General features: G+C 41.6%; 1 protein-coding gene and 1 long non-coding RNA gene across 16 annotated transcripts; both read right to left on the bottom strand.

The window, feature by feature from the left end:
- Positions 1-54117: 54117 nt before the first annotated feature.
- Positions 54118-414689, bottom strand: DLC1 (DLC1 Rho GTPase activating protein). 15 transcript variants are annotated; one of them, XM_045588917.1, is made up of 19 exons: positions 414293-414640; positions 398068-399213; positions 329406-329555; positions 324156-324299; positions 250101-250134; positions 88122-88193; positions 83108-83143; positions 82850-82931; positions 76401-76464; positions 71642-73164; positions 70773-70949; positions 67596-67755; positions 67305-67503; positions 64365-64578; positions 61850-61964; positions 60449-60667; positions 58882-59099; positions 57467-57640; positions 54118-54627 (listed from the first exon to the last, which is right to left on the bottom strand). In XM_045588917.1, exons 2-19 carry the CDS (start codon positions 399088-399090, stop codon positions 54543-54545), a joined length of 4689 nt encoding a protein of 1562 aa, XP_045444873.1. In that variant the 5' UTR covers positions 399091-399213; positions 414293-414640; the 3' UTR covers positions 54118-54542. The 15 variants fall into 15 exon arrangements, with proteins under 15 accessions (XP_045444873.1, XP_036314893.1, XP_036314894.1 ...); XM_036459000.2 differs by having other exon boundaries at positions 54118-56430; positions 414293-414632; XM_036459001.2 differs by lacking the exon at positions 83108-83143 and having other exon boundaries at positions 54118-56430; positions 414293-414630.
- On the bottom strand, positions 100183-101162 carry LOC118730788. The gene is made up of 2 exons (XR_004991616.2): positions 101055-101162; positions 100183-100821 (listed from the first exon to the last, which is right to left on the bottom strand). It is a non-coding gene; the product is annotated as an uncharacterized LOC118730788 (long non-coding RNA).
- Positions 414690-422500: the final 7811 nt, after the last annotated feature.

A 422500-nucleotide genomic window follows, 5' to 3' on the forward strand; every position in this document is an offset into this window, starting at 1 on the left:
CCCACCTTTTAGTATTATTTTTTTCTTCATTTTCAGGTCCGTTTTCAATTGATTTCAATTGAGAAAAAATAGTCTTGGTCACAAAATGTTGTGTGATTACTTCTCTCCAACTCTTCAATATTTTCAAAATGGTATTGCCATCCTGGCCGGTGCAACTCAGGTGGTTGAGCCTCACCCCAAGCTCCGAGAGGTTGCCAGTTCCATTCCTGGTCAGGGCACATACCTGGGTTGCAGGCTTGATCCCCAGTGCCAGGGCATGCAGGAGGCAGCTGGTTGATGTTTCTCTCTAAAATTAATAAAAAAATTATTTTAAACTCCACTTTTAAATAAAAAATTGTGTTACTGTTTTCCCATTTTATTTTATTTTTTGTTTGTGTGTTTTTCCATTTTATAAGTGAGAAATTTGAGGGCTATTCAGATATTTCATTCATTCCACTTCTTTACTGAACCCTGCAAGTTCCCAGATATATGGGTTATCTGGCAATGAATATCAGATGTGTTGTGTGTACACAGAACATTAGAACTAATGGAAAGGTATATTCATTGTGTACCTATTACCAAGTTACATTGCTTAGTTTGAGAACAACAATACACAAAACACGCTTGGGAAGTCACAATGTATATCGGCATATTTAAGGCCTGCCCTGAAGTAAACAATTTACTGAGTTTGCCCCAGGCATACCAACATCCTCTAGCACAAGCATTCTGTGGAACGCACCTCAGAAAAGAATGTGTCTAATGGAATAAAACCCTTAGAAGGTCACTCATAAGTTGACTCTAAATTATTTTCAGCCTCATCTCCTGAAATTGCACCCAATTTCTTCTAGCCTGCAATCTGCTGTTTTAAACAATGCATTCATTAGAAATTCCATAATGACAAGTAATTACCACTCCTCCTAGCTATACACTTGGATCTCAGCTGCCACCGTTGCAATCCCTCTCCAGAGAAAATGGCAGGCAGCAGGCTTCCTTCCATCAGTTCAAAGGTCAGATGAGGGAAGTGCTGTCATACCCCCATCCAACAGATGGAAAACCCTGGGAGTGGAAGGGAAGGACAGACCCCAAACCAGGAAGCTCGGCTCCTCTCATCCCAACGTTAACATTTCAATTCCTAGTTTGAAGTGTATGGACTCCGTATTTGCCACCTCAATTACCTACAAAACCGGATGAGTATTTTTAGAAGAATGCTCACCAACCAAGAATTAAAATGATCATGCAGCCGAAACCAGTTTGGCTCGGTGGATAGAGCGTCGGCCTGTGGATTGAAGGGTCCCGGGTTCAATTCCGGTCAAGGGCATGTACCTTGATTGCGGGCACATCCCCAGTAGGGGGTGTGCAAGAGGCAGGTGGTCGATGATTCTCTCTCATCAATGTTTCTTTCTCTTCCTCTCTGTAAAATATCAATAAAATATAATTTTTTAAAATGATCAAGCACACAGAAAGCACAAGGCATGGCATGAAGAACACAAACACAGAAGCCTAAGAAAGCTACTCAAAGAGAACATGCTGCCTGTGAATTGTCCTATTTAGGGTTCCCCACGGGTCTCACAGTGCATGACACTTTCGCAGAGATGTGCACCATTTCAGTTTTAACACACTGGCTGCCCGCTCTAGATTTGGGTCTTCCACATTGATCATGCACTGATCATCACTCTATCTGGGTGGGATTCAAACTCATCAATACTACAGGCCCAATGCATAAAAATTGTGCAAGACTGGGCCTTCCTTCCCCCGCTGCCAGCACTGGCTTCCCTCCAGCACCCAGGACCTGGGCTGCTTCCCTCCAGCCCCAGCTTCATCCAGAAGGACATACGGTCTAATGAACATATTACCTTTTTATTATAGCAGATGACCAATTCAATGGACTACTGGTGAGAATCTATTGTCAAATAGGGTCCCTGGCCCGGCCAGCATGGCTCAGTGATTGAGTGTTGACCTATGAACCAGGAGTTCGCAGTTCAGTTCTCAGGGCACACGCCTGGGTTGTAGGCTTGACCACTAGTAGGGGGTGTGCAGGAGGCAGCCGATCAATGATTCTCATCATTGAAGTTTCTCTCTCTCTCTCCCTCTCCCTTCCTCTCTGAAGTCAATAAAAAAAAGTATATATTTTAAAAATTGGATCCCTCTTTTGGAGATATATATATAATGTTGTCTTCAACTAGAGCTGAGAAAAATAAAGTTCTGAACCAAATTAGTTATTAAAGGATCCATACCGCCCTCCCTGGCTTGGCTCAGTGAATAGAGCGTCAGCTTGCAGACTGAAGGGTCCCAGTTCGATTCCAGCCAAGGACACATGCCTGGGTGGTGGGCTCGATTCCCAGTAGGGGGCATGCAGGAGGAAGCCAATCAATGATTCTCATCATTGATGTTTCTATCTCTCTCCTCCCCTCCTCTCTAAAATCAATAAAGAATTTTTTAAAGAATAAAATAAAGGGTCCGTACAAAACAATGTATTTTCTCTACATGGAACGTCTCTTTTCCTCTGGTTGTTATCTCTGAAGAGAAAAAACCCCGGTCACAGCAGGTCATCTGTAGCCAGTGATGGATGTAGAATTCCCTGACGAAGTTCTATGAATATTTATGGTCACTTAGCAAGAAGTTTGGTTGAGTGACAGACATTTCTCTCGTGAGCTGACCATACCGCTTCCATTAGATGTTTTATCTGCACATGTAACGCATTAGGAAAGGACTATTATACTGTTTGTTTGCACAGAACCCTGGCACTACTTATGTCCCACTAAAACAGACCCCAGTGGAATGTCTGAGACGCTTTGAGCATGGATGTGAAAACTGTCCCATTTTCTGTAGATGTTCTCTTCAATGTGTATGATGTAAATATCCATATTCCTAGATGTCTAGTGTTGGCCATCATTACTAGACCAAGAAAAAGCAGTCCCCTTAGGCACCGGTCAAAACATTAAATTAGTAATGACCATAGAAATGTATTGCGTTGAATTGATTTTTTGTTGTTGTTGTGTTAGGGAAATTCAAAGGTCATTGTTAAATGTTGCTGTGCCTCTTCTGATGTTGACATGTATTTGTATGGAAAATACAAAAATCTTTTTTTTTTTACAATCTACAGTTAACTTGAGTTTTTTCCAGAAGAAGCTAGCAATAGTTTTAAAAGCACAAACTGATGTAAAATATCTTTATCGTGACCATTGGAAGATATTGTATTTGCATCAACAATGATGTTAGGATCTTTTTGTAATCCTATCTAATAAAGAGGGGATATGCTAATTGACCCTCATGCCATCACAAATATGGCGGCACTCACAGCCAAAAAGAAGGGAATATGCTAATTGGCTGTCGTGCCCTCAAAGATGGCAGCGCCCACAGCCACAAGATGGCAGCACCCAGTCCCCTCAGCCCCACCCGGGTGCCTGCCTCCAGAGTCGCCCAGTCCCCTCAGCACCCCAGCCACCCAGGGCTGCCCAAGGCTCAGGTAACCAGGGCCAGCCAAGACTTGTGCTGCAGGCAGTGGCAGCAGCAGAGGTGTGATGGGCATCACCTTCCCGGATCGCCAGGTCGCCTCCCACCCCTGAGGGCTCCCGGACTGTGAGAGGGGGCAGGCTGGGCCGAGGGATGCCGCCCCTCCAGTGCATGATTTTCCATGCACCGGCCTCTAGTAAGGAATATAAAGATGGTGTCATGTGTGTGCTTATGAAACGTACTAGTTATTCCAGTCCCGTGTACGCGTCCTCACAGGCATCCCTGGATGAGCAGGTGTGCCTCTGAGGGCCACTCAGAGAGTGACAGGACAGGTCCCCTCCTGTATCAGTTCAGCCCTCCCATCCTTCCACAGACCTGGGCCAATCCCTGATGGAATTCTGTTCTCCTTGTCCAGAGGAAATCACACCGACTGTTCAATAAGTGTCTTGAATTGGTTCATAAAGGAATACCGCTGACCTCTGAAGCCTTGTAAGATTAATAAAGGCGCATTCGACCATCTGAAGGCATGGCTGTGATATTCAAACAGCGTCCCTGTTCTAAGTTCTTGGGATGCAAGCCTGCCTGCCTGACCTTTTCCGCCCGCAGGTGGCGGCTCAGTGTGAGCGCCGGGGAGGGAGAGGGCGGGGCGGGCGTGAGCTCTGCACCGCTCAGCGTGGCTGGGCTGCCTCCAGCACAGATGGTGCCTGGCCTGGTGCCTCCGTGCCCACCTCCCACCCACTCCCTGGGATGGAGGAAGCCCCGACGGCTCCCCGGGCTCGGTTTGCCTCACGGCAGCTGCATGGGGGACAGAAATGAACGGTGCTGACAGCAGGCGACACAGTCCGGTGCCCGCCTCTCAGAGAGAATCAGTGAAACCTCAGCCGCACCCTGTGTGCTCAGCAGACAGCTCTCCGTTTAAAAACGTCACTTGTGCCGGGTCTGGTTTGGCTCAATGGATAGAGCATCAGCTTGGGGACTGAAGGGCCCCCGGTTCAATTCCAGTCAAGGGCATGTACCTTGGTTGTGGGCATATCCCCAGTAGGGGTTGTGCAAGAGGCAGCTGATCGATGACTCTCTCTCATTGATGTTTCGAACTCTCTATCTCTCTCCCTTCCACTCTGTACAAAAATCAATAAAATATAATATTTTTTAAATAAATAAATAAATAATAAAAACTTCACTTGTTTTTAAGTTTTCTATCTTTGTGTTCATCTTCCGTTTTTGAAATATCTATGCACCGATTCAGCTTAAAAGCTACCTGGTTAACAGATTTTTAAAAATAATTTTTGCATTGATTTGGGGGGGGGGGGGAGAAAGAAACATCAATAATGAAAGTGAAAGTGGACCATTGATCAGCTGCCTCCTGCATGCCCCCCACTGGGGATGGAGCCGCAGAGCCTGCGAGCCCGGGATAGGCCCTGACCAGAATCAAACCCAGGGCCCTTCGGTCCGCAGGCCGATGCTCTACAGCACATGTGTCAAACACAAGGCCCGCGGGCCAAATCCGTCCCGCCAGGCCTTGCAATGTGGCCCGCACCGCGCTGTCATCACTGCACTCCGCTGCGTTTCCATCACAATCACAGTTTATGACTGTTCAGTAAACCATTCGGCCCGCGATTTAGGCTGGACTTTAGATTTTGGCCCCTTCTCTGATTGAGTTTGACACCCCTACTCTACAGAGTCTACACACTGAGCCAAACCAGCTAGGGCTGCTTAACTGATTTTATTTATTTATTTATTTATTTATTATTTATTTATTTACTTTAGCAGAGTTTAGTGTTCTTGATGGTTGGAATGAGAAGTAAACTGTCAGCGTTAGTGCCGCTTTTTGCTGTCACTCCCCTCTCAGTCCCCGGAAGGCGCCCCTGAGCAGACTCAGCAGGAGGAAGCCACCGGGCCCTGAGCAGCCAGAGACCTCAGCGTCACTGACTCAGAGGGAGGGCCTTGCCAAGCCGAGAACAGGCCCGTTCTCCTCCGCCCAGGGCTCATTCCTGGGGGAAGCAGCGGCCCTTTGTGTCCGTCAGCTCCTGTCACACCGCGGCCCCAGCCCAGGTCCCATCTTCAAGGGAAACGGCCCCAAAGCCACTGCTCCACGCTGATTTCCTACAGCTTTGCCACCCCACAGCCCTATACATTTAGGGCACATGTGTCAAACACAAGGCCCGCGGGCCAAATGCGTCCCGCCAGGCCTTGCAATGTGGCCCGCACCGCGCTGTCATCACTGCACTCCGCTGCGTTTCCATCACAATGACAGTTTATGACTGTTCAGTAAACCATTCGGCCCGCGATTTAGGCTGGATTTTAGATTTTGGCCCCTTCTCTGATTGAGTTCGACACCCCTAATTTAGGGTATTGCAATTCGCAATATTAATAATTAAAAACCTTCCTGTATCACCCACCGTTTTCCCCTTTCTCTCTCTCTCCTCTCTCTCTCTCTCTCTCTCTCTCTCTCTCTCTCTATTTTTTTTTAAATATATATTTTTATTGATTTTGTACAGAGAGGAAGGGAGAGAGATACAGAGTTAGAAACATCAATGAAACATCAATGAGAGAGAGTCATCGATCAGCTGCCTCTTGCACACCCCCTACTGGGGATGTGCCCACAACCAAGGTACATGCCTTTGACCGGAATCGAACCCGGGACCCTTCAGTCCCCAAGCCGACGCTCTATCCATTGAGCCAAACCGGTCTTGGCTCTCTCTCTGTTTTTGAGTGGATGCTGCAGAAAGAGCCCAGCAAAGGTGTGGGTGGAGATGGTGCTGAGATGTGGAGTCTGCAGCTGGGAAGAGGGGGCATGGCGAGGAGTGAGGACAGCAAGCTTAGAAATGAGCCCTGGCTGGTGTTGCTCAGTGGATAGAGCGTCCGCGTGTGGACTGAAGGGTCCCAGGTCCGTTTCCGGTGAAAGGCATGTACCTTGGTTGCGGGCACATCCCCAGTAGGGGGTGTGCAGGAGGCAGCTGATAGGTATTTCTCTCTTATTCATGTTTCTAACTCACTGTCTCTCTCCCTTCCTCTCTGTAAAAAAAATCAATAAAATATATATTTTTTTTTAAAGAAAAAGAAATGAAAGTAAGGTCCATACAAAGCTAAGATAGAAGGAGCTGACTGTGATGAGAGCCAGGGAGCAGAAAAGGAAGAGATGGCTCCAGTTCCCACCTGGCCGCCTGGAGGCTGAGAACCTGGAGCAAACCCAGCCGCCCAGCGAGGAGCCTCTGCTCGGCGTGGAGCGCGGGCGCCCTCTTCTGGACAACAGGAGCCGCTGCGGCGCTGTGACGCCAGGGTCGCCCCCGCTCTGCGGAAACTCCCTGCAACACCCACGCTAAGTCCCCGCTAACGGTAACGGGTAGCAACCCAAATGGGTGTGCACAGACAAGAGGCTGTCCCAGCCCGTCTTCCAAGGCCTGCCATCTCAGAGTTAGAAGGCGGGTAGTGATAACAAAAGAGCGTTCTATTTAAGACTATAATCTGTGGAGGACCAAGGATGGCAGGTCTTTGGGGAATATTAAGTATGTTCAGAGGACTGACATTGTGACTTTTTTTTTTTTTTTTTTTAGCCGTTATAACTACATTGGAATACCTAAGGCTATCAACTGTTGCAATGTGGAGGGTTTGGACAACTTCGAAATATCACAATTGCAATTTGTCAAAGATAATAGGGGATACAACCTAAACTTAATTGGTGGGAACCAACTCAGGGGGTGTTCCTTGCCGGGTACACCCTACCAACCAGCTAGGCTGTCCACCTCCGCACCCAAGCCCCTAACTTTCACATCCGATGCCCTGAGAGGGCCTGTCCACAGGGGGTGAGTCCAGGGTGGCTGAGAGGTCCCAGGGTGAAGGGTGGCAGGTCTGTGCTCGGCTGAGAATCATGAGGAGAAAATGGACGGTGGCCCCCAGGACCTGCAGCACCCTTACCCTCTCCTCTCCTCTCTCCTCAGCTTCCCGCCGTCCTTCAGCACTGACCTTGCTGCCTCCTTGCTATTCCTCGGACATTTCAGGACTCAGGAGCTTTGACCTTGCTGTTCCCTCTCCTGAGAATGCTTCTCCCTGACATAGAAGCAAGGTTCCCTGGACTTCCTTTCAGCCTTGGCTCGGATTTCACGTCTTCCAAGTGGTCTCCCCAACCAACCCATGTAAAATACACAGCACACTCTTTTTTTTTTTTTTTTAATATATTTTATTGATTTTTTACAGAGAGGAAGGGAGAGGGATGGAGAGTTGAAACATCAATGAGAGAGAAGCCTCGATCAGCTGCCTCCTGCACACACACACACACCCCCCACTGGGGATGCGCCCGCAACCAATATACATGCCCCTGGCCGGAATCGAACCCGGGACCTTTCAGTCCGCAGACCTACGGTCTATCCACTGAGCCACACCGGTTTCAGCCACAGCACACTCTTACACACCAGCACACACACTCCCTATTCCTCCTCCATGCCTCGTTTTTCTCCACAGCCCTTATCGTCTTCAAACAGCACAGTACGTGTGCATGTCATCTATTCTACCCCCTCACGGAGGGTCCCAGAAAGACCATGTTTGTTTTGTCGTTTTGTTGGGGTTTTTTGGGTTTTTTTTTTTTTTTTGTCCCCTACTCTTACTCTCACACCAAGAACTCTGTTTGGCATGGGCAATCCACTGCTACAGTCAGTTCCTGGGTCTGGCTATGTCTTACGTTCACCCACCTGGAGACTTACGTGGATGGCCTTCAGGTGCCTGGACTGGGAGGGGAGCCAGTGGGGAATCTGCAGCTTTAATTACCTGCACCTGACACCCTGCTTTTCCCTCTCCCAGGCTATTTGGCTCAGTGGATAGATCCTTGGCCTGCAGACTGATTCCAGTCAAGGGCATGCACATACCTTGGATGAAGGCTCCTCCCCAGCCTGGGCCCTGGTCAGGACTCCTGTGAGGTGTATTTCTCTTTCACATCAATATTTCCCTCGGTCTTTCCCTCTCACTTGCTCTCTCTCTCTCAAAAAAAAAAAAAAAAAAAAAAAAAAAAAAAAAAAAAAAAAATCAATGGAAAAATATCCTCCCGAGGATTAACAAAAAAAGACTGACTGGCTTGACCAAATTGCGTGGCCCCTCCTGAGCATCAGGGTCCTCCCCTGAGCAATGTTTTCACCTGCGAAACCAAGTTCATGGTAACAGTCCCGGGTGAGTCAGACAAGGATAACCTGCGTTTGAGCTTCAAGGCATCAGGAAAGAGCTGTCAAGGAGGGCGGGGACGGCCATCTCGTGGGCCAGTGTAACATCCTGTCCAAGCGTCTGGCACAGAGACTGTGTTTAAAGGACAAGCAGGGCGCTGGACGGGTAGCTCAGTGGTGAGAGCATGGCCCCCCTACGCCAAGGTTGTGGGTTCCATCCCTGGCCAGGCCACGCACAACAAATTACAATCCCCCCTTCTCTAAAATCAATAAATAAATTTTTTAAAATTAATAACTGGAGAGTGATGAAGCCATGGCGTTTGTCCTTTTCCTTTAGAGTTGTGAAAAAGAAAAACGTTAGTTTTGCGTTGGTTGGGGGGGAAAACAAACTTAACGGTAAAAAGAAATATAAGAAGTGAGCATTTGTAGCATCAACAAGTCTGATAGGTCCTGATAATCTATCCAATGAAGAATTGCCTGGTGGTAGTAAGACCAGGTCAAGGCCAGGTCAAGGCCAGGTTTAGGCAAACCTGGGAGGTGTCTCCACTGAGTTTCCTCCTCCTGCCCACCCCGTCCCCTCACCATGCCCACCCTGGTCCGTCTGTGTCCGGCAGGTGTCGGGGTCCCAGGCCATGGCCAGCAGTCCAGGGACGAGGCATGTGCTGCAGGCCACACAGCCCCGGGCCACACATCCACACCTCAGGCCCGGAACAGTCCGTGTCCAGAAGAACCTGGCTCCCTCCTCAACAGGCTGGGCAACCTCATCCTTCAGGCCCAGCTTTCTAACCCCCGAGAATGCATCGGCTGAGGCAAAGGCTCAAAGCCACATACCCAGCTGAACTTGGGCCTCCTCCTGTGCCGTCTCGCCCACTGTCATCCACGGCTGTCAGTCACTACAGCCCGCTTCAGAGGCCTGCTTCTGTGTGTGAGGGGTGTCAGCCCCCTGCAGAGGGGACACACCTCCAGAGCACTCAGGACCTGCCCGCGAGCGGGATCCACTCAGAGCCCACTCACTCGGACCCTCCCCTTCGCGGAAAAAAAATGAGAAATTCAGAAGCGGACTTGCTGATGCTACAAATCCTCACTTCCTTTATTTCTTTTAATAAGTTTGTTTTTTCCTAACCAACACGGAACGAATGCTTTTCTTTTTACAACTAAAAAGGAACAAGACAAACGTTATAGCTCCGATGGGTTCATTATTCCTGTCGTCCTGTTTGCCCTTCATTTTTTTTTAATTTTTACTTTTTTAAATATATTTATTGATTTTAGAAGGACAGGGTGCTGGGAGGGGTGTGCAACACGGAGTAAAGCCCCATCGCCAGGGGCCGCAGCGCCTGGGCTGCTGGATGCCCTGTGGGAGGTAGACCAGGAGGCCGGGGTGGCCAGGGACAGCTGGAGAGCACTTGCTCAGCGCTTATCAGAGTAAATGTGCTGCCCCCCTCATCCAGGCGATGCCTCTCGGATATTTCTGGAAACATAAACACACATAAAAATCAACAGGGTTTTGCCGAAACCTGTTTGGCTCAGTGGGTAGAGCATCGGCCTGCGGACTGAAGGGTCCCAGGTTCGATTCCGGTCAAGGGCATGTACATTGGTTGCGGGCACATCCCCAGTAGGGGGTGGGCAGGAGGCAGCTGGTTGATGTTTCTCTCTCATCGATGTTTCTGGCTCTCTATCCTTCTCTCTTCCTCTCTGTAAAAAAATCAATAAAATATATTTTTAAAAAATAAAATAAAAGGAGACCCAAGCACAGCAGTCAGCAAGCACAGGAAGGAGCTGCTCCTGCTGAGGCACAGCGGCCTCTGCCACCTGCCATCCTCGTATCAGCAGCTGGGACACGTGGCCACCTCAGAGAACCTGACCCCAAGGAGATGTGGGCACCATGTTATAGCTTAGTAAATGCATTTCCCTGAGTCCTTAGAAATGGCATTTAAAAAAAAATTTTTTTAATTTCTTGATTGATTAGGGCACATGTGTCAAACACAAGGCCCGTGGGCCAAATCCGGCCCGCCAGGCCTTGCAATGTGGCCCGCACCGCGCTGTCATCACTGCACTCCACTGCGTTTCCATCACAATGACAGTTTATGACTGTTCAGTAAACCATTCGGCCCACGATTTAGGCTGGATTTTAGATTTTGGCCCCTTCTCTGATTGAGTTCGACACCCCTAGATTAGGGTATTACATATGTGTCCTTATTCCCCCATTGTCCCCCATCTCCCACTCATGCCCCCACCACCCTGGTGTCTGTGTCCCTTGACTAGGCTCATGTGCATGCATATATGCCGCAAACAAATCAGTTTCACTAACAGAGAGATGCTGACAGGAAGCCAGGAAGGCTGGTCAACAACCTTCATTGCTCTCACCACTCACCCCTTAGTGGAGACATTGTTAGCTGAAGCAGCCTCCACCTCGTTTTTCCCGTGTAAGTGTCTGTTATTTCCTGCCTAAGGGCCTGTACAGTGGTTGCGGGCACATCCCCAGTAGGAGGTGTGCAAGAGGCAGCTGATGGATGTTTCTATCTCATCGATGTTTCTAATTCTCTATTTCTCTCTCTTCCTCTCTGTAAAAAAGTCAATAAAAAAAATATTTTAAAAAATTAAAAAATAATAAACTCTTTAAAGAACAACAACAACAGCAATAAACTATTGAAGGACGGATGAAGTCATGGATTCGAAGTGTGTACAATCCCCACAGAATTGTAGTGTTTGTGACCGATGGAACGTTTTAAGAGGGTTGGAAGGGTTCTTAGGAATTATCTTGTGCAGATGAAATAAAAAGAAACTGAGGCTGAGGAAAATTCAACAACCTGCCAGCATTTTCCACAGGAGCATAAATTACCAACACCCAACATGTGGGTCCTCAGAAACGTCACTTGGAAAGTTAAAAACTGAACAGGACTCCTATATGAAGTGAAACAGACCCATCAATCCTCACTCTGCAGGGCCCCAAGCATTCTGTAACATACACACATGTGTGTGGTTAATAGCAAAGTACACACATGTGTGTGTGGTTAATAGCAAAGTTGAACTTTTAATATATTAAGTGATCTGCTGCGAATGTCCCTAGTCTGTTGTTTAAGATCTAATAGCCTTTTTTTGTTGTTGTTGTTCAATGCCCTTGACTGGATTTGAACCCGAGACCCTTCAATTCCTAGGCTGACACTCTATCCACTGAGCCAAACCAAGCAGGCTCCCAGCCTGTTGTTTAAATACACATATGCCTCACTCCCACAGTCAGCAGGCTCTCAGCAGGCATGGCAGGGAGGAGGCAGCGGGCCGCAGCCCAGCCCGCCACTAGGTGGCGCCAAGCCCGCTCGGGGAGGCGCTGGGAAGCCAGCCCGGGTGGGACAGCCCAAGCTTGCAGAAAACAAGACGTCCTGCTGTACACGTTCATGCTCGGACACAAAGGCAGGTGAATTAAACTGGCCATTATCCTGCATGCTTACATCGAAATGAATTTAATAAAAATAGAACAGAGCTGGAGAAAGGGCTGCCAGCCCGCATTTCTGGGCTAAAGGACAGCCTGAGGGCAGATCCGGACAGAACACAACCCCCAGGCCCTGCCTCCGCCTTGGAAGAGTGGGAAGTGAGCACATTCTGGGTCTTCTTTCTCCGGAGAGGTAGATGGTTTGTGACATCATTTTTTAGAGAAGATGGGAGAGGAATAATAAGAGCTGGGGGACAACCATTTCTAGAAGAACTTAATATAAGAGCCTATGATTTAAGAAGAATAAAAGGAAATGGGAGAGAACCAAGAACACAGAAATCAGCCCTGGCTGGTCTGGCTCAGTGGATAGAGCATCAGCCTGAGGACTGAAAGGTCCTGGGGTTGATTCCAGCCAAGGGCACATGTCCGGGTTGCAGGTACAATTCCCAGTAGGGGGCGTGCAAGAGGCAGCCGGCCAATGATTCTCATTATTGATGTTTCCATCTCTCTCTGCCTCTCCTTTCCTCTCTGAAATTTAAAAAAAATAAAAAAAATAAAATAAAATTTTAAATAGAACACAGAAATTAAAATCAGAAAAAACTATTTCAGAACAATAAGGTGTGGGGAGTCAGGGAGATTTTGAGTAGACCTCGGAGTTACAAAATTTCAGTGCTGGAAGGAGCCCTCTGAGGAAGCAGAATTGGGCCTAAGAACTAAATAATTTGCCCAAAACTACGCAGATCATTAGTGGCTGACAGCACTGGGCCCGTACTCTCTCCATGAAAAGATGTGACTCCCACTCTAGCCAGTTTGACTCCGTGGATAGAGCATCGGCCTGCGGACGGAAGGGTCCCAGGTTGGATTCCGGTCAAAGGCATGTATCTCAGTTGCAGGGTCCATCCCTGGCCCTGGTTGGGGAGCGTGCAGGAGGCATCCAACCAATGAGTCCCTCTCCTATCGATGTTTCTCTCTGCGTCTCTCTCCCTTTCTTCTAAAAACCAACGGAAACATATCCTCGGATAAACAACAACCAAAAGACACGTGGCCCCTCTTCATGCCTTCACAAAACCCAAGGCAATGCACGCAGACACACCCTTTTTCCCCGTCTCAAGCGCACGTGTGCACATATACCGCCACCCTCACCGCGCAGGGACCGAGGAGGCGTCTGAAACCCCCACGTCGGGCACAGGCCCCACAGATAACAGGTCAGACTGGAAGCCAGCCCGTTCACACTCACAGGAAGCCCAGCTCAAGCTTGGGATGCTAGTTAGTAGTCAGCTCCACGCTCACACACACCCAGAAGGCAGAACAAAAACAACAAGAAAAAAAAATCCTTTCCCTCCGGTAGAATGGTTTCAGTGTGCTTAACGAGAGGCCCGGCTGGTTTACAGGATTTTGCAGGAAATTGGGTGACTCTTCGGTGACGCCACTGTCTCGTCCTCACCAGCCCAGGAACGGCGAGGCAGTCACCGGGAGAATTCAAAGACATCAGAGCCAACGTGGACCTCAATGGTGCTTACAGTTTAAGTGAAAGTATTTTGGACCCAAATATTTCTGATAATTGCCAGCTTCGCTCTGAGCTGATGGGAAGGGCTGGGCAGACCTGCGGTCGGCCACCCATTTATGAGCTGTGTGGCCTCGGGCAGGGTACTTACCCCTTCAGAGCCTCTTTCTTCTGTCAAAACTCGACTGAATAGCTGTTACCTCCCAGGATAAGGAAAATGTGAGAGTAGGTGTCTTGTGGTACAAAGAAGCACCTGTTAATATTAGGCTCCTGCCGAAACCGGTTTGGCTCAGTGGTAGAGCGTCAGTCTGCGGACTGAAAGGTCCCAGGTTCGATTCCGGTCAAGGGCATATACCTTGGTTGCGGGCACATCCCTGGTGGGGGGTGTGCAGGAAGCAGCTGGTCGATGTTTCTCTCTCGTCGACGTTTCTAACTCTCTATCTCTCTCCCTTCCTCTCTGTAAAAAAATCAATAAAATATATTAAATATATATATATATTAGGCTCCTGCCTGGCGGGCGTGGCTCAGGGGTTGAGCGCAGACCTATGAACCAGGAGGTCACAGTTCCATTCCTGGTTGGGGCACTTGCCTGGGTTGCAGGCTCGGTCCCGTGACCTACGGCTACTCTCTGTTCCCCTACTGCAGGGCTCAGTATGATGTCCTATTTCCCCAAGTTCTCTAATTTTCTGTTTTCAGCAGTCAAAGCATTATTACATAACTGTTGTACTCCAAGCACTGTTCTAAGCACAAAAAACACAGTATTCAGCAAAACAAGCAAAGTCCTTGCTCTTGTGGGCTTTTTTTTTTTTTTTTTTTGTCCCTAGAAGGGGAAGAAAAGAAAAGAAACTCGTAAATACGTGCAAGATCATCTCAAACAACACTAAGTCCTGTGAGCACCATAAAAACGGAACGGGTGTGTGACGGAGAGGGAGGAGGTGAGCCAGTAGTGAGGTGGCCCCCAAATGAGAGCTGCTCAGGGGGTGCACCCAACGGGAAGGTCGCGGGGAGGAATGGGAATGGGAAAGAGAAGAGGGAAGAAGACGTGGTTCTGTGGATTGAGAAAGAACGCGACCGCCCGACTGGCATGGCTCAGGGGCTGAGCACAGACCTATGAGCCAGCGGGTCACGGTTCAATTCCCAGCCAGGACACATGCCCAGGTTGTGGGCTTGTTCCCCAGTGTAGGGTGTGCAGGAGGCAGCCCATCAATGATTCTCATCACTGATGTTTATCTCTCCCTCTCCCTTCCTCTCTGAAATCAACACACACACACACACACACACACACACACACACACACACACACACACATTACCGCTTCTGGGAGGATGGTATCTCACCTGTCTTCTTAGCCTGCCGCTGGCTGCTGGGCTGGGGTAAGAAGCCGCCCTGCCCCCAGGGCCAGCGTGGGAGTGCTGATGTCACTCACCGCTACTCCTTCAGCCCAGAGACGGATGCCAGAAGAGAGCGGGGATGGAAATGGGGTGATCTGTTGCTAAGATGCTCCACTTCCCTGGCTGCAGTACCTACCCAATGACACCGACATCGAGAGCTGACGATGGTTTCTGCTTCCAAATATCACAGAGCCACTCCTGGGACACACTAGCATACTCCTCCACACAGTGTTCACCTCATCCAGGCACCCGGGCCCACACAGGCAGTAAAACAAAGAACCACACAGGCTAGCCGAAACCGGTTTGGCTCAGTGGATAGAGCGTCAGCCTGCTGACTGGAAGGTCCCGGGTTTGATTCCGGTCAAGGGCATGTGCCTCGGTTGCGGGCACATCCCCAGTAAAGGGTGTGCAGAAGGCAGCTGGTCAATGTTTCTCATCGATGTTTCTAACTCTCTATTCCTCTCCCTTCCTCTCTGAATAAAATCAATAAAATAAAAAAATAAAAAAGAATCACACAGGCCAGAAGTGGCTTACAGGACCTCTTGGGAAAGCACTTAGCCGAGGAGGACACACTTGAGAAAATTTCTCTAGAACTAACTCCTGCCTCATTGTCCTCCCCCCTTTACTCTGGCGAGACGCTGCTGGTGTCCACGCTGGAGATGCAGTCCTCTGTTAGGGACACCTCAGTCCCGGGAGGGGACTCTCTGGCTGGGCCTCAGCCTTTCCCTTCCCCTCCCCTGCAAGTCAGTTTCCTGTGAGTGATGGCTTCTTCCCCCTCCCCTCGCCCCCAGCTTCCCTAAAGAGCCACTCTTTCATTTCACGGCTTTCACGCTCTTCCCAGAAGTATGAATTATTGTTACCCCAACAAAAGGAATGGATCTGTTACCTCTTTCCTGGCGCGTTTCTTTTTTAGCGATCCATGTTTTCCAGAAGGGACCGAGGAATGGCTGCTGTCTCTGCAGAACACTGCCCTTCACAGCGACTGGGAATATTCAGTTTAGACCGTGAGCGCAAGCCTGTTTGGCTCAGTGGATAGAGCGTCAGCCTGCGGACTGAAAGGTCCCAGGTTTGATTCTGGTCAAGGGCATGTACCTTGGTTGGGGGCACATCCCCAGTGGGAGATGTGCAGGAGGCAGCTGATCGATGTTTCTAACTCTCTATTCCTCTCTGTAAAAAAATCAATAAAATATATTTTTTTAAAAACTGTGAGAAATCTCCCTTCAGTGGAAATGCTCATCAGCCAAAACCGGTTTGGCTCAGTGGATACAGCATCCGTCTGCGGACTGAAAGGTCCCAGGTTCAATTCCGGTCAAGGGCATGTACCTTGGTTGTGGGCACAACCCCAGTAGGGAGTGTGCAAGAGGCAGCTGATCGATGTTTCTCTCTCATCGATGTTTCTAACTCTCTATCCCTTTCTCTTCCTCTCTGTAAAAAATCAATAAAATATATATATTTTTAAAAATGCTCATCCAGCTGAAACTGGTTTGGCTCAGTGGATAGAGCGTCGGCCTGCAGACTGAAAGGTCCAAGTTTCGATTCCCGTCAAGGGCATGTACCTTGGTTGCGGGCACATCCCCAGTGGGGGATGTGCTAGAGGCAGCTGATTGATGATTCTCTCTCATCGATGTTTCTAACTGTCTATCCCTCTCTCTTCCTCTCTGTAAAAAATCAATAAAATATATTTTTAAATAAATAAATAAATAAATAAGTAAAATGCTCATCCAAGGCCACACACTCAATCCCCTCCACCATTAAATCATAAAACAGAGCCCCTTCCCGTTACATTATAAAATGCCAGAGGGCGGGGACTATTGTTTGTGATTAAGCCCTTACAGTGCCAGCCCTTCTACTGTACCGGTGTTGGAAAGTCAGTCAGTGGACTAGCATCTCGGTGATGTTCCCGCAGGCAGTTGGGATGGTTAATGATAAGGGCAGTGGGAGGGTAGGCTTTTCTCTTATCTCTGTTCCAGGAACATCGGTATTTCTTGTTTTTGTTTTGTTTTGTTTTGTTTTGTTTTTTCTTCTTAGAACACAGTATTTCTGTAACCACCTTTTCCCAGTCACGTAACTTATACAGTCCTCTTTGGAGTTGGCCCCACAATTTTTATTATTATTATTATTATTATTATTATTATTCTTTAATTAAAGGATGGGTTTCTGATTCTTGGGCTTGTTATTGAATGGTGATTATTGAGGAAATGAGGAAACTTCAATCTCACCTTTTAAAAAAGATATGTGTTTTTATTGATTTCAGAGAAAGGAAATGGTAGAGAGAGAGAGAGAGAGAGAGAGAGAGAGAGAAACATCAGTGATGAGACAGAATCATGGATCGGCTGCCTCCTGCACGCCCCCTATTGGGGCTCTAGCCCCCAACCTGGGCATGCGCCTTAGAAGAGAATCCAGTGACCTCCTGGTTCATGGTTCATAGGTCGACACTCAACGACCGAGCTACACCCACTGGGCAGGGCTCCACACTTTTGTATTTTGTTTTGTTTTGTTTTGTTTTGTTTTAATATATTTTATTGATTTTTTTTACAGAGAGGAAGGGAAAGGGATAGAGAGTCAGAAACATCAATGAGAGAGAGTCATCGATCAGCTGCCTCCTGCACACCTCCTACTGGGGATGTGCCCACAACCAAGGTACATGCCCTTGAACAGAATGGAACCTTGGACCTTTCAGTCCCCAAGCCGACGCTCTATCCACTGAGCCAAACCGGTTTCGGCTGGGCTCCACACTTCTTAAAGCCAAATGCACATCCCACATCTCATCTGGCAGCTCCCCGGCCTCGCAGACCTTAGGCACAGGACAGGCTTCAGCTCGGGACTCTCCTCTCCCGTGTCCGTTTGTCCTGACCACCACATCGTCCTCACTGGGGATCTGTCTTCCTGGCCGAACTTGGACGTGTGTCTTGGCGACGTGTGGCCTCCTGGAAAAGACCCCTGCCTATCCTGAGACACGCTGGCCCCGCACGTCCCCCACGGGGGCATGTCTTACATTTGGAAATGGCATGAATCACAGCACGCCCGTGCCTGGGGCCTCAGGAACGCGGCCGGAGGGCAGCACGTCTTAATAAGGAAAAGGCAAGTCCAGTCGCCGGGAGCTCACAGGTTTAGCAGCTGCCTGGCCCAGCTCTGACACCGGCGGGCACTCCCAGTCAAGGCAAGAGTCATCAGCCTGGCCCACTACTGGCAGGGTATTCCAGTCAAGGGCATGTACCTTGGTTGCGGGCACATCCCCAGTAGGGGGTGTGCAGGAGGCAGCTGATCGAGGATTCTCTCTCATCGATGTTTCTAACTTTCTTTTTTTTTTTTTTTTTTTAATTTTTTATTTTTTATTTTTATTTTTATAAGTTTTTATTGTTCATATTATTACAAATGTTCCTTACCCCCCCCCCACCATTGCTCTCCTCCACCAGGTTCCCACCCCACCCTCTGCCCTTTCCCCTCTCCCCATTGTCCTCATCCATAGGTGCACAGTTTATGTTCAGTCACTTCCCACGCCCCCCTCTCCCCTTTTCCCCAAGAATCGTCAGTTCACTCCCCTTCCATACCTCTGATTCTATTATATTCAATAGTTAATATTGTTCATCAGATTTTTTTAATTTCCTTGGTTTTTAGATTCACTTGTTGATAGTTACGTATTTGTTGTTCATAATTTTTATCTTTGTTTACTTTCTCTTCTAAAAGAACCCCCTTCAGCAATTCATATAATTCTGGTTTGGCGGTGATGAACTCCTTTAGCTTTTTTTTATTAGTGAAGCTCTTTATCTGGCCTTCAATTCTGAGTGATAGCTTTGCTGGGTAGATTATTTTTGGCTGTAGGTTCTTGTTATTCATCACCTTGAATATTTCTTGCCATTTCCTTCTGGCCTGCATGGTTTCTGTTGAGAAGTCAGCTGACAATCGTATAGGTGCTCCTTTATAGATTACTACCTTCTTTGCTCTTGCTTCTTTTAATATTCTCTCTTTGTCTTTTGCTCTTGGAATTTTAATAATGATGTGTCTCGGTGTGGTCCTCTTTGGATTCCTTTTGTTTGGAGTTCTGTGCGCTTCCTGGACTTGTAAGTCTAATTCTTTCACCAGGTGGGGGAAGTTTTCTGTCACTATTTCTTTCAGTATGTTTTCGATATCTTGCTCTCTCTCATCTTCTGGGACCCCCATAATTCTGATGTTGGTTCGCTTGAAGTTGTCCCAGAGGTTTCTTACATTATCTTCAATTTTCTGGATTCTCTTGCCTTCTAGCTTCTGTGGAGGAGTGTCTTCTGGCTCTTTATGTTCCAAATCTTTGACTTGATTCTTGTGATCTTCCCTTCTGTTTTTAGGACTCTGTAAAATATTTTTTATTTCAGACAATGTATTCTTTATTTCTTGTTGACCCCTTATCATTTCTCGATGACTCCTTATTAATTCTAGTTGATCTCTTTTCATATCCTCATAGGCCTTATCCATCTTTTCTAGGAAATTCTTGAAAAACCTTATAAGCGTAGATTTGAACTCTATATCCAGACGCTTTTTGTCCTCCATTTCTTTCGTTTGTGATCTATTTTGTTGTCGCATTTCGCAGTTACAGATGGGACGGGGTTTCAGGGTGGAGCCTGCAGCTTTGGCTTCCATCAGCCCCGCCCTATGCGGGTCCTTCAGTGCTCGCTGCCGGCGCCTCTGAGAGAAAGGTGCCCTCGGTTTTCGCCTGCTGCCAAACAGTCTATGCTCTCCCACAATGAGCCCGGTATTGGGGTTCAGTTCAGTTGGAAGTGGAGTTGGAGGTGGTTTTCAGAGCAGTCTGGAGCCCCAGTCTCCTTCCCGGCAGGGCAATCCTGCGGCACAGCCGAATGTCCCTTCTCTGTGCGCAGTGTGCGCACCGCCGGGACCTCCTTTCGCCACTTCCCCGGGGTTCCGCCTTACAGCCCGGCTCCCTATGGCTGAGCCTGAGTCCCCGGGTCTGGCTTAAAACTGGGGATCAGAGCAGTCGGGGGCCCAGCACAGTCGGAGTTTTATCTCCTTTCCGCTAAGAACGCCCGCCAGGCACTCGGCCTCCCTCCTCTCCGGCTCCGTCCTCTCCACACGCCGCGTCTCCGTACCTTGGCTTTTCCAGCTCCTCCGCACCTCCTTCTGGTTTTCTCCTTGCTTCTCACTGTAGAATTTCCAGTCAGTCAACCTTCCTGTAGTTCTGGGCAATGTCCGTTTTATATTTTAGTTGTATTTTATTGAAATTGTTGTGTGCGGCTGCGGCTAGGTGTTCACCTGGGGGCAGCCATCTTGGATCTCCGATGTTTCTAACTTTCTTTCCCTCTCCCTTCCTCTCTGTACAAAATCAATAAAATAAAAAAAAAATAAAAAGCTGAAGCGTTGTCCAGTTTTCCTTTGTTCATTCTTCCCAAAGCCCTGTTCAGCAGTCCTCCTTATTCACAGGGCATGCTCCTAGACTAAGGTGACCAGATTTTAACATTGGTAAAGTGGGACACCATTGAATGGAGGGGGTGTTCTTGATTAAAAATTTGGTCTATATGGAGCAACAAAAATTTTCCTAGAACGCAAAAATAGTATTGTAATATATATATATATATATATATATATATATATATATATATATATATAATATATATATATATATATATATATATATATTTTAACTTCAACATAAGTACAATTCACAAATATAATAAATAAAAATTATGTATAGTATTATTTTATTCTTTGGCATATTTCTCATTTGAGTGAATTCTAACAACTGATCAGCAATGCGAACTCTGATAAGCAGTTCTCGATAATCAGTCCTCAACAGTTATTTGTGATTATTAAAGTTTAACATTATAAAATTAACAAAAATAATATAAAACTCATATCCTGGCTAAATAGCCACGTGGCCGCCAAAAACCATATATTCCCTTCCCGTTCTGCAGCCGTTTCCTAGCTTGTCGTGCATTCTTCCCAAAAATCGGGACATTTTTTAAAACGCTGCGGCATGCGGGACAAATTGTTAAAATATGGAACTGTCCCGCCAGCGGATGCCTAAAACTGAGGGGAGTACCAAGCCCTATATATACTGCTTTTTCCCTCCTGTACACACCAATGACAAAGTATCATTTATAAGTCAGCACAGTAAGAGATTAACAACAGTCCTATATAGCACAAGCCTAATATGCTAAGTGTCCGACTGCTGGTTTGACCATTTGACCAGTCACTATGACAAGCACTGACCACCAGGGGGCAGACGCTCAGACTGGTAGGTTAGCTAGCTGATAGGGTCTGGCCAATTAGGACTGGGCAAAACAGGCCAGACACACCCTGGAGCCCTCCCAAGGTCCTTCCCCTGCCCCGATAGTGTCCCTCAGCCTGGCCTGTGCCCTCTCACAATCCAGAATCCCTTAGGGGATGTCAGAGAGCTGGTTTCGGCCTGATCCTTGCAGGCCAGGCCGAGGGACCCCAATGGTGCACGAATCCATGCACTGGGCCTCTGGTAACTAATAATGAAATAGAACAATTCCAACCATATATGTAATAAAAGTTAAATGAAAGTGGCCTCTCTCCCCCCAAATAGCTTACTGTACTGTACTCACCTTTTCATAAAGAAAGCACTGCTCAGCTTCTCGGTGGCATATCCGAATTACCAGCGTCACTCCTTTTACACATTGGGGCATTTATATTTTTTTATATTTTTTTGTTGATTTCAAAGAGGAAAGGAGAGGGAGAGATAAAAACATCAATGATGAGAGGGAATCATTGATCGACTGCCTCCTGCACACCCCCCTAGTGGGGATGGAGCCAGAGACCGAGGCATATGCCCTGACCAGGAATCTAACCATGACCTCCTGATTCACAGGCCCACACTCAACCACGGAGCCACGCCAGCCAGGCGTGCGGCATTTACAAAGTGAAATAAAGGCTGCTTGCACACAGCTGACGAGAATCCATTTGGTACCGGGAATGGCTGCTGAGTGACTAACAGTGGCTCGCCTCCACCGCGGACAAAGGGGTGACTCACATCCGAGGGGAAGGACCAGGACAGCCCGAGATTTCATCACGCCCTCCGAACGGCACACAATTAAAATCATGTGATTGATTGTTTCTGGAATTGTCCCTGTAATATTTCAGAAAGGGAAAGCACAGATGGGGGTGTTGTACTTTACAGTGAATTCATCCACTGTACAGGCAGGAAGAGCAGAGTGCATTCCAGGTCACTTTATCCCTAGTCAGCCCAGATTCTGCCAGATCCTTTTTAAAAAATTATTATTATTATTATTATTTATTTATTTATTTGTTTTTTTTAATCCTCACCCGAGGATTTTTTTTTCCATTGTTTTTTTTTTTTTTTTAGAGAGTGGAAGGGAGAGGAAGAGACAGAGAGAAACACCGATGTGAGAGAGACACATGGATTTGTTGTCTCCCACACATACCCTGACCAGGGCCAGGATCACAGTTGGCGGGGGGGGGGGGGGGGGGGGCTGTAAAGAGTGGATGGGGGGAAAGGGGGACATATGTAATACTTTCAACAATAAAGATTTTAAAAAAAAAAAAAAATTTAATATTTAAACGAAGGTACTTTCCCTGGACCGAAATTGTACCCGGAACCCTTCAGTCCACAGGCCCACGCTCTATCCTCTGAGCAAACCAGTTAGGGCCAGATCCTTTTTTTTTTTTTCATCTTAAAGAGTTTACATCTTTATTATAAAAATTAATAAGAAAAACACTAGGACTCATAAATGGGTAAAGGACATACAACAAACAATTCACAAAATTAGTATGTGCAAAAATACTCTCCAGAGTGCCTGTTATAGAGTAAAAACTTCAATTAAAATACAGGAAATGGCCGAAACCGGTTTGGCTCAGTGGATAGAGCATCGGTCTGCGGACTGAAGGGTCCCGGATTTGATTCCGGTCAAAGGCATGTACCTTGGTTGCGGGCACATCCCCAATGAGGGGCATGCAGTGGCAGTTGATCAGTGATTCTCTCATTGATGTTTTTAACTCTCTATCCCTCTCTGTAAAAAATAAAAAATAAAAAAATAGCCAAAACCGGTTTGGCTCAATGGATAGAGTGTCGGCTTGGGGACTGAAGGGTCCCGGGTTTGATTCCGGTCAAGGGCATGTACCTTGGTTGCGGGCATATCTATCTATCTATCTATCTATCTATCTATCTATATATATATTTAATACAGGAAATGGCTGACATAGAATGGAATATTATACAGGCATTTAAAATCAGTTTTACAGTCATGCACTGCCTTATGAGGGGATACTTTCCACGAAATTCCCCATTAGGCAGTTTCCTCTGGTGAGAGTCATGGAAGCCGCACACACACCTGGGAGCCACAGCTGCCTGCTATCATGACACTGTGGGTTTCACACCTGCAGCACCCCAAACTCTGAGGAACTGGGGGGAGCACCCTGGCAGTTGGCCTTTCTTTTTATGATGCAGGAGCCCCACTTAGGCTCTGATCGCGGGGATCCTCCACTTCCAGGAAGGCTGCCTGGAATGCACCTTGACTTTGCTAGCTGGACCATTTCGGCTACTTGCTTTTTCCCTCTCCCCTGTGCTTTCAATTCTTGCCTTTCTGTTCCCCAGACCCCCAAGCTTGATTCCAATGAGAGTAGCACCCCAGCTCCCTCCCTCCACCCTCACCTTGCTGTGTGCCCCCTGAGTGCCTTGAATGCTCCAGGGCCTGTAAGGCTATTTTCTTCAAAGTCACCTGATGAAACAAAGAAAAAAAAAAAAGTCACCTGGTGGTTCTCGCTGAAGGGCATTTTGCGATGGGACCGTAGTCCCACCAGCCGCCACCGTCACCGGGGGAAGTTCGCTGGCCCGCGTGGGTGCCCCGGGCGTTTCTCGGCAACAAACAGCATTATCTGTTCCCTGAGAACCGCATGAGACAGGAACGCTCTGCCCTAGGACACTGCTGGTGGCGGCTGGCTGTGCAGTCACCTTCCTGTCTGTCACAGGTCATGCATGCATGTGGCCGGCCCTTGTCCGAAATGTCCTTATGTGGCATTGGGCTGTTTACCAGCTTCATTCCTCACCTCTGGCGCCCTGGCTCTGCAAACATCTGGTGCCCCGCCCGGCTGCTGAAATGGAGCTTTCTGTTCAGTCCGCTCAACCCCTCCCTTTGAGTGTCCCCTTTTACACCCGGAGATCCATGCTCAGAGCTCCGGCAGCCTGGCTGGACCAGTGGCCAGGGGAAGAAAGAGAAGACAGCAGTCAGAAAGATCAGATCAGACATGCTGCTGGTGACCTTGTATGCTTATATGCATACCCCATGGACCAGACAGTGGGGCGGTGAGGGCCTGGGGGGGGGGGGGGTAGGTGGGGGATAAAGGGGGGTACTTTTTGTAAGTATATGTAATATTTTCAACAATAAAGATTTTTTTAAATACATATTTGATTGATTGATTTACATAGAGGAAGGGAGAGGGATAGAGAGTCAGAAACATCGATGAGAAAGAAACATTGATCAGCTGCCTCCTGCACACCCCCCAATGGGGATGTGCCCACAACCAAGGTATATGCCCTTGACCGGAATTGAACCTGGGACCCTTCAGTCCGAAAGCCGACGCTCTATCCACTGAGCCAAACCTGTCAGGGCAACAATAAAGATTTTTTTAAAAAGTAATAAAAAATGGATAATAACACCCTAACGAGTTTGGCTCAGTGGACAGAGCTTCGGCCTACGGACTGAAGGGTCCCAGGTTTGATTCCAGTCAAGGGCATGTACCTTGGTTGCGGGCACATCCCCAGTAAGAGGTGTGCAGGAGGCAGCTGATCGATGTTTCTCTCTCATCAATGTTTCTAACTCTCTATCCCTCTCCCTTCCTTTCTGTAAAAAAAAAGAAATCAATAAAAAAGTATATTTTTAAAAATGGATAATAGAAAAGAAACATGCTGCTGTTTAAAATCAATATTAAGTGACTACAATGAAAGGCTCATTTTGGCTCATATCTAAATTGTTCAAATATTTTCCTTCAACTTTTCCAGTTAATTTTTTCAGCATAACTAAGCTCCTAGAGAAGAGAAATCAGAGCTAAAATCCTAACCAATGGATAATTTCGATTGTGTGAGTTCAGCTCATTTATTTTTAGATGCAAATGTATCCTGTTCTGTAACCTTCCCTGCAAGGCCTCCAAAGAAGGCAGTAAGCACTTCCAACGGGAGATAGAAAAACGCTGAGGTGGCACAGCTGGTTGTTTTTCTTAGGCTCTGCACATCCATAGGACAAAGCACTCAGAGAGCTGGCCTGAGCACACCCGTTAGCGTTGTCATTGTTGGCTACGGCACTCAGCACTGCTGCTGAGCAAGAGGGAACTTCCCTCCGCGTAATGCCCAGAAGAGAGAATGAGAGTGCGAGAGGAATGGACTGGACACGCCACACACGTGACATTCACCCTGGGAGGACAACAGGTGGCGTTCATCAATCGACTGCCTCGATGTGGGGAGGATTCTTCCTCCATGAGAGAGACCGTGTGGAAACGAGGGAAAGAACGGTAAACTCAAAGGCATGTTGATGAATTTAATTTCCATTTTGGTTTATGGCGCTTTAAAATGTTCACTCCACCCTGGCTCAATAGCTTAGTTGGTCATCCTGATACACCAAGGTTTCAGGTTCAATCCTCAGTCAGGGCACATATACGAATCAACCAATGAATAAATAAGTAAGTGTAACAACAAATCAGTCTCTCTCTCTCTCTCTTCCCCCTTCCTCTCTCTCAGATCTTATCTAATAAAATAGTAATATGCAAAATTGACCATACCTCCGCTATACCCACAAGCCACGCCCACCAGTTTTGCCCACCAGTCCATCAGAGCGGATATGCAAATTAACCCAACCAAGGCTACAGCCACAGAAAGCAGGAGAAAGGCTTGGGTTTCCCAGGCAATGGAAGAAGCCAAGCTTTCCGCCTTCTCTAGCTAGCCTAATCCTCCACTCAAGGCTACAAAGTTTCAATTATAGAAGATAAACAAATTCCAACAGAAATGATGGCAGCCACGGAGCAAGCAGCAGGCTTGGCTCCACTCCAATCTACAAAGTTGCAATAGTAGAAGATAAATAAATCCCAGATACCAGGGCCTCCGCTTGGGTCACTGAGGGCATGGCTGGCCTGCAAACCACCACAGGCTCCTCACCCAGGCTGCCCCATGCCCCAAGGGAACCCCCACCCTGATCCGGGACACCCTTCAGGGCAAACCAGCTGGCCCCCACCCATGCACCAGGCCTCTATCCTATATAAAAGAGTAATATGCAGATTGACCATCACTCCAACACACAAGATGGTTGCCCCCATGTGGACACAAGATGGCCACCACAAGATGGCCAGCAGGGGAGGGAGGTTGGGAGGGACCAAGCCTGCAAGGGAGGGCAGTTGGTGGTGACCAGGCCAGCAGAGCAGGAAAGTTGGGAGCAAACAGGCTGGAGGGGAATAGTTAGGCATCAATCAGGCTGGCAGGGGAGGGGTTAGGGGGTGATCAGGCTGGCAGGCAGAAGTGGTTAGGGGCAATCACGAAGGCAAGTGGACATCCCTCTCACAATCGAGGACTGCTGGTTCCTAACCTGCAGAGAATTGAAGTAGGAAGTGATGTCAATGAAAAGCGTCCAAAATATTGCTGGTTGGAGAAGGATCCATTCGTGTATTCCTTATATAACCGGTACTGAGTCTCTACCCTGCACCAGTGCTGTCGACCCTGGAGTCAAGTTGTCCTATCAGACATGCTTTTATCCCTCGAAGAGCTTACAGACGGGGGAGGGGGGGAGAGAAGCCGTTCAATCAACAATTCCAGTGCCGCTTTCTGCAGGAGGGGAGCCGAAGAGGAAGTCCATCCCTGAGGGAGGCTGCTCAAAGAAGGTAGCTGTGTGTCTGTGAGCTGAGGTTTTAGGGGCCAGTCACTGTTACTTTAGACTAAAAAAGTAGAGAACTACCTGGCCTCGTCCACCCCCAAGATGGCCCCAAAGACCCTTCCCTCCTGGGATTCTTGCCCTTGCCGGGTCTCCTCCCCCAATGGGAGGCTCTTCTGCGTGACCACGGAGAACGGCGGAGACGTGGGGTGTGAATCCTGAGGGTGGGTTACGGAAGCATTGCAGCTTCCGTCCTTTCCTCTTGGCTCACCTGCTCTTGAGGAAGCCAGATGCTGTGCTGTGAGGATATTCAAACAATGCATGGGAAGAGGGGCTGAGGCCTCCCATTGAGACCCAGCGCTCACTCACCAGCCAGCGTCTTCCTTATACTCTCAGGGGGGAGTCTAAGCCAGAACCACGAGACATCATAAACGGTTACTGTTGCCAAAACCGTTGTGGCTCAGTGGATAGAGCATCGACCTGCGGATTGAGGGGCCCCGGGTTCGATTTTGGTCAAGGGCATGTACCTTGGTTGGGGGCACCTCCCCAGTGGGAGGTGTGCAGGAGGTGGCTGATCGATGTTCCTCTCTCTCATTGATGTTTCTGGTTCTCTATCCCTCTTCCTTCCTCTCTGTGAAAAATCAATAAAAATATATTTTAAAAAAAAAATAAATGGTTACTGTTTTTGGTGATGTGTTTTTCAGTCACAGTAATACACTATATCTTAAGTGAAGGTAGAGCTGACAATTTCTAAAAATGGGAGATATTTGAAGGGATCCCCCAAAAGGTTATAGGGGCCAGATACGACATAGATGTGACACATACCTTCTCACCTCTTCCCTGCCAGCCCCACCCGCCTTGTTCATGCTCAAAGTGCCCATTCGGATGAGGGGTGCATAGGAAACTAAGACACAAGGCTGAAGGGAGCACCTTGGCCGGGAGAAACACTCCGAGGGAGAGCAGAGAAAGGAAATGACAAAGGCCCAAGATCAGTAGCCACTTAAGTAGAAAAGAAAAAGGAGAAAGGGGAATTCCAAAAGTTAACTGAAGAGATTCAAAACACTGGGAGTGCCTATGGCATCAAAGGCGACAGAGACATGGAATAAGCAGAGAAAGGAGCACTAGAGCCGAAACCGGTTTGGCTCAGTGGATAGAGCGTCAGCCTGTGGACTGAAGGGTCCAGGGTTCAATTCCAATCAAGGGCATGTATATTGGTTGCCGGCACATCCCCAGTGGGGGGTGGGGGTGTGTGTGCAGGAAGCAGCTGATCGATGTTTGACTCACATCAATGTTTCTAACTCTATTCCTCTCCCTTCCTCTCTGTATAAAATCAATGAAAATCAATTTTAAAAAGAAGAAGAAGAAGAAGAAGAAGAAGAAGAAGAAGAAGAAGAAGAAGAAGAAGAAGAAGAAGAGGAGGAGGAAGGAGGAGGAGAAGAAATTGGAGATGGTGCCCTAACTGGAAGAAAGAAAGGCTTTCTCACACGCTCGCACCTCTCTGATCTCCCCCCTCCTCTCCTCCCAGTTTCTCACTCCTCCTCTTCTTTAGCCACAGCGGCCTCTTCCTTGTTCCCACCTCAGAAGGCTTTGCTTTGTGCTGCTCTGTTTGGAAGCTTCCCCGCTAAGGCCCTCACCACTTCCTCCTCTGCCCCCTGCAGGTAATGCCCGCGGCACCTTCTGAGTACGGCCTTCCCTGACCACCCGGTCAGAATGCTCCCATTCCCACCCAGCGTACTCTCTCTCCGGTTATAAACCACAGGCCCCAAATGGAGTCACTAGTGCTAACACCCATGCTAACAACCCACATCTATTATCTGACCTGGGCCTAGCTGGTTTGGCTCAGTAGATAGAGGTCAGCCTGCGGACTGAAAGGTCCCAGGTTTGATTCCCATCAAAGGCACATGCCAAAGTTGTGGCTCGGACCCCAGTGTGGGGCGTGCAGGAGGCAGCCGATCAATGATTCTCTCTGCCTCCTGCACGCCCCACACTGGGGATGTGCTCTGACCAGGAACTGAAACAAGACCTGCTGGTTCATAGGTTAATGTTCAACCACTGAGCCATGCAGGCTGGGGAAAATGTCAGTCTTTACTGTAAGTAAGCCTATTATCGTTTGCATTTACAATAACATACCTTTGGAATGTTACAATACCTTTCCCAACACTCCCCCCCCCCCTCCCAGGGCACAATCAATAGCAGAGCAGAGAATAAAATCCTCTCATTGTCATTTTTATGGTGTGAATGGTTGACTATCACCTATCCTGCACCCACCCATGTAAAAGAGGAACCACTCCCAGAGGCTCCCCTCCCAGCTTTGCTTTCTCCCATCATCTAGCACCAATGAATTTCCTGTAACAACTTACTTCTTTTTTCATTATAATGTAAAATAAGGCACAAAACTGCCATTCTCTGGAACATTATCTCAATTCATTAAGATTTTACTTCCTGCCGGGACTGGTTTGGCTCAATGGATAGAGCGTTGGCTTGAGGACTGAAGGGTCCCAGGTTCGATTCTGGTCAAGGGCATGTACCTTGGTTGCGGGCATATCCCCAGTAGGGGGTGTGCAAGAGGCAGCTGATCGATGACTCTCTCTCATCGATGTTTCTAACTCTCTATCTCTCTCCCTTCCTTTCTGTATAAAATCAATAAAATATATTTTAAAAATTTTTTTTAAAAATTAAAGACAGTGCTATTGCTAAAAAAAAAAAAAAAAAAAAAAAAAAAAAAAAAAAAGATTTTACTTCCTGCTGAAACCGGTTTGGTTTAGTGGATAGAACATTGTCCTGCGGACTGAAAGTCCAGGTTCGATTCGGTCTAGGGCATGTACCTTGGTTGCGGGCACATTCCCAGTAGGAGGTGTGCAGGAGGCAGCTGATCGATGTTTCTAACTCTCTCTCTCCCTTCCTCTCTGTAAAAAAAATCAATAAAATATATTTTAAAAAAAGATTTTACTTCCTGGCAATTGTCTACAGTTGGGCTCTGTGGGCACAAAGATGTCACGTGCTAGCCTGAGTAGCTCAGGGAAGGCCTGCGTGGTGGCCTTGCAAACTCAGAGACCTAACGTACCCACAAAGGATGGTCTGAAATGAAAACGTTTTCAACTAAAAGCAGTTTATGGTGGGTAGTCATGTCCTAGGCCTGGATCTTCCCAGATAAAGGTCAATCTTGTCCTTAACCAAGCCGGTCTTTTGTCTTTTTGCATCTATGATGATATGTAACTGGAATATCAAAGTAATTCCCTTTTCCCAGACCCCTGAAAGTGCAGGCCCGGCTCTGCAGAGTTCATTGATTGTTAACCATCCTATAACCACACACGTAAAAGAAATATGTGTCTAACATCTTGCTTTTTATCCAATTCCAGAGGATTCCCCGTTTTGTTTTTTCCCGCCTTCCCAATCTATCACCAACAGATTTTTTTTTAATTTTTAATTTTTTAATTTTTTTTTACAGAGAGGAAGAGAGAAGGATAGTTAGAAACATCAATGAGAGAGAATCATCGACCAGCTGCCTCTTGCACACCCCCTACTGGGGATGTGCCAGCAGCCAAGGTACATGCCCTTGACCAGAATCGAACCCGGGACCCTTCAGTCCACAGGCCGACGCTCCATCCACTGAGCCAAACCAGTTTCGGCTGGGAGAACTAGGTTTATAATCAGGTTCTTTGGCTGTAAATTCCCCTTCCCTTAACTTCCTTTCCCCTTCTAAAATCGCCCCTCCAGCCCTGGTGGTGTGGCTCAGTGGTTGAGCATCAACGTGTGAACCAGGAGGTCACCCTGTTCCATTACCAGTCAGGGCACATGCCCGGGTTGCAAGCTCGATCCCCAGTGTGGGGCGAGCAGGAGACAACTGATCAATGATTCTCTCTCATCATTGATGTATCTATCTCTCTCTCCCTCCCGCTTCTCCTCTAAAATCAATAAAAATATAAATAAATAAACAAACAAATAAATATGTCCTCCATGTTGCCAAGCAGGTCAGGGTGTGCGCATGGCTTGCCATGTGTGCAGGCACTGGGTTGCAATCCTTTCTCCCTCCCCTCCTCCCAATAAATTCTTTTTGGTCGCCAAACACCTAGTCCACAGTGAGATGCTTCCCGCCTCTGGCGGCCTCCAGGCTAATGCCTCCAAGGACAGACCTGCTAATGAACTGGAGGAATTACGCCAGTGAAGGAGTGGGGAAATGCACACCAAATAATGACTGCAGAACCAGACTCCGATCTGCGGGAGTCGACCAGCAGCAAAGGGATTGAGAACTTTTCTGTTTTCCCTTGGACTCCCTTCTGTGGCCTGGATCTCTCTCGTCCTCTCCTGCCTCTTTGTGGCTTTGGGAATTCTTTCTCCCATCTTCTCGAGCTAGGCCTTCTTGAGCCATACACCTTGCCTTACCCCAAAACTCTGTTGAACATTAGCCTTTCGTTAGAAGCATCTGGCACAGACATCCCTTTGGAGCCTTGTACGTGTAACACATTTTTCAGCAACAGGAGGCTTATGTGTGCTCTGCTCTCACCCTCCCACACCCCAGTTTCCAACGGACCAGGCCAGCCATGGCTGTTCGATTCACCTTGCCTCTGGTTAGTCCTCGGAAGGCTGTATTCCACGGCCAGAACTTTGAAAACCACCTGTTTGCACTGGAAGCCGTGGCCTTAAAGAATCATAAAGTCCAAGTAGAAGGAACCCTTTCTTCTCACCAGGCAGGAGGGCAGGCACGGCCCTGGACCAGCCTGGTAAAAAAAAATGTGCCAGTTTTCTAGCTTAGCCTCAGTGGCCAGGACAGGTAGATGCCAGGCCTGGGCTTGGGGAGGGCTCCACACTCATCCGGGCTCGCTCAGGGCACCCCGGTGGTCACTGAGGTTCAGGCCCTGCTTCCCAGGAGAGAAGGCAGGGGTGGGGAACCTTTTTCCTTCCAAGGGCCGTCTGGACATGTATACCACCATTCCCGGGCCACACAACATTAGCAACTTAAAAATTAGCCTGGGGGGTGGGGGAGTGGGGAGCATGTAGGAGCAGGTCATTAGGGGAAAAGGAGGGACATATATTATATTTTCAACAATAAAGAATTATTATTTTTTAAATTAGCCTGCTGGCTGAAGCTGGTTTGGCTCAGTGAATAGAGTGTCGGCCTGCGGACTGAAGGGTCCCAGGTTCGATTACGGTCAATGGCATGTACCTTGGTTGTGGGCACATCCGGGGGGGGGGGGGGGGGTGCAAGAGGCAGCTGATTAATGATTCTCTCTCATCGATGTTTCTAACTCTCTATCCCTCTCCCTTCCTCTGTAAAAAATCAATAAAATATATATATTTTTTAAATTAGCCTGGTGTATTTGGTCAAACATTTAATTAACTCCCCCTAATGCCTTGGCACAGTCAAACCAAATGATCTCCTGGGCACCTAGCAGCCTGCCAGCTGTTCCCCCCCTCCCCTCCCAAAAGCCGCTGTCTAAAGACGTACCCTCAGTGCCAGAGGCGGGCTCGCCTTCCCGATTCTGGTGTGAGGCAAGAATGCTGGACAATGCGGAGGGGGGAGGAGGAAGGGGAAGGGGGCGAGGCGGCAGACAGGCCAGTGGTCAGATCCGTTTCCTTTTCTGCAAAACAGGAGCAACTCCTGGAGCCCCTTATGACCCCTTCTTCCAAGACACTGACTTGTTTGCAGAAAGCATGCCGTGCGCACATGTGCCGGGCTCCCTCCCGTGCTGTGCCCGCGTCTGGAAAGATGCAGAGCGGAGGCCGAGCCTCCGGGGCACGGCTGCACCGGGAGCCTGACCTTCAGGCCTCCAGCAGGCGGGCCCGGGGCGGCGGCGGGAGCCGGGCCGCGGCTACGTGACGGCGCGCTCGCCGCCCAGGTCGGCCCTGCCCTGCGGCCCCGCGCCCGGCGCCCGGAGCGGGCGGGTCCGGCCGCACGTCCCCTCCGCCCGCAGCGCCCCGGGCCGCCCGGCCGGGAAACGCACATCCGGACCGAATCGGGTTTTTGTCCTGGGCGCAGACCCCGAGCTCCCCGCACCCTCGGACCCCGGACCGGGGTTCTGCTCTGCGAACATGAATGAGACCGTATCTGTAAAGTGCCCGGAGTTCCTTGGGATAAAGGTGCTGACTTAATTACTCACCCATTGCTTGTGAGAGTCACTAAAAGGACATCTTAAAAGTCAGTGTTTCGGTGAGACATAATACTAAGGCGACCAGATCTTAACATTGGTAAAGCCGGACACCATGGACCGGGGTGGGGGTGTTCTTGATTAAAAATTTGGTCTATATGGAGCAACAAAAATTTTTCATAGAACGCAAACATAGTATTGTAATATATGTTTAAAAATTTCAACATCAGTACAGTTTGCAAATATAATAAATAAATAAAAATTATGTATAGTCGTGTCGCTTTCAAGGCCGGCGCTAGACTTTTTTGCCGCCACTATAAAATATAAATAATATACTTATATTTTATATAAATTCAAGAAAATTTATGTATTTGTGAAATAAATAAATTACTTACCTAAATTATCTGAATGGCTGATTTGTAATGACATCACTTGATTAACTAGCTTACTAGCACGCAGTACGTTGTGTATCGTCTGAGAGATAGTTACAAAATGCTTTCGTCGTTGCCAATCCCCAAAAATGCCATTGTTCATTAAGTCCAAACAATGGTGGTCAAATTCTAACAACTGGTCAACAATGCGAACTTTGATAAGCAGTTCTCCATAATCAGTTCTCAACAATTATTTGTGATTATTAAAGTTTAACATGATAAAATTAACAAAAATAATATAAAACTCATATCTTGGCTAAAGAAAACCGTATATTCCCTTCCCGTTCTCCCGCCGTTCCCTAGCTTGTCGTGCATTCTTTCCAAAAACCGGGACTTTTTTATATATATTTTATTGATTTTTTTTACAGAGAGGAAGGGAGAGAGATAGAGAGCTAGAAACGTCGATGAGAGAGAAACATCGACCAGCTGCCTCTTGCACACCCCCACCGGGGATGTGCCCACAACCAATGTACATGCCCTTGACGGGAATCAAACCCTGGACCCTTCAGTCCGCAGGCCAACGCTCTACCGCTGAGCCAAACCAGTTTCGGCAAAAACTGGGACTTTTTTAAAACGCCACGGGATGCGGGACATATTGTTAAAAACCGGGACTGTCCCGCCAGAAGCGGGACGTCTGGTCACCTTACATAATAACCATGACAGTCCCGCATAGTTTAATAATCATGCTAAACCTCAGGCTCGGGTCAGAATCATTACTTCAATTTTATTTATTTTTAAAAAATATATTTTATTGATTTTTTTTACAGAGAGGAAGGGAGAGGGATAGAGAGTTAGAAACATCAGTCAGGGGATGTGCCCGCTACCAAGGCATATGCCCTTGACCAGAATCAACCCGGAATGAACCTGGGACCTTGGAGTCTGCAGGCCGACGCTCCATCCACTGAGCCACACCGGTCAGGCTCATTACTTCATTTTTCCGGAGGAGGACGTGAACAAGGTTTCTGGCGATAGGAATCATCACTGCTGAAAGCAATCCATTTTGAAAGAAACACACAAACGTATGCGGCTGCGCAATTCCTTCCGGAGCCGCTTTCCAGGGATGCTCCCGATCTGACCTCAAACCAAAGGGGAAGGGCAAAGCGATGCTATCTCTGAGGTCAGGGAGCTAGAATTTTCCGTTGTCTGCCCTCCCTTGTCTGCGGGGACCTGGGAGAGGTTTCTCACCTGCGGGTGTCTGCCACACCTAAAAATTACCTCATGAGAGGAGGCTAAACAGGGTGGGGGGCCATCTGGGGGAGAACCCCCCTTGTGCCCTAAACCAGCGTTTTTCAACCGCTGTTCCGCGGCACAGATGTTGCCTGGTGTGCCGTAGGTGCAGACAAGACAAGAATTTTATAATTTTTCACTATTTTGTTTACTTAAGATTTCATAATAAAGTAATTATAAAATACTTTCTTTGTGTTTATTTGATTCTTATTCAAGAGAATTACTTTATATATAGTCAATATAGGCACAGAGTTAAATTTTTTAACATTTTCTAATGGTGGTGTGCCTCGTGATTTTTTTCATGAAACAAGTGTGCCTTTGCCCAAAAAAGGTTGAAAAACACTGCTCTAAACAGTATGTTGCCAGGCGACAGAAACGGGGCTACGGTTTTTAGGGAAATATCTCCCTGTTCACTTGTTGGTTGCATTGCACGGTCTCTGGGCCCAAAAAGTGGTGAGGAGGTTTGTGGGCATCTGCTTGCTCCCTGTGGGAGGCTTAGGTGATGTCCCAGGATTCCCACGTGTAGAGGTCAAGCAGCTTACCGGTCTGGGGCGGGGGTGGCGGGGGGAGAGATATGGGAATCCCATCATCTGGGAGCCTGTGCTTCCTGTGCAGTGTGACCTGCACTGCGGTCTTGGGAGATTCCATGATTCTCTCTCTTAGTCACAAGGCTCAGCAAAGCGGCCTCAGGTAGAAACAGCTAGGAAGAGTGCAGCCGGCTCTCAGACCCAGCTGACTCCTGACCCCTGACTCCTGACTCCTGCCCTGGCCCGCGTGGCTCAGCGGTTAGGGCGTTGGCCTGTGCACAGAAAGGTCGCAGGTTCAGTTCTGGGTCAAGGGCGCATACCTTGGTTGCAAGATGAATTCCTGGTCCAGGCCATGGCCCATGTGGGAGGCAGCATCGATGTAGCTTTCTCACATCCGTGTTTCACATCGATGTTTCTCTCTCTCCTGTCTCTTTCTTTCTCTCTATTTCTCCCTTCCACTCTCTCTAAAAATCCATGGGAAAAATATCCTTGAGGGAGACTACCGTATTTTTCGAACCATAAGACGCACTTTTTTCCCCCCAGAAGTGGGGGGGAAAAGTCCCTGCGTCTTATGGTCCAAATATAGCCTACACATATACTTTTAAAAAAAGTTTTTTTACTTGCCCGGCTCTGTGTGGTCTCTGTGTGCTTGCCCGGCTCTAAAATGGTTCTAAATGCTGCTGTTTACTTTACAGGGTTGATTACATGTGTTTATGACTGTGATGTTGGGTTTTAATGCACATAAAATATTTTAGGACACTATTTGTTTCAGAATCTTTTTTTCTTCATTTCCCTTCTCTAAAAACTGGTGCGTCTTATGGTCCGGAGCGTCTTATGGTCCGAAAAATACGGTAAATACATATATATGTTGACTTCTTCTATTCCAAAGACCCAGAGGTCACGAATGTTCTCAGGCCCCATCAGAGGGACGGTAGTCCTGGGAAGGCAGAGACTTACAGGAGAACAAGGTATGGCTCTCTCTAAGCTGCTATGGCCTGGTGCCAGAGCAGCGGATTCATTGAAAACAAGGCTCCACAGCAAGAGTTAGCAAACGGTGGCCCTTGGGCCCAATCCAGCCCACGTAAGGCCAGAAAGTTAAGACTGGGACTGGTCTTTACATTTTTAAATGGTTGGGGTGGGAATGGGGGGAGGGGGCTGCCAGTCGGTATGGCTCAGTGGTTTAGCATCCACCCAGGAACCAGAAGGTCACAGTTCGATTTCCAATCTCTCTCTCTCATCATTAATGTTTTTGTCTCTCTTTCTCCCTCTTCCTTCCTCTCTCTGAAGTAAAAAATAATAAAATAAAACATAAAAATATTTAAATGGTTGGGGGGACATTTTTTAAAAAGAATACTTAATAACAAAAATTTCTAAATCTCAAGATCCTATGTCTATAAACACTATCAACGAAGTTTTATTGACTCACAGCCATGCTCCTCATTTGCCTGTTGTCTATGGTTCTTTCACATTACAAATGCAGAGTTGAAAACAGTTGGTTATTGTTACTCACAGTAATTATGTTTTATGAAGTCACTGGGGATACTGAGTCAGCAAATACTAAACCATTGCGCCTAAGGGAAATCAGGATTAGGTTCCTGCACGCCTGTGTCCGTGCCATTTTTGTCAACAAAGGATCAATACATAATCTTATTTAATTGTATGTGTTTCTTCTGTTGAGAGGATATGTGTGTGTGTGTGTGTGTGTGTGTGTGTGTATGTATCCCCCACAATGTTTAACTTATGCCAACTGCACTATTCATGATGTTTGGACAAAAGTTATCTAACACACATATTTTCTCTTTTTCAGCACGTCATAGCCTTCTTTTACATAAGACACTAGACAGTACCTCACTTGGGTGTCATTTTAAATAGCAAAAGTCAGAAAAATCACAAACAGAAACTAAATTGACCCTAAAGAGGTCACCAAAAGGACTTGTGTAGGGAGGGCATGAGAGGTGAGCAACAGGCAGAAGGATGTCGCCTTGTTCAGCCTCACAGCCGGGAACATAGACGTCAGGAGACACATTGTCCACGAATGACCCAGAGACACCAGGGGTACCGATGTTAGTGATTAGCAAATTCGTAAATACCAAGTCCAAGAATAGTGAAAATTGACTGTCCTTGCAATAGAGACCACGTGGACTGTAAAATTACGTCCGGTCCTTTACACAAAGATCGCCAGCTCCTGCCAGGAGAGTGAAGCAGGCCCAGAGGAACCGACTCATCCAGGCCGTGTCCAGTCCAGAGGGGGCTCAGGAAGAGCAGCAAACCAGTCAGTCACGGGGGCGGGAAACTGGGAGCCTCCGTCTGCATGTGCAGACATTTTCAAACTGTAGGACAGAGCTCCCGTTTCTTCCTGACACAGACCTGTTTTCATTCAACGAACACTCCTCCAGAGCCGTCTAATTCACCTGGGTCTGTGCTGGGTGCTGAGAGCCACTCAGAGCCACTAATTTATTAACATCCTCTGTCAGGGCACCAGGAGCCCAAGGCGTGAAGGGGAGTTGGAAGGACACAAGGACAAAAACAGCTGAAACCAGTTTGGCTCTGTGAATAGAGCTTAGGCCTGTGGACTGAAAGGTCCCAGGTTCAATTCCTGTCAAGGGCATGTACCTTGGTTTCAGTTACATCCCCAGTAGGGGGTGTGCAAGAGGCAGCTGATGAATGTTTCTCTCTCATTGATGTTTCTAACTCTCTATCCCTCTCTCTTCCTCTCTGTAAAAAATCAATAATATATATATATATATATATATATATATATATATATATATATATTTTTTTTTTTTTTTTTTTTTTTTTTTTTTTTAAAGGACAAAAACAAAGGGCCAGGCCAACTGGGATAATCAGTCTCTGAAACAGATTTTTTTTTCTTTTTCTCTTTTATTTTCTCTTCTTTCTTTTTTTTATTTTTAAAACAGATTATTTTAAATACTTGGTTTCCTTGTTATGACTTCCTCATTTCCAGAAAGGTTTTGAGACACTTCCGACTGAAGCACGTACTAAAGCCAGGAGGAGGGCGATGGCAGGGTAGAGATCTGAACAGTACAGCCAGGCCTCAATGAACGATGGGACCCAGTCCATTTCTGCCGTGAACATCACTGGGAGCTGCCCGCGAACGGAGATGCTGCCGCTTGTGCTGCGATGACACAGCCGCACGCTGGCAGCACTGTGGGCTGGCTTACCCCAGCATCACCATCGCCGCACACTCTGCGAACCTGGAGTGAGCACCCCGACAGCTGGCCTTTCTCTTCCTGATGCAGGAGCCTGACCCAGGCTTCCATGGCAGAGGCCTCCACTTCCGAGAAGGCTGCCTGGAAGGAACCCTGAAGGTGAAGAGCCAGGCCCCCCCATCCCCCTCTCAGGCTCCTTTGTGTTGGAGATCTTGTTTGATAACTGACCATTTTGGGCTCCTTGTTGTTTTTCTCTTCCCAGTGCTTTACATTCTTGCCTTTCTCTTTGAAATTCAGGAGTGAAGGGTGAGCCTCCTCCCTCCCCCCATCCCCCACAAAACACACACACACACACACACACAACCCTAGGTCTCCAAGTTTACTCCAATGAAAGCTGAGCCCCAGAGTCTCCCCCGGCAACACCAGCTTCTCTGAGTGCCTGCACACTCCAGGCCCGATGAGTGATAACGTTCTTATTTCTGAAGAACAACATTTCCTAATTATTGTTGCTGAAAGGCGTCTTGCAACGAGAATAAGAACCCGCCGAAACCGGTTTGGCTCAGTGGATAGAGCGTCGGCCTATGGACTGAAAGATCCCGGGTTCGATTCCGGTCTAGGGCATGTACCTTGGTTGCAAGCACATCCCCAGCAGGGGGTATGCAAGAGGCAGCTGATCAATGATTCTCTCTCATCGATGTTTCCAACTCTCTATCCCTCTCTCTTCCTCTCTATAAAAAATCAATAAAGAAAACAAACAAACAAACAAACAAACAAAAAAACACCCCAGTCCTTCAACGTCATTCACATCTTTAAAAAAATCGTTTTTCTTCCCAGGTTGTTGCAACCAAATTAACTCTTTTCCTGGCTCCTAGTTCCTTCTCCCAGAGGTGGGGGATTAGACAAAGATAAGGGGGTGTGAGGAGAAGCCTTTATCTGGGGAGAGGCTGGCAAAAAAGAGGTGGTGATTAAATTACATAGCATGTGTTTCCTGTCCATCGCAGACTGATGTCTGATGGTGGGTTCAAAGATGTAAAGACTTTCCCAAATCGGTTTTTTTTTTTTTTTTTTTTTTTTTAAGCCTAGATTTCTATTTGGTAGCTGGTCTGTGCTGAGTGAAATAAATATCTTAAGACTTTGCTGCTTGTTTTTTCAAGGAGAGCTGCCTGGGTAAGGAAGCAGGTAAATGATCGACTGGAGGTCAGCTACGATACAATCACTCCTACCGGGATCTACACAAGCAGAGACCCCAAGAAAACTGTGAGAGTAATTTGAGGCAGACTCACCCAAAGCAATTGCACCAGCTCTGGTAAAGCCTAGACAACTGAGATCTTAATCACAGAAGGGGAGAAACACCGTAGCATCTGGAGTGGCTCAGTGGTTGAGCGTCAACCTATGAACCAGGAGGTCATGGTTGGATTCCCGGTCAGGGCACATGCCTGGGTTGAAAGTTCAATCCCCAGTGTAGGGCATGCAGGAGGCAGCTGGTCAATGATTCTGTCTCATTATTGATGTTTCTATCTCTTCCTCCTTCTCCTTTCCTCTCTGAAATCACAGATAGATAGATAGATAGATAGATAGATAGATTAGAGGCTCTGTGCACAAAATTTGTGCATGGAATGTTTTTGTGTGTGTATGTGTGTGTTTGTCCTTCAGCCCACCCTGCACCCTCTCCAATCTGGGACCCCTCTCACAATCCAGGACTGCTGGCTCCCAACTGCTTGCCTGCCAGCCTTTTGCCCCTAACCACTTCTGCCTGCCAGCCTGATCACCCCTAACCATTCCCCTGCCAGCCCGATTGCCCCTAACTGCCTTCCCCTGCTGGCCTGATTGCCCACAACTAACTTCCCCTGTCAGGCATCTTGTGGTGGCCATCTTTGACCATATGGGGATGGCCATCCTGTGGGAGGGCATGAGGGTCAATTTGCATATTACCTCTTTATTATATAGGATATCCAAAACGCATGTAACAATCAGTTGAAGCTTCTGATGATCACAGGATAGCAAATGACACTGCCCTGGGGAGGATGTGATACCCATTGCAATTAACTAGTTATTAATAACAGAAAAGGAACAAAAGGGAGGCCAGGCACTAAAGTTTATGTCATTTGGGCAGCTTCATGGGGAAGCTGAAGTTTCATACTCCGCAGGCAACCACCAGCCCATTCTCTGCAGATCATTGAGGGGAGGGGTCTAATAAAGGAGAGATATATGCACGGCAGTGAAGTTGGGGTGACAGGAAAGGTGCCTGTCAGATTTGGGAACGGATCATTGGCCAGAATGGGCAGGGCTATTAGAAGCCTGTGAAAATTTGGGGATATATAATCCCCCAAACAAAGTTGCTTGCTCTCTTGGCTCTTGGCTCTCTGGTTCCTTTGATTTTGTTTCTGCTTCCTTGCATTTGTCCATGTTTCCTCCATGCCATGTGTCCATGCAGACTCTACAAGGACTGCAAATAACTAAGCTAGCCCAATTCTGGACTGGACATGGCTCCAATATGGAGTGAAAATTCTGGGCACTGGCTTTCATTCCAGCCCTATTGAAGCCACAGTTACACTTCCCTTGGTCCAAGGAAGGGACATGGGACCTCAGAAACGTAGGGGTTTGTTTCCACAGAAATAAAGCTTTCTATTATATAATACCTCACCCTTCTGGACATTGCAAGGACCTCTCTCCACCGTAACAGTGGTAACTTCTTACAAAATCAACAGTCTTTAATTAGGACAGACGCACAGTGCTAAGGTAGGATTTGCATTAGCCTTTTCTTTCTCTCTTTTTTTAATATATATTTTTGTTGATTTCAGAGAAGAAGGGAGAAGGAGAGAGAAATTGAAACATCAATGATGAGAGAGAGCAGAAACCGGTTTGGCTCAGTGGATAGAGCGTAGGCCTGCAGACTGGAAAGGTCTCAGGTTCGATTCCGGTCAAGGGCATGTACCTTGGTTGCAGGCACATCCCCAGTAGGGGGTGTGCAGGAGGCAGCTGATCGATGATTCTCTCTCATCGATGTTTCTAACTCTCTCCTCTCTCTCTTCCTCTCTGTAAAAACTCAATAAAATATATTTTTAAAAACTGATGAGAGAGAATCATTGATCAGCTGCCTCCTATGTGCCACTTCCTGGGGATTGAGCCTGCAACCTAGAATGTGCCCTTGACTGAAATCAAATCCAGAATCCTTCAGTCTGCAGGCCGATCTTCTATCCACTAAGCCAAACCGGCTAGGGCTCTCTCTTTTCTTTAAAGATATTTAAGCAGCAACCAGTTCTTTTCTCTGGTACATACTAACTGTGAATCGGGGTCTGTGTCTAAATACCAGATAGTCTAGAAAATAAGCAATTTCTAGTTTTTTTTTTTTTCACTCATGTGCACACTTATTCCACGTAACTAAGTTTTTTGGTTAATACCAGCCATTCTTATTTCCATTCCAGTTTCCCCAGGAAGCCTTTCACGTCCCATGTGGTTCAGAGTTCCGGTTCAGGGTTCGGTTCGGGTTCTGGAGAAGGCCGCAAACAAATGAAAAGAGACTAGAAAATGTATTAATTTGGTGATATTGAAGGCCAGGTGGGAGTCCACCTCTAGTGGGAGGACTACCCACTGCCCTGGCCTTGCTATCCCTTTTATTGAGGCTATGGGATACCGTCTAAGGTGACCAGATCTTCCCGCTTTTGGCGGGACGGTCCAGATTTTTAACAATTTTTCCCCGAGTCCCGAGGCGGTTTAAAAAAGTCCCGATTTTTGGAAAAAGCCTGACGATCTGGTCATCTTAGGATACACCCATAGCCCTCAGGCAGGAAATGCCAATAACAAAAATACGTAAGACAAACAGAGGTGGAGGCTGCTTCAGCTGACCAGGTTTCAGAGCCATGAAGGTTGTTGACAATGATCAGTTTCCGGCACCTGATGGGTGAGACTCATAAACAAGGTTCATTGTTTGCGGTAAGCGAAGGAACTCAGGAACCTAGAACATCAAGTTAAGAAAAAACCTCTTACGTTCATGATAACTATCAAGGAACCCATCACCCAACCCCATGGCGCTGTGGTCTTGTAGAAGATGGTCTCCAGGCACTTGGCCAATGCTCTGGGGAGAGGACAGCATGGGGCCTCTCTGTCCCTCCCCAGGCCAGCACATCTCCACACCCTCCGGGGATTCAGCTACCTTTTATTTAAAAAAAAATAATCGAACCTAGGACCTTTCAGTCCACAGGCCAACGCTCTACCCACTGAGCCAAACCGGTTTTGGCTCAGCTACCTTTTAGCCTTCCCAATCCATTCCTTTATCCAGACTTCCCTCCCTCCAGAACCTGGGTCCCCTGTTCCCATTGCCGATGAGACAGCCCTCTGCCATGCCCTGCAGAAGCCTCGATGCACCACAGTTGAACCCGCTGTGCTTTTCTATCCTCATCTCACATCTGGTTCTGCGCCTGCCCTGCTTATCTTAGACACAGCAGCCGCCCCCATCCAGGCGGTGGCTGCAGTCCTTATCTCCAACTCCCTTTCATTCCAACTCCCTGTCCCTGGCTGCCTATTGATTGATTCTCGCTCCTAATGAGCAGTGGCTCCTCCCCTATCCTCTGCGTTCTGATGTTAGGGACCTTTTGTGGGTATTACTGTGGGGGACTCAGTAGTGCTCTCCTGGGGGAGACTTCCTACAGAATCCCCTCTTCACATCACCTGCAGGCTTTTCTTAAAAAAAAAAAAAAAAAAAAAAAAAGGCAGATGTAATTATGTGGCTCTCTGCTAAAAAGCTTTGTGTGGCTGGTGGCATTCTAAGTCCTCAGTGTGTAATGCAAGGCCCTCCTCCACCTCACAGGTGTCCTGCCACTCCTTCCCCAGCAGAGCACCCTCCTGCGGCCCTGCAGGACGCTCCTGGGTCCCCATCCAGCCAGATTCCTGCGGGCGGCCCAGGTTGCCTCGCCTGGAATGCATTTCCACCCTCTCCCCTCTATTATCCCTCAACACTCTGCTCAAATGTCATCTCCTGCTGTCGGCTTCTGAGCAGAGTCTCCAGCACATTTTATTTAAGTTATTTCTCGCCGAAACCGGTTTGGCTCAGTGGATAGAGCTTCGGTCTGCGGACGGAGGGGTCCCAGGTTCAATTCCGGTCAAGGGCATGTGCCTTGGTTGCAGGCACATCCCCAGTAGGGAGTGTGCAAGACGCAGCTAATCGGTGATTCTCTCTCATCGATGTTTCTAACTCTATCCCTCTCTCTTCCTCTCTGTAAAAAATCAATAAAAATATATTTAAAAAATATATATATTTCTCGCCCTATCTGGGTTGGCTCAGTGGATAGAGTATCGGCCTGCAGACCGAAGGGTCCCAGGTTTGAGCCTGGTCAAGGGCACATATCCCCAGTTGTAGACATAGCCCCTGTGAGGGAGGCAACCAATTGATATATCTCTCTCACATCGATGTTTCTGTCTCTCCCTCACTCTCCCACTCTCTCAAAAAAATCAATGGAACACCTTCGTCTTGCCCTGACCCTGGCCACTCAGTGCCTGCATATGCAAATTAACCTGCCGTCTTTATTGGGTTAATTTGCATACTCACCCTGATTGGCTGGTGGGTGTTGCAAAGGTATGGTCGATTTTCATCTTACTCTTTTATTTGTATAGATATTTCACTAATTACACCCTGCATTGGCCCTTCTTTGGTTTGCTTCCTTCTCTTCCTGCTTCTTTCTTCTTTTGTTGTTTGAAGGTTTTGCTTTATTTGGAGGCATTGTCCCTTATATTTCCTGATTTTATCTCTATAATCGTTTTGGGATTACATGGCTTTAGAAAGTGGGTTAAAACAAATAAATGGAGTCCCCAGGCTTGGAAATTGCTTTTCTTATTCTGTCATGAACCGGCAGTGTCAAAGATCACCAACAACACAATCCTCACGTTTAAATGGCCACTGGTACTTCGATATCAGGCTAAATTATCAACAAAACCACCCAAATGGGGAGTTGTGGATGTGCATGATCCTGTTGGATCTTTCAGGGTTAGAGGCCAACTATAGATGCCCATGGGTGGCACTGAGGGCAAGGGGAATCTGACCCTACAGTGTTTGCGGCATTAGGGTGGTTAAAAATAAATAAAACAAAATAAATGAATAAACCAGCATCTATACCCTTACCCTGCCTTACTAGCCAAGCTGCTTTGCTTTCTAAAAAGTTAGCTTCTTCCCTGTTTGTAACGTGGCAGGGAAACATACCAGGTAATCCACTTTCAGTCTTTCTGGATCAGAACAGCTCTTTGAGATGCTGTGACATTTTGCATGGCCCCAGGAGGTTCAAACCTCTTCCTGCTTTATGATCTCTACAGGCTGTGCAAACTTTAAAAATATGTTTTTTTTATTGATTTTAGGGGGAGAGGGAGATATAGACATCAATGATGAGAGAGAATCATCCATCAGTTGCCTCCTGCATGCCCCTCACCGGGCATCGAGTCTGCCACCCGGGCATGTGCCCTGATGGGGAATTGGATGTGACTTTCCTGGTTCGCTCAACCACTGAGCTATCCCGACTGGGCCAGGCTGTGTAAACTTTTAATTTCCTGCTTCCTTGGAATGATTTTCAGCGATCTACTCATCTTTTTTACAATTTGAAATTCTGCAATGAAATAGGGCTCGGTTTATCTTTGTTAGTGGAAACACACATTCTCTCGGCTGGCCCAGAGGTCAGGAATACTAGTTTCTCCAGCCCCTGGCAGTAAAGCCCCCACGGCCTGGATGAATTATCCTAAGCTCCGAGCTTGCACCGGCCGAGAAGCCTTCACTGAGCGGGGCGCGCTCCCTGAGCTTCCAGGGCCCTGGACAGGCTTCAGCTTAAAAAGCTTTCTTGAACGGCTTTTCACTGAGAACATTCTCAAATCACATGCCAATAATAGCGATTTCTCACTTCTTGCTAAGAGGTTCTAGCCTTGACTAGCAGTTATCAATAATATGTATCTATACTGGAAATAAGAAAAGAAATGCAGCGATGCAAGTTCCACCATTTAATACGTACGTTTAATGCGAAAGAGTGGAGCCTGTTCAGAAATAAAATGAAGGTAATCTTTGTCTTAGAGCTGTTGCCACTGTTTTGGGTTCAGACACCTCACACTTATCAGACCTAGATCAAGAATGCAAAACAGGTGAAGGATCAAGAGGTACAAACTTCTGGGGGGCGGGGGAGGAGGGGAAGGGCGGGATTAAGAGATCAACCTAAGGACTTGGATGTATGCATATAAGCATAACCAATGGATGCAAGACACTGGGGTGTGAGGGCATGTATGGGAGTGGGGTGGGGGCAATGGGGGCATATGGACACAAATGTAATACCTTAATCAATCAATAAAAAAAATCTTAAAATAAATAAATAGTTTTTAAAAAAGAGTACAAACTTCCAGATCTGAAATAAGTCAGTCATGGGGGTATAATGTATGGTGAAGGGAATATGGCAATCATATGTACAACGGTGACAGATGGTTACTAGACTTATTGTGGTTATCATTTCCCAATGTCATTAAATGTCGAATCACTGTGTTGTACACCTGAAATGAATATAATGTCAATTATGGTTCAATTAAAAAAAAGTAAACTGTCATGGAGGGGCTCTGACAGCTTCTGCAGAGTGGCCCAGCCTCACCACCATGAAAGGAAGCCTGCACCAGGACAAGGAAATGAGGGGACAGGCACAGGCCACAAAGGGTCCAGTGTGGTTGTGGGATCAGCAACATCCATGAAGATCCCTTTGCTCGCAGTGAGCTGTGGGAGCACTCTGAATTATGAAGCACTTTTTCATATCAGCCACAGTCTTTTCTCTGGTTTGAACACATCCAAATACCCTGGCAGCAAAGAAAGGAAACAGTCCTCAGCTCGAGCTTAAGATAAGGTGACCAGACGTCCCGATTTTTAAAAATATATATATTTTATTGATTTTTTACAGAAAGGAAGGAAGAGGGATAGAGAGCTAGAAACATCCATGAGAGAGAAACATTGACCAGCTGCCTCCTGCACACTCCTTTCCGGGAATGTGCCCGAAACCAATGTAAGTGCCCTTGACTGGAATCGAACCTGGGACCTTTCAGTCCACAGACCGACACTCTATCCACTGAGCCAAACCAGTTTTGGCAGACGTCCTGATTTTTAACAATTTGTCTCGCGTCCCGTGGCTTTTTAAAAAAAGTCCCAGTTTTGGAAAGATTCTTTTAAATCCTTTGGACTTCTTTAAAACACTGCGGGACAAATTGTTAAAAATCGGGACTGTCCTCCAAAAGCGGGACGCCTGGTCACCTTAGCTTAAGAACCACAGAGGCTGGCCATAGGCTGGGGGACACATGCAGTTGGTAGAATGCTGAGAGAGTTATCTGAGCTGAAATGATGTCAGTTAGATTTTTACAAACTTTTACCACCTTCCTTCCTCCTTCTCTTCCTTTCCCTTTCTTCATTCCTCCCTCCCTCCCTCCCTCCCTTTCTTCTTTTCTAAAGAGATTATATAGGTGGGAAAGAGATAGGACTTGGATGGCTTGGAAATACCCTTCTATCTTTGAAATAAAACTTGTACAAATACAGCAGCCACTAGCTACAGTTAGCTATTTACATTTAAACGGATAAAAATGGAATAAAATTAAGCATTCGGCTCCTCTGCCACACCAGCCATACGTCAAGTGCTCAAGACCCACCTTGGTGGGGCTGTCCAGCAGGCAGAGGTGCCCCTGCCCATTGGGCAGAATGTCCTCACAAGCTGCCGCTCTAGTTTTTTGCATTCCTTTGCAAATATTATATACTTACTTTATTTGTTTACATCTCCCTACCTCTTCAAACCTTGTCCTTATATAACGAGGCTAAAAAGGTTTCCCCTCAAAGGGCTGCTAGACAATTTAAATGTGATATTAACTGTATGTAAAGCACACATCCCGGTTCCTGGCACACGATAACGCTTAATAAATGGCTGCTCAACAAGTCCACCCAGCCTAGAGCCAAACACATTTGCATTTCTAAAGCGCCCGTAACCTCCCAAGCCTGTGGACACAATGTCTTTGTGACTCAGACTGTTTCTGATGGGAACAAGTCACCCATCCTGGTTGAGAAGAGCCAGTCTCAGAGTCACAAGGAAAGTAAGACTTTTGCTTCCACCCTGTTGTAGCTTAATGAGACAGAGGAAGAAAGAAATGAAAATCTCCTTTGAGGAGCCACATTTCCCTCCCTAACTCGCTTTTTTAGGGAGTCCAATGAGATGGAAAGATCTCCGCAGAGGTGTTTATCCTGCAGGAGTCAACACCGCGGCCGTGAGCACAGACCGGCAACCTACTCCTCTTAATGGGAACTGTGTATGCACCGCGGCTAATTGCTGCCAACTTGATTTAGCAAACGCCCTGTCTGCAAAGGATTGATCATCCCCTGGGGAATGGGCCCAAATTCATTCTAACTGCTTGGACCTACCTGCGCTTCCAGCGCCACGGGCTCTCTGAGGTCTTTTGCAATTTGCATTCCTTAGGCAAGTGGAATTTAAATTCCTCAGGCAAATTTCATCCTGATGGAACACCAAGGTGCTATGCATGCGATTATCTCATTGTTTAGGATTTCTGCTTTGGAATCATTAGCAGGAGCTTCCACTGGCAGGTGAGGTAAAGCGTTTGGCTTCCCTTTACAAAGCGCCTTCACAGATCCCTCAGCCGCCCTTCATGATATTGTTGAGGTGGGAAAGGATAACCAGGGAGAGCAGGAAGTCACAGGACAGGATTCTGGTGCTGGGTTGCAAGTTAAAAAGAGTGTGCGAGTACAACCTTGCACCTCATAAAGACATCGTAGAGCCCTAGCCGGTGTTGCTCAGTGGATAGAGCGTCAGCCTGCAGACTGAAGGGTCCCAGGAGCTGTGGGCTCGATCCCTAGTAGGGGGCATGCAGGAGGCAGCCAATCAATAATTCTCTCTCATCATTGTTGTTTTTATCTCTCTCCCTCTCCCTTCCTCTATAAAATCAATGAAAATATATATAAAAAAAAAAAATAAAGACATCGTAGAGTGAGTGTACTTACACAGACCCAGATGGTCCAGCCTACTACACAGGGCCACCGTATGGGATAGCCCAGTGGTCGGCAAACTCATTAGTCAACAGAGCCAAATATCAACAGTACAACGATTAACATTTCTTTGGAGAGCCAAATTTTTTAACCTTAAACTTCTTCTAACGCCACTTCTTCAACATAGACTCGCCCAGGCCGTGGTATTTTGTGGAAGAGCCACACTCAAGGGGCCAAAGAGCCACATGTGGCTCGTGAGCCGCAGTTTGCCGACCACGGAGATAGCCCATTGTGCCTAGGTCACAAGCCTGTTTGGCAGGTTACTTTACTGAACACTGTAGGCAATTTTAACACCATGGTATATGTGTATCTACATTTATCTAAGTAAGGGAGAGGAAGGGGAGGGAAGTGAGTGTGTGCCTCCGCACAGGCAGGGCGGGGGTTGGGGGTGTGTGTGGGTGGGGTGATAGATTAAATAAGAAGGTAGACCGGGATGGAAGGACACACTCAGGCTTTATTGGAGGGAAGAGTACCCCTGCCGGCTGCTTCCATGGAGAGGGGCGGAAGAGAACCAGCACCGGGTGTACAAGCACCTTTAAGGCTTCTGGGCTCCCCTCCAGCCTATATCTCCCTCTCGCTCCACCAGCTCAGTGCCCAGCCTAGTGTGCAGGGCACATGCACAGTGTGCTGAACGTCATCCTCTCTCTAAACCACCCAGCCCTGGCAGCACATTCAACATCGGCATAGGGTCCAGACTTTGATATTTCAGTCAGTGACCAATTGCAGTGATCCAGCCAAGATTGAGATGGAGCTGAAAATACCTACCGCCTAGTTGGTATCACAGCTGTCATAGGTCTTTGATTACGGTTGCTCAGTGATGCTATGGGCTAGATAGCCTGGGGCTGTGGTCGGCAAACTGTGGCTTGCGAGCCACATGCGGCTCTTTGGCCCTTGAGTGTGGCCCTTCCACAAAATAACACGGCCTGAGCGAGTCTATTTTGAAGAAGTGGCGTTAGAAGAAGTTTAAGTTTAGCTCTTGCGCCATGCTGCCGGCATGAGTGGGACAGCCCATGCTAGCATGGAGATGGCTCTTTTGTTTATTGCATCGGACTCGGCTCCCTGGTGGTCCTTGGGGATCATGACTGGAATCCCCAGCCAGGACCATGAGGGACCCCCATTCCGAAGAGCCTGACTGGCCACGGTAGGTGTGTGTCTGTCTGTGTTTTTGTGTGAGCGCTCTGGAGGGACTGCCCCTCCATCGGGGCTCTTACCTGGGTGTTTACCGGCTGCTGTGTCAGCCATGGTTTGAGTCCAGATTCGAATCTGTAATAAATTCTAGCATGCTTAATCAAAAAAAAAAAAAAAAAAAAAAAAAAAAAAAAGAAGAAGTTTAAGTTTAAAAAAAATTTGGCTCTCCAAAGAAATTTCAATCATCGTACTGTTGATATTTGGCTCTGTTGACTATGTACATGTGTCAAACACAAGGCCCGCGGGCCAAATCCGTCCCGCCAGGCCTTGCAATGTGGCCCGCACCGCGCTGTCATCACTGCACTCCGCTGCGTTTCCATCACAATGACAGTTTATGACTGTTCAGTAAACCATTTGGCCCGCGATCTAGGCTGGATTTTAGATTTTGGCCCCTTCTCTGATTGAGTTCGACACCCCTAGAAGGAGTTTACCGACCACTGGCCTGGGGCACTCGCCTGGGCCATGAGCTTCCCTCAGACCTCCCCTCCTAAACCAATGTGACAATCCCCGGACCCTGGAGGTCCTTAATGCCATTGCAAGGCGCTTTTCAGCAAGAACGATCAGGTGACTTCAAAGGAAACAAGTGGATTACTTACGGCTGTGGAGTTCACAGGCACCTACAGGGCACAGTGAGGTGAAGGTGGAGGGAGAGAGCCTGGGGATCTGCTTTGATTGGAGTCCAGGCTAGTGGGACGGGGCTCACTCCTTACCGGTGAATTTAAAACAGAAGATCAAGAACCTAAAGCACAGCCCTAGCCGGTTTAGCTCAATGGATAGAGCATCAGCCTATGGATGGAAGGGTCCCCGGTTCAGATTCTGGTCAAGGGGTACATGCCTGGGTTGTGAGCTAGATCCCCAGTTAGAAGGTGTGTAGGAGGCAGCCCATCAGTGATCATCTCTTATCATTGATGTCTCTCTCTCTCTCTGTTATAGTTATATTATTGTGATGTTTGACTTATATTTTAAGGATTTAAAACAGTGTGAGAATAATTTGTGTGATTTAAAATAGGAATGAAAGCATTTACTTTTATGAGTGATTTATAGTTTAAGTGTGAAGTGTATTTCTGATCTTATTCTGATTTTATTTTAAGTAAAAGAAATTATTTGAAATGTGTTTTAGGCTTAGTATAAGTAACTCCATTTAGTGTGACTTGAATCTATTTTGTAAAACTTGAGTTTTAAAGCTGACTTTGAGCCTCTAACTGGGTGAACGTCCTAACATGTGCTTATCTGGAAAGTTGTAACTGTGTGGATGCCCTAACAAGTGTTTATCTGGAAAGTTGGAAACTGAGGCAAAAGGTCCCTGGAGAGCGCCCGATTGGGCACACTGAAGATCCATTGGTTGCACCCCGAAGGAACAAGGGAACACCAGAAATGGCCATAAAAGAAGGGACCTAGAGGCACTGGGCAGAGACCACAAAGGGCTCCTCCACCCGACGTGCTCTCCACTCTCTTCTCCCCGTTCGAAATACTGCGTGAGACTCTGCCGGAGTGAAGCTGTCACTCTGCCTGTGAGCCGAACCTCTGAGGCCTCGTTCCTGATCCAGACCCTGCAGCGGCACGCTCCTGTCCAGTGTGTGTGTCTGTCGGCGCGGATCTCCAGGTGACCTGCCTGGGCTTCTGGAAACCACCAGGACTCTGGTAAATAAACCTTGGGATTCATGCATTCTAACTCTTGTTTCTGAGTTTAGTTTATGCTCGGTCATTTTAGTTAAGTAGTGTGGGCATTTCAAATAATTTTTACTTAAAATAAAATCAGAATAAGATCAGAACTGTATAAGTCCAGTTCTCTGGCTGAGGGACCCCAGTCACCTGGGCATACGTTCCCACCTGAGGGTGAGTTGGAACACTCTCCCTTTCCCTTCTTCTTAAGTCAATAAAGATATATATATATATATATATATATATATATATATATATATATATATATATTTAAACGTTTTTTTTTGTTTTGTTTTTTTTAAATACAGGGAAGAGAAAAGCAAGTAGCCCAAATAGTTATCAGTCAAGGTCTCCAAAACAAAGGAGGGGGCGGACTGGGCTCCTTGTCAGTCCTGAGGATGGCAGTGTGTGCATTCCATTCCAGGTAGCCTTCCTGAGAGTGGATGCCTTTGAAATCAAAGCCTGCATCACTCACACACACACACACACACACACACACACACAGAGCCAGCTTCAGGGTGCACCATCTGTCATGTGTCTGTGGAGGTGCTGGTGGAAGCACACCTACTGCGCTGCCTCGATAACAGGACAGTCACAGGGGACTGTAGCATCCAGCATGTAAGGGGTGCTATGACATAAGCACCTCAAAGTCACCTGAGGACACATTTCTCAGCACGTATCCTGGTCGTCAAGAGGCACATGACTTTAAATGTCCCCCTGGATCCCATGAGCCATGGGAGACGGCAAGGCTGCAATCACACACCGCTAACTGTTCCGTGCTGCACAGGGGAGAGCCATGTCCTATTGTCTCACAGGGAGGTCTCAGTGGATCTTGATGGACCTGAAACCATATACTTAAGTTTGCAAACAGACCTCCGAGCTCTTTCAGCCATTGACCTGAAACAAAACTTTGGCCTCATATTTAAAAAAAAAATAGATTTTATTGATTTTTTTACAGAGAGGAAGGGAGAGGGAGAGAGAGCTAGAAACTTCAATGAGAGAGAATCATCAATCAGCTGCCTCCTGCACACCCCCTACTGGGGATGTGCCCACGACAGAGGTACATGCCCTTGACCAGAATCAAATGAGCCAAACCGGTTTTGGCAAGAGATGACACGATTTAATTACTTTGAGAACTTTTTAACTAATATGTCATTTTGCTGTGGATCTTCATTTCCCTAGAATTCTTTTTATATATATTTTATTTCAGAGAGGCAGGGTGAGGGAGATAGAAACATCAATGATGTTTATATATCAGTTACTTCCTGCATGACCCCGGCTGAGGATAGAGCCAGCAGCCTGGGTGTGCACCTTGACCTCTGGTTCATAGGTCGATGTTCAACCACTGAGCCACATTGGCTGAGCTTCCCTAGAATCCTTGATTCTGATGCTGAGGCCATGTGGATTGGCTATTTATTTTTATTGAATTCAGAGAGGGAGAGAAACATCAAGGATGAGAGAATCACTGATTGGCTGCCTCTTGCACATCCCCTACTAGGGATTGAGCCTGCAAGCAATCCAGACACGTGCCCTTGACAGGAATCGAACCTGGGACCTTTTGGTCCACAGGCCAACACTCTATCCACAGAGCCAAACCAGCTAGGGCTGGGCTGGCTTTTACTGAGATATTTGCTTCTCAATTAGGAAAAGATCAGTAAACAGGAAATGGTCTGAGGCAGCAGACCTGGGCTGAAATCTCAGCTCCTTCCAGCTCTGGGTGTCATTTTAAGAAAAATTCACTTTATTAATTTTAGAGACAGGAAGAGAAACATTGACGTTGATTGATTGGTTGCTTCCTGCACATGAGCAAACCAGGGATCAAACCCACAACCTGGGCATGTGCCCTGACCTGACCGGGAACCGCCCCATCGCCTTTTTTGGTGGAGGGGCAAAGCTCTAATGGAGCCACCCAGCCAGGCCAGCTCTGGGTCCCTTCATTGTCACCACTTCCCTAAGCCACGTCCTCTCCTTAGACTGAGGCTGCCTATGCTTCGTGGGCAACTGAGAGGCTTCATTTTCTTGAAATTTTCCAAGTTTTTTTCACCTTCAAGTTGGTAGGCAGGATACTTTAACAATTACCTTGAATTTTGTTGGGACTGTAGCTACCCCTCCCAGCACACAGAAGCCTGTCCTAATGTTCACTAGGTGGCATTATTACTTATTTAGTGCCTGTGAGGGCAGATTTTAGCTCTGAGAAGGCAGGGCCACGTCTGCCTTGCACACAGGTGTCTTCAGCGTGGAGCAGAGTGTCAGGTGAACAGTAGGTGTTGACTAACTGCTTTGCGTGAGTGAATTGGCGGTGCCTGCACCGCCATGGAAATCTGCCTGGGTGCCCATGAGTTACCGCCTGGTCCTGCAACCTCAGGAAGCCTGTTAGAAACTCCACTTCAGAACTGTTCAAACAACGGAAGTATTAGTTATTTCAGGCCCAAGATACTTTGATTTTACATAGCCCTGTGGAAACCAGGTCTGAAGGCAGAGGTCAATTTAAAAAGCCTTCAGTCTGGGGGTGTCTTTTCAAAATTTAACAATGAAGTTGGGTTTTTTCCCCTTTTCCAGTGGTCGGCAAACTCATTAATCAACAGAGCCAAATATCAACAGTACAATGATTAAAATTTCTTTTTAAGAGCCAAATTTTTTAAACTTAAACTTCTTGTAGACTTGCTCAGACCGTGGTATTTTGTGGAAGAGCCACATTCAAGGGGCCAAAGAGCCACATGTGGCTCGCAAGCCGCAGTTTGCCGACCATGGCCTTTTCTATGCCCAAAGTGAATATTTGTCAAACCTCAGTTCTAAGATCAGTTATCGCATCGTACCTGGGAAATGCGACAGGCTAAAAATTCCATCTCAAAGAAACTCAAGTGTAAAGAATCAGTATCCGTAGCATCTCTCTACAGTTATCTATGCAACTTTGCAGGTTTAAACTTTCGAGACCCCAGGTGGTTTAACAATGCCCTGTCTCTTCGATCTCAAAGAGGGCAGTGATAAGCCAAAGTGGGGGCGGCTTCAGACAGGTGGCATCCTTGGTTCTCTTCCTTCCCAAATAACAAGCGAGTTCCATCAATCCCATTTAGCAAATTACCAATTTATTAGGTGCCTACAAGTACAAACACGGAAAGCTGCTGCGGGGGAATACAGATGTGCAGGAGGAGAGGCCCGCCCTCCGGGAGACCTCACCATCTCAGCCAGGAGTCACCGTTAGGACGTGGTGGCGATACCACTCCGGGTGAGAGTCCTTGCCCAGGTTCACCGCCTTTGGCATCTCCTCTTGTCAGATGTGGAAGCAATCCTCTCAACAGGAGAGCCAAATCGTGGGGGGGTGAACCGGTGACCATGGCTTTGCTTAGGAGCATCTGTGTTCTTGTAACTTGCTCAGCATTGTTTCCCAGCAGCCTCCGGAGTGCATCTCCAGGCTTCCAGAACCTTCTCCGGGGCTCCCTGGGTGCTCATGTGTGTGGCTCAGCTCCAGTCTGGCCTTGGGATGACGTGCTAGAACAATGCGCCTCGCAGTCTGTGGTTTTCAGGGTGGGGGGGAGGAGGATGCATTGCAGAGGAGAGCAGGCCAGACTCTTCCCTTAAACATTTAATAGTGCACTTACTGATTATATTCTGTACAGATACAGGGCACATTATAAACCTCTTCTCTTATTTACTTTTTCTCTTAGACTGTATTCATGTACGTGTATTTACATTGGGGGGGCGGGGGAACAAAAACAGCCTTGAGGTACAAAACCCAAAAGAATATCTGAGGTATAAATACAAGTATATTTTAAATAATAATCTTTATCATGCTTAATCTATGTTTGAAAGCACAGTGGACCTGTGTACACGTGTCTTAATAGAATGGTATATACAACATACAATCTTACAAATCTGAAAGCCATTAAAATGGAATATACAAGTATATCTTCATGAAAAAACACTGATATCCAAAAATACTCAAATTTTTAACACTCTAGTCTGTCCCCACCAATTCTTCAAAGAAATAACACTGACAATGGTAACTAAATTATAACAAAATAAAAATCCTTCTTGCAACTCTCATTCACACATTACTCACTTTGACCCACACTAAATAAATTCACTAATACTGTCTCTGAAGCCGACCTTTCCCATTACAGTAAAACCTGTATAAAGACCACCCTTCCAGAACTGTGCTGGGATCTTGCTTTTTTCCTGTGATACCTGTTTGCCATTACCATGAAAAGATATTCCAAGGACATCATTATAAAGGAAAAGGATAGAAAAAGCAAAGCAAAACAAACAAACAAAAAAGAAAAAACCCCCACCAAAACAAAACAACCAAAAAACAACAAGAGAAAAAGAAGAAGAAGAAGAAGAAAAAAAAAAAAAAAAAAAAAAAAAAAAAAAAAAAAAGGCAGAAATTCTATTTGCTGTTAAAGGCAAATGAAATTAATAAACCTGTTCAGCTTTCAAAATGCTGTTAATAACCTACAAACAACTTGTGCAATCAGGTCTAGAGAGAAACTGTGTTTGAAACGGGAAATGCGAGTACATTCACTACAATCCTTTTGTAGGTAAAGAAGAAGTTGATGGAGGAGTCTGTTTAAAAACTCAAGGAAAAAAAAAAAAAAAAAAAGGACAAGGATAGGCTGCCTGTCCCCTCAAAATAAGAGAGTTCCCTTTTAAGTTTCTGGGTGGACCCATGGGTAGTCAGCTATTCCAGGCTAAACCGAACCTGATCATCAACATCCTTCTTGGAGGCATCTCAGTGTGCCAGACACTGTGTCCCAACGTCCACATCGGTGCCATTCGACCAGCAACAAACATACACACACGTCTCTCTCTGTGCAAACCTTGTCTTCGCTCATCTCAGTGAGAAAACCTGTCAAAGAGTACCAACTATTCCAGTGGATACGCCAGCCCCGCCACACGCTGCCAACACAATGACATGGGTACAACATACACCAAGATCACAAGAGAATGAAGGTATCTTCATCATCTTCTGTAAGGTATTTATAGGTTTGCTTCTCAGAAGCAACTCGCGTAAGAGTGCATTTTTTTTTGCAGTCATCTATATTCCAGTCAAGATCTATAGAACACAGACCTTAAACCAATAGGAAGCAGCTTTGAAAAATGTATCAAATCCCTACAGTCGAATATTCCTATGCTCCAACTTGCAGTTCTGTTTCAGGATGAGACGCAGAACCCGTGCTTCCAAGGACAGCGAGGGGGCGCTCTGGGGACCCAGGCCCGGAAGGTGGGGAGGAGGACACCGGGGCGCTGCCTTGGCGATCACCTGGACTTGGTGTCCTTGCTTTCGGCGTGCTGGTGGGAGAACGAGTCTCGGATCTTGACAACCTCGGCTGCGCACAAATGTCCGAAAGATTTCGTGTACCACTCTGGCATGTGGCCCCTGGAACAGAGGAAAAGCGGACGGATTATTCCAGCGGGAAAGCAGCCGAAGGGAGTTGCAGATACACTTCCATTTCCTGCTCAGCAACGTGTGTAAGGACAGGTTGCTCTTCCTGTTCCAGGGCAATCTCCTGGCCTCGCCATCACACACTCAGAACCGGTAAGTTTACCAAGAAACTACAGATGGAGTACAACTGTTTAGGGAGCCGAGACCAGTTTGGCTCAGTGGATAGAGCGTTGGCCTGCGGACTGAAAGGTCCCGGGTTCAATTCCAGTCTAGGGCATGTACCTTGGTTGTGGGCACATCCCCAGTGGGGGGTATGCAGGAGGCAGCTGATGGATGTTTCTCTCTCATCGACATTTCTAACTCTCTCTCCCTCTCTCTTTCTCTCTGTAAAATATCAATAAAATATATATAAAAAGAAATAATGTTAAAAAAAAAAAAAAAAGCTGTTTAGGGAGAGCTGCGGCGAGTTAACAAAAATAGAGCACACGGGTGCCCTGGAAGTGCTGAGACATAAAGACTTCCAACGAGACTTTATGGAACTCGAGAGCCACTGGGGACGGAATTCGTAGAGCTTCGTGTTTTGTCTGTTATGCTGCATTGCACTACTTTTCTGATACTAATACCCACTGATCTGTGGCAAAGAATAGACAGGCCTGGCTAATTACTAAAAGGGCATGCCCCATGATTCAGACACCTTTGACTGTCAGATGGGAAAACCTTGCTTGCTCGTTCAAACTCGTATTTCCGGTGGCTATTTACATTCACGGCAGAGGCACCATATCCACATGACTTTAGCGCTCTATTTTCTAAACTAAAGGACCGGAAGCAGGCCGTGGTCCCCAGAGGTCAAGAAACACAAACGTGTTCCTTCAGCACCACGCTTCCTGGTGTAACCGAGATGCACTGGGCACTCATTTCAGCCACTCTCTGCACCAGGCCCAAAGTCTCCGTCTTCTCCGTCACCCTCACCATGTCAAATCCCTGCCCCCCCCCCCCCCCCCAAAAAAAAAACCCCAGGACCAGGACATACCGTAAGTCAGCCCTGCACATGTAGGTGAGTTTGGATTTCCCTGACCCGCAGGGCTCGATCAGATACCGGGACAGGAGCACGTTGACCCTCACCCCCACCACTGGTGCCCGGTCGTGATCCACGGACGTGAGTAGAAGGGCACACGCCCCCTTGGGCAAGTTAGTCCTCCATGTCCTGTGGAGACAAAACCAGAGAAGGGAAAAAAATAAATACAACTTCCTGGAAGCCAGATGGGGCCTCACTCCCAGAGACACTGAAGGCCGGCCGGGCTCGGTGGCCGTGCTGTGTGGCCCGCCCTGCGGGAACGGTGTGCTGAGCCAGGGTGCGAGAGCTCCGTCCAGAGCCACATCTCCAGGAGGCGCACCCGCTCACACGGCCAGCTCTTTCAGAGAGAACCGACCGGTCCGAAGTGTGACCGAACACCATCCCGACATCCCCCAGCTGCCGGAGAGAGAGAGCATCCGGACGAAGGCTGCTCTGTTGGAAAAGTTCTGGACTAAGGATGCGACAGTTCCTCAAAGATTCTTGGAATCCTCTCCCAATCATGTTTCCAGAGAATTACGAATTAGACATAAATCGGCCTCAGCAGCCACCCCCTGGGAACCCCAGGATGTTATTTCCTGGCGTGGGCATCCGTCAGCTGCTTCCAACAAGAACAGCCACCCTAAAAGGGGGAAGCGTCTGCCACCAGGATGCGCATCCAATGGAGTGTGCCTCTCTCTCTGAGCTCAAGTCCAAAAAGAGGCCAAACCACTTCAGGATGGACACGCTCCTGGGATAAAAGCAGGTCTATTTTTCATATTTGCAAAGGCTCAACAACTTCAGGGAGGCATTCGTTCTATTGGGAGTAGTTTTACCATCTTATTCAGCGACCCACCGGCTCACCCTGGCCACCATTACCAATTTGGGCCCGGCCAGTGTGGCTCAGTAGTTGAGTATCGAACCCATGAAGCAGGAGGCCAGGGTTCAATTCCCGCTCAGGGCACAAAACCGGGATGCGGGCTCAATCCTCAGTAGGGCGTGTGTAAGAGGCAGCCGATCGGTGCGTCTCCCTCATTGTGGACGTGCCTATCTCTCTCTCCCTCTCTCTGATATCAATTAAAAAACATGAAACAGCCGAAACCGGTTTGGTTCAGTGGATAGAGCGTCGGCCTGTGGACTGAAAGGTCCCGGGTTCGATTTCAATCAAGGGCCCGTACTTGGTTGCGGGCACATCCCCAGTAGGGGGTGTGCAGGAGGCAGCTGGTCAATGTTTCTCTCTCATCGACGTTTCTAACTCTCTGTCCCTCTCAATTCCTCTCTGTGTAAAATCAATACAATATATTTAAAAAGCAAGCGAACAAACAAACAAACAAACAAACAAAAAACCCCACAAAAAAACATTAAACACACACGATCAACTGAGAAGCTCTCACCTCAGAACGACGTAGTCCCGAGCGGGATGGGGCGCCATGCTGTTCTGGACGTACTGGTAGATCTCAGTCTGGCTGTCCAGGATCTCGATCACTTTGGAGTCCAACAGGTCTACGTCCCAGAGGTGCTGCTCTTTCAGAAGGCGCTTCAAGACCTCCTCGGGCGTCGCGGGGACTTCGATGGTCGACCGCCAAAGCCTCAGAGGGGGCCCTTCGCTCACCTGGAGAGAGCACGCGCCTTTCAGGGCCGAGACAACTCGCACGCACACACCCGGACTGGGAAGGCGACTCGCTAGCCCGGTGCACGCACGGTCATCCGTGTGGAGGCTAACGACCGCCTATGGCTTTCACAGGCTGCCATCCCCGAGAGTTAGGCCAGACGTGGACAGATCCGCTGGGGTCACCTCGGGTTCAGACGGTCCCATGTTCCCCTGGAACCCCTATCAGGGTCAGTGCAATCAAGGAGGACCCTTTATTTGCACCCAAGTCCGCATGGCCATCTGGACTGCCCTCCTGGTTTATTTCTTTGTGGTGGAGACAGTGTCAACAAACACCTGTGGTGGGCCTACCGGGCTGAGCCACCCAACGTGTGCCCACCCTCACAGGCGTGCAGTCCCAGCAAATCTATTTCTCCCCTGACAGCTCTCTGCTCTTCAAAAGGCCAAGAGTAGAGTGGACTCCCATCCAAGTACTAACCAGGCCCGACTATGGGGGGGAGAGAAATAAATAAATAAATAAAACCTGTTAAAATAAAATAAAAAATAAAAAAAAGATCAGGCCGGCAGGGGGTTAGGGGTGATTAGGCCAGCAGGGAGGGAAGCTGGGGGTGAGATCAGGCTGGCAGGGAAGAGCAGTTGGGGGGGGGGGGGGGGCAACCAGGCCAGCAGGGGAGGGTAGTTGGGGGCAAGATCAGGCCAGCAGGGGGTGAGATCAGGCCAAGAGGGGAGGGCAGTTGGGGGTGAGATCAGGCTGGCAGGGGAGGGCAGTTAAGGGCAATCAGGCAGGCAGGTAGGTGAGCAGTTAGAAGCCAAGAGTCCCAGATTGCAAGAGGGATGTCCGTCTGCTGGTCAGAGATTCCCCAAGGCGTCCCCAATTGGAAAAGGTGTAGACTGGGCTGAGGGAACCGTTCCTCATGCACGAATTTCATACACTGGGCCAGTAGTTTATGGTATGAAGTATAAATCACAACTGTTGGTTTAAATTTTGACAATAAACAAAAGACTTAAAAAAAAAAAAGAGTAGAGTGGAGTGTGCAAGGGGACTCTGACCAAGCAATGGAAAAACCCAAGCTGCTCTGCAAGGCCTCAGCCCCACACCCTGGTAAAACACTCCGGGGCACTCTGGTGTGATACTGCATCAGCTGTCTGATTCCTCTGACAGGTATTCCTCGCTGGGCTGGCTCCCGCTCTCACCCGGGGGTGTGAATCTCCCCTGGCCGCCCAGCTCTGCAGGAGAGGGGACGGGTGCCAGGTCCCCACGCAGAGCTGTGCGGGCAACAGGGTCTCGTCCCTAAGGAGCCCAAGGCCTGACCCCTGGAACTCCACTGGCTGACGACAGAGGGACGACCTACCTTCTTATAGGACAGCTCGGCCTGCTCGGACGTGGAGCAGCTGACCCAGCCTTTGAACTTGTCTTTGACCTCCTTGAACAGGCTGTCCATGCAGTCCTGCAGGAAGTGCCGGTAGTCGGCGGACTCGTCGGCGCAGAGGCGTCCCAGCGCCTCGAGCGTGAGCGGCTTCAGCTCTTGCTCGGTGTAGGAGTTGCGGCATCGGCTCATTTCCTCAGGAACCTGCGAGGGACACGAGACCGAAAGGAGGTTGGGGGATGCCCTCGCCGGTTTGGCTCCGTGGATAGAATACCCCAGCCTGTGGACTGGGGAGTCCTGGGTTCGATTCCGGTCAAGGGCACGTGCCCAGGTTGTGGGCTTGATCCCCAGTAAGGGGCGTGCAGAAGGCAGCCAATAATGGATTCTCTCTCATCAATGAGGTTTCTCTCTCTCTCCCCCTCTCCTCTCTGAAATTAATAAACACTTTTTTTAAAAAAGGAAGTTAGTCCACCTGCGCACACTGTCGTTGTCCAGCGGTGAAGGGACGGGGCAGAAACCAGGCTGGATCCCCAAGGTGGTGCAGGCAGTTCAATCCCCATTCCCAACAGCTGGAGGCTGTCCCGCCCACCTCACATGCTATCACAAGGCTAAGGAAACCTTATTCCAGTGTAAGGTATCCGAGAAGTCACGTAGCAGGTAAGTGACTAACACATGGCTTACATTGATGAAGGCACGTGTCTCAGATACAGTATTTACTGCATGAAATTTGTTGCTTTTATAAGGGGTATGGAGGTAGGCATTTCATTAAGCGTACTACCTCTAATTGGCTTATGTTGTAATATACAATGTTTCCCCGAAAATAAGACCTACTCACAGGGTTCCTTCTGAGTGAAATATAAGGCATCCCCCCGAAAATAAGCCCCCCCCCCCCCAGGCTAAACATGAGAGATTTGGTCCACTGATTCTGAAAGAAATGAAGTCACAAGAAATTCACCAGGAAATTCAGGAATTGGATTGTTATGATGATGTTCCAGAAGATAACGACATGATTGTCACTGAATAAATGAGTAAATTCTTGATACTGTAGGATTCACAGTTTGTCTGGTTTGTGTTGACAACTACGTTACTACCGTACCGTATACAGGTAATAAATTTCCTTTTCATTTAACAATAAATGTGTACTGTATTCTTCATGGAAAAATAAGACATCCCCTGAAAATAAGACCTAGCGCATCTTTGGGAGCAAAAATTAATATAAGACACTGTCGTATTTTCGGGGAAACGGTATATATAAGGAGACACTGTTGGGTTCTGCATATGTGCTCTCCAGCTGGGGAAGAGAACTTGTGGTAAGATGGATGCACCTGCAATTTCATCCCTGCCCACGTTATCCTTACCAAGCAGCAAAACCCCTCAAGTCCTCACCTGGAAAAGCTTCTTGCACTCAGCAATCATATGGGCCAGCCCTTGAGTGGCAGCGAGGTTTTCATTCAGATCTTTCTGATCTGGTTTGCCCAAGCTCTGTTTTCTTTGCATTACCCTGGGCGGAAGAAACAGGAGGGGAAAGGTTCAAATATTTACCTATTTTTAAATCAACGCGTCAGTTAAGGACACCCAAAGGAGAGAATGAACAGCTCACTGGAGCCTACCTGCCATGAAAGGGTTCAAGACAACTTTTATTATTTTTAAAAATGTATCTTTATTGTTCAAAGTATTACAGGTGTCCTCTTTCTCCCCCATTGACCCCTTCTGGCTGGCACCTGGCTCCTTTCTCCTCCCCTCCCCATCCAGACCTATCATCAGTGTCCGTGCGTTATGCACATATGCATAGAAATTCTTGGATTAATCTCCCTTCCCACCCACCCGCCCAAGAGAGCTTTACTTTGGTCTCTAGAATTTTTCAGTTTTATCACCACCACCACCACCACACACACCCACACACACACACACACACACACACACACACACACACACACACGAAAAGAGACAGTTTTCAAGGATATTTAGGCTCTTTAGATATCCCAGCACGTTAAGTAGGCTCCTATTTAGTACCTAGGGGAGCTGGTAGATCTGTGGGTGTGTGCTGGGGAGGGAGGGGCAGTGAGAAGGGTGTGGGTGGGAGGTGCCGGACCCTGGGGTAAAGTGTCCCCATTCTTCTCTGTCCAGATAACCAGGGCCCCTCCCAAAGGTGAGGGGAAATCCATTGTTTCCTCAAGGTTCTGCTTTAATCTTATCTGATCTCTCTCTGGGGCTCGAGGCTCCTCTGTTCTCTATCCCACTGAAGCTGGAACGCTAGGGGCAGCGTGGAGGGGTGGGCTGGGGTGGGGTCCATAGGGGGGAAAAGGGGGAAATAAGTAATACTTTCAACAATAAAGATTAAAAAAAAAAAAAAAAAGCTGAAATGCTTATCAACAATCAAGGATCTTTAAGCACTGCCTGGTTTCCAGAAGCAAAACTACTTCAGCAAGCACCAGGCCCTGGCTTCTAGCTCAGACCATGAGGCCTTGATGAGAAATATTCTCAGAAGTCAGAGGCTCCCACTGGCTCTGCACGTCTCCATTCCAGGCCGGGCCAGTTACTTCCTCGGCTGGCCTCCCGCAGCCCCACTGTCCCCTCCTGGAGAGTGGACACCGTTATCATCCTCGCCTCCTGCGTTGTTCTGAGGGTTCAGGGAGAATTTTATGAATGTCAAGGGTGCAGTCGCGTGACTGGGACGGACTAAGTGCTGAGCAAACATCCGACTTGGTTCCTTTTCCCAGATTCCCCGGCTTCTCCTATAGCCACGCCACTCCCGCCAGCAGGCATTGGAGGAGAAACTCCGCATAGGATGGGCTGAACCTTAAGCTTGCGGGCTCTGCCTTATGCTCAGTTCTCTTAGCTCTGGCTACTTCCTCTCAATCGTCCGGCCCAGGCCAGGAGCTGGGCTCCTCTGGCCCCGTGGGCACTAAGGCTGGGCCTATGTGTCTCCCCACCCCCCATGTTCAGGTCAGTACATCTGGGCTCTGCTGGCAGAGGGTGATGATAACGTCACAGAGGGCTCTGGGAGACACTGGCCGTACACTCCCATGCTGAAGCATGAACCTTTCTTTCTCCCCCTAGAACCATGGTCGGCAAACTGTGGCTCTTTGGCCCCTTGAGTGTGGCTCTTCCACAAAATACCAGGGGGCCTATTTTGAAGATGTGGCATTAGAAGAAGTTTAAGTTTAAAAAATTTGGCTCTCAAAAAGAAATTTCAGCTGAAACGTGTGGCTCAGTGGATAGAGCGTGGGCCTGCAGATTGAAAGGTCCCGGGTTCGATTCCGGTCAAGGGCATGTATCTTGGTTGCGGGCACATCCCCAGTGGGGGGGTGTGCAGGAGGCAGCCTATTGATTCTCTCATCGATGTTTCAACTCTCTATCCCTCTCTCTTCCTCTCTGTAAAAAAAAAAATCAATAAAAATATATTGAAAGAAAAAAAGAAAAGAAATTTCAATAGTTGTGCGGTTGATATTTGGCTCTGTGGACTAATGAGTTTGCCAACCACTCCACTAGAGTGTCCGGGCAGTCACAGGCCCAGGGCTAGGAAGACAGGAGGGTCACGTCGTAAGGTGACCAGATGTCCCAATTTTCAACAATTTGCCCCACGGCGTTTTCAAATTGTTAAAAATCGGGACTGTCCCGCCAAAAGAGGACGTCTGGTCACCTTAGTCACATGGGCTGCGGGGGAAGAAGATCCATCTCCTATTTGTTTGCCTTAGGAGGGAACCCCACGAGAACACGGGGGCAAGAGGAGGGAACCCCACGAGAACACGGGGGCATGAGGAGGGAACCCCACGAGAACACGGGGGCATGAGGAGGGAACCCCACGAGAATATGGGGGCATGAGGAGGGAACCCCACGAGAACACGGGGACAGCCCCCGAAGGGGAGCATCGTGATGCGTGTGCCGGCCCGGGCCCTACCTGGGGGAGGAGTTCTCCCGCTTTAGCGTGTTGAGGTGGAAGAGTGAGGGCGCCAGGCACACGGCCAGGTTGGTGGGCGTCATCTGGTTCTCCTTCACCGCGGCCGTCACGTCGCTCAGGAAGTACAGCAGCGTCTGCAGCACCTCCCGGTTCTCGTCCGGCAGCAGCATGATGGCCGCCTTGATGGCCTGCAGGCGCTGGTCCTTGGGCACATCTGCAAACACCAGCGTTTTCCCGTCAGCCATGGGCATCGAGGGGAAACGTCCCAAAGCAAACACATCAGCATCAAAGCCCTCGGCCCGCCCCGAGCAAGCACTCGAGGGGAGTGCACTCGAGGTGAATAGGGGAGAAACGAGGGCCGCACCAGCGTCACTGCCCTCGAGTGTTTCCTGCTGGAGGCGGCGAGATGTGTGAAACACCCACCCTGCCAGCACACGCGTAAGCCCACCCCTGGGCTCGGCCCCCGACGGGGCCTGCTGGTTCAGTTTGCAGAACACTTTTTCTCTCCCAGTACTTCTCAGAAAACCCCGATTCATCCTTCTCCGTTTCTGAAGGACAATCTGCACATATACTCTGGTGCAGTGTCAACAAAACATCTTATCTAAGGCATGTGTCCTAGGGGAAGGCCAGAGGTTTCCTTATCTTTCATTGGACACTAGTAACTCATTATTATTATTGTTAAAAAATATATTTCATTGATTTTTTACAGAGAGGAAGAGAGAGGGATAGAGAGTTAGGAACATCCATGAGAGAAACATCGACCAGCTGCCCCCTGCACACACTCCACCAGGGATGTGCCCGCAACTAAGATACATGCCCTTGACCGGAATTGAACCCGGGACCCTTGAGTCCGCAGGCCGACACTCTATCCCACATGTGTCAAACACAAGGCCCGCGGGCCAAATCCGTCCCGCCAGGCCTTGCAATGTGGCCCGCACCGCGCTGTCATCACTGCACTCCGCTGCGTTTCCATCACAATGACAGTTTATGACTGTTCAGTAAACCATTCGGCCCGCGGTTTAGGCTGGATTTTAGATTTTGGCCCCTTCTCTGATTGAGTTCGACACCCCTACTCTATCCACTGAGCCAAACCAGTTTCGGCTGTCACTCGTTCCTGAAGTGGAAAAAGGAAGCTGCTCAAATATTCAGCCCATGTAAACGACAGACGTATGTGACCAGAGACTTCTTTAAGCTTCAGAAAGCCTACCGAGAGGCTATGATAGAAACACGGGCCGGAGAACGAGGCCCAGAACTAGTGCACACGTAGGAAATGCTGCACCCAGCCCTAACCGGTTTGGCTCAGTGGACAGAGCGTTGGCCTGTGGACTGAAGGGTCCTAAGGGTCCTGGGTTCGATTCCAGTCAAGGGCATGTACCTTGGTTGCGGGCACATCCCCAGTAAGGGGTGTGCAGGAGGCAACTGATCGATGTTTCTCTCTCATCGATGTTTCTGGCTCTCAATCCCTCTCCCTTCCTCTCTGTTAAAAAAATCAATAAAATATATAAAAAAAAGAAAATGCTGGAGCCAGCCTTCGGGCCCCCTTTCCCAGGCCAAGCTCTCTCTCAGAAAGGCACGTGGTGGAAAAACCGAGTCACCCAGACGCAGCGCCATAGGCCGAGCCGGTTAAACAGCGCCATGGTTACCACACACAACAAATACCTTGGCGGGGAAAATGTGACCTGTGTTTTCATAAAACCTTGAAAGGATGAAACAAATAATGAAATAACCCAGACCAGCTCCATTTCTCATAAAAGAGAGTCCAGCGCGCCAGCAGCTCAAGGCGATGGGAATGCGGAGAGGAGCTGCTTTCCAGTGACAGGGCCGGACCATGACCCGGAGCCAGGAACAGCACCGGGCTGTGAGAGCCGTCATCCCGATCCTCATCCTTCATGTAGGTGACTGTTTGCTTTAAGCTCTACTTAAAAGTGCGAGGGGCACGGGTATTGTGTTCCCAAGTATTTCTGGCAGTCGCCGAGAAGAACAGAAAAGGATTATTTATTCATTGAACATCAAGATAAAAGACACAGACACCTGGGAAGTTTTAAACACAGCAGGTCTTGCTGGAGGGATGTGAGGCAACTGAAATTTCCATCCAGAAGATGGAGAGAGAGAGAGAGAGAGAGAGAGAGAGAGAGAGAGAGAGAGAGAGAGAGAGAGAGAAAGATCTTGGTACCTGCCCTTTTAAGCTTCTTAGGAAACCTGGTGCTAGAAACTGACGGAAGACTGAGCTCCAGGACAGAAGGTGAAAATGTGCAATTGCTTCAATAACGAGAGAAGGATGACATTCCGTAGGTATACAGAAACCCCGTCCACAAACGAGGAGGCAAGGAAGAAATTGATAATGTGTGTTTCCAGGCCATCAGGTAGCCAGCAGTGCCCAGCTGGTGTAGCTCAGCGGCTGAGCCAGGAACCAAGAGGCCACTGGTTTGATTCTGGGCACATGCCCGGGTTGTGGGCCTGATCCCCTCTAAAGGGGGCGTGTGCAGGAGGCACCCGGTCAATGATTCTCTCTCATCATTGATGTTTCTATCTCCTTCTAAAATGAATAAATAACTAAATATTTTTTAAAAATTCAGAGAATGCATATAAAAATCTGAACTTATGGTTTCTCTTTTTTATTTTTAAGATATATACTTTATTGATTTTTTTTACAGAGAGGAAGGGAGAGGGATAGAGAGTCAGAGACGATGAGAGTAACATCGACCAGCTGCCTCCTGCACACCTCCTACTGGGGATGTGGCCGTAACCAAGGTACATGCCCTTGAGTGGAATCAAACCTGGGACCTTCCAGTCCGCAGGCCGACACTCTATCCACTGAGCCAAACCGGTTAGGGCTGGTTTCTCTCTTTTTTTTTCTTTTTTAAAAAAGGAAGGTGGAGCTTTTCGTTGGTCCCATTTCTTCCCACCTCCAACCAGGGTTAAGACCCAAGAACCACTCACACTGGTAGATCTGCAGGAAGGTTTCCGAGAGTTTGTTCGTCATGAGCGGCTCCGGGAGATCTCGGAAATACTGCTTCAACATGTCGGCCACGTCGTAAGCGGACTGCCCCTCGTAGCTGACACAGTCGAGGGCACTCTCGTTCATCTGGCGCAGGGCCTGGATCCGGGACTTAACGCCCGACTTCCTGAAGAGCCCGACCTGGGGGAAGGAGAAGAACACGGAGGGTGGAGATGGAAGCTGCGCCTTCGCGACAGAACTCGGGGGAGACGAGGCCCCGCAGCGGCTCTCACCTGGTCCAGGCAGTGGTTGCGGAGGTAGCGCATGGCCTGCTGGATGCTCTGGGGCAGGGGCTGGCCCGAGCGCTGCACGTTCACGGTCAGGGGGACGCCGAACACGTTCCGGTCCTTGTAGTCGGGAACCTTGATCCTCTTCATGAACTTGGGCACGGCCCTGTGTAAGGAACAGCGGAGGGGAGGCGAGGTGTTTTCTTGTCTGCCTGCTCTGGTCCATCTCCGCAGGCCGACCCCGCGGGCCCCAGAGCCGGGCCACGAAGGTGGCTATTCACACGTAAGTGACGTAAAACTAGGAAATCGGGTCCTCGGCGGCACCAGCCACATTTCAAGCACTCGCTGGCCGTCTGTGGCCAGCAGCGACCCTCCTGGGCTGGGCAAATTTAGAACATTTCCGCCATCCCAGACAGGTCCGCTGGAGGTGCTGTGGGAGGCCAGCCACCCTGCCTCAGGAAGGATTCTCCTTCCACTGTGAAGGCTGAGAATCGGGTCTGTATTATTTTTTAATCGACTTTTTATTTAGAGATAGGGAGGGAGAGAGAGAGAGAGAAAAACACCGATTGATTGTTCCACTTATTTCTGCGTTCATTGGCTGATTCTTGTATGTGCCCTGACTGGGGATCGAACCCGAATCTTGGTATTATTGGGATGATGCTCTAACCAACTGAGCTACTGGCCAGGGGCACGTTGACATCCTTAAGGGAACTGATGGGCTTCCTTAGCAAATGGTGGCATGGGAAGAAACAGAGGCAGAAGACACCTTGCAAGGCCCTCCTTCGGTGCCTAATAGAGTGTGAAAAACAAGTTCCCCTTCGTTGTGAAAACGGACAAGAACAATTTCTAAGTTCTTCACGAGAACCCAAGTGTTTAGGGTAAAAAGGGTCAGCCCGGCTGGTGTGGCTCAGTGGTCGACCCATGAACTAGGATAGGAGGTCACACAGTTCGATTCCCAGGCAGGGCACATGCCCAGGTGGCAGGCTCAATCCCCACTTGGGGCTGGGGGCAAGAGGCAGCTGATCCATGATCCATGATTCTCTCTCATCACTGATGTTCCTCTCTCTCACTCTCTCTCTTCGTCTCTGAAACCAATAAAATAAAAAGAAAAGAAAAATAAGGATCAGGCAAGGCTGGATGACAGAAACAGCAAATACAGGATGCTGGTCAAACACAGGGACCCCAACTCCAGGGCTCAGCAATGTGGGGCCACGCTCCTGACCTGACATCAAAACCACCCTCCCGCTGCTGAGCGGGAGGCCAGAACGCCTCCAGGTGCCCGAGGAAGACGGAAAAAAGAACAAGGAGGGTTTTGTGGCCTGGTCCCCGCTCCCCGGAGTCCCGAGAGCGGGTCCGCCCCGCAGAATCCCCAACAGCAGGAAACCAGTGTCACGCCTCTGACGCTGTCAGGTTCGACAAACGCCCTCTGTGCGCGGGACACGGGAGGGCCAGGACTAACAGGAAAGGAATTCTGTGTCGGATTTCTCCCCGCCCCGGGGATCCCACAATGCCAGGCTTTTTACAGGCTGGTCTTGACTCACTGGAAAAGCTGACCAGAACTCCAGAAGGGTTATGGACTCGCAGATGCTTGAGGGTTTGGTGGAAGGGGAGAGGGGGGGGTGGGCGGGCGGACCGCTCATGAGCGGCGAGAATGTGAACTATGCAGTTTTAAATAGCCAGCGGGGAAATGGGACTCCCGCCCAGGGGCACCCGGCAGGGGGGACGCCGACCGGCCTTGACTTCTGGACCACAACACGGCACTGTTTATAGCTGCGGGAGAGGTAGGGCCGAGACGCGGGCCCAATGTGTATTTCCATTCGGTTAAGTCCACGGGACCACGGCTGAGGCACGGGCATAATGCCGGTTTTGTCGCGGGCACCGGGGCCCGGCGGCGGAATGCGCAGGGAACACATTACCGTCGCCGCCGAGAATCCAAAGCATGCGGGGGGATAAACCGGTCAATGCTTATTTCTGTCGTCCCGAACAAACAACTCCTGTATTTAGCAGGGCTCACATAATAACAGCCTTTGAACAGGAGGCGCTTTGATGCTGGAGTTAAACTCACGACGAGTCCCGAGAGGGAGCCGGTTCCGCTGCCCGGCTGACTCACGGGCAGGCAGCTCCGCCGGGCTGGGACACCCCCCCCCCCTGAATGGGCTGCTCCTCATTTGTAGCAAAAACAGTCGTCGTGCAACCGGATAACAAACACGAGAACACTTCCAAACACCCAGCTGACACTGTGGAATGCGCTGGGATGTCAATCTAGGGACTCATCTCTGTTTTGCAGGGAGAGGGAAGCGAAGATGTAGGTATTAGGTCATAGCCATGACCCATCCAGCCCAGCAGTTATGTACCCGAGGGGCAATCTTTTCACACATAATTGTGGATAGCCCGTGTTTACATGTATTTCGCTCTGTGATATTTTATAGATTCGTCACCATGTAAGAGTACTTGTTGGAAAAGACAGAAGATCCTTAGCACAGGCAGATCGGTGAGGGATGCCGTGAAGAGTCACGTCAAAAATGCTTTCCAGAAGCGCCCAGCAGGGAATTAAATAAGCCAAGCAGTGTACACCAAGCATTTTAAAGTCAGCCTCACAGCAGCATCTACACTACATTTTCCCGCTGGGCCTGTGTGGGTCAGTGGTTGAGCGTCGACCCATGAACAGGACCTGGTCATGGTTCGATTCCCGGTCAGGGCACATGCCCAGGATGCAGGCTCGATCCCCACATGGGGGAGGGCAAGAGGCAGCCGATCAAAGGTTCTCTTTCATTATTGATGTTTCTATCTTTCTCCTTTCCCCTTCCTCTCTGAAATCAAGCAAAATATTTCTAAATGACATTTTCCCTTCCTTCTTTCCAAAGTCAGATACCGCACACATATATTTACCTACGACAGGTTCCTCCTACCCCTGGGACAATTCAACGGGAGAGAGAGATGCATGCTCGCCCCATCCACTGGCAATCTGTCCCTGGGAGAGCCCAAAACTCAACCAACCACCCTGCCGGCAAGCCCCTAAGTCCCTACAGCTCACGCAGCATCAGGGCAGAGAGTGACTGCGTTGGGATGGCTGGCTAAAGACGCTGGAGCGACGGGGCTGCCACATACTCGGTGTCGGGGCAGTCGGAGGAGCTGAGCGGAAACAGCTCCAGCCCCGGCTCCCGGGGCGGAGGGAGCTCTTACCAGCTGAAGCCGTGCTTGTTGGAGGGCGTGTACTTCTCCAGCAGGGCCGTGAGCTTCAGGAGCGAGTACTTCTGCAGCAGGTTCATCTGGGCCACGGACTGGCAGTTGATCTGCAGCGACACCGAGTTGAGGCTGGGCCGGTGCGAGCTCTGGAAGCTGTGCCACCGCAGCCGGTGCCTGCGGGAGGAGAGCGGGGTCAGTCCGAGGCGCTCAGAGGCAGCCGCCCGTCAGCAGCCGCCCCTGGCTTCGTGTCCGGCGAACGGACAGGACTCGGCTTCGGAAACAGCATAAAACCTACCGCCGTCCCCACTTTGAAGTGCACGGCTCAGGGCCATTCAATACACTCACATGGGCAGAAACCGGTTTGGCTCAGTGGATAGTCAGTCTACAGACTGAAAGGTCCCAGGTTTGATTCCGGTCAAGGGCATGTACACTGGTTGCGGGCACATCCTCAGTGGGGGTGTGTGCAAGAGGCAGCTGATCGATGTCTCTCTCTCATCAATGTTTCTAGCTCTCTATCCCTCTCTCTTCCTCTCTGAAAAAACCCAATAAAATATATTAAAAAAAAAATACACTCACATGGTTGCACCACCACCACCACCCTCCATCCACAGAACCTCTACCTTCATCTTCCCCGACGGCAAGTCCACTCCCACTGGACAGTACTCAGTTTTTGGGGGGATGCTAGCCTGTCTCGGTCTGCCTGCCTCCTTCTCTGGCACATCCCTGGCTAGGAACGCCAGGCTTCCGTGACCCTATTTCCCCTCCACGACCAGCAGAGGCGGCCCCTCTCTCTGACTCCCCGTCTGCCCGCGACCTCCCCCTCCCCCGCCCCCGTCGGGAGGAATGGGCACCAGAGCGCTGCTCACCTGTTGGACCTCGTCAGGGAGGCCCCCACCCCGGAGTCCCTCCTCTCGGGGATGTCGGCGGGCTCCTCGGGCTCGTTGAGCGAGTTGCCGGTGCTGTCCAGGTCGCTGGGCGTGGCGCGGTCGTGGTCCACGTCCAGGTGGATCTGCTTCGGGGAGGACGGGCAGGGCGACACGGAGTCCAGGGCCGAGTCCGAGTCCCCCTCGTCCGAGAACTTCTCCGACCACTGGTTCACGATCCTCTGCATGCCGTTCACGTGGTACAGGATGTCGTCCAGCTCGGGGAAGATGTCCTCGTGCTCCAGGTCGGCCAGGTCGCCCGAGCTGGAGTACAGGATGGAGCCCGGCACGTTGTCGTAGATGCTCAGGCGGCTGCTCACGGAGCTGGAGGAGTTGCGCCGCTTCAGCTCCTGGGGGCCGCCGCCGCCCCCTCCGCCGCCGCCGCCGTGCTCCCTCCGCAGGCTGACGCGGCCGGGCCCGTGGAAGCTCCCCGTCCTCCAGTTGACCACGGAGGAGCCGCCGTTGCCCCCGGCGGGGGAGAAGCTGCCGTGGGAGAGGGCCTTGGGGAAGGTGCCGGGCTTGTGGTCCTCGGGGATGTAGAACACGGCGTCCTCCTCGGGGCCGCGGCCGCGGCGGTGGTTCCTGAGGTTGCGCTCGGCCACGTCGGGGAAGGCGGGCGGGCGGAAGGGGTCGAAGCCCTCCAGGTACATGCCGCCGCGCTTGTTGCAGGCGCTGAGGCTGCGGGTGCGGGTGACGGGGCTGGGCGTGCTCACGGCGCTGCTGGTCTCGGACTGGCTGCTGCTGCTGCTGGTCTGCGTGGAGTTGGACACGCTCCTCTTGCGCGCGGGCGGCACGTGGATGTGGTTGCCGTGCAGCGCGGCGATCTCCACGCAGTTGAGCCGCCGCAGCTTGTCCTCGTCCAGGCCCCCCTGCAGGACGGGCCCGCTGATGAGGAGCCCCAGCCTGGGGGGTGCCGCCGTGGCCGCCGCCGCCGCCGCCTTGTGCTTGCCGTGCTGCGAGCCCCGCAGCTTGAGGCTCTCCATGCGCTTCAGCAGGCTGCGCGTCTTGGACGTCTTGGCCGCGGCCGCCTTCTCGGGGACCCTCGTGCCGAAGCTGAAGCTGGACAGCTCCTTGGGGGAGGGCAGGCTGCAGAAGGAGTCGTCGTCGTGGTGGTGGCCGGCGGAGGAGGAGCAGACGCTGAGGACCGAGTCGGTCCGGGGCGTGGCCGTGGCCGTGGGCGTGGCCGTGTCCCCGCCGTTGCCGTGGGCCACGTGGGCGGGGAGGCTGCTGGTGCTGCTGAGGCTGCGGACGGAGTTCGCGTCCTGGCGCTCGCTGAGGTCCGTCAGCATGCTCTCGTGGCTCGGGGCGCCCTGCAGGCGGGGAGCCTCCTCGGGGGACCCCGGGACCGGGTCCTGCTTCGGGGAGAAGACGTCGAACTCGTCCAGCCGGGACCACCGCTTGCTGTCCCTCTGGAAGGTCCACTTGCCGCTGATGGCGCAAGGCTCATCCTCGTCCGAGTCCTCGCTCTGAAAAGACAGAAGGGAGCCGTTGGTCCCCGGGACGGGCACACCGCGGGGAGCGGGACAGGTGCTGAGGGCCAAGGGCCCAGGAGGCTGCTTATAACGGGTTGACACCGCCCCCACCCTCCCTAATCTCTTTTCTTTTTATTAAATATATTTTATTGATTTCTTACAGAGAGGAAGAGAGAGTGAGAAACATCGATGAGAGAGAAACATCGATCAGCTGCCTCCTGCACACCACGCCCCCTACTGGGGATGTGCCTACAACCAAGGTACATGCCCTTGACCGGAATCGAACCAGGGAACCTTTCAGTCTGCAGGCTGACGCTCTATCCACTGAGCCAAACCGGTTTCAGCTCTGATATCTTTATATTATTATTATTATTATTATTATTATTATTACTTTTTACAAAGAACAACTATGTATGTAAAGAATATCACAGGAAAAAGCCTGACCAAGTGCTTGACATGAAATAAGTCATTTGCCCAGCTGGCATAGCTCAATGATTGAGTGTCGGCCTTTGAACCAGGCGGCCAGGGTTCGATTCCTGGTCAGGGCACGTGTGCGGATTGCCGGCTCCATCCCCCGTGTGGGGCATGCAGGAGGCAGCCGATGAATGATTCTCTCTCATCACTGATGTTTCTATTTCTCTCCCTTTCCCTTCCTCTCCTAAATCAGTAAAAATACATTAAAAAAAAAAAAAAAAAAGAGAGACAGAAACCAGCCATTTTATGGAAACTGGGGGCTACCGGCTGTTCTTTCACTGCTCACAGGAACCTTCTGAGCTCTGTGGAAGCCCCAGGCATGCGAAATATTTCGAGCTGGAGTCAGCAGCGGGGAGGACTCCCTCTGCTCCGCCTGCAGGGCTGCCGTCTGTTGATTGTGTGTGTTTGTATTCCCTTTTGCAAGTAGAAAGGTAAGTTTTCAACACCAAGAAGAGCGGTGACTGAAGTCTCCAGCCACCCTACAGGGCCACAAGCTCTCCTAATAGACTAACGGAGGCACCAGGCGAGAGAAGCCGTTGCATTTCCACTTCAGTCCAACCCGTTTCCCTCTTAACCTGTTCTTTTCCATTCCCTCCCCCGCCGGACAGCGGGGCTGGAGCTAAAGCCACACGTGTCCTGTGCAGTGTCCACACCTCAGACCTGCTCCGCTCCGGGCAATTGCACAGGCTTCCCAAACACCCAGGCCTGACCACGTGTAACATTCACACACGCTGAGTAACATCCTTGCCGCTGATGCTGGACTCGTGGGGGCGTGGGGTGGGGCTGTAACGCAAGCGGCTGCATCTGAGCCTCTCGGGAGAAATGTCAGAAGGCACACGTGACTCAGTACGATGCCCGTCTCTCCCCCCACCCGTGTGGGCAATCCCACGTGACCCTTGCTTCACAGGACAGTGAGTCAAGAAGCATGAAGTGCGGACTTGTTGGCACTTCTCTGCACGGCCCCGTGGGTCCCGAGGTTCCGGTCCGTGTGTTTCAAAGGCTCAGCTGCCCCAGGAGGGCCCCTCGTTGCAGGCCAGGGCCTCCAGGGTAATTAAAATGCGCGCTCCGAACGGCCAGGAGTGTGTTCTTGGACCAGACGTACTCCTGTTTACTCTAATTTGTGACTCTCACTCCCGGTGCTACGCCCACTCCTGCTCCTAAGATCTCATAAAAGGGCCTCACACTTCAGACCCGGGAGAAAACACCGTCCGACTCAGTGGCGTGCCACCACTGGACCAGCATGTGTGGGACTTCCTGCCCTCCCCGCTCTCCTGATCCTTTCCTCCCTCCAGCACGCCTAGCATTCTTCCCTACCCCACAGCCCGGCCTCCACGGATCTCTGCAGCCTCGAAGCACACCGTTATGTATGGGAGCTGGCTGTCATTTCTGTAGGGAGCAATGCAGCCTACCAGATGCCTTCGGCCCCATCCCTTTAATATGGACAAGGCACGGAGTTAATGAGGCAGAATAGATGATTTTTTTTTTCTTTTCTTTCAGATAAAAAACAGGAAAACTCAAGAGATACAGAGGAGAGACTGGTGGCTGCCAGAGGTAGGGGGTTGGGTGAAATGGGTGTAGGGGATTAAAAAGTACAAATTTCCAGTTATAAGTAAACTAAAGGCCCAGTGCATGAAATTCCCTCAGCCCAGCCTGCACCCTCTCTCCAATTGATTCCCTACCTAAACCGGTAGTTGGCTATCCCTCTCGCAGTATGGGACAGCTGGCTCCTAGCCGCTCACATGCCTATGTGCCTGATTGCCCCTAACTGTCCTTCCCTGCCGGCCTGATCTCACCCCCAACTGCCCTCCCCTGCTGGCCTGGTTGCTCCCAACTGCCCTCTCCTGCTGGCCTGATTACCCCTAACTGCCTCTGCTTGTCTGATCACCCCCAACTGCCCTCCCTGCCAGCCTCATCTCACCCCCAATGACCCTCCCCCGTTCGCCTGCTCTCTCCTAACTGCCTCTGCCTTGGCCCCCACCACCATGGCTTTGTCCGAAAGGAAGTCAGACATCTGGAAGATGGTCAGTCGACCGGTTTATATATTTTATTGATTTTTTACAGAGAGGAGGAGAGAGGGAATAGAGAGCTAGAAACATCAATGAGAGAGAATCATCGACCAGCTGCCCTTTGCACACCCCCTACCGGGGATGTGCCCGCAACCAATGTACATGCCCTTGACCGGAATCGAACCTAGGACCTTTCAGTCCGCAGACCGACGCTCTACCACTGAGCCAAACCGGTTTCGGCCAGTCGACCGGTTTAATTAGCATATTGCCCTTTTATTAGCATAGATAAGTCCTGGGGATGTAATGTATAACACGGTGACTCTAGGGAACAATATTGTATTGCAGATTTGAAAGTTGCGAAGAGAGTAGATCTTAAAGTTCTCATCACAAGAAAAAAAATGGCAACTGTGTGGTGATCGATGTTTAACTGGACTTATTGTGGGAAATCACTCTGTAACATATAAATATCCAATTACTATACTATGCACCTTCTATTAATATAGTGTTATACATAAATTACATCTCAATTTAAAAACACAGCAGGGAAAACACAATCCATTGGCTGCCTGCAGCTAGTGGTCTAAACTACATAAAGCTTGGGACACTCGACTGGTTTATTGCATTAAACATGCCCATGTTCTGGAGAACGAGGAAGTAAGACTTCGTACACAAAAACCAATCACAAAACACGTAATCGAGTTTCCGGCCTGTCCCCTTCCTCCTGTCTTATTATACCGTTTAGATACTCACTCTTTTCCGATGAGGACTGATTTCCAGTTTCATCACCGCACATTTGTTTAAAGTGTTTAGACGCCTACAGAGCAAAGAAATAATGTTAGCAAAGATAGGACACCACTGGTGGGTAGATATAATTCTTTTTTCCAAAACAGTTGACATGCTTAATGAGATGCTTTGAATCCATGAATATCTGTCATTTAGAAGAGTATTAGAAAGTTCTTTAAAAAGTGAATAGCTTCACAATATCTCTCCATGCCTTAAGTTTTTTCATTTAGTTTTACTATTATACTAGTACAGTGAGATGACACACTGCTCTGGAAGGTGCTGTCAGGTGCCTCTTCCTCTTCATGGAACAAAGGACTCTCAGGGACCCCTCGCCTGAGCCGGGGTCAGCTCCATCCAGTAAATGCCTGCGTCTCCTTTCACAGAAACAGTCACAGCAACAAGAACAAGCAGAGCTGTTGGCAAACACTATGTTGTATCTCAAGTAAAAATTCTAGTACAAAAATACAACAGTCTCTAACCAATAATCATCCTGTTTAAAAATTGGCAATTTCTTTTTTTAAAAAATATATATTTTATTGATTTTTTTTTTTTTTAGAGGAAGGGAGATAGTCAGAAACATCCATCAGCTACCTGCCCCTCCCCCAGCCCCGCCCACTGGGGGATGTGCCAACAACCAAGGTACACGCCCCTGACCGGAACTGGACCTGGAACCTTTCAGTCCTTAGGCGGATGCTCTATCCACTGAGCCAAACTGGTTTCCGCAAAACTAGCAAGTTCTTGTACCAAAAGGAAATCCAAGCCCTCTTTAATGCCCTATTCTTTGTACAACTTCTTGTTTTAGTACAGAAGAATGTTTGGTATAGTTACAGCCATAGTGCAAATGATTATTTAAAATTACTGAAACTTCAAGGATCAATCAAAATCTTACAGAGTCCAGCGCTTGTAGACTTTAAAATGTTCTTGAGAGTGAGGATGATTCTCTCGTAAGTATAAAGTTTGATAACGACTAAAAGTGATAATCACGGAACTACTCATTTTTTTAAGGGCTCGGATCAGATTCTGCTTCCGAGCAGGAGTCATACTGTAGCTGAATACTTCTTTTGCCCCTGCCAAACAGTCATGTTTAAACTCAGGGATAGAAGTTAAATTTCATTGGAAATGAAATAGTTAAAGGAAAAAACCCTCACTGACAAATCATGATTAACTATAGAAAGAAACCCTTTGCACCCACAGGAATAAATGATATGCAAAACCCATCAGGCCCCAGTTCCTTCTAGCATCTTCCAGGCGATCATCACTTAAGTCTTCCTGGAATGGACCTTCTGCCGTTTTGCACCACAGTCTTCCGCTTTTGCTCCAACTGCGATTCTCCCGTTTTCACAGGACGCCAGCATTTAACTCACACAAATCCAGGCGGACAGCGAGGCCTCTTCCAGGCTTCACGTTGCTAGCCCTGCTCTTGCAACCGGCCTAACCGTTTCAACACACGGGAGGAGAGATAGTGTTTCTGCCTGCTGATAAGACTGCCTTTGATTTCACAGGTTAAGCGATAGCCTGGTTAGAGAATAAACAAAGATAACCCGGAGCACCTACGTTCAGGGAAGTTCTCTTGGTTGACAGGAAGGGCAGGAACATAAGCCACGGAGAAAACTTAATAAACCAGAAAAGTAGATTTTCCAACGAGGGCACGGAAGGTCCCTCTCTGAGCGGCATCAGTACTCAGAGGACTTGAACCCACAGGGTTGTTGTTTTTTCAAGACTTAAAAAAAGAATCCGGACTGGTTACCGTCCGTCTTAGGCCTGGGTTTCGTTAATCACACCTGTAACCAAATATCCACTTGACTTCATTTGGTCTTTGCTGGTTGGAATAGTGTTTGTAGCCAGGTTTACTGGGCACAAAGGCCTACGGGGGTGTCGGAGAGGCTGACTTCACAAATTCTAGATTTGAGTCAAACAAAAAAGACCCAGGAGGCCAGTTTTATAAAGGCCAATATTATCTTTTTCTTTTTAAATATATTTTATTGATTTTTCTTTTTTTTTTTTTACAGAGAGGAAGGGAGAGACTTAGAGAGCCAGAAACATCGATGAGAGAGAAAAACATCCATCAGCTGCCTCCTGCAAACCCCTTCCTCCCCCCCTCGCAGTGGGGATGTGCCCGCAACCAAGGTACATGCCCTTGCCCGGAATCGAACCCGGGACCCTTCAGTCTGCAGGTCGACGCTCTATTCCCTGAGCCAAACTGGTTTCGGCAATATTATCTTTTTCTGTTGGTAGTGCTGAACCCATGGCCTCTCGATTTGGAAGCCCGGAAGTTATTCCCTGGGTTTGTGGGGGACTCACTGTCCCCTAGGACCTTGAAAGGATGCCCACTGGTGGGACATTACCAACTTGGAGATGACAGTTCCAGCTAGACCATTTTGGGGTTCACTCTGAGTCAGGCACTCTGCCTGTATTGTCCTCACCATAACCCTAAGGTACACATATGTTTACTGAGCTTCCCTTTATAGGTGAGGAAATGCAGGCTTCCGTCACGAATCTTATCCAAGGCCACAGGACTAAAATACGGTGGCCCTGGCACTCAAAAACAGTACCTTCTTCTTCTTTTTAAAAATCTGTTTTCACTGACTTTAGAGAAAGAGGAAGGGAGAAAGGGGTAGAGCCCGCAACCTGGGCATATGCCCTGACCGAGAACAGAACTGTGACCGCCTCCTGGTTCACAGGCTGACGCTCAACCGCTGACCCACACCTGCCGGGCCAAACCAGTATCTTCTTCATCCATTTTTGTTGTTGTTAGTCCTCACCCAGGGATGTTGTTCCATTGAAAAAAATTTTTTTTAATTTTTTTTTTTTTTTTTAGAGAAACAGGGAGAGAGAGAAGCATCGATGTGAGAGACACACATCAATTGTTCCACATGGGCCCTGTCTAGGGCCCAGGTTTGAGCCTGCAACCGAGATACATGCCCTTGACCAGAATTGAATCAGGACCCTTCAGTCCGTGGGCTAAGGTTTTATCTACTGAGCAAACTTCATTCCTTTCCAAAATAAATGCTAGTCGTGGTAATACAGGGGAGCAGCTGCTATCTTAGGTAGGATTCCTCCAGTGAGTGGGCGAACAATGGCATTGCACCATCTGTCCAGAAACTGGTGGTTCCCGCCCCGGGGCCCTCGTGGGGCTCAGCCCCACAGGAATGTGTCAGCCTTATCTGCTGGGCAACTTGTACACGGCTCTGAGCGGGGAGGGAGCTGGGGTGGGCCAGCAGCGGTTCAAGAGGTTTGCTGCAGGGAGCTCCAAGCACCCTGATAAAAGCAGAGCAGGCGGGCTTCTGGGCCTCTTACTCAGAAAGAAAACAGGGCCAAGTACAAGAGGAGAGCGAGGAAAGAAGAAGAAACAACTTTCCAAGACCGGACAAATAAAGATTGTTCCAATTCTCAAAGATAAGTGCAACTGCTAAATGGAATTAGTGCAATTACTTAAAAAAAAAAAAATCACTCACTACCCTCTTAATAAACCAGAAAAGTAGCAAAGTGCAAACCTACTAAACGGCAGGCTGCTTTATGTAGCGTAGGCATGTCAAGGGCTATGTCACAACAAAATGAAGATGATGGTATGAATATCTATTATTTTTTTAACCTGTTAACCGGGGAGTTCCCTTTTTAATGACGCAACCTGTAACGGGCGCGTACTCTTTCACTAGGACGTGTCAGTACGTCACGCCCGGAGGACGTAATTTCATATTATTTTTTTTTAAATTTATACTTAATTAAAATAAATGAAATATATATATTTTCATTTATTTATATATAAAGCACAAAAGAAAATACAAAATTACCAACAAATAGAAAAGAATACCAACAAAAAAATGGAAACATCGAATTAAGAAAATTATAAATTTTACAAACAATTATAAAGATTACAAAAAATATATACTGTCCCTCTCAGGGCGCAACATATATTTCAAGGACGTATTCATATGTCCTACCCATTCCCGATATTGTTTACGTTTGACGTATTTATAGGTCCCTCTCGGTTAAAAGGTTAAAATTAATTTTATTATTATTACTAGAGGACTGGTGCACGAAATTCATACACAGGTAGGGCCCGTAGGCCTGGCCAGAAATCAGGGCCAATCTGTGGGTGATTGGGGATCCCCCACTGGCACCCTTCTTGGCCCGCATAGGGGCTGGGAGCAGCTTCTGCGTTGAGAGTCTGCCCCTGGTGGTCAGTGTGTGTCATAGCAACTGGTTGTTCTGCTGTTTGGTCGATTTGCATATTAGGCTTTTATTATATAGGATTTTTAAATCCTCACCCAAGGATAATTTCCCTCTGATTTTTAGAGAGCGGGAGAAGGAAAGACAGAGAAATATCCATGTGAGAGAGAGACATTGATTGGTTGCCTCCTGCACACACCCTGACCAGGCCCCAGGCCAGGGAGGAGTCTGCAATCGCAGTACATGCCCTTGAGCAGAACCAAACCCAGGACCCTTTGGTCCACAGGCTGACACTCTATCCACTGAGCCAAACTGGCCAGGACTGAATATCTATTTTTAAAAAAATAAATCTTTATTGATTTCAGAGAGGAAGGGAAAGGGAGAGAGAAAGAAACAGCAGTGATGAGAGAGAATCATTGATTGGCTATCTCCTGCCTGCCCCACACTGGGGATCAAGCCCACAACCCGGGCATGTGCCTTGATCAGGAATCGAACCTGGGACCCTTCACTCCAAATCCAAAAAAATGAAGAAGGGAGAGGGATAGAGAGCCAGAAACATCGATGAGAGAGAGAAACATAGATCAGCCGCCTTTTGCACACCTCCCACTGGGGATGTGCCCGCAACCAAGGTACATGCCCTTGACCGGAATCGAACCTGGGACCTTTCAGTCCACAGACCAACGCTCTATCCATTGAGCCAAACTGGTTTCGTCAGCAGTGACATTTTTACGGCCCAGGAATTCCTGAGCTGCTGCTGCTGCTGTTCAGGGGCCCACTCACTAAGTGGCTTAAAACACATGAAATGGATGATGTGATGCAACGCGCAAATATTTCCTGGGACACATCATACGAGTGGCCTCACTTCCATGTGTTATCGCCAGTGATGAATTGAAAATAAATTAATTCTGCCACGCGCTAAGCATGAAAACATCTGAAGAATGTCTGCAGTAGTTCCTATTCCAGATGCTGCCTGCCTGCCTCCCTCCGTCCCTCCGTCCCTCCCTCCCTCCCTCCCTCCTCACCTGCCGGGTTCTTCATTCCAGAGCTCACAGTTCTAACGATGCACACTCAGTGCGAGGCTTGGACCTCGGGTTCTTTCACAAACCCTGGACATTTCTGAGCCGTCATTTCATTGGGCTTGAAAAGTGACAGCGTCTCTGTGGTTAACTGGGATTTTTCCCCCCTTTTCTCTCTAAAACCATGAAGACTCGTCTATTCCATCTACCATTCTAAACATCCTCCCTATCTCTCTTTCAAAACCACTGCTCAAGTTAGCTGCTTCCGAAAATGCTGTTATTACATAAGAAAGGAGAAAATAATACTTTCTCAGAAATACCACTGCCTTCCTTGCCGACAACGTGGAAATAACTATCGGATGCCATTCTATCTTAATCATGTTTTCCCAAGTTAAACTAAATACGGACATCGAGAGAACATTTAATCTTACAGTCGAGTCAGCATGTGAATTTTGTTTAGGAATCGTTTTTCTTTCCAGAATCCAGCCTTTATGGCTTATAGGTTTTGAGAAAAATGACGAAGCATGAATGACTTAAAATGAATGAAATGCCGTGAGGTTTGAAGGCCCATCATTGCTGTATGTCTTATTACTTTCGCTTCTCTAACACCCAGCCTGAAGACCCACCAGCGCCACGAACAAGGGATGCCCGACTCTTAGTCACATTTCACATGAGTGCTCATCTGCTGCCTGACCACCCGTAGGTGGAAGGCTGGGCTGAGTTATTTTCCAGCCATTTTAACCCTATTGTTACTAGTTTGTACCCGGAAAAGTGGAGCTGGTTCAGAGAGGAATTCAAGCGATGGTCCTCCTGGCTCTAGTATGGAGACCCTCCCCCCCTCCCCATTTACTCCTGTGAATGTGTTATTTCCATCTAGTACCCCAGCGGCTCTGACTGTGAGGGTACCTGGCTGGGCCGTACAGTCAGCCGCATTGCCTTGTGAAAAATCCTGTTCGTACTCTCTGAGCCATCTGAAGTTAGCTGTTTGAGTAGTCATATGGTGCTGAATATGGAACAGCGCTATCTGAGTACCAGTGCTCTTTTAATGGCAATATTAAATAACAGAATTTCACTTATTTCAATGAAGCAGATCACTATACCCAAATGCTCATCAAAGACCTGACCTAATTAGTTAGAACAAAAGCAAACAAGACCATCTTGTACTGATACGCACACTATTCTAAGAAAAAAAAAAAAGAAAAAAAAAGTGCTCGCAGCATTTCCATTTACCTGCATAGAGCCTCGATGGCGTCTCTGTCCAGAAAGTCATGCTCTCTCTTGACCAAGGAAATATCGATAGGGAACAGGAGATCTGAAAAGACAAATGCAGAGGAAAATCAACACAAATACATTAATTCATTGAGCACCCTAGGTTCTTCCTGAACTAGCCCCGGTTAGCCAGGTGTGTGTGTGTGGGGGGGAACACCCCAAAGGCCTTGTGAATGCCTACTGTGTGCAGAGCAAACACCTACTGTATGCAGAACCTACTGTGTGCAGAGCAAACACCTCCCTCCCCACCAAGTGCTGGGGAGAAGAAGGCAGCCTCAGGCAATGCTGTGTCAGTGGCCCAAAGGAGCTTAGGATCTAAAGTGGTTTGGAGACTCAGGGATTTCTTTTGGTCCAAGATAAGAGGCTCACAAACACCCTTCCCACCTTTAAGCAAATCCACAGGCTGGAGAGCCCGCCATGAATTATAACTGAAGCTGGAACGAAGGCCAGAAGGGTGCTCCCTTTTAATATGGCTGGATGTTTGGTGCTGTTTTTCCATGTGTCTCTTTGCTCACATTTGACCAGGGAAGAGGTCATGGAAAACTGGGCCAAAGAAAGATGGGAGAACAGTGCATGGCAAGTGTGGTAAACCAAATCCAACCGTTTGCAGGACATCAGAAGCCAAAGGGGATTCAGGATGTGCTATTTTTAAACACATATTAGCACTTCCCTACGGCTTTTGGGGACTTTACAGAACTCTTCCTACAACAGAAGGCTGGCGATAGGGCTGCCCAGACCCACGGAACCTCGAGTCCCTTCGTCTGTGGAAGAATGAGTGTTACAGTGGATTCTTTTTTTTTTTTTTTTAATATATTTTATTGATTTTTTACAGAGAGGAAGAGAGAGGGATAGTTGGAAACATCGATGAGAGAGAATCATCGATCAGCTGCCTCTTGCACACCCCCCACCAGGGATGTGCCCGCAACCAAGGTACATGCCCTTGACCGGAATCGAACCTGGGACCTTTCAGTCCGCAGGCCGACGCACTATCCACTGAGCCAAACCAGTTCCGGCTATAGTTGATTCTTTATTCCTGAAGGCTAGTGTTGGGTTACTGATACTGTTCCCTGAACGACGGATCACATAGGAAAACCAATGAAGTCGCTATAGCCCAGAGATTTATGAAGAAGGTTAGTATTGCGGGATTATAGCTCATCATTAAATTGTAGGTCAAGTCTCTCTGGCAGACGATTCATGGCACCATTGTAAGGGGAAATAAGAGAGGGGCTGACAGTGATTGCGAGCGAGGTAAGCACAAGCGAGGCAGACGCAAGGCGGTGTCAAGGCCATGCCACTGCGCTTCACTCTGAACAGCCACCAGAACCTCTGAGTATTAATAGAGCTGCCATTAAAGAACGTATTTTGAATACTTCCCAAGTATAACATCAGATCTACAAATGTACGCTCAGAAGCTCACATGCTGTTCAATGCGTATGAGACAGCACAACTACTATATTATTTCAGCAATTCCCAACTCGGATTTCCCAGGCAGGGCTGTATTTTAGATTACTTTCCTGACCCAAATGAACACCAACATTTTAAGATGTTGACATTAATTCAGTAGGGGTTAAACGCAAGGGAGGAGTGAAATAATTAAATCAATTCATTTCTCTTCCTTGCCGCAACTCTTTCCTGGAAAAATAAAAATAAAAAGCTTTCCATAGATGATGGTGTATGATGCGTAGAAGTTCCCAGCGTTCTTCAGGTTAGGGTTTAAGCTTCTAGCTTGGGCTTAAAGGCAGGAAGTCAACATTGCCAAGGACCAAAATAGAGCCGAACAGGAAGACCAGGAATGTGTGGGTTGGTGTGTGGAGTGTGTGTGCTACGCACCCTGCACACAGCGGCAGGAAGAAGGGGAGGAACGATAGCCCAGAACAATACACCTCAAAGGAGGCTTATGCTTCAAAAAGGACTGCCGGCATAAAGGGACACCCCCTCCTTCCCCCCAGAACGTAATCTGAGAGACTGCAGTGTGCGTTTTAGGATTTGGGAAGGGGTGAGGACAGAGACTTAGCAAACATACACATCCCAGGAAAGTGCTGCTGCTGCTTTGGCAACAAATCAACACCGAGAATGGACATAATTGGAGGAAATTTAATTTCTAAATAAGAGAACAAAAGGGACAAAGGACAGTCCCGGGACTGCCACTGCAAATGCAATTATCTCCCCGACTCCAGGAGAGCTGTGAATTGGAAATCCAATAGACTGCCGCCCTCACCCCCAAGTCCTCCTGAAGGACAGAGACATCCCTCCAGGGTAAGAGGTCACACATTCTCTCCAAAGAGAAGATAAGCAACTCATCATAATACACATACATATGTCTTAAAAAGAAAGAAAGATATGGATACGGAGGAGTTCTAGCAGAACTGTAAAGCAGAAAGGGAGAAACAGTTGGAAGACTTAAAAAAACAATGGAAGACTTAAAATTTTTTATATATATATATATATATATATATATATATATATATATAATCTTAAAAAAAAAAAGGTATTGGAGATGCCCACTAAAATGAGGGAGCAGTAGAAGGTTTTATACAATCTAAGAACAAAAGAATTCTGAATCCATCTTCGTGGGAAAAGCACACGTTCAATCTGGGCTACAATACAGTAGACCAGGTATTGTAACTTAGGGCATGAATGGACTTAGCTGAGTGAGCGAGAGAAAAATCATCTCTAGGGTCTCGGCCCTATTTGCTCCTGGGAAGCCCCCGTCTCCACCCAACTTCATGTCCCTCCTTCAAGGCAACCTGCTGATCCTGTTTAGCACCATCGCCTTTCTTGGCCTGGACTCATGAGGTCTGGCTCATGTATTAGAGAAGGCTGGCAGGGACCTCTAGCTCCAGCGAAGAGAACGCTCCCATTGCTACAGGAACCAGCCTGCTATCTTATTATCCTAGAAGGAGAGAAGAACTAAAGTGCTGTTTTAAAATCACTGTTAATTGTGAGAAGAGTTCACCATGAAAACAAGTTTAAGTGACATCATTTCAAATGGATCTTTTAGAGATTTTTGTCTCCTGGTGGCTAACTGTCTCATTGCATCTCCTTCCTTCTTCATTAATGAAAAAGGCGTATTTTTTTAAATGGGAATCAACCAAAATTATGTTTGTTCTATGAGAGTCTGACAATCCCTCAAAGTTCTTCTTTGAGGTTTGAACCGTCTTGTTTTTGTAAGACAGGTGGCACCCAGGAGTGCCAGGCACCCTTGTTGATGCTGAATTAACACGAGCTGCTTGGTCAGCTGGCGGGCTGGCTGGCTGGCTGGTAAATGAGTGAAGGAGAGAGAGACTCCTAGGGTGGCCATCACAGCAATATTACGGAGGCAAAGAATGCTCGGTGGGAAGAAATCCTGGGAGTCATTTTACTCACTCTCCATTTAGGAACCACTTCATTATTCACCCAGCCTCGGTTGAAAATCACTCGTAAAATGGAGTCCACCCGCTCACAACTGTCATTCTCTTTAAACGACTTAATACGGAGAATGATAAAACTGTCATCTAAACGAACAGCCTATTCCAGCCTATTCTCATCTTGCTGTGCAGGGCACACGGGGCGGCCGGAGGCTGAGGGTGACGAAGACTCGAGGGGCTCCGGGTCCCTGCCCTCAGCACCCCAGGGTGCGGAATAGAGACCGAAGCAGTAAAACTTCAGCCCAGATCCTAGTTACTTTTAAAAAGGCCCAGTTTTCTTCATTAAAGAATTGAATGGCTAGAAGGAATAATATCAAAAATGACAACCTCAAAAAAAGTGAAAAGCCTAATCACAAACTGCAACACAAGCCCGATAGGTTTAGCATGAAGAGCTCTTAAGCCATAAAGAAAAGCACAGTCAACTCAGGAGGAAAACGGGCAACAGACTTTACAGAAGAGTCAACATCTGGCCAAATGCTATGGAAACATGTGCTCCGTATCATCAAGGATGAGGGAAATGGAAGTGAAACTCTGGAAGGTATTCCATACCCAGTTGATTGACAAACATTAAAGTCTGACAATATCAAGTGTTGAGAATACATGGCGGGAGTGAAAATCGGCACATCTTTTTAAAACCTGCCTTATCCAATCAAATACCTATTGTCTCTATTACCCAGGCATCTCACCCTGAGAAATACATGTGAGGCAAGTTACTGCACATGTACAAGGGTACCACAAGAAGGCATAAGAATGTTTGAAACATTACAGTTTATAAAAGCAAGACAGAAAAACCAAAATGCCCAGCGGAGTGAGCATACAAATAAACTGTGTTCCAGTCACACAATGGATGTTACACAACAGTGACAGCAGAATAAGGACACAGTCCAGGGGCACCCAGACTGGAAGAATCTTAATATAAGAAGTAAAAATATCAATTTCTACAAGTTTACATAGAGCACACGACCCTTTTGGTAAAGGAAAACAAGTTTATAAAAAAATATATTTTAGGAAAATACAATAAAACTACATAAAAGGAAAGCAAAAAAAAAAAAAAAAAAAAGGATAAACACAGGTTTCATTTAGGAAGACGGTGATTTTGGATAGGGGAGCAGCAGAAGGAGAGCACGTGGTTGTGTTATTATCAAGATCCCATGCCGAAACCTGTTTGGTTCAGTGGATAGAGAGTTAGCCTGCGGACTGAAAGGTCCCGGGTTCGATTCCGGTCAGGGGCATGTACCTGGATTGCGGGCACATCCCCAGTAGGAGGTGTGCAGGAGGCAGCTGATCGATCTTTTTCTCTCATTAATGTTTCTAACTCTCTATCCCTCACCTTTCCTCTCTGTAAAAAAATCAATAAAATATATTTTTTTTAAAAAGATCCTAGCTTTTTCTTTGAGTGGTGGGAGTCTTCAGTGCTTGCTACATTGTGTTTTTTGTTTGTTTGTTTTTATTTTTTTAATGATGGAAATAGCCAAGTAAATAAGAAACTATCTGAAAGTAAATAACAGATCAATAATAATTATGAACCAAGGATAAGATTATGCTAACATTAATATATATATATATAATATATATATATATATATATATATATATATATATATATATATATATATATATTGATTTTAGAGAATAAGGGAGAGGGAGAGAGAACCATTAATGATGAAAGAGAATCACTGATTGGCTGCCTCTTGCACACCCCCTACTGGGGACTAAGACTGCACAGAATCGAACCTGGGACCCTTCAGTCCGCAGGCCGATGCTTCTACTGAGCCAAACTGGCTAGGGCTATGCTAATATTTTTTACAAATGGTGTTCCCGGCTCACCTTCATAAAGCTGTGCATACTGGGGGAAACCCGTTGCCCGTAGCCAATCACAAGCTTCTTTGGCTTCAATTTCTGCAACAAAACAGAAAACAAAGGAAGTTAAGTCTTATGTACCTCAGCATGCTTCTTCTTCCCTAATAAGCTCTGAAATAGTTCTACAAGCAAAACATGCATGTCTGCTGGTAACAACTAAGGCCCCAAGTCCCCTTAAGTCAAGTGACTTAAAACGTTGTGCATCTTTCCAGACTTTTAGAAATGCATATAACTATCCACCTTTCCTTAAAAAAAGGAGGTCCTGGCACTAGGTTACCCTGTGTTGCTTCTGCTCCGGTCATTAATGATGATGGCCGAACTGGGTTTACTTTTCACATCAATAGAAGGTCACCAGGTACATCTGACACCCGGAAGAGCCCCAGCCTGACCTTCAGCCACCTGACAGGATGTACACGAAACCCCAGGTCCTGGAGCCCCCAGTCTTCAGAGGCAGTTACAGGAGGCCCGAGCTGTCAGGTAGCTGGGAGGCATTAATCCAACAAACCCCACAATCCTGGGAGGGTGACAGGCCCAACAAGGCTTTTATTCCCCTGTGATTAACATCTCGTAGAATGTAGATACGCTTGGATAAACAGAAAGGCCAAGTGCAACTGACGCATTACTCTGTTCCAACTCATTCCAGGACGTGGTCACAGCTCTGTCAAGACTGACTCACATAGGAGAGGTCAGGGCACATTCATGAGCTTCTCTGCTCACACAACAAACATTCTTTTAAAACAAACAAACATATTTGTATTGATTTCAGAGAGAGGAAGGGAGAGGGAGAGAGAGAAATATCAATGATGAGAATCATTGAATCCTGACTTCCTGGTTCTTCATGGGTCCAAGCTCAACCACTAAGCTATACTGGCCAGACACTATTCTTAAAAAAAAAAAAAAAATGTTTTAATTTATTTTTTTAGAGAGAGAGGAAGAGGGAGAGAGAGAAACATCGATGAGAGAGTACACGGATAGGCTGCCTTATGCATGCCCCATACTGGGGATTTAGTCCGAAATATGGAAAGGTAATGATGACCGCTCAAATTCATGAAAGCAGATAGGAATGTCCTTACTGAGCAGTCCAAAAGGAAAAGCAACTTGCTATCTTCTCATGAGTTAGTTAGTGCCCAGCTACCAACAACTACGGTAGTAGAGTGGGAAATCGACATGGCAAAGTTTACTTCCATGAATCTTCTATTATAAAAGCAGCAGCATCAAACTCCAGATTCAGGGCTGAATTGGGGGTGAAGGATAATGTGACATAGACTCAATGTTTGCACCGCATGGAAGAACAAATAGAATTGTCCAATGGGAATTATCTGGGTTTAACTTTTTTTTTTTTGTATTTATACCCATATCTTGTCTCAGAAAGAAATTAAGAAAGCTTTAAATAAAATCATAAAATAAACATTTTTCTAGAAAACGATACTGCTGGGAAAATATACGGTGTCCTAAGAAAACGCACACATACTTTTCTGTAGATCCTCCTGTATTTTGAAAACGAAGTGCATTTTAAGTAAACACTGCCTTTGTAATTATTCAAAGCACATCTACATTTTTTGGGACACCCTACAGTAGCTCAACATTTTATTTTAAAATGGCTTTTTGCCAAGAGGCACGAAAGATATAAGGTACCGTTTTTCTAAAAAAAAAAATAATAAAAAAAAAAATCTTGACATGTATTTACATACTCGTAATGCCTTACAAATTACAGAGTGTTGTCACATATATCGCTCGCTGAAGGACCCGTGTGATTTCGGGAACTCATAAATGCCTACTGCTGTCTCCCCACTCTCTTATTCATTTTCCATTGCTGAGAGAATGAAAAGCTCCCAAATGACCAAAAACTGACTGAAAAAAAGACGGTGCCTAGATAGTCGCTCTCCTCAGAGCCACTTAGTTAGGAAAAGGCGATGTGAGCAGTGAGGATTTGCCTCCCCAGCAGAAAGCGGAATGAAAGGCTTACAGTGGTGAGAGGGCAGCACGCTCCAGAACTGCTGGGCCAGGGATTCTGCCCTTTTCCTTCCCCTACAATGGATGACAACCTGTCTTTCTTTTAGATATGAAACCATGGGAAATAGATAAGCCCGCATCTACTTTACCCTGAAAAATGTCCCTGTATGAAATGTTAGGCTGCCTATCAAATGGGAACTTAGCCTGCTGTTTCTGTAGAAATCGGGGAGGGGGGGGGGGGGGGGGGAGGTAAGCATTGTAAAAAGTTGTCACTGTTTTGTAAACGAAGACTAGTTCATTGATTTCACTCCCACCCCTTTCCAATGACCCCCAAGAGGAAATGGTAGTCATCCAATAGAAGCACTGAGTTTTTTTAAAATAAAAGTTTTCTAGCCCGGCTGGTGTGGCTCAGTGGTTGAGCACCAACCCAGGAAGTAGGAGGTCACTGGTTTGATTCCTGGGAGGCCACATGCCCGGGTTGCAGGCTCCAACCCCAGGAGGGGGTGCACACAGGAGACAGCCTGTGTTCTCTCTCATCAATGTTTCCATCTCTCTATCCCTCTCCCTAGAAATCAATAAAAACATTTTTTAAAAAAAGAAAGAAAAAATAAAAATTTTACTCAATAGGAAATGAACTAATGTCTACATCCAAGTCAGATTGGGAAAACCTTTCTAATCTCACCCCCCTGACCCAGGCAGGCCATTACTTTCACTTTTGTCTCCAAACTAAAACTCTAGGTCTCCAATTCTCTCCTCTCTGAGGATCCATCCAACTCTGGGCTCATCAAATTTCCCAAGTTACGGTTTTGATCTTGTCTCGAAACGGACTTCTTGGAACTCCACTGCTGAGAAAATCAAGTCTAAACACCTCCGGGCAGCTGCCAAAGCTCTTCATGTGGCATCCAACCGAATTTCCCAGCTCCTCGGCCGCCTCAGTGTCCCGGCCAAAGTAAACTGGGTGCTCTCCTTCCCACACATCTACTGAAATGCTTTCCCAGCCTCTCAAGGTCAACTGTCACTCGTCCTTCCAGGCTTAGCCCAAATGCCGCCTCCTCCAGGCAGTCTTCCCAGATCAGGTGCCTCTCCACAATTTCATCAATTAGCCAACTTTTCCTGAGTGCATATTACGTGCCAGGCCCCTCCCTAAGCACGTAATGCCTATTAATTCATACTCCTCAGGCTGACTGTAACACATGGATTACCAGTATAATCCCCCAAGACCAAGGTAACCAGACATCCCAATTTTTAACCATTTGTCCCGCGTGCCTCTGCGTTTTAAAAAAGTCCCGACTCGGGACTTTTTTAAAACGCAGAGGGATGCGGGACAAATGGTTAAAAATTGGGACTGTCCCGCCAAAAGCAGGATGTCTGGTCACCTTATCCAAGACAGACAAATAGGGAAATAACCAGTTCTTAAAAAACGAGCTTTTTTTCATTAGATGCCATCATAGGATAGAGAAACTAAAACATCCAGAAATGAACAAGAGAAGTTCTACCCTTAAAAAAATATATCTAGCCGAAACCGGTTTGGCTCAGTGGATAGAGGTCGGTCTGCGGACTGAAAGGTCCCGGGTTCGATTCCGGTCAAGGGCATGTACCTTGGTTATCTCTCAACAATGTTTCTAGCTCTCTATCCCTCTCCCTCCTCTCTGTAAAAAATCAATAAAATATATTTTAAAAAAGCCAAAACCAGTTTGGCTCAATGGATAGAGCGTCGGCTTGGGGACTGAAGGGTCCCGGGTTCGATTCCGGTTAAGGACATGTACCTTGGTTGCGGGCATATCCCCAGTAGGGGGTGTGCAAGAGGCAGCTGATCGATGACTCTCATTGATGTTTCTAACTCTCTATATCTCTCTCCCTTCCTCTCTGTAAAAAATCAATAAAATATATTAAAAAAATATATTAAAAAAATATATATATATCTATAACAAGAAACACTCAAACTATTAAAGAAAACCAGATACACTCTTCATCCCTTCAATCGCAGATACTGCCCCCGGTCTGGCTTTTAAAGATCTCTCCACCAGGCAATGGATGTGAGTGGTGTGTGTGTGTGAAAACTATAAGGACGGATTTTAAAAAACATTCCCCACCAGGCGCAAATGCCGTCAGAAACCCAAAATACAATGGGAATACAATGTCACTTTTGTACCTGGTTTTCTCTAAGCAAACAACGGACAAATGTGGTTGAGGAGGAAACAGGAAATTTGGGTTGGAAGCAGCTTTCGTGGTCAGTGGTGGGAGATGAATGAGGCCCCTTTGTGTGTGGCTGGGAACCAGCGGGCCATATTTGCACATTTCCTGGCTCGATGGGGTGACCCCGTCTTCCCCTTCCCCCTCAATTTCTGTAAGCAAGGCTGAAATTCCCCAACCCCGTCATCATTCTGTCAAACCCGCTGCTCTGAGCAGGTTGAGCAACAGCGACTGAGTGGAAGCAGGAAGTGACTACTGCCCTGGCTGGTTTGGCTCAGTAGCCACAGCACTGATGGAAGGGTCCCGGGTTCGATTCCCATCAAGGGGAAGTACCTTGGTTGCAGGCTGGATCCCTGGCCCTGGTCCGAGCGCATGCGGGAGACAACCAATTGATGTGTCTCTCTCACATCAATGTTTCTCTCCCTCTGTCTCTCCTCCTCCCTTCTACTTTTTCTAAAAACCAATGGAAAAATACCCTTGGGCAGGGATTAACAAAAAGTAAAGTAAATCTTCTGTTTGCGGTCTTCACAGCGGGCACTCTCAGGTTCCCTGACTCCTTTAACAACATGCTATTTACCCCTCAACCAGGGCTCAAGGCAAATAAATGCTGCCTGAATTTCTCCCTTAAACAAAAGCCTAAGAAATAGGAGAACGAATTCAGACTAAGAACTATGACTTGAAGCCTCTTCTCTTTGCAATGAATAAACACAAATGTCAAACACACACGAATGCCGCAGACTGGTTATCAGGAGTTACCTATGTAAAATGGATTTAGGTGAGCCAAGACAGATAGCAATATTTATATACTAATATCTATTAAACGCTAGTGTTACGTAATCCAAGCAAAGATTTGGACTGGCCACCAGAAGCATTCCTGCCCTCACGTACGTGCCTGAAAGAATGCCAAAGCTGTGCGGATTCTGAAAGCAGCCCGTTAGGAAGCTTCTGGAAGACCTGTTGATGCTAGAACTCCGTTTCTAAGGCCATCTGGCCCCAGAGCAGCTGACTCAAAGACACGGTGCGACCTTCTAGTCCAGCCGTGCATGGAAGTGGGGCCAGTCTTCACTCCCCCTTCGCTCAGGGTTTATTTACTGAACCTCTAAGCAAGCTGAGTCCGCTGCCAGCTCTGCTCAGGGACAGTCAGAGATGCAGGTTCCTGCCCCAAAGCAGGAAGCTCAATGGGAAGGTAATTCCCCGCTGAGTGGTGGTGGTTTGGCAATCCTCTACTGAGGATGAATTGGTTTCCCGAGAGCTGTGAACAGGCCACGTGTTGGTTAGGTCCCAAGTGACTGTACCGACAGCACCAAGAGTCACTAAGCTGAAGTCCTAATGGCCGTGTGCCCTGGTCTGGAGCTCCTTACTACCCTCGTCTGTCACCCCCTCTCCCTCAGGCTGAGTGTCCACCTTTACTGGCCTCTTTTCCCCCCCTGCCCCCCCGTGTAAGTTCTGATATATATGTATATCCCATGTGAGGTATATAGCAGTAAACATGACACTATAAATATGCTACAATACGAATTTTGTTCCAGTAAAATGGTCTTCACTTCTCTGACCAGGATGCACCATAAGAACTACATTTTACACTGTAACCTTGTACACGCATGTACGCAGGTAACGTGTATAAATATATGCGTGCCTTCACGTAGAAAAGCACACTGTGTAGGTAGGTACACGCACATGTCAACTTGAACTAAGTTTCACCAAGTAACACGGTAAGTGACGCAGCCTTACGTGGTTTTCTATTTTATTTTGAACATGTTGTTACCCACCAAAGCAACCAATTGAAAATACATTATTTTCACAGAAAAAAGAAAAAAGGGAAGAAAAACAAAGATAGGTTGGAAGGAATGAAGGAAGAGAGGAAAAGACAGACAGGAAGGAAGGAAAGAAGGAAGGAAGGAAGGAAGGGAGGGAGGGAGGGAGGGAGGGAGGGAGGGAGGGAGGGAGAAGGAAGGAAGAAAGGAAGGAAGGGAGGGAGGGAGGGAGGGAGGAAGGAAGGAGGAAGGAAGGAAGGAAGGAAGGAAGGGAGAAAGGAAGGAAGGAAGGGAGGGAGGAAGAGAGGAAGGAAAGATGGAAGGGAGGAAGAGAGGAAGGAAGGAAAGGAGGGAGGGAGGGAGGGAGGACTTGTGCACAGTACAGAGGAGAATGTGATGTGACACAGGAGAGACCTCTATGAATTCAGAGGTGGGGGGGGGGAGAGTGGGTTAAGACTGGCTGGTGGGAGAAGAGGTTGGGAGTGGAGACAATGAGCGAGGTGGAGAGATGGGGAAGCACGTGTTTGTGAGGGAGTGGCAAACAGCTGGATTTTCTGTAACCCAGCAAAGGGAGGAGGGGGGGATGAAGTGGGAAGTCAATGTAAGCATCTTATCACCTGGGCAACCAATGAGCAGTCAGCTCCACTTCCTCAGGTGGAAAATGGCTTTGCATCCGAGCCTCTGAACTCTTTCTAACAATTCATCGTAGACAGGGGGGAAAGTATACCCTCGCAGGTCAGGAAAACTGGCCCAGGAAAGAATCCATTGTTCAGTTAAGCAGCTTTAAGAAAATAATCTCTCCGGCCGGGACCGGTTTGGCTCAATGGATAGAGCGTCGGCTTGGGGACTGAAAGGTCCCGGGTTCGATTCCGGTCAAGGGCATGTACCTTGGTTGCGGGCATATCCCCGGTAGGGGGTGTGCAAGAGGCAGCTGATCGATGACTCTCTCTCATCGATGTTTCTAACTCTCTATCTCTCCCTTCCTCTCTGTACAAAATCAATAAAATATATTTAAAAAAAAAAAAAAAAAAAAAAGAAAATAATCTCTCCGGACCCATTTCCTCCTCTGTAAACCTGGGGTTGCCAGAGGCTTTGCAAATCCCCGGGGTTTCAGTCTGAGGTTTCCTTTATGCTCAGTCCCCCTTCTCACCGACACCCCAAAGAACAGGTTTCAGTCCCACCGTCAGTCCCCAGAGTCACTCTCCGTGTCACAAACACATTCCCCTTCCTCTCAAACATCGGAACAAGAGCCCTGCGCTCAGCCCCGACTCTGTCAAGTCCCTTCTAAAGCACGAACCGATTCTTAGAGTAAGAACTGGAAGTTTGAGGGAGTTTTCTTTTTAAGTTTTTTCTTTCTTTCTTTTCCTGCTTGAAGTTTGAAGGAGTTATGTTGCTTTCTAGTAAAAAAAAAAAAAATGTTCCTAGAAATTATCTAAAAAGGGGGGAGGAGAAGGACCCACTTTCCCCAGTGATGTGATGACAACTTAATAAATAGCTTCGCCCTGAAAGGAGGGAATCCTGGGAGGCGGGCCCTGCCAGCCGGTACTTGCGACTGAGCATACAGTGTGACAAACGCAGAATTAAATCGTGTGACATCCCCTTTGGGGATCGTTTCGTTCCAGCGTCTTCGAGATACTGTTTTTAACACGGACCAAAGGAAGGCAAGTAGCTCCCACACAAACATACATGGCAAGGCAAGCAGCTCAGCACTCATTGGAGCCCATGCAAGACCCGGCTTTATCAGGCGCTCCAGACCTGAGCCGATCCAATGACTTCCAGGAACAGAAACTATCTCCCAACGCATCAAGTTGGCACCTACCACCTAGCACAAAGAGGTCCAACTGAAACAGAAAATAAACTATTAAGGAAATGAATTCTGCATAGTCACCTCTTTCGATGTCATTCCGATCTGGGGCAGATGGAAATGATGTGTTTACACACGCAAGCGCGTACACACGTTTGTAGTATATTCTCTATCAAATACTGATGGCATTTCCAACCATGCATTGCTAAGAAAAATAGTCTGAGGTACCTAAAATACGAAGCCCTTTTAATGAGGATAATGCACAGATTAAGAAGGCAATAGGGAGAAACGATCTAAATAATTCTTTGAAGGGCCCTTATTATTCAAGCTTCTCTTTTGTGTGTGTGTAAAGGGATGCATCGGTGTTAAGATTATATATTCCATTTCCTTTCTGGTTTAAGGCAAAATACCTTGTTACAAATCTAAAGTAACCCTACCATCTCCACATCATTAAAGGCCGGCAAGCATATCAATTCTTCCTTTTAACATGTTAACAAGCTAATTCGACTAAGGTCCCACCCACCTACCTGCACCCAATCTTTGAGTTTTGCCCTAAATTCTAGGGTGGTATATAGCACAGGAAATAGAAAATACTGGGCAAATTGTACTGCTACAAAACCCCGTAAATTAGAAATAAAGGGAATTATATTTCAGATAATCCAGACACAGAGAAAAAAAAACCACCACGAATCAAATAAAAAACCAAGCTGCCTTATCGAACAGCCGTGAAAACAAACACGGCAGATTGTGATCAATCTAAGCCATCTCTGGCCGTGTCTGTCTAACCTCACACAGGTGATGCTGTTCCATCGGACTGTTTTGTGCCAAAGAGTATTTCCAAAGGTATTACTGTCTTTTAAGAATTATTTTCAGCCGAAACCGGTTTGGCTCGGTGGATAGACCGTCAGCCTTCGGACTGAAAGGTCCCGGGTTCGATTCCGGTCAAGGGCATGTACCTTGGTTGCGGGTACATCCCCAGTGGGGGGGTGTGCAGGAGGCAGCTGATGGATGTTTCTCTCCCATCGACGTTTCTAACTCTCTATCTCTCTCAATCCCTCTCTGTGTAAAATCAATAAAATATATTAAAAAAAGAAGAATTATTTTCATCAATATTACTATTACCCCCCAACACACATAGTGCCTAATGGTGAAAATCTGGTTCAGGTGCCCCTCTCTAGCTTAGGAACCCTCTGGTCTGATAACGGGAACGTTTTCCCTACGAACACACGTTTTCCCCTGCTGCTATTCCCGCTTTGTTGACACATCCCACAGGAAGGGGCACGGAGTTCCATTGAATTCGCAGGTGACCTTGGCCTAGTCACTGAACTTCCCCCCTTCTCAGCAGGGAGGCGGCGATGTTTTTCCAGGCTGCTCGGCGAAGTTCTGGAATTTCCCACGCAGTGACTTTTACAAACACAAGGACCAGGCAGGATCCCCTTTTCCACACCAGCCAGTTTGAAAAGGAAAGGTGCGTGGGGATGGCCCTTAGGAGGAGGTCAGGGTTTCCCAGGCGCCGGAGGGATGGTTTCAGGATTTCAGCATCTTCTGTTGACTTCACCACCTGGAGGTGACAGAAGGCAGCAGCGGCCCAGCGGGGGCCACAGGCCTTCTCCCCTCCAGGCCCCCTCCCCCTCCCTGGCTTCCTGAGACAGGCTCCAGCCTCGGGTGTGGAAAACTTTTGTCCCCAGACATCCTCCAGGGATCCGCAAGAAGGAAGGCGCCTTGCTGACAGCCAGGAAGCGGCCTCCCTCCGGTCCTCTCCGCAGGACGCTGGGAGGCGGGGCGGGAACGACATGGGACCGGAGGTGTCAGAGCATCTGAGCGCTGGCTTCACCCACCTCGGCCTGCAGGGAGCTTTTCATTTTTCTCCTGGGGGGGCGGGGGGGTGCGTGTGCCTGTGTGTGCCTATGCATGTGCCTGCGTGTGCCTGTGCCTGTGTGTGCATGTGCCTATGCATGTGCCTGTGTGTGCATGTGCCTGCATGTGCATGTGCCTATGCCTGCGTGTGTGTGTGTGCGTGTTCCTGTGCCTGTGTGTGTGTGTGTGTGTGAGAGAGAGAGAGAGAGAGAGAGAGAGAGAGAGAGAGAGGTAAGACCTGCATGTGCCTATGCCTGCGTGTGTGCGTGTGGGTGTGTGTGTGTTCCTGTGCCTGTGTGTGTGTGTGTGTGTGTGTGTGTGTGTGTGTGTGTGTGAGAGAGAGAGAGAGAGAGAGAGAGAGAGAGAGCGCGGTAAGACCTGTGAAGGGAAAAGGAGCTTACAGGGCTTCCCACAGTGAAACGCAGTCTCCTATCCAAATAAAAACCAAGAACGAATGATTAAGAGAAACTGATTTCTCTGTGTTCTGGCTTGCCTTCAGTTAAGTTGTCACACGTTACCGTGGGGTGCCCATGAAGGTTAGATTCTCACAGGCAGGCGTTCTCATGACGTTGCTGAAATGTTTGCAGTTCCACCTGCGAGCTCATTCCCCTGAGACATGTTACTTAGAAAGACGTCACTGAGGACAGCGGTGCCCGTCGGTACAGGCCGGAATACGGTACCCGGAGCCCTGGGCTGCACGCCAGCCACAGAGGCTCCCTCTCCATCCACTGGCCTCCAGAGAAGGGGTGCAAAACCGAATGCTCTTCTGTCCTGAACCCCAACACCGCAGCTCCCCACCTAGGAGCTCGGGTACCCCCGGAAACAGCAGCTACTGCAAGGCGCACGGTGCCAAAGGACAAACGCCGTTTCCTACACAGAATCCGCTCCCGACTGATGGGAACGGGCGGCCACACACAGCTGCCTGCACACCGAGGTGTGCCATGTGGCCAGTGACCTGGACAAGGTATCTATTCACTCCTCAAGCCTCAGAGTCCCCTCGCCTGTGCCGTGGAGACCCCCGTCTCCATGGGGTGCTGCAGCAAAACATCCACATGACCATGCGTGCACACGATACATCTTACTTCTGTAGCAGTAGCGCTCTCTTGCCAAAAGTCTGCCCATATTTTACAAAACGTAAAAAAGGAGGGCGCAGCCAAAACCGGTTTGGCTCAGTGGAAAGAGCGTTGTCCTGCGGACTGGAAGGGCCCAGGTTCGATTCCGGTCAAAGGCATGTACCTTGGTTGCGGGCATGTCCCCACTGGGGGGTGTGCAGGAGGCAGCTGATCAATGGCTCTCTCTCATCGATGTTTCTAACTCTCTATCCTTCTCCCTTTCTCTCTGTAAAAAGTCAATTTTACATATATATATATATGAAGGAGGGCCCATCATAGAGACTAATTAAAGAGCCCCAGCAGGACAGCTCCCTGGTCCTTATCTTCAGTCACGGTAATTCTTAACCAACGGGGCCCCCAAGGAAAAGAGCAGACTGCCCTTCTCAGCTGGGAACCTCCCCCCTTTCACATTCATTAGGTTTCTGGCTACTGTGAAGGTGAAAGGAAACACCACTGATTGCATTCACACCAGCAACCCATTCCTAGAAAACACCCTTTAACCCGACAGCCCCATCTCCTTACAAGAAGCACCACCCTCCCTCACGTCTTAGGTTCCCCCACAGGCGATGGCCACAGGCCGGCTGGGAGGAGAGGGAGAAGCACGCTCCTCCGAATTGCACAGCCGCTGAGAGAGGATGCGGACCGAGCTTTCTGGGACAGAGTGTTGGGTTACCTGCACTTGACGGTTGAGCATTAGGAGCTCTCCTCTACCTTTATATCCAGAAACTAAATGTTCTCTCCTCCACCGGATCTCAATTCATGTAATTCTAATAACTGGATTATGCCAACATGAAAAAAAATAAACAAACACAAAAATCTCCTTTCTCCCCAGGTCTGCTTTATCATGTCAAGCACAGCTTGGCATTCTGTGCGCCTTGCTGCTAGCTACACCCCGAGGCCGGGTTCTGCTAGAATGTTCTAAAGAAGCGATTTATACATTTTCATCTCCTGGCACAAAACTAAATTACTAAAATTCTGAGGCACACCAAAAATATATATATTTTTGCCCATCTGACAAAAAGGTATAGTTTTGAATCAGTGATACCAGATGGCCATTGTGGTGGTGGCTGTTATTTTTTTTTAATTTTAATTTGACAATCAATCCAAGGGAAAATAGGTCAACGCCCCTGACTGGAATAGTCAGGTATTGGATGTTTTAAAAATTCTTGCGGCACCCTGGTTGAAAAGCGCTGCTCTAAAGCACCAAGCATTCAGTCTTGAGCGATCTGGCAACAGCCAGGGAGGAAAGGGAAACATCTGAAGTTATTTTTACTTTTGCAAGCCTTCTGGCTGTACAGGGTGAATGCTAGGGTGGGTCAAGTATTGTCTGGAGCCAGCCAGGGTCTCTCTCTCCCCCCCGCCTCTCTGCATGGCCTCATTTCCGTCTTCCTGTTGCTAGGAAGGAGAACTAAGCCTGAGAAACCCGTGTTTACAATACCGGGCCATCCTGTCCAGCACAGGGCCCTCTTCAGAACAGCGCCACCCACTCTGCCCACTGCACTCCGCGCGCCCCTGCCTTCTGGGCCAGCTCACCTCCACCCTTTCCTGGGTATTTGCAAACTGCATATTTACTCACCTAAGTCATAAAAATACCACTCTCACTTGAACATTGCATCATGGCTTTAAAATCTCCATGGGGACACCAAGGGAAACCCAAGTACTTATTTTTGTGTTTGAAACCACCTCTTGGAATCCCACCAAGCCTCTGACGGGCGGCATCTCACTGGGGCCTGCCACATCCCCTGTAAGCCCCCGCTCTGATTCGACAAATAAGAGTTTGAAAACAATTTTCACCCACTCACTGACAGTAATACCTTGTTTAATCATAACAGGTTTTTCTGTTAATATGGTATCTTTTCCAGAAGCAAGCAAGCGTCCTTTTTAAATGTAAAAACGTCCTTAAACAGTATTTGAAATGCAGTCGAGAATATTAATTTAAAAAAAAAAAAAAGAATGAAGAAAGGCTTTAGGTTAAAGTGCAACCAGCCTCTCACCTTTTTTTTTTTTAAAGTATATTTTATTGATTTTGTACAGAGAGGAAGGGAGAGAGATAGTTAGAAACATCGAAGAGAGAGAGTCATCAATCAGCTGCCTCTTGCACACCCCCTACTGGGGATGTGCCCGCAACCAAGGTACATGCCCTTGACCGGAATCGAACCCGGGTCCCTTCAGTCCCCAAGCCAACGCTCTATCCATTGAGCCAAACCGGTTTCGGCCAGCCACCCACCTTTGCTCCACAAACATAGGAAAATCTTTTGACCAGACCAGCACATTGAAACTTGGATCACTGCCTACAATGAGCCATAGTTAGCTACCGGTCCGTTCAACCCCTTCACTTTTTTTTAAAAAAAAGAATATATTTTATTGATTTTTTTACAGAGAGGAAGACAGAGGAATAGAGAGTTAGAAAGACTCATGAGAATCATCGACCAGCTGCCTCCTGCACACCTCCCACCGGGGATGTGCCCGCAACCCAGGTACCTGCCCTTGACGGGAATTGAACCCGGGACCTTTCAGTCCGCAGGCCGACGCTCTATCCACTGAACCAAACCAGTTTCAGCCAGCTTCTTCACTCTTTAAGGCACCCACACAGTGTTTCTCATAAGACCCACAACTGGGAAGGTGAGACATAAGGAAGTCACCCACACCACCTTTCCCATCCGCTCTGCGGAGAGGTTTAAATTGGGAGCTGCTTGTTCCCATCCTGCAGAGGTGGAAAACCGGGTCCGGCCCCTCTGGGTGTGTAAGGTGTCCCTCAGCTCAGAATTGAGAGCAAGACCCCGTTTTTTGTCAAAAGCAGCTGGGAGGGAAAGCCAGTCTACGCTGCTTCATCTGAAACTCTGACAGCAGTACTCATCATAAAAACATGCACGCCGGCTGGGGCCACGCCGAGTCTGGCATGATGCAGTAAAAGCTCATGCGAGCCATCGCCAACGTTTTCTCCCCAAATGTCTCGAAATAACTTCTGAGGGTACATCTGCTAACTATCTGACACTCCATCTCCAGGATCTCAGTTCTTTGATTGGGGGGGGAGGGAGGGGGGAAGGCTGCCGACTTCAGGGCGCCCCCCTCCGACCATCTGCTGAAGCCTGCAAGCCAGGATGGCATTGGGTGCCTGCACTCACTCCACCCTCCTGGCCTGCAAACGGCCCTGCAGGGCACCAGATGGACGCTGAGCTGGGCAGCCTCTGGAAGCTGCTGATAGATTTACACGCAGAGTTCTGCTGGTCTATTATTTCCCCTCATCCTTTCAGCAGGGTTTGGGGGGGAAAAATGTAATCTGAGACTCAGTAGCCTTCTGAGTAGTCTCCAGAGCTGGATTTATCTTTTTTTTCTACCCAAATGCGTCACAGATGCCACCCTCATGAATCTCTGTGTGCCTAGGCTGCATACCTTCCCCCTCACCGTGGCCGGGCCAGCCTCGGGATTCTGAGAATGAAATTTCCCGTTTGCTAACCCAGGCTGAGTGCATCAAGGCTCACTCGCGGCTGGCAACCAAACGGCCTTTTTTTTAAGTGTAAAAACATGTAGACTGACTGCACACCCGGGGGTTTCCTCCTACAACAAGCAGCGGAAAGTGGGTGTTTGTGGATCATCGAGCACCAGACGCGGCTCCCGGGAGCCGGCCTCCCGCCCCCGGGCTCCGCTCGGACCCCCTCGTGACCGGGCCGAGCTCCGGGCGGACACGTAGCGGGCCGGTCCCCGCAGCCCGGGGAGCAGCGCCCTCGGCGGCATCAAAAGCGCGTCCGGCCCGTGACGTCGGGGGTGGGGACAAGGTCACAGAGGGTGGCAGGGCTCCAAAAGGAAAAAAAAGAAAAAGAAAAAAAGTGGGGCCGGAGGCGTGCTTCCATCCTCTCGCCGCCCCGGGACCCGCTCTGCGCGGGCGGGCGCCCCCCTCCGGGGCCCGGGGCGTGGGCACCTCCGCGGGGCATTTCACGAACCCGTGACCCCGCAGCCCGGCCCGCACGCACCCCGCAGAGGAGCTCCCGGGGCGGCAGCCGTCAGGCTCTTTCCCGAGTTATTGCAACAAGACGGTTTGAAATGAAAACAAGTTTTTTTGATTAACTTACGTGCAGGGTTTTTTTTGTTTTGTTTTTTTTAAATTTCAAAATGCCACTTCGATCTAAACGTCCCTAAATAAATAAAGTTTCCTTCCGATGGCGAAGGAAAGCAAGGACCGGGCCTCAAGAAGATCCCCTAGAAAGCGGTCCTCGGAGTCAGAGGCCACCGTCGCCCGGCTCTGCACCCCACGCCTGGCTCTGCACCCCCAGCCCGGCTCTGCACCCCCAGCCCGGCCCCGGCAGGACGCTAGCGGGGGCTTCACCGCATTCCCCGCGGTCCCCTCCCTCCCAGCCCGCAGCCTTCCTTCCCGGAGCCCACGGGGCGCACCAGCCAGCGAGTCCCAAGCCATGAGCCCCCCCCCCCCCGCCCCCGCCCCGGAGACATCACCCCAGATTCAGACCTCCCTCCCATCCCCCCCAAACCCCCGCGGGTTCCCCACACTCCACCTCCTCCACGCCCAGAAGCTCGGGCGCCTCGGTCCCAAGCCTCCTCGGAGGGCGTCTCAAACGCACAGAGCGCCAGGCACCGACGTGACCAGGCGGCGTGACACTTCCTCCGCGGCGGGTCCCTTCCGCAGCTGGCTCCCGCGGCGGGCCCGGCGGCGAGGCACAGGTCTAGCTTACGTGTTAGGATCATGGTGTCCGGCTTCGTCCTGCACATCAAGTGCGGCGGCGGGGGGCGGCGGGCGCGCGGCGGGGAGGTCGAGGCAGCCCGAGGGGACCCCCGGGCTTCCGCGCCGCGGCTCACGGCTGCACCCACGCGCCCCAGCGGTCCTCAGCGCATCCTTGCGCGCCTCTGGGTGCCACTCGCCGCGGCCCCAGAAAGAACGGAGGGTTTTTTCAGAGGTGGAACTGGGAGGGCAGGCGAGGAGCCCGGGATCGGTTACTCCGGCTGCGACGATCGGCCATAGCCGGGCCGGCAGCAGCGAAGCGCACTCTCCGCTCCGGCGGCTGGAGCGCACTGCCTGGAGCGCGACCGCCCCGCCGCCGCGCCGCACAGCCCACCCCGAGGGGCGGGGCCTGGCGGGGCGGGGCCACCTGGCTCCCGCCCCTCCTCCCAGGTAGCCAGCCACTGCCTTTGGCAGCCGTCAGGCCCCGCCCACCCATCTAGCCCCGCCCGCTGCCACTGTCCCCGCCCCTTTCCTCCCTGCGGCCTGATTCGCCAGCCTCGGCCTCGGGCGGTCCTCTGGCCCCGCCCCTCGCCCCGCCCCTCCGCGGCGGGAGCTGGAATGCTATCCTGGGGGCTGTGCACGTCTGCAGCAGGAAACGCCTAAAGGTCTCCAGCTCTGGGAGCCGGAGGCAGGGGCAAAGGCTGTGCCCACGAGGCGAGGCGCCTACTTATCCGGGAGGTCTCCGCGGGGACCCCCGTTCCCCCGCGCACTTTTCCTGTTTATCTTAGTAGTTCTGCTCTCTTTTTGAAAAGTCTCAGCCATTCTTCCTTTTAGTCCATGGGAACCGCACAAATCTGCGTGAACAGAGGGGACGTGGGGAGGTAAAGGGATAAATCGGCCTTTTCTGGTCTGTGAAATGGGGAAAGGAGCAGTCCTTCTGGGCGCTGATTATTCATTGCTAAAGCCCCTCGGCGCAATGTAAGTTAATTAACACTGCTGTGGAGAAGGGTGAGCTTTTACAGCGCAACGCACGTGTTGAATCGGAGGTGTGCAGGCAGTCACAGCCAGTGTTTCTCAAATCCTGGCCCTTGGGCTACAACCTAATGCAGCTCCTGGAACTGGTAGGACCGGACCCCAGACTGCAGAGCTATAATCTTAACAACAACAACAACAAAATTTTTTTTTTAATGTTTTTATTGATTCCAGAGAGAGAAAGGGAGAGGGAGAGAGGGATAGAAACATCAATGATGGGAGAGAACCATTGATCTACTGCCTCCTGCACGCTTCCTACTTGGGATCCAGCCGGCCACCTGGGCAGGTGCCCTAACCAGAATTCAAACCCTGAACTCCTGGCTCATGGATGGAGGCTCAACCACTGAGCCACACCAGCTGGGCAGAGTTATAATCTTTGATAATAAATGATAATATGCATTTCTTCAAGTGCTCTGTTGATTCTGAGGCACTGTAATTCGAGGGCCCCTGAAATACTAGTAAGTCTAATATTTTTAAAGCTCATAAATGAAAACAATATAAGAAATTTAAAAGAATCCAAGCCAGTTCCATGAAAATTTACTTTGGGGCTAATTGATACTTACTGCCTATTACCTCTGGGCAAAGAAAACTACTAGTAACCTAAACCCATTAATTCAACAAACATATTGAGAGCATTTATATGTGCCCAACACTGTTCTAGGCTGCGAAGATAGAGCCGTGAGCATAAAGGACAAACACCCCATCCCTCCTGGAGTTTACTTCCTGGTGGGGAAGATGCACAATGAACAAGATGAATACATGAGCTACGTGTAGTGTCTTAGGTGGCACTCTATAAAGCAGGGGAGAGGTTAGGAGAGCTGGGGGCAGAGTCTACTTTTGAATTGGGGTAAATGCAAGTGGGAGAATTTAGTCTCTCTTAGTTTAAAATGTATTGATTTCAATATTTAGGTCTTAGTGTACTTACACAAAATTCTTTTCACATGTGTTTCAAAAACAATAAAAATCTGCTACCTCCACTACTTTTTAAAAAAATATATATTTTATTGATTTTTCTTACAGAGAGGAAGGGAGAAGGATAGAGAGCTAGAAATGTCGATGAGAGAGAAACATCGACCAGCTGCCTCTTGCACACCCCCTACTGGGGATGTGCCCGCAACCAATGTACATGCCCTTGACCGGAATCGAACCTGGGACCTTACAGTCCGCAGACCGATGCTCTACCGCAGAGCCAAACCGGTTTTGGCTACCTCCACTACTTTCACCCTAACTTACCCAAACCGGAATGAGGCTCTGAAGAGGGCATTTCCGGAAGGCACGGAGCTTCTCTAGTCAGCAATATGTCCAGGGCTTTCACCTACCTACAACTGCTGGGTAGGACAAGGGTCTCGAAGTCTGGGCTGTTCTTACTGAATACTATTCTTGATAAAAGTTCAAATGTAGGACAATATTTTGCAGACACAGCTGTAAACAGGATGACCTTGATAGGAGCCCAACCAGATGAAGTGTAGCCAAATGGAAAGAAGTTAACATGTAATCAATCAAATGGAGTATAGAAGCAATAGGAAGCTTTCTTTCCTCCAGACAGATGTGAATTCCCAAGGACACAAAGGTAAGCGAGAGCAGGCCCACCTCTGCCTACTCAGAGTTTACAGCCTAGTGAGGAGGCAAAAAGGGGCACGTGAAAAAGAGGGGTGAGGGCCTGTTCCAAGACAACAGAAGAGGGAGCTGCCCATTGAAGTTTGGGTGCCGGGGGAGCTGTCAAAGTGCTTACAATTGCTGAAGGGGGCGTGTGATTCCAAGGGATCCTGGATAAGAAAGGGCAAAGGCAAGGACTTTTGATTTCCTGCATAACTGTGTTAAGGATTTCTTAAAAAACTATTTTAATGGAGGAAGGTCTCCAATGATCAAATCTACATTCAGACAAGATCCTTTAGGCTGCAGTGTGTACTTCAGACTTGGAAATTAGGAATACACCTTCCAAATATGCTCATTTCCTTTACTTATTAGAAATCCAAGCCTTAAAAATATACTCTAAGCATCTCCTCCAAAGCATATTAATTCTCAGAAGAAGTTCTTAATGTTTATTATTAACCGGGAGAAGGTGTCGTCTACTTTAATTAGGTTTCTAAGAGTCTGTGCCATCGCAATATACCCATCCCACTAAGTACTCATGCCTTCTTGTTCAAGCCACATTCCTTTTTCCTTGTGTAAGATCTCTGGATCTTCTCTCATTTCATTACATCTCTTTGGAGATTTGTATTATGGAAATTGTTCATCATCTAAAAAGACTAATAACTCCAAAGACATTTCCCTTGGTGATGTATTGGTTGGCATTTCGCTTTCACTTCTAACCATTCTTTGGTTTCCTGTCAGTGCCTGTGTCCTGGGCCAAACCCCAATCTTCATAGCTTTCATTCTTACTCCCGATAGAAATGGACATGCTACATTCTGAAGGCTGCTACACCTGTGGAATAGTGGTTGAAAGGACTTCCTGGCTGTGCGATGAACACATTATTTAGCCTCTGAAACTTCAGTTTATCTTTGAAAAGGAAGTTGAAACAGCACATATTGCAAGGAGTTCTTAATGAGGATTGAATCAGATGACGAATGCAAGTGCTTAGCTCACAGTAGGCTCTTGATAACGTTAGCCATTATATAGTACTAGGTGGGCACATAAGCAAAACATGCCATCTCTATTTAAATAATTATATAGGAGAAGACTGAAACAAAATAAGACCTTGACTTTAACCTTTCTGAATCTGAGGAGCCTGGATGAAGTGAGGGAAGGAAGGATTGGAAAAGTCATTAAGAGCGTCAACAAACAGTGGTGCCTAACCCGATGAAAGAGGGTTCCTGGTAGTGCTCAGACCTTCCTCTTCATTTAACCTCCAACTCACCAGCCGAGGCTTTGTTTGTCTGTCACGGGCAGGTGACATTGGACGGGGTGTGTTAGCTGATCTGTAATAAGATTCGGGTATGGAAAGCCTGGCCTCTGAAGAGGCAGGTATTAATGTAGCCCATTCCCCACCCAGCAGTCTATGGCCCTCTGAAACCCCTTCAACACATGGGAATTAAAAAAAAGAAAGTAGCCAAAACTGGTTTGGCTCAGTGGATAGAGCGTCTGCCTGTGGACTGAAAGGTCCCGGGTTCGATTTCGGTCAAGGGCATGTACCTTGGTTGTGGGCACATCCCCAGTGGGGATGTGCAAGAGGCAGCTGATCGATGATTCTCTCTCATTGATGTTTCTGGCTCTCTATCCCTCTCCCTTCCTCTCTGTAAAAAATCAATAAAATATATATTTTTAAAAAGCAAAGAAAGAAAGAAAGTACACCATTGTTGTCAATTTGTTCTTAATGGCAGATGAGAAAAAAGAAAGAAAAGAGGTTTGATATGAGGCCCTATGCTGTTTGCTCGTTTCCATGCTCTTCTCTCTTTGGGCATCAGCTGCATGGAATCTGTCCACAAGAATATCGAGGTGGAAATAATGAATAACATAAACGGATGAACAAAAACAGACCTGGAGACAGGAGACAGGGAAGCATCCATCAGACTGTCAAACCTCAGAGGGAAGGTAGGGGAGGTGAGGGGTAAGGGAGAGAGATCAACCAAAGGACTTATATGCATGCATATAAGCCTAACCAGTGGTCATGGACAATAGGGGCGGGTAGGGGCATATGTGGGGAGGGATTTGGGATGGGAATGGGGGGATGAGGACAATTATGTGATACCATAATCAATAATAATAATAAAAAATAATATCCATACCCTGTCTAACTGGATGTTTTCACATTCAACATCATATTACCAAGGCTTGAGTCATCACATGGCCAACACCTGCATGATGGAAGGCTGAGTGACTAAGGACAGCCCTTTGCATTTTATAGTGTAAAAAAGAAAGAAAACAGCAAAAATGTGACTATAGGCACTCAGGCAGGTAATGCTGGTTAGGAAAGCAAGCCAGGCAGGTGAGGACCAAGGAGGCCGGGACCCTCCAAGAGGGAGTGCCACTCAGGCCCACTGGCCTGTTGGCAAATGTTAACACAGCAACCCCACTGCTTGGGGTTTAAAGGTTTTTCAAGAGCCCCTAGATTTCTATATTTTTATATAAACTCTTCCAATTTTTAGATGCTGGCAACAAATCTGTTTTTAAAAATTGATTTTTAGAGAAAGAGAGAGGGGGAGAGAGAAACATTGAAGTGTTGTTCCACTTGTTTATGCATTCATTAGTTCATTGGTTCATTTGTATATGTGCCCTGATCGGGGATGGAACCTGAAACCCTGGTGTATGGGAAGACCCTCTAAATAACAGAGCTATCCGGCTAGGGCCAAGCTGGCAACAAATTAAAAAAAAAAAAATCTAAACCCATTCCAAGTAATTTCAACTTTGGGCTTCATTTAGCTGTGGGGCAATGAATGTAAACCTCTGCTCTAGTGATATGAGCCAAGCAATCTCTTTGGAAAAATTATTTCTCTCCCACAGGAACTGAAAGATTCCTGAGCTTGGAAAGTGTCGTAATATAATTTGTGTTCAACACAGCGTTGTGAAATTAGTGCGTAAAATCATTTTATTTGGCATGCTCAAAGGAACTAGGACAAATAAAAGAGAGTTTTGAAAATAATTTTTAAACAGTATTAATTTAACAGAAGTACTTACATTCAAAATTTAATGGTTGTTTTTAAAATATTTATTTATATTTAAGCTTCAGTGACCCAAGTCTGGGGTTCTTCCCTCACCATCTATCCTGGTATCTAGTCTTTTCAAACACATTTAAAACTCAAATTCTGGGAGTGTGGGATGAGGAAAGGGGAGAACAAGAGAGCCTTAGGCAGTGAAATAAGTTCACCCCTTTAAAATGCTATCAAAGTAGCTCTCTTTTTCAGTAGATCTTTTGGACAACATTTTTGAACAATTTAAGTTTAAAAATGGGAAGGCTTACTTAGTCTAGTAGTAATATTTTTTTTTAAAGGGGGGGGTCCCTTATTCCTACATAAATATAATATAAATCTACTTTTTGGATAATTGCTTAAGCCCCAAATATGAACCAGCCTGGCATAGTACTTATTTATTTTTATTTATTTTAAAATGTACTTTTATTGACTTCAGAGAGGAAAGGAGAGGGAGAGAGATAGAAACATCAATGATGAGAGAGAATCACTGATTGGTTGAGCATGCACTCTTGACTGGAATTGAACCTGGATCCCTTCAGTCCACAGGTCTATGCTCTATCCACTGAGCCAAGCCAGCTAGGGCTTGTTGTTTTTTGTTTGTTTGTTTTTTTTTGGTTTTAGAGAGACAGTGAAGGAGAGGGAGAGAGAAAGAGAAACATCTATGTGAGAGAAAAACATCTCTTGGCCACCTCCTGCACGCCCCCTACTGGGGACTGAGCCCTGGGCATGTGCTTGAGTCACACGGGTCAGGGCTGGCTTAGTACTGTTATCATTTAACAAATATCTTTTAACCCTTGTGCTGGTGAAACAAAAATGAACATGATAATTCAGTCGTGGGGGCGAGTGACTATAATTAATGAAGTAATACCGTATTATATATTTGAAAATTGCTAAGAGAGCAGACCTTAAAAGTGATTATCACGAGAAAAGAAAAATTGTAACAGTGTATGGTGATGGATGTTAACAAGATTTTACGTGGTGATCATTCCCTAATATATACATCTATAGAATCATTAGTTTTACATCTAAAACTAATGTAATGTTATATGTCAATTATACCTCAATAAAAAAAGTTCAGTAAATGACTCAAAACAATGAACTTGAAGAGATGGTTCGGGGGAGAAAGTTATTAGCTGGAAAGTCGGAACAGATCCAGTTCTGTGAAAGTCCTGTGGGAGGTCTGAACACACTGAATTCTCAATTCTACTGGTTTATTCAACCAATGGGCATGCTTCCCTGAGAGAAAGACAATGTTCACCGCAGCATCTCCTATTGCATTTAACAGTGCGGGTAGCTGGTTAGTGCAAGGCCTCTCCAATCCAAATGGCAGAGAAGTGAACCCAAAAGTGTTGGCGGGCAGACAGTGCCCCTGTGCCCCCACCTCCATCTGACCTTCACCAGTGCTGGCTCTCTCTCCGGTGACCTCTGACAACACAAAAATCAGGCCAAGTGAAAAGTCAAAATTGCGATTATTTTTTACTCCATGAAAGAATCTGGGCGACTGTCCCACTGAATTAGCCAATGTTAACGGCATGCTTCGATTCTTTGTTTATGCTGACATTATCCTTGACTTAAGAGTTGCCTTTTGAGCTTGTAGATTCATTGAAAGCTGAGGATGGCCAATATTATTTTATAAGTACTAGCAATATTTAATATTTTTGCTTCCTAATTATCTAAATTTTATAAAGATAAAATGTTCATTGTTAAAAAGTTAAGAAACTACAAAAATGTATAAAGAAAAGAATTAAACCTTCTCATACTTGCACTACGAGAAACAACTACAGATTTATTTTCATGTCTATCGTTCTGGTCAGGTATTTAAGTACACATACCTCTACAAAATTGAGGTCACAGTGCATATTATTTTGTAATATTTTATTTCACTTAATAATCTAAAGAATGTCACTTTTTATAGTTGTTTCTTATTCCATCTATGCATATACCCCTATTTATTGAATATTCTTGCATAATAAATTTTGAAAAAGCAAAAATGGTAATTTTCGTAGGCACATTCCTTAGTTTGAATAAAGCGGTCAAAGGGTATTAGGACATGCGATATATATTTCTAAACTCTCATCCACAAAGTTTGCAGTTACCTTATATTTTCACCAGCAACTGGGTGTATCTATTTCTCTTCATGTTAAGAACTGTTAACATTACAATAATTGCCATTTCTATTAACTAATTAAAAAAGCAAAAGTATCTCATTATTATTTGAGTCTACATTTGTTTGAATACTAAACTGGCTGATTTAAAAAAAAAAAAAAATATATATATATATATATATATATATATATATATATATATATATTATTGATTTTTTACAGAGAGGAAGGAAGAGGGATAGAGAGCTAGAAACATCAATGAGAGAGAAACATCGACCAGCTGCCTCCTGCACAGCCCCCACCAGGTTTGTGCCCGCAACCAAAGTACATGCCCTTGACTGGAATTGAACCCAGGACCTTCCAGTCCGCAGACCGACGCTCTATCCACTGAGCCAAACCGGTTCAGGGCTGATTTTTTTTTTATTGTAGTAAAATATGCATAACATAAAATTTATGATTTTAGTAATTTTTAAGTGTACAGTTCAGAGGTATTAAGTATATTCGCAACGTTGTACAACTGTCACCACCATCCATCTCCAGAGCTTTTTCATCTTCCCCAACTGAAGCTCTATAACCATTTAATAGTAATTCCCCACTTTCCTCCCCCGCCAGCCATTGTTCTATGCCTGTCTCTAGGAGCTTTAGTATTCTAAGAACCTCGTTTAAGTAGAATCATACAGTATTTGTCCTTTTATGCCAGGTCTTTTTGTTATAATAGTTGAATATATTCATATTTATAAACCAGTCATATTTTATTTTTAAGGTTGCCCATTTAATCACATAGTCCTTTTTTGATGAAACATTCTGTTGTTTCTTAGTGATTTCTAAATATTATTTGTACATTTAGGGATATTAACCATTTGTCATTTATTATAAAAACATCTTTCCAAGTTTGTCATCCGCCTTTTAAGCTTGTTTATTTATGATATATATATATATATATATATAAAACCCACCCCAACAAGATTCAAAGAAAATCCAAAGGCCTTACCTATTTGTTCTTTTCAATTATTAACTAGGAGTTTACTTAAGTAGTTATCCCTACATGTTTTGAAGGCAGAAATGCTAAGCCACAAAATCAATTTACAATACAAGGTCATTCAACAAGCTGGACTTTTGCTTTATTTACTTACTTATTTATTTAAACATATTTTTAATGTTTTCAGGGAGGAAGGGAGAGGGAGAGGGAGATAGAAACATCCATGATGAGAGAGAATCATCCATCGGCTGCCTCCTGCATGCCCCCTCACTGGAGATCTAGCCCACCACCAGAGCATGTGCCCTGACTGCGAATTGAACTGTGACCTCCTGGTTCATAGGTAGACGCTCAAGCACTGAGCCATGCTGGTTGGGCTACTTTTTTAAACATAGGTTTCACTATTTACTCAGATAAATACTTTAGCTGTTTTATTTGGGTTTTCTACCTCCCTAGCATCATAAACAGATGCCATGCGTAGAAGGAGGCCTCCCTAAAGGTCCCTTACAAAAAGGCCAGCAGGGTCAGTGTGTACACTGGAGTCCTAGGATTCCTGACTTTCTGAGAAGCATTCAGATTTTCCATACATGCAATGTGTGTGTGTGTGTGTGTGTGTGTGTGTGTGTGTGCATAGATCTACTAACAAATAAATCCTGGGCCACCTAGTTTTTGGAAGTAACTACGATGCCAAAAGAGTCATTGTTAGCCTTCACCATGTGGGCAAAAACTACTGTTTTCTACCAGCCTGTTAAAAAAAAAAAGAAAAAAAAAAGAACCATTTATGTAATTCCTTCTAAACTCTGACTTTTACATCAATATCTAGCAGTTCTAAAGCACCTGCTCCAAGAGAATTCTCTATCTAATAGCTTTGAAAAGCTGCGTGAAATCATTTGTAAGATTGTTTTTAAGGCGGTGCCTCACGTTCATTTGCAATCTGTTGCTGTTTCTTCACAGGAGATTGGTTTCTTAAATGAAAATACTACAGCATGGGTTTGGGCAATCGCCTGAAAAATAATAAACAGTCCTTTTTCTTAGCTGCTAACTGCAGCAAGTTGGCCTTTATAGTGTTATTTCTGGAAACCCCTCCGCAGCTCCAGGTCATTAACTTACTTTAATAGTCAACAGGAGGATGGAGTTGCAGTGTCTCGTCATGCTTGGCTTTTCATGCATTACTAACTCAGCCAGTTATCTCGTATGAATGCAGTCAAATTAAGCTGTATTTGAGGGACCAGAAAGGCAACAAATAATGCATTTTTTATCTTCTTCAAATTATGCATTTTAAAAAGTGGACCGGCTAATAAGAGTCGTGAATTGGGAAAGACTGATGTTTGAAGATTTATCAGGAGAGAACAGTCTAGATTGAATCTCTCCTATACAAACAGTCTATTGTTGAACAAACAACTGTTTTGTACCGATTATTGTCATCTTTTTGATGGACTGACAAAACAAAATATAAAAGGTAACATTTAAAAAAAACAACAACATTCAATTTCCTAACTGGTGAGTTCTCAGGGTCTGAATTTAAAAAATAAGTCGGTAAGAGTCCTTAGGCCCATGCGTATGTAGAGGAAAGAGATCTGGTATAAATCATGTTTCTGACTTGGTCACATACACTATCAGTGGCCTTGAGTTGCTCACATAATTTCTCTTGTTCCTTGACTTATTTAAAAAATTATATATAATATATACTACACAAATTACATATTATTATCTATAAGTATAATATATATTTTATTATTTGTAAATAAAAATGGATATGACTTACATGGTGAAACAAGAATGCTGGAGCATTTAATTAAGGACTTTTAATTTAAGATATAATATAACTTAGAGGTTAATATTATTATTACAGATAAGGAATTCAACTCAGAGAGGTTATATAATTTGCTTGATTTCACACTAATAACTGAGGAAGAAAGAATTTGAAGCTTATCATAAAACTCCTAGAAAAAAACAGAGGCAGTAAATTCTCTGACATTGCTGTTAATAATAATTTTTCCTGATATATTTCCTTGGCAAGGCACACACACACAACACACACACACACACACACACACAAATAAACAAATGAGACTACATAAATTAAAATGTTTTTGCACAGCAAAGGAAACCATCAACAAAACGAGTAGATGACCTACTCATCAATGATATATCTGATACAGGGTTAATATCCAAAATTAATAAAGAACTTCTATAACTTAACTCATATCCCAAGTAATCCAATTAAAAATGGGACTGAGTAGACAGTTTTCCAAAGAGGATATATAGATGGCCAATAGACATGTGAAAAGATGCTCAATATCACTTATCATCAGAAAAATGCAAATTAAAACCACAAGAGATGTTACCTCACACCTGTCAGAATGGCTACATCAATAAATCAGCAAACAGCAAGTGTTGGTGAAGACAGGAGAAAATGCAATCCTTTGTGTATTGTTGGTGGGATTACAAATTAGTGCAGCATCTATGGAAAACAGTATGGAGGTTCCTCAAAATATTAAAAATAAAACTACATTATGACCCAGCAATTCCACTTCTTGGTGTTTATTTGAAGAAATCCAAAACACTAAATCAGAAAGATATATGTACTCTTATGTTCAATGAAGCATGACTTACAATAGCCAAGATATGAAAGCAATCTAAATGTCCATCCTATATAATAAAACCTTAATATGCAAATTGACCAAACAGCAGAATGACCAGTGCACTAACCACCAGGGGGCAGATGCTCAACGCAGGAGCTGCCCCCTGGTGGTCAGAGTGCTCCCATAGGGGGAGCACCGCTTAGCCAAAAGTTGGGCTCACAGCTGGAGAGCTCTGCGGCAGTGGTGGGAGCCTCTCCTGCCTCTGTGGCAGCACTAAGGACGTTAGGCCCACTGAGAGTGGGCCTAAACCAGCAGGCAGACATCCCCTGAGAGGTCCCGGACTGTGAGAGACCGCAGGCTGGGCTGAGTGCCCACCTCTGAGTGCATGAATGTAGTGCACTGGGCTTCTAGTTAACTGATAAGTGGATACATATATTACTCAGCATGAAAAATGAGATCTCACCATCTGCAGCAACATGAATGCTAATGTTGGATATTAGCATAATAAGGGTATTATGCTAATGAAATAAATCAGATAGAGAATGACAAATATCATATGATTTCACTTATATGTGGAATCTAAAAACACACACAAATGAACAAACAAAACAGAAACAGACTCATAGGTATAAAAAACCTACTTATGATTGTCAGGTGGAAGGGGGTTGGATGACTGGGTGAAAAAGATGAAGAGATTAAGAAGTGCAAATGGTCAGTTACAAAAATAGTTACAGGTATGTAAAGTATAGCATAGGGAAGGCAGTCAGTAATTTTGTAATCTATATATATTAAACCCTAACATGCAAATAGACCAAATGGTGGAACAATCGAACAACGGGTCACTGGTGGGTATCGGCATCAGGTGGCAGAGAGTGGAAAACGGCGGGCATTTGCTATAGTGGATGGTGGAGCAGGCGAGCAGGGGCACCAGACCAAAGCAGGGTGCTGGTCATTATCATCAGCTCACCAGGTGAACCTCTGGTTGTTATTGAAAAGTCTTTGCTCCCATGCACCTTGGTTTTGCGCCCAGAGCTTGCACCCACTGCTGGTGTCAGAATCACCACTCGTACCTGCTGCTGCCCCGATCGCCCTTGAGGGCTTCTCCACCTCCCCTGCTCTTGAGAGTGACTAGGGAAGCAGCTGCCACTTGTAGGGGCTGATGGTGCTGGCCCCGCTCACTCCCGCATCGGCCCCGATTGCTCTGGGCCGTCGGCGGGTGCAAGCAGGGCCTGTGCGATGGACACCTGCATGTGGGAGCGGCAGCAGCAGGAGTGGGGTTGCCAGTAGACAAGGGACCGGGGGCCAAGGCACGAGGGGCTGGGTGGGATGGGCTGAGACCCACCCCTGTGCCCACTGAAGCCTCGTGGCCCACAGTTCCTTTCAAGGTGCACGAATTCATGCACTGGGCCCCTAGTAACTACATATGGTGCTAGGTGGGTATTAGACTTATTGGGGAGGACACTTTATAAATTATATAAATGTTGAACCATTGTGCTATACACCTTAAGCTAATATAAAATAATATTGAATGTCAACTGCAATTGACAAATTAAAAAAAAAAAACATACAAAGAACTAGAATCTGGATGTCTGCAATGATGATCATGACCAAGGCTTTAGTGTCTAACCGTGTGGGCAAGGAGCACTATTTCATTTATTTATTTATTTTTAAATATATTTTATTGATTTTACACAGAGAGGAATTGAGAGGGACAGAGAGCCAGAAACATCGATGAGAGCTGCCTCTTGCACACCCCCCACTGGGTATATGCCCGCAACCAAGGTACATGCCCTTGACCAAAATCGAACCCGGGACCTTTCAGTCCACAGGCCGATGCTCTATCCACTGAGCCAAACCAGTCCCAGCAAGGAGCACTATTTCAGGTCTCACCTTTCCTCAAATGTAAAAGGAAGGGTCAGACCCACGGTTCCCTCAGGTTTCTTCAGCTATCTTTAGGTCTTAGTGTAGTGTTGAATTAATACTCACATTCACTTCTTTTAGTAGGCCTCTAAGCACATTCAAAATTGGTAAAAAAAAATAAAAAAAAAAATGGTGGTAAGGAAATAGCATCCACTTGTAGACACCATGATTCACACCAATCAAACTGCAGGCCACTGAGCATATCCCTGGGCTATACCCGCTGTGGTTGAACTCTTTCCCCTCGAAGGCCAGCTTCTCCTGTTTCCTAACTTGTACCAGAGCCCCATTTCTCAGAAATCCACACATTAGGCTTTTCTCTCTCCTCTACCATCACTGAGGCCTCACGAGGTATGTGATGTGGTCCCTACTCTTGCCCAAGGAAATCAGACCATAAAGTTTGGTTTGGCAGAATTTTGAGACTCTTCACAAAAATGACCATTTTAAATATAAAGTCTTCCTTTTCCTCCTCTCTCCCCGCTCCCCTGCTGTGTTACTGCACTAATTTGCAAATAATATATTTTGATTTTAATCCTCCCACTGGATTTTCAAAATGGGGTGTTTCTATCACTATTGGTGAGATTTCTCTCACACTTTTCACACTTTTCCACTTTTCATACACTTAATCTCTCTTCTACATTTACCCTCCCTTCCAAAAAACCTACTGTGATTATTAAAAAATACTCAACCACCATCCCAAAGTGGTACTGACAGAACACTTTGGACCCAAGCGTTTCCTCTCAATGACACAAACACTTTGGAAAAAAATAGCAAACTAATACAAGATGATAACATGTGGGTGGCTGTCTTCTTTTCTTGCACTACAACCTTCTACATCCGAGTCATTATGTAGACTGACTACTATATTATACTACTCTACATTTGCAGTGCTCTTAAATATAACCTCATTCAATAACTGAGCAAGGTATTTTGTTGTATTTTCTTCTGATCTTTTTTCTTCTTTCACCTTCCTTTCTTCACCTACCAAATGATGTAATTGTGTGTGTGTGTGTGTGTGTGTGTGTGTTTGTCTTTTATATCTTTGCGACCTTCAATGAGTAGAATGTGGTACAAGTGACTCTGCTTTACCTCCAATGTGGGTTAGGAAAGGTCATACGGCTTCAGCGAATTTTTCTTGGGACAACAGTCTCTTTTCTTAGTGACAAACTATCCAAGCCAACTTCTCTTTGTCCCTTGTCCTTTATTGAGTCAATGCCCTTCTCATTGTCAAGTCATTAGATCTTAATATTTTTTTTTCCTCTCTATTCATCTCATTCTACACAATTTGACCTAGGTCCTTCTTCCTAGCTCTACACATTCCCCCCCCCCCCAACATCCCCCCCGCCCCCCACCGTTACTCTCCCCAGACAAGCATGGACAGCAGTAATTTCTTGAGCTCTCTTTAACGGTTGATTACATTCCCCTCCATCTTCAGAAGGGCAAAGAGATCCTATGTACTTGGCCAGCCACACTACCAGCTGGAGGAACATCTGTACAAGGGAAGGAATGAGACCTAAACAACACGAGGTCTCGGCTGACGGGGGATAAAACAGGTGACCGTGAGACAAAAGGCCCCAATAACCATCCCCGGGGCCACGGGGCCTCTTGTTTGCACTTGGTTTGGGGAGACTTGCCTAAGTGAATTCCTCCCAGACTCTGACACGGAGACTCCATTCTGCTGGTAACCACAACGCTTGTTTATAGAGCCCTTCCAGAGGACATAATAGGCTTTTCCCAAGATCTGTCGGCGCTGGGCCAGTATTAAATCAGCCATTTGTCTCTGAAGTGTGTAGTGTTGCTCATAAAACCAGCACCACCTGAATGTCTTTTTGTGGTCTGGGATTTATACATGTATGGATGTGTGTGGAAATATATCCCCAACCCTTTTAGGCAGCTTAAGAGAAGTCTAGGGAAGACAGGACAATAGGCTGGGTTGGGGAGCTCTATGAATTCTTTTATTATGTGCATCTATTTTTTATTTAAAAAAAAGATTTTAGAGAGAGAGGAAGGGAGAGGAAGACAGAAACATCAATGTGAGAGACATTAATCAGCTGCCTTCTGTATGTGCCCCGACTGGGGATCGAACCTGAAACCTGAGTGGACTCTCATCTGTGACCCTTCAGGGCAGGGGACAATGCTCCGACCAATTCAATCACACCGGCCAGGGCTCCGAGCGTTGATTTTTAACAACCATTTTTTAAATGGAAAAAAAAAAATTGCAATGAGTGTTTACTTTTAAAATTCATCTCACCTTTCATGTTATCAGAGTCATAACCAAGGAGCACTGACAGAGAATGAGAACTGTAAAAACTTGCCCCTCAGGCTCAATTATTCCTTTAAAGCTGCATTTCGTTCTTCTAATTACACTAGGCAGCGATGGGGAGGATGGCACCTAGTAATAAGGGTTTCATTGTCTCTCTCTTCTTCGTCGTCAATACTCCCATTACTCACTACACTGCACTTTACAAGGCGCCCTGGAGGAGCCGTGGCGTGGACCAGGGGCCTGAGGCTCATGGGGGCAGACGCGGGGCTGGGAGACACAGGGCTGGCTGTGAAAGAAAGGGGCCTGGATGGCTTTAATATCCTGCTAGACAGAAGCATGACAGATTAGCGGGGGACTCCTTCCTTCTCAGGAAACCAGGCCTCTGGCTATAGCTTTGTCTTTGGTTCAGTCTTAGATCTTTATAAACACTCTCCTCCTGAACTTTAAAGGACCCAGACTTTTCAGCAACAGTTTAATGTGCATGAAACGAAAGCGCAGAAAAAGGGTCCAGGCATAAAATCCCAGGGAAGGGTCTGATTTCTCAAGTTGCTTTCTAAACCCAGACTTCACATCCAGAAAAAATATTTCAACGGAGAACTGTTTCCCTAGAGAGAATAGAAGCCCTAGACATGCGTGAGCCTCAACACGCACTATTAAATCTCAGTTGTTTTCAAGAAATACAGCAACTCATTGCACTTCGCCAGGGACAGGTTTGTGGGCAGGGTCCTCAGGGAAGTGTCCTGGGTAAGAGATACCATACATGGAGCAGGACAGTTGGGAGGTAGGAACTAGGAATGACAGGGAATGGAATGAGAATCACCTGATGATGAAATATCTGTGGAGGAGGAGCTGTGGAGAGGGGAATGTGAATCCTTACATAACATGGATAATGATTTGTGGGAAAGTGTCCGAAGACATTGGACACCAAAGAAAAGTCCAGGACATTACACAAACACATGATGTTTACTTGGGAAGATAGTATTCACACAGTTCTCCCTTAATCAGTCAATGTAATGAAATACCAATGAAACCAACGGCATTTTAAGAATAATGATCACTAATATATATTAAGTGACATCTATGTCTTATACTTGTTGAGTGTTTTAATCTCTTAAATAGCTTAACCCCCACAGTAATCTGGTGATTATCTATATCACTTTTATAATTGAGGAATTTAGGCAAAATTTAAGCAACTTGCTTAAAGTCACACCACCAGTAAACATTAGAACTGATATTCAAACCCAAGGATTCAGGCTTAGAGTTGAAACATTATCTGTAGTTTCAATTCAATGGGACGGAACAGTGAGTCTAGGAATTGACTCAAATTGAAGAATTTCACTTCTATGAAACGTAGCACTGCATAGCAGGGGAGGAAAAGATGGATGGCTATTCAGTGTTTGACACTGAGACATCTAGGTAAACCAGCCACCTGGAAACAGAGTTAAACCTGAGCCCACCCTCTGCAGCAAAGTATTTTCCAAATGTATCAAAGATTTAAAAGTGTGAAACAAAACAAAACAAAAAGAAAACCTGGGTGATTGACAGGGTTGGGAGAAGACACTTTTAAATTTTACATTATTTTCATTTATTGTCTATTAAAATTATTTATTTTAAAAGAGAAAGAAAAAAAACTGTAGGACTACCTACTGCACACGCATATGCATGTGTATGTGTGTGTGTGCATGTGTGTGTGATATGAAATAGGTGCTAGGTGGCATTCAGACCTGTTCCTGAAGGAATGGATCTCTGGGGATTTACTCTCCCCTAGACAAATGTGGCTGTCTTGTGTCTATTTCTACATAGTATTATCGATTGTCCACTTTTCATGGTTTATTTTTATTGATTCCAGAGAAGAAGGGAAAAGGGAAACATCAATGATGAGAGAGAATCATCGATTGGTTGCCTTCTATTATACATGCACTGCATTGGGGATTGAGCCCACAATCTGGGCATTTGCCCTGACCGGGAATCAAACCAGTGACCTCTTGGTTCCTGGGTCAACACTCAACTGCTGAGCCACACCCAGCTTGGCTATAGTTTCTTATTAACTGAACAGAATTTCCTTTCCCTCTACGTTACTAAACACATGGCCCGAGTTGCTTTGAGTGAGAGACAGCTAGAATCTGAGGCATGCTTGATGGGGAAAGGCTGATCCCTTGGGAATTATGCCAGATTTTCTCAAGTTGACATACCCTGGTCCACAGAAGTATTCTGAAAGAAGACAGTACTCATTGGTCATCGCTCATAGTGGTTGACAAGCTTGTGAGCTTTTCTTGCCAGGTACAAACCATTCTTTTGGGTTCATTTGCAAGACTTTGGATAGGACACAATAATTCCACTATTATAAATATGTATCCAAAAAATGACTCAATATATTTGTTAAGTTTCAACAGAATCTCAAGATTTCATGAAAGCATCTTTGATTAGTGAGATTACAGATTACTCTCAGTAAATGAAGTAATGGTTTTAACGTCCATGGAATATTGAGGCAACCATGAAAATAAGTTGACTTATTCTCAGGCAAGTATAGTTGTTAGAAGTCTGACTGAGTGTAAGCTTTAATCTGAAACAAATATTGTATATTCATTATGCTGAAGAAACGGTCCTAAGCAGCCACCTGGGACTTCATCAATTATCACAAAAGCTACTGCCATTTTTACCCTGGGAACTTTACTCGTGAGAGAAATTTGTTTTAAGCTTATGACGTAATAAGCTTGGTAATTATTTTGACCACTAAACACACACACACACACACACACACACACACACACACACGTTATCTATCTATCTATCTATCTATCTATCTATCTATCTTTATTTTTAGAAGCAACTCACTTTCTTTTAAACATATTTTTCTATTGATTTCAGAGAGGGAGGAAGAGGGAGAGAGAGATAAAAACATCAGTGATGAGAAAGAATCATTGATTGGCCGCCTTCTGCACGCCTTCACTGGGGTTCGAGTCCACAACCAAGGCATGTGTCATGACCAGAATTGAACCCAGGACCCTTCAGTTCACAGGCTTACTCTCTATCCACTCAGCCAAACCAGCTAGGGTGACCACTGTACACTTATACATAAAATACATGCTCACAATAAAAAATCAAACATTGCACTAACGTGAAACTCCCTTTATTTGTTTTTTTAATTTTAATTTTAATTTTTTATTTTTTATGAAACTCCCTTTAGAGTGGTAGCCAGCTTGATTATTGAAACCATTTTCTACTCAGTTGCTAGCGTGTTATAAATATTCTATATATGGCATATGTATAAAATACTTTCTTTCTTGTTCACAAATTTTTACATTCACAACTTTTAAAAGAAACATATCATGTATAGGTCTTCATGTCAAAAAGAAATGTACCCAATTTTTTTTTTAAAGTTTGCATAGCATTGCTAAATAGATATATCCTAAGCATGTAACTGGCCCTCTGTTGACGGATACCTATAATGTGTTCGGTCTTTACTGCTACAGCCCTACCTCAGTGAATATCCTGGTGCAAGCAGGCTTAGCGTGAGCACAGGACAAAACCACCTCCTCCCAGATACAAGTAAGAAGGGGAAGAGACTAAATGGTCAACATCAACAATTTTAGAGCCTGTAGATTTTAAATTACATTGTTTATTGTAACAGTTTATCATGAGAAGGCCCTCACTATGACTGTTAAAAAAAACTTGCTAATTTAGCATTACCCTCTCCTGGTAAATAATACTTATCAATAAAAATGCAGTAAAGCTATCACTTAACAGTTCAAATGAGGAATAAAAGAACCAAGAGTCGAGGGCCAGTAGTACCTTTCTCTGAATAAACTGTAGGCCGAACACCTATGAAACAGACTGAGGAACCTCAACTAGTTTTTGTTTTATAGGATTACAACAGGTACAAGTAGATAAGATAGAGACTAGTCTTGTTTAAGTTTTCATTCTGGCGCCTGCCTGCTTTTTTAGATGTGTTTAAAGGTGATGTGCCCTTTAGATTTAGTTTGCCTGGAGTCCTTCCATTTCTGACGTTTAAAATTGGAGAAAATGCAGCCATTTCTTTTCCTTAACTGGTTAAGAAGAATCAACTGAGCATCTTGCAAAGATATGACTAACTGTCCGATTAATAATCTCTGAAATACAATTCTTTTTTTCTTTTTTTGTGTGAGAGGGAAGATTTTTTAAAAATTCAGGAAAGGGGATTATCAGAAAAAGTTACAAAAGCAGCAATAATTATACTACATTAATACAGCATTCCAAAGGTGGGAAAGGATGCATTTCTCTAATGCACTAGCTTCAAAGTTCGAAGGGAAAAAAGGCAAATAAGCTGCTTTTCATCAAGAGCAGCTATGTATTTCACATAGTTGTTTAAAAAAAAAAAAGCCTATTAACAACAATGATTGTTTATTTATTTATTTTTTTAAAATATATTTTATTGATTTTTTACAGAGAGGAAGGGAGAGAGAGAGAGAGTTAGAAACATCGATGAGAGAGAGTCATCGATCAGCTGCCTCCTGCACGCCCCCTACTGGGGATGTGCCTGCAACCAAAGTACATGCCCTTGACCGGAATCGAACCCGGGACCTTTCAGTCCACAGGCCGAAGCTCTATCCACTGAGCCAAACCGGTTTTGGCAACAACAATGATTGTTTAATGCTACAATTTTATAGCAAAGACAAAACTAAAATAGCAGCAAATTCATAAGGCAATACTTCTACAGAATTATTCTATGGTTCATACAGTGCCCCAAAGTGCTCCCAGTTGGATATAGAAATATAATTCACAATTAAAGAAAAAGAAATATGACTGACACACAGGTTCATTGAAGGCTGAGTAGTAACTGATTCTCTTACTATTTCTCTTTTCAAGGGGAGAATGTTTGTAATAAAGCCCTCGGTCCTTTTTTACAAGTCACTACAGGGAAGGATACCTTTTATCACAATGCAAACTACCAGCAGCACACCACCACAGTGGTTCACCCTGGAAAGGCTGATGGTAACATCCAACAGTGACTGAAATCCTAGAGAAAATAAACTGGTCAACTATTAAATGAAAGCCTGATAGAGCACTGGCCAAAATACAGCTTTTTTTTTTTTTTTTTTTTTAATATATTTTATTGATTTTGTACAGAGAGGAAGGGAGAGCGATAGAGAGTTAGAAACATCGATGAGAGAGAGTCATCGATCAGCTGCCTCCTGCACGCCCCCTACTGGGGATGTGCCCGCAACCAAGGTACATGCCCTTGACCAGAATCGAACCTGGGACCTTTCAGTCCCCAAGCCGATGCTCTATCCATTGAGCCAAACCGGTTTCCGCCAAAATACAGCTTTTAACTGTAATTCACAAATAAAAGTTCTAAAAAGTATTTCAGTAAAACTATTGACATAAATTTTAAGAAAGTAATTGCAAACTGGATTCTAGCAGTGATTTCAACCTAGCTTTAATTTCCTCTTGTCACAGTTTTTTTGGGGAGGTGGGAAATAAGTAGTTCAGTATATGGTAAGGCTCTCAGAGCGATTCATTTTCTTTCCAATAAGTTGAGATGTTCTATTGCTCTGGGTGGTGGACCTAGTAGCCATCCGGTCAGTGAAGAGTGCTCTTTCCTCAGCTGCAGCTTTTGCCAACTGGGCTTTCTTGAGTTTACTGTTCACCAACTGCTCCAACCCTCATCCCAAGCTGCTCCAACCCTCATCACCAACTTCCTTCCACAGGTATCAGGGCCCAAAGGCCATCCCAAAAGGTCCGGGTTGCAGTACCCCGGAAGAGACTGGGAACAGAGTTCTGTTCTACTCCGAGTTCCTGCCACTGTGCAGGACGATGACGAGGTTACAAGGTTAGCGTGTGCCGGGGGTACCAGATGCTTTTTCTATATTCGCTCTAACTTTTCCTTACATTGTTCTGCCCGGCGAGAGGCCCGGAGGCAAACTCTTCCTCCCCCACCAAAGCCTCGAGAAACCGTTCAGTATTTTCTCTTGGAAAGCCTGCCTCTTGAGTCATTGGTGGGCTGTGTGTTCCCATGCTCCCCATCATTTCCTTCCAGGGCGTGATCACAGTTGCTGGTTAGGAGAAGGAAAGGGTGGGTCCCCGCGTTTCTAAACTCGAGAATGAAAGGTTATGAGAAATCCAAATGTCCCTGTATCTGATCTGGCGAAAGAGACTGTTTGCAACTAAAGTTAGGGACTTGGGGCGACAGGCTTGCTGAGAGCATCCCCGTGTAGGATGCAGCCAGCGTGCCATAACCACTCCCAAATACACTCGGGGAGAAACCGGACGCCTCTGCCCTTGGCCTGCAACCCCTCAAAGGTAGACTTTGAGCGAATATCCTCCGATAGAAAGAATAGCCACCTTCTATTGTTCTTGTGAGGAAATATATATATATATATATATAATTTCAAGTCTGAAGGTTACACCAGGATTAGCTGCAGTGGCTGGAATCTGATTTCTAGACAGGAAGTGTAAACAACTGCCTGGATGTTGTTCATCCAGAACCTTCAGACTGACCTCACCCCGAGCTCTTTGGAACTTGTCATGCATGTCGCACTGACCTTGCAGACTCCATTCCCTAAGTCTGACGCCTGCTGGATACCTCTCTGCACCGTCATTTACAAATCAAATCCAGTCTCCCCCCCACCCCCACCACCCACCACCACCCGTGCAGCTATTTTTCCCCCTTTCAGGCAGGCAGACAGGATCAAGTAGGTTTGTAACATGGAGACGTTAAGAACTCGGAGACATGAAGGATTTCTGGTGGTAAAGCAAAACAACTTAATGCAATTTGAGGAGGTGGGGTTAGAGAAAGTGCAAGAGCGGAAAGTGAAATTGAGCCGGGAGGAGTGAGGGATGAGAAGAAAATGCGCTTCAGAGGAGGAGAACATGTGTTTTTGCAAGAGAGAGCCTGCTGGTAGTGAGCTCCGGAGGGAACAATAGGAAGAAGTAGAGCAGAAAAACAAGACGGGGGGCAGAGATTAAAGGTAACACAGCATCTGAACAAGAAAGCATTGGTTATCCGCCACATGGTCATTTATTGGCTACCAAACCACAGGCTGGCTGAGCTGAACTGAGAAAGAAGGGCCACAGCAGTAAGAAATGCATCGCCAGGAGCAGCGGGCAGTGATTTAAAGGAGGAATTCTTCCAAAATGCTGCCCTGAGCTCGAGAAGTTAAATGTGGGACATGGTGACTGTACAGTATTTAGATTCCGCCCAAGTGTAAATCCTTGGAGATTCTGGGGTAGACTTTTCACATACGGAGTGGGAACTTAGCTTGTGTTAACTTTTATTACGTTTGGATCCCAATTATTTTCTTTTTCCTTTCCCACCAGATCCGTTTACATTCCCCCCCTCAGTTTGTATGTATCACGTGCAATAACTTGATAACAAAAATAAAAAATTTAAAAGAGAAAAACATCTCTGAGCAGTTTAGTTGACTCGCTGGTTTACAGTAGTAGAATTCCCTGAAATCAGATACCATGGGAATAATTCAGGGTTTGGAACTGGCGTGTAGAAACCAGCTGGGCTTTGTTTAACATTTTTAAAGCCTTCAAATATTTCGCTGAAAGAAACCAAGATAGCTTCTTTAATAGATGCCAAGGGTCACATTTTTATTGGTTCATCTGCGTGTCATTTAAAGAGTCCTTCACATTTTTAACCATAGTAGGTCCCTCGGTTCCCAGCCCAATCACCCCGTATCATCAAGAAAGGTTAATTGTGAGCCTCACTTTGGTTAAGTGTAGTGCTTATTTATGGGAGCCACGTTGAGTCAAACTTGTTTATCTTTCTATGAGAAGGAATGGAATAAGCAAAAGAAGCGAGATTTTACTGCGAACTTGCTCTTCCTGGAATGACCAGGTTACATTTTAATTTAGAAGCAGTGGTGCTAAAATAATTTGAGTATGGGCGTGTAGTGGTGGTGGGGGTGGGGGGTTGGCCATGGTTATGCAACTGTGCCTTTTCTCTAACTTTTCTTTTAACTAAAAAAATTAATTTATTTTTCATTTACAGTCAACATATTATATTAGTTTCAGGTCTATAATGGAAGCCCTTAACTTCTTTATTACTAATGAAAATGAAGGTGAAAGTTGCCAGACGAGGAAGTTGAGGTTCTGGGACAGATAAAAAAAAAAAGAGGAGGGGGTGGGCAATGCATCCCATAATATCTGGTTGTTCTTGCCTGGGTCAGATGGTATTTTAAATATATTTTATTGATTTTCTACAGAGAGGAAGGGGGAGAGATAGAGACCTAGAAATGTCGATGAGAGAGAAACATTGACCAGCTGCCTCTTGCACACCCCCTACTGGGGATGTGCCCGCAACCAATGTACATGCCCTTGACTGGAATCGAACCTAGGACCTTTCAGTCCGCAGACCGATGCTCTACCACTGAGCCAAACCGTCAGATGGTATTTTAAGGGGAATATCTGTGAAGTTGAGATCCTTAAAACACAGTGATGGGCTATTCAAAAGGGAGGCACAGATATTATTTCCAGGGAATTCTTCGCTTCCCTCCCGACACTCTCTCTGTAAGGTCCCTGCACTTCATCTTGATGCTCATTACTGTGCACAAGTAACACCCTCCCAGCGCCCACTCTCCCTCTCCTCTTCTTTCCCATCTCTGCACCAGGGGCAGTTGTTTAGCTTCCCCGTGTGAACGCGTGAGATACATCCAGGGTCACCTCGCAGAGCCCACAGACAGAGGACACGCAAGCACTCAAGAGTCTGAGTTCCAGACCGGGCACGAGTGCCCTGCGCCCCTGTGCTCAGAGGTGCCACTTCTGGGAAACCAGAGCCGTGTTCCTAGGAATAGCTGCAGAATCCAGCAAGGAAATTTATATAATTAGCGGAGCAGGCAGAGATAGGATTTGTTGGCTTCAGATCCGAATTCCACATCATGATTCCAAGGTGGAGAGTGTTTTGTTATCTACTCACATGGGACTGATTTCCCTCGTAGGCCTCTAAGTCAAATACCAGTACTGTGGCAGGAGCCCAAGAAACTGTACGAGATGGAGGCAGGAACATTCTCACGTGTCCACTCCCCAGGCGTTGGGGGGTCATGGTTTCGAAGTGAAATCCACCCAGGGGAAGCAAAGCTGGGCACCTCCGACTCACCCCCTTGTCAGGCCGTGGTGTGAGCCACCCCGGAGGCCGGGATTGGGTCACTCAGGATGGCTCTAGGGCTCTGCTGTTTATCAAGAAGCTGGGAGACAGCTGAACATTCTTGCTTTGAGGTCTTTGTACGGGTGGAGCAGCGACTTCGTTGGCTCTCCTTGCTCTGTGCCCCGACATGAAGCCTGAGAACTCTCTCCCTTGCTTGAGGCACCATCTCATTCAACATCCTCTCTTTTGTTTATTTATTGTGCAACTTCGGCGTGGATCACCTCAATTATAACGCAGACAGGGGCTTTCCCCTCCCCGCACCCCCACTCCCCACAGTCTAAGAGTGTTCCTGGGTGAGCTGGCATGGGTCCTACGGGAGAGGTCCCACCCATGTCCACCGTCTCTCCAGGCACCATCCAGGGCCAGGTCTGCCTCCACCCTGGAGTCCTAGGTGGGGTAGTGGATGCATGGTCCTTGGAATGTTCTCCCAATTGGCGCCTGAGTCTGAAAGGCGAATATGGCAAAGGGAAAAAGGAAGGAGGAGACAGAGGGAAGGAGAGGAAACCCGGCAAGGAAAGGGGAGGGAGCGACGGCAAGGACTGTAGCGCCAGGTTCAAGCCATGCACCTTTGAATCATAAAGAATGACGCTGATGAGTGGACTGGATGTTGTTTGACTCAGGGAGCAAGTATTCCAGTGCCTGTCCCAGCTTGATTTAAAACCTTGACATGTTTCTCATCATCTGCACATGGTGTTCAGGGGTGCTGCCCTCTTGGGTTTGGCGGCTGGGCCGACTCATCTCCATTTCATCTCGCCTCAGAGGGTGAGCCTTGGGAATGTCTCCCTACTTTCACATACCTTTCACCCCCCCCTTCTCCTCTCTCTCTCTTTCTCTCTCTCTCTCTCTTACTTGGCATCAGTTAAACCTCCAGAATGATTAGTCTTTGAAACCACAGAAAGCTCATTGCATGTTAACTCTGTTAAAAGAGAGGACTTTTTATCAAGGAAGGCAGAGGCAGAGGAATAGGTAGTAATTGTCAATGTCCTTTAATGTTTTGGGGAAATACTTTGTGGAGGAGGAAAAGAAGGAGATCAGGATGGATTGGGGGGACTAGCAGTGGGGAAGATGGGCCTATGAAAGGTTATTCTATATCTAACGAACATCATCTGATCTCCCTCCTCACCAAAGATACGACCCTTGAGTACGTGAAGCAGAACTGAAACCTGGATGAATACATTTTATTAACAACTCTAGCATAACAGCATCAACAACAATCCCCTAAAGATTCTAAGAGCAGTTTTCCATGGAGTGAAAGCCCGATGGAGATCTTTTAGCAAAATCTAAGGGTGCTTTTCATAGAAAAATCCCTGGCCTCGATCCTGATCCCAGCTTAACCTACATTCCCTCCCCCTGACACCTTCTGGAATAAGACTGACTGGGTTATGTGCCTCCGTTACTTATGGAAATGTAGTATGTCTCTTAGAGAGAACACTCCCTGGTCAGTGTCTCTTCTGAGATAAAGAATATATCAAACAATGCAGTGCTTCATTACCTGTGGAATAAGAACCCATGCTAGGAGCCTTACACTTCCTGTAAAAGGTAAATCAATATTTGTAGTATTTGTAGACTGAAGGGATGGACTATTTCACTCAGATATGTACACTGTTGTTAAAATATAGGTAGATTTTTAAAAACAATATTTTTATTGATTTCATAGATGAAGGGAGAGAGAGAATCATTGATTGGCTGCCTCCTGTACATCTTCTACTGGGGATTGAGCCCACAACCTGGGCATATGCCCTTGACCGGAATCAAACCTGGGACCTTTCAGTCCGCAGGCTGACGCTCTATACACTGAGCCAAACCGGCTAGGGCTAGGTAGATATTTTGGTGATAGGTAAAATACAAATTCATTTCAAAGTGTACTAAATTTATAGCAGCTTTTTTTGGTACCGCATTTTAGTCAAGAGAAAATTAAAGTGAAGATACAATTCTGTAGGGATTTTTTTTCCTTTGGTAAAGAATTTATGCCTGAGAGGTTGGGAACCACTGCTAAAGAGGGCCTGCTTAGATAGAGAGACTTGTGATAAAACCAAACACTATAGTTTCAGTGTTTATTGGAGACGTTTTATTACTTAATAGAAACATCATTCTAAGATGAAATCCAGGAAAAGATAAACAAATGTATGGCTTGGCAGAGGAACTGAAACAATTTCGGAGATTGAAGAATATCAAAGTAAAAGCAATTATTGTCTTGGCAACGAAACGGTGGTAGGCTATAGTTTTAAACAACTGGGTTTGGGAATTCATAGATACTTATCAAATTGGCAGGAGATCTCTCTGAAAGTCATTGTCTGCACTTGTGTATCTGGTTGACACCGTGTAGCCTCCCTAAGCAAGACTTTAAGCCTCCTCAAGAAATAACGAAGTCTTATTATCATAGGCATACTTCCAAATGCATACACAAACAGCTGAAGAACTTCCAGGCAGCCCATGATTTTAGCCTCAACCCTAAATGTCTGTGACCTGGCCAGGAGTCAGCTAGAATCCATCCTCTTACAATATCACCACCTTTCTAAAATAGAAGTTAAAATTACAATATAATACAAATATTAATTCACACCTTTAAAGTGCACGTTCCCTGCATCCCGTTAATATGTGATTGCTTGATTGGCGAATCACATGATTAGCTGATTAAAGTTGGGAGAAAGGAACATTACTCATGTATTGCTCAGCACTGCCTGCAAGACCTCCCAGGAAGTACCCCGAGCCAAGAAATGATTTTGAAAATGGATGGCAGACTCCTTATTCTAGAGTTGACAGACTAAGGTGGAAGAGAAGCGGCTCTCTCGTCTCATCTGAGAGATTAATTCAGCCGGATGTATTAACACCAATTGGGATGGCTCTGCTCTTTGTGTGTGGGCAATGGGCGGGAGAGGTCAGGGGTTGTAGTGCATTGAAATGGGTGAAATAGCGGGAAGCAGTAGGAAAGGTGCTTACTGCGTCTAGAATAAACTCTTTACTAGGCAGTCTGGGAAGAAGGAGCTAGCCAGAAGAAGGTGCTACTTATGGTCCAATGTGGTGTGATAATATTCATCCAGTCAAAGCAATGGGACCAGTTGATAGGCAGATTGGCCTGATCTCTTCCTTTGGTTTCCTAGCATCTTTCTGTGACATCGTAATTCCTGGTGTTCCCTTTGAAGGCCTCTGGCAAATTTAACCAGATAATATCTATGTAAAACTATGAATCAGGGACCACTGGTATAGAACACCTTGTACGATTTGATCTGGTAACTGCACCCTTCTGGAGCTAGCCAGGCATAACCAGCGCAGACATTCATACTTACACAACAGGAGAACACTTTTTGTGACCAAACTTTTTCATCAGGGACTTCTCCTTTGGAACTTTGGCAAATGTTCTAGACAAAAACGTGTGATTGTGTTGACCAGGACAAAGTTGTTTATCAACAGTGGAATAGTCCGCAGAAGTGAACTAGTGAAAAAGGAACTCTGATGACTATGAAGTTAAGTCTGACTCAGCAGAGCGGGTGAGTCTGGATTTCTGTTTCTGGTGGGTTTTGCTGTATTTTGTTGCAAATGCACGTGCAGGAGATAGCCCTGGAGAGCAGCTAGAAGGAGTGCCATCAGGACCGGTGAGCTGCAGCATGGAGCCAGATCTGGCTCTGTGACTGGGCTTCAGTTTTTCTCCCGGTAGATGAATTGCCAGATAAAAATGCAGGATGTCCAACGACATTTGAATTTCAAATAAATAGCAAGTAATTTTTAGTATAAGTATGTCTCATGTGATATTTGGGACATGCTTATACTTAAAAACCCCCACCTCACTGTTTATCTGAAATCCAAATTTGACTGGGTGTTCTGTATTTTTATTTGCTAGATCTAGTAACCCTACTCCATACTGTGGTCTTAAGGGATTCTCAATGTTAATTTTAAAAATGGAGATGAAAAAGGCTGGCCAGTTTGGCTCAGGGGTTGAGCGTCAACCTATGAACCAGGAGGTCATGGCTCAATTCCCAGTCAGGGCACATGCCCAGGTTGCAGGCTCAATCCCAGTGCAGAAAACAGACAGTCAATGATTCTCATCATTGCTATTTCTACCTCTCTCTTTCTCTTTTCCTCTCTGTAATCAATTAAAAAAAAATTTTTTTTTTAAATGTAGATGAGAACCCTAACCAGTTTGGCTCAATGGATAGAGCGTCGGCCTATGGACTGAAGGGTCCCAGATTCGATTCCAGTCAAAGGCATGTATCTTGGTTGCAGGTACATCCCTAGTAGGGGGTGTGCAGGAGGCAGCTGATCAATGTTTCTCTCTCATCGATGTTTCCAACTCTCTATCCCTCTCCCTTCCTCTCTGTAAAAAAAAAAATCCATAAAATATATTTTTAAAAATGCAAATGAGCGAAAGATAAGTGGCCTAATTCACCAAGGGAATAAGCAGGACACACTGCACGGATAGCTGCTAGATAAATAGCACATGGGTTGAAAAGTATTTCTACAGATATTCTGCCTTTGTCATCCTATCAGGCTCCAGTCCCGAGCACTTGGCTTCAACGGCCAGCTCGTGGTCTTCACCTGAGAGTTCCGTTGGCACCTCCAACACAGCACTCCTGGTCGTAAAGGTGGACACGTGGCCAGGGCTTCAGAAAGAAAGATTTGGCCAGGATCCCTGAAACGTAAGGAGCTGCCACTTGGGCTACATTTTCCTGAAGAGTATAACTAAAACAGTGGCAATTCCAATGAAAACATTCGTCTCCACACCTTCGTGTATTCCCTCACTCTGGTGAAATGGGCTGACCGTGCATGAGTGACAGCGATTCTCTTGCCACCCAATCTTGTGGCCTTGACTAGAAGTAAGGTGAATGGCCTTATTGGGCCCATTGCCTTGAGCACATGTGATTAAATTGGCCCATCTGAGTCACTCAGATGGCAAATCCAGGAAAAAGCATTTAATCTGGGTCCGTGGGTATTACACCTCCTGGTGCTATAACCTGATACTCTATCACTAATCCTGCCATTGAGTTAGGGACAATTTATTTATTTTATTTTTTTCAAATATATTTTCATTGGTTTCAGAGAGGTAGAGAGAGACAGAAACATCAACGTGAAAGAGAATCATTGATTGGCTGACTCCTGCATGCCCCACACTGGGGATGGAGCCCATCACCCGGGCATGTGCCCTGACCGAAAACTGCACTGTGACCTCCTGGTTCATAGGTTGACACTCAATCACTGTGCCACACTGGCCATGGAAGATCAATTTCCTTGGAGGTGGAAAGGGGGCTTAGGAGGTTTGGAAGGGGCTGTGTCTCTTCATCTTAAAGTGTTTGGCCAAAGAACATATTCCCAACTTCCCAACTAAACTCACCAGCTTTCATCTCAGTCTTTCCTTAATGGCATGCTATCATCCATGTCACCTTGGCATCTTCATGTTATTCCCTTCCTCTATAACCGAAGAGTTATTTAGTCTAATACACACTCCCTCTTCATTGCATCTTCCATTGTTCTTGCTGCTACTCTCCTTCAAGCCATCATGACTTGTCATCATACTAAGGACCATGAACTACTATCCTTATATCTGATTTCTCTGCTTTTTAAGCCATCTTATTTAAATTGATTAGATAAGCCAAAATATACAGACTGCTGACTAATCTTTCTTAATCACACCTCTGATTATGCACTTGCCTATTTAAATCCTTCAAAGATTCCCCATGTCATGCTAAGTCCAGCTACGGGAGAGGGAGCTTGCAAAAGCTGGGAACCAGGTAGGGGGCTGCCCAGTAAGTCCAGGGGCTACTGGGAAGCTGCTGTCCTGTGGCCCCTGAGAGAACTCCTTCATTGTCCTAGCTGGCAGGAAGGCAGGCCGGCTTCCTGAGCCACGGACCCACTTCCATATGATGAAAACTAAGAGCGAGAGGAATTTTGTCCAGTTCATCTCCTTTTAAAGGAAACAAAACCCTGGAAAATGGATGGACTTCGGAACGAACAATAAAAAGGCTCCAACGAGCTGAAACACACAAGCAGAGGAAACTCACAAAAGACCTTTCCTGGTGGAAGAAATCTGTGTACCCTTTAGGGTAAACACTCAGCAAGAAGATAATCCAGAAAACAGACACAAAGGGAGTAAGCGGGTGAAAGCTACAAAAGTGGACTCCAGTAAACTTGGCTAAGCCTGCCTTTGTCTTACCGTTTCCTATGTTCTTAAATCTAATTGGTCGTGACTTTTCCTGAAAGGTGGAGAGGGAATTCAATCTTTATATTAGGGATTTGGGGGCTCTTTAGTAAGCGAGTCTGATTACACAGAATTATACACATTATGTGTGTGACCCGGACCACGGCTCTCCTTGGATTTACCTGAGGCCCTTACACTCATTTCCACCAGGATTAAGGATTAAGACGGAATGGCTCTCAGTGGGCAAAGTCGGGTCATTTATCTCCTGGGTCTTGACGCTGTTATTTGTTGCCTGATTGATGATGCCTGAAATCAGAGGCGGGCTGCTGAGGCGAGCACAGCTCCTCATGTGAGCCTTGCTATGTGCTAAGTCTCCATGGCAGTTACGTGAACTTCCCATAACCACTGATGTTGAGTCAGTTGTTGGATCAAAATGATTGTTTGATCCATACGGTCCTTCCCATAGCATCGCCTGCATGGATTGTTTTAGCCCTAAAAATCTCCAAGTCACCCTTAACATTCATCACAGAACACCATGGTTTAAAATAAAAGCAAAAGCGAAACTCATTTTTAGGCCACTCAAACAATTCGGTTGTCTGTGACTGACAGTATACAATATACATACCGAGTATCATTTATTTAGTCCATGCAAGCTGCTATTTTGTTTTCTAAAAGAAAAGAAGAACGAATTCAAATTTTCTGTGCTCGAAGGGACATTAAGCTTTTGAAAATGGGGATCAGGCTAGAATTTGTCTCAGATAAGGCTTCTCTATGTCACCAAGACAATATCTCTAATAACAATGTCACACTTACGCTCCATTTCTTTTCCCCTTATCTTTCTTATGAGGCCACTTCTAAGATAAAAATTTTTAAAAAAAGTGTCTTTAAGGCTTCTTTTTAAACGAGCAAAGCAGCACAAATAGTGTTTAGATCTGAACTGCTTCTCTACAAAGAAACTTAATAATTTCCACGGTTGGCCGAGCCAGTATTATTTCCTAGATGAATAATACTGAGTATTATTAGAGTATATCTTGGCTGGATTCACTTCAGCGCATTGCAACATCAGGTGTCAGAAAGGAAAATCTAACAGGATATTTAAAGTCTCTCTCGCCCCCAATTGCAACTTGATGCTATTTCCACGGTTCCTGTCATGAAAATAAACGAGAGTTGGGTCCCAGAAATGGGTTCTTACGCTTAAAATACATAGATTAATGGTCAGGATGTGATTGCCAATCAGGAAAGGGAGTGGAAAGGAACAGAGACAGGAACCTCAAAGGAAAGGAAAAGACATAGTATCTTTTGTCTTTTGTTCTGAGATAGAAATAAACTGTCGCTAGTCCTGATAAGCCTCCTTTTGATCTTCCTCTGGGAAGAAGGAGAGATAAACAACTGGCTGTTTTACATTTGCCTTTAACATCCAAAGCGAAGTCCACACCAAACCAATTATTGATGGGCGGGCATTAGTTTGGTCATAGGGCCTCATCAGTGACCCTCTCATTACATCTATCTGCTTTCCTAAGGAGGTTCCCCCAGAGGCCCCCTCAGCAGTCAGGAAATGGACTCGGCGATGAGAGCTCTGTTTTTCTTCTTTTTTTATGGTGACCCTGCGGTTATGACCGTTGGATAGAAGAGTCTAATTTATTATCCTAATGTTAGGGGGAGCACATACTCCTCTCTGCATGGGAGGAAAGGTCATGAATATAGGAAATGGGGATTTAGAATTTTCTGTGAAGTTTATGACTAGTCCAGATATAGCACATAGGTATACGTCTTTATCTTCCGCATGGTCTGGGCAGCAGGAAATGTGATGCATGGTACTTGGAAATTTTGGGGCTTTACTGCTAGACAGCACAAGGTTACGGCCTACTCAACACTACTCGTTTTAAAGTTGTGATTTATGCCCTAACTGGTTTGGCTCTGTGGATAGTGTCTCGGCCTGTGGACTGAAAGGTCCCAGGTTGGATTCCGTCAAGGGCATGTGCCTTGGTTGCAGCACATCCCAAATAGGGGGTGTGCAGGAGGCAGCTGATTGATGTTTCTCTCTCATCAATGTTTCTAACTCTCTATCCTTTTCCCTTCCTCTCTGTAAAAAATCAAATATAAAAAAATAAAATATAAATATAAAATAAAATATTAAAAAAAAAGTTGTGATGTATTTGTCTCTCACAGATAAATCAACTCTGTCCGGTGAGACGGTTTTCAGAATGTTTATATTTTAATATCTAAGTACTAGAGAGAATTGGCATGCATTTCTTTTCTTTGATGTTTGGCACATACAGGGATTCAAATTTTGGCCCTGTTGTTGAAATATCTATGAGAAGTTGGCCAAATTACTTAATCCCTTGAATTTGTAAAATGGGAAATAATCCGTCCCTTGTAGTATTTTATTGTTTTTAAATTTAGAGCTAATATGTGGAAAGTATCCTGGAATACTGCCTGGCTTTTCGTAGAAACTCAGGAAACAACAGTTCTTTTTGCTAATAAAACCTAGCACCAGTCAGGTTTCAGGGTTTCAGTCCACAGTTTGGTCCTGGGACTTGCTCTGTGACTTTGTCCACATCTTATCCTGTGGAACCTCAGTTGACTTCTGTGAAAAAGTAAAGAGGTGATCTAAGTAAGGATTAAAAAAAAAAAAAAAATCCTGTTGGTGTTATTGCCTTTCATCAGATTTTCCAAAGGATTCAGAACATGGAAGAACATTTCATGATTTAGGTATCTTAAGCTCTAATGTCTGTGAGTTATGAAATAAAACTGATTTCAAGCTTATTTAGTATAATTTTTAATTTTTGCTCCTTGTTATTAGGAAATGCTATGCAAGAGAAAGCTATCAATGCATACTAAAATTCTTCAGAGCTAAAGTTACAAAATGCATGTCTATGTTTCTTAATATTTGAAGAGCCAACAATTCTTGTATGCTGAGGCAAACAGTAGAATGTCTCATTTAAAATGCAGGCATGGTCACGGAGAAGAACACGCATTAAACAGTCTTTCATAGCAATTAGAAATTAACAGAAGTCTTATGAGTTGAGTTAGTAAGATGTAAGTGGGCATTCATTATTGATTCCAAAAGACCACTATGAAAATATGCGTCTATACATTACAGAAAACATGAGCTCATGCTATTTTGCAGACATAAAATTATAGTGGAATAGAGTCACTTAGGGTGTCTCTGGTGAGTAAAATGAAAGAGGTGGTCTCAATCATGGGTTTTTAACCTGGTGTTAACCTAAGAACCCAACCATTCATACCCTGTTTCAAAGGGCTAGTAGCCATAGAAGACCAGGTAGCTGAGGCTGCCTACAACTCTGAAATCCTGTGACTTGTGAAACACAACTCCTCTCATGGTCATTGAGTATATTAATTTTGCTACTATTTACTGGTTATTAGAACATGCTGTTGGGTAGCCATCTCAGAGGCTGCTGAAGTAGTGGGAAAAGTAAATTGCTAAACTTATGAAATATGTAGAAATCCTTCAATGGCACAGGAGAAATAAGAGAAGACCCCTCTCCTCTAGGTATAACTGGGGATGCAGACAAGAAAGAAATAGAAGCTGCTACTGAATGACTATCTCCTCCCAATAAACTGTCAAAGGTTTTTATAAAGGAATACATGCAAGTTTCAAGAATGGTATGATTGCCCAGTAGATGAGGCTCAGTGGTTGAATGTCGACCTATGAACCAGGAGGCTTCAGTTTGATTTCCAATCAAGGGCATATGGCCAGTTTGCAGGCTTGATCCCCAGTGTAGGCTGTGCAGGAGACAACCAATGAATCTCATCACTGATGTTTCTATCTCTTTCCCTCTCTGAAATCAAATATATATATATTAGAGGCATGATGATTCATGCAAAAAGAACCTTCCTTCCCTTGGCTGCCAGCAGTGCCATCGCTCTGGCCCACAGCCACCTTTCCACCTCCCCATGCTGCCCTGAGGCCCAGAGCTGCTGGGATGGTGCAGAACGCCTGTGTCGTCGCCATGGAAATGATGGAAGCATCCCGCCCCAAGCCACTCAGTGCCTGTGTATGCAAATTAATCTGCCAACTTTGTTGGGTTAATTTGCAAACTCACTCCTGATTGGCTGGTGGTATGGTCAATTTGCATCTTCCTCTTTTATTAGCATAGAGATATATATCTATATATCTGTACCTATATACCTATGCCTATATCTATATCTATATCTATATCTGTATCTATATCTATATCTATATCTGTATCTATGTACTAGAGGCCTGGTGCACAAAATTCGTGCACAGGTGGGGGGTCCCCTCAGCCCAGCCTGCACTTTCTCCAATGCAGGACCCCTTGGGGGATGTCCGACTACCCGTTTAGGATTGGGCCTAAACCAGCAGTTGGACATCCCTCTTACAATCCTGGACCACTGTCTCTTAATTGCTCACCTGCCTGGTCACCTCTAACTGCCTTCCCCCCCACCAGCCTGATCACCCCTCATTATCTCTGCGTGTCAGCCTAATAGCCTCTAACTGGCCCCCAGCTGCCTGCCAGGTCACCACATGCAGCCTTCTGTTCAGTTGTTTGGTTGTCCCTCACTAACCGCCCTGCTGGCCTGGTAGCCCCATGCAGCCTGCTTGTTCAGTCGTTTGATTGTCCCTCACTAACACCCCTGCAACCTGGTTGCAGGCAGCCATCTTATGAGGTACCTCTTTATTATATAGTGTGTGTGTGTGTGTGTGTGTGTATATACATATATATATATATATATATATATATATATATATATATATATTTTATTTATTTTTTTAAATATATTGATTTTTTTTTTTGCCCCCCTCTCTTCCTCCCACCCATCTCCTCCCTCCCCAGAGTTTTATGTCCATTGGTTGTACTTATATGCATGTATAAAAGTCCTTTGGTTGATCTATTATCTACCCTAGATCTTCCTCCCCTCCCCACTGTAATTTGACAGTCTGCTTGTTGATTTACTGTCTCTATATCTATATTTTGGTTCATCAGTTTATAATGTTCTTTATTATCCACAAATGAGTGAAGTCATGTGGTGTTTCTCTTTCATTGATTGGCTTATTTCACTCAGCATGATGTTCTCCAATTCCATCCAGGTTGCAGCAAATGATGAGAATTCCTTCTTTTTTTATGGCAGCATAGTATTCCATTGTGTAGATGTACCATAGTTTTTGGATCCAATCATCTGCTCACGGGCACCTAGGCTGTTTCCAAATACTAGCTATTGTAGATTGTGCTGCTATGAACATAGGGGTGCATATATCCTTTCTGATTGGTGTTTCTAGTTTCTTGGGATATATTCCTAGAAGTGGCATTACTGGGTCAAATGGGAGTTCCATTTTCAGTTTTTTGAGGAAACTCCACACTGTTCTCCACAGTGGTTGCACCAGTCTGCATTCCCACCAGCAGTGCACGAGGGTTCCTTTTTCTCCGCAACCTAGTCAACACTTGTCGTTTGTTGATTTGTTGATGTTGGCCATTCTGACAGGTGTGAGATGGTACTGCATTGTTGTTTTGATTTGCATCTCTCGGACAATTAGTGACTTTGAGCATGTTTTCATGAGGATATTTTTTTTAAAAAATGGTAGGATTTATGCCATTTTAGCATGAACTGACTTAAATTTATTCTTATTCTCAATTAATATGATTAAAAACATTTTTCTAATAGATGTAAAGTTAGTGGGGACTGACAAGAATTCACTGAACTTCTATAGATGTTCTAGTTCCTTTTAAGTAGTAGTTGACATACAGGAGAAAATGGGTGTCTGTGTAGGCTCTAACATTAAACACCTAAATAAGGCCTTGCAAATGGTACTGCTAAGGATTACCCTGAGCTTGAATTTCTTAGGGGACCCTAGTATCTCTGGTTTCGGTGATGCCCAGGTGATAACTTACTGGGGAAGGAAGGAGAAGTTTGGGCTCAAAGTGAATTCCAAATGAATCCTATTATTGCAGCTTCAAGAATGCCTATCCTTGGGAACAGGCCTACATCCACGGTAGAGCAAAGCGTAGGATTAGTTTGCAGGCTCAGAATTAAGTCTAAGAAGTTCAGTAAGTCTACACAATATCACCACATAAAAAAATTAATCATAATAATATCAGCCCAACAAGAATAATAATCACGCTTTATCTGTATGGTGCTGTTCTTTTGAGAAAGATGTGTTTTTTATAGACATTATTTAGGGTTGCTACTTTTATAACTAATTTATAGAGTCTGGGGAGTTACAGAGGTAATTACTTATTTTAAGACTTAAGTTCCTAGCCTTGTAAAATGCTTATGTAAATATTTTAGTAATATACTTTCAACCCCACTAACAGAGATCCCTAACATGGTACGGCCAGCAGATCCTCAAGCCAAAATCACCTTTAGGAAAATACTGGAATAAGAGAAACTTTAGGAAGCAAATCAACAGTTACTTAATACCTAGAATGTTCCAGCCACACAATACTGGTTATTCCTCGTAGTTAATCATTTCCCGTGAGATAAAGTAGTATATAATTCAGTAAGTGTTATTTTTATAGTTAGATGGAATGAGGCCATACACAAAGTATTTAGATCTGGGTGTGGAACAAAACAATCCTTCATTAAGTATTAGCCATTATTATAATTTCCTTTTACAGATGATGCAATTTAGATTTGATTTATTTTAGAGATTTCCCCAATTTGTGCAATTAGCAAGTGACAAAACAGTGACAAAATTGCCAGACTTCAGTTCACCAGGAATATGTATTATTTTGAGCAAATTTCTGATATAGATTTGCATGGTTGTTCAAATATCAGAATATGGAAGGTTTATTTCTCACTAGCTTAAATCATCTAACAGGAGCTAATATCTACATAAAAAGCACACAGTAATCAGCTTCTAGAATCTTCCAGAGACTGCAAGATTCAATTAAACAAACCCTGAATTACTCTCATTCTGAGTCCCTTGTCTTGTTAATTTAGTTGCTTCTCCAACTGTTCTACTGCTGTTCCTTTAAAATAACACCTTCCCTCTTCTGTCCTCACCCACCCACTTGTTTGTTTTATTTTTATTTTTCATAGAATGTTATATGGATGGAGTCATACGCATGTACTGCTTTTTCAAATTATGAATGGAGAATAAATTTACCCACTTTTTAGATACGAATCTCAAAAAAAAAATCAAATTTCATAGAATCTTATTTTGTTAAATTATATTTCTAGTGTCCTGCTTTGTTTGTCTGCTTCCTTATTTTACTTCATAAAAGTAAAATATATTACAATCAGGCCAGGCCCTGGTTTGGTTTTATGGCTTCTAAAGCAAAATTTTAATATGTTTTTCATTTGTTCTCCATTTTCTCTGGGGAATAAATGAAACAAGAAGTTTTAAATTGATAAAAGAGGGATGACAGCTGTCTGCAAATAAGAACCTACATCCTTTTAGAGAAGATAGTTGTGGCAGGCAGATTAATACCCTAACACCCCACCCTCCATGTCCATGTTCTAATCCTATGCATGCGTCATGCTTCGTGGTACAGGAGAATTAGACTAGTCACTAGCAGATAGAATTGTTTGCTAATCAGCTGACCTTCAAATAGTTAGATTATCTTGGATTCTGAGGGTGGACCCCATGTAATAACAAGGGTTCTTATAAGTGAAGGAGGGAGATAGAAGAGGAGGTTGGAGTGATGTAACTTGAGAAGAACTTGATGGCTATTGTTGGTTTTGAAGGTGGAAGAAGGAGTCTGAAGCTAAGGAAGTTGGGAAGTGCAAGGACGAGGTACTGTCTCAGCATATTAGTGAGTATCTGAAATAAAATATATTTAAAAAAATATATTTTATTGATTTTTCTTACAGAGAGGAAGGGAGAGAGATAGAGAGCTAGAAACATCAATGAAAGAGAAACATCGACCAGCTGCCTCTTGCACACCCCCTACAGGGGATGTGCCCGCAACCAAGGTACATGCCCTTGACCGGAATTGAACCCGGGACCTTTCAGTCCGAAGGCCGACGCTCTACCACTGAGCCAAACCAGTTTCGGCAAAAATTGGGACTTTTTAAAAAAAGTCTTCATATTTAACCTAAAAAAATCTACTAATGATAAAAGAAAAATGATAAATGAATTAAACTAAGATTAAGAACTTCTGTTCATCACAAGTTCATCACCTTTAAGAGACTGGGAGATTTTCCACAATATATACAGTCCATGAATGAGTTTGCATCCAGACTATAGAAAAGAAGTCCTAAAAACCAGTAAGAAAAAGATAAACAATCCTCTATGCATCCTCCAGCATGGCTAAAATGAAAGAAGTGGGAAATGGCAGGTGTTGGATGTGGAGGAAATGAAACTCATGAACTGCTGGTCGGAGTACAAATGTGTACAGTTTGGAAAACTATTTGATAGCAGCTACCAACTGTGACAGAGCAATTCTACCAAACAGATACCAAAATAAAAACTCACCAAGGAGAAATGCTTCCACTTGTTCACCAAAGCACCAGGATTGGGAAGGTCACAGCATTATCTGTGATAGCGCCAAACAGGAAACCATCCGGATGACATCAACAGCAGAATAGACTAATCCATTGTAGTATGCTTATCAATACAATGCCACAGAGCAATGGGCATGAACACTCCCATGTGCGCACAGCCACATGATGGATCTCCTGAGCAAAATTCTAAGGAAAGCCAGACACACATAGTGCATACTGTGTGACACTCTTAGTGTGAAAGCAGAAGGAATCTCCACTGTTGGAAATCAGGAACCTTCAGGATGGGCTATGGTAGTGATTGACTGGAAGGGGATGGCAATGTTTTTCTTTTCTAAATCCTCACCCAAGGATATTTTTTTCCATTGATTTTCAGAGAGAGTGGAAGGGAAGGAGGAGGGGAAGAGAGATACATCCATTGGCTGCCTCCCGCATTTGAACCCTTGAACCTACAACAAAGGTTCCTACAACAATTCCCTTGACCTGGAATTGAGCCCTCGACCCTTTGGACTGCAGGTTGATGCTCTGACCACCGAGTCAATCTGGCCAGGGCTGTTTCTTCATGTAGATTCTGGTAAAATAGGTGTGTCCCACTTTTTAAATTTACCAAGCTGTATCCTTATACACACATGTTTCTGTATATATATATCATTCTTTATTAAAACGTTAAAATGCTTGATGTACCGATTTGGTTAGTCTCTTTAAAATATGCACATGGTGGGCTCTGTGGCAGTGGATTTGCTGGGGTTGACTGAGCATCAGTGTCAGCCTTAGATGCCACTCTTGGGTTTGCGGCGAGTTTATATAGATTAGTCATCCAAGCACTTAGCAAATGCACATTGTGTTTGCAGACATTCCTTTACTTCCTTAATTCATATCTCAAGGTTCCCACCAACGGATATCTCTTTCCTGAAATCAACCTATTGTGTTCAGTCCAGTCGCAGCCACAGCCAGCTGCTCTGCACTTCCATGGTGCTTTGTTCGCGCCTCTGCTTTACGCCTTTACTGATGACGTGTCACCTAGCTGTTTATGAATCCGTCTGATCCACTGGGCTGTTAGCCCCCTCTTGTGTCACAGAGCCAGTGGCTTATATATATCAGATAGAAATAAGTGTCAGATTATTGCTAGAACTCCAGATTTGTAGCCTTTTATATATTATTTTTTTAATTTAAATCCTCACTGGTGGATATTTTTTCCATTGAGAGAGAGAGAGAGAAAGACAGAAAGCGAGATCAACATGAGAAAGACACATCGATTGGTGCCCTTGACCAGGAATCAAACCTGAGACCCTTCCGTCTGCAGGTGGAAGCTTAAAAAAAAAAAAAAAAAAAAAAAAAAAAAAAAATATATATATATATATATATATATATATATATATATATATATATATATTTGTTTTTTATTGATTTTTTACAGAGAGGAAGGGAGAGGGATAGAGAGCTAGAAACATCGATGAGAGAGAAACATGGACAACTGCCTCCTGCAGATGTACCCGCAACCAATGTACATGCCTTTGGCCAGAATCAAACCAGGGACCTTTCAGTCTGCAGACCAACGCTCTATCCACTGAGCCAAACCAGTTTTGGCCGCAGGTGGAAGCTTTAACCACTGAGAAACCAGCCAGGGCACGGGTTTGTTGTCTTTTAAAGCCAGGCATCGCTAAAAATCAAACCTAAGTATGGCCTTCAGATAAACTGCATTATATTTTCCCTAAGATTCTTAACAAAACTTCAGAAAAATAGATAACAACGAAGGTGCTACTGCTTCTGTGCTGGAGGAAAGCGCTGGGGAAGAGCAGGCTTTGCTTCTGTGAGCTGTGCTTCTGATGCTTCGGAGCACACAGACCAACACAACACCCTGCCAAAGTGACATTTGCTATAGGCACAGCCCAACTGTGCATTTTATTGACACAATCATGTCAAGAATTTATAACTTATTTATGAACATCAGAGTCCAATGTTTCTCAACTGTCTTTTTTCACTTTCTTATTCTGGCCATTGTCCAATGTTTCTCAACTGCCTTTTTCCACTTTCTTATTCTGGCCATTGTCCAATAAACCATGAGTAGAAAGGAGACAATTTTGGCAATAACTTTCACTGAGAAGTATCAAGTTGAATTTAAGAGTTCCTAAAGTGAATGTTATAGGACTGGTCACTAAAGCAATTCAATCACATGTAAATACCTGCAATACCATTTTTATTGATTATACAATTCATCTCATTTCTTAGTAGTCTTATATTTTCAGTACTGATCAAGAATCCTCTTAAGAACACAACAATCACATGAAATGAAATGGCTAAAAAACAGAACATCTGCTGCCTTCAAAGAATGAAAATGGAGTTGCCCAGTATGTGTAAATCTAAAACTATACTGTCAGACATAAAGTATAAATGAGAACCAATATTTGTTTTCTCATTCAGGATTTCTACTTATTTATTGGTTGCTCCCTTTTTTGCTATTGAAGATCCAAAATGTATGCACACACTTTGAATAATGATAAAGGCAGTGTTTATTAAAATACATTTCATTTTCAAAACTGAGCTATCAGCTGTTTAAGTGTGTATACATTTTTTTTGGGACACCCTGTATACTTGTAAATTTATTAGAAATAGGTCCCATTTAGCTGAAATATATTAATGTCTGGTATGAAATTTCATAGAGGCACAATTAATTAATGGAAACAACAGAAAGTTTGAAAAGGTAAGATGTAATTGAAATGATTTTTTGGGGGAGTAGTGGTACAGAGAGAAGGTTACACTTCAGGTTGGTAACTTCCTACTTTTTTCATCTCTTTCATCATGTGCTTTTTTTGTCAGGTAGTCCTTAATCTCATTTATACATTCATCTAATAAAAGTAAGCATAGATCCCACCACTTCTTGCCCATTCAAGGACTCTAGCACTCTTTTCTTTCCTCCGGAATTAACAAATTTTCTCTTTCTTCTAAGTCATTATCATCAGCATAAAAACCATCATTTGAATCCAATAACCCTCTAGGTATTTCAATTCATCTAGTACTTGTTTCCTTTTACTCTGAAATTCCTTGAGAGTCTTCACACTCAATTGTCTTCAATTCCACTCCTTCCTCCCTCTATGTACCCACCCCAATTAGGCTTTAACTTCCACCATTCACCAGAACTGCTTATCTGGAAGTCATTATAGATTCTCCTGTTACCAGATCTGATGGTTAGTTCTCACGGCTTCTACTTCTTGATTAATCAGCACTATTTGATAAGTTAATCACTTTCAATCATCCCTGAGAACCTTTCTTCTCTTGATTCCATAGCACTACACTTCCTAGTTTTTCTTTTATCTTATTGGCCATGCTTTATCAGCCTCTTCTTGGGTGCTACTACCTCGCAGAATCTTATTGTTGGAAGTCTGGAATGCTCAGACACCTTGGACATCTTAACTAATTAAATCCCTCTGGGGTGAACTCATCCAGTCTCATGACCTTGGTACCACCCACATGCTAATCACTCCCAAATGTATATCTCTGGTCCACACTTCTCTCAATTCCACCCAACTGTACACATACTTGAATGTTTAATAGGCTTTTAAACTTTAATTACTGAATCAATAGTGAACTTTTGCTCTCCCCTTGAAAATATGTTTCTCCCTTAGACTTACTCATCTTGGTTTCTGACAACTCCATTTCCCCAACATATCTTCTAATCATCCTTGTCTCCTTCCTTTCTCTGATGTTCTATACCCTATCCATCAGTAAATCCTGTTGGTTCAACCTTCAAAATACTTCCACAGCTGAACCCTTTTCACCAATTCCACTGCTGTCAACCTAGTCCAAACTGATAATATTTCTTGCCTGGATCCTTTCAGTACCTTCCTAGTTTCCTTGCTTCCATTCTTGTCCTTTTGGAGTCTGTTATCAGTGTGGCAGTCAGAGTACTCCTATTAAGTCTTAAGTAAACTAATAAGACTCCGCTGATAACGCTCCACCTGCTTTCCACCTTAGTCAAAAAACCAAAGTCCTACTAGTGTCCTACCAGGTTCTCCCTTCTGTCACCTCTCTGACCTTTTCTTCCACTATTCTTCCCTTATCCCTCTTCCCATATTGGCCTCCTTAATGGTTCTCAGGAATAAAAGTACCTGAAGCTTGTTCTCACTTCAAGGCCTTGGGGCTTAGTGTTTTCTCTGCTTAGAAACTCTTTCCCCAGAGCGAGAGGGCTGCTGCCATACCCTTCGTGTCTTTACTTAAATGTCACCATCTCAGGGATTCCTTCTTTGACTACCTTATTCCAAATGCCACTCACATTCCCCTTCACTGCTTTACTTTCCCCCCCTATAGCACTTATTACCTTCCAACAGAATAGTATATACATAATCTTTAAAAAAATATATTTTATTGATTTTTTACAGAGAGGAAGAGAGAGGGATAGAAACATCGATGAGAGAGAATCATCAATCAGCTGCCTCTTGCACACCCCCTACTGGGGATATGCCCGCAACCAAGGTACAAGCCCTTGACAGGAATCGAACCCGGGACCTTTCAGTCCGCAGGCTCATGCTCTATCCACTAAGCCAAACCGGTTTCGGCAATATATATACACATAATCTTATATAATAAAGAGGTAATACGAAAATTGCCCCTCACACCATCACAAGATGGCTGTGCCCACAGTGGAGGTGGGGTTCCTGTAATAAGTCATAATGAGTGATCAGCCCTGAGGCTGTGTGATGCTGGGGGGGGGGGACCTGAGGCTGTGCCCCCTGCCCAGCAGGGCTTGACTGGGGACCTCAGACCGTGCCCCCTGCCTGGTGGGGCTTGTCAGGGGACTTGAGGCTGCGCCCCCCATCTGGTGCCAAGCTGGGAGACATGAGGCTGTGGCCCCCCTCCCCCGGCCCAGTACTGGGCTAGGGGACCTGAGGTTGCGCCCCTAGCTCGGTAGGGCTTAACTGGGGTGGGGCCAGCTGGGTCTGGATCTAGCCCAATGGGGATGGGGCCAGCCAGGTCTGGGTCTCACTCAATTTTGAGGTGTGCATGGGAGGGCAGGAACTTAACTCTGGGTCCCGCGGCAAGCCCCAGACTCTGACAGGAGGAAGATTTTCATATGCATTTTACTAATTTTCTCTCATCTCTGACACTTCTACTATAGAGAAAGGACAAATAGCAATATTAAAATATTTCTTCCAATTAATTCTTTTTGAATGTGCATGAATTTCGTGCACCGGGCCACTAGTATATCTATAATTGACTTACTTATTTTTCTATTGTTTGCCTCTCACCTGTAGAATGTAAGTTCTATGACAGTAGAAATTTTGTCTGTTTTAATCATTGATACGTCTCCAGAGCCTAAGACTATTTGGCACATAATAGGTGCTCAATAAATACTTGTTGAACGAAAGGGCTTCTTTAACCTCTCTGCTTTTTTCGCTAGCATATAAGTTCCTCTGGGGCGAGGGTCCTGTCCTATTCATCTTTCTGTCATCACAATTTAATATGGATCTGGCAAAGAGTAGGTGGTCATTAATATTTGTTGAAGTGAACTGTTGAAGAAAAAGCACACTCTATAATTCTCTGAGTATTGCATTTCAAGCTGGACAGGAGGATGGTAGAGAGCTACATAGGAGGGACAGAGAAAGCCAGTTAACTAACAAACCCACAGGGAGTAAATTTTACATTCCATAAAAATGTACACAGAATGTGGGAAACAAATGGAAGCTGGAGAGAATCTGGACCTTTACTATCCAGAGAACAGGAGTGAGAAAATTCATCATAGTCACCTAAAAAATCCTCAAGGCAGTAACCATTGCTTTCTCTTCAGGAGAGCCACTAACATTTGTGGAATATTTATTACGTGCCAGACTTTTTGATGCAACTTCCAGGGGTGACTCATTAGTGTTCTCTTGGCCCCTCAACTCTCTAGCTCCAGCCTGAATAGTTGTGTTTCTCTATACGGTGACACCTTGTTATATAAAAAGTACAACCATACAAGTTAATGATATATATACATACATATCTTGCCCTCCTTTCTTCCTCCTCCTTCTCTTTAATGGAAAAGTGCTCCTAAAAACAGAATAGTTGCTTTGGGAGTTTGGGCTGCTATATAGAATCCAGGATAATAATTTTAAACAGGTAGGTCCATGCAACAGAGGCAGTTTTAAACGGCCAAACCAGTTTTTAAAGCTGCTCCTTTAGAAGTAAATTCCAATGAAAAGAAAAGTCATGATAAGCACATAATTTAGATTAGTAGTACCTCTGGGAAGGGGGAGGGACCTTCTAAGAGAGCTCACTTAATTTCTTAAGCTAAAGGTGAGTACAAAGGTGCCTCAGTATATTTCTTTTTCTATATTTCTATGAAACATATGTCTTTATGGAATATTTTTTAAAATTGCTCTTCTGGACCAAGACTCCTCTCAAATAATCATTTAAAGATTTTCAGTGTACATTTGATTTAAACCCACCAAAGTCACTTCGATAGCGTAACGATTTCCCGTGACAAAACAACTGCGCCAAGCTTTTATGTAAGAGACAGTCACCCATAAAGGCAACAATAGCCTCTTTCTGCTCAGGTTGAGTGCAGATTCATTTTGTTCGGTTATTTCTAAGCCATTTGTGTTAAACTCTAAATATTCTTCTCTTAGCACCAACATGATTAAAACTCTAGCCAAGAAAGAACAAAAAAACCTATTAAATTCAGAGAACTCCAGGGATGATATTCAGGTAGGTCCTAACCACTAAACGTAATTACAATTAAGTAAAAATGCACTCGGATCCAAATGAGGAAGGCAATTGGCACGAAGGCAAACGAAGACGAGACTCTTGGCCTTTGCTTTCCTGCAGCTCCAGGTTTCATGGGGGAGGAGAGAAGGCCTGGCATGGGATGGGGTGTTTGGAGACTTTGGAGGAGTGGCTGTCCAATAGAAATATGATATAGCCACCTTTGCAACTTTTTAAAAATATGTTTTATTGATTTTTTACAGAGAGGAAAAGAGAGGGATAAAGAGCTAGAAACATCGATGAGAGAGAATCATCGATCAGCTGCCTCCTGCACACCCCCCACCGGGGATGTGCCCGTAACCAAGTTACATGCCCTTGACTGGATTCGAATCTGGGACCCTTCAGTCCACAGGCTGACGCTCTATCCACTGAACCAAACCGGTTTCAGCCACCTTTGCAATTTTCAATTGTCTAGTAGCTACTTATTTTTAAAAACAATTTATTTATTTATTTTTAATTAATCCTCTCCCAAGGATATTTTTCTTCCCATTGATTTTTAGACAGTGAAGGAAGGGGGAGAGACACACAGAGAGATACTGCAATGCAAGAGAAACACATCAATTGGTTGCCTCCTGCACACACCCCTACTGGGGCAAGGATCAAGCCAATAGAAATATGATATAGTCACTTTTGCAATTTTTAATTGTCTAGTAGCTACTTTATTTATTTGTAAAAACTATTTATTTATTTTCAATTAATCCTCACCCAAGGATATTTTTTCCATTGATTTTTGATAGTGAAGCTAGGGGAGACACATAGAGAGAAACTTCAATGCAAGAGAGACATATCAATTGGTTGCCTCCTGCACACACCCCGACTGGAGCAGGTATCAAGCCTGCAAACAAGGTATGTGCCCTTGACTGAAATCGAACCCAGGACCCCACAGTCTATGGACCGACACTCTGTCTACTGAGCCAAACTGGCTAGGGCCCTTTAAAGAAACATCAAAAGAAGAAATGAAATTAATTTTCAGAATATAGTTTATTCAACCCAATGTGTCCCATGTATCACCATCTCCATAGGTATTCAACATCAAGATGATTAATGAGATATTTCACATTCTTTATCTCCCAGTAAGTCTTTGAAATCTGCTGTGTATTTTATACTTCAAAAAGGGGATCCAAGTTTTGTGAAACCTAATGTCACTCAATTTTGGATGAGGCCCTCTTTAAGAAAGAGATAACAACATTGCTAATACAAAATTAGGTACGAACATGAATAATGATTTAGAATTAAAAAAAAAAAAGATATCACAAGGAATTCCTCGAGATTTGAAGATCCAGGTCTTCTGATATCTTCTCCCTTGGCAATTTACCAGATACACTTACACAGTGTGTTCTCTGATTCCAGGCTGGCTCCTTCTCCTCACCTTGAACACTGAGGCTCCTGGCACTCACCCAGCCCACCTAAGTCAGCGTCTCTGAAGTATTATGAGCTGAATTGTGTTATGGGTTTCATTAGTGTTATGAGCTGAATTGTGACTCCTCAGACTGAAGTTGAAGTCTCAACCTCTGCTACCTCAGATGGTAACTTCATTTGGAGATAAGCTTTAAAGAGGAGACTGAGTTAAAATGAAGACCCTAGGGTGGGCCCTTCTCCAATACAACTGGTCTTCTTAGAAGAAATGGAAAAGATACCAGGGACTCAGAGACAAGAATGTGTGAGGCCAAAGCAGGGAGGAGGTGGCTACAAGCCAAGGAGAGAGACCTCAGGAGAAACCAGCCCTGCTAGCACTTTCATCTTGGATCACAGCCTCCAGAACCATAAGAAAACAAATTTCTGGGGTGTTCTCTATGGCAGCCTGAGCAAACTAATGTAATTAGCTTCTTGATGAAACTTCCTCTGCTGATAGACTCTCTTCTTTCCTGCCTCCCACTCTTGTTCAACACTCTCCTCCTACTCTCTTTCTGTTCCAATTCAACCCAACTAGAATTTTCTCTCCATCTTCAAATCTTCAAGTGGAAAGGGTTCTCCAGCTCAGAGCACACTAACCATTATTCATTTGGCAACTGAATATCAGTTTCCTTGTGACTGTCTTATATTATTATCACTTCAACATGTCATCTTTTCTCCATCACTAAGTTAGTCCCTTGAAGACCATCAGGGACAATATCTTATATCAGATTGAAATATTAGAATTTTTTTTTTTAAATTAGGATAGAGAAGCCCTTTTAGGGCTAAAAATGGTAAAGAAAAAAAAAGCCTTTAAAAATGTTATTTGTGGAGGTGGGGGGATTGGGAGGTATCTGTAATACATAAAAGTAAATTAAAAAATGTTATTTCCACAGGCAAAAGATAATTGAGTCCACCCTACCAACTATTTAGTGCTATATCTGCATTAAAAAGTTATAAACAGCATAACAACAGTTATGGCTGAAGTCCCCTACTCCTTCCCATTGTTTCCAAAAACCAAGAGGAATTTATCTTGGTTTCTGCTGTAGCAACTCAATCCCGGTTGTTGCCTTCTGTTTTTCTACTGCTTACACCAGCAACGGAAGTTCACAAGAGTATCTTCCAAAAAAGCTTTGGCCAGAACTGAAGGAAGTGAGTACGTTCAAGGGTGAGAGGATGATTCAGCCTCTTTGAGGGCTTACTTCTCGGTATCCCTTCTGAAACTGCCGAAAAGAATGCCAACAAGTTGTAATTACCATGGTGCTTCCCTGGGAGGTGGAACTCTGCCAGTGCTCATTGGATTTCAACCAGCAATTCATTTTAAATAAGTCATCGAAGGAAATGAGCATCTATTTTTGGTCTTTTACAAAGAGAATATCGGTGGCCCCGAGAAGGTCCGAAAGCATGCTTGATACAGAGTTTCGTAAGTCATGCTTCTTTTATCAGCATATTTGTGTGTGCAGGCTTAAAGGTGCACTATATGTACTTCAGTCATTCGCTAGAGAGTTGATGACAGAGAGTGGCCAGCAATTGGCCTCAGAATAAGAGCAAACTTCTCAGCTCACAAAAATCTGCATTATCTACCCACAGAGACATGCACACTCGCTCTCTGAGTAAGAAAACATATCTGGGTTCAAAATACCTATCAAATGCCATATTTTTCCAGTGAGCCAAGGTCCCTTAGGGGGGTACACCCTCCCCCTCCTCGAGAAAGCCAGAGGACTGTGTTTGCAATCAGACCGGCTCTCAAGGCCCTTGTGCCAGCCACTGTGGAATGATCCAACGCCAGCTTGAGAATCCTCCCTGGGAGCTAAGTGGGTAGCCGTTAGTCATCTCTCCCCTGCTGCACTTCTCATTATGGGTCTCCTTGGAGCGGTGCATGAAAAGAAACCCTTGCATTTTTGTAAAGAATGCTTTTCCTGATGGCATCCCAGTCCTGGCGTAAAAGCAGGCCCCGGTGAGCTGTGTATGCTGGAGCTGGACAAGTTCCAAAAATGTTTGCAAATGCTATTTTGAGTCTGAGTCTCCACACCTGATCTGGGAGGGTGTCCGGGCAGAGGTAGCCAGTGCTGGCGAAAGGACCAGGACTCTGTTCTGGGGATTAACTTTATCCCCTTCAGAGCCAACTTGAAGGAGCATCTTTTTTTTGTTATGGATAAGAAAGTAAACCCAGGAAAATCAATCTATCTTTTTTTAAAAAAAATGCTATATAAACACTAAGAAACATACTGAGTGCGGTTTTACCCTTGGGTATTGCTATTTCTCATTTATTTGGACAAAAGTAATACAGGATATTGTATCGTGTGGGGAAAAACTGCTAAACCCTCAGTCTTTGGGTTCTAATCCCACACAGCACCAATTTGCTAGAGTTTTGGAGTTGTTGGGCACTCTGGGACACCCACTGAAATGAACTTAGTTCATCAGTAATTGGAGATAGGAATCATTCTATTGTAGGATCAAAAGACAAGGTCTCTCATCAAACATATTCTTACAAGTGGCAGCAGCTACAGTGGCACTTTTGAGCCTTCATAGATAACTAAATAGCTCTTGTCAATGGTGAACAATCAAACTGAAGCGACTGTGAAGGCAGCTAGTTTTTAGAACCATATTCCATGATGAATATTTGATGGAAATGAGAATACTTAATTTGTAGGAAAGAAGATTCATAAAAATCTGGTAATTTCTCTGTGTGATTGAAGGACATCTATGAAAAAGAATGAAATCTGTTTTTGCTTATGTGAGCTTGAGAATAGAATAGGGCCACTCGGACACAGATTTCAGACCAACTCAAGGATTATTTTCTATCACAGCTCCATAGAGATGATGCCGCTGTCCCAAACACCATGGCCTGCCCTGGAGGTGTCCAAACGGATGCTTGATGACCACATGGCAGAAACACTGTGATTTTATTACATCATTATTCTGTTTCTTCTAGAGTTCAAGGGTCATTAAAAACAAATAAGCAAAGGTATCATGGCAGAGATATAGGCAACAGCTTTTTCATTTGCCAATTAAGGATATTTGAATTGCCATTTATTACTATCACGGTTTAAAAAGTAAAGGATATTTTAAGCTAAGGAGAATAGAAAAAGAAATAATGCAAAAATGTATAGTTCTTGAATAATCAATTCATAAATTCAGCTCTATGAAATACAGACCATTTATGTAAAGTAAAACACAATAACTAATACTACATATTCTACATTGACACACACACCATGCACACACACACACACACACCACAAACGACAGAAGAAATGTATTATATTTACCTCTGGGCAGAAAGAGAAGAATAGGACTAGAGTAAGACAAGGAAGAAATATTGAAAGAAAATAAAAGATTGAAGAAATCTGGAAGCTAATGTCAGTGTAGAATCTCACAATTGGGAATATGATCTGAAGTAACAATTTTTAAAATAGTGAGAGCAAAGGGACAAAGCAGAAAACGGTTACTCTCCAAATCAAATGGCTCTATCACTTGTCTTGAATTGGTACTGATGTGGCACTGGCTTTAGATGTTCACTCTCCCAATGAATGTATCAAAAGCTCAGGTAAAGTTACAGCTCCTCGGCATGGCATTTAGATGATGAAGTTCAACCAATATTTACAACTCCTAGTGGTTTACAGCTTATAATGGATGGTCCCAGATAAACTCATCTCTGGCCCATGTTCTCCAAACCAGTTTTTTTTTTTTTATTCCTGAGAAAACTGTTGAAACATCACTTCCCTTTGGGAGCCGTCCTTCCTGTTCCACTAGCTCAGACTTACTATTACTGCCTTTTATGTGTTTTCATCATATACATACATTTGTTAAATGGTTCTTATTTTATACTAAAATTACTCTTATTTTATGTTAAAAATCATTTCTATTTCACATTAACATTATTTTTATGTATGTCTTCCACACAAGACAGGGAGGGGAGGCTGTTATTCCTGTGAGTTTTAATTTTTATTATTTTTATTTTATTTATTTAAACATTTTTTAAAAGATATATTTTATTGATTTTTTACAGAGAGGAAAAGAGAGGAACAGAGAGTCAGAAACATCAATGAGAGAGAATCATCGATCAGCTGCCTCTTGCGCACCCCCCACTGGGGACATGCCCGCAACCAAGGCACACGCCCTTGACTGGAATTGAACCCGGGACTCTTCAGTCCACTGAGCCAAACTGGTCCTGGTGCCCTGTGAGTTTTTAGATGGTAACATAGAGGCTAGGGAAATGAATAAAACCACAGAGCTGGTAAGCTATAGAGTCTGAGTCTGAAACTAGGTCTTCGGTCCCCAATACACTCCCTTTCCACTCTGCAGCATCACTTTCCATAGCATGCTGTGATGCTCAATTTCACCAAACGTGACAAGTATCATCATTGTTTTTGTTTATTAAAATGATGGTAATTACACTTTTAAGAAAAGCAAGAATGACTCTTACAGCCTGTATTTATTATTATTATTATTATTTTAAAAAATATATTTTATTGATTTTGTACAGAGAGAAAGGGAGATAGAGAGTTAGAAACATTGATGAGATAGAGTCATCGATCAGCTCCCTCTTGCACACCCCCTACTGGGGATATGTCCGCAACTAAGGTACATGCCCTTGACTGGAATCGAACCCGGGACCCTTCAGTCCCCAAGCCGACGCTCTATCCATTGAGCCAAACCGGTCCCGGCTGTATTTATCATTTAAACTATGCCAGATAATGTCCTACGAGATTTAGATGTATTATTTCATTCAATCCTCATTACAATCCTGTAAGTACTATTATCATCTTTATTTTACAGGTAAGGAAATTGAGGTGCTGAATGGTTAGATTATATGTTTGGAGTCACCCAGTTAAAGAGCAGCAGAACTAAGATTCATGTCCAGGTGGTCTGGCTTTGGAATCCATAATGTGAATGAAACTAGATTTAAATACTAGTGTTTTCTCTTCTGTGGAACTTTGGGCATGAATTCTATCTTCAAGATGGGTTTCAGTTTTGATGCAAAGTATATATGGCACGGTTTGGCTCTGTTTCTCCATTTATAGCCTCAACTATAATTATATAGTACAAAAGAGTTGATCCAGATGACTGAATACATTGGGTTTCATATGGATAGTTATTATGGAACAAGTAGGGCTTTTATTTTTGGTTTGCCTTCCCTCCTACTTCAAATAATAAAGCAAACTGACAACTGTGGGGGAAAAAGAAAATACGATCAAGCCAACAACTTGTTTCTGATTTGTTTGGGATTGCATTCAAGGTCATAGGAATCATTCAGAGTTGCATTTCAGAATGTTCAAAGCAGCTACTCTCTTTTGAAACAACCTTGAGATGAAAATAATTTATAAAATATGATGTGTCAAGATGTTACGTTAAAGAATTTTCACATGTAGAACATTAAAAAAAGAAACAAAAATATTCAGCACAGTTTACATTGTAAAACCACCTTGAGTATAAAACTCAAGTAAAAACAAAAATATGAATAAAAACAAATATTTTATGCCCTGTGATAATCAATTAAGAATACCATTTATTAAGGATCTAAATTTAGAAAAGCAATATTTAACAATTATGATAACCCTAAAATATAACTGAAAATATGTGCAAGAAGAAAAACTTCTAACTTCTAATATATTACAATGAAATTCACAGTCACTGTTATAATGATTTAAACACTATTGTAGTTTAGTAATTAAGAAACAATAATTTATGTCATTGAGTTTTTTTTTGTATCTCTAAAATCCCCAGAATATGTTCTAGACATTCTTATATATACTTTTACAATACTGAATTCCTCATCTCTGATGTTTCCCTAAAATACATCTCAAATGTTGTATATAAAATATTTATCCTTGGACATTTTGGACAAATGACCTTGGTCTTTATTTTCCAGACTTTCTTAAGTTATCTTCTTTATTTTATATCTACCCTAGAGGCCCATTGCATAAATTTGTGCACCAGTGGGGTCCCTCAGCCTGATTTCCCCCCCAAACAATCCCTGGGTTCTCCTCAACCAAGAGAGCAGATATAGAATTTGACTAGGAAATTACAAACTAGGAAAGAGAAATAAGAGGTGACAAGAAGTATCCAAATTTCTCTTCTTATTTTTGGAATTATGTTGGGGATGAGTATTACTATCTTGGGACAATTCCCAAAAGTGAAATGAAGATCAAATTTTCTATAGAAAACAAGTTGAGCAAACCTGGAGGTTGCATCTACAGTGAGCCGGTTGTTTATTCAGTGAACAAAAGTGGCTTGATACAGTGCACTCAAGTCCCATCCTCTGTTCTTGACATTTTAGTCTCAGAATATCTTTCCCCTCCTTCTATACTTAGTTATAAACAATGGGCTTCTACTTTTGAAGGCAAGTGTTCCTCAGAGTTATGGACAGAAGAGGAAATGCCTTTTAAAATAGCTTTGCGATAGGGCTCTTATGTCTTAAATGAAATAAACCTTTGGGAAACAAAACAAAAACATTTGGGAAATAAACATGATAAGAAAATAGCTCTGTAGTTTTGTGTTAATTTTAAATCCACCCTCTTCACTTATTAATGGTTTGTGCTGACTCACTTCCCTGCCTCCGCTGTTACCCTGGAGGGAGACACCATTCGAGTCTTGCACATACATCTTGGGTCTTTGATGTATTTTGGGTCAACGGTATCACTCTAGCACCCCTATCACAGTAGTGGCTTTGAAGACAGGCTTGACGCTTAGAGGGGGCAAAAATGCTCAGGCCAAAAAGACTCCTTTTAGGGAACATATTGCTGTCAAGCCAGAGATATTTCTGAAATCTTCATTTGGTCCAGTGTATGCCAAAGATGAGGACAAATGGGCCCCGGGACTGATGTACTCTGCTGGGTGTGCTAAAACAGGTCTGTGTGAGCTGGAGGGCTGGCAAGCGGAGGGTCCCTGGGAAGCACTAACCTTCCACAGGAGGAAGAGCTCAAGGCCATCCAAAGCTCACTGACTCTCACTTATTTGAAGGTCAGGTGATGAGGCCCTGGAAGGTTAAATAAACTATTTCCCTTAGGCTTAAAGAGAGCGTTAGCATTCTCTTGGTAAGTATGGATAAAGGTAAAGTTCAAATTCCAGATTAAAACTTTCTGCCTAGAAATAAATAAATAAATTACTGTAGCTGTAGACAGTTTGAGGGAAATTTCAAGTCATTCATTTATCTATCTATTTATCTATTCACATACAGGGTAGAGCAAAAGTATATTTACATTGGAAATAAAACAATTCAATTAAAAATATATGAGAAAGGGAGAGGGAGATAGAAACATCAATGATGAGAGAGAATCATAGATCGGCTGCCTCCTGCACGCCCCATACTGGGGATAGAGCCTGAAAACCAGGCAAGTGCCCTTACTGGAAATTGAAACAAGACCTTCTAGTTCATAGGTCAGTGCTCAACCACTGAGCCATGCCAGCTAGGCCAATTCAAATTTCTAAACTTTATTTATATTTTTATTGGATTTATTGGGTTGACGTTGGTTAATAAAATTATATAGGTTTCAGGTATACAATTCTGTAATACATTATCTATATATTGTACTGTGTGTTCACCACCCAAGTCAAGTCTTCCATCACCATTGATACCCCCTTTACCCTCTTCTACCTACCCCTTTTCCCTCTGGTCATCACCATACAATAATCTGTAATAATAAAAGTCTAAGCAACCATCACAACTGAATGGACGACCAAACAGGCTGTGTGGGGTGACCAGGCCATTAGAGGGAGGCAGTGAGGGTGACCAGGCTGGCGGGGGGGAGTAGTTGGAGGCAACCAGGCCAGCAGGGGGGGAGCAGTTAGGGGCTACCAAGCCGGTGGGGGGCAGTTGGAGGTGACAAGGCCAGCAGGGGGGCAGTTAGGGGCTACCAGGCCGGCGGAGGGCAGTTGGGGGTGACAGGGCCAGCGGCGGGGGGGGGGGGGCAGTTAGGGGCAATCAGGCAGGCAGGTAGGTGAGCAGTTAGGAACCAGTGGTCCTGGATTGTGAGAGAGATGTCCAACTGCCAGGATTGGGCCTAAACTGGCAGTTGGACATCCCCCAAGGGGTCCCAGATTAGAGAGGGTGCAGGCTGGGTTGAGGGTACCCAACACCCCATGCATGAAATTCATGCACTGGGCCTCTAGTTACTATATAATAGTACAAGAATAAACTCTGTTTTGTGTACTTACAGCTGTAAACCGACTTTTGCCCCACCCTGTATATGTTCACACTCACAGGTTTTTAAAAGCAATAAAATATTTTATTAAGTTAAATTCATGGCTATTTCATTATGAGTGGGATACTTTACAAATGAAATAAATCACTGCAAGAAAATGCTGTACTTTAATGATCTAAAAACATAACATCTTTTTAAATGGTCACTAGATATTTCACAGATTTCACCAATTACTTGTCACACTCTGGCTGGAAAATTTGAACTATTTCATTCATTTATTAGCTCAGCCAGGGAACTGTTTTTAAAAATTTATGAAAATGCTATGGTCAAATTCCTTCATTGCCTTTATATATAACTAGGTGGAGAGAGAATGCTTTTCAGTCTGTTAGTGGTTATAAACACCTGACTTGTATTTTGAACTGTAACTATAACCCTATGACTATGACACTAATTGACTTGGTTCTTAGCACCTTCTTGATCATACTGCCTGAATTTGGCCAGTCTTGCAATGGAGCAAGACTGTGATCACATGTCAAAATGAAACTATTATAGACCAGATGGCATTATTGGGTGGTCACACTAGGAAAAAAAAAATGCACTGCAAGTTTTAATTTTCTTAGGAAAACAGAACTCACTTCAGCCTGCAATATAGTCACACATACATCATTTGAATCTCTAAGAATAGTTAGTACTGACTCCCGGGGCCTCAAAAGTGGTGTCTTGTACCCCAGAGAGTATGCAGTAATAATCTTTGAAGTCTGGGGAGAAAATATTTCTAACTTCTATTAATATCGATACTTCATTTATTTATTAAAGGGGAGTAAAATTTGGCTTTGTTGATATTTAACATGTATCCAAAGTCTACTGAGAGAAGATTTTGAGTGTCATGTCTTTCATGGGTTGACAAAGTCACAATTATTCATTTGCTCTCAGTATAGCCATACATATTGCAATTGGCCTTTGGATGAATATAAGCAAGCTTAAAGATATAGTATCTTATTTGAAAAAAAAATGACTAAAAATAATGGTAGTAAGTCAATACAAAATAAAGAACAAGTTGATATTTCTTCTACTGAAAGTTTTTCTACTCTTAATATAAACTCTTCATGTGTTGATAAGTAAATCAGATTTGGCAAAATGTCTGCCTTCATCTCCCTCTGCCATGAAATTATCAAGAGGACTATCAAAATACTGATATACATTCTTCATTCTTCAAAGTGAACCTTGACTGACGAAGGGGAAAATTGTGCTTTGAGATGTCAGATAAGGATAGAAAAAATTCAGCAAGACTAGCAAGAAATTTTAAACGTATGCATCCAAAATGTACTCTCCTGATTTCTTCCCTTACCTTATGTTATGGAATACTCAATTTAATGTTTAATGCTAAATGTTTGAAAGCAATACTTAAAAGATTTTACTAATAGCCCATGAGCTAAATGCACATTGAGAAACACTTGCTCTTCTTGCTATGATAAAAATGGCTAAAAGCTTCTTTGAAAACAATGTGTGTGTTTTTTATACTACAGTACTTTGATAGTAAATGTAGAGAATAAACACTGATAGAAAATGCACAATAAGCATAGTTTGAAACCTAAGAAACAAGTTATAACAGAGTAGGTAGTATAAAATTTTGGCAAATATAGTTAAATGAAAGTACAGATGTTTCTAATAGGCTTCAGCTTGTAGCATTTGCTAAATTTTGTTTCAATGATGGAATATGAACAATTAATTACCTTTCTACTTTCTTATGAGCCATTAAAGGAAAGAAAAACCAATGAGTTGATATTTTCAATAAGAAGTGAATAGCTTATGGTATGGTTCAGAAACCGTTAAGTTAACCGCAGAAAGAATTCTAGGTTTAGTTTACAGAGACAACATTGCAAAATTAATAGATGAGCTATTTTAGCAAAGCAGTTAAAGCCAAAGTACACAAAATGCTACAGGATGACACTGATATTCTAAATTTTTAATTAAAAAATTCTAAAATGTAGTGAATTTTTTTTTACAGTATTTGAAATGAAGTAGAGAGTGACCACAAAAATCATTTGCCATAGAGGTTCACTGGTTATCCCATAGCAAAGAATCTGAACCTGATGGTGAGTTAATTTTTCTTTAACTAAAAGCAAATATTTCACATTTGCTGGCATTTCTGTGATGACAAGTCACTGTCACTACTATGTTAACTGAGCATACATTTAAAAAAAGCCTACATAATATGTATTTTTCTCAGATAAGGATGATGTTTAAACAAAGAGTGAAGCAACTGCTTTATAAAACAGAGTGTTTTCAAAATGTGTGTGTGTATTGTTATGTGAATTTATGAGTGAAAATGTGTATGTAACACCCATTAAAACTCCCGTAACGACATTTAAAAAATCATGGTTTTCTAACCAGCTATAATTTTTTCTATGTGCAAAGTTGCAATAATTTCAAACATACATATTAGAACCAGATCTCAGAGGAAGGAGGTTGGAGGGACTACAATAGATTAAAGAATGTGAAAATATTAGGCAAAGAACATATACACACAACGGCATGGTAAATGCTGGAGGGTGGGGGATTGGGAGATGGGTGGAATTTCATATCTTTTTCTACCTTGATGCACTAAGGAATCAAATATTGAAACAAACAGAAGTTTGAATTAGGGTGCAACCCCTTATTTGAACCCAAATTTAAAAACAACTTGAAATTGTTTTTATACTGTAACATTATTTTCTGTAACATTAATTTCTCTAAAATTTATAAATGATAATATTTATAGAGAAAACATAATGTGGGCTTGTTTTTGTACTACTAAAAGGTAAAATAAATTTAACATCAAAATAGACAATTACTACAATATTACTTGTAAATGATTCATTCCAGTGGTTCTCAATTGGGGTGATTTTGCTCCCCAGTGTCTAGAGATACTTTTTGGCTGTCATAACTGGGGAAATACTGCTGACATTCAGTTGGTTGAGGCCAGAGATACTGTTAAATATCCCACAATTCACAGGACCTGGACTGTCTCCATGCCAAAGAAGTATCTGGCCCCAAATGTCAATAGTGCAAAGGTTGAGAAGCCCTGCATTGGAGATACATAAGTATAAATATATGTAATATACAGTGTGTATTTAAAAATATTTTACTCATCTGTGTACTCAATTAAAAATATTGCAAGACCACTGTAAGTTATGACTTCTGAGAGGTTGAATGACCCAGCTGAGATGTTTTCTGGTTCCAAGCACAAAATATCTGGTATTTAAAAAAAATTCACCATAGTATTTTTATTTAAAATTCCCCTCATTTTTACCACGGTGAGTATAAATCATGGGTTGACAGAAGGATTCTCAGTAAGCAAGGCCACATTTGTAGGAGATCTTTACAGCTGGTTTTTATTGTTTTTCTAAAGTACGAAAATGTTTAAAGAAATAAAATGCTTAAAACAAAGTCAGATCCATTTGCATATAGAAGTCAAGATATTTAATCTCACATCACGGGCACTAAAATCAATTTCATGTAACTTATTCAAATCTTAATGCCCATGAGTTTTCAGGCAAAGAACTGAATTTAGAAACACAGTTAAAAATTTTTGTTATCAGGCTTCTTGTTTTTATTTTAGTCTGTCTCCAAAAGTACATTGTGAAGTTAGACACGATTTTTAGTACTTACCATCACTTTTTTCAATAAAAGAGTATTAAATCTTACCAAAAATCTGTAGGTTTACATTTTCACTTTTAAAGGCGAGTACAATTATTTTCTATCTTTGGGTTAGGGTTTGGGGATTAACAACTGCTCAGAGGTGCAATAATCACTCTCAAACTCTAAACTGTTCTTATCTGATGTTGTTCAAGCTTCCTTTCCTTCTGCAATGCGCAGAGTTTCAGGACAATCATGAGTCATGACTTTGGAATAGGGGTTTAGGAGCTGAGTTATAAAATTAAAAAGTCAATGGAGATTTGAAATAGGACCATCACTCACACACACACACACACACACACACACACACACACACACACACACACAAACACATATACATAGCCTTTCTAGTATGTCTAATGCAAAGAAGCAAGACAGTTTTACAAGTATTTCTTTGAAACTTGGAGGAGATGAGGATGGGAAGAAGATCATAACATTCTATCTAAAAAGGAAAATTGCTTGCCTGGTATATTGTCTGTATTAATTACATGCCATATATTATTTTTTTTTAGTTGATGTTAAAAAATATGAAGAATGTTAAAGAATATGAAAATAAAAAGAATGTCAAGGACCACTGTTGTCTTTGGTTTTTCTAAAAATTTTTCCTAAAGCTTGCAAATTCTAGAAAAATAAAAGTCCCTTGAAAAAAATATTTGGTAGTGATGTGGGATTGGGTTGTTTGGGAAGTTTATTCAGTTTAGCGGATATATTGATATATATATTTAATATATATTGATGTATATATATTTATCTTTCTAGATATATATGTAGGTATATCTATAAAGATCATTTCAAGATTTTTGAGAGTTTATGCAGTCTTAATTGGTAAAATTATATAGAATTTTAATTTTATATAATTTTACCAATAAAAAGAATACTTCTTTAGGAGAGTTACTGAATATGCAATTTTAAGTAGAGAAAAATAAAATCATGATGAGATATAGATATTGGACATTTGACTAAACTTACTCATAAGCTAGCTGACTTCTGCCCATCAGCCTCCCTGACAAAATTAAAGATTATTTGAGATTACATAATATGGTTTTGCTCATTGAAACACCACAGAAGAAAACAGGAAGACAAACATAAAATTCCTTTAAATATTAAGTGTGGGAAAGGCAAGTCTAAGTGATAAATTAAAATCAATTATGGGCTTTCAAATGCAAAGATTATGGCTATAGTTTAATATTGTTTTAGTAATACAAAATATTTATTAAAGGAGATCAAAGTTAAAATATATCAACAAGAATTATAATATTTATTGTTGGTGAAATTTCTTAAGAAGAAATACATAAAAATAAACTAAGCCTGATAATAAATTGTAAAATTGGGACATAAAGGGAATAGGAACCATAGGAAGTATGATTTTTGATAAGACATCATACTTCAAAAATATTTTGCAGATTAATTTATTATGTTAAATCTGTTTTGGAAATGCATTTTCTCTGGATTTTTGAAAAGAAGAAATTGATACTTTGGTGTTGCAAGGCAGATAGTCCTCATTTGTTTTTTGGTATCCGGAGGTTTCACTTCAAGTTTGCCACGTTTTAGTGACTCAGTTAAATATCTATTACAACATTTTTTGAAAAAAATTGTCTTATGGCTTATCTTAAAAATGAAAACTACATACAGCATTTGTTCTTCTTGCTGCTTTCAAAGGTTTCTGTGTTCTGAAGTTCTTAGATAAGCATGAAATAATCTATTTATTCTAGGTCATGTTCTCTATAGTAAGAGAATTGAAATTTAAAATGAATAGGGTTTCAGTTTCCTCATTCTTCTAGACTGATAACCACCAATCAAATAAAAGTGAAGCAGGTAAAAGGAATGAGAAGGAGAGCAACACTTCTGCAGGGAACTTTTAAAAAATATTTTTATTGATTTAAGAGGAGAATAGAGAGAGAGAGAGAGAAAGAGAGAGAGAGAGAGATGAGAGAGATCAGTGATGAGAAAGAACCATTGATCGGCTGCCTCCTGCATGCCCCACACTGGGAACTGAGCCCACATCCGGGCATGTGCCCTGCTCGTGAATTGAACCGTGATCTCCATGGTCATAGGTAAACGCTCAACTACTGAGCCACACCGGCTGGGCTGCAAGGAACTTTTAAGATATTGAACTATTTCTAAACGAATTGGAAGCTACTATATGAATTACCAACAAATACTAGCCATGTTTGCTTTGTCTATTACACAAATAACATAATAATCCCAAAACATGATTTGGTAGGGGAAATGCCAATTTCTATTTTCTAGTTCCTTAAACTTGAAACCATTATAGCATGATAGCTGTAAAACAGAAATACAAACGAGGCTGGTATTCGATATGAAATCATGAAAAAGAAAACAAAGGAAATCCCACACTGAGGAGTGGAGGACTGTTTCTAAATCTACCGTACATGAAGTCCTGGCAGGCAAAATAACCCTGTGATTGTATATGTCAGCATTCTAGAATGAAAACTGAATGGAACTCACATTGTTATTTTGCCAAACTAAAGCTGAGGTTAAATACATCATAACCAGCCCAGCCGATGTGGCTCAAGAGCACCAACCCAGGAACCAAGAGGTCACCAGTTCAATTCCCAGTCAGGGTATATGCCTGGGTTGAAGGCTGGATCCCACATAGGGGGTGTGCAGGAGGCAGTAGGTCAATGTTTCTCTTTAATCATTGATGTTTCTATATCACTCTCCCTTCCTCTCTCTAAAACACCAATGAAAACGTATTTAAAGAAATCATAACCGGGACTTCAATACACCAGAGAGAAGTCATTCCTACAAACAGTTGGTAGCATGCTGGTAGATAAGAAATAACCAATGACCCCAGTGTAAATGAACAGTGGTACAGATATGTAAATACTCTGTGTAGAATTTCAGTTTACATTAAAAAGACTTCCATCGCACTAAACAACAACATTAATTGATTGGCATTCTTTTCGTTTGGGTCATAAAAGATGACCATCCATGCTGGCCCTCCAAGCTTCCAGAGTGGACTCTATTCCGGTCAGTATCCCTGATCATTCCCCAGACTAAGTTAGGTCACTCTGTTAATACAGATTCAATAGCACCCTGCTTTGTCTTTGGAACATTCAGTCATAGATCTATATACTTTGTGTCCTTAACATATATAGACCTAACAACATATACTTCTTTTAGAGGCCCGGTGCATGAAATTCGTACACGTGGAGGGTGTCCCTCAGCCCGACCTGTCATTTCTCCTCTTGAATTAGAAGTGCCCCAAGGGCAGGAATTGTGTCTGTATTATTTACTGCTATTCTCTGTGCCTTGCACAATGCTTAACATGAATAAATGAATGAATGAATGAACAGATTTGTTAACTTCCTAAGACCATATTTCTTGCTTGTTTCAGTTGATGAGGATTTGGTTTTGGTATTGCTTTTGGCATTTATTTTGAGAAAGAAGACTAATTTAGGAAAGGTTAATTATAATGTGATACCTTAATGTCAAAAAATATGACAGAAAGATGAAAAGGATGAAAAGTGATTGCCTGTTTTTAATAATGGACTCCATGGTATTATTGACAGTGCTTGTGTTTTCTCAAGTAGCTTTCTCAGAATAGTTTCAAGAACTTCAAACATGCCTTTCATCCTCATGTTATCTCTCCGATATGTGAAGTATTTTCGATATCACTATATAACAGCTTGGGAGGCAGGCAGGTCTGAAAGGCAGGCGTCCAGAAATGCTTTCCATTTGACCAAGTGTTTGTTTCTAGTTCTGGACTTTGCTCATTTTCATTTGACCTACTCAGAGCTTGCTTTACTCAAGGGCACCGTTTTGATTTTTATTTGTATAGCTTTCCATTTGCTATGGTAAAGATTTAAAAAATGACTGTACTTGCTTTTTGAATTTTTAAGTTTGTTTAATACCATGGGAGTTTAACTACAATAATTTTACTTGTCATATCACAATGACAAATAACATTTACATATTGAATTTTATTAACTTATTGTCTTTCTCTCCAGTCTCACTCAGAGATAAGGTGAAAGACTTTTACTAAAGATTCTGCATAATAACATCAACATTAAAAATACATCAGGAATGAACTTATACCTACTGGGAAAACAGAATTGTCCTCACAAATTATTATTGGCTGTATGTAGCTCAGTCAAGTAAAGTACAATAACTACACATAAACACATATGTTTCATCTGTACCTACTACATACATGCTCACAGTTGTGTACCCCCTTCCACCTTCAAGGATGTTGTTCCAATCTCTGATATACTTTGTATCCTTAAAATATATAGACCTAACAACATATACTTCTACTAGAGGCCCGGTGTATGAAATTCGTACACGTGTGGGAAGGTGTCCCTCAGCCAGGCCTGCACCCTCTTGTAATTTGGGACCCCTCAGGGGATGTCTGACTGCCAGTTTAGGCCAAATCCCGCAGGGATTCCTGTAGCTGGACATCTCTCTCATAATCCAAGACTACTGGCTCCTAACCACTCGCTTGCCTGCCTATCTGATCACCCCTAACTGCTTGCCTGACTGCCTGATCACCCCTAACTGCCTCTGCCTCGGCCCTTGCCATTGCGACTTTGTCCAGAAGGACGTCCAGAAAGTTGTTCGGCCGTTTGGTTTAATTAGCATATTATGTTTTTATTATTATAAATATTTCAATATAAAGATGAAAAAATTAAATCTTGGCATTTGGGACAATATGGATGGATCTCAAGGGTAAAATGCTAAGTGAAATAAGTCAGAGAAAGACAAATACCAGATGATCTCAGTTATATCTGAAATTTAAAAACAATAATAAAAACCAAAGTTCATAGAAACAGAGAAAAGAGGGGTGGTTGCCAGAGAGTGGGTGAGCAGTGGTGAAGGGAGGCAAAGGTACACATTTCCAGTTCTTAAATACTTAAATCCTGGGATGTAATGTACAGCATAGTGATTGTAGTTAATATTTCTGTATTGCATATTTAAAAATTGCAAAGAGATTTTAAAAGTTCACATCACAAGAATATGGTGTATGGTGATGGATGCTAATTAGACTTCTTATGGTGACCATTTCACAATATATACAAATATTGAATCATTATGCTGTACATCTGAAATTAATGTAACATTATATGTCTATTATACCTCAATAATAAAAAGAAAATCGATTGAAAGAGAATGTCTCTGAATTTATCAGGACTCCTTAGATTTTTAGAAACCCAGTAAGTTACAATTTATAAAGCTATTGGAAAATGATCAGTTTTGAACCTGGGGTATACTATTTTAAAGGACATGGCATCTTTAAAAACAAACAAACCCAAAACCTAATAAATTAAGGAAGCTTCTTCTATGAATCGCATTGGAGACTTGAAGGACTTCCATGTTCAGAGAAGAGAAACCCCAAGGCAGATTGTCTTTCCCTCCTCGATTCCTCTTCAATAATGAAATTGCACCTTTTAGAAGCCCAACCTATGTACTGCAGGTCTGCAGTAATCCACAGTACAAGAAAACCTAAATTCAATGTTTAATGAAAATTTGGTCTTTTTAAAAAAATCCTCATTGGTGGATATTTTTCCCATTGATTTTTAGAGAAAGTGGAAGGAGTGGGGCGGGGGGGGGGGGGGGGGAGAGAGAGACAGACAGACAGACAGACACTGCATGATTGCTTCCCTCATTTGCCCCAAGCAGGGCCAGGGATTGAACTGCAAGTGAGGTGTGTGCCCTTGACTAGGAATCAAACCAGAGATCCTTTGGTCTGTGGGCCGACGTTCTAATCACTGATCCAAACCCACCAGGGCAAAATGTGGTAACTTCAATGCACTTCAGAGTAAGTAATATTTTGTTTATTATATTTTCTTTATAAGATGATGCATTCCAAATAAAACATCCTTGGGCTTCCTTCCCCACCAAATGAAGATTTCTAGTATCCTAATGAGCAACCTGCTAGCTGATGTACAAAGAGGGGAAGCATTATTAGCTAGGAAATACTCAAGACAGCCAAAGAAAGTGGAAAATATGCAAGTAAGGATCCTCCTTAAAGGGGGAGCATCCTTCAATGATCAACTTAGTGCTTTCTGTTTTGTCCTAGTAGTTCTTTAGGAAAGCCCGTCTTCCCATTTCAGAATGCAGAGGGAAGCTCTCGAAGCAGCTGTCCTATTTGCTTTGTTTGATGGACCTCACAGCCTGTGGCCTGTGGTGACTGCTGGTGTTCCAAGCTTCTCTTATCTGTTGCTGGAACTGGACTATCGTCAAGTCCATTGAAGAGCCCTCATTGCTGCAGCCCAACAGGCGATGGGCAGGCAATATTTTCTCCTCCGGGAACATGGAAAGGACACTAATGGAGAGAGGTGTAGGGAGACAAACCGATGGCCACTTCCGAGGGGCCAAAATGCAATCCCTTTGTGCTCTTATCTGCATCCACTTCCAGCGTGATGGGCTTACGTCTGCTGGGGTTCGGAGGTGGTAAAGAGGAGAGGAGGAAACGTTTGGTGTGAGTGCTGGTGGTGACGCATGAGTGTCAGTGGATGGGTCTCAGGGAGACAGCTTTGATAACAGCCTTGGTTCCTGATTGGATGTCAGATACTATCAGACCCAGCACAGAAGATGCACACAGCACTCCGTCAGCCACAACCGTCCAAAAAGGGTGCACCCACAACATGTGCTTCTTGTTCATTTATCCGTTCATGCATGCACGTGCAAATCATGTTTGATTTACATGATCAAATGTTATGAACACAAGGGTTCTGAACACTGTTCTGAACACAAGGGTTATAGCAAAGAACAAAACAGCCCCCAATCCTACCCTTTAGAAGCTTAGGTACATCTGAATGGAGCCTATATCCTCTACCTTCTTATGATGTGCTGAAAATGCCAGGCCATTTCCCAGAAGTCTGATAATATAAACGATTTTAATTAAAGAACAATTAATATAGGATCATTTCTGCGAAGGAAAGTCTTTCATTCCACAATTCTAATCTAAGCAAGATTTGCTTTAAATCACTAAGTATATTTTCATCAGAAACCAAATCCTCCTACCTTGTTAACTATAACTCTCAAAAAATGAACACATAAAAATAGGATGGTATACTCTTTCAATTTTATAATAAGATATTATTGCCTTATCACCCTTGAGAGAGAAAAAAAGGCATATATATTCCTTGTGATCACTCACAGTTCATCCATTTTTATAACATTTGTTTCACAAACACTGTGTTCCCGTGGAGGAGAGAGGTGGGGACACACGCAGCGTATTTATTTTTTCTCCATCCAGAGCGAATCCATGCATCATTGCGTTGGGAGCTAATTTGTCTTTGATTTATTATTGCAGTGAAGTGCAACTTGTAATACCCAGCATTGGGAACGGGGATAGTTAATGGTTTGCATGGAGATCAATAGCCTTGAGAGGTACCACTAGCCCTGCAGCCCGGCAGCCGCAGCCCAGGGTGTCAGCAAGACAGGCCGAGGGCTGAGTGACGAAAGGTAAGCCCACAGAAGAAGGTGTTGGCTGATTGCATTTTAAACTTCATGGCATAGACTTGGGCTGAGGAGCCCTGGAGGGTACACCTGTGTACAATGCGGTGAAGGGACCATCTTTGGAGTCTTCCGTTCCTGGTCATTTGAAACTCACTGGGGCTTCACCTTTCACAAGCTCTCCCTACAAATAAACAAAAAGCTATTGTGTCACCATTTCAACCTCTCTGTGGGGGATGTAGATACCACTGACCTGGATGATTGCTGCTGGCAGCACACCCACATAGAGACAGGGAGGCTGGGAAGAGACCTCAATATCTGGCTGACCACCAGAATCCTCACTCAGAGACCCATGTTACTCACTGGGCAAAATGACTTCCAAAGGTCTTCCATTTCTTTTTTTCTTTTTAAATATATTTTATTGATTTTTTACAGAGAGGAAGAGAGTGGGATAGAGAGTTAGAAACATCGATGAGAGAGAATCACCGGTCAGCTGCCTCCTGCACATCCCCCACCAGGGACGTGCCCGCAACCAACGTACATGCCCTTAACTGGAATCGAACCCGGGACCCTTCAGTCTGCAGACCGAAGCTCTACCACTGAGCCAAATCAGTTTCGGCTTCTTCTATTTCTTGATGTCAAGGGAAGCATTGCCGAGTAGAAGTGACACTTAGCTAGTCTTCTATAGTGGTTGGCAAACCGCAGCTCCTGAGCCACATGTGGCTCTTTGGCCCCTTGAGTTTTTAGCAAAGGCCAGCATAGGAGTACCCTAATTAAGTTAAAAACAATGTACCTGCCTATATAGTTTAAGTTTAAAAATTTTGGCTCTCAAAAGAAATTTCAATCGTTGTACTGTTGATATTTGACTCTGTTGACTAATGAGTTTGTTGACCACTGTTCTAAGTGATTGAAATCCTGATATGAAAGGAGGCCTTTGTATTGTTATCATCAACTGATATTTACTTGGACACCTTTGGCATGCAAGGTACTGTGCAACAGAATATATCCCAGAGAGATTTTGATCCTCAAAAACATATATTTTTATTAAATCTCATGATTATCTACCTTTTCAATCATAAATAAGACAAGGGATAAAGTGGTTAGTATCCATTATCCCATATTGGATCTTGAGCTCGTGTGCCAAGTGTTTGAGAGGAACATTGAAGTCCGCACTAGTATTTTGTTGAATATACTGATGATATTTTATGTAGGTTAGACACATCTTTTAAAAGGCAAGTGAGATTTTCTTTTTTGTCTGTTCCCGTGAGTCCTGGCCATCCAATTGCTCCTTCACCAGAAGTTTCCAAATTTTACTTGCGAAAATTTCAAAACTGTCTCTGAACACCACTTGGGGATTTCAGAACTCTTGCTTCTCACTGGTTTCCCTGTGGCTTCTGGGGCTTGTTCTCCTGTGACACTGTCCTTCCACACCATTCTGCATTTTGGGTACTAGAACATTCTGTGAGTCTTCTTTCTCTGTTATAAGAAGAAGCTTAGGATGTGGAATCAAAGAACCTGGCTGAAACCCTGGTGCTGTGACATTCTGCAGTCTTCTTACATATTTGTGCCTCAATTTCTTCATTTGCAAAATGGGAAGGGTGACACTATAGGTTTGTTCAAGGATAATGTGAAAGCTCTGGCAGGTGTTGCTCAGCGGTTAGAGCATCAGCCTGTGCACCAAAGGGTCACAGGTTTAATTCCTGGTCAAGGGCACATTTCTGGGGTGCAAGTTTGATTCCTAAACTCAGTAGGGGTGTGTGTGGGAGGCAACCAATCACTACGTCTCTCTTACATTGATGTTTCTCTCTCTCTCTCTCTCTCTCTCTCTCTCTCTCTCTCTCTCTCTCTCTCTCTCCTCCTTTCCCTTGTCTCTAAAAATTATTGGAAAAAATATCCCCAGATGAGGATTGGGAGAAAAAAAGAGGATAATATGAAAGCCTATATATAAACCACTCATTACAGAGCAGCGCACCTAAGTAGGAACTCAATAAAACTTATTCCCCTGGTCCTTCAAACTATCCCCCCCTTCAAAATATCCCCTATCCCCCCAGTCCCTCAGTTGGTGCCAAATACCTTGGGCAGCATTTCTGTACCATAAGGCAGCTATACTCTTTTTAAAGAACAGTGAATGTTCATTCTATATAATAAAAGGCTAATATGCAAATTGACCAAACAGCATAACGATTGGTTGTTATGACACACACTGACCACCGGGGGGGGGGGGCATTCAATGCAGGAGCTGCCCACAGGGGTAGTGCCGTTCAGCCAGAAGCCAGACTTGTGGCTTGTGAGTGCAGTGGCGGTGGCAGGAGCCTTTCCCACAGCCTCCACAGTAGTTGGACATCCCCCAAAAGCTTCCAGACTGCGAGAGGGCGCAGTAGCTGAGGGACACTCTCCCCCTGATTTTTATGCACCAGGCCTCTAGTTTAAAATAACACAATATTCAAATAATATGAACAATAAAGATTGATTAAAAAATAATAATAAAAATAAAAATAAAAAATAAAATAACACAATATTCTGTTTGCCTGTGTGAAGCCTTGCTTTTTGTGTTATGTCTATATTGATCATTCCCTTGCAATTTTTCTGCAATGAAATCAGAATTAAAAATTTAGAGGAAAACTGATCACCAAGGATATTCATCAAATATGGTAAAAAGTGCACATAAGACTAACTTTAACTTAATGTTCTAAACCCACACTATTGACATTAATTGGTATAGAAATACCCTGTTTCCCGAAAAATAAGTCAGTGTCTTATATTAATTTTTGCTCCCAAAGATGTGCTAGGTCTTATTTTCAGAGGATGTCTTATTTTTCCATGAAGAAGAATACGGTAAACATTTATTGTTAAATGAAAATAAAGGAATTTTATTACCTGTATACGGTACGGTAGTACGGTAGTTGTCAACACAAACCAGACAAACTGTGAATCCTATAGTATTAAGAATTTACTCAATTATTCAATGACAATCATGTCATCATCTTCTGGAACATCATCATAACAATCCAATTCCTGAATTTCCTGGTGAATTTCTTGTGGCTCCATTTCTTTCAGAATCAGTGGACCAAATCTCTCATGTTTAGCCTAGGGGGGGCCTTATTTTCAGGGGGATGCCTTATATTTCACTCAGAAGGAAACCTGTAAGTAGGTCTTATTTTTGGAGGATGTCTTATTTTCGGGGAAACATGGTATTTCTTTGTATACATTTTTTTGCTTAGGAAACTTTAAAAAGAATTACTTGATTGGCTAACTCCTTTGGAATGTCAATTTCTAATAAACAACGAGTACTCCATTTTATTGGCCTGCTAGGAATACATATATGCGAAAGTAGAGCATTGTAATTTGAAAAAAATTATTTCAGCCTTAAAGTCTTGAAAACTGGCTTCAACTGTTCCTACTTTATATTGCTTTTAATTTTTCAGTGGTTAATACATCTCAGTAAAATGTGGAGAGTTTTAAATTACACAGTAAAACAGAAGCAAATCAAGAGATTTCCTAAAAATGTGAAGAATGTCTGAAACCTACCCTAATAAAAAAAGAAAATGTACCGAGAATATGTTTAAGAAGCTGTTTATTTTTGCATTTATTTTATCCTGAATTGCCATGATTAACTTACGTGATTTTTGGAATGACTAGATGCCCATAGGGCATATAAACTCTCTGACACAAAAACAGCTTTTTAAAAATAAAAACATTTGGGATCCTTTATTTATAAGAAGTTAGTATTACATAAACGGTTGCCATTTGGTATCTGATGGTTTCAGAGTATGGTGGTCATCAGGGCTGCTCACTAGTTCTCCTGTTACCGGACCTCCTAAAGACAGCTGTGTCCATATGGCTTGCTGTGGCTAAGAAGACCATTGTGAAGCAAAAGTCTTTAAGGGCTAGTGAGCAATTCACCTGTCCCACCACTATGGAAAAACTGCAGGAAAAATGATGCCTGCTTATGATAGATGTGTGAGAGAGCCTGGGAAAAGAGTGGACAAGGAAGCTTATGGAGACATGCAGAGCCAGGCATGAGTGTTTAAGCTGTACTCCAAAAGCAATGGAGACACTTTCTGGGGGTTTGTGAGCAGAGGAATAAAGTGACCAGAACTGGGTTCCAGCAGATCCTGGAGAAGTTTTGGGATTCATGCTAGAAAACGGCCCATCAAAAGGACCTTGGCATTAAGGGTGATTGTGATGACAGCTCAGAAAGGAAAGAGGAGAAGCAGGGATCCATCAGACACTGATCTGCTGGCAGCATGCTACTGTACTTCCTTGCTTCCAGAACTATGAGAAATCACTGTTGTTTGAACAAATAATAATTATAATATATTAATTAAAAAAATACAACAACAAGTAAAAGCAACAAAAAGGTTACTTAGAGCCAGGTGAACACTAAAAGAATGACTCATTTACTCTTCTAAGTCTGCTGAAATTCTTTGGGGAAATAAAATAAGAATTAAGTTCATCTTGTTCTATAAAGCAACCATAAAGTTCTTATAAACATAGCGAATCTGTCAAAGTGAATATCTATTGGTTTTTGAGACATCAGCAGATGGAATCTATTTTCTAGAGGTTCTCATAGTCTGTGGACAGATTTTACTCCTGTGGGCCAGAAGAGCTTATCCATCAAATAAATACCACGAACTCTCATTAATTTTTTGGCTTCTTGGCTGCTGTTGGAGCAATGCAAAATTCCTTGCAAAGTGAGAACAAATGGTGCAGACTCATCTGTTTATGAAGGGCTTGAGAGCCTAAGAAGTATCTGAGCGCTACAAACATCAGTGACATTAATTTCAGAAAAAATATCTGTGATTGTTTATGGGCATGGCAGGCTTAGACAGGTTTTGACATGTGTATTCATGTCCAGCAGGACTTGGAACATGGGGTGGGGAGCTTTAAGTGGTCGTCAAAGGAGAATTCTATTCTGGGAAGGTCCTGATTTGTTTTTCCTGCACTGCCCACTTCCTTCCTCAAGGAGCTACTTCCTTCTAAACAATATTTCCTTGCTCTCCAATATTATCACAGGACAGCATGCTCATCAAGGGCGAGATATGGCAGTATCCAGATATGGCAGTATCCACAGAGCCAAGTGCTTACAGATTTTCTCTCTTTTCACTATCTCTATGGTAGCTGCTCCTCCCTGGGCCAAAGGTCAAGTCATCCATCCCAGACTATTATTATACTTTAAGTAAATGAAGCACCAAACACAAGGCTAAAAAACAAAGTTGGAAACTTCCTCAGGAATGTTCAAGGTAACTGTGGAAGATGGACTCTTGGGGGAGAGACCCCATAATTCTTTGCTTTGCTAGGTTTTCAGTAAGTTTTCCTATCTAGATCAGGAAATGGAAGGCCAATGTCAAGAGCCTAGACACTTACCCTCAACTAACTCAAGTCTGTTCCTTGGGGCGGAAATGCCTGCTTCTTCTATACCTCTGTGTGATTTTTAAATAGAAAGCTGATATTCTTATGCAAAGGTGAGAGTTCTGCCTTTTAGAAAATCCTATTTCTTTTCAAAGTGGCTCTTGACAGAGATCAGGTTCCCCTGGATTGCTGAAGGAGCCCAGGACACCCTCAAAGGCTTCCCTCTGTAGGCACTCCAACCAATGTAATCATCGCATGTACATTTGAAGATTTCCCAAACAAGGTAAGTCAAGAGCGTAGGAAGGAATGTGAACCACCAGGCTGGTACCTACAACCAAAGAGGGCAAACATCCCATTCACCCTCTTCCCCCTGAAAAAGGAATTTCTGACCTCATCTCTGGTTCGAAGGAAGCTAAGAAGAACTCCAAATTGAATGCATAGCATGTAGAAGGGGAGGTGACTGTGCCCAAGAGTTTATTTTTGGCAAAAAAATATCAAAAACAGTAGAGATTTTATTTTTCCCCCCACAGTTGGAGAATTACTTTTTTCAAAAATCGATTAATCAAGTAACCCTCTTGGTTGATAGTATTTTTGGTTTATATTTGAGTTTTCTCTCAAGAATCAGAGGTGCTTTCCCATATTTTTTCATATTCTAGTAGAGACAGAGAAATCAGTGCTGCTCACATAATCCTGAATAGCACAAACGCTCATATAGAACTTGATAATTTGTAGTGATCTGCCCGGTCATTTCATTTAATGCTAATACATGCTGCTAGACTGGACACAGTTGACTTAGGGAACAGCTACCCTTTCCCACAGTTGACCTACTACATGGTCAGATTGGATGGTCAAGCTTCAGTTCTGGAAATGGGAATTTCTCTTTCCAGACCGCCAGTTTGTCCTTTGGGGAGATGCGAATGGCATCTCTTGGGAGTCACAAGTAAATGGCAATCATAGATCTTAGATTTTCCAGGATGGTAGATGGTAGGTCTCATGTTCTTTATTGTTAAACCATGTGACCAGTTTCATTGTAGAAAACATTTTCTCTATGGAGGCTACTCTAGTCACAAATATAACTTTGAGTTCTCCTGATGCTTTGTGGTTTTGATCACCTTGGAAAGTGCTTGGATTTTGATCTGAGGGTAATGTCTGTTCTACTTTAGTAGATTGTCCCGGGTATAGATTTAATTGATTCTGAACTTTCCTCAAGTGGTTCAAATCCAAGTCTTGGGTACCCATGAACTATTACTGGGAGGTGGTAATCTCCATAAACAACTGTAGCAAAAAACTGGATACAAATGAGAAATAGTTCACTAGTACTCTGTATAGATTAATGGCGAATGGGGATGGAACTGACTACTGAGCTTCATCTGAATTCTCTGTTTACTACAATAATAATATTAATAAAAGCACCTCCTCTTATATATAGTCTTACATGTAGTTCTGCATATAGTCTTACATGGTGATTAGTCAACAGGACCTGGACCACCATATCATTATTGCTGCTTTTCTCCTATTCAGATACCAGGAGGCCACATCTTCTCTTATGCCCTTCTCCCCTTTTATTTACTTATTTATTTATTTATTTATTTATTTATTTATAATATATTTTATTGATATTTTACAGAGAGGAAGAGAGAGGGATAAAGAGTTAGAAACATTGATGAGAGAGAATCATCGATCAGCTGCCTCCTGCACACACCCCACTAGGAATGTGCCCGCAACCAAGGTACATGCCCTTGACCAGAATCGAACCTGGGACCTTTCAGTCCACAGGCCAACGCTCTATCCACTAAGCCAAACCGGTCTCGGCTCCCCTTTTATTTAAGCACAAATCCACACCATCTCAGAGATCATGTGGCAGAACCTATAGGCCTGAAAAGCTTGGAACAGACATCTTAGTGGACTTCCTAGATGATAAAGTTGAGACTTAGGAGAAGTTTGCAATTTTCCCAATATCACACAGTAATGGCAGAGCAGCATGCATAATTCTTTTCTTTTCTTAAATATATATATATATATATATATATATATGTATATAATTGATTTTTTATAGAGAGGGAGAGGGATAGAGAGAAACATCAATGGGTGAGAAACATTGATCAGCTGCTTCCTGCACACCTCCTACTGGGGATGTGCCTGCAACCAAGGTACATGCCCTTGACCAGAATCGAACCTGGGACCTTTCAGATGCTTTATCCACTGAGCCAAACCTGCTAGGGCCACAGTTATTTTCTTGAACATCTATGTACATCTATGTTTGTGAAAAACAACCACCACCACAACAAACAAACAAACAAACAAACCTGAAGATACAGGCTCTATGGTTATACTGAGTTCCCTACATCAATACACACTCTCAGGGGGATCCACTTATGTGTTGTAAGACATGACAAAAATTAAAGTTTTTTGAATATCTTATATCATTTAATCATAACTATAGACAATTTATTATGACATAAGCAATTGTTTTGCTTCTCATCTCACTTTTAGGTATCACATATAAACATATAAATTAAAAAAAAAGAAACTGTTTTACACAACTGGTTTGATGGCTTTCGTATGTCACTGAGTTAACTATGGCCTGAATATTTTGGCATTTATGTAGCTGGTGTTTAGGCTGAACTTAGACTTAAGTGTGACAAAGTACTTCACCAAATGTCTCAACCCTGTTCCCTTTCCTTCCATTATTTTTTCCATTAGTAATTGGGATAACTGAAATATTTCATATAGCTGTTAAGAAAATGACAAGAGATTAATTATGTATATAGGGTAGGTACTCTGTAAATCCTAACTCTATATAAAAACAAGAGTAATTATTATTTTTTCAACAAAACTGAAAAAACTCCCAGTATTTTTATTTACTAAGTTCTTTGTCTAATATTATTAGGGCTTCCTTCCCTCCCTTTAGTTTGTATATTTGTCAAGAGAGGGCTCTGAAATATATTTTATGTCTTCAATGACTCATTATTCCTTTTTAGGAATTTCCTCTTTATATAAACAGGAAATACACAATTATCTGAGAACATCTAGATAACATCAAAAAGAGAAAAAAAAATCTGCAAATTACATAATTAATAAAAGATTTGTATCTAGAATATATAACAATGCAAGACTTGGTAATAAAAAGAAATAACCCCATTAAAAATGGGCAAAAGACCTGGATAGACATTTCTTCAGGAAAGACATACACATGGCCAATAGGGATGAGAAGATGCTCACTATCAATAGCCATGCATAAAGAATGGGAAGTGCAAATTAAAACCACAGAAAGATGCCATCTCATACCTGCTGGGACAGCTATAAACAAAAAGTCAGACAGTAACAATTGTTGGTGGGGACATGGAGGGATTGGAGCTCATACTCTGACGATGATAAAGTAAAACGGTACAACTGCTTTGGAAAATAGCCTGGCAGTTCTTCAGAAGGTTAAATATAGAGTTATCATATGACCCAGCAATTCCACTCCTAGGTATATACCCAAGAATATGAAAATATATGTACACTCAACAACTTATATATGAATGTTCATAGCAGCATTGTTCATAATAGTAAAAACAACCCAAACTGATCCATCAATTAGTAAATAAATAAAATGTGGAATATATACAATATATATGTGTGTGTGTGTGTGGTAATATTATTTGGCAATAAAAATAACATGCTAACCCATGCTACAAAATCATGACACTTGAAAATATGACACTAAGGGAAAGAAGTCAGTCATAAAGGACCACATGTTGTATAATTCTATTTATATGAAATATTCAAAATAGGCAAATTCTTAGAGAAAGTAGATCAGTGATTACTGTTCACCTAGGATTGGGACAAGGGGTCGAGAGAGGGGAGAAGGGGACTGGAGGATAATGGAAAGTGATTGCTAATGGGTACACAGTTTTCTGAGATGATGAAATGTTCTATAATTGTGCAACTCTGTGAACATACTAAAATGATTGAATTATATACTTTATATGGGTGAATTAAATAGTATGTGAATTATGGAGAGAGAGAGAGAAAGAACTATTTTTCCTGGATTTTAAATTTTACATGAAATTTCCTCCAGTGAAAGCGGATAACTTTACAAAACTCTAAGAAGCTCTCTGCCTCCAAGCTAATGAAGAGACCCTGGCCCCTAAAAATCAAATGATACATTCTGAAAGTTTTCATTTGCCTCAAATTGGTGACCTGCAGTTTTTTTGGGGGAACATTTAAATCTTGGAGTAGATGGATTAGCAAAATGAATTTGGCCCCAAGTGGATCAAAGAACCTAATGGCCAAAAGCTTTGATGTTGTCAAACAAGTAACCAAATAACATGTTGGCTAAAAAGAAAACAGATGTATGGACACTGCGGACGAGGCTTTGATCTCTCCCGTGGTGGCTGGCTGCTCATAAAGGACACTGGGAACTTAGCTGCTCTTCCTAATGAGGCTCCCCTGCTTTATGAGGTTCACTGATTTCATGCACAGCAAACCGGCGGGAAACGGCACTGCTTTCTAAGAAAGGACTTTGATGTTTGACTAATACTGGCCAATAAACCATTCCTTGCACTCTCAGCCAGTAAAGAGTGATAATAGGATATCTTCAAAAAATGCTATATTCAGTCTCTGCTGGTGTGAAACGGTGGCAGCCAAGAGTCAAGAACACCTTGGAAGTCCTAATTAGATTCATGCAACAATTTGCTTTTGTACACACACACACACACACACACACACACACACACACACACACTGGTAATTCATAAAGCCACTTTCAGGGCTTGACAGTTGGGGGGTTGAGGGGAGATAGGTTGCCTAAGTGAAGTTAAGTAAATGTGGCCTCAATCCCCAAAGAGACAGCATTTTTAGGGTTACTCTGTGAAGCAATACCACGCCAAAGGGTTTTAGGCGTTTGCCATGTTGCCTGTGGTGTGGAGAAGGGAATGGTGGGGCACCGTGTCACAAACACACGTGTATCACCAAAGAGCACTAACCCTGGAATCAAAGGAATTTGCAGTCCAAGGAATTTGGTCAGGATCCCAGATTCACCATTGACTACTGTGCGTTTTTAAAAATATGCTGTTATTGATTTCAGAGAGAGAAAGGGATAGGGAAAGAGAGAGATAGAAACATTGTCGAGAAGAACATTGATAGGGTGCTTCCTGCATGTCCCCTCCTGGGGATCAAGCCTGCAACCCAGGCATGTGTCCTGATTGGGAATTGAACACTGACCTCCTGGTTCATGGGACCAATGCTCAACCACTGAGCTTCACTGGCCAGATGCCTACTGCATATTTGGGTAAATTCCTTAACCTAACTCTTCTGTGACTTCCTTTGTTTAGTGAGATGATCTCTAGAGTTTCTATTTCTATATATTTTAAAAAAAGACACAGATCAGTTATTATTTCCCAGTTTACAAAAGGAATATATGTTACTTATAGAAAACACAGATAAGCAAAGAGTTGGAAAATTCTTTTACTTTCATTAGTCCTTGATTTTTCATAGTCTCATACACAAAGTCAAAGATTGTTAGAGCAGAGACATAGGGCAGCAGTTATGTGGTCCAACCCTCTTATTAAACAGATGAGAAGACTGAGATAGGACTTGCCCAAGGTCACACAGCATACATTACTGAGCACGTCACTGTGCTCAAGTAGTTTAAAATATCTTGCCCTCTACTTGTTTGCAAATGACGTATTTTGATCTTTTCCCTTGAAAGATTTCTATAAAAGTATGAACTTTAAACCATGACTTTCCTATGTGGATGGCCATGGCTATATTTCCTTCCCAAAGGGAATCCGTAGTTATTTTTTGTAGGTTGCTGGAGCCAGCTGTGGGTGTCTCCAGAAAACACACAGAACCCAAGGATCCCTGCACATCTGGCACATCCAACTGAGCCCCCCGTGTTCAGTTTTGTTCACCCTAAGACTGTCGCAATGGCCCTTCTTGGGTTCTTAGTTCTTTGGTTGATGTAGTGGCAGCAGTTGTCCAGTGAAGGAGGCGGCCCTATGTCACGTGGCCATTGGTGTCTGCAGCACACACAGGATGAGGTCAGTGACAAATCAATATCAGGAGAGGAAGTAGCCAAGCTTCCTGGGAGGGGGACTATAGACTGTCTTGGACCTAGGAATGCTGAAGTTGGGTAGGGATGATATGTGGGCCCAGTTTAGGATTTTCTTTCTCTAGTCAGTCACACACACAAAGTATGCAGAGGAGTCATTCTTTGCCATTCCAACCTCATGATTCAACTGACGTCTCCGAGTGTGAAGAGAACTGTGGCTGAAAGGTTGCCTGCCATTACCCACATTCATTTCAGGTGACATTAATGTTGCCTTGGCAGTTGTAGAAATATCATATTGCATTAGTCAGAGTTTTTGGCAGTAGCTATTTATCTTCTTATGTTGTCTCTTTCTGTGATAGGTGGAGCTTTTTTTTTTTTTTTTTTTATCAGAAATAATTTTCCACTTGTTGGTCTGTTTGCTTGCTTTCCCTCAAGGAGCAACACTATTTATGGAAGAAATAGTGGCATAATACATAAAATGAGGTATTGAAAATATAGTACGTAGTCGCACTTTTGACCACTGTTAGACATTTCACAACTCTGGCTTATATTTGCTTACAATGGTTGGTCATTGTTATCCTCATTTCAGACACTCATATTTATCTGAGAGAAATTTCAACACATTATTAGTACATTTCCTTTTTTCCTTAATAGTTAATTTTTTTTTTCTGAAAAAATACGATATCTTAAACCTGAATATTATTTTTAAAATACTTCATTTGAATCATGGAGTACATTCATAAAAGAGAATTTGCATAAGATAAGGATTTACTTCATAGAAAATTCAAATACAGGTCCTATTATCTCCCAATCAGCTATGCACCTCATCTTCTATTACACTGCTTCAGTTTCAATAAAATATTTCAGCACATGAATGAAAGGAAAATAATTTAACCTGTCATCTGGATATTTCGCCAATGCAGTGTTTTGATATTTGGATACGCCTGAATTGTTCATTTTCATCCAGCTGTTTGGTATTAAATAAATAAAACCTTCATCTGTCATAAATCCTTAGAGTAAGAGTCTTGAACGGAGGATCTGGTTGCAGAGAGATGAATTCTATTGGTTTATTGTCTCTCGGGCTCATAAAACACCACTGAATGCCTTGGAAGTCTCAACCACTCACAAGCTATAACTAATAAATGTTTTCTTTTTATTTTGTCTTTCTTACTTTAAAAGTAATGGGGGACAGCCCTAGCCAGTTTTGCTCAGTGGATAGAGTGTCAGCCTGCATACTGAAGGGTCCTGGGTTTGATTTCAGTCAAGGGCATGTACCTCAGTTGCAAGCTCCTTCCCAGCCTGGGCAGTGGTCAGAGCGAGTGCAGGAGGCAACCAACAGATGTGTTCCTCTCACATCGATATGCCTCTGTCTTTCCCTCTCCCATTCTCTCCAAAAATCAGTGGAAAAGCTGAAACCGGTTTGGCTCAGTGGATAGAGCCTCGGTCTGAGGACTGAAGGGTCCCAGGTTCGATTCCGGTCAAGGGCATGTACCTTGGTTGTGGCCACATCCCCAGTAGGGGGTGTGCAAGAGGCAGCTGATCGATGTGTCTCTCTCATGGATAACTCCCTCACCCTCTCCCTTCCTCTCTGTAAAAAAATCAATAAAGTATATATTTAAAAAAAAAATCAATGGAAAAATATCCTTGGGTGAGGACTAAAGAAAACAAATACTGGGGTATATTCCAATCAGTTTACAATCTTGGATCATGCTGTAGTTATTTTTCATACAACCTATGTATTTGTATTAAAAAAAACCACACCTGATAAGGACATGCAATTAACTCTAAACTAGACACTGGTCCCTGACCCATTAGTGGAAGCTAAATGCAGGTTCCAATAAAATGTATAGTAAGTAGCTGGGTAAGTTAGGGCAGATCTCTTCAAGCTTATTTCCTGTTTACATAAGCATCCTACTCTAATTCTAATTAGCATCCCCAAATCAGCCTTAATTAGTACTTATATTTTGGCTATTTGTGTAATTTAAGATAACACTCTCATCTTATGGAGGAAAGTCCTGTATATATGGAAATCTGAGGGCAATGTTAAAAATAAAGTGAGCCATTTTTTTTAGCAGTACCGTCTTAGAGCCGAGGAGCGTAGCCAGGAGAATATCTGGTAAGTGGCAGAATACCTTTGCTCATTCCTTTTTCTAAACATCTGTCTTAAGTTCCACTTAAAATCAAACAATGGTGTATGCAAGCTACATTTATCAAATGAACACTGGAGAGTGTAAAGATTAAATTTTGAAGCCACACTAAATCACGAAAGGCACACGGATGCTGAAAAGTTGAATTTTGTTGGGTTGGGTTGGCATGGGATCCTGGCAAAGAAAAGAAAGAGTTGTCTTCGAAATGAAAAACCAAAACGATTATTTGTAAATAATGTGATTTTAAACGAAGACAACCCAGAAACTATTTTGAAACCCTTAGCCATGGTATGCATGGATAGTCAAGACTGAATGCTGGGGCTTGTCGCCTTGACCAGCCTTGTCTGTTAGGTTTTGTCCTCATTCTACTTCTTTCTGAAAAGGAAGAAGGAAAAGCTCATTTCCAGTGTTGGTTGTGTTCCCACCTCTGCAGTCAGCAGTTCACCTAAATTATCTCCTTTAACTGTCATTGCCATTTTACACATCAGATACTACTCTGCCTCATGGTGAGGTGAACACCAAAACGGAGATTCAGAAAAGTTAAATATTTGGCCCAGGCCATTTCCCTACAAACTAACTGTACTGACACAAAATCGGAACCCGATTCTCATGCACCCCAGAGCCCATGCTCTTGGCCCTCCAGCCAGATGCCTCTCCACATTCTGGAGCTTCTGAAAGTTGGTCTGAATCCATAAGGCAGAGGGTAAAACGTGAGGTTCTGGGTGAAGGTCAGGAGCTCAGGAGACAGCGAGGCCAGCTACCTGGGCTGGGCCGCGGCCAGGGAACAGGGAGTGGGGTGTCCGGCTCCTCCACATTCCTGAGGTGAGGAGACAGGATCCGCGGGCTCCTGCTGCCGGGACCGTTGACCTGGAAGCACCTGAGTCACTTGTACTATGTGGGCAGGACAATGTATAACGCACCTGCTTGTCTTCCAAGTGCCAATTGCCCTGGCTTATTAATTTTAAAAGATAAGATTTAGCAACGCTACTACAATAAAAGAGGAGTAATCGGTGTACTTTTAACATTTGCTGCATGCTATCAGCCAGATATTTCTCCAGAGAAATATCAACTTGTGTAGAGAGCATAAAACTAACATGGATAAAGGTGTAAAATACATTTCATTAACGTATGTATATTAGCCATTATCTTCTGGGTATTCTTATTGACACCGGGTCTTATACGGTTATTTAATAATGAAAGTAAGTTTATGTTTGCTTGCAATTTTGTAAGTATGTCCTTCCGGAAATGAAAATTTGAAAGGGAGGCAGTGAAAGGAATAGGTATAGTTTAATTTTTACTTCAGTTTTACAGATGAAATGAAGTATGTAATGTCTTTCTGACAATGGAGTGCCATTTAATGGGCCTTATCTAACTTCACAGAATGAGGACACAGCTGGATCTGAAGTGGCACTTTTTTTCATTTGAGATTTATCAGGAAAATGTGGAGAGAATACACTGCATTCCCCTCAAGTTTTAAGGCCAAAAGGAAATTTGTGTATCCGATATCTCTAATTTTGATCATTTATCTTTGCAGAAAGACATTGTTCAGTGTGATATTCTAAATCTGTGTATGAAAATAGCTATTCTGGAGCTAACTTGTGTCCATTTTCTTGTGAAGTAGAAATAGATGAGCTATTGAAAGACAGACTTTGCTTAAACTTAAATTTAACAATAATATGAATCCATAAGCTACCTAGATTTTTTTTTTAGATGAAAGATAATTAGATCTTCTGTTAGAAATCATCCTCTTGAAGGATATTCCTAAAAAATGGAGCCAGAGGCTCATCACCACCCAACAAATCACAATAATAAGTTAATTTGGACAAATTGTCACACGCACATTCAAGCCTCGAGACCTTTAATTTCAAACAGCTTTAAAAGCATCCGTTAAAGCAAAATCGAGGGGAAGGGACTATAAATAGCTGACAGTTGTCAGAAGGAATGTTTGAAGACTAGAGCCTTTGGTACTTATTACACAAAACGCTAATAGTAGGAAGCAGGAAGAAGCAGTAAAAGGCAAAGTGAAATTTTAAAAGAGCTACAATTAAGATGTTACCCATTTTCTGAAGTTAAAAATGAAACCTATTTTTGAAATTCTGAATAATTTATTTATGGTAAATCTAAAATACATCCCATGAACACAAAACATTTAAAACCATGCAAAATAGAAGATATTATTAATTTACTTAAGGATAAAAAGAATGCTGAAGGCAGAATCTATTATAGTGTTTTGGCAGCATTAACTGTTGCAAGATCAAGATATATAAATATCTCTTTGAGCATAATCTTTTAATGTCTCACTCTCTCTTCCAATACCGATGGTTACAGATTCTTGATTTTCTATAAATTTAAAGGATTATATTTTTTTCGTTTAATTCTTTTTAATAATCTTATTCAAGATGATTGTCTGACATCAGTGAATAGTGTTATTGTACCTTAACTAATGAAAGATGTGATTAAAAGATTCTGTCTGCTCCTCTCTGTAAACTGATATGAAAAACAGAATTAAAATTTAAGATCCCTAGCCCACCAATTAAGCTATCAACCTTGTCATACATTTACTTCACTCATATCCATCGGAAATTACCTACAGAAATGTCTACCATGAACAAAAGAAAAATACTAACTCATCTGAGTGCATTACACAGTAGATTCTTGGGTTCTTTTTTATTTATTTTTATATATAACTTCATTGGTTTCAGAGAGGAAAGGAGAGGGAAGGAGAGACAGAAACATCAGTGATGAGAGAGAACAATTGATTGGCCATCTCCTGTATGTCCCCTAATGGGGATTAAGCCCGCAACCTAGGCATGTGCCCTTGACCAGAATTGAACCTGGGACCCTTCAGTGCACAGGCTGATCCACTGAGCCAAACCAGCTAGGGCCTTGGGTTCTTTAAAGAAACCATTAAACTCTGACACTATTCCTAAAACAACTTTGACATAGGTAAGTCCTATTGCATTTGCTTTAAAGATGGATCCAAAAGAATAAATTCGCTGTATTTTGAGTAAATATTGTGCAGGGCAATGATTACCACATTTTGTTATGAGTTTATTGAAATAAGTACAACTTGAGATCAACATTACAAGATCATCTCTATCTCAAAGGGTTTTGCTACCTTGCCCAGAGGATCTGTGAGGTGCTGGAAAAACAAGATGTTCTTGGCTTCTAGGAACCAGTAGGTATGTTTGGTCCTAAAACCTTTGTAAATTTACACATGAGATACAAATCCTTGAACCTTTTAAGATTTTAATTTCTCTCTGCGAAATGAAGAGACTGCTGGCTTGGATGGTTTCAAGGTCCCTTCAACTCTATTTTATAAAGATTACTAGACACCCGGTGCATGAAATTCATGCATGGTGGGGTGTTTGTCCCTCAGCCCAGCCTGCACCCTCTCCAATCTGGGACATCCTTTTCACAATCCAGGACTGCTGGTTCCCAACCGCTCACCTGCCTCTACTGGTTGCTCCTAACCGCTTCTGCCTGCCAGTGTGATCATCTCCTAACCACTCCTTTGCCAGCCTGATCAATGCCTAACTGCTCCCTAGCTAGCCAGGTCACCCCTAACTGTCTTCCCCTGCAGGCCTGTCCCCCACAACCCCCCACAACTGCCCTCCCCTGTTGGCCAGGTCACCCCTAACTGCCCTCCCTGCTGACCTGATCACCCACAACTGCCCTCCCCTGCAGGCCTGGCCCCCTCCCAACTGCTGTACCCTGCAGGCCTGGGTCCCCCCCAACTGTCCTTCACTGCAGGCCTGGTCCCTCCACCCAACTGCCCTCCCCTGCTGGCCTGGTCACCCCTGACTGTGTTGTCCTCCCCCACTCCCCCCAACCCCTTTGTTTTGGCCTTTTTGACAAAACGAGAAATATTTGTAGTATCCTCAGAATAGAGCATACAAAGTTGCACATCTCTTTCTGGGTTGTAATTGATTATTTTAAAATAGCACAGAGCTAATACACATATTGAAAGAATAGATGAGTGAACAAGTAAAAGCATGGATTCTACATCCTTTGGGATACGTTAATAAATACTGGGTAGCTCTATGATCACAAACATTTAGGTTGGCATTTATCCTAATTTTTTTTTTTTTTTTACCCCAAATCAAGTACCTTGTACGCTTGTGTGTGTATATAAATAGGTGTATGCTAACATTTCTATTTATATTGTAGATATACGTATTTCATCTTTTTAAAGGCAATCTAAAAATATATCGATATACTGACTGTGATACTATAAAACTAAAATCTATCAACTTACTAAACTAACTTGATCATTTTTCCTTACCCTCTGTTATACCAGAACCTTGGCTAATCCATACAAAACCACCAGATAAGTTAGATAAAGGTGCCCTCTCAGAAGACACGGCCCCCTAGGTGTGTGGCTTAGCGAGGGATCAACACCTTTGAACAAATCAAAGAAAGGCCGCCCATCCTCAGGGGAGCAGCCCCCCCTCCAGGCTTTGGAGCTCTGAGGTCAGGCTGACTTCAGCTTCTTGGCCATGAGCCCCGGAGCAGGGCAGATCCTGCCTAACCCTGGCCTGGGTTACAGCAGTTGGCAACTGCAATCAACCTCGTTTCCTGGAATCTTATAAAAGCCATTCCTCCCCAGTGATGTACAGGCTCTTTGAGGGGCAGTTCCAGGAGGGTGTGTACTTAACACTCAGAAGCTGAGTGAGCCTGTGCTGAGCCTACTGTGTGCATTCTGCCGAGCGTGTGGGAGCGTGTGAGTGACGGGAAGACAGGCCCCTGCTTTCAGAACGTGGTCTAATTGGGCAGTCGGCACAAAGCCAGGCAGTGTGGTGTGATCTGGAAGGCTGGCTCTGAATACACAACCACTTGGTTTTCCTCTTTCCTGTTTTATGTAAAAAGGAGAGCAGGTGGGAGGGTTTTGAGCTATACACCTAGGTCCTAGGATAAAAGGTTCCTTATCTCGCATCTACAAAGAGCCACTAACAGAATGTTTTATCTGGTGCTTATTGTGAAGAAACAAGGATGGGTGTTACAGGCACATGGCTGGGTGGGCGTCCTAGATGAAGCATGTAATGTCATATCATAACAATACTAAATCCTTGGAGAAGACTGGGGTGACTATTCCAGGATTGGGGTGCTGCATAGGCAAAGGCTCAAAGATGGGCACTGCTGACAGAAGGGTGTGGAACAGTGAGAAGTCCAAGGTAACTAACTGGAGCAGGGCGTCCACGTTGGGTTGTAGAGGAGAAGCAAGCAGGGTGTGTCATTCCATCCTCCTCAGACGGACCGCCAGCACGTCAACTGCCAAAGGATCCTCAGGGCTCTGAGTTGGATTTGCAGCTCCAGGGAGCCTTCCTCAGGGGATAATGTTTGGGGACCGACACCAGGGTCCCAGCCAACATTACAGCACACTCTCCGCACCCAGTGAAGCAAATGACACACACACACACACACACACACACACACACACACACACACAAACACACGTAGGCATAGACTTCAAGAGGGAAATGACATACACACACACATACACACTCACATACATACATACATACAGACAGACACACATACACACACATAGGCATAGACTTCAAGAGGGAAATCACACACACACACACACACACACACACACACAGACAGACATATACACGTAGGCACAGACTTCAAGAGGAAAATCACTCACACACACACACACGTAGGCACAGGCTTCAAGAGGGAAAGGGTCCTGATATGTAATCTCAGGCCTGAGCCACACTCTCCAGCTTCAAAGGGGAAGCCACGGAGGGGCAGTGTGAGAACCGGGAAGCCTTCCAGGAGAAGCGTGTTGGAATCCTGGCTGCTGCAGCGCCGTGGCCTAGAGAGAAATACTCTCCTCGCACAACAGAACAATTTACAAAGTGGCTTGGAGTCAGCCGGAGAGAAAGCAGAGTTTGGGAGGGGAGCCAAGGAACCGCATTGCTGTAATGCTTGCTCCGGTGCCAGTGATAAACACGAGTGCATCCCTCCAGCCTGGGCCCGCGGAGAGCTCTCCAAGTGGCGGCCGGCTCTCTAAACATAAATAATCTTAATCTTCAAATGCACGGTAGACACATGGGAACACGATTAGGGGGACTTTTTCCTCTCAGCTCTTTATGGAAACTCCCAAAGGGAACGGACGTCAGCCTGCGGTGGAAGTGTAACTTCAAGTGGGTGTCTCTGGAGCCCTGGGCATGTCTCTCTCCAGCTCACCAGACTGGACTTGCTCTTCCCATAATAGTGTTCTCTAAGCCACAGAAGCTGTAGAAGAAGGAAGGGGCTTAACCGGATTCAAGGATGCAGAAAGGACTGGCAGTTCCAAGGAACAGAAAAACAACCTTAGCTGGCGTCATGTGATGGTCACGTGGTCTAGTCCACCTCATCTTCCTTAAGATGTTTTTTATTTTGGTGGAGGAAAAGGAAGCAATAATCACTTGTCAATATGTATATGTATATGTATATGTATATGTATATGTTTATGTATGTGTATGTGTGTGTGTGTGTGTGTTAGTAACTTGGGATAGCTGAAGTATTAATGACCAACTTCTATTCACATTTTAAAATAGGATTGAATAGGATTTAATTTGAAAATATCTTCAATTGGGAAAAAACCCCTAAGTGTGTAAAATCTCAACCTTTCCTGGAGACACAAGTTACCAGCACAGGTTATCAGGCTGTTTCTGTCACCCTGACAGCAGGTAGGTGTGGTTCAACATGCAAAGCATTAAGTTATGAATAGTTTTAAGTAGCTTTGGCTTTCTCTTCTAATCAGATTCAGAAAGTTGAGAAAGAGAGGGCAAGAAAGGCCAAAGACAGGATTGAGAGAAAAGGGAAATAAATCTATGAGGAGAGAGAGAGAGAGACAGCAAGGGAGCTTTTCTACATATAAGTTATTCTTGCATGGATCAATGTCTGGTGGAGAAACACTACTCTTCAATAATGGGGACTATGGAAGGTCAAATTGTAGCTCTGTATTCTCATTGTAGGGACACTTTGAACTACTCAACTGACATAACAGCAGATGCTTAAAAATTATCCAAAGAGGTGAGGAGTGCCTTCAATTAACAGTTAAGAAAAGGCCACTTAGGAAGGAATATGCAAATATCTATTGTAAACACCTTCAGTGTGAACAAGTGGGAGACAACATCTCACAGGCACACAAGTTTTCCTTTGCTAGAATTCCCAACCTGACCCGAGGCACATTACTCACCACCCCAGCCCCCTACCCCCGTTTCTTATTCCATGCTTTCTGGTTTTTAAACTCATTATACTTTTTTGTATGTTTTTATAATCTACATCAGGTTCAAGTGTAGACCCTAAAAGGAAAGTAGCTCAAAAAATTAATACTATGGTAAGACTCTTCATGAATGTATGAACGTAGCGGAGGAAACATAAGGAATGCTTTTCCCCTCCCGCCCTCCTCCCCCTCTAAATGGCAATGTAACACTCTGACGAGAAGCTTTCAGTTTTCTCACTGGGAACAAAGGGCGCTGGCTGAGGAGCTCCCTTTTGCCATGACCCTCCAGTTGGTGAGCTATTCTTCCATGAAGACCCTGCTGCGCAGTGAGGAAGTAGGAGGCATTAGCACACCACTCCCTATCTTTCAGGGGCCAATTAGCCAGTTTGAGATATCCAGACCCTGGGCTCCTTTCACTTCTCCGTTAGCAGCCTGCCTTTTGGTCATTTACTATGCTTCATTAGGAGGGGGAAAGCTCAGATCTGTCCATTTGGTTCACCCCTAGGAGCGCTGATGAGAGCTTTTCTTGGGGAAGGCAACTGAAGTCATTGTAGGGAGACGGGGGATTATCCATGGATTAGGATTAGCTAAACCAGTGATTTTCAACTCTTTTTAAACTAAAAGGGGTCCTTTTTACACATTAACAACAACAACAACAACTATGCACCCCAACTTGACGGTAATTATACCGCCAGCATCTGTTGAGTAAGGCAATATGTGCTCCTATGGAAGAAAGCCTAGTTCATCTTGTCTTTTTGGTCTTCAAAGACATTCTGCTCCTCTGCCAATTCCTCTTGGAAAGACATCTTTCCTAGGGCAGCACTACTCTGAATTCCTTGTGGTTCAGATGCAAGTATAGCAATGACGATTTACAGATGACGCCTGGTATCTATCATCAGCTGGAAACCCTTGTTGAAACACACAAGTACAGACGGTTGAGATGTTTTGGAATAATAAATACTGAACACCGAGGGAAAATAAAAACAACAACAACTCGCCTTCCTTTTCATTAAAGGTGTTTCTATTTGGGAAGGCTTAAATTGGAAGGTGGCTAATGATTTTCTTGCTTTCTGATGACTCAGTACGTGTGAATTAGAAGAAATTGAAATCAACTGTGAAGTGCAGCTGCAGATAATAAATAGGATTTTTAATTAAAAAAATGTCAGTGTTGACATTATTGCAAGAGTCCCCGTCCCTCCCCACCACCCTTTGCCCACCTTCACCCTTCCCCACCTGTCCTACCTTTTCCAAATTATTTTCTGTGTCCATGGGTATGCATATATGTCCTTTAGCTATTTCCTTCACCTTCTTTATCCAGTCACCCCCTAACGTGTTTTTAGCAATGCTTCTGCCTATTTAGTGAATGAGACTCAAGATTTGAATTTCAGAGGAGAAGTAGAAGATATCAGAAACAATTACAAAGACTTGCATGGTATTAACAGCTTAAACTTTTCCCTTCCCTGAGCTATGAATGTTGTTTCTCTTTGTTCAGTGTTTTAAAAATTGTTCTCAGGCCCAGCTAGTGTGTCTCAGTGGTTGAGCATCGACCTATGAACCAGGAGGTCAGAGTTCAATTCCTGTTAGGGCACATTCCCAGGTTGTGGGTTTGATACCCAGTAGGGGGTGTGCAGGAGAATCAATGATTCTCGCTCATCAGTAATGTTTCTATCTCTCCCTTTCCCTCCCTCTTCCTCTTTGAAATCAATAAAAATATATTTTAAAAAATTGTTCTCAGTATTTGAGCTCCACCTTCTCTAAACAGATGACTCCCAAATTGGTATTTTTTTTTATTCTATCTTCTCTCTCACATTTAGAGATAACATGAACCTGTCTAGTGGCCACACACACCTGGATGGCCACAACCACCCCATGCTCATCATTTCCTCCCTAAATTGTTTTTCTTCCAAAATTCCTCACCTGAGGGAACCACCATGCCTTCAAGCATCCAGGGTTGGAACCCGGTAGTAGACCTAGAATTCTCCTTTTCCGACACTTCCCATTCCCAATGAATCCGCAGGTGTTAAGTACGGTATTTTATTTTTAAAAGATTTCTCAAATCTGTTTCCTCCCTGTTAGCTCAGCTATCCTTCCTTTCTTCAGGCTCTCGTAACCCTCCCTCTGTATGCTCACAAAGGCTCTTCAAGGCTCTCCATCGCCTAAAAATAAGGCCCTTGCCTGTTAATATAACATTCAAGACTTTTCATCACCTTCCGTTTCCACTTTCACCGGCCACTCTCTGGTCCACTTTACCAACCTGCGCATACCAAGCGATGCTTTTATTCCTTCTACTTGAAATCTCCTCCCTGCCTCTCGTCACCTGATGGACTGCCATCCACCTTCTCTGAACCTTATGGCCAAGCTATGCACCTCTCCTCTGTTTCTTATTCCCTGTATATTCCTTTGTGATTATCTGTTCATTCACAATCCCCCCCATACCTTTAATTATTCTAGTCAAGAAGGAAGAACTACACAGAGACAGGTTTTTTGTTTGCTTTTATAAAAGGAGGATGGAGAGCCTTTAGCTCTCCATGGAGAGCTAAGCTCTGTTTCTCTCTCCTTGAATGAAGGCAGGATTGTCACTTGCTTGTAACCAACAGAACGTGGCTGTGTGACTTCTCAACTTAGGTCAGAAGAGGAGGTGCTGCTTCCCTTTGTGCCGAGGACATTTGTTTTGGGAGCCCCAGAAAGATGTCTGCCTGCCTTGAGGTTGTGGCGCTGGGAGGAAGCCCAAGCCGTAGAGAGAGGCCATGTGTAGATGCTCTGTTGAGCCTCATCTGAGATGGCAGCTGACAGCTAACATCAACCTCCAGACACGAGTGAAGAAACCTTAGGGAACCCCAGCTCCCAGCTGTGGAGCCACCCTGGCCTTCGAAACGTTCCCAGGAGGCCCCTGTGCACCCTAACTCCTGACCCACACCCTCCAGGAGCATCATTAGGGGCTGGTTTACCACTGGGCTTTGGGGTGGTTTTGTTGCAATGGCACTGGAACACCCTCCCACGGCACCAGTCTTCTCATCAAATGTTCGTGGTGCTCCTCGCTGACCCCATTGCTCCCCTCCATTCATTCATGGCGCTTTCGGGTTTCGCCTCCTAAATCAGCTGCCCTCCTAAATAATCGCCCCAATCACTGTCTCGGGGACTTTTCTTTTCCCTTGAGGGACATCAAAGTGAGGATACTGCCCAGCCTCCAGCATCAGACATTATTCAGATGGATGTACAGCATCTTAAAATGCTTAAAACCACACTTTGCACAAGCCATGGATCTGTTTCCTGGTAAATTTTGGACCAGGGACAGTGGTCCTGAGGAAGCCCGATTGGAAGGAAAGGCAGTGGGCTGGCTTAAGGAACCAGGTAACACTTTTGCCCAGAACTGAGATTTTTAGAGGCCATTTACAAAGATGGCAACTTAAAGGGAAGGAATTGGGGTTAAAGATATGGGGGTTAAAACTATTTCATTTATGAGAGGAAAAAAAAATAATTTTGTTTCCAACAGTCTGAAAGCACGTCTTTTAAACATCCTAGACCTTTTTCTCTATAGGATTCTAGGTAACTATTTAGAAAAAAGAGATCTGACAACATTAAAAAAAAAAAGAACTTAGATGGTAATAGTGACACCGTTAGTGTAGAGTACAGTTATAAATGCTCCAACATATACAGTGTCTTTTCTTTTTTGTTTTAAACTTCACCCAAGGATATTTTCCCGGTGACTTTTAGACAGAATGGAAGAGAGGAGGAGCAGAGTGAGGGAAACATCGATTGGTTCCTTCCCGCACGTGCCCCTACCAGGGCAGGGAATCAAGCCTGCAATCAAGGTACATGCCCTTGATTGGAATCGAGCTCGGAACCCCTCAGTCTGCAGGCAAAGGCTCTATCCACTGAGCAAACCCAGCTAAGGCCAGTGTCCTTCCTTGTATTGGGTAGATTGGGTCACAGGGCAGCATGTGCGAGAGTCACCCATGTGCGTGAATCACATCTGATACAGAAGAATCTGATACTCAGAAAAGCATTTGGAAATAGAGAGCACTCAGGAGTCTTGTTGACTGAAGAGTATACAGACAGCAGTCACATCAGCCTAGGCTCCGACAGGTTCGTAATAAAGATACCACAAAAGTAGAGCCCATCCAATGGCATTCCGTCTTCCACCACTTGCTTGCATACCACTGCCTCCCTCACTGCTTTATCACATCTATCTGAATTCCTCCTCTCTGGAGGCAGCGTGTCCGGGGCTCAGCACGGTGCCTGAGACATAGTTATAATATTTGTTGAGTAAATAAAGCCGTGCATCGGGGCCCATGCATCCCGTCACTGAGGTCATAAATACTGTTCATACCTGTTTTGTTGTCAGTACCGTGCCCCGCCTAGAAGTGACCCTGGATTGCAAAACGCTAATGTGCAAAACCCAGACTGAATGTCTCTCTCGGATGCAGGCAGACACAGACGCCTCGGTTAACAAGCATACCAGCCAGATACCCGTGTCCTTTACCATGTGGCCAGGCATTTCACTCACTGCCCGGAAGGAAGCAGGCTGCCTTCCCTAAGTATTCAAACCACGAGCACTGACAAAGGGGACAAGAGGCTCAGGGCTGCTGAAATGGCAGCCCGGATTCACGATGTGGTTGGGTGCCAAGTAAAAGTCAGTTCCAGTTGTTCCATTAGTGGGCAGAACGTCAGGCAGCGCCAGACATTGCTCTCTGCTGATGCAATCTGGCACAGCTGTTACTAGGTCAGGATTACAATTGCAGAGCTAGTGCTGCCAATACTTTGTCCAGCAGGATCCGACTCTAGACGCTACAACGCCTTTCAGAGAGTGACACGCTATATGCAAACACAGTCATACAGCCCTTGGCGCATTCCATTTAATCCCCACACAACCCCATGTGGTAGCAGTGTCACTAGCATGCCCATGTGACAGATGAAGACACCAAGGCACAGAAAGATCACGTAACCAGGTCCACTGTTACATCCCCATTGTAAGAGGGAGGATGGGATTCAAACCCCATCCGTCTGTCTCCTAGATGCCTGTTCTTAATTGCCACAGAATGCTGATTCTCATAAGCACAATGGCTGGCTGCCCCAACGCTGTGCAAATGCCTGGCATTGAAGATAATTTTGGAAGAATGCTCCAACAAGTACAAAAAATAGACGTGTTTTACCTTCAAGGCAGATTATCACAGGCTTAAGTCTCACAATGATGTTAGAATATTTTTCAAACCAAACTATACATTAATTTATTAACATTGTAATTAGCCCATGGTACCAGCTGGAGAGGCTCAAAGCTCCATTCTGGTTTGCAACTCATTTTTGTGAACTATTGTTTATGGCAAATGTAGCAAATAACACATAGGTGTTTTTCGGTAGTTTTGCAGTCATTTGAGACCATTCCTCTGCTCACTAGAATCATTTGTTATGAAGCGAAAGGCAAACCATTCGACACTGAAGCTGCAGGAAAGCAGGGATCTGGGTTGTCTTGGTCATTCTATATAATAAAAGCCTAATATACTAAATGTCTGGTTGACTGGTCAGCGTTCAGCCAATCAAAGCATAATGCACTAAAGATAGGTTAAGCAGCTCAACTGCTGGCTATGACATGCACTGACCACCAGGGGGCAGACAGTCAACTCTTCAACCAGTATGATATGCACGGACCAACTGGGGGCAGACACTCCAACTGGTAGGTTAGCTTGCTGCTGGGGTCTGGCTGAACAAGACTGAGCAAGAGTGAGCAGACAGTCGACTCTTCAACCAGTCTCTATGATATGCACGGACCAACTGGGGCAGACACTCCAACTGGTAGGTTAGCTTGCTGCTGGGGTCTGGCTGAACAAGACTGAGCAAGAGTGAGCAAGATGGGCCAGACACGCCCTGGAATCCTCCCAGGGTCCCTCCCTGGCTGGACAACTTTCTATGTTTCTTCCCAGCCCTGATTGTGCACTGATGGAGTCCCTCGGCCTGGCCTGTGCCCTCCTGCAATTTAGAACCCCTTGGGGGATGTTGGAGAGCTGGTTTCAGCCTGATCCTACAGGGGGAGCGCCACTCAGCCAGAAGGCAGGCTTGTGAGAGCTCCCAGTCTGTGAGAGGGCGCAGGCCGAACCGAGGGACCCCCTATACCCAAGAGCACAAATATCATGCACCAGGCCTCTAGTCTCTACATATAAAAGCCTAAGTGACCATTAGGACCAAGTGACTGGAATGACTGGTCCACCAGTCGCTATGATGCACACTGACCACCAGAGGCTCAATGCGGGAGCTGCCCCCTGGTGGTCAGTGTGCTTCCACAGCAGGAGCACTGCTCAGCCAGAAGCCAGGCTCACAGTGAGTGCAGCTGCTGCTGTTTCCAGCGGTAGCAGGTGATGTGGGGCTGGGTTGAGTGGGAGCTGCATGGTGCCTGGCCTGGACTCAGGCTCCAGCTCCTCCCTGGCTGCCTGCCGCTTAGTCCATCATATCCCATAAGCCTGTAGTTCCAATCTCCAGAGAACTGTTCTAGCGAGGACACTTGGAGTAACCAGGAGGAGCCTGATACTGTTACTGGGCTCCTGAAACTCTGCCTCGGGCATCAAAACCAAATCTCATCCCTTACCAATTGCCCTGGAGCTACAGAGGAAGGCAGCAATAAAACAGTGGCCACAAGGTGGCGACTGACAATTGGGGTAAAAGTCAAAGAGAGATGGATCTGAAGGGTGGGGGGATGGGCCACAGAGCACCCCCATTCCCCAAGATCCCCAACTTTGTATTTTTCACGTTGAAGCATCTCTTGTCTGGCTCCTAGCAGTGGAAAGCATCCAGGATGGCCCAAGGCGTTCACTGGGGACCACTCAGCCAGCAAGGTGCGACCCTGGCTGAGGAAGGGACACTTGGAAATATTTTTTCAGGAAGCTGCAGGGAGGAGGACAGACTCTCCACGCCTTCCTGGAGGTTCACGGGGACATGGAAACTCTCTGGGCACACAGACGCTGGCTCCTGATTTCCTTTCAATATGCACAAATCCATGCACAAATCCACATACCGGGCCACTAGTTGGTTGTATTTGCACAGAGCAGTAGGTCACTGAAGCACCTCTCACAATGTGTTGCCTAGAACTTCCTTACTCTTGTCTCCTCTGTGCCCTCCTCCCAGTCCTTTCTCCTGGACCAGTGGCATCCTCACCTAATTGTTCACACACTCTTTTACCGCCACCATTTGCACAGCCTCTGCACCTCCTGGTCCTAATGGAGACCTGTCAACCGTTGGCACACTTCTTCTCTTGCTTCCATACCTCCTTACATAGGTTGCAGGAAGAGATACTCTCTTTGAGCTGCTGTTTCCCAATCCTAATTCTCCCACCTCTTTTGAAGTTGAGGCCATCCATCTATATCAGTGGTTGGCAAACTCATTAGTCAACAGAACCAAATATCAAGAGTACAATGATTGAAATTTCTTTTGAGAGCCAATTTTTTATTTTTATTTATTTATTTTTTGAGAGCCAATTTTTTAAGACTTAAACTTCTTCTAATGCTACTTCTTCAAAATAGACTCGCCCAGGCCGTGGTATTTTGTGGAAGAGCCACACTCAAGGGGCCAAAGAGCCTCATGTGGCTCATGAGCCATAGTTTGCCAACCACGGATCAATATAAATTGAATCTCCTATTGCTCCTCCTTTTTCATTGAAGATTCTAGCTCTTGGTTCTATACTTCCCTTTCACTCCAATTCCGACAGCCTCACCAGAGAAAGTAATGTCTCTGTGAGAAGTCCATATACTCTGCGACCTTGCAATTTCAAGACATCACCGGGCCGCAGTCTGGTTCATTTTATTTCCTAGAGTGCTTCATTCAGAACACTTCCACTGATACCTCATTTTGATTTCAGCCTACCATCCTCCTTAAATACCCCCCCCCCCCCGCCCCGGCCCCCACACAAGCACCTTCTATAGAAGTCTAGCTTCTCATTGCCTTCAACCAGGAAAACCTCCACACTGAATCAGAGCTGCCATTTACCGTTTCTTTCTCTTTCTTGCAATGGCGAATTACTATTGGAGAAAAAGCCCATAGCTTTAGAGATAGCAGCCATTACCAAGTCAAGCTCCCTAACCTTGGTAGGCCTCTTTTACCCATTTTTGGACTATATGTCTCTCTCTCTCCATTCCTCGGTGATCCCACTCTAACCCTTCCCCATACAACTCAAGCTGATCTGTTGTTAGTAGACTGCGTTGTCTGAACTGCATTAAGAAAGTGCAGATTATCAGTGCTGATCTATCTCAGCTCCCCAGACACTCCTTGTTACTTATTGCCACAGCAATCTCTACCCCATTCCTGCCAGTCTATGGGTAGGAGTGCCCTCCTCCTAGCCAAGACTCCTCTTTACTTGTGCCTTTCACTCTGTCTTCTGAATTACTGCTTCAACAATTTTCTTATCCCTTTCTTAGAATGTAAACTTCTATTTACCTCCTTCCCTCCTTCCCTCCCTCCTTCCTTTTTTCCTTCCCTCTTTCCATTTCTCTTCTCCTTCCCCTTCTTCTCCTCTTTAACTGGCAACTTTCCCCTCAGCTTAAAGTCTCTCTCATCCTGATTAAAAAACAAACAACACAAACTAAAATAACAAAACAAACAACACAAACCAAAACAACAAACCAAAACATACCCTGAAGCTATTCTCCCTGTCTAAAACTACCCATTTATCATTCTAGTTCCTCTCCCAGCAAATGTCTCCAAATGAAGACTCGACTGATGTCATCACTTCCCTTATACCCTTGGCCATTTCTTGCCTTTCCATGCGTCATTCTCCCAGAATTATCTCTGCCTGCCAGGACCCTTCAGGATGGGTTGGGGTCTCTCTCTGGAATTATTTTGGAATATTGTGCTCACTTCTACCACAATGCTCCTTTCACTCTACTTGGGTACTGGCCAGAGAGACCCTTCCATGCCTGGAATGTGCCATGTCCACTGTATCATCCTTACCTGGCACAATGCCTGGCACATGGAAGAGGATCAATCCATGTTGAATAAATATTCTCATGCAAAGATCTACCAAAATGACTCTGCTCCATTCACATTGCCTCTTTTTATTGCTTTTATATAATTTGATCACTTTTTGACCCAACCTATTGCTAAGAACAATATTGTTCCCATCTGCTTTACTAAGTTTCTGCAAAGATCTTAGATAGTTCTTTGTAGTTCACAGAGTTCTCTTGGTGGAAGTCAGTTGGCCAACAAAAGATCATTTATTCACTCCAATGATTTCTATACTTATGAAGTTGTAGACTGGTTAAATTCCAAACTATATGGGCACAGGTTTGGGTTGCAAATTAGAAGTAAAAAAAAAAAGTACGAGGGGAAGAGAGACAGGAACATAGATTTGTTGTTCCACTCATTTACCCATTCATTGGTTGACAATTGCAGTATTTTCCCTGACCAGGGATCAAACTCACTATTTAAAAAAATATATATTTTATTTGTTTTTTTACAGAGAGGACAGAAAAAGAATAGAGAGCTAGAAACATCGATGAGAGAGAGAAACATCGATCAGCTGCCTCTTTTACACCCCTGACTGGGGATGTGCCCACAACCGATGTACATGCCCTTGACCAGAATCAAACCTGGGACCTTTCAGTCCGCAGGCTGATGCTCTATTCACTGAGCCAAAACTCACTATCTTGGTGTATCAGGATGATGCCCTAACCAACTGAACTACAGGGCCAGGGCTGTATTGTTAATTTTTATTATCTTAAGTAAATGCATATTCCATTTCACCCCAAATTAACTTCCATTATTACCATAATTTCATACTTTAACAACAGCAAAAAAGTAAGCAGTGCAGAATAAAGGGCAGACTAATACAGTATTAAATTGAATACTTTTCATATTATACAAATCTCGGTGCGTTGCTGTCCTAGTCTGCTTAGACTGCCATAACAGAATACCAGAGTACTGCAGGTCATTGGAAATCTCATCCTGGATTGGCTCAGGTCAGGATTTGAGAAACACAGTTCTAAACATTGTAAATATCACACATGCAGCCTCTAAAAAAATGACCTATTTTATGTACTTATTGGTGTAGGTCTTGATGTACTTGGTAACACAGTATTTAAATTTGGGCCTTACCCAAACTTATTCATCCTTTAAAAAATATTCACTGAGCACCTAATCATGTAAGTAGAATGCAATTGAATCCTGTCAGCCATGGTGTCATGGAAAGAAAGCTTTGCTTAAAAATAATAATATCTGGGTTTTAGCCACCTCACTGAGCTTAAGTTTCTTCATCTTTAAAATGGAGATAATCACTAAGAAAATATGTTTCATTAATCTGTTTGAAAGGATTTCATAAGAGTGGTTTATGCTGAAGTATTTTTTTTTTTAATCCTCACCAGAGGATATTTTTCCATTGATTTTTAGAAGGAGTGAAAGGGAGAGGGAAAGACAGAGAAATATTGATGTGAGAGAAGTACATCGATTGTTTGCCTCCTGCATTGTGCCTGGGCCAGGGAGGAGTCTGCAATTGAGGTACGTGCCCTTGATTGGAATCGAACCGAAGACTCGTTGGTCCATAGGCTGATGCTCTAACCCACTGAACCAAACCAGCTAGGGCTGAAATATTTTTTAAAATGTGCAACTATGCGAATAAAGGCACATAATAATTAGTAGATATAACATAGTTTGGTTAAAATATTGAAACATGCAAGAATAGATGAAAAAAAGCTATTCTTAATAATGCCCAATTCCATTTCATAAAGTTATTAAGACTAGTAGATCAGGGAAATGGCATGCCTTTTGCTATCAGCAAAGCATTTTACTAAGTTTTAGTAATGTTCTTTACTAGATGGGCACCAAAACAATTGGATAGAGTCATATTTTGGCTGAGCAACTGACTTTTAAGAGGATTGATAATTGAATAAATATGGATCAGGAGTGAGATCTTTATTTTGTCATTGATCTTGTCCTAGTGACATGTTGATTGAATTAATAAAATAGAAAAACCTTAACCGTTCCATGGGTGGCACAAAGCTAAAATAAAGGACTAGTATATGAAGAGATAAAGATTCGGAACTATCTCAGTAGGTTGGAATGATGGGTAAGGAAGGTGTATGTAAAATGAAGATAAGATTCGGCTGGGATATATGCCAACCCTACATTTAATCTTAAAAAATAACCCAACAAATCTCTGCTGCACAAGAGAAAAAGGCCTGAGGATTCCAGTTCACATTAAAATGATCTCTGACAAATAAGTGATCATAAGCGTAATATGGACCATCAATATGGTGAAGGTCATAAAAAGTCAAAAAAGAAATATGTTGCAACTGCACAATTTTGTCACATGATCTCGAATAAGGAAGGAAGGAAGGAACCCTACCATATCCTACCTTGTCCAGAGCAGATGCTGAGCACCTTGCTTATGACTGAAGAGGGCTGTTAACAAACTAGAAAGCATCAAGAAGAGACTGTTAAGGATTTTGAATCCCTTCCCAGTAAGAGCATGCTGAAATAATTAAGGAGTTAGACCCTGGGAATAAAATATATCTTTCTTGCTTACTTTCAAATATGTGAAGGTTCGTTATGTAGGAAAGTGAGCAAACATTTTATATGATGCTTCAAAGAACTGTCCTATTACAATAGCCTGTTAGTGTCTCTGACCAAATAGGAATAGCACAAGAAAGGGAGTGAGAAGAGTGCCTGGCCTTGTAGCCACACTTCTCTTGAGGATCAGGATGCATTTACAAAAAACTAGAGGCCTGGTGCATGAAAATTTGTGCACTCAGTGTGTGTATGTGTGTGTGTGTGTGTGTGTGTGTGTATGTGTGTGTGTCTACATCAGCCCAGCCTGTACCCTCTTGCAGTCTTGGAGCCCTCAGGGGATGTCCGACTGATGGCTTAGGCTTGCTCCCAAGCAGACATCCTCCTTCTCCCCCGAGTCACTCCACCGCTGCTGCCAGTGGCCTCCCTCTGTGGGAGGTGACCAGGCCTGCTGATTAGGGGACTGTGCTAGCTGGTAGCCCCTCCAACTACTGTTGGTCACCGCCACCCTTCCCCCATTACTGTCCTTTCCATCTGCCTGCTGCCATGTGCCTTGGCTGGCCTGGTACTGCCTGCTCGCTGGCCCTGCCTCCCACTGACCTGTGGTTCAGCCGTTCGGTCAATTTGCATATTACGCTTTTATTATATTGGATAGTATGATCAAGAACTGAAACCAGAAAGCTAATCCCACCCTTCATAGACCACATGTGTTCACTGTTAAACTATAATGCACAACTTACAATACATTATAATGACACGACAAAAAGTTCACATGAAGTCACAGGACTGAAAAAAGTGGGAAGCTATTATACGATCAATGTATTCCCTAAACCTTGCAGTCATGGGACAGAACTTAGGGTGACTCCTAGAAAGTTGTAGAAATAGTTTTAGGTTAAACGAGCTGAGCTCCTTTTTTAAAAAAATATATATTTTATTGATTTTTTTTACAGAGAGGAAGGGAGAGGGATAGAGAGCTACAAACATCAAGAGAGAGAAACATAGATCAGCTGCCTCCTGCACACCCCCAACTGGGTATGTGCCCACAACCAAGGTACATGCCCTCGACCAGAATAGAACCCAGGACCTTTCAGTCAGCAAGCCAACACTCTATCCACTGAGCCAAAGTGGTCTTGGCTGAGCTGAGCTACTTTTAAAAAATAGTGTTTTTATTGATTTTAGAGAGAGAGGAAGGGAGAGGGAGAGAGAAACATTGATTGGCTGCCTCCTGAATGCATCCTACTGGGTATTGAGTCTGCAACTGGGACATATGCCCTGACCTGGAATTGAACTGGCAACCTTTTGGTGCATAGAACAATGCTCAACCAACTGAGCCACCCTGCCAGGGTCAAAACTGAGTTATTAACACCAAGATATTAAAGTATGTGGACTGCATATAGAATTCATTAACCTAGGAGGTAAAATCGGTTAAAAACATGAATAACCACACACATATTTTAGAGAAATTATGGTTGTAGACCTAAAATGCGTTTTGAAGGAATGAACAGTTCTTTGGGATTTTCCCAATTTCTTGGCACGGACGTCGGAGTTGTAATGCCTTTTGCAAACTGTCCTTGGACGCTCATTGTAACACGACTCTGCTCCAATGTGGCTCCTTTTGTGTGACTGGGGTTCTCTTGTAGAACAATCAGTATTTTTGTGTCTGTGTGATGTTTATGTATATGCATAATCAAAGCTAAAATCAGATTAAAAGCACAACTACAAAAATTTTGGAATATTTATTACTGATTTTATTCCTTTTCTGGGCTCCTTACCAGATATTAAACCCGAAAAGACGTAGTACATCACACAACCTGTTTTAACCAAAACTAGCAACTGAGTGGAAATATCCTTATCTGAGGAGGCCCTGGTGCCTGCCTTTCCCAGACCTATACATCATGTGATGGCCTAAAAGTGTGCTTAGAAGGAGGAAGACACCGGTCACCCCGGGTCCATGTCACATGCTAACGTTTCCCCCTCTCCTCCAATGCCATCATGCATTATGAAGTTGGCAGTCTGGAAACAACAACAAAGGCAGCGAAGGCTTCGGGGTAACAAAAACATTGCTTAGTTCTAACATCTGGACTTCATCACGGCAGCCCTGACGTCAGGACACAGCCCAGATGTTAACTATAGTAACCATCTACAGTTTGGGCGAATGTGGTCTTTCCTTCCGTTTGCCAAGTCCTTTTAGCGAAAATCCATAAAAACATAACAGCTTAAGAATATAAGTAGTCTGCTAAATATTTGGGAGACCAGCTTTGGGATCACACAAATACACCAGCTAGTTCTCGGGGTAGTCATCTCCTTGGAATGTTGTGGTCACCTATTTGGAAGTCTCACTCCCCCTTCTGATCCCCCTAAAAAAAGAATACATAAAAAAATAAAAAGCCCTTAAAAATAGCAAGAAGGGAAACTGAGTGTAAAAACGAGAAGTAAGTAGTTCTGAGCCTTAATTGACATGGGAATGTAAGTCAGAACACTTCTTATCCAACCCAAAGGCAGGCCTGCTGGAAGACTGTCTACATTTCTCTGTTTTATGTACATCCCTCCATATTTTCTAGGCAGTTGAAGAATAAGAGAAGACTTATTAGAATTCACCTAGAGAAGAAAACTATAAACTATATCTTGAATTTCTTTCTACTTTTATTTAAATATATTTTTTTGATTTTTTACAGAGAGGAAGGAAGAGAGAGAGAGAGCTAGAACATCGATGAGAGAGAAACATCAACCAGCTGCCTTCTGCACCCCCCCCCCCCCACTGGGGATGTGCCCGCAACCCAGATACATGCCCTTGACTGGAATCGAACCTGGGACCCTTCAGTCTGCAGGCCGACGCCCTATCCACGGAGCCAAACCTGTCAGGGCTCTTTCTACTTTTGTTCACTATTTTAAATTAATGTGTATCTGATGTCTTGTACAGCTCTCATGCCCAAATAGCTAAAAAGGCTATGCTACATGAGCTTATTTGGGGGGTGATGATGAAAAGAAAATGGAACAAAATTTCATTAGTTATATCCTAACCCACATGAACACCCAATTGTCAAACATCATTGACTAAAGAAAGACTAAAGTACTATATAAAAAAAAAAGGATATTTGGGTGGAGGATACCTGTAGTTGTGTTTTATAATTGTGATTTCATATGATGCAATTGTGACATGACTAAAAATCAGGTAGCATTTAACAAAATATTCAGAATTCATTTAACAAATACAGAGAAAGCAGAGTAGCTCTCCCTGGAGATGGATGGTCTAGGTTCAAGTCCTGACTCCCGTATATACCATATGACCTTGGAAGTTAAAATATCTGCTGCGATGAAGTTAAAATATCACTGTCAGTTTATCTACTATAAAATGTATTTTTGTCAGAACTAGTGATGCAGGTATGAAAAGCTTACAGCAGTACTGCTATATAATAGCTCAATAAGTGACGTTATTAATTATAACAAAGGCATAGATGACTTGTCTACCTTTGTTTCCCAACTCTCAGTGACTTGGTAAGTACTCAGAAAATATTTTTGAATATATGAATGAATGAAGGAGGAAATAGTAAGTGAACAGACTCAGGGTTTGAAACCCCAGCCTCTACTTTAGCAAAGATAGTTTTCTCCTTGTTTCCTGAACTGGCCTGGCTGTTGTTTTCATTGTCTCTCTGTGTGTGTGTGTTTTGTATTTTATATATATATATATATCTCCTATTGGTTTCAGAGAGGAAATATATATATATATATATATATATATATATTTAAAAATATATTTTATTGGTTTCAGAAAGGACAGGGAGAAAGAGAGAGAAACATCAACGATGAGAGAGAATCCTCCACACCCTTCTCCACACCCCCTACTGGGGACCGAGCCAGCAACCACGGGTACATGCCCTTGCCTGGAATGGAACCTAGAAGCCTTCAGTTCACAGGCTGACGCTCTATCCACTGAGCCAAACCAGCGAGGGCATCTCTGTGCTCTTTACCAGGATTCACAATATTCCCTCTTCTCCGATACCTTGCCTGAAATGTTTAACCCATAATTTATTAACCCATGATCACTTTTCAGACACCTCCAGGCATAGCTTCCTTGTAATGCCCACAAGTACTGAACATTGATGTCATCCACAGTCATTTGTGCTGCACATGGCCAAGTACCTGTAAGAAGTCCTCAATATTTGTTAAATGGAAGACTATCTTTTGTTGTTTAATGAGCATGTCTTGAGAGTATAGCCTATTTCCTACCTACACATTTTCATTATAATACAGCATAGCAATGAACAGATACTTAGGCACATACCATATTTGTGTTTGAAGGACACTTAGAGATAACGGAATGGAACCTCATTTCCACAGATGAAGAACATGAGAATTACATACATAAGTTACTGTCTTGCTCAAGTCTCTCAGAGCTGATTTAGTCCCAAAATATGGAATATAAATCAGATCTCTTCACTCATTGGTTTTGGTTAAGGGGATGAAAAAAAATAGACCTAACAGAGGTTATAAGAGATCATATGTATTTATTATTATGTAACTCAAGCTTTCAAAATTCCTAAGACCACAAACAGGGTTTAGCCTAAATTATTGAAAAACCAATGGATCTTCTAATCACAGATTTTAAAAATAGTTGAACTCATTAAGAGGCCCGGGCAGGCTCTGTAGAGATGGCCAGAGGTGACTTTCAATAGATAGTGACTCCCGGTAACATATTGTTTAGTGTGTGATGTTCTTTAAACACATCTTCCAGTCCCTGACCCTATTATTTGCAGTCTGTGCTGTCTTGTTTGTATTGGAAGATATGATCAGGGGTCAGGTTCCACCCTATACTACAGCACTGCAACTGGGATGTTACAAAACAGTTGTCCGTGGGGGTCATAACTTGTTTCACAAAACTAAGGAGAATTTTCTCTGAGGAGAACTTTCTCTCTAATCCTGTTATGTAGTTCCCAGGACCACATATGCTTACCTTAAAAAAAAAAAAAAAAAAAAAAGCAAAAAGTCTCACCCTGGCCGGTTTGCTCAGTGGATAGAGCATCCGTCTTCAGACCGAAGGGTCCCAGGTTCAATTTAGGACAAGGGCATGTACCTTGGTTGTGGGCACATCCCCAGTGGTGTGTGTGTGTGTGTGTGTGTGTGTGTGTGTGTAGGAGGCAGCTCATAGATGTATCTCTCTCATCGATGTTTCTCTTTATCCCTCTCCCTTCCTTTCTGTAAAAAATCAATAATATATATGTATATATATATATATATATATATATATGTGTGTGTGTGTGTGTGTGTGTGTGTGTGTGTGTGTGTATATATATATGTATATATATATATATATATATATATATATATATATATATGAAGTCTGATAAGCCCATCAAGCCAGTGCACAGCAGTAAAGCTCTGGTGGGATGATCGTATGTGATATAATCTACTTTATTTGTTTTCCTTATCACGTGGATGTCTGCTTTGGTTAAAACGCAGACATTGCTTCCTGATATGACATTGAAATGTTTGCTGTATTCTGCATTATAAAATTATTTTGTGGACTATCCTGATGATATAAAAAATGTTAACTGCAAACAGGATATGATGCAGACTTTGTTTATGGCGGCTACAGAAAAAAGGAAAAAAAAAAAACAGGGCTAGAGGACTAGAAGCTGTGGGTGTGCTGGATGCTGAAGGTAGAATGCTCTCCTAATCCTAGCCAGCTGTCCTGCCTTGAACGCATGGGACTGTCATAGCAATCGCTGCCTCTTCTCATGCGCTCAGTGAGCAGCCAGCTCTGTGTGCGTTCTACCATAGCAAGGGCAGGGCCGTTTCCTAGCTACACAAAGTGTCTCCGAAAATACAAGAGGGAAATAACCAAAAGTCAACTTGAAATAAAATGTATCCAAGTGCTAACAACAAATTGCTCCAAAGCCTGTTCCATGTCAGGGAGCCACAACTAAGTAATGACTTAAACACCACAGGTTCCAATCCACTTCCACCCATTCAGAGTGGCTACTATCTCCCCCTGGATCACCCCGCAATCACAAGCGCAAGCTGATGGAAACACAACATTCCAGTGCCTGAGCATCAAGGGCCCCAAACGCTTCAGATCTTTCAACTCCTCCTCCTTCACATGTTTCTTTAGGGGCAGAGATCCTTGACTTCACAAAGAAAACTGTAGTCTGAATTTTGTGAAGTAATAGGTCGAGAAAATACAGAAGAGCCCAGGAAAGAAAGAACATTCCTACTTTACAAAAGTATGCTATGAAAAAGTATGGAGACGCGAGGGGGTTTTGTTAGTTTCTAAAAGAGGTTACTCATATCTGTCCCCCTTAATGTATAATCTACTTCTTGATTTTTGCTTCAGTGATATGAGGTTAGTGGGAAGTCATGGATTTTCATTCAGGAGAATTGAGTTCACATCCACATGTAAAGTCTTCCTAGTTTTGTGATTTTTTGACAAGTTACTTAACATTTTCAGTTGCGTCTTCTCATTTGCCAATGGGGAAAATGACATCTGCCTTAAACTGCTATTTCAGCACTCAAGGAGATGCAATGTATTAGGTCCTCCATGAAAATTAGTTCCTATCTCTTCTGATATTTCACTTCATATTTGTCCAGGGTCCTGCCATTTCTCAGATGGGCAGGAGACAGCCTATAGCTAGGTTTTAAAATATTAAATTTCATGTTGTAAAGAAATAATGAGAAAGTAAAAGATTAAAATTATAATTACAAAATGCCCACTCAATCACTCCAGTAGTACTTGGCATAGGAAGTTATGAGTTACAAGGGCAGGATTAAGCAAAAAATAAAATAAAAGAGAGAGAACCCATGGACTTGGACAACAGTATGGTGAATGCAGAGGGTGAGAGAAGGGGATGGGTGGAAGAGGGCACAGAGAGGATAAATGGTGATGAGGAAAAATAAAATAAAATAAAAAAAAAAGAAAAAGAAAAGACAAAAGTGTGAACACAAAAGGTCTTGGCCACACCAATACCATCCAACAGGAAAACGTATGCCCGCTGACCAGATAGTGCTCTGAATCATAATGAACCATAATGACCTGAATCGAATGAAGTTAAAAAACACACACAACTTAATTTAAAAAATTTTATAGAACATGTGAACACAAGGCGAGGGCCGCCCTAAGACCTTAGAGGGGTGTGAGCAAGTGAGGACCCTGAAGGTTCATTATAAATCTGCCTGACTGTGGGATTTAGGGAACCAGTGCCTTATTATTATTATTATTATTATTATTATTATTATTATTTTTAAAAACACCAAGATACTACAATGTTTGAAAATTTCAAAACTTCCCCAAAACACATCATATTTCTTTTATTTCTCTTTCACCTGCCCTACTTGAATTGGCATGCAATCTTGTTTATTCTGAGTAAGCAATGGGAATGCAGACTTATTTGAACTGGTGTGTGTGTGTGTGTGTGTGTGTGTGTGTGTGTGTATGTGTGTACTGGTATGCTATGTGGGTGCATACCAGTGCTATATACAAGTACAAGAGATGTTTCTTCTGTTTAAGTAGATTCCTATCTAATTGGGTGGAGAAGACTAACACATGAAATAGCAACAAAGACATGCAATAAATAAAACAGCGGAGAACCAATTATGGGCATTTTGAAAATCAGTAAGTGCTACATGACTTTGGATAAAATGGACACCAATAAAGGCTGACATTGTTCTAAATGCCACAAAAGCAAGATGATTGCTTTTGGATGAAGTCATGCTGCATTTGTTGACAAACAGGAGGAGAAGCAAACACCTGCATTAGAGGAACATGAGAAAACAGCATGACTAAGGAGAGTGTAGCTAGGTAACAGGATCTTCACAAGCAGGCAGAGGTGTTTTGATTTTATGTGTCTGGAAAATTCATGACACTGAGCAAAAACAGTGACAGAGTGCAGATGGCAGTGGCGCACAGGGTGGATGGCAGTGGCAAGTGTCAGAGTTCTAGGGCGATGCTTAGAAGACCTTGCCTTAATCTAGGTGAGGATTAGGACAGCCTGTGAGGGAGTGGTGAATGCCTAGAGAGGAAGAGCCAGACACAGAGAGGTTAACCTTGGCATTGTTAACTTTCATCTGATGTTGCAAGACCTCCAAATTTACTGGACATGTCCAACAGACAGTTGGAGATACAGGATTAGAGTTTAAAGGTGAAGAGAGGACAGAAAAAGATGGATATACAGATGATAGATACTGGTAAGTAGATAGCTAGATAGACAGATAGATAGATAGATGAAAAAACTCAACTGATATTGAATGCATACAGTGCAATGATCATATCACTTATATACAGGGCATCTCAAAATTATATATATATATATATATATATATATATATATATATATATATATACACACACACACACACACACACACACACACACACACACACACCTTAACAGCTGATAGCTCAGTTTTGAAAATGAAATGCATTTTAATAAACACTGCCTTTATAATTATTCAAAGTATGTGTACACATTTTTGGGGACACTCTATAAATGGTAGTTTGAGCCTTTGGGATTATCAAAATAAAGGTAAGAATATAATCTGGAAATAATTTATGAAAAAACACACAATACATGTGAACTACAGAAGAGGGGTACTCATTCAAACAGAATGCTTGATTCAGAAAAAAATGGAGGTGGATGTTTTGCCTCAATCTCCTGATACCTATATAACATGCTGGGATAAAGGAATTGTACTTGGTTAATAGAAGAATGTGATTTTTAAAAAAAATGTGATTTTAATTCAGTGAGCCAGAAGGGTCCTTCAGCTGAGGTGACATGTCAGCCGAGACCTGAGTGAAGTGAGGGAGAGAGTCATGTGACAATCTGGAAAAAGAGTTTCTCAGGATGAGGGAACAGCAGTTTTCCGGGAACAGAGAGGCCAGAGTGCATGGCATGGAGTGAATGGGATTGGGGGGAAAGAATTGGGGGGGGGGGCGGGGGAGGGAGAGAATAGAAGATGAAGCAGAAGCAGTAGGCAGGCCCCAGGTCAGGTAAGGACACCTTGGCTATAGAAGGGATTTTATTCTAAGTGTGAGGGAAAGATATTGAAGGAGTGACAGGACATGATTTACGTTTGAAATCATCCATCTGGCTGCCAAGTTGGGAATACATTACAAGAGAGGGGCGGGGTGGAGGCAGGGAGGCCGGCTGTGAGGATCCAGGTTGGAGATGATGGTGGTTCGAGCCAGGATGGTGGCAGGGAGGGTGGTGACCAGTGGCTGGTTGGGTTCCAGATGAATTCTGCAGGTAGAGCAGGTATAAGTGGCCGGTGGAAGGAATGTGGAGAATGAAAGGAGAGAGAAGCTAAAGATAACTGCCGTGAGCTGGGATGAAAAGAAAGGCTTTGAGGGAAAGTGAAGGAGTTCACATCTGGACTTGTTAAGTGATTTTTGGCAAGTTAGTCAACCTCTGTGGACATTGTGGACATCTTTCATTTGTGAAACACGGATAACAGAATCTGCGTCACGGGGTCATCAGAGGAGTAAATAATGCAACCCGAACTCCGGCAGGGGCTGGCCCTGAACATTAGGTATGGAGCTGAAATGAAATATGAGGAAGCTGTGGAAAAACTTCAATCTCACATTCTTTCCGAGTCTTAAAAACACACACACTGACTCTTAAAAAACCCTTGCCACAATTCCTTCCACCACCTCTCTTTGAGATATGGGAGCCACTGGTGTTGTGGGAGAGAATGTTAGTTCTAAATGTGCATTTTGTCATGGGTGCTAAATATAATAATTTTGACAGTGATGATGATGGAGTCAGTAAATTAAGAATAGTGGTAATGATTATCAGAGAGAAGTTCTACTTAAAACCAGGAGACTTCAAAGAAGAAATGGGGCTTTATATTTTGGAGAAAAGAGAAGAGACTTAAAGAATTGCTTGAAGGGCACATATTTCAGGAGAAATGATAACAAGCATTGACATCAGGAGGGAAACAAACAAACCAGTGATTGTGAAGTAAACCACCAGATGTTTCACAAAGCATGGCTTGTGTCCCTTCTGGACTCGACGCTCTAAAGAAATGGTTTGTGGTCAACTTGGTAAAATAAAAAGAGGTAATTTAACTAAGAAAATTGAAAATTCATCAATATTTCTAGATAATTATGAGGAGCTGATTGTGTCCCCATTTTATTTCTTAAATTTATAAATATATTTTTTATTTATTTCAGAGAGAGAGAAACATCAATGATAAGAGAGAATCATTGATTGGCGCCTCCTGCATGCCCCACTGGGGATTGAGCCTGTGACCCGGGCATGTGCCCTGGCTGGGAATAAAACTGTGACCTCCTGGTTCACAGGCTGACATTCAACCACTGAGCCACACAGGCAGGGCCATGCCCCACACTTTAAAAATGACCTCTGAGATCTTCACAGCACAAAGCAGTACGTGGCTCTCCCAGCTTATCAACATGATAAGAACGATTCCCAGGTAGATGGGTGCATAAAAGCTCAGAGGCTATCATGTCCCACTCAGTAGCCTGAGATTCAAAACTGAGTGACCATCATTAGCTAAGGATCTCTCTGAGCAAAGGTCGAGTAAGGATGCTGATTTCAAACATGCACATCACTCTAAAGCATGATGCTTTGCTCACAAGAGACAGTTTAAACATAGTGTTGCTACTTACTCATATAATAAAGTCAAATAAAAATACCATTTATGCTTATTTTTCAAATGAGTATTTTCTACACTTGAAGATAAGTATTCGCTGTTTAAGGAAAGATTTGCTTTTCAATGGCACTCAAATAGTTGGTCCCTACGCTAGACTTTCACACTTGGTTCCAAGGAACCTTTGTTTTTTTTCTGGAAGCTTTCACATATTTTTTATATTTTTTTGGTGAGGAAAACGCATTCTGTTAGGTGCTCTTATAAGCATTTCTTAATCTAGCTTATTGTGAAGATGTTACCTTTGAATCATACACTTTTGCTTCCTTGAATTCTCAGATTCTCTCCTTCCATGTTCTATTCTCATCCCTACCTCAGCTGCATTTGGACCAGAATATAGGCTGAAATTAGGCATACATCCACTTGATGTTTATCCTTACCTTTAAATGGGTATTTAATTATATTTTAGCTTGACCTATGTAAAAAAACCACACTGAAATTAGGGAAATATTATTTATTATTTGTAGCCTTCATTCAAAATCTTACTTAGCTAAGCTTTGGTTAATTCTATTACTAATTTAAAAACTTTTAATGATATATTTATACAAGAGATATATTATATAAATTTATATGTGTAGTATATATATATATATATATATATATATATATATATACACATGAGTATATTTATGTGACTACATATATAAATTTGACTTTAATATCTATATAATTTACATTTCTATTTTTTAAAGTAAATATCCTATGACTTTTATGGCATTTGAAAACTTCTCTGTCATAATGGGCATTCTTTTATACCATCGGCGTGAGTATAATTCATGTTGAGCCATGTGGCTATGTAAGATGTACATATCTTAGACTATGAAATTCTGCCATAGAGAAATTGCTACACATATGTACATGGAGGTTTAGACAATAGTATTCCTAACAGCAAGTGCGTGTGGTAATAAGACATAATTGGAAACATTCTAAATGCCTCTCAATGGGAGAATGAGTAATAAATTGTGGCATATTTATATAACTGCCGTAAGAAAGAATGATCTTTCTGTTTCAACATGAATAAATCTCAAAAATATAATTTTGAGCAAGTGAGTTGTAGAAGGATATCTTGCAGTTATGGTACTACTTAAAGCTTTTCAATGTGCAAAAACAGTAATTAATATTGGTTTAGCTTACTTAAATATGTAATATGAGTACAAAATTGGGCACGGCTAAGCACTAAGTTCTGGACTGAAGAATTCCACGGGAGTTGGGGAAGAGGAGGGGGGAGGGAATATGATCCAGTAGGGGCATACTGTAATTTAAAATTGTAAAAACAGTAATTTTAACGCTTTATTACTTAAATGAGCGGTTGACACATGGGTTTCTTATATGCCTAAAATATTAATAAAGATAACATTGCTATTCATCAATTGACCATCTAAAGATATTTTTGGAGAAAAAGACTTTTAGAAAGCAAAAACACCAATTTTAAACGCTATCTGAACTGTGTCGAGTCAAAACCCATGAGTATGTTATGAAAACATCCACTTAAGCCCCACGAGACACCAGGATCAAATGTCCCAGGGTCCAACTGCATGGCCCATTAGCTAGAGCAACATCACCTTCATTCTACAAAAGCAATTAGTCCACGCTTCAGCCTTCAAAGCGAGCAAGGATTACCTCCTCTTAAAAAGTTATTAAAAGCACTTGGCTTTTGACCCTTTACAACTCAATTGGTAGGTGGTATGGGGTCAGCCTTTTTTCTGTCTTAATAAAAAAATGTCAAATGTCATTTTCCTGGAGTGCATTTAGCCATGGAGATGTTCTCTAAGTTACTGTGATTCCAAACCATGTGCTTTTGTGTGAGGACAAGGGGAGAACCCCAGGAATGGTGTTTTGCAAATCAGTTAAAATGCTTGAGGTCCAATAAGGGAGGACAATGTGGAGCCAAGAAAAGAAAGCACGCACACACAGGACACACGATGCACCGTGAGCGTCTTCAGGCCAGCCTCTCACTGTCAGCACAGAATAGGTAGAGGAAAAGAGCAGTCACAACAGCAGTGGGGCCTGTGTGGGTTGGCGGTGGGGATTAATGGGGATGAAAGGCCAGGAGGGTTCACTCAGGGAACACTCTCTGCAGCGAAGTGGGAGTGATGCTCAGGGTCACAGGAATAAAAACATTTTCTGCAAAGCGGCCTCGGAAGAATGGGAGCTTGAAATGCGTGTGGCGCGGCCGGGAAGGTGGGTGCACGGGTCGGACGCCCTGTCCTTCTTCCCCAAGGGGCCACACCAGCAGGCATGCTTTCCCCTCCGCCCCTGTGAATGCCCTTGCTTTTTAAAAAGAGAGTTAAATGTTTATTTATTTTTTTCTTTCCCCAGCCTATTTACACTTGGCTCTGCTGTACCGGCTAATCCTTGGGGTATGCGCAGAGTGGCGGGTCACACGCTGTTATTGTTGTCTTAAATGGTGCAAAGTGCGTCGAGAACAGATTTTCGGGCCCTGCTTGGGAATACTTTTTTCTAGAGTTTACCCTCTCTGTTTATCTTCAGTTGTGCAATGACTGCGCTGTGCCAAAGAGCTTTGGCTGGATACACAATCTTGGGTTCCAAATCACCGATTTATATCTTTCTCTTCCCTTTTACCCTTTTAGCAAAAGAAACACTTTAAAAAAAGAGAGAGAGAGGCACACAAGTTCAGTTTTATGTATAAGTTGTTATACATGAACTGGAATTAGGTACTGAATGTACATTTCGTAAATGTACAAAATTAAAGTCTAAACTTTGCAGTGTGACTCTCACCGTACTGCTGTATGTGCCATGTGCCATCTGCATACAAAGGGCAAGAGTGAGGCCCACACTTGGGGCTGTCTTATTATCCCTCTCCTTTCTCGCAACCGGAGCTCCAGGCCGGGGGCATGTGTGGTCGATGTCTGATTGAATGTGGTCTATATCCTGGCATAAAGGAAAGGGTCTCAGTTTCTCCTTGTGACTCAGTGGCACAATACTCTATTAGGTTGTTGGGTTGTGGTTCTTAAATAAGAGCTCTCGGTAGAGTTCTCATGTGATTAATAATTCTTAGAATATGAAAAGCCACCTGTGAGAAATAAAACTCGAGGTGGCTTTGGGTGTGTCCCATGTCCTCCCTCCCCCCAGCCCCACCCCATTGGATTGTCATCTCATTTGTCTATCCAGAAGCTACACACATGAGTTAGCATGCATAGGCTAATTTCATTTGGCTGGGATTCACTAAATGAATTTCTAGCTTTCTGTAGTAGCACTAAAGAAAGACGTTTCTATGAAGCCTGAAATCACATGTTCAAACTCGTTTATATCAGTGAAAAATCATAGTCCAAAGGCTGTCTTATCAGAGTTGAAAAACAATACATTTGGTGGCATCCTTTCAACTCGAGAAGACTTCATTTAAAAAGTTTTATTTAATCCTAGCCAGTTTGGCTCAGTGGAGAGAGTGTCAGCCTATAGTCTAAAGGGTCCTGGGTTTGATGCTAGCCAAGGGCACATGCCCAGGTTGCAACCTCCATCCCTCCCAGTAAGGGGCCAGCAGGAGGCAGCCAATCAATGATTCGCTCTCATCATTGATGTTTCTATCTTTCTATCTCTCTTCCTTCCTCTCTGAAATCAATAAAAACGTATATATTTTTAGAAGTTCTATTTTAAATGTAGCATATTATACAGGTAGATTAGGAATGTTCTTACTCATCTAATTTAGTTCCTTTCCCCCACCAGATGTTTATGTTGGTGAAAAACCAATAACACTGTCTAGACCTCTAGGATATAGTAATCAAGCATGAATGGAAAACATTCAGAGGTCACACTTCAATCTGGACCCACAACATCCTGCTATTCAAAACCATACTGGAGATGATGGATCATGATAAACTGAACCACAAGGAATAGCTGAGTCAGGATTTGAGAGTTGTCTGTAAAAGCTAAATGTGTCACACAAAAACCCTACAAGATGAAACCAAGTCTAGACATCATTAGATGTGTTGTATCCCCGCCTCCACCCCACGTTGTCCACAACCAGAGGCTACTTTGTGACATTTATGTCAACATCCTATAAATTAGGAATCCTCAATCTTTTATGAAGAGAGGGTCCTTGAAGCCATGGCATCCTGATGGGAGTGTGTGTGTGTGTGTGTGTGTGTGTGTGTGTGTGTATTTAATTGATAGATGTGCTCCTGCTAATGATAAATCCCCCAAGAGACTGAGAAAGTGATATATGGGTCAGGATGTTCAGAGACCACCACGCAATAACATGCATGTTTTTTACTATGTCTTGGTGATTTCCACTGTCTAGAAGTCATTTATTTATTTATTTATTTATTTATTTATTTTTAATTTTTTTTATTGAGTGTTTCAGTTCTTGAATTAAAAAAATGACTGATTGGAGAATATTGCTATTGAGGATGAAAACTGACAACCCTCATATGCAACTGAGTTCAACATTAAGGTATTTTTATTGTCAAATAATGAGTTTGGGCCTGGCTGGCATGACTCAGTGGTTGAGCGTTGACCTATGAACCAGGAGGTCATGGTTTGATTCCTGGTAAGGGCAAATGCCAAGGTTGCCGGCTTGATCCACAGTAGGGGTGTGATATTTCTCTCTCTCTCTCTCTCTCCCTCTGCCTTCCTCTCTGAAATCAATGAAAACATATTTAAAAAAATGAGTTCGGGTAAGTATCTTGGCAAATCATAAAATGAACTTTCTTCTTACTCAGCACTTCCTGGCTGCCACTCTCATGCTCTATGGAACTTTCTATCTGGAATACATTTGCGTTACACTGAATACAAGGTGTGGGTCAATGACTGTCTCAAAAAATGCAAACCTTACTACTTCCCTGGGCATACGGAAGTAAAATCACAGTGGGGTACTGCATGTTTTTATTTCTATTCAGCAGAAGCAGCAACCAGGTAAGTTAGTCCAGTTACTAGTGTGAGAATTTTCTCAAATTGAGGAATGTCCAATAACTTACCTGGCTGAACATACCAATGATACTGTGGATAAAAGTTCAACCAAAATACCTATATTTACTTACATATACACCCCACTACTGTCATATTCTCAGAGGGGCAAAGAAGCTCTTTACCACGACTCAAATGTTTTTATTTCCATGATCAGTAGTGGAAAATGGACACCTACTGCTAGGTGTCAGATTTAGTTCATATTACAAAAAATGTGTTTAGTTTACATTACACACCTAGTCTTTGGCTGTGGCTGAGAAGTGCAACAGTAGCACTACAGTCATGCATTTGATCAGTAAGGAGTAGATAACTTTGCTTTTTGGGTAACTGGTTAAGTCTTTAATGATCATTCTAAACAAATGCATCAAAAATAGCAGTGTTTGTTCACAAGCAATGGGGAAGAGCATAGAAGGATCGGTACAAGCTCATCATCATCATCATCATCATCATCATCATCACACAAATAATGCCAGCACATGGCACATCCTCCTTCTTCAAGAATCACAGGTTATACAAGACATACAGATGGCCAACATGCACATGAAAAGATATTCAACATAACTAATTATCAGGGCAATGCAAATCAAAAACCATAATGAGATATCACGTTAGAGTGACTATTATAAAAAAGACAAGCAATAACAAGAGTTGGCAAGGATGTGGAGAAAAGGGAAACGTGTGCCCTTTGGTAGGAATGTACATTGGTGCAGCCACTGTGGAAAACAGTGGGAGTTCCTCAAAAAATTAAAACTAGAACTACCAGATGGTCCAGCAATTCCACTTCTGGGTATTTATCCAAAGAAAACAAAACCACGAATTCAAAAGATATATGTACCCCCATGCTCACTGCAGCATGATTTACAATAGCCAAGATATGAAAAAAACTAAATGTCCATGGACAGATGAATAGATAGAGAAAATGTGGTACATAGAATACAATGAAATATTATTCAGCTATAAATTAAGAGTGAAATATTTCCATTTGTGACATTATGGATGGACCTTGAGGGCATTATGCTAATAAATGAAATAAATCAGAGAGAGAAAGACAAATACCATATGATCACCCTTATATGTAGAATTCTAAAAAACAAAACAAAACAAGCCAGACTTGGGAGTGAGGTGGGCCAAATAGGTGAAGGGAGCTACAACTTCTGTTATAAATTAAAAATTCATGGGTTATAAAGTACAGCATGATGAATCTATATATATAAAAGCCTAAGCTGATAGCTATGATGCTCAATGACCACTAGGGGCAGACACTCAACACAGGAGCTATGAGCAGCAACTTTGCAGAGTGACCTCTTACAATCCGGGACCACTGATGTTGGACTGTTTTCGGCCTGATCCCCACAGGCCAGGCCAAGGGACCCCACCTGCAAAAGGACCCTCTTCACTCTGCAGACACCATTTGAGCCCTAGCACTGCTCCAGGTGCAGCCGAGTGGGAAGAAACTACAGGAGGTTGGCTCCAGGATGTGTCTCACCCAATTTGCCCAGTCCTGTCCCACTGGCCACCTTCTAATTAATTTACTTTCAATGTGCATGAATCCGTGCACCAGGCCTCTACCATGGTTAATATTGTATTTCCTATTGGAAAGTTGTTAAGAGAGTAAATCTTAAAAGTCCTCATCACACACACACACAAAAAAGAAAAGAATTTTGTAACTGTGTATGGTAATGGATGTTAACTACACTTATTGTGGGGAACATTTTGCAGCACATACAAATATTGAATCATTATGTTCTCTACTTTAAACTAATATAACGTTGTATGTCAATTACACCTCAATTAAAAAAAGAACGGCACTTTGGGACAGCCTGGATGGACCTGGAAAATATTATGCTAAGTGAAATAAGCCAATCTGAGAAAGACAAGTATCACATGATCTCAATTAGTTGTAGAATCTAATGAGCAACATGACTTGACCAACAAAATAAGGCCCTACGCATAGAGGCATGGAACAGAGTTGATGTGGGGTTGGGGGACAAGAAGAGATAAGAACTTATATACTTAGAGGATAGCCAAAGGACAAGGGGAATTGGGTAGTGAAGACCTGGTTGGGGGAAGGGTAGGAGCTGGGAGGAGGAGGATTAAGGGATGAGGAGAAATGGGAGATATCTGTAATACTATCAACAATAAAAAATATTTAAAAATAGAAATAAAAAAAGAATGACAAGTTATTACTAAAAGTGACTAGAATTAGAAATTGGAAAACACAATGACAAGTTTAACTTCAACCGAGGCCCTCGTAATTCCTCTGGAATAGAGAACTTCCAGGAATGCTCTTTTAAATCCGCTTTTGGCTTCATACTACAGCTTCAGATCCTCAGCAGACCTGTGACTAATTCACATGCCCCTCCTACCACGCCTTTGACTGTGGACACACCTCATTACTTGTGTATAATAACCTTTGGCAAAAATATGCAGACTGCTCACACTTTACTATTTGAACTAAAATTTATAGAGGCCTTGCTCCCCAAAGGGTGCCGCGCAAAATATCCCTCTCCCGAGGCAGCCTTGGCATTTCGCACACCTTTTCCCATACCAGCGCGGGGCCACGTGCTTGAAGCCTCTGCGTTCTGGAGCCGCTGCTCTTTCCCATGTTTGGCTGCATCTATACAGCAATCTTCAGAGCAGGTTCCAACTCGCTGGGGATGGCTTTCAGATATGGTAGATCTAGCCTGACAAACTCACATGCAAGACTGACTCCTTCATTAAATGTGCAAGAACAGTTATCCTCAAGTCATTTCATTTTGGAGTTCAAGGTCTGCATGCAAATAAATAAATAAATAAATAAATAAATAATAAAATAAAATAAAATAAATAAAAAATCACCTCCATTAGAATCTTCTTTGTTTTTCTCCAAAGGTACAGAAATAATGCCCATTCACCATGAACATTTTAACCTCTTCTTTTCTATTTCTTTTTGGACTGGTTGAACTAGTTTTGCCCAGGAGGCTTAGGAAAATGACAGCAATGTCATGCGAACAGGGAGAACTCCCAGGGAAGGAGGGTAAAAGGGAAAGGGAAGGAGGATTACAAAATCCAAACGCATGGAATGCTTACTATGTGTCAGTGACTCCCCTAAGCACTCTGCCTAGTTGCTCACTTAATTCTCAAAACAATGTTATGGTATAGCACTATTATTAACCTCTTTATATTGGAGAGACATAAACGGACTTGCCCGAAGTTACCCAGTGCAAGAGCCAGGTCCATACCCAGGCAGTCTGATGTCCCAGCCAGCTCTCTTAGCCACTGTTTTCTCTCATCAAAGTTGGCCTCCACACCAACATGCTCTTCTTTTTATTGGAAATAGTGGTCCCTAATTGAATAAATACACGCTCACATCTGCCCTCCAGAAATGTGACACATGAAGCATCATTAGCGGTTGTCTCTCAGACCCTGTAAAACGTTATACAGCGTTGCGTATGTCTAGGGAAGCCTTTGTTTACGGGAGCAGCCTGCATATTTCGGGGCATGCATCACTCCTGATGAAAAGGCGTTACATATGCCCTTACTTGCTTTGCACTGTGATCCAATGAACAGAAAACAGTTCACAAAGTCAGTGTCTGTGGTTGCCTGCCGTGGGACCGGGGCCAGGATTTTTGATGCCCCGTGGAATTGAAAGCCAGTGTATCACTCGGCACGTCGAGCATTCTTTTTGCTGGTGAATCAGAGACCTGGTCAGCTGAAAGGCAACCATTTATTTCACAAACGATGGAAGATGCTGAGCAAAACATCCCAGGGGATCCAACCTGATGCAGATACTTGGAGAATTTATTTTATGTCTATTGAATCTCATCTGGGTTGAGACTTGTCTACATTTTTTTTTTTTTTGCCTTTTTTACAGACAATTCGGTTTTTCTTCCTCTTTTGAATGTTTAGCTCTAGAAGCAGTGTCACATGTCTCATAGCAGGTTGAGGCATTCATATTTTTTTCCTTCTAGGTCATATTTCCCAAATAGTAAGAATTGATTTAATATATTTATAGATCAGTGTATTTTACACTATATAAGTTGTCCTTACCTTACTAGATGTTAAAGAAAGACCAATGCTTATTTTCTTTTGTAGTTTATTTGTTCATTCCACCTTCCCAGTTGATGACAGCTACTGTGCGTGTATAATCTGGGCTTTGCCTTGTCTTCAGTCTCTCTGTCTCTTTCTCGTCTGAATTTTAGTTCCTTTCACTTTTCCTCAGAGACAGTCTTTCTGGTGTATCAGTTCATTCGTTGGTGGAGCTTTGTCAAATATACATCAAGGAACTCCAGCCATCTCATGTACAATGGCCCAGCATCGCAGACTCTGATAATTATTGATGAGTGGTATTTGGAAGTGTCAGGTATTAGTCAGGGATTTTTAATCTCAATAGAATTCAGGGTGTCCATGAACTTGGATGAGAAAAAATATTCATTTCTAGTTTTACTAAATTCTAACGGAAACTTCACATTTCTTCTAATGGTAAGGGTTGACAAGCTGCACCTCCACACCCTCCCCCCTCCCAACACACACACCATGGCATTAGCTGTCCCTGTGACTGTCCCCACACAGACTTTTCCATGCATTTGCCGTTGTTGCAGAAATCCCAAACTGTCACTTACGCTCATCCCTGCTATACAGGTATGGGAGTCATCAAAGCTGCCCCTGACCACACGTGAGGGCAGTTTTTCTGTCCACAGGCGGTCATGTGACATTGCTGGCCCCATTCAACTACCAAACAGGGAAGCTGAAGGTTTGCACATGGGTGACCTGGGAATGGATGTTGCTCTCCCATATTCCCCCATATTCCCCATATTCATGATGATTGGTGACAAGGAGACAAATCCGAGGCTACTGTACAGTTGATTGTTCTTGCTCTAGATAAGCAATTATAATCTGCACACTGGGATCTTTAAAAAATACCTAATTTAAATTTACTTCCTTATGTTTGAAACACGATAGTGTGTTATATAATTCACTCATGTTCATGACTGTATCAGAACTTTGTGCTATGAATATTAAATACCTCGACACCTACATTTCATTATTATTGGCTCCCCTTAGAATTTTATGTCTTTTACTTGTTTTAAAAGAATTATCCTGAGAAGCAACCCACAGGCCTCACCAGAATGCTAGAGATCCGTTAGCACAAAAAAGGTTAAGAAAGCCTACACGACCCTCTACACAAGGGTTAAAGGGCAAGAGGTTTGTTTTCAGGAATGAATGCACCCTGATGGCAAGATGCCCTTGGGCTCAAGGGGAGGTAGGTTGGAAGCAGAGGAGCGGTGAGGACTCAGAGGAAGTGTAAGACAGGAGGGCTGTGGACCCCATCTGTCACCCAAAGTTCCAATTCCCTCAAAACTCCGTGCCATCCTCTGCGCTTGGGAAAGAAGACAGTGTACCTGTGGGCCTGGGAATAATGGTTGTAGAGAGAAGAGGACTAAGAGAAACCCCTGTGGGTTGTGTGGTTGGGCAGAGAAAGGCAATATAAAACGTAATATGCTAATTAGACCGGACGTCCTTCCAGGCAAAGCTCGGACTGTGAGGGAAGGAAGCCCAGGTCTTGGGTGCCAGAGGGAGGCCGGTGCTGGCAGCCAGGGGAAGGAAGGCCTACTTTTGCATGAATTTCGTGCATCGGGCCTCTAGTTACATGTAAAGGAGTATGTAATAAAAGTCTGTTCTGTCACTCTTCGCATCCTAGAAGCCTTTTCTAGCAGCAATTCTGTACGTTGTTTTTATTTATTTTATTTTATTTTTTATGTTTTTTTTAAATTAAATTATTATGTACGTTGTTTTTATAAGACTGTGAATATTTAAACACCACAGATGAAATTCCTATTTTTGACATAAGGGAGTTTAAGGTCACGAGAGGTATATGATGGTTTTTGTTCATGGCATCATTTGGGGCAGAACTAGGAACTCTTAAGTTATCAAGTGTGCGTGTGTGTGTGTGTGTATGAAAGAGAGAGAGAGAGAGAAAATATCTAACAAGGCAAGTTAAAATTTTGTCTCTATGGAAGAAACTGAAATCTCAGATTAGTTTTTGAGAAAGGAGATGAAATGATCATCCCAGAAACAATGTTTGTGGTACTACTTACCGAAGTATTTCCTGTGGGGCTTCAAAACACTTCTCCTCGGTCACCTGATTCATTTCACAACATCAAGTGAAGCGGGAGGTTTGGACTTCCTGCTGCCCTCCATTCGGGCCAAGGGGCAGGACATATGGAGTGGACCGATGCTTGGAGAAGTGACTTTTTTTTGTAGATAATTAACCACTGAAGTCTTTGGTGAGTGGGAGGGTGGGGTCCAGGTGAGAAGTTTGAGGCAAAGGATAGACATAGTGCTCTTGAGGTTTGGATGGGGACCAAATTGATCTCCATTGGCAAACACTGACTGAACTCTGAACCATGTACCAAGAACTGGGGAGGACACAGAAAGGGTCCGAGTCCCCAGCAATCGGTCCATTGCAGCAGCCAGAGCCCTCTCCCTCCTTCCAGTACAGAACCTGGATACTCCGCCGTGTGAGGTGCCTACGAGGTCAGACTCATCTTAGAATAACTGGGCAATACAGAGAATTTCTTCCTTCAGGGGACCTGTTTAATGCTTCATCACACATAAAAAATAACTATTTTTCTCTAAGTATTTTTCACTTGATGCTCTATTTTTGACTCCAGAGAGACCATTAATATTTCACAGATAAGTCCGGACGGTGTGGCTATGTAGTTGAGCATCGGTTACAGGCTTGATCCCCAGTGGGGGTGTGTGCAGGAGGCAGCTGATCAATGATGCGCTCTTATCACTGATGTTTCTATCTCTCCCTCTCCCTTCCTCTCTGAGATCAATAAAAACATACTTAATATATTTAATAGACAAATGACAAAACAGAGACAGCATTTTCCAGGGATCATATCCTTATTCTCAGAAGTCAACATCTGTCAAAAGCTTGAGACGCTGGAATGTTTGAATTAGTCTTCCTCTCAAATTGAAACACCCAACCACAGTAAGATATTTTTGTGCCACCTTTACAAGACACTATTTGAGGAATCTTTCCATGTGTGACAATGAACTTGCCAAACAAGACAACAATAAAGCAATCACCTTATTTTTTAAGGTTCAAACAATTATAGTTGTGAATTCCATATTCCCATATCTTATTTCTTAAACTCCCTCTAGCCAAATACAATTTTTTATCACTACACCAAACACCTTAAAGAAGTTGGATTTTTTTAAGGTATCACATTTTACTATAAAGCCACACTAAAATGGTTAAATTTAAAATATTTTGCTCTTGCTCCCCTATCTATGCTTATTCTCTCTGTCCTGGGCAATATTGTTTAGTTTAACCAAAAGATGTTTGTGAGCATTTAGGAAAAAATTTCCAGCTGACCATGATTAGGTCATGAGTATGTTATCTCCATCATCTGCTTCATCACAATCACAAACCTTACATTTCCCCTTTTCAAGTCACATTGGGACAGTTGTGCAAAAGGAAAAAACACACACAAAACACCTTTTCTTGTGAACACAAGGCACAGAGGTCTGGAATTGACACTTGTAATATTTTTAACAACGCAGAGCTTCCCTCGGCATATGAGCAACAACTGGATTCGCCAAAAAGGGCAAAGAAAACATAATCTTTGACCCAGCTGTGCAGATGACATGACATCAGTACACAGACTTAGAAAGCAAACCAGAAGGAGCCATTCAACACCACTGGGGGACCTTTGGGGGTGGGGGTAGGGGTGGGGGTGGGGGTGGGGGGAAGGTAGAGGGACTTAGGAGTTTTCCTGCCTGCTGCTTGTTGGAGATGCTGCTATTGGGGATCCATTTCGGAATAGTCTTAATACCCCAAGGAGGCAGAAGTTCCCGGCTCCTGGGCGCGCGCCTGCACACGCAGCCTGCCTGCCCTCTGGCCGCTGTCACATGAGCCCGAGGACGCCTGAATCGCGCCACTGTGGTTCTGCTTTATTCTATCTCACATACCTGACACACACACTCTTGGAACTCGGCACGGCCCCAGCTGCCAGAGGAAATACCAGCAGCTCCGGCTGGGCAGCGGGATCGCTCCACCGACACACGCCCTGCCCTGCCCTGGGGGCCCCTCGCCTGCGCCCGCCCAGCCGGGCCACCGGGAAACGCCAGCGGGTCCCCATGGACCCCCCTCCCCGCGCGGCTGCCAGGGGATCTCGCTTTGTTTTTCAAGGTTAAAAACACCACCACCACAAAACACAACTCTCCTAAAACCTTAGCCAGCCACCATCAGACAGAGGCATCTTAGGCAGAAAAAACACACCCAAACCCCCAAACCCTGCAGAAGCCTCCAGGATCCGCGGGAGCCTGAGGTCCCTGCGGGGACCGCCGTGAACTTGACCCGGCTGGGCTGATGGGGTCCCCCAGGACCCCAGCTCATCACGGAGCCTGTGTGTGGATCTAACTGTTTTCCTGTGAACCCCTCCCCTCCCTCCCCTCTTCCAGCCCTCCCCCCCTCTGCCCTCACCTGCCAGCCGCCGGTCCCGGCTGTTTTTCCAGATCACATCCAGGGCCCTGGCCGTGGAGTCTCGGATGTGGTCGCTGAAGGACCTCCGCAGAGGGGCTCGCAGGGGCCGCGCCATCCCGCGGGCCTCGGGGTCCCCCATCCCCGCGCAGGACCTCAGGGCTGCAGCCCCATCCCGCTCCCCCGGGGCTCCGCTCCGGCTGCAGGCGCCCTCCCCGGGCTGCGGGGCCGGGGACAGGGACCGGGCGCCCGCGAGCCCCGCGCCGCCTCCGCCTTCGGGAGCCGGGAGCCGGGCGCCGGGCGATGCGGCTCGCACTGCGGCCCCGAGCGCGCCGACTGCAGGCGGCCTCCTGGCCCCGCGCCAGCCCCGGCACATCTGGAAAGGCTTACCGCCGAGCCCGCGCCGCGCCTCCCTCCGCGGCTCTGGGATGCTCCTGGCTTCCTGTGCAATCTAGTAACTCCACTGGGTCCCTGCCTGGCTGTCCGGCTATGAAATCGCATCTCTCCTTTCCCCTGGCAGCCCCACAGAACCTTGCATTTTGAAGGAAAGGCAGGGCAGAAGGCAAAAAAAAATAAATAAAATAAAATAAAAAAAATCTATGTCTATGTCTATGTCTGTTTATGTCTATATCATCTATATCTATGTCTATGTCTATGTCTATGTCTATGTCTATGTCTATGTCTATATCATCTATAGCTATATCATCTATATCTATATCATCTATATCTATATCTATATCTATATCTATATCTATATCATCTATATCTATATCATCTATCTATATTTATATATCATCTATCTATATCTATCTATATAAATGAGGGAGGCTGGGAGGGGTTGCAGGTAGGGTGCTCTCTGACTTTCAGGTTAACTCTCCCTGACAGGTGATTATCTTTTCTTGTGTTTTATTAACTCGTGGCTTTGGAGTAGGATGTGTATGAGACAGAAAACAGCCTTGAGCTGCGGTTGTGGGAAGGCAGCTACGGCTGTCCTGGCAGCCTGCAGGCCGGTCTGGATTCTCTCTAGGTGGGTACCTGAGTTTTAAACAAACTATCCATCAGCCCCTCATGTTTCCCCTCTGAGGATTCTTCTACTTTGATTCAGGATTGAATCAAATCATTTTTGGTTTTGCACATCTTTCCAAATGAAGTAAGCAGAAGTCATCATCACTGCACATAAAAAACAACCTTCAAAACAATACACAGCGCCAACAGAAATCAAAAGATGGGCCCACTGCTTCTTTTACAAGATATGCTGGGTTTCTAAAATGCCAGATAAGTCTATTTCTCTGCCAGTGAATTGGGCTGATTTTCTTTTTCTTCTTTTTTTTTTTTTTGGCTGATTTTCTATCTTTTAATGCATTTTTAATTATCTTCTTTCTCGCTTTCCCTTACATTCCATTTTAGAATGTTCAAGGTTTAGCATCAAGTACCTAAGAGCCAGTTCATAACCTTTGTGAAATTAAATATTGTGCAAAAAGCACTTTGTAAATTATCAGGTACCAAGCAAATTCTAATTATTCTCATAATTATTTTTAAACATGAAACTAATTTCTTTTTAAAAAAATATATTTTATTGATTTTTTTTTTTTTACAGAGAGGAAGGGAGAGGGATAGAGAGCTGAAAACATCAATGAGAGAGAACAATCGACCAGCTGCCTCCTGCACACCCCCCACTGGGAATGTGCCCGCAACCAATGTACATGGCCCTGACTGGAGTCGAACCTTGGACCTTTCAGTCTGCAGACTGACGCTCTATCCACTGAGCCAAACCGGTTTCAGCTAACATGAAACTAATTTCAACCCACATTGATCTCCAGAGTTTCCAAATTTCTTCAGCATACATCCTCTTCCCCATCAACTTTGACAACTTACATTTTAATTATCAGAACATAAATTATCAGACCTAAAATTGTGAGAAGGTGCTGCTCACGTTATGAGAAATACTAGTATGTACTATTGCATATTAGTAACCCATGAGTCTTAAATTATATTGTTTCCAAATTGTTAAGGCTCATGACTATCTCTAACTCAGACTGTGTTTCTTGGTAGATATCTACCCCTTTGCCTTATTGTTGGGCTGGGCATAGATCAAGAGGTACAAACTACTGAGGTATACAGACCTCTGTGCCTGTGGGAGGCAATTCCAAGGGACAGTTCACCATTAAAAAGAAAAAAAAAAATCTAGCCTGGCAGCTGTGGCTCTGTGGATGAGTCAGCCTATGAACCAGGAGGTCACGATTCAATTCCCTAGTCAGGACACATGCCTGGGTTGCAGGCTCAGCTCCATCCCCAGTAGGGAGCATGCAGGAGGCAGCTGATTGATGATTCTCTCTCATCATTGATGCTTCCATCTCTTTCCTCTCCCTTTCTCTCTGAAACCAATAAAAACATATTGTAAAAAAAAAAATCTAAAAAATGTGGTCACCTAATATCTGGTTCATTTTAAAATAAGCGCTCTCTCTCTCTCTCTCTCTCTCTCTCTCTCTCTCTCTCTCTCTCTCTCTCTCTCTCTCTCTCTCCCCCCCCCCCATCTCTCATAGCAGAGGAACAGGATAAAGTACCCATAGCCACAAGTACTGAACCAAGCACTGTGTTGGGCCTGGGGAATCTGAAAGTGAAGACATCAACTCTGTTCTTGAGGAGGAGAAATCACATTGTCTACAAATAATTTCATAATAATGTAATAAGTTCCATGATGGAAACATGTTAATGGGCCAACACACAGGAGGGGAAAAAACAAACAGCTTGGATTCCTAAATTTTCCTTCTCACTAGCCTCACCTACATTTCCCTTCTAGATCTGTGACAGTAAAGGATATACAATCATTCCTAGCACAAATATCAACAGCTGATTGCATGAGTCATGAGCAATGAGTGGCTATAATGGCACAAAGCTTTGTTATGTTTAAACACAGAAAGGAAGAAGGAGCAATAAAGGAAAATAATATTTATTGAGTACCTATGACATACCACAAGTTCTACTAGCACTTATATTAGATCCATATATATATGGATAGACTAGTGTATATAGATCGATCAATATAGGTGTCCTATCTTGTCTTCAGAGATTAGGAAGCTAAAGTTTAGACAGAAGAGACTAGAGAAAGATCACATAGAAAAAGGCAGATCCACTGAAGAGCTGTCTGCATCTTAACACATTGCGGACCAGTAGTTTTATTGCTAGCTTTACCCAGTGGCCAGATAAGTTTCTATTGAACGAGTTCAAAAAACGTTTTACATAAATGTGAAAGGCACACTTCAAAATTATATCGGTTGCATTTTGAGGTTATTTATTACACGGTCTTACAAGCTAATATCTTTTTAAAGTATGATACATAGTAAAACACGTTGTAATATGAAGTGAGAATTCTCGTGATCTGTCCGCAATGTGTTAAGCTTAGTAAGCCTGCAGTCCTAAATAGTTTGGTCAGAAATTAATGATATTGATGATAATGACCCATTGATATTATCTAGGATCCGTGGACACTAAACTGCGGGCCAGAGCTCCTTACTCTTAGCCTAGGGATGTCGAACTCAATCAGAGAAGGGGCCAAAATCTAAAATCCAGCCTAAATCATGGGCCGAATGGTTTACTGAACAGTCATAAACTGTCATTGTGATGGAAACGCAGCGGAGTGCAGTGATGACAGCGCGGTGCGGGCCACATTGCAAGGCCTGGCGGGACGGATTTGGCCCGAGGGCCTTGTGTTTGACACATGTGTCTTAGCCAATAAAGTCACCCAGGATGTGAAAGAAGCCTGAGTCTCAGGTAGGTTTTGGGTGATTCCAGCTATGGAAATCACAGGGCAAGGAGCCATGAGAACTTGAGCATAGTCAACATACACATTTTTATTTTTAATTTTTTTAAACAAATCTTTATTGTTCAGATTATTACAGGTGTCCCCCCCGCCCCCCATAGCTCCCTTCCCCCTGATTCCCAACCCTACTCCATGCCCTTACCCCCGCCACTGTCTTCATCCACAGGTGTAAGATTTTTGTCCAATCTCTTCCCACACCCCTCAGACCCCCTTACCCCTGAGAATTGTTAGTCTAATCCCTTTCTATGTCCCTGATTCTATTATATTCACCAGTCCATTTTGTTCTTCAGATTTTTTTATTCACTTGTTGGTAGGTATGTATTTGATGTCTTTTTGTGGTTCATAATTTTTACCTTTACTTTTCTTCTTCTTCTTCCTGAACACATACATTTAATGATGGGGCACCCAGGTCTGGTCTCCAAAGTGTTCCCAAACGACCCTCCCCTTCTGCAACACGTCCTTCCCAGGACAATCCTTCCAGCTCTTTGTAGCTCATTTTGGCAGGTATTGGAAAAACCTTCTTATTCGAACATCGGTTTCATTGCTGGAATGATCCATAGACCTAACCAATATGAGGTTTCGCATGTTGTTGTTTCTTAAGGAAATATACCAACATAAATGTGACTTATTGGCAGACTCTTGGAGAGGAGCAGCAAGGAAGGCTTTCATTATTGGCTTCCCCAGAGTCCACCACAGGGCTGGCTGCTGGTCCCCTCATTTCTGAAAACTCATTAAATCAAATTTCATTTTGAGGGTATATCAGCTTCTTATGGATGAATTTCAGCTACGTATCATGGGAATAATGTAAAAACCATCTCAATACACAGCCAATGTTATTATTATTTCTTTTTGCTTGCTTTCTGTATTTATTGGCCACCAGACATACCCCACACAGAGAGATTGCTTTTTAGAATCCACTGTGTAGAGCATAATTCCTCAAGTTGTATTTGCACAAATTTCAAATAAACCAAGTCTTTTCAAGCTGTTGAGAGTTGAGGGCGATATGTGATAATTAGTGTGGTCTCAATTTGGCAGATGGGGGAAGTGGGAATATGAGAAGTTTGCTGGTTTCTTTCAGGATCCCCCCTGGGGATTATAAGACAAAATGAGAACAGCCACACAATGCTCTGATAGCTTCTCACTTCCTTGCTTTTTTGTGATAAAGAGCTCTTATTAGCCATTGGTGGGGCTGCTCTCTGACCTGGGCCAGCTTTGCAAACCCGTCCAGATCCCTGGAGAGAGAGAGAGATTCTTGTCTAGCCAGCTAGAGATTCTGGCTCTACTGTGTCCCTAATATTTTCCATCCAAGAAAAACATTTGGCAATATATTATACATTTTATCTAGTTCTGTCTAACTTATAAATTTTGTCTTCTTACTGCAAACAAAAATTTTAAAATTTAATGTTATAGTGTTTCTAGGTTCCATTTGCTTTGAGGGACCTTATTTTCCAAGCTTGTGTAGCAAAAGAGTGGTCACAGGGCCTCTCTCATTTGCTGAGGCAACTCATTTAAGCCTTCTTTGGAGCAATTAGAACAGTTAGGACTACCCAAAGCACTGATAAGTTTCTATTAAAAAAACATGAACCATGATGGGAAAGGGAAAGTTTATTGAGTCAATGGCATGTTTGGATTTGGGTCATTAACAAGGAAAGGAAGTTATTGAAACCTCATTTGGCTAAGCCCTGTGAGCAAGCCAGCACCTGCAACAGGACATCAGGCTTAGCGAATGACAATGCCTACCCTGGCATAACCAGTCTGCCCAGGAGGTGGTCAGTCCATAAAAATGCAATTCTTTGTTACTTAAGTGTCCAAAAGCCCATGGCGAAGTGAATGCATAGTGTGAGGCCTCTGTAACTCTGAGGAGCATATACTTGTTTTTTGTGTATCCAATTGGTAATCCCTACCCTGCAGGTTACGTGCTGCAAGTGACTGTTTCGATTTTGATATGTGTATTTAACTTTACCACCTTTACCACGTTGTTCTGGTACAAGTAGAAATCTCTGATCTCTGCCATGGGATAAGATTGCCCTTAGGAGGCAGGAAGGAAAACATTAGAATCTATGTCTATATCTATGTATATAGTTCTTTAAATACTTATACTTTTGTCTAATGTCTAGTAATTAAAATAAGGAGGTATCATTTACCACGTGGTCAAAAATATGAACTACTTAGAGATAGATTTAATGATATGTGTACAAAGCTTGTACACTGATTGCCATAAGACTGCCAAGAGAAATTATTAAACCTAAATAAATAGAGATATGCCCTGCTTATGGAGCTGAAGACTCAATATTGTCATGATATCAATTCTTTTCACACTAATCTATAGATTCAAGGTAAAACCAGTTGAAATTCAAGTAGGGTTTTTTTTTTTGTTTTTTTTAAACTGATGCATTGCTTTAAAATTTATATGGAAATATAATGTCTATATCTAAATTAACCAGAAAGATGTTGAAAAAGGAAAGCAATGTTGGAAGATTAATACTACCTGATTTCAAAAGTTACTATGCATGCACAATACTAAAGACAGGGTGGTACTGATAGAAGGCTGGACATATAAAGACCAATGAAGCAAAATGAAGATTCCAGAAGCAGGGCCACAGTACCTGCTCAACTTATTTTTGTTCAAGATGCCAAGGTAAGTCAATGGGTAGCATGATCTTTTCTAACAAATGATGCTAGATAATCACATGAAAAAATGAGCTTCAACCCTTACCCTATACCTTACACATACATTATCAACTCAACAGAAAAACAAAACAAAACAAAACACCAATGGATTCTATGAGTAAATATTTCACAGAGCATATGGAAGTGATAACATTGGGAAATAGAAGCTCAGTGTTAAAAATTTTGATATTATTGAAAATTCTCTGAGAAAAGCAAATCCCCAGAACTCTGAATCTCTGACCATCATATGTACATCTTCACAGAGGTAGGGAGGAAATCACTGCTTGGAGAATTGTCACTGGTTGAGAGTATGGGCATACTGAAATGGATGCTAGTGTGGTGTTATTGGATCAAGTTATATGAGAAAGAAGGCACTTAAATATTATCCACAATAACATATATTTGAATCGTATCATGAAAGACTCATTCTATATATATAGAATAATTATTAGTATCAATTCATGTAGTGTTATTAGTATTGGCATGTTTTTAACCAAAACAAATGAAACATTTTAACCCAACAATGATAAGGTTATTTTTAGATAGCATTATTATATTAGGATATGCTATTTGGGAGGATATGTATTTGTTTTTAGGGCACCTAATGGAATATTAAAAAAATGCTTATTTGAGCAAGTAGGCAATCTTCTAACAGCAGTAAAAGAACATACAATTTTCACAGACTCTTTCTCATAAAAAATAAGCCAACAATTTCTTCCCAAATACTTAATTTATTGATTTTTTAAATATATGTTATTGATTTTTTACAGAGAGGAAGGGTGAGGGACAGAGAGTTAGAAACATTGATGAGGAAGAATCATCAATCAGCTGCCTCTTGCACACCCACCACTGGGGATGTGCCCACAACCAAGGTACATGCCCTTGACCAGAATAGAACCTGGGACCTTTCAGTCCGCAGGCCGACGCTCTATCCACTGAGCCAAACTGGTTTTGGCTTCATTTATTGATTTATTAGAGGCCCGATGCACAAAATTTGTGCAAGGGGCTCAGCCCATCGCAGCCCCAGCTGCCCTTTGCAGCCCCGCCCACTGGTCGTTCCTGAAGGTCATCTGGAAGGTCGTTCCACCGTCTGGTCTAATTTAGCATATTAGTTCTTTATTATATAGAATATTTTTTATGTCTATGTTATATATTTATTTTTGTATGTTTCAAGGTATATATCATTAAATGTTCAATATATGTTTGGAAAATATTGATAGTAAAATTGTCATAAAAAGCTTGAATTGTTAGCAAATAATTCTTTCATATATGCTACAGTAGACCACATCTACACTCTATTAGCTTAATTACTACTTCTATGGTTTAAAAGTCCATTATTACTAACAATAACTCATTTTAAAGTCACACATAATTTTGCATGATGCTAGCAGTTGCTTCGTGCTAAGCATGCAGTTTTAGCAGTCAGCTCTTTGCCTTGGGTCCCACAGGCAGGATGATGCCCTAGCTGCTCAAAAGCTTCCTAAATATCTTAAAGAAGAAAAAAAAGAAAGGACAAAAGTGAAACCCTTACTCTTCTGACTAGCTTAGAAAAAGATAAAGACAAATCAGGAGAAGGAAGTTAAAAATAAAGGCACTGAGAAAGGACAAAAGAACTGTGGGGAGGGAACATCACGACTCGTTTGCATAAATTAAACCCACCTGGGAAGGGGCCGTCTGCAAATTTCACCTGAAAGGCCATCTGCAGGGAAGGTCACGCGAACTCCTGTCTGAGTGAACAAGGCAGATGGCGGAGGACAGTGGAGGTTTTTAGCAAGTGCTTCTTTGGACAAATTCCATTTTTTAAAAAAAATGTGGGAACACCCTCATTAATGGATGAAAGAAACATGGCATCGTTCAAAGAAACTGCTGCTGCTTCCCTGATCTTGAATTGCAAATATGGGAGTTCTGACTCAAGCGTCCCCTCACACTCACTGTTGCCTGGTCTTCTTGGGGGCTATCACAATTCCGTGTGAGGTCAAGAGGAAGTGTTTAGAATATTCTTTTGTTAAAAGTATGTTTTTATTGATTTCCGAGAGGAAGGGAGAGGGAAAGAGATATAGAAACATTAACGATGAGAGAGAATCATTGATTGGCTGCCTCCTGGATGCCCCACATTGGGGATGGAGCCCACAACCTGGTCATGTGCGCTGACTGGGAATCGAACCATGACCTGGTTCATGGGTCAAACCACTAAGCCACACTGGCTGGGCTGTTTTCATTATATTTTTAAATGGTATGTGTTCAGGAGAGATTGGGCGGGGGGTAGGTGGGAGAGAAGAATCGATCACCATAAATAGGTTAGGAAACCCTGCTCTAAATAGATGTGTGAAGTATCTGGAGAGGGTGCTTCAGTGGCTGGTACTTTAGTTTTCTTGTGTTTAGATGGAGAGAAAGGTAACACACTGTTTTGTGAAAATTTAATCAATCTTTGAATTAAACAAATGGCTGTATTTGCACATTTCTTGCTATTTATTATTTGTGTGGCAGATCAACATAGTATTGTTAATATCTCAAGTTGGAAATCGAAAAAGTATCCTTTAAAGGAAATGGGAGTCTTTGAAATTTCACGCACATTGAGTAGCTCACATCTCGCACCAAGACTCATCATCAACGACGCAAGAACATAAAAACAAAAACGTTAAAAACAAACAAGCAAACAAGCAAACAAACAAAAGAATGGGTGGCAGGAAATATAATTGACAATTTTGTCATAACCATCAATATGGTTATTCTAAAGTAAACTTTTCTATGTAGCTAGCTTTTAAGAAATGGTTAGCATTTCTTTGGAGAATGAAAAATAAAGCTGTCTCAATCTTTGCAGCTGGGATAATAGCCCCTGACTAATTTAATAAGATTTACTATTCTTAGTAAAAATTATAATCATTCTTCAAGGCCTGTTGGAGTCTGGACCCATCCCATTTTTCCAAACCTGTCTCCTTCCAAACACAAACTCTGTGCTCCAGCTGGCCGGGCTATACAATTGCATCACTGTGCCTTGTGCATTCCCACTATGCTAACTGTGCCAACATCATTTTCCTCGCCTAGCAAAGTCTCATGCCTTCTTCCCCAGTTTTTTAAGGCTTACTTTCCCCCCGTCCCCCCAATCCTCGCTGGACCATTCAGCTCAGGTGACCTCTCTCAGCTAAATGTGTAGAGTCTTCTTTATCTTACCACCGAGCTTACCACTTACATTGCTCAGCAGGCTGGAAGCATTCTCAAGGTCTACAACAAGGATATCCTGAGACAACTCAACAGAAGAGGCAGAAAAAGGAGCACATGTCACCTCATCCTTTCTCAGTTCCTTTCCCCTTTATCACTGCCCCTCCACTTTCTAGTGGAGGGGAGAGGAAGCGGGGGAGAAAGAGGTTAAAGAAGAGAATTGGATGAACTGACACTTGGCTGGACTTAGATTAACCTGGAGCAGGGACAATACATTCCACGGAGGGGGACTGTAAGGATTGCAGCCTTACTAAAGAATGATAACATATTTGTCTGTTGCAGCAATCTATGGTAATAATTTTTCACTGTCATTTGGGCGGTTTTTAAGATTACAAAATTGAAAACTAGGAATGCTTTTTTCCCTAAGTCATTCCACCCTTCTCCCGTCTGACTGTCCAAAGTCACTACTGGATGGTGGTTTACTCCTGCACCCCCAATACCCGCCACCTCACAGAGATAAAGATTCCTGATATGGGGTGACTGATAATACTTGCTGGGCTATCTCAGCATGAGGGTGAGCCCTGGGAGACAAGGAGGGGAGGAGTAGGGCTGTACAGAAATTTCTATTTAAAACAAGAACTGGTACAAATAAACATCTGCTTATTGAAGGTGAGGGGTGGGACACCGTATAGTTTTCATTGCCTAGTCTCTATTCTTTGTTTTTTCCTCCTATCATGTCTGCATATGAAATTATTTTTACTGTTTAAAATGTTGTTGTCTTCAGTTGATTGGATAATGACTGGGTTGGCTAATGACAAATACATGAAAACATATGACATAATAGGGCATCTTTAATTACTTTGCTTGTTCAATAAACTTCTAATATGTTTGTATATTTTCTCTCACCTAACTACTAGCTCTTTGAGGGTGGACAGTTTTATAAGTCCAGCACACTATTTGGTAAAAATAAATATTTTGAAACATTTATGGTTATATTTATAACAAACTACGGCCTTTTATTAGCCATTCAGAGTCCTGATAACTTTTCTTAAGGCTTAGTATTTTGCTATGCAGTACAAAGGTTGAAGCACATGTTGAAATATGCTTGTGAGGCTGAAAACGGTTTGGCTCAGTGGATAGAGCGTCAGCCTTCAGACTGAAAGGTCTCAGGTTTGATTCCAATCAAGAGCATGTACCTTGGTTGCGGGCACATCTGCAGTAGGGGGTGTGCAGGAGGCAGCTGATCGATGTCTCTCTCTCATCGATGTTTCTAACTCTCTATCCCTCTACCTTCCTCTCTGTAAAAAAATCAATAAAATATATTAAAAAAAAAGAAAAATGCTTGTGAGGAAGAATAAATGGGAGACTTTGATTGACATTTACCAGTGATCCTCAAACTTTAGTGTAGATAAGAATTCCCTGGAGAGTGGAGTATATTATAATTGAGATTCTTTGGTCTGCAAATGCTGATTCAGGAGGACTGGAGGCATCCAGGAATCTGAATTTTTAAACAAACATTCTAGAAAATTATGAGGCACATTTGAACAAACATTGCACTAAAGGGGTGTGACTTTGTTTTCAATTAAAAATGCATTTTTCCCAACCCCCAATTAAAAAAAATATATTTTATTGATTTTGTACAGAGAGGAAGGGAGAGAGATAGAGAGTTAGAAACATCGATGAGAGAGAGTCATCGATCAACTGCCTCTTGTACACCCCCTACTGGGGATATGCCCGCAACCAAGGTACATGTCCTTGACCAGAATGGAACCCGGAACCTTTTAGTCCCCAAGCCGATGCTCTATCCATTGAGCCAAACCGGTTTCGGCCCAACCCCAAAATTTTTGCATGTCCTTTTATGTGCATGACATTCAAAGGTAAACCAGACACGAATTTTATTAAATAATGGGGGGAAATAAGCCTTCACTATCATAATGAAGAGCACAAAGGGATAAAAACCTCATAAGAACTTCAACTATAGTATGGAGAGTTCCAGGAGGAAGGTCTGACTTCATACTAGTGGAGATCATGGAAGGCTTCAAATAGGAGGTGGATGTGAAAAGTTGAAGATAGTATGTAAGGACATTTTAGGGAAAGGCAACAGAATCAGCAAAGATACTGAGTAGGAAGCGCCGGATGTGGAGAGTGTGGGCATTTCCGTGAGGGGTCTCAGGGCAGTTGGTAATGAGGGGCAGCTTGGCTGAGAGCGTAGGGCTGGAATTGTGTAACATACTGTTCGCTGGGTGGGACTCCCAAGAGAAAGTGTAAGGACAGACAAGAAAATAAATCCCAAATGTCAATGTCATGCAACTTATTTAAGGCTTGAGAAGGGATTCAGTGAGATAAAGATACAGTAGTAAATATTCTTAATTGTATTAAAATGATACCAATGAGTACTCAGATACAAATACATAACTTTACTTCTATGTGCTATATGATATTAACTGCCATTATTGGAGACAAAACAATCTTCCGTAAGAGAGTTTGCCTAAGGTACTATAAAAATATAACTCCATAAAATTGATCAGATATTTTTATTTTTACTGTTTATATCACTTAGACACTTTAGAGACATATAAAGCAAGGCTAGAGAATCTCAAAAACATTGTGAAGATTTCCCTTGCTCTTCTTCCTTTAAAAAACAACAATACAAAACAAAACAAAACAAAAAACCTGAAACCCCTAAGGGTTAAACAATTTCACTAAAGAAAACAAAAGGGCGGTAAGCCAAAGTCATGGGAAATGCTAAGGAAAGAGCAAGATCCTGGAAACCTACCACAGATGGAGCAAAGATTTTCCAGATGTGGAATTCTTTCTATGCATCAGTGCTGTTAGCTTGGCTCCCTTAGGTTCTACCAGGAAAAGGCCCAAAATACAACTGTGGCTTCCTTTTTTAACTTTTATCTGTAATCTAGCTAAACCTACTTTGCTGAAATGTTATATTTTGTTTCCTTTAGGAAATGTCTTGCTATCTGTCATTTGCAGTTGCTTTTTAAAAGCTGGCTTCCATTCTAGAGGGGAGGACTCTTGGAATGCCTGGAGATGCTTGTATGTGTTCCGGAATACCTCCACTGAGAGAGACATTTCTCACGTCGCGTAGTCACGGACCCCATGCCCACATCACAGAAAGACCAGGATGCTCCCTGCGCGCGGGGATGAGGGGGTCACGGCTCTATTTACGTTCTGTTGTCATGGACCATCTGGGAAATGGCTCCTGATTAGCTGCAGAATGATGAGTGCCATCTCAGAGTCAGGGTCACAGCTAGACCTACATGACTTGTTCTTTTTAAATGCGGTTCTCAAAAGTCTTACGAAATAATGAATGTTTTCGTGCTTAGCCATAACCCAGGGACACAGACAATAGTTCAGTGAAGGCCTAGATGGGAGGGCAGGGGAAGTAGGTGATCAATGGGGGGAAAGAGGAAACATCTGTAATATTTTCAACAACAAAGGTAAAAAAAATGTAAAAGCAAATAAACCAAGTTAGCCTATCACAGAAAGATAGGACGAATAAATAGATTAATTCAGAAAAAAAAATCAATGGCTAAATAAGGAAAGATAAAAGTTCATCATGATTATATATTATGGTTAATGTTTTTTTTAAAAAACATTTTTACATGAAATATATATTAAGTAGGTTCCTTAAATTTTGCCATTTCCATACAATTGAATGTTACTCAGTCTAAAAAAATAGTGTTCTATCGAGCCATGAAAAGAGATGGAAGAATTTAAAACATAATGCTAAGTGACAAAAACCAATCTGAAGAGGCTACATGCATATCTATCGCAGTCACACAGAATAGTTTCCCTGCCCTAAGCATTCTCTGTGCTCCATTGATTCCATGACTCCCTTCCCCCACCTCCTGACAACCCCTGATCTTTCGACTATGCTATAAACAAATGTCATACGGTTTGAACTCTACTTTCCACTCGGTTTTTCTGTATGAAACTTCTCTAAAAAATAAAGAATGAATTAAATCAACCTTTCTAGATTCACCGCCCTGTGCTAAGTGACTTTTAAAAAGATCTTAAGCTCAGCCAGTGTGGCTCAGTGGTGGAGCATCCACCTGTGAACCAGGAGGTCACAGTTCAATCCCCATTTGGGCACATGCTGGGGTTGTGGGGTCAGTCCCCAGTGAGTGGCGCCCAGGGAACAGCCAGTCGATGCTTCTCCCTCATCATTGATGTTTCTATATCTCTCTCCCTCTCTTTTCCTCTCAGAAATCAATAAAAACATATTTTTAAAAAAATGCTTTAAAGGCTATTGTGAATCAAAGCTGAGACAAACAAAACACTCAATGGATGATGAAAATCCACTTATAATAAAGCATGAAAATGACCAGTACGGACTATTTATGTTGTAGTTGTATCATTTCAAAAAGTATGAAATTCACAGAAGACTCACAGCGATGGTGAGACCCAAATGAAACGTTGGGAGGTGAGGGAAGTTAATTTCTGGAAGGGAAATTGAAGGAGCAAAGGTCGAGTTATGCAGGAGCACATTCAGGAGAAAAGTGAGGTTGCTACCATGACTACAGAGGGAAGTACAAGTAGAAGAGGATGAGAAATAAGGTTGAAAAGGAAGGGTAAGGTCAAATTATGGAAAAGTGTATTCATCAGCCTGAGGAGTTTTGGCATGCAACCACCACACACAGCATATCGCATGCCTTCCAGCCTGGGCTGTCTGTGTGGCATCTTGCGTTGGCCACAGTGTGACTTTGGGTATTTTAGGAAACCTCTCTCAGTCTCAGGTTCCTCATCTCTAGAACATAGAAACCGGTAACGCCTACCTTACAGGGTTACTGGAGGATCATATCTATAAAGTGCTTAGAACAGTGCAGGCACAGAGAGTAAACACTTGCTGTTATTATCCATTCAAACATCCATTTGACAAACAGTAAGTAAAAAACTTCCCAAGGGGCTGGCATTCCATGGGTGCAGAGAGAATGTCTGCCTTTCAGGAAATCACAGCACAGCAGGGAAAACATTTGGCTAATATATCCAAGAAGACCATAGTCTTTAAAAGGTGGGTAAGTTCAAGCCCCAGCCAGTTTGGCTCAATGGATCGAGTGTCAGCCTGTAGACTGAAGGGTCCCAAGTTCAATTCCAGTCAAGGGCACTATCTCTCTTTCAGGCTCCCGGCCCTGGTCGGAACATGTGGGAGGCAACCAATGAATGTGTCTATCATTGGTGTTTCTCTCTACCTCTCCTCCCTTCCACTCTCTCTAAAAATCAATGGGAAAAAATATCCTCAGATGAGGATTAAAAAATAAATAAATAAATAAAATAAAATAAAAGGTGGGTTAGTTCAAGAAATGATGACCTGTTCTGTTATCCTCCATTTATATATATATTTTTAAATACAGAGGGAAGAGTAGATTTAACATTTATATTAAGAAAAAAGTTTATAATATTAGCAGTTTGGAGTCATTGGAGTATATTTTCTGGGACAGTGTAATGGTTAGAAAAGTTTAAAAACAAAACAAAACCCCATTGTGGTCAGCAAGTGAGTGCTTTTTGATTTTGCTTAAACATCACTCATGAAATTCTACGAGATCTTTCCTACTTGATTACAGTAGTCAGGATGACATAGCTTCCCAAATCCATGACCCACTTTTTTGCACAAGCCTGGACAGCAAGAAGGTCACCAGCCTTTTCTTGAGCATTGGTTAATTTTTATGGTTGTTAATAACTGTTTTAAACTCCTCACTTTGGTATACTATATCTCAAAATCATTCACAAATTCTGCAATAGAAATGCTTATGGATCTGAAAGAGACATTGATCTCAGGCTCCTGCCTATAAGGAAACAAATGAAAGTCCTTCAAACCAATGGAGTATCTGATTATATCATCTCATATTCATTCAGGTCAAAAGCAATGCCTTGCTATCTGTACCTGTCCAAGATAAACGCACTCCTCCAAAGAAATTAAAATCAATGTACCGTTATCTTGTCAGTACATAGGTGTTTATATTCATGCTATTACTAAAAATGACTGAACTACAGACTTCATTGGGAACTCTATAAAGGTAAATATTGGATGGCATCTAAGAAATGATCAGATACGATTTACAAATTAAATGCAATTCTTCTATTACTTTGTAAGTACAACTGATAGAAAGGGCCTTTTCATAAGTTGTCTTTCTTCGGGGAAAATTGAAAATGACAAATTAATTTTTCTACGATTACTAAGTCAATGTCCATGAAAATACTGAAATGCAAAATGGCACTGGTGGTTCACAGCCACCTCCTCATATCATTGATAGCCATTCTTTCAAAGGATAAAGAGGGGCAGGCAGATAAAATGTGCATATGATTTTTTGGAGGAAGAAATTTATAGTTTGCCTAATCTTGTGAAAAGTTATGGTCATTGTAAGACTGGAGATTAATGAGGAGCCCGCATAAGCTGTTTGGTATTTCACGTAAATGGGTTGATTCAAGATTATTTCTGGAGCATCTGTTCTGAGCAACATACTCACTGGGTATGGGTGAGAAAGATGAAATGAGTGCTTTATGCCTGCAAGGAGCTTGCAGCCTGATGTGGAAGATCATTCATGAACTTTGTAGGAATCATTAAATGATATCGAAAGATACAGCCCCCATCAGCCAGCTATAGAGGCCTGGGAGGGCCAGTACAAGGTGTAGGAGGTAACATCTGAACTAGAACTTGTTAAAAGAGAAATTATTATGTACCCATGCTGATTGAATTATCACTGAGAAGAAAAGGAAGTATGTTTGAATGGTTCTGGTTTATGGACTTGGAAGTAAACAAAATACCAATAAGAACAGTGAAGAAAGTATTTAGAAAGGTATCCACCATTGAAAAACATTCCATGAATTCAAGATCTCCGGCATTTAAGAATAACTTACTTATATTTTTTACGAATTCCTTGATACCTGAAAGCTAGTATATTTCCTCTCAACAGCCCAGTCAACCACAGCCAACTTTTCATGGATTAGTTTACACTAGGTTTCAGAAAAAATGAGAAGGTTGTGTGCAGGCATACCCCAAATTCCTGCCTCACAAACAGGCAGGCGAGCAGAGACCATATACTAAGGAAAGTGAAGCAAGTGAGCCTTTATAAGCCATTAGTATAAAAATAACGAAATTCATTTTCTGAGAGTGAAAGGGAATAAAGAATTTGGAATGTTGGCCGAAGCCCAGCCTGGCCAGATAAAGACAATTTTCAGATCCTGCCGAACCCTGTAAAACAGCTGTGGGGTGTGTGTGTGTGTGTGTGCGCGCCCGCTTTGTGGTTACAGAAAGTGCTTTACTTAGAAGAGAATGATAAAATTCTACATGGGCTTTGGGAGTATTTTGAGTCTAGAGCAAAGCATTTTCTGGTTTTTCAAAGATCTCATTTACTCATTCATTTACCAAACATCAAGCATTGGGAACACAGAGTTGAATGAAACAAAATTCCGTCTTTCGGGTACTTACAGTCTAGTGGGTGGGATGGCATTAAACTGGTCTGATTTGTATTAAAATGGAGAGGCACAAACAGGGCAGAGTCTTTCAAAGGAGACCTCTGAAATAGAGCCATCCTATTCCCCCCCGCCTCCCCCCCCCCCCAACCCTGTTGGATCTGCTTATATTAGAACTGGGTCTGAGTGCAGGACATTGCATGTGTAAACTTCTGAATTGCAGCAATGATGATCAGACTAAAAAAAGGGAATACCTTTGCATTTTAGATCTGCCTGTGTGTGTGTGTGTGTGTGTGTGTGTGTGTGTGTGTGTTTTGTCACCTGTGTTTCCCTTCTCAGTGATCAAAGGCAGCGAAAAAAATTAATAACAAAAGGCACCACGTCTGGGCTTTGTTATTAGTAAGTTTACAAGGTGTTTGAAAGAAATTATGAGAACCCTGGTTTTTCCGCTTACACGTTTGTCACAAAGAAGTGTTTGATTTTTACATCCTGCCTTCCCAAGCCAAATCACAAAATTTGGAAAGACTATGAATCCGTTATATAATCCTGAAAGCTATCTTTCACAAGTGTTTCAGGCTCTAATCTTTCACTATCTGGACTTTTAACATTTCTGGCCAACCAAGTAACCTTGAGGCAGGAGAACAAACATCCTAAGAAAAATGGCCAAGAAATGCAACCAGTGTCAGATTCTAAAGTCATGCTTCTCAATGATTCCCTTCACATATTTGTATGGGACAGAACTGCAAAGAACACCATTAGTTAATGACCTGGTTGGGATTTTTGGCAGTTGTGGAGGTGGCAGGAATAATGGAGAAAGTGTGTGTGGAGGCAGTTAAAGTTTAGAATCCTATTCACTCTAAAATCATTAAGATTGAAACCAAAGTGTCTTTGTGATTACAATTTATGCATTACCATGTATGTATGGAACACCTACTATGGGCTAATAGCTGTTTTACTTACAGGCCACACAAAGATGACAATCCTGGCCTAGACAAACTTAAGGCCGTGAGAGGCAAGATAATAATAAAACTGAAATAGAAATCACATAAAGTTTTCTAGTAGCACAGAACCATCAATGACTAAACTGCCTGGGAAGTTTTCATTAAGGTGGAGGTTTAGTTAGATCTAATAAAACAAGTAGAATTTTTCAAGTCAGAGAAGGTGGACATATTTGCTATTTTTGGCTAACAATAACTATCTGTTTTCTATGTGCTTTAATTTTAGAATGAGAGATTCTAAAAGACTAAAGGCCGTGCTAGAGGCCTGGTGCACAAAATTCATGCATGGGAGGGGTATCTGTCAGCCCAGCCTGCACCCTTTCCAATTTGGGACCCCTTGGGGAATGCTCAACTGCCGGTAGTTGGACATCCTTCTTGCAATCCAGGACCGTTGGCTCCTAACTGCTTACCTGCCTGCCTGCCTCTTTGCCCCTAACTGCCCTCCCCTGCCTGCCTGATCACCCCTAACCATCTCTGCTTCAGCCCTAGCCACTGTGGCTTCGTCTGGAAAATGTCCGGAAGACGTCTGGCCTAATTAGCATATTACTCTTTTATTAGTATAGATTCCTTTCAAATATTCCCAGAGTCATGTTTTAGTGGCTAATATGCAATGTGAATTCTCTGTTACATGCTTCTGTGCTACAGGGAACACATTCTAAATCATGAAGGTAGATATTTTTCTCTCCCATGTGACTGAATGAAATGAAACTGAATTCACTTGAGATGAATACAGGGCAAACATGGTCCATCTTTTTTTTCTTTTTTTTATTTATTTTCTTTTTCTTTTTTCTCTTGACTAAGCCATCTCTCCCTCTCTCTATTTCTTAAAAAGACAGTTATGTAATTTATGAAGAGCAGAAAAATATAGACTTAGGAGAGAGGTTCTCTGGCTGGGTATGGTGGTTATACCAGTGAGACCTGTATAGAAAACGGATGCCACATTGGGTAAACTGAGGGACGTTTAGTCAGAACTCTTTATAAAGCTGTCGGGAAACCACGAGGGCAAGAAGAGAGAACAGTTGTCAGCACCTGGAAGCTGGTGTAGAAAGAGCCACCTAAGAGGAGCCAGCAGTGACTCCTCAGCAGACCACACTGGCCCCTCACCTTCATCTCCTGCCCTGGCTCCTCACTGGTAGAATGGGAATGACTGTGGGGAGGGCAACCCATTGATTGTGTGGACATCAGCCTCCAAGGCACAGAGCAGGAAAAGCAGGGTGGGGCGAGGTGTGTCTGAGGAGAAAAATGGACAGATCTAGTGCAGTAAATGACATTGCATCCAGATCACACTTATCAAGCAGGAAAGTTGGTGCTTATCCTGTAGGGAGAGAACGAACATGTTGAAGCAGGAATTTCTATGATCAGGTCGTGATTTTCAAAGATACCTGATGAAGGTATAGAGAGATGGACTGATGCAGTGATAGGTAAGGCAGGGAAACCTGCCTGGACACTGTTGTGAAAGTCCAGTGGAAGTGGAGGCTGTGTTAAAGCAGAGGCAGGGAGACTGGACAAGGGATGAGGAGAAGGCAGTGCTGACAGGACTGTGTGCAGGAGGTGAGGGGGTCCGGTTACCTCGGGGTCTGGGATACAGGGAGACATAGGAGAAGAGGATACAGGTGAGGCATTTCTCAGGGACTAATCCTGGTGAAAATCAAAGATGATCTGCTTGCTCACAAGAGAGAATTTCAGTCCAATAGAGACAGGCATTCCTAAGGAGAGGGCAAATAGGACCAATCCTGTCTCTTTTGTGAGAACCGCCCTCTGGATGAACTCCCTTAGAAGTTGATGGAGAAGGCTATCTCTTTCTTTCATACTATGGCTGCCAGCTCCTAGCTGGTGCCCTGAGGAAGGGCTTACGGACACCTGGAGGAGAGCAGCCGCTCAGCTAGCTTCCATTTGGCTTGTACACACGGTGGTTATAAGCTCAACTAATTATCATTAAGATGCAGCTACCATTTTGTAGGACCTGCTTGCGCCAAGCATGGTTGCCTTACAACGGCGTGACAGCTTCTCTGTTTATACTCAAGAAAGGAGAAAACGGGGAGGTTAAGCAACTTGCTCAAGGCCATACAGACAGAAAGCAGATGTGCTGGCAAGTATACCAGTGACATTGGGCCTGCTCGTCAAGGGCACACAGACTCTTGTTGCGTAACAGAAGTTATCTGAAAACATTATGTGTTGAAGGTATTGATACTTGTGTGATTAATTCTGATTCTTTTAAAAAAAAACAAATGAATTTCTGATCCTGAGAATGCACACACTGTGAAAGTCTGCTGGAAAGTATATATTTTATTTTCTTCTTTCCCTGGGAAGCTTTCTGCATCAGCTGGGTTAAGGAATGCACACTGAGGAGAGGGAAAGGAGGATGCTAGCCTAATAGAATATTCTCAATTAGAGTTTGCGTTCCTTTAGGGCAAGGACCATGCCTTAGTCATAATTGCTTCCTTTTTCTTTTTAAAATATATTTTATTGATTTTTTTTTTTTTTTTTTTTTTTTTTTTTTTTTTACAGAGAGGAAGGGTAAGGGAGAGTTAGAAACATCAAGAGAGAGAAACATCCATCAGCCACCTCCTGCACATCCCCTATTGGGGATGTGCCCACAACCAAGGTACATGCCCTTGACCAGAATCGAGCCTGGGATTCCCCTGTCTGCGGGCTGACGCTCTATCCACTGAGCTAAACCAGTCAGGGCAATAATTGCTTTCTTGAGGGAACCTAATACGATGCCCCATACATGTTGTAGTTCAGTAAGTGTTTGTGGAGTGAATGAACTGAGCGGAGGCTGTTTCAAAGTTGTTTCCCATTGGAGTCTTTTGCCATCACAAGGTGGGAGACAGCAGCAACAGTCATCCCACTAGGCTTCCTATACTCAGCAGCATGGACCAGAATAGATGATGTCCACTTAAAGGACATGCAGGGCAGCCATACAACTGCAATTCAAGAATTAGTAACGGAATGTAACCAACATGATTTTGTTTAGAGCTTCGCAAAGCCTGGTGGCGTTGGTTCCAGTTGGCTTGGATGAGAGGTCACACCGATTAAAAATAGGCTTTCTCAAGAAGGAACAATAGTCTACATTCACTCAGCAAGACAGAAAAAAAAAAAAAAAAAAAAAGGCAGGCCTCAGGGGCGGGGAGGAAGCTTAATCCTATTTAAGAGCTCAATTAACCCCCAGAAGACTGAGTGGGTCCTCTGCTTTCATCCTCATTCCTCTGTCTAGCAGAGCTTAAGAATAGAGATTCATAATGATAGGAGCAAAGAGGTTCGCATTTGTCTATAACACTCAAATGTTGTTGTTTTTTTAATATTTTAAATAGGGCACAATAGAGTTTAGGAATACAAGAATTAGATTGCTTTGACTGTTATGGTCCTTTAAAACCTGCAGAGTAAATAATATTCTCTTTTGAATTGTCAAATCTGTTACCATTATTAATTAAATATCCAAACATAAGCCTTTATTTTGACACAAATTCTCTGATGTTTTAAAAAATATTATTCCTTTCTTGCATTTATACTATCAAACGAAACTCTATTTCTTCCTAAGCAAATCAGCACATTCTCAAGGAATCAAAATAGAAACCTATTCTAGAGTAAACCTGAATCATTCTAATGTTTTAATATGTAAAAGGAGAGTTCTGCTCAAATCATCCCGTCCTGGTGTACCTAAGCATCTGAGATGGGGCCTCCAGGTGAGTGGGACCAGGGATGGTCATACATATCAATCTCCATATCAACCGGTGGGTCTGGGATTCCCAGATCATCTTGTGGCAGCACTGTGAATGGCATTTATTAACGCTCTACGTTTGTTGCCCAGCAGTATAGAAATGACCGAGAGAGATATGAAATAAAGAATGATATTGATTTTGTTGTTGTCCTCCAGGAGAAACATTTCTAAGATTATGATAAAAATTGGTGGTTGCATCATATTTGTACTGTTTAATTAGTTCTATGTTGTAACAATAATACCTTTAAAATAGTTGAGAAGCTTGATAAAAACAGGGGCTCTCCCTGTCAATCTGAAATCATTTAAGTGACCTGGGAGAAGACAACTCTGTGGTCTCCATCCCCTCAAGCAATGACAGGTCCATCCCTTTTTTCCCTTCTCCACCAGCCATGAATTTACATTTAATTTCCTCCTTGAGGTATGAGAGAAGTTGCTGATATTCTGGAACAAGATTGGCCCTGTTTTACACTCTGTTTAAATTGCAGCTAATCTTGGGAGTTGTAGAGAATGTCACAACCAAGGTTACAGCCAGGCCTTAGGTGAATTCCGTTTCCTTTGCAATGCAAATGACCACTTCACCATTTATTTCTTGTCCTTACTAGATAGCTAACACAAGCTATTTAAGATATTAGTGCCCTGGAACTGTAATTTAAATTTGTTCAATATTTGCTACTAATCCATGCAATACCACTACATTGTTAAATTGAACAGCTTTCCTCTTTAAAAAAAATATTTTTTTTATTGATTTTTTACAGAGAGGAAGGGAGAAGGATAGTGAGTTAGAAACATGGATGAGAGAGAAACATCGATCAGCTGCCTCCTGAGGATGTGCCCACAACCAAGGTACATGCCCTTGATTGGAATCGAACCTGAGACCTTTCAGTCCACAGGCCAAAACTCTATCCACAGCCAAACCAGTTAGAGCAACAGCTTTCCTCTTAACTGATGCCAGTTCAGTATTTTCCTTCTTCTGAAGGGTTACCTTTCAACATATTAGCGTGAAGAAATTAGAACGAGTCTGACATAAAAGAAAACTTAAGCCATGGAAGGAGACAAACCATAAAAACTTTTGTGTGAAAACTATCTAGCAGCAAACATAAGATCTCAAACTAGAAAGGGAACATCCCTTGCATAAAAATCACCTCAGACCAACTCCAAAGCTTCATTATAAATCTACAAACTCATGCCATTTTTAGATAATACTATAAACCTTCAATATGGCTCTTAAAAATCACAAGTGTCTAAGAACTAAGTGATGTGCTTCACACTTGGGAGCACACTTTTAATCTGTGTTATAAAAACCTATTGTTATTACACAGGAAACATAAGACAATACTGGGAAAGAGCCACCGATTTTTAAAAAAACACATAATCCTACCAATTCAACTGATTTTTCATATTCTATGTTTTTTCATCAGACCTTATCCATTTTCCACAATACTTTAGTTATAATGATAGCACAGAACACATAAAATATTATAATTATTTCCAATATAATTTTCCTATTGCTTTAGAATTAAAATTTTGGTGGTATAGCCTCAGCTTTAAAGAAGTACATCTTTTCCCTTGACTACTAAACAAGCTACTTAGGATTAAAAACCAAATATTGATAATTACTAACAACCAATTTCCAAAGACCATTCTCCACACAGTAAACAACATCTCATTCTTTCCCTCCAGAAAAAAGTTGTGGTTGCTGTCATTCATTCTACAAACACTAATAGGGCTACAAGAAGCATAAATCTCATTCTAGTAGATGAAATACTATATTAGAAAACCACATATATATATTTTACATTTTGAGCAACACAACTTATCAGTAATTCAACAATAATATCTGTACAAATATTGATGAGATCAACACAGTTTTAATGAAATGTCTACATGAAGATGAATTTTCATTTTAAAATAGATAAAAAGGAAAAAATAAACCATATTTCCACTTACCAGCCATTTCCTTCTCTGAAATACCTGGGAGAGCCTGAAAAAGAAAACAAAAATTACAAAATTGTGGTATTATTAGAAAGAAACATCAAATAATATTATTACAAAATTTTTAAAAATCAGAAAGCTATGTGAGCCAGCAATCCCACTGCTGGGTATATATTCAAAGGAAATAAGAGGAAATCAAAGAGATATCTGCACTCCTCTGTTAATTGCAGCATTATCCACAATCGCCAAGATATGGATGTGATATATAATTGAATATTATTTAGGCACGAGAGAGATACTATTCCTGCCATCTTCAATAACATAGACCTTGAGGACATTATGCTAAGTGAACCAGAGGACATAAGTGGTTACCAGGGACTGTGGTGGGGGTAGGGTGGGAGGTTGGAAGGATGGTGAAAGAGGGGAGAAATAAGGAGAGGTTGTTGAAAGGGCACAAACTATCGGTTATCAGATGAATAAATTCTGAGAATGTAAGGTAAACTATCGATATGATGACTATAGTTCATAATATTGCAATATATAATTGATATCTGGTAAGAGAGTGAAACTTAAATGTTCTCATCAAAAACGGGTAAATATCCGAGGTAACAGATGTTACTAATTAGCTGTAAACAATTCTTTCACAGCATATACATATATCAAATCAGCACAAGGTATACTTGAAATATCTTACAATTTTATTTGTCAACTAGAGGCCTAGGTGCGGGGGGGAGGGGGGAAAGGGTCAGTCCCTCAGCCTGGCCTAAGCCCTCTCACAGTCGGGGAGCCCCCCATCCATTGCCCCCAAAAGGTAGGCCTTGCCCACCAGACTGGGGCCGCAATGGATCATCCCCTCTCCCAAACAGAGGGAGGCCCCGCCCACCTGCCCCTGTGTGCTGTGGGGTAGCCTGGGCCTCCCTCTTTGGGGTGATCATGGGGCAATGGTGGGCTCCCCGACCAATCGCATTGCGCCCGCCTTGGCTGGCCTGGCACCAGTGGGTATCATAGCATGGTCCTCCGGTCGTTCCGCTATTTGGCCATTCAGTTGGTCTGCATATTACACTTTAAATATATATATATATATATATATATATTATTGATTTTGTACAGAGAGGAAGGGAGAGAGATAGAGAGCCAGAAACATCGATGAGAGTTAGTCATCGATCAGTTGCCTCTTGCACACCCCCTACTGGGGATATGCCCGCAACCAAGGTACATGCCCTTGACCGGAATCGAACCCGGGTCTCCTCAGTCCCCAAGCCGATGCTCTATCCATTGAGCCAAACCGGTCTCGGCTGCATATTACACTTTTATTATTATAGGTTATGCCTCAACAAAGCTAAAAAGAAAAAGAAAAGGAAAATGAGAGCTGTGGAACTGTCAACAAAGTTACTAGATCCATCTATGATAATTCTAAATCATCATGTAATTGTTTTCTTTTCTGAAGACAGACTCATGTTGCCCTTAAAGAGACTGGTGATCAATGAGACTAAAACACTCTTTGAATTTGGGTAGAATAGTTGGAGTTCATCTGCTTTGTTTTACTTTGGGAGTCAAAAAGCGTAAATTGCTTTCTCGGCCTCTTCCACTTCAAATCTCTGTCATTTCTTCACTGCCCAGAACCTTCCTCTATGAACCACTCCTGGTTCCCGGGCTGCAGAGAGGACTATGGTAGCTTCCAGAAAACATACGAGGTCCTCAGACAAAGGTAGCTGCTCTGTTAGTTACTGTGGGCTTCGGGTCAAGGGGTCTAAACCTCTCTGACATGAGAGGGTTAGACATTCAGTTTCCAGCATATTACCTATCACTACCATTATTTTACAAAACAGAGTTTAGAATGAGATACTTACAAAAGACTTGTAGTATAAATGTCTAGTTCTACTGTTTGTGGAGACTCTAAAAATATTTTAGGAAGTTGGACTTCTGGTTCCCATTCACCTCAGTTATTCATGTATAAAATACAGTTAGCATGAGGATACTGATTTGTACTGGAAATGCTTTATAAATCTGTCTGATCCACTGGGATTTGACGCCGTCTACCCTACAGCCATTGATCTCACAAGACATCCACAAGTTTCTCCCCTTCTTCAAGGAGCAAAGTCCTTACAGTTGGAGTAGGAAAAATAGACATATGGTAACTAATTTTGATGTGTGCGTGTGTGCATGTGTGTGTGTGTGTGTGAGTGTGTGTGTGTGTGTGAGAGAGAGAGAGAGAGAGAGAGAGAGAGAGAGAGAGAGAAAGAGAGAGAGAGAGAAGAGAGAGAGAGAGAGAGAGAGAGAGAGAGAGAGAGAGAGAGAGAGAGAGAGAGAAAGGCTCAATGAACCCCTGTTAAAGATCAGCCTAAGGAAAAAGCATCAATCTTCATTTCCAGAAATATCAAATATCCAAGACACCTATCTTGTTGTGAGGTATTTATTACTAGGGAGATCCTCACCCTTGGAATTTATAGGATTTAGAGATCAATAGGGAATTTAGAGATCAAATAAGGGAAAAGTCTTTCTATGGATAGAAAATCCGGGGGTTTTGCTTTGGCAATGTCGATGAGATTAAAGGAGACTTAACCTCAGCCACTCATGCCTTGTTCTCTGGTGTTAGCATCAGCTCTGCACACTGCCAAAGATGCAGCCATGGGGAGACTTTCAGGTGACTGAGTGGCAGAGTGGAGGGTCCCACGTGGAGGGCAGGGCATCAGAAGGACCGAGTGGGCTGTAAGCATCTTCCTCAGCCTGTTTTCCTTTTCAGCAGGGTCATCGGGTTTTTTCTTCCCTTCTGGAAGAACTCCGGTTCTATTCTTCAGGGAAGCTATTTTCTCCCTTTTCAGCGATGTCCCCTACCGTTATGGTGATTTGTTTTGTTCTATGTGTCTTTTTGGAAAGACACACGCCTTGCCCCATTTTGCAAACTATTGACAGGAACAAAATTCAGGGACTACTGGGAATGCCTAAAAATGACAGTAAATCCATACTATGTCATATATATATATATATATATATATATATATATATATATAACATTTTTTTAATTTTCAGTTTTTATTGATTGAAGAGAGGGAGAGAGATAGAAACATCAATGATGAGACAGAATCTTTGATCGGCTGTTTCCTGCACACCCCACACTGGGGAGTGAGCTTGTAACCTGGGCATATGCCCTGGCTGGGAATTGAACCATGACCTCCTGGTTCATAGGTGGTTCAACCACTGAGCTGTGTCAACTGGGCTAGAGATCACAGCTTTTAAATGGATTTATTTCTTGTGAAAAGAAAATAAACAACAAAAACAAAACAAAACAGGAACGCTTTCATTGCCAAGCTTGTCAAGGTTGGTGCTAGGTAATTAAAGGATGTTCAATGAGAAAGTTCCTTAGTATACCAATAGCTAACTGACACTTCCTACTGCATTCTTAGTATGTGCAAGGCAAAGTTTTGAGCTTTTACTCCATAACCCCACTCAATCCTTAGGACAGCTCCATGAAGTTCTGGGGGGTAAAGCACCTTGTGTGAGGCCACAGTCAGTCCTGGGAGATGTGTCCCAACCACTGGCACGCTGGCCTCTGAGGTCACTAACACTAATTTCAAAACACTAACGAGCAGAAAGGTTGGAAGAGATCCCCATGATAAGAAACTGCCTTAGATCACAAAATATCTGTGCAGGCATAACTGTGATAGACAGAAAGTCTAAGTAAGCTCTCTCTTCTTACAGCTAAGGCATGAAAGGCAAATTGAGTGTCTTGCTCCACATTACAACTTGACCTGTGACAGGCCTTCCTTATTTTATTCTATTTGATTACAAAGTATGCAACTGAGCACGAATAAATAAATATGGAATAAAATGTTGATGAGCTGCGCTATGAAGCAAAAATATCTTAGCCTCCATACAGCCAGTGCTAATACTTCATGGAGCCAATGTCAGTTACATTAAATCACATCATGTTCTTCATGATTCTTTAAGCTACCAAGGCTAACTTCCATTAAGTAACTGTGATGGCCACATTATGAGACAGCAAAAAACATCAAAGTTTAATGTAACCCAGAATTTGATAACTTCTCTTTTAAATAAAAGCACATAAGAATATGAGCTAGATGTCCATCAGCTGAATTCTACCTTTGAATTTGAGGTAGAATTGTCTCTTTAGAATATGGTTTATAAATAATTGATTGAATTTGTGAGGTTTCCCAGGGATGAAAGAAATTAAATATAGAAACAAAAAACAAAACTGACACTTGGTTTCTCAATTAATTAAAGCTATTTGTAGATTCATATTAGATGCCTCACATTATTACATGTACAGCAACTTTTAACGAAAAAGGATTCTTGCTGGGACCTGTTTGGCTCAGTGGATAGAGCGTCGGCCTGCGGACTGAAAGGTCCCAGGTTCGATTCCGGATAAGGGCATGTACCTTGGCTGAAGGCACATCCCCAGTGGGGGGTGTGCAGGAGGCAGCTGATCGATGATTCTCTCTCATCGATGTTTCTAACTCTCTCTCTCTCTCTCTTCCTCTCTGTGAAAAATCAATAAAATATATTTAAAAAAAAAGAAAAAGGATTCTTCTTTGTGGAATTCATATCCAATTAAAGAAGATGTGTGAAAAGATAAAAAATAAATCCATGCAGTGGATGCTAAATGACAATAATTAACATCACCACGGACGGGCTGTTAAAAGGAATAGGAATATCGTAGATAATTAGGACAATCCAGGTGAAAATGAACTGGTTTTCTTGGGCCTCAAACCTTCAGGAAGGAGGTGTTGGTCAAGTTTTTTTTTTTTTCTTTCTCCCTTTGACATCTGAGAAGAGAAACGGCTAGGTTTGGGGTCCATGTCCTGAGGCTCCTTGGTGTTATGTCTGTTGCACAGAAAGAAACGTTCCATGCAGGCTGGCTAGCGAGCCTGGGACGGAGCAAGTGTTCATCAAATATCTGTGGAATTAAAATACCAAATGCATATTTGTATGTACAGTTTAAGTAACATGTATGCCTGCTGCTTATGAGAAAGCTCCCATAAAAGGCATATTTTGGAATTCATTAGGGGCTTTTGTTAATAGCTGCCACATGTTTCATTTGAACTGTATCCTCAGGAAGTGATTTAACATTTCTGGCAATAAAGCAATTAAACAGGATTTTCCTGCTGGCCATATGGGTTCGCTATAACTTCATATTTTCTTCTCTCATTTCTCAATGGAACAAAGGGAAATCTACTAATAACTTCCAAATGAGAGAGAAAAAATAATTCATAGCCTTTTGTTATTCTTCTTCATGATAGTCAAATGATAGAATAACAACCTTTGGTATGGTCATACTGACCCTCCGCATGTAAAGATTTTCATTTAAGTTCATCTGCGAAGGTGTTTTACAGCTGAATTTTTAAAAAACCATTTAAGAAAGAGCTTTTTTAGTAAGAGGAGAGGAAACAATTTGCTCTCTCTTAATGAGGTCTTTAAAAGCTGTGTGTGGGAGCTCGGGCTGTGTGTGAGTCTGTTTGTGTTTTGGATGTAAAAAATGGCTGGGGAAATGCTGATTTGGACATGCCTGGCGGAAATGTTGGAGACACATGTTGATTCTTTTGATCTGAACTAGGACGGTTTTCTGCACTTACTGGGGGACCACAGCCCAACACCTTTTAGGACCTTCCACTAACTGCCTAGAAGCTGCTGACATAAACAGTAACTAAGTAATAGATGTTGTATCTGGATCTTTTTAAATCTAATGACAATGGAAGCATTCTAATTGATCCAATTTCTTCTTGATGATTTTAGGTGAAAATTGAGAATGATTTTCCCCTTTAATATGTTATTTTTATTAATATGTTATGTTCCTCATATATATATATATTTTTTTTTCTATCAGTTTTTTTTTTTTTTTAAATCAGGCTCACAGAATACTACCATTAAAAGGACTTTGAAAGCTAACCCCTTCCAACAATAGGCAGCTATGATAGACTGAACGTTTCCGTGAAGGGTTTCATTTTCATCTCGCGTTAAAATAAAAAGCCATATCATTAATTTTCTCTCTTTACAGTCAGTGCTTGTTTTGCATGTTTTAAAAATATATTAGTGATTTCACACAGAAGTTCATGGAATATTCTGTCCTTTTCTACAGAGATTTCCTCCATTTGCCTTTCTAAAACTTGCAGGAACCAGTGGCAGAGTAATATATTCCTTTCCTTGGAAAACATTCACTTTTGTTCCCACAAAATATCTTACAGAGAAATTTAGAAAGGGGTCATTATGTCCTCAGAAATTTCAGGAAAACCTCCCTCAGCGATGGAATAGCCTCTGTCTCAGACGAGGGCACAAGAGCCCATTGTGGGTACCATGGGCCACAGGAAGGGTTTGGGGCTCCCCGTTTTTTTGGGGGGGAAGACATGAAAGACAACAGAAAAAAAGGTGCATTGGAAAATGAGTTTATTTCCATCTCTTTATTTAAAGACTCTTTTGAAATCACTCCAGTCTGCGATATTATTAGCCAGTCAATGATTTCTGTTTGCTTTCATTTGAACAAAGAAGTTCATTGAAAAGCTGTGTCTGACTGACAATCTGATGTCGCCCCTTTTGGTTTACAAAATACTTCTCTAGCTTTGAGAGTCATCATTCCTTCATAGAAACTAATTTCAAAACACTAAGAAAATATAGGATCTTCTTGGTAGGCGGAATTTAATATTATTTGGTCCTGTTTCCCAAACTATAGCACTTTTAATACCTATAAACTATTTATTTAATACTTTTAAAAATATTAAATTTAAACACATTTCAAAGGGGAGTTGGGGGACTGGGTGAAAAAGGTGAAGGGATTGAGAAGTACAGATGGGTAGTTGCAGAATAGTCATGGTGATGTAAAAAAGAGCTATATATAGAGAATATAGTCGATAATATTGTAATAGCTCTCTATGGTGGTAGGTGGGTACTTGGAAATAGTAGGGGGAGCACTTTGTAAAGGATATAACTGTCTGACCACTATGCAGTATACAATCCTGTATAATAAAAGGCTAATCTGCAAATTATCTCCTCGACCGGGAGTTCGACCAGGGGACAACTGCCCACAACCCCTTCCCCCAGCTGGTCCTGTCTCCGATTGGCCCCTCCCTCACCCTGATCAGGGGCTGGGGCAGTACCCACATCCCCTCGCCCCAATCAGGGTGGGCCAGCCAGACCCTAACTGTGCACAAATTCGTGCACGGGGCCTCTAGTCCAAAGTAATATTAAATGTAAACTGCAATGAAAAAAATACATCATTAAGAGAATATAAAACATAAAAAAAACATACATTTCTTTTTTCACTTGACTTGCTTTAAATAATAAAAATAAAGCACATACATTTGCGGGTTTAAACATTGGCTGTATTATTCATAGTACACGTTCACATAACTACATGTAAGGAAAAATGATGTTTAAGACAGGTGACTTATTCAGTGAGCCACTACCTCAGAATGACTGCTTATTTTTCCTGCTGGATGGCGCTAACCAGTAATTCATCGGCCTTTGGGTGCTAACCTTTATGTCGTCTCATTCTTCCTAGTAGCTCTCCGAATGGATTTTCCCTCATTTGGTCCAGTCCTTATTTTCCTGGCCTGAGTCAGCTTTCTGCTGGTGTGCAGACCTTGTCCTTGCACTATCGGAAGGACACTGCAAAGGCAATCGTCCCGCTCCGGTTTATCACTCCCACACTGTTTGCTCTAAAATGCTTGAACGCCGCTGCTCCCTCCTCCTGGAATGCTCAGCTGCCAGCTACGTGCTGGGCTCTCAGATCCCCAGCCTCTTGGGCCCAGTTCTAGTTAATTAGTTAACAGACACATATTGAGTAACCACTACATGTGCAGTCTTTTACCAAGAGCTAAAAGAAATACAAGGTCTGCTGTAAAACTAAGAAATCTAGTTGCGAATTCAAGACTGAAGGCTAAAAGAGAAAATGATGGGTATGAACAAGAGCTAGGCTCCCTGATGCCACTAATTAGCTCTGTGCCTTTTGGCAGGTTTCTAGAACTCTCTGAGCTCAGTTTCCTCATCTGTAAAAATAAAATAAAATAAAAAAAAATAATAATAATACCTACATCTCAAGGTTATTTGGGGATTAATTGAAATACTGCACAAAAGGGGATTAACACAGTACTTGTCCCAGAACTCCCTAAGTGTAAATTATTCCTATGGTTGGATCTGTCATTGTGACATAAAAATTTGACTACATAGCCTGGCCAGTGTGGCTCAGTGATTGAGCATCGATCTATGAACCAGGAGGTCACTGCTCAATTCTTGATCAGGGCATTTTTATTATTTGTTACTATGTTTATACTGTTACCCACGTTTATGGACTATAATAATGCATTGTCCGAATGTACCAGTTTATTTATCTATTCGCCTACTGAAGGACATCTTAGTTCTTGCCAGGTTTTGACAATTAATTATGAAGAAAGCTTCTACAAACATCATGTGTTTACATTTTCAGCTCCTTTGGGTAAATACCAAGAGGGAAGTGGCAAATTGTATGGTAAGAATATGCTTCGTTTTTTTTTTTTGTTTTTTTTTTAAATATATTTTATTGATTTTTTACAGAAAAAGGGAGAGAGCTAGAGAGCTAGAAACGTCGATGAGAGAGAAACATCAACCAGCTGCCTCTTACACACCCCCTACCAGAGATGTGCCCGCAACCAATGTACAGGCCCTTGACCGGAATTGAACCTAGGACCTTTCAGTCCGCAGACTGACTCTCTACTGCTGAGCCAAACTGGTTTCGGCATATGCTTCGTTTTGTAATGTTCATTTTTTGATGCCTTAAATCACATGTGTCAAACACAAGGCCCGCGGGCCAAATCCGTCCCGCCAGGCCTTGCAATGTGGCCCGCACCACGCTGTCATCACTGCATTCCGCTGCGTTTCCATCACAATGACAGTTTATGACTGTTCAGTAAACCATTCGGCCCGCTATTTAGGCTGGATTTTAGATTTTGGCCCCTTCTCTGATTGAGTTCGACACCCCTACCTTAAATCATAAATAGCTGTATCACTGTCAGTCAGGGTGGGTTTCTTTCCGGCTCCTCTGGTCTTGTCTAGTAGGGTGTGAGATTCATGTGCTGAGAACAGTTCTCACTTTAATGTAATGACTAGTGATAAACAGACTTTCCCCAAGCCTTTCCAGATGTATTCTAAAAAAAACACCTCCCTTTTAAGAACAGCAGGCAGGTTGCTCCCTGGTTTAACAAAGTACACTCAGACACAAGTGCTTAGGGACAGCTAGCTCCTGATTTCCAGTGGTGACAAAAGCGTCTGGCACTGCTGTCCTACCAGTCACTTGGTGTGGCTGCCAGTTTTGCTCTGGTGCTTGCTGGAGCCAGCAGGATACTCAGAGCCTGCAGGGCAGGAGGGAAATGTGGGTTAGGTGTGTGTGAACTATGCATATGAAATGTGGGCAAAGAGGATATTACTGGGGAGACGACCAGACCTCAGTTCTTGTTTTCTTGAGGGAAAGACTTCAATCAAGATACAAAGTTTAGCAAAGTAAGTAAGAATTCATTGGCTGCAGCAAAGATATACTTCGGACGGTGCAAAAGGGAAAGGGATAGAAGAACTAAGAGGAGAGCTCAGGCTGGGCTGCTTCTGCTCAGTGAGGAGTCTGAGAAAAGGGGGCCTTGGAGATAAGATCAGGGGTTAGCCCGGGACAAGCTGCAGTTGCCTATTGCTCTCCTTGTTACAAGTCTCGTGGGGTCCCTTAGAGGGAAGAAGGGGGGAAGGGAATGGAATGGCCATGACCCCCTGGAGGGACCTCTGTTTCCAGAAGGGTTAAAGGCTGAGTGTCTAGGGGAGGTTTTGGGGGAGGATCAATAGAATATTCATCAGCTTTATGCTGCTGTGCCAAAGTGAGATTTTACTCTGTTAATTTGTCTGTCCTTGGGTATAGTTGGCCAATGGAATTGAATGGATTTCTGTTATCTGTCTCCCTAAGTAGGGTGAGGTGATTTAAACTATTTTCCCTCTGGTTGGAGAGAAGTGCAAACCACTTACTCTTATGTGTCCTTGATTTAAGGAAGATAGACTTTACTAGGTGGCTGCAAACTGATGTTTAACTATTTTTAGTCTTAGTTTCCCTATTCTGCTTGTCCTGGAGTTTTCTAGCTTCTCACTATGTTATGACAAGTGGAGGAGCAGTTCTGCGAGAGAGTGTATAGAGCACCAGGGTGTTCCATTATTTATCATATGATATAAAAATCTATGATGGTGAGAAACAAACAAATACACAAACAAAGGGGACATCTGTAATACTTTCAACAATAAAGATAAATAATAATAATAACAATAATAATATTAATAAACTATAATGGCCCGGATGGCATGGCTCAGCGGTTGAGCGTCAATCTATGAACCAGGAAGTCACTGTTCAATTCCCGGTCAGAGCACATGCCTGGGTTGTGGGATTAATTCCCAGTGGAGGGCGTGCAGGAGGCAGACAATCAATGATTCTCTCTCATCACTGATGTCTCTCTCTCTCTCTCTCTCTCTCTCTCTCTCTCTCTCTCTCTCTCTTTCTCTCTCTCTCTCTCTCTCCCTCTCTCTCTCCCTTCCTCTCTGAAATCAATAAAAAATGTATTAAAAACAACAAAACTATAATGGTTATGTAATTGTTGAGTAGCATATTTTTTTGGTTTGCGTTTTTGCAGCAATCACAATTAATTTTAGCAATTCCTTTAACTCTCACAAGTGTCCCAGTTTGGATGATAATTTATATGGAAGTACTTTGTATGAACTTCAACTGCACTATCCCATGCCCATGGCATCCAGGTAGGTTGGACCTATGGGGAGTGCCAGGAGGGGAAATAAGGGAGTGATATTGTGATTTATAATAAGAAAAATATAGTTAGTCTGCTTCCTGGCACAGAGCTCCTAGAACTCTTGGAATTTCCTAAGTGATGACAGTGATAAAGGTGTCTTTTGTTATGTTCATGATGTGACTTCTGGAAAGCACCTAAGGCTGGGGGCTGGTTGCCAGTGGAGCCAACCATGTGATTAGAGGGTTAGAACTTTCAGTCCCACCCCTCCCCTCTACCTCCACCTCCAGGGAGGAGAGAGAGGCTGGAGGTTGAGTTGGTTGCCATTGGCCAATGATTTAATCAATCACACCTTGCAACGAAGCCTTCATAAAAACTCAGAAGGAAGGGTTTTAGAGAGTTTATTGACAGTAAACAAATGAAAATTTTTCTAACTTTGGTTACTTGGAGAAGGCATGGAAGCTCCATTTCCTTTCTTCAAACCATGCCCTAAGCATTCCTTCCACCTGCTTGTTCCTGAATCATACCCTTTTATAATAAACTAGAGGCCCGGTGCATGAAATTCGTGCATGGTGGGGGGTGTCCTTCAGCCCAGCCTGCACCCTCTCCAATCTGGGACCCCCTGAGGGATGTCCAACTGCCTGTTTAGGCCCGATCCTAACTGGGCAGTCGGACATCCCTCTCACAATCCAGGACTGCTGGCTCCCAATTGCTTGCCTATCTGCCTTCCTCATTGTCCCTTACTGCTTCTGACTGTCAGCCTGGTCACCCCGTAACCACTCCTCTGCCAGCCTTATTGATGCCTAACTGCTCCCCTGCCAGCCTGTTTGCTCCTAACTGCCCTCCCCTTTAATCTTGTTTCCCCCCAACTGTTCTCCCCTGTAGTCCTGGGTCCCCCCCATTAACTGCCCTTCCCTGCAGGCTCGTTCACCCCCAACTTCCCTCCTCTGCTGGCCTGGTCACCCCTAACTGCCCACCTCTGCAGGCTTGATCACCCCAATTGTCCCCCCTTGCAGGCCTGGTCCCTCCCAACTGCCCTCCCCTGCTGGCTATCTTGTGGTGGCCATCTTGTGTCCACATGGGGGCAGGATCTTTGACCACATGGGGGCAGCCATCTTGTGTTGGAGTGCAGGTCAATTTGCATATTACTTTTTTATTAGATAGGATAAAAAATGAGCAAAAGGAAGGCCAGTCATTATAGGCATGGCCATCAGGGCAGCTTTACCAGGAAGCTACAATTTCACACTCCTCAGGGAACCACCTGTCCCTTCCCTGCAAATCATTGGGGGAAGGGGTCCAACAAGGAGGTGATGGACGCATGCACAGTAAAGTCTGGGTGAGAAGAGAAGGTGTCTTTTAGTCAAACCTGGGAACAGAGATCATTGGCCAGAGAAGATGGGGCCACTGCAGTCCACAAAACTTGGGACTATATAATCCCCCAGTTAAAGGATCTCACTCTCTTGTGGCTGGGGACTCTCTTGGTGTTCTTGGCTCTTGTGGCTCTCTTGCATTTGCCTGTGTTACCTCCATACCCATGTGACTGACCCCATAGGCGATGGACTGATGGACTACAACTGGGAACACAAACAAAGCTATCCTGATGCTGGATTGGAATGTGCCCCCAGATGTAGTGAAAACTCTGGAGAACAGCTTTAATCCCAGCTCTGCTGAAAGCAGAATGGGACTTCTTCCTTGGTGGGATGAAAGGAAATGGGATCTTGGAAACTCAGGGATTTAACTCCAAGCAAATAAATTCCATTCATTCTCCCATGCCAGTCTCAGGAGATCCCCCCCCCCCCTCCCCTTGCTATCACAAGAAGCCCACTTCTCCAGGCAATAGGTGGTGTCAAAGAGCACTCTCCACAAATAACAAAATGACTTTTTTCAATACTTGTGACCAGTCTCACTACAAAACTAATGCTCACATCTGTGGGGGCTGTGTACAGTGTGTGTGTGTGGAAATACAGAAGTGGAGGGCCGGATTAAAGACACTAGGAGGGGCCAAACAGGGGAGAGAACATAGAAGGAAGGGAAGGAGTTTGCATCAGGACTTTAGAAGGCTGGAAAGAGGGTTGAGAAAGGAAGTCAAAGAACTAAGCTGTGGTCCAGAGAGAATTTAGTTTCCTTGGGGAGTAACTCTAACTTTTGTTTTGGGTACAACTTCATCCAATGGTCTATTTTCTATAACTAACAAAGGAAAATATTGGTAGCACAATTTAAAATACAAAATACAAAAGCAATATTGCTACTTCCCCCTTTTCAGGATTACAATATAGCAGGGTTTCTCCCCAAAACGGATAGTATCCGAAATATGTAAAATGAAAAATGTAATACTAGGAAAGAATTACATATTTTTTTAAACACCCAGGCTTATTAATCTTTATGTTAAACAAAGAAATAGTCAATAAAGAAACTAGAGATGATAAAGTTTTTCCAAAGTGAGAGCACTGAGCAATCAGCGCATTTGAGTGATGTAGAGAATGTTTCTTCCGTGATGAGGCCCTATTCTCTTTCCAATTAGCTAATGCCCCTTAAAAAAAGAAAAAGAAAAAAGAAAAAAGGAAGTTACTATCACATGAGCCCTAAATCTGAAGGATAATTCATCTAGTTCTCAGCAAAACTGGAAGATTTCCTGAAATATCTATTATCTATTTTTTTTAATAAGAAAGAAACACTTTTAAAATTGGTGGTTATTGCAGGCTCTCCTATAATAATAAACAAATCCACATGGCCCAGATGAAAGAAATGACCTATTTTTAAGTGTCTTTTATAGGAATTTAGTAAAAGTGTTACATTCTCTGTAAGCCTATTTTTAATTCCCCAACTCTTTTCTTTAGTATATGGGTCAAAAATTATATTTACAAATGGTACCTTTCCACTTAGTCTTCACTCTGGGAACACTGAGTACTAAAAATTAAATATTTATTGAAGGAAACCTTAAAAGATGTTTTTATTCAATTGCATTATTTACATTGGGCTTTGAACTTCAAAAATACACACAACAGTAGTACATTTTCTTTATGATAAACAACATTTCAAATAGAAAAATCAAAATTGCTTTAATTAAATGCTTAATTAATTAATCAAAACATTTAAGATATTATCTATGGGCTATTTTAACTGGTAGCCACTGCTGTTGAATACCTGTGATTAATTTTGCTTTAAAAGATAATCATAGATCAATTGATAAATAAATAATTGTTATAGTTATATCTTTGTTCTACTTAAAGTGCAAGTACTTTAGTATGTTTATCTACTTGTAGCCCTTATAAGACATACTTTGTTGGACACAAAATGTTAACTTGAGTTTAGATTTTTACATTGATTTCATATGGATCTGACATCCTAACATATAAAAAGGATTAAAACTGGGCTTCTAGAGACCTCAGATCTAGTCCTGGAGCCTTACCAAAGTAAAACACTTTAGGTTATAGCTTTCTTAGTTATAAAACTTAGCTTATCTTTAAAGTTCCAAATTTTAAGTAATTCTTCATTTGTGCTGAAATGTCTGTCAGAACATATCTTAGCCAAACTGAAACCATATGAGATCTAGGAAGCTATATTTCTTTACTGCATAGACCTCAGATGATTTCTCTATGGTGTGACCCATAGAACTTAGTGTGATGGTTTTAATATTTGTCCACAAATTCTTTGACACAACTCTCTTTAAAAGATGCAGCCTCATTCCCCTCCCTTCTAGAGAGTGGCAGAAGTGACCGGTGTGTGACTTCTGACAGGATGTGTTAAAAGGCATCACAGGACAGCTTGCACTGGTATAAACTAGTTCCTATGTCATGTCCCCCTACATAGTTCACACTACAACAGCCACATGAACGAGACACATTGAAAACAGATCCTCCAGCCCTAGTCTTGCCTTCAGAAATCTTGACAGATGCCAAGCTAGAACCACTCAACTAAGCTGCTCCTGAATTTTTGACCCATAAAGATTTTAAATGTTCCTAGTTATTTTAAGTTGTTGAATTTGGGGTAATTTGTTATGCAGCAACAAACAAACTAATACATTTACCTACATATTTAAATGAGGAACTTATGCTATCTTTTGTATACATCTGCAAAACTATATCTAAATTTAAATCCATCTTATTTCCTAAGGAGCTAGGTTTTTTAGACCTCCTTTTTAAGAATATTTGATGTTCAAAGACATTAATTTACCCTTAATTTAAAGAATACAATTCCCCTTGTTACAATTCAATAGCATCATTTTATGTTGTTGTTGTTGTTATTATTATTATTATTATTATTATTATTATTATTATTGTGTGTGTGACAGTCCTAATGAAAGCTGGTCCTAGTCTTCATTATTCTCTTTCATCATTCTTTGCAGTTAAGCATTCTGCTTGGATAGATGGTCATCATTTATTAATTTATATTTATTGATCTCCCCTCTACATTTTAAGTAAAAATAGGAATTACATATAACATAAAAAATTTTATTTCTACCCTTAAGGAACTTAGACTTTTCAACAAAATGTGATGCGTGCATATAATCTTTTTGTTCTTGTTGTTAATCCTCACCTGAGGATATTTTTCCATTGATTTTTAGAGAGAGTGGAAGAGAGTGGGGGAGAGAGTAACATCAATGTGAGAAAGAAACATCGATTGGTTGCCTTTTTCATGCACCCCAACCAGGGCCAGGGGTCAAGCCTCCAACTGAGGTATGTGCCCTTGTCCAGAATTAAACCTAGGATCCTTCAGTCTACGGACCAACGCTCTAAACACTGAGCCAAACCAGCTAGGGTAAGGCATATGGTCTTTATACCATATTGACATATGTACAGAGATAAGGTCATGCATATGAAACCTTTATTGTTATTGAATATTTATATTTAGAATTTTATTTAATCCTTATAGTAATCCTATTATATAAGGCATAAAATAATTAGTGGTATTATTCCTTTAAAGCTAGTAGTATTATTCCTTTTGAAAATAAATATTTTTTTCTGATTATAAACATATTGTAGACTTTGAAAAAATAGACAGTTACTTTACTGTTGTATTAAGTGCAGACCAATCCAGCAAGCTAGCTTATGAATTACTAGAGGCCCAGGGCACAAAATTCATGCATAGTAGGGGGTGTCCCTCAGCCCAGCCTGACCTTCTTTCAATCCGGGATTCCTCTCGCAATCTGGGAGTGCTGGCTCCTAACCACTCTGTCTGCCTGCCTGATCATCCCTAACCACTCACCTGACTGCCTGATCACCCTTAACCTCATCTGCCTGCCTGCCTGATCACCCTAACTGCCTCTACCTGTCTGTCTCATTGCCCCTAACTGATTGCCCTTAATTGCCTCTGCTTGCCTGCCTGATCATCCCAAACTACTCTGCCTGCCTGCCCGTTTTCCCTTAACCACTCACCTGCCTGCCTGATCGCCCCTAACCGCCTCTGCCTTGGCCCCTGCTGCAGTGGTTTTGTCCAGAAGGATGTCCAGAATGACATCCGGAAGGTTGTTTGGCTGTCAGGTCTAATTAGCATATTACGCTTTTATTATTATAGATTATTATAGATGTGAGACAGCTAATGTATCTCAATACATCTAGTTTTGTGGCTTCATGAAAGGTGCCACTGAGCAGAGTAGGAATAAGTCTGTTATTGGAGAACAGTGAATGCAAAGTGACAAATCAGACTGGATTTTTTTTCTGTCTTACATTAGAGAGAAATCTAACCATGTTTTTAAAAATTTGCCTGGCCAATGTGCCTCAGTGGTTGAGCATTGACCCATGAACCAAGAGATTGCTGGTTTGATTCCTGGTCAGGGCATGTGCGTGGGTTGTGAGCTCAATCCTCAGTAGGAAGTATGCAGGAGGCAGCGATTGATGATGTTTCTCTCTCATCAATGTTTCTATCTCTCTATACCTCTCCCTTACTCTCTCTGTAAAAATCAATAAAAACATATTGAGAAAAATAATATTTTTGTTGTTTTTCTCTCTCAAATGTGCTAACAAGGGAACTCTCAAGAGATACCATAGGAAGCAAACTAAATAATTTTAGTAGCTCATATTATTGGGAAACATGTAGTACATGTCTCTAGGGCAATTCCTTAAAAGTGACTTTAAAATAAGCTCCAATTTTAACAATATAATACAGTTTTCTGTGTTAATATGAGTAAGCCCTTACATTCCAAACCAAATTCAAACCATGTACTTTTACTTATTAAATGAAAAATTGAATATATGTATTTTTCAGATTAGAATCATATTATACATCAAATTATTGTAAAGCCTTTACTGAACTTGAAAATTTGCAATTTAAACCAACCAAAATGTGCCCGGCTGGTGTGGCCAGTGGTTGAGAGTCGATCCATGAACCAGGAGGTCACGGTTCAATTCCAGGTTAGGGCACATGCCTGGATTGTGGGCTCGATCCCCAGTGGGGAGTGTTTGGGAGGCAGCCAATCAATGATTTCTCTCTTATCTTTGATGTTTCTATCTCTCCCTCTACCTTTCTCTCTCCGACATAAATTAAAACACACACACACACACACACACACACACACACACACACACATATGCATATGTTAAACCAACCAAAATGCAATCACAATGGTGTTTCCTTTGATAAATCTCAAAGATGTTATGTTTGTATGTCTTATATGCTCCACTCATATGCCATGTATACAAGGCAACTATCAGGGTATCAAATAGTCTTTTGTCAGTATTTTGGTGATGCTGTATAAAGGTTATTTACTATAAGATATTTCAAATGATTGATTTAAGCATTAAATTCTAAGAAATGTTTGAGTTTCTTGAAATTACGTAGGCATATGAATGAACTTACGTAGAAAACAGACCCAACGAAGGCACTCACTGGACGTGAGGACCATAACAGAGTATTTTTTGTTAGGATCCTGTAACTTATTGCAATCATTTTATAAAACAACTGGGGAAAAACCAACAAAGAAAGAGAAATCTCAGAAGCTGAGCAGTCGGCCCTGGGTTTTTGCTTTTATAGCTTGTTTAGAGCTCTGAAAGCCCTGAGAGGAAGTAGGAGGGAGGCTAATGAGCTTTTGGCTCTCAGACCAGAGCCAGTCCCTCAAGGAGACTGTTGGATTCCTTCTCGTACGGCAAGAAGGGATAATGTGATACATAGAAAAAAATTTTTTTCTTGCTTCCAATAGTCCTACTAAATTGCACAATGGTTCTAAAAACACTTCTCAAACACTTAAACATGTTCTGGGGCAGTAGTTGTGTACAGTCACAGAAAAACATCAGGAGGCCATAAATGTTGCTCTGCTACATGAAAGGAGGCTGGCGAGTGGGTGGTTTCGGAGGCCTGATGGGAAGGTAGGGACATAAATGAAGCCGGCTGTCAGTGAATGATTCTTAGTACATAACAGTCTTTCACGTGAAGACAAACAGCTGCTGTAACTCTTTGGAAAACACCATGGAGATTTAAGAATTCTTAGGAAAAGAACTCCGGCACTCTCACAGATGAAGGTCACGACTAAATATTCTCTGGGAAAAAGATATTGTCTTCTTGCATCACATTTTAAAACACACAGTGGTTTATATTTATTCCAAATGAAAGCAAAGAAAGTGGCCCTATCAACCACTCATTCAATATTTATTAAAAACTTGGTATTGCAAGGCAATGAGGAAAACATGAAAAATTATGAAGTGCAATGCCTAGTTTCAGTGAACTTGAGATTTGAGAGAAAAAGACATACACATGCAAGTTTTATTAATGATTCAAGACACTGAAAGGTAATGTTGGACAGTAAGAGGGTCCAGCTTTTTGCTTAAGGAAGGCTTGCTTGCACTTAGACCATAGTTTTGTGAGTATCAGCTGACCGCTACCCAAGTTGAGACATGATAAAGTAGAACATCCAAAGTCTCACAAAAAAGTACAGATAATTTTGTCTTGTCACTCACAATTTAAAATCCACCTATGGTTTTCCCTATTTCACCAGGAGCCAACTTACCAAGTTGGACAAGCAGCAGTAGCCTCCTCCAATATCTTTCCTTCACTAAATCCACCAAAAGACCCTGACAAATCAGATGTGTCCAAGTAATGAAAAAACAGTAAAAGTAGGACTTGCAGGAATTCATTTTTCAGTTTTGCTAGATCAGTGGTTCTCAAAGTAGAATGTGCATCAGAATCAGCTGTGGAGGTCTACTCCCAGAGTTTTCGGATTCAATACATCAGTAGGTCTAGGATGGGGCTAGAGAATTTATATTTTCTTTAAGTTCCCAGGTGATGTCACCACTGTTACTTTGGGCACCATACTTTGAGAATTGCTGAACTAGATGAACACACTGGTTTTATTTTATTTTATTTTATTTTATTTTATTTTATTTTAATTTTATTTATTATTTTTATTTTTAAGTACATTTTTAAAATTGATTTCAGAGAGGAAGGCAGAGGGAGAGAGAAACAGAAACATCATGAAGAGAGAGAGTCATGGATCAGCTGCCTCCTGCATGCCCTCTACTGAGGATTGAGCCTGCATCTAGGCTTGTGCCCTTGACCACAATCAAACCTGGGATCCTTCAGTTCATAGGCTGACACTCTATCCATTGAGCCAAGCTGGCTAGGGCACACGCTGGTTTGATTTTAGTTCTGAAAACAGAACCTGTGGTTGGAGTTCAATGAGTAACGGGAAAGGATGGTATAAATGATGCTATAGAATTAGGTGGCAACCAGGTTATTCAATGCCTTATAGTTTAAGCACTGAGCATCTACCCATAGTTTTTAAGGAGGTGACATGATTTGATTTGCAGTTATCAGAGATGTCCCTGCCAGTCCTGAGTAGAACATATTGGGAAGACTCAGCATTAATATGTGTGACAGGACAGATTGGGAAATAAAATGCAGTGCTAGTGATGAAGATGAAGAGAAGTGTCAGGCCTAACTTACATTTTTAGAGGCAGAATCATCAGCAGAGACTTGGTGATGGACTGATGGTGGGAGTGTGGGAGAGGCAGTGATAAAGAAGATGCTTAGCTTCTATCACATGAAGCTGAGTTGATGGTGTACTGGAGGCACTGGAGGTAGAGAGGACTGCACGAGAAATGGACTGAGCTCAGCTCAGTGTCAGATAAGTTCAAGAAGAGACAACTCGGAGACCTAACCCACTGGTTATAGAAGTGCAGAGGTCAGAAGAGAGGTCGGGGCTGAAATTTAAATTGGGTGCGGCCTAACACTGGAGAAATGAGGCCTTGTCATGTGAGAGTGGGTCTGGGATTGGATGTGGGTTTAAGGACCAAGTAGAAGGGCCAATAGGATGGACTAATCAGGATCAGAGAGGAAAGAAAAACCAGAAATGCATGATGTCACAGAAGATGAAACAAGAAACTGTTTTTTAAACGAGATGCACAGTCTGGAGATGGAAGTGATGCTAACATCAAGAAGGATGTAAATAAAAATGCAGTCATTTGAACTAGTAGCATGGAAATTGAGGAAGTCCCTACAAACACCAGCAAGGGCAGATGTGGAAACCTGGTGGGGGTGGGACTGGGGTGAGTTGAAGTGTGAGTGGGAGGGGAGGAAGCAGACACTTACTCAATGAATCATTGATCCAGACATTGATTCATCCAATTCAGTTTTAAATAAATATTATGTGACACAACAAAGCCCTGGGAAAAAGATGAGGAATCTGTTTCCTGCCTCGAAGTGGCTCATGACAGTCTTTATAAAGGAGGAGACAAACAAGCAAGCACCTTCTCCCTTACCCTCTCTTCCCAGACTTTCCTCAAAACAAGCATCACTTCCTTGTGTTATGACTCTCCGCTGGTCTCACAGAGCTTCACAAATTTTTCATGTCAAGACATACATAAAAAATTATAATATTGGTAACTATCAATCTGTACTTCTTAACCCCTTCACCTTCTTCACAGGGACTTAAAATACAGCATAGAAAACATATTATTGACTAATAATATTGTAATAATCATGCATGTTGCCAGGTAGCTACTAGACTTATGAAGGGAATTGCTTTGTAAATTATATATAACTGTCTAGCCACTATACTGTATACCAATACAAAAATAAAGTTGAATGTAAAAAAAAAAAAAAAAAAGGTAATGTTGGTACAGATCCTTGAGTTGGCTAAAAGGGCTTCTCAAGGCTAGAGTTGTGTCCTAGAAAAACACATTCCTGTCCTGGGCTCCAGCCTGTGGGATAAATGGAATCCTAGTCATCCCCAGACTGGATCAATCTGTCATCACATCAACCTCGGTATAGTCAGTTCTATTCATATCTAGGTTCTTCCCAGCAAAGCTGAAGTTCAAGAGGCCTACAAGAAAGAAATTCTACTGAATTTTGGGGTTGCCTGGGTTTTGGTGTTTTTTTCTCACCTCTCCTTTGTGGTGTGATTAGGAAATGTCACCACTATTAGTACAGTACTTATTTGATATACATTATTATTTTAAAATCTTTTCATATATTCTTATTATATACTTAAGTATTATGTTTTATTTCTCTAATTAAACTCTAAGATTCTTAAAGATGAGAGTTCTTTCTTTTTGTCCTCCCAATGCCAGAGTAGTATCTTTCATGCTGTAGATAATGCTTATTGACTGATATAAACATAAGTGTATGAAGTCTATATTTACTGATCAGGCTTTGTTTGTAATAGAAGAGAAAGGAACATTGTTCTATTACCCAATGTTTAAAATCAAGACTGAGTTTTGCCTTCTCATCTGCTACTAAAACAAACAAACAAACAAACAAAGACCACCTGGAAAATCTGGCTGAGGTGGTGCTTTAGCAGATTATATACACATATTTTAAAAAAATTGAGTAGATCTTCAACTCAATACTTGTGAACTCTGGACTGAACACAAAGGTCTATCTTATTAAACGGACATTGAGTCTGTGTGTCTTTTATACACCACCCTCCATTAATAGAATGCTACATATTCTGTAAGCTCTGAGAAAATATTAATTTAGGTAATAATTTTGAAGCCCACACATTCAAATTAGTCAGCAGCTACCTTTTTCTATGACTTCTTTTTTAGAATTTTATTTTTATTTTTGTTAATCTTCACCTGAGGATATTTTTCCATTAAGGGGAAGACAGAGAGAAAAACATCGATGTGAGAGAGATACATCGATTGGTTGCCTCCCACACGCAAGGATAGGGACTTCAACCGAGCCTATAACTGACGTAATGCCCTTGACCGGAATTGAAACCAGGATCCTTCAGTCTGTGGGCCACACTCTACCCACTGAGCCAAACTGGCTAGAGCTCCCCATGACTTCTTTGCTGACTGGGGACCCTCCTATTGCATGGCGTGATGCTTCTGCTTCATGTCTTTAGGTCCCACTTCCCGGATGTGTGACTAGACGTGGGGGAGGAGATGAGGTGACTGTCAGTTAGAGGTTAGGATTACATACATCTGTCTTTCCTCCCTATTTGTCTTTTTTTTTCTTTCTTTGTCTGCTTACTAAACTTTTCTCCAGACTCCGTGGCACAATGGCTGAAAACAATTCTTCAATAACTTTCCTTACAAGTAGATTGTCATGAGCATAGAAACAAGCCAGCCTTACAGGTAGGATTTCCTCCTTGAGAAATAATCTGCATTTCTGAAATGAGGTTAGGATGGGCTTGAAGAATAGAAATGAACAGGAGAACGTGAAAGATATGCCCCAAAGGCTTAAATAAGCCTCCATGGGCCTAAGAGCAGTCCTTGCACTCATTCGTACTTGCTCTGAGCTGGGTTCCTCTGGTCACAGAGGTCTTTTGGTTTTCTGGCTTTTATTATCAGCTTCCTAGTAGCAGGGTCTTGCACTGGTTATGCTCGAGTATTATTATGGGGATTGATGGTTTATAAGTAAGCCCACCTTTTAAATTTTTATTCTTTTGTAAGCACCGGATGACCAGCTTGGTTTTTCTATTGCGGTTTCCTCTTTCTCGATATGCTGACTGTAACGGTAATGGGGTGACTTAGAGAATGCCTGGTAAAGACAACACTCTGGCACCTACACCCTAGGTCCTGGCAAGTACATGCGTGCTTTAGTCTCAGCTTAACGTATTTGTAAACAAGAGAAGATAACCCATGTGGCACTTACTTCTGAGTTGATCCTAAATACAAATACAAAGCACAAATAAGTCTCTCAATGATCAAACTGAGGCCTTGTGAGCAATGGTGACCTTGTTAAAAAGTCATTCTTTGTTTGGGTTGGTGAACACACAATACAATATACAGATGGTGTATTATAGAAGTGTACCCCTGAAACCTATATAATTTTAGTAACCAATATCATCTCAATGAATTGAATGAAAAAAAAAAAAAGACATTCTTTGCTTTGAATATGGAAAATAGTGATGGAGAGAAGAAAATGTGGTTTTCTCCTAGGTGGTAATTCCAGTTTGTATGTTCTTTTTTGGTCAGAGGTCTGATGCTAGGAAGCCTTGGGCTAGGTGTATAAAGAAAAAATTCTAAGCCTTAAAGTATTTTCTTGAGTCTGGCTCAGTAAAAGGTAACATTCCGGAAAAGGTTGAGAATAAAAAATGTCCAACTTTAGGACTTTCTTGAGCCTCCATATTGTTTTGTTAAAACAGCTCTTGTTATGGAGGATCAAGAAGGGGAAAGAAATCCGTACACTTGATTTGTCCACTTAGCGGCATTCTGTTCACTACTGAATGTCTCCAAAATGAAAATGCCTAAGTTCTAACTTAGAAATGATACAGACAGAAAAATAAAGAAACAAATGACAAATAAAAACAAACAACTATATAAAACCCTAAGGCTCAGGAAGTTCCACTTTCTGTTTAAAAATACAATCTATTTTTTGAAATTTCTAAGATTTCAGAAGCATAAATATTTTTACATTCCAAAAAAATAAAAAATAAAATATTGGTATTGGCATTGGGTCAGGCCTTCACCCTTGGCTGAAGTGGCTTTCATGTTACTCTTTCCATGCCTTATTCCTTTTTTGCTAGTCTGTTTCCTGACATAACACATTGAGAATGTGACCACAGCCAGTGTGTAACTTCTGAAGACTCAAACCAGTTAGGTTGACTTCAGCCTCAATAAAACAACAGCAAACATTGTTTTAATTTGCTTTTTTAATGACTTCTAAATCACACATGGTAAAAGCTTGATTGACCAGAGTATTTTAGAAATAGAAATAAACTGCAATTTTCTCTCAACGCAGCTTTAAATTTAAGGGGAGTAAAAGTTAAAAGTTAATTTCAACCAATGTTTACAATCACTGTAAACTTTACAGTGTAAAGTGAATTAGGATATTTTCCTACCATCGCAAATACAGTATAAGGACCACATGCAATATTTCCTTCTTTTAAAAAAATATGTTGTTTTTGATTTCAGAGAGAGGAAAAAAAAAAGGAGAAACATCAATGATGAGATAGAATCATTGATCAGCTGCCTCCTGCACGCCCCCTAATGAAGATCAAGCCCACAACTCCGGCATCTGCCCTGCCTGGGAATTGAACTGTGACTTCCTGGTTCATGGGTTGATGCTCAAGTACTGAGCCATGCCTGCTGGGCAATGCAGTCTTTCTTGAAAAAGTTTGGTTCCTGCAGTGCCTCTGCTTCCAATAATCTGAGCTTGACATCACACCCTCTAGTTTCAAGAGTACGTGAGGGTCAGAGAGCGAGTGGAGTACACACGCATTCCCCAGCCTCGAAGCTGCTTGAAATCGTCACTATACACGAGGCGGATCTTCTTGGCTTTGTCTTTTTTTCTGAGAAGTAAATTATTGGTTACTTGGTTAAACCATCAATTAACCCAGGTTAATTGGTATTTTAGAGAATTAAGATAGTATATTTAGAACAATATATTTACATATGATGTTTTCTGAATTATACTGAATCTTTACTGGAATGGCTGCATAAGAGTGATTCTGTGATTCTGAAATCTCTTGCACAGACGTTTTCAAAAATGAGATCTCTATTTTCCCTGAGGGCAGAGCCATGGATTAAATCGCATCTATGGAATTTCCATAGCACCATGATTCTAGAGAAGTTATTGAAGTAAAATGACTAAATAAATTTAATTTTTTTAAAGAGTGGTTATACTATTTTTCATTTAGCACTTATCACTATTTCATATGTAATTGAATTTTTTGATGTCTGTCTTCTTATTAAATTCATGAGAAATTTTTACAAAATATCCTTTTCTTACCTGTACTATAAAATGAAGAATAAATTTTTTCTAAGACTCAAATTGCTCAAAGGGGGAATGTAAAGCCACAGTGGGGAATGGCCCTCCAATTTGTCTTTTCTTTTCTCTGCCATGTAAAACATGGCTTTATTTAGAATATATAAAACAAAGCACACAAGAGCTCAAACTAAATGTGAGTTCCTGAATGGTTAGGAATGACAAATACATGATTAGAGAAAATTTGGCATAGAATGGATATAGACACTATTAAAGTTTATTGGAGTTCAAATGTAACTTTTTTTTTTTTAAAAAAGGAAAATCATATTCAGAGAATATGGAAACCAAAGACATGTAGAGCCAATGCTTTTTTTCTATGGAATTCTATTATTTGTAGAGAAAACAATGTGAGCACACAAGAAAATCATTTCCAGATAACTGCATGTTTGCTGTGCAGTCACGTACCTTTCTGATGTAGCTGAAGGAGAAGGAAGGGAGGGTTGTCTAAACCCGGACTGAAGTTTCTCAAAGCATATTTGAAAGGAACATCCTATATTTCCTCATGGTAAAGTCATCCCTTGGTTAAGCTGATGGAAGACCTGTTCTGCATAAAACAGGCCTCACAAACAATAGGGCATTATGTATAGTACTGAGGACCAGTGCATGAAATTTGTGCACTCTGGGGTGTGTGTGTGTTCCCTCAGCACCCTCTCCAATCTGGGACAGCTGGCTCCTAACTGTTCACCTGCCTGCTGGCCTGATTGCCCCCAACTGCCCCTCTCTGCCAGCCTGGTTGCCCCTAACTGCCCCCCACCAGGCTTGTTACCCCTTATTGCCCCTGCTGCAAGCCTGGTCACCCCTAACTGTTCCTCTTCCCCCAGCTGGCCTGGTAGCCCCTCGCAGCCTGTTATTTGGTCGTTACTGTTACTGTGACAGCATCCCAGACAATTTGCATATTCCTCTATTATCAGTATAGATATTCTGCTTGTAGGAAACACTGGTAATAAACAAAATGTTCAGGCCAAATCTAGATCTATTGTTCCATAGAACTATAGCACCAGTTTAGTTCCACACTGTATAAAGTCTGCCATTGGTACATGGCAAAATTAATCAATTAATATTCATTAGACCTACACTAAAACATGTATAATTATGACTTTATTAACTTCACAACAAACTTTGGGGGTTATTTTGAGAAGCAGAATCTTTAATGAAGTTCAATTTACCCAATCCTAAAATCAAGGTAATATGACTTATTATTGTGACTGGAGGTAGAATAACAAGGGTAGAAATTATGATGCATCAGTACATGTTACCATATTTGCTAAATTATTTTAATGTCCCAGGCTTTAAAGAGTAACAATTCCAGGGAATGTTTTTTACTCTTAAAAAGAGAAGTGTATTTTTTTTTCTATGCATGAGATTAGTTTGTGCTTTGCAATTAAGTTTATAGCTTCTGAGACCTTAGAAGGATAAATCAGTCAAGAGTAAGCAGTTGTGTTGGCCCACACCACTAAGCTATGTGTTCTATCGTGGGGATCTGCTGTGTGGCCAAAAAAGAATGAGACTTATTAGAAGTCTAGGTTTTAATATGAGCTCTGGCACTTACTAAAGCTGCATGCTCTTGGCTTCTACCTCATCTTCTTTATCTATAAAATAGCAATAACAACAGGACTTGCAGAGTTGTTGTGATTAATAAAAATTTGAAAACACTGTGTATAAACTGATATATTTATGTGACATTAATATTACCACAAAAAGAAAAAATCAAAACATTAAGACTGGTGCCATATTTGTCTTTCTCTCCTCCCCTCCCCCCGCTAATATAATTTAGGTCTGTAAATCACTGAATAGAAGTAAATTAGTCACTATATATCAGCCAAAGGAGATGAAATGGAAAATATAAACAAAGTAAAAACAAAATCAATTGTTTCTGGCCAAAGACAGAGGGAAATATGACCTCTTTCTTGGAGGAAAAAACAGAAATAGAATAAAGACTCATTTACATACTTGCTTGATAATGCCTTTGTTGTAGAACTGAATTACAGAATATTATAAGAATATATAATTTTTTAATATTTCTGCAATATAAGAAAATATTGATTATGCAACAAATAAAAGAAGACCTATGTGAAATAGCACATATGTGGATATTATTTCTATAACATATATTAGATATTGGCAATATGTTTTTTGAGTTCAAGAAAAGGTACTTCTGATTCAATTAGGATTATTTGAAAATCAAATTACTCCTTATCTGCTTCATTTCAGAATAATAAATTACCTCATTGATAATTAAGGATGAGTTCACTCACAGTTATACAAAATAATTGGTCTAATATTTTCAAAGGTCATGATGCAGGGTAATAACATATTCTAGGAAATTTGTATGTTATGACTATTTTTAATGCCTTGATTTGATTTGATAATCATATTAGCATCACACATTATAAATAGATGAAAAAATAAGGGGATTCTGAAGTCTTGCCACATTTTTCAACTCACTATGTGTATAAGAGAGTTTAGGAGGGTGAGACAAAATGTAAAAACAAACAAACAAACACATCCGAACTTCCAAGAAAATGTACAGGTACCAATATGTGCATATGTATCTGTATCTACAAAGTATCTTTCCCACAAATTTTGGTAAAATAAGACTAGAAAAAATAATGTTACTGAAGTTTATCAGAAGTAGTTTTGAGCAACAAAGAAAAAATATTATATTAATTAAATTACTGAATGAAACAAGAATTCCTTAGCGTCAATAAGTCTTATTCTTTTTATTGCTATTGATAGGTGGCCTTCATTTATTCTTTCATACAACTGGTGTTACTGATCCCTTACCATATGTTGAGTTACCCAGCTACAGTGTAATAGTATAGCTAGAAGAACTTAATATCTTAATCAAATTGGCTGTTATCCTTAAGATTGCCATAATGCTGCCTCTGCAGATGGTTTGCTTCAATTCCAAGAAACTTAAGTGGTTACAGTTTTGCCCCAACTTGCTTTTGACCTTAGACAAATCACTTGGCTTGTCTGCTCCTCAGAATCCACCTCATGGGATCCAGGATGATACCCTCATCCAATCCGAGGCTTGTTGGAAGATGAAATAATATAATATATGTTTGAAATGGTTAAAAATAAAGAAGGGTAACAAGGTCATGGTTTAAAAGATATTGCTTTAGTTTAACTGGAAATAATTGTTGAGGTTGTAACTATTACCTCAGTTGAACTCAAATCCTGAAGTTAGCCATTGGCGCATGGGAGTGGGCTTGTGGGTTTTGTTAGCAAAATACACAGCAATTACTCTTGTAAAATAGAGAAATTGTCCTTCCACTGTCCAATTATATTACATACATAGAATGCATGGGACATGAACTTTGCACACCAATGAGGAAATCAACATCTCGCGAGCACTTATTCTTCACCAGTGTCACCTTATTTTGTGAAGACACCAAGATGAATAAACCCTGGTTCCTGACCTCAAGAAGTTCAGACTTGTGAGATCCTTTTGCATGTTCAAGGAGGATGAGCCAGATGTTTCTGAAGGACTCATCTCCTTCTAACATGCCATGGCTTCACACAGATTGCAGTCTCACAAGCAAATTATAAGATTCAACTGACTCAATTCTAGGAGCAGTAGAGCAACAATAGACAGCCTTTATCGTTGGCTTATGGAGGTCAAATAATTCCATACTATCAGCAATTGTCATAAGCATCTATAATTTTACTTTTGTATAGGTTGTTTCCTCATCCCCACTCCCACCTCCTACCCCCAAAGACATTTTTTTTTTTTTTTTTTTTAACCAGAAGCACCTTGAGTACAACTCTTTCAAGCTGGATTTCAAATAAGACAGAGATGAATTTCTATAAAAGTAGGGGCTCAGTAAACATTTGTGCGAAGATTAATAGTAAACTAACTGAATCATTCTTTTGCTTGTCAAATAGAAATTTCATAGACTAAGCTACTTTCATTAGAGTCTCTGTGAAACTGTAAGATAATGAGATGCATATAAGGACAGCTTCCAAAGTTAAAATGGTTCTGCATTTTAACTTCGGATGCACATGCTCCAATGGCACCATGATTTGTTTCTAAATCAGATGGGACGAGGCATGGTGCAGAGCATTTCTAGCCTCCATGACGTCTTACAGGACATTGATAAGGATGGGATGGTGCATGTGGAGCAGGTAGTTATGCGTGTGAATCAAGCCAATAGTGGCCTAGAAATGAAGTATTCTCCTCTCAACTCTCCAGCTTCCATTTACCATTTTCTCCTTTTAGAGGGCACATTGTTGGAAACCATCCCATCAGGCAACAGATGGCAGTTTAGTATTTTAGATATTCTGTTGATGTTTGCGTGTGTTTATAAATCACACTTGGTTTCTTGGCATGACACAGGGTAGAAATGAACTGTCATTATTTCACTGTTTTGAAATAAGGAGAGTGGATGGCTTTCATCTCTAGAAAAAAAAAATTTAAGAACCAGAGATTATTTCTGATTTAAGTTTAAAAGTCCATTACTACCAAGGTCAATCTGAAACTATATACAGCAGGGTTTCCCAACCTGGGGCCCCTGGTTTTTGAAGCCTGAAAATTGCCTGTGCTTGTGAGCATTTGTTTCTTAAGTAAACAATCCCTAACTTCTGTAAAAACACAAAGGGAGTGTGATCCTCCCCAGATTAAGAACTATTAATACAAGAAAGTTTGTAACAATCCTAATAATAGAAGTCTAATATGCAAATTGCCCCCTCAACTGGAAGTTCGACTGGGGTTGGGCTGGCCAACTTCGTGCAGCTTTCCCCCTGGCTGGCCTCACCCACAATTGGCCCTCCATCCCGATAGCCCCCCACCTCCATCGGGGGTAGGGTTGGCCAGCCAACTTCCTGTGGCCCCTCTCCCCATCTGGCCCTGCCCTTGATTGGCTCTCCCCCAACCCAATATGGTTGGGCCAGCCAGACCTCACTCATGCACAAAATCGTGTGTCAGGCCTTTAGTTAATTTATAATGTATTTCATTTGTGGCTCAAGGGTTCACATTCATTTCTCTCTTCTTTTCCATTCATTTGACAAATATTGACTGAACGACTACTATGGGTTTAGAGTCATGGGAATATAGCAGTGAATAAACCATCATAAGGTCCCTGATGTTCTCACTGGAGATGGAAAGCAATGAATAAAATATGATATAAAATCAGGTAGCAACAAGTGTTGTGAAAGGAAATAAAGCAGAGTTGGGGCAATGCTCCATGGGAGGTAGGGTGTGGTCTTACAGACTCAGACAGGGGCTTAGGGAAATGTCTCCAGGGAGGTGACTCAGAGCAGGGACCTGAATGAAGACCAGCAGTGAGCTATGCACATACCCAGGTGAGGAGCTGTCTAGGCACTCTTTTTGGCTAGATTTTAGCTTTAATTTTTTTTTTAAAATCCTCATCTGAGGATATTTTTCTGTTGATGTTTAGAGAGAATAGAAGAGAGGGAGGACAGAAAGGAATATCAATGTCAGAGAAGCACATGGATTGGTTGCCTTTTGCACATGCCCTGGCCAGGGCCCAGGCCGGGGAGAAGCCTGCGACTGAGCATCACGTGCCCTTGACTGGAAATGAACTTGGGACCCTTCAGTCCCCGGGCTGACACTCTACCCACTGAGCCAAACTGGTTAGGAGTAACTTTAATTTTTTTATGCTAACTGTCCTCCTCTATACGTTCCTGTTTACTTTTTGTTGCTGATTCTTAATTGCATTTTTCTCATAAGCCCAAATGGATGTGAATTTCTGCTCTCAATTTCCTCTCCTATAAAACATGAGTCTTTGACTAGCTGATTCCTTAAAATGTTAACATGCTACGGTGCCTATTGTTGTTTTACTGTTTTTATAAAATTCACGTGTTTCAAAGATCTCCCAAATGCAGGAATAATCCAGCCTAAGTGATAAATTTCATAATTAGTTCACCTACCAACAGTTCAAGAAAAAGTAAAATGTATGTCCTTTGCCTCGGAGGGGCTTAAAACCTGATGGGGACATACTTGCTGGAAAGTTAAATCATGCTCTATGCATGCATCCACTGGCGGGAGACTTAAGTCTTACTCCTCGGGGTGCTTCTATCAGCACCCAAGCCTGCCTAAGGTTAGGGTTCCCATGCTGCCCAATGACAAAGGCATATTCTCACCAGGCTGTGGGCATATCCAGGACCAACACTGGTCCTTTGACTCATGGTGGGAGAAACACTGTGTGCGGTAAGAATTGAGTAAAAATAATGGGCAGAGGGATCACATGTCAGCAAAAGTACTATTTCTCCAGTTGGACCAATTTTTCTAGCTTATAACTGTAAGGCTCTACAAAAGAAACCAGTAGAAAACAAATAAAAGAAAAGGGAGGAAAGGAAAAGAGAGATCTCAAGAATTTGGGACACTTGATGCATGCTACCGGATATAACAGAACCACTGGGAATTGTCTACTCTACTGTTTTCCACCAAACTGAGGCCAGCCCACAGGCAGTAATGAAGTCAGTGATCTTGAATGCAGCTGCGAATGTCACTCACACTTGGGGCTGGGTCCGAACTCCAGTGTGCATCAGGATCCCACAGGGGCTTCTTGGAACATAGGATACTGAGCCCCAGGCATAGTCCCTGGGGCCTAAGAATGTTTTTATTTCTAACAGTTTTTCTTAGCTGCTGCTGCTGGACCTACTTTTAAGAATTGCTGGGTTAGAGAATTCCTGACTAGAGAGTGACCACTGGGCCACCCAGTGTGCCATGGCAGCTGGAATGCTGTCAGGAATCCTTGCAGAAGGCCTTGAAGAGGGGCAGCCAAGATGACTCCAGTGAGAGCAACAGGCAGGCTCATTTTGCTGGTATGCAGCTGCCGAGAGGCAAGATGCCTTCCAAACACTGTGCAGGGCTGAGGGTGGTGCCCCGGGGAAGAACAGGCCCATCAAGGCCAGCCAAGAGCAGCCTAATTAGATCCATACCGAAGTGGAAAGGACCACGAGTCATCCATCAAATTCTCCCATTGCATGTGGACACGAGGTTGGCTACCTTGACAGCTAAACCATCTTTCAATAAGCAAAATAATAAAATACCTAAGCTGTTGACCATTCTATATGCCAGGTAGTATTTATTTTAGCAATAAAGAGACTCTTTAGATCAAGGGGATGTATTTGGCAAGTGTGAATTAAGGGTTTATTTGGTTTCACTCTGTGAATTCCAAACTAAAAGCCATTTCTGAATATAAATATGACAAAAGAAAAGCAATGCCCTATGCCATCTTCTTTGTAATATACATGAAGTAATACATGGCAGGTAGTAGGAACTACCTTTTTATAAACTATTTAATACTTACACAAAGAAACAATTCATATTTTAGGAGAAAAGTATTTCAAATTCATAGCAATTTTGGAGGACACTAGAAGATTTTATATGATTAGTAAGAAAAGCAAGCAGTTTGGTCAAGCAAAGAATATGTGATGGTTAATTTTTTTTTTAATTTAAGTGATTTTTATTTTTCAATTACCTGTTGACATAAAATATTACATTTGTTTTAGATACACAACCCAGTGATTAGGTATTATATATATTATGAAGTTATCACCCTGATAAATCTCATATCCTTCTGACACTATTATAGTTATCACAATAGTGTTGACTATATCCTCTGTGCTTGTACTTTTCATCCCTATGACTATTCTGCAAATACCAATGTGTATTTCTTAATCCCTTTGCCTTTTTTACACATTCCTTCCACCTCCTTCCAATTTGAATTCCTTTAGCTTGTTCCTATCAGGGAAACTCACTATCTCTCCTTTGATACTAAATGATAGCTTTGCTGTATCGAGTAATCTTGGTTGTGGGTCCTTGTTTTTCTTCACTTTAAATATTTCTTGCCAATCCCTTCTGGCCTGCAAAGTTTCTGTTGACAAAGCAGCTGACAGTCGTATGGTAACTGCCTTGTAGGTAATCAATTACTTTTCTTTTGCTGCTTTTAAGTTTCCATCTCTGTCTTTAACTCTTGGAATTTTAATTATGATGTGTCTTGGTGTGGGCCTCTTCCCGTTCTCTTGTTTGGGACTCTGTGCTTTCTAGACTTGAATGTCTATGTCCTTCACCAGGTGAGGGAAGTTTTCTGTCATTTTTTTCACTGTGATTGTTAATTTTGTTTCAACTTGGCTAGTCTGGGGGGCCAGTTGTTTATTCAAACACAAATCCAGATATGGCTGTGAACATGTTTTTAAAGATATGGTTAACATCTAAATCAGTTGACTTTGAGAAATTACTCTTCATATTGTCTGTGGGCCTCATCCAGTTAGTTGAAGGCCTTTAGAGAGAAGACAGATTTTCCAAAGAAGAAGGAATTTTACCTCATGATGCAACATAGAAACCTGGCCTAATTTTCCATCCTGCTGCCCTGTGGAATTTGAACTGATGTCTACAACATCAACCCTCTCCTTAATTTCCAGCCTGCTTGTCTGCCTTATAAAGTTCAGACTTGCCAGCCCTCATAATCACATAAGCCAATTATTTGAAATAAACCTCTATTTCTCTTTCTATGTCCCCGTGTCTCTCTGTCTTGGTATCTCTTTTTGTCTCCGTGTCTCTTTCTCGCTGTCTTTCTTTTTCTCTCTTCTCTATCTCTCCATATATATGTGACAACAGAAAAATTCTGAAATGTCCTAAATTAAATTATAGCAGGGTGGGAAGAAGAGACTAGGAGTTAATCAGTTATCAGAGCCATGGACAGAAACCAACAAAAGAATGCTCACATTTCTGAATGTATGTTGAAACTTTGAATCAATTTCCAGGAGGCAATTTTAGCCAACCATCAGAGGGTCAGATGACCAGTTTACACTTGAACTTTCCAGACTGTTGCCCATGCCAATCTCAAAGCAGCAAACACTTCTTTCTTATGGACTATATACCTATCCCAGACCTAGTCCGGCTTCACTCTTTCCCACTTCCCTTATCTATCGCCAATGCAAATTCTTTCAAAGCAGCTTCGATCTTTCTTCCCCAGACTCCTTGTATAAAAGAGCTCTCTCAGCTCCAGTATGGTGGACATGTTTGTCTACTTTACCTACAGCTGCTGCTGGCAGTGTAGACTGCATTTTCTGGCTAGCTTATGGCTCAATTAACCCTTTCTTTCAGAAAAGCTTTTGGACTCCAAGGTTTTTGTTATATATATTTTGTTATATATATATTGCTATATATATTTTGTTATATATATATATTGTTATATATATTTTGTTATATATATTTTTGTCATATATATTTTGTCATATATATTTTGTCATATATATTTTGTCATATATATTTTGTCATATATATATATATATATATATATATATATAATCAATTGAATTTCCTTTTTTGGAAAATGTGAAGAGAAGTGTATTTATGATTCCTTAGTGACTTAAAAGATTGGACAATCTACCCTTGTACTTCATGCATTTATTTCATGTCCTTTGCAGCCTCAAGGGTAGCTACACCAAGTAATTTTTTTTCTGACCAGAAAGTGATGGCTCATTGCTGAGACAGAAGTATGATATAGGTTTGCTGTTTTGCACAACTCCTGGCATTGTGCAATGTGGTGCCCCCAATCAATTACAACCACTGGGTGGAAAGAAGCATTAAAACTACACATGTCTGTACTTTTAGAACTGAAATGTGCTCAAATAAAGGTTACAAGATGGGAAAGAATTTATAGTCTATACAAGGTACTATGCTAGGTAATTTAAATTCATAATCTTATTTGATTTCTTTTTTTTAAATATTTTTATTGAGTTTGTACAGAGAGGAAGGGAGAGAGATAGAAAGCTAGAAACATCGATGAGAGAGAGTCATCGATTAGCTGCCTCTTGCACACCCCCTACTGGGGATATGCCCACAACCAAGGTACATGCCCTTGACCGGAATCGAACCCGGGTCCCTTCAGTCCCCAAGCCGACGCTCTATCCATTGAGCCAAACCGGTCTCGGCTCTTATTTGATTTCTTAATGTGATTATAAGTCTGATGATAATGATGATTATAATGGTGATGATGCTTTCCATTTAGAGGGTAAGAAAAAGAGGGTCAGATGACCTGCCAAAGTTGGGCTAATAGTAGATAAAGTGACATAAATTTAAGTCATATCTGATTACAAAGCCTATATCTTTTCCTACACTGGATTGCCTGTATGTCAAAGCCAGACATTTATAGTGCTGAATGTAGTTTCAATAAATGCTGTTGATTTAACTTACAGATACACCAAGCTGTTTTTTCTAGACATTGGTCAGAAAATCTATACAATAGGTGAATATAAGTCAACATTTCATTCATATTATTTTGATAAATCTAAGGATCAGATTTGAAATACTTAGGTCTTTAATTTTCCAGAATGGTAGCACAAATGGTCCAAGCCATCAAGATGTTTGGTTAGGCCGAAACTGGTTTGGCTCAGTGGATAGAGCATTGGTCTGCGGACTGAGGGGTCCCAGGTTTGATTCTGGTCAAGGGCATGTACATTGATTGCGGGCACATCCCCAGTAAGAGGTGTGCAGAAGGCAGCTGGTCAATATTTCTCTCTCACTGATGTTCTAGCTCTCTATCCCTCTCCCTTCCTCTCTGTAAAAAATCAATGAAATATATTTAAAAAAAAGAAAAAGAAAAAAGAAAAAAGAAAGATGTTTGGTTAGTACCAGTTTCTTTGGGAAAGTGGTGAGGGTTTCTCAGAATTTTGGATTTCTTTTGCTTTGATATTTCCTAAACCTTTTGTTATTCTATAAACCAATCATTAATTTACTCATTATTCTTTTTCATTCAATATTTATTGAGTACTTAATATACCAAAATTATGTATTTTATACGCAGGAAAGTGGAAGGTGAACTAGCTACATGTTCTCCCTTTACAGTGAAGTAAAGCCAATCCAGAGAGGGAGTTCCAGTAAATAAGTGGAAGACAGTGCAGAGGCTCATGTGGTTTCTGATGTTTTCCACAAACCAATGCCAGCCAAACAGTTCTTACCAAGTGATGGTAGAAATGGTTACTAATGAGATAATGCATGAGGTTAGTTGTTTATTCCTCTGTAGCACAATGTAGATGATAATCATCATGATACAAGCCAGATTGATCTTTTCGGAAAGCGAGTATAAATAAAATCACTTGAGTATATATTTTTCCTACCAGCTAAGTAAATAGGGACATAAAATAATAACCATTGAATAAGTTTCACTTTGTAAATAGACATAGTTTTCATGTGACATGAAAGGAAAAATAATCTAATTGTGGGCACATACTTAATTTAGTAAGTTTATTTAACTTCTAATTATTTAACTATTCCAATTTTCCCCAAGCATAAATTTTTCAATTAGCAGCAGAAATAAAACGTGGGCCAGTTTAAATTTGTAAAGAAGTCATGGCCTAAAAGTTTACTTTCAAGTCTACTTTATGGAACTCTGAAATCATTTTCTCATAGACAAAAATCCAGTGGTGGCTGGATTGCCACGTCTGCTCACAAAATCATCATGTACCTAACCGCCATGTACTACAGTTTAACTGTTTTTCTTGTTCTTTGTAAGATGAGCCATGGGTACAAGAACTTGATGGCAAAGTGCACATAGTTCTTCTGACGCAATTAGATCATTGACTTTCCCATTGTTCAGGCAGGGGATGTGTCCAGGAGGGACTGGGTAATCTTGCCAGTTTCAAACCCCCAGTCACACTCTCCCTTTTGATATTATAGCTCCTAGACTGGTACTCTTTTCCCAAGTACAGTAGATATTTCTGACAAGGTTTTATCTCTTGTGTTGAGAACAAGAGGAAACATACCTAAAACCAGATTTACTGCTTTTAGGAAGAGAAAGGAGAGAGAGAGAGAGAGAGAGAGAGAGAGAGAGAGAGAGAGAGAGAGAGAGCGCGCGAGAGAGAAACAGGTGACCAGTAAATCAATCTCACTGGTGCATTCTTTTCTCTTGCTTAATGGAAAACACAAAATCACATCTTGGTAATAATGATGATGAAGAAAACTTGTCTACATTTCTGGGGAAAATGAGAAATACAGAGCCCCAAGCATGACATCACTAAAGCTGAAGGATGTGAAGGTTCCTTGGGACCATGAGCAGCAGAGCCAGAAGAGCTGTGCTGTGGGTGGAGGTGCGAGAAAGATGCAGGTCTGGGAATCGAATCTCTCTTTTGCAGTGTTCAGCCCATCCTGTATCATACCTCACCTACAGATTTACCCATTAGAATCAACTTGAGGGGCAGAGATTAGTCAAAGAGGGAAGGGAAGGGAAGAGAAGGGAAGAAGGAAGTGGCTGGAGGATTTCTGTGGCCAATTCCCATGGGTCTGGACCATAAGCAGATCAGGAGAGAAGATGAGTCAGCAACAGTCCCTCTCCTCTGGGCACAGAAGCCAAGAAGCTCACTCCAGTATTTAAATAAGTAAGGATACGCAGTGATCAGTAAAAAATACAGAGTAAGGGCTCCCCTAAACCTAGGGAGAGGGAAGTAAAAAATAAAAAACTTCCTGGAGATCTTATTTGCATAAATATGGTGTAAAGGAGGAGGGACAGGAAAAAGGCATGTAGGAAGTCAAAGAGGTAGAAGAGACCATGACCTGCCTTTGAGTGGTATGTGTATGTTTGATGGCTGCTGGAACTTAACGTACATTATGTGGCAGATCATGCAAAGCCAAGCTAGAGGGACAGGATTATTCAGGGCTATGGGCCACATGGAGGAAGCTGGATATTATTCTCTAGAAGACAGGGAGCTACTAAAGTATAATGTTGAGAGATTTGCACTTGGGATGGATGAACTGGTGGTGTGTGGGAAGTCGATTTAAGGGTGGCGGGCTGCAAAGGATATCAGTAGGAGGCTGTGACAAGAGTCCATAAGTAAAATGACAAAGACTTGATGAGGACTATTATTACAATTCTGACAGTAGGCAAGAAGGGATATGGTTCTCATTCAAAAAGTGTTTAGTTACTTCTGGTTATTATGACTGAATAAACACATTCACTTATCTTAGATTCCTCCCCTAAGCACATTGCAGATAGAAAAAAATTTGAAGCAAAGGTGACACAAGGATAGATAACATTTTACTCCGGAAAGTAGATGGGCTGTTGGTGGTGACTTGTAGGCTGTGAAGGGCTGGATTCTCAGTCTTCTGGGGTGGGGTAGGGGAGGAAGTCAGCAAGAGGGAAGTAGATTCACGGAGCTTAAGAAAACAAGAATATGCTCAGGAATTGAAGACACTGGTTACCAAGGAAGGGCATCTAAGGATGAAAAGACGAGGACCAACTTTATATGTAGCAAGTAAATCCCTATATCCCCAGCACACACTGCACAGCCAGGTAACTACCCATCTGCAATTTCAGCAGGAGACTAACCAGACAGGTCCTGCACCTGAGAATACAAGAATACGGGCAGAGCTGATAATAGGAAAGGAGCAAGTAAAACACAGGAAGATGAGATCCATTTTATATATTGGCCTCAGAATGATTGGATCTACTGGTAACTACATTAGAACTCTCTCTCTCTTCTCTGCTTTTCTTTTGTTTATTGACCTTAATCTCTGAGAATGGCTTCTCCTTGAGGTAGGCAACAGAGGTGTAAGCGTAATAGAAATTACATCTTTTGGGGTGTAACCAGAAACTAAAATGAGGAGTCTTATTTAACTGTTATTAGACATTTTGAAGATATTATGATGATCTAAGCCTGATCAGACACTCTCCTCAGTGTTCAGAGGCTGGATCTGTTACAAGGATAAAATGTTTAGAGGACAAAAGTACTACATACCACTTGTATAACTGTCTTAAAAAATTATATTTATCCCCTTCTTAAAAGGCCTACCCTACTGATGGATGTTATAAGTGCCTCAACTGGAATTCATCTAGCCTTCCTCCATAACAGCCATTGCTTTATTACTTGTATGTTGTTTATCATTTATTGCACTTAGTTGAAGTTTTTTTTTCATGTGCGTATATTATATCTTCTCTCCAAGATTTTAAGGAGCTTACAATCTTGGAGAGGAGACAAAATCAAGCACAAGAGAAAATGTAAAGTGTAATTATAAGGAAAAAACACCAGGTTATATCTAAATGAGAATCGCTCAGGTTAGAATAGAAAATTGAAAGTTTGCAGGTTTTAATGCTTTGATTACAGTCATGTGCCGCTGAACCATGGGAATATGTTCTGAGAAATGCATTGCTAGGCAATTTCATCCTTGTACAAACATCGGTAGAATACACTTACACAAACCTATTATAGATGGTATAGCCCAGTGGTCGGCAAACGGCAGCTCGCAAGCCACATGCGGCTCTTTGGCCCCTTGAGTGTGGCTCTTCCACAAAATACCACGTGTGGGCATGCACGTACAGTGCGATTGAAACTTCATGGCCCATGCGCAGAAATCGGTTTTTGGCTCTCAAAAGAAATGTCAGTCGTTGTACTGTTGATATTTGGCTCTGTTGACTAATGAGTTTGCCGACCACTGGTATAGCCTACTACGCTCCTGTGCTATAAACTCCCGTGCTTCAAGCTTGTATAGCAGGTTACTGTCCAAAACAGCCTGAGACTAAACCAAGCACAAGAGAAAAGGATGCACATGAGATGCGAGGCCACTGTCAGCTTAATATGACATACTGTTTCACAGCAAAATTCTTTTATAAGCAGAAAGAGCACTCTACAACCCCGATAAAAAGTCTAGTACAGTAAATAACATAAACCAATACTGTTTTTATTGTTGTTATCAAGTATTATGTACTGTACATAATTGTATGTGCTTTACTTTTATCTGACTTCCAGCAGATAGGCTTGTTTACACCAGCATTACCACAAATACGTGTGTAATGTGTTGCACTTGGCTGTTACCGTGGCTACGGTCACTAGGCAATGGGAATTTTTCGGCTTCATTATAATCTTCCGGGACTACTTTCATATTTATGGTCAAACATTGACGGAACTATTGTTATGTGGCACAGGGTTGTACTCAGAGCTTGCTTAGAAGGCCATTTTATATAGCAATTGTTTTCAAATGTCGTAAACCTTATTTTGTTACTTTCTTGTAAAATATTTGTCCTTGGTAAGATAATTTTATTTTTAATATATTTTTGTTGATTTCATAGAGGAAGAGGAAGGTAGAGGGAGATAGAAATACTAATTATGAGAGAGAATAACTGATTGGCTGCCTCTTGCATGCCCTGTACTGGGGATCAAGCCCACAACCCGAGCATGTGCCCTTGACAGGAATCAAACCAGGATCCTTCACTCCACAGGCTGATGCTCTATCCACTGAGCCAAATCAGTTAGGGCAGATCATTTTATTTTAAAATTATAGCTAAATCCTTTTAATCTAGTGACAGGTTTCACAAAGTATAATTTTTACAGTAGGTTTTTGATACAGCTGTTTGACTCTGAGTTAGATTTTCAAAAGAAATTCAGGGACGCTGCTCATAAATAAGGTGTTGGCTATAAAGTAATGATGTTATCTTCCATGGTTTGTAAGTTGGATTTGAAAGTTTTTTAAAGGAGTCCCAAAAGTTTTTAAACCATGAGGCTTATGTAAACATGTATGTAGTATTTATTATATAGCATTATTATACAGTATACCATGTACAGTTTAAGTTCTTTATGTGTATTAATTCATTTATACCCACAACTAACTGATGAGGAAGGTATTATTATTATAATACCCATTTTATAGGTGAAGAACTGACCCACAAAAAGTTTAAGAAACTTATATCACAAACTAGGAAGTAGAGATGGAATTCAGTTTCAAATTCAGGAACTTTACCGAGGATGATATGCTAAACTGTGTTTGTAATGTTAATTTTTCCAATATAATCAATCACCTTCAAATAAAATCCATGCTCTTGTTTTTATACAGCCTGTAAGCTAACTTTTTGATGTTTGAAAAGACAATAAAAGAGGCAGAATATTTTGTAGCACATTGGCATTATGTGAAACTAAAATCGTAGTGTCCACACATTCAGTATTTTGGGGGCACATCTGTGAAAATTGGTTTATGGATTGCCCATGCTGCTTTTGCAGTCCCACAGCAGAATTGAATAATTGTGACAGAGACTGAATCTCCCAGAAAGCCTAGAATTTTTACTTCTGACCCCTTTTTAAAAAGTTTGCTGACCTCTGACTTAGCAGAATAATAATCTGGATAACTCTCTCCTAACACATTTCTCAAAAGAAATTCCAAAAGAAATCAGATACAGTAGTTTATATTGTAGTGATTTGATTTGACATTGCTTATGATAAATTAAATTCTTTCTCATGCATATAATATGTATCTATTTGTTCAATAGAAGTTTAATTCACATATGCCAGTCATTGCTTGTAGAAACATTTAAAAACGCTGGAAAGTATACAGAATAAAATAAAAACTGTAGTGTCATTATGGCCAGCTTTCATGCACTCCAAAATATCTATTTAGTATTTTGCAGATCATTAGGAGATCAATAAATCTTTATTAGTAATTAATTTCATTGTATTTTACACTTAGAACGTGCTTCTCGTTATGTGCCAAATGACTCCATATGTTTATAAGAGATAAAAGAAAACCATGTAGAGACAGCTTTATGGTGAACAAAATAAAAAAAAGTAAAATGCTAAATACAACTAGAAAGAGGCAGTGGAGTCCTGTGGCGGAAGGCAGGCCCTGGAGCCAGACTGTCTGCCTCCAAATCCTGCTGCACTGCTTACTTCCAGCCCATTCCACCCGGAAGCACTCAGCTGGACAGAGCATCCTCTCTCCCTGGCTTCAGTTTCCTCATCTGTAGACTAATGTGTCTGAGATGAAAGGATATGTACGATCTCAAGGATTTCACGATCATATAAGTTCACAGGAAAAAAACAGATGCCATGTTTTTCAATTTTTAACATTTCTATGAAGACAGATTGTTTTGTGTGGTGTAAGACACCGAGCAGATAAGGACAAGGCCATTGGCTAAACGTTAGCCATTGCTTGGTAATATTAGATTAATTCTTTGATCCTTCTTTACAAAAATAAAATGTTCGTTCATCCATGTACCAATTATGGTCCTTCTATTTTGCAAAGTTAAGTGACTAATATACATTAGTAGAGATAATCTTGATACCTAAACACATTGGCCAGAACTAGAGTTAAAGATGAATGATTTATTATTAAATAAAAAGTAAAATATAGGGAAATTCCCCTTTTATTCTTCAATTCAATTAAAAACCCACAACAACTCATAGACAGAAACAGTATGGTGATTACCAGAGGAAAAAAAGAGGGGAGAGTGGGGGAAGTAGAAGAAGGTGAAGAGAAGATAACTGGTGATGGAAAGAGACTTGATTTTGGGTGGTGAACATATAATATATAGATGATGTATTATAGAATTGTACACTTGAAACCTATATAATTTTATGTCACTCCAATAAATGCAATAAAAATTAAGCCCTCTTTTGTTTTTTTAAAAGATATTATACAGATTTTATCCCAGATGATATTACTCTGCCTAAGTTCTTAGTTGTTCTTAGTAACATTGATCACTTTGACCTGAATGGTGGCTACAGGAAGCTCTAGTCTTTGAGACTGCACCCCCGACAGCTTACAGAAGCTGAGCCAGACATATATTCCCAGGCAGAGGAAGTGAATACTCCAGTCAGGGGTTTCAAACTATTGGAAGAAGTTTTTTTTCCTTAACAACATATATGGTATTTTTCTGGGTCAGAAAATGTTTGAACTCATATTTAATACATGTAAAAGGTTTTATTTACTACATTTTACTGCTTGTTTACTTTTCTAAAGTCTTTCGACTCTAAAGGTCTACACTCTGTACATCAGTGGCACAGTTCCTAATTTACTCAGTGATGATGGAGTGTGAAATAGGCTAGTGGACTTGTCTATGGACACAAGCTTCTCCACATTTCAGCCCCTTGGGATTCTGCCCACCAGCTATATTGAACTTTTTATTTCTGTAATTGGCCATGCTTTTCCACTGCAGACCTTCAAATATGTTTATTCTGCCTAAAAAACTCACTCCTTACCTCTTTGCTTGGCTGATTCCTATTTGCTAATATCCTTTCATGTAACACTAGAGGCCCAGTGCAAGAAATTCATGAATTCGGGGGGTGGGCAGGTCACCCAGCCCAGATTGTGAGAGTGCGAAGGCCAGGCTGGGAGACTCTGCCAGGGCATGGTCAGGGCTGGGGAGGGATGCAGGAGTTTGGCCAGCCAGGGAAGGACTGAGGGGGTGGGGTGGGGGGAGGAAGGGGCTCCATGGTGTGTCTGGCCCGTCTGGCTCAGTCCCAATCAGCTAGAACCCAGCAGCAAGCTAACCTACGAGTCAGAGGGTCTGCCCCTGGAGATCAGTGCATGTTATAGCAACTGGTTGATCAGTCAATTGTCTGCCCCTTGGTGGTCAGTGCATGTCATAGTGAGCAGTTGAGTGGTCTTAGCATATCATTATCATATTACACTTTGACTGGTTGAATGGCTAACTGGACACTTAGCCTATTAGACTTTTATTATATAGGATAGTGATTGGTACCTACTATATGCCAACCTAGGAAGCCATTCCTGGACCTTCTAATTAGCAACCTGTACTTTGATTATAGTCCCTAACATACTATTGTCTGTCATTGCTAGCTTCATTGTCTTACATGCTTGTTGAGAGCAGGAAATGGTTCTACCATTCTCACCTTTGTCTGTTTCTGGGGCCCAACACTGGCATCCAAAAGCTGCTGAAGAGATTCATGTGAGCGAATGCCAAAATAATGACCAGTGTTTCTAACAGAGGTATGCATGTAAATAGAACTGCCTTAGAATTAAAAAAAAAAAAAGTTGAAATAAACTTGTTTGGTTTGAAGTTCATTTATGGGTCAAATTTATCAGCCCAATTCATTATTTTGAATGTTACTAATACTTAGCCCAATGATAAAGTTCAGATGGATAGAAAAGAAGAAATTATAAATAAATGTTATCATTTCAAATGAAATAAGACATCATAGGTGTATGTAAATATTGAATCATATTTTACATCTGAGACTAATAATGTTTTATGTTACTTATATTTCAGTTAAAAATATGGGAGGGTTGTTTTCATCACTAAATTGCTGCATAGTCAATTAAAAATATATTTTCCAGAGCTCAATAATTACCATAAAGAGCTAATAATTAAAAGCTTCTAAACATTAAAATCACATTTTAAAGATAGATTTTGATATCTGAACTAAAACTTAAAAAAATCTACCAGTACCTCACAGCAAGTAATCATTTCTCTGTTATCTGTATTAGTCATCTTGGTCTGCCAGTCCTGTCAAAACTGCTTGGCTTAAACAACATCAATTTATTTCTCACTATTCCGGAGGCTGGAAGTCCAAGATCTAGGTCCAACAGAGTCGATTTCTGGTGAGGACTCTTCCTGGTTGGTATGTGGCTGTGCTTTTGCTGCATCCTCATGAGGACGTTCATGTGAGTCCATGAGGGAGAACGAGAGCCAGCTATCTGGTGTCTCCTCTTGTAGATGCACTAATCCTAGGGGATCAGTGCCCACCCGTATGACTTCATCTAACCCTAATTACTTCCTTTTGTTAAATGCAGCTACATTAGGAGTTAAGACTTCAATATATGAATTTTGAGGGGACCCAAGTCAGTCTGTAGCATTATGATTCTAGCATAACATTTTGAGTAATTCATCTTGAAGGTCCTGTTAAGCATTCTTATGGCATGTATAAACATAAAGTAGTATTGAGTCATTAAAAACATTTATTTATTTATTTATTTATTTATTTATTTATTTATTTATTTTGCTCTTAAGAAGCACTGTTAGGATAATGCAGGAGAGGGTATTTTTCTGGAATTTGAAGTAATAGCTGCTGACTTAGCATTATCTTTATAGGAATTGATACGATCTGGCCAGATTTTAAATAAAAGCATTTCTTCTGGAATTTCAATGTAATCTTCTTTGACTTTTAGACCTGGTCATGAAATCAGAAATTGTCCAGTCCAATTCCCTTTTTGAAGATGAGAACATTTAGTCCCAAAAAGTCTGAGTTGCCCAAATTCCTGAGCAAGTTATTCAAAGTCTTTCACAATCTGCCCCCATTTACATTTCATCTAAAATGTCCTTTCTTCTCCCGCACTGTGTGTTCTCACCATGCCAGATTACTTGACAATTACCTTCAAGGCCCTGATTAAAAGCTCTCCAGATGTTTTTGCCTGCACTCCCCAAACAGAATTGATTATTCATTTTTCTCTATTTAAAATTTTTCTAAATGCTCGGATATCTCTTGTTGCATTATGTCATTGCTATTTGTTAGTTTACAGTTTCCATTAAGTTATGAGCTTCTTGAAGTCAGTAACGAGGTTCTATTTATATCCATTAATTTTATCACATAGGATTAATAAATGATTTCCAAACTAATAAGGTCATGTGGTTGCTCTATGGTACATAAACCATGGAAATTTGGGTCTCCTGGTCAGTGATCTGTCCACTCTGAGACCACCCTTCACTCTTAAGATGCTAACTTTAGAGCTCTAGAAAGTCTCCGAGGGCTAAACACTTCATAGCATAAGTCAGAGAGCCTCAGCAGTCCTTCTCTGAGTCAGAATTTACATCCTAACTCACTGTCCGACCCCTACATGCTGGAAAGACACCATGCTGGAGAAAACTGTTCCATTCCTATGGGACAAACTTAACCCAACTATTTAGCACCAACACTCAAGTTTGACCTACTGCTATGACTCTGGTTTGCAGAGTAACTATGCGAGGCCTGACAGTGGTCACGTTTCAAGATGCTTTATACAAAAATCACTGATGCCCCAAACAGATTAAAGGTCAATGAAGTTAAGCCTGGGGCAATTGTTCTGTGAACTCTGGCACATTCTTACTGGGTTGCTGCTGTTTTATTGCTTTTGGCCCTTCCCTTATGGTTGAGCAGGGATTGTGAAATTCTGAATAAAGTTACAAAAAGACAGGTTGATTCTCTCTCTCTTTTTTTTAATCAAATGCCAACTCTTTCATCTTCAGCTTTCTTGAGAATTTTAATAGTTAAGCTATTTTTGCAACAGATGTTTTAAACTTATGAAAATTGAAGTGGACAAAAACAACAACAATACTCATCTTTTTCAATGCTCTATGACTATCCTGAATGAATAACATTATAAATTTTACACTTTCCTGAAGATGTAAAAATGCTTGGGAGAAATTAGAAGAGGGTCATTTTATAACAAAAAATATAAATTCCATTTAGGGTACACATTTTATGTAAATACCTGTATCATATTTTCATAAGTTAGGTATTATCTTAAAAAAGATGAAAACTTTCTAAAAATTCCCTGATTAATCTTTAAAGGCTAATCTTGCTATAACACTTGGCTTTGTAACAAACATTCTTTCACTATAAGGTTTTATGGGACTAATAGCTGTAAGTCAGAAGATTCTAACTTGCTAATTAACTGAAACCAATGATATCAGAACAAGTCTCCTTTCCACATGTGTGAAGTACACATAGAAAACATACCTATAGAAATACCAAAACACAGATGATCTTATTTTATTTTATTTTAATTTTTTTTATTGATTATGGTATCACATAATTATCTTCATCCCCCCAATCCCATCCCAAACCCCTCCCTATATATGCACTCACCCCCCCTTTGTCCATGGCCACTGGTCAGGCCCATCTGCCTGCACACAGTCCTTTTGGTTGATCTCTCCCCTCCCCTACTTTCCCTCTGAGGTTTGAGAGTCTGATCGCTGCTTTTCTTTCTCTGGGTCTGTTTTTGTTCATCAGTCTATGTTGTTCATCATTTCCTCTAGATGTGTGAGATCCTGTGATCTAAGAAATACCCTTGTAAGAACCTAAACTGAGACAAGCCATAATGGTTATGCTGAGAGGCAAATGAATCAGTCTATAGTGAGTTATTTTCTGGACCAAACATTTTATTAATAAAAATTTAAATAAAATACTAGTAATAAAATAATGTGGAACTTCATTAAAGTGCTAACCAGATGAGTAAGGCTGCAAAGGATAGCTGCTGTCTTGGTAAAAAAATGGGGAAGGCCTAGCCAGTATGGCTCAGTGGTTGAGCATCAACCTATGAACTAGGAAGTCACAGTTAGATTCCCAATCAGGGCACATGCCCAGGTTGTGGGCTCTATTCCCAGTGTGGGGTGTGCAGGAGGCAGCTGATCAATGATTCTCTCTCATTGATTTCCCAACTCTCTCTCTCCTTCTTTCTTCCTCTCTGAAATCAATAAAAATATATTTTTTAAAAAAGAAAAAAATAATGGGGAAGGCCTTTGATTTGCATTTTGTCCAAATGTGCTCTGTTTCTCTGGTAGTAATTTTTCTTACATGCATGTTAACTGCATGGGCTATTTTAATTTGTCTTTTATATTTTCTTCTGGTCTACAGTGGGTAAAATAAACTCAACAGGAGGTTTTTTTTTTCCCTTTAAAACCAAACATGAAAATATTTTTTTCATTTTATCCATTATAACTCTTTCCCAAATAACCCAATCGCAAAACACAAGGTTATAATACAAAGTACAACTTAAAATTCCTGATAAGGAAGGACCCCAATTAAAATGTTAACAGTAAAGGGAAATAAAAAGGAGGTGGTGAGTAGAAAAATATTTCCCTTTTTTTTTGGAACCTAAGCACCCAAGATGGTTATTTTTTTAAATATTGTTTCTTTTCTCCTTTTTGTGCATACTCACTGACATAGTTATTCAAATTAAGACTAGTTACCTTGCAAGACTGTGGACTATATTCCCTTTTAATTTGCAAAACTACTTGTAAGGTGATGCCTATTCCATTGCATAAGAGCAAGGCAGTCACAAATGATCTTTCTACAGAGCATTTGTTCTCTGTCATCTCTGCTATCTTACAAATCCTTCCCCATAAGCGGATCCGGAATTCCTGGCATTGAAATGGCTTATTTTGTATCCTGAACCCATCAATTTGGCTTTATTGGGTAATGTTACGCTCAGGTAATGCTATACAAATCTGGGCAAATGAGTTTTGCTTCAAAGACCTGGGACCGAGGTTTTGAGGGAAAAGGGCCGCACACCTGCAGCTCTGCTTGAGGTCAGTGGGCATCCTGACAACCGGAAGAAGTAACGTTTATTTTCAGCAGGTTCAGCAAAAACACAACTCCTTCTAAACAAAGCACCAGAGAGGAAATCTCAGCAAATCCAGTGATGTTGAAATTTGTCCGGAACAGCAATCCTAAAACCGGTTTTGTGACATCCAACCGTGCCTTCATACATTTAAAGAGTTTTGTAAACTCTTTACAAAATTCTCAAAATACACTTAACTGTTTATTACCAAAAACTGATATGAAATAAAAAACAAAAACAAAAACAAATACGAACTATGCCATGTGTCAGGAGACAAGTAGGACGGTGTCATAAAATTAATTAGTGAGACACTATTATAACATTTAACAAGTTGGAAGTTTAAATTCTGAGCATTACAATATGTACCAGAACATGCATGAAGTTAAGCTGATGCTATTCAGGTTGTTATGGAATGAATGAACAGAAATACCCCAGATATCACAGATGCATTTACACTTGATGGAGTTGGACAGGGATGGGATAATTGTTAGAAGACTTAGGAATAACTCCTGTATTAACATTTAATTTAATTTAAATAGAGTTTTATTGATTTGTAGATAGAGAGGAAGGGAGAAGGATAGAGAGATAAAAACATCAATGAAGGAGGAAGTCATCGATTGGCTGCTCCTGCTGGGACCCCATTGGGGCCCCAGCCTGCAACCAGGGCATGTGCCCTGACTGGGAATTGAACTGGCGACCTCTTGGTTTGTAGGTTGATGCTGAGCCACACCAGCTAGGCATCCTGACTCAACATTTTAAAAGTATGTACGCCAGATTCTCTATTCAGGTATTTAGAAAGGATTCTACCAGAACTGGGGAGAATTCTTTCTTCACCAGGCACCATTGGAAACAGAAAACCTGAGTTCACAAGCAAGCTGGGTTGCCTTGAGCAATTATTCCATGTCTCTGAATCCTAGTTTTCCCTTCTGTAAAAGGAGAATAAGCCTCACTCCTTTAACCTCTTGAATTATTTGGAGAATTAAATGCACATAAAACACTCAGCACAGGGGCCTGCTCAGAGTGAACACTCACGTGTTGGCTTCCCTAAGACAGTGGATGCAACCCTGTCTGTACATCAGAACCCCTGAGGAAATTTAGACCATACTGGCCAGTTGCCCCTACAAACAAACTTAAATCAAAACTCGAGCTTAAGGACCACCCTTATAAATGCTGCCTGGTTGATTCTAATTGCAGCCAGAGTTGCAAACCACTGCTCACCTATCCAGTTAAGTCTACAGTGGTTTTTAACCTTGGTTGTGCACTGAAATCATCGGGAACCTAAAAATATTGATACCTGGGTTTGTGATTCTGATTTACCGTATTTTTCGGACCATAAGATGCACTTTTTTCCCCCCAGAAGTGTGGGGAAAAGGTCCCTGCGTCTTATGGTCCAAATATAGCCTACACATATACTTTAAAAAAAAGTTTTTTTACTTGCCCGGCTCTGTGTGGTCTCTGTGTGCTTGCCCGGCTCTAAAATGGTTCTAAATGCTGCTGTTTACTTTACAGGGTTGATTACATGTGTTTATGACTGTGATGTTGGGTTTTAATGCACATAAAATATTTTAGGACACTATTTGTTTCAGAATCTTTTTTTCTTCATTTCCCTTCTCTAAAAACTGGTGCGTCTTATGGTCCGGTGCGTCTTATGGTCCGAAAAATACGGTAATTGATATACAGTTCAGCTTAGGAATTGTGAGTGCTAAAAAATTATCTAATTGATCCTAAAAAAATAATCTCACTTTATTGCATAAAAAAATCTGCACACATTTAATGTATACAACTTGATGAATTTGAAGATAAGTATACACCCATTAAACCATCACCACAATCAAGGCCATAAACCCATTTACCCATCACCTCTGAAAGTTTTATTTTTTCCCTAGTTAATTCTAATGTGCCTAGATTGAAGATCATGGCTATCAGGAGAATAACATTTATTCTCTTTGTACCATGTGATTTCTTTTCTCTTATAAATAGTACTAGAGGCCCGGTGCATGAATTTGTCCAACAGAGGTGGGGGAGGGAGGAGGAAGGGTCCATCGGCTTGATGGCAATCGGGCCGATTGGGGCCTTCTCACTTAATCCTGATAGGGTCCAATGGGAGCCAGCTGGCAGGGGAGGGACCACAGGAGGATTCCAGGGCATGTCTGGCCCTCTTGTCCACTTCCAATGAGCCAGACCCCAGCAGTAAGCTAACCTACTGGTCAGAGCATTTACCCCCTCCCTGGTGGTCAGTGCGAGTCATCACTGGTCGAACGGTTGACTGAACGGTCATCTGATGGGTCAGACCCTTATCATATTACATTTTTATTATATAGGATAATTTTTCTGACTGAAAATAATATATGTCTTAAAATGATAAAATGTAGAAAACTATGAAGAAAATAATAATTTAAAAAATCCATAATCTCATTGCCCAGAAATAAATATCATCAACAGTTTGATTGTTTCCTTTTTTATATGCAAACTGTTTTGTGTGGTTGGGCTCATCCTGTATACATAATATTATACTCCTTTATTTTTTATCTTACATTACAACATTAGTATTTTCCAGTGTCATTTACTAGTAATGCATATTTTAGGTATCATTTTAAAGAAGTGGCATAGCTATAAAAAGTTTTCATCACATATTATTATTTTGCATATTTCAAAGAAAGTTTCAACAAAATATACAGGATGTTTTTGGCACACTTCCTCCACCCAAGTGAAATGCCCTTCCTGATAGGGTAGGGAGGAGTGCACTCAAGCTTCTCGCTCCAGGCAGAGCTCAAAGGGCTGACAATGGGTCCTGCTGCCCAAATCCTCATCAATCTCCTTTATCAGTCATCTGTGAGGAAGTGACAGCATGAGGGCTGCACTTGGGCCAGGTAATGATCGGAATGCTAGGCCAAGCTAAGATAGCTCTCCAAAAGTCATGGCAGGAAGAAGAGGGAAGAAAGAGAATCTCCTAAAACCAAAGAAATAAATTAAAACTCAGAGCCATGGACACAATAGACGCAAACCAACAAACTTCTGAAAAAAGCAGCAGAATTTTCCAGTTTCCTGTCCCTAAAAGAGGGAACTATTGAGCAGTGATTTACGTTGAATTTGCTTACAGGGCAGAAATGAATGAGCACGTCACTGGTCTATGGAGTTGGTGTAGAAGCTGAAGGCAACATCTGCAGGGAAGGTGAACTCGATGACATGAGAGGAAGCTGAGCAGTGAAGCTTAAGTGATTTGGTGGAAACCCACCAGTAAAACTGGAGAGAAAGCCATGTTATTAGTCCAGGGCTCCAAAGTCTGGCTTAAGAAGATTTTCTGAACATCTTCCAAAGTACAGGTAACAAAGTGTGAATTAGAATCTTGTCTTGGGGCGGTCAGATTTCTGGGTGTTCTGTAAAGTGGGGAGCCTAGTGCTTGATAATGTAATAATTTCAAGGGTAAGCCTGAAATTAGAGGTAAACTCCTGGATGAGTAGGTTAAGCTTTCCTGGATGCATTAGCTCACATCCCTTCCACTTCTGAACATGGATATCTGCTTCTCATAATCTGAGGTTAATCATTTGCTAACTAGTATTAGGGCCTAATTTTAAATGTTTTTATTGATTTTAGAGAGAGAGGAATGGAGAGGAATCAGCTGTCTCCTAATGCTCCTTACTGAGGATTGAGCCTGCAACCTGGGCATGTGCCCACCAGGTTATTAACCTGGCAACCTTTCAGTGCATGGGATGATGCTCAACAAACTGAGCCACACCGGCCAGGGCTGTTGCCTTAATTTTAAATGTGTGTTCATATTGACATTCAAACCAAACTGTGACACAAGGGGAGGCGTGGAAGAGGGAAATGGAACTTGCATTATGTTTAGAGCAGAACTCAAACTTAGCAAGTCTGCAGGCCCTGTCAGATGTAGCACTCACCCTGCATCAGCCACGCTGGCCCTTTCCCATTCCTTGAAGCATTCCAAGCTCTTTCCTGCCTCAGGGCCTTTGCCCTGGATATTTCCTGTCCAGAATCCTTCTCTCCAGGCTCTTTTCATCCACATGATTGGTTTCTTCTTATCATTTAAGTGAGTGTTCAAGCACCCTAGAGAGACCTTCTAGGCTAAGCATGTCAAACTCAAAGGCTAACACGGGCCGAATAAACAAGGTTTAAGTTCATGTGGGCTGCAAAAAACAAAAGCTTCCATTTTCATAGAAACATAGGTTTATTTCGATAGAGACATGACAAATACAAAGGGCTGAAGTAAAATAAGTAATCATTAACATAAAACAATAGAACATTTTAAATAAAAATTAATATTTTTTCTTGAACATTAACTTAATAACACGGAATAAGTACACAAATTAATAAGCATAATGCAAATAAACCCATTTTTTCTTGTTCTTCAAGAGCAAAATAGTTCCTGTTGTGCACACCAAACAAGTTAGTCCAAGACTACTGATGTGGCAATCGGCTGCTAAAATATTCGCTGCTGGTATTAGTGGAGAGAAATGGTGCGCCTGCGCGTAAGGGAAATGAATGCAACAGGATTATAGTAATCAGTCATTAGTGAATGCTGTAGTTCATTACTCATAATTATGCATAACAAGATAATGTAAAAGTTAAGTTATGAAATTTTTATTAAAATCTTTCTTACATACTGTTATATTGGCTGGGTTGCAAAATTATTCATTGTGGGCTGCATGTAGCCCGAGGGCCGTGAGTTTGACATGCTCATTCTAGACCACCCCATGGAAAGATTTACTTCCTCCTACCACTATTTTCTGGATGCATTAGCCTTCCGTTTATTTCCTTGCCACAGCGCACTCATTCATCCGGTCCATGGTATGGACATACAGTGGTTGTGGTCTCTACCATCATGAAGCCTACACAGTAGTGGGGGATATAAACACTAATCATATATTCATATACATAATTTCAAAATCCTGAGTCTGTTAAGATCTACAAATGAGAGCCCCTGGAACTAGCCTGTGAGTATTTCACGTGGAATCTCTGTGGAGTTTGTTATCTGCTTCCTACTTGAAGGGTAGTCAATGCTTTCTGTCTGGTTCTGCACACTAGCCCAGAGCAGCACATTGTGAATGAATCCTGAGCATTTAGATTTACTCTGTGAAACTTCAAGGTCATCATGAGAACTGTGTACAATTATTCCTATTTTATGGATTAATGGCATTGAAACTTAGAGAAGAAATGAGTCCAAGATTTGAACGCTGGTGACAGAAACAGGAATTGAACCTGGCCTTTACTCCAAATCTTTGCTTTTTCTGTGACACAAAGGCCAGGGAAGAGACAAAGAATAAATTATTGTAAATTGTTTACTATGTTTAGACCCTAAGCTCATGGGTGAAATGATATTCACGTGTTTGCCCTATAAAAGCAAAAGCAAAAAACAAGAACAACCTACTACCATGAGAAAGAATCCAACTTTATTTTCCAATACCATTGCAGGACCAACAAAATCTAATCTCGCCAAACATGCTCAAATATTTCTGTGTTTGGTGATTGCAAAATCAGATTTCATTCGAATCTCTTTATATTTGGCTCCAAAATGACAACTTGGATGATTAAGACCAAAACTGTATGCTGTGTGGCATTTGCTTTATTTGGCTAAAGGTAACCAGGTACAAAGGCATACAATCTTAACTCTTTCTTTTACCGTGAGAAGTTCTCTGAAATTTGAAAAAATTTCCATAGTGGTTTCTTTGTTACTTATATCTTGAGTGTTAGCAGGGAAGTTGTGTGTGTGTATGTGTGTGTGTGTGTGTGTGTGTGTGTGTGTGTGCATGCCCAGGTATGATTTTGTTCACATTTATTTTTTTATCTCCTTTTTTTTCCTGGGATCTCTCCTTCCAGATTTTGGATAATACAGGGATGGACTAGAGCTTTAGAGAAAAGGCAGGAGCACAAGGGAAGCCAGAGAACAATGAATAGGTGGTTTCTGGTCCAAACACTCAGAGGACCCTGAACTCTGCATGAAGCATGAACTTACCAGCTTTCTCTTCAGCTTGCTCTCACAGTTTGCTCCCTACTCATGGTCAAGTCAGTGTCCAGATTTCTGGGGAATGCCACTCCTAGCTCTCTATTTGTTCGGTGGCCATTAATACTGGCACATACATCTCTAAGTGTTCATGGGTCCCTTTTTGGGGAAAGGATTCCATGAATCTTAATCTTATCACATAGTAGAGAAGTTTCCCCCAAACTTTTCAAGGATCAATAAAACCTAAACATATTTCCTCTCATTAAATAAAAACATATATTTTAAGGAAAATTGTCTCATATCTCTAATTCATTTACCTATAAACCATCTAAACAATACAAACTAATTATTGTCTAATAAATCATTTGAGGTTGTTGAAAGCTAACTGCCAAGTCTCCCCCTCAGATTTAATGAACCTCATCTCATATTTTGGCAAGAGTTAAACTTTTGGTATGTTTGATATTGCGTGGCGAATCTGTGCCCAACGACTTTCAACACTTCCTACAACTGGGGCAAATGTCTTCCTGTTCTGATACTTAATTCACATTTAATCCAATCTGTATTCCATTAGTATAAACCTGAGCAATCGAACTCTGCTTTTTAATTTGCATTTCACAACATCTATCCTATTACTAGCCCTCATGTAGGTCCACAGAACACCCTATAGGGATATCTTTGTTGACCTAAACTGACAGAATACTTTGAGTAAAATGGATTACCTCTGTCCTTTGGAATAAGAAACAGCACTCTAGGCTGCATAGAATGCAATCGGTCAAGCACATACACGGCTTGCTAGTATCTAAGGTGAAGTATGAGGAGCCGATCCATCTCCCTCAGTGGTGTGTTCATAGTTTCCTCCCTAGTGATAGAATTCCTGGACTCACTTCTTCTCAAGATATGATGGTATTTCTGGGTTCCTCTGGATGGTCAGAAGATTCTGGGCCTCCATCCTCTGTAGGTGTGAACATCCTTCCAATATAAGGCAGCTTTGAAAACACTGGAGGGACGAATGCCAGATGCATAAGGTGCCATGGAGTTCGCTTTTGAGGATCTTGCCGTCTGCCTTCCTCAATTAACCACTTACAACACCTCCATTGTATGAGCCCGAGCAAGCAGTTTGGAGACTGGGTTTCCAGACATGTGTCATTTCCACCGCATATTTAGCAGCACCTAACTGCCTGAAGTGGGGAGACTGGAATGGGAGGCATGTCTCACCGACGAGTAGAGTTTTTATTTTAAAAAAATATATCCCTGCACTGCTGATGGAAACGTCAACCTCCCAGCTCGATTCTTAAAAAATAAATAAATACAAGGAGTTCCCCGTGTGAGAGGCACATTAGGGATGCAAGATATTCATTTCCATGAAGTCACTCACAGCAGGCCTGTCTGGAAAAATGCTTTCATCTTCTGCAAAGGGAGAGAAAAATGTACCAGCAAGAGGGCTGAAAGACCGAGACTGTGAAGGAGAGGGTGAAGTGGGAAAAGTGATCCTTCAGTCAGGTGAATTTGGGCCAAACCGGACTAATTTCTACTCAACCTCAACTCAACGCATAGAGCCCATAGAATGAAGACTTATAGAGGAGCCTCTACATCCAGCCCAAGAATGTTCCAGATGGATTTCCTGCAGTCCTGTGGTTCCTATGGGGCCCCCAGAGTGAAGAGGGCAGTTGACATAAGTCGGTGACTTACAGTTCCAGCCAGGACAGCTCTGCTTTTACCTGCTTCATGGATGTGGTCAGGTTCAATTCTCTTAACTCACATCCATTGAGCATCTCCTGTGGTGTGCCTGGTACTTTTCCAAATGTGACGCGATAGTGATTAAGATGGCCATGGCCTTGACTCCCTGCAGTCTATGCAGCCTGCAGGCTATGCAAGGTCCTTTGTGGGCTGGTGGGAGGTGTGTGAGGGAAGCTGTTCTGCTAAAAACAAGGGTGATCCCACATGCTCATGTTGAGGCTGAATAAACAGAGATCCAGGGAGTTAAAGTCCTATGACTAATGAACAGAAGCACTGGGGATAGAATGGAGAGGCCTTGGTTTTTACTTCAGTTTTCCTCCCCCCACGTTCAGACAGGAAGAGAAGGGGAGAAAATTTTTTTTAGAAATCTGCTCAGCTAGAGAGGATGTAAATTTCAGTCCTTGAACTTCCCCTGACTATGTCTTATCTTCATTTCTATCCTTCGGAGTGTTTTTTCAAGATGCAATCAAGGCTGTCCACCCATCCTTGGACGGGGGCCGACATATGTGTCTTGTTCCTTCCAGACCAATGTCTCCGTTTCCCCTCCGATCGGAGGTCATCTGGCTGTGGTTTGTTCCAGAAGCTTTCCCATCAGTCACTCTCCAGGCATGTGGCCCCTGCACACAGTCCGGTCTCTGTGGAACTGCTTGAGCTATCTTGCATTCTTTGCTACATTGCATCACTTCCTTCCTTCCTCGTATGCACGGAACACTTTCTCTCCAGCCCCCATTCCTGCCTGCTCGCTCTCCCAACCCTGAACTTTGCCTCTGTTCCCTTTCCTCTCTCTGTCGCCCTGGAGGCTATGTTACTGCATTTTGTAATGCTGGAAATGAGAAGGGAGATGGCAGGAAATGCAGTTTGTTTTCCTTTTGATTCGGTGCTTCTGCCTTTTCCTCAAATTTTCTCTTTACCATCCCTTCTTCCTTTCTAACTTGGGGGTTTCTACTTTAGACCATCCCTTCCTTTCCCACCACCTGCGATCCTGGCTCCTGTTGGGGCTTGCAAGGTTAGATCTAATCAGGCCTTTGTGAGGGAGGCGACCTGCAAGGTCTGTGGGTGTGGAATGTTCCTCAGTCAGTCCTGACCTTACCTTGCCGGGGAATGTGTCCCAGAGGATTGCTGGCTGTGATTCTATGCTATCCTACAGATCCCGTAAAACACCCAACATCCTGTTCCTGAGAGTTGAGAGCTGCTTACATGTGAGCTCATGTATCCCGGTCCTCATTCAGGGGCTGAGGGAAGGAAAGCAAAAGGCCACCTCTACCTTACAAAGATCTCCTCTTTCTTTGTACAATCTTGTTTCTTTATGACAGCCGCAAAAACAAATCAACCACGGACACAGACAATAAAGACTAAACAACAACAACAAACCAAAACGAAACAAAACGTGCTTGTTTTTGAGAAGGGTTTGTTTTCTTTACAGTCCAGCACACTGCATCTTTCCCGAAGCCTTGGAAATCCTAAAATCAGGTTCTCTGTAAACTTGAGTTAACCACGTTTGTAGAAGTGGGACACTCTGCAGCTTATTCCTCTCTTTCGTCTCTTTTCTTCATCTGAATTGGGCCACCTGAGGGTGAATTCAGCAGGCTTAGCCTATCTGCTAGTCCCGATGCAAAGAACTCAGAGAGCAGAGAGTTACAAGAGATCCTTTAATTTGCAAAGAAGGAGTGATGTTGTTAGGACAAGAGCCTTGAGAAGTTTTTCAATTTAGAGAGTAATTTTGCATAAACGAGCATACACTCTCTTCTAGCCCCAATTATGACCAATAATTGTGTGGGGTTGAATACAGTTTACAGTTTTAAGGCTGTTTTCCATGTGTACAGGGAACAAGGCTAGTTCAAGTGACCACTGTGTTCCAAAGAGCTGAATTTATTCCAGCAATATGTAACTCAGAGTAGAAAAGAAAATTAGAGCTGTTTTGTTGGAAGAAATGATAGGAAATTTTCAGATAGATAAGATTTTGATCCTCACTTTAGAGCTGAGAGATTAATGTCCCAGTGTGAGGAAGGGCCCTTCAACCTCAAGTCTACTATCTGCTCCGGCAGTATATTTTCCATTACGCCAAGTCCAAGTTCATGTGGTGTCTCTTTCTCTCTTTTTCACCTCCCTGTTTTGCTTTTCTTCCCTCAGCGCCTTGGCACCGTCTCCTTCATGGTGAGGGTATCAGTGGCTGATTGAAGTGTTGCCCTTACATTTTGTGGGGCAGCACAATAATAAGGTCAAGTTCTCATTTGCTGCAGGGACCCGAGGTTGAAAATGACACCAATCAGAAAGGATATATGCACCCCTATGTTCATAGAAGCACAATTTACAATAGCTAATATTTGGAAACAGCCGAAGAGCCCACCAGCAGATGAGTGGATTAAAAAACTGTGGTACATCTACACAATGGAATACTACACTGTGGTAAAGGAGGAGTTTTTATCATTTGCAAAAAAATAGATGGAGCTGGAGAACATCATGCTAAGTGAAATAAGCCAGGCAGAGAAATATAAATATCACATGATCTCACTAATTTATGGAAAATAATGAACAACATAAACTGATGAACAAAAACAGATCCAGCAACAGAGAAGCATCGATCAGACCATCAAACCTCAGAGGGAAGGCAGGGGCAGGTGGGGGCAAAATAATATTGAATGTGAACTTTAATTGAAAAATAAAATTAAAAAATGTTACTGTCACAGCTTCTTAGTGAGGCCCAACCTAATCATTGCCTCAAAGCCTACCCCTCACCCATTCTTCCTCTCTTTCTCTTTAGAACATACACTATCAGCTCTAAAAGGGGCTTATAATAATTATTATTCCTACTTTTATTACTAATGTAGTGTTTGCCAGAGTAAGTGCTCAATAAGCATTTGTTCAGTGGCTAATTAACCAAATGTTGGTATTTCCCATGGTTTTCTCTTAGCCTTTTTTCATGTCACTTGAGTGTCCCCTGTTTAAAATCACCCATCTGCAGATAACACTGCATAGAAGATTTCTCCTGGAAGCTTCAGACATGTATATTTAAATACCCCAGGCATTGCCCTTGACTTATGTATTCACTATGACTCTCTCCTAAAAATGGCTTGAGCATATTGATGTGCATAATTGAAAAGTCTGGATGTAGAGTTGGCTGAAAGCAGGGTTCAAACAATGTCACCAAACCTGCAGGTTCTTGCTCCCTCACTCAGCTCTGCTTTTCTACATTGGCTACACCCTCAGTTTCTCTTCCAGGAGTGGCAAGAGGACACCAACAGACCTAGCTTCCTATTCTTGCAACTATAAATCCAAATTCAAAGAAGAGAGCCTCTTTTCTAGAAAGTTCCATAAAATTACTGACATTCAAACCCTAGTTGGACTAGCTTAGGACAGGTGGAGCCCAGCCTCCCTCCCTAGCCCACTAGCAATACAAACACACCATTCATACGCCCTCATACATGATGTTGGTCAGGGAAATTGCAGTATTTTTGGTGGCTCTGATCTGGGTCACCTGTTGTGTTTTTTGGATAGACTTGCCCTACCATATGAACTGGGTTCTGAGGAGAGATCTTCAAGGGAAAATCGGGGATGGTTTTCAGAAGAATGGAAAGTGGATGCCAAAGATATTACTTGACTGGGTATTATCGTATTTCTAGTTGCTCAGTCATTATGAGGTCTTGCTTCTCCCCTCCTCTTTTCTCCTTCCATTTTTATATTACTTACCATACAGATGATAATTCTTTCATATATCTTGAATTCATTCATGCCTCTTCCTATGCATTTCTGCTACCTCAAATGAGTCCTCATTGTTTTGTTTTGTGCCAGACTGACCCATTTGTTAGTCTAGAATTATGATGCGGGCTTTCTGACCTCCATGCTTTTGCTCTCACTGACGATTGTGCCCGGGAAGTACTTCTCTTAGCTCTCTGCACTTTTACCAGGGGAGACCCATCTGTCCTTAAATAATAAGGAATTACTTCTGAGCACCTTCTATACACCACCTTTCCCAGTTGCCCTCAGAGACTGTTAGGTGCCTCGCCCTAGAGTTAGAATTGACTATGTATTAGTGTGTTTCCCTGTTCTAAGCTTCCTTGAGAAAGTCTACTGTATCTCTAGTATCTAGCATAGCGCTTGGCACATAGTAGGCACTCAATAAATAATTACTGAATGCGTAAATAAAGCACAAATAATTAGAAGGTAATATTTGGTATTTAAAAGCATCTTTACTACTGAGCCAAGTACATCAGAAAAGGATCAAATAAAAGCCAGGGTACTGCTATGCTAATCCATTCTCATAAGCCAAAGACTCTTGAAAAATACATTCACTAGGGAATGGTGGAAGCAGAAAAATAATGCATTAATATAGATTGGAGATCATTCATTTGACCTGCCATTTAAGATGTGACCACTGAAGAATGGGTACACCTCCTTGACCATTTTTCATTCTCCTTGTTTACTTCCTTTTACGATGTGTGTGCTCATGTGTGGTTTTAGTTATGGGAAGGGGGTTACTAAATGTCTGGAAAAAAAATGGGGCTCAAGAGAAGTGACCTTTATCAGGGATCATTTTAAAAGCTCCAGAAAATTCCCCCATCAAAGGTTCACAATTATGCTTTCCTTAATACTACTAGTAAAGATAAAACATTTATAGAGAGAGCTGCAATCAATATAAACCAGCGTTCCCATGGATAGCCTGTTTGCAGCCATTTTGTACACAAACGGCAGTATTGTTCTCGGGTTGGTCGTCAGTTCATGAGAATTCCAACAGAATGTCCAAACAAATTCCTCCACAGTGACGTGACAGAGCGTCATTTCTTCAGAGGCGCCAGCCCAGTGCAGAAATGCCCCCTTCAAGTGTGTGCATTCACCACCGATGGAACTCTGCGCTCACTTCCTGCATTCGCTCTCTTACAATTATGGAACAAACACAGTTCATGAACTTTCTGCCATGTTTTGATCAAATGTTAAACCCTTTCCTCAACTAGTGGAATATTAAGGAACACGCCATTGGTTGAAACAGGACATTTAATAGAAGCACAGAAGATACTTCATTTGAAAAGAAATAGTCATAGGCATTCAACTTACTGGTTAGCACACAATTTTCCTCATATAGAATGGGGCCTATGCACTAGGCTAGTAGGAAGCCAGATAAGCAAATGTGCCGGGATTATATGCATTTCCTACTTCTACTGTACGTTCTTTAGAGTATTCCTGATGAGGCGAGATGGTTGAGATGCCATTGGCATTATGACCTGGCCTCCACCATGCGTTGGCTCAGAGAATAGCAACGAAGAAGTAGAGCTAGAGAAAGCAGCAAGCACAGCTGTAGCTGAAACTCACATGACAAGTATTGAGATGGATGCAAAGAGGGGTGACTAAATTATTAATCTTTTCCATAATCCTTGTCTTCCCACACAATGACCACATTCATTGGCGTCACTTTGAATACAGAAGTGCGCTGTGGGCTTTCCCTGAGGATCAAAAGGCTCCTTCATATCTTTTCGCTTTTCCTTGTGGTTGAATATTCCAGTCTTTCTGGGAACTTAACTCTGTAAATCACTCCTTATCATATGCTAGGATGGCAGGACAAGGGTGTCCTTTATGGGCTGCTGATCTTCTTAGTTAACCCAATTGTGTTGGTCCCTTTCTCAATTACATGTGCCTCTCCATAGTACATCCTAGTGTAGAAAGTACCAGAATTTGATTCAGCTCAAAAAACAATTTGCCACAAAATTTAAGCTAAATGAAAATATGCTGTTTAAAATTGACTCACAAAAAGTAATTTTATGTACTCCTTTTAAGAGCACACTGCTGTATAAATTGAAGTATGGTAATGGCTGGCATTGGTAGAGGTTTTACTGTGCACCAACCAGTCTGCTAAGAGATTTCCTCCCATAAGTTACTGAATCTTTATGAATATCCTTTTAAAAGGCCTAGTTAAGTTATTGAATTAAAATAAAAATATTTTAAAACTAGCTTATTACATACTGAAAAAGAAAAGATAAAACACAAATGTTAAACATAATTTTATGAATCTGTGTTGCTATGTTTCATGGAAAAAATTTTTACCACAATTTCCAGGTTGGAATTGCTCCATCAAAATTTAATGTAAACCTAATCAATTTTCAAAAGAATTGGATAAAATAGAAAAAGCATTAAGATGGACAAATTATATCTGCCTAAAATGTGTTATTTTCTGCTTGAGGTATGTGTGGAAATGTTACAAATGAAAGAATTATGTCTTCTTTTAATTTCTTGTAATTATATCTTCTTTAAATATTCTTCTTATATTTAAAATTTTGTCTTTAGAAATAGGTCTCAATGGAACAGAATGCTCTGTCCCTGGTCACGCAGTTTGTATGGACTTAGATCCTCCACAATGAGCTCTCCAAACCCAAGTGACAACTTCACCTTTAACCCCAGGAGGCCAAAGAATGGATGGATTCAATCATAAATTTTTTAAATTTAATATTTAAATTGAAAATTTCCACAATATTTTTTTTTGGCATGTGATGAGAATTTTAAAAATCATTTAAAATTATTTAAAGCTTGGCTACCATTCTAATAATAATAATAAAAGCATAAGCTACTAGCTCTGATTTTTGTTTAAATAGGGGTTTAAAAACCCAGGACAATAAATATATTATATATATGTATATGTGTCAGCTCCAAAATATTGGGAAATAATTGATATCTAGGATACTTCTTAGAATGAATTTTTTTAAAAAATGTGTTTTTATCTATTTCAGAAAGAGAAAGAGAGAGAAAGAGAGAGAGAAACATCAATGATGAGAAAGAATCATTTTAGGCTGCCTCCTGCATGACCCTCCTGGTTCAACCACTGAGCCACACCGGCTGGGTGGTCATGTGAATTCTTCGCTTAATGTCTGTGCAGTGGCTCATATTTTCTCTTCCAGAGAACATTTTCACAGTATCTGGTAAATGTTGCTCAACAACCCATGTGATCATGTACCTGTTTTCTTAATAAAAAAAAACAAAACACAAAACCCACAGTGGGTGCTGCCAGTGAACAAGGCAAAGCTGTGGAGGACCTGCTAAAGGTATGCAGTCCTCTCTCACACCCCTCCACCCCCTCCTCGTCCTTGCCCAAGATCTTCCAGACCCTTTTAATTAGGCAATTTTCAAATATGGGGAAGTCAATATGGTTAGTATAGAAGATGTGATTTTGTACTAATAGAGAGAAATGTTAAGAAATAAGGCAGTGGGCCTGTGGGAGAGAGACAGGGGGGCTTTATTGTATGGGCTCACAGCTAGCACGGGGAGAATGGAAAATCAGCACTGCCAGTACACTTCCCATCTTTCTGCAGGATTCTGCTTCATGTCATTCCCAAGTCTGCCAAAACAACTGTCAGCGCTCACCTGCAGAGGCCTTGTGCATGACAAAGTCAAGACAAGGCTGCTCTTTTTAGCCAACACACAACCCTAGCTCCCGCGGGGTGACTCAAGGCAGTAGGTGTCCCTGTGTCAAGATTCCTAACCTGTTCACTCTTGATCCCTGTAGCTGATTACATGGCTATTCGAGGTGAATTATGAGTCAGCAAATTGTAAATATAATGAAGGGGGGAAAAAAGAAAATCTAGTAGGAACCATCAGTGACAAAAAGCAGTAGTTAATAAGTTTTTTTTAGATGCGTCACTCTCCTGCACTGTTATTGCTAGTTTTTTTGTTTTTGGAGATTAAAGTGTTTTCAGTGGCTTGGTTACGGGCAGCGTGGTTCAGTGAAGATTTCTAGGACTTGCCTAAAGGAATTTTCTAGGTTGCATACTTTTAAGTCAAAGGACAGCACCTTCTGTTTGAATTTTCAGTGCCTACCATAGATGCTGGGGCATGGTAAGAGCTCTAATTTTTGTTTAACACATTAATTAAAGGAAAAAGCCATAATATGGAAGTAGGAAGTAATCACATTCATGTATATCAAAGCTAGCCCTTTAAACAATATATTCTTTAATAAATAATTCTAACAGAGGTTAAAAATATGAAAAACTCTGACAAGAAGACGGGTGTCAGCCACAGTAATTCTTTTTTTTGTCATAAGGAGGGTATTAAGGTTTTAAAAAAATAAAATACTATAAAAAGTTTTTTCAAGGTGAACCACTTTGAAAATTAAAGGTTTGTAGAAATGAAGATAGCAACTACATGTCAAAACTGCTTAACTATACGCAGCCATAGATTCCAACAGAAATAGAACAAAGACAAATATTCTCTAGAGGTACTTTGCCTTATCTATTTATCATAAGCATTGACTGTGCAGTAAACATAGGTCAGGAACATTACAAGTCCCGAAACATCCTCTGGGAATTAACTTCTTAAAGTTTCTTAAAAGTCATTTAAAGCTCTCTATTTTTTTGAACATTGGAGGCACAAATCTTAAATAGGTGACTTCTAATGATAAAAAGTGAATTTGTATAAACCTAAACCTAAATTGCTTCAAATTGTGGATTTTGGGTGTGAAGTGATATACAATTTGACCAGAAGATGGCAGCATTCTGATAGAAAACAAAAAACAAAACAAGAACTCAAACACATAAACAAAAAGCAAGCTAATAAAATTACCATGTTTTGTATTTTTTAAAGTTTTGATGGGACTATTCAAATCAGTCTCAGTTTGTTTTTAGACATTATCTTTTTCAAGGTGTGAGATGTCCTATCCTCCTGCCTTTAAATAACTTAGTAATTATAAGGACCTAACTGTACTATTGTTTTTTATTAAAACAAAACAAAATAAAACATGTAAATAAAGAAACAAAAACCTTTGAAAGATTCAACAATTATCTCTAAATGCCATAGAATTTTAAGGCAGTGGTGTATTTGAAAATAACATATAATAAAATTTATGACCCAGAAAGACATTAAATGTGTCAGAAATTTTCTCTAAAATATCTTTTAGGGGAGGAGAAATTGTCCTTGTGTACTATAAAATGCATTGCATGAAAGTACAATGAAAAAACATAATAATATTCTTCCTTGGAGAATATAAACATTATATATAAAGAAATAAATTCAATCTGTTTATAAATCAATTTTGTCTGTTTACAAACCTTTAAAACATCTGTGCTCTTATCAGAAATCTGGGAATCAACCTAATTTTAAGTTCAGACATTTGCTGACATGTTTTTCTTTGTTTATTGGAAGTCCAACACTATTGGAAGTCCTTAATTCCAGAAAAACAGAACCTCCTTTATGTGCCTTCGTAACAACTTTAATTGAATTGGAAAAACGCACGGGGGAGAATATAGCTCATGTCCTTGTAATGTGTCTTCCAATTTATAGAGCAAATGGAATTATGGAGAATCCACTGGAATACTATTCTTTAAACCAATTTGTGAATAATGTGGCTTATTCTGTGCTGAAGGATGGCATTGAATGACCTAGGCCAGCAGAGCTGAAATCTGGGCTAAATTGAGTTGTTCTGGTCAAGTCTGCTTTCCCTCTCACTTATTTGTTTCTGTTGTCCCTTGCGTTCAGGACTCGGCGAGGATGAAGCTTTAGGAATGACTATTAGCCTCGGCAGAGGGGAGGTCTGGGGCAGCTTCACCAGGATGTTCTTGGAAATGAAGTAGACATCTATCAGAGGTTGCCTGGACACACAACAGAATTCTAAAACCTTTTCCTTGCTCATATAATTTTTTTAGTCTAGGGTTTCAACAAAGTTTATGCTATGGATTAAACAAAGAAGACCTTATTCATATAGCCAGTATATAAAAGAGATAAAAGAAAATAAATTGGCTGGGGCAGGTGGAGGAAAGCAGTTCTGGGTGGGGGAGGTATTCCAGAGTGCGCAGTCTGAATAACACTGATTGATTCTGTTACTAGAGGCCCGGTGTACAAAAATTCATGCACGAGGAGGCCTTCCTTCCCCCAGCTGCCAGCACTGGCTTCCCTCGGCACCCGGGACCTGGCTGGCTTTGCTCTGGCCCTGGCTTCCTCTGGAAGGACATCTGGAATGATGCTCTGATGGATGTCTGGTCTAATTAGCATATTACTCTTTTATTATTATAGATTATTATAGATTATCACCTGTTTGTTTGATTCTCTGCATTTCACATTGTGACTAATTTGGTAAATGCTCATTCAGTAGTTACTATGGTATGAATGCAAGGATAGGCCTTCCAAATGAAGGAACTGGCCAGCCGGCATGGCTCAGTGGTTGAACGTCCACCTATGAACCAGGAGGTCACAGTTCGATTTCTGGTCATGCCATAGGTCCTGGGTTTGGTCTTGATCTCCAGTATGGGGCATGCAGGAGGCAGCTGATTGATGATTTTCTCTCATCCTTGATGTTCCTATCTCTCTCTCTCCCTCTCCCTTCCTCTGTGAAATCAATAAAATTATATTTAAAAAGAAAACAACAAAATAAAATGGATAAAGCAATCTATGGTAAATTAATAAAATTATATTTAAAAAAAACACAACAAAATAAAATGGATAAAGCAATCTATGGTAAAGAACTTGGAGGTATTTTTGTGAACATTAGTTGATTTTTTGGGGGAGGAGTTTGCTAATCCAGAGTCATCTGGATTACAAATTGTTAAAGTGGAAAGAATCACCAAAAAGTGACAGTGGCAACAATAATCTAAAGAACATGAACTATTGGTTAAAAAAAACCCCAGCACAGAAAGTGGTCATTAAATACTTATAATAGTCAAGATTATTGATATTTTTCAAGTGATGGTGTCTTAGGACACCATAAAGATAAAGATAAAACAATTCCCATACTTTCATATTCTCATGATCCCACTATTTTAGATGTGTGATATTCAGAATACTCAAATACTTGGTTATTTTTTTCATTTATAAATCTGATATGTGGTCAACAGCTCAAAACTACGGTCAAGAAGGTCTTCTATGTAAACTCTATGTAAACTATCACCTGCAATTCCTGGTTAAATATTTCAACTGACTTCAACTGTCTCTAAGAAGTGAGTATAGAGACCATCAAATACCAGGGAGAGAATTAATTATCAAGGAATCAAAGCAGAGAAGTAGATAAAAGTGGAAAAGTTTTGAATATATAATTTGAATTTTGGGACAACTAGGTCTGAAATAAAGAAAATGAGGACTCTGTAAAAATGGCTTACCGGTTGGTTACTCTTACTGCTCAGTGTTATGAATTATATTCTTGGTTGCTGTGATGTGGCATGCTGTTGGCTTGCCATCTTACATTTCCCAGTAATAACTGGAAGTTGTTATTTCTCTTGGATGAAGTATGAGCTAAATTTGAGAAGTAACATCAGCACATAGAAAAATGGAAATTTTCTCATTGTAATGATGATAACATACAAAAGTACTGAATATATGATCAAATCCTAGGTTGCAGAAATAATTTAAAAAATCATTTCTTGTCCTAATAGAATCTCATCAATGTTAACTCTCTCATCATTCACATGTGTTCTATTTTCCTCATCTTTCTTTTGGTTTCAGGAATTCTGCTGCAGACATCTAATTAACAAGTTTATTTTAAACTAAACACAAACAAGGTAGAAAGACAATTTTGCCAACTCCAAACAATTACTTAAATACCATGTGCTCATATTTTAGTATTATTACAGATCAGTATATCTGGGTACAAATTACACTTTTCTTGGCAAAGGGAAACTCTTAGATTGCATGTGAAGAGGCCATTGTGGAGATTGGAAAACCTGTTCCCTAACACTACTGTCATGAATTAATGTGTAACTGGATTGGAAACAGATGCAGGATCTTCTAACACAAAAAACAACAGAATTTTGAATTTCTTTTGAATATAAAAGCAAATGACTATGAAAAATTTTTCTATTTTTCAAAGCCCAAGGTTAATGAATTACATATTCCTTTATTGCAAATCTAGAATATGTGAGTGAAATCTTCTATGCTTTAGAATCATAGACTTCTAAGAACTATCTCATAAGAATCACAGAATGATTTTTTTAAAGAAACATTTTTCTCTAGCTCTCTGGTGGATCAGTTTTTCTTTAAAACAAATCAATAAAATTTTCCCATTTTTCTTACTCATAAACCATGAGGGCCTTAGTGAAAAAAAAAAAGACAAATATTTATTTAAAAATCTACATACTTTAATATTATTGCTTATCTATATCAAAGTTGAATTGCCACATTCAGAAGCATTATAATCAAAGGCATTTTCTAAGATAATTACATTTTTGTTTACATGTATGGAAATTTGTATTTTATTTAATTTTTGATGTGCCATAATAAACTATTAAATATTCTAATATATTTTTATTGATTTCAGAGAGAAAGGGAGAGGGAAAGAGAGAACCATTAATGATGAGACTCATTGATCGGCTGCCTCCTATATACCCACTACTGGGGATTGAGCCCACAACACAGGTATGTGCCCTTGACCAGAATTGAACCTGGGACCCTTCAGTCTGCAGGCTGACACTCTATCTGCTGAGCCAAACTGGCTAGGGCAACTATTCAACAGTTTTAAAAAAAATTCTGCATCTCTGTATTTCCTTTACTATGTTATTTTCTTCAATTACCACATGTGACATTATGAAATACTATATAAATTAATAAATACATTATTAAATGTATATTGAACAATAATTATATGAATATATAAGAAATAAATCAACAAAGTAAGTGTCCATTGATAGACAACTTGATAAAGAAAATATGGTGGTACATATATGCAATGAACTATTTCTTGGACATATAAAAATAAAATCTTTCAATTTGTGACAACATGGATGGACCTAGAGGATTTTGTGCTAAGTGAAATAAGTTAGAGAGAAAAAGATAAACACTGTATGACTTCACTTATGTGTGAAATCTAAAAACCAGAATAAACAGAGACAGAAACAAATTCATAGATATAAAGAATAAACTGATGTTTGCCAGATGGAAGGGGAATTGGGGGTGTGGGGTGAAAAAAGTGAAGGGATGAAGAAGTACAAATTGGTAGTTACCGAATGCTCATGGGGATGTAAAATATAGCTTAGGAAATATAATCAATAACATTGTAATAACTATCTGTGGTGCCAGGCGGGTACTGGACTTATTGGGGGAACCACTTTGTAAGTTATATAATGTCTAACCAAGACATTGTACACCTGAAAGTAATATAATATTAAATACCAACTGAAATTGAAAAATTTTAAAAAAGAACTTCATAATTACTACTAATTTGGTTTTATTGAAAATTTATATAATTAAGAATTATTCCACACAGGATTTTGGAAAATGACATCAGAATATATCCATTTTTTGATGTTATTTTCCAAAAACCTATTTCTATATTATCTCTCTCTCTGTCTCTGCTACCATCTCTGTATCAATATCTATTTACATCTATATCTATATTATCTATTTATTTATATAATCTAATACATGTATATTTATATGTATATTTAATCTACTCACACACATATATGCATATAAACACATATAAAAAAGCCATGGTGGATGAATGATTTAGAAAATTATGTTAAAATAATATAACCTATGCCATGCTCAGTGCTAATCCAGAAGTCATCTGAATTACAAATTGTTAAAATGGAAAGAATAGAGAATCACCAAAAAGTGACAATGGTAACAATAATCCAAAGGATACAAACTATTGATTAAAAAACCCAGCATATAAATTGGTCATTACTCAGAATAGTCATAAATATTGATATTTTTCAAGTGCTGGTGTCCTAGGACAGCATGAAGATTAAAGAGAAAACAATTCCCATACTTTCATATCCTTCAACAAAATTGTTCTTATGTACCTGGAGAATGCAAACATTAGGGCTATTTGTTTCTGACATAATAATATCTCAAACCAGTTTATATTGGTTCTGAAGCCAGACTGTTGGCATGTAAACCAACGCCTGGCTGAAGCAGTGTCAGGTCGTCTGTGGCATTGGAGCCTTTTCTTTTTAACGTTTTCAGAAGTGGCCATGATCTTGCAGTCGGGGCGTACTCTTGAGGCTTTGTTTTGGTGACCCTCTAGCAGCCCCTGGGCAGGATTTACTTGGAAACACTCTTAAAGGAGCTGGCAGTCTCTGACTGTGTGCCATCTTGCCTGCCCTCACTCCTGCTTCTGCAGAATCTGATGTTTCCCTCTTTATCCCCCCATCGCTATTGGGGTGGTAATGACGAAAAGATTAGGAGTGGAATTCAAGCTACCATTGCCAGCTTGAGCTGGAATAAAGTATATCTATCTGTCTATTTATTTTTAATCTGGTGGCAATTATAATAATGAAGGTTAATACCTTCTGCTATTTTTGATGCCTTCAATTATTTTATAATTCCAATATTCAATAAATTCTGATATGAATGCCAATAGATTACAACATTGCTTTAGGTAGCTTAGGATACACTCAAAGTACTCTGTCTAGCTGTGGTTCCAACATGCCCAGATGGCTGGGGGGTCTCATCACTGTTATCAGAATTTTATCACAAGAAACTAAAGGAATTTCTGGGGAGAGGGGAATTTAGACTAAATTAAAAACATGTAATGCTCTTAATGATGCTCTCAGTCATTCTACACAGCAAAATGCTAGACTCTCCTTGTTCTTCCAATTACTTATTTTACAAATTAACATATGTTGTTTTCCTTATCTAGGATTTGGTTTATTTTTTTTAAAAAAAATACATGACTAATAGTGATTTTGTGAACATCTAAACTAACACAACAAGAACAAGAACAATAGAACCCCTGGGGTTTTAGTGCCCAGCTTTAAAATCTTTCATGTAACCACCTTATATTAATTCACCCTATATTAATTCACACAGGAACAACACAAGCAACTGAATACCAGGGCCAGAGAGATGTCAGTGAATCAAAGCTCTGTACGTAAAGTGATATGACTACTTCTGAGTTGTTTGCAGAAGCATCTCGTATGAAGGGCATTCTGAGACTGCCTCAAGGGAACGGCAAAGAACTTAGAAAAATTGATGAACTTTTTTGACATAAAGCACTAAATCTTTTTATTCAAATGCATTTTTTTTTTGGTATCGCATATCCTACCTTTTAACTTTGTAATTTTTGTGTGAAATATATCTCAGAGATACACTTTAACACTCAATATTCAGCATTATATACATAATGTACATAAGGGTGGCCAAAAGCAAGTTTCAAGTTGTGAAAACTCAAAACACAGAGTTTATTCTTGTATTATCATTTATTTATTAATTACTAGAGAGCCGGTGCACAAGATTTGTGCACTGGTGGTGGTGGTGGTGGTGGTGGGGGCTCAGCCCAGCCTGCACCCTTTTTCAGTATGGGACTCCTCGGAGGATGTCCACCTGCCAGCTTAGGCCTGATCCGGATCAGGCCTAATCTAGCAGCAGACATCCCTTTCGCAGTCCGGGGCTCTTGCAGTCTGGGGCACCTCGCTCCTTACAGCTCACCTGCAACGGAGGCAGGAGAGTCACCCACCACTGCCATTGGGCTCACCAGCCATATGAGCTGCCCTCTTGTTGTCAGTGTGATCCCACAGGGGGAGCACTGCTCAGCCAGAAGCCAGGTTCACTGCTCCTTAGCGCTGCTTTGGAGGTGGGAAAGGCTCCTGCCCCAGCCATGAACCCAGCTTCTGCCTGAGTGGCGCTCCCCCTGTGGGAGCGTACTGACCACTAGGGGGTAGCTCCTGTGTTGAGCATCTGCCCCTGGTGGTCAGTGCATGTCATAGCGACTGGTTGTTCCACTGTTTGGCTGATTTGCATATTAGGCTTTTATTATATAGGATTGTATTATTATTAAACCACTTTTACTCACCCTTGTGTATGTATGTATGCATATATACACATACGTATATATGGCATTTATGGAAAATCTGAAGATTAGTCATTGGTCCTGTTCTAATAATATAAAAGAAGAAACCTTATTGAAAAATAGGCACTTAGAAACCCAGAGAGCCTACACACAAAAAGGAAAGCCAAATATTTCTGGTAGTTAGTCACTGTTATAAATAGACCGCACAGCAGCAAATCAAATATAACATTAAATAACTCTGAAATGAAAGTAAGCATTCTGTACAAATGTGACATTTTGGAGCAGAAGGTTAGTTCATTTTAGGTGGATGTTAGAAGTAGATGTCCTTAGAATTTAATGATCCTTCTTAATATTAAAATTAACATTTTAGTTCATGACCAAAAGAACAGCATTGTAGAGTTTTCCCAAAGTATTCAGATTACAGTTAAACATTATTTATTCCCCGAGCTCAAAATCAAGGGGAAAAGTATTTGTTTAATCTCTCATAAAATAGGTAAGATTTTCCATTCTAATATTGAAACTCAGGAACAACTGAAAATATAAAATTGATCCACGGCCCCCAAGTTATTTTCAAACATTACTAAAAAGGGAGTGCTCAAAAGAATAACAGCACCAATAACAACAAAAAATAAAATGCACACACACGAATGAAAACAACCCTCCTCCTCCCAAAACAAAAGCCTTTCTTTATCAGCCATTTTCTTTAAGACACTTCCTAAAAGTCTGTTGCATTTGACAGTCAAGTGCTTTTTTTCTGGGTACTTTTCTTGGCTGGCTAGAGGATTTTACAAAATCTAAGCTCAAGAGTTGGGTGGAGTTGCATGTCTAGTTGTCTAGCTCTACCTGCGGTATTGATCTACACGTGGTGAGCAGTGTTTGGTTGTCTTGGAGTAAAAGAGTCTGTTTGGAGCAAAGTCAAATACGTAATGACTCTCACTGCTCACTGTCTAGTGAGTTGTGGTATCACTGTGTAGCTGTGATTGTGTGCCCAGGTAACAATTCTGGTGCACGGACTCCTGCACATAGAAAGGAAATTAATTAGAAGGTGGCCGGTGGGGTGGGACTGGGCAAGATGGGCTGGATACACCCTGGAGCCAACTTCCTGCAGTCTTTCCCCAGGGTCTGTGGAGTGAGCCGGATCCCTCCAGCAGGTGGGGTCCTTTGGCCTAGCCTGAAGGGCGTGGGCTGAAATTGGCTGAGTGTGAGAGGGCAAAGTTGCTGTCATGTAAGGTGTAGAACGCAAATGCAAGTGTGCAGTAAACCAGATTCGAGGCCAACAGTGCCCCAGCAACAACATAACCCATAGCTGAAGGTGGAATTGCAGAGACCCAAGAGGAATTGGGCTCCCTCCTCTCTGGTTTTGGGGTGCATCACCAGAGAACTGCTTTGCCTAGACACTGCAGTTCAGCAGCTCCTGCATTAAGCATCTTCCCCCTGGTGGTCAGTGTGCATCATAGCGACTGGTCAGACAGTAAGAGGGATACTTAGCATATTAGCCATTTATATATATAGATAGGCAGTCATTGCATTTCACTGTTTACATGCCTACTTCCCTTTGCTAGACTGAGAGCTGCTTAAAGACAGAGAGTATGTTTTATTCCCACTCTTTATCATCTTTCATAATGTATGGCATGTAGTAAGTGTTCAATGAATATTAAAAATGTTCTAGATATACTTGCAAATGATCATATCCACTATGTTTTAAATTCAGAGTACAGTATTCTCTTTTGAGTCTTATTTCAGACTTGTCTTTTATTTTAAAGACAGGCAAACAAGAAACGCAAACTTATTTCTCTGTGTTAAGCTAACATGGGCATTTAAAAAAATAATACAACACTATGATTTTCACTAAACTAGGAAAGGTTATTTTGGAGCTGCAGGGACGTTAGATATTTGAAGTAGTAATTACTTCCTCCTTAAATGTTACCTTTCAGAATCAAATACTGCTTTCCTGTTGCAGTTCAACTTTTTACTTAAAGGAAAATGTCTTTTATTCACAATTCAGGGTGCTATAATATTACTCGTGGTCATTCTCCTTTTCATTTGTTTTGGTATCACTGTAAAGTCAGTGAAGCATCATCATAATAACGACAGTAGCTTACACTTCTAGTGTTTATTCTGTGCCAAGCATTTCACTAAGCATGTTACATGAGCTATGTCCTTTAATAACCACATAAAATTTACGATGTGTGTGATTTTACATCTATCTATCTAAGCTTAGAAAAGCATTTTTCTTTTAAAAAATATATTTTATTGATTTTTTTTACAGAGAAAAAGAGAGAGGAATAGAGATGTTAGAAACATCGATGAGAGAGAATCATCGATCAGCTGCCTCTTGCACACCCCCTACTGGGGATGTGCCCGAAACCAAGGCACATGCCCCTGACTGGAATCAAACCTTTGACCTTTCAGTCCGCAAGCTCACGCTCTATCCACTAAGCCAAACCAGTTTTGGCTAGAAAGGCAATTTTTAACTGAGAAGCAGTATGGTCAAGAAAATAATGCAAAGATAGCCACCTTCATATTTTGCATTCTTGGTTCTTTAAAGTTCTGAGTATCCAGCAAGAAAATTTAATACCATATTTTGCATAATCTGGAACCAGAAAGCACTTGTGTTATCATTTATAAAACAATCAGCATATGCTGGGTTGTGCTATCAAGTCACTGCAACTAAGATTCCAAGAGTATCTCTTCTACATTGAGTAGATGGAATATGAACTCTTACCTAATGATCATCAACACTTCATGTTGAAAGTGACTACTATCATTTATAACTCACCGTGGTAGACTTGGGCTTGGTTCCAGAATTCGTCACTGGGGTGGCAGATGGCAGGTCAGTGGACTCGGTGTTAGAAGACAAATGTGTTGGTGTCTGATTTACTGAAATGGTATCTGCTCCACTCTCAGATCCCGACTCCAGGTCCTATTAAGAAAATGCATTCATATGAAGGACATGCACATGCTCTCTTCATGACTTTTTTCCTGCTACCAGCACCTTCCCACCTCTTCCTTCTAACACATACTCACAAACGAAAGAGAACACACATTGACACACAACTCACACTGAGTGTCACCCATAATCATGCCTTATTGTTATTTTTTATAATCCTGCATTATTTTGTAGCAACAATTGAACTCTTTCAAGTGTCTGATTTAAAAACAAAACAAAACAAAAACAAAACAAACAAAACAAAACAAAATAAAAATAAAACAAAACAAACAAAAACAAAACAAAACAAAAAAACACACCAAATATTGGAGAAAGAGGTAATAAACAACTTTGGTAATTTAACAGCTGATTGTGAAGGGGGCATACAAATGGCTAGCAGGTACACAAACAGATGCTCAACATCATTAATTATCAAGGAAATGCAAAATCAAAACCACAATGAGCTATCGCCTCACACATACTAAAGTGGCTATTATCAAAAAGGCAAGTGATAACAATTGTTAATGGGTCTTGGAGAAAAGGGAACCTTGTATACTGCAGGTGGGAATGCCAACTGGAATAGCCACTATGGAGGTTTCTAAAAAAATTAAAACTAGAACTTTAATATGATTCAGCAATTCTATTTCCAGAGAAAACAAAGTCACTGTTTAAATAGATATTTGCTTCCCTATGTTCATTGCAGCCTTATTCACAGTAGCTAAGAAATGGATACCTAAATTTCCAATGATAGATGAATGAATAAAGAAGATATGATATATGCACATATATGTATACTAGAGACCTGATGCACAAAATTTGTGCATGGGCAGGTCCCTAGGCCTGGCTGAAGATCAGGGCCAATCTGTGGGGCAATCGGGGCAGGGTGGGGGGTGGGGGGCGCTGGCACCTGCCTTGGCTGGCCTGGGGGCTGGGGGCCGTTCCTTCATTGAGCATCTGTCCCCTGGTGGTTGTTTTGCCATTGGGTCAATTTGCATATTAGGCTTTTATTATATAGGATATATGCACACATGAATATAATGGAATGTTAGATATATAAAAGTATGTACAATAAAATATTACTTAGCCATAGAAAAGAAAATCCTGCCTCTTCTGAGAACACGATGGAACTTGAGAGCTTCAGGCCATGAAATAAGTCAGACAGAAGCACAAATACTGTATGGTATCACTTAAATGTGAAATCTAAAAAAAAGCCAAACTCATAGGACATAGAATGGTGATTTCCAGGGACTGGGGAGGGTGGAAGGATAGGGAGATGTTGGTCAGTGGGTACATATTTCCACTTGTAAGACGTATAAGTTCTGGGGATCTAATATTCAGAATGGTGAATATAGTTAATAATACTGTATTATATACTTGAAAGTTGCTAAGAGAGTAGATTTTAAATGTTCTCAACACACACACACATTTATAATTATATGAGATATGGCTATGTTAACTAATTTTATTGTACTAATAATTTTGTAATATATGTATATCAATTTATCATATTGTTCACCTTAAGTGTACACAATAGTATAAGCTAGTTATATCTCAATAAAGCTGCAAAAAAATAAAAATGTGAGATGAGATGAAAGAAGTAAAAAAGACATATACAGCAATAATAAATACAAAAAGGAATCTACATTCTTTAAGTATGTGCGTAAAACACATAACCCTAACCAAATTTCTTATGCCATGAGTAATTTTAGATCAGTGATAATTTATTTTTGTTGTTTTGTTTTGTTTGGAAAAGACAACACTTTACTATAAGAAAAATATGACTAATTAAAATTTAAAATTGAGTTAACATTAAATGAATAGTCACAAATAGCAGGTAATTGATAAACTTCAAATGCCTTGTTATAAGTAGCAGATTATTTATAAGCCATTTACATTTGACCTTCATGTACATCAGAAATCTTTTGCATTAATTTTACCTTCTTGTTTATGAATTGATTAGATAAGTAACTTTGTCTTTCTAACAATACAATAATTGTGAAGTTACATAATAATTCTTTAAAAATCTACCATTTATGTGTTTTATCTTTTAAAGATAATACTTTATAACTATTTTTTACTTCAATTTCATCAACTCAATGTAGAAGCTAAGTTATCATTACTACTTGATAGATGATTAAGTCAAAGCTTAAGACAAGTAACTTGACCAAATTCACATTCTGTGTCAGCACTGGCATTAAAACTCACATCTGTTTGACCCCAACTTGTTAGGCTCTATCAAGAGAGCTCCTGTAAGTCTTTACCTCTACCCTTATTTTAATATATATTTTTCACCTTGAAGACTTGCCTAAAGATTCCAGCCTATATTATTCTTTAAATTTTTTATTATAAGTAGAACTCACTCCAGCATTTTCTCATAAGGAATCTCAGTCTGAGCTCACTGTTTCATTGCAAGTCTTGTCCTCCCTGCTAAACTGTAAGTTCACAAAGAAGTATGAGGGTGTGGCAGAGGGAGTTTCTCTGGATCTGGGACAGTGCTTCTTGTTGGACAATCAAGGTCATAATCATTCTGTTATAATCTCTTTATTCCATGGCACAATTATCAAAAGTAATGGAAAGTGCCTGTGGAAAATATTTTGGCGATCAGAGAATTTTAAAATTAGCTTTAAATACCAAGGAACAGAAATAAAAAACAAGGGATGTCCTAAAAAAAACAACATATTAGATCAAAAAGAAGTTTTGAGGGCTACAGGATAGATTTTATTCATTTTTAGCCAACATGTGGTATGAGTGAGCACATGGGAGAAGGAAAGGGAATTAACAAACACCCAGTTGTACTCTCTGCCAGACCAATACATCTTACATACGTCCTTTCATTGGCTCCGCCCAACAAGCCATTAGGTAGGAAACAATATCTCCATTTTTCACGTAAATGTGAAGGTAAAAAATTAAAGGATTTTCTTGTGTTCTCAGATATTTAGCTGTAGAGCTGGCCTTTGGACCCAGGCCTGCAAATCCCAATGTTCATAAAGTTTCTACTATATTATTTTGCCTTTTCAATGTATCTGTTGAGCTGAACACTTGGAAGTAGATCTTGATTTACAGAATGAGCCCTTATTAGGTAATAGTAGTGATATTCTATGACATAGTGTAGTGGTCGGTAAACCGTGGCTCGCGAGCCACAAGCGGTTCTTTGGCTCCTTAAGGGTGGCTCTTCCACAAAATACCATGGCCTGGGCGAGTCTATTTTGAAGAAGTGGAGTAAGAAGAAGTTTAAATTTAAAAAATTTGGCTCTCAAAAGAAATTTCAATCGTTGTACTGTTGATATTTGGCTCTGTTGACTAATGAGTTTACCGACCACTGCCTTAGCTGGTTTGGCTCAGATAACAATATGGAGTTGTATTTAACAGAAACATGGGCTGTGGGTTTTCTCCTAGATACTTGGGGATTGAAGAAAGTTTAATATAGAGGGAAAAGTAGAGAGATTAAAGAGATAGTGAGAAAGATGAACAATTCATACCAGACAATTTAAAAAGAGAAAATGTGTTCTATGCCTACATTAATAGCAAATAAGTACTAAGGACTAAGGACCTCCTGTTGAAAAACATGGTTATGTCTGGCTTTAAAAATGCTGACGAAAATGAGTATGATACTTCTATATGCCCTTCACATGTAAACAAGTTTAAACATCCCTTCTTATTGGTCTTCAGATTACTTTCACTGTATTTCCACCAGGGATGGAATAATTGATGTATGGGAGGACTGAGGAGATTTAGGAAAGACTTTACTGTAAAGAAAATATTTGAGATGAATCCTGAAGGATATGAAAAAATTACCTGAAAGGTTATAGGCAAAAATAAAAATGCCCTTTCTACTAGCTTTCTGGTGAAAGCATTTAATTTCATATTCACTTTTAATTTTTTTTGTTCAAGCTGTTAGATTTCCATTATAGTCAGCTAGAGCACAATATGGTGCAGTGGTCACATGCCATGGCTCTGGATTAAGACTGGCTGGGTTTGTATCTCGTCTCTGATACATATTATTACTACCTTCTCCATGCTTTTTACTCACTTGAAAAATGTTGTGAGGAATAATATGTTAATATATGTCAAAAACTTATAATGATATCCAGTGTATACTAAAATAATACTAAAGTTATTATTTTAATTTATTGACTTTGAAATATTATGTCCCACATTCAGAATTAGTCTTAACTACAAAATCAACTGTAGAGCTACTGTATACTAATGAAAAGATTTGATATAGAACAGTTCTATTTTGAAAGGTGCTGAAATTTATATATAGAATTGTCTGTCTCTTTGCTCTAAGGTAAATGCATAATTTCTTGATTTAATATGTTCTTTATTGCATAATGAAAATAACAGATTAATGGAAAAGGAATGCATGGCTTAATTATAAATAAATCTACCATCACATTTGCTAATTTTTAAGATATAAGCCATTTAATATGGAACTAATATTAAATATGCAAAGTATATAGTCAGTATAGAATCTGTGTCTTTCAAATTTTGAGTGTCAGATTCTCTCAGGAGTGTACATCTTATATACAATTAATACACAGAACAAAATTATCACCTCTATCCTACTTATTGTATTTCAACAAGTTAGTTTTAGAGTATTTTCAAATTGATCTAAATTCTTTCTTGTAGTATTCTGGATGAGTCTCTCCACCCATCCATCCATCCATCCATCCATCTATCCACCCATTCATCCATGCAGGAAATATTTATTAATCTTTTACATGCAATGTAAATTTGCAGGCACTGAAAATAAAATATTAAATAAGATAGATATAGCATTGCTAATTGTGTTTATAGCATATCACTGAATGCTGATAATTAGAGAAACAACCATATGAAGAGAATTTAATCACTTAGGAAGCATAATCTCTCAGAATGAACCTCTTTCTGTCTAACTAATAATAACCATTTCCTTTCGAACCTCACACTTCTTTTATGACTCTGCATGAAGCAGAAGTATTCGAGTGAGTTTTATGGAACATGTTTAGGATCACACGTGGGTAGATGCTGCCATCAAAGATGCTTCGTTTGTAAGAGGGACTGCATGAAGCAAAGTGACAACATGCTCATGGGAACAGAGGTGGGAAGTGGAAGGCTCACAGGAACGTGCCGCCGCAGGTTGGTGGGTGTGCTGGATGTAGAGGAGCTGGCGCTGAGAGCATTCTCAATGTCCTGGTCAAGCTGGTCCAGTTTCATAATGAGCAGCACCATGGAGTCCAGCCGCGCCCTGTCTCGGTCTTCTTTCCTTTCCTGAGGGACAGAACATGTTGTTATGAATCTAAAAGGCCGTTTCTTGGAAAGCATAAGAAGTGCCCTGTTCCTCAATGTCACAAAAAGGACACTGAATAATAGGCAGTCTTCTACTGAAGGGGAAAGAGAAGTTCTGTTCTGTACCATCAATAGGCTCTTCATTGGGAAGATACTAGCCAACTGCCAAGAAAGCATTTGAAATGCACATGAAATACATACCCTTTGGATCAAGGCACAAAGAAAAGGAAGTACAACATCAATGCGCACTGATACATATGTACGACCTTCCAATAAATTATTCTTAGGAAAAGTTATACTACTCCTGTCCAGGACAAATCAACTGTAACATACTAACAAATTATTTGTGGTTAGACATTTGAGGAGACACATAGGAGAATATTTTTTGGAAGAATATTTCTGAATATATAAAAAAATGGGAACCAAATCGGAAGAATACTTCTGAATATATAAAAAATGGGAACCAAATCAAATGAGGCAGGTTTTCAGTTTGTGCATAGAACAAGTTTTTTTGTTTTGTTTTTGCATGGAGCCATTTTCCTAGTGTTGCTTCAAGCTTTTATTGTCAATATTTCTTAGCAATCTACTTTCCTGCTCACAAACTTTAAAAAACAAAACAAACCCACAATCATATATATTTTTGTAAATTATGATGGTTACTCATTCTAAATCCTCTATAATATAGACATATATTAATGAAAATACTCTTGCTTATAGAAATAGCCAAAGCTTCTTATTTACTATATAGAGTTATTTGGGCATGACTGTTTACTATTCTTGGATGTTCAAATCAAGTCAATTAATATTAGAAATCTTCCAAATTTCTTATATTGTATAAGGTATCAGGGTTGGTTAGAGTATTAGAGGGGGGGTGGGAGAACAGGAAAAGCATAGTAAGATTCTATTGAGGGATGCAATGGACTCAGAGAGAACCTTGTTGAGGGAAATTATCATTTGTGACTCATGTTGCCATCTTCTTATCTGTCTGAGATATTTACCTAGGCGAAATCAGCTTTGAAAGGACCACCAGTGGCAACCTCAAAGGGAAATACATCACAACAGAAGCCTAAAGGGTGTGTATAAGGGAACAGGTTGGAGCCTTTGCTTAGTGATGGCATTACTAGTGGGATGGCTGAGTTGACTATCTGAATCAGATCTTTTAGTTTGTTTTTGACACTTTTCCTTTTAATCTTTCTACATTCCTAAGCCACCATTAGGAAGAACCACCGAAGAATAAAGGACTATTAATCTAATTCTATAGGAGTCTCTGTACCTGAAACAACTAGAGCAGATTGTTAATGTTATACAGAACTATCTTTAAGATGTCAAAAAATTGATTTCCTAGATTAAGTTGGTTAAAGGATCATTAATTAAGTTAATATATAGATAAGTTATTTGGGTAAGCTAAACTTGTGCTTTGTTAACAGATTCATGTCAAAGTGAAAGAGCTAGTACTTTTTCCACAAAGACATTAATTTTGAGAATTAAGAATATTCAGTTTAAATTTCTTCTTGATAATCCAGAAAATGGAAAACTCTGAATAGAAGACCCAAAGTTTCCTTAATTATTCCTCCAATGTGCTTGCTTGTATAATTCTTTTCCTTTTAAACCAAGTTGTTTGACAAGATATCATTCTTTGCACTCCTATAGTCACAGTTTTTGCATGATTGTCTTTTGCTTCCCAGGTGTAACATTTTCAAGCACAAAAGTTACATTTTTCTACCTGGCAGACATAGAGTCCAATTATATACTGCCCATGCAAGATGTTTTCAGGGATAAGAATAACGAAGTCAATAGGAGTCAGTGAAATAACACTTCCCAAAGCCTTAGAGATATATTGTGATATTTTTCCAGATACTAAATTAATGTTGGATAAAGCAGAATATCCTGTAGCAGTAGTCTCAGAAACAATTTGTATTTAATTAACTGGATGTTGAGATTGTGCCTTAAAAACACTTTCAAATCCACAGGCTGAACATCAAATTATTTGAAATGATTTGCCAAAAGAAATAAAAACAAACAGCTCTGGTCTACAGTATTACTTTCGAGAAATAGCCCATTGTTTTACCCCTTTCTTTCATGATGCCTCTCCTTAATCACCAGTCATTACATTCAGCCTGAAGTGTCAAGCACACAGGCCGGTATCACATGTTACATACACATCCATAAAACGTCACAAAATAGAGTTGACTACAAATCAGATGCTTTGGATAAATACTATTGTTCTTGTTTTTAAAGTCCAAGTATTAATAGTTTTCAAGTTTCTAACCTTTCATACGTCCATGGCTGAACTCCAGTATATAGCTTATGCCTGAAAATAGAGATGTATCCTTGCAGATTTTGGCTGCATTAACTTCTACAGTGCAGCTTTCATTGCATGCTGTCATTCTTGTCCATGAAGAGAAAGTAACTTCTTAAGAAGTGAAGCTGCCTACTAACAAACTTCTCAGTATATAAGTATCTTAACCCCCCTTAAATAAAGGCCAAAATGCCAAATTCTCTACTCTTCTGTCTTTCTTTCCTTCTCTCCTGCAGTAATAGCTGTTCTGGGCCAATCACTATTAAAGAGATACAATATTCACTAGTGAATAACAAGTATAAAATCACCGCTTTCTTGAATATTATAGTCAACCATGAGCAGATGACAATGAAAATTAACATATTCACAAACAAGACAAATATATGAAGAAAATAAAAAGGGTAACAAGATACATAGGAACTTGGGAGGTAGTGTCTCACTTTGTATAGGGTGGTCCAAAAAATCTTTCTGAGGATTTAGAGAAGAGACAGAGATGGAGGTGGAAATGGAAATGAAGAGAGAGAGAAGAAAGAGAGAGAGAGAGATTTAGGTATCATGTATATTTTCTTCAACTTCTGCAACCAGGTTCTCATTCCTTTCCAAAACTACATTTCAGAAGAACACCAATGACTACAAATCAACTGCAAAAATCTTTAAGACATCTAGTCCAGGTCTTTACATCTTTACTTAACAATTATCCAAGATATGTTTAGTGGCCATCTACTATGTGTTATGTATCATTCTCTAGGGAGCCACCTATTTCATATTTGCACAGTTATAATCTTTAGTTCTGTAACAAAGTCAAATTCTGCCTTCTCCTTACTCCCCAGGTCCTTCCCACAGAACTAGATAGCATAAGCAGTATCTGCTCCCTGAAATAGCCTTTCAACTATTTGAAGAACTATGTTATGCCCACTTTTACCTTTTCTAGGTGGATCACCTTCGGTTCTTTTCATTATTTCACATATAACATGCTTCCCAATGTTCACTAGTTTTGTCAACTGTTCTCTGAATATGATAAACGTTTGTCAATGACCCAAGTGATGGTTGGTGCCCAGAGTTAACATTGTACTGTATGTGTTCTCTGACCAAGGCAGAGGAGGTAAAAACCTCGCCCCGTGGTCTATACCCCTTTTAAGGCAGCCTAAGACGCAGGGCCTGTTTAGAACACGGGCAGGGTATTGTTATTGGGATAGACACAATTTGCTTTTTGAATGAAAAAAAGTATTTAGTGGACTGTGAACTGACCTTGAGCCCACGTTATGACCTATGCCTCCCTATATGTGCCTGCGTCCTGCTAAGGACAGAAACATTCTGTTGTCTTGAGAATGTAACCAGCTATTTTCAAGGTACAGATAATACATGAAGCTACTGTGGGGAAAAAAAAAAATCTCTTTCAGACATAAACCAGTGGCTACTTAGTCAAATTAGGAAAGAGATTTCAGTTCAATTTGATCTGTTGTTATCAAAACCTAATATGGCCAAGACACATTGCGCTGACGGAGAAATGTGAAAGATGCTCGTTATTTATTGCCAACATCTATTGAGTCCAGGGGCAGTGAAGCCACTTGGATCACCTGGCATTTTGGGGAGAGATATTCAGGGCTTTTTAGGGGTCACTCTCTCCAGGAAGCCTCTAAACAGGGGCCTAAACTACCCTTCTTTCCTTGCATCTGGGGAAGAGAATTCCAGCCATCCTCTTTCTTCAGATGCTCTTTTTTGAACAAAACAGAACGCAGCACAACTGGGGGGTGGTGAAGGGAAACAAATGACCAGGTCCTTTACAGACTGGGCAGATATGAAGACCAGTGAAGGGAAGAGCCTCCCCCAGCAGCGCACAGGCTCTGTTTTCCTAATCTAAGCATTTGGAAGAAAGACAAATAAAATAAAATAAAATAAATTCAGTAAAATACCCAGATGCTTCCAAAGAGTGGATATTTGGCTGAGCAAATAGAGCATTGCCTGAATGTTCTGCTTGTCAATGAGTTGTGGCATCAGAGACAGCCATAATAAATTACAGGCTAGGCTAGGAATAGAACTAAGACTTCCTGATTCTTAATCCAAGGTTCTGGCTCCTACGCTGTCTTTGATTCCATAGGCATCTCACTGGCTATTCTGGGCGGGTAATGCTCCCTGCTCCCCGTAAAAGAAAGGGACCTTTTAGCCAAAGACTTGGCTCGACTTCCTTCTGAATTATTTGATCTGTAGCCAGCTGGACTAGCATGAACTCTCATATTAGTATTATACATTTTATTTGACAATAAATTCCTCATTCTAGACTTTCCTTTCTTAAAATAATATCCCTCCTAAGGAACCAGAAGTTTATTTACTCTTTTTTTTTCTTCTTCACAAGAAGTAAAGGTTTTTCATTTGAATCGACAGTAAGCTAGAGTTAATGTAATTATCCTATGTCAGAATTTCTAGGCAAGCTAAACAAAGTCAGCCTTACTTTTTATTCCGGCGCATTTCAAGCTGCAACTTACATAGAATGGGAGGTGAGAAAACAAACCAGCAACTACTTCCTAGTTACCAGGTATAGTCTGTTCAACAACCAAAAAACCTTTGTATAATATCTTTAATTAATAACACGTGCCACTATCATTTTAATATTAGGTGGTGAAGGGTGACAAGTAATATTCTCATTTGAAGTTGCTGCAAGGAATCCTTTAACTGAAATGTAAATGGTGGCCGTATATTGGATGTTTATGTTCGCTCCCTGCTTACCTCCTCCCCTTTATAAGGCCTGGGAAGAAAACAGGTTTCTCCGTGGCTTGTTTTTTAAACTCAAACTAGACTTCAGATGGAGCATTTCTGAGCTGGGGCTTCTGTAAATTGCACAGAGTCTCCTGAAGAGTTTCAAAGCACGTTTTTGCAGCTGGTCCTGAAGAGAGCTCAGAAGAGGCAGGTGTGAACCGGGCAGAGAATCCTGTGGGCGGCGATGCCTCTGTCCAGGGAAATCTCCCTCCACTGGCTTCAAAGGCCCACTTTTGGGACTGGGATGTAATTTGTACCTAAATAATGTGCTATGCATTCTGAAAAGAGTTTTCCCTGTAAGTGCTAAAGGTGGAGATTGACATTCAGGGTTACTTAATACATTGACAGACACACAACAATATCTAAAAATCCCTGCAGTGGTTTTTAAAATTTTTGTTTGTTTGTTTGCAATTCTCAGTAGTTCTTTTTAAAAAGACTTTATTGTTCAACCAAACCAAACCGGTTTGGTTCAGTGAATAGAGCGTCAGCCTGCAGACTGAAAGGTCCCAGGTTTGATTCCGGTCAAGGGCATGTAACTTGGTTGCGGGCACATCCCCAGTAGGGGGTGTGCAAGAGGCAGCTGTTGAATGATTCTCTCTCATCGATGTTTCTAACTCTCTTCCTCTCTGTAAAAAAAATCAATAAAATATATTAAAAAAAAGACTTTATTGTTGAAAGTATTACATATGTCTCTGTTTTCCCCCATTGACTTCTTATAGCCCATTCTTATTCTCAATAGTTCTTTGCTTGGGTTCAGGTATTAAAGGATACAGGACTTTTCCCTGGTTTGAAAATATAAGAAAAATATCTATGTAACATTAAAATTCCATAAAATGTTTTTGGGAACATAATGAGGTCTTTTCTTTGCAACGAAGACCTAAGTAAAATTTATTATTATTTTTTAATAAAAATGACTTAATTTAGAAAAACTGTCTCATATTGACTTGGTTTTGGTCATCTTATCTAATTTTACCTCTCCCCATGTTCCTCAAGTGTCAGCTATCCTGTGGACCACCACTCTATATCTCTTAATATTTGTTTTTAATTAGACTCACCTTTTTACAGTTAAGGATGCACTTTTAATATATAAATACTGTATAGATAATCATATCTTTCTGATGTGTATCAAATTACAAAATTATCAAAATAACAAATCCTTCTACTACGTAATGCATTCTCCCATAAACCATATTATGTTTTGGAAAATGGTCTGCTAAAGAACTGAACTTCCTTTGACTTCTCAAATATTCCATGTTCGCTCTCATTTGCATTTAGGATTGTCAATAAAAGTATAGCATGACCAATTAGATTAAATTTTTAGAAAAACAAAAATATTTAATTTTGGCATACGTACAAATATTGCATGGGGCCATATTGCCTGGGACATATTTATACAAAACCATTTATTGTTGTTGTTGTTTATCTGAAATTCAAATGTAACTGGGAGTCCTGTGCTTTTTTCGGAAAACTCTATTTGACCTAATAATACTTTTCTGGTTTAACACATTTCCTTGCCTCAGGCTTTCAGAGGAAACCTTTAGTTTTAAGTACAATGTCACTTCAATAGAGAGGTCTTTGACAAGGTTGTTTCCTTGAATGAATAAACAGTAATTGCCGCTTAGGTTTAGTTATACAACTTCAATGAATGGAAATGTTCTTTTCTCAGTATCTTATTCATTGTCATAATCCTAGGCAAATCTAAGACTTGTCATTTTGCTTTGTTTTTTAGTAACAAATAAATCATGAAAAATGCATGAGGCTGCTTTTGTGATCATTTTAGAATTGCAGATATACTTAAGTTGTTAATGTTTTGTATTAAATCTTCTGTGGATGAAGAACTTTACAGTCAATTTTTATATATTTGTTCACTACTATCACATGAGGTAAGTCTATGGCTTTTTTTGTTGTTGTTGTTGTCCGCACATGAGGACCTTTTTCCCCCATTGCTTTTCAGAGAGAGTGGAAGTGAGGGAGAGAAGGAGGGAGGGAGAGAAGGAGAGTGGGAGAGAAAGAGGGTGGGAGAGAAGGAGGGAGGGAAGGAGGGAGAGAGAGAGATGAAAGAGAAACATCAATTGGCTGCCGCCTCCTACAGGAGACTCAGCCTCAATCCTGGACTTTGTGCTGACTGTGAGTTGGCCTGGAGACCGCTCAGTGCACTGGATGATGCTCAACAGCTGAGCCATGGGCCAGGGCATATAGCATGAAACTCTTTAGGTACCAAATAAGCTCTATACATGCACATATAGCAAACTTCTGTATATCTACACTGAGTGGCCAGATTATTATCATCTTTAAACGCATAATAATCTGGCCTCTCTCTCTCTCTCTCTCTCTCTCTCTCTCTCTCTCTCTCTCTCTCTCTATATATATATATATATATATATATATATATATATACAAACACACATATTGAGTGGCCAGATTATTATGAATTCGTACATGGGGGCCAGCGTAGCCAGGGGTAAGAGACATGGGCAGCTGGATGGCCTGCATGCTGGTCAAACTCCTAGTTGAGGAGACAATTTGCATATTAGCCTTTTATTATATAGGATATACACTAAGTGGCCAGATTATTATGCGTTCAGAGATCATAATAATCTGGCCACTCAGTGAATATTTATATTCACATATACAGAAGCCCAAAAGAAAGATCTGAAAGGATACAAATCCTTGTTTTTTATTTATTTATTTATTTATTATTTATTTAATACATTTTATTGATTTTTTAAATTTTTTATTTATTTATTTATTTTTTACAGAAAGGAAGAGAGAGGGATAGGGAGTTAGAAACAATGATGATAGAGAAACATTGATCAGCTGCCTTTTGCACACCCCCTACTGGGGCTATGCCCGCAATCAAGGTACACACCCTTGACCGGAATTGAACCTGGGACCTTTCAGTCTGCAGGCCTATACTGGTTTTGGCGGGTTGTTTTTTTTTTTTTTTTTTTTTTTTAATATGAATAAAAATAAATGACTATTAAATTCCAGGATTATATAATTTACTTTTAAAATAAATATTTCTTTTATTGATATTTTTTCAATGATTACTAATTTAAAAAAGAATAACTAGTACGAAGTAGCTCTCTTATATTATTAAGCATTTCATGCATGTATCGTCTCCTTAATCACATTTAAAGTTTACAGGAACAGATGGGGCCCCATGCCTCTCTATAACCACTGAAGTACCTAGCATAGGAATGCACATAGTAGGTCTCAACAGTATTTTTTGATTAAGTCACAATTAGTTACCTACTAAGACCCAATTTTTAATGATCATCAAGATAATATTGCCAATCTCTAAAAGTCAAAGTTTCTAGAGAAAAAAAGCAGGAATAGATATAATGGGAACTTTTTCTCTTGAATTGTAGAGAATTTTCAGAATCGCCGATTAGAAAATGTGTTGGCAGGATAGTGGTTCATTGTTTGTGTCCTTATGAGACTTACAACTCTAAAATATCTTTGTGGTGTAACATTTCTAGGGAAAGGGATATTTGAAAAACAGCCTTTTGCTTCCAAAATCTTGAGGTTACTCATCCTCTAATTCCCTGAGATCATTAAGACCTGTTTGTTTGCCTTCCTCTTGTGCATAAGGAAACCAAATAATGCCTCTTCTTTCCCAATATGGTAATAACTCAACCCAAATTTCTGCCTAGGGAATATAGCACACTGAAGAAAGCATTTTCCTTATCTATATGCCTTTCTTGCTCTTCATAAAAACTATCCATATGTATAAAAAGCCATTATGACAAAACAAACGGACAGATGACCAAACAGGCTTTGTGGGGCAACCAGGCTGGCAGGGGTTAGTGAGGGATGACCAAATGACTGAACAGCAGGTTGTGTGGGGCAACCAGGATGGCAGAGGGGGGCATTTAGGGCCAATGAGGATGGCAGGGAGGGCAGGGAGGGGCAACCAGGCTGGATGCGGGGGGCAGTTAGGGGAGACTTGGCCGGCAGTGGGGGGGCAGTTGGGGGTGACTAGGACAACAGGCAGAGGTGGTTAGGGGTAATCAGGCTGGCGGGGGGGGGGGGGGGAAGTTAAGGGCAATCAGGAATCAGTGTTCCAAGATTGTGAGAGGAATATCTGATTGGAGAGGGTGCAGGCTGAGCTGAAGGGACCCTCCCCATCCCATGCATAAATTTTGTGCATCGGCCTCTAGTGTAATCATAAAAGAGACCTAAAGGTTTATATGATTTTTAATTAAAATGGTCAAATTCAATAATATGTGAGTCTCCTGTGGAGTTAATTTGCCCCAATTTCCTATGATGAGTAGTAATTGTTTGGCTTATCAATCATATAAACACAAATAAGTACAAGTAAAAATGTGACCAATAAGGCTTATGAGTTAGAGAGATTACGTGAATAATATTAAATGGCATTTTAAAATGGGATTCAGGTTTCCTTAAAATATTATGATGTGAAGTATATATCTACATTAAAAAAAGAGAAATATGCAAATTGACCATGCCTCCACGACACCCACCAGCCAATGAGGAGTGAGCATGCAAACGAAACCAACAAATATGGTGGGTTAATTTGCATAGACAGGCATGGAGTGGTTGGGGGTTGGGTGGCTCTTGTGCACACACCGGTGCCAAGTAGCCTGCATCCCAGGGACAGGTGTCCTCCGGACCCAGGCTGCTTTGGGCCTATAGGCTTGGGTGTAGGCCCAGAGCAGCTGGGGTCCCCAGAATGACCCCTGCCACTCTGGGCCTAAGTGTGCAGGCGCAGAGCAGCCAGGGGTGGGGCAGGAACATGTCCAGAACCTAGGCACTCCCAGCTGGCACATGCACAGGTGGCTGGGGCGGAGCGGGAATGTCCCCTTCAGAGCGTGAGCAGAGAGCAGGGTCCTGCTTTACCCTGGCCGAGGCAGGATAGGGAAATAAGTTCCCTGCAGTGAGCGAGCAGACAGCAAGGCACTGCTTTCACCTGGCCCTGGCAGCGATGGGCAAGAAGGCCCCCACAGAGAGCAGGCACTAGGGCCTGTGGTAGCATTGAACAGGCAGGTCTGCAGAGAGCAGAGAACCTCAGGGAGCAGGCCTAAGCCATCGGTAGGACATCCCCTGAGGGCTCCCAGATTGGAGAGGGTGCAGATTGGGCTGAGGGACCCCCCCTCCCCCCCACTCCCCATCCTCCCGGGCATGAATTTCATGTACCAGACCCCTAGTGCAATAATTAATCTGAGTGGCCAGATTATTATAATCTCTGAACATATAATAATCTGGCCACTCAGTATATATATATATATATTAGAGGCCTGGTGCATGGTAGGGTCCTGCCAGCCTGGCCAGGAGGAGGACATGGGCAGTTGGCTGGCCTGCTTGCTGGTAGAACTCCTGGTTGAGGGGACAATTTGCATATTAGCCTTTATTATATAGAATATACACTGAGTGGCCAGATTTTTATGTGTTCAGAGATCATAATAATCTGGCCACTCAGTGTATGTGTGTGTGTGTGTGTGTGTGTATGTATATATATATATATATATATATATACACACACACACACACACATTAAATATTTTATATATATAAAATATTTAATGAGTGTTGAACCAATAATTAAAACCACTTTCTGTGTTTTCAAAAGGTGGGGTTTAGGACAGTATTACTCTTCTCAGAAGCCCAAGAAGATGAAACAGTACTCAGTGATAAAATTCTATTTTCATGGTAAAATAATGAAACAGACCAAAAAGTAGTAACTTGGAGCTGGAAAGGACCTTAAGTATCATGCAGTCCCCCGCCCCCCAATACAGAATTGTCTAAGATTAGTAATATCAAGAAACAATTGGCATCCTAGATTTTGACTGAAGGAGAAGGTAGCTGGAGAGAAGGTTAAAATATACCCTGGAAAACTACACATGATAACTGCATACATTAGTTGACAGATGGGTATTTTGGCTATTGTAAGGCTCCTCTTTTTGAATGTTTAAGTTACTCTTGGCCCATTGGCCAATTTAACTTTAATTAGTCCTGGTTTCTGAAAAGAGGCTGCATAAACTCCCCCTCCCCCCAATGTTTATTGAACTATACATAGATAACACAGTGTTGTGTACAAGGGATCAAACAAATCCTCTCTGCTTGCAAGAATTTTAATAACATTTAGTAGACTGACATGCAAACAGCTAAAAGTAAATGGAATAAGTTTGTGTTTAGTTTTAGAACAAAATTCTATTAAGAAAAGCAAACAAATAAACCCAAACAAAACTAAACAGAACAACAATTAAAAAAAAAAAAAAGGAAACAAAAAGAGATTCTATTCAGGTGAAATAGGGTAAGATTCATAGAGAAGACAAACCGAGTTAGTAAGACTGGGAAGACGGAAGGCATGAAAGTGCAAGGTGTGCTGTGATATAAAAGGACATAAAGCATGTTAAAAATGGGTTTGCAGTCTGGTTGAGTTGAGGGGTGGGGTTAGCCTCGCTCTGGCTGAAGTGTTGTGCAAAGCACAATGAGAGATACTCACTGAACACACCTAAAGATTTGCTGTATTAAATTGAACTGTATTGGTTTGCCTTGTCCCCTGAGCTTACCACGAATGTTATCTTTCCACCTTTTCTCTTCACCCACCAACTCCCCCTTTCCAGATCTTCCTTATGCTATGTTTATAAGGAAAATAATTATGTCTTTGCAAAATATATCGAAAGTGGGAAAAGAAAATGCACCCTTTTGTCCTCTTCATAGTCCCTATTCCTTCCTGGGCAGGGTCACTTCTGTGTGGGGTCTCTGGTGATGCAATATTTCCTCTGTCTCAAGGTGAACCTAGATCTGCCATTTAAGTGACTTGCAGAAGTTAAATGTTCTAGAAGCTGATGAGGAGGGTCCTCTGCTCGGTCAATAAGATTTCACCTCACCGTTCTTTGTGGCTAATGGTTGAGTCCTAATATAAAACATCCATGATGATATATTTTTACACATATCAAGTTGCAAGACACGTGAAGCATTCTGGGACTATTTAACCAGAAATGGCATTTCCACGAGATTTCTGCCTTGGTGTGTATCATTACTCAATGCAATGAAATTCTATTCAGATTTTCTTCAACAACAGATGTTTGCTGATGACAAAAAGCCAAATACATGAAAAAGCATGGATCTTTCAGCAAGCCTGTCACCATTTATTGATAAAATAATTGGAAGGACATGCTCTTCTAGTGAAGTTAAAGGAAGGACTGGATGGTTTTCTTCTAAATGTCTCCTTGTGGATTGAGAGTGTTGATCCATTACAGACTTGGAAAGTCCACCCAAGGGGAAAATAGGAATTATGATTTCCTTATTTCTAAGATTGTTATTCATCAAAATATAACTCCAATGTAAATGTTACTATAACTAAAATAACAGGATGTAAATAAAATGACCTTAAGTGTTTTTATTCCATTAGTAGGATTTTTAAGGTGATAGTTCCTTATGTCATCAAAAATAGCAATAGTTCCATCAGATGGTTTCTACAAACAATGGTAGTTAGAACAGAATAAAATTGTCAAATTATTGTCTTACCTGGAAAAACTTAACAGTAATGGTTAAAAAGTCAGCTCTCTATTATTTGCCTTAAGATTTTTTTTTGTTCTCTTGGTCAGAAATTAGCTACTCGATCGAACTGACCTGCTGTGAGCAAGTATTTATAACAAGCAACTTGTGCATTTACTAACATAACGGCCAACACATACTGAGTGTAAGTGGCCATAAATATAACACATATGCATTCATTGCTAAATGTTGTGAGGGAGCGAGTGGTGAGAAGCCCAGGACCTCTCTCACATGCCATGTCTAAGAATATTGCTGAAAAGCCCTCTAAGATTTTAGGACACGCTCCTCCTTGGGAGTTTCTAGAACACAGCGTGCTGCAGAAGGACAGGCCTTGGGAAGAAAGGGTCATTATCTCCAAGGGAAACATGCGAGCGCCCCAGATGCGCAAATCGAGCTGCTGTTTCCCACAAACTCCCGGCTCCTCTCGAGCACAGGAAGGGGAAGGAAGAAAAACCCTCTAAAAAACTAACCACATGTTAGTATTGAAACGCTGCCAGGAACACAGACAGCCCTAGAGGGCTTGTTTCAAATCAATGTTGACGGAGCCGTGCGGTGGGTCAAGAGAATGGCACATCTTGCTCCCCGAGTTCACAGGACGGAGTATTTTCATTCAGCCAAGAAGGAAAACGCAGGAAACAAACAAACAGCGGTGGGAAGGACATCAGCAGCACCAACAGTCTGACGTTTTTAGATTAATGTACAGTAGACAGTGATTCACTCTCTCAATCATGCTCTCATTTCATGGAAACCCTGGGAGGCAGAGGAGCTGTGCATGGGCAGAAGGGGACATGGGGATGACGAATCCTCCTGGTGAAAAAAACTTGCATTCTGCTGAAATTTTTGAAGTACTGGGTCATAATCACGATTGTACCATTTTGTAGCAAAATGCCACATTACCATGGCCAAAATGACTGCAGTTGAATGTACATAAAGCAAAAACATCCTATAGTCCCCTAAACACTATTTCCCCCCCTTTTTTGAATAGACCAATTGGATTGTGTACAAATAGAGTCACTGTTCATGCTTAATATTCCTAGGAACTGTTAAGTAATAGTCAATTTTTAATAAAGAACTTATAGCTATTATGTAAACAAGCATTTAACATTAACTGTCAAGCAATAGACATTCAACAAACTTCTCCCTTATTTTCTGAGTCTCAATAGCATTTTTTCAGTGATATGTTGCTATCTAGATGTGCAGGTTTTTAATTAGCATCAACCGCAGGGTAATTGCATACCAGTCTTTTTTAGTTATCAGAATGCTTACTTCTATATCATAATACTTTTTTTTATATCTCAAATAAAATTCTTCTAACATGCTCTCTATATTCAAATGAACCTCAATCTCAGTCTCTTTGCCCACTTTTCTCTTACTCTGTGCCATCTTTGTTTTGAGGATCAAAGAACTTAAAAGCTTAAAGGAGAAAATGAGACCAATCAGAGTATCTTTCTCTTTAAACTGGTAGGACAATGGAGGCCTGGGAGACACTTCCTAGCAAGGACAAGGTAGGTCCAAGAATCTCCCCTGAGATCTGTGCCCTACTGTTTTTCTAGGTACTTAGTATCGTACAGGGACTCCTGGACTAATATTGCCTGAGTCTGTATATTTCTTTCCTTCTCTTTAAAAACTGCCTACAGCTGCCTGTCATCTTAGGGTTTCCTTCAATTCTCTCTGCAGTGACTTACTTTGAGGCCCTATTGTCAGGTTTCTTGTAGTATCATAGGTTTTTCTTAGATTTGTCCAGGGTTAGCCTATACATATCACTTTTAAGTATTCATCTCCTGACTTTTGTCTGACATAGATGTGACTTAAAGTTTCATTTGTACTCGAGAACTTCTTGCTGTTTGCTTTGATCCCACACTCCTTGTGCTATTATTCTTTTATAACTGTGCAAATGTGGTGAGTAGCTCCCAACTCCTCTCCTTGTCCACCCAGGTAAATGCCTCCCTTTATAGGAAAGGTCCTAGGTATCCTGCTGCTTCCCCAAACTTTGGCCCCTCCCATCAACGTCCCCCCGCCTCCCCTGCAGCTCTTGGTCAGTTTCTGGCCCAGAGGGCCCTGTTCCAACAGTGTTCTGTTCTGTCCTATACTTGAGGGGTCCCACACAAGGACAACAGGCTCAGCTCGAGGATCACTGTAATCTCCACCCATTTCTCCTTTCTTCAACGTAATTCCACAGCTTGCCATTCTCCTGAATGCAACGTAATTCCACACCTAATCCTATAGAACTGGATTTTCTTAACATCTGTAAAGGTAGAACAAATTATTCTTGATATGCTTCTGTCTCTGTTAGCTTGACATCTCTGCTACCTTTTAGCTCAAAATTCACCCCTTTTTCTACTTCATGTGGAAATACCACACTCATTCTCCAGGGTCCAATTTATTAGTCATTCTCTCTATGACTCCTTTCTGATTTCCTTTTCTCCCAGAATGAAACAATTCTTTCCCACTGCCCTCATAGGCCCCCATTCTCTTAGTCATTTTTGTCTCTTTTCTTAAAAAAATTTGTGAGATTCTTGGGGTCAGAAATAAATCTGACCTTTAAATAAACCTTAAAATTATATGCTTTTCTCTTGAGCAGTTGTACAATTTCTGCTTTTGTTACAACGAAACTCAATTTAGGAATAATGTCTTCTTATGCTTTTGCCTTCTCAAAGCATCTAGTAAATGTTAAGTACATAGTGATCACGAGATATTCTGACTGCTTGACAATCCGACTAGAAATCCAGTAGCAGTTTCCAGTTTGGTCACAGAGAGAAAAACAACAACAACAACAACAACCTCATTTGCAAATGACTTTTGGGAACAAGCTAATATGATTAAAATTTGGAGCTCAGGAAGGAAAGGTATTTAGTTTTTCTTGTTAGTTTTTTCATTTCAGCTATTCCTAGGTCTTTATGTGGGTGTGAGCTGGTGTGAAAAAATAAGGTGGCGAAAGAGAACAGGAATGACAGATGCAAACACATTCATTGGGTCCAGGGAAATCACAGGATGAGAAAACACATCGTTGGCAAGAGATGCTATGTGTTCTACTTTACGCAAAATTTTTTTCCAAGTGCACATGTGGCCCTACTTTAATATTCCCATAATTGGTATCTGAGGAGTTAACAGGGATTTTTTTTTTTAAATTTGAGATGTTAATAGGCTTAATTTGAGAAACATGAGTAATCAAATAAATTTGTGAAATTCTGTTTCCTATGCGGTTTACTTTCCATAATTCTTTACTGAAACATTATAATGTCTACTTTCATATTGAAAGCTCTGAGAACTCATGAAGTAAATAAAGTTATACAGCTTGATTTAACTAAACATTTTTCATTCATATCTGAGCATGAAACCCTTTTATCTGCTTGTTTGTTTTTCTATTAGTTTGAGGAATGCTGACCAACTATTCCAGGGTGACTTGAGTTCAGAAGAGAAGTACACCCCAGGAGATTGTGGGATGCCTTCTCTCCATCTGTTATGTGTCTGAGAGGTAAGAAATAAGTTATCCAAGGCGAATTTCCTACAGGGTGGCCTTCCGAGTGGAAATGACCCCTGAAGAGCTCTCCGGATACTGGTTGTAGCCAATGGCTGAAGGAAATAAATTTTAATAAAGCAGTGCTTCTCAAATATATATATATCAGAGAGGAAGGGAGAGGGAGAGAAAGAAACATCAATGAGATGATCAGCTGCCTCCTGCACACCACATTGGGGATCAAGCCCACAACCCGGGCATATGCCCTGACCAGGGAATCCAATCCTGAGCTCCTTGTTCATAGGCTGATGGTCAACCATGGAGCCATGTCAGCTGGGCAGTGCTTCTCAAACTTTAATCATATACAAATAACTTCTTGTTCCAATGCAGCTACTGATTTAGTAGGTCAGGATTGGGGCCTGAGGTTTAGAATTTATAATAAACTCCACGGTGATACTGATGATGCTGGCCCTGAGAAATCCTGTTAAGTTGCAAGGTAATGGAACGCTGACAAAATGGACAAAACCACTGAGCCATCATGGACCCCTGCCCCATTCTCATTCATGGGAAAGGTTGGTGCTTCCTATGCAAGGTATGCCGGAAAGAACAGGGCTGGAGGCCAAGGTTCTGCATCCCATGTGGTTGTTTGAGCCCAGTTCTGACTTTCTCAGGCTCTGATCTCTATTCCAGCTCGATCACAGCCTATCACGCTTGAATGATGGGTGATGGTGGAACGCTTGCTTGCTCCCAGTCCTATCTGTGCTTTCCCCAGTGTTTGCCATTCTGGAAAGTCAATGAGTTCTGCATGATCATATACTCCTGTTTATTGGATAGTCTTTAAGTAAAATTTTTCTGAATGAAAGGAGAATTGTGAAGTTTAAGAAATTAGAAAATAGGTAAGGAGAAAATTACCCATATTGTTCTTCAAAAGATCCTCCATACAATGATCTTCCATACAATGCTCCTAAGCCATCAAGCTACTCTCCTTTTCTCCTCTCCCTCATCCCAAAGCTGCTAGGCTCATTTAGTATGGTCTCTTCCTTAGTCTACTCATATGCCATGCTCAGTTCCTCCTTCAAGCAAGGGCACAGGCTGTCCATCCATATGTTTCCTTTCTTTATAATTCTTACTCAAATTTAACACAAGCTCTTCCTTCTTTATAAAACCCTTCCTGATCACCCCAAAGCATATACTGCAATACAACCTGTATTACTACTTGTTTCTTATTCCATTTCCAATATTCTTCTCTCATAGTTACACTTTAGGTTCTGAGGGCAGGGGACATATCTTTTTACTATTAGGTAAAATAATTTCCTTTCCTTCCTTTCCTTTCCTTTCCTTTCCTTTCCTTTCCTTTCCTTTCCTTTCCTTTCCTTTCCTTTTCCTTTTCCTTTTCCTTTTCCTTTTCCTTTCCTTCTCCTCCTCCTCCTCCTCCTCCTCCTCCTTCTTTTTTTTTTTTTTTTCCTTCTCTAGGCTTTTCCATTTTCTGGTTTCATGTTTGTGGGCAGCAAAAAAATACTTCTCTGAAAACTTAGCTGTTTTTTGAAATACAAACATTGGACTAATTTGTGGTTTTAAAATTTCTTAAAGACATAGAACCATTTCTTCAAAGAATATATTACACAGTAAACCAGTATATGGAGGAGGTCAGAGTAGACTCTGGTAGGGCTGCAAGGTTACTTTGGTCAATGGTTCTTAAATTAGAGAATGCATAGGAGTTAATTGGAAATTCAAGTTCTCCTCTTTCCTACAACTGTGATTCTGGTCTGATAGGCTTATCTGAACATTTAGATGTGACTGTGATGCAGATGCAGTGGAGAGAAGGGGGTCATCTAATTGTTAGTCTCCTATGAGAAGATACAGAAATAAAAAAAATCTGGGTAGATAAAATATAATGGCTTCCCACAATACTCACTATAGAAAATGAGTCCAAAGAACTATTTTTTTTTTTTTACCATATCTCAGAAAGTCATAGGTAACATTTTATCATAGCTACTAGAGTCCTAGTGCACAAAATTTGTGTGGGGTAGGGGGATCATCCCTCAGCCCAGCCTGCACCCTCTTGAAACTTGGGACCCCTTGGGGGATGTCTGACTGCCAGTTTAGGTCCAATCCCGCAGGGATTCCAGTGGATTGGGCCTAAACCAGGATCAGGCCTAAACCAGCAGTCGACATCCCTCTTGCAATCTGGAACTGCTGGCCCCTAATTGCTTGCCTGCCTGCCTATTACCCCTAACTGCCTCTGCCTGCCTGATTGTCCCTAACTATATCTGCCTGCCTGATCACCCCTAACTGCTCGCTGGGGGGCTGCTGGCCGGGAATGAGCCATGGTCATTCTGGTCTCTGGTCATTCTGCTGTTTTGGTAATTGGGCTTTATTATATAGGATTGTATTTGTCTATTTAAAGTCAGTAGTTTTCTGTCTCCCTATCAAATTTTGTAGTAAAAAAATAACAAAATAGAGGTCAATGGGTGGAAAAGGAGACATATGCAAACACTTTAAACAATAAAAGAATTTAAAAAAATAACAAAATATCTATTTATTGGGAAGTGTTCTTAGGATGATATTTCATGAAAATGACAGAGCAGATTTAACTTGAGAACTATCATCACATAGTTTCAACAGAATACTTAAATTTGACCAAATAAATCTATTTTATTTTTATTTTATTATTATTATTTAGGTTAATAACTTTATTTTTTATTTTATTATTATTATTTTTATTAATCCTCACCCAAGGATATTTTCAGAAAGAGTGAGAGGGAAGGAGGGGGTAAGGAAGGAAGAGAAAGAGAAAGAGAAAAAGAGGGAGAGAGAAAGAGAGAGAGAGAGGAAGAAAGAGAGAAAGGAGCATCAGTGTGAGAGAGACTCATTAACTGGTTTCCTGCCATACCCCAATCCGGGGATAGGGATCGATTGAACCTGAACCCAGGTATATGCTCTTGACCAGAAATCAAACCCAAGTCCTAGGGTGCAGGGCCCATGCTCTAACAACTGAGTCATACTGGCCAGGGCCACACAAATTATTTTAATAAACTGAACAGCACTATGTTAAAAATGAGACCTGACTAACTATAGTCAGCTTCATAGCAGGTATTTATTGCATTTCTTTGGTTATAATCAAATGCTTATAGGAGATACAACAACAACAACAACAAAAAAGATAAAAAAGTGTACATGGGAACTGTGATCTAGTTTGGAATCAAAACGCACCTAAGAAAAATTATTGTGAACAATTATGAAACAATATATCACTGATCTCTAAATAATATAATGCATCCTATATGTACTCATGCTAGTAGGAAAGTTAGAATTCTCATTTTGACCCTAGAGTTTTATAACTCCTACGCACACAAGCTTATTGGGTTAGAATCTCAGTTGTAGGGGAGAGGGGCTCTTGCATTTCCAATTAACTTCCCAGGTAACGCCTGTGCGTTCTCTAATTTGAGAACTACTGATGGAGGTAGGAACCCAGGCTTCACATTGGAATTATGGAGGGAGCTTTATAAAACAATGATGCCTAGGTTCCATCTCCAGAGAGTCTGATATAATTATTCAGGAATACGGCCTGGTATCTGGATTTTTAAAAGAATTAGAATTACCTTCTAGGTGATTCCAATGTTCAATCAAGGTTAAAAACCACTTATGTGCTCATAGAAGCATATGATATGTCTAACTAAAAATGAAAGCTATAAAAAAATAAATGGAAATTTAACCTTGGGATTACTGCAGAAGTCTTTCGATTTTTTTCCCCCGCACTAAAAAAGGCCATGTTTTAGATCAATTTCAAGGTCGATCTTTGCTTGACACCATTCCAGTTTGGAAAATCTCTTTCACCTATTGGAAGAGATGTGGGTAATGAAGAGTGTCAAGGACTTCAATGAAAACACATGAAAAAGATTAAAATGTTTTTCTTTTTTTCTTTTCAATTTTGGCAACTAGGAAATGGCTGGTGAGATTGGTAAAAGCAACGAAGCTGCAGGACAGAATCAGCCGCATTGTACAAAGGAGGTAAGAACATGAAAACAACAAAGTGAGATAAGCTGGCCTTACAAAAAAAAGGGGCTGAGAAGAAAAAAACGTGTTCAAAATAGCTGCTGTGCGGTTGCATGATTCCTTTCCCTTCCTCTCTGTACCCATCCTGCCCAGCCTCGCCTCTCCTTTTCCTCGAAGATAGGAGAGACTAAACCCAAGTTGTAAACTGAAGACAAAGAGCCAGGTTAGAAGGAAAACTTGTTGACAGCACAGAAATTTAGAGAAAATGGATGGAGCCAAGCCCCTGAGGAGGTAGAAGAGACCCAGGTGAAGGGGTTGGCTAGGAGAGGCAAGGAATCATACTCTGATAAGGCTGAAAGAAAGAACTTATAAAAAGGTATGCACATTTGGGGAGAAGACAGGAACTTGAAGCAATTATTTGACCATGACTCTTTCTAATTTGAAACAAACAAACAAACAAACAAAAAGGTATGGGCGGGGAGGAGGGGCAGGTTTTACTCCTGAAAGTGCGTGAAGGTGCTCACCTGTAAGACTTGAGGGATGTGGTCACAGCAATCTCTGGACTGCCTCTCCGGGGGGTGGGGAGAGTCACATTTCCACAAAGGACACTTCTACCAGTTGAGGTAGCTCCAGGCCAGGAAAAAGTGTGCATAACCTGAGCACACATGCCTGCCCGGGTGTGAATGGTTACAACCTCGTGTGCTCTTCTGATTACAGTAGCACCCCTCCCCCCTATTCATGGGGGATGTGTTCCAGGACCCCATTGGGTACCAGACATCACACACAGTACCAAGCTATGTGTTTTCCTATGCACGCACACCTATGCGAGAGTTTAATTTATAAATGAGGCCCAGAGTCAAATAATAATAACTACTATATAGTAAAATAAGAACAATTAGAACAGTATCCTGGAATAAATGTTGTGTGGATGCTGCCTCTCTTCCTGTCTCTCTCAAAACCTCTTCACGTGCTGTACTCACATTTTCACGTGAAGGCAGCGCTTCACGGCTCCTCGCTGGCCTGCCAGAGTTGCAAGCATCACTGCTCTGGGGCTTTGGGCCATTAATTAGGAAAACAAGAGGGACCTGAACATAAGCACTGGGATACCTCTGAGGCCCATCTAACAAGGACCGCCCTACTACGTGCTAATGGGAGCGCCTGCAGCGTGGGTGGAGACCCGGATGAAGGGAGGAGTCCGCCCACCATGAGAGGAGCCCCAAGCCTCGGATTCCCTCAGGCTACTCAGAATGGCGCAAGTTCAAGCTCATGAACTGTTTTTTCAGGAATTTCCCACGTAATTGTGACCACGGTTGACTTCAGGTAACTGAAACCATGGACAGAAACTGTAGATGAGGGGGGTAGGGGTGCTATGTAACTGTCAAATATCTAAATGACAAACCCAATCATAAGTTGCAAGATGGTTATATTTTATTTTTACTTATTTATTTTAATTAAAAAATTTTTGAGTGAGGAAGGGAAAGAGAGAGACAGAGACAGAGAAACATCAATGTGAGAGAGAAACATTGATTGGTTGCCTACCGTGACCAGGGATGGAACCGGAAACTTAGGTATGTGCCCTGGCCAGGAATCAAACCCACGACCTTTTGGGGTTTGGACAACACTCCAACCAATTGAGCCACGCCAGCCAGGGCATACATTGCAAGACTCTTAAGTTTTCTTCTCTCAAAGTGACAAGGAACAAATTGTAAAATTTATCTAGAAAACAGACAGACTGAATGAGATTAGGTAATTATATGTAGGCTGTTATCTTCAATTATGTATGATGTCAGGACACTTTGGTTTTTATAAATGTTACAAGTCATGCTCTGTTAATGCCCCCCTCCCCCAGATCTTCTGAGTACAAATACCAAGAAAACACAGAACAATGGCTTCCCCAATTACTCTGTGTTCATTGAAGGGAGAAAGGAAAGGAGCCATGGATTTGATAACAAACTCTAATTGAATTTTGTGGTTTTATAAATGAGGATAAAGTTCCAGATAAGGCTTCCATTACTAGGTAGTAATAAAGTTGAGATAGACTAATGACTTCTAAGCACTGCTGTTTTTTTTTAAAAATAGATCTCCATAGTTCAAGATGTCACTCCTCCAGACTTTAAATATATACATATGAAACACACACACACACACACACACACACACACACACACACAATAATTTTAGTTTCTCCTTCTCTAGCCACACATTTATTACCATTATCTTTGCAGCTGTGAAAATGTGCAGGCCAGAGAGTACATGATGAGAATGTATTGAGAATGTATGTATGTGTGTGTATGCATATGTATACATGTGTGTAGGCACGAGAGATTGAGGGACAGAGAATGATGTATGTGGCTGAGGATTTTGCATGGGAATTGGTAGGATGACACTGAATTCCTTTATTGTTGTGATATTCTATCAATTGAGTCATCATGGAGTGTCTATGGTGTGTAACATACCATACTGGACTTGGGCAGGAATAGAAAATATACCTATTAAGTCTTGGAAATTCAAGATCCAATTACTTCAGCATCAAATAAAAACACAAAACAATATTGATGCATTGTCAAAGTGGGTATTAATGAGCTGAACTTAGGTTTGTTTAAGAATAAATCATGCGAGCTTTTATAACTGTTTCTTAAATTTATACTTGAGTTTTAGACTGCTTTATTAAACATATAAACAAATAGGCATGAGATATAGATCAGAGAGTAAATATTCTGATTACTTCATACTTAGATATGGTCTTAGGTAGCTGAAAGTTTTAATAGACACGTGGGTTAAGTTGTGTTTTCCAAAAGATATCTTCAAGTCTTTATCACTGGTACCCGTGAATGTGATTATATTTGGAAATAGGTTCTCTGCGATCCATGTAGTTAAAAAGAGATCCTATTGGATTAGAGAGGGCCCTAATCCAATAACCGGTGTCCTTATACAAAGAGGGAAATTTGGACACTAACACAGACACAGAGAGAAGACAGGACAGAGGCAGAGAGTGGAATGATGCATGTTTAAGACAAGGAACACCAAGGGTTGCTAACAACCACCAGCAGCTAGTAGAGGGCAGAAGACGTTCATCCCCAGAGTGTGGTCCTTCTGACACCTTGACTTTAAACTTCTAACCTCCAAAATGTGAGACAATGCATTTCTTTAGTTTTAAGCGACACAGCTTATAATACTTTGTTCAGCATCTCTAGGAAACTAACTCATACATTTTCTGATACCCTAGCAAAGGAATAGGGTATTATTAGAACTTTAGTACAACTTTCTCAGTTATAAATGAAGAACTTTAGGAGGACAGAGACAACTGTTACCTTCCCCAAATTGGTAAAGGGAATCAGGGATCAGAATCCAGGTGTCTTACTTCCCACCCTGTTATTTTTTTTTTCCATCTTGTCCAAATATATGTAGGAAACACGTGCTCTATAACCATAAATGAGAAAAAGAGGCCACTTCTACTCCTCGTTTTGCCTTAGTACATTGTTTTTAGCAGGTTTTATGCTTGTCTTTAAAATCACATTATATAAAATTTTACTGTCCGGCATTCAATTACCTATCAGGACTAATCCTTGGAATGAGAAAAGGGTCAGTATTCCAAAAAGAACTGACCCTTCCTCCATTGTCATTATTTCCACTTTTCCAGACTTCCCCATAAAAACAGGTTCTTAGATTAAAAAAATATATATCAGTGTCTGGACAACGGGGGCTTTACAGGTTTAAAGTTCCTTGAGGAGTTACTAAAAACCTTTTTAAAAGCGGATTTTTAACACACAGCAACAGGACAATGTGGAAAACAGACAAGCTAAGGAGGAAACTGTGCTTCCCCAGAGCTCAGCTCCGTTGCTGCTCTGTAAGACCGGGTGCCATGTAAAAGGCGTTGGTTGTTATAGCGACTTATTTACTTGGCACCTTACCAAAATGCATAGACTATTTAAAAAAAATCACATATTATCAGAAATGTGAGAATGTATTGAGTTACTGGATGCTCCCAGACCTGAGGCTTGACAAAAAACTTTCCTCATATCTTTGTACTTTTCTGGGGAGGATGGGGAGTTAGGGTTATGTGACCCAGCTGTTGTGTAAAAGGGAACTGAGGGTTCATTGTATAAAATATTCTATAAAAAAATCTGCATTTCTAAAGATATACATTAGAATTTGGAGAGAATGTAGTTTCATGTGTAGTCATGAGTGTTGGTGCTGATCATCTCAAGTTTAATGTTTGAAGGACTTGACTTCAAGCCTCCCCCGAAGCTCAGTGAACTAATTTGTCCTCAGTGTACAGAGCTCCTGCCACTCTCTGCCTCCTTTCCCTATTCAAGGCCATTCCTACTGTTTCTCAAGTTGACAGGTTTGGACTTGAAGGCTGTAGCAAACAGACTCAGTTTCCTCTTGAATGAAAATATTTATCAAGGTGAAGCAGAAAAGGGAAGGAGATAAAGAAGGAGCAATTGGGTACCTTAAGCACGCTCTCTGATTTTCCTTAGAAATGCTGCTGGCTTTCTTTTAGGCCTATGCTGATTTTTTTTTTTGGTATCTTTAGGACATGCTGGTGGATATTTTAGTCAATTGAGTATCTTTTGAATGGTGAAATATGTCTTGTATGTTCTTATAGTCAAAACACAGATTTCTATCTCATACATGATCTAAGCCAAGCAAATCATTTTCACATTAAGTAATAAGGCCCCCCTTTCTCATGATTAATTCTGTGTTTATTTCTTTCAACAAATCACATCGGCACACATGCATGACCTCATGTAATGGCTATGCCTGAGGCTTAGAAGATCCACATGCTTAAGCATAGCAAATAATATTGTATCCCTCTGGGAACTAGCTCTTGGGGACAACTGGGTAGAATCTTTTAGAACAGGGCTAGGGAATGTCTGGCCCGCGGGCTGTAGAAATCCTCAGAATAATTAGTTCTGGTCCTGAAATGGCTTTAGGGATGAGTTTATTAAATGTTTGACCAAATATAGTAGGCTAATTTTTAAGTTGGTAATTTTGTATGGCCTGCGAATGATGTTATAAATATCCAAATGGCCCTTGACAGAAAAAAGGGTCCCTATCTTTGTTTTAGAGGGTGGTCTGGGTGCTGAGGACTGTGAAATTCCTATGAAATTCCCTGCCAGCAAACACCATCAGGTCATACATGTAGTGCAGACTGGTCCAAATACCAGAATCAGGAGACTGTCTGGGGTGTCCAAAGGCCATTTGATACCGACTCAGCACCTAAGCAGAGTTATGCCTGCTTCAGACAAATGTGTCCCCCAACTGATTTTAAGACTCTCCAGGACAGTTTTAAGATTCTTAAAATGTTCTGAGGAAGAGTGAGCTCCCTAATAATTTATGTTGCATGTTGACTTGTTCTTTAGCTATCATATAAAATTGACCTTTTCCCCCATCTTCAATATTTTTTTCTGATGCAGTGGTCCTAAATCTTGGTTACACGTTAGAGAGATCAGGAGAGCTTTAAACAAACCAAACACTGATACTCAGACCCCACACATCAGATTAAATCAGAATCTCTCTGAGATCTATCGTGCTGGTATTTCTAAAAGCTGCTACCAGATTTGAAACCACTGTTTCAATATATGGCCTCTCCGGGTAACAGGTGTTTGATCTGATGGTAGAACAAGTATCATAGTTTGTTTGTTTTTTAAATTAAAACTTGCCCTACGTCATTCTTAGTTGTCTCTCTGGAGTCACTTTTTCAACCAAACAGCAGGGATGGTTGTTTTAAAACAACTCAGTCATGTTAGATCCATAATTCATCACAACACAAAGGCTTCCTGCTACTCAGAATCCATGTTTACTGTGGCTGAGGAGTTGTGAGCTGGCCTATCGTGATGACCACATCTTCTACCATTCATGCTTTTCTCACGTCAGTCTCCTCCCACTGGATTTCCAGTGTTTTTCCAACATGCCAAGTTGAGTGCCTCTGACAAGAAAGTTCTTTCTTGAGACTTTTTCACAGGCTGGCTTCCTCACTTGTTCACGTCTTTCTATGCTTAAATGTCATCTCCAAACAGAGATGTGACCTTTCTCAAACAGCCACCTCCCTTCCATAATTACCCTCCATCCATTTACCCTGACTCACTGCACTTATCAAAACACACACAGCACCCTTTCAAGCCAGAGGCCAGCAAACGCTTTCTATAAATGACTAGAGCAGTGGTTCTCAACCTTTCTAATGCCGTGACCCTTTAATACAGTTCCTCATGTTGTGGTGACCCCCAACCATAAAATTATTTTCGTTGTTACTTCATAACTGTAATTTTGCTACTGTTATGAATCATAATATAAATATCTGTGTTTTCTGATGGTCGGGACCCACAGGTTGAGAACTGCTGCTGTAGAGCCTAAGACCATCGGAAAACACAGATATTTACATTACAATTCATTAACAGTAGCAAATTTTATGGTTGGGGGTCACCACAACATGAGGAACTGTATTAAAGGGTTGTGGCATTAGAAAGGTTGAGAACCACTTGGCTAGAGAGTAAATATAGAAGACTTTGCTTGTCAAATAGTCTGCTGTTATGGTGCCAAAGCAGCCATAGACAATACTAGTATGTAAACAGATGAATGTGATTGAGTTTCAATAAAACTTTATTTATAAAAACAGCAGAGGGCCAGATTTGGCCTGTAGGCAGTAGTTTGCTGATCTTGCTGTACAAGTGAGATTCTACACCTATTTAGATTTAGGTACTACATTCTCTGTCACTGATAAGACATTTTCATTAAAACATTTCCAAATTAATTATGCATATGAGTGTAAATTAGCAAACTTTAAGTGTAATTAATATTTGGGCCAATCCTGATATTCTTTCCAATTATAGTGGGAGTGTATAGTTTGTATGCTCTTTTTGAGTCAAAGTCCTTTGAGCGATAAAGCCAAAACTTGTTTGAGGATCTGTAGCAGATCGGACATTAAAAGACTTCAGGGAGCTGTTTGCGTTGTCACAGAAAAAAGTGATACATTATCTTCTGAATACTATTAGCCAGCCGCCAGAATAGCCCGTGATGCCTGTCTTCCCTAAACCCGATTAGTATGGGAAAGAATGTCTTTCCCTTCATAATTCATCATTGATGAGGATGCCTACGACAGCTCAAAACACAATCACGCAATAGAAATGATTTTTTTTTCTGGACAATCAGATTTTTGAACTTACTCTAAGAATATCCTTCCCAGCAAAAGAATGAAATAAAACAGTTAAATGATCCTCGAAGTGTATTCAACTGCTCACTGGATCTGTGAGATGCTAATATATATTAAGATGGAAAAAGCCTTTGGTCAAATACATTTGGAAAACACTACTTTCTGTACCGCAGGATTTTTAGAACATCTCTGGCTACTTTGATTCATTATGGGTGTTCGAGAAAATTTATAAATACTCTAGCTGGAGTTCATTCATTTTTTGATCATAGAAACTTATCTTACTTGCAGTGTATCTTGCAGAAATAGGGTTCCAAGGAATCTATCTTGAGAAAAACTATTCAATCCTAAGCCCACTGAAAGTTATGTAATAGCTTTGGAGGTTTCCTTGATATCCAGTTTCGCAAATGCTACTGATACACATTGCTTTGTTTATTATTATTATTATTGTTAGAGAACATTTAGCAAATATAAATAGAAATATAGTTTGCCTATAAAAATCTCAATGTTCTTGTCTCAACTCTGGTTGATTTGCTATATATCTCAATCTAATATCTTTAGAGTGATTCTGCTTTTTACATATTTTAAATTTCAGTATAGAGTTGTTTTTCACTTTAAAATTCTTGGCCATTTTCTTTTCAACTATTTGTCTATCCCTTTTTCTCTCTACTCACTTTCTGGATAGCAAGTTACATGTATGTTAATAGTTTATTTGTGTCAATCACAAGTTAAAAAATTCCATTGTTTTATCTATAACTAATGGCTTGGTGTAGGGATTCATGCACTGGTGGGGTTCCTCGGCCAGGCCTGCACCCTCTCACAATCCAGGACCCCTTGGGGGATGTCAGGAAGCAGGTTTCAGCTCATACCCCACAGGCTTGATCCAGACAGGAGGGAGCCCAATCCAATGTGTTAAGCATCTGTCCCCTGGTGGTCATTGTGAGTCATAGCAACTGGTCAACTGGTCATTAAGTTGTTCGGTTGCTTAGGCTTTTATATATATAGATAATAAAAGAATAATATGCTAATTAGAATGGACAGCCAAATGACCTTCTGGATGTCATTCCAGATATCCTTTTGGAAAAAGCCATAGCAGGGGCTGAGGCAGAGGGAGTAAAGGGTAATCAGGTTGGCAAGAAATTAGGGGTGATCAGGCAGGCAGGCAGAGTGATTAGGGGTGAGCAGGCAGGTAGGCAGGTGAGCAGTTAGGGGTGATCAGAAAGGCAGGCAAGTGGTTAAGGGCAATCAGGCAGGTATGCAGAGTGGTTAGGGGTGATAGGCAGGTAGGCAGGCAAGTAGTTAGGAGCCAGTGGTCCCAGGTTGTGAGAGGGATGTCTGACTACCAGTTTAGGCCTGATCCCTGTGGGTCTCAGATTGTGAGAGGGTACAAGCTGGGCTGGCCTCTAGTCTGTGTATAATTCTGTCCACTACTTATTTTCCAGATCACGAACTGTTTCTCCTGCTGGTTAAATCTTTTGTTGAACATCTACTGAATTCTTAATTTTACTTGTAGTTTTTATATCTAGAATTTTCACATGATTCTTTTTACTAAATGACACGTGAATTTTATGAGGATCTTTGTTAAAATTTTTTACTATATTTTAAAAAATTATTAATCATTTAAAAAAAAACTCATGACCAATAACTCTATTGTATGCTTGAATAATTTTGATCATCTGCTAGAAATTTTGCATAAAATATTGTAGAGATTCTGGATAATATTTTCTTCCTCTAGCGAGAGTTCAGCTTATTTCCTGGTAAGCAGCGATAGTGGGAGGTCAATAGTATTAATTCAGTTAGGCACTGAATTACCTTTTGTCTGGGTTGAAGTCTTGATCATACTTATTTTCTGGTTCACTTTGATTTCAATGGCATTGCTCTCTAGCGATCCCCAAGAGCCTGAAGAGTTTAGTATTATAAATAACTTCTTGGTTAGACCTCAACCTCAGTTTGTCTCTGAGCTCCAGGTAACTGCCTCAACCTCCCTTTGACTCCCCACTCTTTGGTCCCAGGATTTAGGATTTATTAACATCTTAAAATCAGCACTCTGTGCACCAGGGCCATTTCCCTGTGCCCCCTTCTCCGAGGATCACATCCGCTCGTGTCTTGGCTGCCAGGACAGCCTTCAATCCAATATTGTCTCTTTCTAAGTATGAGAATGTGGAAGCTCTGCTGCCTTCTTGCTTCTTAGCAGTGGCTGTCTGTCCGGCTGGCCTTGTGAGGTACTTGAGAGGACAAGAGAATATTCTGAGAAGAAAGGCACCTCACAATATGCAAGGCCAGCTCTCTTCAGGTCCTTTTATTCTTGATGTTTTAGACCCTAATTTCAGTCTGCCCCAGTAGCTCCCTGGTAGAGAGGTTTTGGTGTGTGTTTTTTTTGTTTGTTTTTTTTTTTTTTTGTTTTTATTTTGCAACATTACTGTTCATTTTGGTTGGAACATTGGCTTGTTAGGAGCTATTCTGTCAAGGCCAGAAGTTGACATCTATTTGATTTAAAAAAAAAAAAATTGACAGATTTTCTAGACTCCATGAAAATCTGAGAAATTAAACTCTGTCATAGCTCCTTCTGACCGCTTCATTCATAGATGTATCAATCTGATATTTCAAAAGAGCATATACATGCTGAATCCTAAAATGTGGTAAGAAGGATACTTAAAACATAAGTAGATGTATTGTTTTCAGAAAAAAAAATTACTTGGAAATAATGAATCTAAGTAGGACAAAAACAAGATATAAAAATGCATGGAAAAAGAGAGAAGGAAATTATTTGCTTGATATTTTACAGGTAGTATTCAAATAATTGGTGATTTTCAATACCTTTATTTTGGATTGGTTTTTATAGAGCTTCAGGTGAACCAACATTAATAAAAGTGGGAGAAAAGGCAGAAACTAGAGTATTTAAGTTATGTGGAAGTCAAAGCCTGGCTCCAAGATGGTGGAGAGATAAGGGACTTAATTAACTTAAAAAGGCAATGGGGTCTGACCAATAAAAATGCAATGTAAAACATCTTTCTTGTCTCCAGTGTGGCATAAAACACACTGGAAGGGAAATTCCACTTAAGGCTGTTATTTGTGAGGTTGATTATCAAAGTTTTAAATATAAAAATCTCCCTAAATTAAAGAAGTCACTCAGTCCACCAATTCTACAATCAAAGTGAAAGGGCTAGGACATTCATGTGTAAAATATTCTCCAAATTCCAGATTTAAAGAAATAGAGAAGAAAGGCAGGAAGGCTGGAAGGAAGGGAGGGAGGAAGGAAGAGAAGGGAAGTGGAAGAGAAAGAAAGCAGAAACGAGGGCAGAGAGAGATCAATGGAGGGAGGGAGGGGGTGCAAGAGAGACAATTAACAGCTTCATGGTTTGACCTTATTGCATGCGCTTGGTGTTTTTCCCCTTCTGTCCAAAAGTCAGTGGGCAGTTGGCCATGGATTGCTGTATTCATTACATTTTTGACCAAAAACAGAAAGCAGAATTATTTTGGAGGAGAGGTGGGAGGGCAAATGAGTGATCTGAAGGAGGAGGCAGGAAATCCCAGGCACTAACACAAGCCTGTATTTCTGAGACAAAAGCACAAATACATAGTCTGGATCTTCATAGAATCCGTAAACCAGAGAATGAACCAACAACTGCAGAGCCTGTAGTATTTGACTTTTCACTCTAAACCCAAAGGTAAAAACAGAGGCACAAAGTAAGGCACCACCAATTATTAAAGCCGTCCCACAGACAACCCAAAAGAGCAGAACATCTGGCTAATTCCACAAAAGCCACAGTAATGAGCTGAGACGGAATTAGTATCTATGACATGATGATGACTGCAGACTTAACTAGACATTATTGTAGGGAGGCCTCTTCCTTGAATGATATCATCCTACCCTGAGGTACAGCAGCTGTAAAAAAGGAAAACAATAAAATAACCCAGACATCCCTCTATTTCTAGGTTAAAAACCCGAGGAATCTGCATACTCAGCATCTAAGAGTTTTCCAAGGAGCCAAAATTAATTCAGCATGTCTATTTGCTACTGAGAGATACAAAGAAATGCACATTTCAAACTCTCGTGCCCATATTTAGTATACTTCATTTCTAAGGAAGACACAGAGAATCCTAAGGAGTTACTGAACTATATAATTGTTGACTGAAATAGTGATCAGCCATTGGTAAAATTGCTTACATAAGGATTTACTCCCTGAAGGACTGTGGGAAAAAGATTGAATAGTATATTAATAACAAATCAGAAAAGTCACATCAAAACAGAGAGCTACCCTGGCCGGGTGGCTCAGTGGGTTGGAACATTGCCTTATAGAGATTGCAGATTCTATTCCTTGTCAAGGGCATACAGGAGATGACTGATGGATATTCCTCTCTCCCTCTCTCTCTCTTCTCCTCTCTAAGTAAATCAATGGGAAATAAACTCAAGTGAGGGTTAAAGAAAATAAATAAAAAGCAAAGAACTTTTAAAAAAATATATATATTTTATTGATTTTACACAGAGAGGAATTGAGAGGGATAGAGAGTTAGAAACGTTGATGAGAGAGAAACATCGACCAACTGCCTCCTGCACACACCCCACTGGGGATGTGCCCGCAACCAATGTACATGCCCTTGACCGGAATCGAACTCGGGACCCTTCAATCTGCAGGCCGACGTTCTTCCACTGAGCTAAACCGGCTTTGGCAAAAGCAAAGAACTTTTGATTTGTTCTCTAAACATGAAAAAACAAAACAAAGTAAAAAAACTCCAATGACTGGATAGCTCTGAGTAGGTTTCCAGTATTCAGTGAAAGAATTGTGAAATTCCCTCAGAAGAGAATATAAAATAACATGGACAACTGTTCCATAGTTGAGAACAGAGAAACATAAAAAAATGATGGTAAAAAATCATATTTACTCTCATTACCAAGGCAATTTCTATCTTGCTCATCCTACTGTCATGGTACCACTCAGGCAACAACCCTTAGAGGATGTAAAATATATGAAATAATGTTTTAGCAAGATTGGAGGAGAATTTAATCTCATGAATAATATAGTGTCTACTTTGAGACATTTAAGCAAGTGTTATCTTTTTCTGTTATTTTCATAATTTGAAAAATAAAAAATAACACGTTTATTATTTTCAAATTCTGATTTCCACAAAATCTTCCCAGTGGGAAAAAATTGTTATTTGAAATCATAACCTGGTCATGTTCATTTAGACATGATCATATTTTAAATCATCAGACACTGGAGGCAGAAACCTTTAGCTCTATGCAAATTAAAAGAAAAACCAATAATCAGAGAAAGCAAAAACTTAGGACTCAGTTTTTATGTCTCTTGTGATGTTAAGACATTCCTCCTAACTATTACTGTGTTCATGGTTCTAGCCTTTTCACATTTATGCTAGCCTTTTCACATTTATGCTAGTTTGGGGGCATGATTTATTGGCAACTATTTTTCCAGATGTTGATTGTTGGAATTAGAATGCAGATTATTTTCCATCCCACTAAGGATCACCCTGGAAGTCGACTCATCTCCAATACTGAGATTTAAACATATGCTGGTTTCTACTAACCATTTTCTGTCCATTCATTGAATTCTGTGCACATCGTGTAATTCTTATGTTTTCTTATTAGGTTTATGATTTATGATACAACTCTTTGGTGACATTAAGTGATATCTATTAGGCATAAATTGAGTTTGGTTTAGGTGAATGAGTGGGTGTGGAGGATTGGTTTATCATGCGTGTTAAAATATTTTCTCCTTATTGATCAGATTCATTCCACCAGTAAGAGGTGGAGATGGGATTTTTGTTCAGACAATCTGACTATAGAACCTCTTTACAACTTCTCAATACTGTTTTAGAAAAAAAAAAAAAAAAAGTGGCTTACCAGACATTAGATCTTTATGTCTCCTTGGTGATAAACATTACAAGAAAATATTTTTCTTAGGTTTTATCAATTTTTGTGTATGCATAAGATAGGCTGAGATTTAAGTTACAGGATCATATAAGAAAACCTTGTCTAATACTTGCTGCCATTCTGGAGTGGAATGTCTTTTGTTTTTATTTTGATGTGTTTTTTTTAAAGATAGACCAGCTAACTCTGTATGACTGATTCTGTGAAACTCAAGAAAACGAATCTCAAACATTAAAATACCCTGCTTGTTTATTGAAAACATTTCAGAAACATATATGCTCACTCTATCAGGCCTCTGCATGTGGAAATTCTCCTAAACTTTGTTCCCAGCATAGTGAAACGTGAGAGACTGAAGATTCGGGATCCTGGCAACTAAATGTTAATAAAATTTTGACTCTGAAGAGTACAATTTTTGAAACAAAACTCATCTTGGCAAGTGCTTCTGGTCGACTTGGTCACCATCAGTAATTATGGCTGGGTAAGGCCTCTTCCCAGGTGACTCAATCCACTTTGCTCCCTCTATAGTATGTTACTGTGGCTATCCACTTACATTCGCTTGGAAAAGTGTGGTAATGAATCATGAAGCCCTGGAATAGAAGCGTATTTTCAAGTAACATTCATGGGATTTCCCAGGGATGGTTCCCAAGGATATGTTCTCTCCTGTGTCTCCTAAAATGTCCTTTTGGAGAAGTGTCTACATTATCCCTCACAGTATGGCACCCGCCCCTCCTTTCTAGTGTTTCTTGTTTAATTTCTCCTTTTAATTTCATAAGCATTCTTTCTTGGCTTATAACAATTTGGGGGCAGAAGGTGTTGTTCTAATATACTGCCACAAATGTGCAATAGCAGATTTGGCAACAAGGGAAACACCGTTGTGTGTGTGTTTAAATCACATTCTGGTGCAATGTGGGCTTGGGGGCATGTGTGCTTTCCTACTAGGGGCCCCTTTCACTATTTTGTTCTGAGGCCAAGATGAACTCGGGCTACTGGGACCAGTTTCCAGGCATCTCATGGATTTCTGAGGAAGCTGATTTAATGAGCATCTTGTACCTTATAAGCCACAACCATTCCAGAGGTTAACCTTCTGAAGCAATTAAGCAAAATCAACCCAGTATTGTGAAGTAACCTAGAATCAGAGATCACTGGGTTTGACAAAGACTCTTTTTATGTAGGAAGCTAAGTATACCGTTGGATTTAAGTAAATAATAGTCTTTGGAGACGTGGAGATTGGCACATAGCTCAGTTCCAATGAAGTTGATATAGAATGAGAAATAGAGGTAACCTTGGCCTTTTTAAGGGGGCAGAACAAGGAAGGGGCATTCTGGCATTCATGGAGCAATATTTCCAGTCTCAAATGAAGGATAATTGTTTCTAAGAGGAGATTGTGTAGATATTTATTTTAGTTATACCAAGAAGTACAATTTTCAAACTTGATTATTTACCGGGTATTGAATGCATCGCTGGCAAACATAGGGCAAGACTTAGAAATATGCCACCGGGTAAATGAATGCTATGCTGTCCCTTCGCATGTTAGTGGCAAGTTGTGATGTGATGTAAAGAGAAATCAGAATGTCGATCAAGAACATGGGGGAAGAGGTTACTATCAAGGTGAAGAAAACTTTTCAACTTTGTGATAGGTATAACTTGTAATACCAGATTATAGGTTTCCCCAATTCTGTATTATTGTGGAGGTCTTTGTGATATATGTGTCTTTGGATTGTCTGTTTTCAGTCACCGAAATATCATAACATAGCTATTTTGATGTCATTTTCTTACAGACTTATGAAAACATTTTTTTAAAGCCAAAGAGAAAGTCTGCAATGAAACACATTAAAAGTCAGAGGTAATGAAAATTAGCAGGTTTGTTTAAAAATAAAGTTAGAATGAGAATTTGAGAAGTAAATTTATTTTAACTGAAATTGTACACTATATTTTGTGAAAATGTTTTCTTTTTCTAGTATACAACTTGATATTTTGGTGACTTCATATTTTATTTTATTTATGTATTTTTAAATCTATATATATTTTTATTGATATTTTACAGAGAGGAGGAAGGGAGAGAGATAGAGAGCTAGAAATGTCGATGAGAGAAACATCGACCAGCTGCCTCTTGCACACCCCCAACCGGGGATGTGCCTGCAACCAATGAACATGCCCTTGACCGGAATTGAACCTGGGACCTTTCAGTCTGCAGACCAATGCTTTACCACTGAGCCAAACCGGTTTCAGTGGTGACTTCATATTTTAAAATGGAAACATTTTCTTAAAATAAATCTTAAAAAATTAGTACCTATGACAATTTTTTTTTCAAATAAAATTATAATCACAATAAAAACAAAAAAATTTACACATATATTTTACTTTTAAAGATAACTGAGATAAAGGAAAACATAGAGTAAGAAAGCAAGAGTGTATAATTATCTTTTGCCTGGTTTAGGTTACTCTGAATTCACTTATTGACTATTTTTTTTGTTGTTGTTTTTTAATCCTCACCCAAGAATACTTTTCCATTGATATATTTTTCTTAGGGAGAGTGAAGAGAGAAGGAAAGACAGAGAGAAATATTGATGTGAGAGATATTTCTCCTGCACATCCCTGACCAGGGCCTGGGCTGGGGAGGAGTCTGCAATTGAGAAACATGCCCTTGACCAGAATCAAACCCGGAACTCTTTGGTCCCCAGACCAATGCTCTATCCACTGAGACAAAGTTGCTAGGTATTTCTTAATCAGACTTTATTGATATTAAGCCTGACTTGTGTTTAGCTGAATCTTGTATCTAATTTTGTTTGGGAGTTTTTAGAAATCTATATAAAAAGCACAGTGACTGTTACAGCAGAATGACCAGAAAAACCAGAACGACCAGTCACTATCACGCACATTGACCACCAGGGGGCAGATGCTCAACACAGAGCTGCCCTGGTGGTCAGTGCGCTCCCACAGCGGGAGCGATGCTCAGCCAGAAGCCCCTGGTTCTTGGCTGGTGAATGCAGAGGTGATGGGAGCCTCTCCTGCCTCCACAGAAATGCTAAGGAATGGTGAGCCAAGCTGATCGGGCTTAAGCTGGCAGTTGGACGTCCCCCGCGGAGTCCTGGATTGCAAGAGGGCACAGGCCAAGCTGAGCCCCCTCTCTCCCATGCATGAATTTCATGCATCGGACCTCTAGATTATATATAAAAGATGCAATAAGACTATAGCAATCTATGAAGAATTATCTAATAAAAAAGTTGAAGTGAATTCATTTAAAATAAATTATTTTCCTTGATAAATATATATTTCTTTATAAATATATTAAAAATGAAAAGTTAGTTAATTTCTGAAAGTTGTACTAGATCATAGATATATCTATATTGGCCCAAAATGTGACTGATTCTAGCAGTTATATCTGTTCTAGAAATTAATCATCATGCAGCTAGAGTAAGAGTTACCCAATGCATGTTATTTTATGTATAGCTGGAGGAGATACTGAAACATTTTCTACTTGATGTCAGAATATCCAGATATTCCCATGCCAAATTGATGATGTGATTGCCATAACTCACAAGTTTCTTACTTTTCAACCATTTCTTCCTTTCCAAATGAGTTCATACTCATTACCTCATTTGTTCTTCAAAATAACACTATTAGGCAATTTAACCCTTGTTTAAAGAAGAACAGAGAAGTAGGTTGAGCATTAGCCCACATCACAATGAGCCTCTTGAATATTTTCACCAGAATCAAAAGATGAAATGTTTACAAATTATATACTTATTGATAAAAATAAAGAGGACTGTAATGTAATTATGTATGTGTGCAATTATTAAAACAGATTCATTTTATCAAAAAGATTAATAGAGCAGCAAGTCATTTACAGCAAGTCCTGTTTTGATTTGTTACAATCTGGAAAGTAGAAATTTGCTCATTTGTTGGGTTTACTAATAAAAAAAGAACGGCCCAGGGTATCTTGTTTGTCAGATGAAAGTGTTCCCTAAGTCTGAGCTGAGGAGCCAATGCGTTGCCTGGTTAAAGGAAGCGTATGTCACTGGAAATCCCATGACTGTCCTCAAAGGAATTTATGGACATACCACTGGCCTGGCTAGGTTTTCTTTTTCTTCAGCTTCCTATAATTTGAAACTCAATACTACTCAATTACCATTGTTGAAATGTTATTTTATAGTTAAATTTAATTACAAAGAGGCCTTCTTTATCTGCTAAAATATGTGTTAGAATGTAAAAGACAATGGTTTCTTCCCATTGTTTAAGCCAATAAGGACATTCTGGAGTTGCAAAATATGACTGCCTCCTATTTTCTTCATGTCCACTGAGCTAACAGCCAAAACTTGAGAACACGCTGCAAAATCTATCTTAGAATATTAAATTATCTTATTACATGTGCCAAGCTTAAAAATCTTTCTCATGGTTGAATGGTAAAATTAAAATATTTTAATTGCCGCTATACTGGTATTCCTTGGAGATGGCAATTTTAAAAGAGTGGTGACAAAGGAAGAATTATTTTTTGGACTACGTGCAGTTTGGCTTGTTCCTGTAGTTACAAAAAACAAATGTTTGTCCAACAAAATGCTGAGAATCGGGTCTCCTGGGAGACTTATACAAGGTCATAGTTTCGTGAGCATAAAAAAGATCTTGTAAAAGCAAACTAACATGTAATATGAGAAAGTAAAGAAGTGGTTGGGGGAAGATTTTGATTCTTTTGGTTGAAACATCTAATAAGAAAAAAAAAGTCACTGTCTTCTTAAAATACTATATTTTATATGCAAAACACACAAATATATTATTGTTTTGAAAGATCATTTCCACCAAGTTCCTGAGAAGGTGTAGAATGATGATAAAATTCTAGCAAAATTATAGAGAACAAAGGGAGTTAGAATAAAACTGCCTGATGAGCACATAATGGACAAGGGGTTGTAAAACAGTTATTTGATTTGTAGGATGTTCAGTATTGGGACAGTTTGGTGGAGGTCTGTAGGTGGTAAAAATTATGAGAGATCGACAAGATCATCTCAGCAGGCCAGTGAGATCTATAAGGTAGGTGGGTATTTCCTTCTTTTTTTTTTTCCCTACAAGGAAAAGTGCTTGAGGAGAAGCGATTTGACCTCATTGTCAACCTTAAGTTCAAGGTCCTTTCATTCTACATGTTCACTTTCTGATAATGAGCTTCTTACATCAATAATTCACAAGGATCTTCTTAACACAGTATAGCCATAACATTTCCTGTATCACTCAAGGCATTTATTGTTTTCCAATGTTGTCAGAAACTTATGTAGAACAATGTAGGCCAACAGTAACTCCTGGCAAAATAAAATGTTATAAGCATTGCCTGGCACCTCTATGGTTTATAAACTCGTTTGGCTTTCGTATCTACAAATGGTTCCTCTATGTTACATTTCTCTACTGTTTCTATTCACATTTCCCTCTTCTTCTCAATGAAGTTTGCTCTCATGTCCAGTATCAGGCAGTGTAGTGCTTGTAGACCAATTGTTTCACATGAGTAAGTTTCCAGCTTTGCCTCCATTGCTCTTGAAAGCAAGGATTATGTGATTACACTTTTTAAAATATGGGGCTTGGTAGGCGGCAGGTGCCCCCAAATCAGATGGCCTTTGTGGGAACTCAGGTTTGAAAGCTGGGATCAGCTCCAAATAGAATCCACTAACGTTGCTTGAGCTCCTGGCTCGGCACTGTCCTAGCTCCTTGCAGACTCTCCCAGCTATGTGTCAAGCTGCAGAAAACCAATCCAAGACAACACAATGAAACCTGCAGTGTTATCGATGAGTTTGAGTGGCTGCCCTGCTTATTTTATTTTGTCGTTATCAGAATTGACAACATTGCCCGTTTTTAGAACACAACGTCAATGGTGGCTTGGACAATTTGTATTAAATTTAAAAATTGGATGTACCTCTTTCTTGATACATTCCTATTTTTGTGTATGACTCTTTGATTGTGCTCAGCATTTTTTAAATGTCTCTCTTAGCGTTTTGTGAGCTCCTTTCCTGAATATAGGACTATGTCCCATTCCCATTGCCTGCTACTAGTAAGTGTTTACTTAATAAATGAATGAAGACAACATTATTTGAAAAGCCATCATTTCTATGTATATTGTGTGGAATAACTTAAGATATTCTTCTGTTAAAGAAATATTATTATATATCATAAAATATATTTCTGTCATATTGTATTATAACAATGACTGGAATGTTCTTAGATGTTACATCGGGGGGATGAAGCTAGAAGTAAGATGTATTTTACAAAAGCTATCAAATGAATTAGGAAATTATTTTCTAAGTATAGCAGTCAATGAGAGAGAAAAAAGAGAAAAGTAGTATAATACTTATTTTTAAAAGAGCAAGGCACGTGTAATAGAGAAAATTCTAAGACTATCAAGAAGAATTAAAAAAATGAGCAATTTGTAGAGGAAACCAAAATATAAGTAAATAATGCAAAGGGAGAATATGCAAGTAAAAAGCAAACTTCACACAAATATTCCTTGGGAGTTCGGTGATTTAGTTCAATGATGTGATTCAGTTACACTCACCCTGCTTCCCCAGAAAGGATAATTAGGCCTTTACTTTCTGCCTCTGCCTTATGGTATTGTGTACAAATGGTTGAAAAGAAGAATTATTTACCATTTCTCTAATCATTTATTGTCTTCTCCAAAATACTTTATTAAAGTATTGAACAGGTTCAAGGAGAACCAACACACATCGCAAAGTTGGACAGTAAAGTGATAGTTGTGTGAGAATTATGAGCCTCAGAGCAAATCTCTGGTGATCAGTCAACACTGGAAAAATCTTCTAACTATTGGGCAAAGCTATTGCAGAGCCCATTTAAAAAGGGGGGAGGAAAGGGTCACTGGGGGTGAAAAGGGGACATTTGTAATACTTTCAACAACAAAGATGAATTAAAAAAAGAAGGCAGAATGATTCTAGAATGATTCTTAAACACAATGTTTAAGTCATATATGGATGTACAACAATCAAATATTACCCGAGTTAGGAATTTTAATTCTTGCCAAAGTTTCAGTGCTGTAATTTATCACCATGAAGCGTGCAACGTCAATGAAACAGTTTTGGCACATTCCATAATTTTTGAGTCGGCGGGAACCTTAATGATTATCTAGTCTCACTCCCTTGCTTTACAGATAAGGGACACGAGGCCCCGAAAGATAAAGTTACATACTTACTTTTAAAGAATTAAAATGCAAAGCTCTTAATTCCCAGCCCACTGCGATTTCTAATTGAAACTTTGACTTTTTTTTTTTTTGGAGCCTTGATAAAATATAGTCAGTAAAACATTTGAACACGGGGTGAGCCCATTAAAGAATTCCCTTGTTATTTGAAATGCTAAGTTGGCATTTGAGAGAACTCCCAAATAATACTTTGTTCTCTGTTACCATAGAGCTCGCACTGTACAATATATGAAAACAGTGATCTGATATGAAGTCACTACTAGAATTTTGAAATCACAGATGTTACTCACACTCCATAAGTCAGTAATTGAAAGTACTGCAGATGACCTTTTGAAACATGAGCTAGATCTCTAATTGCAATTTCCCTGCTCCAACCAGATTTGGTGACATTTCTACCACTATCCTACCCCTATCAAGTAGAATGAAAACTAAAAACCAAGCCCATAGACTTATTTTACATAGAAAAAAAAATGGTGTACTTATTACTCTTACTAAAAATCCCCCAAAGCTTATGTATTGTTAATTTGGTAACCAACTGTAAACTAGCATTAAAGAGAAAGCCTCAAATAAAATATAGAGTATTCTTTTGTAGAACAAAATCCAACTGAGTCACCACGCAGCTAAAAATGTTATCCTTCAGTGTTGTTCATTATTGGAGATGATTCTATTTTTTAACAAATAAGAATTTTTTCCTAATAGAATATAACTTTAAACGTATAACAAACGCTAGCTTGATTTTTGAAATGTAACATGTCTTTTACAAGTTCTCTAAAGAGCAGTCTTCTTGGAAAAAAATTTCCCCTCCTTGCTATATCTCTGGAGAATTCCTAAGTTCTGTGAAGCTCTATGTTTTTCAGATATCTTTCTTTCCCTCCCCCTCTCTCATTCCCCAGTCTTTTTTCTTCTTCTTTCTCTGGGACAGGAAGTTGAGGGTGTTGACCTCATCTGGATCTTTCCCAATGCCAGAAGGTGGTCTTTTCAAAAGACTCCAAGTTGTGGATTTCTTCCTGATTTTACTTCTCAGTAATTGTGTCCATAAATGAGTTCGAAATATTTTCTCCCCCTCTTCTTCCTCATAGCTGCAAAATGACCAGTGATTCCTTAGAGGCTCATTACTGGGCTGCTAGAGAAATAAGTATGATCTCTTTGTTCATTGAAAGAGCACTGTTTTCCTGATGGAGGCGGGGGCGGGGGACGGGAACACACAGTCACAAGCCCTCTGGTCCACAGAGGCCTCAGGTCACTGGCATCAGTGTGCTGTGTGCTAATACTGTGAGGCCCACTTCTCCCGCGCAAAAAAGTTTCCGAGGGGTTGCTATTATTATTTCCCTTTCGCATCCGGTCTAAATAGTGACCACTTTGATTTTTAGAGAAGGGAAATGTTATGGAAAAACTGCTTCCTGTGAATAAGCATAATAAAACTAGATGGCTCCCAATGCCGCATAATGTGCTCCATAAAAAAGATTTCAGAGTGGGAGGGAGAAATAGAAACACCAATGATGAGAGAGAATCATTAATTGGCTGCCTCCTGCATGCCCCACACTGAGGATCGAGTTCACAACCCAGGCATGTGCCCTGATTGGGAATCGAACTTTGACCTCCTGATTCATAGGTCAATGCTCAACCACTGAGCCAAGCCAGCTGGGGTATAGCAACTTTTTTATCTCTCACAGCTCCTTGTGAAGTACCTTCCTTGCTCATGACAAAAGCTCAGTGAATGTTGATTGCCTACTTAAAAGACTTCCATAATAGGGGTAGGGTTAGGGTTAGGGTTAGGGTTAGGGTTAGATGTTCCTCAAGCTCACTGTAAATGTTCTATGCATCCATTCATTCAGCCATCACGACACAGCTATTTGTATGTGATTGTGTGCTTGGAGTACCAAAGGCAAATAAAAAATAGTCTCTATCTTGGAAGATCTCCTAGGGTAGGGATAAAGTAAATAAACACTTAGAGTTCAAGGCAAGGAGTGTCCCTGTAATGGTCTTAGAGTACAACTATGGGAATACAGGCTGGTGAGAAGAGACAAGAGAAGGGAGACCAGAGACCTGGTGATGTCATGGTGCAGATACAAATGAAAGGGCAAAGGGCACAGGGGGAGACTTTCCTCCTGTGCTTCCTGATAGTACACTCCTGCTTTCAAAGGGAAAAAGGCATCGCCACGTATAGGGAGGAGATGTCTGATATTCAATTTTGTCTCCCTAAGGCTGGGCGTATTTAAGAATCACAACGCAAATGATAACTACTACTGCCATAAGCACTGATTCCGAAGACAGAGTTATTTCTTCTGCTGAATTACGGTGGCTTATGTTTCACAGTGTGAGGTTAGAACAGGGCCCTGTAAATGTGCAGGAATAATGTGATGAGGGAAGCTACTCCGCAGGTGAACTGGCATTCCACACCAAGGTGTCCTGGGATGATTTCAGCACCTCTTTACGTGAAACTTCAGCACCTCATTCCACATGGGGTTTCTCAACATTTACATGCATACACGGCCATTTTCCTCCGCCACTTTAACAAGCATTTGGGTCTTCAACCTCCTCCTTCCCTTCCCCCTCAACCTCTGCCCTGTGCCTTCAGGAGCTAACCGTGACCATTCCGCTGCTCTCCACCAGGCCAGAGTTTTGTAGAGTTCATCTTCCATAGTTTTAAATAAGAATACATTTAAAAACAGCAATTATTTTGTCCCTTTCTCAAACATAAAAATGTATTTATTACTTATTTCAAACGATGCTTGGTCCTTTAAAGAGGTAATTTCTCCTACCCCATGTCTCCTCATCCCCCTAGCAAAGTGTCATATCCTGTCCCCTTTTTGTACAGGTAGAAGGCTCACAGAGAGCTGGCTCAAGGCTCATTTCTCCAATGCCAGTGTTCTTTCTGTCTTCCCAGGATAGCTTCCACATTTATGTATCCATCAGTACGCATGGTGTCCAAGGATTCTGCCTGACACATACTGTGTGATGCATCAGCATGTCTAGCACACAGCATTTTAGTGGGGCCTATATCTCTGCTTATATCTAGTTTGTTTTACCTTAGCAGTCATGGAGAGAAAGCCTAGTTCTAGGGCCATCTTTTTCCACCCTGCCTTATGTCTGCACTATGTCTGCCTTATGTCTGTCAGAAAACCGCATTGTAGGGACAGATGGGGCAGAATGACACTTACTCTTGTTCTACTCTAGCCCTTTCCTAGGAGGGCACAGGCCTTATCATTCGGCACACGCACTTTCAACTTAGTCCATACAAAATCCATTCAAGTCTATTCAAAATCATCTTCGGCTGTCTTTCCATTATATAGTCTGGAGTAACATATACCATATGTGTCAACAATAATTGGAAAATCCTGAGTCCACCTGGGCACTTTACTTCCATAATTTAGTTGGCAATCCATCCTGAACAAGAGGACTAAAGTCCCTCTGCTACTTTTGTTCTTATTACAGATGTGTCTGTTCTTTACATCTCAGTCTGATTTCCTTTTGAAAAGCAGGAGAAATGAGCAGGGTTATACTCTGAGTGCCTTTACAGAGTGTTGAAGCCCACTCTCTACCCACCGTCTTTAGAGAGGAGGAGGACTGAACACGTGTTTTATTAGTTGCTGTCGCTGTTTCTGGAAATCCCATAACCCCCTAGTTTTATTGTTGGCCATCATGATGCATAGGTATCATTAGTCAACGACGCAAAGCAAACCAGAAGGAACTGGCCTTTTTCCTTGTCATCTCAGACAAAACGCATCTGGCAGTTCCGCATTGAAATGTCTTTAACTATCCAAGATAGCCTCTCATATATTCTTAGAAAAACAAGCAAAGGAGTTCGGGAGGTGCTTTTTATCTGGTGGCCAGCCTTCAAGGAACTTTACAAAAGACCGTTATCTAGGATGATAGCTTGGCGTGACACGTGGGTCAGGCTTGCCATTCCGTGGGAATCTGATCGCTGGAATGCGGGGCTTGACTATGACCCAAACTTTCCGATTCTTTTTAGTTGCGAAGAAGAACAACTGCATGGGTGATGCTGGCCTCTTTGCTATAAGAATAAAAGAATAACTGTGCCAAGGAAATGTTTCTTTAAGATTTATTCAAGGAATGAAAGACAGTAATCTGACACATTCAAACTATGTGAATATTCACCATTTCGCTTTTCCTCCTGATTTGCTACAGATATTTGTTTATGAAAAAGCTTTAATTTTGTTTACCTTAGAGTAGGCCTGTTGAAACTAATGAATTTGATAAAGATTTCACTAAGATTAGATAAAAGAGCCTTTTGGTGCTTATTGTCTCCAAATTGGGACTGGTCATTTCTGGCCATGAGGAAGCAACATTGTTCTAATAGCTGTTTAGAGTTATTATTTTTGGCTTATTATCCTCTGATGAGGAAACAGAAACCTGACATTTTGCTGGATTCCCAGGACCTATGTCTTTAAAGAGTAAGATTATCAACTTTCCCCAGGGAGTTGCCTGTTAGGGAAAGAGGACCATCTGGGACTAGATGTGTTTCATGGGGACATGAAAGAGGAGCTATAAAGTGAAAATGGAAGCTAACCTGTTTTCTTCTTTGCAGTCCAAGGGATGAAATAAATGAAAGAGAGAAACTAAAATAAAACGAAGAGGAAAAACATTGACTACAGTGAAAAATTTTCCCTTATGTCAAGAAAGACTAAAGCTCAAGGCTACAAGTGAGGAAAAATCATAGGCATTGGTGTGGGCTGAGGCCGTGGGACAACTTATAGATTTGTTGCTAGGGAACACTGAGAGAGAAAAAAAAGCTTCCTAAAGCCCTGAGCACATTAGGAAGACCGACCTTTCTCTTATTCTAGAGGCTTGATATTTTGTGACCAATTGCACACACAGGTCAGATATAATCTAGATTCACATAAGTGAAAAAGCCATACATACAAACAGAAGGCACCGGTAGACACTCTTTTTTCTCCACCAACTTAATGCATTGATGCGTTATATATACCAAGTGTTATTCAGAATCCTAAGTCATTCTTGCCTTTGGGCAGTTTGCAATCTAATTAGGAAAAGTAGATCTCAAACACAATACTTTAAAATGTGACAATAAAAATCCTTCTCAACCTTTATGGTTAAATCACATTCACATTTGGCATCACTTTTAAACATTTTTATATATTTCTATATTGTATAGTAATACATCAAATTTTATATCAAGCATATTCCAGATATGTAAATTATAATGCATATTACACGATACCCTGTGAACCCACATCTCACCCTATCACTGGAACACTACCAATGACTTAAATCAACTTATATGCTCCTGTCTCATCCTCACCTTTCTCCACTTTGCTGAGTTTTGGTTTTTATTCCCTTGTTTTAAAAAATATATATATAGGCTTTAAATTTCATATATATGTGTGCATAATAAAGATATCATTTAGTTCTCTGAGCTCCATAAACCTATTTAACTCTATGTGGCTTTCTGAAACTTGCCTCTTTTTCTCCCTGCAACATTATTTTTTAAACATCTAGTGTTGTGGGTAGAGGTGCTTAATTTATTTTATATCTGTATAATATGCTGTTATGTTTACATACGATAATGTACAGGGTAGGGCAAAAGTATGTTTACAGTTTATGTGAACAGAATTTATTCTTGTATTATTATTATTAAATATTTTTCTATTGATTTCAGAGAGGAAGGAAGAGGGAGAGAGAGGTAGAAAATACTTGATGAGAGAGAATCATGGATCGGCTGCCTTCTGCAAGTCCCCCACTGGGGATTGAGCCCACAACCCAAGCTTATGCCCTTGATCGGAATTGAACCTGGTACCTTTTAGTTCACAGGCCAATGCTCTATCCACTGAGCCAAACTGGTTAGGTCTCTTGTATCATTATTTATTCTTGTATTGTTTTTCATATGAACAACTGTAAGCCTACTTTTTGCCCCATCCTGTATTTATCCATTCTCTTATCATTGAATATTGAGATTAGTTTTAGATTTTTTTTCTCTAGTATGGACATTAATATAATGCATATTCTTGTACAAATTTCTTGGAGGAGAAATTCAAGATTGTTCCTAAGGATGTATATCTAGGAGTGAAATTATTTTAAAAGTATGTGAATGTTAACGTTAAGCTACGATGACAAATAGTTTTCTAAAACTATTTATCCATTGTATTGATATTCAGGGTGTAGAGAAGCTCCTGTTGATCCCAATCAACTCTGACACTTGGTATGTTAAACTTTTTAATTAGTGACATTATAGAGACTATAAAATGGTACATCATTGTGATTTTATTTTTTATTGAGTTTACTAGGGTGACATTGGTTAATAAAATTGTATAGATTTCAGGGTTACAATTCCATGATACATCATCTAACTATTGGATTGTATATTTACTACCTCAAGTCAAGTCTCTTTCCATCACTATTTATCTGCCCTTTCCCCCCTTCAACCTCGGCCCACCCCTATTCCCGCTGGCAATAACCTTGTTGCCTGTGTCAGTGCATCATTGCTATTTTAATTGGCATTTCTTCTCCTTAAAATCAGTTTAAAAATGCTTCCTTTATACTATATTTGATAAACTGCATTTCTAAATTTTAATATATTAAACATACTACTGCTCTTTTCTGTGTTATTAATTCTTTACTATTCTACTTCAAGATCATAAATTAATCTCTTTATGTTTTTATTTAAAATATTTCAAGTTTTCTTTCATATTTAAATTATTAGTCCATCTGAAATTGTGCGTGTGTGTGTGTGTGTGTGTGTGTGTGTGTGTGAAAAAGAGAGAGATGAGAGATAAAGAGATAAATAAAGGGAGAGAGAAATTGAGGAGTTGGATTTAATTTTACCCCTTTATGTATAGACTAGAGGCCCAGTGCATGGTATTACAGTTTGAATAGTAGCACTGCTTTTTAGACTTTCATAGACCCACTTTTCCCCCCCAATTTTCTTTTATTAAGGTATTACATATGTGTCCATATCCCCCCATTGTCCCCCCCACCCCCCACTCATGCCCTCACCACCCTCTGCTGTCTCTGTCCATTGTTAGGCTCATATGCATGCATACAAGTCATTTGTTTGATCTCTCCTCCTTACCCCCACCCTCCGCTCCCTTCCCTCTGAGGATTGACCGTCTGATAGATGTTTTAGCTCTAGATCTGTTTTTTGTTCATCAGTTTATGTTGATCATTATAATCCACAAATGAGTTAGATTCATAGGTCCACTTTTTAAAAACATGTATTTTATTGATTTTTTTACTGAGAGGAAGAGAGAGGGATAGAGAGAGAAATATTGATGAGAGAGAATCATCGATCAGCTGCCTCTTGCACACCCCCTACTGGGGATGTGCCTGCAACCAAGGTATATGCCCTTGACTGGAATTGAACCTGGAACCTTTCAGTTCGCAGGCCTACACTCTATCCACTGAGCCAAACCGGTTTTCCGTAGGCCCACTTTTAATGCATGAGTCAAAGAGTGAAAGCCCCCCTCCTTCCATTTTTGTAAATAAACAATAGTCTTGGAAGTTCTGAAGTTTTTTATATTTTAAATAAAGCCCTGAAAGCTGAGGTTAATACTAATTTTCTAAGAGAATCCTATGTATCCCATAGAATTTTTAAGTATGCTTTTATTGATTTAGGAGAGAGCAAGGGAGAGGGAGATAGATATATCAATGAGGAGAAAGACTTATTGACCAGCTGCCTCCTGCACACCCCCTACTTGGGAGCAAGCCCACAACCCAGCCATGTGTCCTGACTGGGAATCAAATGTGACCTTCTGGTTCATAGGTGGACGCTCAATCACTGAGCCATGCTGGCCAGGCAGAACTGGGTTTTTACATTAATGCCTGGTAATGTGTACTGTGGCCTGAGTAATGGGCTTCGGAGCTCTGACTCATTGAGCTCTGAATAATATCTCTGACACTTATTGATAATTGCTCCATAACCTGGAATTATGTGACTTATTTATTAAGGCCTCAGTTTTTTTCAGGTACCAATTTGTACCCAATTTTTAAGTTGTTGTGACGATTAAATGAGATAATGTATATAAAGAGCCAGAGTCTGGTGCTGGCCCAAGTTAACACTCAAATAGTAGGAATTACAATTATTTGCAAGGTAAATTTTAAGTAGGCTGTGTAATTTTTCATATCTTGAAGTCTTATTGAAATTTATTTTTGTATGTTAAATTTGCAATAAGAAATGATTGGGAAATCTATTAAAATATATAACATACATAATTTGACATGATCTGACCCAACAGCAGTTGTTAAAATCACGTGCCTAGAGAAGTGTGAGACTATTTTGCAAAAGTCCATACAGATATACAAATAGGGCAGCTCTTGAATTTTCTGAGGGAAAGCATACATTGGGAAGAGGATATATTGGGTCGGCAACTAAGTACTTGCGGATTTTTAAAAGAAAATCAAAGACAATTTTTTCATGGAACTAAATAACTTTATTCTGTAATGTATTGCCCATTTTGATCAATGACCTTTTGCCATCTTTCAGGCAGCATCATAATCCCACGTTCAAAAAACTTCTGGTTTTTATTAGCAAAAAACTGAATCAGGTATGATTTGACATCATCATCATTATTGAAATTTTTACCATTCAAGGAGTTTTGTAAAGATCGAAACAAAAAGTAATCAGATGGTGCAAGGTCAGGACTATATGGTGGATGTGGCAAAACATCCCAACCAAGCTCCATTAATTTTTGCCGAGTGACCAAAGATGTGTGTGGCCTTGCACTGTCATGATGGAATACAACACCTTTTCAATTTGTCAATTCGGGCCGCTTTTCTTCAACTGCATTGTTTAATTTCATTAGTTGTTCAATGTAGACATCAGAATTGATCGTTCGGTTGGGTGGTAAGAGTTCAAAGTAGACAATTCCTTTATAATCCCACCAAACTGATAACAAAACCTTCTTTTGATGAATATCAGCTTTTGATGTTGTTTGAGTTGGTTCACCTGGCTGCTCCATGATCTTTTCCGCTTGATATTGTTGTAAACAACCCATTTTTCATCGCCAGTTATCAGTCGTTTTAAAAAATGGATCATTTTCATTACGTTTCTTTAGCAAATCGCAGCTGCTAATGCGTTGCGTTAACTGTGATTCTTTCAGTTCGTGAGGAACCCATGTATCGAGTTTTTGAACATAGCCAAGTTGTTTTAAGTGATTTTCAATGCATGTATGTGATACATGAAGCTTCTCTGCAATCTCACGTGTTGTCCTGTGACAGTCCGAATTGATTATTGCTTTGATTAGGGCGTCATCAACTTCAACTGGACGACCAGAGCGTTTTTTCATCTTTGAGTGAAAAATCACCAGAACGAAATTTGGCAAACCAATTTTGACACTGCCGTTCTTTTAAGGCTTTGTCACCATAAACAGCACATAACTTTTTATGAGCTTGCGATGCGTTTTTCCCTTTGCGGAAATAAAAAAGCAAAATATGACGAAAATGTTCTTTTTGATTTTCCATTTTTTCAACGAACGCCAAACGAAAACTACAAAACAGATCAAAAAACTTTTTTTACTGATTAACAGCTGAATAGCCAACTATCAAATAACAAAATGTGTTTTACATTTGTACTACGTCTGCAAACCTAAAAATTCAACTGAAGCCATATATGTGTGAAACCAGCAATTACTTAGTTGCCGACCCAATATAAGCAACTCTAGTTGCTATCATCTGGAATAACGGTGTAATAGCTCAGTATTGTAGGAAAACATCTGCGCAGGAGAGCTTATTTTGTATAAAAAGTGGCAGTTGGATGTCCCTTGCTCTTTCTGTAGTTTATATAAAGCAGCGCCTAACAATAAGTCCGCTTGTGTTCAGCCACCCATTCAACCCTTTCCCCCCACCCCCCCTCAGCGAACAAAGATACTTCCTCTTGTGGAAGACTTAAATAAAACATTTGAAAAAATAATCCTTTGATACAGCTGAAAAAGAGAAAAGCGCATTTGTCTTATCTGACAACAGATCTTAAAAGCAGTCCTGAAAAAGGGCAATTTATTGCCCAAGGGACTTTTATTTTTATTTTATTATTTGAGCGTAATGTGCTAGGTAACTATTCTAACGGCCATTTAAAAGGAGGAATGCCTTTTGGGCAAAACCTTTGGAATGCCCCCTTGGCAGATACCTCCACTCTGCTTTTCGGCCCCACCCTGGAGTCCCTCCTGACCTCACTGGGTGACATCAGCCTGCGGCCCATCCCCAGAAGGAGGTCTCAGCGCCTCGAGGCAGTCCCTGAGCTGTCTCACTCTGGGGACCACAAACATCCCGAAAGTTTCTTAGCTAACACCCTTTCAAAGACTGAGGCCTGTGGAAAACCTACGCACGGAAAGTCTGTTTCTATTTCAGTTGTGTATCAGTTAAGATGGAAAATTTTTAAAGTCCACACAGATGGTAAATAAATTTCTGCTACATGAGGCAGTTCCTGGAATAAAGCAATTTTCTCAAATAACAAGTGCCAACTTATTTTTTTCAGCCGGACTTATTTTTAACTTTCCCAGGGAAGGGTTGAGAGACTGGGAGCAGTGTCCTCCACGTTAGGAATCTGAGGCTCCTTCAAGAAAACACTAACACGGCTCTCACCGCGCACACACATGTATGCATACGTGCACACGTCGACTGGATGAAGGGAGTGGTTGTTCCTTTTCTTGGGGGAGGGGGAATGAGTAAGGGAGTGAGGAGATGGAAATTTGGTAGGAATATTGATGTTTTCATTCAATGCTTAGTTTTCTATAACACTCTCAACGTTACTAAGTGAGCCCATGTTCTTGCCTAGGAATTCATTACACAGGGCAAGGCAAATGTAGATTTGCAGTTGTTTGTATGGAAACAACTCAAGAATTAATAAATAATAAATACAAGAGTAAACTGTGTTTTTCACACCCGCAACTGTAAGCCTAGTTTCGCCCCACCCTGTATATCTTGAATGAATGACCATTGATCCTTGGGATTTCTCTACCCACTGTTAGACTTGGCATGCATCCCTACAAGTCTTCAGCTTTAGTCTCCTAAGACATGGCTGCAACCCCGTATTGGTTTGCTAAGTCATGCTTTGTTGGGGAGAGCCATCCCTGGCCTGTAATTGGCAAAAATACTGACATCTAGGACAAAACTATGCCATCTGCTAAATTGGGGCGATTCAGACATTTATTTTATTAATAGTAGATTTATATAATAAGACACAGATACATTGACTATTTATTAAATTGTGTTATAGCATACTGATCATTTTAATGAGGGCATTATAGCAAAGTACTATGTATAAAGCTCTCTGGAATATATTAGCTATTTTTTTTGTAAAATATTTTGCTTAGCAAAGCAGAGCCTCAATCAGTCAATCTATAAACATTTACCGAGTGCCTAAATGTTAGTCACTGAAGGAGTCAGGAAAAAAAAAAAACCTGTCTTTGCCTTCCAGATATTATAGTTGAGACAAACATGAAGGAATTAGAAAACCACCAAAAACCAATCTATGTGATGCGACATTATCAGGATTGGAGGGTGATATGCTGACCTGATACGTTAAGAGAGGCATTTCTGTGGATTAAATATTTGTGTCACCCCAAATTATGTAGAAAACCTAACACCCAGCCTTTGGTTAATAATTAGGTTTAGAGTCTCCATAATGGGATTAGCACCCTTGCAATAAAAGGAAGAGCAATCAGAGCTTCTTTCTCCCACGTAAGGACACAATGAGAAAGCAGCCATCGGTGAGCCAGGAAGAGAGCCTTCACCAGAACCCGACCCTGCCATCATCCTGATCTCAGACTTCTTGCCTCCAGAACTGTGGGAAAACAAGTCTTGTTTCAACCACCCAGTATTTCGTTATAGCTGTCTGAGCAGACGGAGACATACACCCAATGCTCAAGTGGAATCTCTGAGTAAACCATCCGCATAGAACAAATTTTTGGAAGTGTTAAAATATTTTTTATTTTATTTTACTGATACTGTTATAATTCTTCAGTTGCAGTGACAATATGGTGTATGTGGCAAATTCTAGTGCTTGAGCGTAAACACTGACTGACAAGGAAACAGCAATCATTACATTGAGACACAAACACAATTTGCTAACAGACAAGTCTGTGAGAATTAGGAACGTGGGGAGCTGGGAGAAATAGAAAGGTTTCTAAATTCAACCCCCCTTGGATAATGAGGAGACAAGCCTTTGGAGGGGACAGACTTTCCCTATGTCAGAAATGTTATAAGGCTGGGATAAGAGCAACACTCTTCCATGACTAACTCTGTACCCTCTCTATTATAACATAAAATACAATAACAGGTCCATTATTATTCTATAATATGTATGTAAAAATCTGTCCATCTGGTTTATTTAGGATAAAATGCCTCTGGGATTAAGTCGCCCAAATTGTTTGTCTTGGTTTTCTTTTACTTGGTTACTCAGTTTTTTTTTTGTTTGTTTTTTGTGTGTGTGTGTGTATGTGAGATTTTATACCAAATCAACGTGCAGGAATTAATGACTGAATCAGAAAATACTTTGGTAGTGACATAATTATAATGGCATTTTTTTTTGACAAAGGAGGCTAAACTATAATTTTAATTTTAAAAAGTAGTAAATTTCTAAACATTTGCAGCTGGTTTTCCTTTTTGACATAACTGTTGTGTCAGGGTTGAATATGTTTAAAAAATCTGTAAAAAAAAAAGGTGTTGCCTATAATATATTATAGTACAGTATCTTCATAATTCAAGCTTGTTTCTGAAAATCTTTACTGTAAAGAAAACTCTGACTTTTTATTTTGATTCAAAAGGACTTCAGTTTTCTGATTTTGAGGACCCAGCATAAGACCATCTTTCCTATCACGCCTTTGGTTAAAAAATAGTGGTTAAAATAATGAATTTCCTGTTATTCTTAGCAAGTGCCCAGAAACCATGAAGATTTTTGGATTTATTTAGTGAATTAAAGAGAGAAAGTGAATAAAGACCCTATTATGAATAGTAACCATAGAAAATAAAGATGATAAACAGTAGTAGTTTCACAATGAAAAGAAAGACATAACTGTAACCACAACAGCTCCTCCTGGGATGAGGAGACTCCACGGGGTACTTCAGCTCTGAGGGGGCTGGGGAAATACTAACCCTGAAGCTACTATTCAGATTGTTAGAAGAACATGCTATAGACTGAAGTCAGTGATTGACTAGTGTAGGGTATAGGGCATTAAGAACTGGATTTGTGATGTGAAAGAGGCCAGGATGTCATCTTGGAAAACTAATTAGTAATAATGAAATTATGCAGACTCTAAAAAGAAAATGAACCTAAGCTATAATCATTTCCTTCAATTTAGTATTGTATGTAGCTCCTACTTGCATGTGTCATTATTTCATAACCACCTCTTCATTGAATTCTGAATGGGTGGTATAGAAATGTACATAAAATAGACAGTTATCATTATGTTTACCACTTCCCAGGATAAGAAAAGTGAATAGATTGTCTATTAAAGCTAAAAGAAGCCATAGGAGAGAATTGTGATGAGGAAAATGAGTAATAAGCATTACATGCTTTTGTACTTAAATAGAATAAAAAAAGAAATTCTTATAATATTGTTTCAGGAACCTAGTTAGTATCATTTATTGTTTTGTGAATATTAGATTTCCATGACTTTTTGTAAACATCCAGTTAAGAGCTTTACTTTTCATGATGCTTTTGAAGCATTATGCTAGTTATTCGAAGTTTATTATCTATCAGAAGATTTGATTGAGGTGCTCAAAGTATTAAGGATTTTCAAAACATAGGCAAATATATCTTAATAATTTCAACAGAGTTTTCTGATGCCACTAAGAAGTTTAAATTTCAAAGAGGAGACAAGGCACATTTGCATACATATCCACACCCAGTTCTTCTCAGTATGGTTAGTACATTGGTTCACCATGTCATTTGTCACCTAAATGAAACTGTTAGAAAGTGAAATGGGAGTCAGGGTGTGCAGACAACAGGCATAAACAGGATGAATGGTCACCACATTCACGGAGCATGCACTACACATGTTATCAATATTTTTGTTTCAAGGTTTTTGAGTTTCTTGGGAAGAATTACAATAACTTATTCATCTTTGATGATCAGGCAACTAACATAATGGCCAAATGTTAGATGATTAAAAATAAAGCTAAATGAATGAATGAACATAAATATGTTTATGCAAATAATTATAATTTCATTGCAGGATAGACTCCTTCTTGTATGTGAAATCAAAGGAAATGACAGCAGCAGGGTCACGGACATGGAAGACATCATGGTGAGTGCATCGTCTTTCCTTCTTTTAGTCACATAGCAAGGGTTGTGCTTTCCTTTCACATCATCTTACTGAATGGAGACAATTTTGTAGTCAATCTCTGGGGAGTACAGACTCACTCATTCATACATTCATGAGCCTGTCCATCCATCCAAACAGCCAGCCACCCACCCATCCTCTAGACAACTTCCTATTTCTCACTCTGCCATGTTAATCCCTGAGATTACACAGGGGAAGTACGTAGCCTCTGTCCTCAACGTGCATAAAGGACTACCAAATTCTGGCAGTTATTAGGTTCGTCCTCTATCAAGTTGAAAAGAATTATTAACTTTCACTCATTTTACTTTTATTTTCAGTGAAGACATTTTTCAGGGAGGGGGGAGGAAGATGTAGATTTGGGAACTTCAAGAAAATTGAGTGAGTTTGAATGAGTTAATGCGTAAATGCTGGAATGAGGCAATAAGTGTTCGGAGTGACTGCTAAAACACCTTCAGAGCATAGGGTGGCCAGAGAGTAAGCATTTGTAGTACATTGCTATAGGACTCATTAGAGAACTGAGATTAAGCTAAACATTTTAACAAAGACTAATTATAGGGGAATTTAAAATACAAGCTGGGGGATATGGTCTTCATCTGAAAAAAAAATATCGAGAGATTGGTTAGCTTTTCTAACCTTATGCTGAAGGGAAATAACCTTATGCTGAAGTTTCCTTACAAAGGTTAAATCTGATTATATTGTGTAGAATAAATGGAATCCAAAAAGATAGCAAAGAATTTCTTATAGTTCCTCCTCACGCTGAATTGAGCATATGGATAGGGTGGACACATGACAAGTGGAGAACATAAATAGTATATCCCTACAAAATTACAGAGAGATCACATGCTAGTCACCTATTCTAACCAATTTTCTTTAGTCAGAACCTGGAAAGGTCAACTGAAATCACTAAAACTTTAAGAAAAATCAGTGGCAGGGAAACAGACTGCTGTACAAAAAGGTAATACCAACCACACATCCAAAGCACATTAGTATTCTCAGAGGAATAGGAGAGAATTGCATCTATAAAACATGAACATGTGACTAGCAGAGTTACAAGCAGAGAACATTCTCCATGTTCTTCACCTTTGCTCCAGTTACAGGTATAAACTCTCAGCTCCAATCTAAAGGCAAACCCTCAAATGAAAAAAAGGTACATTTGATGTAGAAATGTCCTCAGATTACTTGCTATAGTTTACATTTATTTTTTATTAAAATTTCCGAAGAGTTATCTGGTTGAATTAAAGATCAGAACATACAGCCTGAGATGATTAAGAAATTTTATTAGAATAAGGAGGTTGTAAAAAGAGTAGTTTGTACACTAGGATGATGCTCAGAATTCTGTGCGTGTCTTCCCTCACACACCCATTATACAGAAGTGTAATAAGTGCACACTGTGTGCCAGGCATGGGCTTGGTACTCGGAGGACGATGGTGAACAAGTTATGAGTATGCTAGTTCCTTCTTTCGAGTGATTTAGTTTGGAGTATAGGTATGTGCACTCTGAGGCTGCTGTAACAAATTACATATGCAAATGTAGTGCCTTAATGAAAAAATAATTTTCTTGGAGTCCCTGGGGTTAGAGGTGAAAGGGAGTTGGTAGGGCTGTGTTGTCTTGGAGGCTCTGGGGAGGATTCATTCTTGCCTTTTCTAGCTCTGGAGGCTTTAGGTGTTTCTGGACCAGTGGCTGAGTCCCTCCAATGTCTGCCTTCACCTCCACTCTGGCCTATGTCTGTGTTTCCCCCTCTCTGTCTTTTATAAGGACACTTGGCAGTGGATTTAGGGTCCACCCAGCTAGTCTAGGATAATTCTGTTTTGAGATCCTTAATTTAATTCCATCTGCAAAGACCCTTTTTCAAAATAAGGCCACGTTCACAGGTTCCATGGGTTAGGACAGGCATATACTTTTATGGAGGGCACTGTTATACCACTACAGCATGGACACATGAGTAGGTCATTCCAACACAGTGTGGCGCTATGCTGGGGTCCATACACGGGCTTAGAGTACCACAGAGGACATCAGGAGGGAGGCCCCAATTCAGCGTAAGGGGTTCAGAGAAGACCTTTTGGGAGCAAATGACATGTAAGATGAAACCTAAAAAATGGCAAGAATATATAGGTGGTCTGAAGAGAGCTTTCAGGATGAGAGAGAATGTTGAGTAATTCAGAGAAGTTTAATGTGGCTATAAAACATGATGAGGAAATGTACAAAAATTACACTTTCTAGGTAAACAGGGCACAGATTGTGACTGTCCTTCAAACTGTGTCTATAATATGAGTATTTTATTTATTTATTTAAAAAAATATATATATATTTCAGAGAGGAAGGAAGAGGAGGAGAGAGATAGAAACATCAATGCTGAGAGAGAATCATTGATTGGCTGCCCACCACTGGGAACCGAGCCCACAACCTGGGCATGTGCCCTAACTGGGAATTTAGCCTTGACCTCCTGGTTCATAGGTTGATACTCAACCACTGAGCCATGCCAGCCAGCCTAGAATATTGGTATTTTAAATCTGTGGAGGTGAGAGGGACAGATTTGCTTTGTATAAAAATAATTTGGACTGCAGTACAGAGAATAGATTGTTGGTGATTACCACTGACTCCAAAGTAACTGTTAGGATGTTGCTGCAGTCATTAGAGCAAGAGATGGTGGGGGATAAAAGAGGTTGGGATGAGGAATATCGAGGATGTAGAATTGATATTTTGAAACCATCACTAATGATTGCCAAATGTGCAGCTGGATATCTACATTGTTTCTAAGGTTTCACCTGAACTTTTTAGAACTATGACTAGCCACAGGTATGTATAGTCATGTAACAATACAAATCTAACAGCAGGTTTGAATAAGCTTTTTTTTTTTTTAAATACTCTGACAACTATCCTATTTTACCCTGTAAAAATTAGTGGAAAGGATTATTTGCCTTCTTGAGTAGGCCCTGAGCATTCCTGTTGCTAAGCTGGGTTTAGATATCAAAACCCCCAGTTTAAGCATTTTGAATTTGTGAGATATAACTTTCGCATGGACTAATTTCCTTTAGTTCCTAGAGCTATGGCTGCACTTCCTTTGCATCGTGGCAACGTAAATCTGGATATTTTACATTCCTTCCTAACGGAAAGGATGGGGCTGCACTTTGGGCTTGTGGATATTGCTCACGGCTAACTCTTAATTATATGTACCTGTTTAGTTCATTTGGTTTCAAAGAGAAGGTTAGGAGTGCAGAAGGATGTTATCGAAGAGATAAGGGAATTCTGTGCAGAAAGAAAGAAGGTAGCAGCAGTAGGAGAAGGTAAATATGTCACTTTGATCATGAGCAGCTCCTCCAGGAGAACGAATGGCAGTGCACATCGGGCTGCTTCTCACCTGGGTGCCTACTGGCCACCGCGGGCAGGTGCTTCATGACTTACATGCAGAAGACAGAAGACCCAGCCCTGAAAGTGGCCTGGAGGGCAACCTCAGCGGGAAATATTTGCTAATTTGCTAATCGTTCTTCAGGAATTAAGTTTTATTGTTAAGTGGTTGCAATGGTAACAATTACTTGGGAGCACAGTCATGGATAACTCCCCTGGAATGGAGATGTAGAACCACCACAACATAAATCCCTAGACAAGGGGATTAGTCACTCCTTTGGTATTTGAAGCGTGACTTTGTGGCTCCTTTATCTTCCCTCCAACACAGCGTTCCTGGGTTCTATTCACACACGTCTACTATTTTCTACTTAGTAGAGACTGACTTTGATTTTTCTTCCCTGAGCTCCTGTATTGTATAGAAAACCCATGTAGCCATTTTTATTATTCTCAGTAGTCTGTCTCACAGCATAAAGAATGGATTTGAAGTGACGTTTAGTATAGGTTGATAACACACAGCATAAAAATGTCCCCTCTCTGAGCCTGCAGCAATCATGTTTTTCTGTACCATCCCCAGCCTTTAAGGTTTGCTGTGACCCTCCGTACTAATACCAGAGCTTCATCTCCTATGGTGCAGCCCTCTGATTTTGGACAGAGTATTAGAGGCACAAATATGGAGCAGCCAGCCACACACATCACTCACTACATCAATGAAATCAATAGTGACTTGTCTATTGACACTTCTCAGGTAAATTTGTTTTCTTCACAATGAAAAGATGGATGTGAAAGTTAGGGATTAAGTTTCACAATCAACTGGCTTACTGTAAGCAATCCACTTATTGCCTATTTATTCTCTATTAAGAAAATAAATGGCCTCAGTGGTCAGGTTGGGAAATTTCGGATTTCAATAACCATCAGTGATTGCGTATAAAGATGTGAGAAACAGATTTGTTTCCACTTTAAATTGCCCAGAATAGGCTGATATGTCACTGAGCATGCTTTCCTGTTTCTAGTCTAGACAGAATTTTCAGTATAAAAATTTAGTGACTTACAAAATTACTAATATATTTAAAAAAATCACATGATGATCCTACTGAAATTCATTGCCTAGTTGCCTTTCTCCTCTGACCTTCTTAATGATTGCTCACAGTACGAAACTTGTTTGAAATACTTTTCAGCTTGTTTAAAATTATCATGCCTCAACCCAAACACTGTGGACATCTGAGAGAAAGCACTTTGTAACTTCTAAGTGGATAGAGATAATATTTATGATAAAAGTCTAGGTTGATCACAGGAAAAGAATACAGAATAATTGAATTAAATGAAAATCATGCCTCAGGAAACAGCAACTTTTTAGTATAAACCTAGAAACCAGGAGAAGCTGAGAAAAACAAACTTCATTTTTGATTCTCTTTTCAGTTAAACTTTTAGTGTATATTTTTGTCAGCATATACATTAAATGGCAGTTAAGTTCTTCAAGCTGTACTTCTTCCCCCACTGCACATGAAGTGGACCAATGTCTGAAATAGAAGGATAAAACATTTCCTTTCATCATTCAAAAAAACCCTTAATATTAGGTTTATGTTACATTGCGCTGTTGGCCAGTTCTTCCTGATTACTTTAAAATTACAGCTTTTCCATGATAATATGCAACTCAGCATCTTCTCTGCGGGGCAGCAAGTTTGCATTGATAACAGAATACACCACTATTAACGCACCAAATTACAGCTCTTTGGCCTTGTCGATACACACACATTACTCCAGTTTTAGAGAAAAGTAAGGGTGTTTAAAGTCTCTTCCAGCTGGAACATTCTATGAACCTATGAAAAGCAAATTCTCTGTGCCTCATCCCGTATTGGTTTGTAGGGGGCTGCCTCTAAGAGTCTGGGCTGCCGAACAGTGTCTTGCTTGTTGGGTAAATGAACTGGTGACAGAACCTTAAACTTCATGTTACCATCTTACAGCAAAATGAAGACAAAATGCCAAGAATGTTACTGAGAAATGAATTAGAAATCAAAGTCCCATCTATAGACTGTGAAAAACAGCTACTCTGCACTCAAGGGCTCAGCTATTTGTTTCTTTCTGTTTGTTTGTTTAATTCTTTGTTGTTGAAAGTATTACATATGTCTCCTTTTCTACACATTGTTTTCTCCCAGTCCCCCCCCCCCCCCCCATAGTCTGTGTCCATTATATGCATATAAGTTCTTTGGTTGATCTCTTACCCCCCTCCCCATTACTCTCACCCCCCCCCACCCCTGCCCACTCTCCCCTGCCTTCCCCTGTTGGATGCTTCTATGTATCTGGATCTATTATTGTTCATCACTTTATGTTGTTCATTATAGTCCACCAATGAGTGCGTTCATGTGGTACTTAGCTGTTTGTTTCTTAAGGTAGCACTGGTCAGCTGTGTTGACTCAAACTCCACTTCCCTGTGCCTTTGGGGGAAGTGGGGGAGGCAGAGAAAATGGTCCACAGGCCTCAAAGGTGCTGTTTATTACAGAGCTGAGCCTGTTTCCAGTGGGCTTCCTTTTTCACTTCCTTTAGAAACGTGGGAGCAGAGCACCATCAGCCAATTTGCTAATGTCCCTGGGGCAGGTAGCTTCCACCTAATTCCTGTGTGTTTGTTCACTTCCTCTACTCCAAGTCTCAGTGAAGAGGCTTACTGACTGCTGTGCTTGCTTACTGCAAATATTTAAAATTAATTCATTTATGCATATGATTTACATATGTCTATATAAAAATATTTTTAGGTAAACTTATTTTATCCTTAAATTTCCTGTCATAATTTTGGGCTTTATACATTACTCTCAGATCTATAACTAGGGTAAATATAGTAAACAAACAAAGAATAACTTCTATTACTACCCTGTTTTCCCGAAAATAAGACAGTGTCTTATATTAATTTTTGCTCCCAAAGATGCACTAGGTCTTATTTTCGGAGGATGTTTTATTTTCAAGGAAACACAGTAGTTAAAGTCACATGCTGTTTACTCTGTGTCAGTCAGTGTTTCAGCTATTTTATATATTAATTTATCTAAATTTCCTAATAACAGAGTGAAGGGTTCCTCAGGATTATACAGATAAAAAAAAACCTGAGGCACAGTGAGAGTAAGTAACATACAAGATTACAAAGCTCTAAGTGAGGGAAGCAGTTCGAGTCCACTGGCTTCATTACTTTGTTCTACATAGAAACTATGGAGATTTATCATGGGCTATGCAGCCCTTTGCAAATTTCCAACTCAAGTACTCAGTGACCCTGGCTAAGTATATATGCTGTGAATATAAATTTTGCTAGAATTTGACCTACTCCCAGATAGAGTTCTGCAAGTCTTCTGTTATTTACCTGTCAAATCCTCACCTCGAATTTTGGTTAAAAAAAAAAAATAGATCATACTTGTGGTTGAACTCAGTAGCTATTTCATCACATTTTCTACCTCATTTATGCTCCTAGCGGTCTTCTGACGTAGGGACTCATCTCACCTTTTCAGGGACATATAAGGCCCGAGAAGATGAAATAGCACCTTCCATTTAGATTGTGCTCTTTCTCCTCCCCCCAGCTTAATTGCTTGGTTAGAAAATCAAGCTCCAACCAAGCTATTCATTTGCCAGACCAAATAATTATGCCATTTGAATTTCTTTTAAACATCCGGGTTAACTTGTAATGTATATAAAAAGCAGTAAACCCTTTTGAAGTTTTGCTGGCTCAAAAAATAGAACCCCAAATTGAAGAGGTTCATTAATCACTAGTTTTATTCCTACACCATCATAGAGATAGAACTGAAGAAAGAATACAAGTGTACTTTCCTATTTGCTTATGTTTCCTTTGAAAATTGTGAGGTTATCTCTTAACGTAGCACTATAATTTTCTCTACAGTTAGAAGCGTATCTGTGGAGTAGAGATCTTGTTGGCAACAGGGAAGGACTTTATTTCTAAGATCATGAGCCAGAAAACAAACAAGAGTCTGTTGGCAGCACTGGGTTTGGTGCCCAGATAACAGAGGCAGTGCCCTGTTATGTAGGGTATGCTAGTTATCCCAACTCTTGTGGATATTGGCATTTCTTCGAGGGAGGCAGCCAACATCTATGGTGGTTTTGTTGGTATTAAAAGATTAATAAGCTGGTCCTGGTTTATGGTAACAGAAATCCATGCGGAAGAAACTAAACGTTTCACTGTTACCGTAGCCTCTAAGGTGCAATTGGCTCTGGAATACCTATTAATTATTTAAAATAACATCATAAAAATGTATTAATTCGTGCTCCAATAAAAACCGATGTTGGGTAAATGTGAACTTATTAATGATCTTGTTGCTAATAATGTAAATCTGCAGGTTTGGTCCAAGTCTCTGTTGGAACGGAGGTCCATCACACTTCATAACAACTTAAAAAAATAGCTGCAACAAGAAAAGTTCAGATCTAATTGCTTTCATTCAGAGGATTTTATTCCATCTTAAAGGCACCTGGCAACAAAGCTCCTTACTGTATGTGGTTTTCATAATAGAAATCAAAAGGAAATTTCTTATTGTCTGATACTCTCTCAGCAAACTCCCTTCCTCTCCTATCCTCACTTGTCTTTCAGTCTCTTATTCTGATATTCTTGTCATCTCCTCTCCACTCCATTCCAAACTTCCTCAAAGTGACGTTAACCAGAAAAGACAGAGTGGGGCCTGGCCGGTGTGGTTCAATGGCTGAGTGTCGACCTATGAATCAGGAGGTCAGGGTTCAATTCTTGGTCAGCGTACAAGCCCAGTTTGAGGGCTTAATGCCCAGTGGGGAGCCTGCAGGAGGCAGCCAATCAATGATTCTCTCATCTTTGATGTTTCTCTGTCTCTCTCCTCTCTGAAATCAATAAAAATGTATTAAAATAAAACAAAACAATACCACCTGCTTAATAGGCCCTGTGTGTAAACCATAATGTTATTATGAATCTATCTACAAGCTATACAGGTTCATGTGGAAAATAATACAATAATCAATAAGTAATAATATTAGAATAAACTCCATGGTTTTCAAAATTGTAAACCTACTTTTGCCACACCCTGTATATACCTAACCCACTTTCTATTCTTTCTCTCTATGTCCTCTAATATCAGGCTTATTGATAAACTCTAATTCTTCCAGCAGTCCTGACTATCATTCAACATACTTTTTTTTGGGATCTTAACCATCTCTTGTTTCTTATACAAATTTTTCCTTCCCTTTTATAATCTTTCATCTGGCCTCCATGGTAGGTTGGTTCTATCTCCCGCATAATTTGCTATGTTCTTTGTGTCACCCATGAGTCAATGTTAACCTTCCATGTTACACAGCTTACATATAGGCATTTAAGAGATAGAAACAAGAAAGTCATAGAAAGGAATGAGAAGGTTCTTTTAGATATTGTATAGGTGTGCTTTTACCAAATTTACACATATTTTAAAAATAGGGTAAATGCCAAAGCCGGTTTGGCTCAGTGGTAGAGCGTTGGTCTGCGGACTGAAGGGTCCCAGGTTCGATTCCGGTCAAGGGCATGTACATTGGTTGTGGGCACATCCCAGGTAGGGAGTGTGCAGGAGGCAGCTGGTTGATGTTTCTCTCTCATCGACGTTTCTAGCTCTCTATCTCTCTCCCTTCCTCTCTGTAAAAGAATCAATAAAATATATATTTTAAAAAATAGGGTAAAAAGAAAACATTTGATTTTTGTCAGTCATTGGTAATTAATGAGATGAACTACAGTATATACAGTATAATATTTAGCTCCTGGGCAATTTTTTCCACAAGAAAAAGTGTATCATTTCAAAAAACAAAAAGAGTTTACTAGTACAGAAAGGTATTCTGTAGTGTGAAATGAAAGCATCATGTGTTTGTACAGAATGCCACAGAACACACATGCAGCCTGTTTATTCCTTGCACAACTCCATATACTGAAGTATATTTATGTTAAGATATTGTTCATGAACATATTTTTGTGATGAGTTATCTCTGCCTTTATAATAGAGTCTTCAGCAGACAGCTTCTGGCCAAAATGCAGCCTCCATTTCTGAGCCATGAGTGCTGGGTGTGGCCAGGAAGCTAAGTTCTAGCACATGAAATATGAAGGGAAAGGAAGCATGTACTGCTCGGCTAGCATGGCTCAGTGGCTGAACATTGACCTGTGAACCAGGAGGTCGAGGTCAAGGCACATGCTTCCTGGTTAGGGCACATGCCTGGGTTGTAAGTTTGATCTCCAGTAGGGGGCGTTCAGGGGCCAGCCAATCAATGCTTCTCTCTCAACTTCGATGGTTCGATCTCTCTCTCTCCTTCTCCCTTCCTCTCTGGAGAAAAAGAAAAGTGTGCACCTTCTGGGCCTGCCTTCACACAGAAGTGTGGCCATCCCCACCTTTCTTCCCATGGACTTGAATATGGATAAGGGCTTAAGATGGCAGAGCAGTTAGATAAAAGGGGTCTGAGCCAGGGATGGGGAACCTTTTTCCTGCCACGGGCCATTTGGGTATATAATATCATTCTCAGACCATACAGAATTATCAACGTAAAACTTAGCTTGCTGTATTTGGTTAAACATTTAATTAACTCACCCCTAATACCTTGCCAGGGCCAGACAAAATGATTTCATGGGCCTTATATGGTTCATGGGTGGGACATTTCCACCCCTGGTCTAGGGTTTTGAAACATAGAACCTACATCTGGATCCAGAACTGCTTATATACAATTATTATGTGTGTGTGTGAGAGAGAAAGATGTTCAAGGCACTTCTATGCTGGTTTTCTGTGATGGCAGGCAAATCTGTAGCATAAATGATACAATTTAGTTTGTCGTTGGAATATGAGGTTTGTGCTCAAATGTGCAATTAGGTGTCTACTCAAAGTTCAGATCGTGTTTGCGTGATCTCTTGGAGTATATTTTGCTTTGTAATATGGATTCTGTTTTATGCGAGCAAACGAAAATCTGTTCATACATTTGTGTAACTATTATGGTTATTCAAAAATTTGGGAACGATTTAAATAGCCTCCAGAGAAGTCTGACTGTTGGACTCTCTTTAATTAGTAAACCACCATCAAGAACAAATACACTAGTTCTCTAAAAAAGGTTTAACCTCAAGTCTTGCCCTACATATTTTCCATCTTCACATCTCGTTTGGTTTACAGAGACCACTTCTTAGACTGTCTCCCTCCTCCAGATTGCTTTGGAATTTGTCTCTGAGAATTGCTCTTAACCAGCTGCCTTACCCCAAGGACCCACCCACACTCTATAAGCCCTGGGCCTACGCCACACAGCTTTCTGGAGGGCTCATTTCTAATGTCTGCTCATAATCTATTTGGTTTTCCTTTGATTTCAGTGGTTTCGCTTCAATGATATATTTTGTCATACTTAGGGGAATTGTTAGTTTAAGAGGTTAATATTTACACATACTACAATGCAGTCCTCTCCAATGGAAACTCCTAAAAAAATAGACGTGTGGCTATCCTGATGGCAAAAAATCACTGGAAAACAAGAAAAAATACATCATATAATACAATAAATGGCTGCCAAGATTTGTAGGTTTCCAGAAATGATAAATGAGTTCTATTTTAGTACATTCTGAGGATCACTCTTATAAGCTCTGTTTTTGTTTTCAGGTTTTTTTTTCTTCTTCAAGTATTAGAATCTTGATTGAATGCTGACCCCCAAAAAGCAACCTCCAAAAAACTCATGCTCATAAATTCAGTGAAGGGTTTGGTTCACTCACAGGACCATCAGATAATGAGCTGGTTTAAGTTCTCTAACTAAAATTTTTATTAGCTCAAGTTCCATTTCACCTTTTCAAGCTCTAATCTTAAAGCTGTCAGCATAGCTACCACCAACAAATAGTATAAATGATACAGACAATTAAGCAAAGTCTTTTCCGAATCTGGCACCTAATACCTTAGGCATGAAACTGTATCTCACAAATACAACAAGCTTAAGTCTCTTCAAAAGGCTTACTGTTAAAAAAAATTATTGATTTTTTATTTTTTTACAGAGAGAAAGAGAGATGGATAGAGAGTAGAAACATCCATGAGAGAGAAACATAGACCAGCTGCCTCCTGCACTCCCCCTCCTGAGGATGTGCCCGCAACAAGGTACATGCCCTTGACCAGAATCAAACCTGGGACCTTTCAGTCTGCAGGCCAACGCTCTATTCACTGAACCAAACCAGATAGGGCAAGGCTTACTGTTTTAAACTAGATGCACTGGCATTAGCATTGAGTAGTTAATTGAAACTCTTGTTGATATTTTGAAGAACTTTAAATATTTGTTTCTGTTTAATAAAAGTAATAGTAAACATGGTAACTAAAGGATTCTTTGGTGCCCTTAAAAGAAGCTTCAAGTAGTTTGTATATTTAATATTATCTTTTTGTACTTCGATTAGTTATATGCATTTTACCACACAACTCTATGACCTTTTATAAAAGTTATATAGGGTAAAAAGTGAAAATCCCCCACTTCTACCTTTTGTTTCTGTTGTCCTAAAGTAACTGCTATTAACAATTCTGTGCCTGTTTAGCTGGGATTTGATGTATTCCTATTTAGTCATATACCCCAGCCTATAATTATATCAAATCTATGCCTATATCTATATGTCCCTATATCTCTATATGTATATATCTGCATCCTCACATTTTGTCATATAAGGTTGAGATATGCTATACATATTGCTCTTCCACTGTCATTTTCCAGATATACTATGTTGTGAACATCATCTTTTAGTTAGTGTATATGGATTTCATGCCATCATTTTAATGGTTGCATAGCATTCCAAACTGTAACCTAGTTTATACATAAAATTTTATTATTAACTATGGCATAGGCATGTCATTATAAGCAATAATTATACATTATAGGTGGAAATGTGTTTTTTTTCTTTTTTGTCAGTAATACACAATACAATTATGAACATCTTTGTGCATATATATTTTTTTATGAAGTTGTTTTATTATTTCTTTTGGTAAGGTGCTAAAATGGCCAGTTGCCAATTCAAAGGTATTTTAACTCAGCAATACCAAATAGAACAAAAATTCCTACACATTTTTATTCTAGAGGCTTCTCCTATAACCATACTTTCCCAGAGTAAATTCCAAACATAAAATTTTGTTATTAATACTGTTTATTACAAGGCATCACAAATGAGTTGTGGTGTCAAAGTAAATGTTCCACCCAGATAATGCTATAGTACTCCAGAATGATGAAATGCTTAAAATAGAGTATTTAAGTTAGAACTTGTAGATGAATATAATTACAGCTCTCATAATGCAACCATGCTATAGTGACACATCCAAGAGCAAATTCTTCCCAACATTCTTAGTATCGATATAAATGTCCAAGTGGTGAGCATATGTTTCTGGAATGTTTAATGTTTCTGTCGGCAGTTGGGCAGGGTTTGTCTTATTTTTGGGGAGCTATGTCATAGGTCGGTTAATACCTTCTTATGTCATTATTGCATTCCCTACAACAGATTTGATAAGGTATATGGAAATTTCTGAAAAGGTGAGCTGAGCATTCCAATCTGAACAACTTATACAAAGCAGAAAGAGTTGGCCAGAAGCACAGAATGATCCGCTGGCCTATAGTTGGAGTACCGTGATCTTTGCTGTAAAGTGTTTGACTTCACTTAAACTGACTTATGACATGTCACTGATCTAGTTTGTTAGCAAAACCAGTTTATGGAAACCAGATTTCTTCACTGTAAAGAGAGTGGGAGATTTTTATTTCTCATTGTAGATAGCTCAGTTGAACAGAACTGAGAAGATTAGCTTTGCTAGAATGGCAATTGTGGATTAATATTATATTGAAAGAGGGGCAAGGATGTCACACTAAGGTATCCAATCTGCATTGTTTTGCAATGCCAATGGCCACATTGGATTTACAGAAGAAATCGTATTTATATTTACACCAGGATTATAGAGCACTACACTGTGGGAAGATTTTTGGAAGAATCCAAAAAAACAAGGCAAACTTAGTTCAAGAGTTCACTAACTAACCCATGCTTCATGTAGCCCCACTCGAATCCTTGCTTCCTTCACCTAGAAACTATTTAGGGGATCATGGCATCTACAGGATTAGTCAGGGGGCCTGGGCATGAAAAATAATTTTATTGTACTTATTAGCCCTTTGGGTCAAGAGTTAAAAAGTTGATATACCCATTGATAACAAACGTGTGAGGATAACATTTAAAATAGTATCAGCATATTTGGGGGGCAGGGGTACTGTTGCCATATATTAGGATCACTTTTAGTATGTAATTTATACCTTTTTTTGATAAAATATGCTTTTCAGAGGGAAAAGGAAACAAGCCAAATAAATGTTATTAGATTAAAAAAAAAAATAGAGTCACTCTTTAGATGGGCTTTGAACAGTGAGCTTTCTCATGGTATTTGATTCCAATTGAAGAAAGTGAAACCAATTCTGTCTTCAATACAGTCCCAGAACAGATTGCTCATAAGCCATTGATTACTCAAATGGATAGATTATCCTATTTTAATTTTTATATATTTTGATGGTTTCCCCAAGAAGACACTCTTTGAGTCACACAGTTACATTCTAGGGGGAAAAGAAACATCTACATATCCCTTTCACGCTGCCAAAATAATAAGTGATGGGAACAAGGGTATTCACAACATTCCAAAGGCTAGATAATCTGCACATGTGCCTTACCCTTCTCTTGCGAAGTCTGACTTGATTCTCTGTGGGTTCCTGGGTGGTCAGAGGTTCCTTGGAGTGTAAACACCGCATGCCATCTCCCGAGCTGACCTTTGGAAGACGTTTGTTTTGATGTTCTGAGAAGCCACCCCTCTGCAGACCATTTTCTGCGGACATTCCACCAGGGCAGGAAGGAGGCTGCAGGAGGCAGCCCTCAGTATCTGCTTTTGATAACAGCAGTCCTCTGTCTGCACAGGGACCAGCGAAAAACTCATCTTGCACCGCACAGCAGGTGTTTCTTTCATGCTCCTCCTTGGGGAAGTCGGGTTTCCTTCGTTGCTGAGCAATCACAGCAGAATTAAGCAATTGCTTCTCAGGCACGATGTCCTTCACATTCAACGACTCACATCCATGTGTTTGGGACGCATCTTTTATTTCACTTAAGCTTATATCCTTACAAAGCTCCAGGCTTTTACTTATAATGTCAATCACTTTACTCTCCCTACTTGCTTCCACGAGGGCCAATTCAGCTCCGCCAGCCACTCCCCAGGAGTTGTAAGAATCTTGGTTTCTTTCCGTGGTAGGCAGCGTCTGGACTAAGGAGCCTGCTCCTTGGACGCTGTGCTGGTCTGAGGTTTTGTGCCTGTGGGACGTTAGGATCTGTTTATCCTCTGTAAGACATGGATCAGAATCGGTATCCTCATCAGAAACATGCACCAGGGTTTCCGTGCTGGCTTCCAGAGACAGAAACTGATCTTCACCTTCCTGGCTGTCACTTTCATCCACCTCCTTTGAAATGTGACCCATTGGCCTCCCAGGAAAATCTCTCAGCTCTGATGCATGGCAGCAGTCCGGTAGGGAGACACACTTCTCCTTGTGGTCCGCATTTAGAGTTGCATCTTTTTCCATGCTTGCCTGCAGGCTGTCAGCTACGAGTCCATGATGACATGCTGTGTTATGATCATCAGAACTGAAAGGCTGTCCCATCCATTGGGTCACATGTTCTTCCCAGCTTCTCTTCCTGATAGCTACAGACATGTCATTGTAGTTTAACAACAGATACAGAAATATATTCCATGTGAGGCCAAAGGAGATGGAACTCGGTGAAAGAACTTCAAATTTGCTGACTGAAGAAGACAGTGAGTTTTCTTATTTCACCACCTATTAAAATTTTTTAAAAAAATATATAATTTAGTACATGATTCTAAACTGAAAACATAACTTGGAAAAGAGAGCACTTAATCTATTCTAGAAAGATCAAATTAGAGAGTTTATAAAATTTATGTTTAATAGCTTTAATAGTATTCTTTTAGAAGCAGCTTGATATAAGAAGAAAATTTCACAGTGGATATTTATGATAAAAAATCACGGGCAGTATTTTAAAAGGCAGCTGGATTGATCAATCTATTAACGAATAAAGATGTAACTACTGGACATTGAAAACTTCAGTAAGAAAATATTTGGATTGCAATTCTTGATAAAATTCACTGCAGGACACTTGTTGTTCTAGCTTACATGCTTTCCTCATTTAGTTTTGTGAACACAAATCTTGACAGAAATCTATTTGCTGTTTGGTTTGAATTTCAACAAAGGCCACTAGGGAACCGTGCATGCAAAATCTGAGCTATAGAGACAGCATTTGTAATGTATTAGTGTGTGAAAGAGCAAATACAGATCCCAAACTCTCAGGATGTATTCACTCCAGGGAGTGACTAAGAAACATGAAATAATCCAGTTTAGCTCATATTAACACATAATTCATGGATAAGAAAGCATAACACATACCATTTACAATGCCTCAGGATGAATACATTTACATGCATAGTATTCCTGCTACTAGCTAGCTAGCATTATTGAGGCTAAGAGAAATTCAATAACTTGTTCACGGCTATAGATACATCTAGGAAGTAAGCCGGTAGTCAAAGTAGGCCCTGGTTCTAAGGCCAGGATGAGGTAGCCAACACACTTCATCGTCTCCGTGCAATGAGATCCTGTCTCCACCCCTTCCTTCCACATGTCTGTAGTATGTATAAAAACTAAACTCCGTAGGCAGGAATTCAGGGGAACCAGAAGGACAATGTGAGCATGATAAGGCCATCGGGATAATTCTTCAGAAATCTCAGTCTCTTTGGCTTGCATGGAGTTTAGTTTGTATACTTCTGTTAGAATTCGGCCATAAAAATCTAAGTAAACAAGAAAACCAGGCATAAGATAAGGTCAGAATATAAACACATTCCTGGTATCCATACTTTTTTACCTTTGAATTATTCAAACCCTTAGTTAAAGGAAACAAATTATGCCAGTGTAAACTCAGCCTTATGAAATGTTGTTCCGTAATGAAAGCGAATTCATGGACTGTAAAAGAAAAATCCCATTCACAAAGCAGACACTTCTAGTGTTGACTCCACATGGGGACCTTCAGCACATAACATGGATTGGCTTATTGATTTTAGCCGTAAACAAGATTAACTGCTGTGCTGGTTTTGGGTCACTTCAGGCTATTGAAAAGGACTGACTGCTCACCAAAAATTTCAAGCTATTCTGACTAAGCTCTAAGCACTTGCCAGAAAGGTAAATATTCCCATCCTGTGAAGACCAGTGAAGTTAAGGAATGTACTAGAAATTGGTTCCTCAGCCTGACCAGATACCTTTCTGGATACTATTTGGTGCCCTCAAAGGTCTGTGATCATCTTTAAAAAATGGTCAGCATTCACATTTTCCGTGTGGGCATTCATTCTCCATGCAAAAGAAAATAGAAAGACCCTGAACCCCATGCATAAGTCATTACAGTGTGGGAGGCTACAGAAAGTGGAAAAAATGCATAGATGCAGGTCAGAAAAAATTTGCTTTTATGGGCAAATTTGGGTTGTAATAGGGAGTTTCTGTTTTAGATGCTTTCTTTTCTTTATTTTTATCCAGTGTAGAAAGAGAGGGCTAACTTAAGAAATGCCAAGCGGTATTACTGTGTCATTCCTAAGCCTCATTTACATTTCAGTTGAGACTGAATTTTGGCTTCATTTCTTTTACTAAGAAATTATTAACCCCTTAGAGAACAGAGTACACTAAATTTTGCTTTTAAGACCTTATCTTAATATTAACTAACTTATTTAATTCAACCTTGGCAAGTATGTAAATATTTTTATATTATCAAAGAGAGGCAGTTCAACACGTTCTGAGACAATCTGGTTGCAAAGAAAGACTGTAAATTAGAAATATCCAACATAGTATTAAGTACTCTGTTCTAATTTCTAATCTAGGTTTTTTTAAAATTATTTTTGAATTATTCCTATGAATGTACATTGTCTTTTCTTTCAAGAAAAATGTCCTAATTATTATTATGACAACCATCACTACATTTTGAGTGCTTATTCCATAATATCCTGTGGTCTGATAGATTTAAAAAAAAGTTATCTCTACAAGCTTTCTTATTCATACTTCCTATTTAATTTTTGAGTTATAACATTTATGGTTAAAATCTGCCTCCATGATCTGAAAGCTTAACAGAATCTTAATAAGATGGAACACTGGATTCTTTTCAATCACGTCTCAGCGTATTGGCCTCATTTTCTAAGTCATCTGAATTGATTAGAATCCATCCTGCCAGGAAGATGTGAAGTCTTTGTAATAGTTCTGACTCTCCCGATGGACCACCTCATCAGAATGCCTTATTTAAAATTATATTTCTAAGCTGGCCTGTACGGCTTAGTGGTTGAGCCTTGACCCATGAGCCAGGAGGTCATGGTTCGATTCCCGGTCAGGACACATGCCCAGTTATGGGCTCGATCCCTAGTAGGGGCTGTGTAAGAGGCAGCTGATAAATGATTCTCTCCCATCATTGATGTTTCTATCTCTTTCTCCCTTTTCCCTCTTCTCTCTGAAATCAACAAAAACAAATAAAAATTATATTTTTAACTACTGACTACTTATTTTGTAAATTTCTATTACATTTTTTGGGTAAGCCCTTTTTATGAAATTTCATTCAGAATGAGCTCAGCTGCTGAGGATTTGGATGAAAAATCTGGAAAAGTATAGGTCATTCCAGGGTGTTGATTTTATGAAGTGAATTTCCATGGGGATTTTTCACTTCTTAAATGCATGTGTTCAAACACCACTGTATTAATAGTACAAGAAACTGTGTGTACCTCTAATTATGTAACATTTCAGAAAAATAATTGCAAAATGTCCAACTTTACTATTTGTGATATTAGTGCATAGGATGTTTAGATACAAAGTTATTTCAAATGAATTGTTTTGGCTAATTTTGTAGTATGAACACTCCATAAAGTAAGTACTTTATAGCATATAGAATTTATTTTTAAATTAATTGTAATCGTACTAAAATATGACATCAGACAAATAGATTCTATTGAGAATCACTGACATATATCTGATATCAAATGATCATTTGGCCTGTTTGTGAATTGTCCCTAAGGAAGAAGAGCCTGGTGAAAATCACTCCTGGTCACTCTATAGCCTGGGAGAACATGAGAAAAATGAAGGACTTGTGGCTGTAGAACCGATGGCAACACTGTCTGCCCATCATCATTCCTTAACTAATGTTTATTCAGTGCCATAGACATTGTGCTAAACCTTGGGAATATAAACCTAAATAATATACTGTATTCTACCTTTCCTAAAGAAGCTTACAACTTTATGGTAGAAACTCATGTAAACAAGGATATTAAGTTTTCACATAGCCACAAATGCCACAGAAAATTTAACACAGAGGAAGGGGTCATCAACTCTTCCTCCTTTTCCTCTCTCCCTCCTCCCTCTTCATTTTCTAAATCATTTGAATTGACTAGAATCCAGATTGGGAAGTCTTTGTAAATGTCCTGACTTTTGCCCCAGTTGGTTTGGCTCAGTATCTAGAGCATTGACCTGAAGACTGAAGAGTCCCAGCTTTGATTCTGATCAAGGGCACATGCCCTGGTTGTGGGCTCCATGCCCAGTAGGGGGCATGCAGGAGGCAGCCAATCAATGAATCTCTCTCTCCTTTCTTCTCTGAAATCAATCAATATATATATATATATTTAAAAGTCCTAACTTTTAAAAGTTTTTGTAAAAATCATTCTTTCTTTCTTCCTTTGTCTGTTCCTTTCTTTCAAGTAGTGTTGGTGATGGTGCAAACATTAGATAGGGCCTCTAGAGGAGGGAACCCCTGAATGAGGCCCTCTGTGGGAAATTTCCTGCTTCCACAACATCCAGGTCAAATGGGAGTTGAGATGTATTTCCCACTCTATATGCGAAGTCTTTCTTTCCTTTTGGATTTAGATTTTTACTATTCTAGAATCACCTCTTTAGAAAAGATAACAGAAGCATCATTAAGCTCCAGAGAATTACTTGCAACTTGAAAACTCACCGGTCACACATTTCTATGGAGCATTTCAGAGAAAACTAATGGGAGAAATTTTTCAAAGGAAAAGAATGCCAGATAATTTCTCAGAACTAATGAATTTAGTTTTAAGATTGAAGAGAATCCATGGAATATCCAATAACACAAAGATCAGGAATAGATCACACCAATAAACATTATTGTGAAATTTCAGAAATTTAGAAATAAAATGATCGTAAATATTATCAGAGTAAGGAAAAAGAAACTACATATTAGGTATTGGGAATCAGAACAATGTTAGATTTCTTAATACTATATATAAGACAGGTAATGATTGGTTGCCTCCTGCATGCACCTGATGGGAGATCGAACCCGAAACCTGGGTATGTGCCCTGACTGACAATAGAACCCGCCGGCTCCTGGTGTAAGCACCAACCAATTGAGCCCACTAGCAAGGGCTATAAAATGTTTTAAAGAACGGAAATGTAATCATTTTATACTACTGGCTTAGCTGTGAAATTTTTTGGTAACCAAGACAATGCAAACAGTAAATACTGACTTGATAAAAATTTTAGATAAACTATTTTCCAAGCATAGATTTTTTTTGGGGGGTGAGGTTAAGGAAGGTAGGCAGAGTAGTTTCAGAGAACAAATGTTTAATTTTCTATAGTAGGAAGTGAACTGATAATATCTAAAATGGAAAAAAATAGTGTAACATTGTTTAGAAGTATGGAAATAAATAACAGGAAAAATAGCTAAAATTTTAAAAAAGTATTATGCTTCTAAATATTTTTGCTTAAGATAGGGAAACAAGTATCCTATCTATGAATCTCAGAAAGCATGTTAAATAACAATTTAAATTTTAATATGTTCCAGAGCAGGAATTTTAAGACAGGGCTGATGCGTAAATACAGTGATGAGCAAAAGTTGGTCTACAGTTGTGAGTATGTGAAACACAGAGTTTAGTCTTGTTTATTCTTGTCCTATATTGTCCTATATTATAAAAGGCTAATATGCGAACAGTGGAACAATTGAACAACTGGTAGATATTACTTGTGCTGACCACCAGGGGGCGTGTGCGGAACATGGTGGGCATTGGGTATGGAGGGATGGTAGAGCAGGTGAGTGGGGGTGCCAGATCAAGACAAGGCGCCCTGTTGCTGTCATCAGGGTGAACCCCTGGTGGTTACTGAAAATTATTTGTTCCTTCAAGCTGTGGTTCTGCCCAGTGCTCATACCTGCTGCTGGCATCAGCCCCACTCACATCCACTGCTGGCGCCCAGTGCTGGTCCCGATCATTCGGTGCCATCAATGGGTGCAAGCTGCAACTGCCAGCCCTAATTGCCCGCTGAGGGCTTCTCTATCTCTCCCTGCTCTTGAGGGGTGATCAGAGCAGCAGTCAATGCTCACACCCACTGCTGGTGCTGGCCCCAATTGCTCCACACTATCAGCAGGTGCAAGCAGGGATCGCCATCAGTGCATGGGAGTGGTGGTGGCCGGAGTGGTGGGAGGGACTGGGTGGGGGCATGGAGGATGGGCTGAGACCCACCCCAGTGCCAACCACAGCCTTGCAACCTACAGTTCCTTTCAAGGTTCACAAATTCATCCACTGGGCCCCTTGTCTATAATAATAAAAGTGTAATATGCTAATTGGACTGGACAGCTGAATGACCTTCTGGACATCCTTATAGATGACCTTCTGGACAATGCTGCAGTGGGGGCTGAGGCAGGGCAGTTAGAGGCAATCAGGCAGGCAGGTAGAGTGGTTAGGGGTGATCAGGCAGGCAAGTAGATGAGTGGTTAGGAGCCAGTGGTCCAGGGTTGCGAGAGGGATATCCAACTGCCTATGGTAGGACATCCCCAGATTGTGAGAGAGTGCAGGCTGGCTGGGTTGAGGGACCTCCCCTCCCCAACCAGTGCATGAATTTCATGCCCTGGACCTCTATTATTATATATATTTTCTATACAAAAAAAACTGTAAACCTACTTTTGCTCACACCTGTATGCTTATAGTTCCTCTATAATATATTTAATAGGACCAACCTATTCCCCTTTGTTTCTGCTCCACACAGCATCCCCCTCCCTCACACTCACAATTATACACAAACTTGCCTCACACTTTCAGCAAAATAAAGGTGTCAGTTTGGTACTTATTTTTGACCACCAATGTCAGTGCAGTTTTTCATGAGGTTCTTAAGTGATTTCTTCAATGGCTTCCTTTCCTCCCCACCCTTCTGGGAACTTGTGGAGCAATCCTCTTAACTATAGTCTTCTAAAAGTATTACCTGGATAGAAGTTTAGGACATTGAAAATAATATGTAAATAGAATTAAATGAGTAAATACATATCAAGAGAGGAATTATCGGTCATGTTCCAATTTTCGTGGATGCCACACTCTCAATTTTTGAAAAGACAGCAACTGTTTGATTCATTCCTTCAAATGTGTATATCTTGTTTTCTCCTTTCAGAACACAGATGTTATATTTCATTACATTACATTACATAATATAATATAATATAATATAATTAATTATATCATGTAAAATTCTGAAATCTATCTACCTATCTAATCATATACATATACATATACATATACATATGCATACGCATATGCATATGCATATGCATATACATGTATATATGATTGACCCCCCCCTGGATAATCTGGATAATTGTTAAACACCTTCACACAATTCCACATATATAATAGAAGGGAAAATAAAGTCATAATAGTCCTGCCGATTTCTCTTTAATTTTTCTACTTTTTCCTTGAATAGCCAGGGTTACTTCTGACTTCCCTTAGTGTCTTTCTTCTTAATTACCTGTTCCATGTTAAATTTCTAGGATATGTGCTTCCCCTACTACTCTAAAGAATATAGATGTGTCATATCTATCATGTAGCAAGTTCACAGTAACTCTAGCAAGGAAGAAAATATATAAGGGGGGAAATCTTTTAATTAAAAGTAGGTTAAACTCTCTGAAATGCTGTCTTGCAAGAATAGAGAATGAGGATACGTAAATCAAGAAAAGAACCCTTCACTACCGGCCTGCTTTGTTACTACATGAAAAGGGTCCAGTGAGGTGGAGAGATTGGGGACATCTATAGTGATTTGAAATCTTAATGTATCTTAATGTATCTTAGCCTACTTGCAAGAAGTCTCCTTTCCACACAGTGAGTGCCCTGAACACTTGGAATTGAATTAGATAATTAGAGCAGAATCAACAACACAGAAACAGCATCACAGGTTAACACAGTTCTTCAAAGGTGCACTTACTAATGTCAAAGGAAATCTTTATTACAGTGAGCATTTGTGGAGGCTAAAATGAAATTCTTTTTTTTTTTTTTTTATGGAGACGTCAAAGAAAAAAATATCTAACAAACTAAATTGCATACCTTTTGGCATCTTCCTATTGCCGCTAAGTCAATGGCAACAGGCAGAGGATTCATTGCCAAACTGATGTTGCCCATACAAGATGCCTAAGAGCAGCAAGAAATCATAGGGCAGATCCAATTTTTCTTAAATCTTTAAGTAAATGTATGGACAAATCGCATGAAAATGTGTTGTTACTACACATTTAAAAAAACATTTCTGAGTCTAGTTATAGTGGCCAACGGTTAGTAAAAAAAAACAATTAGTGCTTTTTTATTTAAAATATTCATGCTACCTCATCTAAGTTATGGGAGAAAGAGAAAGCTTTAATAATATAATGTAAGAATTTCTCTCCATTTGATTTCATATAGATTCCTTTCTTCAGTGGCAGTCTATGTCTTACCCCTTCACAAAATTATCCATCTACTTTTACATCCTTTGCCAAATGTTGGCATTTACTCGTTACACTTCATTAGCTGTTGGTAGGGGAAAAAATTCCTGGTAAAATTCTTTATTGATAATTGCTTAATGAAGCTTACAATATTATATATGAAATAACTTCCAGGCCTTTGGACTGTCTGGGAAACATTAACAATTTTAGTAAATTATAGAATGAACCACCTATAATGAACTAAGTCAGTGGAATAAGTAGTACATCACCTTTTCCAAGAAACACACCCAACCTTCCATCATTTTTTGGTCTTTAGAAAACAAAAAATGAAGTGGTATCTAATTAAAAACATTTTCTTTAATATTTTCCTATTTTTATGTATAGCTCACTTTTCCTGAGCTTGGAAAACATTTTCTCATTCTTAGCTTTCAGAGGCAAAGATATTCCAGGAATCAGGCGAACTTGAAAATTAACTGTCAATCCTCTGGAAACAGCTCATCAGAAAAGAGCAGGGTGATACAATATTGCAAGGTATTATTTCCATGGTACCTTCTATTTTTACCTCCAGGTTCCTGCTATTTAACGGAGACTTAGTAGTTTCTAATTTTCCTCCAGGGAGGAGCCCAGATACTGGCAATGTTTGACTTACCACCACTTTATAGCTCAGTCCCGCCAGGTTTGCAGATTCTCTTAATGTTTTCTTAAGCAACCCACATGTAATCTGAGGAAATCTTGGAACATTTAGTGATATTTTCTGATAGCACTGAGACTTTGCTGAGGGTAATTGGTTTCCAAGAGATCCCATAATTAGCATAATCATGGAGGACGATGTTGCATCATGTTTGCAGTAATTTCTAGATATCTGTATTTTCTTTGAATTTCCATGTTTTATTTTTAAAATAGTACACAGTAATCTTAATAATAGCATCCTTTCCTATGCAGAATTCTTTGAGCATTCAGAACTTCAGTGTATCTTAGATATTTCTTTAATTAAATTCATTAATGAATAATGAATCATTTATGTTTTTTTTTTTTTTGCCTTGATATGTCTTTATCTACAGAATCCCTTATAACCAAAGAAAAGTATTGCCTTTGCTCCAAACTCTTTTTTTTTCACATGGAATTTTTCATGCAACAGGAAATACCTTAGAGTTAAATTTGATATCAAGAGTTTGGCTGCCTTTTTCTTTGGATGGCAAATCAGTATGACTGAAATAGTGTTTTGCTTTATTATAAAAAGACATTTCTATTCAACAAGGGACATGGATTATAATGCTTTATCAACAGCATGGTGATATGTGGCTTTGCTTTAAGTGCCACTATTTTTAGCTTTGCTATCATTTCTAAGAACACTCTAACAGTAGACACAGTAATCACTAAATATAAATAAGAGATATGACTCCATCAACACAAGTGCTCAGGTAGCTAGGTGATAACAGGATACTAAGACTTCGGTCATTCAATTAGTTCAACTTTCACTAAAATTCAGAATATGAAATCATTGAGAACTTGGCTACTTTCGTTAGGTTGGTATCATCCTACCAGGGGTCAATGACTGATGTCAACTTTTGTCCTCTGTATTTAATATCTCTAGTTTTCATTTTACTTTGTCTTCTGTCTATGTGCATTTAGGCTTGGTTTTATAACCAAGTGTTCTTCTCTAAATCCAGTTAATAGTAGGTGCATTAAAAACTTTTTAAAATTGATTTTTCACAGAAAGGAAGAGAGAGGGATAGAGAGTTAGAAACATCAATGAGAGAGAATCATCAATCAGCTGCCTCTTGCACACCCCCTACTGGAGATGTGCCTGCAGCCAAGGTACATGCCCTTGAAGATAATCTAACCTGGGACCTTTCAGTCCGCAGGCTGAGGCTCTATTCTATTATGAGCTAAACCGGTTTCGGCTAGAAACTTTTGATGATCATGATAATAGTAACAAAAAGCTTTCATTTTTGTGAAGGTAGGATGTCTGTTAAAGAATCAGTCTTTCCCCCCTAACCTCCTGTGTTTTGGGTTAGTTCAGTGGTCGGTAAAGTCATTAGTCAACAGAGCCAAATATCAACAGTACAATGATTGAAATTTCTTTTGAGAGCCAAATTTTTTAAACTTAAACTATATAGGAAGGTACGTTGCTATTAACTTAATTAGGATACTCCTAAACTGGCCTTTGCTAAAAACTCAAGGGGCCAAAGAGTCACATGTGGTGTGTGGCCGCAGTGTGCCGACCACTGGGTTAGTTACTTAAGTTTGTGTTCTTCGGTTCTCTTGTGCCTTAACGGGAATAATAAAAAATTGTTGAGGGGAAAAGAATAATATTGAGCTAAAATAACAACATTGAGCTAATAGTGCATGTAGAACACTTAACTTGTGGCATATTGCAAGAACTCACTTGATGCTAAGTAACTTGATGCTGATAAAGACAATGGCAATGACTCCTTTAGTTTTTGGTTGATCTTATCTGCAGAATCCATGGCTTGAACAGGAGCTGGATCCATCCCTTGGATGCTCATGTTATTTCAACATAGATGAGTGATTTTAACCAAAAATGTGAAACGCCATGATTCTTTCTTTCTTGATTAATTGACTTATGCTTTTTTAAAACAAAACATTTGTTTGTTATACTGTATGCAAAACAATGTTTTTGCATACAGAATCTTCATGTGAAACTCAAATGACCCAGTGATGTAAATATTTTCTTTATCTTCCCCACTTTACCAATAAAAAGCAGAAGCTTAAGGTAGTTACAGGGCATGTTTCAAATCATAGGGCATCAAGTGGCAAATATGCAAATGAGGGCCAATATGCTGACTGCCCACAGGGCTTTTCAGTATACCATTCCACTTAAATTGTGGAGACTTCACTTGAGCTCTGCTCTCACTGGCCTGTGTAACTTTTCATTTCAGACTATTTCTGGATGCTCATGCTTCCTTCTAGCTCTTACTGAATTCGTCATGGCATCTTATGAGAGTGTTGTTAACCTCTGGCCTCAGGCTCTGATGACTCTTGACAACCTCTTATTTTCTTTCCACTTTAAAAATTATTATCCTATCATTACAGGATGTTTGGGAAAACAGTTCCACAGTGCCTACTCTTCAAGACTGGTTTTGCTTTGCTGTCTTTCCTCTTCCCATCCTATTTATTCCACAAACATTTGTTGACAGGCAGGTATTGACAACACCTGACATGTTAGGTATTTTGCTAATTTGTGGGAATAAAAAGAAACACTGAATTTCTAAACTGATTCTCTGATTTTGCTAGTTTCTTCTGATCTAATTTCCACAGATAGGACTAATTTTATCTTTGAATTATTTGAATTGTATTGCTAAAACACTCCAATTCAGCCCTAACCAGTTTGGCTCAGTGGATAGAGCATCAGCCTGCAGACTGAAGGGTTCCAGGTTTGATTCTGGTTAAGGGGATGTACCTTGGTTGTGGGCACATCCCCAGTACGGTGTGCGCAGGAGGCAGCTGAACTATGTTTCTCTCTCATTGATGTTTCCAACTCTCTATCTCTCTCCCTTCCTCTCTGTAAAAAATTCAATACAATATATATTAAAACACTTCAATTCAGTCTAACCCCAAACAACCTTTTCACATATACAACCAGCTACAGTAGTTTTTTTTTCTTCCCATCTATCTTTTTTGTTTGTTTGTTTTATTAATCCTCACCAGAAGACATTTTTTTTCCTATTGTTTTTAGAGAGGGGAGAGACAGAGAGAAACATTGATGTGAGAGAGACACATCAATAAGCTGCCTCCCACATGCACCTTGGCTTGGGCTAAGGATAGAGGTACAACCAAGGTATATGACCTTAACTGGAATTGAACCTGTAATCACATCCCCACAATCCATGGGCTGATGCTCTAACCGCTGAGCAAAACCAGCTATAGCTCTACCCATCTATCTTAATTCATGTGAAAGTTTATATGCATACTGTTTGCACTGCTTTCTAGCTTTTTGTGTGTGTCAGAGTTCCTATGTAATCTTTTCAAGTTCACTTATACACTCTATAATTCACTGAATCAAAATAAATAATCTTTTTTTTTTATCTAGGTCTCAAGATCCACATTTCATCTTTATTCTCTTTAACTTCATAAAAAACTAAGCCCATCTATTTCTCAAAACTCTGTGAACTGACTAGCAATTTAATGCCGAAAGAGAGCCATAGAAGTAAGTGTTGTATTTCTACATCCACACCAAATTCAATCTGTAGGCGGGCTTCTCCATAAACCTGTTTAGTTTAAGTGATGCACATAAGGGATTAGCATTCATGTGAGTCAAGAAGGCACAAAAATACTTATGCCTCTTCCTAAAATCTGGAGATTTTTTACTTTTCCATCATCCTCTTTAAATCCTCATCTCCTAAATTCTTGATATTTATCTCTATGATGATATAATGATCTGATCCAGATTCAGGCTATCTCTCAGGTCTTTCCTGTACTCTAAGATATCTATGGAAAGATTCTCATTTAAGATAATTGACTACTGATACCAATTCATTCACTTTCCAAGAAGAAACAAAAAGGTAAATTTTAAATGTACCAACTCAGGCTTACTTTTGGCCTGTAAGACCCAATCCTCTGTAAGGTTCAACCATGCCTAAAAATTCTCCTGTTTTAAAAATAATAATGCCCTGAAGAAAAAAAAAAAATAGAGTGATGTGCTTTTTTTTACAGCCCCTCCAAGAATTATGTAAGTCAGTTATACAGGCCATTTCTTTACTGCACTTATTCCTCATTCCAATAATGTGTGTGACATTGGAGGCATTGACTAGTGTAACTTTTAAGTGGTAATGACATCCAATCTGTTTCACAAAAATGAGAGAGAAAAATAAAACATCCCTGCACACATGTTCTCTAGAGAAATGGCATGCCCTAGAAATGACATGCATTCGTTTTTATGAGAAAGGCTCCCCACTTGGAAAGTGCTGTGTTTCAGCATGCCTAGCAACATGTATTGTCACATATGAAGTCTGATCCAGATGATCCAGCCAACTCTCCCATTTTACATTGCGTTGGTCGGACATTTATTTATGTGCTGGAACAAATTCTGTATTCTACAGCTGAAGGGTCTTGCAGAAGGCTCGGCATTGACATAATCAACTAAAGGACTGGATATAAGCTATAGAAGGGAAGATGAAAGGAAGTGGGCTTTTTGGTTCTAGAAATGTACGCTTATGTTTTCATATGTCCATTTAGGCTTTTTATAGTCCCACTGAGGAAAAACCCATAGGACTGGAATGGACTTGCAGCAACAGAAAGTTAGGTTAGCTAAGAGAAGGGAAGTCTACGTACGTTAAACCAGTTTCAATGGGGAGTAGTAAAATCTCTGAACATCGTTGTTTAGGTCAGTTCATTATGATTCCCTTGAATACAAGGATATGAACCAGACAAGCTCTTTTCTAGCCCTTGCTAAGTAACATACGTTTAAAATTACTGTGATTATTAGCATATGGACTGATTTTTCTTGGCATAATCATGAGATATAACAAAATAGGCACAAACAAGTTACTCCCTTAAAGTGTTTGTTGAAGGCATTATAAATCTTTTTTTTTAAACTTTCATTTGAGAAAAATTTATTACTAAATTTGGTTCCTTTAAAAAATCATTATTCCCCCCCCCCCCCCCCCCCACCCCTACACACTGTAATACTGGTGGCAGGTTTTTTTTTTTTTTTTAATTTTCTGTCTAAAAGTAGATTCCTACTGGACTTGTGAATATTTGATTCTGCATAATGATTAGTTAAGAGCAGGATGATGTAGTATAAAGATATCTGAACTATAAGACAGAGTACCGTGGTTCCACTGTTCTCTCTTCTACTAGCTAGTGGTGTGACCTTGGACATGTCATTTTTGAATATGATTCCTGAACTCTTCTGACAGCCTCTTCACAGCATTAGATGAGTGATGTCTTACATTATTTTCTTCCTTGAAATTCTACTCAGAAATTTTATTGAATCATAGTTTACATAAGTCAGTATTTTATATTTTTAACATACTTAAAAATAGATTATTTTTACCACACTTTAAAGTCCTAACATGAGTTAACTTGTTAGTGAACAGTTAAAATGCACCAAGAGAGGCATAGAGTTTAAGAATAATTAGCTAATACAACAAGTGGTTACCTTGTAATGGGTAAAAGTTTATAATTACAACACAATTTCTTGTGACTCAACTATCCAATAGCTCTCATCTTTCATTTAATATGTTTTGGTAATACACATGGATATTTGTTCCCTTCACATACCATTGTATATTACTTTTATAAAACGATTGATTTCATTATAAATATTCAGAAATATAAATATAATAATATGTTATGTATTAAAAAAATCAAACACATGATCAGATTTTCATACAATTGTAGTAATTTCCAGCTGCCTTAAAATAGTAATAATGAATGTTATTGTCATTGGGATTTACTTCAGTTATTCAAAAATATTCACAAAAATCTGACCTGAATAGTGAATGCAGGGAATTCACTATTTATAAATTCATAAATTAAATCCAATTCTGATATTTAATATCTTAAAACTCAGATGAAATACTACTTAGGACAGGTTACCCATTCACTTTTGTTAAAAATTCACGAAACATTTAAGCTGTACATTAGCAGCCTGACCTATGGTCAAAGCTGGTTTGGGAACATATTGAGGAGTCCAATCTTCATATTTTAAATGAGACAAAATATCCTTTGGAGATTCACTATCAAGAAAAGTCACTCTAGTGCTATCTACTCTCTCTGTTGGCAAAAGAAGGGAAATAAAAAGAATTCATTTAGACCTCGCACTTATGCGTGAGAATATGCATTTGTTTCAGAGTATGCCATCTAACAAGAAAGTTTGTCTTGTAGCTCTGCTGATACATAACTTAAGAAAAAGAAAAGGGATGAAAAGAACATCTTAGTTTATGGAGGAAAAGAGGCGAGTCACTCCGGAGCCTATGTCAGCACTGACATTTTGCTAAAAACAATTTGACTCTCAGTTTTCTACCCACTACACATTTTCCACTCCTGATTCCGTGGCTCGGCTCTAAAACCTAGCAAATCCACCACTTGCTGCAAGAGGCTGACACTTCTCCCCATCCCTCTGCCTCTCCAGAGATCGCCTCCAAGTATAAAAACAGGGAGCCCACCGCGTCTTACCTAGACCGGGAGGAGCTGCGACGCCCAGGCGTGACATAGTTCAACTCTCAGGTTAGCCAAGAAGTCTGCTGCGCCGTTAGTTTCCCCAGCATCTACGTTCCCGGACCGTTGGTTGAGATCATGGCTCTATTCTAAGCAGTTCTGCGCAGTGTGTGATCCTCACAAAAACACCCCCGGCAGCTGGAGGGAGCCTCAGCCGGAGCAGGAGCCTGTCAAGGCGCTCCCGGGACTTCTGTCTCCTGCGCTCAGACTGATGTTTTGCGAGAGGGGCCTCCACCAGCAGGCCCAGATTGCCTGGGAAGCATTTCCTGCCTCCCTCCGAGGGGTGTGCATGGGAGAGAGGCTGCACGAGGGGAGGGGAGGGGAGGGAGAGGGAGCGCAGAGCCCGCCTGGGCGTTGTAGGAGTTCTGATTTTACACAGAACTGAAGTGAGTTTGTCAAAGCTCTTGAGGTGATTAGCTGGAGAGTCATAAAGTCCTAGAGGTTTTTTTTTGTTTTTGTTTTTTTTTTTCTTCTAGCCCGCCTTGCTTATGAGGGGGGGGGGGGGGGGCAGGGAAGGAGAAAAAAAGAAAATACAGCTCCCGCCCTCCCCTACAGCTTTTCCAGTCTATGAAATGTATAGACACAACTTCGCCCAAATACCTCTGCAGCTCTCCTTTCAAAAGATCTTTGGAGAGAGCAAGAGACGGAAATGTAGTGTGCATACCGTAATGCTTCCAAAGGTGAAATCCTCTTCTCCCCTTCTCATGCTTGAAAACGCTGAGGCCTTGCAGACTCTATACCTGAGATGGCCTGGGAGTGAAATTCTCCAGGATCCAGGAAAGGAAGGGTATGTTTGCTCCAAAGACCCCAGAATTCTTGCACAGCCTTCAAGCAGTTTGTGTCCTGGCCCATGCAGCCTGCCTTCCCTCTAACTCAGAGTCCTCCCGTTACACAAACTCAGGGCTAGCAGGGCAGAAGACAGACTCCATCTTGATCCTATTACAGCCCTGCTGACATGAACCACTTGCAACTGCTTCCCTCCAGCCTGACAGAGTCCCTGAATCACGTCTCCAGAGCAGCTCACGGATCTGCGTCCTCCGTCCGACACAGATTTTTTGCGAACTCTCATCTGTTTATCTTTTCTGCTTGCCTGAGCCTCCACTGAATGACTTCCTCCTAGCTGCTCCAGGCTGGGAACTTGGACTACCATTTGGTTTTGATTAAAACCAGACAGGCAGCCCGGGAGAATGTAGGGAATAAGCTAATGGAAACAGCAAGTGTGGCTTTAATTAGGGCATCAATTAATAATAGACGCTCGCTTGTCTTAGCATAAGATGACACAGATAGAAGCGCAGGGGAAGCGCAAAAGTTTTAGAAAAGTTGTACCCATTCGCATTCTCTCATGACCCAAGGTTCTCCTTGGGGAGAGCGGAGGGGGGGAAGGGAGGAGGGCGGTGGCCCTGGGACATCAGGTTGAGGAGAGGCCAGCGGAGTGGCCTCTTTGTTTATACCAGGGAAACAGGAAGCGGCATCTCTGAGTTTAATTATCTTACTCGGTTGAAATTGCACAGTAATGTCTCACTTCTGTTTTACTTACAAGTCAATGGATTCTTCTGCTCTGTAGGACGAAAGCATCCCCCAACCCCCGGGATTAGGTCAATCTGATTATTGGATCTATGTGTGGTTTGCACTTTTCTAGAGATTTCCAATAATGAGAGGAAGGAGGGATAATTTCAATACAGTGAATGAGTAATATATGAAGAGGCACAAGAAATATTAAACCTATTAGCCCTAAGATCCCTTATGAGAGGTCTCTGAAATTGTAAGTTGTTTTCATGATTCATGACTCTTCTCAGTTGGCTCTAAGTTTTATAAGGGCTGACAGATACTTGGATGCCACAAGGAATGGATATCGTTTCAGTGCTTCCTGAGAATATCGGGTAGGTGATAACTCAAAGAAGCACGATATTATACTTGCTATTTCTTTTCTTATTAGGAAACTAAAACCTCTCAAAAATAATATCAAGCATGGTAAGTGTCAAGAATGATATATTGTGCGCGAATTTGAAGGTGAGAAGCAGTCAAATAAAGTTGTAGGCAGAAGCAATTTTTTAAAGTTTATATCAAAATATTGCTCATTAAAAACGAGTATTTAGACTAATTTAACCATCAACCATATGGCAAGAAGGAAGCCCATACTTTCATGAATTATTTGAGGTTATTCATCTTTATATTCAAAATGTCTCCACTGAAACTATGCCATTAAATTTTTCCAGTAATCTCTGTGTGTATTCTTATTTTACAGATAAAGTATTAGAAATCTGTGGAAGTAATTTTCTCCCAATGAAATGATAGAAAGTGGCCAACTAGACATTGGAATCCAGATTTTCTAACTAAATTTCATGCTTTTTTCCTCCCTGTCTTTCTTGGCTCCCATTTAATTGCTGTGTGAAATTGGGAAGACTAATAAAACTCTCTTTTAGATTCCTTTTTAAGAATAGGGAGAATTTCACATAATACACAGATTGGAAAGCAGGATTAACTTTATATACACAAATATTTATAAATTTATATTTATAATATTTCCCTAAGGCAACATAATAGCAGAATGGAATAAGAATTGATGTAAGTTCTTTCCTAAAATAACATATATATCTCTATCTCTGCCTCTAGTCCTGCTTCAAGTATATAATAAGTGCTCAATAAATGTCAATATTTTGCTAATTCTTCTTAGCTAGATTCTCGTCATAAATATTATATCCCTAAATAAATTCAGCCTTGTTTCCATTTATATTGGACTGAGAAAAATAACAGAACCCTATTTACATACATTTATAAATGTCTTTTTAGATATCTAGACACTTTTTAAGCAGTTTCTGCCTTAATATTCTCTTCTTTAAACAAAATAAGGCTTTATGCTTTATCTTATTATTAGAAAGATTACTACCCAAATCTTTAATCACTCTTATTTATTTTTCATCCTTCAATTGCCTGACTCCAAACAAATCTCAGAGCTTATTTTCTCATAAAGGCCTTACAAAATATGAGTACAAAGATAAATATTGAGATAATTTTCTAAATATTTAACAATGTCAAGAACATAGCAAATAAGAGGAAAAAAAACTGGCCATTGGATTTAACCATGTGGAAATCACTGTTGATAATGACAGAGAATCATATGGACAGAGTCATGTCAACAAGGTTTGAAAGAGAATTTGAGGAAAGGAATTGAAGACATGGGTCAATTCTTTTGAAGTTTCATTGCAAAGCAAAGCAAGCCAATGGGAGGGTACCTGTCTGGGGCCAGGAAAAACTTTCATTAAGATGGGGGAATAACAGTTTCCAATTAAAAAAAAAAAATTCAGTGTGGTATCTTCCCAAAGGCAGAAAAAAGATTTTGGAGAGAAAAGAGCGGAGAAATGCTTTAGTGGATTTTTTTGTTTAGGAGAGAGACCTTGAAATCTAGGCACAGGGACTGATTTTAGCTAGGAACATGATACATGTGAAGTCTAGTGGGTATTAGCCCAGCTGGTGTAGCTCAGTGGTTGAGTATTGACCTATGAACCAGGAAGTCAAGGTTCGATTCCTGATCAGGACACATGCCCAGGTTGCTGGCTCCATTCTCTCTCCAACTGCCCGGGGTGTTATATGAGTTTCTGGGGGGAGGGGGAGTGAGGATGGGTGTGTGTGTTTGCAGAAAGCAGCTGATCAATTATTCTCTCTCATCATTGATGATTCTATCTCTCTCTCCCTTCCTCTCTGAAATCAATAATAATAATAAAAAGGACTAATGGATATTAGATATCCTAATGTAATTAGTCACTCAGCAAATTCCAGGTAACCACTATTATGGTTTTCATTGCTATTCAATTTTAAATTATTTTGTTGCTCTTCGTCACAAAAAAGATCGTTCCTATAATAAACAATTGATTAAATAGGTGGTATAGAAGAAATAAAACTTACAAAATGTCACAGCTATGCTTCTCTGTGTGATTTTTTGTATAATCCCTCCTCCTATATTTCTTTGATGAAACCTGGTCCAGCCAGGTGCAGTAAAAGTCCTCCCCTCCCCCTGACCGGCACTCTACATCCCAGTTCTATCCCTTAAAGTTGCAAAGAAAGGCTTTGCTTTGTGATTCTCTCATCTTACTGTTGTTTTCTAGTTCTGAGTCCTCTTGCTAGTTTCTTTATTTTTATTTTTAAATTCATCTCTCAGTTTTCCAAATTTAGTTTTATTTTTTTTATTTCCCATATGTATTTTAATACCTCTATTGAGATTTAATTGGGACACAATAAACTGCTCTTATTGAAAGTGTATGGTATGATTGGTTTTGACAGATATTTACACTTCACTACAGTCAAAATAGTGAACACCTCAATCACTTCCAAATCTCCTGTGCCTCCTTGCCATCCTTCTTTTTGGTCCTTTCCCTCCCTCCACCCCAAGCAAGCACTGATCTATTTTCTCTCACTGCAGATTAGTTTACAGTTCTGGACATTTATTTACATGAAATACTATGTATGTATTTCCTTTCACTTAGTCTAAGTATCTGAGATTCACTCATATTGTTGCATGTATCAATAGTTCATTCCTTTTCTTTATTGATTAAGGTTTTACATAAGTGTTCTTTTCCCCCCTGTGTTCCCTCTCCCTCCCCCCGCCCCCCGCTCATATCCCCAACCCCCCTCCCCTGTATCTGTCCATTGGTTAGGCTTATATGTATGCATACAAGTCCTTTGATTGATCTCTCCCCCTTAGCCCCACCCTCCCCTGCCTTTTCTTGAGGTTTAAGGGTCAGATCGATGCTTCTCTGTTGCTGGATCTGTTTTTGTTCATCAATTTATGTTGTTCATTATATTCCACAAATGAGTGAGATCATGTGATATTTATCTTTCTCTGACTGACTTATTTCACTTAGCATAGTGCCCTCCAGGTCCATCCATGCTGTTGCAAATGGTAGGAGTTCCTTCCTTTTTATAGCAATGTAATATGCTATTGTGTAGATGTACCACTGTTTTTTAATCCACTCATCTGCTGATGGGCACTTAGGCTGTTTCCAAATCTTAGCTGTGGTGAATTGTGCTACTATGAACATAGGGGTGCATATGTCCTTTCTAGTTTCTAGTTCCTTGGGATATATTCCTAGAATTGGGATCACTGGGTCAAATGGGAGTTCTATTTTTAGTTTTTGAGGAAACTCCATACTATTCTCCACAGTGGCTGCACCAGTCTGCATTCCCACCAGCAGTGCATGAGACTTCCTTTTTCTCCGCATCCTCACCAGGATCCTTGCCATTCTGACAGGTGTGAGATGATACCGCATTGTCATGTTGAGGGATCCCAATACCAGATATTAAGCTGTAGTAGTCCATTCCTTTTTATTGCTGAGTAGTGTTACACTGTAGGGATACACCATGATTTCTTTACCCATCACTTGTTAATGGACAGTTGGGACCATAACATTAGGACAAAGTTATTTGACTATTACAAATAAAGCTGCAATGAATAGTCATGTTCAAGTCTTGGTATGCATGTATTATTTCATTTCCTTGGATAAAAACTTAGGAGTGAATGGCAGGGCCGGTTGATAGACATATTTTTAACTTTTCCAGGAACTTCCAAACTGTTTTCTAAAGTGGGTGTGCCATTTTATATTTCCACCAGAAGTTTCTGAGAATTTTTATTGTTACACATGCATGCAAACACTTAACAAGATTAGTTTTTTTTTTTTTCATTTTAGCCATTCTAATAGATGTGTAATCATGCCTCATTTGCATTTTCCTGATGATTATTAATGTTGAGCATCTTTTCCTGTGCTTATTTATCAGTATTTCTTTGATGACGTGTCTATTCAAATTGCATGTCCATTTTAGAAAACTGGGTTGTTGGATTCTTTATTATTGAGTTGTGAGAGATTTTATTGTATCTTCACAGAAGTTTTGAAACCAAGTATTATCAATATTTCAATTTGGTTCTTCATTTTTAAGTTGGTTTGGATAATCTAAGACCATGAAATTTCCATGTAAATTTTAGAAGCAGCTTGTTCATTTCTACAAAAAAAAAACAACCCTATTGGAATTTTGATAAATTTGGTAGATCAATTGGAAGAGAATTAATATATCAATAATGAGTTTTCTGTTCCAGGAACACTATGTGTCTCTTCTTTTATTGACTTTTTAATTTATTTTATTAGTGTTTTGTACCTTCAACTATAATAGTCTTCTTGCACATTTTTGTCAGGGCTATTTCTAAGTATATGTTTTATTCCATTTTAAATTGAAAATTTTAATTTCTAAGTATTTATTGCTATTGTATAAAACACATTTATTTTTATATTAGTATCCTGCAAACTTGCAAAACTCACAATTAGTTCTAGTAGGTTCTTTAAAGATCTCCAAGATTTTTTATCTAGGTTATCATGCTGTACATGAATAAAGAAAATTTTGTTCTGCTTTTCCATTTAAATGCTTTTTATTATTCTGTTGCCTCATTCTACAGGCTGTAATCCGCATTGCAATGTTGAATAACATTGCTGAAAGTAGACATTCTTGCCTTGCCATGGGTCTAAGGGAAAAAGCATTTGGTTTTCCACTGTTAATTATGATATAAGCTGCAAGGTTTTATTGTTGATGCCTTATATCAGTTTAAGGAAGTTTCCTCTATTTCATGTTCTCAAATGAGAATGACTTTGTTCCCCAGGGAAATTTGGAGATTTTTGTAGATACTTTGGCCATCACAAATAGGACAGAGTGGAGCTCCTAGCTGCAAAACATATTACAATGCACAGGACAGTTTCCCACACAGATAATTATGTGATATTTATCAACAAAAATGTTGATAATGTTGAGAAACCCACCTTGCTCTTTTTCTAGTTTCTTGATAATATAGCGGATTATTTATTTATTTATTTATTTATTTATTTTTAAAATCAGGAAACGATGTTGAAAGTAATATTTTTCTGAATAGTTTGCTTTTAGTTCACATAAAGTTTTTCTTTTTCTTTTTTAGTCTGTTAATAATGGCATTTTTCATAGGGTGATTTTTAAACATTAAACAGGTTTGCATTTCTTTGCTAAACCATACTTTGTAATTAGATATTACCTTTATACTTCATTGAATTCAATTAGCTGAAAATTTGTTAAGAATATTTGCATAGGTATTCAAAAAGTTTTTTTTTTCTTTTGTCTATTGATTTCTAACTTAATTCCATTATGGTGGGAGAACATATTGTGAGTAATTGGATTTTAGAAAATTTATTGAGACTTGTTTTATGGCCAAACATATGGTCCATTTTGGTAAGTGCATTTGAAAAAAAAAAGTGTGCTGTTTTCACTGGTAATGTTTTTATTGCTGATGCATTTGTCCAAAGTGTAGGGAACTGAAAAATTTTCACTGCTATTGTGTCCAGCAGGAATGAAATAGCATCTGTTGTACATAAACTGGAGACTTATCTATAGAGAGCCTTCACTTCACTGGATTTCCATTGAGCAACCTAATGTTTTCTTGAAACAGAAGTCATTCTGCTCCTGGCACTTTAAAGCATTATCTAGTTTAAACTCTACATACCAGTGGGATAATTATTTATATTTAAAATGAGTATTAACTAGGTATTAACCAAAAGTTTGATAATTGAATTCATCGAATATTTAAGTTTAAACATATCAATGCATGTGTGTGCTTAGGCATCCAATAGAAATCCTTGTTTTATTTATAGGTTATCAGCTTTCATAGACTTGGTATGTTAACCATTGAAAATATAGGACAAAATTAGAACCAAAAGGTCATAATTCTTTCTCAAAAAATTTAGATATTCTATTTAGTATCCAATAGTACATATTCACATTTATACAATATTGCTTTAGTAGCTGGTCTTATTTTCTTGAATAAAACAACACACAACAATGTTTTCTTTCATTAATTTCAATGACTGGTTTTCTATTTAGTATAAAAAAAGAAGAAAAAAATGAAATACTTAAAATTAAAGATTTCTTGAAATTATGTGTCTCATTTTAAGTTGGGGAAAAATATGTTGGGCAGAATGTAGCAAAAAACGTTGCCAAAATTCAAATGTTAGGAAAACAGTTTGAAAGAGTTTGTAAAACATATGTCATAACAGGTTTCTTCTATCCTCACGTTGGAAGGTTGAATTTCACTACTAAAATAATCCCATTGTGGAGTAAAATACAGCAGAGTTTCCTTTACTTATATTAGATATTTGTGGGCCA

The sequence above is a fragment of the Pipistrellus kuhlii genome, unplaced genomic scaffold, assembly GCF_014108245.1.
Source record: "Pipistrellus kuhlii isolate mPipKuh1 unplaced genomic scaffold, mPipKuh1.p scaffold_m20_p_3, whole genome shotgun sequence".
Classification (NCBI taxonomy): domain Eukaryota; kingdom Metazoa; phylum Chordata; class Mammalia; order Chiroptera; family Vespertilionidae; genus Pipistrellus; species Pipistrellus kuhlii.

Coding starts and splice junctions, on each gene's coding strand:
- DLC1 (XM_036459000.2), bottom strand. CDS start 399,090: ATGTCTGTAGCTATCAGGAAGAGAAGCTGGGAAGAACATGTGACCCAA. Junction 250,135..324,155: donor CCAAGCCCAAGTCTACCACG/GTGAGTTATAAA, acceptor TTTCTTTTTCAG/GCTCTCCCAGGTATTTCAGA. Junction 73,165..76,400: donor TCAGTCCTCATCGGAAAAGA/GTGAGTATCTAA, acceptor CTGTCTTTTCAG/AGCGAGGACTCGGACGAGGA.